Source organism: Homo sapiens, chromosome 1 (genome assembly GCF_000001405.40).
Source record: "Homo sapiens chromosome 1, GRCh38.p14 Primary Assembly".
NCBI classification, from domain to species: Eukaryota; Metazoa; Chordata; class Mammalia; order Primates; family Hominidae; genus Homo; species Homo sapiens.
In genome coordinates this window covers 52,566,158-53,058,780 of record NC_000001.11, presented here as the reverse complement: position 1 = coordinate 53,058,780, position 492,623 = coordinate 52,566,158, and the positions used below count along the sequence as shown (strand labels likewise).

Here is a 492,623-nt window from a genome sequence, read left to right as displayed (position 1 = left end):
ATAGAAAATAAAACAAACATGAATAACTAAAACTGGTACACACTTTCCCACACACTGTTTCACTTGATCTTCACAGCAAACATGATGGTATTATTGCCCCATTATTTTGGAAAAGGGGTGCTCAGGGAGGATATGCAACTTGCTCAGGTGACCCAGCTAATGAGTGCTTGAGTCAGAATTCAAACTCAGTCTTCAGGTTCCAACTCCAGTGAGAGTTGTCTCCCACACTGTAGCCAGCCAACTAGCTGTTACCTTAAGCTAAATAAAAATGGATGAAAAAAAGACAAAAAACAAATTCAGACTACTTTCATACTACAAAAACTTGAAGCTTTTGAATTCTCATTTCTTTTGAAGACTGTTTCTTCCAAAGGTATGTCATGTTTCTTCCAAATTAAGTTATGAACCAGTCAGGGTATAAACAAGTAAGCAAAAAGATCTCAAGTCTTCTTTCTAGCATATAGAAGAAAAAAAGATTTTGGTAACTGCAAACGGAGAAACCCTCAAGAGCGGCTGTCAATGAAATACCACTTTCTCCTGTTCAGATGATCTTTCAGCCACTATTAAGGTACATCTCCCACAATGAAATGCCCTGTTTTTGCCTTGTGGGTCTAGAAGCATCTCTGTGGTTGGAGCTTCTAGTCCACTCATGACCGATTTTTATTGTCTGGAAATTCAATGGTATTCAGTCTGAAATTTCTCTTTCTATATTCCTTCCCCTTACTTCTAATAACTAAGCAAAATAATTCCTCTCCCTCTTTGGTCTTTCCATCTCTCGAATATTCGTGAACTGATATCACACCCTGCGTTTGGGTATCATTTTGCCAAGCTTAAGTCTTCTTTCAGCCTGCCTAGTCAATTGTTCCTATACTACTGTGTCTTCGTGTCAAGTTATTTTCTATTTCTGTTCTAATAAAGTGTCTAATCTTGAACAGAGTGCTCTGTACACAACAGAAGGTGCCATATTCTAAAAGGTGAATCACACAACAACTTCCAGAGAGAGAAAAAAAATCACTGTTTGGTAGTTGGTTAGACAACTATCTGCAATTTAAATAAACAGCAGACTACAATTTCCCCCAGTTCTACATAAAAGTTTATGGCCATAAATTCAGAAACAAAAAGGTCAAGCACTTACTACATGCTGCTGGAAACAGTACTGTGAATATTTACAAAGTGTTTAAATGACCATTAATAGAATAGATAGACCAAATGCACATGACTTTTTGCAATAAGCTTTCATTACATTTTTAAAAAATTATTTCCCCTAGAAGTCTGGCTAAAATTCCATACCAAACTAAACTTCCAGCCAAATGGAACAGACTCCACATTTCTTAGGGGCCAGAAATCTGGCCCAATATTCTTTGTTCTTACCAAGAACTAAAGAGCTGTTTGTTCGCAGCAGTCTCCAGATAGATATAATACGAGACTGTTCCAGAAGATTTTGTAACTCTCTATTGAGAAAAACTCTAAAATTTGGCCAGATATGGCTGTGGTTCCTAATAGCTCATAAATCTTTCAGGCCCCTCATTAGCTGTTTAGTACCATACTCAACATTCCTAATTCATATCAGTGTGGTTTCTAAACAAGCTTACTCCCACAGAGTAATTTGCCCAGAGGTACCATCTGGCTGATTACCATTTTTTTTCCTAGTCAATAACATCAAGTGACTTCTTTCTGTTCAAAAAGTAATCATGGCATGGGCAGCTAGAATTAAATCTTCGGCTAAAATGCAAACCTTCTGAAAGTCAAACTAAATAATTCTATATCCATTCACTTAAGTATAGAGACCATTAAATTTTAATGGTTCTTGAGGAAAACATAAGGATGTAAACAGTTAATAAAAGCAAATTGTCCTCATTCTGAAGCCAGCTGATTATGTGAACTCAAATGATTATCATGGGCCAGGCATGGTGGCTCACGCCTGTAATCCCAGCACTTTGGGGAGGCAGAAGGTGGGAGGATCACAAGGTCAGGAAATCGAGAACATCCTGGCCAACATGGTGAAACCCCATCTCTACTAAAAAAATACAAAAAATTAGCTGAGTGTGGTGGTGCACGCCTGTAGTCCCAGCTACTTGGGAGGCTGAGGCAGGGGAATTGCTTGAACCAGGGAGGCGGAGGTTGCAGTGAGCAGTGATTGCACCACTGCACTCCAGCCTGGGTGACAGAGCAAGACTCTGTCTCAAAAAAAAAAAAGATTATCACAAAATGTTCCAATGAATAAATTTCATGTTAAAAAATTCCTTAAATAACATTTTGCAGCATCTACTCAGTACCTACTATGTGCTTGACATATTACAACTGCAATTGCTCATCTTCCTAACAACCAGGAAGGCAGACATTATGAGTCCCTTTTCACAGAGGGAGAAAGTCTCAGAGTCTTTCCTTGTTATTAGCTCAAGGTGGTCCCAAAGTTGTGTAAGTGCCAAAGGTAGAAACAAAACTCACATCTGATGGGCCCCAAAGTTTTCCCATTATACCAGGCTGTTCTAAATGTACTATTTTCTTTCTTTCTTTCTTTTCAGACAGCATCTTGCTCTGTTGCCCAAGTTGGAGTGCAGTGGCATGATCTCGGCTCACTGCAACCTCCACCTTCCGGGTACAAGTGATTCTCCTGCCTCAGCCTCCCAAGTAGCTGGGACTACAGGCACGTGCCACCACACCTGGCGAATTTTTTGTATTTTTAGTAGAGACGGGGTTTCACGATGTTAGCCAGGATGCACTCGATCTCCTGACCTCAGGTGATCCGCCCGCCTCAGCCTCCCAAAGTGCTGGGATTACAGGTGTGAGCCACTGTGCCCAGCCAAATGTACTGTTTTCTGAGACTGCTAAAGTTTCAGAAGATAAAGCTGTTAATTGTAGGATTTAATTTCATTTTTTTTCTAAGATGACATATGTGGGGAAAACAGAGGGAACTTATATTTATATGTGATTGACCCTTTCACAAAGTATTTTACAATTTAAAAATACCATTAATGATCATTGTCTAACCCTTATTTGTCCGAGAAACAGTTATTGATGCTGCTCTGGTGGACACTGCATTAATACTAGAGACACAGAGATGAGTAACAGAGTTACTGCATTCAAGATGTATACAGTCTAATGAGACTGACTGTAAAAAAAAAAAAAAATTCAACAGTGTCCCTCCTTTGCAGAGGCAGAAACTAAAACTAAATGCTGGTGAGGCTTAAATGCCTTACCCTAACTTAGCTTCCAGGAGGCAGAGACAGGACTTTTTGACCTGAAATTCCTCAGTGACTCCTTTGTCATACCCCCACCTCTACATGGACTTGACATGCTAGCAATGCTTTCCATTATTTTTCCTCTACACATCCAACAAAAATTGTAGAAATCCGAGAGTGTGAATTCATCTGAAAAAGTACAGCAACAAGACTAATGATTTTAATGCAGAAAGAACCCACCAGGCAACTTTTTATTTATTTATTTATTTAAGACAGGGTCTCACTCTGTCGCCCAGGCTGGAGTGCAGTGGCAGTGATCTCCTGGCTCAAGAGATTCTCATGCCTCAGCCTCCCGAGTAGCTGGGATTACAGGCGTGCGCCACCACACCCGGTTAATTTTTAAATTTTTAGTAAAGATGGGGTTTCACCATGTTGGCCAGGCTGGTCTTGAACTCTTGGCCTCATGTGATCAGCCTACCTCAGGCTCCCAAAGTGCTGGGATTACAGGCATGAGCCACCACACCCAGCCACCACTTTGTTTTCAAAAACATAAAAAGACCATTAATAAACAGATTTTTCTTACTACTTCCAAATGTTTCAGTCTGAAGTTGAAAGATCGTTATGGGAAGCTGCAAATATTTTCAAAGAAAAATTAGGAAAAGTTAGGCTAAGGGAAAAATTTTTAATGTTCTCTTTCATCATCAGGGCTACAAAAAGTCTTTGTAACGGAGAATGCAATTCTGTGACTAGGCTCTCATCCTCAGAAATGTTCCCTCTGTGAATATAAAATTGTTACTCGCCTATCTCCTTCATTCATTTAACAACAATAAGCCAAGACTATGCTGGAGATCTCAAAATGGATGCATGAGAGGCAGTCCTTTCCTTTAAGAACCTCTCTACTGGGTGGGAGAGAGAAACAAATGACCAGGAAGGAATGATTAGCTCTACTGTGTAACAAACCAGGACAGCTTCCTGAAAGCAAAGGTACCTAAGTAGGTCTTGAAGGGTGAAGAGAATTTGCCAAGTGAACTGTGTGGTGGGGGGCAAGAGTGGGGAGGGGGAAAATAGTGAGGGCAGGCACAGAGAACAGCATGTGCAAGATGACCTAGCTTAGACCTGTATTAGCTAATGTGCTTGCTCTATATTCATCACTTGGAAACTGAGCATATCACTACCAAATGGAACTCTTCTGTTCCTATTTTTCATAAAACTTTATGAAACCAATTCCAATATAGCTTTTATCCCTACTGCTCCACTGTTTTTTTTTTTTGTTTTGTTTTGAAACTGATTTTGCAGTGGTCACCAGTGACTTTCGCGTTGCCAAATTTAACCCAGTAGACACTTTTCAGAGATCATCCTACTTGACCTCTCTATTGAGTTCAAGTGACATAGTTGACCATTCCCATTTTGGCCATCTCTTCTTGGAGTTCTCCCTCTACCTCTCTGGCCCCTTGTCCTCCTCTACCAGACCTCAAAAAACTGAAGTTCCTCAAGGATTACCCTAACCTTCCTTTTCCCCAACCCAGGTAATATCCATTCCTGTAGCTTTAAATTCAAACCATATATTCATGACTTCTAAGTGTGTATCTCCAAGCTGACCTCACCTCTAAGCTCATCAAATCCAACCCTCTCCTTAATCTCTATTTGCAAACCTCTCAGGCATCTCCAAGTTAAAATTTCAAAAGCAGAACTTATTTTAACTACTGCCCCTGAAACCTGCTTGTGTCACTGCCAGTCCAGTCACGATCCACCATTCGGCTGGCCCGTCACTAGAAGTCATTCTTGCCACCCGCTCCCCCACCCCGCTCCGCCCTGCCCCTGACATTCAGTTACCAAGTTCTGTCAGCTCTACCTCTGCCTGTTTTTCCACATCTATCTCTTACTACTGACACCCTAGTCCAGGACGCCATTTTCTTGCACCCAGACAGCCATTCTCCAGCCCTCTGCCACCAGTACATTCTCCACACACCAGCTACAGCGGTAGTTTAAATTATTTCATTCCCGTTTGCAGCCCTTCTGGTGGTCATCAGTTCTCTTCACGAATATTCCCACTCTGCTTTCTCCTTCTGGTACATGTTAGGTTTCTGAAGTTAGGTGGGGCATGTGACCTTCTTTGGTCAAGGAGATGGGAGCAAAAGTGGTATGTATCACTTCAGGCAGAAGCTTTAAGAGCCAACATGCACTTCACCTTTTTCTCTTCATCTGCCATGATGGTCATGATGTTCCAGGTAGTGGCTACTCCGTTAGTCTGGGTTCCAGACCTAGGATATGATGGCAAGATGAATATGTAGCCTAAGTAAGAAATAAACATCTGTAAAGCTATATTGTCAACAGCTCCTGACTTTACTAAGAATGAAATACAAAAAAAGCCTTACCGTAATGAACAAATCCCAATAAAACTAGCTTCTGTGTATCTATCCGATCTTATCTCGGGCCTATCCTTCCTGCTCACTATTCCACTCACACTGGCCCCCTTGCAATTTTTGGAACAAATCAAGCCTGTTTCCACCCTTTCATGCAATGTTCTTTGCATGGTTTGCTCCTTCTTAACCTTCAGATCTCAGCTTAAAAATTACTTCCTCAAAGACATCTCTTTTAACTACTTTATCAAGGTCCCTCGCTATGACTGCTTATCAGAGCACCCTAACCATTTCCTGCTGGGCACTTCATAGTCAATAATAATTGTCTCTTTGACTGACTGTCTCACCCATTAGAATGTAAGCACCTTGAGAAAAAGAGCTGACTAGTATCTCCAGTGAGATTATGCCTTCTATATAGTGCTCTGTACATGGTAGGCACTCAATAAATACTCGTTAAATGAACAAACGAAAGACTCCAAAAGTGGGACATAACACTACAAACATCATTATCATATATCACAGGAGCAAGTGGTGCTGCTAATGGTGAGAAGAGCAAGGGAACTCACATTTACTGAATGACTACCCTAAACTAGCAACTGCTATAGGTACTTTACATGTTATCTCTCCAGCTTCTCATAATCCTAGGAAGCCGATATTAGTATCTCCACTTTATCAATCGGGCAACTAAGACTTGATCTCTTCAACTAGCACAACTAGTAATGGCAGTTTTAACTCAAATTAAAACTTAATCTCCTTCCTCCAAACTATAATACCAGAAGGGGGAAAAAAATCAAACTATTTTATCACTAAGTACTTTTCTATCATGCACACAAATTACATCATATATGAATATAATCCTACTGTAAGAACCAGTTTTTGTTTTTCCTTTTAGTTTTTGAGGTTCATCCTAAAGCCTATTTCAGGTATCTCTTGTTATCTGGGACAAGTGAGGAAAGAATGATGCAGCAAATCCAAACTACAGAGAAATCAGACATTTTGTTGAAACTCTTTTCTTGAAGTCTTTTTCTTCTCAGAGTAAGAAGCTACTATGATTAGGAAGTAGGTCTGTGTTCTGAATTCATTTTATGGAACTTGGGATCAACTTCTATTGGCTTAATGTATCCTCTTGCCCTATCACCAAATGCTGTTCTGCTGGTCACAAAACATGCAAAGCTAAATGGTCTTAGGAGATCTGATCCATAGTCCTGACTATATCAGCAAGGGCTCCAAACACCTAAACAAATGATACCAGCTGGTTGTCTACCTCTGACCACCTATGGGTGAAGTAATGAGTAAACAACAGAAAGGTGGGGCCTGGGTAATTCCCAAACCATTCTACTGTGCTCTGAGGAAACTCACAGGATTCTGAGCAGAAGGGACCTTTGGGATCATCTACTTAAATCTCCTAATAGTTTAGCAAACAGGTCCAGGCAGGCAGTTATCTGCCTAAGAGAAGCAAGTCTCTTGGCTCCCAGTCAAGTGCTCTTTCTATTATACCACACTGCCTCCCCAATCAAAAACTAGTGATTATGTCCAGATAACATTCAGTTTATAAATCCCCCAACGTTTCTCTTTATTCTGCATTATCTAGAGAGCCCTGAGCAAGAACATACACAGTAAAAACAAGAGAGGCCAGAAAAAGTTATTTTAATTTTCTATTAAACATTCTTCTCAAAGCATTATTTTATCCTATATCTCACTGAATTTTAAGAAATAACATTAGTATTAGAAAAACTAGGAAAAAAGATAAATGCAGATAATTAAACTTACATGAAAAAGGAAAATTATAACAAAGGACTGAGAACGTTATAAATTGAAATGAGATTATAATTTGAAAACTGCATCTGAAAGCAAACTTTATTGTTCAATTATTCTTAATGATGGTGTTTTATGACTAATACACTGATTTTTCAATAAGGAAACCCATGTTAAAAATATTTTTATTTTAAAAATAAGCCTGTGTTCAAGCTCTGATCATATTTCTTTTATTTTGATTTGGGAAGAAAATACTGTTTCTGATAGCATGAAATGCAAAATTTTTAGATTTTTAATCTCACTAATTTTAAGAACTATTGAGAAATTGATTAATGACATGAAGTGCACAACACTAATTACTGGCCAGCTGTTGGCATTGTGTTTCTTACTTAGTTCTCCCAAGGAAAACTCTTAAACTGAATCTTCAGCAGAATAATCCTTAAATATACTTTGTAAGCAAAACAAAAGCTTTTTTGTTTACATAGTTCTTTGGATTTTACTGTTCCTAATTTTATTCTGAAACTCAATTTTACCCCAGACCATAATTACCATATTAACTTTGTAATGCACAGTTGTATGCAATTCCGCAAAGCAGTAGTATACCATCAGGCTCTATTCACCCAGAGCATAGGAAAAACAGGATTGGTCACACCCATTAAGAAACAAATCTATCCCACGCTATTTGCCAATGTGTAGTTTCAGTCTAAATTCTGACAATAAAATGTATGGATATATATCTATATATCTCATCTTGATTTTCAAAAGTAGCCAAAGGGAGTTCTTCAGAGCTTAGCGTTGCCTGGCTGAAGCTGAAGATTTTGTAACTTCATAGCGAGACCCATGTTGCCAGTGATTTTCAATTTGCCTTGAAAGAAGGCCTGTGAAGAAGAAAGAAAATTCATTACTTGGTGTTTTTTTGTTTTAAGATTGCTGATGTTTCTACACTATCTAGCCCTGAGATCATTTATTTATCCAGGTCACATGACTTTCTCTAAAATATGAAACTTGGCTTTCTGGAATAGATTTGGAACCACATTCTTCAAAAGGAAGAATTTGTAAAGGCCACACTTTTTGCAGATCAGCAGAAAGGAGCAGCTTTCCCAAATTTCTCATAGAAATTGAGCCTGTTTTCACCTGTCCTCCTCAAAGTGGGTTCATACTACACTGATTATGTTTTAAAACATTCCATGTAGGTGGGAAATATGAACTGAAATTTTTAGCAGGCTGCTGAGAGAAAAAGCATACACAAAAAACACAGAAACTCTTGGGATTCAATCCAACATGCATGTGAATGAAATGCCACCAATGATAAAGGACTTATCCCTACAGAGGGCACAGAGCCTGCTGAGAATGAGGTGCTTGTGTTACTCTTTGGCTCAACAAGAAAAATCAAACCAATCTGAAGTGCAGAGCCACAATTTGTTCCATTTAACAACTGCCTGGGATTAGATCACATGATGTTTGCTAAATTTACCATGTAACAAAATCCCAGGAAAACTTAAGAGAAACAGCAAAATTGGGAACGTAGCATAATTTCCCTGCCATGATCTCAGTATTTTAACTGAATGCTTAAAATAAGGAAGGGCTAGATTTAAAAAAAAAGCTTCTGGTAGTCCTAGGTTTTTAACAGTACATTAAGAAGCTAGGAGCTCTTCTACATCATCCATGGGAATGTAAGGAGCTCTGTTTTTTTCTGTACCTCCTGGTAAGGGTGACTAATTCCTTTTTTTCCCCTTCCTCTGTCTGGACAAACTAAATATTTCCTTTCTATATGGCACAAAGCCTTCTGTCTGATGCCTTAAAGGTCAGGTGTCTCAGAACACAATATATTGAACAAACATCATTTAAAAATACGGACCAGTAGTACAGGAGAAACTCGCCACCTTTCTCCTTTGTAAGTTAACAAAGAAAATCACTTTTTATTTACTAACAATAGAGAAAACATGAATCTTCACCCTTCAGAGAGTCCATACATAAAGATGATTTTAATCTGGCCCCTAGGTGTTCTTCATGTACGCTTGCTGCTGGAGCCAAACACTGAAATTAGAATTTCCACTGCATTTAACGATTTCCAGTCAAATCCTCTGGAAATCCTCTGAGCATAAGGGAAGTCCATTAGCACATTAATAGAAAGGTCTGCTATTTTTATCTTTAATTCCTTTGGGTGTTAACAGGTGCTGAAGGAAAATAAGCTGACACCTTGCCCCCAAAATGGGCAGTACAAAGATAAATTGAGAGAATGAAGGCAGCTGATGTGTGAAGTCTGAACAGCCTGCCAAAGCTGTGCATGGCATGTGCAGTGGGTGGGAAGGAGGATGACAGCCAGCTCCTATACTGGTGGCCTCTGTTCTGTCCAGATTTCTGGAGCAGGCTCAGTGGAAATGTCAGTGCCAATGGTGTGTATTCAGCTGAAACATCACAGATGCAAATTTCTCACTTGTCATGGCATCAACTAAAATGTGCTTGGTTACGTAGAAAAAGCATTTTAAAAAAGCAAGTGGGAGTGAGATTTAGTTGTTTTATCCAATCTTGGAAATTACCAGAGAACCACAGGAATAAAACCTAAAACAAACCAGACTGAGACAACAGAAAAAATTAAGTTACATTGGAAAGAAACGTCTTAGTTTCTTTTTTATTAATGGAAAGCTCAGTATATATCAAGTTGACAGAAAGCTCACTATATCAAGTCCATTCAACACTGCAGCTGAAGAGCCTAAGAGGACCCTTGACAATTTGGGGACTAGGAAAATCTATACAAGGCATAAACACACTTTAGACAAATGCAATTTAGTCCAACAGTTGTTTACAGAATACCTAAAAACATCAGATACTGTGCTAAATTCTGGAAACATAAAGACAAATAAGATGTGCTTTGATGCTTTGAGACACTCACAGCCTAACAGGGAAGAGAGAGAGGCATATTATGACTAACATAACACAACAGGCACTAAGCTGGCAGTCCAGTACGTGGCTCAGGAGAGGGACTGGTTACAGCTCCCCAGCAACTTGGAAAGAGGTCCTTGGAGATAATATCTGAGCTAATTTTGAAAGACAAGTCATTTGTCAGGTAAGGACAGGTCAGGCAAAAAGAAGAGCATGGGCAAATAAATGGAATGTAAAAGGTCAGGCCTTTGTTCATGCCACCCCTCCCTCCTCCTGGAACACTCCTACTTTCCGCCTGGGTACTAAGCTCAAGAGCTGCTTCCTCTGTGGTGCTCTCCCTGATGGCCCAGAGAGATATGGCTGCTCCTGCCTTCATCCTCCCCTGACCACAAGCCAGGTGTGGCACCTTGGATCTCTGGCTGCACTGACTCTTTTACACATCTGTGGATGCCCTGAGCGTGGGAACTTTCTTACTCTTCTGGGCACTTCCAGCACACAAGACAGTGTGTGGCACACAGCTTGCTCCACAGACGTCTGTCAACTGTTTGGGGAACACTGAGTTTTGTGAGTCTGACCACTTTGCACTTTAGAGTCTGAGTCAGGAGATGGAGTAGAAAGGGCTGAAAGACCTACCTACTAGCAGGATATAAGCTCCATCATACTTACCGACTGAGGATTCATTTTACCAGTCATTAAAGCCAGGAAGTCTGAGTCAGCCATTGTGATTGTGCAGTCAGCCTTCTTATCTAAAACAGATACACAGGAGAAGGAAGGAGAATAGGAGGTGTTCAGTTTCACATATACATTTTTGTCAAGAGCCACTGACTGCAACAGAATTATAACCAGCACTGAGGCAGTGTGGGGAAATGGGCACTCACATATACTTCTATGGCAGCCTGGTAAAATGTGACATAAACCACAAGCAATCCTGATATTTAACAAGACGGAATTGATTAAATAAATTATGGTATATTCAAATAGTGAGGTATGATACAAGCCACAATAAGAAATGATATGGATCTGGATTTACTGACATGAAAAAATGTTCATGTTACATTATTCATGATATTATTATATAAGCCAGTTACAAAAGAAACTGTATGATGCCATTTTTGCTTAAAACAGAATTCAACTATATAAACATAGAAAAACATCTGTAAACTTAAGACACCAATATATTACTAATAGTAACTGTGACAGACTCTAAGGTGACCCTCCTGGTGTACATCCCCTTCCTTCCAGTGTGAGTAGAACCTGTGACTTGCTTCTAGCTAACAGAATATGGCAAAGATAATGAGATGTCACTCTTGTCATTTTGTTACATTAAATGATTCTACCTTGCTAGCAGACTCATTCTTGCTCTCCTGCTGGCTCTGAATGAGCTCACTGCTATGTTGTGGACTTCCTATGGAGAGGGCCACGTGGCAGGGAACTGGCCGTTAGGAGCTGAGGGCCAGCTCTGGCCTATAGCCAGTAAAAGAGGGAAGCTATCATTCCCAAGGCCACAGGGAAATGAATTCTGCCAGCAACCTGAATGAACTTGGACATGGATCCTTCCCCATTGAAGCCTCCAGATGAGAGCCCAGCCCTGGCCAAAAGCTTAACTGTAGCCTTGTGTGACTCTATGCAGAGGACCCAGCTAAGCTGTCCTCAGCCTACTTATCCATGGAAACTGTGGGCTAATAAATGTGGGCATTGTTTTAAGCTACTAAATTTGTGGCAATTTGTTATGCAGTAATAGAAAATGAATACGGTTCTCTAGATCAAGGGTTAACAAACTTTCTGTAACAGATCAGACACTAAATATTTTAGGCTTTGCAGGTCAGTAGGTCTCTATCACAACTACCCAATTCTGCCCCTGTAGTGCAAAAGCAGTCATAGATAATATATAAACAAATGTTGGCTATGTTCCAATAAAATTATTTTAAACAGGTGGCAGACAGAGGGAGGAGAAGATATTTGCAACTCATATATCTCTGACAAACAACTCATATACAGACTATATGAAGAACTCCTTTCTAAGGTACAGTGGATTACAGGAAAAGATAAAAAAAAGAACTCCTACTGCTCAACTAGAAAAGGTTAGACGATCCAATATAAAAATGAGCAAATGACACATGTAGGCATTATATAAAAGAAGATCTCCAAATGGCCAAGAAACACATGAAACAGTGCTTCACTTCATTAATCATCAGAAAATTCACATTAAAATCATGATGAGTGCCACATACCTACTAGAACAAATGGCTGAAATTTAAAAAAAAAAAAAAAAAGACAATACCCAGTGTTAGTGAGGATGGGAAACAAATGAAAGGTCAACATAATACCAGAAAGACTGTAAAATGATGCAGCCACTTTCAGAAAACAGTCTGGAAGTTTCACATAAAGCTAAACATACACATACTATATGAACTAGCAATCCTATTCCTAGGTATTTACCGAAGAAAAATGAAAACTTACGTCCACACAAAAACCTGTATGTGAATGCTTATAGTGGCTTTAAGATTCATACTTGCCAAAAGCTGGAAAAAACCCAAATGTGCATCAACTGGTGAAGGGGTAACCATTCAGCAGCAAAAAAGAATAAAATACTTCATGATCCATGCAACAGCATGAATAAATTTCAGTGAAAGAAGGAGGCTCAAAAAGCTACATACTGTATCATTTCATGTGTATGACTTCCTAAGGAAAGCAAAACTACAGGGAGAGAAATCAAACTAGTGGCTAAAAGGGCCTGAGGGGGCTGACTATAGAGGGACATGAGGACACTTTCTGGGGTAATGGAAACTGTCTGTATCTTGATTTCTGGTGATAGTTACACAACTGTATGCATTTGTCTAAATTCACAGAATTATACATCTAAAAAGGGTTGATTTTATTGTTTATTGTTAATTGTACATCAATTAACCTGATTTTTAAAAAAACCTGGCAAGTACCAAGTACTGTCAAAAATGTGGAGGAACTAAAACTCTCATGTAATATGGAAGGAAATGTAAAATAGTACATCCATACCCAAAACCTGCACTTTATCACCTAGCCCTGGGTGCGTGTCCAGTAGAAGTAAGTACGATGGAAATGTCCACTAAAAGACATCTATAAGAATATTCATAACAACTTTATTCATCAGGCTCCCAGATTGAAACAATGCAAAGATACATCAAATGCACAAGGAATAAATTCTGGGGTATTCGCCTAGTAAACACAAACTATTGCCACACGCAACCATATGAATGAATCTTATGCTGTTGAACAAAAAAAAGCCAGACCTAAAAAAGAGTAAATGTTATTGTTCTATGGTTCCATTTGTATGAATTTCTAAAATAAATAAAATCAAGCTATGGTGATAGGATTTGAAATAATGGTTCCTTTTGGGAGTGAATAGTGATAGCAGGGGGGCAGGAGGGAGGCTTCTGGAGTACTGGCAACATTCTGTGTCTTGACCTTGGAGGTGTACTCATTTGTAAACATTCATCACGTGGTACACTCTGGAATTACGCCCTTTACTACAGGCTAGACTTCAACAAAAATTTTACAAAACGCAAAACAAAAAAACAGGTGATGGGCTAGATTTGGTCTGCAGGCCATAATTTGCCAACTCCTAACCTGGACAGTGGAATTTTGGTAGGGTAGTTCTTCGTTTCGTTTGTCTATCTTTTCTAATTTTTTAAAATCAAGTGTATGCAATTTTAATAATACAAAGCTTTTAAAATATTAATTTTATTATCAAAGTAAAATAGTGGAAAAAAGACTGGACAACAAAGACTAATATCTCATTGCTAAATCAGCCATGTCTACCTTGTCCAAATGAGAGGTTTCAAGTGCAAAAGGAAAAATTCACCAAGAAATCAACATTTTCAGCAGTCAACGTTTTAGGCAATCAATTAATATAACAATAGGATTCTAACAGTTGGCTCCTCCTCTCATTAAGAATTAGCTCAAATTAAAGCTGGCCTCTCCCTAAAATGAAGTCACATTTTATTCACAGTGCACTGATCTGAAACTACTTATATGTGTATGTGTTTTCTGTCTGTATTTGTCCAATAGAATGAAAACTTCAAGGGGGCAGAGCCCTTGTCAGTGTTGATCACTGCTATATGCACAGGTCCTTGAAGAGTACTTGACACATAGGAAATCAATAAATACTTGTTGAATAAATTAATAGATTATGTGAATTTCAAAAGATGATCAAATTATGTCATAATAGCTAATCAGATAATCTGTGCCTTAATAAAAGAGACGGAATAGAAGCCGGGTGCGCTGGCTCACACCTGTAATCCCAACACTTTGGGAGGCTGAGGTGGGCGGATCACCTGAGGTCAGGAGTTCAAGACTAGCCTGGCCAACATGGTGAAACCCCATCTCTACTAAAAATACAAAAATTAGCCGAGCATGGTGGCAGGTGCCTGTAATTCCAGCTACTCGGCAGGCTGAGGCAGGAGAATCGCTTGAACCCAGGAGCAGAGGTTGCAGTGAGCCAAGTTCGTGCCATTGCACTCCAACCTGGGTGACAAGAGTGAGACTCCATCTCAAAAAAAAAAAGAGATGGAATAAACTGTTAAAGCATAGTATGCCTATAGTATTAAATCACTGAAACAAGATAGAAAAAAAGGTTTTATTATGTGTCTTACAACTCAGGGATCGCCCCTAAAAAGACTGAGATTCAATGGTCATCCTAACTTAGCTGCTGAGAAAATCTTCTCTTAATACTCGAAAAAAGGTCTAAATCCTTAAAAAATAAACAAATTTACAGCCTAGAAAATCCAGTTCTATTGCAGATATATAACATCAAAGAGCACGAGGTAAAAAACAAACTGAGATAGTTGGACCTGGTCCTAACAGTCCAAGAAAGGACTCTCGGTCATTGAAAGGGGGCTTCAGGAAGTAAAATCTGCTACTGCTGCTGCTATAATATCAGCATTTATTGAGCTCTCACTATGCTGAACACTTCAACATATCTGGTCTCATCTGATCTTTATAACAATCCTATAAGGGTCAGAGGGACCAAATAACTTGCCCAAGACCACATAGCTAGTAAGTAGCTGAGCTACATCTGAATGCAGATTCCTGTTGCCAAAGCTCATACTCCCAATTCCTATGCTCTACAGCTTCCTTTTGTTTTAGGAAGTATGTAAACATTCAACAGCTCAGTTTTAACTGCACCTTCACTGATTCATAGCATTTGATGAATCCCAGATGGTTTCCAAGTTTTCAAAGCCCTTTTGAGGGGCTGAGACAAACCTATGTGTCTAAGCAAAATTAATGTTTAACATATGGTCTGGGGAGGAAACAATGATTTACTGAGCACTTACTACACTAGGTGCTCTATCTTCCTTATCTCATTTAATCCCCACAACAGTTCTATGGATAGAAATTATTCTCATCATATTTAGATAAGACCATTGGACTCTCAGGGAAGGTATATACCCTCTGAGTGACAGAGCCTAGATCTGAACCCAGGTTTGGCTGTTTCTTTTGGCTATGCTCTTTCTAGTTTACCTTGGGGATAGGAGACCCTGAAGCTTTCTGTATCATGCTGCCCATAAAGGGACAGAGTTGAGAACTCAAGGTGCTGAAGGGTCAGAATAAAGGAATGAAGGAATAATATGTTATGTTAGATTAATCAAAGATGGCCTCCTGGAGATATGCTATATGAGTCGTTTCAAAGGAGATGAGGGAAAGGCAGAACTCATGGAGAAGATACTAAAAGGCACCCAGGAAGCAAAAAGAGATGATGGAAAATGCACAAAATCTAAAAATCCATAATATAATCATCTCAGTAATCATTACCAAGCTCTTACAAAATACATTTAAGTAAATCTTACTTTGTTAACAATAAACAAACCCCCTAACATTATGTACATGCCAAATGAACTAGCAATTCTCCTTAAGATGCCGGTTCAAACTAGGACAGGTTATTAATGCTTTAATGTAGCTAATCTCTAACAAATAGCCATTTGTTGGTTGATGTAAAAGGAGCTGGCAATTTCCAGTGATGGCTTTTCTTGGTAAGTCTGTATTTCAACACCACTCTTGGCTGCCAATAAGTGTCAGTTTCAGCAGAAACTATCCTTCCCCAGGGTAAGATCCCTTGGGGTCTGGGGTACAGCACCTAATGTGGGAAGAACATGGCAAGAACGTATCTGGAGGGAACACAGCTTTTCCAAAATCATTCAACAGCTTTCCATCAGCATTTGATCTTTGATGACAAACCAACGCTATCAACCAACAACAAAATAGGAGGAAAAGGAGAAATTAAAAAAAAAACAACCTTAATATCAGTATGGGCATATCTAAATATAAAAGTAACCATTAACCTTCAGTCATTAAAAAAAAAAAAGATCACTACTATAATTCCTGAAGTTCTATTTCTAAAAGCTGGAATCCAGATAAAGCCTTTAGCTTTTCTTTGTACACCACCTTAGAGTGGCAGCTCATAGAATGCAAAGCTATGGCCATTTTTTTCCCATTCATTTTGGAAGGAAAAAAAGGGACTCTGTATAATTCAGGAAACTTCCACAACAAAGCCATGCTGCCCACACTAGACGGATGCCCTAACTACTGCTCAATTTTTCTTTCATTCATCTCTCATCAATCCCTTATTCAACCGTGCACGTTAACAGTGCTCTTCACTTTTTCTCCGGACTCCAAGCTCTACACTCTATTCCAGGAGCTTGCCAACCTCCTCTCCTCTCAAAATGCCCCTGAATATTTAACTACCCTTGCAGAGAAAGAAGTTTCCATCCACCCCTTCTTACTAGAGGTAACCTTGCTTCCACCTGTGCTCCCGATGTCATCCTTTCCTACAGGACCTCCCTCAAAAATGTGCCAGTAACGAAATTTCACCATCTTTGATAGACACGCTTCTTCTATACAATTCCCAGGTCCCATTACCTTCACCTCCAGTATCTCTGGCATCTACTCTCAGAACACTTACTTTTCCCACTGCCTACACTAAGGCTGGTCATCCTCTCCGCTCACTTAGACAGTGGCAACATCTATCCTCCTGATGGCTCTCTCTGTTTCTGATCTCTCACCCCTTTCAATTCATCAGGTCTAATGTACCAGCTTCATCCTCTAAAACACAGCTCTGACTTCACTTTTCTACTTAGGAAGCTCTAATGTATATTTAAAAGCTTTGGTATACTAGTTATATACAAAACGACTTTCAAAGTTCCTATCATGTCATTTTTTTTTTTTTTCTCAAGACAGAGTCTTGCTCTGCCGCCCAGGCTGGAGTGCAATGGTGCCATCTCGGCTCACTGCAACCTCCGCCTCCTGGGTTCAAGCAATTTTCCTGCCTCAGCCTCCCAAGTAGCTGGGATTACAGGCACGCACCACACACCCAGCTAATTTTTTGTATTTTTAGTAGAGACAGGGTTTCACCATGTTGGCCATGCTGGTCTCGAACTCCTGATCTCGTAATCCGCCCGCCTCGGCCTCCCAAAGTGCTAGGATTACAGGCGTGAGCCACCGTGCCCAGCCCCTATCATGGCATTTTAAGCCCTCCAAAGAGCTGGTCCCAATCCACAGTGTTTCTAAATTACCCTAGGCTCTCTCCAACAAGAGAAGCATAACAGTACAGTACAGCTACCACTTACTGAATGCTTACTCGATGCCATTCATTCTGTTGTCCATTTTTAAATTATTCATTTTTGAAGGCCTTCCATGTCTCGGGTACATTCTAAGCACTGGGAATGCAGCAGTGTACCTCAGACAAAAAGCTCTGTCTTCAAGGAACTTACAATTCAAGTGAGAGAGATGGACAATAAGAAAATAAGTAAAATATTACATGGTATATGAGATGGTAATAAGTGCTATGGAGAAAAATAAGGCAGAAAAAGGCAATAGGGAATAGTAATGGGGGTAAGATTTTTGTTTTTTTTTAGACGGAGTCTCGCTCTGTCGCCCAGGCTGGAGTGCAGTGGCGTGATCTTGGCTCACTGCAAGCTCCGCCTCCTGGGTTCACACCATTCTCCTGCCTCAGCCTCCTGAGTAGCTGGGGCTACACGTGCCCGCCACTACGCCTGGCTAATTTTTTTGTATTTTTAGTAGAGATGGGGTTTCACCGTGGGGTTAAGATTTTAAAAAGGGTGGTTAGGGAGTGGCTCACTGAGAAGGTGAAATTTGAGCAAAGATCCAAAGGAAAGGAGGGAACAGGCCACAAGGATATCTGGGAGAAGGTAATTCCGGACAGGGAACAGAGAGCAGAAAGCCCCCAACCAAGAGAATCCCACATTCATGCAACAGCAAAAAAGTCAGTGTTACTGGAGCCAAGTGAGCAAGGACATACATAGTAAGACAGTGAAAACTGAGGCCAGATCATACAGTGCAATTTTAAGAACTTTACCTGCAGTGAGACAAAGCTATTGGATGCTTTTGAGCAGAGGAAGGTAACAATTCGACAAGTTTTTCAATGATCACTCTGGCAGGTGTGCAGAGTAGTGGGCAAGAACAGAATCGGGGAGACCGGATAAAACAATGATGCTGGCTTAGACCAGGGTGGTGGTGGTTACAGAGGAGGACAAGATGTGTTGATGGGTTAAACTGTGGAGTATAAGAGAAAAAAAGTGGCCAAAGATGACTTCAAGGCTTTTAGACCAAGGAACCAGTAGGACACAGGAGCAATTTACCAATTGCAACAGCAGGAGGAGTACATACTTAGAGGGGAGAAGAAATATCTGTAGTTCAGTTTCACACGTTAGCTTTGCGATACCTATTAGGTGTCCAAGTAAACTTGTCAGTTAAGCAGCTGGATGTATACCTTGTAGTTCAGTGGCTGGGTCCATACTAAAGACAAAGTCATCAGTGTAGAAACTGTTTCAAAGCATGGGACTAGTTAAGATCCCCAAGGAATTAAGGCAAATAGAACTGAGCCTTGGAACACTCCAATGCTTAGAAATTTGAAGACAAAAAGAAACCATCAAGAGAGGCCAAGGAGGAACAGTCAGTAGGTAAGGAAAACGTGTAAGTGTAATATCATGAGGGCTGGGAATTTACCACTGAATTTAGCAATGTGGTAGTCACTGGTGATCTTGACAGGAACAGTCTGGGGATAGTGATGAGGACAAAAGCTGACTAGAGTGGGGTCAAAAAAGATTTGGATAAGAATAACTGGCGATTGTGAGTATGGACAGGTCTTCCAAGGCCACCAGCCATGCACTGGACCGTGTGCCTTACGGTTAATTAAGAAAGAATCCTCTTAATCTTCATACCAACCTTATGAAAAGGGGCCATTTATTAAGCCCATTTACAGAAGAGAAAACTGAGTCTCAGAAAGTTAAATAACTTGTTCAAGGTCACATTATGTGAATGGCATGGATGGGACTCCAACCCAAGTTTGCCTAATTCCAAAGCCTAAGATTGGCAACTCTGTGATGGAGCCTCCAAATCCTTGGGAGGAGGTGGCTTTGACCTGTTCCTGTTCCCTGGAATTTACTGGTTCTTTAACATTAAAAGCCAGTCCTTTTTGGGAACAGTAAAGCAGACCCCCATTTTCCCAGCTGACAGCCTTCGTAAACTCGTCAGTGCTCCTAGAATGAAGTCATTCCCAAACTAACCTGAGTTAGGAAGCACTGATCCTTTGCCATTCTTCACATCCACCACCCAGGTGGCCTCTTTACCCCCAGGGCCATCTTTCACCTTGAAGGCAAAAATACCACCGATTTTCTTCACAAACTGTTCCCCTTCCTGGAAAGAAAAATAACACTGGGGTTACATTAAGTCCATTTCTCTGGCTTTCTCCTCAAGCAAATTCATGTTTAAATAGATACATGATATGAGTATACGGGCCAGGGAGCGGTCCCCAAGGTCCCTTATGATCTTTTACCCAGAAAAGTCTGAAAGGCAAGCAGGCAACAACTCCCACATCTGCCAAGTCTTTTATTAAAAATGGCTTTTTAAGCCAGCCATGGTGGCTCATTCCTGTAATCTCAGCACTTTGGGAGGCAGAGGTGGGGGGATCACTTGAGCCCAAGAGTTGGAGGCCAGCCTGGGCAACATAGTGAGACCTGGTCTCTACTAAAAATAAAAAAATTAGCCAGGCATGGTGGTGCATGCCTGTGGTCCCACCTACTCAGGAGGCTGAAATGGGAGGATCACTTGAGCCCAGGAGTTTGAGGTTATGGTGAGCTATGATCATGCCACTGCACTCCAGCCTGGGCAACAAAGCAAGACCTTGTCTCAAAAAAGAACAAAAAGGGCTTTTTAGATACAACTGGTGGAAGGGAAGGAGGGACAGGGCAGCATTTTCTGCCAAAATAGCCCTCGTATGTTTCAATAAGTTGGGAAAGATTCACTCTGGCATCTTTAATGTAGAGATCCCAACCTGCCCTTCTCCGTGTGTGTGTGTGTACACACACATATATAAATGACATATATATATAAGCGTATAAATGGTATATATATAAACACATATAAATTATATATATATACACATATAGGTTTTTTTTCTTTTTTTTTGAGACAAGGTCTCACTCTGTCACCCAGGCTGGAGTGCAGTGGCACAATCAGGGCTCACTGCAGGGTCGATCTCCAGTGCTCAAGCAATCCTTATACTTCAGCCTCCCCCAAGTAGTTGGGACTACAAGCATGTGCCACCACAACTGGTTAATTGAATGTGTGTGTGTGTGTGTGTGTGTGTGTGTGTGTGTGTGTATAGAGACAGGATCTGGATCTGTGTGTGTGTGTGTGTGTGTGTGTGTGTGTGTGTGTGTGTGTGTGTGTGTATGTAGAGACAGGATCTCCCTATGTTGCCCAGGCTGGTCTCAAACTCCTGGGCTCAAGCAATCCTCCTGCCTCAGCCTCTCAAAGTGCTGGGATACAGGGGTTAGCCACCACAGCTAGCCTTATGTATATTTTTGGTTCCTTGCAATCAGAACTTAAAGACAAGTGGTTCTGAAATCAAGGCCTTTTTTGTTGTTGTTCAACTCATTTTCTCTATCAGTATAAAGAATTATAGGAGTAATATACCATCCACCACTTGCTTTTGGACATCGGGGAAAGAAGCTGGCCTAAATACAGAAAAAAAACTCAGACCTATATCTCTGCAAGGGGGTTTCCCTTCTCCCTCCCGTCCTCTTTTTTTTCCCTTCATTCCCAGCCTTTCCTTCCTGAAGCATTTATTGAGCCAAATATTGTTACAGGCACCAAGGATATAGAGATAGGAGTCAGAAAAGTAAGTAATGTCAATACGCTATGATCACTATGACAATACGCTGCGATCAAGGGAAACACAGGGGACTGCAGGAGCACAGAGGAGCAGCTAAGCCAGCTGGCAGGGTGAATAACAAAAGGAGGACAACAAACTCACACACCTTGTTTAAAAGAAACAAGAGCAACCTAATAATTTTATTGAAAAAAAATTTTTAGAGAAGGAACATTTATTTCACTGTGGAAAAATTAGAAAATATCAGTAAGCAAGAAGAAGAAAATATAAATCATTCATCATTTATTATTATTATTATTTTTTGAGACAGAGTCTTGCTCTCTCACCCAGGCTGGAGTGCAGTAGCATGATCTTGCCTCACTGCAACCTCTGCCTCCTGGGTTCGAGCGATTCTCTTGCCTCAGCCTTCTGAGTAGCTGGGACTACAGCACACGCCACCATGCTAATTTTTTGTATTTTTAGTAGAGACGGGGTTTCACTATGTTGGCCAGGCTGGTCTCGAACTCCTGACCTCAAGTGATCCACTGCCTCAGCCTCCCAAAATGCTAGGATTACAGGTGTGAGCTACTGCACACGGCCAAAATCATTCATAACTTTATCACTCAAAGAAAATCATTTTTGGTACATATATATGCAGAGAAAAAAAATGGGTTTTGTACCAAAAACAAGAAAATCTTTCTGTAAACAGAAAAAGTAGATTACAAAATATGATCTCATTTAAGATATATATCTTTTAAATGGAATCTGTTTAATTATATTAAACAGAAAAGATTATATATATATGTATCTTAAATGGGATCTGTTTAATTATATTAAACAGAAAAAGTAGATTACAAAACAATATGATCCCACTTAAGATATATATATATAAGATTTATATATGCTACATATATATTATTATATATATATTCAAGAAGGTCTAATAACTTGGCTAGGTTTGTAGAAGTACAAGGAAGAGCAAGAATTCAAACCTATTTTGATTCCTAGATTTGGTGTTCTTAATTAGCAAAGTTTAATTCTAGGGATTTACCCTTAAATAAATGAGGCTCTGTAAAAATATTTAGATATGAGAATGTTATTCACAGCATTGTTTTAAGAGCCAGAAGTTAGCACGAGCCTGAATAACAATTAACAGGGTATTGATTAAATAAAATATAGTATATATATGTTATATATAAAGCTTTTATATATATATCTTAAATGGGATCATATTGTTTTATAATCTACTTTTTTTGTTTAATATAATTATCCTAATTACTGTGTCACTAATAATATTCTACATAATTTTAAATGGTCACATATAGTCTTTAATTGTAAAAGTATACCATATTTATTTAACCAATATCCTGTTGATTGTTATCAACAAGTTAGCCAAGTTACTTTCTGAATCTCAGTTTTCTTTTTTTTTTTTTTTTTTTTTGAGACGGAGTCTCGCTCTGTCGCCCAGGCTGGAGTGCAGTGGCCTGATCTCGGCTCACTGCAAGCTCCGCCTCCCGGGTTCACGCCATTCTCCTGCCTCAGCCTCCCGAGTAGCTGGGACTACAGGCGCCCGCTACCACGCCCGGCTAATTTTTTGCATTTTTGTATGAATCTCGGTTATCTTATCTGTTAAATGGGAATAAAACAGTAACTACCCTCACAGAGCTGTAAGAGAATTATGTAAATACCCACAACACACAGAGTACTCAATGAATGTTAGCATCTTGTTGTTGTTGTTTTATTCTATGATCTAGCTATTTCTGTGCCAATATTATAGCTTTATAATACACTTTACTCTGACACAGCAAATCTCAATTATAATTCTTCTCTTCCAAATATTCTTGGCTATTTTGGATTTTTTTTTGGACACATTTTCCTTTATATGTACTTTATAATCACTTAGTTCTTCTCCCAAAATGTTGTTGGAGTTGGATGGGGTTACATAAAATATATAGATCTGTTTAGGAGAGAGGTAGTATCTTCACAATATTAAGTCTTCCCATCCACGAATATAGTAAATCTTCACCTTTTCTTTAATGTCCTTTGGGAAAATGTTGTCTTTTTTTTGCCAACATAGACTTCTGTACATTTCTTGATAAGTTTATTCTTAGGTATTTTATATTGTTTTTGTTAATAGCACATCTTTGCATTAAATTTTATGGCCAGGTTATTGCAAATATATAGAAAATATACTAATCTTTTAATGTTTATTTTGGAACTGGCAACCTGTTGAGTTCTCTTTAATTTCTAATAGCTTTTATTTCCTATCTTCTTTATTTCAGCCTTACATATCTGCAATAATTTATACACAAAATTCTTCCTTTTGGTATCATATTAATTTTTTTTTTTTTCTTTGAGACAGAGTCTCACTCTGTCACCCAGGCTGGGAGTGCAGTGGCGTGATCTCAGCTTACTGCAAGCTCCGCCTCCCAGGTTCATGCCATTCTCCTGCCTCAGCCTCCCAAGTAGCTGGGACTACAGGTGCCCGCCACCACACCTGGCTAATTTTTTGTATTTTTAGTAGAGACGGGGTTTCACCGTGTTAGCCAAGATGGTCTCAATCTCCTGACCTCATGATCCGCCTGCCTCGGCCTCCCAAAGTGCTGAGATTACAGGCGTGAGCCACCGTGCCTGGCCTCATAATATTAATTATTTTAAGAAAGACTTAAGTGTTTACAATGTTCAGGCACTCTGATAAGTACCTGAAATACTCAAATAATTACTGCCCCTGAGGAATTTACATAAACTGACATTAGATACTAACCTCTGTTTCTAAGTATGCAGAGAGCCTGGCCTAAGTTCACTATTTCTTTTTGTTGTGTTTTGTTTTACAACAGCATTGAGATATAATTTATATCCTATAAAATTCACTCTTTTAAAATATTCAATTCAGTGGTTGTTTTAGTATATTCAAGGTTGTACAACCAAAACCACTATCTAATTTTAGAGCATTCTCATTAACCCCAAAAGAAACTCATACCCATTAGCAGTCATTCCCTGTCTCCTCCACCCCTCAGTCCCCGGCAACCACAAATCTACTTCCTGTCTCTATAGATTTGCTTATTCTGGACATTTCATATAAATGAAATCATATATTTGTGACTGCTTCTTTCACTTAAGCATGACGTTTTCAAGGTTTATCCACATTGATGCATACATCGATCAGTCTTTCAATCTTTTTTTTTTTTAAATGGAGTCACTCTGTCACCCAGGCTGGAGTGCAGTGGCATGTTTCAACTCACTGCAACCTCCTCCTCCCGGGTTCAAGTGATTCTCCTGCCTCTGCCTCCTAAGTAGCTGAGACTACAGGCGCGCACCACCACGTGCCAAAAAAAAGTACTAAAAATTTTGGTGTTTTTAGTAGAGATGGGGTTTTACCATGTTGGCCTGGCTGGTCTCAAACTCCTGACCTCGAGTGATCCACCCACCTCGGCCTCCCAAAGTGCTGGGATTACAGGCATGAGCCACCATGCCCGGCCTCCTTCAATCCTTTCTACAGCTAAATAATATTCCATTGTATGGATGTAACATGTTTTGTTTATGTATTCAGCAGCTGATGGTTGTTTTCATTTTTTCCTATTATGAATAATACTGCTATAGACATTTGTGTACAAGTTTTCATGTGAACATAGGCTCCTAATTTCTTTTGGTTACATATCTAGAAGTGTAATTGCTGGGTCATAAGGTGATGTTTAATTTTTTAAGGCACTCCCAAAGTGGCTACATCATGTCACAATGCTACCAGCAATTAATGAGGGTTTCCAATTTCTCCACATCCTCACAAACAATTGTTATTGTCTTTTTTATTTTAGTCATCCTACTGGGTGTGTCAACCTTTTTTTTTTTTTTTTTTTTTGAAATGGAGTTTTGCTCTGTCTCCCAGGCTGGAGTGCTGTGGTGCAATCTCAGCTCACTGCAACGTCTGCCTCCTCGGTTCAAGTGATTCTCCTGCCTCAGCCTCCCAAGTAGCTGGGATTACAGGCACACGCTACCACACACAGCTAATTTTTTTGTATTTTTGGTAGAGATGGGGTTTCACCATGTTGGCCAGGCTGGTCTTGAACTCCTGGCCTCAAGTGATCCACCCACCTCGGCCTTCCAAAGTGCTGGGATTACAGGCGTGAGCCACTGTGCCCGGTATGTCAACCTTTTTCTTACATATAGGTACATTCCCTGAGAGCCACCTGGAATCTTAGACATGGGTCTTAGGACTAAATATTTTGTTTTATCCTAAAATATTTAGTTTTAATAAGTAGTCCTAAAATGTTTAGTTTTAATAAGTAGTCCTAAAATATTTAGTCAGGGACTACTTATCTGAATAGTCATGGCAGCATCTCTTACATGTGAGTATCCTGAAATTAACTACCAATATTTTCTACTTAAACCAAGAAACCAAAATGACTGTCAGGTTTTTCTTTTAAGTGAAAAAGAAATTCTCTTATGTTGGCTTCCCTTAAAAGAGCTCACTTAAATTATTTTAAGTTAACTGTAGAAAAAAACTACTAACAATACTAATATTTTGAGGGCCCTTCAAGTTTTTAATACTTTTGTATTAAATATATTTTGTATATATAATTTCTTTAATCTTCACAAAACCATACAAATAGTTGGGCAGACATTAGTATTAGCTCATTAAGCAGAAAAAGCAATTGAGGCTTATAAAGATTAAGAATGCTTCTCCTCTATACTGCTGCCAAGTAGTCCATCTAACACTAACATATCCATCTGACACTCTCAGGCTTGAACTTCTTAGTGGCTCCCCACAGCCAACAGGATGAAGTCTGTCTTTACATATTATCCTAGAGTCTTCATGATCCGAAGGATATTTGTCTGTTCTTATCTCCAGCCACTTTCTCTTCCTCTTCATCTCTGAATTCCATGAACATGTTGAATTCCATGAACTTACGTGCCAAGTGCTTGTATGCCTCCATGCCCTTACTCATACCCCATCCCAGGACACTCACTTCTTCCTAGCCTCTACTCCCACCCCTGACCTCATCATTCAAATCTCAGCTCACATGCTAACTCTTTTGGGAAGGAGTCTCTATCTCCACCAGATATTTTGATGGCCCTCTGCACATAAACCCATGTTGCTTTTTTCTGGAAATATTTTTCCATGTCTCTCTTCCCACTAAACTCTGTGTTCCCTGAGAGGCAGGGACATATGGCTAGTGGGTAGTACAACCAGAACTCAATCCCAGGTTGCTTTAATCCCAAATTCAATGCTACTTCCATTTGACCATACCACACTGAAACTGTAGGTCACATCAACATTTCTAAACTTTAGCCGATGACAGCAGAGCTGTATCTGGCACCATAAAATGAAGAAAGTTCAAAGTCTTCTTCACATTCCTTAAAATCTTTTATCTCTCAAGGTTCTGTAGAAATAATATAGGAGAGGGGGTTAATAGTGTGCTAGGCCACCTGAGAGGAAAGCTTTCTCTAGAGCCAGTGGCCCATGAATGACTATTTCCAGGTGCATCCATGCCATCTGCTTGCACAGTGCCTCAGGAATACAGCTATGTGCAGACACCAACAAGTTACAGCAGGAAAACACCAGCAAACATTTAGAAATTCTACCTGCATACTTGAAGAGAAATTCCTATAACCTTACTACTTCTCCTCCCACCTCCTTAAAATAGATAGAGAATAATCTGCACTTGCTGCTACTTTTCAGAAACAACTGATCCTCTTATAAAATCACATCCCTTCGACAATAAAACATTTTCAATTGAAGTGGGAGTGAGAGAGGGTAAGGAAACTGATGAGGAGAAAGAGTTTAAAGGGAAAATAAAATACAGTTGTGAAATTGGAGATCATTAGTACTGAGAAAGTTCTGAGTGCCTCCTTGCTTGAAGAAAAGTACTTCTTTCTGAGTAGGCAAAAGGTTAAGGAGTAGGTCCTGTGGCAAACTTAATAGGGACAAAAAATTAAGACAGAATTCAAAGAAGGGCAATGGAGAATTGCTAACAAAGACAAAAGTGGAAATAAAATCTTTTGCCAGGCTGCCTTTGCTAATGCAGAAAATGCATGAATTGACAAAAGATTCCAAGACTTTTACTTTCTAGTGCTGCAAACACTTAGGAAACTGACAATCGTGGGAAGGAGAAAGAAACAAGGGAACAAGGTTGGTAGGGAGGTTATAGAGAAAAGAATTAAAATGGAGCAAGAGGCATACATTTGCAAAGCTAAAAGAATACTGTAAAATAAAAACCACACTAATTTGTAAATCCCAGTAATGAAGTATTCAATGACTGATATACTGCCATATCTCATACTTCATAGTAGATAATCTCTACATTAATTTAGTTGATTTTTTTTTTAGATGGAATAGGGTTGAAATAAATGAAGCAACTTGTCAGACGCCACTATCCTATGTGTTCCTCTGCAGGAATATATTGGCAGCATTTTTAAAAACCAAAACTTTTAAGCCGAGACTTTATAGAGTGCAACTTCATTTTATAGGAACACTTGTAATGAAAGAAGTTCAAGAAACAATGAGATATTTTTTCCTACTAGGTTGGCAAAGCCTTTTTTTTTTTTTTTTTTTTTAATTTTTTTGAGGTGGAGTCTCGCTCTGTCACCCAGGCTGGAGTACAGTGGCGTGATCTTGGCTCACTGCAACCTCCGCCTTCCAGGTTCAAGCGATTCTCCTGCCTCAGCCTCTCTAGTAGCTGGGACTACAGCTATCTGGGACTGCGCCATCATGCCTGGCTAATTTTTATATTTTTAGTAGAGACAGGGTTTTGCTATGTTGGCCAGGTTGGTCTTGAACTCCTGACATCAAGTGATCCACCCGCCTCAGCCTTCCATAATGCTGGGATTACAGGGGTGTGCCACTGTGCCCAGCCCAGAGATTTTTTTAAAAACCAGCCAACATAGTATCAGAGGTGTGAAGTAAAAATAGTTAGTCTCCAACATAGCAAGACCCCATCTTTACAAAAATAAAAATAAATAAATGTTTTAAAAGGAAAAAATAGTCACTCTCATGAATTGGTAATGTTTGTAAGTTAGTACTCTCTTTCTGGTGGGTAGTTTGGCAATATGTATCAGCATACAAAATGCACGTAGCCAACCACCCAACAATTTTCCTCCTTTATTTATATTAAATTGATCATAGCTTAAATACTTAAATATGAGTGCAACAGGAAATTTATTACAGCACTGTTTTACTTGAAAATGTTAAATACAACCTGATATTCATCACAGGAAGCTACTTAAATTTTGACAAATACATATGAATACATACTATGTATTAAAAATGAGGGTAAACGGCCGGGCACGATGGCTCATGCCTGTAATCCCAGCACTTTGGGAGGCCAAGGTGGGAAGATGACGAGGTCAGGAGATAAGAGACCACCCTGGCAAATATGGTGAAACCCCATCTCTACTAAAAATACAAAAATTAGCTGGGTGTGGTGGCACGTGCCTGTAATGCCAGCTACTCGGGAGGCTGAGGCACGAGAATCGCTTGAACCCGGGAGGTGGAGGTTGCAGTGAGCCAAGATCGCGCCACTGCACTCCAGCCTGGGTGACAGAGCGAGACTTTGTTTCAAAAAAAAAAACAGGGGGTAAAGATTTAGATTTATGGCCATGGAACATAATGTCAAAAGAAAAACATAGGTTATAAAACAGGTAGCCCCATGTGGATGCATCCCAAGATGGTTGCAGGACAGGTCTGCAGCTTCTAGGCCAATGCCTGGCCCTGCTCTCCCTCAGGACGGTTGTAGATTATAATGAAAGTCCTGGGAATACTGGGTTCTTTCACAAGACACATCAGTTATATCACCTGTATTCCCATCCACAGTGCAATCATCTCAGATATTAAGTAGTCCTCTGGCCTACAATAAGGGTTATGAGATAAGCACAATGTTTGCCTTTCACACCATGGCTCTAACGTGAGTGAAATACAGTTTAAACATTCTATTTATTCCAGCCCACTTTGATCACCTTAATAGATGTGTAATTTGCATTGTGATTATGGCTGTAACCATGCCTTATACGGTCTCAGATCTAAAATCCATAATGAAATACATCCAGGCAGAGGCTCACGCCTGTAATCCCAACACTTTGGGGGGCCAAGGTGAAAGGATCACTTGAGCCCAGGGGCTCAAGGCTGCAGTGAGCCGTGATCATGCCACTGCACTCCATTCTGGGCGACAAAGTGAGACTCTGTTTCAAAAAAAAAAAAAAACAGAAAGAGATCCCAAGATTCTTCTAAGTTTAAAACAATGAAATAAATATCAATTTTGCGTGAAGAGAATAACTTTCTTTCTGGAGAGTTATTTTTAGATTGCCTTAGTATGATTATTACCTATCAAGAACTAATTATTGTATATAAAAATAGATCCGCATATATAGTATAATAAAAAACAACAGGTGTTGTGGTGGGCACGGTGGCTCACCCCTGTAATCCTAGCACTTTGGGAGGCCAAGGCGGGTGGATCACTTGAGGTCAGGAGTTCAAGACCAGCCTGACCAACATGGTGAAACCCTGTCTCTACTAAAAATACAAAAATTAGCCTGGCGTGGTGGTGGGTGCCTGTAATCCCAGCTACTCAGGAGGCAGAGGAACAAGAATCACTTGAACCCGGGAGGTGAAGGTTGCAGTGACCCAAGATCATACCACTGCACTCCAGCCTGGGTGACAGAGCAAGACACTGTCTCAGAACAAAACAAAACAAAAAACAATAGGTTTTTTTGACCCTAGGTTAAAACTGTAAGTTAATATACACAGAGAAAGATGTCTGAAAGAATGTTAACCACTGTTAACATTTCAGTAAACTCTGAGTGGCAGAATTTGGGGAGATTTTAAACTTTTGTTTAAAAGGTTAAAACAAAAGTATAGTATAAAATTTATACTATTCATAAACATATATTTCTGTATAGTATTTTTTAAATTAACATCATTTTTAAAACAAAAAAATTTTTTAACTACTTTAAGAAATCAAAACACAATTTCTTTTTACAAAGAATTTTGATATATATACAAAAAAGGCTCATTTTAAATATTATTCTTTGAAATGATTTTAAGTAAGACCGTTTTAATTCAAAGGAAATTACAGCAAAATAAATTAGAATCCCTTTATATTTGAACTTTGCCCATGACTGAATGACCCTCTGACAAAGAGGACCTAGAAAAGAGTGACAATTTTAACAGTATTTATTATAGTTCTTTAGCTCAAATCTGGAGATTCATACATTTCTGAAATGCATTCCTTTTAGAATTACAAGGAAGCCTTAATAGACACTCAGAAATCTAACTACACTCAATACTTGACAACATGATATAAATTTTCAATTGTACCACCTCGTGGCAACACCTGAAACCTGTGTCTGCTTCCTCTAGCCTCAAGGTCCTTCCTGGCAATATTTTACATAAATCTTACCTCTTCAAGTTTCTTCTCAATCTCCTTAAAAACAAGATTTGCCTTAAATCCATCACTTGCAGAGCTGGTTGGAACAGCTTCAATTTGATGAGTTCTAAAAGAACTGGGGAAAAGAAACTGTTTCAATTCATGGAGTCACATAGGTACTAGGTTTTTCAACATTTATAAAATAGTAATTTTCAAAATTTTCAAAAACCCTAAGAACAGAGATGTTGCAAATCTTATCCAAAGGAAATCTTTAGTAAGCATATAAAATAATTAAGCTTGGCCGGGCGCGATGGCTCAATGCCTATAGTCCCTGCACTTTGGGAGGCCGAGGCGAGTGGATCACCTGTAGTCGGGAGTTCGAGACCAGCCTGGCCACCATGGAGAAACCCCGTATCTACTAAAAATACAAAAATTAGCTGGGCATGATGGCGCATGCCTGTAATCCCAGCAACTCAGGAGGCTGAGGTAGGAGAATCGCTTGAACCTAGGAGGCGGAGGTTGCAGTGAGCCGAGATGGCACCATTGCACTCCATGCTGGGCAACAAGAGCGAAACTCCGTCATAAACAAAGAAACAATTAAGCTCTTCTTCTCATTTTTTCAACACATAATCAGCTCATTAGGAGCTAGAAGTTTTTCTTGAAAATACAGTAAACCAAAGAAGCTACCCTCATGAATCTTACATCCTAGTGGAGGAGACAATTTAGAAACAAAAAAATAAATAATATAGTTAGCCAGGCACAGTGGCTCACACCTGTAATCCTACACTTTGGGAGGCCAAGGCGGACAGATCGCTTGAGCTCAGGAGTTCGAGACCAGCCTGGGCAACATGTTGAAACCCCGTCTCTATAAAAAACACAAAAATTGGCCTGGTGTGGTGGTGCGTGCCTGTAGTCCCAGCTACTCAGGAGGCTGAGATGGAAGGATTGCTTGAGCCTGGGTGATGGAACCAGACCATTTCTAAATAAATAAGTTATTTATTAACCTATTATGGTGGCATGTGTCTGTAGTCCTAGCTACTCAGGAGGCTAAAGTGGAAGGATCACCTGAGCCTGGGAGATAGAGGCTGCAGTGAGCTATGATCACACCACTGCACCCCATCCTGGGTGACAGAGTGAGAACCTGTCAAAAAAAAAAAAAAAAAGTGCAGCAGTTGTTCAATAAGCATCTGTCTTTTTCTACCCCTCTCCTCTCATGTATGTCTCCCTGCAGTCCTCAAATCCATTTCTCCTTCCTCTTTCCCTTTTCCTTCTATTATTTCATACTTTTTCTCTCTCTCTTTCCCACAGGGACTCTGTCGCCCAGGCTGGGGTGCAGTGGTCCTGTCACAGCTTACTGTAACCTCGAACTCCTGGTCTCAGGCAATCTTGCCTCAGCCTCCCAAGTAAGCTGGGACTATAGGCGCATGCCACCATGCCCAGCTAATTTTTCAAATTTTTTGTAGAGACAGGGGCCTTGTTATGTTGCCCAGGCTGGTCTCAAACTCCTGGGCTCAATCGATCCTCCCACATTGGCCTCCCAAGGTGCTGAGATTACAGATGTGAGCCACTGTGCCTGGCCTCGTTTCATAAATATTTAATGACTTCTTGCTACATGCCAAGCAAGACATTTCAAAACACTGGGGATATGATAGTGAACAGATCAGACCCAGTCCTTGCACTCACTTAGTTTATATTCTTCCAGTGGAGGAGAAAAAGAAGTAAACACAAAATAACTGCAAACTGTACCAAGTACTTTGAAACAGGAGTAGGGTGACTATAGTTTACTATACATTTACATTTCTAAATAGCAAAAAGAGAATAATCAAAAGAGAATAATTCAAATGTTCCTAGAATAAAGAAAAGACAAATATTTAAGGTGATGGATATCCCAAGTATACTGATTTGATTTTCACAAATTACATGAATGTATTAAATTAGTACTTGTACCCTGAGACTATGTACATCAGTTATGCATCAATAAAAAATAATTTTAAATTTAAAAAAAAGGAACCTACTTTAGGAAGGACAGTCAAGGAATGACCTCTAAGACCTTATTAAAGGAAGAAAAGGAGCTAGCCATTCAAAGAGGAAACTGCAAAGATCCTGAGGGAGAAAGGAGTATGTTAAAAGAAAGTCAAATAAGACCAGAGTCTCTATAATACAGTAGGTGTGGGGAGAGTGACATGAAATGAAATTGGAGAACTAGGCAGGCCAAATGATGATGCAGGCAGGCCAAAGTAGGGAATTTGGAAATCCATAGAAATGATAACATGGAAGTGAAATTGTTTGATTTGTGATTATTCTTACAACAGTGTGCTGAACGAATGACGATGGAGAGAGGAGCAAGAGGAGTGGGCACTAGTTAGGAGGCTGTTGGAATAATCCAGATAGGAGGTGATGGTGGCCTGGACTACAGAGGCAGTCTGCCAGTAGATAGAGAGTGGGAATAGATTCAAAATAGAAATAGAATCCACAAGCCTTGCTGTGGGGGTGAGGGAGATACAAAGAGGAAAGGGCAAGGATTATCCAGGCATTTGGCCTGAATAACTGGGTGATGGAGAGGCCATTACGAGGACAAGGAGGAATGTAGTGGGAATAGAGGGGATCCAAGTTCTGTTTAAGGCACAGTAAGTATACTATTTTATAAAACAAGAAAGCCATGGATATGAGAGTCTGGAGCTCAGTGGAGAGGGCCAGCTAGAGATAAAATGGAGAAATCATCAGCATAGTGAAAGCATTTAAATCCCTGGGCAGGGACTGTAACAGAATTATAGAGAAACAAGAGAGTCCAGCACAATGCCCTTTAGACCTCCATTACTCAGAGTCAGGGACAGAAGGGAAAGCAGCAGCCAGTGATGCAAGAGGAAAACCAGCATGGTGTCATAGGAGCCGGGAGCAAGATTCCAGGAGGGAGGGGCAAACTGTCAAATGCTGCCACAAGGTCAAGTATCCACTAGATGTGCACATGGAGAGTACAGATGACCTGACCTTGACAAAAGCAGTTTTCAGTGGAGGGTGGAAGTCAGATTATAGTGAATTGAAGAGTGAATAGAAGAGGGAAATAGACACAGCGTGGCTCTTTTGAGACATTAGTCTTAGTGGAACAGTAAAATGAGGTGGTCTCTGGAGAGGAATGTGGTGGTATCAAGGAAGAGTTGTGGGATTTTTTTGGTGGGGGGGATAAAGATGACATCTTTATTTTCACTAATCTCTTAAAGAAATGTAGCATTTCTGGGCAGGCGTGGTAGCTCACACCTGTAATCCCAGCACTTTGGGACGCCGAGGCAGGTGGATCACCTGAGGTCAGGAGTTCGAGACCAGCCTGGCCAACATAGTGAAACCCCGTCTCTACTAAAAATACAAAAATTAGCCGGGCATTGTGGTGTGCGCCTGTAAACTCAGCTACTCGGGAGTCTGAGGCAGGAGAATTCGCTTGAACCCAGGAGACAAAGGTTGCAGTGAGCAGAGATCATGCCACTGCACTCCAGCCTGGGCAACAGAGCAAGACTCCATCTCAAAAAAAAAAAGAAAAAAAAAGAAAGAAAGAAATGTAGCATTTCCTTCTGGATGTGGGCATATGAGAGTCCTATAACTTTTAAAAAATATTTTATTTTCCAATTTTTTATTATGTTAAAATACACATAAAATTTACCATCCTAACCATATTTAAGTGTTCAGTTTAGTAGTATTAAATACAGTCATAATGTTGTGCAACCATCATCACCTTTCATCTCCATAACTCTTTTCATCTTGCAAAACTGAAACTCTACCCATTAAAGAGTAACTCCTCACTCCCCCCTGCTTCCAACCCCTGGCAACCACCATTCTACTTTCTGTCTCTATAATTTTGAATACTCTAGGTACCTCTAGGTACTATGATTCTAAGTGGAATCATATAGTATTTGTCTTTTTGTGACTGACATATCACTTGGCATAATGTTCTCAAGGATCATCCATCTTGCAGCATGTCAGGATTTTCAAAAAGGCTGGGTTTCATTTTAAGATGAACAAATCAGAACAGGTATGCCTGATGATGGTAAGGAACCTGGAAAAAGGAGATGGAAGGAGAAAAATCTTGTGGCCTGTGACAGGACGAGGAGACTCAAGCGAAGAAAGAGGATCAGATGGGTGTAATTCTCGTGTAGTGGGTCTGTAGGTCTTGGATGGAAGTTGAGGAAGTTTGGGTTTAATGGCTTCTATTTCTCAACAAAGTATAAGGCAAAGTAATCAGCAGAGAGTGAGGGTGAAAGGAAGGGTGTGGAGAGTCTAAATTGAAAAGAGAGCCTACTAGAGGAATCATATTAATATATGAACAGGGAATGGAACCTCATCTCCAGCAAGCAGACTCTGTGCAGTCCTCGTTGCACAGAATGCCACCTCACACTTCTATGCCTTTGCCACTGCTGCTCCCTGGGTCCAGAATACCTCCATCTTAGCAAACTCCATTTCTCCCTTCGAGACCCAGCCCTTTCAGGAAACTACTTTTCTGTGAAACCCTACTAAATGTCAACGGCTTAAGAGCAGATACCATACCTTTTCTTTAAAAAAAATCTCTGTATTGCCAGTTCCCAGCAAATCATAAGCATTTAGTGAATAGTGACTGAATGGAACTGAAGTTACCCTGAATTCTCCCTTGCCTAACTCCTAATTCCTTCCTGTTCCATTCAGAGCAGAATTATCTATGGTACAGTATATCGTCTTGGTCAAAAGTCTGAATATGTGACCTAAAATCAAGTAGCCACAGCTAGTTCTCCACAAGCCAATTTCATTTCATTGGTCCAATTTTTCAGTTACTTTTAATCATCATTGTGCCCTTTTCCAAACTTGCCACATCTTGCATGTTCCCAAAGGTCACAGGTGTGTCTTTTATCTTGCTTGTTTTGAAAAGCTCATGAAGTTAGTGATGAACCAACTTTTCATCCAGATTAAAAGTTAATATGTAAAGTTTTATCAATGTTTTCTGAAAACCCCTCATTCCTTAAAATTTATATATGTGCCCTGCTCTAAGAAAACTGAATATATCAACTTAAACTCAGAGAGTATTCACATTCACAAAAGGATGTTCCTCATGATTTCTTTACATAAAAAGTTCTTTTATCAGAAACTAAATTCCAATTGGTTTTATTTTTTTAATTTGGTTTATATATGTTTCCTGGAATAAATCTAGTATATAAACATTGAAAGGAAACTTGAAGATAAAAACCAGCAAATAACCTACTCAGCATATGAATTCCCTCCATGATTCTTGAAAATTTTCATTCTAAGGCCTAAAACAGGCTCTGCTACAACAATGTCAAAGACTGAGAGCACAGAGTAGCCAGGAAAACAGAAGCACCGCACTCAGCTAGAACCTTGATTCCTACCACTCAAGGCTCTCTCTCCTTAGATAAGTTATTTTAACTCTGATCATCAATCTCATCTATAAACAGAAATACCTAATGTGTGGGACTTTTATGAGGATTAAACAAAGAAGTACATGTGAAACGCCTAGTGTGGTCCTGGCACATACCAGGCCCTCAAAAAGTGATTGTGAAAGAGCTCTCACAACTCAATAATTAAAATACAAAGACCCCAGTTTTCAAATGCCAAAGGATCTGAATAGGCTTTTCTCCAAAGAAGATATGCATATAGCCAATAAACATGAAAAGATGCTGATCATCAATAGCCATCAGGGAAATGCAAAGAACAATGAAATACCACTACACAACCACTAGGATGGCTAACACTAAAAAGATAGGTAACAAGAAGTAATGACAGAATGTGGAGAAATGGGAACCTTCAGCCATATAAAGGAATCAAGTACTGATATATGCCACAACATGGATGAATCTTGACAACATTATGCTAAATGAAAGAAGCCAGTCACCAAAGGCCATACAATGTATGATTTCATTTACATACAACGTCCATAACAGGCAAATCCATAGAGACAGAAAGTAGGTTAGTGTTTGCCAGAGACTGCAAGAAGGAGGGATTACTAATGGGTACACACTTTCTCTTGAGGTGACGAAAACGTTCTAAGATTAATTGCAGTAATGACTGCACAACTTTGTGATATGCTAAAAACCACTGAACGTACACTTAAAATGCGTGAATTGTGGGCATGTGAATTAGGTCTTAATAAAGTTATCTGAAATAATTTTTAAAAAATGGTTGATGAGGCCGGGCATGGTGGCTCATGCCTGTAATCCCAGCACTTTGGGAGTCCAAGGCAGGTGGATCACATGAGGCCAGGAGTTCAAGACCAGCCTGGAAAAAATGGCAAAACACCGTCTCTTCTAAAAATACAAAAATTAGCTGGGCCTGGTGGCCTATGACTGTAGTCCCAGCTACTCGGGAGTCTGAGGCACAAGAATCGCTTGAACCCAGGAGGCAGAGATTGTAGTGAGATGAGATCATACTGCTGCACTCCAGCCTGGGTGACAAGGCAAGACTCTGTCCCAAAAAAAAAAAAAAAAAGAAAGAAAAAGAAAAGGAAAGAAAAAGCCCGAGCTCGGTGGCTCATGCCTGTAATCCCAGCACTTTGGGAGGCCAAGGTGGGAGGATTACTTGAGGTCAGGAGTTCAAGACTAGCCTGGCCAACATGGGAAACCCCATCTCTACTAAAAATACAAAAATTAGCCAGCTAGGCCTGGTGGTGCGTGCCTGTAGTCCCAGCTACTCAAGAGGCTGAGGCAGGAGAATTGCTTGAACCCGGGAGGCAAAGGCTGCAGTGAGCCAAGATTGCGCAACTGCACTCCAGCCTGGGCGACAGAGCAAGACTCCATCTCAAAAAAAAAAAAAAAAAGTGGTTGACGGCCAGGCATGGTGGCTCATGCCTGTCATCTCAGCACTTTGGGAGGCCAAGGCAGGTGGATCACTTGAGCCCAAGAGTTCAAGACCAACCTGGGCGACATGGTGAAACCCTACCTCTACAAAAAAAATACAAAAATTAGCTGGGCATGACGGTGTGTGCCTGTGGTCCAAACTACTCAGGAGGCTGAGGTGGGAAGATTATCTGAGCCTGGGGAGGTCGAGGCTGCAGTAACCCAAGATAACACCACTGCAATCCAGCCTGGATGACAGAGTGAGACTCTGTCTAAAAAAAAAAGTGGTTGCTGTTATTCTTAGTGTTTGGGAAGATTATAAAGTCCTGCATTGTAATCAAACCTTCATCCCTAAAACGAAAATTTAACCAGTAATCAGTTTGTTCTGACTGGAGACGGTCGTACAGTACGCGTAAGTTTCAGGGAATATCAAGTTCATTTGTAATCAGCTACTCCCCATGACCTCAGAGCAGGCACATGGGTCCATCACACATAGAAATACAGCCCACAGAGTTGAGAGTTGGAAGACAAACAAAGAAACCTCATAGAGGTATGGTGGGAGATATGATAAGATCCTCTTTGGCCAAGCTGTAGGCTTCAATGAGTTGGATATGTTCCCCATACTGTACTAAAAATTTAAGTTCATTTTTTTCCTATACCCCTAAGTAATATTTATAATTAATAAATAAAACCATTTTCAGGCTGGGCACAGTGGCTCACACCTGTAATCCCAGCACTACTGGAGGCTGAGGTGGGCAGACTGCTTGACTCCAGGAGTCTGAGACCAGCCTGGGCAACATAGCAAAACCCTGTCTCTATAAAATTGAATTAAATTAAACTAAGATAAAACTATTTTTGACCTTTAACCAGTGACACAACTAGAGAAATAGGAAAGAAGAAAGGAAAATGCACTGGGAAATAAAAAACCAAAAGTTTATTGAGCAACTACAATGTGTGGCAGATATTTTTAATTTGTTATTTTCTGATCCCTAAAGTACATATTTTCAGTATTTTCTAAATAAGGAAAAGGCTAAATTAATATGCTCAAAGCCAGTAGTGTGATCAAAAAGTTGATTAAGGTACTCTTCCCACTGATCAAAACTGTCTCTGATGGCATGGCATGGTGGCTCATGTCTGTAATCCCAGCACTTTGGGAGGCCGAGGCAGGCAGATCACTTGAGTTCAGGAGTTCAAGACCAGCCTGGACAACATGGCAAAACTCCGTCTCTACTAAAAATACAAAAATTAGCCAGGCATGGTGGCATGCACCTGTAATCCCAGCTACTCAGGAGGCTTAGGCACAAGAATTGCATGAACCCAGGAGGTGGAAGTTGCAGTGAGCTGAGAATGTGCTACTGCGCTCCAGCCTAGATGACAGAGGGAGACTCTGTCTCAAAAAAACAAAAATCTGTCTCCGGTAACTCTAGTCTATAAAATTTAAAAAGTTGTCACATACAAGTGACATTTAACTAGTTTTATAAATTCCTCATTCTAACTGCTAACAAACTGGTGGCTACATGAGTATGGAAACAGATATACATCACATTAAGATTATTGCGTGCATTCCTTAAATATCTGTCTTAAAACAAAACTAAAGTAATGCTTGTGTGTGCTACTGCGCTTGCTGAAAAGGCCTAGAAGTAATAATAACAAGCACACAGCTAACAGCCATTTGTGGTTTCCATATACCATTCTCTACTAAAAGGAACCAGGACTCAGAGAAATGACTGATCCTAGGGCTGAGGCATGGAAAGCACAGGACGAGCCTGGAATATCTTCTTGCGCCAGAAAGTAAGGAACTACTAAAAGGAATCATAGGGAAAAATGAATCAACTTGATCAGGTTCCCACTGGCCAAATCAGGGGCATTTTGAAAATCAAAATAATTGATACCACTTTACTATAACCCAGTGAATACAATAAGAATTCATGAGTTTGTATGCATACATATATAAATATATGAATAAATTTTGAAATGGAAGACAAGGGAAAGCTCTTCTTTACAGAATAATGCCAGTTAATAAGTATAGAAAAAATGGTATCATCTCAAAGCATCTTGCTACAAATTACTTATTAATTACAAAGAAAAGAACAGCAACTTTTCAGAGGAAAACATGGTAGATGCCACATTAAGTGATTAAAGCTAACAACACCAATATGGGTTAAACAACCTCATGCACCTCCAGATATGATGCACCTAGAAGGACACAACATAATTTCATGCTGCAAAAAATGTATAATCTGAATCTAATTTGGGGAAACATTAGGCAATTGCAAACTGAGAAGCATTCTACTATTAAAGAATATACTTGCACTCTTCAAAAAAATCATGGTCAAGAAATACAAAGAAAGTCTGAGGGATCATTTCACATTAAAGGAAACTAAAGAGACATGACAGCTAAATGCATTTTTAGGGATTTCTCCTGACAGGGAGAAAAAATAAAGTTTAGAGTATATTTTATAAATATATTATTGGGACAGTTGTTGAACTGTGACTATGTTATTTGAATGAGTTCATAGTATTGTATCCATGTCTTTCTTTTTTCTTTTTTTTTTTTTGAAACAGAGTCTTGCTCTGTTGCCCAGGCTGGAGTTCAGTGGCATGATCTCAGCTCACCCCAACCTCTGCCTCCCAGGCTCAAGCGATTCTCATGCCACAGCCTCCTGAGTAGCTGGGACTACAGGCATGTGCTACCACGCCTGGCTAATTTTTGATTTTTAGTAGAGAGGGGGTTTCGCCATGTTGTCCAGGCTGGTCTCAAACTCCTGACCGCAAGCCATCCACTCGCCTCAGCCTCCCAAAGTGCTGGGATTACAGGCATGAGATACCACGCCCAACCCTGTTAAGTTTCTTGAGTTTTATAACTACTGTGGTTAAGCAAAAGAATATCATTGTTTCTACAATTACACACTGAAATATTTAGGGATAAAGAAGCATAACAACTCCACCTTTCTCTCAGATAGTTAAGAAAAAATGTATACAGATATAAATATATGTAGAGGAAAAATGATAAAGCAAATGGGCAAAATGTCAACAATTGGTAAATCTAGGTAGAAGGTATAAGGGAGTTCCTTGTATTATTCTTAGAATTTTTTCCTGTTTGTTTGTAACTACCTAACAGGTTCTAATTGAAAAAGAAATTCAGGCCAGGCGCAATGGTCCATGCCTGTAATCTCAGCACTTTGGGAGGCAGAGGCAGGTGGATTACCTGAGGTCAGGAGTTCAAGACCAGCCTGGCCAACATGGTGAAACCCTGTCTTTACTACAAATAGAAAAATAAGCCGGGCGTGGTAGTGAGCACCTGTAATCCCAGCTACTTGGGAGGCTGAGGCAAGAGAATCACTTGCACCTGGGAGGCGGAGGTTGCAGTGAGCCGAGATTGTGCCATTGCACTGCAGCCTGGGTGACAAGAGCCAAACTCTGTCTCAAAAAAGAAAAGAAAAAAGAAAATACGAACAAGTTAATCACCTGCAATGCTACTACTCCAACAATTTTTCTCTATCCATTTTTCTGTATTGCTTCTTGTTGTCTTTATTTATAGGCATGCATACAGTTGTAATCATTATATAGAAACAATTTTTACTTCTAATTTAACTTCTTATATGACTTAGGATCTTCAAATAGTACCCACTGGGTTAAACTTTCAAGCTAACTTAGTTTTCCATTAAAAAGAAAATGGGAATAATCCAAATATGCCTCAACCAAAGAATGGGTAAGCAACTAACACTTCCATACAATGGAATATTATTGAGCAATAAAAGGGGACAAATTACTGATACACACAATAACGTGGATGAATTTTAAAATGTGTAATACTAAGTGAAAGAAGCCAGACTCAAAGGCTTTTTGATTCCATTCACATGACACTCTGCAAAAAGGAGTACTACATGGGTGGAAAACAGATCAGTGGTTGCCAGAGGCTAGAAGAGAAGGAGAAGGGTTGACTACATGGGTGCACAAGGAACATTTTTGGGCAATAAAACTATTTTATATTTTGATTATGGTGGTAGTAATACGACTGTATGTTTATCAAAACTTGTGGAAATATAATACAAAGAATGAATTTTACTGTATGTAAATTATACCTTAATTTTAAAAAAAGAAATACAAAACAAAGTTGGGCTTTAAAAGGGGGTTTTATTTAACAGAATATAGAATACATACCTATTCTCAGTCTGTAGCACAAAAGCTCCTCTCTTACGTAAAATGAATAGGATGTTATAATACAAAGTTGATATTCATGTTCAAAACTGGTCTAAATTAAAGTTTAATTGTGAATTAAATGTAGTTGTTCACAGCCCTTAAATGTGACCTCTCCTCTTCATTGTTCACAGCCTGTGTTGCAACACTAAACATTTCTCCTCCACACTCCTACAACAGCTTCCTAAGCATTCCTGGCCTCTGGTCTCTCCACCACCAGCTCAAAGTAATGTCAGACTGATCTACCTAATGTGTAATATAGTCACATGATCTTTTGCTAAAGAATATCTTTCCATATTCTATAGGATAAATTCCAAACTCCTGAGCATTGCATCTGAATCATTTCAAAACCATAATCCCACTTTGTCCCTCTACCCAGGCACACACAAAATAATCTACTCTGTACCCACACAGCACAACCACTTGTCAAACCTCCTTGTATTTTCAAATTTCTATACCTATTGTACAGACTTGGAATGCCCTTCCCCTATACTTCTGTTGGGCAATCCTAGTCATCTCAGTTCAAATTTACTTTCTTCATAATAATTTCTTCCTCTGAGCTTCTACAGCATTTTGAAAAAAGTATGTTGCCTTCCCCATATATTTAGAGGACCATACAAGACTCTGTCTCAAAAAAGAAAAAAACCCCACAAAAACTTAAGATTCAATACTTTTTACTCCCATTCAATAAACATATGAGAGACTCCAGGAACAAGAGATGTAAGTCACAGTCTTAGGCCTCAAGGATTTCATATAATAAAGGGAATTAAAAACCGGATACAGTGCAACCAAACCAACTAGATAGTACCCAAAAACATACAAAGTGCTGTGGATATTCAAAAAGAGATGGTATTTGAGACGGGCTTTAAATTATAAGTTTTACAACAGAAATTATATTCTGGGCAGAGAAAGAGGAGAGGACAAGAGAAGAGATCCAAGAGCTTACAGAAGAATAACATAGACTCAATAAAAGAAGTGTGTCTCCATGTATACATATGCAACAAACCTGCAGGTTGTGCACATGAACCCTACAACTTAAAGTATAATAATAAAAAAAAAGAAGTGTGTCTCATATCCTTTGTTGGAGAAACAAAAAAGTGTGAATAAATGATTAAATAATTACCAAGAATTTCAAAAGAAAAAAGGGAGCCAATTAATGTCAAAAGCTACAGCCGGGTTAAAGAGAGTAAATAGGGAAAATAAAGACAAAGTTATTCAATTTCATTTAGATCCTGGTGGCCTTACCTGACACTGACCTCAGTGGTGAGGTAAAAATTAGACTGTGAGGTATTCCGGCTTGGAAAAATAAAGGTGGCTCAACATAAAAGGCTCATCATGAACAACAACAATTAAGGCAAGGAGAAAAAGAGATCTAAGGGAAGACCTGAACATGTATGCTGACAGAGGGAAAGGAGTCAATGGAAAGATAACCAAGTTACAGAAAGTGACTGGAAACAAAAGCATGGAACAAGGAAAGCTGAGCCTTTGACAGGAGGGGCGCTTTTTTCCTCTGGGGAGGAACATTTCTTTGAGAGATAAGCAAGGGAGTTGAGGGATCCTGAGTGGGATGCGAAAGAAAGTGCCTGCAAATTGAGGAGCATGGGCAGTTGAAGGAGAGGAAGAAAGTCAGCAAGAGACAAAAAGAATTCTAGCATCAACGAGGGCTTATTAGCTGGACTCGGAAATACAAATTTGCAAAGATCCAATCAGCACATTTAGTGACTCCCTAAACCACCTCAGAAGCCTGGAAGGCCATGAGGAGACCTGCCTAAATAACTTAGGTTGCTAGGGCCGAGACCCATACCCAGCTAGCTCAGGCTTCTAGTTCAGTACTCTCGTGACTATCCTGGGTCCTTTTTCAACAGAATTCACCTAAAGTTGGTTAAATTTAAAACCTGATGGCCACTTTTAAAGCCATGTTCTTAAAACAATGTAATGAGATACTTTTCCTTAAATACTAAGACAATAAAATAAGAAATTTTTACATGTAAAACATCATCAACTGTGAAAAGTCAGAAGGATTAACTGACACACAAAACTCTGAATGTCACTCACCTGGCGGCTTCCGGAAAACCCATCTTGTAGAGTGTTACAACCACAGCTCCTCCAATGCCTAAATTATGCTGCAGAGCCACCTTTGCACCAGGAACTTGCCTCTTTCCGGCTTCCCCTCTCAGCTGCCAGCAGAGTTCTGCACACTGAGCAAGACCTAACAAATCGAACACAGAGCACTGAGCTGCTTCCACCAGCTTTCTCAAGCCAGAAAAGGGATGTTTGTGACTTTAAATTAAAGCATTTGATTAAGCCGAGGCCACGTTTGTGTAAATAGTAACTTCTCTTAAAACACCGAAGGGTTTTGCAGCTAGTTATTTTCTCTCTAAATTTCTTTCCTGCACTCTTTCAACTTAACCTGTCGTTTTCTGGCATGTTGAAAGAGAAAACACCGAATCTACAATTCTCTAGTCCAGGGAAAATGGCATAAAAATAATTTAATTTTACCATTTTTAATGTATTAAAAGAAAATAAACAAGGATTTGGAAGTTCACATTCCCTAAAAGTTTAGCTGGTATGGGAAATTTTTCCTATTATTTTCCTCCAAGTAGTTCCCAACAACAATGAGTTGTTTTCCAGACCTATTCACAGATATTCACAAGAAAGGTTCTGGATTCAAAAGGATAACATTCTGTCCCCTGAATAATAAAATCAAAGATGTTTAGAGCTGAAAGGAACTTACTGATGTAAACACTGAGAAACAGAAAGGTTAATCTGTGAATGGTTACAAAGCAGGCTAATTTCAGAGGTAAGGTTAGAACCCATGACTCCAGATGTATATTTGTTTGCCTTTCTATCGGACCAGCTATTGAAGGAGAGCTGGGTTAAGAATGTTCTATCAGGGCCGGGCGCGGTGGCTCACGCCTGTAATCCCAGCACTTTGGGAGGCCGAGGAGGGCAGATCACGAGGTCAGGAGATCAAGACCATCCTGGCTAACACGGTGAAACCCCGTCTCTACTAAAAATACAAAAAAAAAAAAAAAATTAGCCGGGCGTGGTGGCAGGCGCCTCTAGTCCCAGCTACTAGGGAGGCTGAGGCAGGAGAATGGCGTGAACCCGGGAGGCAGAGCTTGCAGTGAGCTGAGATCGGGCCACTGCACTCCAGCCTGGGCGACAGAGCAAGACTCCGTCTCAAAAAAAAAAAAAAAAAAAAAAAAAAAAAAAGAATGTTCTATCAGGGCAGACTGGTCTGCAGGTCTACTACTTACAGTGCCTATTCTTCCATACACATCCCCAGCCACAACTTCCAATTCCTGAGTACCTGTGACAATTTCCTGTATAAACCCCAACTTCCCCAAGAAATTTAACTGCTGCTTTTCATTTCTAAGCAGTGTCTATATATTTACAGACCATGTATCTTAAACACTATTTAAAAATAGGTAGCTCCCAGTGTGGACAACATAGCAAGACCTCATCTCTACTAAAAATAAATTTATTTTATTTATTATGTTTGAGACAGAGTCTTGCTCTGTTGCCCAGGATAGAGTGCAGTGGCACGATCTTGGCTCACTGCAACCTCCACCTCCCAGGTTCCAGCGATTCTCCTGCCTCAGCCTCCCAAGTAGCTGGGACTCCAGGCATGCGCCACCACTCCCAGCTATTTTTTTTTTTTTTTTTTTTTTTTTAGTAGAGACGGGGTTTCACTATATTCGCCAGGCTGGTCTTGAACTCCTGACCTCGTGATCTGCCCACCTTGGCCTCCCCAAGTGCTGGGATTACAGGCATGAGCCACCGCACCCGGCCTAAAAATAAAATTTTTTTAAATCAGCCAGGCATGGGGACACATGTCTGTAGCCCTAGCTACTCAAGAGGCTGAGGAAGGAGGATGGCCTGAGCCCAGGAAGTCAAGGCTGCAGTGAGTTATAATCATGCCACTGCACTCCAGCAGGGCAAGATTATAGGGGGAGACCCTGTCTCAAAAAAAAAAAAAAAAAAAAAAAGGTAGCTCCACAACTGGTAATAACTTTTTGAATTGTGAACAATTTAGAAATTAATGAGGAAGGTCAAAGTGAAATGACTCTATTATACCCAAACTTGGGGGCAATCAGTTTTACTGGAAATCTGCCTTTATAAATGAATATGTAAGACAAAAAAGACAAAAAATATTCAAACTGGTCTTAGATACGCTGCTAGTTGTCTTCACAAAAGAACAGATGCAATTTACAACTATTTGAGAAAATACTCAATCTCACCATTGATAAAAATCAAATAGATACCATTTTACACCAATCAAATTGGTAAGAATATGTAAAAATGGGAATAATCAATGCAGGGGAAACTATGGCAAGATAGCCACCTCTATACAGAACTGGTCAAAGTTTAAACCAGGACAACCTTTTTGGAAAGCAATGTACAAAGTTATGAAGAGTCTTTAAAATGCCTTCAAAACCATTCCATGGAAATAATCAAATGTAGGGAAAGTTTTACACACAAAGCTATCTGTTCATCATACTGTTATAACAGTGAAAAACTAGATAATCTAGAAGTGAAGTAACTGGGGAATGGTTACGTAGAGAGGGGCAAAGGGAGCAAATGCTCCTTGGCCCTCTGAAGGTTTCCTGAAAAATCAACTTGTAAAAGTCAGATTAATTAGAGAAAGGGTATACAAATTTATTTAACATGTATACATAGGAGCATTCAGAATAAAGACCCAAAGATACAGGGGAAGTTGTCCATTTTATGCTTAAGTTCAACAAAGTATGGAACAGCCCTATAGAAATATGATTGGACAAAAAGCATATGATCTAATGCTAATAGACTGAGTGGGGAAACCCAGCCAGGCCTGTCCATCTAGGTTCTTCTTGGCCTCTCTGAGCACGCATTCCTTCCTTCTGGGCGTGGGGCAGGTCCCTTTCTGGAATGGGGGTCTTATGACCCCCAGTCAAACAAGATAGGTCAGATAATTTCTTTATGGCTAGTTTTTACACAGAAAGGTGAAGGGAAGTTATAGTAGTATTCTAGGTTTTATGACTGGCTTTGGGGAAAAGGGGTTATGGCTTTCATGATCTGCCTTGAGGAAGAGGGATTCTAGTTTCTACGGCTGGCCTTGGTGGGGAGAATGGGACTGAGAGACAGGAGGCCAGGAGAAGGCCAGAGAAAAATTTTTGCTTCTGAGGCTTTTATTTTGGTGTATTGTTTTCTAAGCCCTAACGGTGATGTAAATTAAAAGCTAGATGTAAATAGAAAAAGCAAGCTGTTTTTCCTTTCTACTCAACATACTCACAGCACACTTCTGTGACTAGATGTCGGAAAGGTGAGGGCTTCCCCCAAATAGCAAATCGATTCTTTTACAGATACCGATGAGGTATTCTGTAATTCATTTCAATTCTAACACTATTTACCTGGAGATAGTGTCAGATCCCATGGGTTGAGGGCTGAGTCCCACCAGGCTGTTCATACTTCAGATGCCAAATGCAAGTCCAAGCCACCTGTACTTCCAACCAACTGGTTACAAAACATCATCTTGCTGCAAACATTTCCTAACAAGATGTTGGTCAACCTTTTTACATGAAAGTAACTGACCTAGGACTCAGCTACATACATAAGGGTATACAATCTGGTTGCTTCTAAAAATAAACCATTCGAACATGTATCAAACACTCTACCAAATGTTAAAGATAACAGAGGATTCACAGTGTAATGTAAATGCAAAGTGCTAACAAAGATAAGGACGTTAAGTGCTATGAATAGACACAGAATGGAAAAGCTATAGGAGATAACATTTTGAGTTATTCTCTGAGGTCTTTTCCTCCTTCTCCTTGAACGTATAAACCTTCCTATACTATCAAGACAGCCAAGTACAATAAAGTCATAATCCGGCTTTAGTTTCAAATTAGACATTTAAATGCTTTTCCAAAAACAACATTAAAAAGCATGGTTTTCTACTATCAGAGCCTGAATTTTTGAGGAAGAAAAGGCTTGTTGAGCTTCAAACAGCAAAAAGTTTTCATAGACTCAGCATACACTGAAGAATGTATATTTATAATAGAGCAGTTTTTCTCTCCAAAAGATATAAAATTTGTCACGCACGTCCATGTGAAGAGACCACCCAACAGGCTTTGTGTGAGCAACAAGGCTGTTTATTTCACCTGGGTGCAGGCGGGCTGAGTCTGAAAAAGGAGTCAGCAAAAGGTGGTGGGATTATCATTAGTTCTTATAGGTTTTGGGAGAGATGGTGGAGTTAGGAGCAATTTTTTGTGGGCAGGGGGTGAATCTCACAAAGTACATTCTCAAGGGCAGGGAGAATACTACAAAGTACCTTTTTTTATTGTTATACTTTAAGTTCTAGGGTCCATGTGCACAATGTGCAGCTTTGTTACATATATATACATGTGCCATGTTGGTGTGCTGCACCCATTAACTCGTCATTTATATTAGGTATATCTCCTAATGCTATCCCTTCCCCCTTCCCCCACCCAACGACAGACCCCAGTGTGTGATGTTCCCCACCATGTGTCCAAGTGTTCTCATTGTTCAATTCCCACCTATGAGTGAGAACATGTGGTGTTTGGTTTTCTGTCCTTCCGACAGTTTGCTCAGAATGATGGTTTCCAGCTTCATCCATGTCCCTACAAAGGACATGAACTCATCCTTTTTTATGGCTGCATAGTATTCCGTGGTGTATATGTGCCACATTTTCTTAATCCACTATATCATTGATGGACATTTGGGTTGGTTCCAAGTCTTTGCTATTGTGAATAGTGCCACAATAAACATACGTGTGCATGTGTCTTTATAGCAGCATGATTTATAATCCTTTGGGTATATACCCAGTAATGGGATGGCTGGGTCAAATGCTATTTCTAGTTCTAGATCCCTGAGGAATTGCCACACTGTCTTCCACAATGGTTGAACTAGTTTACAGTCCCACCAACAGTGTAAAAGTGTTCCTAGTTCTCCACATCCTCTCCAGCACCTGTTGTTTCCTGACTTTTTAATGATCACCATTCTAACTGGTGTGAGATGGTATCTCATTGTGGTTTTGATTTGCATTTCTCTGATGGCCAGTGATGATGAGCATTTTTTCATGTGTCTGTTGGCTGCATAAATATCTTCTTTTGAGGAGTGTCTGTTCATATCCTTCTCCCGCTTTTTGATGGGGTTGTTTGATTTTTTCTTGTAAATTTGTTTAAGTTCTTTGTAGATTCTGGATATTAGCCCTTTCTCAGATAGGTAGGTTGCAAAAATTTTCTCCCATTCTGTAGGTTGCCTGTGTACTCTGATGGTAGTTTCTTTTGCTGTGCAGAAGCTCTTCAGTTTAATTAGATCCCATTTGTCAATTTTGGCTTTTGTTGCCATTGCTTTTGGTGTTTTAGTCATGAAGTCCTTGCCCATGCCTATGGCCTGAATGGTATTGCCTAGGTTTTCTTCTAGGGTTTTTATGGTTTTAGGTCTAACATTTAAGTCTTTAATCCATCTTGAATTAATTTTTGTATAAGGTGTAAGGAAGGGATCCAGTTTCAGCTTTCTACATATGGCTAGCCAGTTTTCCCAGCACCGTTTACTAAATAGGGAATCCTTCCCCCATTTCTTGTTTTTGTCAGGTTTGTCAAAGATCAGATGGTTGTAGATGTGTGGTATTATTTCTCAGGGCTCTGTTCTGTTCCATTGGTCTATATCTCTGTTTTGATACCAGTACCATGCTGTTTTGGTTACTGTAGCCTTGTAGTATAGTTTGAAGTCAGGTAGCGTGATGCCTCCAGCTTTGTTCTTTTGGCTTAGGATTGTCTTGGCAATGCGGCCTCTTTTTTGGTTTCATATTAACTTTAAAGTAGTTTTTTCCAATTCTGTGAAGAAGGTCATTGGTAACTTGATGGGGATGGCACTGAATCTATAAATTACCTTGGGCAGTACGGCCATTTTCACGATATTCATTCTTCCTACCCATGAGCATGGAATGTTCTTCCATTTGTTTGTGTCCTCTTTTATTTCGTTGAGCAGTGGTTTGTAGTTCTCCTTGAAGGGGTCCTTCACATCCCTTGTAAGTTGGATTCCTAGGTATTTTATTCTCTTTGAAGCAATTGTGAATGGGAGTTCACTCATGATTTGGCTGTTTGTCTGTTATTGGTGTATAGGAATGCTTGTGATTTTTGCACATTGATTTTGTACCCTGAGACTTTGCTGAAGTTGCTTATCAGCTTAAGGAGATTTTGGGCTAAGACGATGGGGTTTGCTAAATATACAATCATGTCATCTGCAAACAGAGACAATTTGACTTCCTCTTTTCCGAATTGAATACCCTTTATTTCTTTCTCCTGCCTGATTGCCTTGGCCAGAATTTCCAACACTATGTTGAATAGGAGTGGTGAGAGAGGGCATTCCTGTCTTGTGCCAGTTTGCAAAGGGAATGCTTCCAGTTTTGGCCCATTCAGTATGATATTGGCTGTGGGTTTGTCATAAATAGCTCTTATTATTTTGAGATATGTCCAATCAATACCTAGTTTATTGAGAGTTTTTAGCATGATGGGCTGTTGAATTTTGTCAAAGGCCTTTTCTGCATCTATTGAGATAATCATGTGGTTTTTGTGTTTGGTTCTGTTTATATGATGGATTACATTTATTAATTTGCATATGTTGAACCAGCCTTGAATCCCAGGGATGAAGCCAACTTGATCGTGGTGGATAAGCTTTTTGATGTGTTGCTGGATTTGGTTTGCCAGTATTTTATTGAGGACTTTTGCATCAATGTTCATCAGGGATATTGGTCTAAAATTCTCTTTTTTTGTTATGTCTCTGCCAGGCTTTGGTATCAGGATGATGCTGGCCTCATAAATTGAGTTAGGGAGGATTCCCTCTTTTTCTATTGATTGGAATAGTTTCAGAAGGAATGGTACCAGCTCCTCTTTGTGCCTCTGGTAGAATTCGGCTGTGAATCCGTCTGGTCCTGGACTTTTTTTGGTTGGTAGGCTATTAATTATTGCCTCAATTTCAAAGCCTGTTATTGGTCTATTCAGGGATTCAACTTCTTCCTCGTTTAGTCTTAGGAGGGTGTATGTGTCCAGGAATTTATCCATTTCTTCTAGATTTTCTAGTTTATTTGAGTAGAGGTGTTTATAGTATTATCTGATGGTAGTTTGTATTTCTGTGGTATCGGTGGTGATATCCCCTTTATCATTTTTTATTGCATCTATTTGATTCTTCTCTCTTTTCTTCTGTATTAGTCTTGCTAGCGGTCTATCAATTTTGTTGATCGCTTCAAAAAACCAGCTCCTGGATTCATTGATTTTTTGAAGGGTTTTTTTGTGTCTCTATCCCCTTCAGTTCTGCTCTGATCTTAGTTATTTCTTGCCTTCTGCTAGCTTTTGAATGTGTTTGCTCTTGCTTCTCTAGTTCTTTTAATTGTGATGTTAGGGTGTCAATTTTAGATCTTTCCTGCTTTCTCTTGTGTACATTTAGTGCTATAAATTTCCCTCTACACACTGCTTTAAATGTTTCCCAGAGATTCTGGTATGTTGTGTCTTTGTTCTCATTGGCTTCAAAGAACATCTTTATTTCTTCCTTCATTTCATTATGTACCCAGTAGTCATTCAGGAGCAGGCTGTTCAGTTTCCATGTAGTTGAGCGGTTTTGAGTGAGTTTCTTAATCCTGAGTTCTAGTTTGATTGCACTATGGTCTGAGAGACAGTTTGTTATAATTTCTGTTCTTTTACATTTGCTGAGGAGTGCTTTACTTCCAACTACATGGTCAATTTTGGAATAAGTGTGATGTGGTGCTGAGAAGAATATATATTCTGTTGATTTGGGGTGGAGAGTTCTGTAGATGTCTATTAAGGCCACTTGGTGCAGAGCTGAGTTCAAGTCCTGGATATCCTTGTTAACTTTCTCTCTCGTTGATCTAATGTTGACAGTGGGGTATTAAAGTCTCCCATTATTATTGTGTGGGAGTCTAATTCTCTTTGTAGGTCTCTAAGGACTTGCTTTATGAATCCGGGTGCTCCTGTATTGGGTGAATATATATTTAGGATAGTTATCTCTTCTTGTTGAATTGATCCCTTTATCATTATGTAATGGCCTTCTTTGTCTCTTTTGATCTTTGTCGGTTTAAAGTCTGTTTTATCAGAGACTAGGATTGCAACCCCTGCTTTTTTTTGTTTTCCATTTGCTTGGTAGATCTTCCTCCATCCCTTTATTTTGAGCCTATGTGTGTCTCTGCACGTGAGATGGGTCTCCTGAATACAGCACACTGATGGGTCTTGACTCTTTATCCAATTTGCCAGTCTGTGTCTTTTAATTGGAGCATTTAGCCCATTTACATTTAAGGTTAATATTGTTATGTGTGAATTTGATCCTGGTCATTATGATGTTAGCTGGTTATTTTGCTCATTAGTTGATGCAGTTTCTTCCTAGCATCAATGATCTTTACAATTTGGCATGTTTTTTCAGTGGCTGGTACCAGTTGTTCCTTTCCATGTTTAGTACTTCCTTCAGGAGCTCTTGTAAGGCAGGCCTGGTGGTGACAAAATCTCTCAGCATTTGCCTGTGTGTAAAGGATTTTATTTCTCCTTCACTTATGAAGCTTAGTTTGGCTGGATATGAAATTTTGGGTTGAAAATTCTTTTCTTTAAGAATGTTGAATATTGGCCCCCACTCTCTTCTGGCTTGTAGAGTTTCTGCCGAGAGATCCGCTGTTAGTCTGTTGGGCTTCCCTTTGTGGGTAACCCGACCTTTCTCTGTGGCTGCCCTTAATATTTTTTCCTTCATTTCAACTTTAGTGAATCTGACAATTACGTGTCTTGGAGTTGCTCTTCTCGAGGAGTATCTTTGTGGCGTTCTATGTATTTCCTGAATTTGAATGTTGGCCTGCCTTGCTAGGTTGGGGAAGTTCTCCTGGATAATATCCTGAAGAGTGTTTTCCAACTTGGTTCCATTCTCCCCCTCACTTTCAGGTACACCAGTCAGACGTAGATTTGGTCTTTTCACATAGTCCCATATTTCTTGGAGGCTTTGTTCATTTCTTTTTATTCTTTTTTCTCTGAACTTCTCTTCTCACTTCATTTCATTCATTTGATCTTCAATCACTGATACCCTTTCTTCCACTTGATCAAATCGGCTACTGAAGCTTTGGCATGTGTCACATAGTTCTTGTGCCATGGTTTTCAGCTCCATCAGGTCATTTAAGGTCTTCTCTATGCTGTTTATTCTAATTAGCCATTCGTCTAATCTTTTTTTCAAGGTTTTTAGCTTCTTTGCGATGGGTTTGAACATCCTCCTTTAGCTCAGAGAAGTTTGTTATTACCGATCATCTGAAGCCTTCTTCTCTCAACTCATCAAAGTCACTCTGCGTCCAAATTTGTTCCATTGCTGGTGAGGAGCTGTGCTCCTTTGGAGGGAAGAGGCACTCTGATTTTTAGAATTTTCAGCTTTTCTGCTCTAGTTTCTCCTCATCTTTGTGGATTTATCTACCTTTGGTCTTTGATGATGGTGACGTACAGATGGGGTTTTGGTGTGAATGTCCTTTCTGTTTGTTAATTTTCCTTCTAACAGTCAGGACCCTCAGCTGCAGGTCTGTTGGAGTTTGCTGGAGGTCCACTCCAGACCCTGTTTGCCTGGGTATCACCAGCGGAGACTGCAGAACACCAAATATTGCAGAACAGCAAATGTTGCTGCCTGATCCTTCCCTTGGATGCTTCATCTCAGAGGGACACCCGGCTGTATGAGGTGTTGGTCAGCCCCTACTGGGAGGTGTCTCCCAGTTAGGCTACTCGGGGGTCAGGGACCCACTTAAGGCAATCTGTTCATTCTCAGATCTCAAACTCCATGCTGGGAGAACCATTACTCTCTTCAAAGCTGTCAGACAGGGACGTTTAAGTCTGCAGAAGTTTCTGCTGCCTTTTGTTCAGCTATGCCCTGCCCCAAGAAGTGGAGTCTACAGAGGCAGGCGGGCCTCGTTGAGCTGCGATGGGCTCCACCCAGTTCAAGCTTCCCAGCCACTTTGTTTACCTACTCAAGCCTCAGCAAAGGCGGATGCCCCTCCCCAAGCCTCGCTGTCACCTTGCAGTTTAATCTCAGACTGCTGTGCTAGCAGCAAGCGAGGCTCCATGGGTGTGGGACCCTCCAAGCCAGGCATGGGATATAATCTCCTGGTGTGCCATTTGCTAAGACCATTGGAAAAGCGCAGTATTAGGGTGGGAGTGTCCCAATTTTCCAGGTACCATCTGTCACGGCTTCCCTTGGCTAGGAAAGGGAATTCCCCAACCTCTTGCACTTCCCGGGTGAGGCAATGCCCTGCCCTGCTTCAGCTCATACTCCGTGGACTGCACCCACTGTCCGACAAGCCCCAGTGAGATGAACCTGGTACCTCAGTTGGAAATGCAGAAATCACCCATCTTCTGCGTCACTCACGCTGGGAGCTGTAGACTGGAGCTGCTCCTATTTGGCCATCTTGGAACCTTCTTAAAGGCAGGGAGGGTATACCCTACAAAGTACATTCACAAGGGCGGTGAATATCACAAAATACATTATCGCAAGGGTGGGGAGGATGTATTGTCACAAAGTCAATTGATCAGTTAGAGTGGGGCAGGAACAGATCACAATGGTGGCATGTCATCAGTTAAGGCAGGAACTGACTATTTTCACTTCTTTTGTGGATCTTCAGTTGCTTCAGGCCATCTGGATGTATACGTGCAGGTCACAGGGGATATGATGGCTTAGCTTGGGCTCAGAGGCCTGACAAAATTATCTATCACATGTAAAATATATTTCAAAAAAAAGTAAAATACAGTAGTGCCCTCACATCCATGGTTTCACTTTCCACAGTTTCAGTTACCCTCAGTCGATTACAGTCTAAAAATATTGAATAGAAAATGCCAGAAATAAACAATTCATAAGTTTTAAGTTGCATGCTGTTCTGAGTAGCATGATAAAATCTCGCACCATTCAGCTCCACCCCACCTGGGATGTGAATCATCCCTTTGCCCAGCATATCCAAGTGGTACATCCCACCCACCCGTTAGTCAGTTAGTAGCTATCTTTGTTATTAGAATGACTGTGATGGGTACTGTGATGGGTACTGCTCGTGTTCAAGTCATCCTTAGTTTACTTAATGATGGCCCCAAAGCGCAAGAGGAGTGAAGTGGCGATTCAGATGTGCATACAAGTGCTTCCTTTAAATGAAAAGGTGGAAGTTCCCAACTTTAAGGGAAAAAAATGGCATGCTGAGGTTGCTAAGATCTACAGTAACAATGAATTTTCTATCCGTGAAATTGTGAAGAAAGAAAAAGGGGCTGGGTGTGGTGACTCACGCCTGTAATCCCAGCTTTTGGGGAGGCCAAGGAGAGAGGACCACTTGAGCCCAGGAGTTTGAGACCAGCCTGGGAAGCATAGGGAGACCCCATCTCTACAAAAGAAAAAATAAAATAAAATTAGCTGGGCATGATGGTGTGCACCTGTGGTCCCAGCTACTTGGGAGACTGAGGCGGGAGGATCACTTGAGCCCAGGAAGTAGAGACTGCAGTAAGCATGTTTGCACCATGTTTGCACTGCACTTCAGCCTGGGCAACAGAGGAAGACTCTATCTCAAAAAAAGAAAAAGAAGGCATGATGGCTCATGCCTATAATCTCAGCACTTTGGAAAGCCAACATGGGCAGATTGCTTTATCCCAGGAGTTCGAGACCAGCCTAAGCAACATGGCGAAAGCCCGTCTCTACCAAAAATGTAAAAAATTAGCCAGGTATGAAGGTGCGTGCCTGCAGTCCCAACTACTTGGGAGACTGAGATAGTAGAATCATTTGAGCCCAAGAAATCGAGGCTACAATGAGCCATGATCATGCCACTGCACTCCAGCCAGAGCAACAGAGCGAAATCCTGGTTTCAAAAATAAAAAAAGAAAAGAAATAGAAACAGAAATTCAGGGCTTTCTCCTAGTTATCTCTAGCTAGCAACAGGTATCTAGAGTAGACACCATCTCCTGGGCTCCATTTGTCCTGGCACAGATAGAGTTTAATGATAAAATTTACCTCTCCTCACATTGCAGTGGTAAAAATGCAAAACTCTGGGCAATGGAAACAAGGATGGGTGGCCTGGAGGATATGATGAAAGGTAAAAAAGAAATTTTGGTGAAAAGCTAATTAGCTCTTACTGACTTGCTGGCTTTTTAAGAGTTTATATTGGATTTAGGCCTTACCAGTCATCGTCCTAGGATTTATTTTGGCAACCTCTTACAGAGTAGACGAGATAAGCCATGGTTTGATTTGAAAATGCTCGGTCCCTTGGTTAAAATTCCACTTCTTCTCACATCATTTTCACCCAAATTCTTAAGACCTAAGAAGTTTATAATGCCTTTAAAAGTACTGAAACATGTAAACAAAAATCACAGGATAGAATAATAATATACGTGTCATTAGAAACATCAAGAACTATGTGAATGCAGAAAAAGAAATAATTACTTCGCACAGGAGATCAGAGCATCTTATAATAGAATTGAAAAGGATCTATGAATTCATCAAATCTAAGGCCCAACAGATGGGCAAAATTCTCCTTACAACATTCCTATCAAGTTGTTACATGTATTTTTTGTGCACAGCCTCTCTGACAGGTAAATGCATGCTCTCAGGAGGCAACCTATTCCATTTTTGAGAAGCCATGTTAGAAAGTTCTCTTGTATCCGGCCAAAATATAACTTCCAATGAATTCTTCCTAATGATCCTAATTCTTCCCACATTAAACAAATGTATTCCCTTTGCTCCATGCCACGTTCTAGATGTTAAAGGAGCAATAATATATTCAACTATCCCTTTAAATATGCAATGTATTGCACACTGTTCAAGGTAGAGAGACAAATGAAATATGAATCCTGACTTCATAGGCTCTTAAATAGGGAAGATATTTTTTTCTTTTTTCTTTCTTTGTTTTTTTTTTTTTTGAGACGGAGTCTCACTCTGTCACCCAGGCTGGAGTGCAGTGGCGTGATCTCGGCTCACTGCAAGCTCCGCCGCCTCCCAGGCTCACGCCATTCTCCTGCCTCAGCCTCCTGAGTAGCTGGGACTACAGGCGCCTGCCACCACACCCAGCTAATTTTTTGAATTTTTAGTAGAGACGGGGTTTCACCATGTTAGCCAGGATGGTCTCGATCTCCTGACCTCATGATCCACCCATCTTGGCCTCCCAAAGTGCTGGGATTACAGGCATGAGCCACCGCACCCAGCCTAAATAGGGAAGATTTTTTTAAAGCCTATAAATAATGATAATATATACTATGAGCATAAATGTCAAAAGAAAAGTACTGAGAAAGTATAGGAGTTCAGAAAAGGGAAAGATTAATTCAATCTATGGAAAGAATCAGTGAAACAGGAAAAGCTTCATAAGGTGGATAGCATTTGAGAGAGCACTTGAAGATGGGCGTTTCCAGTGAGGAAAGGACACTGAAGAACAGTATAATGGTTAAGACCCTGGACGCTAGGAATACATAGCCTGTGTTTGAATCTTAGCTTTGCCACTCTCTAGCTTGATGACTTCATGCAAATCATTTAAACTCTCCATGCCTCTATTTTCTTCTTTTGTAAAAGAGAAAAATCGATATGAAAATTGAATGCACTTGTACATGAAGTATACTTAGAACAGTGTATTATTATTGAGAAAATAACAAAGGTAGAGTTTGTATAGGCAAGAAGGAATTAAACCTGTTTGGTAAAAGCAAACAGTTTGGTTTAAACATGCTTCCTCTTTGTGCATCTCCTTCCCCAAAACTCAAGTAGATAGAAATGCTGGCAAAACACCAGGCATGTGATGGGATTTAGCAAATCTTCATGACCCTGCCATCCTCCTTTCCCTTTTTCTCCTCTTCATACTTCTGCTTTGTACTTCTTCTACAGCACATTCTGCCTTGTATTATAATTACTTATTTAAATATATAAGTATTTGTGTTCTTGTATTATCTGCCTCTTATACACTTCCTGAGACTAGTAGTTACCTTGTATATCCTAACCCTAGCCCTCAAATCTGGCTATGCATGAGAAGCTCTGGCGGAACTTTAAAAAAATATAAATTGTTTAGGACCAACCCAGACCCAAGAAAATGTCTAAGGGTAGGACAGGAACATACATATAGAGAGAGAGAACATATGTAATATATATATATAATTTTTTTCTTTTTTTGGAGACAAAGTCTGGCTCTACCACACAGGTTGGAGTGTAGTGGCATGATCTCAGCTCACTGCAACCTCTGCCTACTGGGCTCAAGCTACCCTCCCACCTCAGGCTCCCGAGTAGCTGGGACTACAGGTATGCACCATCAGGCCCGGCTAATTTTTGCATTTTGTAGAGACAGGGTTTCACCATCTTGCCCAGGTTGGTCTCGAACTCCTGAGCTCAAGCGATCTGCCCGCCTCAGCCTCCCAAAATGCTGGGATTACAGGCATAAGCCACCACACTCAGGCAAGAACATATACTTTTAAAAGCTTCAGGAGGCTCCGAATTGGTCTATGAGTAGACCTCGTATTTCACAGCCCTACAGTACCTAATGATGAGGTGGGTGCACAATAAGTCACTACTGAACTGATGTTGACTGAATAACAGAAGATCAGGACCTAACACTAGGTTGAAGCCTATGGAAAGGCACAGAGGCCTTTCTAAAAGGCCTAAAAGGCCAGGCTGAACTACGACAAAAGGCCAAACTAAAAAAACCCACTTCTAGCTTCAAAGCAATCAATAATCCTTTGTCAAGAGCTTTATCTCAAAGGCACTTTCATGTCCTTTCAGTAGATTACAGACATTAATATGGATTTTTTAAAAAGTAGAGATAGCTAAGAATAAACTAAAGCCAAATTTTACTTATTCTTTCTTTTTTTTTTTTTTTTTTGGTAGAAACTAGGGTCTCGCTTTGTTGCCCAGGCTGGTCTCAAACTCCTGGCTTCAAGCTATCCTCCTGCCTTGGCCTCACAAAGTGCTGGGATTATGGGCATGAGCCACCATGTCCAACATTTATTCATTTAAAACAAGTGACCAGGCCGGGTGTGACAGCTCACGCCTGTAATCCCAGCACTTTGGAAGGTGGATCACTTGAGGTCAGTAGTTCGAGGCCAGCCTGGCCAACATAGTGAAACCCCAGCTCTACTAAAAATACAAAAATTAGCCGGGCATGGTGACAGGTCCCTGTAATCCCAGCTACTCCGGAGGTTGAGGCAGAAGAATCACTTGAACCTGGGAGGCAGAGGTTGCAATGAGCTGAGATCATGCCACTGTACTCCAGCCTGGGCAACAGAGTAAGACTCTGTCTCAAAAAAAAAAAAAAAAAAACAAGTGTTCAGTAAGTGTTGGATAGTATATGTAAAAGCACTTTGAAAACTGGAATAAAATATGACATTATTACCTGAACACTAATGTGTTTTTTGTCATACGATCACTGCAAAGTAATCAAAAAAAGTTCAAGTTTAATGTAATTTTCCTGAATGGAAATCTAAAAGGAATTAATGTTTTTAAACTAACAATGAACAAAAGAATACTCAATTCAAATGCTGAAAACTACAATTTTCTTTTACTATTGATACTGTTATGGCAGGTAGAAACTTTCATCCAGATCTAAACAAAATCAGAAACCAGTATCATGAAGCTTTAATTTTTAAAGCTAATTCCCCAATACTGAGTTCCCAACCAAAGTAGCACTGCCTTACAATTAAATTAACACCATTTACAGAAGAGAATCTTACACCCTCATCACTAGTCTTAACATATTTTGGAACTTCGCTTGACCATTTTCTGAATCTCTTAGAATTCTATTGCAGTTTGTTATCCAAGTAACTAGAGAAAAAATGTTTAAGCTACTCATAACTGTCATTGTGATATAAATTCAATAAGTCTGAATTCTGTCTTGGGGCACATTACAGCTAATGGCCATGTGCCAGATTTCCTCGAAGTATATCCAAATCCTCAATATGTAGCAAGGAAACATTTACTTTTCAATAATTCCTCATCCCTATTCAGACTACCACTCAAGTCATCAAGATTCATAATTTTTTTCCCAAAAAATGCTATACCATCACTAGACATAATATCTCAAAGATTAATGATAAAAGGAAAAATTTACCAACAGTGTAGACTCAAATGTTAGAAAGGGTTATCAAAGGATACTGCAGATTTCCTGAGGTATCTCTTTGAATGCGAGTCTCTCTTTGAATATTTAAAAATTGAGTAAATTCTATCTTCCTGGGGTGTTTTAGGTTACCTGTTCAGTACCCAGGGAAGAAAAACAGATGACCTGTCAAGACTGGCAAAATTTTTAACATTTGAGGAAAAAATCCAATATTAACAAGACTGAAGGAAAAGAGGCAGTCTCATACTCTGCTGTTGGAAATATACGCCGATAACAATCTTTTCTGAAGAAAATTTGGCAATCTGCACTGATTTTTAAATGTATACTACCCTTTGACACAATGATTCCACTGTTTGAAATTTATCCTATGGATATACCTGCAAAAGTATGGACAGACACAGGTAGCTGGGACCACAGACGTGCGCCACCACGCCTGACTAATTTTTGTATTTTTTGTAGAGATGGGGTTTCACCATGTTGCCCAGGCCGGTCTCAAACTCCTGGGCTCAAGCAATCCCCCTACCTCGGCCTCTTGGGTAGCTGAGACTACAGGTGCATGCTATTGCTCCCAGTTAATTTTTTAATATTTTGTAGAGACAAAGTCTTGCTTTGCTGCCCAGGCCGGTCTCAAATTCCTGGCTTCAAGCAATCCTCCCACCTCAGCCTCCCAAAGTGCTGGGATTACAGGCGTGAGCTACTGCACCTGGCCTTTTTGACAGTTACTCATATAGATCTGTCCTATGACCCAGAAATTTTGCTCCAGGTTATCAACCCAAGATAAATAAAAATATATGTCTCCAAATAGACTTGTATACAAACATTCATAGCAATTTTATTCATGCAGCCCTAAACAGGAAACAATTCAAATATCCATCCACAGGACAATGGATAAGCAAACTGATATATTTCAACAATAGAATACTACTTGGCAATAAAAAAGAACTACTGATAAAAAGAAAAACTTGTATTAATTTTATAATCTGCTGAGTGAAAGAAGCCAAACACAAAAGAATACATACATGTGCTGTATGATTCCATTTATATGAAGTTCTAGGATCAGCAAAACTAATCTATCACGAGAGAAGTCAAACATCTCAGCCTGGTGGTGGTGGAGAGTGAGAGAGAAATGTTTCAGGGAGGCCAGAGGATTGACTGGAAATAGACAGGCTAGAACTTTTGGGGGTAATGAAAATGTTTTTGATCTGGTTTTGGCTGGTTGCTACCTGGATGTATATAATTTTCAAAAACAATTATCGATTTAAAGTATATAATTCAGTGGTTTTTAGTGTATTCACAGAGTTGTGCAACTAGCACCACAATCAATTTTAGGACATTTTCATCATCTCAAAAAGAAACTCCACACATACCCTTCAGTTATCTCTCTCCTGTGTTCCCTAGTCCTAAGCAACCACTAATCTATTTTCTGTCTCTATGGATTTGCCTATTCTGGACATGTCATAAAAATGGAATTTAAAAATGTTTTCAAGGTTCATCTATATTGTAGCATATTTCGGTACCTCATTCCTTTCATGGCCAAAAAATATTCCATAGTATAAATATACCACATTTTGGCCGGACACAGTGGCTCACATCTGGAAGGCCGAGGAGGGTGGATCATTTGAGGTCAGGAGTTTGAGACCAGCCTGGCCAACATAATGAAACCCTGTCTCTACTAAAAATACAAAAATTAGCTGGGCATGGTGGCAGGTGCCTGTAATCCCACATACTCAGGAGGCTGAGGCAGGAGAATCACTTGAACCAGGGAGGCAGAAGTTGCAATGAGCCAAGATCGCATCACTGCACTCTAACCTCGGGGACAGAGTGAGACTGTCTGGAAAAAAATCTAAAAAAATAAAAATAAATATACCACATTTTGCTCATCAGTTGATGATAGACATCTGGCTTGTTTCCAGCTTTTGACTATTATGAATAATGCTGCTGTAAACATCAGTGTACACATTTTTGTGAGAACTGTGCATTTTTTTTTCCAATTCACATTTATTTTTGGCTCTTGGAGCAATGTCACATTTTCAATATGAAAAAAGGCAGCAAGTTCAAAATAGAAATCTGTAGTGTAGGATAGAACAAAACCAAGTGTAAGTGGGAAAAAAGCAACAGCAAAAGGAAGATAGGAGATGTTGCAAAAAAGATGGAGGAGGGTTCCCCTTCCCTCTGGGGAATGACTCAAACACTGATGTGGCAGTATATACTATCCCACATAAAGTCAGGGATGTTAATCCTTTTTGGGGGTTAAGAAAAGGTGGAGATTAGGAGGGCATTTCTGGAGGCCTAGGGACCAAGGCTGATCTCTTTCCCCCCTTGATCCCCTTCTCTAATCAGGGGAAAGGGAGGAATTCAATATATGAGAGAGGTAGAGCCAGAGAGGGAAAGATTCCACTTGACAGAGTGGGGCAGACCTCTCCAAAGGGCAGAGCTTGGAGGGAGACTGAAAATGGAGAAAATACTGCTAACACCTCTCTTGAAGCTGAGAAATGGAAAATAGAAATACCTGGAAATTATGACTTTAATAGCCTGGATTTCCCTCTCCAAAACTTTTAGGATGGAAAATCCCATCCCCTTCCTTGCAGTGACTTCTACCTGCCACCTTCTACCATCTTTCGCTTTGGGCTTAGGATGGTGGCCATTATCCACATGGGCTTTCAAAACCCAGTTGGTTCTAAATGAGATCTGGATGAGACCCAGCTTCTTGGAGATTTTAAAAAGGAGGAAATATTAACTGGACAGATGGAAGGGATGGGCACCAGAAGGAAATACAGGGTCACCCAGAGTGGCAGAAACCTAGGCTTCCCAGAGTGGAAAGAGAAAGGAAACATTCAACAGACAAATACTTATTGAGTGCCTACTACGTGCTAAGCACTGTTCTAGATCTAGATTTGTGTTTCAGGCAGCAAACACAAATTCTGAGGTAGAGAAAAGGGGCAGGTGAGTAAGATGGCTAAGGGAACTGAGAAGCCTGAGGCGATGGGGGCTCTGCCTTAGGCCTCCTCTTCAGCCTCCTCACCAAAATCCTCCTCCTCTTCTGTGGTGGCATCCTGGTACTGCTGATACTCAGAGACGAGGTCGTTCATGTTGCTCTCAGCCTTGTTGAACTCTCGTCTCATCCATGCCCTCAGCTGTGTACCAGTGGAGGAAGGCCTTCCAGGGGAACATGGCAGTGAACTGCTCCAAGATGCACCTGAAGAGCTCCTGGATGGCCGTGCTGCTGCCGATTAAGGTGACCGCCATCTTGAAGCCATGAGGTGGGATGTCACAGACAGCTGTCTTGATGTTGTTGGGGATCCACTCCACAAAGTAGCTGCTGTTCTGGTTCTGCACGTTGAGCAACTGCTCATGGACATCCATCCACAAAGACAGCAGCCACGGTGAGATATAAGCTGTGGCAGGGGTCTCATTATGTTCTTGGCATTGAAATCCTACCTGATGAGTTTGGGCACTGTGAAAGCTCGATGCTGCTAGCTTCCACAGCTGGTGAGAGGGCAAAGCCAGCCATGAAGTAGTGGAGATGTGGTAAGGGCACCAGTTTGACTGCCAACTTGCGGAGGTCAGCATTGAGCTGGCCAGGGAAGTGGAGACAGGTGGTAACACTGCTTGTGGTGGCTGAGACAAGGTGGTTCAAGTCCCCATAGTTTGGTGTGGTCAGCTTCAAAGTGCGGGAGCAGATGTCATAGAGGGCCTCATTGTCAATGCAGTAGGTCTCATCAGTGTTCTCTACCGACTGATGGATGGAGAGGGTGATGTTGTAGGGCTCGACCACGGTGTCAGACACTTTGGGTGGAGGCACCACACTGAGGGTGTTCATGATGCAATCAGGGCACTCTTCTCGGATCTTGCTGATAAAGAGAGTACCCATTCCAGAGCCCATTGAGTGGGTCAGCTGCAAGCCCTGCAGGCAGTCACAGCTCTCTTACTCCTCCTGCACCACATCTACAACTGAATCAACCAGCTTGGCCCCCTCTATGTAGTGGCCTTTGGCCCAGTTGTTGCCTGCCCCAGATTGACCAAAAACAAAGTTGTCTGGTTTAAGCACCTGGCCAAAAGGGCCTGAGCTAGCAGAGTCCATGGTCCCAGGTTCTAGATCCACCAGGTTAGCACAAGGAACATATTTGCCATCTATGGCTTCACTGTAGTACATGGAGACACAGTCCAGCTGCAGGTCGCTGTCCCCATGTTAGGTGCTGGTGGGGTCGATTTCACGTTCATCACTGATCACATCCCAGCACTTGGCACCCATCCGGTTGCCACACTGACAGGCCTGGATGTGCACGATTTCCCTCATGGTTAAAATTTATTTTAATTTTTTTGCTCGCCTCAAGGTATGCATGGGGCAAGAAAATATGTAACTTTTTTTCTCTGCTAGTTGCAGGCTGAAAGGATGGAATGCACCCCAGAGGCTAGAGCAGCAAGGTGCAAATGTGGCAGCAGGAAGGTTCTGAGAGGCAGAACTGTGCATTTTATTGTATAAAAATTAGATCTAAATTTTAATAACAAATATAGATATGAAAAATTATATTGTTACTATAAAGCATGATTTCTGAGTATTTCAGTGGATGGCATGACAAAAATATCTAATAATGGCAATCAAGCAAATTATAATAAAAACATGCTATTTCAGAAGAGAAAAAAGTTGTATGTCAACAAGAACAACTAAAATGAAATATCATATTCATCTCCTAATGAAACAGAGGTTTCCTATATGCGTAAGGAAGCTGTCTGAAAGGAGGATTTAAGTCACTTCTTTACACACAAACTACAGCATAACTCTTAAAGGCTTCAGTGACCATACCACAGGAATATTTATTATCATCCAGACATCTCCATGTCCCATTAGCAACAAAATCAACACTGAAGTATGATCTAATTCTTTTGAGGAATAAAGAAAACAGTTTAGTCTATTTACCAAAGGCAGAAAATAGTTTTAAAATAATGTCTGTGTAGCATTGGGCACAACATTTACATACAGATACGGTACCTTGAGGGTGTCACGCTAGAAAACAAATTTTCTTTACAAATTAAAGAACAGACACTTGATGTATTTGTATTTCTATTAAAACTGCAATTGATGGCTACCGATAAAAGCTAGTATAGGGCTGAAGATTTGCAGTGGTGTCCTCTCCAAAACATAGCTTAGGAATACTATCATATGATTACTAATGTTGTATAAATGCATGAGAATGACAGATACCAAATTCAGGATATTGATTACCTCTTGGTGCTGGGGGAGGAGAGAGGGGAATATTATTGAGGAGGCATGCAGGAGTCTTCAATCATATTACAAATGTTTTGTTTCCTAAGTTGGGAGTCCTATTTTGTAACGGATTATGATCCAACCAATGAAGATTCTTACACAAAGCAGTGTGTGATAGATGACAGAGCAGCCCGGCTAGATATTTTGGATACAGCAGGACAAGAAGAGCTTGGAGCCATGAGAGAACAGTATATGAGGACTGGCGAGGGCTTCCTGTTGGTCTTTTCAGTCACAGATAGAGGCAGTTTTGAAGAAATCTATAAGTTTCAAAGACAGATTCTCAGAGTAAAGGATCGTGATGAGTTCCCAATGATTTTAATTGGTAATAAAGCAGATCTGGATCATCAAAGACAGGTAACACAGGAAGAAGGACGGCAGTTAGCACGGCAACTTAAGGTAACATACATGGAGGCATCAGCAAAGATTAGGATGAATGTAGATCAAGCTTTCCATGAACTTGTCCGGGTTATCAGGAAATTTCAAGAGCAGGAATGTCCTCCTTCACCAGAACCAACACGGAAAGAAAAAGACAAGAAAGGCTGCCATTGTGTCATTTTCTAGAATCCCTTCAGTTTTAGCTACCAACTGCCAGGAAAAGCCCTCATCTTCTCTTCCTCTCCTCAGTTTACATCTTGTTGGTACCTTTCTAGCCTTAGACAAATGATCACCATGTTAGCCTTAGACCAAGAAGCTGGCTAGTCCTTTCTGTGAAGCTAATACAATGGTCATTTCCAGACAAACTTAAAGGAAACACTAAGGCTGCTTCAAAGATTATCTGATTCCTTTAAAATATATGTCTATATACACAGACATGCTCTTTTTTTAAGTGCTTACATTTTAATAGAGATGAATCAGTTTTGGAATCTAAGCTGTTTGCCAAGCTGAAGCTACAGGTTGTGAAATAATTTTTAACTTTTGGAATCACACTGCCTACTGTTACTCTAAATAGAAATATAGGGTTTTTTTAATGTGAATTTTTGCCTATCTTTAAACATTTCAATGTCAGCCTTTGTTAACCTTAAATACACTGAATTGAATCTACAAAAGTGAACCATCTCAGACCTTTACTTATACTACAACTTTTGTTTTCTGGTGGCCAAAATACCAAATGCCTATTGTATTTATGGATTAAAAACTGCTCATAAAAGCCTGTGTTACTGCTCCTACTCTTGAAGATGGTAATATTCTACGTGGTCAAATATTTGGACTCATTTAGGACTTAGATATTTGAGTGTACTTGGTTTTTTAATTTAACTCTTTTTCACAGCCACGCTAAGGGTAAAAAGGAATAATTTCTGTCTGTCTTCCTTTTCAAGTATTTCTGGGTAAGGGATTCAAAAAACTAAAACTGTTTTTGTTTGTAATATAAAATATGGAATTGATCTTTCTGGGGTCAGAGATGATTAATGTTTTTGCTATATACTTTTATACATTATTTTCTTATCAAACTAGTTAACAAATATTTTTATATGTTTGTAAGCAGATACGCTTTCATAGCATACCTTGTGTATATGTAAAGATAAGTATTTAATTCTCACTGTTCACTTTTAACTGACAAAGAAAAACAAGTGGAAACTACAGAAACTGTGGTAGAACTTTTACTTGCTGGTCTGGTCTTGGTTGTACCCATCTTTGGCCAGTCACACATCTACTCAAGAAACCTTCCCAACAGAGTACAACAGGATGAGACTCTGAAATCACTTTCAGTATTCCCTGCTAGATATTGATTGTTATTTCAAGTATTAAGTGTAAGCTTTTAATGGATAATTAGTATAACTGTGGATGGCATCTGATTTTGTTTTTAATTCTGTGGATTGTATTTAAGCAATTCAATAGTATGTTCCTGATTTTGAGATGCTAAGTGGTATTGCACGGTTGTCACTTTATCAAGTGTGTACAACAGTCCCATGAAGTTTATAGAGCATACCCTTGTATAGCTTCAGGTACTAGAATTAAAATTGATCTGTTATCACAAAAAAAAAAACCAAATTAAAGAACATTCTTTTCCAAAAATGGTTAAAAATTATTTTTCATACTGTGATAAAAACAAGAGGTTTGGGCTGGGCGTGGTGGTTCATGCCTGTAATCCCAGCACTTTGGGAGGCCGAGGCAGGCAGATCACAAGGTCAGGAGTTCAAGACCAGCCTGACCAACCTGGTGAAACCCTGTCTCCACTAAAAATACAAAAATTAGCTGGGCGTGGTGGCACATGCCCATAATCCCGGCTACTTGGGAGGCTGAGGCAGAAGAATCGCTTGAACCTGGGAGGCGGAGGTTGCAGTGAGCCAAGATCGCGCTACTGCGCTCCAGCCTGGGCGACAAAGCAAGACTCCGTTTCAAGGAAAAAAAAAAGAAAAAAGAAAAAAAAAACAAGAGGTTTATTACTGGCAAACAAACAAACAAGAACCAGTTAAGCAGATCCATCATGGCTCCCTTTTGTAGTTGGGAAGGGAATTCTGGAAGTTATTGTGTTCCTACTCTTTTTGGGGGACTCTACTATATACTTTACATACATATATTTCCTCACTTAATCCACAGAACAGCCTTATAAGGTAGGTACTATATTCCCATTTTATAGATAAGAAACTAGGATTAACTGGCTAAGCTACATACTAAAGAGAGTGAAGAGGCTAGGTTCAAACCCAAGACTTCATTCATACAGAACACGTACCTATAATTCAGGTACATCCCTTACATATATATCACTTTCCATTCATAGCCACTATTTCTAAAAGTGTACCTGCACTATTATTGCCACTTTCTCACTTATAATTCTTTCTGAATCTCATCTGCTTCCATGCAAAACACTTCTTCAAAATTGCTCCAAGATTGCCAACGACTTTGTAACAGCCAAATCTGAAGGACACTTTTCATTCTTTATCTATCTAACTTTTGTGGCCTAATCTCTTACTTTTGAAACACTCTCCTTCCTTGGCTAACTGAGCATTCCCTCTCATTATTCTTAAATGGTTCTTCTTCTCCACCTATACCTTTAATTTTTTTTTTTTTTTTTTTTTTTTTTTGAGACGGAGTCTCACTCTGTCGTCCAGGCTGGAGTGCAGTGGCATGATCTCGGCTCACTGCAGGCTCCGCCTCCCGGGTTCACGCCATTCTCCTGCCTCAGCCTCCCAAGTAGCTGGGACTGCAGGCGCCCGCCACCACGCCTGGCTAACTTTTTGTATTTTTAGTAGAGACGGTGTTTCACTGCGTTAGCCAGGATGGTCTTGATCTCCTGACCCACCGTGCCTGGTTGTCTTTTTTATAATTTCTATTTATTAATATTCTCTACCTGGAGAAACATTGTTCTCATACTTTCCTTTAGTTCTTTATATATGGTTTCCTTTAATATATTTAAAATAGCTAGTTAAAGTCTTTGTCTAGTAAGTCCAATGTTTTGGCTTCCTCAGGGATAGTCTCTATTGACTGCTTTTTTTCCTAGGTACATAGGTCACCCTTTATTGTTTATCTGCATGTCTTTCTTTTTTTTTGTTGAAAACTGGACATTTTAAATAATGTAGCTTCTCTAAAAATCAAATCCTCCTCTTTCCCAGTTTGTTGTTGTTGTTGTTGCTGTTTATTGTTGTGGTTGTTTATTTAGTGACTTTTCCAAGCTAATTCTATAAAGTCTGTAATCTTTGTCCCACATGGCCACTGAATTTTCTCTTCCCTCAGCTACTGACTGGACAGAGATGTCCTTAAATGACTGAACTAAAAAGTCTCCTGGTCTTTACTGGACCTCTACCTGCATAATGTGGTACTCAGCCAGGCAGTTTACAATTCTACCTTAGCCTTTGCCTTTTGCTTGTGCAGAGCCCCAAGTTTAGCCAGAGGTGAGCTTAGGACCTTCTCAGGTCTTTCCTGAGCATGCACACAACTCTGACCTTATATACGCCATTAGGCTTCTAGATTCTCAGGAACATATCAGATCTTTTCAAAGCCCCCTATGGACATCCTACTCCCCAACTTTTCCTTTTTTTTGGTTATTTTGTTGTTTACCCCAATTGGCACCTGAGGTAGCTACTTTGTTGAACAGTTGTGGCTGATTTTTCTCGACAATTGCCTCTAGGGAAAATACTCTTTGCACTGGGTGAGTTTTCAGTGAGGTGAAATAAAGACAAAGCTTTCAAGTGGGGTTTACCAGGACACTGTCAGACAGGTCATATAATGACAGTTCTCTAAGGAAGGGGCTTTGAAAGAGCTCCAACTCTGTTCTGACTTGCTCAGTGCCAGCTAGGCTGCTAATTTTCACCATGACTGCAAGCTGTAGGTTTTCAAGGCTACAGTGGAGCTGCAGAAAGAGGGAGGTGTTAAGGCAGGTGAAAATGCCACAAAGCTCGTTGCTCTCACAGAGATTATGTTCTTTGTTGTTGTTTTAAGCACCCCCCACCTCCACTCCCAACAGATTGTTGTAAATCTGGTTAATTTTTAAAGTTATGGAAAAAGTTGATCTTGACAATTTTTGCCAGAGTTCTCCGAACTTTTATAAAGGACAGGATTTTTGGATGTTGTTATTTTGCCACTTCCCATAACATCACTGATCATCCCCATAATTCTTAGATTTCTTTGAAAGATATTAGATTGTTTAAAGCAACAATAATAATAGTATATTGTGAGGGTTATAATATACTTAGGAATAAGTGTATGGAAACAATAACACAAAAGATAGGAGAAGGTAAATAGATAGGCAGCTGTAAAAATCTTACGTTATATACAAAATGGCATAACACTATTTGAAGGTAGACTGTGATATATTAAAAATGCATGTTGTGGCCGTGTGTGGCCCATGCCGGTAATCCCAGCACTCTGGGAGGCTGAGGCAGGTGGATCACTTGAGGTCAGGAGTTCAAGACCAGCCTGGCCAACATGGTGAAACTCCATCTCTACTAAAAAAAAAAATACAAAAATTAGCTGGGCATGGTGGCACAAGCCTGTAGTCCCAGCTACTCAGGAGGCTAAGGCAGGAGAATGGCTTGAACCCGGGAGGCAGGGGCTGCAATGAGCCGAAATTGTGCCACTTCTTTCCAGCCTGGGCAACAGAGCGAGACTCCATCTCAAAAAAAAAAAAAAAGAAAAGAAAGAAAGAAAAAAGGAATTGCATGGTGAGGTTTGGGCTTAATTTTTTATTTAAAAAAACAGAAACCACATTGTACAAGTTTGTCATTTTATAATTAAGGAATTAAAAGTTAAAGTGATTGACTGATAAAAATAGTTTCACACGGCCAGCCAGTCAACAGCAGAGCCATAGTAAAATTCTTACTTTATAAATTCTAGTCCAGTTGTCTCAAGAGAAAATAATTTCCATGCAATGTCAACCATGTATACAACTACATATAAATAACATGCTCATTTCAAATGATTCTTATTTAGCAGGTCTAGTAAGATCTCTATTTGGAAACATCCTGAATTTAGTTTTAATTAATTCAAATTCTCATCAATTAATGAAGATTATTTAAGTGTGCTCTACTTAATGGAACATCAAAAATATTGAAGCTAAACAATCATTTAAAGCACCAGCTACCAAGTTCAGAGAATATAATCTTTCATTCAAATGAAAGACTAACTCATTCACACTTAAGGAAAAAATGATTTTAAAATGTATGAAATCTGTATGTAGCATTACCTGTAGCGCCTAGTGGGTGTCCCTTTGAAATCAGTCCACCACTAGGATTTATGACCCACTTTCCTCCATATGTATTATCTCCTCTATCAACCAGCGTTGCACCTTGTCCTATAGAAGAAAAAATAGTATTCACAAATATTAATAGTAACAATAGAACAAATGATATGCTTTTATAAGATTTCCATATAGCCAAGAATTTCTTGGAGCAAATATTTCTTAACAGTTCAAACTAACAATAATTTGACATAAGCACTTTTAAAAGTAATAAATACTTACATTTTCAGAACATTTCCTGTATGAAACAAAAGCTCCTATTAGTTCCTTAGAGCTCTCTGACTTCCAAAATTGCTCTAAATATGGTAGAGATTCAGAGAACTAGGAGAATAGAACTGAAATGGATATAATGCTATAACTAAAATAACTGTCAGCTTTAAAAATGCATAATTTTGCCAAAATGTGTTCTTTTCTATTTTCATCTGTACTGCTATATACTATATAAGTATTTTTAATAAATATGGAAAAACAGGAGAAAAAAGGCACTTTCATAAAATGAAGAGAAATGTCTGAAAACACTGTTGAGCCACAAAAGTAAGGTTAAAGAAAAAATTACTTCACATGCTTGGTGGCTTCAATGTTCCTGTCAATTTCCTGGTCATTTGGTCATTCTTCCAGATGCTTAAGAAGTAAATAAAAATGGATGTATTGTATAAAATTGTCTTCCACATCTATTTACGATAAAGTAATAAGATGTGGACGCTCCAAATAATGATAGTAATGATGGTGGCAATGCTGTCAAAGGTAGCTAATAGCTTTGAGCACTCACTCTGGGTCAGCTCTTGTTCTAATTATTTTCTGTATATATAGTCAGCATCCATGGGTTCCACATCATGGATTCAACCATCCACAAATCAAAAATATTCAGAAGAGGCAGGGCACCATGGCTGATGCCTGTAATCCCAGAACTTTGGGAGGCCGAGGCAGGTAGATCACCTGAGGTCAGGAGTTCGAGACCAGCCTGGCCAACATGGTGAAACCCCATCTCTACTAAAAATACAAAAATTAGCCAGGCATGGTGGTGCACCCCTGGGCGACAAGAGCAAAACTCTGTCTCAAAAAAAAAAAAAAAAAAATATATATATATATATATATACAGAAGAAAAAAATTACAAAAAGCAAAACTTCAATTTGTATGTGCTGAGTACTACATTGAATCCATGTGAATGAAGTGATATGTAGTTATTATACGTAATCTAGAGATTATTTAAAATATACAGGAGGGTGTGCATAGGTTATATGCAAAAATTATGCCATTTTATATAAGCAGCTTCCATGGATTTTGGTATCTGTGGGAGGTCTTAGAAAAAAAACCCCACAGATACTGAGTGATGACTATTTATAAAATTTAATATTCAATCCTATGAAGTAGGTGCTATCATTCTCATTTCCTAGATGAGAAAACAGACAGAGATATTAAGAAATCAACCAAGGCAACAGCAAGAGATCTAGGATTAATACTCAGGGAGCCTGGCTCCACAGCCTGTGTTCTCAGCTAATATATTATATTGCCTTCAAAAACAAAAGTTCCTCTGTTGGTAAAATGAAATACACTAATCACAGGATTTTAGATGACTGACACTTCTAATTTGGCTTTAAATCTAGGTTATAGATAAAACCATTGGCTAAGGCATTCTCTCTTTTATTTTTTGGTATGTTTCTACCTTGGAAATTGCTCTGAGGCTCTAGTCATAAGAGATAAATCTATCTACTATTGCTACTTACAAACTGCTAAATATTGTTTCTGTAGCAAGTAATAGCAAACTAAACACAAGCTAACCCCTAAAAGTGAATAATTCACTACACTTTTCCTATAATATATACAATCTTGTAAAGTATTAAAAGATTCCAAAGGGAAGTTATCTTGAACTCATCAACTAAAAATATTCAGAGATTAAAGTACTGTAAATGAACGCTCTCCCCTAGCATAGATAGGAAAACAAATGCATACGCTTTTGGAAAACAATTATTATACCTGTTCTGTACCAAAAACTAAACTAGGAACTTATGGATACAATAGTGAACCAAACGAAAATCCCTACTATCATGGAGTTTAAGTTATGTGGGGAGAGGGGTGAGGAAAAGACAGACAATATATAAAATAAGTAAAGAAATATGTAAAGTGGTGATAAATGCCAAGGGAAAAAAGAAAGCAGGGAAAGGGTATAGGACACATTGAGACAAGGAAGATGGAGGTGAGTGGTTTATATTTCAAACAAAGTGATCGGAGAAGGCTTCCACTGAGAAGGACATTAGTCAAAGACCTGAAGGGAGTGAGAGAGCAAATCATGTATGTTTGGAACAAAGGCCCTGAAACAGGAGCGAGCTTCCAGTGCTTGAAGAAGGAAGCCAATGTGGCTGCAGCAGAGTAGAAGATTCAGAGAAAAGCAGAGGAAGTCAGAGATGGGAGTGGGGAGTAAGGAGGACAGATCATATTTGGCTTGTTCGTCTGAGTGAGTTGAGAAACTACTGGGTTTTGAATGAATTAATGAACTGATTTGCTGCACATTCTAGCTTCAGTCTGGAGAGACAAGGCAGAAGCACGGGACCAGCCATAAGACTCCAACAATAATATAAATGAGAAACGATGCTGTTCTGCACTAGGCTGGCAGTGACAAAAGTGGTGAGATGTGGTCATATTCTGGATTTATTTTGAAGGTAGAGTCCATAGCCAACAGGACTTAGAGATAGATTTAATGATGATTGTGAGAGAGAGAAAAGAATTCAAGCCTGATGGTTTCCAGTTTAAGCAACAGGAGGATGGGGAAGACTGAGGGAGGAGAAAGTTTGAAAAATATCCATAGCTCAATTTTGGACTTAGGTTTGAGATGCTTATGAGACATCCAAAGAAACCCCTAAAAAGTAGGCAGCTGGATTCTTGAGTCTAGAGGTTGGAGAAGCAGTTCAAGCAAGGAGTATAAGTTTGAAAGTAATCATTTTGGCCAGGCCTGGTGGCTCACACCTGTAATCCCAGCACTTTGGGAGGCTGGGGTGGGTGGATCACCTGAGGTCAGGAGTTCGAGACCAGCCTGACCAACATGGTGAAATCCCGTCTCTACTAAAAAATATGCAAAAATTAGCCGGGCGTGGTGGTGTACCCCTGTAATCCCAGCTACTCGGGAGGCTGAGGCAGGAGAATCGCCTGAACCTGAGAAGGGGAGGTTGCAGTGAGCTGAGATCTCACCATTGTACTCCAGCCTGGGCAGCAAGAGCAAAACTGTCTCGGAAAAAAAAAAAAAGAAGAAAAGCTGGGTGTGGTGGCTCACACCTATAATCCCAGCACTTTGGGAGGCCAAGGCGGGCAGATCACCTGAGGTCAGGAGTTCGAGACCAGCCTGGCCAACATGGTGAAACCCCGTCTCTACTAAAAATACAAAATTAGCTGGGCATGGTGGCGCATGCCTGCAATCCCAGCTACTCGGGAGGCTGAGGCAGGAGAATCACTTGAACCCAGGTAGCGGAGGTTGTGGTGAGCTGAGATAGCGCCACTGCACTCCAGCCTGGGCAACAAGAGAGAAACTCCATCTCAAAGAAAAAAAAAAAAAAGAAAGTAATCATTTTATATCTGTATCTACATAAAATATTTAACTTTTAGATTAAGTTCCATATTAGGCAGAATATGTTCACTACAGTTTATCTCTTGCATTGATTACAACTGAAAACACTGGATATAAAAATAAAAATAAAAAAAACTGCCTGAGGACTCTGAAAAGTAAATAAAAGCAGGGGGATTATAGAGCAAGTCAAAACTTGGAGAAGCCACTGCATAAGGGTGAGGTCCTGGTTGTCTTTTTTTCTTTTTAGGCTCTCTCTCTCTCAACAGCTTTGCCCCAAGGTTGAGCACAGCCCTGGAACAGCATGGCAGCAGAAACAGCAAAGGTAGCTAAAACTCTAACAGAAACCCCATCTTCCTAACCAAAGGAACTAGGAAAAGAAATCTCTGCAGGCTGGAGAGTAAGGGAAGAAGTCTATAGTGGAGAGAGCCAGAGAAGAGGATCCCCTAATTCTGTGTATAGACCTGTACAAGTCTCAGGCTTACTCTGACGTAGGCATACATTTAGAGAGCTGAGCAAAGACTTTAACCACCACCCTCAGAAGGCAAGACAGAACTTATTGTCAGAACATACTGGCTTAAATGCTTGCTAAAACAAAAACATCAACATTCTCCAAAGGATCTATATAATAGGACATTCACCCTGTCCAGGATACAATCCAAAATTGTTTGCTATACAAAGAATCAGAAAATGTAACCAATACTCTCAAGGTAAAAGACAATCAACAGATGCAAAACCCAAGAAAGCCCAGATTATGGAATTATTAAAGACTTTAAAACAGCTGTTAGAACTACAAGGTAAAGAAAGCCCACTAGAAATGAACAAAAAGATGTAAGCTCTCAGCAGAGAAATAGAAACTATAAAATGAACCAAATGGAAATTTTAGAACTGAAAATACAATATTTGAAATAGAAAACTCATTAGAATGGTTCATGAGTAGAAAGAACATGAAGGAAGAGTCAGTGAATTTAAAGATATATCAACATAAATTATCAAATGTGAAGAACAGAGAGAAAAGGGGATTCAAAGTGAACAGTTTCAGGGACCTATGGGACAATATCCAAAGGTCTAATATATGCATCATTGGAAGTCCAGAAGAAGAGGAGGAAAAAATTGGGACAGAACATACATTTAAAGAAATAATGGCTGAAAACTTGCCAAATTTGGTAAAAGTTTTGCATTTTCAGACTTAAGAAACTCAGAAAACACAACAGAGAATAAATTAAAAGAAAACCATGCCTAGACATTACACAATCAAACTGCTAAAAATCTTGAGAATAGCTAGAGAAAAATGGCCCATCACATACAGAGAAACAACAATTTGAATGACCATGACTCCTCGTTAGAAACTATGGCGGTCAGAAGACTGAAACAACATGTTTTAAGTGCTAAAAGACCTGTCAACCTAGAATTCTATAATCAGCCCAGAGTTCCTTTAGGAATTAAGGTTAAGCAAAGACATTTTCAGTTGAAGGAAAACTAAGAGAATTCATCTCCAAAAGATCTGCTTTATAAAAAATGCTACAAAAAGTTCCTTAGGCTAAAGAAAATGATTACAGAGAAAAACTTGGGTGTTCAAGAATGAAGAGCAACAAAAAATGATAAATATCTGGATAAGTATAAAATACTTTTTCCCTCTTAGTATCTTTAAAATTATGTGTGACATTTTTACCCATGACATATAACAGACATCTAAGTGTATGACTGTTGAAAGCAAAACTTATAATATTATATATTGGGGTTTTCAATGTAAATAGATATAACACATATGACAATTATAACATAAGGGACAGTGTACGGCAAAGGGGAGTCAGTGAATGGACCTATATGGTTGCAAGGCTTCTACATTTTATGTGAAGTGGTACAATATTAACTCAAAGGAGACGCTTAAGGAGGCATACTATAATTCTTATCGCAGTGGTTCTCAACTGGAAGAGTTTTTTGTTTTTTTGTTTTTTTGAGATGGAGTCTCGCTCTGTCACCCAGGCTGGAGTGCAGTGGTATGATATCAGCTCCCTGCAAGCTCCGCCTCCCAGGTTCACGCCATTCTCCTGCCTCAGCCTCCCAAGTAGTTGGGACTACAGGTGCCCAACACCATGCCCGGCTAATTTTTTGTATTTTTAGTAGAGAGGGGGTTTCACCGTGTTAGCCAGGATGGTCTCGATCTCCTGACCTCGTTATCTGCCCGCCTTGGCCTCCCAAAGTGCTGGGATTATAGGCCTGAGCCACCGCGCCCTGCCAACTGGGAGAGATTTTACCCCCCAGAAGACATTTGACAATATTTGAAGACATTTTATGGTTGTTACAACTGTGGGGGGTGGTGCTACTGGCATTTAGTAGGTAAGAGGCAGGGATATTGCTGAATATCCTACCATGCACAAGCTGTATCACAAGAATGATAGAGCTCAAATGTCAATAGTGCCAAGGTTGATAAACCATGCTCTATAGCAACCACTGGGATAAACAAAGAAGAAAAAACAAAGAGATATGGTGAAAAAAACAATCGATAAGTTGAAATGGCATACTAAAAATATTTAAATAATGCAAAAGAAGTCAAGAGGAGGGGCACAGAGGAACAAAAATTACAGGGGACAAATAGAAAACAGATAATTAAATGACCAACCTAAATCCTACTGTATCAATAATTACATTAATTATCTAAATAAATATTGTCTAACAGAAATATAATGCCCACACAATACTTTTAAATTTTCTAGTATATATTTTATTTAATATATACATTTTATATATATATAAAATATTTTCATTCAACATGTAATCAACATAAAAAAATTATCAGTGAGCCAGGTGGCTCATGCTTGCAACCCCAGCACTTTGGGAGGCTGAGGCGGGTGGATCACTTGAAGCCAGGAGTTTGAGAACAGCCCGCGCAACATGGTGAAACCCTGTCTCTACTAAAATTACAAAAATTAGCTGGGCATGGTAGCATGCACACCTGTAATACTCGGGAGGCTGAGGCACAAGAACTGCTTGAACCCAGGAGGCAGAAGTTGCAATGAGCCGAGATCACACCATTGCACTCCAGCCTGGGTGACAAAGCGAGACTCTGTCTCAAAAAAAAAAAAAAATTATTAATGAAATACTTTACATTCTATTTTTCAATATTAAGTCTCCAAAACTCCATGTGTACTTCACACTTACAGCACACGTCAATTTGGACTAGCTACATTTCAAAGACTAAAGTATAGCTAGTGGCTGTCATTATCAGCACAGGTTTCGACACTCCAGTTAAAAGGCAGAAATCAACAAAGTAGATTTTAAAAAATACATTATCACGGCTGGGCGCAGTGGCTCACGCCTATAATTCCAGCACTTTAGGAAGCCTAGGTGGGTGGATCACCTGAGGTCAGGAGTTTGAGATGAGCCTGGCCAACATGGTGAAACCCTGTCTCTACTAAAAATACAAAAATTAGCCGGGCGTGTTGGCAGGTGCCTGTAATCCCGGCTACACAGGAGGCTGAGGCAGGAGAATCACTTGAACCCAGGAGGTGGAGGTTGCATTGAGCTGAGATTGCACCACTGCACTCCAGCCTGGGCTACAGAGAGAGTCTCCGTCTCAGAAAAACGAAAAAACAAAAAAAAATTATTGCTTACATGCTGCCTATAAGAGATACACTTTAAATAAATTAACATAAATAGGTTGAAAGCAAATGAATAAAATCTCATGCAAAGAATAAGCATAAGAAAGATGGAGTAGCTATTTTGGTCAGATAAAAGAGCCTTCCAGACAAATAATATAATCATAATACAAATTATCTGGACACTCCATCATCTTAGTGTTGGTACTGCCTAATACCACAAGTTCTAAAACGTCCACTACCAAAACAGCTTACATTCATTTCCCACAGTGTGGCAGAGCCAACGTTAAGGGAAAAGTGAATAGTGAATTCTTTTATCTAACGGTCAAAGTGAAGTTTTCTCAGTGAAATTTACTGAATTAATCTGCCCTATTCAAAGATGTTACCTTCTGGACAGAGTCCCAGTGCTTCATAAGTAAGGAGTTCGTTGGTAGAAAAGCAATCGTGAAGTTCTATTACGTCAATATCATTTGGTGTCAGGCCAGATTTCTCATAGCATTTTCTTGCAGCTTCTTTACTCATATCAAAGCCAACCTAAAACCAAAACCATATATAAATAAAGGGCACCAAAACTGGGCCTTTTAAACAAGTATTTTAAGAGATTAATAGATGCATAACCTTAACAACTGATAATTGACCACATATATTAAATTTTTGCCCAGGTGCATTGGCTCATGCCTATAATCCAAGCACTTTGGGAAGCTGAGGCAGGAGGATCGCTTGAGCCCAGGAGTTTGAGACCAGCCTGGGCAACAATGGAAGATCCTGTCTCTACAAATAATTTAAAAATTAGCCTGGCGTGGTAGTATGTGCCTGTGGTCCCAGATACTTGGGAGGCTGAGCTGGGAGGATCGTTTGAGCACAGGAGGTCAAGGCTGCAGGGAACCAGGATCACCCCACTGAATTCCAGCCTGGATGAAAGAGCAAGATCCTGTCTCAAAAAAGAAACAAAAAAAGAAGAGAAGAAGAAAAGAAGAAAAGAAAGAAAGAGAGGAAAGGGAAAGGGAAAGAAAGGGAGGAAGGAAGGGAGGGAGGGAGGGAAGGAGGGTCAGTCAATTGATTCTATATTACACAGAAAGTCTAAATAAAATAACATCTAGGAGAAGGATGTACATATTCAATTTTGTACTAAAAAATGACAGAATTTTTAAATAAAATATATAAAAAGGACCTAGAATTCCTCAGAGCATATCTTGTGCTAAGTTACAAAACTTCTGTCAAACTACAATGTATAGTTGTGATAAACAAGTTGAAGACATTTATTACCAGATCATTATGAGTCAGATACACTGAAAAATATGGGAGAATTTCTATATAAAATGACACAATCTTCTTTTAGAAGATCATCTAGGATTCAAACCATTTTTCCAAAGTCCATGTTCTTAACATGTTTTTCTCCTCAAATAATAAAATAACTTTTCTTCAAGGAATAAAACGGTGAGGCCAGGCGTGGTGGCTCATGCCTGTAATCCCAGCACTTTGGCACTTTGGGAGGCCGAGGCAGGTGAATCGCTTGAGTCCAGGAGTTCAAGACCAGCCTGGGTAACATGGCAAAATCGTGTCTTTACAAAAAAAAAAAAAATACAAAAACTTAGCCAGATGTGGTGGCACATGCCTGTAGTCCCACTTTCTCGAGAGGCTGAAGTGGGAGGATTGCTTGAGACTAGGAGGCAGAGGTTGCAGTGAGCTATGATCGCACCACCACGCTCCAGCCTGGGCAACAAAGCAAGATCCTGTCTCAAAGAGAAAAAGAAAAAGAAATAAAACTGTGGTATAATGAAAAATGTACTATAACCAGGAAACCTAAATATAAATTCCACCTCTGCCACAACCTAACTGTGATCTTGGGCAGTTACAAAAACATTTTCCAGTTCACAGTGTTGTTGTAAAATCATTTGTAAACTATAATTTAGCATGCAATTTTGTGTATTGTGTGTATGTCTTCAAATATTCAACTAACTCTAGGTCTGAATTTTCATCTTTTTTACTTTTTCCATTTTGTACTCAATCTTTATTCAGAATTTTTAAAGTGCTGAGGGTCAAGAAAGTTCATTAAAATCATCTTTGTGGCAGTGTGTGGTGATTCACGCCTGTAATCCCAGCATTTTGGAAGGCTGAGGCAGGTGGATCACTTGAGCCAGGAATTCAAGACCAGCCTGGGAAACATGGCAAAACTGTGTCTCTACAAAAAATACAAACATTAGCCGGCAGTCGTGGCATGTGCCTGTAGTCCCAGCCACTTGGGAGGCTGAAGTGGGAGGATTGATTGAGCCTGGGATGTGGAAGCTATAGTAAGCTGAGATCGCACTACTGCACTGCAGCCTGAGTGACAGAGTAAGACCCTGTTGAAAGAAAGAAAAGAAAAGAAAGAACAACAAAACAAAACAATCATTTTTCCCTTAACTCTGTAAGATTGGAGTTCTAGGCATAGTCAACTTAAAATAATGACAAATAGCATGTCTAGTTAATTAAAAGTTATTATATAATAATGCATGGCTCCATCACAAGAATCATGAGACTCCATCTTAAAAATAAAAATAACAAATAGAATCTCAGACATACCATTTTAATAATGCTTTTTTCTTCAAACGAGCTTGGCAAATCAGTCATCATTTCTTGTGCCAAAATTTCCACAGCTTTGGATTGCAGGCCATACTTCTGTACAAATGCTTCACTGGCCAAAATTGCTGCTGCAGCACCATCTGAAGTGGGACTAAGAGGAAGTAAAAATAATTCTCCACACCCAGTAGCACCTGATCGGAGGATTTCAGACTAGGAGTTACTTCTATGTGAAAGGAAAGGCCAAATATGCTTGCTGGTCAGTGGATTGTCTTCTTTGTGATATCTACAGTTGTAAATCACACATGCTTCCCACCTGAGGACTGAACCTCTATCAAGAACTTAAATGTTGTCAATCACTACTTGGAATCTAAGAGTCCCAAAAAGTTCTTTTTTTTTTTTTTGAGATGGAGTTTCGCTCTTGTTGCCTAGGCTGGAGTATAATGGTGTTATCTTGGCTCATTGCAACTGCAACCTCCTCCTCCCCGGTTCAAGTGATTCTTCTGCCTCAGCCTCCTGAGTAGCTGAGATTACAGGCATGCGCTACCACGCCTGGCTAATTTTGTATTTTTAGTAGAGACGGAGTTTCTCCATGTTGGTCAGGTTGGTCTCGAACTCCCAACCTCAGGTGATCCGCCCGCCTCGGCCTTCCAATGTGCTGGGATTACAGGCGTGAGCTACCACGCCCAGCCCCAAAAAGTTCTTATTGCAAAGAATTACCAATTTGCCTCTGGAGATGCATAAGGCATCTTCTGAGGAGTAAGTCCAAAAGGTTATTCCTATCCTAATACAATAAAGATTCTACTACAGACCGCCCCAGCTCCAACTTTGCTATCTCCAAATAACTCAGTCCTGAAATCCTTTTGGAAACTGGGAAAAGATAGCTTGGGAATACAAAACCATCTGCTTTAGTTAAGACTCTCGAGATCTTAAACAGATCTTTTTCTTACAGCAAACTGTGATGGAAGGTAGCAAACACAAGAAGTCTTCTGGGAGTTCAGTTAGACTTTCTAAATGGGCAGACCCTCATATCACAACAAATAAAAGCTGACCCGACTTATTTCTTTCCATCCCAGCCTGTATCTACAGGGCACAGCCAGGTGTTAACTAGGACACAGGCAGGAGCTAAGCAGTACTCACTCAATTTTCTAGGAGACAGATACTGTCAAGCACTTTGCAAGAAACAACTGTTATCATCATTAGAGCTATGAATTTTTCCTTGTTTTACTTTTACTCATAGCTACTATTATAGAGTAGAATTTCCTGTAGTAGAAGTACATAGCAGGGAAAACAAAATGCTTTGGGCTCCACTGGCCCCCAAGCCACAGTTTAATGAATAAATACAATTGCAATCACCAAAGTAGGTAGAAGTCCTGCAAGAAGAAGTAAAACACATCATTTTCCAAGAGAAGAGACAGTCTGTCTCCAGGCAGGAGTAAGAAGTAGGGTACTCTAGTGAAGTGACCCAGAGTGGGGACGGCACTGGGAGGAGTTCTGTGAAAGCTCCGCCCAGATGCAGAGCCTAAGGTTTAACCACAGGGGGGTGGCAGGAAGGGCAGCAGTTACTTCCCTCATTAAATGTTAAAATATATTTTTCTTACCAACATTGTAAGATAGTCAAAAAATCAAAAACTTCTTTAGATGCCATCACTTCATCTAAACTGTATTCATCTTGGAACTGGGAATACCTAAATACAAAATAAATATTAGTTACAGAATGTGAGATAGCAACTGTAATTTTTGTTGCAGAGTAAGAAACAGAATAATATGTAAATATTATTTTCACAACCAGAAGACAGATTTTTATGAATAGCCATAAATGTCATCTGAATTGACCTTTTAAAAAATCCTAACTCTAAAATACAGTATGTTTTATTTTTTAAAATTTGGTCTTTGTCCTGGGTTCCTGGCTTGGAGCTTCCAAAGCCCTTGGAATTTCCTGAATGATAGAAGTGTCTTTGTTATGCTAATGAGGTCACTTATGGTGGGCCTTGTTATCTTGAAAATGGGAGACTGACCACCAAAAGACCAACCATGTGACTACAGAGTTGAGACTTTTGAGCCAGCTCAACCTCTGAGAAGAAGAGGAAGGCTGGAGATTGAGTTCAGTTATGTGGCCAGTGATTTAATCTAGCATGCTGACATAATGAAGCCCCAGTAAAAAATCTGGACATGGTGTTCAGCGGGGCTTCCTGATTGGTGAACGTCTTGATGTATCCGGAGGATGACATGCCCTGACTCCATAGGGAAAAGGCAAGAAAGCTTTGCTTGGGATGCTCCCAGACCTCACTCTATATGCCTCTTCATTTGACTGTTTCTGATTTATATCCTTTATAATAAAACTGTAATTTTAAGTACTTTCCTGAGTTCTGTAAGTTGTTCTAGTGAATTATTGAATCTGAGGGAGTCATGGGAGCCCCTGGATTTGTGGTCAGTTGGTCAAAATATGGGTGGCATGGGCATCCCACTTGCAGCTAATGTCTGACGTATGAGCAGTCTTGTGGAGGACTGGGTCCTTAATTCATGGAGTTTGCATTAACTCCTAGGCGCTTCATGCCAGAATTGAGTTGCAATATACCCAGTTGGTGTTAGACCAGTTGGGGATTAAAACAGAATACCATATTTATGTTTCCTGGCAAATTAAAGAATACTAGTTCCTTAAAAGCAAAATCAAATCACCTGCAATTCAGCCAACTTTTGAGCCGATAATATTATACAAGTACATTAATTAAGGCTAATGGAGCTTTTAAATAAATGTACAATTAGCCAGGCATGGTGGCTCACACCTGTAACCCCAGCACTTTGGGAGGCCAAGGCAGGCAGATCACCTGAGGTCAGGAGTTCAAGACCAGCCTGGCCAACATGGCAAAAGCTCGTCTCAACTAAAAATACAGGCTGGGTGCGGTGGCTCACACCTGTAATCCCAGCACTTTGGGAGGCAGAGGCAGGTGGATCACGAGGTCAAAGTTCAAGACCAGCCTGGCCAAGATGGTGAAACCCTGTCTCTACTAAAAATACAAAAATTAGCCAGGTGCTGTGGCAGGTGCCTGTAATCCCAGCTACTCGGGAGGCTGAGGCAGGAGAATCGCTTGAACCCAGGGCACAGAGGTTGCAGTGAGCCGAGATCATGCCACTGCATTCCAGCCTGGGTGACAGAGTGAGATGCCATCTAAAAAAAATAATAATAATAATTAGCCGGGCATGGTGGCTCCTGTAGTCCCAGCTACTAGGGAGGTAGAGGTTGCAGGCAGCCGAGATCACGCCACTGCACTCCAGCCTGGATGACACAGCGAGGCTCTGTCTCAAAAAAAAGAAAAAGGGTCATTAGCCTAAATGATATTCTAAATATAAAGTGGCCAAAAACTGGAACTGAAAAGTTGTCAAAAGTTTACTTGCGTATAAGCCTTTTGTAAGAAAAAAATAAAACATTCTAGTTAAAATATTTGAGATCTTGGCATTTGCTTTTCAAGTATAAAGTTGCATATTATACAGTAGGATAACCCAGATTTTCATTATTTCATGTCTCTGAAATACTTACGGGTTATTAACTGAATGTTTATGATTTTTCCATCCAATTTTTGCAAAGTGTTCAATTTTTGTTCCTGTAAAGAAAGCAAACATCTACCAGTGGGTGAATGTTTTTCCGCTGCTTATTAACAAATCTTGCAATGGTACTCAGTGTTCTGCTAAATATCTCCATATTTTCCCTTTCATATATATCATCAGTATTAAAGACTTCAGCACTGTTCCCTCAAAAAATTTTTATTTATAATTAAATGTGGGCCTAATTAACGAACTGAATCAACTAATAGGCACATAAGATAAAAACAGTTCAAACTGATCTATTCTAATTAAAATAAGTAGAACCCAGTTTCAAAAACAAGAAACATGGTGGTTTTAAGGCAGGAGAACACTACAATTCCTCTAGGAGTCTGTCAAACACCCCAGTACGCTAGACTGAGAGAATTTTACACAACTCACACCCTCCAGGGCATGATAAGATATTTCATCTTCCTCCCTTTCCTTATGATAAAACAGAAAAGTTTTTAGAAGAGTTATATCCTGATAAGAAATATGTATGCCTTTTAAATTCCTTAACAGAAAATTTAAATAATCGTGTCAGGAAAACAAAAAAAAGTACAGTAATGAGGTAAAACACGCAAAAAAAATTTTTTTTTACTACTTTTAAAAAGATAAAACTGAATAAAATATGCTTTGAATTCTCATTTGGTGCTGTAAAGGCCAAAGAAAAAAGAAAGCCACCAATTAGAGCTGATAATGTTATATTAATGGCACAGTAAAGTACAAAGTTCCCCATGTCTGTTTTATCTCTCTCTTCTCTATCAAGGAGGATGATCTTCAGAGCAAAAATGACATACATATAATTAAGCAAATCTTATCTCAATTCTAATAAAAAGAGAAGATAAATTCCACACTTGTGATCTTCTAACAATAAAAATAGTGATCAGGGCCAAGCGCGATGGCTCATGCCTGTAACCCCAGCATTTTGGGAAGCCAAGGTGGGTGGATCATTTGAGGTCAGGAGTTCAAGACCAGACTAGTCAACATGGTGAGACTCTGTCTCTAGTAAAACTACAAAAATTAGCCAGGCGTAGTAAAAACACAAAAATTAGCTAGGTATAGTGGCATACACCTGTCATCTCAGCTACTTGGGAGGCTGAGGCAGGAGAATCACTTGAACCCGGAAGACGGAGATTGCAGTGAGCCGAGATTGTGCCATTGCACTCCAGCCTAGGTGACAGCGTGAGACTCCATCTCAAAAAAAGAATAGTGATCAGGAGGAGGCCAATATGGGTTCAATAAGAATAAGACAAGTCAAATTATGTGTTATCTTTTCGTGACTGAATTGACTGTTAGATCAAAGAAAACATAGTATCTGGACAGCAGCAAGAAAATTAACGAAATTTCTCAAAACATTTTGGACAAGATAAGGAAATATCGTAGTGTGGGATTTTGGGGGGTTATTTTCATTTTTATCTTTTGGTGTTACCAAAAAAAAAAAAAGAGGGTTCTTCTGTCAAATAAGTTTAGACTATGGTTAAACAAAGCTAAACACGTCTTTACTGTAAGACATTTGGAGCCTTTACTATTGCACTATGTGCATTATGACCATCTAGAAGAGGATTAAAGTATGAAGCATTTCCCAATATTACACTCATGTGAAACAACAGGCATTAATTAATGCATTGACCTAGAGAAAAGTTTCTAGCACTAACTTCTAACCTCAGCTCTGGTCTTGTTAATATTTCTATTACAAAGTGAGTAAGAAAACTAGAGGCTCTCTCACCAAACCTAAAGCTGGAAGGGACTGCTATAATGTTGAATTTCAACAAGGTCTATCAATAGGATGGATCAGAATATAAATTAAACACTCAGTTCTATTCTTGAACTCCCACAACAACCTGCAAAAATGAGCAACAACTATGAGAAACCTCAAGCTCAGTGAGATTTCATAGTGTGATGTGACTAGCAGAATAGCTTACATGGGATCACAGTACAGCAATTAGACTGCTTATGGGTTATGAAACAAGTCTAATGAGAGTAGTTAAGAGAAGAAATTAAATATAGGGTCAGGCTGGCTTCAGATATTTGAAGGGCTACAAGGTAAAATAGGCTTTTTCTGTCATTCTCAGAAGACAAAAACAAGACCATGGATGCAAACCATAGGGTGAGAGATTTGGGTTCAACATGAAAAAGGGAATTGTAACAATTGGAATCTCCTAAAAATTGGGATTGGTGGCCTCAGTTGGTGACAAATTCCTTGTTTTAGGAAGTACACATGCTTTATTGTCTCTATTAGATTTGCAAGCAATCCATGCATAGATTGGTAGGAAGAAGGGTGGCTAAAACAGTAAAGTACTTGGCATGGTGTCTGACATAAGAGATGTTCAATAATGTTCGTATCTTTTCTTCCTTTTTTCGTAACATAGGATCTGATTAATCAATAAAAGACAGCATCCCCTTGAAAAATATTCTGCCAGTCACTTACATATTTATTAAGCCTGGCCACTGATGAAGGGCTTATTGACTACTGATTCTGAATTGCCAATTAAGATTTTTGACTATTCAAAGGCTATGCCTTTATGTCAAACTATTTTAATATCCTATAATTTAATTATGAAACCACAAACTCGGCTGGTTCTACAAATGATTTAAACTACTATAAGCTTTCTTACATATTCATTTCTAGTGCACATTCAGAACACTCACAAACAGCAATTTTAAATAACAATTTAAATTATATAAAATTCTACAATTCATTTAGAAATCTGTCGAATGAAGAATAAAGAAACAATACCCCCAAATGATAGCCTCAGAAGCAAAAGTTTTTCACTGACCTTCTCCTACCCTCCTGTCTCTCAGGCCCATTCTCTCCTGAGGCTAACCATAGAAACTAGAATCCCTCTTCCCCAAGGCAGGTCATAGAAACCAGAACTCCTTTTCCCCAAAGCCAGTCATAAAACCTAGAAATATTACTTTAACTTCCTCCACCTTTCTGTGTAAAAACTGGTCATAAACAAACTATCTGACCTATCTTGTTTGACTGTGGGTCATAAGACCCCCATTCCAGAAAGGGACCTGCCCCACGCCCAGAAGGAAGGAATGTGTGCTCAAAGAGGCCAAGAAGAACCTAGATGGACAGGCCTGGCTGGGTTTCTCCACTCAGTCTATTAGCATTAGATCATATGCTTTTTGTCCAATCATATTTCTATAGGGCTGTTCCATACTTTGTTGAACCTAAGCATAAAAATGGACAATTTCCCATTTTTTTGAGTCTTCATTCTGAATGTTCCCGTGTACACACGTTAAATAAATTTGTATGCCTTTTCTCCTGTTAATCTGCCTCATGTAAGTGATTTTCAGTGAACCTTCAGAGGGTCAAGGCCCTTGTTCCCTACAATGACATTTCCACTAAAATAGTGTACATTTATATTTCAAATTTTAGACTAGAAAACTGTCCAATTATTCTGAGCAATGTAAAACTTGAGAAAATATATACACTTAAAAACACATCAGTAACAGGATTTCCAGGTAATTGAGGAAAAATGGAGGCCACGTAAATCTGTGTCTCTCGGCCGGGAGCGGTGGCTCACGCCTGTAATCCCAGCACTTTGGGAGGCCGAGGCGGGTGGATCACGAGGTCGGGATATCGAGACCATCCTGGCTAACACGGTGAAACCCCGTCTCTACTAAAAATACAGAAAAATTAGCCAGGCGTGGTGGCGGGCATCTGTAGTCCCAGCTACTCGGGAGGCTGAGGCGGGAGAATGGCGTGAACCCGGGAGGCAGAGCTTGCAGTGAGCTGAGATTGCGCCACTGCACTCCAGCCTGGGCAACAGACTGAGACTCTGTCTCAAAAAAAAAAAAAAAAAAAAAAAAATCTGTGTCTCTCTATAGCCTCTAAAACCAATACAGAATAACCAGAAAAAATAAAATAGCACAAATCATACTCTCAGCATAACTAGAAAATAGAAAATGCCAAATTTCAAATTATCTATAAGTTAAAAAAAAAAGAAAAAGAAAAGAAAAAATATATAAGACCAAATCCCAGCCAACAACTGCTCACGTTTCTACACAAACCTTTAAGGGTACATGGGCAGGCTGAGGAAACTGTGCAGAGAAGAGGGGAGATAATCGCAGGCCAACAACTGCTCTAAACTACCAAGAAAAGAAAGACCTCCTCCCCAAGTGTGAAAATACCAAGAAAATATTCCTATAGATCAAACCATGACTATATGGAATGGGCTGAAAAACACAGGAGATCTGAGGTGGGAATCTTAAAGGTATAAGTTCTGAGAGGAAAAAAAAAAGCAAAATGAAAGGGCAAGGTCCCTTTTGGTGCAATTGAGTAGTGAAGGAGAAAAGCAGCATAAGAGGACATTTGTATGTAAGAGGACATTTGTATGGTGCAATTGAGCGGTGAAGGAGAAAAGCAGCAAAAGAGGACAAGGTACACCTGTAGTCCCAGCGACTCAGGACGCTGAGACAGGAGTATTGCCTGAGCCCAGGGGTTTGTGGCTGTGGTGCACCATGATTGCACCTAAAAAGAGTCAGCCTGGGTAGTATTGCAAGACCCCATTCTACTACACTTACAGAAGAGGGCACCATAGAACTAAGAATCCCCTCAGTCTACAAACAACACACTCAAATCACCAGGCAATAAAACTAGAAATTACTAATAAAATTAAAAGTCCACCTGGAAATTTAAAAAATATTTCCATGAAATAATTCTTGGGTAAAAAATGAAAATAGAAATGGAAATTATAGAACTTGTCAGAAAATAATGATAATGAAAATACTACATATCAGAATCAATGTGATACATTTAACACAGTAATCAGGAAAATATATACCACTAACCATTTATTAATAAGAATAAATGAATGACATAAGGAATATTATTAAGCAGTAAAAAGGAATGAGGTCCTAATACATGCTATGACATGAATGAACAGTGAAAATATACTAACTTAAAGAAGCCAGTCACAAAAGGCCACTTTTTTTGTTTGTTTGTTTGTTTGTTTGTTTGAGATGGAGTCTAGCTCTGCCGCCCGGGCTGGAGTGCAGAGGTGCAATCTCAGCTCACTGCAACCTCCACCTCCCAGGCTCAAGCAGTTCTCCTGCCTCAGCCTCCCCAGTTGCTGGGATTACAGGCACACGCGACCACGCCCGGCTAATTTTTGTATTTTAGTAGAGATGGGGTTTCACCATGTTGGCCAGGCTGGTCTTGAACTCCAGACCTCAGGGGATCCCCCAACCTCAGCCTCCCAAAGTGCTGGGATTACAGGTGTGAGTCACTGTGCCTGGCCTTTTTAGAAAAAACAAACAAACAAACAAACAAAAACAGGGTCACACTCTGTCAACCAGGCTGGAATGCAGAGGTGCGACCTTGGCTTACTGCAGCCTCCTCCTTCCAGGCTCAAGCAGTCCTCCCACTTCAGCTTCCCAAGTAGCTGAGACTATAGGCATGTGCCACCACACCAGCTAACTTTTGTGGTTTCATCATGTTGCCCAGGCTGGTCTTGAACTCCTGGGCTCAAGCGATCTACCTGCCTCAGCCTCCCAAAGTGCTGGGATTACAGGTGTGTATCACCATATCCAGAAAGGCCACATATTGATTATATTTGACTCTTGAACAACACAGGTTTAAGCTGCATGGGTCCACTATAAGGGGACTTTTTTCAATGACAGTTACATCAAGTATGCCTGCCTCTTCTGCCTCCTCTTCCACCTCTTCTGTCTCTGCCACCTGGGACAGCAAGACCAACCTTCCCCTTCCTCCTCAGCCTACTCAACAAGAAAATGATGAAGAAGAAGAGCAACAAGGATGAAGATCTTTAAGATGATCACCTTCCACTTAATGAATAGTAACTATATTTTCTCTTCCTTATGATTTTAATAACATTTTCTTTTGTCTAGCTTACTTTATTATGAGCATAGTGTATAATATATGTAACATAAAAAATATGTGTAAATCAATTTTTTATGTTACCACTAAGGCTTCTGGTCAAGAGCAGGCTATTAGTTAAATTCGGGGGGAATCAAAAGTTATACATGAATTTCTGACTGTGCAGGTCAGTACCACTAAACCCCCTGTTGTTCAAGGGCCAACTGTACATTTATATAAAATGTCCAGAATAGGCAAATCCAAAGAAAAACAAAGTAGATGAGTGGCTGCCAGGAACTAGAAGAGGAGGTAATGGACTGCTAATGGGTACAGGGTTTCATTTTTGGTTAATGAAATGTTCTGAAATTAATCATGGTGATGGTCATGCAACTCTGTGAATATATTAAAAATCACTGAATTGTACACTTTAAAAGAGTAAATTATATGATATAAGAATTATACCTCAATAAAGCTGTTATATTAACAAGAAATAAAATATTGAATTCTCCAAGTCAAAAAACTAAAAATAAGAATAAAGTAAACCAAAAGAAAGTACCAGGAAGATGAAGAAATGAATGAGGGTAAAGAATAGAAAGAATAGACATAATTAATCAAAATCCTGTTATTTTGAAAAATTTAACAAAAGAGACAAACTACCAGCTAATTTCATCAAGGGAAAAGGGAGAAACCATAAATGCACACAAAGAATAAATGACAAGAGAGGCCGGCGTGGTGGCTAACACCTGTAATCTGGCACTTTGGGAGGCCAAGACGGGCCGATCACCTGAGGTCAGGAGTTAGAGACCAGCCTGACCAACATGGAGAAACGCCATCTCTACTAAAAATACAAAAAATTAGCCAGGCATGGTGGCACGCACCTGTAGTCTCAGTTACTCAGGAGGCTGGGGCAGGAGAATTGCTTGAACCCAGGAGGCAGAGTGTTACAGGCCAAAAGAGTGAGGGTCGTGACTGACTCAGTATACCACTGGAGGCTATATGAGCAAACAGGAAACTGGATGAAAGCAGGATGTTGGAAAACTGACAACTGCATCTGCTGCCAGAAGGGGTGCTGAGGGCAGTCACACCCCAAGCACAGTGTTCCTTGTGATTATCTATAGGAACATCGGAAACCTGTTGTACAAAGAAAGCAATTGTGTGTACCTGTGATAAATCAAGCAGCGGACCAACAGTTACCTCTGCCTCCCTGCTCTTTCTACCTAATAAATATGAAGGGCTGTAAAAGCTCAGGGTGCTTGTTCACTAGAAGCAAGGAGCCCCCTGACCCCTTCTTTCAAAACAGATCTTTTTGTCTTTCTCTTCATTTCTGCATTTGTCCCCCTTTGTTCAATCCCATAGCAATTGACAGCAACAGTGGAGGTTGCAGTGAGCCAAGATAGTGCCACTGCACTCCAGCCTGGGCAACAGAGCAAGACTCCATCTCAAAATAAACAAATGACAAGAGGAGAATATCATTGAAATAGAAATAAAAATTTACATTGTTAAAATACTACTTTTCAGACTTCTATACAAATTGATTTGAAAATCTAAATGACGTGGATAATTTCCTGGAGAACTACAGACTACCAAAATTGGCCCCATTGGATATAGAATGTTTAAACATTAAAAAAAAAAAATAGATTACCAAGCCAAAAAGAAAGAACCAGGCCCAGATTATCTCACAAGGAATTCTACCAAACCTACAAAGCAGTTGGTTTCAAAGTTCCATAAATTGTTTCAGAGCATTAAAATAGCTTCCTATTTCTTTTTTTTTAATTGAGGAGTCCCAGTCTGTTGCCCAGGGTGGAGTGCAGTGGCACAATCTCGGCTCACTGCAACCTCCACCTCCCAGGTTCAACCGATTTTCCTGCCTCAGCCTCCTGAGTAGCTGGGATTACAGGCGCCTGCCACCATGCCTGACTAATTTTTTTGTATTCTTAGTAGAGACAGGGTTTCACCATGCTGACCAGGCTGATCTCGAACTCCTGACCTCAGGTAATCCGTCCACCTTAGCCTCCCAAAGTGCTGGGATTACAGGCATGAGCCATCGTGCGTGGCTCCTATTTCTTTTTAAGACGGAGTCTTGTCCTGTCACCCAGGCTGGAGTACAATGGCATGATCTCGGCTCACTGCAACCTCCACCTCCCGGGTTGAAGTGATTCTCCTGCCTTAGCCTCCCAAATAGCTGGGATTACAGGTGCATGCCACCATGCCGGCTAATTTTTTTTTTTTTTTGTATCTTTAGTAGAAATGGGGTTTCGCCATGTTGGCCAGGCTGGTCTCAAACTCCTGACCTCGTGATCTGCCTGCCTCTGCCTCCCAAAGTGCTGGGATTACAGGCGTAAGCCACCACAACTGGCCCCTATTTCTTTAGTATAAAATTAACACCCAAACTTGATAACAATAAAATATATATATATATATCACTTACAAATAATGATTTGAAATTACTAAATAAAATAATAGCAACAGAACCTAATTCCATGTTAAAAACAGCAATACACCATGATCAACCGGCATTTATTCCAGATATGCAAACTTGGTTTACTGTTAGGAATCCATTACTAAAATAGTCCAGCCATAGATCTAAGTGGGGAACATAATGCAATTATCTCCATAGATACTGGAAAAGCTACAAAATTCAATACCCATTCCTGGAAAAAAAAAAACTCAAGAAAATAGACACTGACGGATACTTTTTCAACATATAATAGATATATCTATGTGCTTAACTCAGTACCTTACTTAAAACACCAAGATCAGGAACAGGACAAGGATGCTTACTGTCTTCCACTGCTACTTAACATTGTACTGATGGTATTTGCAAATACAATTAGATAAGTCAGTTCAAATATTACAATGAGAAAAGAAGTAGTAAAACCATCTCTTTTTGTAGATGATATAATATAGCTGCATATGTGGAAACCCCTATAAGTAAAATCAATAATAAAACTAACTCAAAAATTAAAAACTTCAGTGAGATAGCAAGTCATAAGATTAATATATAAAACTCAATAGCTGGCCAGGTATGTGGCTCACACCTGTAATCCCAGCACTTCGGGATGCTGAGGCAGGTGGATCACTTGAAGTCAGGAGTTCAAGACCAGCCTGGCCAACATGGTAAAATCAGGTCTCTAATAAAAAAAAAAAAAAACTACAAAAATTAGCCAAGCTTGGTGATGCGCACCTGTAATCCCAGCTACTTGGGAGGCTGAGGCAGGAGAATCGCTTGAATCCAGGAGATGGAGATTGCAGTAAGCCAAGATCATGCCATTGCACTCCAGCCTGGGCAACGGAGCAAGACTCCATGTTGGGGGGAAAAAAAAATCAGTAGCCTTTGTATACACAAGCAACGACCACCTTGGAGGATATAACACCAGTGAAAAGTCCATGTGCAATAGCAGCAGCAAGGATGATTAAAGGAATTAAAGAAGGTATTTAGGAATAAGTTTAACAAGAAATAAAACACTTAGATATGAAGAAAACTTTAAAACACTCCTGAAAGACACAAAGACAGAACTGAATAAATAAAAAGATAATCCCTGTTCTTTGACAGGACAACTCAGCCTCATAAATACATCAGTTTTCCCTAAATTAACAAGATTAATACAATCCTAGTAAAAATACCAATAAGATTTTTTATGGAGCTCAACAAATTGAGAGTAAAGTTCAAATGGAGAAAACAAAAAAAACCCATGCACATAACCTATGCATAAATGGAGGCAAGAAAACACTGAAAAAGAAAAACTATGAGGGCTCTTGGGCCAGAAAAAGATGTTAGTGAGATAACTGGTGAAATTTAGAATGAGGTCTGTAGATTATATAATAGCATCATATCAATATTAACTTCCCAATTTTTATCACTGTAGTGACTATGAAAGAACTGCAACTTACTCTCAAACTTTTTTAAATTAATTTTGTTGTTGTTGTTTGTTTGTTTGTTTGTTTGTTTTTGAGATGGAGTCTCGCTCTGTTGCCCAGGCTAGAGTGCAGTGGCGCGATCTCGGCTCACAACCTCTACCTCTCGGGTTCAAGCAATTCTCCTGCCTCAGCCTCCCGAGTAGCTGGGACTACAGGTGTGCACTACCAGGCTCGGCTAATTTTTTGTATTTTTAGTAGAGACGGGGTTTCACCATGTTGGCCAGGCTGGTCTTGAACTCCTGACCTCAGGATCCGTCCGCCTTGGCCTCCCAAAGTGCTGGGATTACAGGCGTGAGCCACAGCACCCAGCCTTACATTTTTTAAAAATTACATAGCAATATAGGTAAAAAGAATTCATTAAAACAACAAGCATGGCAAAATGTTAATTTTTAGAAAATCTAGAGGAAAAGTATTAGGAATTCTTGTACTATTTTGGCAACATTCTTGTTCAGTCTGAAATTACTTCTAAACAAAATATTTTTAAAGTATATTACAATATACCTCTAAAAATGAAGCATATCATCTTTTAAAATCGACAAACCTGGGCCAGGCACGGTGGCTCACACCTGTAATCCCAGCACTTTGGGAGGCTGAGTTGGGCGGATCACGAGGTCAGGAGATTGAGACCATCCCGGCTAACATGGTGAAACCCCGTCTCTACTAAAAATACAAAAAATGCCATGTGTGGTGGTCGGGTGCCTATAGTCCCAGCTACTCGGGAGGCTGAGGCAGAAGAATGGCGTGAACCCAGGAGGCGGAGCTTGCAGTGAGCCAAGATCATGCCACTGCACTCCAGAGCGAGACTCTGTCTCAAAAAAAAAAAAAAAAAGAGAGAAAAGAAAAAAATTTGACAAACCTTTCAAATGACAACCATAAACAAATTTAATTTCAAATTATAATCTGGCCACATTCATTATCTAATTAAGTAATTTAAAATATTTATGATTTTTAAACAAAAATGCTATTACAATATTCAGTTTTCCTTCCCCTTCACAAAATAGGTCAAAAAAGAAAAAAGGAAAGCCAAGCACAAATGAAAATTTCAAGCAAAACATGTTTCTGTACCTATAATAAATGCTAACAAAAAGTACTTAATGTCCCTCAACTATGTACAGGAATGACAAGAAAACTAAAAGTTAATATACAGTAAAAGCTTTTTATTATTTAAAATTAAATATAGCTATATGAGAAACAATGAAAAGAATGGAGGTTTTATAGTATGGCAGATTTGGGTGTGAAACCCTCTCCTATCACCTATTAGAAGAAGTTACTCAAATTCTCCAAGCTTCAGGTTCCTCATATGAAAAATAGGCATACACTTACCTCTTAAAATAGTTGTTATATTTGGTGTGTAAAATATCTAAGATGTGTGAGGCACGCAACAAAGAGCAGCTACTATTACTGGGAGAAAGGGCTGCGCAAGGGCTTTTGAGTGAGACAGAAATAGAATGGAACATAGGCTCTGCTACTTATTGACCCTATCATCCTGGTCAAAAACTTGTCTGAATATCAGATTCTTCTGGTATAAAATGAGATAATAACACCTCCGATAATGGATTCTTGTGATAGCTGAATAAGATAACATACATATGGAAATTCACTCCTTCATTCAATAAATGTTTCTTGAGTATTTAAATATGCTGCAGACTATAGAAGAGAAAGAAAAAAAAAAAACTTCTTTCTGGTTAAATAACATGCCAAGCTCTGTGCTTGGCTGTGTATATCAAGGTAAACAAAGCAGACATGGACCTGCTTTCGTGGAGTTTATAGACTAATAAGGAAGATGAAAATTAAACAAGTAAAATCACATATGATAAATATATGAACATAAATAGTGCTAAGTGCTATGAAGGAAGCAATATGAAGCTATCTAAGAAAGAGGATAACAGGAGGGGACTACTTTGATTTGAATAGTCATGGAGGGTCTTTCTAAATTTTAAAGATGAATTAATTACACAACACTGATTTGTGCCAGGCACTATTCTTTTTTTTTTTTTTCTTTTATCCTTGGTTTAGCCAGGTACTATTCTAGGTTAACAATCAATGTGCAGGAAATAAGACAAATAAAAATCCATGCTTTTGTTGAACTTATATTCTGGTTGGAAGAGTCAATAAACAAGAATATATATATATATATCATGTTATATGGCACCTGTAATAATCTGACATATATGTATGTGTCAGATATATGTCAGATTATTATAGGTGCCATATAAAATGATAAAGCAGGAGATAGTGAATAGGAAGTTCTGGGAAGGAGAGTGATGAAAGAAAGCAGAAGGTGGCTTTTAAGCAAAGACCTGATGGAAGCAAGGGAGCTGGCTCTGACAATCTTAGGGTAGAAGCTAAGGCCCTACCTGAAGAAAAGCTTGGTGTGTTTGAGGAACAGAAAGAAAGGATAGTGTGGTTGGAGCAGACTAGTGAAAGAAAAAATGGTCGGAGATACAGTCAGAGAGCTAATGAGGGTGAAGGGAATGATCATGTAGAAGCTCATAGGCCATAAGAAGACATTTGGGTTTCAATCTGAATGTCATGAGAAACAATGGAGAATTTTAAGCACAGGAGTGAAATGATCTGATATATTTTAAAAGCATGGCTCTGGCTATAAAGTAGAGAATTGACTCTGGAGGTGCACAAGCAGAAGTAGAGAAACCAGTTAGAACACTCCTAAATTTCAGGTGCGAAATTATGCCACTACAGCAAAAGTAGCAGAAATGGTGAGAAATGGATAGACTGAGAATATAGAGAAAAGGCTTGCTGATATATTGAATGTAGAGTATGAATAGCTTGATCTTTCACCTCTTCTTGGTTGACATTTTAAGATCCTCAATTTATAGTCCATGGCCAGTCATGGTGGCTCACGCCTGTAATCCCAACACTTTGGGAGGCTGAGACAGGTGGATCACTTGAGCTCAGAGTTTGAGACCAGCCTGGGCAACATGGCAAAAAGCCACCTCTACCAAAAATACAAAAAATTAGCCGAACATGGTGGTGCACATCTGTAGTCCCAGCTATTCGAGAGGCTGGGGTGGAAGGATCGCTTGAGCCTGGGAGATGGAAGTTGCAGTGAGCCGAGATCGCACCACTGCACCCAACCTGCATAACAGAGTGAAACCCTCAGCTTGGAAAAAAATAATTTATAGTCCATGATTAAAGGAGACAAGATTTGTGTTATTTTTCCTATTTCAACTTCCTGCTATAGAGTACTCTAGGTACTTCCCATACCATAGTCTATATATAAATACTTTCTCTATGACTAAGTTCTACAAGAACTATTACTTCGATTTAATTCAAAAAACATTTTACATCTTATATATCCTGGCATCCTCCACAGTTCCTTAATAAATAACTGTCATTTCTCATCTCATGTATATAACTAGTAAGAAGCCTCAAAGTTTTTTAACTGTAACATACCATATTTTTCCATATGTTCTTTTCCAGCATACCCAAACATCTGAGGAGCAACTGGGTGAGCAGACAATCCATACTTATTGATCAGGAGGTCAACATGCTTATCAGTGGGAATGGTTCTATCTGAAAACTAAGAGGGGGGAACAAAATTTCATAAGCAGCTGACATGATAAGTGTCTCTTTCAAAACTACTACAGTGCTATTAAGATATTTATTTATTCTAAGCACATAGTACACCAGAAATTGTCAATGTGAATCAAATCAGTTAAGACATGCTCCACAGGGAAACATGGGAAGAAGAAAAAATAATCAAGTGACCAAAGAGGTATTAACTCTTTCAAGAAATATTTATTGGGCATCCAGTATGTGCCAGTAACTATTCCATCCTGTTGTGGGGTGGGGGTTGGGGGGAGGGATAGCATTAGGAGATATACCTAATGTAAATGACAAGTTAATGGATGCAGCACACCAACATGGCACATGCATACGTATGTAACAAACCTGCACGTTGTGCACATGTACCCTAGAACTTAAAGTATAATTAAAAAAAAAAAAAAAAAAAAAAAGAACCAAAGGAAATAGGCTGGGCGTGGTGGCTCACACCTGTAATCCCAGCACTTTGGGAGGCTGAGACGGGTGGATCACTTGAGCTCAGGAGTTCAAGACCAGCCTGGCCAACATGGTGAACCCTATCTCTACTAAAAATACATAAATTAGCCAGGTGTGGTGGTATGCACCTACAGTCCCAGCTATTCGGGAGGCTGAGGTGGGAGAACTGCTTGAACCCAGGAGGTGAAGATTGCAGTGAGCCGAGATCACACCACTACTGCACTCCAGCCTGGGCGACAGAGTGAGACTCTGTCTTGGGAATGAATAAATAAATAAATATACACACACACACACACACACACACACGCACATAATATATACACACAACACACATATATACATATATATACACATACATATATATACACATATATACATACATATATACACATATATACATACATATATACATATATACATACATATATACATATACATACATATATACATATATATACATACATATATACACATGTATATACATACATATATATACACACATATACACACACACACACACACACACACACACACACACACACATATACATAGTAGCCAGGCATGGTGGGTCATGCCTGTAATCCCAACACTTTGGCAGGCCCAGGTGGAAGGCCCACCTGAGCCCAGGAGTTCGAGACCAGCATGGGCAACATAGCAAGATTCCGTCTCTGCAAAAAATTAGCTGGGCGTGGCTAATTTAAAATAAAGAATAAATTAAACCCAAAGTAAGGAGAAGAAAGGAAACATCAAGAATGAGAGCAGATTGAAATAGAAAATGAGCAGAATGAAAAAGAATGAGTAGAAGTGAGTAGAATAAACTAGAAAAAAGAATATAGGCCAGGCGCCATGGCTCATACCTGTAATCCCAGCAATTTGGGAGGCCAGGCGGGCGGATCACGAGGTCAGGAGTTTGAGGCCAGCCTGGCCAACGTGGTGAAACCCCGTCGCTACTAAAAATAAAAAAATTAGCTGGGCGTGGTGGCAGGCGCCTGTAATCCCAGCTACTCAGGAGGCTGAAGCAGGAGAATTGCTTGAACCCGGGAGGCAGAGGTTGCAGTGAGCTGAGATCATGCCATTGCACTCCAGCCTGGGCGGCAGAGTGAGACTCTGTCTCAAAAAAAAAAAAAAAATTGAAAATCAGTAAAAACAAAAGCTGGTCGTTTTATTGTAAACTTTCTTTTTCCATGATCACCCTGACAAAAGATGACCATGGAAAAAGAGAGAAGATAAAAATTACCAACACCAGAAGAAGGGAAGGGAAAAGACACGTCCAAAGATCCTACATTAAAAAGACGGGAATAACATGAATGACTTTTTACCAATAAGGTTAATAATTTAGATGAACTGGACAAATTCCGTGAAGGACATAAACTATCAACGCTCACTTTACAAAAAAAATAGACAACCTCAATAGTAATATATTTATATATAAACTCAGAAGATTGAAAACTTTCCCATAAAGAAATCACCAGGCCATGACCCAAAGATGAGAATGCAAAAAAAAAATATTTTTTAAATTAAAAATATTTTAGGGCTGGGCGCGGTGGCTCATGCCTGTAATCTCACTTTGGGAGGTCGAGGCGGGTGGATCACCTGAGGTCGGGAGTTCAAGACCAGCCTGACCAACATGGAGAAACCCTGTCTCTACTAAAAATACAAAATTAGCAGGGCGTGGTGGCGCATGCCCGTAATCCCAGCTACTCGGGAGGCTGAGGCAGGAGAATCGCTTGAACCTGGGAGGTGGAGGTTGCGGTGAGCCAAGACTGCACCATTGTACTCCAGCTTGGGCAACAAGAGTGAAATTCCATCTCAAAAAAAAAAAAAATTTTTTTTAAAGAAAAGAAAAGAAGTCACCAGACCAGATGTGAACTGGTGAATTCTACCAAAAATTTAAGAGAAAAAAATACCAATTTACATATAAACTACTCCAAAAAACAGAAGAGAGGAGAACACTTCTCAGCTATTCTATGAGGCCAGCATTATTCTCGTATTAAAACTAGACTGGGTGTGGTGGCTCACACCTGTAATCCCAAAACTTTGGGAAGCCAAGGTGGGCAGATCACTTGAGCCCTGAAGTTCAAGACCAACCTGCACAATGGAAAGAAAAAAACAAACCAACACCCTTGCGGACATAAACACAAAAATCCTTAACAAAATTTTAACAAATCAGGCCCGGCGCAGTGGCTCACACCTGTAATCCCAACACTTTGGGAGGCCCAGGCGGGAGGATTGCTCGAGCCCAGGAGCTTGAAACCAGCCTGGGCAACATAGGGAGAACCCGTCACTTAAAAGAAAAAAATTAACAAATCAAATCCAACAATATACAAAAAGGATAATATATCATGACCAAATACCAAACATTACCCCAGAATATGGGATAGACTAACAATCAAATATCAATCAATATAATTCATCATATTAACAAACTAAAAAAGAATAACAAACAAAATAAGAACATCTCAATAGATAGCTAAAAAGCTTGTGAAAAAATGTGGCCAGGCGCGGTGCCTCATACTTGTAATCCCAGCACTTTAGGAGGCCGAGGCAGGTGGATCGCCTGAGGTCGGGAGTTCAAGACCAGCCTGGTCAACATGGTAAAACCCCGTCTCTACTAAAAATACACAAATTAGCCCGGCATGGCGGTGGGAGCCTGTAATCCCAGTTACTTCGGAGGTTGAAGCAGGAGAATCGCTTGAAACAGGGAGGCAGAGGTTGCAGTGAGCCAAGATTGTGCCACCGCACTCCACTCCAGCCTGGGTAACAGAGACTCCATCTCAAAAAAAAAAAAAAACTTGTGAAAAAATTCAACAGAAGGACTGACACTACTCAATTTTAAGAGTTACCTAAAGCTACAGTAATTAAGACAGTGTGGTATTGACAAAAAAAAATTCAGACAAATTAGACAAATAGATAAATGGCACAGAATAAAGAGTTCACACATAGACCTACATAAATATATGACAAAGAAGCAAAGGCAATATAATGGAAAAAAGATAATCTTTTCAACAAATGGTGCTAGGACAACTGGACATCCACATGAAAATAATGAATCCAGGCACAGACCTTACACCCTTCACAAAAATTAACAATGACAAAGAAGCAAAGGCAATATAATGGAAAAAAGATAATCTTTTCAACAAATGGTGCAGGGACAACTGGACATCCACATGAAAATAATGAATCCAGGCACAGACCTTACACCCTTCACAAAAATTAACTCAAAATAGATCACAGACCTACATGTAAAACACATGTGACAGAAAACCTAGATGACCTTGGGTTTGGCATTGGCTTTTTAGATACACCACAAAAGGCACAATTCATGAGAGAAAGAATTGAAAAGCTGGACTTTGTTAAAATTAAATTTTCCTCGGTTGCCCAGGTTGGGGTGCAGTGGCACAGTCATGGCTCACTGTATATCAATATGTTCTAATCAGGAAAGGTGTTCAACTGTTAATTGAAAAAGTAACATGTAAAATATCATTAATCTTCTCTATATATTTACAAAGGTTTTTTATGTGTGGTTTTTTGTTTTGTTTTGTTTTGTTTTTTTGGCAGAGCTAGCTGAGGTTTTATTTTGGAAAAAAAAATTGAATTGTTTTGTAGCTGGAGGCATGGGCAAGGGGGGTACCCCAGGCAGTAAATTTACAAAGGTTTTTTAACATGTGTGTGTGTATATGCATATGAATGCTTAGTTACATGTGTCTGTATTAATTTGGGAAAATGGCAGGAGATATAGATACTTAATTATTAACATTGGTTACCTCTGAGGGACAAGATTAAATAGACAGAAGGGGCCAGGGGCCAGGGGCCAGGGGCCAGGGGCAGTGGCTCACGCCTGTAATCCCAGCACTTTGGGAGGCCGAGGTGGGTAGATCACGAGGTCAGAAGTTCAAGACCAGCCTGGCCAATATGGTGAAACCCCATCTCTGCTAAAAATACAAAAATTAGCCAGGCGTGGTGGCGGGCACCTGTAGTCCCAGCTACTCGGGAGGCTGAGGCAGGAGAATCGCTTGAACCCAGGAGGCGGAGGTTGCAGTGAGCCAAGATTGCACCACTGCACTCCAGCCTGGGTGACAGAGAGAGACTTGGTCTCAAAAAAAAAAAAAAAAAAAAAAAAAGGCAGAAGGAGGGACTTTTAATTTATATATATTTCTTTTTAATTGTACTATGGGATTATGGATGAATTTTACTATAATTTTTAATAATTTTCAAATAAAAGTTACCAGCATATGTACCATTCACTGCTGAAAAAAATACATATTTTTCATGTATCATAAACATTATATATTCACTTACACAACCTTATTTCTCAGTCTTCTCCAGCTGCCACTCTAATCCAGACAGTTTTTAAAACTGTTCCCTAGGTATATCATATTCATTCAAACACCCATGACTAGGCTCATGATGCTTTCCCTGACATCTAGGAAGAGCTCATTTCCCCTTACCCACTCCTAAATTATCTTTAAGATCCAACCTAACTTCTACCACTTTTTAAAGGCATTCTTTAAAGAGGGAAACAACTCATTGATTTGAATGCCTATTAAGTGCCACTTTTGTGGTTTCTAAGAAATATTATCATATATATTTAACTTAATTTGGGGTAGAGGTCCTTTAATGTTTCAACAGAGAAAATGGGATCAGGTTGATCACATAAGTTAGATAATAGTATAATCTTAGATAACAGTAAAAAATTATCTTCAACTCATTTTCTTTTTTTTGAAACGGAGTCTCACTCTGTCGCCCAGGCTGGAGTGCAATGGCGCATCTTGGCTCACCACAACCTCCACCTCCTGGGCTCAGGCGATTCTCCTGCCTCAGCCTCCCGAGTAGCTGGGATTACGGGCGCATATCACCACACCCGGCTAATTTTTTGTATTTTTAGTAGAGACGGGTTTTGCCATGTTGGCCAGGCTGGTCTCAAACTTCTGGCCTCAAGTGATCCGCCCATCTCAGCCTCTCAAAGTGCTGGGATTACAGGCATGAGTGAATTTTTAATTTTATTTATTTCATTTTTCTTTTCTATAAATTCTGTTTAGTTTTTTTTTTTCATGCCAATAATGTTCTTTTTTGTAATTTCCTATAGCCTAAAGCGGTTCCCAAGCTGTCTTTTATTTCTCTAAACATAACAAACATGGTTAAATCTGCATCCAATAAATCTAGTTTTGGCGGTCTTCAGAGATTAGTTTTTACTGCTCCTTCTTCCTTTCGGTTCTCAATTGTGGTGTCTTGTTTCTTTAATCCTTGGTTATCTTTAACTGCGTGTCCTTAAAATTTTATTTGAAGGGTTCTCAAAGCCTGGAAGAAAGGTGCTTTCCTCCAGAAGAAAATTTGTCTAGGTTACTACCATTCTGGAACTAATTTAGATTCAATTCATGGTTTGAGGTTTCCTGGACGACTTAGATAATGAGAATGTTGGCAGTGATCCCACATGAGGGCTAGTCTGTGATTTATTAACTCAATGAAAGGTTTTACTGAGTTTTTTATTCTTTCTCTTTTTTTTTCCTCCCCTGTTTTACTGGATGCCATGGTAACTCTCCCTATCATCTCATGGAAGTGGGCAGTTTTACTTCAGGTTCATCCTACCCAAAGAGTTTACCTTACGTAGTATCAATTTAATGTGGGTATTAAACTTCTGATCTTGGGAAGGCCTGAGCTTTGACTATTTCCCCTTTCATTCCAGGGGGCTGTTAAAATTGTGGCTCACAGCTGCCTGATCAGCAAAGATCTTCAAGGCAAAAGTAGCTGCAAATGCTGATGTTAATTCTCTGGCACTCATCTGCAGTTCCTCTCTCTTGCTAGTTCTTCAATACCTTTAGGATTTCTTTTTTCATATTCTATCCAAATATTTTAGTTGTTATCAGTGAGAGAACTGGCTCAAAAAACTTGGCTTGCCATTACCAGAATCAGAAGTCCCACATTTTATTAACTCTCTTCAATTTGTTGAATGAATTTCATTTATTGAATGTAATTCATTTATCAAAAAAATGAATAAATGAATGGCTTTTAAATTAAATAGATAAGTCAACTTCAAATTCCAATAATCTCATATCCTTGAACACCAGTTTCATCATTGGCAAAATAAACAGTTTGAACAAAATTATCTCTAAGATTCTTCACTATTCTAAAATACCAAGATCTATGCATACATGTAAGTATCACCTTTCAACTTTTGGGTTATATTAGCTCATTTAGTAACTATGCCAAAATAACACTCACTTTTATTCCAAGGCTTCCCTTACTCATCTTCTCAAACCCAAGAGCCAAGACACATTCTGCCACACCTTAAAGGAAAACGTAATTATTTTGAAAATTCAAATTTCCAAACACCAACAAAATACCATTAAATACTTCAATTCAAATAAGTACGTCAAGTGAGCACACAATGGCTCGAACTTATAGTCCCATCAGTTTGGGAGATCAAAGCAGATAAACTGCTTGAGGTCAGGAGGTCAAGACCAGCCAGGCAACATAGTAAGACTCTGTCTCTACAAAAATTTAAAAAATTAAAATGTTTGAAAAATTAGCTGAGTGTGGTGGTACACACCTGTAGTCCTAGTGACTTGGTAGGCTGAGGCAGGAGGTCACTTGAGCCCAGAAATTCTGTCTCTAAATAAATAAGCCAATTTAAATAAAATATAAAAACATACTATAACCCCACAAAGGTTTTTGTTGTTGTTGTTGTTGTTGTTTGTTTGCTTTTTTTTTTTGACACAAAGTTTCAGTCTGTCACCGAGATTGGAGTATAGTGGCAGGCTCACAGCTCACTGCAGCTTCAACCTCTCAGGCTCAAACGATCCTCCCACCTCAGCTCTCTATTAGTTGAATGGGGTGGCACACGAATGTGCCACCTCATTCAGCTAATTTTTTTATTTTTTGTAGAGAGAGTTTTACTATGCTGCTCAGGCTGGTCTTGAACTCCTGGGCTCAAGCGATCTGTCCACCCCGACCTCCCAAGTGCTAGGATTACAGGCATGAGCCACTATGCCCGGCACCACAAAGGTTTTGCTGGGTTTTGGTTGTTTTTTTTGTTTTTTTTTTTGAGACAGTGTCTCACTCTGTCACCCAGGCTGGAGTGCAGTAGTGCAATCATGGCTCACTGAAGCCTAGACCTCCTGGGCTCAAGCAGTCTGCATGTAGCTGGGACTGCAGGCCTGTGGCACCATGACCAGTTTTCTTGCTTTTTTTTTTTTTTTTGGTAAAGATGGAGTCTCACCATGTTGCCCAGGCTGGTCTCAAATTCCTGGGCTCAAGTGATCCACCCACCTCAGCTTCCCAAAGTGCTGGGATTACAAACATAAGCCACCAAACAAAGTTTTTAATAACAGAAAAATTATAGAGAAAATCTTTATATTCTTCTAGATAAGAGGAAAAATCGGGCCAGGTGCGGTGAATCACACCTGTAATCTCAAAGCTTTGGGAGGCCAAAGCAGATGTATCGCTTGAGACCAGGAGTTCAAGACCAGTCTGGGCAACATGGCAAGACCCCATCTCTACAAAATATACAAAAATTAGTTGGGTATGGTGGCGCACGCCTATGATCCCAATTATTAATACTTAGGAGGCTGAGGTGGGAGGATCACCTGAGGCCAAGAGGCACAGGTGGCAGGAGCTGAGATCATGCTACCACACTCTTGCCTTGGTGAGAGAGTGAGGCCCTGTTTCTAAAAAAAGAAAAGAGGAAAAATCAATAAGGTGCTTAATTCTTCTCTTGAGTCTCAATATGTTAATAAAATTTCATGTTAATGTAGAAATGTGTTTCAGTAATGAATATAAAAAGCTAATTTAGAATCACATTTAGAAAAACATTTAAAATTTGAAATTAAAAACTAAAAAATGAACCCAGTGAAAATCTCAAAAGAATTATTTTTGGAGAGAGGGGGGCCCCTAAAAATGATGTTAAAGTTCAACTGAAGAGCCAAATATTCCTGCAGAAGCTGAACTAAAAAAAAAAAAAAAAAAAGACAGAATTGCCACATTTTTTCTTAAAAAAAATAAAAGAACAGAAACAGGGACCACTAGCATTATCAAACAATATAAAGTTCCAATAATTAAAATGCTGGGTAGTGAAATAGTGATCAACAATCAAATCAGTGGAACAGAGAGAGGACCTAATAAAAAACCCTAGAATATATGGAAACATAGGATATGATACATATACAAAAGAACTGAAAATACACAGCCACAGAAAATATATATATATACACAATGTTTACAATGGCATTATCTACGCCCTCCCCGCTACCCCAAGTTTTAAAAGACAGTGTCTTGCTCTGTTGCCCAGGCTGGAGTATAGTGGCACAGTCATAGCAAACTGCAGCCTCAGTCTCCTAGGCTCAAGTGATCCTCCCGCCTCAGCCTCCCAAGAAGCTAGGATTACAGGTGCCAGACACCATGCCCATTATGGCAGCATTATTCATAACAGCCAAAAAATAGAAACAATCCCTCAACTGATGGAAACAAAAAAAATGCAAGCAACAATGTCCATCAACTGATAAACAGGTAGAAGAAATGTGGTGTAGCCATCCTAGCACTTTGAGGGGCCAAGGCAGGAAGATCGCTTAAAGCCATTAGCTCAAGATCAGCCTGGGCAACATAGCAAGACCTCATTTCTACTTATTTTATTTTTTATTTTTCTTGTACGTTTAAAATACAGTCCATCTATTTTTTTAATGTGATATATCCATACAATGGAATATTATTTGGCCATGAAAAGGAATTAAGTACTGATATATGCTACAACATGAATAAATTGTGAAAACATTGTGTTAAGTGAAATAAACCACAAAAGGCCATGTATTGTACAATTCTATTTATATAAATATTCAGAATATGAAAATCCACAAAAAGAAAGTAAATTAGTGGTTTCTAGGGACTGAGGGGAGGAGAAAATAGAGAATGAATGCTAATGGGTACAGGGTTTCTTTCTGTGGTGATAAAAATGTTCTAATATGACCAGGTGTGGTGGCTCACACCAGCACTTTGTGAAGCCAAGGTAAGCCTCACACCTCACTTTGTGAGGCCAAGGTGTAATCCCAGCACTTTGTGAGGCCAAGGTGAGCACATCACTTGAGGTCAGGAGTTTGAGACCAGCCTGGCCAACATAGTGAAACCCCGTCTCTATTAAAAATACAAAAAAATTAGCCAGGCATGGTGGTAGGTACTTGTAATCCCAGCTACTTGGGAGGCTGAGGCATGAGAATCACTTGAACCCGGGAGGTGGAGGTTGCAGTGAGCTGAGATGGCACAACGGCACTCCAGTCTGGGCAACAGAGCAAGACTCCCTCTCAAAAAAAAAAAAGTTCTAATATTACATAGTGGTGATAGGTATACAATTCTGTGAATATACAAAAAACACTGAATCGTACACTTTAAAAAGGTGAGTTTTATGGTCTATAAATTATATCTCACAATGCCTTTTTAATTTTATTTTACCTTAATTAATTTTTTTTTTTTTTTTTTTTTTTTAGAGACAGTCTCACTGTGTGGCCCAGGCTAGAGTGCAGTGGTATGATCATACATCCTCCAGCCTCAGCCTCCTGCATAGCTGGGACCACCACGCCTGGCTAATTTTTTTTAATTTTGTATAAACACAGGTTCTAACTACGTTGCCCAGGCTGGTCTTGAACTCCTGGGCTCAAGTGATGCTCTTGCCTTGGTCCCCCAGAGTGTTGAAATTACGAGTGTGAGCCACCATGCCTGGCTGATAAAGCCTTTTTTTTGTTTTTTGGGGGGCTTTTTTGAGACAAGGTCTGGCTCTATCACCCAAGCTGGAGTGCAGTGGTGCCATCTAGGCTCACTGCAATCTCTGTCTCCCAGGCTCAAGTCATCCTCCCACCTCAGCCTCCCAGATAGCTGGGACTACAGATGCACGCCACCATACCCGGCTAATTTTTGTATTTTTTGTAGAGACGGGGTTTTGTTACATTGCCCAGAGCTAGTCTCAAATTCACAAGCTCAAACAATCCACCCCCCTCGGCCTCCCAAAGTGCTAGGGTTACAAGCATAAGCCACCACACCCGGCCTGATGAAGACTTTTTTAAAACAAATACATTATAAAATAATTCCTCTGATGGTCGTGTGATTAAATGATTAAAATGGGGCAATATTTAAGTACACTAGACAAGCACTCCTTACCACCCTGAATCAGCTGGCGGGCCATAAACAAAGCAGTAGAACCAGTAGCACAGTTATTGTTGACATTGATTATAGGAATTCCAGTCATTCCCAAACTGTGATAGATAGCCCTCTGCCCACAGGTAGAGTCACCTGAATAGAAAAACAAAAATTTTAATATGGAGAATTATGGAGTTGCAATGCAACATAATACTACATTATGGGTTTTTTCAATATTATACCTTTGCCTAGCATATAACATGTGCAAGACAGTAAATATCTTAGAAACAGTTTTAACACTAACCATCATTTACTCTGCAAAAAAGACTGAAAACAGAATATATGTGCACTTTCTTTATATAATACAGAGGTAGAGAAGTAAAGAAATGATCAGTTAATAGAAAACAGTTCCATCTGGCTAAGGCTATATGATAAAGAAAGCAATATTTCATTAACACCTAAATGTCAGAAAAAAATCTTTAAACCTTGGCCAGGTGTGGTGGCTCATGCCTGTAATCCCAACACTTTGGGAGGCCGAGGCGGGCAGATCACGCGGTCAGGAGGTCGAAACCATCCTGGCTAACATGGTGAAACTCCATCTCTACTAAAAATACAAAAAATTAGCCAGGCATGGTGGCATGCACCTGTAATCCCAGCTACTTGGGAGGCTGAGGCAGAAGAATCACTTGAACCAGTAGGCAGAGGTTGCAGTGAGCCTAGATCGCACCACTGCACTCCAGCCTGGGCGACAGAGAGAGACTCGGTCTCAAATAAATAAATAAATAAATAAATAAATAAAATCTTTAAACCTATGCCAGTGATTAAAGGCCATGATTTACTTTTCATATAAAGATTCCACAACTTCAAAAAGTTTAAAAGACCCTGCATGCCAAGGCATTCCAGGAAAACATGATCCATGTTAAATACACATGTGCCTTCCTTTCCCAAGTGTAAAAAGTAAAGTAGAGGTTCCTCTTCAAAGACTTTCCTCCTCATTTAATTAGGAATAAATAGTAACTTCTCTTAGAAGCAAAATTTATTCAAAGACCTGTGCTAACATTCTTAAATATCTGCTAGCCATGGTAAAGAAATCATTACACTTTACATTCTTAGCTCCCACAATTTAGCCTAAATATTTGCCCTGGCATGCTTATACTGGCCCAAGCAAGCATTAAGTCATAGCCTGTTCCTCTTCCTTATTTGAAGGTGTTTTTACCTTTCTCAGCATTCCACAAGTTACTTCCTCCTTCCTTTGTTCTCCTCTGCCTTTGCCTCTTTTAAAAAGTTCTAAGTTGCTAGCCAATCAGGACAAATACAGAATGTGAGGTCCCGTTCCAGCCAATGGAACTGGACACAGCAGTAGGGTGGACGCATCAGGTTATAAATGACCCTGTCTCCTTTGCTCAGTGTACTCTCGTGGCAAAACTGCTGGCGAGTGTACCCTTTCTGCAGGAAGTTAAAATGGCCTTGCTGAGTAAATTAAATTTATGTTCAAGTGCTATTTCTTTATGGCACCAAGGAACAAGCATTTCAAACACAAGTAACATGACCACCAAGGTAGACATGCTGGAGCAGTGTGATGGGAATATCTGAAGGTACAGGCTCCAGGAGTCTTCAGCAAAATCAGGAAAGTTAGGGATCTGCTTTTCAATAAATATATTCTGCATCCCTTTAACCCAGTACGTTTCCCTTCTAGAATTCTCTTGATATCTTGATATCTCAAAGAAATGAATCATAGATATGCACAAATATTCATCTACAGTAACACCTACTATAGTATTTTAATAATACTGTATATATTCATAGAATTTTTATAACAACTAGAAATTAGAAAATATCATTACTACTTCTAAATAAGCTGTAGTAGATCTTCAAGAGTAGAATATCATATAATCATTTAAAATGATGTAGGGGTTCCCACACACACCTTACCCCTTTGCCAAAAACAAAAAAAAAAAAATGTTGTTGGGGTTGGGGGAAACAGAGAGATGTTAGTCAAATGGTACAAACTTTCAGTTATAAGATGAACGAGTTCTGTGGATCTAACGTACAGCATGGGTGGTAATTAATGGCTAATTAACTGGATTGTGGCAATTATTATACAATATATACATAAATCATCTTATTTTATACCTTGAATATATTCAATATTTGACAATTAAGTATTTTTTAAATTCTGTGAAAAGACTGGAACTTTTAAATATCCATTAAAAGGGGATTGATAAAATAAATTATAATACATTTATTCAATGAAACAGTATGCTTTTTTTTTTTTTTTTTTTTGAGATGGAGTCTTGCTCTGTTGCCCAGGCTGGAGTGCAGTGGCACAATCTCGGCTCACTACAACCTCTGCCTCCTGGGTTCAAGAGATTCTCCTGCCTCTCCCTCCTGAGTAGCTGGGACTACAGGCGCATTTTTTGTATTTTTAGTAGAGGAAGGGTTTCACCGTATTAGCCAGATGGTCTCGATCTCCTGACCTCGTGATCCGCCTGCCTCGGCCTCCCAAAGTGCTGGGATTATAGGCGTGAGCCACAGTGCCTGGCCATATTTTTAAAAAGGCCAAAGAAGATCTTTACAGTATAATTTGGAATAGTCACCAAAAGAAAAATTACACTAGGTTGACACACAAGGGAAATCTTTAAATAGTGGTAATTCCCTTAAATCAGACTTTGAATTCTGAGATTTTTTTCTTTTTTCTTCAATACAAATATAATTGAATGAATTCTGAGTTTTTGAGGGTTAAAATTCACAAATGCCTCCGCATTGTTTGTATAGTTGCTGCTAGATTTAGGTAAAAAAATTTTAGAATACACAGTTTAATACATACCAAAAACATAGCCAACACATGCCTGGTCCACTGCTGAATAAGGGATCTGTGCATCAGCTAAAGCCTTCTTGCCTATAAAAACGAAAGGTTTTTATCAAAAAGTGCTTTAAGTATTTGTTTTAGGAGAGTGAAAATTAAGTTTAGAGTTTTCTCAAAGTAAACTACCTCTATATAGTCTATGCTCAATTCAAATGACAAATCCTTCATCAAATCATGTCACATCTCTACTTTCAGAAGTAATCATTTTTTCCTCTAAGCTACTGCATCACTTTTCCGTATCTCCTTTTTGGTACTTAACACTTTCTGTTATAACTTCACATCTATCTACATTAAATCTGAAGAGTCTTACAGCTCCTTAATGACAAGGTCCTTGTCCCTTGTCTTATTCATCCCTGTAGCTCCACTGCACATCTAGAGGGTAAAATGAGAAAGACTGTCATTACTGGGAGCAGATAGCACTAATGTGCTCATCTTACAAAGAAAAGATCAAGAGGTGACTCTGTCTATGGAACAAGAAAGAGAGCTTAAGGATGCTATCAAAAGTGGCAGAAATAACTAGTAGAGGAACTGAGAAAAATTATGTAAGTAAATGAGAAAAATTATGTAAGTAAACTGGAAAGAGGACAGTGAGGTTGAAAAAAAAGTGTGAGCTAAATCCTCATTTATGACAGTGAGCAGCAAACAGACATCTAAAACTGACAAATCAAAAACTTGAAGTATTTAGATAATCACCAGAAGAACGAAAGCAAAACGAGTTAAAAGAAGTTGTCCATGGGGAACAGGCCTGAGAATTATAAGCCACTCTTCATTCTTTTTTTTTTTTTTTTTTTTTTTTTTTTAAGGACAACATCTCTCTCTGTCACTGGAGTGCAGTGGTGTGATCATAACTCACTGCAGTCTCAAACTCCTGGGCTTAGGCGATCCTCCCACTTTGGCTTCCCAAAGTGAGGGGATAAGAGACATGAGTCACCACACTCGGCCCTCTATTCCTGTATTTTCCGTTTTTTTTTTTTTTTTTTCGAGACAGAGTCTTGCTCTGTCGCCCAGGCTGGAGGGCAAGGGCGCGATCTCGGCTCACTGCAACCTCCACCTCCCAGGTTCAAGTGATTCTCCTGCCTCAGCCTCCCAAGTAACTGGGATTACAGGAATAATAGGCGCCTACCACCACACTACTTTTTGTGTTTTTAGTAGAGAGGGGATTTCGCCATGTTGGCCAGGCTGGTCTCAAACCCCTGACCTCAAGTGATCCACCTCCCTTGGCCTCCCAAGGTGCTGGAATTACAGGTGTGAGCCACCAAGCCTGGCTTTTTTTTTTTTTTTAAACATATAAATGTATTTGAAATTTTTTTAATTCACAAAGATACTAATTATAATAATCAATTATTATAATTTATGAAGTAATTGGTTACAGAATTGGGTTAGTCAAAAAATGAGTTATCTTTTCCTGCTTAACGTATGGACAAAAAACAAATGTCTTATAATAATGTTTATGAGACTATGTTGAGAAGAACATTCTCATATGTTGCCAATGAGACTCTACGGGTGTAAACGCTGAAAATTAATTTGGCAAGAATCTTGGTTTCACACAGTGGCTTACTGTACTTTAGGAGGCTGAAGTGGGAGGATCACTTGAGCCCAGGAGTTTTGAGACCAGCCTGGGACCCCATCTCTACAAAAAATAAAAATTAGCCAGGTGTGGTAGCATACACCTGTGGTCCCAGGTACTTGGGAAGCTGAAGAGAGAGGATCACTTGAATCCTGGAGGTCAAGGCTACAGTGAGCCATGATCTCACCACTGCACTCTAGCCTGGGCAACAGAGCCAGACCCTGTTTCAAACAAACAAAAAAAAGAGGCCAGGCATAGTGGCTCATGCCTGTAATCCTAGCACTTTGGGAGACCAAGGCAGGAGCATTCCTTGAGCCCAGGACCTCAAGACCAACCTGGGCAATATGGCAAAACCCTGTCTCTACCAAAAATACAAAAATTAGGGGGGCGTGGTGGTGTGCGTCTGTGGTCCCAGCTACTTGGGAGGCTGAGGTAGGAGGATTGCTTGAGCCCAGGAGGTCAAGGCTGCAGTGAGCCATGATCACACTACTGCATTCCAGCCTAGGCAACAGAGGGAGACCATGTCTCAATTAAAAAAAAAAAACAAAAAAACTTAAAAATGATCATATTCACTATTCCTGCAATTCCACTTCTAGGCTCTTTCCTCAAAAATAAACAGAGATTAGAACAAACATCTATTTAGCAAAATGTTCATTACAATTTTTCTAAAATATCAAAAACTTGGGAACCTAAATGTCCAACAAAAATAATGGCATATATATATATATATTATGCACAACTTAAACATTCTTTTCCAAACAATTTTTTTTTTGAGACACAGCCTCACTCTGTTGCCTAGGCTAGAGTCCAGTGGTGCTAACTCAGCTCACTGCAAGCTCCACCTCCTGGGTTCCCACCATTCTCCTGCCTCAGCCTCCTGAGTAGCTGGGACTACAGGCGCCCACCACCAATCTGGCTAACTTTTTGTATTTTTAGTAGAGATGGAGTTTTCACCGTGTTAGCCAGGATGGTCTCGAACCCTTGACCTCAGGTGATCTGCCTGCCTTAGCCTCCCAAAGTGCTGGGATTACAGGCATGAGTCACCACACCTGGCCCTTTTCCAAACAATTTTAAGTAGAAGGAGAAATGCTCATGAAAAAATAAATTTCAGAAATTAGGATACAAGCTGTGCACAGTGGCGAGTACCTGTAGTCCCAGCTACTCAGGAGGACTGCTTGAGCCCAGGAGTTTGAGGTGGAGTGTACTATGACTGGACCTGTGAATAGCCACTGCACTCCAGCCTGGGCAGCATAGTGAGATGTTGTCCTTAAAAATATCTAAATAAATAAATAAATAGGATACAAAACTACAAATGTGATCCCATATAGCCATAGGGGAAAAATGCTAAAATAGAATAACACCAAGATACTAATAGTGACTAGGTCTGGGTCAAAATTTTGTTTTCATTAGTATATAATTATTCGTTACAATAAAACACATGCATTGCTCTTATAATCAGTGGGAAAGAATGAGTTACAAAAAGGTATGTTTAGCTGGTACTCTGTACCTCCTTTAAATGCTAACAGCAGGCCAGACACGGTGGCTCACGCCTGTAATCCTAGCACTTTGGGAGGCCGAGGCGGGTGGATCACCCGAGGTCAGGAGTTCAAGACCAGCCTGGACAACAGGGTGAAACCCCATCTTTACTAAAAATACAAAAGTTAGCTTCAGGTGCTCCGCCCACCTCGGCCTCTCAACGTGTTGGGATTACAGGCGTGAGTCACCATGCCCGGCCAGATTTCTTATTACTAGTCAATCCCCAGAGTTAATTTCAAACATCATTAACTTTACCTCAGTATTACCATTTTATAATCAAAATATTATACACACACTAAAGTAATTTCAAATTTTTTAATGAAATAAAAGAAATTGGTCAAAAAATATAGAGAAAGCTGATCAAAGCATCTCCCACTTCAAAGACAGGCAGAAACTATTTGGAGGCATCAATTGAGAGGAGAACATTTAACAACGCAGAAGATAAACATTAAATGAATAATGTCTGCCCTGAGAACCACTGCAATTAATCAAATCTCTTGAACCTTCCTTTTGGAGAACAGACATGCTCTGATTCCTTGTATAACATTTAAGTATTGAGTTGAATAATCAGAGTTGATGTTGAAGGAATAGTTAGAAAGAGAAAAAAGAAAACAAAAAAAAAGTTGAAGCAAAATCTAAATATATATGCACTGGATTTCCCCATAATATTACTTATGGTAATAAGCAGGAACATCTAAGGAATAAACACAGTAACTCCTTTTGGGTTGCCTGGCAACAACGTAGCAGGAATTGAGTTGGGGAGGCTCCCTAGGAAAAGGACTGTGCCTAACAACTTATGGGATGAAAGAGAAGGTCTCCAGGTGTTGACAGCAGGTATTTCCCAGAATTCCCCTAAACAACCGGCACCTAAGCTTAGAGTACTTGCCCCCAAACCAAAACATTTATTTAGGTGTTCCAGCACTGCTGCCCCTCTCTATCACCAGCACCACCTCTAGCTGGCAGAGTTCCACCCAAAGAAGGAGGGTAAGTAAGGAGGTCTCTATACCATGGCTAGTACAAAGCTGACTGCCCGAAATGAACCACTGGTAAAGCATCCAGGAAGCAACTGGCTATAAAAGCTGCTCGCAAGAGTGTGCCCTCTACTGCAGGGGTGAAGAAACCTCATCATTACAGGCCTGGTACTGTGGCACTCGGTGAAATCAGACGTTATCAGAAGTCCACTAAACTGATTCGCAAACCTCCCTTCCAGCGTCTGGTGCAACAAATTGCTCAGGACTTAAAAACAGATTGGCACTTCCAAAGTGCAGCTATTGGTGCTTTGCAAGAAGTAAGTGAGGCCTATCTCGTTGGCCTTTTTGAAGACACCAACCTGTGCACTATCCATGCCAAATGAGTAACAACAGACATCAAGCTAGCATACTACATATGCAGAGAATGTGCTTAAGAACCCACTATGGGCGGGGTGCGGTGGCTCACGCCTGTAATCCCAGCACTTTGGGAGGCCGAGGTGGGCAGATCACGAGGTCAGGAGTTTGAGACCAGCCTGGCCAACATGGTGAAACCCCATCTCTACTAAAAATACAAAAAATTAGCTGGGCAAGGTGGGGGGTGCCTGTAGTCCCAGCTACTCAGGAGGCTGAGGCAGGAGAATAGCGTGAACCCGGGAGGCGGAGCTTGCAGTGAGCCGAGATTGCACCACTGCACTCCAGCCTGGGCGACAGAGCAAGACTCCGTCTCAAAAAAAAAAAAAAGAACCCACCATGTTGGGAACCATTTCATTCTCAAAAACAAAAATATTCTGTTCTTGTTATTGGTAGTTCTGAACATTAGATTTTTTTTCCATGGAGTCAAAGGGCACCTAAGCATATGATTGCAAGTGGAAAAATAGAGTACAGAAATCAAGTATTGGTAGTTTTTCCATTTTCATGCGTGTGTGAATTTTTAGTATAACTGCAGGGATAAAAAGAAGCCCGTTAGGCTGGGCGCAGTGGCTCACACCTGTAATCCCAGCACTCTGGGAGGCCGAGGTCGGTGGATCACCTGAGGTCAGGAGTTCGAGGCCAGCCTAGCTAACATGGTGAAACCCCGTTTCTACTAAAAATACAAAAAAATTAGCCTGGCGTGGAGGTGTGTGCCTGTAATCCCAGCTACTCGGGAGGCTGAGGCAGGAGAATCACTTGAACCTGGGAGTCCGAGGTTGCAGTGAACTGAGATCATGCCATTTGCACTCTACCTTGGGCAACAAGAGTGAAACTCCATCTCAAAAAAAAAAAAAAAAAAAAACCTGTTAAATTTTTCTGGCAATGCCAGCATTTGGATTTTTTAAAAATAATTAAATTTCTTATTGATGGCAAAAAAAAAATTCTTTATATATATCATGTAAAGAAGCTTTCATACTTGTCCCCTTTTTTTAAAAAAAGAGAGGTGGGGGAGAAGAAGAACAATGGATGGGGATCTCTCTGCTACAACTCAGACCCACAGTGCAGCCAGATGCAGCCTGGTCGTGGCACGTCTCTAAAGAATGCTGAATGCTTAGAGAACCAGGACCCATACACCTGTAGATCCTTCTCCCTGTTAGTTCCACTCACACCAATATTCACCCGTCTTTTGCTCAAAAGTACTAATACTCATTATAATAAACAGTAACAAACTGCATCACCTCCTTTAGTCATGCAGTAATCTAGTGACAGAAAAAGAATTCTCTATGTTGGCTCAGTGAAGTAAAGAAAACCACCATACAGGTATTTAATACATTTGGAATGTGATTATCCCTTTTCCAGGAAAGGAAGACACTAATTTTGTTAGAACTCCTGAAGTTAACACACACTAGAATGATGTTATCCCTTTTAATGACCCTACCTCTCTCTCCCACAGATCCCTTAACCATCTCAACACATATTTGGATAGCACATAAAATTGTAAGCCACTCTCTGCTCTGGCTATGTAGCTGCTAAGAATGCCCAAGCTCTTTTCCTTTGTAGTGAGTCACTAGACATTTCTCTGTACGGGTTCTTCTCCCTTGACTGGGCTTCCTTTTGTGCTTGCAAGGCTGCCCCATCCATGAAATCAAGACAGACCACATAATAAACTATGAATGTTCAAAGATCTAAATGTTCTATGTTACCTGCTTCTTCTGCCAAGTCAGGGTAGTCTCTTGAATTCTCAGCTCCAGGCTTCACAAACTAGAGATATAGAAAGAGATAATAAATACAAACAAGTATAGTTACATTTTTTTTTTTTTTTGAGACGGAGTCTTGCTCTGTTACCCAGGCTGGAGTGCAGTGGCATGATCTCGGCTCACTGCAACCTCTGCCTCCTGGGTTCAAGCCATTCTCCTGGCTCAGCCACCCCAGTAGCTGGGATTACAGGTGCACACCACCATGCCCAGCTAATTTTTGTATTTTTAGTAGAGACGGGGTTTCACCATGTTGGCCAGGCTGGTCTCAAACTCCTGACCTTGTGATCTGCCTGCCTCGGCCTCCCAAAGTGCTGGGATTACAGGTGTGAGCCACTGCGCCCAGCCAAGTATAGTTACATTTTTTACACAATAAAAATCTATTCATTCACTACTCATTCAAACAAAAAACACATTATTATTAGACTCTAATAATAAATAATATAAAATCCTTGCCCTCAGAGTGCTTCCAGTCTAACCTAAGACAGACAGTTACACTACAGTGTCAGAAGTACAGAATGTCTTGACAGAGACATCTACCCAGACTTGGAGGGAGGAAAAGAAAGGCTTCCCAGAGAAACTGCCATTTAAATTAAGTTCTTATGGATGAGTAGCAGTTAGCAAAGTGAAAGAGAAGGAAATTTTGGAGTAAAGATCTAGAAGTAAGAGAATACAGCAGTTTTTTCTCTGTGGAAGAACTGTAAATAATTTGGTATGACATAGGTTAAAACATAAAGTGGAAAGTGTTAAGGATGGCTGGGTGTGGTGGCTCCCGCCTGTAATCCCAGCACTTTGGGAGGCCGAGGCGGGAGGATCACTGAGGTCAAGAGTTCAAGACCAGCCTGGCCAACATGGTAGAACCCTGTCTCTACTAAAAATACAAAAATTAGCCAGGCATGGCGGTATACGCCTGTGATCCCAGCTCCTCAGGAGGCTGAGGCAGAAGAATCACTTGAACCAGGAGGCAGAGGTTGCAGTGAGCCGAGATAGTGCCACTGCACTCCAGCCTGGATGACAGAATGAGACTCTGTCTCCAAAAATAAAATAAAATAAAATAAAAGTGATATGAACATAAAAGTACCTTAGGTCCAAACAATGATAACAACTAATATTTATTGGGCGCTTACTGTGGTATGCATTGTGTTAAGCATTTCACATGTATTTACTCATTTAATCCTCACAACCATCCTAAAAGGTAGGTTCCGTGCATTACAGATAAGAAAACTAGGACACAGAGAGATAAACAACTAACCCAGGGGCATAGAGCTAATAAGTAATGGAGCTGAAAGTTTAGTCTAGGTCTGGAGCCAACTCACAAGGGACCCTTTATGCCCTGCAATGCTGGTCTGGGCTTTATCCTGAAGACAGTGTTTTTGTTTGTTTGTTTTTTGAGACAAGGTCTTGCTCTGTCACTCAGGCTGGAGTGCAGTGGTATGATCACAACTTACTGCAGCCTCAACCACCCTGACTCAAGCAATCCTCCCACCTCAGCTCCCTTTGCACCCACAGTAGCTGGGACTACAGGCACGCACCACCACGCTAAGTTAATTTTTGTATTTTTTGTAGAGATGGGGTTTTGCCATGTTGCCCAGGCTGGTCTCAAATTCCTGGGCTCAAGTGATGCTCCTGCCTCAGCTTCCAAAGTGCTGCAATTACAGGTGTGAGCCACCATGCCCAGATGACAATGTTTTTTAAAATGAGACTGGAATAAAACAACAATCAGATACCACTATTAATTAGAATGGCAAAAATCCAAAACACTGACATCAAATGCTGGCAAGGATATGGAGCAATAGGAAGTTCGGCAATTTCTTACAAAACTAAACATGTACAGGTTGGGCATGGTGGCACACATCTGTAATCCCAGCACTTTAGGAAGCCGAGGTGGGTGGATCATTTGAGGTCAGGAATTCGAGACCAGACTGGTCAACATGATGAAACCCTGTCTCTACTAAAAATACAAAAATGAGCTGGTCATGGTGGCCAGCACCTATAATCCCAGCTACTCGGGAGGCTGAGACAGGAAAACCCAGGAGGCAGAGGTTGCAGTGAGCCAAGATTGTGCCATTGCACTCCAGCCTGGGCAACAGAACAAGACTCAGTTTCAATAAATAAATAAATAAAGCAAAAATAAAGCACACACAATACACATATGAATTAGCAATAGCACTCCTTGGCATTTACCCAAAGGAGTTGAAAACTTATGTCCATATAAAAACCTACAAATGGGTGTTTTTTGTTGTTGTTTTGTTTTGTTGAGATGGAGTCTCACTCTGTTGCCCAGGCTGGAGTGCAGTGGTGTGATCACAGCTCACTGCAGCTTCAACTTCCCGGGCTCAAGCAATCCTCCCACCTCAGCCTCCTGAGTAGCTGAGATCACAGGTGCTCATAATCATGCCTGGCTAATTTTTAAGTTTTTTTGTAGAGATGGATCTCACTATGTTGCCCAGGCTGATCTCGAACTCCGGGGCTCAAGCAATCCTCCTGCCTCAGCCTCTCAAAGTGCTGGGATTACAGTCACGAGCCACTATGATGGAACCACACAGATGTTTATACTAGCTTTATTCATAACTGTCAAAACTTGGAAGCAATCAAGATGTCCTTCAGGAGGTAAAAGGATAAACTGTGGCACATCCAAACAATGGAATATTATTCAGTGCTAAAAAGAAATGAGCTATCAAGCTATGAGAAAACATGGAAGAACCTTAAATACATATCATATTAAGTGAAAGAAGACAATCTTAAAAGACTACAAACTATGATTCCAAGTAAAGGACACTCTGGAAAAGGTAAAATTTATAGAGACAGTAAAAAGATCAGTGGTTGCCAGGTGCTGGTGGGAGAGAAGGATGAATATGTGGAACACAGAGGATTTTTAAGGCAGTGAAACTATTCTGTATGATCCTATAACACTGGATACATGTCATTACACATTTTTCAAAATCCATAGAATGTACAATACCAAGAGTGAACACTAAAGTAAATTATGGTCTCTGGGTGATAATGATGTGTCAATGTATGTTCATCGATCATAACAAATGTATCACTCTGGGTGTGCCCTTGCTGATAGAGGGAGAGGCTATATATGGAGGGATAGGGGAAACACATGGGAAATCTCTGTACCTTGTACTCAATTTTGCTGTAAACCTAAAATTTCTCTTAAAAGTAGTCTATTTTTAAAAAGAGAAAGAGACTGGGATGACGAGACTTGCATTTTAGATCATCCTAGACACAATGTGAAGAAATGATGAAAGGAGCATGGCGGGAGGCAGTGAGACCAACTAGCATAATTCTGAAACAGGCCAGGTGAGGGCTAAGACAGAAGCAAAAAAGAAAGAAATAGACCTCAGAAATACAAGGGAAGTAAAATCTACTGAACTTGATGACTGATTAGGTAAGATGTAGTGCTTTGCTGGTGAGTGGTCACATTAAAGAGAAATGGCTTTGAATATTCTTTTGACTGCAAACCAAAATAAAATACATTTTACAACACAACCCAGTACACGCATATATACATACATAAGTGAAGCAAAACTTTCATGAAATATTTATTCTTATTTCAAGGTAGGATACCAACAGGACTTGTCTCCTGAGCCTCAGTCACTACTGATCACCCTGCTGATCAAAAAAGGATGTGACAAATAAACCAGCTGAAATCAGCTAAGACCAAGATGGCAATGAAAGCAACCTCTAGTTGCCCTCATTGCTCATTATATGCGAATTATAACACATTTACATAAGACACAGCCACCAACAGCATGACAATTTACCTACTATGCTGTGGCAATGCCTCAGAAGTTATATGACTCTGGGGACTCCCTGCCCCTTTTCCAGAAAGTTCATGAATAACCCACCCCCCTTTTAACAGTAGGTATAAATATAGCTGTCCAGCAATCCACTGGGCTACTCTGGGCTGCTCTGCCTATGCGACAGCCCTGCTGTGTCTATGGAGCAGCCATTTTGCTGTACCTTGCTGTTCTAATTTGCTTTCTTTCACTGTTGGCTCACTCTAAGTGAAGCTGAGAACCCTCCCAAGATAAGCCCCACTTTGTGGGCTTGCTGGCATCAGTATTTCCTGTTCTATTTCAATTTTTAATTCTAAGACAACTTTCTAAATTGAGTTCACGACTCACTAATGGGTCACAAAAGTTTGAAACATGATATGTGACTTAAATGCCACATTTCATTGCACAGTACCAAAACACTTAATGTGTTCCTATCTCTGACCCATCCCAATTCTTCTCCATAATTCTTGAATTACAGAAACCTTTTTAAGGTTTAACCAGAATTAATCCAGCATATTAAAGGTCAGAAGTCAGAATAATAGTAACCCTTTGAAGGCAAGGGGTCAGTGGCTGGAAGAGGACACAAGAGGGCCTTCTGAGGTGCTAGCAATGTTCTATTTATATTTTATTTTTTCATAAAAGAAATGCAAAAACAAAAGATAAAGACAAAAAGTACCACAAACTTTATAATAAAAACAGCAATCCTGTTTCACTACTCTGCACCCAGTAGTCTTATTTGCTCCCAAAACATCCACTTTCAATTCTTTCAGATATTTCTTGTTAGAAACTGACATGTTTCTAAATATCCTTCTTATACTACTATTTCTTTCTTCATCAATGTAAGAAGTCATATCATAATCTCCTATAAGGACCAATAAGGATCAGACCTTTTCTGCCACCCCACATATACATTAGTTTACATATCTCTTACCCTTCTTACATAGCAGAATCACAATTTGGTGTTAATTTAATTCTCGGTGTTTGCTTTATTAAGTACATTTTTTTCAACTGCTGGGCCAGTTGTCTACTTATGATTCCATTTCCTTACTGTACAATTTTTAGGATTTTTTTTTCTAGAGTTAAATGCATATCCTAATGAATTGTTTTAAGGCAAACACCCTTGCTACCATCACCCAGGTCAAGAAATAGAACTTTGCCCTCCACCCCAGAAACTCCTCCATGTACTCTGTAGCAATCTCAATCCCCACTCTACCCCCAAAGTAATTACTATCCCGATTCTTACAGTAATTACTCTCTTGGAATATTTCATACTTTTATCACCCAAATACGCATCCAAAGACATTATAGTTTAGTCTTGCCCATTTATTTTAAAAAAGTGTCTTTTAATTCTCTTTTAATCTACAGGCTTCCCTCTACTACTTTCTTTTCCTTTCAAATACAGTAAGATGTGTCTGTTGAAGAACCAAAGCATTTGACCTACAGTTTCCCAGAGTCTGGATTTTGCAGATTGCATACTCATGTAGTTGAATGTGTACTTCTGTTCTCTGTATTTCCTGTAAATTGGCAACTGGATCCAAAATTTGATTGTACATTCTATCCCTTTGACAAAACTATAGGTGGTAGTGTATTCTTTCATTAGGAAGCATATATCTGATTGTTTCTCTGTGTTGTTAGCAGCAGAGACTACATCCAGCGATTCTCAAACTTCTTAGTCTCAGGACCCCTTTACGCTCTTGAGGATTATTGGAAATGGCAAAGAGCTTTCGATTATGAAGGTTATATCTACCAATAGCTATCATAATAGAACTTAAAACTAAAGACATTTTAAAAGATTTTCCAATTCATCAAAAACAATAAATCCATTACATGTTAACATAAATAATTTCTATGAAAAATAATTGTATTTTCCAAAATAAAGTGGGAAGAATGCCATTGTTTAGCATTTCTGCAATTATCTTTAATTCAGGAGACAGCTGAATTCTCATATCTGATTCTTCATTCAAACTTTAGCATTATGTTGTTTTAGTTGAAGTCTATGAAGTACATCATGTGACCTAACACAGACATGTAGTTGGAAAAGGGAAGAGTATTGGAATTGTGGATATTCTTTTTTTTTTTCAAGACAGGTTCTTGCTCTGTCACCCAGGCTGCAGTACAGTGCCATGAACATAGCTCCCTGCAGCCTCAAACTCCTGGGCTCGAGCAATCCTCCTGCCTCAGCCTCCTGAGTAGCTGGTACTACAAGCATGCACTACTGCACCCAGCTAATTTTTCTATCTTTTGTAGAGACGGGGTCTTGCCATGTTGCCCAGACGGGTCTCAAACTCCTGGGCTCAAGTAAGCCTTCAACCTCAGCCTCCCCAACTGCTGGGATTACAGGCATGAGCCACTCACTAGACCCAACCGAGTGTGGACATTCCTTTTTTTTTCTTGAGACAGGAGGTTTCTTTTTTCTTTTTTTTTTTTTTTGACTGAGTCTCGCACTGTGGCTGAGGCTGAAGTGCAGTGGCACAATCTCAGCTCAATGCAACCTCCACCTCCTGGGTTCAAGTGATTCTCCTGCCTCAGCCTCTCGAGTAGCTGGGATTACAGGCGTCCACCACCACGCCTGGCTAATTTTTGTATTTTTAATAAAAACGGGGTTTTGCGGTTTTGCCATGTTGACCAGGCTGGTCTCGAATTTCTGACCTCAGGTGATCCACCCTCCTTGGCTTCTCAAAGTGCTGGGATTACAGGCATGAGCCACCACGCCCCGCCAAGTGGAGGTTTCTTTTTTTATTTTATTTTTTTGAAACGGAGTTTTGCTCTTGTTGCCCAAGCTGGAGTGCAATGGGGCGATCTCGGCTCCCTGCAACCTCCGCCTCCCGGGTTCATGCAATTCTCCTGCCTCAGCCTCCTGAGTAGCTGGGATTATAGGTGCGCGCCACCATACCCAGCTAATTTTTTGTATTTTTAGTAGAAACGGAGTTTCACCACGTTAGCCAGGCTGGTCTCAAACTCCTAACCTCAGGTGATCCGCCCACCTCGGCCTCCCAAAGTGCTGGGATTACAGGCGTGAGCCACCGCTCCCGGGCCGACGTTTCTTAAAAGTTAGGCCGGGCGCGGTGGTTCACGCCTGTAATCCCAGCACTTGGGAGGCCGAGACGGGCGGATCACGAGGTCAGGAGATCGAGACCATCCTGGCTAACACCGTGAAACCCCATCTCTACTAAAAATACAAAAAAATTAGCCGGGCGTGTTGGCGGGCGCCTGTAGTCTCTACTAAAAATACAAAAAATTAGCCGGGCGTGTTGGCAGGCACCTGTAGTCCCAGCTACTCGGGAGGCTGAGGCAGGAGAATGGCGTGAACCCAGGAGGTGGAGCTTGCAGTGAGCCAAGATCGCACCACTGCACTCCAGCCTGGGGGACAGAGAGAGACTCCGTCTCAAAAAAAAAAAAAAAAAAAAAAAAAAAAAAAAAAAAAAGTTAGCTGGAATGTAGAATTTGAAACCGTCTATCAATGAATTTTTCATACTCTGTTATAATAAAATATTGTATTTGAATGGATCTCTTACTGATCCATTCAATGGATCCATAAATGAGTGGATTATTATTTAAAGAATGCAGAACATCATCCATTGGTTTTTTTGGAAAAATATCGGCTCCATGAGTTATACGGCCCTTTCAAATTTTGACTTTATATAATTCCAAAAACTCACCTTTGTTAATATTACCTGTCCCGTTAAAAAACAAAAAAAAAATTTTTAATAGTAGGAAGTTATGAAGCAGATACAAGTTTTCTAAAATTCTAATTTTCACTTGAAAGCCCAAATTTTATCTTTAGAAACAAACACTTCAGTTGTTTTCCTTGACGTGACTGCTGACTTCATTCGTTTTTGAGAAAATGTCTGTAAAATACTCAAGTATGAATTAACCATCACATGTGTGCCATTTGTTCTCTCAAGTAAAATGTGTTTCATGAAAAAAAGTAGTTGGTTTAGCTCATAATGCAAATCATCTCTTAAGGGTTGAGATTCAATAAAATTAACCAATGTTTTCTGCTTCATCGAGGTCTTAAGTGAAAATTAGTGCTTTTCTTTTTCCTGTGAATGCATAAGTGCATGACAAATATAGTGACTACTAGTTTGGTGCCAGTGCTTTGATTCATGCTAAGATGCCAACAGTGTTACCCACCATTACTTTTGCACCATCAGTGTAAATGTCAACATACAATGAAAATGGCAAACAATATCTTAGTATTATTATGAATAGTCTTGATCTTTCAGGTCCCCTCAAAGGGTCTCAGAGACTACCCCAAGGACTCCACAAACCGTATTTTGAGAACCCCTGCTAGATCAATTCATTGGCAGCTGTCAAAAATGATGGTAATGTTCTGTCATTTCTTTTTCAGTTATTACTTAAATACGTTTGATAGAAGACACTACTCCTCATCTACTATTTAATTATCCAATGATACAGTTCATACAGGAAAAACAATAAACATATGATTGTTTCCCTTTGTCAATTTTCAAGACAATGAGTAGGTTCCCTGTTATCCTCCAAAGACTATAATTAGTTGATTTTTAAAATATTATCACAAACTCTTGTTTAAACATACCTGATGGGGTTTTTTTTCTTAATTTTTGATTTTTATTTTTTTAGTAGAGATGAGGTTTTGCCATGTTGCCCAGGCTGGTTTCAAACTCCTGGGCTTAATTAAGCCTCGGCCTCCCAAAGTGCCAAGATTACAGGCATGAGCCACCATGCCCAGCCTGATGGGTTTTAATCAACTGCAATTACTATCTCTTTTAAAGCTCAAATTTTCTCAACTTTGGTAAGTGAGAACTACAGGTTGGCTCCTGAATCCTTTCGGCATCACTCAAGTAGGCTTTGATAACTTCCTTGCAATTAGCAGTGACAAAATATTCTAGACTCACATTGTACACTTCCTGCCCCATGGGGAATAAGCAATTTCTGCAACCAGCCATTTCTTCTAGTAGAAAAAGATATTTTAAGATCACAATGGTATGGATGTAACAGATTTGGTCATTATTTCTAAGCTTCTTCAGTGGACAGAGCCAGAAAAACATTTAAAGATGAAATACTAATTAAAGTTTATACTAATACTTTTTCAGAATTACAGAATTTTTTACCTACTCCCTTCTGTATTACATCTGTATCTCTTTTCTCCTCCACCAAGAATCTTAATTCTCAAGCACCAAGGGATGAAGTAGAATTATATTTATTTACATATTTTAAGCCATGTTACACATATAATAATCTCATAACAATACTAATGCTAATGCTCAGTAACATAATTACTGAGTTTAATTTGCCTAACTCATGTATTTCATTTGCTTTTTATGTGCCTAACTCCAACTCTAATATACTCACCTCTAAAATCTCTCTTAAAACCATAGTCCACATGGTCAAAATGTTTTTTTCTAGAGACCTCCCTCCTGGACCCATCCAGAACATATTCCAAACTGAGTCATTGCACAGATGCCACCCTGGGGCTTTTCTCACTATTCTATGTTACCCTGTTTCCAGGATCCAGTATCTTCTTCCTTGGTTTACGCCGCCATTTTGGTGGACACATTCATTCTCTAATTAGCTTTGTGAGTAGGGATGTGTAAGAAGTTAATTTTTTAGCACTTACATTAAAAAATTTTTTTCTACCCTCAAATTTGGATTATTTATTAGGGAATAGAATTCTAGGATCAAAAATTTTGCTTAAGAATTTTGAAAGCATTATTCTGTCATTTGTAGCATCCAAGGTTTCTGTTGAGAAATCTAATGCTACGGTTCTGATATTTCAGGATAATGTGCCTTGATATGAGCTTTCTTTTTATTCATCGGATTGGCTTTTCAAACTGAAAAATTCAGTTCGGAAAATTCTCTATTATTTCTCTGATAATTTCCTAGTTTCTATGTTCTCAGTTCTTTTTCTAGAACTCATTAACTAGATATTGGATCTTTTTTATTAAACATTTAATTTTATTTTCTCTCCTAATACCCATTTCTTTGTTCTTGCTCCATTGTCCAGATTTCCTTTACGTTATCTTCTATTGAATATTTTGTTTTGGTCAAAATATGTTTAATTTCCTAAGAGCTCTTTCCTATGTCTTTTTTTTTAAAATAGCACTCAGTTCTTTTTTCAGAGATGTAATATTTTCACTTATCTCCCTGAGGTTGTTACAGTTTAGGTTTTCTTTTGTTCCCTAAGTGTCTTCTGATCCCTCCTCCAAAGTTTTTCCTTAGTATTTTGTTGTTTTTGAGTAGGGGGTTGACGTTGTCTTGTTGGAAATTTTCCTTGAATATCTGGTGATCCTTGGCTATTTGTTCATAATTAAAACAATTAAAAGCCTGAAGGAAGCTCTCTGCATGAATAAAGCTTATCAACTGCTGATCTTCACCACAAGATGATGGAGTAGCAAGCTGGCTTTTCTCTGCAGCCATTCCAAATAATTTTCCAAATCTCTGCCAGGAAGGTAGTATATGTGTGACTACCAGTGTTGCTTCTCACAGCTGGGAAGTACTACCCTTTAGCATGCAGAATTCAATTTAATTCCCTTTTTTTCAACTTGGGCCTAACAGCTCAGATGATTCTAGAGCCTCTTCATCTGTTCAGTTTCCCCAGAGAAAAAGTCTCCAATACTCTGCTAAGAAAAGGTAAAGTCACCTGGTGGTAAAAGAGATCTTGGGACCTAACTGTTCCTTAGAATAGTCTTTTTCTTCTTTCCCACCCTACCTGGCACCTAGTATATCCAAGTTTTGGGCCTTCTGGAGTTCTGCTGGGAGGCTCAACCAGTATAACCCCTCTTCAGGAACTTAGGTAGTGGTCTCTCTGCTCTGAGTCAGTGACCACTTCTCCATCAACTTCAGAATCTTCCAAAAATCTTCCGATATATCTCAGCTATTGTTTCCTTTCCTACTCACTTTGCCCTTGTGGATTAATATCATTTTCTTTCCTTATTGTTGCTTTAGTGGGATATGGAAAGCACCAACAGAGATAAATTCATGTACTCAATCTGCCATGTTTAATCAAATATCTCAAATAATCTTATTTAAACTACTTGTTTATTCTTTTCTCCTCCAGATTAGACATTCCTTTAAAACAGGAACTTTGTTTTTTTCATTTTTGCATCTCTAGCATATAACCCATAGAATATTTACTGAATATATGTTTCAATGATAAATTATAACAGTAATATACAGTAGAGATGGCATGGAAAGAGCACAAGATTTTAAGAAAGGCAGTTCCAAAACTTAAAAGCTGCACCAAAATAAAGTACTTAGCCCCTCTGAGCCTCAGAGTCAGATAATTGAATGGATATAAAAATCCATTACGTGGTGAGAATTAAATAATGTAATATTTTTCAAACTGAAATTTGAACTTATTAGATTATGACCAAATCAATTTAGCAGGTTGTGAGCAGCACTTTTTTTTTGAGACAGAGTCTCACTCCCATTACCCAGGCTGGAGTGTGGTGGCTCAAACAGGACTCACTGCAGCCTCAACCTCCCAGGCTCAGGTGATCCTCCCAGATAAGCCTCCCGAGTGGTTGGGACTATAGGTGTGCGCCACTAAGCCCAGCTAATTTTTCTTATTTTTAGTAGAGAAGGGGTTTTGCCAATATCGCCCAGGCTGTTCTCAAACCCTGGGCTCAAGAGATACACCCACCTCAGCCTCCTAAAGTACTGAGATTTCAGGCATGAGCTACCACATCCAGCCAAGCAGCAATTTTTTTTTTTTTTAAGATATACTTTAGGGATACCAAGAGTTCATCACATGTAATAAGCGTTGCTTTAACAAATTGTTTCAGTTGTTACAAATAAGTTTTGTATGTGTGTACTGGATTGTGATGTAAGATGTATTTCATGAAATTACCATACATAAAAGTACTAGAAAACTGAAGTGCTAAATTACATGTTCTGACTATAAGGTCACCAGAATTTCAAAAAAGGTGACCAGTGTAACTTAGAGTAGTCTGAGGAAGTTTTAAGAAGGTATGGGACTTAGCCTAGTTCTTGAAAGATAAGTAGAATTTAAGTAGATGAAAAGAGGGTATATCAGGAGATAGGCAGCATAAGTGAAGAGGCTTGCTGTCAGCCAGACGGCAGCTGTGACTTAGTTGTGTTAAAACCTGTTGACGGCCAGGTGCGGTGGCTCACGCCTGTAATCCCAGCACTTTGGGAGTCCGAGGCGGGTGGATCACGAGATCTGGAGGTTAAGACCATCCTGGCTAACACGGTGAAACCCCATCTCTACTAAAAAATACAAAAAATTAGCCGGACGTGGTGGTGGGCACCTGTAGTCCCAGCTACTCGGGAGGCTGAGGCAGGAGAATGGCGTGAATCCAGGAGGCGGAGCTTGCAGTGAGCCAAGATCGCGCCACTGCATTCCAGCCTGGGCGACAGAGCAAGAATCTGTGTCAAAAAATAAAATAAATAAAAATACAAAAAGTAGCTGGGCATGGTGGCACACACCTGTAATCCCACCTACTTGGGAGGCTGAGCAGAAGAATCACTTGAACCTGGGAGGCAGAGGTTGCAGTGAGCTGAGATCGCCCCACTGCACTCCAGACTGGGGGACAGAGTGAGACTCTGTCTCAAAAAATAAAAATAAAGTATTATGATAAATTATAACAGTAATATATGGTAGAAATGAGACCCATCTAGTAGTAAGTAGTGAGACCCTGTCTCTACAAAAAAAATTTTTTTTTAATTAGCCAGGTATGGTAGAATGCCTGTAGTCCTAGCTACTCGGTAGGATCGCTAGAGTCCAGGAGTTCAAGGCTGCAGTGAGCTATGATTGCACCACTGCCTTCCCATCTGGTTGACAGAGCAAAACTCCGTCTTCCAAAAAAAAAAAAAAAAGTGTTACAGTGTTGTCTAGTCAATATTTCTCCCTCCTCCATCAAACTCTGTCCCAAGGTGCAGAAGACCAGACCTATAGCAAAGTACACTGGCCAGATAGGCACATCATTAATGGCACTACCCAAACTCCTCACCACTTTCCTCTGGACTGTAACACCTCCCCGACCTCTACCTCCCAACTTGAGGAAAAAGGAATACATCTATTTCCCAAAGGTTTAGACAACTGTGCTTTTCCATACAGCACATATAATCAGGCATTCAGCAGCCAGAGGAAGGTTTGACTGCATTAATACCTTACTTCGAAAGATCCTACTGTCCACCTGTGTTAGAAGCCTCCCCTTCTGTGAAACACTAGGATGATGTCCTTCCGCTTCATAAGGTATTGGTCCACTTTTCCATTTCCATGGATATTTTTTGTTTTTGTTGAGACAAGGACTGACTCTATGGCCCAGGCTGGGGGTGCAGTTGCGTGATCTCAGCTCACTGCAACCTCCATCTCCCAGGCTCAAGCAATCCTCCCACCTCAGCCTCCCGAGTAGCTGGCGTGTGCTACCATGCCCGACTAATTTTCGTATTTTTAGTAGAGACGGGGTTTCACCATGTTGGCCAGGCTGGTCTCGAACTCTTGACCTCAGGTGATCCACCCGCCTTGGCCTCCCAAAGTGCTGGGATTACAGGCGTGAGCCACCGGCCCCGGCCTATTTACATGTTGGACTGAATTAGGTACGCTCAGCCCACTGGTAAAATAATAAACATTTTAGGGCTGTTTTCTCAGAAATAGAACTCTCCCTAGGAACTCTTTCACAAAGCATATCCATTTAGTATTGTTCAACTAACATTCACTGAGGGTCTTCAAGCATCAGGAACGTTCAGGGCGAGGGGCACAGCAGTGAATAAGCCAGGTACCCAGTCTAGAGGAGCTGCCATGCTAAGAGGGCGCGCAGACGCCTATGAGCTTTAGTACTGCCCGGTACTGCCGAGCACAGTAAGTGCAGGACAGAGGTAAGCACAGTGCAAGGCTCTAGGGGAAAGTCAGGAGGATCCGAGGCGTCCTGGAGAAGATCCGATCTGAACGGATCCTTTCAGGATGCACAAAAGTTAACAGGTGAAGATACACGGTACAAACAGAACAGAAGCAAAGCAACAGAGGCATCAGACAACTGCGTCCGGGGAGAAACGAAAGGCAGTTTGGCATTAAGGAGCATGCGGGCGATGAGGGGAAAACGGCCGTGGGAGCCTGCGGCGTCCGGGTCCCAAGCAGTCACTGGAGGGACAGAGGGAGGCCGGAATCTGCCACTCGGGCCGAGGCGCTGGGCATCAGGAGCGTTTCTCCTCGCCATCCACATCTGGAGCTGTCTCTGTGAGGGCTCCTGTGGGGGCTGTTCCTGGGAGGGCCGAGCAGGCGGCATTCGCGACCTGCCTCCCTCCGGGGCAAGCCAGCCCACACACCTCGGGACTCCGCTCAGAATCTAAAGAGGTGAGATCCTTGGATTATCTCGGGGCTGCTTCATGAACTCTGACCAGAAGAAAAGGGAAGGAGGAAGCAGAAGGCCGCAGGAACCAGCCCGAGACGCTATGACCCCAGAGATTCCGCAGAGTACAAGCCACCAAGTCGCCACGCCGATGACCCACGCGCGGAGCAGTCGAAGCTAGGAGACCGGAGGGACAGAGAAACCCAGGCACCGACCGCCCCCGAGCCTCAGAGGGCCAGCAGGGCCGCTGCTCGGTTTACCTTGGTCATGCCAACCCCCACCACGAACACCCGGCGCAGGGTCGCAGGCTCCCACGGGGAAGAGGACATGGCTGCACCAGTGCGGGACCGGGGCGGGCGCCGCGGACGACTGCCGGCACTGACAGGCGGAGACTGCACCAGAGCTCCCTGAAGCCCGAAGCCAGGGCCGCGGGCGGCAACACAGGCGCGTGAGAGTGCGCGTGCGTAGGGGCAGGAGGAGGGGGCGGGGTGGGGCGCGTCCTGTGGGGCGGGGAGCGTTCTCTAGCCCTTAGGCAGCCGAATCCCTAATTTGCGGACTTGGGCATGGGACTGAGTCAACCTGTCCCCATCTCTGATCCTGTGCTTAGGTTCTGTACGGTGAGCGGGAGTAGGCTTGCAGTGGGGCCTAAGACTGAGAGGAGGGGTTGGCCGGAAAGCGGACTCATGAAAGGTGACCCTGAGGAGAGCCGTTGGGGTTCGTGTTGGAATTGGCCTGTGTCCTGTTAGCGGTGGCAGTTGAGAGTGAATTCATGAATTTAAACTCACAGGACACCAAGAAAGCGGGGATGGGCAGGATCTCACACATGGATACAATGTCTAAATCAAAAAACCCAGGCTCCGTCACCAGCTGCGTGACCTTTTTAATCTTGTGAACAAAAGTTCTCCGAAAAGGAATTTGGAAGACAGAGACTTTATTCCAGCAAACCGGGGAGAAACAGCCTTCCATGTTTATTGGAGACCGGAGTCTCGCTCTGTCGCCCAGGCTGGAGTGCAATGCCGCGAACTCGGCTCACTGCAGCCTCCGCCTCCCAGGTTCAAGCAATCCTCCTGCCTCAGCCTCCCGAGTATCTGGGATTACAGGCGCGCGCCACCACGCCCCGCTAATTTTTGTATTTTTAGTAGAGATGGGGTTTCGCCATGTTGGCCAGGCTGGTCTGGAACTCCTGACCTTAGGTGATCTACCCACCTTGGCCTCCCAAAGTGCTGGGATTACAGGCGTGAGCCACCGCGCCCGGCTCCCCGGTTTATTTTATCTTATGTAAAAATGCAGATTCATTGAGCTAGATGAATGCATAAGTGACTATTTCTCTACCCCCCTCACATGTGAAGGTTGATCAAAGACTCAGAAGAATGCAACCGTTTGCCTCTTATCTACCCACATCTTTTTAAAATTTATTCATCTTTCCCCAATATCTGCCCCTTCCCCTATAAAAACTGAAGCCCTCAAAATCATCTTTGGAGAAAGGCACGGACCTGTCTCCAAAGATGATGCACGTCCTTAAACTTGGCAAAATTAACTTCTAAATTAATTGAGATCCGTTTCATATACTTTTCGGTTTGCAGTATCAGCATTTAGAAAGGCTCTCCTAGAAGATTCTAAGGATTGCTTCTTGGCCATTTGGCTAAGATCAAGTTTAGGAGATTCTAAGAAGCCCCCTCTGTGCTAAGTAAAGAACTACTGAGCTAGGACTAGACCAACTTAGTAAAATTGCTGCGCTCAGTGATGCACGCCTCCCATCTGCTCAGGAGGCTTCGGCAGAAAGATCACTTGAGCCTGGGAATTCAAGGCTACAAATGTGCTATGATTACACCTCTGAATAGCCACTGCACTCCAGCCTGGGCAACATACCAAGACCACGTCTCTAAAAAACCAAAACGAAACAAAAAAAAAAAAAAAAGAAAAACAAACACAAATCAGGGCACTGACATGTACAGTTGTTTCTTGAAACTGATGGACTGACAAGACAGCAATATGATTGGTGGATCAGACAAAGTTACCAACCTAATAGAACAACAAGTCCTAAGGTCAAGATTAATTGTTATGTAACAAATCCTGGCTGTCCACTGGATATTGCTTTCAAAATAAGAGTCCATAGAGGGCAGAGGGGATAGATAGTAATATAAAAGGTATTTGTTAATACCGAAAAGACTGAGAAAAAACACTTCCCTTTCCAATGTGAAGGACTAAATAATCCAAACTTTTCCCACTATAAAACACAGACTTTTCTAAGTCATTGGATGTGGGGCTCTGGGGTAGCCTGAGCTGTTTGTCCCACACCAAGATGCTTCAAAACATTATTAAAAATGTTTGGATCCCCATGAAGCCCTATTATAACCAAGTTTATCAGGAGATTTGAGTAGGAATGGGGTTAATGAGCCTCATCATTTATAAAATCAGGAGTACTGATAAAATAAGTAAAATATTGAAAGCTTCTCCACCTGCTTATGGTCATCACTAACCAGCTTCACTTAGCATGCACATGAAATGAAACATTAGTCGACCTGTGAATTTAAGCAAGCTATGTTAGAAAGGAACCTGGAAAATCACTGTACACTTATATAAGTACCACTTACTTTGTGGCATGAATAAGTATACCAAAAAAAAACACCCAGAAATGCCAGATAAAATACAATAAATATCATTTTAAGCTGGGTGTGGTGGTACGAGACTGTAATCCCATCTACTTGAGGAGCTGAGGCAGAAAGGCTGCTTGAGTCCAGGAGTTCAAGGCTGCAGTGAGCTACGATTATGCCTGTGAATAGCCACTGCACTCCAGCCTGGACAGCATAGTGAGACCTTTTCTGTTAATACAAAAAGACAAAAAGCAGCGAGGCACAGTGGCTCATGCCTGTAATCCCAGCACTTTGGGAGGCCAAAATGGGAGGATTGATTGAGCCCAAGAATTCAAGACCAACCTGGGCAACATAGCTCCCTATCTCTAAAAAAAAAGAAGAAAAAACAAGAAAAATCTTTTTAAATGGGTGGATGCCAGGCATGGGGGCTCACACCTGTAATCCCAGCACTTTGGGAGGCTGAGGTGGGAGGATCACTTGAGGCCAGGTGTTTGAGACCAGCCTGGCAACATAGGGAGACCTCTGTCTCTACAAAAAATTTAACAATGAGCCAAGTGTGGTGGCCCACTCCTGTAGTCCCAGCTACTCGGAAGGCTGAGACGGGAGGATCCCCTGAGCCCAGGAGTCTGAGGTTGTAGTGAACTGACTGCACCACTGTACTCCAATGTGGGCAACAGAGTGAGACCCTGTCTCAATAAAATAGAATACAATAAATGCATGGAATATGGAGGAGGGAAGGTTTTTCTTTTAATCTTATACCCAATTATAGTTTGTATGTTTTGTTTTTGCTTCTTTTTTTTTTTTAAGACAGAATCTCACTCTGTTGCCCAGGTTGGAGTGCAGTGGTGTGATCTCAGCTCACTACAACCTCCACCTCCTGGGTTCAAGCGATTCTTGCACCTCAGCCTCCTGAGTAGCTGGGATTACAGCTGCCCACAACCACGCCTGGCTAATTTTTGTATTTTTAGTAGAGACAGGGTTTCACCATGTTGGCCAGGCTGGTCTTGAACTCCTGACCTCAGGTGACCCACCCACCTCAGCCTCCTAAAGTGCTGGGATTACAGGCATGAGCCACCGGGCCTGGCTAGTTTGTATGTTTTGATTTTGTGTATATATTAGTTTTATTTTTGCTAAGGCATGTTTTTAATTTTTGTTATTGTGCTTTGTTTTCATTTTCATTATTTATTTTGAGTAAGTTATACTTAAAACAAAAATCAAGATTCAAAAAGTATAAAAGGGGCCAGGCATGGTGGTTCACACCTGTAATCCCAGCACTTTGGAAGGCCAAGGTGGACAAATCGCCTGAGCTCAGGAGTTCGAGACCAACCTTGGCAACATGGCAAAACCCCGTCTCTACAAGAAATACAAAAATTAGCCAATGTTGTGGCATGTACCTGTGGTCCCAGCTACTCAGGAGGGTGAGGTGGAAGGATCACCTGAGCCCGGGAGGCAGAAGCTGCAGTGAGCCAAGATACTGCCACTGCACTCCAATCTGGGCAACAACAACATCCTGTGTCCAAAAACGTATAACAGGTCAAACCGTAAAACTTGTCTCTCTTACCCTTATTCCCAGCCTCTCGGTTCTTCTTCCCTATCCTTCCAAAGATGTTTTATGTAAATACAATCAAATATACACATGCATACTCTTATCCCCCTTGTTAACACAAATTTTTGTTTTCTTTATTATTTCTTTCAATAGAGGTGGGGTTTTGCTATGTTGGCTAGGTTGGTCTTGAACTCCTGGCCTCAAGCAATCCTCCTGTCTCGGCCTCCCAAAGTGCTAGGTTCATGAGCATGAGCCACCAGACCCGGCCAAATTTTAGCTTTCTTTACACACTATTCTGCATTTTGACTTGTTTCATATACCAATAGATTTTGAAGATTGTTTCATATCAATGCATAAACAGTTTCCTGTGTTTTGTTATAGCTGCATAGTATTCAGATTATTGATGTACCTTTTTTTTTTTTTTAAGTAGAGATAGGGGCTTGCTATATTTCCCAGGCTGGTTTCAAACTCCTGGCTTCCAGGGACCTACCTGCCTTGGCCTTCCAAAGTGTTGGAATAATAGGGTGAGCCACCACACACAGCCCCATAATTTATTTAACCAACCCTCTATTGATGGATATTGAGACTGTGATATAGTTTGGGTGTTGGATCCCTCCAAATCTCACGTTGAAATATGATTCCCAATGTTGGAGGTGGGCCCTGTTGGGAGGTGACTGGATCATGGGGACAGATCCCTTGTGAATGGTTTAGCACCATCCCCTTGGCGATAAACTGGGACCTCCCCACCTAATTTTCTTGTTCCTATTCTCGCCATGTGACATGCTGGATCCCTGTCACCTTCAGCCATGATTGTAAGCTTCCTGAGGCCTCACCAGAAGCACATGACAGCACCATGTGCTTCCAGTCTTTTGCTATTATAAACAATGCTGCAATGTACAGCCATGAACACGTGTCATTTCACAGCTGTGTGGATTTATCTGTAGGTTAAATTTCTAAAATTGGAATTTCTGGGGCAATGAGCTTGTGCATTTATAATTTTGATATAAATTACCAGTTGCTTTTCATTTAAAGACATTCACATCAGCAATGTGAGAGTGCTTTGTATATACTGTGTTTAAGAGAATAATTTTTTTTTTTGGGACGCAGTTTCGCTCATTGCCCAGCCTGGAGTGCAGTGGCGCGATCTCAGCTCACTGAACCTGTGCCTTCCGAGTTCAAGTGATTCTCCTGCCTCAGCCTCCCAAGTAGCTGGGATTACAGGCGCCCGCCACCACGCCCAGCTAATTTTTTTGAATGTTTAACAGAGACAGGGTTTCGTCATGGTGAAACCCTGCCTCTACTAAAAATACAAAAAAAATTAGTTGGGCGTGGTGGCGCGTCCCTGTAATCCCAGCTACTTGGGAGGTTGAGGCAGGAGAATCGCTTGAACCCGGAGGCGGAGGTTACAGTGAGCCAAGATCAAGGCACAGCACTCCAACCTGGGCGACACAGCGAGACTCCGTCTCAAAAAAAAAAAAAAAAAAAAAAAGTGAGGCGCAAATGGGAGGTGAAGCAGTGAGGTTCGCAAGTGTAGACACGCTCAAGGGACTCATTAAATGTCATTTCATTTAAAAAATGAAATTGAGCATATGTGCAAGCAAGGTTCACACACCCCATTTAATCTTCACACCACCACGGGGTAGTCACTATTATCCCCATTTTACAGGATTAAAACACTGACGCTGGGAGGTTGACAGAGTTACACCAAATCACACAGAGGAGCTGGGCTTCCCCCGACCTCCTCCGCTCAAGTCTCCCTGTCCCCGGGAGGTGCGGAAGGAGGCAACAGACGCTTGGCCCATAGGTGGAGCAATTGGCGAAGGCTTCGCCCGACGCCGGAACTGCGAGCTCTCAGCGGGAGCCGAGACGGTGCAGGGCCGGAGAAGCACCTTCACTCCCAGCCTGCGCCCCGATGCTGCGCGTTCTGTGCCTCCTGCGCCCCTGGAGGCCCCTTCGGGCCCGCGGCTGCGCTTCCGACGGGGCGGCCGGGGGCTCAGAGATCCAAGTGCGCGCCCTGGCGGGTCCGGACCAAGGTAAATGTGCAGTTCCGGGGCGGCGCATGACGCGACTGGGACTAGGCCGGAGGCAGCGGGGGACCGGCAGGTGGGCCGCTCAGTGCGTTGAAGGATTCGATCCCCAGTCCCTCCCTCCCAGTTCTAGGCGCCCCAAACCGCTCCAGGCCTGAGAGGTGGGCGGCCGCCTTAGTGGCTCCAGACTCTAGCTGGGGGCGGGGGGCCTCTGGCAACCTCGGTCTCTTCAAAGGCCCTTTGGGGTCTTCCGACTGTGTGGAAGGGGGAGCGGGGTCCGCACGGGTAGGACTGGGCCCCGCGGCCCCCAGGCCAGGAGCGTTTAAGTGCGCGTTCCCCTCCCCCGCCAAGGGTCCTGGCCCGGTTCGGGGGCGGAGGCAGCGGAGCCAGTCCCAGTGCCCAGTGCGGCAGCGGGCAGAGTGAGGAGGGTGCCTCTCCAGCCGCGCGCCCGCCCTGGGCCGCTAGCGAACCTTTGCGTCCTTCTGGCTCCAGGGAAAAGTTCGCTGTTTCTCCGCCTTTTGGCCAAGATCAAGGATAGTATGGAGCGGGGACGAGGGGTGGGGGGCAAAGTTCGCGGGTCACTGGCAGAAAACGCCTCTGATCGCGTGTTGCGTTTTTGTTGTTGTTGTTGTTTGAACTTCTGGAGCATTCAGTGGTGCTGATAACGCTCCTCAGTCCTCTGCTGGTAACCATCAGGGCTAGGCGCTTCTCCTGCCTTGGGTCTCCTCCCCGCATCTCATCCCCTGTCTCCTGCATTTGATACACAGATGGCATTGTACTGTACATTTCGTTGTATTGCTTCTTTTTTTTTTTTAACAAAAGTTTATTCTTAAATGTACAACAGCTCCAAGACAACACTTAATTCCAGCCATAGGTGGCAAAAGATGTTATGGCAGGGAATAGAGAGGTTTAAATACTGATGAAATAAAGGGTCACCATCTCCTTAGGCACAGGGAACAGCTTACTTTTTGCCAGATTTCTTAATTCCACTTGTGGCCAAGGGCCCCTTCCCCGTGGCCTTCCATTTTAGCTCCTCGAGTTTCTTCTGCTCCTCTTTTTGTTTCTGCTTGAAAGCCTTATCTTCCTCGTCCATCTCCTTGGCCTGCATTCTTGGGCTGTTTCAGTGGCTTCTTGCCACCTTCGTGGCCGGACATGGCGCCTGCCGCCCCTTCCCCAGCAGTATTGCTTCCTTTTTACCGGCTTGACAACAAGTTTGAAGCGGGGCTTTGCCATAAAATCCAGTTCCTTGCTCCCTGCTGTTGCCCACTGTTCCCAAGTGTGCATCTACCACCTTCAGTGGACACGGACAGGCCACCTAGAGTCCCACTGCACCACTTGGTGAGAATTTCCTTGAACAGTTAATATTGCTGAACCTTATACCCCCAATCTCATGCTTAGTTCACTACCCAACTGGCAACAGCTCTTAAGACAGTCAAGATTATTCTCCCCACTTTACAGATTAAAAAACTGAGGCACAGAAGGTTAAGTTATTTGAACCAGGTCTGATTTCAAAGCCTGTGTTCTCAACCATTAGGTAATCACTGGCTCTTCTAGTAATTCAGTGACTCAAAATACAGACTTGTACATGTGTAAACACAAAATTATCATGGGTTAAAGACCTTTAGGCTCACTTGCAAATATCGGGAATCATTTTATCCAAAAAAGAATGACAAGGATCAGCAGATTAAGCCTCTGCCCCTGCCAGAGGGCTCAAAGGGCAGGAAAAGGCAGTGAGAGAAGGAGAGACAGAAACCAAGATGACAGTGCAGAGGAGGCATGGGGATGAGATCACACACGGAGCCCTCACAGGGAATGAGTTGGGGTCATTTGATGTTCATATTAGAAGCTGCAGGTTCTGCCTTCCACTGGGGCTGATGGCACAAGAGCACTGTTACATTTTACCTGCTGCCTTTGAGCTTGAGGTTGGGTGGTAAACCATTCTTCACTGTTCTTAGCGGCTTTATTTCTCATAGAGTCATGTGTTGCTTAACAACGGGGCTACATTCTGAGAAATGCATCATTAGGTGATTGTGGTCATTGTGGGAGCATCACAGAGTGCACCTACACAGTCCTAGATGGGGTAGCCTACTGCACACCAAGGCTACATGGTGTATAGCCTGTTGCTCCTAGAATACAAACCTGGACAGCATGGTACCGGGCTGAATACTGTAGGCAACTGTAACACAATGGTAAATGTGTATCTGAACATAGAAAAGGCACAGTAAAAATACAGTCTAAAAGATTTTTTAAATAGTACACCTGTACTGGGCAGTTACCATAAATGGAGCTTGCAGGACTGGAAGCTGCACTGGGTGAGTCAGCGAGTGAATGGTGAGTGAATGTGAAGGCCTAGGACAGCAGGGACTGGTTTGGCACCAGGGACTATTTTCATGAAAGACAGTTTTTCCATGGACTTGCGGGCGGACAGATGGTTTGGGGATGAAACTGTTCCACCTCAGATCATCAGGCATTAGATTCTCATAAGGAGCTCGCAACAACCTAGATTCCTCACATGCACAGTTCACAATAGGGTTCGCACTCCTATGAGATTCTAATGCCACCACTGATCTGATAGGAGGTGGAACTCAGGTGGTAATTCAAGCCATGGGGAGCTGCTGTAAATACAGATGAAGCTGCTCATCTCCTGTTGTGTGGCCCAGTTCCTAGCAGGCCACAGACTGGGATGGGTCCACAGCCCGGGGGTTGGGGACCCCTGGCCTAGGACATTACTGTACACTACTATAGACTCTATAACACTGTACACCTAGGCTACACTAAATTTGCTTTACAAATGTTTCTTTCTTCAATGATAAATTAACCTTAGCTTACTCTGTTTTTACTTTATAAACTTTTTAATTTTTTCAACTTTTGACTCTTTTGTAGTAACACTCAGCTTAAAACACAAACACATTGTACGGCTGTACAAAAAATGTTTTCTTCTTTAGATCCTTATTTTATAAGCTTTTAAAAATTTTAATTCTTAAACTTTTTTTGTTAAAAACAAAGACACAAGCACACACACGAGCCTAGACCTATCACTGTCTTCCACCTCCACATCTTGTCCCACTGGAAGGTCTTCAGGGGCGATAACGTGCATGGAGCTGCCATCTCCTATGATAACAATCGGGAATACCTACTGAAGGACCTGCCTGAGGCTGTGTTACACTGAACTTTTTTCTTTTCTTTTTTTTTTTTTTTTTAATAAGTAGGAGTACACACGGCCCAGGCCAGGTACAGTGGCTCACCTGGCTCACTCTTGTAATCCCAGCACGTTGAGAGGGTGAGGCAGGCAGATTGCTTGAGCCCAGGAGTTTGAGACCAGCCTGGGAAACATAGTGAAACCCCTTCTCTACAAAAAAATACAAAAATTATCCAGGCATGGTTGTGCATACCTGTAGCCCCTGCTACTCAGGAGGCTGAGGTGGGAGGATGGCTTGAGCCGGGGAGGTCAAGGCTGTCCAATATCAAGGATTCCTGATATTTGCAAGTGAGCCCAAAGGTGTTTAACCCATGAGTGAGCCATGATCGTGTTACTGTACTCCAGCCTGGGCAACAGAGTAAGACCCTGTCTCAAAAAAATTAAAAATAAAAAGTAGGAGTATATTCTAAAATAATGGTAAAAATAATATTGTAAATATATAAACCTAAAACATAGTCTTTTATTATCATTATCAAGTATTATGTTGTGGGCCTAATTGTATGTGCTGTGCTTTTGTATAACTGGTAAAGCAAGCTAGTTTACACCAGCCTCACCACCAGCATTTGAGTGTTGCATTGCGCTATGATGTTATGACAGCTATGGTGTCACTAGGCAATAGGAATTTTTCAGCTCCATTAGAGTCTGATGGGACTTATATGTCTTATATGTGGTCTGTAGCTGACCAACTAAAACATCATCATGCTGTGCATGACTGTAATTAATGGCTGTCCTTCAACTCCTTAGCTGGGCACTAAGGTTCTCCACCACAAGCTGACCTTTCCATCCTCCCTCCTCTACCCATGGGCTCATTTGAAGGTGTGTTACCTCTGTGTTTTGCTCTAGCTGTGCCCTGACTTGGCTCCTCTTCCTTCCTTTCTGCTTATGGAAATCTTTTTGGAACTCCCCTGCTCTGCTGCTCCGTCCCCCACACTGTCCTTTTATGTTTCGTGTGTCTGAACTTGTCTCTCTTCTAGGCTGTTAGCTCTTTAAGAGTCAGGATTGCCAGCTGGGTCCAGCTGTTATTTGAGCAAATCCTCCTTGTTTCCGGGCGTCAGTTTCCTCTTCTGTATAGTAAAGTGTTGTTAAATCAGTTGTTCTCCACACTACCCTTCAGTGGTTTCTTTTTTTTTTTTTTTCTTTGAGATGGTCTCACTCTGTTGCCCAGGCCGGAGTGCAGTGGCGTGATCTCGGCCCACTGCAGCCTCTGCCTCTTGGTTTCAAGCGATTCTTTGCCCCAGCCTCCCAAGTAGCTGGGATTATAGGTGTGTGCCACCACGCCTGGCTAATTTTTGTCTTTTTAGTAAAGACGGGGTTTCACCATGTTGGTCAGGCTGGTGTTGAACTCCTGACTCAGGTGATCCACCCGCCTCGGCCTCCCAAAGTGCTGGGATTACAGGCGTGAGCCACCACGCCTGGCCCTTCTAGTGGTTTCTGTTGACTTCTACCCACAACACCTCGCCTGTGACCCAAGCCATCTGGACAGAAGTGATCCTAGGTCAGCTGCTCAGTGGTATGGTAGGTTTGGTAAGAGTGGGAAGGGTGCAGCACAGCCCCATCCCCGCTGTTGGGGTCAGAAGGGCAATGTTCCCAGCATCGGGGCTAGACTAAGAACACAGGGACCTTGGCTGATTACTGTCCATTTCTCCAGGACCTGGCATGTGGTAGTGCAAATTAAATGTTGCACAATTGAATGTCGGCAGCCAAAGACACCCTGCCTGGCTCCTGGGGGGCTCCCAGCTTAAAGTTCAGATACTGTATTAGGTCCGAGACTTGCCCTAGTATCTGGGCGTTTTACACAAACTCTGGTTAGACACTTAAATGCATTATCTCTTTTAATCCTAACAATAACCTTTTTATTATTTCTCTTACAGATCAGGAAATTGAAGGCCAGAAGGGTAAAGTGGTTTGCCCAAGGCCATGGGGCTGGTGTGTGGCTGAGTTGTGGCTTGAGCTAAGGGCTTGTAAGAGTTGACAGTCAGTATTCCGAGAGGGAGATGTAGGTGGAGACAGGAGATGAAGCTGAAAGATGAGAGACAGTCAGCCAGAGAGAATGGAAGGAAAGAACAGGAAAGCAGAGAGAGGAGTGTCTGCCAGTCCCAGGATACCACGGCTATATCAGCTTTCTATTACTACCTAACAAATGATCACAAACTTTGATACTCAAAGTCACACACATTTATCATTTTTTAGTTTCTGTACGTCAGAAGTCAAGGCACAACTTAGCAGAGTTCTCTGCTTCAGGTCTTGCCAGGCTGGGCTGCAGTCGGGAGTTGGCCAGGGCTGTGGTCTCATCCCAGGCTTGACGGGAAAGATCTGCTTCCAAGGTCGTCAGGTTGCTGAGACCTGAATTCACCTCCTATGGTTGTTGGACTGAAGTCCTGTTCTCTTGCTGATTGTTGGCCGGGGGTCACTCTCAGCAATTAGAGGTTGCCCGCAGTCCTTTGCTACTTGACCCTCTCGTTAGGCCCATGAGTGTCTCTAATAAGACAGAGCCTTTTATATACTATAACCGAATTACAGAAGTCACATTACCTTCACCATATAACTTAACCTAATCTCAGGAGTAACATTGTATAACCTTTGCTGTATACTATTGCTTAGAAGCAATTCACAGGTCCCACCCACATGCAAGGGAGGGGATTATTCAGGATGTAAACATGAGGGCCACTCTGGGGACCTTGGATCTAGACTGCTCTGAAGTTTGTGGGGGTCAGGGTCCTTGACTCCTCCTGATCTGGCATCTCTCTATCCACTGCAGTCTCCCTTCTCCAGAGTTGCCCCATTTTCTCTCCTGGAGCACTGGAGCTGGAAGCGACCTTATGGCCATCTGCACACCTCTCTGGAGCCTCCAGACCTGCTGGGCTCTAAGAGCTCTTTGCAGGTTTCTGGGGAGGCTAAGGAAGTCCAGTTTGCCTGAATGTTACAGTTCTTTGCCCCTAGCCATAGTTCTGTAATTCCTGGCTGAACACCCTGTCCCTTGAGAGCCCAGAAACTTTCATTGGCCTTTCTGTGTCTCTGATCAGCTTAAACTGAGAATGCCAACTTCATAAACACTGCTTGTTTACAGACAAAGCTGAGGACCCTGGGAGATAATAATAAGGGGTCTTTGAAGGCCAAAGGATTGGGAAACACTCCTCTGGGCACCTGCTGGATTTCAGCCCTGGGAAGACCTGAAATGTCCATCCTGATTTTTCGTAGGAGGAGAAACAGCCTAGAAGGGATGATAAGGGTGTGAGCTCCTTCCCAGAGCCCATCTCTCTTCCCCACACCCTGACTAGATGGCGGGGGTGAATTGGGGCCAGAGTGGGTGCAAGAGTCAGATTGGGGGGGCCTTATGGTCGGTATTAAGGAGTTGAACTTTATTTTGAGGAAAAGAAGGGGGAAGGGGAGGGACGTGGTCGGATTGGGGTAAGAAAGATGACTGTGACCCAAATGTGGGAACGAATGTGTGTGTGCTGGGAGGGAGCAAGACTGAGGACTCGAGGGCCAGGTGGGTGATCCGAGGGATGCAGGAAAGAGCCTATGCCAGATTAATGGCTGTGAGAAGCGGTGTGAGCTGAGAGGCCTGAGATCTCTTTAAGAGGTTGGATTAGCAGGCCTTAGTGACTGAGTGCATTTTGTAGGTGAGGTAAGAGCGAGGTGACAGGATCAACTTCTGAGTTGATAGCAAGGTCATTGGCTCATCAATGGAGCAGGACATACCAGTTGAGATATCAAGTAGGCATTTGGCTATTCAGGCCTGGGGTGCACAGGAGAGCTCTGGGCTCCTGGGCACACACGGGAGCCCTGGGTGTACAGGAGGCAGGCGTGTGTTAGCTGTGGAAGGGAGGTCCCTCCTGCCTCAGCTTATCCTGCTCTCCCTCTGCCTGAACTCCTCCAGTTCTGGAAGGCACCCTGCAGTCCCACACCTGGGCCCTCTTCTCTGCCACTCCCTCTGCCTGCAACAGGCTTCTCTCCTGGACTGCCCCCTTCCCTGCACCTTGCCAACATGCATGCACACACACAGGCACTCATGCACACGCTCACATATGCACCCATGCATGCACACTTACATGCACACATGCACTCTTACATCTTTTGCCTGGCCAATTCCTACTCTCCTGTCAGCTCTCAGCTTAAAGGCCACTGCCTCCTCTGATAACTCATTGCTGACCTTCTATACTAGGGCTCCCCTCTGCCCACTGGAGGCCCCTTACTTGTTTGTCCTTTTTCTCCAAGTTCTCCTCACAAATAGTAATTATTTAATGTCTGTCTTCCCCACTAGGCTGTAGGTTCCATGAGGACAGGCCTTGAGTCTGTCCTGGTCTCTGGAATCACGGTGTCTAGTAGAGGCCAGCACACAGCAAATATATAAATGTACAAATGAGTGAATGAAGAGAATCTGATTGGCCTTAAGGAACTTACGCACTTAAAATAATTGGGCAGAAGAGAAGCAGTGAAGGAGTGCAGAGGCATCACCTGAAAGGTAGGAGGAAGGAGAATGGGGGCCTGCCAAAGCCAAGGCAGATACGTGTCATTATGCATCTGTGTAAACCCACAGAGTGTACACCACCAAGAGCGAACCCCAGTGTACACTAGGGCCCCCGGGTGGCGACAGTGCATCAGTGTAGGTTCGTCAGTTGCAACACGTGCCTCTGGTGGGGGATGGGGATTGCGGAAGGGGCTGTGCCTGTGTAGGGCCAGGGAGTATAGGTGAACTGTATTGAATTGTATTTTCCACTCCATTTTGCTGTGACCCTAAAACTGCTCTAAGAAAATCATCTATTTATAAACAAATAAATATTCTTCTAAGAAGCCAAAGCAGAAAACGATCAAGTGGAGTGTGTTAATGTCAGCAAAGGTTTTTGCTGCCACGAGGTTGAGGCAAGGAGAGAAACGTGTCCCTTGGTTAGTGATGTGGCTATATTCATCACTTTAATGAGAATAATGTCTGCTGAGTGATGGGGCTGGAACCTAGATTGGAGAAGGTTTGAGCGAATGGAAGGTAAGAAAGTGACTAAATGAGTATAGAAAACTACCAAGAAGCTTGGCTGTTGCTGGTGAAAGAATATTACACAAGTAGGGCCAGGATTACTGTCTTGCCAAACAGGACAGAACACTAAGCCTCTGTATTTAGTTGCTAATTTATTGTGACAGAGGAGCATATTGATCTGTCCCCGTGATTGTGCAGTTAGCAAAACCCAGGCTTTGAGAAACCCTGTAGGTCAAATACCCCAGGCTCCTCCACAGATAATCTCTGAGGGAAAGACAGAGTTGTGGGGAGCATGTGGGGGTTGTACCAGGATTTAAAAGATACACGGCAATTTTAGAAATTAGCAAGTCTAAACTATGATACCTAAGGATGCACACCTGGGTGATAAAATTATAAAGAAATGGCCGGGTGTGGTGGCTCACACCTGTAATCCCAGCACTTTTAGAGGCCGAGGTGGGTGGATCACCTGAGGTCAGGAGTTCGAGACAAGCCTGACCAACATGGAGAAACCTCATCTCTACTAAAAATACAAAATTAGCCGGGCGTGGTGGCACATGCTGTAATCCCAGCTACTCCGGAGGCTGAGGCAGGAGAATCGCTTGAACCTGGGAGGCGGAGGTTGTGGTGAGCCAAGGTAACAAGAGTGAAACTCTGTCTCAAAAAAAAAAATTATAAAGAAATACACAGAGGTGATTACTATAAGTCAAAGAGTTACTTGTTCAGGGGGAAGGAGGGAGCTACGATTGAGTCAGGGCATGTGGTGGGGTTTCTGAGGTGGCCGGCACAGTTCTATTTCTTGATTTGGGTGGTGGTTATAAGGGTATTTGCCTTATCATAACTCCTCAAACTCTAGAGGAAGAAGTCTGCTGTGAAGAAAAGATTAAGGCCGCGGTGGCTCAAACCTGTAATCCCAGCACTTTGGGAGGCCGAGGCGGGCAGATTGCTCGAGCTCAGGAGTTTGAGACCAGGCTGGGCAAGATGGCAAAACCTCGTTCCTACAAAAAGCACAAAAATTAGCCAGGTGTAATGGCGCATGCTTATAGTCCCAGCTATTTTGGGGGTTGAGGGAGGAGAATTGCTTGAGCCCAGGAGGTTGAGGCTACAGTGAGCCATGTTTACACCACTGTACACCAGCCTGGGTGACAGAGTTGAGACCCTGTCTAAAAAAAAAAAAAAAACAGCAAAACTCTCCCCCGCCAAAAATAAAAAAAAAAAAGATGAATATGGAGGGAGTTGTAAAATTAAAGAAGGTACATGGGTGCATGTGTGCTTGTGTGTGTGTGTGTCTGTCTGTCTAACAACAGCAGAAGCAGGCAAGGGCTACTGTGGTAGTCACTGTTGTTCCTCTCCCCATTTTGCTTCACAGTTTACAAGTCCTTCCACTTTCTCTCTGAGGCAGAAAGAGCAAGGGTTTTTCTCTCCATTTTATGGTTGGGAAAATTGAGGCCTGCCTGAGTGTGTGACTTGTGGCAAGTCACTCTGGTCATCTAGGGCAGAGGCTCCCCAGATCCCAGGCCTCCTGCCTCCAGTCCCCAGCCCGCAGCCCAGGATTAGGCAGAGCCAGCTGCTTTCCCGTGGCTGCCCTGACTCCTTACAGGGATCACTGAGATTCTGATGAACAGACCTTCTGCCCGCAATGCCTTGGGGAATGTCTTCGTCAGTGAGGTAAGAAAGGGCGGGCGCCAGGGTGGGCTGGGGATGGGCTGGCACTATCTAACTGGGTGTCCTCTGTAGCTGCTGGAAACTCTGGCCCAGCTGCGGGAGGACCGGCAAGTGCGTGTCCTGCTCTTCAGAAGTGGAGTGAAGGGCGTGTTCTGTGCAGGTAGGTTCTCTCTCCTGCCCCCATCTGTGCTCTGCAGGGTGCCCACCAGCCTCCAGGGGTTGGGGGAAACCTTAGATCAGCTTCAGCATGGGACTCATTGTTGCCATTTTACCGATGTGAATGCAGAGACTCAGGGAGGAAAATTCCCTTGCCTAGGATCACATAGCTAGTAAGGGGTAGGATAGACTTTAGTTTGAACTTGGCCTCTCTAACCCTTAGATCTTAGTTATTTCGGCTATGCCATGCTTTGTTCTGACCCTTCACGGGGGAAATAAGAAAATGGAGTCCAAGACGGGTACAGTGGCTCACATCTGTAATTCCAGCACTTTGGGAGGCTGGGGCGGGTAGATCACTTGAGGCCCGAGTTCGAGACCAGCCTGGCCAACATGGTGAAACCCCTTCTCTACTAAAAAATACAAAAATTAGCTGGGTATGGTGGCAGGCACCTGTAGTCCCAGCTACTCAGGAGGCTGAGGCAGGAGAATTGCTTGAACCCGGGAGGCGGAGGTTGCAGTGAGCTGAGATTGCAGCTCTAGAATTCCTGGGCTAGTTCCTGCCCCTCTCGGAGCTTCAGTTTCCGCATCTCTCACAGAAGGGCTGGAACTGATCAAAGATTTCCAAAGGCTCTCCCAGCTCTGACTTCCTGTAGTCTAGGACTGGAAGAGTCTATTTACTCTCTACTCCTGCTCACCCCTGCATCTGGCCTTTGAGGACCCCACCACGGTCACTCTTCCCGCCAAGGCGCTTGCCCACCTGCATGCCACCGTATCTTGTGCTCACTTCCGTTCTCGTTTACTTGACCTTTGACCTCTCAGCCTTCTTGGACCTTGCTGACTCTGCCTGTAAAAATTAGTCAAGTTTTAATTTTCTTATTACTTACATATTTTAGAAATTGTGGGCTGGGTGCAGTGGCTCACGCCTGTAATCCCAGCACTTTGGGAGGCCGAGGTGTGTGGATCACCTGAGGTCAGGAGTTCGAGACCATCCTGACCAATATGGTGAAACCGCGTCTCTACTAAAAATACAAAAATTAGCCAGGCATTGTGGCCAGTGCCTGTAATCCCAGCTACTCAGGAGGCTGAGACAGGAGAATTGCTTGAACCCGGGAGGTGGAGGTTACAGTGAGCTGAGATCACGCCACTGCACTCCAGCCTGGGTGACAGAGCACAACTCCATCTCAAAAAAAAAAAAAAAAAAAAAAAAAAAAAAAAAACGAAATTGTGGTGAAATATAAGTAACACAAAATTTACCGTTTTAACCATTTTTAAGTGTACAATTCAGAGTGGCATTAAGTACATTCACAATATTGTGCAATGTCACCGCTATCCATTCCCAGAACTTCTTTATCATACCAAACAAACTCAGCCTGTTCAGACAGTGACTCCCATTCCCCCTTCCCCTCCAGCCTGGGTAACCTCTATGGTACTTTGTCTCTATGTATTTATCTATTCTAAATACCTCATACCAGTAGAATCATATCATATTTGTTTTTTGGTGCCTGGCTTATTTTACTTAACATGTCCTCAAGGTTCCTCCAAGTTGTGGCAAGTGTCAGAACTCCATTCCTTTTTATGGAGTAACATTCTATTGTAATGAGTAGCATTCTATTGTATATATACCACATTTTGTTTACCCAATCATCTGTTGATAGATACTTGGGTTGTTTTCACTTTTGGCCACTGTGAAGAATGTCCCCAAATACATTGGTGTACAAGTACCGTCAGCCCTCTGCATCTGCAGGTTCCGCACCCACAGACTCAACCAACCGCAGATTGAAAATGTTAACAACAAAAATAACAATGCAACAACAAAAAATAATATAGATAAAAACAACACAGTACAACAGTTTACATAGTATTTACATTGTATTAGGTATTGTAAGTAATCTAGAGACAATTTAGAGCAAGCTTGTCCATTGTCCAACCCTCGGCCTCTGGGCCGCATGTGGCCCAGGATGGCTTTGAATGTGGCCCAACACAAATTTGTAAACTTTCTTAAGACATTATAAGATTTTTTTGTGTGGTGTTTTTTTTTTTTTTTTTAAGCTCATCAGTTACCGTTGGTGTTAGTGTATTTTATGTGTAGCCCAAGACGATTCTTCCAGTGTGGCCCAGGAAAGCCAAAAGATTGGAACCCCTGGCTTAGAGTATACAGGAGGATATATGAGCATAGGTCATATTGCAAATACTACAATATTTTATACAAGGGGCTTGAGCATCCATGGATTTTTGTATCTGAGGGGTCCTGGAACCAGTCCCCTACGGATAAGGAGGGACTGTATCTGTTTGAGTCCTTGCTTTCAACTCTTTTGGGTATATACTTGGGACTAGAATTGTATGGTAATTCTGTTTAACTTTTTGGAACTGGTTTCCACAGCAGCTGCATGGGTTTACACTCCCACCAGCAATGCACCAGGGTTCCATGTCTCCACATCCATGCCAACTTTTTGTTTTGTTTGTTTTAAAAGCCATTCTAATAGACGTGAGGTAGTATCTCATTGTGGTTTTTGATTTGCATTTGTCTAATGACGATGAGATTGAGCAACTTTTCAAGTGCTTATTGACCATCTGTGTATCTCCTCAGGAGAAATGTCTATTCAAGTCCTTTTTCCTTTTTTTTTTTTTTTTTTTTTTTTTGAGACTCTGTCACCCAGGATGGAGCGCAGTGGCACAATCTTGGCTCACTGTAACCTCTGCCTCCTGGGCTCACGCGATTCTCCTGCCTCAGCCTCAACCTCCCTAGTAGCTGGGATTACAGGTGCCCACCAACACACCTGGCTAATTCTTGTATTTTTAGTAGAGACACTGTTTCACCACGTTGGCCAGGCTGGTCTTGAACTCGTGACCTCAGGTGATGTGCCCACCTCGGCCTCCCAAAGTGCTGGGATTACAGGTGTGAGCCACTGCGCCTGGCCCTTTGCCCATTTCTGAATTGGGTTGTTTTGTTGTTTAGTTGGAGAAGTTCTTTATATATCCTAGATATTAAACCTTTATCAGATATATGATTTACACATATTTTCTTCCATTCTGTGTGTTGTCTTTTCTTTTTTTTCTTTTTTCTTCTTTGAAACGGAGTCTTGCTCGTCACCGAGGCTGGAGTGCAGTTGGTGCGATCTCAGCTCACTGCAGCCTTCACCTCCTGGGTTCAGGTGATTCTCCTGCCTCCGCCACCTGAGTAGCTGGGATTATAGGTGTCCGCCACCACACCTGGCTGATTTTTGTATTTTTAGTGGAGACAGGGTTTCACCATGTTGGTCTTGAACTACTGACCTCAGGTGATGCACCTGCCTCGGCCTCCCAAAATGCTGAGATTGCAAGCGTGAGCCACTGCACCCAGCCATTTCTGTGGGTTGTCTTTGTATTCTATTGATAGTGTCCTCTGATGCACAGAAGGTTTCCATTTTGATGGAGTCCAGTTCACCTTTCTGCAGTGTCACACCCTCCTTGTTTGATGCTCCTCTTTTCCCTTGACTTCCTTGCCCGGGTTCCTGGTGTTTCTCCTTCCTCGCTGGCTGCCTGTCCTCAGGTCTTCTTTGCTGGATCCTTTAACCGCCTGGGATTCCGTAAAGTGCCATTTTCCTAAGGGCTGGTACCAACCCTCGCCATCTGCAGGTGCAGACCTGAAGGAGCGGGAACAGATGAGTGAAGCAGAGGTGGGGGTGTTTGTCCAGCGACTCCGGGGCCTGATGAATGACATCGGTGAGGATCTGGGTGTGGGGTGGAGGAGGGGGTTTGGGGGTCCCTGCCGATGACAGTCCCGCTACCCCCACCAGCATCTAAGGAGAGTCTTCTTTCTGTTTGGAGTTCTGTGATAAGACAGATGACTCACCCAGGGGGATGGAGGAGGATGACCGAGGGCAGTTCTCTCAGAGAGGGAGTTCTGGCTCTTCAGCTTTTGTGTCCCGCCCCACCCTCAGGGTTCAAGCCTGGCCATTCCAAAGCAGTTAAGTTTCCCCAAGCATGCTTTCAAGTTTTGACAATTGCTGTTACCTTTGCCTGAGATACCCCTTCTTGGTTACTTGAACTTTTACTTGTCCTTCAAGCCCTCCAGTACCTCCTCCTCCAGGAAGCCTTCCCAACCCACCCTCTGAGCTTTTTATTGGAGCACTGATGATCCTGGGTCAATAATGCCTGATACACATTTGTCTTCCCCATGAGACTGAGCCCCATGGGAACAAAGGCTATGTCTGATTCATTCTGTGTTCCCAGTTCCCAGCACCCAGCACAGGGCTTGGCACAAAGAAAGGGAGGCCCCAGGGAGGCCAGCGGATTAGGCCTGAACAGGGATCATCCAGCCCATCCTCCCATTCCTCTTCCCTGGCTGATTCTGTAACTTTCCCTAAAGGGAAAATTGGCTTCTGAGATAACCTGGCTGCGGGAAGCAGAGGTTGTCGTGAGCAGAGATTGTGCCATTGCACTCCAGCCTGGGCAACAACAGCGAGACTCCATCTCAAAAAAAAAAAAAAAGAAAAAAGGAAAAAAAAGAGGCCGGGCGCAGTGGCTCATTCCTGTAATCCCAGCAGTTTGGGAGGCTGAGGCGGGCGGATCACGAGGTCAGGAGTTCAAGACCAGTCTGGCCAACATGGTGAAACCCCCGTCTCTACTTAAAAAAAAAAAAAAAAAAATACAAAAAAATTAGCTGGGCGTGGTGGCGCACATCTGTAATCCCAGCTACTCAGGAGGTTGAGGCAAGAGAATCACTTGAACCTGGGAGGCAGAGGTTGCAGTGAGCCAAGATCATGCCACTGCACTCCAGCCTGGGTGACAGAACAAGACTCCGTCTCAAAAAAAAAAAAAAAAAAGAATTAAGATAACCTGGCTGAGGTTCCATGTAATGTCCCCAGACCTGGGTCCACTGAGGCCTCTGTCCCAACCAGCTTGCCCCTCCCCAGCCTTGAGTCTCTGTCCTGGTCCCACCAGGGCTTTGCAGGCTGAGCCTTTCTTCCTCTCCACAGCAGCCTTCCCTGCACCCACCATTGCGGCTATGGATGGGTTTGCCTTGGGCGGAGGCCTAGAGCTTGCCCTGGCCTGTGACCTCCGAGTGGCAGGTACTGGGCCAGGACTGGGGGCAGGGGGTGGGGCTAGGGAGTCAGGGGTGAGTGAAACAGGGTGAGTCTGGACATTCTGCAGTCAGCCACTGTTCTTGGCTTCCAACCAAAAGCAAAACTAAGGCAAGGCAGAGCACAGAGGGTGCTCAGGCAGAAGCTGCTTCCCCTCCTGGTGCAGCCATTAGCTGCTGTAGTATCTGTGACCTGTCAGAACCTGCTTCCTTCATTTTGGGAATATTTGACCAACCTCAGAGCAATTGCTGTTACGAGCCAAGGAGGTCAAAGAGCAATGTCCAGTCTTCCCATTCTGTCCAAGTCAGATTTATCGACCATGTTTCGGAAAAAGGTGAGCCTCAGGGATAGTTTGTCAATGGCTGAGCTAATCACAAAGGTGCCTGGGCAGGAATACTGGCACCAGCCAAATTTGCATTACTTGTTCTGAGCAATTGAGCTTTGTTTGAAGAATGGGAGGGGATAAAGAAGATAACTGATCATTTTCTCAGGTGACTGACCTGGTGATTAGGAGCAGCCTTCTTGGATGCAGTTAGGCAAAGTCTGAATGTCTTCCCTTCTCCCCCCACCGCTCTCTCCTGCCACCCCAGGAGCAACATATAAAAATGTGTAGCTCCAGGCATGAAAGTAGCTTCTGTCTACACAATGCAGGTCAAAGAGAAGGAACTGACCAGGTGTCCAGGCACCAAAATACCAGGCTGGTCTAGCCCCAACTCTCCTTCTCACATGCCCACGTTCACGCAACTAACTCACAGGGTTTTGGGGAAGACTAAGACGGAGTGAATGTAAAACCCACTCCCTTCTGCCCACGTTCACATGGTCCATGCTGAGGGAATTCAGAAAAGGAGACAGACCCGGGGGGGTGCGTCAGTCAAGGCAAGTTTCTCGAAGGAAGGAAGCAGAACTCAGGAGGACATGGACTGGAACAGTCAGGGCAATTTCAGGCTGTGACAAAGCTGGAACGGACGACTGTAGCAGGAGCAGGAGTCACTGACATTCTAGGCCAGGCCAGGGCTAAGCCAGAGAACCTATTAATAGTAATCCACAAATAGATATGGGGCACCTCCTAGGAACTCTCCTTGTTCCAAGCGTCGTACCTCGTGTGATCCTTAGCGGCTCTCTGAAGCAGACAGAAGAGGGCCAGCCATCTTTCTTCCACCTTTGAGGCTTGGGAAGGGTGAGACTTGCTGGTGACTTACAACTCCATCAAAGGGGCATGGTGAAATAAGGGCCTGGGCTCCTGACTTCTGGGCTAGGGCTCTTCCAAAGGCAGAGTCTGGAGAGGCCTGGCTGTGGCCAGACCATGGGGCAAGTGGCTAGAGGGGCGAGTAGACAGCAGAGGCAGCTGTGGCCCCCGGGATTAGCACTGGGGGACCGGATGGGGGAGGGAGGCCTCACTTTGTTCTATCTGAGCAGCTTCCTCGGCAGTCATGGGACTGATTGAGACCACGCGAGGGCTCCTCCCGGGGGCAGGTAATCGCAACTACAGCACCCGCCCAATTCCACCCCATCCAGGGTCCTTCGCTGCTTTCCTTTTTTGCCCTCTGTTCTGGGCTCTGCCCTCCCACCTGAACCCTGCTCCTCTGAGAAGTCTTGGCTGAGTCCCAGGCTGAGCCTTCTCTGGGTTCCCACTTCCCATGCTGATTCCCACCCTGCTCCCTCCATCCTGGTAGGAGGGACTCAGAGGCTGCCCCGTTGTCTGGGGGTGGCCCTGGCGAAGGAGCTCATCTTCACGGGCCGACGACTGAGTGGAACTGAGGCCCACGTACTGGGGCTGGTGAATCACGCTGTGGCCCAGAACGAGGAGGGGGACGCCGCCTACCAGCGGGCACGAGCACTGGCCCAGGAGATCCTGCCCCAGGTGTGGTGACAGCTCGGCACCAGAAGGAGGGCTGGAGTCATGGGGGAGGCATGTGTGGGGCAGGGTGTCCCCTTGGGCTGCACATCCATTCTCCCAGAGACATATGATTAACCCTCTTTGGAGTTTGTTTAACCATCCAGTAAACACAATCAAGTCAAATTTTAATTCTGAATTAAAATGTAAATTGAATTCCAAAGGGCTGGAACCAAATGGGCTTGAAAGCCCTCTGAATGTAACACTGTCCAGTAGACCATTCTGAGATGAGATAAATGTTCTATACTTGTGCTTATCCAGTATGGGAGCCACTAGCCAAATGATTTAAATTGCAGAAAATGAATGCAGTTCCTCATTCACACTAGCCACATTTCAAATGCTAATAGCCACATGTGGCTTGTGGCTACTATACTATATAGCACAGCCTTAAAATCCCCCAAAGACTGAAAAAGCAAGATTCTAAAATAGATACAGAACTTCCAACCCATATTTCCTACCATACTGCCTGGTGGGATATTCTTGAAATACAACATGTGGGCTGGGCAGGGTGGCTCATGCCTGTAATCCCAGCACTTTGGGAGGCTGAGGCGGGTGTATCACGAGGTTAGGAGTTCAAGACCACCCTGGCCAATATGGTGAAACCCCGTCTCTACTAAAAATACAAAAATTAGCTGGGTGTGGAGGCACGCACCTGTAATCCCAGCTACTCAGGAGGCTGAGGCAGGAGAATCGCTTGAACCTGGGAGGCGGAGGTTGCAGTGAGCCAAGATCGCGCCATTGCACTCCACTGGGCGACAGGACGAGACTTCATCTCAAAAAAAAAAAAAAAAGAAAGAAAGAAAGAAATACAACATACAGGACATGTATTAAGCATTTTTTTCTTTGAAGAGATAGGGTCTCGCTGTGTCATCCAGGCTGGAGTGCAGTGGTGCAATCATGGCTCACTGCAGTTTTAAACTCCTGGGCTCAAGTGATCCTCCCGCCTCAGCCTCCCAAAGTGTTAGAATTACAAGCATGAACCACCGTGACGGGCCAGGCTCATGTTTTAGCCAGATGTGGTAGTTCGAGCCTGTAATCCCAGTTATTTGGGAAAAAGCATTGCTTGAACCCATGAATTCAAAGCTGCAGTAAGCTGGTCACGCCACTGCACTTCCAGCCTGGGCAACAAAGCAAAATCCCGTTGCTAAAAACAAACAAACAAAAACAAAAAGCCAAAAAAAACAACCAAAAAACCCCTCATTAAAAAAATCCTCAAATAGCATGGGAAAGGGTGAGGGATAAAAGACTACACGTTGGGTACGGTGCACCAAAATCTTAGAAATCACCACTAAAGAACGTATCCATGTAACCAAAAGCCACCTGTTCCCTAAAATCTATTGAAAGAAAAAAATTAAAAATCCTCAAACAATAACCTCTCAGCATGGTACCCCAAAGGGTACCATGCTCAGTAGGGAGCAGGTCAGGCCCTGCCCAGGTACAACCCTACCAGCTGCAGGGCCCAAAGCCCTCAGCAGGGATATCTGGGATCTGGCTGTCTGGGGTATCCAAGGCCCTGCGAGGGTCTGCTGGCTTCTCCCAACTCTCAGGGGGCCCAGGATACAGGGGGTTGGGTACAGGAGATCCCAAATTTCCATAAAGATTAAAAGTGGCTTAAATGGAGCTAAGTTAGACTAATTTATAATAAATTTGTCTTAGCCTATAATGCTAGGTACCTTAATGTAGTATCTCAGCTCTTAGAATAATCCAGTTGAACTGATTATCCCCATTTTATCTGTGAGAAAACCCATAAAAGTTCAGTGACTTGTTCATCAAGGTCACAAAGAGTGATTGTAGTATTAGAAAAAAAAACAACACCGGTATTTTGGCATTTATTTTGCACAATACAGAATGCAATATAAAAAAGGTATTTTAAGAGAGCAAAATATGTACAAAATTTTAAAAACAAACTAAATATTTAATGTATTTCAAATACAAAAATTTACAAATGTCACAAAACAAAGTTAACCATACATCATTTTAATATTGACATATATTGAATTAATCATATAAAAGTAACCATTTTGGCTTAGCATGGTGGCTCACGCCTGTAATCCCAGCACTTTGGGAGGCTGAGGTGGGAAGACTGCTTGAGACCAGGGGTTCTAGACCAGGCTGGGCAACATAGTGAGACCTCATTTGTATTAAAACAGAAAAGAAGCCGGGTGCAGTGGCTCATTGCTGTAATCCCAGCACTTTGGGAGGTCAAGACAGGAGGATCACTTGATGCCAGGAGTTTGAGACCAGCCTGGCCAACATGGCAAAACCCTGTCTTTACTAAAATTACAAAATTTAGCTGGGCATGGTGGCTCATGCCTTTTATTACAGCTACTCAGGAGGCTGAGGCACGAGAATCACTTGAGTCTGGGAGGTGGAGGTTGCAGTGAGCCGAGATCGCACCACTGCACTCCAGCCCAAGTGACAGAGCAAGATTCTGTTAATAAAATAAAATAGTATAATTTTGAACAAAAATCCTTTCTTTCCTGTCTCTCAAATGTAAATAATCCTAATACTTCTTAAAACAGATCTTCTTTAATTTGGAGGTGAGGGACTATAGCTTTTTGAAAGCATTTGTCTTTTTTTTTTTTAAGCTTCATCATATATAAATGAAGAGTCTGATGCTATTGCCTAGACAATATTAATGCTGTCAAGTTTCTATTATACTTGGTTAGAAAGTCTCCGAACTAATACAGAACTCTGGGTCACTCAATGGAGTGGCTGATTGCAGCTTTCATATCTAGACCTGTAGACTATAGGGTTTGTCTTTTTGCCTTAACTAAATAACAATCACAAAATAATTCAGATTTCCAAATATACTAAAATATTGGTACTATATAATTACTGATATTTTCAGTACTTAAAAGTAGCTTTGTATACCAAAACACCAGTCTACCAAAAACAAGTACTGGCATGAGTAATCCCAGAGTTGAGACCTTCTGGGTCAACCTGAAAAACAAAACTTCAACTTCCACCTATGTTACTGGGTGCTCAGAATAAAGGTTTCCGGATAGGAGAGGGCCAGGGATGGTGTAGATGGCCACCATCTAGTGGACAAACCACTCTGATAGGGTAGCAAATGGTTCCAGAGTTTTCTCAGCCCAGAAAAAAACTGTCAATATCCACAGTTTGCATCAGATTTCCTTCTTAAATAGTAAATACACATTACACTTTGAGAAATGGATTCAGCTGTGTTTTTTTTCTTTTCTTTTTAGAGACAGGATCTTGCTCTGTTGCCCAGGCTGGAGTGCAGTGGCACGATCATAGCTCACCACAGCCTTGAAGCCCTGGGCCTGAGCAGTCCTTCCACCTCAGCCTCTGAATAGCTGGGACTACAGGTGCAAGCTACTGACTTGGCTAGAATTTGGCTGTTTTCACTCACAAACATACGTACATACCGTTTTTAACTTTAATAAAAGGTTACTTTATTTATTTATTTATTTATTTATTTATTTATTTTTGAGACAGGGTCTGGCTCTTTTGCCCAGGCTGGAGTGCAGTGGCATGATCACAGCTCACTGGAGCATTGACCTCTCAGGCCCAAGTGATCCTTCCACCTAAGACTACTGAGTAGCTGAGACTACAGGTGCAAGTCACCACGCCCAGCTAATTTTTTATTTTTTGTAGAGATGGGATCTCATGATGATGCCCAGGCTGGTCTCAAACTCTTTGGGCAAGCAATCCTCCTGCCTCAGCCTCTCAAAGCCCTGTGATTACAGGCGTGAGCCACTGCACCTGGCCAAGATTACTTCCTTTATTGGGTAGTTACCTAAATAATAACACATATGGCAAGCAAATCTAAAAGAACAGAGGAGTAAGAAGGGCATAAGGTAAAAATCAAAGGCAAGATGACCAGCTAGTCCTGGTTTACCTGTGACTACCCCAGTTTTAAAAGTGGAAGTCCCATATCCCAGTAACCCTTCAGTCACAAGCAAACCCAAACAGCCCTTCATTTCCCAATCCCTCTCTCTCCCCAGATCATCACTATTGTTTCCATACTCTTCCAGAAATTTCCATTGCATATGGAAGGACGTGTATTATGCACATATGCTTACATATTTAAATAAATTCCTTTTAATGGCTTAGAGGACAAGAAATATCTTTCGAGGCTAATCTGTTTCTAACAAATTTTAAAAACAAAATTTAAATATGCATAGTAAGGAATTCAAACATGGAAGAATATAAAACAAAACCTTCATTTTATATAACAAAACATTTATAAACCTTCGTTTATAAAACAAAACAAAGGTTTGGTTTTGTTTTATAAAGGCACACCAGCATTTTGCCAGTTTTTGCCAAATTGCTCTCCTGTGGCATACTCTTTTACTTTTCTATCAATAATGTATGTAAATACTGGTTTCCCCAGTCTCGGCAGTAGTAGGCATATTGATATTTTAGTATTTGCTGGTCTGAGGTGAAAGGGCACAGTACCTCACTGTTTTGATTTGCCTTTCAAGCGTGTAGCAGCTGCTGGACATCCTTCACGTTCGTACTTCTTTTCCGGTGGACCTTTTACATACTCTTTTGTAAATGGTTTAAAAGTTACTTTATACTAACTTTTTTGTAAATCAAGGAAATTCATCTGTCATAAGCATTGCAATTCTTTTTCCCAGTTTTTTTTTTTTTTGAGACTTTTCCTGAGAAAGTTTTATAAACACTTCAAATAATATGATATAGGAAGTAATTCCTCCTTGCCTGGAAGTGGGGCTGAGACTGGAGTGCTAGGGCTGGTGTGGAACCAAGGCCAGTGACAAAGCAGACACTGTTGCTTCTATGTGGCTGTATTAAAATGCACCCGCCCCTCTGCACTGCCCCACAGACCAGGATTTCAACACAGCCCTGTCGACTTGAAAGCCCAAGTTCCTAACCCTGACTTTGTTTCACTCTGCTGGGGTAAAACCTTACCGCAGAGGCTGGCATTTGCTGAAATGAGGTCGAGGAAGTGGGAAAGGTGGTTGGGAGTCCAATCCAAGTCTCACCAATGATTGGATAAACACAGCCAAGTGCTTCACCTCCCTGCACTGCAATCTCACAGCTGTAAAATCACAGCTGGGTCATCAGTGATGACACCAGCCTAGAAGTGTGGGTAGCACCATTAGATGAGTCTGTGGGGGAGGAAAGCACTTTGTAAACTAGTTATGTTGTGCATGTTGGAAGGATGGGCTGAATAACAAGAAACCCAGGTGTTCAGGGATCAGAGTCTGGCTTCTTTCATGATAGAAAAAGAACCTCAGCTAACAGGTTATAGGACTAACGCTAAAGAAACTGTCAGCAGAATGGCTGGAACCAGACCCAGACATCTGCCTCCCTCCTTTAAAACAAAGCTGTGCACCTCAGACCTGCAACTATCAGCCTTGATGCCCTCCTCAACCAAGACTTTTTGCTTTTCCCTAGGCCCCCATTGCCGTGCGGCTGGGCAAAGTAGCCATTGACCGAGGAACGGAGGTGAGAGGGTTTTGGGTTGGGACTTGGGTCCACTAAAGTTGGTCGCGGCTGGGACACAGTGCTTTCAGAGCTCAGACAGCACAGCTGGGAAAAACTCAGGAAGTGGACTCTTCTAACAGACTTGAACTCTGACCTCGTGCTCTACGTCAGTTTACACATCTGCAAATTGGCCAGACAGTATTATTGTTTACATTCTATCCTCATCTTTCTCCCTTGGAGAGAGGATGAGATTGAGGTTAAGAAAGGGTAAATGATTTGCCCAAGGTCTCAGAGGAAGTGAGTAGAAAGAACCCGGGTCTGTGTGGCTGCCAGTCCATGCTGCAAGATTTGTGCTGGCAGTAATGTGGCCTCAGGGCAGGGCTTGGGGTGATGCCTTGGGTGTGGCTAATCCATCTGTCCACCTCAACTCTCCCATCTAGTTAATCCATCTGTCCACCTCAACTCTCCCATCTAGTCACTCATCACACACTGAATCCAGAACAAAGCTGGGAACTGGGATACAGATGGATGAGTTAAACATGGTCACTGCCCCCGGGAGGGGGCAGATACAGACACAAATCAAGGATAATGGTACCACGCTGACACCCCAGAAAGGTTAGAGCTTTGCGGTCCATTATGATATCCATGTGTGGCTTTTAAATTAAAAGTAAAATGTGGTCAGGCGCGGTGGCTCATGCCTGTAGTCCCAGCACTTTGGGAGGCTGAGGCGGGCGATCACGAGGTCAGGAGATCGAGACCATCCTGGCTAACACAGTGAAACCCCGTCTCTACTAAAAATACAAAAAATTAGCCAGGCGTGGTGGCAGGCACCTGTAGTCCCAGCTACTCAGGAGGCTGAGGCAGGCGAATCGCTTGAACCCAGGAGGCGGAGTTTGCAGTGAGCCGAGATCGCACCACTGCACTCCAGCCTGGGCGACAGAGCGAGACTCCGTCTCAAAATAAATAAATAAATAAATAAAATAAAATGTTCAGTTTCTCCTTCACGCTAATCACAGTTCACGTGCTTGACATTCACATGCGGCTAGTGGCTACCATACTGGGCAGTGCTCGGTTAAAGACTGTTTTCTACAGTTGGACTGTGGGAAGGATAAAAATTCCAGAGGAAAAGTATGGGCAAAGGCACAGAGGAGGATAAGCAAGCAGCTCGTCCAGATGAGAGTGAGGGAAGAAGAGAGAGTGCAAGTTCGAGGCACTAGGCTGTCTGGGTTCAAAGACCTGCTCTTCCACATACTGTTGTGAACTTTGACAAATTATTTCACCTTTCTATGCCTCAGGTTTCTCAGCTGTAGAATAGGGATACTAACCCTTGCTGTGAAAATTAAGTTCACACACACATGGTACTTCTCTTAGAATGAGGCTTTCAAGTGCCAGTCAGTGGGCCCTAGAGGCTGGAGCAATTGCCAGGGCCCAGGTCATAAAGGTTCAGAAATTAACGGGTGACAGGAAGCGTGGTGAGGCAGCCGGATGGGAAGGAGAACTCCTCTTCTCTGGCAAAATGTCTCAGTCTGTCTCGTTTCTCCCAGCAGTTTTGTCATAGTTACGAATGGTGTTTCTTCTCTAGGAGGGAAATTCCTTCTCATAGCTATCTCTGCTCATATAGATGTCTGTAGGCAATAGGGTGGGCTGGCTTCCAGTGTGGGTGAAGATGGACAAGGTCAGACCAATCCAGGGAGCACGTCTTTCTTGCAGGTGGACATTGCATCTGGGATGGCCATTGAAGGGATGTGCTATGCCCAGGTATGTAGCAACCAGCCCATGCCTGCTTGTTAACATAGGCTGGGCCAGGCTAGAGGGACTTTGTATGGTACATGACCAATTTTAGAAGGTTCTTCTCAACACAAACAGTCTGACCGCATCCATCGTCCCTCATAAGTCACCTGGAGTGGCTTGAGGAGAGCCATAGTGCTTCTCTCTGGGACTTTTCCCTCAACCATCTAATGTACTGGGGTTCATCCTGCCCACTTAATGCCGAGAATCACAGAACACAGGTCCTTAAGAGGAAGAACCACATCTTTTGCCTCTGTATCAGATGCCACTGTAAAGTTCAGGATGGAGTTGGGAGGTCAAGGGCTTGGTTGTAGCCTGCAGGCTGTGTTCAATGTAGGGGCTGTACACTTGGGACTGACCTATTAAATCTCTTACTCATGGGTGAGTAAAAAATGCTAATCTCCACGTTAACAGATATCCAAAATACTCCTAAGGGGTCCTGGGACTTGGAGAAACTAGTGTGAACCTGGATTCAAAGCCAGATTTCTTACTGCAAAGAATTTTTTTCTCTACTGAGCAGCCTCATGTCAGACCACTGCAGACGGCAGCTGAGTTCTCAGGAGGCATGAAAGCAGTGTGCAAGTGGAGGCTAATGCTGATGGGGCACAGAGAATACAAAGGCTGGCCTGTCTTCCCCAGGAGACAAAGCAGCCACGGAGGCTTATACCTTTGCATGCCTCAAGATCAGAGTCCAGAGACAATGGAAACACTTGGACCCTGGCCTTGTCTTGGGCTGGACAAGCTTAAGCAACTCTTTTTGGGCCTGTGGCCCTGCTCCCCCAAAACTAATATTTTGTACCTTGTTGCAGAATATTCCAACCCGGGACCGGCTAGAGGGCATGGCAGCCTTCAGGGAGAAGCGGACTCCCAAATTTGTTGGCAAATGACCCCCATTTTAACCTTCAGCATGGGAGATGCATGCCCTGAAGAGCAGGATCCAGAAGGAAGATTTGTGGCCAGATTGCCTTCATCATTTCACCTCTCCAGACTTCCATTTCTTCACAAGGATGATGATGGAAATAAAATGACTGGCGTGATGCCTGGAACCAAGGTGCTGATCCTACCACCTACTGCTACCTTCCTTAGCTTCACCCTGGCTAGAAATAATCACGAGGGTTGGGTTTGCTTTGGAAAATGCCTGTCTCTCTACTTGAATGATAAAGAATTAAATTAGATCTCTCTGAGTCTTGGTATCATTGGCTCTCAGCCCCTGACCTCTCTCAGTTATCAGGCACTCATTAGAGATGTCAGAAGATTTTAAGATACCCCTAGTTTCTTCCTGTGAACAACAGAGGTAATAAATAAACTCTGACATCGGTTGAACATGTGTCAGGGGTCAGACTGCAGATCCCAGTCTCTGCCAGTTACTTGCTGTATAACCGTGGACAAATTGTTTAAATGCTCTGGGCCTCAGCTTCCTCACCTACAAAACAAAACTTGTGAAGATTTAGCAAAATAAAAACACTTCATATTCAATAAATATGTTTTAATTGTTAACTTACAGTGTTTTCGTGAGGACCAAACGAAATCATCACTGTGAAACACTTTTGTAAACTACAGGGTGGCAGAAAATTCTTTTTATTTTTTGAGACAGGGTCTCACTCTGCCACCCAGGCTCCAGGCTAGAGTGCAGTGGCGCCATCTCAGGTCACTGCAGCCTCCACTTCCCAGGCTCAAGTGATCCTCCCACCTCAGCCTCTGGAGTAGCTGGGACTACAGGCAAATGCCACCATGCCCAGCTAATTTTTGTATTTTTTTGTAGAGACAGGATTTCGCCATATCACCCAGGCTGGTCTTGAACTATTGGGCTCAAGCAATCCGCCCGCCTGGGCCTCCCAAAGTGCTGGGATTACAGGTGTATGCCACTACACCTAGCCTCCAGGAGACTCTTTGATAGCATTTAGGAGCACTGAGAAGAAAGGGGCAATTAACTCTAATGGAAAGAAGGGAGGATCCGGAAATGGGCAACTAACATTGGAATTGAAGCCTGAAGGATTAAGGAACATTTCAAGTACAGAAGAGGAAGCTTGACACAGCATGAGCAAAGGTGAGGAAGAGGATGATACACTTAGAAAACCAAGAGCAGGCTGATACATAACCATACTGGTCCCAATACCCCTCCCTCCTCTGGTACCAAGGCTACATCTTAAGCTATGCCTTTGCAGTCATTCTCCAACTGGATCTGAGCGCTGGCTAAGCTGAGCCTCAGCCTGGCCTAGAGTCACTAAACCATGGGCATGGATACAATATAAATAACATTGCGGATTTCTGCAAAATACAAATGTGCTCCCAGGGTTATGCTTGCATCCTGGAAGGAAGAATAACACAGGAGAGCCCAGGCCTTTACAGTCAGCACAAACCACACCAGCTATGACAACCCAGGAAAGTAACCACCTTACTGAACTTCCTTTTTCTCATCTGTTAAGTGAGGAAAATAAAACTCACCTACCCGTGAGGATTGTTGTGAATGACACAGAACTTGAAAGGATGTCTTGTACAGAATTGGACTTAACACACTAGTTCCCCTAACACATCCTCACATTAGAATAAGCTAGCATCTGATAACAATGCTCTGAGGTACTAGAACCCAGGTCAGGAAGATATCCTTTTGGAATCATGCAAGAGTGTGAAAAAATACAGTACAGTTTAAGGACTATGGAAGGAAGTAAGGTTACAAATTCTGCTTATCTGGTTGGACTCTGGTAATAGTTTGGAACATGGTTTAGAGTAAGAGAATGAGCTTCTTCCTCATTTGATTTCCAAAGACAGTACATGGTACTCTAGTTAAGAATCTGAACCAAGCCAGCCAAAAGCACAAAAATCTAATCCTAAAATGTGCTAACAGAAATTTACTTTTATTTTCTGAAAAACTTAAACAGATAAATGACAAAACATGTTCATTAACAGTCAACAATAAGGCAAGGAAGGAATTCACACTATTCCTCAGAGCAGCTCCGCAAGGCTTATCAAGTAAGCTTCTGATATAGTTTATACTGTAGTTGAAGCTGGTTTCAGAAAAGCCCATGTTTTCTTTAGTCAGCATGCGGGGTAAGAAAACTCCGTGAACTCTCTGGCAAAGTCTCTTTCTGGCCTTTCGTCTTCCTACCATTTTTGGTCATGGTTCCACCCAAATAAAATGGAGGGATTCAGATTTATCATTACATGTAATCTTTCATCTAAACACTGTCTGCAAATGCCTAAGTCCCACCACGCCCTACAAGCTCACTCACATACACAGCATGTCATGCTCACATAACAGGAAACATGCCAAAGATAGACACCCAAAATTGTAAAAAGGCCAGGTGCAGTGACTCACACCTGTAATCCCAGCACTTTGGGAGGCCGAGACGGGTGGATCACGAGGTCAGGAGGTCGAGACCAGCCTGACCAATATGGTGAAACCCTGTCTCTACTAAAAAATACAAAAATTAGCCGGGCGTGGCGGCATGTGCCTGTAGTCCCAGCTACTCAGGAGGCTGAGGCAGGAGAATTGCTGGAACCTGGGAGGCAGAGGTTGCAGTGAGCCGAGATTGTGCCACTGCACTCCAGCCTGGGCGACAGAGCGAGATTCCGTCACAAAAAAAAAAAAAAAAAAAAAGGTAAAAAAATATATTTCTCTTTTCTCCACCCCTCTATTCATTTGAGATGAGGTCTCACTCTGTCATCCAGGCTGGAGTGCAGTGGTGCAATCTCAGCTCACTGCAACCTCTGCCTCCTGGGCTCAAGTGGTCCTCCCACCTCAGCCTCCAAGTAGCTAGGAGTAAAGGTGCACACCACCACGCTCAGCTAATTTTTGTATTTTTTGGTAGAGACGGAGTTTTACCACGTTGGCAAGGCTGATCTCGAACTCCTGAGTTCAGACAATCCACCTGCCTTGGCCTCCCAAAGTGCTGGGATTACAGGCGTGAGCCACCATACCCAGCCATAGATAAATAAATAAATAAATAAATTCTTTTCCCCGCTCTCCAACAGGGGTTCTGCCTTCTAAACACTACATTTTGAAGCATATGCTTCCCAAGCTTTTCTCATAGCTTCACATGACGATAACAACAAAGGAAATTTAATATAAATATCAAAGTCTCCCTGTAGGTTTCCTTTCTCTTCTAGTGAACAGGTCCCACTCCCATGACAAGCTCCCAAAGGGAAAAAATTGTCCAAGGCTAGAGAAAAGTAACTTGCATAGCTGTTCCAACACAAGCTCCCAGGCCTTCCCAGAGTCCACGGTTTGAGTCTTCAAAATTGCTGCTGAAAGGCTGCAGAATGAGTCCAACTTGACTTGGGATTACAGCTATCATACAAATCCAACCTTTTGTAACATATATAAAATCAACAATCAAAGGCCAATGAGACAGCCAACTCACAAACTCCAATGACAACTGATGTGCAATTACTGCCAGGGCAGAACACCTGACATTGAGGAAGAGCACACACCTCTGAAATTCCTTAGGTTCAGAAGGGCATTTGACACAGAGTGGGCCTCTGATAATTCATGAAATGCATTCTGAAGTCATCCAGAATGGAGGCTGCAATCTGCTGTGCTTTGGGGGTTGCCTCACTGTGCTCCTGGATATCACACAAAAGCTGCAATCCTTCTTCTTCAACTAACATTTTGCAGTATTTGCTGGCTGAAAGAAAATCAAGCAGAGACACTCCATGGACAACTGGCATTTTAAATACTCCCATGTCACCACATTCACCTTGCTGAAGAAACAATACAAAGGTTTAAGCTCTTTGGCCTAGGAATTAACAGATAAAATGAGTCAATTCTAAAGCAGTTCTTCAAAACTTGCTTGGCTTGTATGAGGTAACAGATGCTCATTTTAGTATGTTTACTTCCAGACAACTCTATGCTTCAAACATCTTTTTCTTTTTTTTTTTGAGACAGAGTTTTGCTCTTGTTGCCCAGGCTGGAGTGCAGTGGCGCAATCTCGGTTCACTGCAACCTCCACCTCCCGGGCTCAAGCAATTCTCCTGCCTCCGCCTCCCAAGTAGCTGGGATTACAGGCATGCCCCACCACGCCCGGCTAATTTTTTTGTATTTTTAGTAGAGACGGAGTTTCACCGTGTTAGCCAGGATGGTCTCGATCTCCTGACCTCATGATCCGCCCGCCTCGGCCTCCCAAAGTGCTGGGATTACAGGCGTGAGCCACCATGCCTGGCCCAAACATCTTTAATCCTAGTTAAATGATGTTGAAAACCCCCAGATGTGGCTGGGCGCAGTGGCTCACGCCTGTAATCCCAGCACTTTGGGAGGCCGAGGCGGGCGGATCATGAGGTCAGGAGATCGAGACCATCCTGGCTAACACGGTGAAACCCCGTCTCTACTAAAAATACAAAAAAATTAGCTGGGCGTGGTCGTGGGCACCTGTAGTCCCAGCTACTCGGGAGGCTGAGGCAGGAGAATGGCGTGAACCTGGGAGGTGAGCTTGCAGTGAGCCGAGATCACGCCACTGCACTCCAGCCTGGGCGACAGAGCGAGACTCTGTCTCAAAATAAAAAACACCAGATGTTAAATAAAATATAATTCACAAATTTTTTAATGCATAGATGAATGTACAAACTAAAGGAATTTTCCAGGAGCTGGAAACAAAGAGCACTTCAGCTAGTGTAAGCTAACCTGCAGCTTAGCCTGCGGCAGAAAGAAACTGGCGGTCTTAGTAATTGAGGCATTTCAATTTCAGCTTGCAGAGTTGGAGGCAATATTCCTACATAAAAGTAGACCCACAAAGGGCTAGATAAGAAAAGGGATAAGATACTGAAGCATCTCTGTCATGGATGGGGCTGTAGGGGTATACGGGAGTAGGAGAGGAGAAATCTTCTCATGACCACAATCCCAAGTGGGTAATAAGGTTTGAGTTTACACTACCTGAATATTGCTGAGAAATTAATATAAAAAAACGAGCACAAGCCTATGGAAACCTCTGGAGCACTTCACAGAAGCGAATACAAAACCGCCTCAGGGACACGCCAATCCATTCTAAAATGAATTCTCAGAAAAATAAGCCCTGCTAAAGTTGACTTCACAATCCAAAACTGCCCCCACTCAACATAACACACATAATAAGATCAGATAAAGACCACAAAATAATTACTTTTAAAGAAGAAAAAAAATAGGAATATCTGGAAAAGAAGCAAATAAAAAGTTCAGACATTTAAAAATGTATCACTGAAATTAAAGACAGTCCAAGAGCAGATTTAGACCCAGTTGGCTGGGTACGGTGGCTCACACCTATAATCCCAGCACTTTGGAAGGCTGAGGTGGGTGGATCACCTGAGGTCAGGAGTTTGAGACCAGCCTGTCCAACATGGTGAAATCCCTTCTCTACTAAAAATACAAAAACTTAGACGGGCATAGTGGTGGGCCTCTGTAATCCCAGCTACTCAGGAGGCTGAGGCAGGAGAGTCACTTGAACCCAGGAGGCAGAGGTTGCAGTGAGCTGAGATCATGCCACTGCACTCCAGCCTAGGCAACAAGAGCGAAACTGTCTCAAAAAAGAAAAGAAAAGAAAAAGATTTAGACCCAGTTAAAGAGAAATAGGCCAGACATAGTGGTTCATTCCTGTAATCTAAGCACTTTAGGATGCCTGGGCAGGAGGATCAAGGCAATGTAGTGAGACCATGTGTCTACAAAAAATAAAAAAATTAGCTGGGTGTGATGCTACATAGTCCCAGCTATTCAGGAGGCTGAAGTGGGAGAGTCACCTGAGCCCAGGTTGAAGCAGCAGTGAGCTGTGACTGTGCCACTGCACTCCAGCCTGGGCGACAGAGTGAGACCCTGTTTCAAAAAAAAAAGTAAAAGAAAAATTACCTATCAAGAAATGATAATTAGGCTGACAGTAGACCCCAACAGCAACAATAGAAAATAATGAAAATGGCCAGGTGTCGTGGCTCATGCCTGTAATCCCAGCACTCTGGGAGGCTGAGGCGAACATCTAAGGTCAGGACTTTGAGACCCAGAATGGCCAACATGATGAAACCCGGTTTCTACTAAAAATACACAAAAAATTAGCCAGGTATGGTGGTGCATGCCTATAGTCCCAGCTACCCAGGAGGCTGAGGCAGGGGAACCCCTTGAACCTATGAGGCAGAGATCACGCCACTGCACTCCAGTCTGGGCGACAGAGACTGTCTCCAAAAAAAAAAAAAAAAAAAAAAAACTAAAAGAAAATATTTTTCTCCCAAATGCTAAAATAAAGTAAGTAACTATCTGGAATTCTACATCCAGCTATATTATTATTTAAGAGTAAGAATAGGGGTGGGGTGACAAAGAGATTTTGTCAGTAATGCACTATCAAAACCTGAATCCAGAAAAGGAGTGGTGGGGGTTAAAAAAAAGAAAAAAAAAAAAAAAAACAAGCAGTGATGAGCAAAGAAAATGGTATTCAGCAAATTGAGGCCAGGCGCCGTGGCTCACGCCTGTAATCCCAGCACTTTGGGAGGCCAAGGCGGGTGGATCATGAGGTCCGGAGATCGAGACCATCCTGGCTAACACAGTGAAACCCCGTCTCTACTAAAAATACAAAAAAATTTAGCCGGGCATGGTGGCGGGCGCCTGTAGTCCCAGCTACTTGGGAGGCTGAGGCAGGAGAATGGCGTGAACCCGGGAGGCAGAGCTTGCAGCGAGCCAAGAGTGCACCACTGCACTCCAGCCTGGGTGACAGAGCGAGACTCCATCTCAAAAAAAAAAAAAAAATGGTATTTAGCAAATTGAAATAAGCCTTGACTGTAAAATAGTAACACCTAAACTATCTTTAAGGATATGAAAACAAGGTAGAACTAAAATATATTTATTAGTCATGTTCTTGGATAGAAATACTCATTTGTGGCTGAACATGGTGGCTCATGCCTGTAATCCTAGCACTTTGGGAGGCTGATGCAAGAGGATCACTCAAGCCCAGGAGTTCACAACCAGCCTGGGCAACATAGCAAGACCCTGTTGCTTTTTGTTTTGAGGTGTTTTTTTTTTTAATTTAAAAGAAAAAAAATTAAATACTTTTTTTAAAGAAATACTCATTTGTCATAGGGATGGGAATTATCTTTAGGTTGACTTATAAATCTAACATGATGCTGATAAAAATACTGTAAGGGTTGCTCTTTTTGGGGAGAACCCCAGGCATGGTGGTGTATACCCATAGTCCCAGCTATTTGGGAGGCTGAGGTGACAGCATCACCTGAGCTGAGACTGCAGTGAGCTGTGATCAAGCCGCTGCACTTCAGCCTTGGCAATGAAGTGAGACCCTGTCTCAAAAATAAAATAAATTAAACTAAATTAAAATTAAATAAATTTTAAAAATAAAATAAAATAAGATGCTTACCCTTCTAGTTGTTGTGAAGATTAAATGAGTTATTCATAAAGTGCTTACAACATTGCCTGGCACATAATAAGTACTCAACTGAATTCTAGTTTCGGTTAGTTTCTCCTGTTATAACTGTATGAGTCTGTTTCAGGGCTATTCTGATCCAATCATCTGCTATCTATCTATTCATACGTCAGAACCACTCATGGCACCATTTTACAATGTTAAGAGAAGTCTATGTGCAAGCTCCTAAAAACCACATTTCTTTCCTTCTTTCTTATCTTAGAGACAGGAGTCTTGCTCTGTTCCCCAGGCTGGAAGTAGGCAGTTGCCTGATCATGGCTCACTGTGGCCTTGAATTCCTGCACAAGTGATCCTCCTATCTTGGCCTCCCAAAGTGCTGGGAATACAAGTCTGAGCCACCAGGCTGAGCCCATAAAAAACATTTTTCTGGCCAGATGCAGTGTCTCATGCTTGTAATTCCAACACTTTGGGAGGCTGAGGCGGGCAGATCACCTGAGGTCACAAGTTCGAGACCAGCCTGGCCAACATGGTGAAACTCTGTCTCTAACAAAAATACAAAAATTAGCCAGGTGTGGTGGTGGGCACCTGTAATCCCAGCTACTCGGGAGGCTGAGGCAGGAGAATTGCTTGAACCCAGGAGGCAGAGGTTGCAGTGAGCCAAGATAGCACCATTGCACTCCCGCCTGGGCAACAAGAGTGAAACTCCGTCTCAGAAAAAAACAAACAAACATTTTTGTTAGTTCTTTCCTGTTGATTCTGTCAGATAAACTTTAGAATAATTTTCAGATCCTCCATCTCTTACCTATTCAGTTGAATTATATTACATTAATAAACTGAAAAGAAATGACATCTATATATCTAATAGGTCATTCCATCTTAGAAAATGGAATGGTCTCATAATTATTTCAGGCTTTTAAATTATCTCATAGTTTACTGCATGTCTCATTACCTGTTAAAGGCATTTTAAAATACTTTATGTTTTTGTTAATAAAGTGAGTGGTGGTATATTTTCCCTTAATTACATTTTCTGATTTTTGCTGGCATTATAAAACTATTGGTTTTTATACACTTGCTTTACAGCTAGTCAACAAGCTAAACTTTTAATTCTAAAAGTTGTCTCTTGGGTTTCCTGTTGTAAAATAATAGCTTATATCTCCTATAATACAATGAAAAATTGTATAACAAGTCTCAACAAAGGATATCAACGGAAAATTCTCAAAGGGGATTTTATTTTTTTAAGACAGAGTGCAGTGGCACTAACATAGATCACTGCAGACTCGAAATCCTGAGCTTAAGGGATACTTCCACTTTGGCTTCACTAGATGGATGCCACACATACCTGGCTAATTTTTTTTTTAATGTAAAAAACATGGGTGGGGTCTTGCTATGTTGCCCTGGCTGGTCTCAAACTCCTGGCCTCAAGCGATCTCCTGCCTCGGCCTCCCAAAGTGCTGTAATCCCAGCACTTTGGGAGACACCTCACCTGGCCTCAAAAGGGATTTTAAATTGCAAAACATGCAGAAATATTTAATCTGTCTGGGAAATAACCCCTGACTCCTGGCCTCCCAGTCTCCCAGAGACCATTACACAGAAGCAGGTCCATGTTTTACTAAAGGAAGAGTGTCAGCAATAAACTGTTGAGTGAAAAGACCAAGCTATAGGACAGCATGCACAGAATGAGCCCACTTTGTTAAAAAATATATTTCATATATACAGCACATACTAAATATAGCATGGATATAGAAAAGTATCTGGGAGATTAGGTATCAAATTATTAACGGTGCTTGTCTGTGGGGAATACAAGTAGGAGCAAACTTTTACTTTTTATTTTGCTTGCTATCTACCCCCAAATAGATTACTAATTCTGAAGCATTGCTTTAAGCTAGTAATATCTTTTTTCAGTTTCTTTTTAAACACACCTAAATTCAGAGGACAGAGGTAGACAATTTTTGCACATCCATCTTGAACTTAATCATTACACAGAAAAATAGCTGGAAAACTATTATGTTTTGAATATATGTTGAATACATACGATTTTTACTGCAGACATGATACATAGCCCATAGTGCCCAGAGCTGAACCTCTGGTTGAGAGAAGTTGCCAAGGAGCGGGAAAAATGTCTTGAAAGATCTAAAACAAAAAAAAGTACAAAGATGTTAATCCAGAACAGTTAGGCCAGTGCTCAGGGATATAATAATTTGTACTATATAATTAATATAATAATGTATATAATTTTCACAGCCGGGCATGGTGGCTCATGCCTGTAATCCCAGCACTTTGGGAGGCCAAGGTAGGTGGATTGCTTGAGCTTAGGAATTCGGGACCAGCCTAGGCAACAAGGTGAGCCCCCGTCTCTACAAAAAAAAAAAAAAAAAAAAAAAAAAAATTAGCTGGGCCTGGTGGCACACGCCTGTAGGGCCAAGTGGGAGGATCCTCAAGTGGGAGGATCACTTGAGCCTGGGAAGTCAAGGCTGCATTGAGATGTGATCCCGCCACTGCATTCCAGCTCCAGCCTGGGCAACAGAGAGAGACCCTGACTCAAAAGGTTGAAAAAAAAAGAATTTTCAAATTTTAAACATTTTCCCCACAGGGTCAACTTCTCCCTGTGACCGAGCATACAATGAAGCTATTATTTAAGAAATTGCATTCTGTATTAAACCCTTTATTATGATCAGTATCTCATTGCATCCTCAATCTTGCACACTGTCAGCCTCATTTTACAGACAAGGAAAGCTGACCTTCTAGAAATGACTTTCCCAATATCAGAGAAATAGGATTTGAACATAAGGCTAACTGACTCTAACACGTTATCACTGTATCACTGAGTACAGCCTTTAAGAAAAGCTCAACACTGGGCCAGGCACGGTGGCTCACGCCTGTAATCCCAGCACTTTAGGAGGCCGAGGCGGGCAGATCACGAGGTCAGGAGATCGAGACCATCCTGGCTAACATGGTGAAACCCCGTCTCCACTAAAAATACAAAAAATTAGCCGGGCATGGTGGCGGGTGCCTGTAGTCCCAGCTACTCGGGAGGCTGAGGCAGGAGAATGGCGTGAACCCGGGAGGTGGAGCTTGCAGTGAGCCAAGATTGTGCCACTGCACTCCAGCCTGGGCGACTGAGCAAGACTCTGTCTCAAAAATAAAAAAAAGAAGAAAAAAAAAAGAAGAAAAGCACAACACCATGAAATTACCTATAGGTCACCAATGCTGTCATCTTACAACTTGAACTTGGCCAATTCTGTATGGTTGCATGCTACTCCAAAAACAAGAGAGAGAAACCAACATTTGAATAATCCATCATTTACAACAAAATGTTTCAAAATCTGGGAACGATTGAACAAATTTAGATACATCTACTTGGCAAAATATCAATCACATAACGATTATATACACACAATATCTTAACAATGTGGGAAAAATTACAAGAACAAGGGGCATCTGTTTAAAGATGCTGGACTGAGCACGAATTTACCTCTACTCCTCCATAATCCCATTAACAGAAAGTAAAACAAAGAACAATGCACATGGAAAAATGGTAACTGATTTAATACCTAGCACTTAGAAAGGTTAAAACACAAACCAGGCTGGGCACAGTGGCTCACGCCTGTAATCCCAGCACTTTGGGAGGCCAAGGCGGGCGGATCACAAGGTCAAGAGATCGAGACCAACCTGGCTAACACGGTGAAACCCCGTTTCTACTAAAAATACAAAAAAAAATTAGCCGGGCATCTCAAAAAAAAAAACAAAAACCCAAAAAACAAAACACAAAACAAAAAACACAAACCAATTTGAAGAGAACCCCTAAGAGACTTAAAAATTTGGCACGTGAGGTACTTCCTGAAGTGAAATTACAGTGGGGCTGTAAATAGGAGGAGTGGGCCGGGCACGGTGGCTCATGCCTGTAATCTCAGCACTTGGGAGGCCAAGGCGGGTAGATCACCTGGGGTCAGGAGTTTGAGACCAGCCTGGCCAACACGGTGAAACCCGTCTCTACTAAAAAAATCCAAAAATTAGCCGGGTATGGTGGTGTGTGCCTATAATCCCAGCTACTCAGGAGACTGAGGCAGGAGAATCGCTTGAAGCCAGGAGGCAGAGGTTGCAGTGAGCTGAGATGGCGCCACTGCACTGCACTCCAGCCTGGACAACAGAGCGAGACTCCATCTTGGGAGAAAAAAAAAAAAGAAAGAAAAAGAAAATAGGAAGACTGGTTCAAAGGATTCGGACTCCCCGATTTCTTCTGTGATCCTTAATAAAAACATCTGGACTGGGCAACCCCATAAACAATTCAGGGTGGGAACACCATGATAAAAACAGGGGTGTGTCTGGAGTTAAAACCTAAATACTAAATGTTGAGATCCCCTGCCCCTCAACTCTCTCCTTTTACTAGGCTTTCAGACTACTGACAATTAAGCTTATAATTTTTTTTTTCTGAATATGAATTTTCACTCTTGTTGCCCAGGCTGGAGTGCGATGGCACGATCTCGGCTCACTGTAACCTCTGCTTCCTGAGTTCAAGCAATTCTCCTGTCTCAGCCTCCCAAGTAGCTGGGATTACAGGTGCCCACCACCACGCCCGGCTTTTTTTTTTTTTTGAGGCAGTCTCGCTCTGTTGCCCAGGCTGGAGTGCAGTGGCACGATCTCGGCTCACTGCAAGCTCCACCTCCCAGGTTCACGTCATTCTCCTGCCTCAGCCTCCCGAGTAGCTGGGACTACAGGTGCCCGCCACCACGCCCAGCTAATTTTTTGTATTTTTAGTAGAGGCAGGGTTTCACCATGTTAGCCAGGAGGATCTCGATCTCCAGACCTCATGATCTGCCCGCCTCGGCCTCCCAAAGTGCTGGGATTACAGGCGTGAGCCACCGTGCCCGGCCACGCCCAGCTAATTTTTTTTTTAATTTTATTTATTGGCCGGGTGCAGTGCCTGACTCCTGTAATCCCAGCACTTTGGGAGGCCGAGGTGGGTGGATGACCTAAGGTCAGGAGTTGGAGACAAGCCTGACCAACATGGTGAAACCCCGTCTCTACTAAAAAAATATATACAAAAATTAACTGGGCATGGTGGCAGGCGCCTGTAATCCCAGCTACTCGGGAGGCGGAGGGATCACTTGAACCCAGGAGGCAGAGGCGGCAGTGAGCTATGATCATGCCATTGCACTCCAGCCTGGGTGACAGAGCAAGCCTCTGACACATTCTACCTGTCTGCAGTTTTCAATCAGTCCCACTCTTAGCTGTCCCCATGGACAGCTCAGAATCACCCTAACTTTAGGAAAATCTCTAACACAATGGAACAAAATAAATAGGAAAAAAAGCAACTTGCAGGAAACAGTAGCCTTGGACGAACAGGAAAACTTAAAAATTAGGCTGGGCATGATGGCTCATGCATGTAATCCCAGCACTTTTGGAGGCTGAGGTGGGCAGATCCCTTGAGGTCAGGAGTTTGCGACTAGCCTGGCCAACATGGTGAAACCCTGTCACTACTAAAAGTACAAAAGTTAGCTAGGTGTGGTGGCATGCAGCTGTAGTCCAGCGACTTGGGAGGCTGAGGTGGGAGGATCACTTGAACCCAGGAGGTGGAGGATGCAATGAGCTGAGATCACACCACTGCACTCCAGCCCGGGCAACAGACCGAGTCTCAAAAAAAAAAAAATCTTTTTTTTAAATTGGCCAGGCATGGTGGCTCACACCTGTAATCCTAGCACTTCAGGAGGCCAAGGCAGGTGGATCACTTGAGGTCAGGAGTTCTAGACCAGCTTGGCCAACATGGTGAAATCGTCTCTACTAAAAACACAACAATTATTGTGTTTTTACAGGTGTGCATTACCACACCTGTAATCCCAGCTACTTGGGAAGCTGAGGCAGGAGTATCACTTGAACCCAGGAGGCGGAGGTTGCAGTGAGCTGAGATGGTGCCACTGCACTCCAGCCTGGACAACAGAGTGAGAGCCTATCTCAAAAAGATAAAATAAAATAAAATAAAATTTAAAATTATCATTATTACGTTCAAAGAGAAAAATAGATATAGAACTATGAAACAAAAACAGGATATTATATTTTTAGAAGAGGATTCAGAACAAAAAAGATAAATGAGCTAGATATGAAAAGATGAGTCTGGGAAGGCCAACATCCCAGAAAAAAATGATTAAAGAAATGTCCCAGGGAGGAAATGAGCTTCCTGACTGATAAGTACTCAACAAAATATATGAAAATAAACCCACAAAGAAGAAAAAAATTAACAAAAAATAAACAAAAAAATGAAAATAAACCCACAGGGTAAGCCATTGTGATTTCTGAACACTGAGGACAAAGGACAAAAACCTTAAAGCTTAAAAGAAAATTGCATGGGAGTTCTCAACAGTGATCCTGACAAGTAAAAGACAATGAAGCAAACATTTTTAAATTATGAAGGAAAAATATTTCAAAGCTAGAATTCTATACCCAGCCATTTGATCAATTAAATGTGAGGGTAAAATAAAGGCCTTTTTAAACAGGTATGGTCTCATTTCAAGACTCTTTTCTTAGGAAGCTACTGGAGAATATGGTCCAACAAAAGGTGGGAGTAAACCAAGATACAGGGAGGCACATAAGCCAGGAAACACGGAATCCAACACAAGAGAGGCAAAGGGAGTCCGAGGATGACAGCAGTCCACCATATACGGTGTACAAAACAAGCAGACCACATGGAAGGAATGCAAAGGTAAGAAAGTCCTGAGAAGGTGAAGTGTACAGAATATGTATGAAGATTTATACCTTGAGTATACACTTAGAAAGGCTGTGCATAGAAACAGTGAGAAAAAGAATCTTAGTTTCCCAAAGTGGGAAAATGAATTGATAGATTCCTAAAGCGATAAAGTCAAGAACAGCAGCATAATATGTTATTTAGAAATAAGGAAGTTGGCTAGGCGCGATGGCTCATGCCTGTATTCCCAGCACTTTGGGAGGCCAAGGTAGGCAGATCGCTTAAGCTCAGGAGTTTGAGAACAGCCTGGCCAACATGGCAAAACCCCATCTACAAAAAATACAAAAATTAGCTGGGTGTGGTGGCACACACCTATAGTCTCAGCTACTTGGGAGGTTGAGGTGGGAGGACCACCTAAGCCTCCGAGGTTGAGGCTGCAGTGTGCTGTGAATTGTGCCACTGTGCTCCACCCTGGGAGACAGACCCTGTCTCAAAAAAAAAAAAAGAAACATCAATAAAGTAAATAGTTTTAAAAAAAAAAAGCTGATGAGAAAGAGGACCGAAGTAAGTCATATGCAACAAAATGTTAACAGAGATAGTTTTGGATGGAAAGATATGGGTTAGTAATAAGTTTTTCTCTATTTTTCCCACTTTCTACAATCATATTATTATGATTTAGGAAACTACATTTTCTGTAATTAGAGATTACTCTGGATTTTATAAATAAGAATGTGGTTCCTGTACCAGATCTTGGAGAAGAGTACGCCTCTGGAAGTCACGGGATATCCAAAGCTGTCTGTCAGATGTCAGGTGGGCTATGATACCTGCAGCAAAATAGCTGACTTCCATTTCCCTGCTACAGAGTAAACTGTTGATATGCTTCAGCACATCTTCGGTCACCAGCTTGGAAGAGAGCTCTCTGACTTCTGCTATGTTGTTCTACAGGTCAGATGGAGCAGAGAACCCCAGAGACAAGAAGGGAGGGGAGAATCAGGAATTGGCTTTTTTCCCTTTCCTGCTTCTCAGGTCAGATAAATTCAGAACTCTTATTCTTATACCCGCCTCCGCCTCAAGCTAGCCTAAAACCCACAATCCAACTCCCTTGATGAGGATGATCATTAACAACAATCACTAAATAAGTACTTACTAAGTGCCAGGCACAGTACTAGATAAATAAAATTGTCTTTTTATCTACCTTATCTCATTTAATCTTTAAAATACTACTACAAAGAAATGTGACACTAAGCAAGACAAACTTGTCAAGTTCATACTGCTAATAACTGGATGAACTAGAATACAAATCAAGGCCTAATTCAAATACTTAACATTACTGAAGGCCTGCTCAATGTTACGTTATCTTTTAACAACAACAATGAAAGTCAGGCAGTATTTTATTTTATATGTTACACTAGTTTTCTATGCTGTGTAACAAATTACCACAAACTTAGTGGCGTAAAACAACATGCATTTATGATTCCCTGGTTTCTGTGGGGCAGGAGTCTCAGCATGACTTAGCTAGACCCTCTTCTCTGAGATCTCACAGGGCTGCAATCAAAGTGTTGGCTGGGCTGCATTTTCACCTGGAGGCTCCACCGGGGGAGAATTTACTGCCAACCTCACTCAGACTGCTGGCAGAATTCATTTCTGGTGGCTGCAGGACTGAGTGATTCAGTTTCTTGCTGGAGGCCACGTTCGGCTCCTAGAAGCTGCCCCAAGTTCCTTAAAAGGTGGGCTTCTCCCTCCTCCAACCACTTACTTCATGACTGTTTGCTCCTTCAGGGCCAGAGAGAAAGAGTCCCTACAGTGGGCCTGCTAGCAAGACAGATACATATATATAAGTATATAGTAACATAATCATGGGAGTGATATTTTATCATCTTTGCCATATTCCCTTGGCTAGAATCAAGAAACAGGTCCTGTCCACACTCAAGGGTAGGGGATGTCAGTGCCAGGAGGCTGGAATCACTGGGAGAGTCTGTCTACAAAAATGAAAAACCAAAGGTTTAATGAGGTGAAACAGTCAAAGTAAACACAGCAGTTTGTGTTAGCATTAACTGCTGCTTCTGATGAACCATTCAGGAAAGCACACTCTAGACACTAGTATATTGAGGCACATAGGACACTAAAGATTGAAGCAGAAATTGAGATGTCCCCCCCACGCCTGTTTTTCCCAAGACCAGCTATATCTCTCATCTACGCATGATTTCAGTGTTAAGTCTATCATATGTTACCCCCTAACAAGACATTCTTAGCACAACTGAGAGGGGCACCACAGGTGAGTCCCAAGATTTTTCTTGTAAATCCTCACATTCTGGATCTCTCAAAAAAAAAAAAAAAAAAAAAGTGGGCTGGGTGCGGTAGCTCATGCCTATAATCCCAGCACTTTGGGAGGCTGAGGCAGGTGGATCACAAGGTCAAGAGATTGAGACCATCCTGGCTAACATGGTGAAACCCTGTCTCTACTAAAAAAAATACAAAAATTAGCTGGGCGTGGTGGCGCATGCTTGCAATCCCAGCTACTCGGGAGACTGAAGTGGGAGAATCACTTGAACCCGGGAGGCAGAGGTTGCAGTGAGCCGAGATCACACCATTGCACTCCAGCCTGGGTGACAAGAGCGAGACAAAAATAAATAAATAAATAAATAAATAAATAAATAAATAAGAAAAGTGGAAGATCTTTTAGGTCAGCTGGTAGGATATGTAGAATTGTACAGGATATATGAGGCATCAATCCAACTTTCTGGCATTATTTCCCATTCCTTTTCACCTTCCCACCTTTTCCCCAAATTCTAACCATTCCATTTTACAGTGTTCCTCAATGATTACACTTATTGATTACATTATAAATAATCTTCCCTAGCCAAAAATGACTTTGTCCCTTCTTTATACTTTTCCGTACCTTCCAGATTTCCAGTATTAATCATTTACTCCTCTCTGTGAAGCCTTTCACATCTACTTTGTTGTGAGTCCTGTATGTGTGAGATACACGAAGATAAGGCACAGTCCCTCCATGTTTTCAACGAGTTCAGGACCTAGAACCAAGGGTCCCAATGGACTCAGTGCCTCTCTTGCAGCACTCACTTGTCAGTTGTAAATCAGATACCTGTTTGTACACGTCTAACACTGCCTTCCCAAAGTTATGAGCACCATCACCTTGACATATTTCATGCATCCGTATTTTTCCAATGCATATGGCATGGCAAAGTGCAGGTGCTTACTATATGTCTTTATTACTTATTGAAAAATCTTCACCTTTAGCTTTAGGAAATGAAGAAATTTCTCAATTGTAGAATACCTTGATTGAGAGTCAGTACATAAGTATCAACAAAGAAACTGCTAAAAAATAGACTTCCTGGATAAAGAAGTAGTATAGTAAAGTGATTAATATCAGAGGGTCTGGAGCCAGACTGACTGAGTTTGAGTTTTTTGGTTTGTTTTTTTTTTTTTTTTTTTTTTTTTTGAGCAGAGTTTCGTTCTTGTTGCCCAGGCTGGAGTGCAATTGGAGTGCAGTGGCACGATCTTGGTTCATTTCAATCTCTACCTCCCAGGTTCAAGCAATTCTCCTGCCTCAGCCTCCCAAGTAGCTGGGATTACAGGCATGTGCTACCATGCCCAGCTAATTTTTGTATTTTTAGTAGAGACAGGGTTTCACCATGTTGACCAGGTTGGTCTTGAACTTCTGACCTCAGGTGATCCACCCACCTCGGCCTCCCAAAGTGCTGGGATTACAGGCATGAACCACCGTGCCTGGCCGAGTTTGAGTTCTAATTAGGATAAACGGCATTTCTGGGACTCAGATTCTCTATGAAACGTGGATAACAGTGTATGGTAGAATACAAAAATAACACAACTTCTCCTATCCCTGTATATACACCCCGTAGCAATGTGACTTTACTGCCTTTAATCTGGGCTTAAATATATAACCTGTGTTGTCCTATGAAACATTAGCAAGGTGATATAAGCAGAGGTTTAAAAAGCGCTTGGACAGTGGGGCCTGCCCTCTAGAGATTGCCATGTGGAGAAGCCTGTGGACACAAAGCCCGCCAGCTGGTAAGCAGCACCAACTGTCAGACATAAGAGTCAGGCCATCTTAGACCCTCCAGCCCCAGTCAAGCCACCAGATGACTGCAGCTACATAAGTGACCCCACATGAGACCAGACAGACCAGAAGAACTTTACAGCTGAGCTGAGCTCAAACTACTGACCCACAGATTCATAAGTAAATTAAATGGCTACTGTTTTAAGCCACTAAGCTATAGTTTGTTCACAACAATAGATAACTGATATACAATAGTATTTACTCTGTAGGGCTAATGTAAAGATTAAATGAGTTTATACATGTAAATTGCTTACAATACTGCCTAGCATATAGTAGGTACTATATAAGTGTTAGGTTTTGCTTTTAAGCAATTAAAATTAATTCAAAACAATTCACCTTACCAAAAGACCAAGTACTTTGCTTTGTATTGCTGACTCTGAAAAGGTCTGTCAAAAAAATATATACATACAGGTTACTTTATCATGAAGAGAAGAACTTTACATATAAACTCAATCCTGTCTTCCCACCTCCAAGACTTGGATGAAGATTTGCAATCCTTGATTTTCAATGAAGTGCTTGCAGGCAGCTGGAGACCCATCTGTAAGATTCCAAAGTGCTTTCAAAGTAAACAAGAAGGTGACATCATCTAAATTCTCAGTAGTCTTTTGTTTTACTATTGCTAGAAGTTCCTAAAAACCAAAGAGACAGGGAGGGAGTTAGATGCTCTAATGAATAATCAATTGCGGTATAAGGAAAGCAATGTTAAGACGCATCAAACCTCGGTTCTAAACCCAAGTTCTGCCACTTAGTAGCTGTGTGATCTATTTTCTTTCTATAAAATAAATTACAACTACTTCTTACAGTTTTTGTGAGGATTAAATGAAAAAAAATTTAAGTTTAGTGAGCACTTAGTCCAGTTCTTGGTATATGGTCATCAAGTACATTATTAGCTATTCCATTATTTTTATTTAGAACACTTAGTCAACACCTTCTCTAAGCCAAGTACAAAAGAAAGAAAAAAGGGTAGAAGGCAGACAGAACAAAAGTTGGCTTTTCTCAATTAAATAAAAGAATTTTAAATTTTGGTTGTCTGATGAAAACACATAAAAGCCTAAAATTGAGGCTTTAGGAAGGGTAGGAGAGGGAAGCCTCCATACAAAGATAATATGTAACTGAGACCAGAAGAAAAAGAGGATAAGCCAGCCCAGTAAGAAATGGGGACATGCAGGAACGGGGCTGGGGGGAGAGGGGGAGGAAGCACATGCCAGGCAAAGTTTGGGGCAGGAAAAAAGTCTGCTGCTCTAAGCCACTGAGCAGGTCAGTGGGGCTAGAACACCAGGCCAGCATTCCATCACATGACCTCACATCTTGAAGAGGCCACTGGTTCACTTAAACAGACTGCAAAGTACCATTTGAGATCAACATTTCTAGAAAGAAGTCAAGCTAGTATTTATGGTCTCTTTCAATATCAGACTGTCATGTGAGAGGAAAAAGACAAAACGATTTTCACTTTAACCAGCTGATGAAAAGATACATAAAATATAACAAAGCACCAAACAAATCAGAATGTATATTTTCAAGAAGAATGAGACCACCTCAAATATTTTGCCCAATCAGGAGAGAATGTGTCAAGAGACTTCATCACAAAAATAAATCTGTGAGAGTCAAGAGAAGAGTGTTAGATGAGACGGGTGCACTCACCTAAGCAGCTAGTTAGATGAATGAGAGCAAGGCCAGGAGCAGGGGAAGTGAGCCTGTCCCTGAGCGTATCACAGTGGCCAGGCCCTTGGTCATACGATTTAGCTTAATGATACTCAAAATAACTGTGCACTATTACTACTATGACAGATACCATTTTTTCAACTGAGGCCCATTTTTCAGATGAAAAATCTAAGACACAGAGGAGACTTATCTGTTGTCGTAAGAGTGCCTGGCCTGCTCTCTTTATCTGTATCTCAACTAGTCCTGTTACCCCTCCCAGCAACTTTATGTTCCTGGGATATGTTCCTGCATTATATTATATGGCAAAACTCCTACCTGAGTTAAACGTAACTATCAGTCTACTTCATACCTCCCAACATTCAACATATTAATGTTGAAGAAGACTGAGCTCACCTGGTCTCAATTTCAATACCTGCTCATAAATTTCAAAAGGACACTTAACCGTATTTGTCAATACTACTTTATTTCCCAAAGAATTTGCTCCAAAGACTACTATTTCCTAATTCTCTCTCCTCAAACTTGAATCACCATCTTCTCACTCCCCTCATTTGATTTCATCTTTTTCATTGAGAAATACACCCACTCTTCCTAACAAAAGCTACCAATCTACTTGCATTTGCATCAACATACTCTGCCTTCCCTTCTGCTCCAATCTAAAGCAAACAACTTTATTCTACTCTAAACTCAATTTCTGCACATACAGAGATTCAGCACCAAAACTGAATCACCTCAAACTTGAATCTTCAAACTTGAATCACCATCTTGTCACTCCCCTCATTTGATTTCATCTTTTTCATTGAGAAATACACCCACTCTTCCTAACAAAAGCTACCAACCTACTTGCATTTGCATCAACATACTCTGCCTTCCCTTCTGCTCCAAACTAAAGCAAACATCTTTATTCTACTCTAAACTCAATTTCTGCACATACAGAGATTCAGCACCAAAATTGAATCACCTCAAACTTGAATCTTCAAACTTGAATCACCATCTTCTCACTCCCCTCATTTGATTTCATCTTCTTTTTCATTGAGAAATACACCCACTCTTCCTAACAAAAGCTACCAACCTACTTGCATTTGCATCAACATACTCTGCCTTCCCTTCTGCTCCAATCTAAAGCAAACATCTTTATTCTACTCTAAACTCAATTTCTGCACATACTGAGATTCAGCACCAAAATTATTTCCTTTTATTTTGCTTGTGGTGTCAACTTCTCCCTCTTTAGAACTCTTCTCGTGGGCACAAAATATGTCTTAATGTAGTCGATCTTTTTAAAGACTGACCCCACCTCTGCTTTCCTTCTCATTAAATTATATCAAAAAGTTACATCCATTTCTCACCTCCCATTTGCTATTCCATCCTATTCCAATCAGGTTTTGGCCTGCCACCCCACTGAAATAACATAATCAAGGTGACTAATGACTTCCTCTTGTCAAATCCAATGGTCAACTCTGTCCTCACGTCACTCAACCACTCAGTAGTATTTGATATGATGGCCCAATTTTTCCTGAAACATTCCTCTTGGATTCTAAAACACCCACTCTCAGCTTCCTTCTAATGCACTTTGGATGCTCCTTCTCAGTCTCCTTTTCTGGTTCATCCTATTTTTTTTCCAATAAACAGGCACATCTAGGAGAGACTGTGGGTTCAATTCCACAATAAAACAAGTAACACAAATTTGTTTTCCCACTGCATACAAAAGCTATGTTTACACTATAATGTAGTCTATTAAGTGTGCAATAGCACTATGTCTAAAAAGCAATGTGGATACCTTTTTTTTTGAGACAGTCTCACTGTGTTGCCAAGGCTGGAGTGCAGTGGCATGATCTCAGCTCACTTCAACATCCACCTCCCGGGTTCAAGGGATTCTCCTGCCTCAGCCTCCCGAGTAGCTGAGATTACAGGCTCGTGCCACCCCACCCGGCTAATTTTTGTATTTTTAGTAGAGATGGGGTTTCGCCATGTTGGCCAGGCTGGTCTCAAACTCCTAACCTCACATGATCCGCCTGCCTCAGCCTTCTAAGTTGCTGGGATTACAGGCATGAGCCACCACACCCGGCCCAATGTAGATACTTTAATTTAAAAATATTTTATGGCTGGGCACAGTAGCTCACGCCTATAATCATAGCACTTTGAGAGGCAATGGCAGGAGAATCGCTTGAGCCCAGGAGCTCGAGACCAACCTGAGTGACACGGCTAGACTCTGTCTCTATCAAAAAAAAAAATGTAAAAAATTATCTGGGTGTAGTGATATGCACCTGTGGCCCCAGCCACTCAGGAGGCTGAGGCAGGAAGATCACTTGAGCCCAGGAGGTCGAGGCTGCAGTTGAGATGGGTCCCCACCACTGCACTCCAGCCTGGGCAACAGAGAAAGACTCTACCTTAAAAAATATGTATATATATATAGAGAGAGAGAGCTAAAAAACGCTAAACCACCTGAGCCTTCAGCAAGTGGTAATCTCTTTGCTGGTGGAGGGTCTTGTCTCAATGTTGATGGCTGCCGACTGATCAAGATGGTGGCCGACTGATCAAGATGGTGATCAGGATGGGGTGGCTGTGGCAGTTTCTTAAGATAGCAATGATGTTTGCCCCATCAATTGACCCTTCCTTTCAAGAAAGAACTTCGTTCTCTTTTTATTTTATTTATTTATTTTTTTTTTTGAGACGGAGTTTCACTCTTGTTGCCCAGGCTGGAGTGCAGTGGCGCGATCTCGGCTCATTGCAACCTCCACCTCCTGGGTTCAAGTGATTCTCCTGCCTCAGCCTCCCGAGTAGCTGGGACTACAGGCGCACGCCACCACACCTGGCTAGTTTTTGTAGTTTTAGTAGAGATGGGGTTCCACCATGTTGGCCAGGCTGGTCTCGATTTCTTAACCTCGTGATCCACCCACCTTGGCCTCCCAAAGTGCTGGGATTACAGGCATGAACCACCGCACCTGGCCTAGAACTTCTTTCAAATTTGGAGTCAATCCTTTCAAACTCTGCTGCTGTCTCATCCAACCAGGTTTATATAATAAGTCAAAGTCCTTTGTTGTCATTCCAACAATGTTCACAGAATCTTCACCAGAACTAGATTCCATCTCAAAATATGTCTTTGCTCTTCCCCAACAAGCAATTCTTCATGTGTTAAAGTTTTAGATTGCAGCAATTCAGTCACATCTCCAGGCTCCATTTATAATTTTAGTTCTCTTGGCATCTACAGTTACTCCTTCCACTAAAGAATTGGACCCCTCGAAGTTATCCACAAGGGTTCCAATCAACTTCTGAACTCCTGGTAATGTTCATATTTTGACCTCCTCCCAAGAATCATGAATATTATTTTTGTTTGTTTTTGAGACAGGGTATTTCTCTGTCACCCAGACTGGAGTGCAATGGCACAATCACCGCTCATTGCAGCTTCAATCTCCCTGGGTTCCGGTGATCTTCCCATCTCAGCCTCCTGAGTAGCTGAGAGTACAAATGCATGCCACCATGCCTGGCTAATATTTTGTAGAGACAGGATTTCGCCACGTTGCCCAGGCTGGTCTCAAATTCCTGGCCTCAAGTAATCTGCTCGCCTTGGCCTCCCAAAGTGCTAGGATTACAGACATGAGCCACCGCTGTGTGTTTTCTTAATGGTATCTAGAATGGTGAATCCTTTCTAAAAGGTTTTCAGTTTACTTTGTCCAGATTCATCAGGGGAATTCCTACCTATGGCAGCTCTAGCCTTATAAAATATTTCTTTTTTCTTTCTTTCTTTTCTTTTCTTTTTTTTTTTTTTTTTGAGACAGAGTCTCACTCTGTCATCCATGCTGAAGTACAGTGGCTTGATCTCGGCTCACTGCAACCTCCACTTCCCAGGTTCAAGCGATCCTCCCACCTCAGCCTCCTAAGTGTCTAGGATTACAGGCATTTGCCACCATGCCGGGCTAATTTTTTTGTATTTTTAATAGAGACGGGGTTTCACCATGTTGGCCAGGCTAGTCTGAAACTCTTGACCGCAAATGATCTGCCTGCCTTGGCCTCCCAAAATGCTGGGATTGCAGGCGTGAGCCACCACACCTGGCCACAAAATGTTTCTTAAATAATAAATAATATAATTAATAAATAATAAATTAATAAATTACTCCCTGATCTATGGGCTGCAGAATGGATATCGTATAACAAGCAGGAAAATATTAACTTCCTTGCTTGTACATCTCCATCAGAACTCTTGGGTGGCTGGTGTATTATCAATGAGCAGTAACATTTTGAAAGAAATCTTGCCTGGTGTGGTGGCTCACACCTATAATCCCAGCACTTTGGGAGACCAAGGAGGGTGGATTACCTGAGGTCAGGAGTTCGAGACCAGACTGGCCAACATGGCGAAACCTCATCTATACTAAAGATACAAAAAAATTAGCTGGGCATGGTAGCATACACCTGTAATCCCAGTTACTTGGGAGGCTGAGGCAGGAGAATGGCTTGAACTCAGGAGGTGGAGGTTGCAGTGAGCCGAGATTGAGCCATTGCAGACTCTGTCTCAAAAAAAAATTCAAACTGCCTTCTTGACATCTCAAGCATCTCAGTAATGAACACATCCAAAATCACTCTTGATTTTTATTCTTGATTTCATCTCTATTGTAAACAGACATACAAGTTAACAAGACAAAATAAACCTAATACTTGATATTAAATACTCATAAGCATAAGATTCCACCCGTAACAGCAATGCAAATGACAAACACTTGAACATACTTCTGGAGGACATGAAAGACTTGAATAAACATACTCTTGTTCCAAGATAGGGGAAATTACAGGACGTCAATTTTCCTACATCAATCTATAATACAATCCCAAAGAAAATGGGTTTTTTTCCTCAGAAACAGGCAAGCCAATTCTGGTGTCTGCACAGAAACAACAAATAGATAAGGATAACTAAAAGAAATCCGAGGACAGATCTTAAATATTTAAGTATTGATAAAGTTAGTGACCAGGCTGAACAAAATGGTAAAACCCCGTCTCTACTAAAAATACAAAAATTATCCTGGTGTGGTTAGCTACTCAGGAGACTGAGGCAGGAGAAACGCTTGAACCCGGGAGACAGAGGTTGCAGTGAGCCGAGATGGCGCCAGTGCACTTCCAGCCTGGTGACAGAGTGGGACTCTGTCTCAAAAAAAAAAAAAAGATAAAAGTTAGTGAGTAGACAGACATGCAAATTAATGGAACAGAATAAAGTCCAAAAATAGATATATACACGGGAATTTAATATGATAAAGGTAGCATAAACAGTGCAAAGACAAGTAGAAACACACAGAGAAGAAAACTTGAACGACCCAACATCTCAAAAAAATTCCAAAGAAAAAAAAGAACAGAAATCACAGGATTAAAAACGTGAGGAGGCTGAATGTGGTGGCTACAAACATAGCTACTCAAGAGGGTCGCTTGAGCCCAGGAAGATGAAGCTGCAATGAACCATGATCATGCCACTTGCCACTACACACCAGCTTCAGCACAGGATGAGATCAAGTCTCTTAAACAAAACAAAACAAAGAATTTTTTAAAAATACTTCATGATGGAGGGAAATACTTTGCAGGTGTGCCATCGATCCCAGATGCATAGTAAAACAGAATGAATTCAACTACGTGAAAATAAAAAATTATTGCATCATAAACCATGCCATAAATGAATTAAAAATAGATAAACAGTAAAATGGGAGAAAATACATGCACCCAATATCATAGTCAAAGGCTTGTTTCCTTAATGTATAAAAAAATCCCCTCTCCCTCTCCCTCTCCCCCTCCCCCTCCCCACGGTCTCCCTCTCCCTCTCTTTCTACTGTCTCCCTCTGATGCCGAGCCAAAGCTGGACTGTACTGCTGCCATCTCAGCTCACTGCAGCCTCCCTGCCTGACTCTCCTGCCTCAGCCTGCCGAGTGCCTGCGACTGCAGGCGCGCGCCGTCACGCCTGACTGTTTTTCGTATTTTTTTGGTGGAGACGGGGTTTCACTGTGTTGGCCGGGCTGGTCTCCAGCTCCTAACCGCGAGTGATCCGCCAGCCTCGGCCTCCCAAGGTGCCGGGATGGCAGATGGAGTCTCGTTCACTCAGCGCTCAATGGTGCCCAGGCTGGGGTGCAGTGGCGTGATCTCGGCTCACTACAACCTCCACCTCCCAGCCGCGTGCCTTGGCCTCCCAAAGTGCCGAGATTGCAGCCTCTGCCCGGCCGCCGCCCTGTCTGGGAAGTGAGGGGCGTCTCTGCCTGGCCGCCCATCGTCTGGGATGTGAGGAGCCCCTCTGCCTGGCTGCCCAGTCTGGAAAGTGAGGAGCGTCTCTGCCCGGCCACCATCCTGTCTAGGAAGTGAGAAGCGTCTCTGCCTGGCCGCCCATTGTCTGGGATGTGAGGAGCCCCTCTGCCTGGCTGCCCAGTCTGGAAAGTGAGGAGCGTCTCTGCCCGGCCGCCATCCCATCTAGGAAGTGACGAGCGTCTCTTCCCGGCCGCCATCCCATCTAGGAAGTGAAGAGCGTCTCTGCCCGGCTGCCCATCGTCTGAGATGTGGGGAGAGCCTCTGCCCCGCCGCCCCGTCTGGGATGTGAGGAGCGCCTCTGCCCGGCCGCGACCCCGTCTGGGAGGTGAGGAGCGTCTCTGCCTGGCCGCCCCGTCTGAGAAGTGAGGAGCCCCTCCACCCGGCAGCCGCCCCGCCCGGGAGGGGGGTGGGGGGGGGTCAGCCCCCCGCCCGGCCAGCCACCCTGTCTGGGAGGGAGGTGTGGGGGGGGTCAGCCCCCTGCCCGGCCAGCCGCCCCGTCCGGGAGGGAGGTGTGGGGGGGTCAGCCGTCCCGTCCGGGAGGTGAGGGGCGCCTCTGCCCGGCCGCCCCTACTGGGAAGTGAGGAGCCCCTCTGCCCAGCCACCACCCCGTCTGGGAGGTGTACCCAACAGCTCATTGAGAACGGGCCATGATGACAATGGCGGTTTTGTGGAATAGAAAAGGAGGAAAGGTGGGGAAAAGATTGAGAAATCGGATGGTTGCTGTGTCTGTGTAGAAAGAGGTAGACATGGGAGACTTTTCATTTTGTTCTGTACTAAGAAAAATCCTTCTGCCTTGGGATCCTGTTGATCTATGACCTTACCCCCAACCCTGTGCTCTCTGAAACATGTGCTGTGTCCACTCAGGGTTAAATGGATTAAGGGCGGTGCAAGATGTGCTTTGCTAAACAGAAGCTTGAAGGCAGCAGGCTCGTTAAGAGTCATCACCACTCCCTAATCTCAAGTACCCAGGGACACAAACACTGCGGAAGGCCGCAGGGTCCTCTGCCTAGGAAAACCAGAGACCTTTGTTCACTTGTTTATCTGCTGACCTTCCCTCCACTATTGTCCTATGACCCTGCCAAATCCCCCTCTGCGAGAAACACCCAAGAATGATCAATAAAGAAAAAAAAAAAGAACATCACTAAAGCTAAAAAAAAAAAAAAAAAAAATCCTATAAAGTAGAAAAAAGTCAGTAACCCAAAAGAAAACTTATAAAGGCTATGAATAGACAGTTTACAAAAAATATAAATGACTCAGCTGGGTGTGGTGGCTCACTCCTGTAATCCCAGCACTTTGGGAGGCCAAGGCAGGTGGATCACAAGGTCAGGAGACCAGCCTGACCAACATAGTGAAACTCTGTCTCTACTAAAAATACAAAACTAGCCAGGCGTGGTGGCACATGCCTGTAATCCCAGCTTTTTGTGAGGCTGAGGCAGGATAACCGCTTGAACCCAGGAAGCAGAGATTACAGTGAGCCGAGATTGCACCATTGCACGCTAGCATGAGCAACGAGAAAAAAAAAATTCATATAATAAAATGAAAATAAAAAAATAAGTACAGAATAAAACAATGTTGTTTTTTGTTTTGTTGTTTTTTGAGACACAATTTTACTCTGTCACCAGGCTGGAGTGCACCTGTGCGATCTTAGCTCACTGCAACCTCCACCTCCTGGGCTCAAACAATCCTCGTGCCTCAGCCTCCCAAGTAGCTGGGATTACAGGACGCACCACCACACCCAGCTAATTTTCATATTTTTGTATTTTTAGTAGAGACGGGGTTTCACCACGTTGTCCAAGATGGTCTCAATCTCCTGACCTCGTGATCCACCCGCCTCAGCCTCCCAAAGTACTGGGATTACAGGCGTGAGCCACAGCACCCGGCCCAGTGATATAAATTTTTTAGTGAACGATGTTAACACAATCATAACATAAATACTGATTAATGATTTATTTAAAATCATGATATAAATTTGTTGGGGACCAGAGGAGGAAGTAATTTGTAGAAAGATACGTAGGAGAGCTAAGTTCTTATCTACTGTAGCAGCAAAATCAGTAACACCTAAAACTGCTCAATCAAGAAACTACAGTATATGCATTTTATTTAGAAATGTGGAGGTATGGCCAGGCATGGTGGCTCACGCCTGTAATCCCTGCACTTTGGGATGCCGAGGCACGCAGATCACGAGGTCAGGAGTTCGAGACCAGCCTGGCCAACATGGTGAAACCCCGTCTCTACTAAAAATACAAAAATTAGCCAGGTGTGGTGACACCCGCCTATAATCCCAGCTACTCAGAAGGCTGAGGCAGGGGATCGCGTGAACCCAGGAGGCGGAGGTTGCAGTGAGCCGAGATCGCGCCACTGCACTCCAGCCTGGGCGACAGAGTGAGACTCTGTCTCAAAAAAAAAAAAAAAAAAAAAAAAAAGAAATGTGGAGGTACATACCAAAAGAAATAGCTACAAAATTAGAAAGTTTCTTCTGGGGAGAAAGTCTTACAGATTTCTCACCTTAATAGGCCTTTTGGAATGATTTGATTTTTTTTTTAAGCTATAATCATAAATTTGACTTTTTTTAAAAAAAGGTTATGAACATGACAAGGAACCTACCTTAACTGCCATGAAAAGCTCTTCAAGCTGTGCCGTTTGCTCAGGTGAGAGCTATAAGCAAACAGAAAGGCTCAAGTGAACTATGGAACCTGTATAAAAACTAGAGAGATAGACATCTTGCCTTTAAGAAATCACAAACCTGCAGAGCCAGAATAGAGGTGACACTCACTGCCATTGTTTGCATCTTGGGGTTTTCATGCTTACAGAGCCATCTCATGACAAACTTGGCAGCATCAAACCTGAAAAGCAGTATTTATTTTTCTCACAATTATATATAAAGTTTGTGAAACTACACAGAAGAAATCATTTGGCATTCCCCAAGTAATCCTATAATGAAAACAGTCTTGGACTTTTAAATCCTCAGCTATGAAAACCAAGAGCATTTGGCAGAGAGAAGACCAGGCAGGGGATAGGAGAGTATGCAAATAAGAACGTAAGCAAAATACACAGAATTTACATAAAGATGAGCAAATCTAAGAAAAAATGTATTTATCATTCAGTTTCTACTATGATAGGTCTGAAAAAGAAAGGGAGTTTCCAGAGTGGTAGCAATTTGTAATCTGAGTAGTAGACAATGCTAAAATGCTGCAGCAAACATCACTCAGTTACAAAGTGACTGAGCCTAAACCTTGTATTCACAAATCAGGGGCTTTGCTCTTGTTAGCTTGTGCCTCATTTCTCTGCTCTTTTATGTCAACTATTATAAATGTTTTAAAACTTGTGAATCTGAGAGACTGCAAAGGCCTCAAATCCTTCTGGAATGGCTAGGATGATGATGATTTTCTAAATAATTAAAAAGTAAATTACTAATAAAATAATAATTACATAACAAAATGAATAAATTACTAATATTCTTTATAATAGCCTGTACTTAAACTAGGAATTAAGTACTTTACAGACACTATCTTATCTAATGCTGGTAAGAGTCACTATTTTACAAATGAGGAAACTTATAATAAGCAAAGATAATGGAAGGGCTAGATCTTGAGTCCAAGTATGTTTGGCTCTCGGAGCCTGTTCTTACCCACTATCCTATACTAGAATCACTTTAGGAGACAACATTTTCTAGTAGGGTACTTCTAATCACTTCTCTGTGGAAGATGCTCAACAGAACCTTCTCTCCAAACACCTTATCCCAGCCTTAATCAGGCCTCTGCATTTAATAACCAAAGGCCAACACCCCAGTCAAATGACCAAGTCTTATACTTGCCTGTCAAATGGAACATCCACAAGAATCCTGGAATTGGTTAAGGAGAGAAGACAATTCTTCTGTAACTTTTAGAGAATAAAGAAAAATAATTTTGAACAAATGTAACATTCCATTCTAAACAAAGATTCCATGTATTTGGAAGTATTACTAGTGAGCTTTTCTTATTGAGAGCTCATTTGTGTACCAGCATTAAATTTTCATTTAATGCTGTAACTGATGACTGCCATGCAGGAATGAAGACTTGAGTAGGATTTTCCAACTTTAAAAATAAGGTAGAAATAAATGAGGAAAACCACCTTCCTAACTGTATTTTTAAAAAATCAACTCCCTTGGCCGGGTGCGGTGGCTCATGCCTGTAATCCCAGCACTTTGGGAGGCAGAGGCAGGCGGATCACGAGGTCAGGAGATCGAGACCAACCTGGCTAGCACAGTGAAACCCCGTCTCTACTAAAAATACAAAAAATTAGCCGGGCGTGGTGGTGGGTGCCTGTAGTCCCAGCTACTCGGGAGGCTGAGGCAGGAGAATGGCATGAACCCGGGAGGCGGAGCTTGCAGTGAGCCAAGATTGTGCCACTGCACTCCAGCCTGGGCGACAGAGCGAGACTCCATCTCAAAAAAAAAAAAAAAAAAAAAACTCCCTTTACAAAGTACACATTTGTATTAGATTTCACAAATTTATACCCCTGTGTAACCACTCCTACAATCAAGATATAATACTTCTATCACCCCCAGAGAGTTCCATTGTCCCCTCTTCAAGTTAGTCTCAACCCTGTAAACCCTATCCTCGGAAAATTACAGTCATTATAGATTAGTTTTTTTAAGGTGTTATGCAAATGGAATCATGTACTTCTGCTCTTTTGAGTTTGGCCTGTTTTGCTCAACATATAACATTTTTGAGTTTCATCTACACTGCAGATATCAGTACTTCATCTCTGTGTGCCAAGTAGTGTTTCCCTAAATAGATTTATTACAATGCTTCTATTCGCCTGTTGTTGGACATTTGGGATGTTTCAAGTTTTTGGCAATAAATAAAGGTACCATGAATATTTGTGTAAATATCTTTATATGGATACATGCTTTCATTTATCTTCAGTAAATACCTAGGAGTGGAATGACTAGGTAGTTTATGAAGTGTATATTTAATTCCTAAAGAAACTACCAAAGTGTTCAAATCTTTTGATCATTTTTATAACTGATTTGTACTGTATTAACAAGTTGAGTTCTTTATATACTCTGAATGAAGTTGATTCTCATATATATATAATGAACATGTTTCCCAGTCTATCATCTACCTTTTCATTTTAAAAATGTGTGTTGTGGGGGAGGGAGCCAGGCATGGTGGCTCCCTCCTGTAATCCCAGCACTTTGGGAGGCCAAGGCAGTGGATCACCTGAGTTCAGGAGTTCGAGACCACCCTGGCCAACATGGTGAAACCACATCTATACTAAAAATACAAAATCAACCAGGCATGGTGGCATGCGCCTGTAATCCCAGCTACTCAGGAGGCTGAGGCAGGAGGCAGAGGTTGCAGTGAGCCAAGATCGTGCTACTGCACTCTAGCCTCGGCAACAGAATGACTCCGTCTCAAAAAAAATAATAAAAATAAAAATGAGTGTAGGCCAGGCGCGGGGGCTCACGTCTGTAATCCCAGAATTTTGGGACACCAAGGTGGGCAGATCATGAGGTCAGGAGATCGAGACCATCCTGGCTAACACGGTGAAACCCATCTCTACTAAAAATACAAAAAAAAAAAAAATTAGCCAGGCATGGTGGCGAGCGCCTGTAGTCTAAGATACTCGGGAGGCTGAGGTAGGAGAATGGCACGAACCCAGGAGGCGGAGGTTGCGGTGAGCCGAGATCATACCACTGCACTCCACCCTGGGCAACAAGAAGGAAAATCTCTCAAAAAAAAGAAAATTTTAGCCTCACTGCTTATCTATATTTCCTATTTTTTCTATAACAAACACACTCTTTTATCTATTCTCTTTCTCTAATAGGATGAAAAACCAGAACTAAATAATATCTATTTTTCACATATTTATCCTAAAGTTAGAAAACACAAATTGTCTGCCGTATGCCATGGCTCATGAGGCCAGGAGTTCGAGACCAGCCTGACCAACATGGTGAAACCCCGTCTCTACTAAAAATACAAAAATTAGCTGGGCGTCGTGGTGCACGCCTGTAATCCCAGCTACTCAGGAGGCTGAAGCAGGAGAATTGCTTGAACCCGGGAGGCAGAGGTTACAGTGAGCTGAGATCGTGCCACCGCACTCCAGCCTGGGCGACAGAGAGAGACTCTGTCTTTAAAAAAACAAAAACAAATTGTGCCACGGCACTCTGGCCTGGGCAACAGAGCTGAGACTATTAACAACAACAAAAAAAGCACAAACAAATATTCAATTGAAATTACCTGCTGGTAATGGGGGAAATTTTTCAGAGCCTTGAAAAGTAGACAGGTGACCTCTGACAACAGGCGAACAGGCATCCCCTTGGCCAGGCCCTGGCGTGTTAGGTTGAGAGCGCAAGCACTGGCTGTGAACTGCACTCGCAAATCCAATGGGTGATTCCTCATTCCTATAGCCACAAGCTGAAGATGAACTTGTTTTTAGTGCATATGATGCCAGTAACATTCTCTATGCTGTCTTGTGCATGTTTTGATTGGCACAAATCTTCGTTTATTGGGACAGGAACAGATTTTCCCTATCCTAAGCATTTATTCTTTAGAACATCAAAGTATTACAGCAAAGCCTTCTAATCCAAATGGAGTCACTAACTATCTGTGTGACTTTGGCCAAGTCACTTCCTTTCTCTAGACCTCTATTTCTTTATCTGTGAAATTAACTTCAGAATCATTTATTGAGCCTCACTCCATACAAGCTACTGTGACAGGTACTGCAGGGGACACAAACATGAGTGAGAGCTACTCGTTAGCATAAAGCCTTGTGACAGTAATAACACTGTGAGAAATGCCAAAAAATAAAATTGAAGAAAAGCACCATAAAAGACGCATCAATGAAGTGACATCTGAGGTAGTTATGGAAAGAGTGGCCATTTCTGGGAGAGAATCAGAAGAACTCATTGAGAGAGCACATTTAGGCAGAGTCTCAGGATTTACACAGGAGGAGATAAATGTAGGGGCAGAATGGACAGGGTATTCCTAGGGGAAAGAAAGTGATAAAGAAAAACAGAAAGTGGAAAAAAAGGATGGGATAAATCCACCAACAGAGGAGAAGAATTTGAAAAATGGTAAAACAAAACATTAGGTAACTTGAAGCTACACTGTGGAAGACCTAGAACACAAATGTAAAATGAGGGCATTGTTCCAAGCTTAGACCCCACCTGCTCTGTCATTCAAGGACACTGTGATCTGTTTCCTCTACTAGAGACAGACCTGGGATATACTTCTGCTATGGAAAATGACTTTTTTTTTGTATATTGCTAAATTGATTTTTCAGTTTCATTAGATTGCCATCATCTGCAATTTAGAAATCCAGAAACCAAAAGAAATGTGATTTTCACAAAAACTACACAATCCTGGTATGAAAAGAAATTTAGAACATCTAAATTCAGCCTAGGCAACACAGTAAGACCTCATCTTTACAGAAAAAACAAAAAAAACAGCCAGGCATGGTGGGGCATGCCTATAGTTCCAGCTACTCAGGAGGCTGAGGCAGGAGGATCACTTGAGCCCAGGAGGTCAAGGCTGCAGTTGGCTGAGATCATATCATGCCACTGCACTCCAGCCTGGGCAACAGAGTGAGACCCTGTCTCAAAGAACAACAAAAACAAACAAAAACAGAAGAACATCTAATTCAATCTCTTCCTTACAGATGGAAAAAAAGGTCGAGAATTTTTAATTTATTTTATTTTTTTGAGTTGGGATCTCGCTCTGTTACCCAGGCTGGAGTATAGTGGCACCATCATAGCTTACTGTAGCAGCCTCAAACTCCTGGGCTTGCCGGGCGCAGTGGCTCACGCCTGTAATCCCAGCACTTTGGGAGGCCAATGCGGGCGGATCACGAGGTCAGGAAATCGAGACCATCCTGGCTAACACGGTGAAACCCCATCTCTACTAAAAAATACAAAAAAGTAGCTGGGCGTGGTGACGGGCGCCTGTAGTCCCAGCTACTTGGGAGGCTGAGGCAGGAGAATGGTGTGAACCCGGGAGGTGGAGCCTGCAGTGAGCGGAGATCAAGCCACCGCACTCCAGCCTAGGCGACAGAGCGAGACGCCGTCTCAAAAAAAAAAAAAAACCAAAAAAAAATCCTGGGCTCACGTAGTCCTCCAATCTCAGTCACCCAAGTAGCTGGGACTATAGGCATGTACAACCATGCCCACCTAACTTTTTTTTTGTTTTTTGAGACAGAGTCTTGCTCTGTCGCCCAGGCTGGAGTGCAGTGGTATCATCTCGGCTCACTGCAACCTCCACCTCCCAGGTTCAAGTGATTCTCCTGCCTCAGCCTCCTGAGTAGCTGGGATTACAGGCACCTGCCACCACGCCTGGCTAATTTTTGTATTTTTAGTAGAGACGGGGTTCTACCATGTTGGCCAGGCTGTTCAAATTCCTGACCTCAGGTGATCTGTCCACCTCAGCCTCCCAAAAAGTGCTGGGATTACAGGCGTGAGCCATGGTGCCCAGCCAGAAGCTAATTTTTTTTCTTTTTCTAAATTTTTGTAGAGACAGGGTCTTACTAATGTTGATCAGGCTAGTCTTGAACTCCTGGCCCCAGGAAATCCTCCCATCTCGGCCTCCCAACCAAAGTGGTGGGATTACAGGCATGAGCCACCACAGCTGACCCAGAGTTTTTCTTTATACAGCTTTTGAGCTGTAAATAAAGTTAATCTCCCATGCTGTAAAAATATTTTTTTTTGAGTCTCGCTCTGTCACCAGGAGGGAGTGCAATGGCACAATCTCGGCTCACTGCAACCTCCACCTCCCGAGTTCCAGCGATTCTCCTGCCTCAGTCTCCCAAGTAGCTGGGACTATAGGAGTGCGCCACCACGCCCACCAAATTTTTGTATTGTTTTTAGTGGAGACGGGGTTTCACCATGTTGGCCAGGATGGTCTCAATCTCTTGACCTCGTGATCCACCCGCTTCGGCCTCCCAAAGTGCTGGGAAAATATCCACATTTTTAAGGAATTGCAAAAAATTACAAATAAAGACAAGGTTTTTCTTAAGACCTTTCATTGTTATGTTTCACTAAAAACAACAATTTTCAAATAAACACATGTATAAAAGAAAAATAAATAACTGAAGTTTTCTTTCCCAAGCCTCTTAATACTTGTAATTACATTTACAATAAAACGCATCCTTCCCTAAACCAAAGCTAAGTTTGGCTATATCGATAAAAGCAACTTTATGTCATTCACAAAATACTTCAAGTGGTAGATTTGGCCACCCTTAATTATTTTTATTTTGTTCTGCACTTGTTTTCTTTCAGAAAGCCACATGATCCTATTATTCCCTTACTTAGACCAAATTTTAACTGTTTTGATTCTAATTTATTCCACATAAATCCAGATGCTCAAAGCAAAAGACACTTTGGCAGCTAAGCTTAACATTCTTTGCTCTATGAGAGCACTTGACTCACTATAGAATAAAGCATATAATTTATTATATTCAGTGTGGTTCGTGAACAATTATTAATTGAACCAAGTTAAGAAGTAATAGTAAAAATTGTCTTCCTTCAATTACCTTTAAAATAGCAGGCATGGTTACCTCCATTGAAAATGTCTCTGTGAACAGCCTGTGGAGGGCTTCCTTCACAAAACATGATCTGTTCCTGTATCGGCTCAGTGCTTCTGAAATCTGACTCATACTGGCTCCTCCAGCAACCTGAAAATAAAGATGTTACCAAACAGGTTTCACCATTCATATTTTTTCACCATTCATTTTTAACCACAGGGTTTTTGGGGCATCCAGTGTTTAAGACAATAACAACAAATGTTCAATTAAATGTTCCAGGTGTTGGCCAGGCGCAGTGGCTCACGCCTGTAATCCCAGCACTTTGTGAGGCTGAGGCAGGTGAATCACCCGAGGTCAGGAGTAGAGACCAGCCTGAACAATATGGTGAAACCCCATCTCTACTAAAATTACAAAAATTAGCCAGGCGTGGTGGCAGGCGCCTGTAGTCCCAGCTACATGACAAAATATGCTGAGAGAAAGTAAAGATCTAAATAAATGCAGAGATATACAGGATTCAAGAATCAGGAGACTAGCGCCAGGCGTGGTGGCTAATGCCTGTAATCCCAACACTTTGGGAGTCTGAGGCTCAAGGGTTGCTTGAGCCCAGGACTACGAGACCAGCCTGGACAACATAGTGAGACCTCGCCTCTATTTTTTAAAACAACATGAGACTCAACGTTATTAAACGGCAATTTTCCTCAAACTGACCTACAGATTTAATGCAATCCCAACTAAAATACCAGTAGTCCTTTTTGTAGATATTGACAAGTTGCTTTTATGATTTATATGGAAATACAAAGAACCTAGAATAACCAAAACAATTATGAAACAGAATAACAGTTGAAGAAGTCACATTACCCAATTTCAAGACTTCATATAAAGTTATAGTAATCAAGACAGTAGGCCGGGGCACAATGGCTCAGGCCTGTAATCCCAATACTTTGGGAGGCCAAAGTGGGCAGATCACCTGAGGTCAGGAGTTCAAGACCAGCCTGGCCAACATGGTAAATCCTCATCTCTACTAAAAGTACAAAAATTAGATGGGCGTGGTGGTGCACGCCTATAGTCCCAGCTACTAGGGAGGCTGAGCCAGGAGAATCACTTGAACCCGGGAGGCAGAGGTTGCAGTGAGCCGAGATCACACCACTGCACTCCAGCCTGGGTGACAGACCGAGACTCTGTCTCAAAAAAAAAAAAAAAAAAAAAAAAAAAAGGCAATACACAAACAGATAAAAATAAAGAGCCCAGCTGGGCGTGGTGGCTCACACCTGTAATCCTAGCACTTTGGAAGGATGAGGCAGGCAGATCACGAGGTCAGGAGATCGAGACTATCCTGGCTAACACGGTGAAACACCATCTCTACTAAAAATACAAAAAATTAGCCAGGCGTGGTGGTGGGTGCCTATAGTCCCAGCTACTCTGGAGCCTGAGGCAGGAGAATGGCGTGAACCCGGGAGGCGGAGATTGCAGTGAGCAGAGATCGTGTCACTGCACTCCAGCCTGGGCGACAGAGCAAGACTCCGTCTCAAAAAAAATAAAAAATAAAGAGCCCAGTAACAGACTCACACATATACGGACACCCGATTTTCAACAAAGATGCCAAGTTTATCCAAGGGGGGAAGAGATAATCCTTGGTGGTGAGCCAAGATCGGACCACTGCACTCCAGCCTGGGCGACAGAGCAGGACTCGACTGTCCCAAAAAAAATTTGGGGATCTCAGCTCACAGCAGAGGTTGCAGTGAGCCAAGATTGTGCCACTGCACTCCATCCTGAACAACAGAGTGACTCTGTCTCAATAAAAAATTAATTAATTAATTAATTAAAATACAACAATTGCTAACTTCAAATCAAAAGAATAAAATGTTAACACAACTAATGAGTATACAAATCACTTTATTCTCTTCCCCTAGGAAGAACTAAGGAGGTATTATTATAAAGAAAGAGTTACTTTAAAACAACAGCTCTGGGCCAAGCATGGTGGCTCATGCCTGTAATCCCAGCACTTTGGGAGCCCAAGGCAGGTGGATCACCTGAGGTCTGGGAGTTCGAGACCAGCCTGACCAACATAGTGAAACTCTGCCTCTACTAAAAATACAAAAAATTAGCCAGGTGTGGTGGTGCACACCTGTAATCCCAGCTATTCGGGAAGCTGAGGCAGGAGAATCGCTTGAACCCGGGAGGCGAAGGTTGCAGTGAGCCGAGATTGCGCCATTGCACTCCACCCTGGGCAACAAGAGCACAACTCAGTCTCCAAAAAAAAATAATAATAATAATCGGGCCGGGCGCAGTGGTTCATGCCTATAATCCCAGCACTTTGGGAGGCCGAGGCAGGCGGATCACCTGAGGTTAGGAGTTCGAGACCAGCCCGGCCAACATGGTGAAACCCCGTCTCTACTAAAAATAAAAAACTAGCTGGGCATGGTGGCACGTGCCTGTAGTCCCAGCTACTCGGGAAGCCGAGGCAGGAGAATCACTTGAACCCACTATATCTTCTTTTTTTTTTGAGACTGCGTTTCGCTTTTGGCCAGGCTGGAGTGCAGTGGTGCAACCTCCACCTCCCAGGTTCAAGTGATTCTCCTGCCTCAGCCTCCCAAGTAGCTGGGACTACAGGCGCCCGCCAACACACCGGCTAATTTTTGTATTTTTAGTAGAGACCAGGTTTCACCATGTTGGCCAGGCTGGTCTCGGACTCCTGACCTCAAGTGATCTGCCCGCCTTGGCCTCCCAAAGTGCTGGGATTACAGGTGTGAGCCACCATGCCCAGCCTGTATCTTAATATTATATTCTCACGTGTGGCCAGGCACAGTGGCTCATGCCTATGATCCCAGCACTTTGGGAAGCCGAGGCAAGCAGATCACCTGAGGTCAGGCGTTCGAGACCAGCCTGACCAACATGAAGAAACCCAATCTCTATTAAAAATACAAAACTACTCCATCTCAAAAAATAATAATAATATTCTCACAACCTTCCACATAGTAGGTACATAATAATCATTAATTATTAAAAAAGCTCTTTAAGGATTTTTTTATCTGTCTCTGTAACCCTAATACCTAGTAAAAAGTCTGGTCTATAGCACGAGTTTAATAATGTTCTAAACAAATGAAACAAAACTTATTCAGATAAGAACAAACCCTCAAGCCTTGCTTTGTAGTAAAGAAGTCAGAAGAGCCAGCATCCGTGGCCAATAGTCCCACAAATTGCATGGCAGGCCGCAGTCGTATAAACAGTTCTACAGCTTCATCAGTGATGCAATTGCCCCCAGAAATATCCAATGACACAACATTGGGCAGGATATCCTTCTGCTGTAGCAAATGAAAAGCTAGGTCTGATTTGAGTTGCCTGTGATCAGAAATATCAAGGTGAAGCAGACATTTAAGTTCTCTAATGACTGCAAGAATTTGTGATTTGGTCATGGCCAGGCATTTCAGATAGTGCATTGTGAGAGACTTCAATCGATCCTTACAGGTAAGCAGTGCAGAAATATCAGTGACTAGAGTATTAGAGATATCTAAGCTTTCCAGTCTTGGTAACTGAGAAACATTAGCCAGGTCTTCAGTATGAAAACAAACATTAAAAACACTTAAAATGCGAAGACCAGTGAGCTGACTAAAGAACAGTAATCTTGAATTTTGAGGGATGCTTGTCGAGTCTAACAGGAGACACTGGAGGTTTTGCTGGATCCACCTATTGCTGCAGAGTCCACTTATGATGTCTGGAACTGGGAGGTCAGCGTGCACTGCAGTAGCATTCAGTTCAATGAGCTTATGACGGCAGAAGGCTTTTATGAATGCAGCTGTAGAGATTTTAGCTTTTTGGATATTGACCAGCTTCAGTTTCATTTGGTTGCCTCGGAAAATGCTGGCTGTTCTGTCAGTCAGCTTGCCTATGAAAGAACCAGAACCAACTTGTAATGACAACTAGATCTCATGTCTTTCCAGGATAAAATGTGGCAAAGAATTAAGACAGATGTTAATAATAACAATAATGACAACATTTACTGCTCTGTGCTAGCATTGTTCTAAACTCCTTTAATAAGATTATTATCTCATGTATTCTTTGCATTAATACTATAAAGGAATTATTGTTACTACTACTATGTAGCTGAGGAAACTGAAACTTGAATAGGTTAAGTAATTTATCCAAGGTCACCATCAGAATCAGGAGTCAACCCCAGTTTGGCTGTAGAGCCCAAAATTTTATCTACAGTAACCTTGCTCACAGAAAGGAAGAACAAAATAAAATAGGTAGATAAGTACAGGATATACAATATACAAGTAGCACTACTAATATTATTTTTAACCAAATTAGTAGATAATATTTGACAAGTCACTTACCTCTCTGGGCCTCATTTTCCTCATCTGTAAAACGAATGGGTTGTCCTATTTTTCATTTACTACACATATTTTTTTTTTTTTTTTTTTTTTTGAGATGGAGTCTTGCTCTGTCACCCAGGCTGGAGTGCAGTGGGGGCTCACTGCAACCTCCGCTTCCCAAGTTCAAGCGATTCCCTTGCCTCAGCCTCCCAAGTAGCTGGGACTACAGGCACTGCACCTGGCCTACTACACATCTTCTATGGTGAGATTCCATGTTATGTAACAGGCACGTAAGGTAATCAGACACCTGTGACCACAAGGAATTCAGTATAGGGAGGCATACCAGGTAAATACCAACACCATAAGTCATTAAAGAAATGCAAATTAAAAGCACAACAGATACTATTTCACATCCACTAGGATGGCTATAATCAAAATGTCAGATGAGTCTTGGTGAGAACGTGGAGAAATTAGAACCCTTGGACACTGCTGATGGGAATGTAAAATAGTACAGCCACAAACAATAGTCTGGCAGTTCCTCAAAAAGATAATGAGTTACCATTTGATCCAGCAATTTCACTCAGAGAAATGAAAACTTATGTCCACATAGAAACTCTTACACATTCCTGCAGATTCATATGGAGCAGAGAAAGTTTAGAATAAATTTTTTAAGTTTAAAAATAAAATTTGTACACATATCTTTATGGTAGCATATTATTCATAATAGCCCAAAAGTGAGAACACCACAAATGTCCATCAACCGAAAAACAGATAAATACAATGTGGTATGTCCATACAGTAGAATATGCGACTATAAAAAGGAACGAGTACAGATATACATGTTGCACAATGTGAGCCTTAAACATGCTAAATGAAAAAAGTTCGGCACACAAGGCCACATATTGGATGATTTAATTTATATTAAATGTTCAGAATAGGCAAATCCATACATAGAGATGGAAAGTAGACTTGTGGTTGCTTAGGGCTGGAGGGATGCGGGAAAAGGGAAATAAAATCTAACGGGCACAAGGTTTCTTTCTGAGGTGATGGAAAGTTTGAGGTTCTAAAATTGATTATGGGCCAGGCACGGTGCCTCACGCCTGTAATCCCAGCACTTTGGGAGGCCGAGGCAGGCAGACCACTTGAGGTCAAGAGTTTGAGACCAGCCTGGCCAACATGGTGAAACCCCATCTCTACTAAAAATACAAAAATTATGACCGGACATGGTGACTCACATCTGTAATCCCAGGTTATAAATAAATAAATAATAAAATGCCCTTTTTTTCCTTTATTTTTTTAGTGGAGTTCTTTAAGCCCAGCTACAATGGGAGGTAAGACTCATAACCATAATGAAAAGAATGGTAAACAAGACTACAGCAAGAGCATTTTGAAAAAGCTAGAGAGCAGGCCGGGCACAGTGGCTCATGTCTGTAATCCCAGCACTTTGGGAAGCCAAGGCAGACGGATCATCTGAACTCAGGAGTTCAAGACCAGCCTGACCAAAGTGGTGAAACCCCATCTCTACTAAAAATACAAAAATCAGCCAGGTGTGGTGGGCGCCTGTAATCCCAGCTACTCAGGAGGCTGAGGCAGGAGAATCGCTTAAACCCAGGCGGAGGCTGCAGTGAGCAAAGATTGTGCCACTACACTCCAGCCTTGGCGACAAGGGTGAAAATCCGTCTCAAAAAAAAAAACAAAGCTAGAGAGCAGATGGATGAGTGATAACTTTACGTAAGTGAAGAGTGGAAAACCAAGTCAATAGCAGGGCTAGCCTAGAAGACAATTTCCATCATGGAATCCCAGAAAGAGTGAGTCTCAACTTCCAGACAAATGAAATGGAAATACTTTGTGAGAATCACAATAGAAATTGTGTGTAAAAGTGCTTTTCAAATAGTAAAGTACTGCAAGAGCTGACTTTAGAGAAGCCTTATCACTACCTTGCCAAGTCATCACCCTGAGAAATCGCTCGGCTACTTCCTGAGGGAAACTCCAATGCTCCGGAAGGCACAGTGTTCCATCAGGTCTTTCAGAACACAATTTCTCCAGGTTAGCAATCAGGACATTCAGGCAGATGTTGACCAAAGTGTAGGGAGATGCCTCTTCCTAGCAAACAAAACCCCAAACAAACTTTGTTAGAATACATCTGCAACAATTCAACATAAAACTGGTCATGCCATACCTATTCCACTTGATGAGAGTATCTGAAGATACATCCTTCATACTCTAGTAATGATTTATATGTAACGAAACCACCTCATTCCTACTGTTAACTGAATGGAAAATTTAATCTGTTGTCCTTTCTGTTGTACAGCTGTCCCTCAAAATCTGTAGGAGATTGGTTCCAGAACTCTCTGACCAGTATCCACAGATGCTCAAGTCTCCTTATATAAAATGGTGTAAGGTTTGCATATAACCTATGCAGACATTCTCATATACTACAAATCATTTCTAAATTACTTATAAACACTAATACAGTATAAATCCTTTATACTGTATTGTTTACATAATGACAAGAAAAAAGTCTGTACATGTTCAATACAGATGCAGGTATTTTTCCCCAAATATTTTCCATCCAAAGTTGGCTGAATTCACATATACTGAACCCGTAGTCAGAGAGAACATACTGTATCTTGAAAAACATTAAGTTCTTTTTTTCTTTTTTTTGAAACAGGGTCTCACTATCGCCTAGGCTGGAGTGCAGTGGCACAATCACAGCCGAATGCAACTTTGACTTCCCCAGTCAGGTGATCCTTCCACTCAGCCTCCTGAGTAACTGGGACTACAAGCCCATGCCACCATGCCCAGCTAATTTTTTGTAGGTTTATTATAGAGTCCCACTTTGTTGTCCAAGCCAGTCTCGAAACTCATGGTATCAAGAGATCCTCCCACTTCAGCTTCCCCAAGTGCTGGATTACAGGCATGAGCCACCACACCCGGCCCCAATATTAAGTTCTCTTAACCCTTTACTTATCACCTGTTCTGTGCTAGCCACTGAAAATACAGAGGTGGGTAAGACATGGTTCTAGTCCCTTTAAAGCTAAAGTTTAGTGAAGAATACAAACAAGAAATCTGACAATTTCAATGCAACATTTGGGACACTCCAAGCAGAGATTACATGGTCATTCACTCAAAAAATATGTATTCATTGATTATCATGTGTCTATTCTCAAAACTGTTCACAACCTCAAACAGTGATACAGTCAAGGTCCTATGAAAGTGTAAGAAACTGACAGTAAGGTGAGGCTATAAAGGCATGTACAGATAGTCCCTGACTCATGATTTTTGGAATTACAACGGTATAAAGTAGAAACCATACTTCAAATTTTGAGTTTTGATCTCTTCCCAGGCTAGTGACATAATATGATACTCTTTCAATGCTGGTCAGCAGAGTGAGCTGCAGCTCCCAGTCAGCCACACGATCACAAGGGTAAACAACCAATACTTGATATCTTCTTGAACACTATGCCTGCTAAACCATCAACAAGTGTCAATGGGCTCCAATGCTTAGAAGAGCAACTGGTGACCCTGTTGATGTAGCTTCTCCATAATCCAGCAATTAACTTTTAGTTCAATGCTTCAAACATTCTTCAGGCCCAGAGTGCTTTCAACTGTGTATGTTTACAGTGAGTACACATATGACCACTGTTTTTCACTGTCAGTATCAATAAATTCCACGAGATATTCAACACTATAATGAAATGGGCTTTGTGTTAGATGATTTTCCTCGACTGTAGGCTAATATAAGAGTTCTGAGCACATTTAAGGTAGGCCAGACTAACCTATATTTGATAGTTTAGGTGTCTTAAATGCATTTTGAACTTAGAATATTTTAAATTTACAAGGGTTTTATTGGTATATAACCCTATCATAAGGCAAAAAATGCCTTTCTCCTCTACAAAATAGAAACGCTGGCCAAGCGTGGTAGCTGTTAATTCGTGCATTTTGGGAGGCCAAGGCGGGTGGATCACTTGAGGTCATGAGTTTGAGACCAGCCTGGCCAACATAGCAAAACCCTGTTCTAAAAATAAAAAATTAGCCAGGCATGGTGGCACATGCCTATCTATAGTCCCACCTACTCAGGAGCCTTGAGGCAGGAGAATCCCTTGAACCCAGAAGGCAGAGAGTGCAGTGAGCCAAGATAGCATCACTGCACTCCAGCATGGGTGACAGACTCTACCTCAAAAAAAAAAAAAAAAAAATTTGCTCTAAAATTAACTGTCGGGCCAGGTGCAGAGGCTCACTCCTGTAATCACACTACTTTGGGAAGATGAGGTGGGTGGATCATGAGGTCAGGAGTTCGAGACCAGCCTGGCCAACACGGTGAAACCCCATCTTCACCAAAAATACAAAAACTGGCCAGGCACGGTGGCTCACGCCTGTAATCCCAGCACTTTGGGAGGCTGAGGTGGGTGGATCATGAGGTCAGCAGTTCAAGACCAGCCTGGCCAACATAGTGAAACCCCGTCTCTAATAAAAATACAAAAAATTAGCCGAGAGTGGTGGCAGGCGCCTGTAATCCTAGCTACTCGGGAGGCAGAGGCAGGAGAATCACTTGAACCCGGGAGGCGGAGGTTGCAGCGAGCCAAGATTGTGCCACTGTACACCAGCCCGGGTGACAGTGCAAGACTCCATCATTAAAAAAAAAAAAAAAAATTAGGAAGGCATGGTGGCGGGTGCCTGTAATCCCAGCTACTCAGGAGGCTGAGGCAGCAGAATCACTTGAACGAGGGAGGTGGAGGTTGCAGTGAGCTGAGATCACACCACTGCACTCCAACCTGGGCAACAGAGTGAGACTATATCTCAAAAAATAAAAAATAAGTAAGATAAAATAAATAAATTAATTAAAATAAATAATAAAATAAACTGTGTGCCGGGCATGGTGGCTCACGCCTATAATTCCAACACTTTGGGAGGCAGAGGCAGACTGATCATTTGAGGTTAGGAGCTCGAGACCAACCTGGCCAACATGTTGAAACCCTGTCCCTGCTATAAAAATACCAAAATTAGCCAGGTGTGGTGGCTCGTGCCTGTAATCCCAGCCACTCGGGAGGCTGAGGCAGGAGAAACGCTTGTACCCGGGAGCCAGAGGTTGTAGTGAGCCCAGATCGCGCCACTACATTCCAGCCTGGGTGACAGAGTGAGACCCTGTCTCAAAAATAATAAGAAGAATAAATTGACTGTGGTAATGGTTACATACATATGCACACATATATGAAAAGTCTCCTGGTTGGGCACAGTGGCTCACACCTGTAATCCCAGCATCAAAGGCCAAGGCAGGTAGATCATGTGAGCTGAGGAGTTCAAGACCAGATGTGGAAACATGGCAAAACCCCGTCTCCACAAAAAATACGAAAAAATTAGCCAGATGTGGTAGGGTGTGCCTGAGTCCCAGCTACCTGGGGAGCTGAGGCAGGAGAATTGCTTGAGCCCAGGAGGTCAAGGCTGCAGTGAGGCAATGAGCCGTGATTGCGCCCCTCCACTCCAGCCTGGATGACAAAATGAGACCCTGTCTCAAAAAAAAAAATTTTAAGTCTCTGAATTGCAAAATATATATAGACACTCAAAGTAGCATCCATAAAGTTCAGCTTACAATAAAATATCAGACATGAGAAGCAGGAAAAAAAAGTCAATAGAAACAAATCCCAAAATAACTGAAATAACCTAACTAACAGACAGGAATTTAAAATGGCTATTATAATTCGTGGGTTTAAAACAGAACATGAACACAATAAAAGAACAAATATGGAATCAACAGAAAAACAGAAGATATGAAAAAGACCAAAAGGAAACGTCTAGAGTTGAAAAAATACACCAGGCCAGACATAGTGGCTCATGCCTATAATCCCAGAGCTTTTGGAGGCCGAGGCGGGCAGATCACAAGGTCAGGAGATACAGACCATCCTAGCCAACATGGTGAAACCCCGTCTCTATTAAAAATACAAAAATTAGAAGTTGGGCGCGGTGGCTCACGCCTATAATCCCAACACTTTGGGAGGCTGAGGCAGGCGAATCACAAGGTCAGGAGTTCGAGACCAGCCTGGCCAACGTGGTGAAACCCCGTCTCTATTAAAAATACAAAAAATTGGCCGGGTGTAGTGGCAGGCACCTGTAATCTCAGCTATTTGGGAGGCTGAGGCAGGACAATAGCTTGAACCTGGGATGCAGAGGTTGCAGTGAGCTGAGATCACTCCACCGCACGCCAACCTGGGCAACAGAATGAGACTCCATCTCAAAAAAAAAAAAAAAAATAGCTGGGCGTACCGGTGCTTGCGCCTGTAAGTCCCAGCTACTTTGGAGGCTGAGGCAGGAGAATCGCTTGAACCCAGGAGGCGGAGGTTGCAGTGAGCTGAGATTGTGCCACTGCACTCCAGCCTGGCAACTATGTCTCAAAAGAAAAAAACAGCAGATAGGATTATCAGCAGATCAGAACTACAAAATAAGAGATCACTAAAGATGAAGTCAGGACAATAGAAATGACTCAAACTGAAACAGAAAAAGGTTGGGAAAAAAGTTGAAAACCATGGTGCCCCAATTAAGGCACTTCTTAACCAATCTTAAGCAGCCTGTTAGAAATGTATAATTGAGGCCAGGTGTGGTGGCTCACGCCTGTAATCCCAGCACTTTAGGAGGCCGAGGTGGGCGGATCACGAGGTCGGCAGATGGAGATCATCCTGGCTAACACGGTGAAACCCCGTCTCTACTAAAAACATTTTAAAAATTAGCTGGGCGTGGTGGCCGGTGCCTGTAGTCCCAGCTACTCGGGAGGCTGAGGCAGGAGAATGGCATGAATCCGGGATGTGGAGCTGGCAGTGAGCCGAGATCGCGCCACTGCACTCCAGCCTGGGCGACAGAGGGAGACTCCGTCTCAAAAAAAAAAAAGAAATGTATAATTGAAACTCTAGGCCAGCACAGTGGTTCACGCCTGTAATCCCAGCACGCTTAGAGGCCGAGGCGGGCAGATCACTTGAGGCCAGGAGTTCAAGACCAGTCTGGCCAACATGGTGAAACTCCATCTCTACTAAAAATACAAAAAAATTAGCTGGGCATGTTGGCGCACACCTGTAAATCCCAGCTACTCAGGAGGCTGAGACATGAGAGTCCCTTGAGCCCGGGAGGCAGGAGGCTGCAGTGAGCGGAGATCGCGCCACTGCACTCCAGCCTGAGCGACAGAGCAAGACTTGGTCTCAAAAAAAGTAAAGAGGCTGGGCGCGGTGGCTCACACCTGTAATCCCAGCACTTTGGGAGGCTGAGGTGGGCAGATCACAAGGTCAGGAGATTGAGACCATCCTGGCAAATATGGTGAAACCCCATCTCTACTAAAAATACAAAAATCAGCTGGGCGTGGTGGCACGCGCCTGTAATCCCAATCCCAGCTACTCAGGAGGCTGAAGCAGGAGAACCTCTTGAACCAGGGAATCGGAGGTTACAGTGAGGTGAGATCACGCCACTGCATTCCAGCTGGGCGACAGAGTGAGACTCGGTCTCAAAAAAAAAGAAAAAGAAGTAAAGAAACTCCAAAAGAATTGGGAAAGAATATTTTAACAAAAAATAATAAGGACAACGTCTTATACTTGGAACCTATAAAACTGCTCTGTGGTTTAACTATATTGAAATATAGTTAATTAATTCACTGGGTGCAAAGAATAGTAAAATAAATTTGATGTCTCCATTTTTTTTACTTTTAATTTTATTTTTATTTTTGAGACAGAGTCTAGCTCTGTTGCCCAGGCTGCAGTGCAGTAGCATGATCTCGGCTCACTGCAACCTCCACTTCCCAGGTTCAAGCCATTCTCGTGCCTCAGCCTCCCAAGTAGGTGGGACTACAGGCATTCACCATCACATCTGGCTAATTTTTGTATATTTAGTAGAGATTCTCCAGGCTGGTCTTGAACTCCTGGCCTCAGGTGATCCACCCACCTCAGCCTCCCAACGTGTGGGAGAAACCCCGTCTCTACTAAAAATACAAAGTGTGGGAGGCTGAGGTGGGAGGACTGCTTGAGACCAGAGCTCAAGACTGGCCTGGGCAACAAAGCAAGACCCAGTCTGTCTTTATTTTATGTCATTTTATTTTTTTAAGTTCAAATCAGATGCAAGATATAAACCCACTGATTTCGGAAGCAAAACAGACCCAAAGCAGAATAAACAAAAAAAGCACAATATGGGAAACTTCTAAAAACCAACAATGAGAAAAAGCTTATGACGGGGGAGTGGACACAGAAGAAAAAAAAGGTATGATCACTGAATTGTCACCAAAACAAAGCATGTCGGGCGAGTGCAGTGGCTCACACCTGTAATCCCAGCACTTTTGGAAGGCCAAGGTAGGCGGATCACCAGGTCAGGAGTTTAAGACCCACCTGGCCAACATGGTGAAACCCCGTCTCTACTAAAAATACAAAAATAGCTGGGCATGGTGGCTCACGCCTGTAATCCCAGCACTTTGGGAGACTGAGGCAGGCGGATCACGAGGTCAGGAGATTGAGACCATCCTGGCTAACATGGTGAAACCCCATCTCTACTAAAAATACAAAAAATTAGCCAGGCATGATGGCAGGCGCCTATAGTCCCAGCTACTTAGGAGGCTGGGGCAGGAGAATGGCGTGAACAAGGGAGGCGGAGCTTGCAGTGAGCTGAGATCGCGCCACTGCACTCCAGCCTAGGCGACAGAGCGAGACTCCATCTCAAAAAAATAAATAAATAAATAAATAAATAAATAAATAAATAAATAAATAAATTAGCAAGGCGTGGTGGCACACACCTGTAGTCCCAGCTACTCGGAAGGCTGAGGCAGGAGAATTACCTGAACCCAGGAGGCAGAGGTTGCAGCGAACCGAGATCGCGCCACTGCACTCCAGCCTGGAAACAGAGCGAGACTCCGTCCCAAGGAAAAAAAAAAAAAAACAAAGTACAGTACAGGGGAAACACTGTCAGATCCATGAAAACATCTTTCAAATATGAAAATGAAATATATTCTCAGATAAACAAAAGCAGAGACAACTTGTCGCCAGCTCATATGCTATGAGAAATATTAAAAGTTCTTTAAGCTAAAAAAAAAAAAAAATGACAGGCTGGGCACGGTGGCTCATGTCATGCCTGTAATCCTAGCACTTTGGGAGGCCAAGGCGGGCCGATCACCTGAGGTCGGCAGTTCGAGACCAGCCTGACCAACATGGAGAAACCCTGTCTGTACTAAAAATACAAAATTAGGCCAGGTACCGTGGTTCACACCTGTAATCCCAGCACTTTGGGAGGCCAAGGTGGGTGGATCACAAGGTCAGGAATTCAAAACCAGCCTGATCAACATGGTGAAACCCTGTCTCTACTAAAAATACAAAAATTAGCAGAGTGTGGTGGTGCACACCTATAATCCCAGCTATTCAGGAGGCTGAGGCAGGAGAATCGCTTCAACCTGGGAGGCGGAGGCTGCAGTGAGCCGAGATCGAGATCACGCCACCGCACTCCAGCCTGGGCAACAACAGCGAAACACCTGAGGTCGGGAGTTTGAGACCATCCTGGCTAACACAGTGAAACCCCGTCTCTACTAAAAATACAAAAATTAGCCAGGCGTGGCGGCGTGTACCCGTAGTCCCAGCTGCTGGGGAGACTGAGGCAGGAGAATGGCGTGAACCCGGGAGGCGGAGCTTGCAGTGAGCTGACATTGCGCCACTGCACTCCAGCCTGGGCGACAAAAAAAAAAAAAAAAGTAAATGTGAACAGACAAAAATGTAATTTTAAAGCCTAGAGATGTGGCTCCCAAGCTTTTTGGTCCTAGTACCACTCTACACTCTTAAAAATTGGGTTATATCTATCAACATATACCACGTTAAAAATTAAATCTTAGCAATCTTTAAAATACACATTAATTCACATAGAAAAAATTAAAAACTCAGAGCATGTTAACATAGATAACATTTTTTAAAATAGCCATAATTGGCCGGGCGCGATGGCTTGCCTGTAATCCTAGTACTTTGGGAGGCCAGGGTGGATGGATCATGAGTTCAACCAGCCTGGCCAACATAGTGAAACCCCATCTCTACTGAAAATACAAAAATTAGCCGGGAATGGTGGCGTGCACCTATAGTCCCAGCTACTCAAGAGGCTGAAGCAGGAGAATCGCTTGAACCTGGGAGGCGGAGGTTGTGGTGAGCCAAGATCATGCCACTGCACTCCAGCCTGGGCAACAGAGTGAGACTCTGTTTCAAAATATATATATATATATATATATATATATATATATATATATATATATATATATATATAAAAATTTAAAAAGCCATGATTTCCAAAAGAACTAAAAACTAGCTTAGTTGAGAACAGCAGCACTGTTTTACATTTTTGCAAATTTCATTAACAGGCAGGCTAATGGAAGAGATGGGATTCTGGAGGTCCTGGGGTCCACACTTTGAAAACAGCTACCTTTGAGTGACTATTAAAGAGTAAGAAGGAGAAAGGGAGAGAAAGAGAGAACTACTAAGTCAAAAGAGAACATGGTATTTTCTAAATAATTCAAAAGAAAAGGAAAAAACAAGACAAATGGAACATATATAGCAACACAGTAGACTTAACCCCAACAATACTGATAATTATATTTATTCTAATTAAAAAGCACAGAAAGGCCGGGCACAGTGGCTCACATCTGGAATCCCAGAACTTTGGGAGGCTGAGGCCAGAAGTCTGAGACTAGCCTGGGCAACAAAGCAAGACTCAGCCTCTACAAAAAATAAAAAACAGCCAGGCATGGTGGTGCACACCTATAGTCTAGCTACTAGGGAGGCTGAGGAGGGAGGATGAGCTATGATCACAGACTGCACTCAAACCTGGGCAACAGAGTGAGACTCTCTCCTCCCTGCAAAAATCAATTTAAAAAATACATTTTTAATTAAAAAAATTAAAATGTTTACTTTCCTGTCCTCTGTAAAAAAAAAAAAAAAAAAATTCAAAAATAAAGGCTGGGTGCAGTGGTTCACGCCTGTAATCCCAGCACTTTGGGTGGTCAAGATGGGCAGGTCGCTTGAGGCCAGGAGTTCAGGACCAGCCTGGGCAACATGGTGAAACCCCGCCTCTACAAAAATACCTGTCTCTACAAAAATACAAAAATTAGCCAGGAAATGGTGGCACACACTTGTAGTCCCAGCTACTCAGGAGGCTGAGGCGAGAGAATCGCTTGAACCCGGGAGGCGGAGGTTGCAGTGAGTCAAGATTGTACCACTGTACTCCAGCCTGAGTGACAGAGCAAGGCTCCGTCTCAAAAAAAAAAAAAAAAGCACAGACCATTAGGCTACATACAAATGCAAGATTGCTGTTTACAAGAGACACAATTTAAAACATACAGTTGTTAAACACTAGACACAAGGAAACTGGAGTGACTACACTGTCAGAAAAAATGAGGCTTCTGGACAAGAATATTGCTAGAGATCAAGATGGACATTTCTTAATGATAAAAGGGCCAATTCATCAAGCAGAATTAACATTCCTAAATGCATACGAACTTACTAATAGCTTCAAAATTCATGAAGCAAAAAATTGAAAAGATATGGGAGGCCAAGGCAAGAGGATTGCTTGAGCCGGAGTTCAAAGACCAGCCTGGACAATAGGGAAACCACCGTCTTAATTAAAAATAAAAAATTAAAAGGATAAAAAGAAAATAATATGACTGTGTAGAAAATCTTTAAAAATTTACAAAAAAATAAAGAAAACTAAGTGACTTTGGCCAGGCTGTAGGATACAAGATCAATATACAAAAATCAATTTTATGTATTCTTATATATACACAAGGTAATATAAAGTTTTAAAAAATATTTGCTGGCCGGGCACGGTGGCTCATGCCTGTAATCCCAGCACTTTGGGAGACTCCGTCTCAAAAAAAAAAAGTATTTACAATAGTATCAAGAACAGGAACAAATTTAACAAAATGTGAAAAGACTTTTATATTAAAAACTACAAAACATTGCTAAGAGAAGATTAAAATGACATAAATGGAAATAATTGTATGTATGTTTCATAGGGAAAAAAGTATTCATGCAATATTTGTGTAATTAAAATAATTAATTAAAAATAAATAAAATCCTTAACAAAGAAAATGAGATATACCCAGAACTAGACAGAGAAAATGGGTGTGAGTACTTTTGTAAAGAAATCTTGTTTCGATTCCAAGCAGGAAAAAATGTGCTTGAGACGATGCTAGCACACACGTAAAAAATCCAAGTTTTCCATTAATTACAAATCCACAAATTATATAACTTTTCTAAATGAGTTCAAAAGATTACAGGCTAGATCACTGCAGGGCACAAAGTCTTCCAACAAGGCGTTAATATGTAAAGCACAACCTTAATCAGAACATTTCCTTCTCTCCATAAATTTTGGGTCGAGCCTTCACCACTCAATCCCTCGAGTTCCCCAAGGGTGGCCCTTGGCGGGTTTTTTCCAAAGTGGGGCCAGAGGTCTGAACACCTGAGGTGAAATTCAAGTTCACGAGCAAGTCAACTAAATTTCAGAGCTCCCAACTTCCCTACATCGGTAAAATGGAGCCTAGCAAAGCCTACAAAAGACTAGGGGTTACCAGACTGCTTTAGAAAGGCGACACTTGGCCGGGCACGGTGGCTGACGCCTGTAATCCCAGCACTCTGGGAGGCCGAGGCGGGTAGATCACGAGGTCTGGAGTTCGAAACCATCCTGGCCAACATGGTGAAACCCCGTCTCTACTAAAAATACAAAAAATGAGTCGGGCATGGTGGCACGCGCCTGTAGTCCCACCTACTCGGGAGGCTGAGGCAGAAGAATCGCTTGAACCCCGGAGGCGGAGGTTGCAGTGGGCCCAGATCGCGCCACTGCACTCCAGCCTGGTGACAGAGCGAGACTCCGTCTCAAAAAAAAAAAAAAAAAGAAAGAAAGAAAAGAAAGGCGACACTTAACACACAGCAGGCGCTAAACACACATTCTTTGGGTTTGCATTTTGTCCAGAGCTAAGAGTAACAGGCATTCGGCAAAGGCTGGGGACGGGACGGGGACGGGGGCGGACGCGCGGAACTGAAAGAATCTCAGACTTCGGGTTCCAGTTCCCCCAGCCGGACTAAGCTACTCGCCCGGCCCCGGGCCCAAAGGCCTCAGGTGGTAACGGCCAAAGGGTCACCGCCTCCGCGGGGCGCTGCGTCCACAACACGGGTGGGGAAACGGTCAAGGTTTGCGGCGTTTGGGTTCATGACTGCAAAAACACCGTCCACTACGGGCCAAGCCGAGTGCCATGCCCTGCACCTACGTCTAAGCTCACAGCAGCCCGCACTGGGGCGAGGAATCCTGAGGAGGCTCGCCCCGGTCTCTGGGACTGGGCTCTCGCCGCGCTGCCTCAGGGCGCAAGTTCCACGCGCTTCGCCGGGCGCAGAAAAGCACCCCCCGCTCCGCGGCGCCCAGGCCGCCTCCCCCGACAACGCACCTCCGCAGCGACGCCTGCGCCTGGAAGGGGCTCGGCATCTAGACCGCAGCCCCGCGCGGGCCACACTCCCCAGCAAGTGCCTCGGCAGCGTCCCAGGAGACTCGCCGCGCTCGCCGGAGCTGGACGTGGCGCCGAGGTCCGCGTCGCCGCCCGCACCCCGGTGCTCACCTGTACCACGCAGCAGCCCAGGGCATCCTTCTGAGCGTCAGGAGGGACGATGTTCCGGGGCGTGTGGCCCGGGTGCAAGAAATGAACCATGGCAACCCCGGCGGCGGGGCGTCAAAAAGAGAGCCGGCGTCGAGCCGGAGCCCGGATCCCGCGAGAACCAAGCGGGCGGCTGCCAGGACGCGCCCACCACGCCTGCGAGGCACACGGAGCTAGCGCCGCGCCCTGCCGGCGAGCTTTTGAAATGCCCGGCGAGGCGACGCGCACGCGGGGGCCGGCCCGCCGCAGACCCCACCCCCCGGGCGGCCTCCTAGCCCCATCCGCCCTCCGACACGCCGCTGCCGGGGCCAACCGTTCTCCTCCCGCCTCCCCAGCCTCCCCAGCCTCCCCAGACCAACCTGCCACGACCCAGCCGCTCACCCACTCCTTCCCAGCCCTGCACCTCAGGGCTTGAGAGGATATTCCCCGAGGACCGGCTGTGTAGGTTTGGGGAATACTGTATATATATATACATGTACACACACACACACACACACACACACACACACACACACACATATTCATTATTTCTATATATGTATATATTTTTTAAAGCTTTCATACATTAAAATATATATTTCAAAGACTTTGCCCCTGAAAATCTGGCAACAGCACCTCTCTAACGGTCCTCTCTGTTTCAACTCCTTAGAGTATCTGGATAAATCAAATATAAAACGAATACAAAATATTGGCAAGTATCTACCAAAAAATCTATTTAGCTTTCTTGTTACTTAAAAAGTACTCGAGAAGACCCTTATAACCTGCTCCAAGAAAGAAACCCCGAGAGACCCTTCTAACTTTCTCCAGGAAAGAAACTCCACAAGTTAGTACACATTAGCTAATTTAAGAGAAAGCAATACCTTGGAAAAGGAAAGTTCTCAAGAGCATGAGCCTTGGAGTTTGAATCCTGAATTAGAATGCCCGCTCAGCCATCTAGTGTTTGAGAACCTGGAGCAAGATTCTTGATGTCTCTGAAGCTCAACTTCCTCATCAGTAAAATAGAATGAGAATGCTTTATCTCACAGACTTAATGTAAGGATTAAATAATGTATGTAAAACACATCACAATGCTTTTTACATAGTAAGTCCTTGATAAGTGGATTGGATTCAGATGTTAAAATTATTTTTAAGTACTTTGCCTAATGCTTTTCTTTCATTTATTTATTCTTTTATTTAATCCACTTACTACAAGAAGAAAAAAAATCCTGTGCTGTAGGTATCATCCCCATTTTTCTCACAGGGAAACTGAAGAACTGACAGGTTGAATAGACAACACGTTTTTTGGCCAGCTGATGAGTGGCCAACCTGGGAGTCAAAATTGAGTTTTCTTACTGCAAGTCCAATCAATATGCTTTTTTTTTTTTTTTTTTTTTAGACGGAGTCTCGCTCTGTTGCCCAGGCTGGAGTGCAGTGACGCGATCTCAGCTCACAGCAACCTCCGCCTCCTGGGTTCAAGTGATTCTCCTGCCTCAGCCTCCCAAGCAGCTGGGACTCCAGGCGCGCGCCACCACACCCGGCTAATTTTTGTATTTTTAGTAGAGACAGCGTTTCACCATGTTGGCCAGGATGGTCTAGATCTCCTGACCTGGTGATCCGCACGCCTCGGCGTCTCAAAATGTTGGGATTACAGGCGTGAGCCACCGTGCCCCCGCCAATATGCTTTTGTTAACGGTGGAGGGTGTTCATGTTCTTGGTGTCTTGAACAAAGAATTGGACAAAACGCACAAACAAGGAAGGAATGAAGGGATTTATTGAAAATGAAAGTACACTCCACAATGCCACAATGTGGGAGTGGGCCCGAGCACTGGGGCTCAAAGACCCCGTTACAGAATTTTTGGGAGTTTAAATACCCTCTACTTGGGGTATGCCCTATGTAAATGACGAGGATGAAGGAAAGTTACAGTCATTTCCTCGGCTTTTGCCCAATGGAGAGGATATTTCCTATTACAGCTGAAGTGTGAATTTCAGCAATTTTAACTTTAATATAGAACCTGGTAAGTTATGTTCTCATAAGGTTTGACTATTTCCAGCATATCTAGAGGTGTGGCCAACTGCATATGTCCCAGGCCTTACCGAGCTAGAAAACAGGCAAGTTAAACAATTTTCAAAAGCCAAGGAAGCAGTTTATGACCTTAAAGCATTTAGCAAACCTAATATTTGAACATAATTTTGACCACATGTTTACATTTTGAAGACATTTGTATTTTATCAATAATCTTTAAACCCATCTTTATTTCCCAAAGATTACCCAAGTCACATGAACTAAATAAAAGGCATTATGTTTTTCACTTTTCTGACAAAATATTTTATTTAAGCTCTTATTATTAAACCAATTAATTTAAAACGTAACACATGAGGCCAGGCACGGTGGCTCATGCCTGTAATCCCAGCACTATGGGAGGCCGAGATGGGTGGATCGCCTGAAGTCAGGAGTTCAAGACCAGCCTGGCCAACATAGTGAAACCCAATCTCTACTAAAAATACACAAAAAAATTACCTGGGCATGGTGGCGCATCCCTGTAATCCCAGCTACTTGGGAGGCTGAGCCAGATTTGCTTGAACCCAGGAGGCAGAGGTTGCAGTAAATTTAGATTGCGCCATTGCACTCCAGCCCCGGTGACAAAGCGAGACTTTGTTGCAAAAAGTAAAAATAAGTAAATAAAAGTGGCTGGGTGCAGTGGCTCACACCGTAATCCCAACATTTTGGGAGGCCAAGGCAAGTGAATCACCTGAAGTCGGGGTTTGAGACCAGCCTGACCAACATGGAGAAACCCCGTTTCTACTAAAAACACAAAAATTAGCTGGGCATGGTGGTGTGCGCCTGTAGTCCCAGCTGCTCGGGAGGCTGAGGCAGGAGAATTCCTTGAACGCAGGAGGCGGAAGTTGCAGTGAGCCGAGATGACGCCACTGCACTCCAGCCTGGCGACAGAGTGAGACTCTCTTTCTTAAAAAATAAATAAAAATAAAAAAATAGGGCCGGGCGCGGTGGCTCACGCCTGTAATCCCAGCACTTTGGGAGGCCGAGGCGGGCGGATCACGAGGTCAGGAGATCGAGACCATCCCGGCTAAAACGGTGAAACCCCGTCTCTACTAAAAATACAAAAAATTAGCCGGGCGTAGTGGCGGGCGCCTGTAGTCCCAGCTACTTGGGAGGCTGAGGCAGGAGAATGGCGTGAACCCGGGAGGCGGAGCTTGCAGTGAGCCGAGATCCCGCCACTGCACTCCAGCCTGGGCGACAGAGTGAGACTCCGTCTCAAAAAAAAAAAAAAAAAAAAAAATAGGCTTTGCCGTTTCTGTCATGGGCACAAAGCGGTGGCCTGATTGTCAGTCTTCTCCTGGCATTTTTAAGGCCAGGAGCCAAGTGCTGCTTGTGGGCAAATAACCTACAGAGCGGTTTTGCTTTTAAAATTATTGTTATTGGCCAGGCGTGGTGGCTCACTCCTGTAATCCCGGCACTGTGGGAGGCCGAGGTGGATGGATCACTTGAGGTCAGGAGTTCGAGACCAGCCTGACCAACATGATGAAACTCTCTCTCTACTAAAAATACAAAAATTAGCCAAGCGGGGTGGCAGGCGCCTGTAATCCCAGCTACTTGGGAGGCTAAAGCAAGAGAATAACTTGAACCTGGGAGGTGGAGATTGCAGTGAGCCGAGATTGTGCCATTGCACTCCAGCTTGGGTGACAAAAAGGAAACTGTGTCTCAAAAAAAATAAATAAATAAAATCGGCTGGGCGCAGTGGCTCATGCCTGTAATCCCTGCACTTCGGGAGGCTGAGGTGGGTGGATCACCTGAGGTCAGGAGTTCAAAACCAGCCTGGCCAACATGATGAAACTCCATCTCTAGTAAAAATACAAAATTAGCCGGGCTTGGTGGCAGATGCCCGTAATCCCAGCTACTCGGGAGGCTGAGGCGGGAGAATCGTTTAAACATGGGAGGCAGAGGTTGCAGTGAGCCCAGATTGCGCCATTGCATTCCAGCCTAGGCAACAGAGCAAGACTCCATCTCAGACAAAAATAAAAAATAAATAACAATAAATTTAAAAAATGAAATTATCATTGTTATTATTTGGAGCACAGAACAGTCGATCTGGGCACCCTGTCCTGTGTCTTTTGATACTCTGTGTTTAAGAAAAAAAAATCAATTATGTGTTTTATTTCATGAATCAGTTTTGGAGGGCTTCTGGCTATCCTTTTTTCCTCATATTCTACTGAGATTATTTTTTATTTTTTTATTTTTTTTTTGAGATGGGGTCTCACTCTGTCACCCAGGCTGGAGTGCAGTGGTGCAATCTCGGCTCACTGCAAGCTCTGCCTCCCAGGTTCATGCTGTTCTCCTGCCTCAGCCTCCCAAGTAGCTGGGACTACAGGCGCCCACCACCACGCCTGGCTAACTTCTTGTATTTTTAGTAGAGACGGGGTTTCACCGTGTTAGCCAGGATGGTCTCGATCTCCTGACCTTGTGATCCGCCCGCCTCGGCCTCCCAAAGTGCTGGGATTACAGCTTGAGCCACTGCGCCCGGCCCTTCTACTGAGATTATACAAAGCAGCAAGTTGCCAGGCGCAGTGGCTCACGCCTGTAATCCCAGTCCTTAGGGCGACAGAGACAGGGGAATAGCTTGAACCCAGGAGTACGAGACCTGCCTGGGCAATATGGCGAGACCCCATTCCCACAAAAAGGAGGAAAAAAAGGACAAAAAACAAAAACAAAGCTGCATGTTTTCCACAGAGTAGGAAATCCAATGGCAAGATAGTGTGTAGGTTTGGGCTGGGTGCAGTGGCTCAAGCTTGTAATTAATCCCATTGGCAGGCCAAGGTGGGAGGAGTGCTTGAGTCCAGGATTTCGATGCCAGCCTGGGCAACATAATGAGACACCCCCCACCCCCGCCACATCCTTTTTTTTTTTCTTGAGACTGAGTCTCACTTTTGTTGCCCATGCTAGAGTGCAGTGGCATGATCTCGGCTCACTGCAGCCTCCGCCTCCTGGGTTCAAATGATTCTCCTGTCTCAGCCTCCAGAATAGCTGGGATTACAGGCATGTGCCACCACGCCCGGCTAATTTTGTATTTTTAGTAGAGACAGGGTTTCTCCATGTTGGTCAGGCTGGTCTTGAACTCCCGACCTCAGGTGATCTGCCCACCTCGCCCTCCCAAAGTGATGGGCGTCCCAAACTGATGGGATTACAGGCATGAGCCACCGTGCCCTGCCAGGCACATCTTAAACAAAAATTAAGAAAAAATAGTGTGGATGTTTAATCTACAAGTTGCTCTATTTGCTACCTGTGTGATTTGAGGCAAGTCATTTGACCTCAGTAGGCTTCCCTTCATCTGAAAAATGGAGGATAATTATCTTCCCTACAAGATTTTTTTTTTGAGATGTAGTTTTGCTAGGTCCCCCAGGCTGGAGTGCAAGGCACCATCTCAGCTCACTGCAACCTCTGCCTCCCGCGTTCAAGTGATTATCCTGCCTCAGCCTCCCGAGTAGCTGGGATTACAGGCACCTGCCACCATGCCAGGGTAATTTTTTTTTTTTTTCTGAGACAGAGTTTTGCTCGTCATCCAGGTGGGAATGCAATGGCCCGATCTCGGCTCACTGCAACCTCCGCCTCCTGGGTTCAAGTGATTCTCGTGCCTCAGCCTCCCAAGTAGCTGGGATTACAAGTGCCTGCCACCAAGCCCAGCTAATTTTTGTATTTTTAGTAGAGATGGGGTTTCGCCAAGTTGGTTAGGCTGGTCTCAAACTCCTGACCTTAGGTGATCCACCCGCCTTGGCCTCCCAAGGCGCTGGGATTACACAGGAGCCATAACACCCAGCCCTTGCCTGGCTGATTTTTGCATTTTTAGTAGATACAGGGTTTCACCATGTTGGCCAGGCTGGTCTCCAACACCTGACCTCAAGTGATTTTATTTGCCTCAGCTTCCCAAAGTGCTGGGATTACAGGCGTGAGCTACTGCGCCTGGCCTTAAATGGTTCCTTTTATAATGTGTGTTAATGTTCAAGGACAAGAGAGCTAAGGTTTGTTGTTGTTGTTGTTGTGTTCTTATCTCTTAGATTTACATTCCAATCTAGAAGACACTCTTCAGAGGCAATCCTTGACCAAGTCACTGCAAGATGAATTTATTTACTTATTTATTTTTTTGAGATGGTGTCTCACTCTGTCACCCAGGCTAGAGTGCAGTGGCATGATCTTAGCTGCAACCTCTTGCCTCCTGGGTTCAAGCGATTCTCCTGTCTCTGCCTCCTGAGTAGATGGAATAATAGTTGTGAGCCACCACGCCCGGCTAATTTTTGTATTTTTAGTAGAGACAGGGTTTCACTATGTTGGCTAGGCTGGTCTTGAACTCCTGACCTCAGGTGATCTGCCTGCCTCGGCCTCCCAAAGTGCTGGGATTACAGGTGTTAGCTTCCATGCAAAATGATTTTAAACAGCTATCCTACTGAAAGCACAGGAGTCTTCAACATCTGGCCACCGGCATCACCTCCCCAAACCAGCCCCAAAGACTGGCTTCTGGAAGCCAAGAGCTCTTATGTCTACTCCACACTATGGCTTGCTTTTTCATAAGTTGGAGCCTGTATAAAGGCTGAATTTTGAGACTGCATTAGAGTCTTAAATTATAAGGGATGAAAACGATTAATGTGAATGCTCAAGGTTTCCACCCTTTGCTCCCACTTCTCAATTTGTGGAGGTATGCAGATAGACCAATTCGCTGGACTTTTATGATGTAGATTGACGATGTGGGACTAGAAGATAAAAGTGTAATGGGGAAAGAAAGGAACACTTCAGTTAAGAAGTGGCTAAGTCAATCAACATAACAAAAACTTCAAGTAGGGGAAAGGGAAGAATAAAGGATGGCTTTTTATTTTTAATTTATTTTTATTTATTATTATTATTTTTTTGAGACAGGGTCTCACTCTGTCACCCAGGCTGGAGGCAGTGGTGGGATCTTGGCTTACTGCAACGTCGACCTCTGGGTCCCAGGGTTCAAGCGATTCTCCTGCCTCAGCCTCCAGAGTAGCTGGGATTACAGGCACGCACCACCATACCTGGCTAATTTTTGTATTTTTGGTAGAGACAGGGTTTCACCATGTTGGCCAGGCTGATCTAGAACTCCTGATCTCAAGTGATCCGTCCGCCTCGACCTCCCAAAGTGCTGGGATTACAGGCATGAGCCACTGCGCCCAGCCCCCCTTTATTTATTTATTTATTTTTTTGAGATGGAGCCTTGCTCTGTCGCCCTGGGCTGGAGTGCAGTGGCGCGATCTTGGCTCACCACTTCTGCCTCCTGGGTTCAAGCTATTCTTCTGCCTCAGCCTTCCGAGTAGCTGGGACTACCGGCTCCCACCACCATGCCTGGGTAATTTTTTTTATTTTTTATTTTTAGTAGAGATGGGGTTTTACCATGTTGGCCAGGCTGGTCTCAAACTCCTGACCTCGAGTGATCAGCCCGCCTCGGCCTCCCAAAGTGCTGGGATTACAGGCATGAGCCACCGCGCCTGGCCCAATCTCACTGCTTTTGTGCCTCACTTCTGATTCCTGTACGCCACTTTACCTTTTTTATCTATACATTTGTTCTGACCACGCGGCACCCCAGGAATCTCTGTGAATCTGCTGTGATTCTGGGGACTGCCTGATTCACGAATGGTTCATTGCTCAATTAAACTTCTTTAAATTTAATTCGGCTGAAGTTTTTCTTTTATCAGATGGTGTCAGAAGCGGGTTCTGAAATGGAGCTTCTAGCGACCCCAGGAGTGCTGAGTGAAGACAATGCAGGACCCATTTTTGTGTCCATGGATCTCTCAGAGTGGCTGGGGATCATCGTAAGCTCCCTCTCAGATTTTGGAGCTCCATGGATTTGTGTTTTGGAGTTTGAGAAAATTTCTGATCCAAACTGGGTTTGGAGTTGCGACAGAAACTGGACTGGGTCCAGGAACAGGTTTGATCTGGGAATTAACTGGCTTGGATCAAGTTAGAGGCCTCTTACATCTGACTGGGTCAGAAAGGAACTGGTGGTAAAGCAGTAATATTGCAGGGGTTATAAAATTTGGCTTTTGAAAATTCACATGGATTTTTGTGTTCTGCCCCTTTGTTTCATTTTTTGTGCATGCTTACGTAGGAAAAAAAGTCATTGGCTAAGTTAATCAAGAGAACCTGAGTAAAGTCAATATTCTAGGGAAAAATGGGAAAATGGGATCCTTAATTTCTGGAAAACTGAGTTCTTTTTGGGTTATACATTAGGCCTGGGAGGCAGCGAAGTCTTACAGAAATGGCAAAATCTTACTAAAGGTGACTTACAGTGGAATGTGCCGAATGAACAACAATGCACTGAAGTACATTTAAACATGAGGGCTCTTCGTAAAGCCCCTTTTGGCTAAGAACAGGTTTGGTACTACAGCATGTCAACTGCTATTCTCTTTGGAATAATCTGCCTTGCACTCTTTGCTGAAGGCTGTGAGTGGCCATTAGGCATGTACAGGATCATGGGACGGGGGAGCGTTTTCCCCCCTAAAAGGGGAAACTTGAGAGCTGATGAGACTGCTGGAAAAGATCCCTTTGCTACCGAGAAGCAGCTGACTGAACTTTTCAGAGTCGTTGCAATGGGTGGGTCTTTCTCTGGCTTCCCTGATCATTTCACCTTCCCAACCCTGCCGCAGGCAATGCTTTTTTCTCTCTCTCCCTTTCTTTTCTTTTTTTATTTTGGGTTGGAGTCTTGCTCTATCACCCAGGCTGGATGGAGTGCAGTGGCAAGATCTTGGCTCACTGCAACCTCTGCCTCCCGGGTTCAAGCAATTTTCCTGCCTCAGCCAACTGAGTAGCTGGGACTACAGGCGTGCGCCACCACGCCCAGCTAATTTTTTGTATTTTTAGTAGAAACAGGGTTTCACCCTGTTGGCCAAGCTGGTCTTGAACTCCTGACCTGAAACAATCCGCCCGCCTTGGCCTCCCAAAGTGCTGGGATTACAGGCATGAGCCACCTTGCCTGGCCCGGCTCCCTTGCTTATCTTTTCTGTTACTCAGGGCGACCATCTTGCCCAGAGACCACAGGTTGAAATTCCTGGTCGGAGGTTGGATTAACGATGATGGGGCACAACCAGAGGCAAGTTTGAGCTCTGTCAGTTTGATATTGGGTGCTAAGCAGAGTGACTAATGTCTGTTTTGTCACACGTATCTTGCTCTGGCCAGAACGAAGAAAGATAATTTTCTTTTATGATGCGGCTTGGCCCCCAGAGTGATGATGCAGCAAGCTGAGTCACTAGGGCCACTCAGGGAAAGGGAACCCAGAAGCCTGGCATGCTGGCAAAAGGGTAGGAATTTTTTTTTTTTTGAGACGGAGTCCCGCCCTGTCGCCCAGGCTGGAGTGCAGTGGCATTATCTTGGCTCACTGCAAGCTCCACCTCCCGGGTTCACGCCATTCTCCCACCTCAGCCTCCCCAGTAGCTGGGACTACAGGCGCCCGCCACCACGCCCGGCTAATTTTTTTTTTTTTTTTTTTTTAGTATTTTTAGTAGTGACGGGGTTTCACTGTGTTAGCCAGGATGGTCTCTATCTCCTGACCTCGTGATCCACCCAACTCGGCCTCCCAAAGTGCTGGGATTACAGGAGTGAGCCACCACGCTTGGCCAGGAATTTCTTACCAGTCAAATTTCTGGCTTCTCTCTCTCTGTGCAAATGGTTGAATGAATGGTAAAAACCACTGTTTGTCTCCATCTTGTTTTACGTCCTTAGGAGCTTGACCTTGTAACCATGTGGCAATACTTTCTCTTGGTCTTTGCCTTCCAGGGAACAATAATTTTAGGGTTTCTGTCATAGTTAGCTCTAAAAATTATCTTTTAACTAAAAGCCTTTGCAAGCTCAAAATTAACTATTCTAAACTCCTTCTGGGAAGGGAAAGAAAAGACTGCCGTGTGCTGTAGCTCAGTAGTCAAGGCTTTGCCCTTTCACACTAGCTCAATTCCCTGCTTAGGAAGTAAGTCCTTTCCGGTTTAATAACTGCATGACCGTCTCTAGTCTCTTCTCCACTGACTATCTTAAATCTTCCTTTCTCTGAGAACCTTCCTGAGTCCTTAACTTTACCTTTGGTAAAGTTCAAAAGCCAGGAATATCAGCCTTTTGGCCTGGCTAAAATTGGGTAATAAGACATTTTAAAAGGATTTTATTAAAGAGTGCTATGGTTAAAAGTCAGCTTAATTAAAAGTGAATATTCAAGTTCTAACAGCCTGGACTCCTTGGGAAAAACAGGAGGCACCAGAGACCCCCTTTCATGGCCCTGTTCTTTCAAGGCCCGGCATTTTTGTTTACCATTTAAGTAAACTACAAAAGAAAAAGGGGGAAGGGAAGGAAAGGAGACAATCAGTCGGCCTCAGGCTATCTTCATTGGGTCGTTTGGAAAGCTGAATCTCCTTGCTATCAGAATAATGTTTCTTCCTTTTAAAAATTTTCAAGTTGGCCTGGCGCTGTGGCTCACACCTGTAATCCCAGCACTTTGGGAGGCCGAGGCAGGCGGATCACCTGAGGTCAGGAGTTCCAGACCAGCCTGGCCAACATAGTGAAACCCCGTCTCTACTAAAAATACAAAAATTAGCCAGGCGTGGTGGCATGCACCTGTAATCCCAGCTACTCAGGAGGCTGAGGCAGAAGAATCTCTTGAAACCAGGAGGCGGAGGTTGCAGTGAGCCAAGATCGTGCCATTGCACTCCAGCCTGGGTGACAAGAGTGAAAGTCCATCTCAAAAAAAAAAAAAAAGAAAGAAATTTTCAAGTTATCATTTTGGCTAAATGACTTACAGTAACTTAAGATTCTATTTTGTAATATTCCATGTTCAATGTTTTAAACCTTTGGTATTTATTTAACCTTTCAAAATCAAGCTCTAGATTATCATGCTAAATCAGCCAATATTCAAATTGTTTAAATATACAATTTGAATGAACTCCATGGTTTAAGTCAAATTACCTGTGATAACCCATTAGTTATCAGTGCCATGCACCTATATTGGAGAAACAACTGGTATTCAATAGGACCTAAGTCCAGTGGTAAGCATGGACTCATGAAGAACCAGGACGGCCACCTTGTCCTTCCTAAGTCCTTAAGCTTTTGTTATTAAAGGTTCTGCATTCCATGACTCGTCATGGAAAAGATAAAATAATTCAAATTATATTGATGCAGTGACTTACAAATTGTGGAAAGTTTAAAACCAATGTTTGCTTCCATATTCCTGGGAAGACAATCAAAACTTCAAGTGTATTTGCCTACCTGATGGGCTAAACATTTATAAAAGGATTTCATTGTATTGTCATTTTCAATGCATGTTTTCTGGTTGTATAAAAACTTTCACATGCATGAGGCTGATATTATAATAGTAGATTATGCTACAGTGTATTTTCACCAGGTAAAGAAAGCTTTTTATGGGTCACTAAGGACAATCCCTTCACAATCTAGAACCCGGAGATTGGATATTCTTTTATATATATATATTTTTTTTTTTGAGATGGAGTTTCACTCTTGTCGCCCAGGCTGGAGTGCAATGGCACCATCTTGGCTCACTGCAACCTCGCCTCCCAGGTTCAAGCGATTCTCCTACCTCAGCCTCCCAAGTAGCTGGGATTACAGGTGTGAGCCACCACACCCGGCTAATTTTTGTATTTTTAGTAGAGATGGGGTTTCACCATATTGGCCAGGCTGGTCTTGAACTCCTGACTTCAGGTGATCCATCTGCTTCGGCCTCCCAAAGTGCTGGGATTACAGAAGATTGAATCTCTTTTTTTCTTCTTTTTTTTTTGAGACAGAGTTTCGCTTTTGTTGCCCACGCTGGAGTGCAATGGTGCGATCTCGGCTCACCCGCAACCTGTGCCTCCCGGGTTCAAGCGATTCTCCTGCCTCAGCCTCCTGAGTAGCTGATATTGCAGGCATGCGCCACCACGCCCAACTAATTTTGTATTTTTAGTAGAGACAGGATTTCTCCATGTTGGTCAGGCTGGTCTTGAACTTCTGACCTCAGGCGATCTGCCCACCTCAACCTCCCAAAGTGATGGGATTACAGGCATGAACCACCGTGCCTGGCCTAGAAGATTGGATCTTCTGAGAACATCAGAGAAAGATTGTCCTTGTCGTCCACACTACAGCAAAACTCTGGAGCCTTGAACCTTGGGTTCATAATCTCACAACTGAAAAGGGTCCCTCCACATTCCTGGAACAGTACACCCACTGGAACCCTTAAGGTAAAACCGACTAGAAACGTTTCTCCCCAGAAGAAGATGGCATCCTTGATGTGAACAGCTTTTCCCAGGATCACAGATCAAGACTTCTACTATCACGAGACTCTTATTTTTGAATATTTTTTCCTTGCTTATGCTTCTATGAATAATAGAAATGAAAAGAGGGTCTGTTATGTGCACTTTTAGGGTATACTTTTATTTGTGAAGGATTTTTGCAGACAGCCTTATACGTGAATAACCTTATACTTTAATACATAAAAGATGAAGGCCCAGTGTAGGTAACAAACTTTAGTGGTACATACATTGCCTCATTCATAATCAGTCAAAACTCCTCTTAACCCACATCATGGATTAAAGCGAACACTGCCAGGAGGCCTTCACTCTTCTACCAGGACATCATTTGTTAGGTCCTTTTTCCATGGTTTAGAATAAAAGAGGCAATAATTAGAAATGTCTCCCTCATAATAGGCTCTACAGCAAATTCTACTTTAAAGGCTATCATTACACAACAGACTTTAAATTATCTGTGAAAGTTATGCTAGGCCAGGTGCAGTGGCTCACGCCTGTAATCCCTGCACTTTGGGAGGCTGAGGCAGGCGGATCATGAGGTCAGGAGTTCGAGACCAGCCTGGCCAATATGGCAAAACCCGTCTCTGATAAAAATACAAAAATTACCTGGGCGTGGTGGCTCACACCTGTAATCCCAGCTACTCGGGAGGCTGAGGCAGGAGAATCCCCTGAACCTCGGAGGCGGAGGTTGCAGAGAGCTGAGATGGTGCCACTGCACTCCAGCCTAGGTGACAAGAGCAAAACTCTGTCTCAAAACAAAATAAATAAATAAAATAGAAAAATTAGCCAGGCATGGTGGTGCACACCTGTAGTCCCAGCTACTCGGGAGGCTGAGGCAGGAGAATCGCTGGAATCTAGGAGGAGGAGGTCGCAGTGAGCCAAGATTGCGCTACTGCACTCCAGCCTGGGCGACAGAGTGAGACTCCATCTCAAAACAAAACAAACTTGACAATCACCCTAACACATCTAATCTCATTTTTATTGGTGAAGCAGTAGTATTTGTAGTGACCATTCATTAACAGCTCTAAAGCATGCATTTATTTTTTGAGATGCAGTCTCACTCTGTAGCCCAGACTGGAGAGCAGTGGCGTGATCTCCGCTCATTGCCAACCTCCTCTCCCAGGTTCAAGCGATTCCCCTGCCTCAGAATCCCCAGTAGCTGGGATTACAGATGGGAGCCACCACGTGCTAATTTTGTATTTTCATTTTTTATTTATTTATTTTTTATTTTGGGATGGAGTCTCGCTCTGTCGCCCAGGATGGAGTGCAGTGGCATGATCTTGGCTCACTGCAACCTCCGCCTCTTGGTTCAAGCGATTCTCTTGCCTCAGCATCCCGAGTAGCTGGGATTATAGGCGCACACCACCACGCTGGGCTAATTTTTGTTATTTTTAGTAGAGACAGGGTTTCACTATGTTGGTCAGGCTGGTCTTGAACTCCTGATCTCATCATCCACCAGCCTTGGCCTCCCAGAGTGCTGGGATTACAGGCGTGAGCCACCGCGCCCGGCCTAATTTTTGTATTTTTAGCAGAGATGGGGTTTCACCATGTTGGCCAGCTGGTCTCCAACTCCTGACCTCAGGTGATCCACCTGCCTCGGGATTACAGGCATGGGCTGCCGTGCCTGGCCAGCTCTATAGTATTTACACACTAACACTGCCCTCTAACACCATCCTCAAGAACAGTCAATCCCCTTTCCTCCTTGGAGCATGTTCTTTTCTGTACCATTCATTTGATGCTTAATCACATATTACCCCAAATCTAAAAAATTTCATATTATTGTGCACCAATGTGGTGGGACATGGAGAGGAAAACCCACCATATTGAGAATTTGGAAATAATTGTAGTGCAGGCGGGGCTTGGTGGCTCACGCCTGTAATCCCAGCACTTTGGGAGGCCAAGGCAGGTAGATCACCTGAGGTCAGGAGTCCAAGACCAGCCTGGCCGACATGGTGAAGCCCTGTCTCTACCAAATATACAAAAGTTAGCCAGGTATGGTGCTGCATGCCTGTAATCTCAGCTACTGGGGAGGATGAGGCAGAATCACTTGAACCTTCGGAGGCAGAGGTTGCAGTGAGCTGAGATTGTGCCACTGCACTCCAGCCTGGGTGACAGAGTGAGACTCCATCTAAAAAAAAAACAAAAAAAAACAAAAAAAGCATTGTAGTGCAGTCTGTCACTGACTTGCTATGTGACTTCAACAAACACATTTTACTTTTTTTTATTTTTTTTTTTTAAGACAGGGTTTAGTTCTGTCACCCAGGCTGGAGTACTTGACCTCCCAGGCTCAAACAATCCTCCTACCTCAGCTCCCGAATACTCTGTAGGACTAATTTATTTATTTTTTGTAAAGATGAGGTCTTTGTTGCCCACGCTGGTCTCAAACTCCTGGGCTCAAGCAATCCTCCCACCTCAGCCTCTCAAAGTGCTGGGATTACAGGGTGTCAGCCATCACGCCCAGCCACACCTATTTTCTTTAACTGTAAAATGAAGGTTCTGAAACTAAAATCACTAAGGATTCTTCCCAGCCATGGAGTCCTTATATTAATATAAGAATATAATACTTCAGTTTTTAGGATCCCCCCTCACTAAGTGCACTTAAACAATATATGTTATGCCAGTTAATTATCTCAATCTTTGTGTGAATGTTAACTCAAATCTTCTCTCCGGGAAGTCTTCTTGGACTGTCTAATGGGTGTCCAGTCTGGATTAGGTGTGGTCTCTCTCTACAAGTATTGAGGACTGGTCTTTAATATACTGTTATGCAATATTTATCTGTTTATTTAATATTTACTCTTCTCCAGTAAATTTAAGTTCCCTGAAGTATTTATAAGTTATATAAGTTACAACTCTTAAATAGTACTTAGCATAGGTATTTAAGGAAATGAATGTTCAAGGCCAACGCTGAGTGGGGGGAAAAAAAAAGGAAATGGATGATGTTCCAGTATTAAAAATGTCTGCAGGCTGGGCGTGGTGGCTCACACCTATAATTCCAGCACTTTAGGAGGCTGAAGCGAGGATAGTTTGAGGACAAGAGTTCCAGACCAGCCTGAGCAACATAGGGAGACCCCTGTCTCTACAAAAAATTAAAAAATTAGCCTAGTGTGGTGGCATGCACCACGATCATGCCATTGCACTCCAGCCTGAGTGACAGAGTAAGACCCTGTCTCAAAAAATAAAATAAAAATAAAAACTTCTCCAGTAAAAGTAGCCTTTTTCAGAAAGCAATCATTACAAGTGGATCACTAAGGAATTTGAAGTTTGCATTAATATTAACTTTTAAAGCCAAATGTCTAGAATAAAAGTAGACAAGACACACTTTACATAAAATTTATAACATTTATTTAGGCAAAAAAAATCCCAAAACAAAAATCTGTACACACAACATTAATACTTAAGTGATGTCCTGATTTAAAATACAGCATGATTCATGTACAGAATACTCCCATTCATCTGGCCATAGTGAGAACAGTGCCTTCAGTCCAGATAATTGAGAGTCTTTGAAATATACACACTTTCCAATGAATTTTTTATATCCTTAGAAAGGAGTTAAACTGTTCTATCAGAATTCAAACAAAAGATAACTTCTCTCACACTCATAAGTCAGTGAGAATTTGACAGTGGGAATTCTACAAAAGTCAGGGATTTCTTAATTTTTGTTGTTGCAGATTATCTGAGAGTATAAAGTTTTTAAGGAAAAACAATGCTCTTAAGATCCTGCTTTTAATAAAGTGTCTCAGCTTTCATTAGCTAAGTAGCTTCTTCCTTCTAGGCTGCTTAAAATAAGCTTAAAAGGACCCAATTTGAACAGTTTTTCCCAAAATAAGTCCAAAATTAAACACATAACATTAATAAAATAGATTGATGATTTCCCACAAAATAATTTTGATAAACTTGGATTTTGGAAATATTCTTAATGGCCATTCTGTCTAGCTGTAAAGTTAGGCTGTGCTATCCAAAAGAGCTTTACTTTAGAGTCATGAGAAGCAGCACTGATCTTTGCAAAACTTACCCCAAAAAATGGGGAGAGAGAAAAACAGGAAGAAAAGTCTCTTTCTTAGGCTACCAGTCAGTTAACAAAGTATCTTAGATTAAGATTTGGAAACCAAAGAATGCATAATTAGGAGTGTACCATATCATGCAAAGTCTATGAAATACTAAATAAGGTAAAACAGTTAATCATTTAAAGCACGATGAGCAAATTCTCTTATCATACGGCTATTCTCATCACCGGACGAAGGTTGGTTTTGCATTATTCCTAAAATAAAACAGTTCGTGAGTGAATACTGCAAATTAAAAACTGTCAAAACACAGCAAATGATAAGGACTAAACATCCATTATCCACAAACTCATTTGAAACTACTACCATGGATTTGAGAGGGAAACCAAAAGTTTGCAAACCTCTCTGGGAGCTGTGTCAAAGTTAGTATTCTGAAGCCCTAGCAATACAAAGTCCCCAAATAAGTAAAATACAGATAAAAGTGGAAGAGCCTACATCAGCTCAAAGTAACATACTTCCTTTAACTTATGCCTTCAGTTTAATAATACTGTTTATACCACTACATTGTATAATAACGAAATAATGTAAACATACCATTAGAGGGCAGGAGAGGGATGGGTTTCACCATATACAAAGAGTTTAAGTTTGTTTTCCCTGCTACCTCTTTTTAACCTTGGGTGCAGCTGTACATTGTTCTATAGGGGTATTGTTCTATAGTTTAAAAACACTAAGCTAAATCTCTGGTAAATTAACCTAATTTAGCACATAAAATATGTTTTCATTAAACATATGGGATAGGAAGGGATAGGAAGATGGCCCGGTGTTATGTTGATGCATGGCATAATTAAAAACACAGCTAAGACCAGGCACTGTGGCTCATGCCTGTGATTCCAGCACTTTGGGAAGCTGAGGTGGGAAAGTCACTTGAGGCCAGGAGTTCGAGACCAGCCTGGGCAACACAGTGAGACACCATCTCTCTCTCTCGCTTTTTTTTTTTTTTTTTTTTTAACATAGCCAAATAAGATGACTGGGGAGAAAACAGATTAACACAAAAGGTCCCACCTGTAAGGGCAACTTCCTAAAGCTAGATATATAGAACCGATGGTTTTAAACATAAAACTTGATTATGTAGAAGTTTGCAAATGAAATATATCACGAAAGCAAATTCCCATGCAGCTTTATTCACCTCAACCATGTGTAATCTACTTAAGGTGACTAGTGCCACTATAAGGCATTACTGTCCCAGGGTGACAAGAAGCAATATTTATACTCAATTCCTGAAACTGGGGGTCTGATATGCTTTTTAAAAATCCTAAACTAACTAATATCAGTAGCCATGGAGTCATCGGCTTGAGGGTAAACTAATCCCTTATACCACTTGATTTATTTTATTAATTAGTTAATAATGCAGTTAATTTTCAACTGCAAAAAGAAAAAATTATTTTGTGGAGTAGAAAGACCACAGCAATAATTACTTGATGCAAAAAATAAGACACCTTAATTGTATTTGCTCAAATCTGTTGTCTTAATGATACCAATATGTATCATTATAATCTATTTTTTAAAAATTTTCCTCATTATGCCCTAGAACATCATTATACTCTAAAAAGTCAAATTCCATTTCCTTTAGATTTCCTTAATGTTGCTTGTGGACTGATGTAGTGATATTTTACATTGGAGCCCACCAATGATTTGAACAATGAGTGGTTCAACCCTAGTCTAAATTGTGCTTGAAACAGCACCTCTAGCCACTGAGAGATAACACTCAAAGGCACCAATAACAGTTATATTCTAGTCTACAGGTGCAAAAAGGAGGCCTTGTAGATTCTAACTATAGATACTGGCTACTTATGCCTCATAATTCCAATACATACATCCACTGTATTTTAGCCAGATTCAGGACCTTACACACAATTCTGTGCCTTAATTCTATACGCAATTTTAGGAACCATCCCAACTGCAAAGGCACTCAAATTTTTATATATTTGGGATGTAATAAATTATTATGCTTTTTTTTTTTTTGAGACGGAGTCTTACTCTGTCACCCAGGCTGGAGTGCAGTGGCATGATATTGGCTCACCACAACCTCCACCTCCCAGGTTCAAGCGATTCTCCTGCCTCAGCCTCCTGAGTAGCTGGGATTACAGGTGCCCGCCACCACACCCAGCTAATTTTTGTATATTTAGTAGAGACAGGGTTTCACCATTTGGGCCAGGCTGGTCTTGAACTCCTGACCTTGTGATCCACCCACCTCGGCCTCCCAAAGTGCTGGGATTACAGGCGTGAGCCACCGCGCCCGGCCTATTATGCTTTTAAGACTCAGAAGTATCTGGCCACTACTGATGTTTACAAAGTAGGAAATTTAGCCTGTAGTTCCAGCTACTCCAGAGGCTGAGGGGGTAAGATCACATAAGCCCAAGAGGCTGCAGTGAGGTATGATTGTGCCACTGCACTCCAGCTTGGGCGACAGAGTGAAACTCTGTCTCTACAAAAAGAAAAAAAGTAGGAAGTTTAATTTTTTTTTTCCCCAGAGTCTCACTCCGTTGTCCAGGCTGGAGTGCAGTGGCACGATCTTAGCTCACTGCAACCTCCACTTCCTGGGTTCAAGTGATTCTCGTGCCTCAGCCTCCCGAGTAGCTGGGACTATAGGCGTGCAAAAAAGCCACCATGCCCAGCTAGTTTTTGTATTTTTAGTAGAGACGGGGTTTCACCACGTTGGCCAGGGTGGTCTCGAACTCCTGATCTCAAGTGATCTGCCCGCCTCGGCCTCCCAGAATGCTGGGATTACAGGCAAGAGCCACTACGCCCACCCTTGCTTTTACATATTTTGGATGCTTCAACTATTAAGAAGTTATTCTGAGTAAAGAAGGGATTTACTGTTTTCTGTACACTTTTAGCCATTTCTGAAAATAATTTGTAAAGACAAAAACCTAGCATTAGCCTGTAAAGAAATATGCACTTTTGTCTTATAAAACAGAAACTTGAAGCCAAACTTCTTAAATAGGCTTTCCCTTAACTACACTAGATAAAAGACCTGGAAACGGTCAACATATCTAGCAATTTCCAAACTACCACAGGCCATCTCGTTTTCTGAACTTTGTCTTAGACATTAACATTCGAAAAAGGAAAAAAAAAAAAAAAACTTTTAAAAGAATTCTCTATTTTGTCTGAAATAAACTTAGTCTGTGAAAATTTATCTTACGCCTATAAAAATTCCTTAAGCCAATTAAGTCAGCATTAACCCAGCATTTAATATGGTTTTCAGTGATTCTAAATATCTATTTAGATATTTATTTGAGTCAGCGTCTCGCTCTGTTTCCCAGGTGCCACCACACCCAGCTAATTTAAAAAAAAAAAATTTTTTTTTTTGGTAGAGACCGAGTCTCACTATGTTGCCCAGGCTAGTCTTGAACTTCTGGGCTCAAGCAATCCTCCTGCTTCAGCTTCCCAAAGTGCTGGGATTACAAGCATGAGCCACTGCATCCAGACCTAAATGCCTACTTTCTTTTAACTCAGTTTTCATTCACATGAAGGAACTCCAAAAAAAATTCAAGTCTGATTATTGTGATAATGGTATAAAATGTTTGTCAAAAAATGTCATCAGTGAACTAACAAACCAGCTCCTTTCTAAATTAAAATGCTTCTGAATAATCACTATAATTTTAATATTCCATTTTAAATCTCTGTTGAAAACACTGGCCATCTATGAAAAAAAATGTAGTTATCTGGGATTGTAGATTGACCTTATTCACAAAATAAAATTTTAAATGAAAATTAAGTTTCTTGGTGACTTGCTATCTCTCAAGTGCTATTACTGATATAAGTGATTCTTTACTATACTGTATCAGATACCTTAAGGAAAGGTAATTGCCTAAAAAATAATCTGTCAAAAATATGTGCTGTTATGCACTGCGAGTAGAATCATTACATTTAATCATTTAAAGAGTTTAATTATTTTCTTTCATTTTTGGCAGTGAGATGGGGACACTTTCTCTAACATGAACACATTAAGAAGATACACATATTTTGAACAAGAGATTTTAACTTTTTATGGCAAAATTTACTGGTGTCAATTGTATTTTAATTGAGAGGTTAACACCATGTTGCTGTCTCTATTCCACTGAACAAAAATGACTTTGAAATAGAGGAAAAGAATAGCCAGTTTTAACTGGCGATAATTTTTTAAAATCACATTTTCACAACACTACAACATATGGAGATGTAGACAGTTAGTCTTTAACACAGAGTGCTGTAGTATTTTATACTGTGGTGCTTGGGGAAATATTCCTAGTGAATAACCGGCAGTCTGTGCAGGAACCAGCAGTCCACACTTCTAGGTATAAATATGGAGGACAAGCTTCTGCTCACCGCCTCAAGAGAGGTGGACTCCCGAAGGGTAGCCTGTCTCATTTTAAAACCTATACCATGAAACCAATTCCCAGTTCCTACACTCTGTTCTACCTTCATAATTTTTCTTTCTCATATATCTTTCCGCCAGCCATCCAGGCTCCTGCCAGTGATTAGCTTCCACAAGATGATCCACATTTCCCTTCTTTCACACTAAGAAGGACATCTTATAAAATATACACAGATAGAGAAGAAAGGCATTTTATACAGAAGCAGTATAAAATTTACAACTGAAGCAGTGTCAGAAATCAGGTCAACAGCTTATGTGAAGCTGCAAATTGATTGGAAGGGACTCTGAGATCAGAAAAGTCTGGCCTAAGGGTTCGTGCAAACTTTACCATAAAACTGTAGAATCTCAAGCACAAGTAAGTTCAAACACTGAAAGATGTGGAAAATTTCCTAAAAGGCAATGATAAAGGAAGAGACCCTTCTTGACTCATAAGTTTAAAATCACAAGACAAATTAGAGACTGTTCACATGGGCAGTACTACACATTATCAATCCCAAACTGATTTTATGACTCTTGTCATAGAAACCCCCAAAACATCAGGGAGGGTAAGATATTCCAAATGGACCAATCACAAAAAGGATTCCTGTGATTCAACTATCCAATACTTATGGCTATCAATTTAGTCTGGCTTGGGGCTGTTTTTTACAGGGAGGTGGCCTCCCATGGCGCACAATGTGTTTTTCTAAGCTATCCAGAATGGCCACAGCAATCTGTTGGACATGGGGATCAGTATGTTCATGATCTTTGATGTTGTATAAATGCTGCAATCCTCCTTCTTCAATCAGCATGCTGCAATACCTTGAAGCTGAAAAAGAAAAAAAAACACACACAAAACAGGAGAAATAGCTTTTCTTAAAACACTTGAAAATTATTCCACAAAAAAATGACTTCTAGGAGCCATTTTTTTTTAGCTGTTTTGTTATTGATCACTAACATGCTACAGCTTGATAAATAACCTCTATACTGATGTTACGTCTACAGTGCAAGGCCTACACATTCAATCAATAAATAGCTAGCTTGATTTTTCTAACCTCAAGACATGTACAACCTGTATTAAAAAAATAAAAACAATCATAACTACCTTATCTTTGACCCAAAATCACAGGTAAGTGTTGTTATATTTTTATGCATTTCCTATGCTTTTTTTTTTTTTTTAGACAGAGTCTTGCCCTGTTGCCCAGGCCAGAGTACAGTGGCGCAATCTCGACTCACTGCAGCCTCCGCCTCCTGGGTTCAAGCGATTCTTGTGCCTCAGCCTGGAAATACAGGCACATGCCACCACCCCTGGCTAATTTTTTTATTTTTAGTAGAGATGGGGTTTTACCATGTTGCCTAGGCTGGTCTCAAACTCCTGCCCTCAAGCAATCCTCCCGCCTCAGCCTCCCAAAGTACTAGAATTACAGGCATGAGCCATAATGCCAGGCTGCATTTACTATGCTTTTTAAAAACTTAATGGCACTCATACTGCACATACAATTTTTAAATTTTTGAAATATTTTATTAGCCTTTTTTTTTTTTTTTTTTTTTTTAAAGACAGTCTCATTCTGTTGCCCAGGCTGGGGTGATCATGGCTCATGCCCAGTGGTGTGATCATGGCTCACTGCAGCTTGCTGTGTTGCCCAGGCTGGAGTCCAATGGCACAATTTTGGCTCACTGCAACCTCTGCCTCCCGGGTTCAAGCAATTCTCCTTCCTCAGTCTCCTGGGTAGCTGGGACTATAGGCACCAGCCACCACACCTGGCTAAATTTTTGTATTTTTGGTAGAGGTGGGGTTTTACCACGCTGGCCAGTCCAGTCTCAAACTCCTGACCTTAAGTGATCTGCCTGCCTCAGCCTCCCAAAGTGCTGGGGTTACAGGTGTGAGCCACCACACCCAGCCACATTAAAACATTTTAATACAAATAGAAGTGAATTCCATTTAAATATAAACAAAATAAGCCCACAAGGTAGGAACCTAAACTATCTGAGTTGGAGACAAAATATTCTAATATTCCCCAAATTACAGTGCATTTTAGAATAAATTATTCAGGGGCTGGGCGTGGTGGCTCACACCTGTAATCCCAGCAGTTTGGGAGGCCGAGGCGAGCAGATAACGAGGTCAGGAGATCGAGACCATCCTGGCTAACGTGGTGAAACCCCGTCTCTACTAAAAATACAAAAAAATTAGCCAGGCGTGGTGGCAGGCGCCTATAGTCCCAGCTACTTGGAAGGCTGAGGCAGGAGAATGGCGTGAAGTGGGAGGCGGAGCTTGCAGTGAGCCGAGATCATGCCACTGCACTCTAGCCTGGACGACAGCAAGACTCCGTCTCAAAAAAAAAATAAAATAAAATAAAATAAATTATTCAGGGCTGTCATTCCATAGAGTAAAACCTAAATAACTCTAATACCTAAAAGTAGTGACAAAAATAAATACTCATATGAAAATGCACTATTATTATTATTATTATTATTTTTTTTTCAGACAGAGTCTCACTCTGTCGCCCAGGCTGAAGTGCAGTGGTGCGATCTCGGCTCACTGTAACCTCCACCTCCCAGTTCAAGTGATTTTCCTGCCTCAGCCTCCCTAGTAGCTGAGAGTACAGATGTGTGCCACAACCCACAGCTAATTTTTTGTATTTTTAGTAGAGATGGGGTTTCACCATGTTAGCCAGGATGGTCTCGATCTCCTGACTTCGTGATCCACCCGCCTTGGCCTCCGAAAGTGCTGGGAATACAGGCGTGAGCCACCATGCCCAGCCAAAAATGCACTATTATTTACTTATTATGTTTTATTTTCTCCTACTGAGCTGTGAAAGGTCCATTCCTTGAGTTATGAGGAAAGGAACCTATAGATTAGAGACTGGGAATATGATGGGATCAACTGTTAAGAAATTTGGGAGTCCTCAGAACCTGTGGGTACAGTAAAAAGAAAACGACTTTAGGGCAGAGACAGTTTAATGTAGCTAAAGAGGCAGTTTTCGATTTATGAGTGAACAACTCTGCTTCTGGGTAATGTAGTAGGAAGGACCGGATAAGCCTCCAGGTGGGAGTTCAGGTGGGTACAAGGCAGTTTTCTCGGTCACATCCCATTCATTGAATTATTCTTCTTTATCTGACACAGAAGAGCTTTTACTGCATTGCCTTTTTGTGGTATGCAGTGAGTTTTCATCAAACAATACAAGAGAAGGAGCTGGGTGCGGTGGCTCATGCCTGTAATCCCAGCACTTTGAGAGGCCAAGGCGGGTGAGTTCGAGACCAGTCTGGCCAAAATTGTGAAACCCAGCCTCTACTAAAAATACAAAAATTAGCTGGGCATGGTGGCGTGTTCCTGTAGTCCCAGTTACTCGGGAGGCTGAGGTAGGAGAAATGCTTGAATCTGGGAGGTGTAGGTTGTGGTGAGCTGAGATCGTGTCACTGCACTCCAGCCTGGGCAACAGAGTGAGACTCCGTCTCCAAAAAAAAAAAAAAAACCCAAGCGAAAATCTCACTAAATGTTACTACTTCTGCTATAAGGATATTAGTAAAAACAACTCTCACATATCCTATATAAGGCCCTTTATAGTATGTCCCCTATTAAGGTCCAATAGAAGAAATTTAATTCATAGTTAACTTCTCATAAAAAATTCTCTCCCCTCCCCATCTCCCCTGACAAGGATATGGAATGTTTCCCTCTTATATGGAGAACCATGTCGCTTTTTACTTGCAGCAGAGCCACAAAAATCCCTATGCATGGCCTACAAGTCTACATTTGACTATTTTCCCTCTATCCTAGAATTTTTTTTTTTCTTTTTGAGACAGAGTCTCACTCTGTCACCCAGGCCAGAGTGCATGGTGCCATCACAGCTCACTGCAGCCTTGCTTTCTGGGCTCAGATGATGCTGCCACCTCAGCCTCCCAAGTAGCTGGGACTACAGGAGCACACCACAACACCTGGCTAATTTCTTTTACATCTTTTATAGAAACTAGGTTTCGCCATGTTGCCCAGGCTGGTCTCAAACTCCCGGGCTCAAGCGATCCACTCACCTCAACTTCAGAAAATGCTGGGATTATAGGGATGAGCCATTATGCCCGGCCCCTATAATTTTTGAAAAATTATTTTTCCTTACTTCTAATTAAAACTAAAAGTAGGCCAGGCACAGTGGCTCACACCTGTAAGCCCAGCACTTTGGGAGGCCGAGGTCGGTGGATCACCTGAGGTCAGGGGTTCAAGATCAGCCCAGCCAAAATGGTGAAACCCTGTCTCTACTAAAAATACGAAAATTAGCCAGGTGTGGTGGTGCAGGCCTATAGTCCCAGCTACTCTGGAGGTTGAGGCAAGAGAATCGCTTGAACCTGGGAGGTGGAGGGTGTGGTGAGCCGAGATCGCACCACTGCACTCCAGCCTGGGTGACAAAGTGAGACTCCATCTCAAAAAAAAAAAAAAAAAAAAAAAAAAAAAAAAAAAAAAAATATATATATATATATATATATATATATATATATATATACACATATATATACACACTTTACTATTAAAGTGGTTCTGTGTATTTCTTGTGTCAAATCATTTGTGGAATGAGTTTATATTAATAAATAATTAGGCCACGCTTGATGGCTGACGCCTGTAATGCCAGCACTTTGGGAGGAAGAGGCAGGCAGATCGTTCGAGCCTAGGAGTTTGACACCAGCCTGGCCAACATGATGAAACCCCATCTCTACAAAAAATACAAAAAAAAGCCAGGTATGGTGACGTGCACTTGTAGTCCTAGCTACAAGCTGAGGCAGGAGGATCATCTGAGCCTGGACGTCAAGGTTGCAGTGAGCTGTTACTATGCCACTGCACTCCAGCTCCAGTGATAGAGACAGACCTTGTCTCTAAATAAATAAATAAGAGTTACATCGTAGCTTTCAAAGAATAATATAGAACCTGATTCAAACACTTTGCTTCTTCAGAAACCATGGGTGCTGGCAGCGACATCTTGAACAACAGAATTTTGGGTGAATGAGAATTGGGCACCGGAATGTACCATAAACAGTGGATCTACTTAAGACCTTTTACTCAACAAATGGACTCACTGTAGTCTCCTAATCTTTAAATTCCTTGAGGTGAGAACAGTGTCTCATTCACCACTATTATTCAGTGTCTAGTTACACCATGCTCATTCTGAAAGAATACCTTAAGTTGGCCGGGCACAGTGGCTTATGCCTGTAATCCCAGCACTTTGGGAGGCTTAGGCGGGCGGATCACCTGAGGTCAGGAGTTTGAGACCAGCCTGGCCAACATGGTGAAACCCCGTCTCTACTAAAAAAAAATAATAATAATACAAAAATTAGCCGGGCATGGTGGCAGGTGCCTGATATCTCAGCTACTCGGGAGGCTGAGGCAGGAGAATCGCTTGAACCCAGGAGGCGGAGGTTCCAGTGAGCCGAGATCGCGCCACTGTACTCCAGCCTGGGGAACAAGAGCGAGACTTCGTCTCAAAAAAAAAAAAAAAAAAAAAAAAAGAATACCTTAAGTTTATAACCTAAGATGGCCTTACATTTTAAGTCAGTGTTCTTAAAAATCACTTTAATACACAATTTAGAAATATCTTTCCTGGGAAATGAGAATTTCACTTAAAGAAAAAAAACACAGTTCTTTTTTTTTGGTACATACGATTCTTGCTGCAGACATGTTGCATGGCCCAAACTGCCCATAGCTGAACTCCTGGTGTTGTGAAACAGCCAAGTAATGGGAAAAATGGATTAAAGGACCTAAAGGTTCAAAAGAAAAGAATCAAAGTTACATCCCATATTTAGCGTAATTTCCTAAAGCAGTGATTCCTAAACTTTTCATTTTCAAAATTTTATCCTATTATATTTAGACTAATATAAATGAGCTATAGAATATCATTTCTTTGTCTTAACCATTTCAGAGAAGACTGCATTCAGACATGACTCAGTACAGAAGATGGAAGGTGATTAGAACATGGTAGTGAAAGAGAAAAAATTTTTCCAAAAGCACTTTTTAGTCTTAAAGATACACATTTGAAGATAAGTAGATCTTGGTTTGGAAACTAAGAAATAGAGAAATTAGGTGATAACTAACTAGTAGAACACTATGAAAAAGATGTATAATTATCCCTTCTATTTTCTACTGGTCTGAATAAAAATAGGTGGAACATAAGTTGGAGAAATAAAAAAAATGTTGGCAACATCAGCATTTATGAACCAAACAAAAAAAATAAGTTGAATAAAAATTAAATACTTCAGGTAATTAGTAATTTAATTATCAAGTTATCTAATTACAAACAGAGTTAGGCATCCAGTATGCACTTCTTAATTTTTGTTATTTATTTATTTATTTATTTTGATACGGAGTCTCGCTCTGTCGCCCAGGCTGGAGTGCAGTGGCGCGATCTCAGCTCACTGCAACCTCCGCCTCCTGGGTTCACGGCATTCTCCTGCCTCAGCCTCCCAAGTAGCTGGGACTACAGGCGCCTGCCACCACGCCCGGCTAATTTTTTTGTATTTTTAGTAGAGACGGGGTTTCACCACGTTAGCCAGGATAGTCTCGATCTCCTGACCTCGTGATCTGCCCGCCTCGGCCTCCCAAAGTGCTGGGATTACAGGCATGAGCCACCATGCCCGGCCTATTTATTTATTTTTACATTTATTTATTTATTTGAGACAGGGTCTCACTCTGTTGCTCAGGCTGGAGTGCAGTAAGGCGATCTCAACTCATTGCAGCCTCAACCTTCCAGGCTCAAGCGATTCTCCCACCTTAGCCTCCCAAGCAGCTTGGACTACAGGGATGTGCCACCACAACTGGCTAATTTTTTATTTTTTGTAGAGACGGGGTCTCACTATGTTGCTCAGGCTGAGCTCAAGTGATCTACCTGCCTTGGCCTTCCGAAGTGGTGGGACTACAGGTGTATGCCATCATGCCCAGGTTTTTTTATTTTTTAGTAGAGATGAGGTCTCACTATGATGCCTAGGCTAGTCTGCAACTCCTGAACTCAAGTGATACTACCACCTCAGTCTCTCAAAGTGTTGGGATTATAGGTGTGAGCCACCATGCCAGGCCCAGTATGCCCTTTAATAAATTATTACAAACTGTTTCCCCAACCAAATCTAGTGTTATTCCTTTTTTGAGAGTCTCATTCTGTCACCCAGGCTGCAGTGCAGTGGCGCCATCTCAGCTCACTGCAACCTCCACCTCCCAAGTTCAAGCGATTCTCATGCCTCAGCCTCCCAAGTAGCTGGAATTACAGGTGTGCACCACCATGCCCCACTAACTTTGTTCTTTCAGTAGAGACAGGGGTTTCAACATGTTGGCCAAGCTGGTCTCGAACTCCTGGATTGAAGTGATCCACCCACCTCAGCCTCCCAAAGTGCTGGGATTATAGGCATGAGCCACAATGCCTGGCCCAAATCTGGTGCTACTTCTAATTCCTTCAATGTGTCATTTTATTTTAGACCTTCCTACATTAATACGATGCTTTTTCTTCCTAAAAATCTCCTGCCTCTCCTTATCTTTCAACACTCAGGTCACAACTCACTTCCTCTGAAAGGTGTGTGTGTGTGTGTGTGTGTGTGTGTATTTACATTTGGAGTCTTGCTCTGTCACTCAGGCTGGAATGCAGTGATGCAATCATAACTCACTGCAGCCTCAAACTCCTGGGCTCAAGTGATCCTCCCAGGACTACAGGTATGTGCTACCCCACTGGGCTTCACCTTTAATTTCATAACATTCTATGGACATTTGGCATAACGGTATTTTATCTGATCCACATTCACTCTCCCTCACAAGGATATAAAATTCTTGTGTGCAGACACCATGTCTTTGTTCATTTTTGTATTTCAAGAGCATAGAACAAATTCCTAGCACTTGTCTTCAACAAATGTGAAATGAAGGAAACATGAAGAGTGATAGGTGGTAGAAAAAAGTCAAAATACTTTGCTTCTTTTAAAGCCAATACTTTTGGCTGGGTGTGGTGGCTCACGCCTGTAATCCCAGCACTTAGGGGGGCCCAGGCAGGCAGATCACCTGAGGTCAGGAGTTCAAGACCAGCCTGGCCAACATGGTGAAACCTCGTCTCTACTAAAAATACAAAAATTAGCGGGGCGTGGTCGTGGGCGCCTATAATCCCAGCTACTCGGGAGGCTGAGGCAGGGGAATTGCTTCAACCTGGGAGGTGGAGGTTGCAGTGAGCCAAGATCATGCACTGCACTCCAGCCATGGCGACGGAGTGAAACTCTGTCTCAAAATAAATAAATAAATAACCAATATTGAGGTGCCTGAGGGAAAAATTATGCATCTAGTAGGAATGACTCTTAGGAATGATCTCTAGACTAGGTTGCTGGTTTACTGTTAATTATGATACTAATTACCTGTATGCTACCATCTCACACTCTGGAGTTGGCCATTTCAAAATAGCTGAATGCTGGAAGACAAAAGACACACAAGAAAGGATTACAATATTTATTTAGCACTGCATTATTTACTACATTATGAGGCTTTGATAGTTTAACCACTATGAATGTCTTTTGTTGGTATGGAATGACCCTACCAAATCATCCAGCAGAGAATTCCTCTGGCTACGACTCAATGTCCAAGCTTGTTCACCTCTGGATATTAAATGGGCAATAATTCCAGCTGCAAAGTAACTGACTTCCACTTCCACACTGTGTAGGAGACTACTGATGTGGTCTATAAAATCTTTCCACATTAATTCAGAATGTAATTCTTGTACTTCAGCTATATTGTTCTGGAAAAAAAAAAGAAAATATAAAAATTAATGTAATATGTATAGTAAATGGTTAAGATAACTGTTTTTAGGCCCTGGATAACAGGCAATTCAGGAAGGTGAAAGAAAAGTATTTCCCTGAGAGAAAGTATTCAAATGAGGGCAGTTTACAGACTGCAATGAAGGTAAGAGTAAGCCAAAGACAAAGTAGCAGTTTTGTTGAAACAGAGATCATAGTTTAGGGTGGTCAAGCAGCAAAACTCTGTAGAACAGAGTGCTGGAAAGGACAAAGCTCCACACTCAGAGACAGAGCACACATGACCTGTACCCCAAATCTCTGGCTCAGTAATGACAAGGGTGAAACTCCAGGAGGCTAGGGAAAGAACTACCAGAAAGTAGTATATGAATAAATCCTAAAGTCACACAGGGATAGGAGTAGTTCACATTTCCACTAGCCAGACTCAAGAGACCTTATAATAAGCAAAGTATTTGATAGTAGTAGGGCTAAATTATATATGAACCGTAGGGTAAAGTCTGATAAGACGCCACTCTAACAAAACAAATAAATAGGGCTGGGTGTGGTGGCTCATACCTGAGAGGTTGGGAGTTTAAGACAAGCCTGGCCAACATGGAGAAAGCCCGTCTCTACTAAATACACAAAAATTAGCCAGGTGTGGTGGTGCATGCCTGTAATCTCAGCTACTTGGGAGGCTGAGGCACGAGAGTCACCTAAACCCGGGAGGCAGAGGTTACAGTGAGCTGAGATCCCACCACTGCACTCCAGCCTGGGAGACAGAGTGAGATGCCATCTCAAAACAAACAAACAAACAAACAAACAAACAAACCCAAAACAGCCAAGCATGGTGGTTCATGCCTGTAATCCCATCACTTTGGGAGGCTGAGGCAGGCAGATCACCTGAGGTCAGGAGTTCGAGACCAGCCTGGCCAACATGGAGAAACCCCATCTCTACTAAAAAAATAGAAAAATTAGCTGGGCGTGGTGTCATGTGCCTGTAATCCCAGCTACTCGGGAGGCTGAGGCAGGAGAATTGCTTGAACCTGGGAGGTGGAGGCTGCAGTGAGTGGAAATCGTATCACTGCACTCCAGCCTGGGCAACAGAGCGAGACTCCGTCTCACAAAGAAATAATAATAAAAATAAAATAAAATAAAATAACACATAAACAAGCTTCAAGAAGAGCAACTTGATCTGCAAGTAACTGCATGCAAGAACAAAGTATAAGACTCTTTAGAGAAAAATAATAAAACCTAGCAATCACCAAGTTACATTTCACAAGGACCGGCATCCAATAAAAAAATTACCAGGCATACAAAGGGGCAGAAAAATATGATTCATAACCAGGAGAAAAATCAATCCAAAGAAATGGACTAAAAAATAACAGAGATAATAGAATTAGCAGACAAGGACTTAAAGCAGCTATTATAAATATTATAAATATAATTCAGACATAAACATGAAGGGAGAAAATGAAGACATAAGAAAGACCTAAATGTAAATTTTTTTTTTTTTAGATGGAGTCTCGCTCTCGCCCAGGCTGGAGTGCAGTGGCGCGATCTCAGCTCACTGCAAGCTCCGCCTCCCAGGTTCACACCATTCTCCCGCCTCAGCCTCCCGGGTACCTGGGGCTACAGGCAACCGCTACCATGCCTGGCTAATTTTTTTGTATTTTTAGTAGAGACGGGGTTTCACCATGTTAGCCAGGATGGTCTCAATTTCCTGACCTCGTGATCCGCCCGCCTTGGCCTCCCAAAGTGCTGGGATTACAGGCATGCGCCACCGCGCCTGGCCAACCTAAATGTAAATTATAGAAATTAAAAAAAAAACAAAACTAAGTATCTGAAAAGCAAAATATATTGGATGAGATTAACAGCAGATGAGATGCTTCCGGAAAAACAATCAGTGGACTAAACAACAGAGAAATAAAAAGCATCCATGGCAGGGCATGCTGATTTACACCTGTAATCCCAGCACAGGAGGTTGAGGTGGGAGGATCACTTCAGGCCAGGAGTTCAAAACCAACCTGGGCAACATAGGGAGACCCTGTCTCTATTCACACACACAAAAAGAAATAGAAACCATCCAAATCAAAGCACAGAAGAAAAAATCAGACTGGGGAAAAAAGCCAATAGTGGAGTTCTGGGACCTGTGGGATAATGTCGAGAAGTCTAACATGCTTATAACTGAAGTCATAGAAGAAGCAGAGATTAGAGAGGGTATGAAAAAAGGTATTTGCAGAAATAATGGCCAAATTTTTGCAAAATGTGATAAAAATTATAAACCCAAAGATTCAACAGAAAAAAATTGTCCACTTAGACTTCAATAGCCAACCAAAAATTTATCATTCAAAAAATCAAAGCAAAATAAAAAACTTTGTTAGGTAAACAACACGTGAGTGAGAAGTCATTGCTAGCACACCTATAGGATAATAAATGTAAGAAAAGAATAGAATGAGAAATGTGAGTAAATATGAAAGATAAATTTCTCTTTTTTTTTTTTTTTTTTTGAGACGGAGCCTTGCTCGGTCGCTCAGGCTGGAGTGCAATGGCAGGATCTCAGCTCACTGCAACTTCCGCCTCCTTGATTCAAGTGATTCTCCTGCCTCAGCCTCTGAGTAGTTGGGATTACAGGCAGCCACCACCATGGCCAGCTAATTTTTATATTTTTAGTAGATACAGGGTTTCGCCATGTTGGCCAGGCTGGTCTTGAACTCCTGACCTCAGGTGATCCGCCCGCCTTGGCCTCCTAAAGTGTTGGGATTACAGGTGTGAGCCACCCTGCCCAGCCAATTTCTTGTTTTTAAATTGAGGAATGATGAGCACTCCTGCTTCTGGCCAAGGTGGAGTAAAAACAGATTTACACATCTGCCTGAAACAACTAAAAAATCCAAATAAATATGGAAAAACAGTTCTCAAGATACTGGTCACAAGCAATAAAGGACAGTGACTCTCAGTGTCCTTTACTGGATGGAAAACAAAGTGAGCTATTGCCTTTAAAGTTTCCAGGCTGTAGCACAGGGATACAGACCTGAAGCAGAGCTCAGTAGACTGAATGGAGTAGGAGATGAGGTGAACAGTCCACAGAGATGAAGGTAACTCACAGGACAGAACACCAGGGAGAAGGGAATTTGCACATAAAGTGAGTCCAGCCATCTGTAGAGTCCCACTCTATTCAGCAGAGTAATGATAATAAAATGAACACAAGGAAGCTGAGGGCAGGAAAATAACCATCTAAAGAGTTAGAGAAAAGTGCATAGTGCTCACAGAGGGCCAGGAATAGTGCATGTTCTCACATATTCTCATCACCCAGTATGGAAAAACCTTTCATTCACAAGGCACTGGGTAGAGTCCTCAGGAAGGTCTTGTTTCAGTAGCAGAGAATAATTAGCCATAGCCTGACCACTGCTCTGGAACCTCCTAATAAATCATAAAAAGCAAGTGATCAAAGTGATCAAAATGTTTAAAAGTAAGTTAACTGCATCCCAGAACAAAGTTCAAGAATATTCATAGAAAAACAAAAATATTCAGCAACCAAGAAGGTAAAAATTCACAATGTCTGGCATTCAATCAAAAACTACCAAGCAGAATGGGAGAAAACATTTGCAAGACATATATCTGATAAGGGATTAATATCCAGAATATATAGAGAACTCCTAAAATACAACAACAAAAACACAAACAACCCAATTTAAAAATGGGCAAAGGAATTGAATAGATATTTCTCCGAAGAAGACATACAAATGGCCAATAAACCCATACAAATATACTCAACACCACTTATCATCAGAGAAATGCAAACAAAAACTACAAGATACTGTCTCAGACCCATTAGAATGGCTACTATTAAAAAAAAAGGAAAATAACAAGCGGTGAGAATGTGGAGAAATCGGAACCCTTGGACACTGTTGGTGGGAATGTAAAACAGTAGAGCTGTTGTGGTAAACAGTATGGTAGTTTCTCAAAATTTAAAAATAGAATTATCATGATACAGTAATTCTATTTCTGGAACTATACCCCATAAAATTCAAAGTAGAGTCTTAAAAGAGATATTTGTGGCCGGGCGCGGTGGCTCACACCTGTAATCCAGCACTTTGGGAGGCAGAGGCAAGCGGATCACCTGTATGATTCCACTTACATGAAGTAGTTAAGGAGTTAAAATCATAGAGACAGAAAATAGAATGGTGGTTACCAGGGCCTGCAGAATGGGGGAATGGAATAGTATTGTTTAATGGTTACAGACGTTCAGTTTTACAAGATGAAAACAGTTACAGAGATGAGTGGTAGTGATGGTTCTACAACATTATAAAAGTATTTAATACCACTGAACAATACACTTAAAAATGGTTAAGATGGTAAATTTTACGTTGTTTACCACAATTTAAAACATAATAAATTTTTTAAAAAGTAAATTAAAACCTAAGCATGCCAAGTATCAGGAAAACATAATTCATAATGAGGAGAATAATCACTTGAAATTGACCCTGAACTGACACAGATACTAAATAAAACTAGCCGATTAGGATATTAAAAGAGTTATTAAAATTTTATTTCATATATTCAAAAAGTAGTAACACGGAAGATACAAAAAACACCTAAATTGAACTTGTAGAGATGAAAATGACAATGTCTAAGATGAAAAAATCTACCAGATGGCATTGTAGCAGATTAGATATTGCAGATGAAAAAAAATATTGAACTGAAGGCATAGCAAGGGAAACTATCCAAACTGAAACACACAGAATACAAAAGAACAAAAACATTAAAGAGCATCAGTAACATGTGGGACAATGTCAAGCAGCTTAACATGTGCAAATTAGCGTCTCCAAAGGACTCCAATATGGGGAAAAGGGCTGCAAAATTTATTTTAGGGAAATGGGCAGGTCACAGTGGCTTACTCCTGTAAGCCCAGCACTTTGGGAGGGCAAGGTGAGAGAATCACTTGAGGCCAGGAGTTTGAGACCAGCCTGGACAATACAGCAAAATCCCATCTGTACAAAAATATTTTAAAAAGAAATAATGGCTAAAAACTTTCCAAACTTGATGAAAACTATAGACCTATATATCTGAGAAGCTCAATAAATCCCAAATATAGGAAACATGAAGTTAATTACATCAAGACACATATAATCAAATATTCAAAATTGTTACTAATCTTAAATCTTTTTTTTCTTTTTTTGAGATGGAGTTTCGCTCTTGTTGCCCAGGCTGGAGTGCAATGGCGTGATCTCGGCTCACTGCAACCTCCGTCTCCTGGGTTCAAGCGATTCTCCTGTCTCAGCCTCCCGAGTAGCTGGGGTTACAGGCACCTGCCACCACACCCAGCTAATTTCTGTTATTTTGAGAAGAGATGGAGTTTCGCCATGTTGGCCAGGCTGGTCTCGAACTCCTGACCTTAGGTGATCCACCCGCCTTGGCCTCCCAAAGTGCTGGGATTCCACGCGTGAGCCACCGTGTCCGGCCAACTAATCTTAAATCTTAAAAGTAGCCAGAGGAAAAGAACGTGTACATACATAAGTACAAAGATAATGATGACATCAGATTTTTCATTAGAAAGAAGCAAGTCAGAAAAAAGCTAATCAGTATCTTTAAAGCAATGTCAATTTAGAATTATATACCTGGTAAAAGTATCTTTCAAAAACAAAGGTTAAGTAAAGATGTTTTCAGTCAGACAAAAGCTGAAGAATTCATCATCAGCAGATCCACACTGTAAGAAATGTTAAAGGATGTCTTTTAGGTTGAAGAAAAATGACACCAGGCTATGGTGGTGCACACCTATAATCCCAACACTTTGGGAGGCCAAGGTGGGTGGATCACTTGAGTTCAGGAGTTCAAGACCAGCCTGGGCAACATGGCGAAAACCCATCTCTACAAAAATTTAAAAATTAGTCGGGCATGGTAGTGTGCGCCTATAATTCCAACTACTCAGGAAGTTGAGGTTGGGGAATTGCTTTAGCCCAGGAGGTCGAGGCTGCAGTGAGCTGAGATCATGCCACTGTACTCCAGCCTGGGTGACAGAGTGAGAACCTGTCTCAAAAAAAAAAAAAAAAAAGTACTCTTAGCAATTCTGAACTATACATTATTATTAATTTAGGGATTATAGGTGTGAGCCACTGCACCCAGCCAAGAGTAAATTTTAAATGCTCTCACTACAAAAAACAGTAAGTATGTAAGGTCATGGATATGTTAATTAGCTTGATTTAATCATTCCACAGTGATTAAACACATCACAACATCACATTGGGCTGGGATGGTGCCTCACGCCTGTAATCCCAGCACTTTGGGAGGCCGAGGCTGGTGGATCACTTGAGGTCAGAAGTTCGTGATCAGCCTGGACAACATGGTGAAACCCAGTCTCTACTTAAAAAAAAAAGGCCGGGCGCGGTGGCTCACGTGAGTCTGTAATCCCAGCACTTTGGGAGGCTGAGGCGGGCAGATCATGAGGTCAGGAGTTTGAGACCACCCTGGCCAACATGGCAAAACCCCATCTCTACTAAAAATACAAAAATTTGCCGGACACAGAGGCAGGCGCCTGTAATCCCAGCTACTGGGGAGGCTGAGGCAGGAGAATCACTTGAACCCGGGAGGTGGAGGTTGCAGCGAGCTGAGATCACACCACTGCACTCTAGCCTGGGCAACAGAGCAAGACTCCGTCTCAAAAAAAAAAAATTACATTGTACTCCACATACACAATTATTATTTTTATTATTTAAAAAAATTTAAAAATCACAGGAAATGTAAATGATCCAAATACCCCAAATAAAAAACAGATATTTTCAAACTAGATGAAAAAGCAGGATGCAAGGTATATGCTATCTACAAGAAATACATTTTAAATATAAAGACAAATATAGGTTAAAAGTAAAAGGATAAAACAAGAAATGCTATGCTAACACTAGTCAAAAGAAAGTACAAATGGCTATATCAGTATCAAAGCAGACTTCAAAGTAGAGGATATTAGCAGGGGTAAAGAAAGTCATTTGGTAACGGTAAAAGAGTCCATTAAACAGGAGGACATAATTCTAAATGTTTATACATCTAATAATACAGTTTCAAAATACATGAAGAAAAAGCTGATAGAACTGTAAGGAGAAACATACATCTACAATTACAGTCAGAGATTTCAAAACTCCTTTGTCAATAATTGATAGAACAGGTAGGCAGAAAATTAGAAAGGATGTGGTAGAATTGTACAGTATCAACTGTGACACTGTACAATCTAATTATTAATTAGTGTTAATTAATCAAGCTAATTAACAATCAGTGACCTGATTGTCATTTATAGAACACTATACCCAATAATAAGACAATACACATTCCTCTCAAGTGTACATGGAATATTTACCAAAATAGACCATATCCTTGGCCATTCACAAGTCTCAATAAATTCAGAAGGACTCAAACCAAACAAAGCATATTCTCTGACCATAAATAATTAAATTAGAATAAATATCTCAAATTAAATTATTGAAAAAATTTAATCACAAGGTAACAGAGAAAAATATGGAAGGAAACATATAAAGTTATATTAATATTAATAACTTCATGGAGATAAAAATGACGAAAGGTTGGAGACAGAGCCTTAAGGATGTTAAATACAGTTTTGCACTGTTTCACTAGTTATAACAACATGTATTCCTTTGGAAATTTAAAAAAATATATAGGTTTTTTTTTGAGATGAAGTCTTTTTTGTTTTGTTTTGTTTTTGTTTTCTGAGACAGAGTTTTGCTCTGTTGCCCAGGCTTGGAGTACAGTGGCGTGATCTTGGTTCACTGCAGCCTCTGCCTCCCAGGTTCAAGCAATTCTCCTGCCTCAGCTTTCCGAGTAGCTGGGACAGGCATGGGCCACCACGGCTGGCTAATTTTTGTATTTTCAGTGGAAACGGGGTTTCACCATGTTGGCTAGGCTGGTCTTGAACTCCTGACCGCACGTGATCCACCCACCTCAGCCTCCCAAAGTGCTGGGATTACAGGCATGAGCCACTGCACCCAACCCACAAATATTTAAAATAAATTTCACCTTTCCGTTTCAGATGACCTGAGCCAACTTCTGTATCAAATAATCATATTAACCCTGAAAAAACAATCAAATGCTGTAATTTATTTAATAATTCCTCTATTACTGGACATTTAGGTTGTTTTCCATTTTCTACCTTATATAATGAAGGCTACAACAACAGATAGGTCTTCCTTAAATGGCAGTCCTCAGCTTTCCTAAAAATCCATCTCCTCACTGCTTGCATGTGGAAAACAAGCTCCAATTTACATTTTTTAACTCACTAATCTATGCCTCCCATAATCTAATTCCTTGAGAGCAGAGGTCTGCTTTTTTGTGCTCACTTGACAGCATATATACTAAAATTGGAACGGTACAGTGAAGATTAGCATGACCCCTGTGCAGGGATACATGTAAATTTGCAAAGTGTTCCATTTTTTTTTTTTTTTTTTTTTTTGAGACAGAGTTTTGCTCTTGTTGCCCAGGCTGGAGTGCAATGGTGCGATCTCGGCTCACAGCAACCCCCGCCTCCCGGGTTCAAGTGATTCTCCTGCCTCAGCCTCTCGAGTAGCTGGGATTACAGACATGCGCCACCACGCCCGGCTAATTTTGTATTTTTAGTAGAAACGAGACTTCTCCATTTTGGTCAGGCTGGTCTCGAACTCCCGACCTCAGGTGATCTGCCTGTCTCAGCCTCCCAAAGTGCTGGGATTACAGACATGAGCCACTGCACCTGACCAATATTTTTTTCAAAAATAAAAAATAAAATAAAATGGCTTTTGCCACATAGACACTTTGCCTGTTACAGCAATTAAGCTGATAAAACATTTGATCTTTACCTTTGTCTCAAAATCCTAGAGGGCTTACTTTAATCCATATCCAATATGTTAAGAAATATGTGATTTGTAAGCAGGCTTTTGTTTTTTGTTTTTTTTTCTGAGACCGTCTCACCCTGTTGCCCAGGCTAGAGTGCAATGGTGCAATCTCGGCTCACAGCAACCTCCACCTCCCAGGTTCAAGCGATTCTCATGCCTCAGCCTCCTGAGTAGCTAGGATTATAGGCATGTACCAGCACACCTGGCTAACTTTTGTATTTTTAATAGACATGGGGTTTCACTATGTTGGGCAGGCTGGTCTCAAACTCCTGACCTCAGGTGACCCGCCTGCCTCACCCTCCCAAAGTGCTGGGATTACAGGCTTGAGCCACTATACTCGGCCTTCGTAAGCAGTCTTTAAGTAGTAATCATTAACTATCAAACACAGACTCTAAGAACACTTGTAGGTTAATGACTTTTTTTTTTAAGAGACTGGGTCTCACTCTGTCACCCAGGCTGGAGTGCAGTAGGATGAGCACAGCTCACTGCAGCCCTCAAACTCCTAGGGTCAAGTGATCCTCCTGCCTGAGCCTCCCCACTAGCTGGGACTACAGGTACATGTCACCATGTTCAGCTAATTTTCTTATTTCACTTTTTGTAGAGATGGGGTTGTGCTTCGTTGCCCAGGCTGGTCTCAAACTCCTAGGCTCAAGCAATTCTCTCACCTCATCCTTCCAAAGTGTTGGGATTACAGGCATGAGTCACTGTGTCCAGTCTGATAACATTTTTTAATGAGATCTGGTTTACCAATTATAAAAGTGAAACACAAGGCCAAGTGTGGTGGCTCATGCCTGTAATCCCAGCACTTTGGGAGGCCAAGGCAGGAAGACTGCTTGAGCCCAGGAATTTGACACCAGCCTGGGCAACATGGTGAGACTGCAAATCTACAAAAATAAATAAACAAATAAGCTGGGCATGGTGGCACATGCCTATAGTCCTAGCTACTCTGGAGGCTAAGGTGAGAAGATTGCTTGAGTCTGGCAGGTCAAGGCTGCAGTGAGCCGTGATTGTGCCACTGCACTGCACAATGGGCAACAGAGTGACAGACTCTGTCTCAAAAATAAATTTAAAAAAGTAAAACATGCTCAGTGTGAAACTTTGTACAATACCAAAAAATATAAAGAAGCATATGCGTATTATATTTTTCCTTTTAATGTGGCAAAAATCTTTATATATAAATATATATATACACACACACACACATATATGTGTTGTGGTTTTTTTTTTTTTTCTTTTGAGATGGAGTTTCGCTCTTATTGTCCAGGCTGGAGTGCAATGGCGTGGTCTCAGCTCACTGCAACCTCCGCCTCCCAGATTCAAGCAATTCTCCTGCCTCAGCCTCCCAAGTAGATGGGATTATATGTATATATATGTGTATATATATATATATATATGTGTGTGTGTGTGTATATATATATATATATGTGTGTGTGTATATATATATGTGTGTATATATATATATGTGTGTGTATATATATATATGTGTATATATATATATATGTGTGTATATATATATGTGTATATATATATATATGTGTGTATATATATATGTGTGTATATATATATATATATATGTATATATATATGTGTATATATATATATATAGTGGCAAAAATAAAAAATAAAAAAAAAATAAAGTTGTAGGGTTTTTTTTGAGACGGAGTCTTGCTCTGTTGCCCAGGCTGGAGTGCAGTGGTGTGATCTTGGCTCACTGCAATCTCCACCTCCTGGGTTCAAGCAATTCTCCTGCCTCAGCCTCCGGAGTAACTAGGACTACAGGCGCGTGCCACCGCACCCAGCTAATTTTTTGTATTTTTAGTAGAGACGGGGTTTCACCGTGTTAGCCAGGATGGTCGTGATCTCCTGACCTCGTGATATATTTTTATAGTCTTTTTAAATTTAATAACATTTATTTTCCAATGTCATTGTTTACAAGTATCACAGCAGCAACTTTCTTTCTTTCTCTCTCTCTCTCTCTCTTTCTTTTTTTGTTCATTCGCCTAGAAATTGTCAAAAATTGCCACTGCTGACCAGGCAGCTCATGCCTATAATCCCAGCACTTTGGGAGGCCGAGGTAGGAGGATTGCTTGAGCTCAGGAGTTTGAGACCATCCTGGGCAACATGGCAAAACCCCATCTCTACAAAAAATACAAAAATTAGCTGGGCATTGTGGTGCACACCTATAGTCCCACCTACTAGGGAGACTGAGTTGGGGGAACTGCTTGAGCTCAGCAGGAGGTCGAGGCTGCAGTGAGCTGTGATCACACCACTGCACTCCAGCCTGGGCAACAAAGTGAGACCCTGTCTCAAAAAAAAAAAAAAAAAAAAAAAAAGAGAGAAAGAAAGAAATTGCTATTGCAGACCATATTTCAAGTCATCATGGTGAGGTATTGGGAATAGTTCTCAATTAGCAATGACCGTGCCTTAGATAAGGGGCTATGATACTGCCACTGCAGAGCTGCAACTTTCAATGTGTTACTTCAGACAGAAAATAAATATAGCTTGGAACTTAGCAGGAAGTGCTTATATCTTACCAAAAGTCCTAGAACTTTCTGCTGAATGGATGACTCAGTTGGGAAAGACTGTAAAAAGAAAAAGAAACCTATAATTACCTGAAGAACCAAATATAAAATAAATGCTAAAGTAAATAAATTAATAAATATCAAAACTGTAAGCTAAATTCCCATTCTAACCTCTAGAACCCTCATGAAGAGTTCTAACCCTTGGTTTTCAATAAAGTGTCTACAAGTGGTTGGAGATTCATCTGTGAGGTTCCAAAGTGCACTCAAAGTAAATTTCAATGTAGTGTCCACTGAATTTTGATTGGTTTTCTGCTTCACTATTTGAAGAAGTTGCTGAAAAAAAAAAAAACAGAAATAAGTTTTCACTTTTGAACTGTTATTACAATTTGTGGTGATTAATAACCCCAAGTCCATGAGGATTAGTCTCATGGCTTAAAGCATTTCCTGTAAAGGTACTTATAACAAACAGCCCCTTGGACTGAACTTTTCTTCAAGAAAAATGTATAAGATTTTCATAAATACTTCTATATTATTCTGATCATATCTATAATGTAATCACCCATAAATAACATAGGCAAAATGATTAAAACTTCGGTCAACTATCTTATTCAGTCACAGCATATACTTATTTTAGATTCTAGAATTAAAAAGGCAAAGGAAAAGAAGGGCAAATGAAGCTAACATTTATTAAGGATTAGCAAATTATATTCTATATTGTAGTACTGTTATTCCCATTTTTTAGGAGAGAAAATTGAGTCTGAGAAATATTAACTAATTTGTTCATAGTCAATTTAGTCAGAGAAAGTAAGAATAGGAAGACCTAATCTATCCAACTCCAAGTTTTCCTTAAGAAAAAAAAGAAAGGAAAAACTACATACAATAAAAGAATTAGTCTATGTTGACTATAAATAAGATAATAGCCCCTCCCTCCTCAGCCTTCCCTGAGAGCAGATGCTGCAGTACCTCTGTCTTCCTTTTTCTTATTTTTCCCCCTTTCCCCTTCCCTTTTTATTTCCTTTTCCCCTTCCTCCCTTTCAAAAAAACAAGAAGATAATAGCTTTGAAATTCCAGGTGCAAATTAGTTCTATCATAGCTTTACCCTAAAAAATTTATGTTTGAAAAGTAAGTGGTTTTAAAACTACATAAGGCATCCATAATTCAATTTTTAGATTATACTTTTGGAGGTAAAAAAGGAAGCTCTGTTAAAACAGATATAAGAAAACATTAATGAACATAATACTAGTGGCTATACACAATTCAGGAAAAAAAACTGAAGAAACATAAACATGTAGGTATAGTTAGGTATCACTACTATTACTAATTCCTTTTTTTTAATTTTTTTGGGACAGAGTCTTGCTGTTTTGCCCAGGCTGGAGTGAAGTGGCGCAATCTCAGCTCACTGCGACCTCCACCCCCCCGGGGTTCAAGTGATTCTCTGTCTCAGCCTCCCAAGTAGCTGGGATTACAGGCGCATGCCACCACACCTGGCTAATTTTTATATTTTTAGTAGAGATGGCGTTTCACCATGTTGGCCACACTGGTCTCGAACTCCTGATCTCAGGTAATCCACCCACCCCGGCCTCCCAAAGTGCTAGGATTACAGGCATGAGCCACTGTGCCCAGCCTACTAATTCCTTCTTTAAGCTCGATTTCCTCCCAAAGCATATGAGTAGATTTCCTAAAAAACCTTTGAAGATACCAAAATTACTGAGGTACATATATAGCAATAAGAAGTCATTTTTTAAAACTGTCACCCCTGAAAACAGTAAAATAAACAAAATAAGCATCTTTTTCTACTTATCTAATGTATATTATATTTAGTGTTACGTACTTAGCATATACTACCTCAGTTAATCATTTTTCTTTTTTTTTTTTTGACATGGAATCTCACTCTATCACTCAGGCTGGAGTGCAGTGACACAATTATAGTTCGCTGTAGACTTGAACTCCCAAGCTCAAGCGATCCTCTTGCTTCAACCTCCTGAGTAGCTGAGACCACAGGTGCATGTCACCAAGCCCAGCTAATTTTTTTTTTTTTATTAGAGCCAGAATCTTGCTATGTTGACCATGCTGGTCTCAAACTCCTGGCTTTAAGTGATCCTCCCACCTCAGCCTCCCAAAGTTCTGGGATTACAAGCATGAGCTTTTCTTTTCATTTAATCTTCATAATAACTGTATTAAGTCCTTTTTATCACCCCAAAGAAAACTGTGATTTGCCCAAAATACATGGCTAGTAAGAGACATAACTGAAAATAAATCCAGATATGTCAACTCCAGAATTCCTACCCTTTTCATTATTCCCGAATAGCCTTCTCTCTCTTTATAACATTACTTTTTTTCCTTTTTCTTCTTTTTTTGAGACGGAGTCTCACTCTCTTGGCCAGGCTGGAGTGCAGTGGCCCAGTCTCGGCTCACTGCAACCTCCACCTTCCCGATTCAAGCGATTCTCCTGCCTTAGCCTCTTGAGTGGCTGGGATTACAGATGCGTACCACCACACCTGGCTAATTTTTGTATTTTTAAGTAGAGATGGGGTTTCACCATGTTTGACACCATGAGGCTGGTGTCGAACTCCTGACCTCGTGATCCGCCCACCTCAACCTCCCAAATTACAGGCGTGGGCCACTGTGCCCAGCTATTTTTTTCTTTCTTTTGTTTTTTTTTTTTGAGACAGAGCCTTGCTCTGTCGACCAGGCTGGAGTGCAGTGGCATTATCTCGGCTCATTGGAAGCTCCACCTCCTGGGTTCACATCATTCTCCTGCCTCAGCCTCCCGAGTAGCTGGGACTACAGGCGCCTGCCACCACACCTGGCTAATTTTTTGTATTTTTAGTAGAGACGGGGTTTCACTGCATTAGCCAGGATGGTCTCGATCTCCTGACCTTGTGATCCACCCGCCTCGGCCTCCCAGATTGCTGGCATTACAGATGTGACCCACCATGCCCGGCCTATTTTTTTCATTCTTATCTCTATTATTATACTTTTTAGATTTTGTTACAACCATATCTACATAGCTATTTTTTTTCTATTGCACTGTTATGGGTAGAATTTATAGATATAACTCAGTGTGAATTATAATTACATAATTATAATTCAGTGTAAATTCCCTAACATCTAGTAAGGTAGCAAGTATCATTCATTTGATATCATGGGTACTTTATACATATTTATCAAATGAATGGTTTACTTTCTCATTACATACATAATTTATGTCATGGAAAAAGGGAGTCTCTTATTTGACTTTTCCATGTAGTATTACTATTCAAACACCTCATGCCAGGATTTTAACAGGCATGTTTAAATATACTTTTTGCCTCTAAGTCTTCCCTAAGACATTGTTTATATCTACTCCCTTTAAAGCTGTTTAAAGTTTTCGTGGTTTACTAGTCTTATTTCCTCAACTGATTGTAACCAAGCAAAATCATGTATCTGCTTCCCCAAAGCATACAGCACAACCTTATGCCTGTAACAGAGTCTCTACATTTTCTATATAAATAACAAAAATCACAGAGTTTTAGAATTAGATAGGTGTTTTGTATTTTTGGAGACAGGGTCTTGCTCTGTCACCCAGGCTGGAGTGCAGTGGCGTCATCACGGCTAACTGCAACTTTGACCACTTGGGCTTAAGCAATTCTTCCACCTCAGCCTCTTGCGTAGCTGGGACCACAGACATGTGCTACCATGGCTGGCTAATTTTTAAATTATTTGTATAGATGGGGTCTCATATTGCTCAGGCTGGTCTTGAACTCCTGGGCTCAAGCAACCCTCCTGCCTTGGCCTCCCAAAATGCTGGGATTACAGGCATAACCACTGTGCTTGGCCTTAGATAGGATCTTAACACTTATGTAGACCCCAATGGTTCAAGTAATTTTCCCAAATTCACAAAGTGAGTTTACAAGCTAGATCCTAGGTCATCTGACTCCTAGGTCAGGGCTTTTTCCATTTCTGTTAAGGAGTAAAGCTGCATATATGAAAAGAAATAAATTCACTTCTTTACAAATAACCAAAAAAAAATTTTTTGTTGTTTGTTTTGAGAACGGGTCTCACTCCATCACCCAGGCTGGAGTGCAGTGACATGATCACGGCTCACTGCAGACTTGACCTCCTGGGCTCAAGTGATCCTCCCACCTCAGCCTCTTGAGTAGTTGGAACCACGGGCATGTGCCACAATGTCCAATTTTTTTTTTTTTTGGTAGAGAAGGAGTCCCATTAGATTGCCCAGACTGTTCTTGAACTCCTGGCCTCAAGTGATCCCCTCCTGCCTTGGCCTCCCAAAGTGCTGGGATTACAGGTGTGGGTCACCGCATGCCTAGCCACAAAAAATTTTTATTAAAATATAAAATGTTGGCCGGGCACGGTGGCTCACGCCTGTAATCCCAGCACTTTGGGAGGCCGAGGTGGGCGGATCACAAGGTCAGGAGATCGAGACCATCCTGGCTAACATGGTGAAACCCTGACTCTACTAAAAATACAAAAAAATTAGCCGGGCATGGTGGCAGGCGCCTGTAGTCCCAGCTACTCGGGAGGCTGAGGCAGGAGAATGGCGTGAACCTGGGAAGCGGAGCTTTCAGTGAGCCGAGATCGTACCACTGCACTCCCAGCCTGGGCGACAGTGCGAGACTCTGTCTAAAAAAAAATATATATATATATTTTTATATATTATACATATTATATATCATATATAATATATATATCATATATGATATATAATATATATGTTATATATAATATGTATAATATATGATATATATTTCATATATGATATATATGTATTATATATTATATATTATATGTATTATATATAATATATAATTATAAATATATAATATATATATTATATGTATATATTTATATTATATTTTATATATAATATAAATATTTTATATATAATATAAATATATATTATATATACAAATTTATATTATATAATATATATTTATATATTATATATAAATAATTTATATATAATATATAAATATATATAATATATAATATATAAATATATAATATATAATATATAAATATATAATATATAATATATAAATATATACAATATGTAATATATAAATATATACAATATATAATATATAAATATATATAATATATAAAAATTTATATATATAAATTTATATATAATATATAAATATATAATATATTTATATAAAAAATATATATATTTATATATATTATATATAATATATAATTATACATTATATATAATATATAATTATATATAATATATAATATATATATAATTATATATTATATATAATTATATATATATAAAAAATGTCAGAAAATATACAATACTGCCTGAAAACAATAAACATGAATATCTAGTGGCCTGAATGGAGGAGATTATAGACTTACCCTGACAATGAAGAGCTCAGTACCAAGCTGTGCAGTTTGTTCTGTAGAAAGCTGCAAGCAAGTAAAAAACAAATTCAATGTCCAAGAACTCATTAATGTGAGTTTAATATCATTCACTGTACCTCACTCCAAAGGTGAGACTAAAATCTCTGATCAACTTGGAATTCTGCTGCATATCGGTTTTTGGGAGGCCTGCCTCGGCCTCCCAAAGTGCTGGGATTATGGGTGTGAATCACTGTGCCCAGCCAAATTCTGCAATATCGAATGTAGCTTGAATAAGCAGGCTGGCAGAGAGATTTACTAATGTTTCTGGCACACAGCTTTTGGGGGGAAACAGTAAATGTAGTGAGAAACAGCTGTCTACAGAAAATTATTCAGCAAGAGTTCAGGTACCTTGGCAGCCAGGATAGAAATGATAGCAACTGCCATCCTTTGCATGTTTTGATCCTCATGGTTGCAAAGCCACTGCATGACAAGCTTGGCTGCTTCAAACCTGAAAACACAAAAAGGGTTTCATGAATTAATCGTGGAGGCCCAGGCACAATTTCAGAGTTCCAGCTAGGAACTGATGCTACAACTTAAATATATGAAAAGGCAAGGGAAAATTCCTCTTAACTGGTAGAGAGTAACAATTACACTTAGTGTTTTAGAGATGATGCCATAATATTAATTCTGACAACATTTCATAAAGAAAGAAGGGTTTGGAAAATATCATTCCAACTATTTGGCATTTCATCTTCTAGAATTATAACATATTTCTATTCTGTATTTCTAAATTATAGTGATTTCCATATTATAGTTGTAATTTAAGTATTTTTTGGGTTCCTCATAGCACCTAACACAACAGAAACATTCATTCATTCATTCACAAACATATATTAAACTCTTGCTTTGTGCCAGATATTGTTCTTAGTGCTGGAGATAGAATAGTGAACAAAACAGAAAAATGTCCCTACTTTCATAGAGCTTACATTCTAGTGAGGAAGACAGGTAATAAATCAGATAAATACGTAAAATATATAGTATGATTAGGTACTGACCATATGCTACGGAAAAAAATAAAGCAGGAAAAGAGGATATGAAATGTTGAAATTTTATGTAGGGTGGCTACGGAAGGCCTCATTGAAACTTTTGAGGAAGTAAGAAAGAACCATATGGGCATTTAGGGGACAAGCATTCCAGGCAGAGGGGAGGAGAAATACAACAGCCCTGAAGTGGGTATGGGCATAGAAATGTCAACAAATAGCATGGAGGTCAGTGAGGCCAGAGCAGAGAGAACAAGGGAAGAGTTCTGAGAGATAAAGTGAGAGGTAACAGAGGCACCAGATCACATGGAGTCTAGTTATTAGTCCATTCTTGCATTGCTATAAATAACTACCTGAGACCGGGTAATTTATAAAGAAAAAAGGTTTAATTGGCTCATGGTTCCACAGGCTGTAAGGAAGCACCACTGGGAAGGCCTCAGGAAACTTGCAATCATGGTGGAAGGCGAGACTGGCACATCCTACATGGGTGAAGGAGATGGAAGGGCAAAGCCGGAGGTGCTACACACTTTTAAACGACCAGATCTCGGGAGAACTCTATCACAAGACAGCACTCGGGGGATGGTGCTAAACCATTAGAAAACACCCCCATGATCCAATCACCTCCCACCAGGCCCCACCTCCAGCACTGGTGATTACAATTTAACATGAGATTTGGGTGGCGTCACAGGGCCAAACCATATCATTAAGGAACTAGCTTTTACTCTGAATGAGAGGGAAAGCCATAGAAGGCTTCTGAGCAGGAATATGACATGAGCAGGACTACTCGATCATCTGTGTTTAGAATCAACTCCAGGAGGGCAAGGACAGAAGCAGGAGAGCAGTTCTGAGGCTACTGCAGTAATTCAGGAGAGAAATCACTTTTAGTCTACTCCACGTGATAGAAATGGAAGTGAAGAGAAATGGATGAATTCTGGATAAATTTTGAAGATAGAGCTGGATTTGCCAAAGAACTCAATGTGGGATACAAGGAGAAAAATCAAGATGAGGTCAAGGAATACATCTGATTATCTTACCCACAGTTTCATCCTTAAGACTCAGATCAAATATCACTGCCTTTGAGGTGGTTTCTTTGACACATTGATCACTGCCTTCTTAGCTCCTTAGTACTTTAGGTATAGCTGTCAGAGATCCACAGTCATCTGCACACTCACTTGAATCCCCATTTGGCCTGTGAGCTCCTTGAGGGCGGGGACTATATATCCTATTTAGCCCTTTATGCCACGCACGCACTCAATACAGTGATCGAAACATAAATAATGTTTAATATATGTTGACTGAATGATTATTTTCAGGTAGATTACTACTGTAGAACTTCTCTTAAATTTACTATTACCTTCTTTCTGTTTCCAAGGCCATTTCTGATTAGGCCCACTACTTGCATTCTTCTACAATATATTCCTAATTGGCTTCCCTGTCTCCACTAGTTTCCAATCAATGTGTGCCTGCACATTAGAAATAAACCTCTGGCCAGGAGCAGTGGCTCACGCCTGTAATCCCAGCACTTTGGGAGGCCGAGGTGGGCGGATCACAAGGTCAAGAGATAGAGACCATCCTGGCAAACATGGTGAAACCTCGTCTCTACTAAAAATACAAAAAATTAGCTGGGTGTGGTGGTGCGCGCCTATAGTCTCAGCTACTCGGGAGGCTGAGGCAGGAGAATCACTTGAACCCGGGAGGCAGAGGCTGCAGTGAGCTGAGATCACGCCACTGCACTCCAGCCTGGCGACAGAGTGAGACTCCATCTCAAAAAACGAAGAAGAAAGAAGAAATGAAAGGAAAGGAAAGGAAGGGAAAGGAAGAAAACAAAGAAAACTAAGAAAGGAAAGAAAGGAAAGAAAGGAAGGAAGGAAGGAAGGAAGGAAGGAAGGAAAGAAAGAAAAGGAAGAAAGAAAGAAACCTGTCCGAGGACTTAGGTATGATGTCACTCCCATACTCAAAGCATTCTAGGACTTTAGCGTGGGGCCATATCAAGCTTCTTCCTGCCTACCCTATGCTTTCTGCAAAGCAGATTGTTCATTAGTCTTCACACATGCCCACAAGTATGAGGTAACACAGGCTAGTGGTAAAGTGTAGAGATTCTCAAGTCAGTTCTGGGTCTGAATTCTAGTTCTACTTAATGTTAATGATAACAATAAAATAAATTATTTTATCGTGAGGCAATGCAGTCAAGTTGTTAAGAACATCATACACTTTGGAGTCAGCTTGGATTCCAATATCACCTCCACCACTTATTAACTTTTTGTTTTTGAGACGGAGTTTCACTCTTGTTGCCCAAGCTGGGGTGCAGTGGCACAATTTTGGCTCCCTCAACCTCTGCCTCCAGGATTCTCCTGCCTCAGCCTCCTAAGTAGCTAGGAGCCGCCACCACACCTGGCTAATTTTTTGTATTTTTAGTAGAGACAGCGTTTCACCATGTTGGCCAGGCTGCTCTAGAACTCCTGACCTCAAGTGATCCACTTGTCTTGGCCTCCCAAAGTGCTGGGATTACATTCTCCATGAGCCACTGCGCCTGGCCTAACTTTGGGACTCTGACCAAATTCCTTAACCTCGCTGAACTTCAACATTCTTATCTGTAAAATAGTAACAAAAACTTATTCCAGGCTGGGTGTGCTGGCTCACACCTGTAATCCCAGCACTTTGGGAGGCCAAGGCAGGCAGATCACCTGAGGTCAGGAGTTTGAGACCAGCCTGGCCAACATGGTGAAACCCCGCCTCTACTAAAAATACAAAATTAGCCTTGCGTAGCGGCGCACATCTGTAGTCACAGCTACTCAGGAGACTGAGGCAGGAGAATTGCTTGAACCTGGGAAGCAGAGGTTGCAGTGAGCCGAGATCTTGCTATTGCACTCTAGCCTGGGCAACAAGAGCGAAACTCTGTCTCAATAAATAAATAAATAAATAAAATAAAAACCTATTCCATAGGGTTGTCATGAGGATTAAATGATATCACATAGAAGCTTAAGACTTAGTACAGAATTTGGCACAAAATAAGTTCTTTATAAAAGTTAATTTTTACTAATATAATTGACTTTCTCTGTGCCTTTATTCATGCAGTTTCAACAACATAAAACAATTCAAACAGCTCTCATCTTCAAAACAACATAGCATGGATGAAAAAATGGAGGCCCTGGAGTCAGACTGAATTTAAATCTAGACTCTGCTACTTACTATCTTATTACCTTGGGCAAGTTACTAATCCTTTCTGTGTCTCTATTTCCTCATCTGTAAAATGAAGATCATAAGAGTAATAATTTCACAGGATTGTTCTGAGGACTGAATAAGCTTACATAAAACACTTTAGCACAATGTCTGCCTGGCAGTAGTAAGTGCTTCATACATGCTAGTTTTTACCGTTTTTATCTCAAGTGCCATAACTAACAGGAAATCCTTAATGATCATCAGTCAGACAGAATCTTTCCTTCCTTGTGTGGGGGCACAATGCATTTCATTAACACCTCTTCTATGAAAAATTCTGTCTCATGTAATATTCATTCATTCATTCATTCATTCATCCATCAATCAATCCACTAAATATCCACCCAAGCACTAGAGACAAAGAGATGAATCAGTCATAGCCTCTGACCACAAAGAAGGTCAATTCTAGCAGAGTGCATTGGCTAGATGAGAGGAAAGCAAACTACATAGCCTGTGGATCTGGCTGCCTGTTTTGTAAAGTTCTGTTGGAACACAGCCATATCCATTTGCTTACATATTACCTATGGCTGCTTTTGAGGGACAATGGCAGAGTTAAATAGCTGCAACTGAGACTCTATAGCCCATAGGCCTAGAGTATTTCTAATCTAGCCCATTAAGAAAATATTAAGGAGTAGAATATAATCTTTAGGAGAGTGACTATGTCTTTCCTACCTTAGACTTTGTTACGATGATGAGCACAGAGGTTCAATATTCCCAAAATAAAATTAGCAATCTACATGAGATATACGTAGTTATATTTTTATCCAAATTGTTTATTTCAAATAAAAAATGGAACACCTCTTTCCTTAGCCATGCCAGATAAGTGTACTCTGTTACTCAAATAAAAGTAAATCACAGTAAAATTGCTGCTTGAAGGCCAGGCGCAGTGGCTCATGCCTGTAATTCCAGCAATTTGGGAGGCCGAGGTGGGTGGATTACCTGAGGTCAGGAGTTCGAGACCAGCCTGGCCAACATGGTGAAACCCCATCTCTACTAAAAATACAAAAATTAGCCGGGTATGATGGCACATGCCTGTAATCCCAGCTATTTGGGAGGCTAAAGCAGGAGAATTGCTTGAACCCAGGTAGTGGAGGTTGCAGTGAGCCGAGATCACGCCATTGCACTCCAGCCTGGACAACAAGAGTGAAATTCCATCTCAAAAAAAAAATAAAATAAAATAAAAAATTGCTGCTGGAGAAACATACTTTTCATTAAATAATGAAGTATAAGTTTCCTTTTCAAAATGCCATTGTTAAAAAATTATATTTTAAGACTGGGCATGGTGGCTCACGCCTGTAATCCCAGCACTTTGGGAGGCTGAGGTGGGTGGATTACTTGAGGTCAGGAGTTTGAGACCTGCATGGCCAACGTGGTGAAACCCTGTCTGTACCAAAAAATACAAAAATTAGCCCAGCGTGGTGGCACATGCCTGTAATCCCAGCTACTCAGTTAGCTCAGGTAGGAGAATCACTTAAACTCAGGAGGAGGAGGTTGCAGTGAGCTGAGATTGCACCACTGCACTCCAGCCTGGGTGACAGAGTGAGACCCTTTCTCAAAAAAAAGAAAAAGAAAAATTATATCTTAAAATAGTAAAATAAAAAAAAAATTTAAGCTCCAAAATTACATCTTAGAAAACAAAGGACCCCTTTATATTTAATGGAATCTAGTTATATGGCCTCCCTTAACCTCTCCTTAAAAAGTTTCTTCCATAATTCAATACCAAATAATGATAATAATAACAGACATGTTACAAAAAAAAAAAAAAAAAAAGAACACTGGACCTAGAATTAGAAGACCTATGTCTTTTTTTTTTTTTTTTTTTTTTTTTGAGACAGTCTTGCCCTGTCACCCAGGCTGGAGTGCAATGGCGCGATCTTGGCTCACTGCAACCGCCGCCTCCGTTCAAACGATTCTCCTGCCTCAGTCTCCCGAGTAGCTGGGATTCCAGGCGTGCGCCACCACACCTGGCTAATTTTTTGTATCTTTAGTAGAGACAGGGTTTCACCAGGCTGGTCTCGAACTCCTGACATGGGGATCCTCCCGCTTTGGCCTCCTAAAGCGCTGGGATTATAGGCATGAGCCACTGTGCCTGGCCAAACCTGCATCTTACTAATCTTGCAGTTATTAGACACAAAGCCATAGTCAAGACAATGAATCTCTATATATGCCTTAGTTTTTTTATCTTTTGAATGGGGATAATAATGTTCATAGCTTACAATATCATGTGGATATCTTGAAAACTATAACCAACATAAATTCCTAAGCAAAGGACTATGAAAACATGGGTCAATTTGCTATCATGAATGTCAAAGCCACTAAATTAAAGAAAGTAGATTTAGCATTCTATAAAATAACCCACAATTCTATCTATTCAATTAATCTTATAAAAGGGATATCCTAAATGGTAAGAAATGACCCAAGACAGATTTCTAACATTCTGTTTTGCCCCACTTTAAGTTCTAGAGCTATCACTTGCCTGTTAAATGGAACATCTTGAAGGATCCGGTCACTGCAAAGTGAAAGGAGGCAATTCTTCTGTAACTAAAGAATCAAAGGAAGAAAAAAATCCTAAATAAAATATCACTTTGTTATATTTTAACCATGGTAGCTTCCATAAAAAAAAAAAAAGAAGAAGACTGATGAAACACCAGTTATTTCTTACAATCTTTATCTGCCCCCCTAGTATTGAAAGGCTGAGTTCCAGGAGACCCATACAAGTTTACTTGTACCTTTTTTTTATTTTCCATTAGATGAGAAATAGGGCCATAAATAGGATAATTACAGCTAATCTCCTTTCTGGTGGCCTATGAAGTAACCTTGTCTTCTGTATTTTTTGAGATAGAGAGCATGACAAAAACAGTGGTTGAAAGTTTTACCTGTTGACATAGCATCAAATATAGACGAGCCTGCTTGGAAGACTCTAACATAGAGTACACGGTGGGTAGTGTTCTACACACTGGCCTCTAAAGAGTGACTGACAGACTTGGCTCTATCTTTTAAATAAAGTTTAGACCAGCACAATTAAACAAGAGTAAATGAAAATATGAATAATTAATTGACACAGTCAAGGTGCACCATCATAATAGAAAGGTGATTCAAGTTATTCCTGTGAAGCAAAATAAGAAAATAAGTGTGGGCTTAAAAAAAAGTCACAGTGTATATACTACTAAAATTTTTTTATTTGGACAAATGGCTTTAATATTTTTTAAAGGTTTTTGTGTACGATTGGAAGATTTCTTATCTAAAAAGACTTAATATAGGGAATTCAATCATAGAAGGCAAAAGTCAGTTAATGGGATATATACAGCTAGTCAAGAAATAGAAAAACAGATATAAAATGAACACCCTATTTGCTTCATGGAAGATGCAGAAAGATTACATAATAGAAGAAATGGCAGAGAAAAGGCAAAGTGGTAGTGAATCCCAGGTGAATGATATGGAATGGGTTAGGTACAAGTGTAATTAATTAAGAGGGTTTCTCAGGAAGTTTTATATTCATCACAGATGGTCAAGGTGCTAGGACAGACACTGCTTGAGGATCCATTTAAATCTGAATCATAATCTGGCAGATTGATTAGTGGCATAACTTTCCTCCTTCACCATTTTTCTCCTCCCAAATAAACACGATAATTTGTACAGGATCCATAGAAGTAAGAAAGGCAATAATGCTATTCTAATTACCTCCACTTAGAAAGCCCATCCCTCCTGTTCCTTTAGCTGGAAAACTCCTAATTTTCCTTCACAATTCAACTCAGGGCAAAGATATTACCTCATTGAGGAAGACTTCTTAGTTTTTGTTTGTTTGTTTGTTTTTGAGACAGGGTCTCGCTCTGTCACCCAGGCTGGAATGCAGCGGCACAATCATAGCTCACTGCAGCCTCAAACTCCTGGCACTCAAGTGATCCTCCTGCTTCAGCCTCCCAAAGTGCTGGGATTAAAGGCAAGCCACAGTGCACAGCCTCTAATTTTCAAATTGTCCTAAGTGCTCCTCCTGGGCTCCCAACAGCACTTGTTTCTCTTAGTACTTGCTACACCATGCTACATTATGTGTTTCTGTATCTGAATGCTTAGAACTTGGCACAGGTGCACATAGTCTGACTTCAACAAAGAGCTGCTAAGCTTAACTGAACTAATGGCTAACTTAATAACAGAAGATAAATTTCACTGAATCTATGCCTTACTGCATTTGAAAAGCACCACAGGTAGAAATGGAAAAGAGAAAGACTTTTGCTGTAGTCTTCAATTTCCGCCCAGCTAGAGTTTTGATTTTGGGGGCTACAGTCTGAACTATGCAAGTATTTAGGAATTTTCTTTAAATTTTTTTTTTAAGGAATTCAATGTGGAATCAAACTTTCCTATGCTGGCATTCATCAAATCTGGCCCTAACCTGGATATCACTGGCCTCATCCTACACTGCCCTTCCTACACTCCAGTCACATGCAACCTGCCCTTCCTGGAATGCCTGCACATTCACATATATATTTACAAAATATATGTAGGCATAGGTCCACTGTTTTTCTGCTTTTCTCCATGGGAAATCTTATTCATTTTTTAAGATGTGAGTCAATGTCACTTCCCCTTTGAAATCCTGCCTGGTACCTTTGTCTATACACCAATCCAGCCAGCAGAATTAATCATTCTCAACTTTCTGTAGCACTTAGTTAAAATAGCTAAAAAAATTTCAAAATAGTTTACAGTATTTGCATTTCCAACTAATAGGTGAATTCCCAGGGTTTTTTTTTTTTAATTGAGTTGTTTTTAAATGTTTTTACTAAATAAGAAATACAGAAAAATATTTACAAAATATATGTAGGCATAAGACAGTGCTTCTCAAACTTTAATGTGTATACAAATCACTTGGAGTCTTGATATAGATGATTCTGTAAGTCTGTTATCTTGAGATTCTGCCTTACTAACAAGCTTGCAGGGGATGCCAGCGCAGCTGGTTAGCAGAACACACTTTGAGTAGCAAAAGTGTAAGGAATAATAATACAGTGAATACTACTGCTGTGTAGGTGTACCTACCACTCAGTTTCAGAAAAAGAATCTATTACCAATAGTACTATTAGCAAGCCCCATTTGGCCCCCTCTTTTCCCTCTCATTTCCCCTCAGAGGAACTAATAGCTAAATTTTGTGTTTAACAGTCCCTTGCTTTTTATCAAAACATGTATTTATATTCCTAAATAATGTGTCGTATAGTTTTGCAAGTTTCTGAACTGTAAGTAAATTGAATCACATGTATGTACTCTTCTGCATTTTTTAAAATACCCAATTTGTAATTGAGATTGATCAAGGTTGTCATCTGGAATTGTAATTCATTCATCATTCACTGCTTCTAAGTATTCCGATGTGTGACTAAACACAGGCTGATGGACATTTGGTGTTTGGTGTTTCCAATATGTTATCATTATACACAGTTACACAGTGCTACTGTGAACACTTTTTTTTTTTGAGACAAGAGTTTCGCTCTTGTTGCCCAAGCTGGAGTTCAATGGTGCGATCTTGGCTCACTGCAACCTCCCCCTCCCGGGTTCAAGCGATTCTCCTGCCTCAGCCTCCCGAGTAGCTGGGATTATAAGCATGCGCCACCACGCCCAGCTAATATTGTATTTTTAGTAGGGATAGGGTTTCTCCATGTTGGTCAGGCTGGTCTCAAACTCCTGACCTCATGTGATATGCCTGCCTTGGCCTCCCAAAGTGCTGGGATTACAGGTGTGAGCCACAACGCCCGGCTCGAACATTCTTTTTTGTTTGTTTGTTTTGAGACAAGGTCTTGCTCTGTTGCACAGGCTGGAGTACAGTGGCTTGATCACAGTTCATGGCAGCCTTGAGTGCCTGGCTCTAACAATTCCTCAACATATGGATTTAAATGCTTTTAGGCATGTACTCTTTAGGCTCCTGAGTAGTTGGGACCACAGATGGTGTGCCACCATGCCAGGTTAATTTTTTTATTATCTGTAGAGACAGGGCCTCACTATGTTGCCCAAGTTGGTCTTGAACTCCTGGGCTCAAGTGATCCTCCTATTTCAGCCTCCCAAAGTGCAGGGATTACAGGCGTGAGCCACCGTGCCTGGCCTACTGTGAACATTGTTTTTAAAAATATATAACGACTTTATTGAGATACAGTTCATGTACCATACGATTCACCTACTTAAAGTGTACAATTTGATGGATTTTAGTAGAGTCACAGAGTTGTGCAACCATCACAATTTCATCATCCCAAACATTTCCATCACCCCAGAAGGAAACTCTATAACCATTACAGTGACTTCCCATTTCCCCCACCCCATTTCCTAACCTTATTTATTTTATATGCATCCTTTCTCATTTTTCCCTGATCAACTTTGCCAGTGAATTTTCAATACTATTAAATATGTTCAAAGAACCAATTCTTGGAATTATTGATCCTCTCTAAAATAATGGTATGTTTTTTATTTTATTAATTTTTACTTTCATCTTTGTTATTCCTTCCTTCTACTTTCTTTGGGCTTATTCTTTTGTTGTTTCTCTAACATAGGCAGACTTATTTATAGCTCCCTTTTTGTAAGAATGTATCTCTGGGGAGGAAGTCATAGTTTATGCTAGGAGTCTTCTGTCTGACGGGCTTCCAGAGGCCACGAAAATCAAAGCCTAAATTTCATCTAGTTTGGCAACTGCCCTCAATGAGGGAAGCTGGCTTCAATGATCTACTCACCAATGTGGCTTGCCATTTTTACTTGGTTTTGAGCCTCTGAGTATTTTTTACTAACTTGCCAACTCAATGGTCAATTTCAAATGACCTAAAAAAAAGTTAAGGGCCGGGTGAGGTGGCTGTAATCCCAGCATTTTCAGAAGTTAAGGTGGGCGGATCACAAAGACAAGAGATGGAGACTATCCTCACCAACATGTTGAAACCTTGTCTCTACTAAGAATACAAAAATTAGTTGGGTGTGGTGGTGCGCGCCTGTAATCCCAGCTACTTGGGAGGCTGAGGCAGGAGAATCACTTGAACCCGGGAAGTGGAGGTTGCAGTGAGTTGAGATCGCGCCACTGCACTCTGGCCTGGCAACAGAGCAAGACTCTGTTTAAAAAACAAAAAAATTAAGCAACATTTTTAGTATTCATCCTGAGTATAAGACAGGTTACATCTTCTACCATACTGCTAGAAATGGAAAAGACATGTCTTAATCATTTATGTATCCCAGCATTTGATAGTGCCTAGCCCAGAACAGATCCTCTGTGCCTATCTGCTGAAATGATCACAAACTCAAGATCTAGGAGGAAGATGAGTTTTGTATGGCTTGTATTATGTCCCCCAATATATGGATTTAGGTGCTTTTAGGCACGGAATATACTCCTTTGGTGTCCACTTCTCTGTTTTCTTACACTCAGTCATACCACAGCCTCCAAAGGCATTTGAATTTCCAGCCTTGGTCTATTAAACTGAACTGTAGGAGATGAGTAGAAGACACTACAAGGACTATTTGAAAAGGAATTCACATAAGCTTACCTGCTGGTGATTGGGAAAATGTTCCATGGCTTTGAGCAGCAAATGGGTCACATCAGCCAGGAGTCGGACAGGCATCCCTGCAGCAAGATCCTGCTTGGTTAAGTTAAATACACAGGCGCTTGCAGCCAGTTGCACTGGCAAATTCATAGGGTGGTTTCTCATCCCAGTAACCACAAGCTGGAAAAAAAAAATTAGTCCTCTTAATTCACCTTATAAATACAAGCCCTCTTCACAGAGCAGAATTATTTTGTTGGTCTATAGTAATTTCAAAGATGTCATAATTTTCTTTTTCATCCTCATGTGCAAAGAGCCTAGGATATAGCAGTTACTCACAAATAGTTCCAGTCTACCTCACCAAGGCAGGTATTCAGCTATTCATATCTAGGGGTTTTCTGTAAAGTTAATGAATCTTTTTCACACAGGTCACTCATCTTTGTATTTCCAAGACCTACTTATGGTGCCTGTTATATGGAAGGCAGTGAATAAATTCTCACTGACTTGAATAGAGCACACTCCACTCTCAAATTTCAATCTTCAGTTCCTTGAGAACACTGCTGAGGTTAAAGTGCAATAAAATCCATTCACTTTCCCTGGCCTAGACAACTATTTCTCACTTTTTCCTCTGCCCTCAAACCCCCAACGAATCCTTCCCATTCCTCACTATCAGCTGAAGATCTTGCTTTCAACTACACTAAGAAAACTGCCAGCCTGGGCAACATGGTGAAACCCCATCTGTATAAAACAATACAAAAATTCACTGGGGGCCAGGCATGGTGGCTCATGCCTGTAATCCCAGCACTCTGGGAGGCCAAGGCAGGTGGATCACTTGAGGTCAGGAGTTTGAGACCAGCCTGGCCAACATGGTGAAACCCCATCTCTACTAAAAATACAGAAAGTAGCTGGGCATGGTGGCACGTGCCTGTAATCCCAGCTACTCGGGAGGCTGAAGCAGGAGAACTGCTTTAACCCAGGAGGCAGAGGTTGCAGTGAGCCAAGAGCACACCATTGCACTCAAGCCTGGATGACAACGGTGAAACTCCATCTCTCTCTCTCTCTATATATATATATGTGTGTGTGTGTGTATATGTGTGTATGTGTATATATACATATATGTATAGATGTATATACACATATATGTATAGATGTATATACACACACGTGTATGTACATATACACACACGTGTATGTACATACACACACACGTGTATGTACATATACACACGTATGTATACATATACGTGTGTGTGTATATATATATATATATAAAGCTGGGCATGGTAGTACACGCCTATAGTCCCATCTACTTGGGAGGCTGAGGTGGGAGGATCACCTGAGCCCTGGGAGGCAGAGCCTGTAGTGAGCCATGGTTGTGCCACTGCACTTCTGCCTGGGGGACAGAGTGAGACCCTGCCTCTAAGGAAAAGAGAAAAAAAAAAAAAAAAAGAAAGAAAGAAAACTGAAGCAACCAGAAAAGAACTTCAGATTCTCATTACCACATGTATCCTACTTACCAGCATACGTACATATACATGTCACCTTCCTGCCTGCTACCATAAGGAATCTTTTGGGGTCCTTTGTAAAACAAATCCCTTCATGTATATGTTAGATAATTATTTTCTTGTCTACTGAAAGGAAGCTGTTCACCCCTCCTACTCCTATATCAATTTTTTATTCTGTACTGGATCATTCATATCAGGATACAAACAAGATATATTTTTCCTATTAAAAAAAATCAAAACATCCCTCTTTTAATCTCACTTCCTCAAACGATTACCATCTTTTTTCTTTGCTCCCCTTTGCAGCAAAATTCCCTATAAGAATTGCCTTGGCCAGGCATGGTGGCTCATGCCTGTAATCCCAGCACTTTGGGAGGCCGAGGCAGGTGGATCACTTGAGATCAGGAGTTCGAGACCAGCCTGGCCAACATGGTGAAACCTCGTCTCTACTAAAAATATAAAAATTAGCTGGGCGTGGTGGCAGGTGCCTATAATCTCAGCTACTCGGGAGGCTGAGGCAGAAGAATCGCTTGAACATGGGAAGCAGAGGTTGCAGTGAGCTGAGATAGCACCACTGCACACCATCCTGGGCAATAGGGTGAGACTCAGTCTCAAAAAAAAAAAAAGGAATTGCCTAGGCTAGGTGCAGTGGCTCATGCCTGTAATTACAGGACTTTGGGAGCTCAAGGCAGGAGGATCACTTGAGGTCAGGAATTCGAGACTAGCCTGGGCAACACAGCAAGAACCTGCCTCTACAAAAAATTTTTTTAAAATTAGCCTGTGTAACATAGTGTGACCCCCGTCTCTACAAAATTAGCCCGGTGTGGTTGCATGGGCCTGTAGTCCTAGCTACTCAGGAGGCTTAGGCAGGAGGATTGCTCGAGCCCTGGAGTTTGAGGTTACAGTGAGCTATGATCATACTACTGCACTTCAGCCTGGGTGACAGAGTGAGGCACTGTCTCAAAAATAAATAAATAAATTTATTTTTAAAAATTTGAAAAATTAGCCAGGTGTGATGGCACACACCTATACTCCCAGCCATTCGAGAGGTTGAGGCAGAAGATTGCTGAGCTCAAGAGTTTGAGGTTGCAGTTGCAGTGAACTATGATCGTGCACCACTGCACTCCAGCTTGGGCAATACAGCTAGATCTTGTATCTTTAAAAAAATAAAATAAAAGTGGCTCACTCCTATAATCCCAACACTTTGGGAGGCCAAAGCGGGAGAATCACTTGAGCACAGGAATTTGAGACCAGCCTGGGCAACACAGTGGGTTTCCATCACTACAAAAAAACCAATAATAATAATAACAAATTTTAAAATTCAGCCAGGCATGGTGTTATTAGCTTGTAGTTCCAGCCACTCTGGAGGCTGAGGAAGGGGGATCATTTGAGCCCAGGAGGGAGGTCGAGGCTGCAGTGAGCCATGATCATGCCACTGCACTCCAGCATGGGTGACAGAGTGAGATGCTACCTCAATAAATAAACAAATAAATAAATAAATAAATAGCCTATATTCTTCCATTTATCTCTGAATCATTCTCTGAATGTCTGAATGAATATTTCAGATCAAGACTAGAGATCTAGTCTTCTGTTGCTCAGTTCACAGTAATCAAAACAAAAAAAAAAAGACAATTCATATACCAAGTGCCAACATCCTCTGATATATATAAAAGGAGTGACAGGTGTTGGTGATAATATCCTAAGGACTAAAATGTTACTGGTTCCTACCCAAGCGCCTCATTCTCAGAATTTAAGATATGTAGGATATCAAGTTGTGGCTCTGCCACTGACTTATTATTACTTAACGTCACAGAACCTCAATTTCATTATCTGTAAAACAGAAGATAAAACCCATCTCTTGGAATTGTGCCCACTAAATGAGGTGCCAAATATAATAGAGTCCTAAGCTCATTGGTTTTCAAAATTGAACGTGCGTAAGAATTACCTTGGAATTATCTTGGGGGCTTATTAAAACGTAGATTCCTGTGCCTCATCTAGCCCTACTGAATCTAAATTTTTGGGAGTGGGGTTTACAAATATCTTTTTTTTTTCTCTTTTAAGACAAGTTTTCACTCCTGTCACCCAGGTTGGAGTGTGGTAGCATGATCTCAGCTCGCTGTAACCTCTGCCTCCCTGGCTTGAGCAATTCTCCCGCCTCAGTGTCCCATGTAGCTGGGACTACAGGTGCGTGCCACCACAGCTGGCTAATTTTTGTAATTTTTGTAGAGATGGGGTTTTGCCATGTTGCCCAGGCTGGTCTTGAACTCCTGAGCTCAAGTGATCTGCCTGCCTTGGCTTCCCAAAGTACTGGGATTACAGGTGTGAGCCACCATGCCTGGCCACAAATAAGCTTTTTAAATAAGCAACATCCTAGACTTCTAGTGGTTAAAGGACAACTTTGGTTGTTGTTGTTGTTGTTGTTTTGAGAGAGTCTTGCTCTGTTGCTCATGCTGGAGTGCAGTGGCACGATCTCGGCTCACTGTAAACTCGGCCTCCCAGGTTCCTCATGCCTCAGCCTCCTGAGTAGCTGGGATTACTGGCGTGCACCACCACATTTGGCTAATTTTTTGTATTTTTAGTAGAGATGGGGTTTCGCCATGTTGGCCAGGCTGGTCTAGAACTCCTGGCCCCAAGTGACCCACCTGCCTCAGCCTCCCAAAGTTATTACAGGTGTGAGCCACTGCGTCCTGGCCCAAAGGACCACATTTTGATAAATGTTGCCCAAAGCATTCAATAAAATTAAGAAATCTCCTTTCTTGCCCTTCAAAAGCTGTTTTGGTTAAAATAGCTAGGTGCTGTGATGTACACACCTGTAGTCCTAGCTACTTGGGAGGTTAAGACAGGATTGCTTGAGCCCAGGAGTTTGAGGCCTGTGAACAGCCACTGCACTCTTGCCTGGGGAACACAGTAAGACCCTATGTCTTAAAAACAAAACAAAACTTAATTGCGGAGTAATGTAAATCAGTTAAGAATGCATAGTAGGTTCTAAACAGCATGGAAAAGTACCTTATAGAATTTCAATATTTGCTTTGTCTTTACTTCTCTCTTTTTTTTATTTTTTTAATACTTTTTGTAGGAATGGGGTTTTGCCATCTTGCTCAGGCTGGTCTCGAACTCCTGGGCTCAAGCTACCCATCTGTCTCAGCTCCTGAAGTGCTAGGATTACAGGCATGAACTACCATATTTGGTGCAATATTGTATTTCTAAAAAATCTATTTGGGAAGCAATATAGGGTTAATATACAATACAGTGTCCTGATTCCAGTCATATACTTTCATTTTCTACAGTAGCTGGTGATAAAATATCATGGTAGTCACTGGTTTTAGGTAGATAAATATGTACTACAAGACATTTATATTGCTTAATGAGATTATTGTGAAGCTTCAATAACATTGTACAACTATCTTCTCTCTCGTTTATAGCTAATGATTGAAATCACACGTCATCAATCACATTATAAATAATAAAAAAAGACTAAATGCAAATTTTCACCAATTTTCTTCAAAAAATCATCTGCCCAGGGAGATCATTTCAAAAATTTCATATCCAGTTTCTTATTCTTACCTTTAAAATTTCTGGCTTTGTTTTTTCCATCACATGAGTCAGACTAAAAAGATGAAATAGAGCTTCCCGAACAAAGAATGCCCGTTCACTGTAACGCTTCAGTGCTTCTGCAATCTGAGTTTCATTGGCTTCCCCAGACACCTGTGAACATAACCAGATTAGCTTTTAGAATTCTCTCTCTTTCTCTATCTAATTATCATGTGTGGCCAGGCGCGGTGGCTCACGCCTGTAATCCCAGTACTTTGGGAGGCCAAGGTGGGTGGATCATGTGAAGTCAGGAGTTCGAGACCACCCTGGCCAACATGGTGAAACTCCATCTCTACTAAAAATAAAAAATTAGCCAAGCACGGTGGTGCATGCCTGTAACTGCAGCTACTCAGGAGGCTGAGGCAGGAGAATCGCTTGAACCCAGGAGGCGGAGGTTACAGTGAGCTGAGATCACGCCACTGCACTCCAGCCTGGGCAACACAGCAAGACTCTGTCTCTAAATAAATAAATAAATATCATTTGTATACATGGTATCTTGGATAGTTATGTAAAGCTGGGATCAAATAAAAATGACTATACTTTCCAATCTATCCAGATTAGTCATCTTAAACAGCTATATCTGTCTTGAAGAGATGTATATTAGATAGGCTCAGAACCTAGCATAAGACCATGGGCGAAATTTTCTGTATTATACCTAAAATAGATCTCAAGATATTTAACACTATTATAAGGCCCTACCGCTTGATTAGGATCCTATCTGCCTCTTAATCCCCTCCCTCTAGCTCACAATGTTATAACTGTATGACCTTTTTTCCTCACCTTTCCGTAAGTCAAGCTTTTTCTCAGCAAAGGACCACTCATACAATGTCCTCTCTGACTGAAAACTTCCTTTCTCTCTTTACCTGACTAATTTCTACTCATTCTTCCTTATTCAAGTTAAGGACACTTTCTTAGAGAAGTCTTTGTTGAGCCACTGATTTAAGTTAGGTCCCCTGAAACATCTCTTTCAGAGCTATTATCATAATCCCCCACTACATTGATCCATTCACCATTGTACCACAATAGCTAGCGTTATGCTTGGCTCAGAATACTTTCTCCATAAGTATTCATCAAATAAATGTATCAATTAATTTCCCCAGATTTATCACGCTCCTTTTCAGCACCAAGAGGTTCTGTTTAAAATTAAGTCTTTCTAGGGATTCCCAACATAAAAGTATATTATTTTAAGATAATACGCTTATCTTAAAATGTAGTTCAGGTGCCATTCGGCAACCAAACGTAGGTAGCAGAAAGTGGCTCTTTATAAAAGTAATCCAACTAGTAAGTGAAAAATAAATGATTAAAATATCACCATAATCCCCAATGAATTGATAGATCTAGCTACTAAGTGTCAATAACTGCTAACATCACAGAAAGAGAAACAACTAGATATTTATGTACCTCATAACGTAAGAATACAACACCTAAGGGTCTGGCCAAAGGGATCTAACGTAAGTCTAATTAAGCCTCCAAATCCAGCTACCAATTTGCAGAAAATACAAAGAGAAAGATGCACCATTAGTATACAATCAGCAAAATCCAGGCTGGCAGAGTGGCTTATATCTGTAATCCCAGCACTTTCGGAGGCTGAGGCAGGAGCATCACTTTAACCCCAGGAGTTCCAGACCAGCCTGGGCAACACAGCAAGACCCTGTCTCTACAAAACATCAACAAATACAATAAAATCCAGACTGAGGGAAACTCTACAAATCCAAACGATAGATTATTCAATAAACAAATTATAAGGAAAAGAAAGGGATGAGGAGAAACCTATAAACTAAAAGATACTCAAAAGACATCAAATTGTTTTAAACAGACAAGATTATACAGGTGCCTAAATAGTTGGGTCATAAAATTATAAAGAAATGAAAGGACATGGTTGGGTGTAGTGGCTCGCGCCTGTAATCCCACCACTTTGGGAGGCTGAAGCGAGCTTTGGGGTAGATGACAAAGTTCTGTTACTTAACCTGAGTGATGGTCTCAAGTGTGTTCACTTTATTTTCAACTCATTAAGCTATATAATTATTTACTGCCTTTGTCTCTGTTTTATTTTACAATAAAGTTTTAAAAAATGCCAAAAAACGTCATTCAGAGCGACTATCTCATAATAAGGGGAAGATTTAGTCTTTTTTGGCAGTAACATTATACAGTGTGACACAAAAGTAATCAAATATTTTAAAAATATATTACTCAGTAACTAAGTTGTATATAAACATATAATATTCAGCCAGGCATGATGGCTCATGCCTGTAATCCCAGCACTTTGGGAGGTAGAAGCAGGAGGATCACTTGAGCCCAGGAGTTCAAAACCAGCCTGGGGAACATAGTAAGACCCTGTCTCTATAAAAGAAAAGAAAAATTAGTTACGTGTGATGGTGCATGCCTGTAGTCCCAGCTACTTGGGAGACTGAAGAGGACTGCTTGAGCCCACGAATTTGAGGCTGCAGTAAGCCATGACTGTGCCACAGCACTCCATGATGCGCAACAGAGTGAGACTCTATCAAAAAAAACAAAAAAGCCTATAAACGTTCAGATTGGAATATGCAGCTTTGAGGAAATGAAGGGATGTATCATGGTTGACATTTCAACCATTAATAGGATATGCTACAAGAGTCTGAAATGAATTAGACTACAGTATTGATATATGTCACATGACACAAGGGTACATATGAAGAATTTCTAAGATTGTTGAAATAATAATAAAAGTTTCTTTACTTCCATTACTTTACGTCTTTTCTCTTTTTTTTCCTTTTTTTTGAGATACGGTCTTGCTCTGTCGCCCAGACTGGAGTGCAGTGGCACGATCTCGGCTCACTGCAACCTCTACTTCCCGGGTTCAAGCAATTGTCATGCCTCAGCCTCCTGAGTAGCTGGGATTACAGGCGCCCGCCACCACGCCCGGCTAATTTTTGTATTTTTAGTAGAGACGGGATTTCGTCATGTTGGCCAGGCTGGTCTCGAACTCCTGACCTCAAATGATCAGCCAACCTCGGCCTCCTAAAGTGCTGGGATTACAGGCATGAGCCACCACTTCCAGCCTCCATTACTTTACTTCTTTAAACCCTTTTTAAACTTTCTATTTATGTATAACATACATACACAAACTGGTTTGGACTACATATTCACATATACAAATGGGTATTTAATAAAATTTTTCAAAGTGTTCAGTTCATTGAATCACCCAGAACTTTTTCTTATAAATTCAGAAAAAAACAAAAAATGCTGAAATGTGAAATGAAAAAAACTCTAAGAGGGAAATATAAAATAATCTAAATCAGACTTTATTCTTCCTTTACCCACATTTGGTTGGTTCCAACAGCTTTATAAATCTCTTATACGAAATATATCCTCAAGTTACCTTGAATATAAAATTAAAGAACTCTTGTTACTGGAATGTTAAAGACTCTAAGCCAATTTTTTTTTTTTTTTTTTTGAGACACAGTCTTTCTCTATTGCTCAGTCTGGAGTGCAGTGGCACAATCTTGGCTCACTGCAACCTCCACCTCCCAGGTTCAAGTGATTCTCCTGCCTCAGCCTCCTAAGTAACTGGGACAACAGGCATCTGTCACCATGCCCGGCTAAATTTTTTTGTATTTTTAGTAGAGGCAAGGTTTCATCATGTTGGCTAGGCTGGTCTCCAACTCTTGGCCTCAAGTGATCCGCATGTCTTGGCCTCCCAAAGTGCTGGGATTATAGGCGTGCTCTAAGCCAACTTTATTGCATATATATATATATATTTTTTTTTTTAAGACAGAGTTTTGCTCTTGTTGTTCAGGCAGGAAATCAATGGCGCCATCTTGGTTCACCACAACCTCCACCTCCTGGGTTCAAGCAATTCTCCTGCCTCAGCCTCCTAAGTAGCTGGGATTACAGGCATGCGCCACCACGCCCGGCTAATTTTTTTGGGATTTTTAGTAGAGGCGGGGTTTCTCCATGTTCGTCAGGCTGGTCTCCAACTCCTGACATCAGGTGATCCGCCTGCCTCAGCCTCCCAAAGCACTGGGATTACAGGCGTGAGCCACTGCATCCAGACATTGCCTCTATGTTTTATTCAGTGAACAACACTTCTCTACCCAGTGACAAACCCTCACATCTGGCTGCTCAAATTATAAGTATATTCTTTTTTCTCCCAAAGTGCTGGGATTACAGGCGTGAGCCACCACGCCTGGCCGACTAAAGCTATTTTTAAATTAGTCTGTATCTTCTCCACTAGACTAGAATTCCTCAAGAGCAGGGATATTAACAGATATCTTTTTGTTGTTGTTTTTTTGTTTTTGAGACACAGACCCACTCTATCGCCCAGGCTGGAGTGCAGTGCCACAATGCTGGCTCACTATAACCTCCGCCTCCCAGGTTCAAGCAATTCTCCTGCCTCAGCCTCCTGAATAGATGGGATTACAGGCATGTGCCACCATGCCTGGCTAATTTTTGTATTTTTAGTAGAGACGGGGTTTCACCACGTTGGCCAGGCTGGTCTTGAACTCCTGACCTCAAGTGATCCGCCCGCCTTGGCCTCCCAAAGTGCTGGGATTACAGGTGTCAGATGGGGGTCTCACTATGTTGCTCAGGCTAGTCTTGAACTCCTGAGCTCAAGCAATCCTCCCACCTCGGCCTCCCAAAGTGCTGGGATTAAAGGCATGAGCCACCACGCCTGGCCAAAAAACATTTATGTACCTTCACTGCATGTTGATTACTGCAGTTCAATATAGGAGTCTGACTTCAAGGGAGAGCTCTAAGTTAAGACACAAATTTAGGAGTCATCAGCATATAGATTTAAGGACTGAGGTGCAGAACTCTCCAACAGTTAGAAGCCTGGAAGATGAGGAAGAACCAACAAAGGAAATTGAGGCTTAGTAGCAAGACAAGTAGGAAAAAAAAAACAAGACAAGTATGATATCCTGGAAGCTAAGTTAAAAAAAAAAAGGTATCTCAAGGAAGAGGCAAAGATCAATTATGACAAATACCATTTTACTTTGGGTCAAATAAAATGAAGACTAAGAACTAACACTGGGTTTAGCAGATTTTCAATGTTCTCATGAGTTGGGAGCTACAGCATGGTAGATAATCCAAGTATGGGATAAGGTGGCCAACAAATGTAAGAATTCTAGTTCTGGAGAAATGGAAGGTTCAGGAAACTGATGGTAACAGAAGAGAAAACTGAGTAGGGAAATAGTGAGAAGAGAAAATCGAGTGGGGAAATACTGATGACAGAGCTGGAAATTCTATGGTAAGAAAGCCAGGCTAGGCTCAGGGGCTTACACCTATAATCCCAAAACTAGGAGGCCAAGGTGGGAGGATCGCTGAGCAAGAACCCATCTTTACAAAAACACTAAAAAAAAAAAAAAAAAAAAAAAAAATTAGGCCAGGCACAGTGGCTCACGCCTGTAATCCTAGCACTTTAGGAGGCCGAGGCAGGCAGATCACCTGGGTCAGGAGTTCAAGACTAGCCTGGCTAACATGGTAAAACCCCATCTCTACCAAAAATACAAAAATTAGCTGGACATGATAGCAGGCACCTGTAATCCCAGCTACTCAGGAGGCTGAGGCAGGAAATTCGTCAAAACCTGGGAGGTGGAGGTTGCTGTGAGCCGAGATCACGCCATTGCACTCCAGCCTGGGTGACGGAGCTAGACTCCATCTCAAAAAAAAAAAAAAAAAATTAGCCAGTTATGGTGGCACATGCTTGTGGTCCCAGCTACTCAGGAGGCTAAGCCAGGAGGATCCACTCGAGCCCAGGAGGTAGAGGCTGCAGTGAGCCTGTTCATGCCCACTGTACTCCAGCCTGGGTAACAGGGCAAGACCCTGCCTCTGAGGAAAAAAAAAAAAAAAGTTATTGTAAAACAGTGATTCATGAGTTTGGCTGGACACTGCAATCATCTAAGCTTTAAAAAATACTGATGCCTGGGTCTCACCTCTCTTCCTAACGCAGTCTTTGCACGTATTATTCTGTCTGCCTGGAATGCTCTCTACTGAGCTACTCACCCTTAAGATCTCCACTCATCCATCAATTTCTCAGAGAAACCAGGCCGAGGGTGGTGGCTCACTCCTGTAATCCTAGCACTTTGGAAGGCCAAGACAGGCGAACTGCCTGAGCTCAGGAGTTCGAGACTAGCCTTGGCAACATGGTGAACCCCTGTCTCTACTAAAATACAAAAACTTAGCCGGGCATGGTGGTGTGTGCCTATAGTCCCAGCTACTTGGGAGACTGAGGCAGGAGAATCACTTGAACCTGGGAAGCAGAGGTTGTAGTGAGCCAAGATCATACCACTGCACTCCTGCCTGGGCGACAGAGCGAGACTCCATCTCAAAAAAAAAAAAAAAAAAAAAAAAAAAAAAAAATATATATATATATATATATATATATATAGTTTAAAGCATACATCTATAAAAGGTATAAATATAAAAATGTATTTCTAATCATATAATCACCACTCCCATTAGGTTAAGCTCCTTGGAGGCAGATCCTATATCATTTTCTTTTTTTTTTTTTTCTGAGACGGAGTCTCACGCTGTCACCCAGGCTTGAGTGCAGTGGCACAATCTTGGCTCTCTGCAACTTCCGCCTCCTGGATTCAAGTGATTCTCCTGCCTCAGCCTCCTGAGTAGCTAGGACTACAGGCACATGCCACCATGGCTGGCTAATTTTTGTATTTTTAGTAGAGACGGGGTTTCACCATGTTGGCCAAGCTGGTCTTGAACTCTTGACCTCAAGTGACCTGCCCACCTCTGCCTCCCAAAGTGTTGGGATTATAGGTGTGAGCCACTGCACCCAGCCTCATTTTCATTTTTGAATCCCAAGCTCTACCAAATCCAACTGATGTTTGTTAAACTAAATTTAAACCATTAGGCATGAGAAATCTTAGGAAAAGCAAAATTCTACCATTTCTACAGTAGAGATCTCCTTAGAAAACTTGATCTTCCACTAGGTATTCAATTCAACAAGGGGTGTCCTTAGTTTCTCTGAAGTTATCCATTAAAAACAGTATATGTAGCTGGGCGCGGTGGCTCATGCCTATAATCCCAGCACTTTGGGAGGCCGAGGCGGGCAGATTACGAGGTCAGGAGATTGAGACCATCCTGGCTAACACAGTGAAACTCTGTCTCTACTAAAAATACAAAAAATTAGCCAGGCGTGGTGGCGGGCGCCTGTAGTCCCAGTTACTCAGGGGACTGAGGCAGAAGAATGGCGTGAACCCGGGAGGCAGAGCTTGCAGTGAGCCAAGATAGCGCCACTGCACTCCAGCCTGGGCGACAGAGCAAGACTCCGTCTCAAAAGAAAAAAAAAAAACAAGCCTTTCGTTGCCTGATCGCCGCCATCATGGGTCGTATGCGTGCTCCTGAGAAGGGCCTGTCCCAGTCGGCTTTACCCTATCGACGCAGCTTCCCCACTTGGTTGAAGTTGACATCTGACGACGTGAAGGAGCAGATTTACAAACTGGCCAAGAAGGGCCTTACTCCTTCACAGATCGGTGTAATCGTGAGAGAATCACATGGTGTTGCACAAGTACGTTTTGTGACAGGCAATAAAATTTTAAGAATTCTTAAGTCTAAGGGACTTGCTCCTGATCTTCCTGAAGATCTCTACCATTTAATTAAGAAAGCAGTTGCTGTTCAAAGCATCTTGAGAGGAACAGAAAGGATAAGGATGCTAAATTCCATCTGATTCTGATAGAGAGCCAGATTCACCGTTTGGCTCAATATTATAAGACCAAGCGAGTCCTCCCTCCCAGTTGGAAATATGAATCATCTACAGCCTCTGCCCTGGTCGCATAAATTTGTCTGTGTACTCAAGCAATAAAATGATTGTTTAACTAAAATAAAACAAAAACAAAAACAAAAAAACCATATATGTAAATGGTTCAAAATAGCTAAACATTATCATCATAAGACAACCTATTGTTTAGCCAGGACCTACTACGTGACTTGCCCTTTACATAGATTATTATTAATCTTCAGAATTCTGCAAGGTAAGAATAATATCTATTCTACAAATAAATAAAAACTCGAAGTGACATCATAGCTTGTTCTGGGTCATGAAGCTGAGATTTTAATTAGGACTCTAAGCCTTTCAACTATATGCAGCCCTGTTTCATGAACATGTTCCATATATTACAGACATTCATCTTTAATAGAGTCTTATGCAACTAAGATATTGGTCAGCCTGACAAAATAATACATTTTTAAAGTCTAACCTTCAAATGTCCTTCGCCTGTGAGGAATTCAGAGTAACCAGCATCAGTAGCCAGCAAACCTACAAATTGCATGCTTGGACGTTGTTGTATAAAGGCTTCAACGGCTTTATCTGTCACGTGCTTTCTCCCAGAAACATCCAGAGAAACAAGGTTAGGTAGGATGTCTTTTTGTTCTAGTAAGCGAAGAGCTATGTCTGATGTAAACTGTTTATCATCTGAGATATCAAGATGATTCAGATGTTTGAGTTCCCGAACTACATCCAGTATCTGGGTAGTTGTCATTTTTAAACATTTCAAGTGGTGCATGGTTAGAGACTTGAGTCGGTCTTTGCAGGCCAGTAGAGCAGTGATGTCTGTGATTGAGGTGTTAGAAATATCCAAGCTCTCTAATCTTGGCAATGAGGCAACTTCAGCCAGGTCTTCATTGTAAAAGAGAACATTCGTGATGCTTAAAGCTCGAAGGCCAGAAAGCCGGCTGAAGCAGCGCTCGTAAGGATCCTCGAGGGAGAGAGTTAATGAATTCAGCACCAGGCACTGGAGATTCTGCTGGATCCATTTGTTACTGCCAAGCCCACTGATAATGTCTGTAATCGTGATATCAGCATTCACACCTGTGGCATCAAGTTCCACTAACTTGTGGTGGCAGAAAGCTTTCCGGAAAGCAACAGCAGAGATCTTTGCTTTGCGAATGCAGGCTCGCTTTAAGCGCATCTGGTTGCCCCTAAAAATACCCACAGTTCCATCATTCAATAGACCTGTGGAAAAACAAGCAGCGTTTTAAATTCAAAAAACAGTTAAAGAATAGCCAAAATTTCCATCACACTTTACATTTCCAAAGCGCTCCCATGTAACAGTATCTCGTCTGATAATCACAATTCATTTAGGTGAGATTATTATTGTTTACAACTTGTAGATGAGTAAACTGGGGCTCAGAGAGTGGCTTTCCAAGATCACAGGGCTAGCAAGTGGCAGAATCAGGACTGTGGCAGACATTATTGATATCCACTAACATCTAGTTCTTACCTTACCAGACAACTACATTTCCCAGCCCATCCCTGGAGTTAGCTGGAGCCATGTGCCTAGTTCTGGCCAATGCACTATATGTTGAAGCACCTGAGAGCCAGTGCATGATTTTCCATGCTGTCTTTTCCTGCTATGACAAACGAGGAGACTTCACGTTCTAGAGAGTATAGTTATATGAGGAGAAACCCTCCATCAGTTTGGACCCTAGGGTGACCATGAAGCAGAATCCTCTATGGACTTGCAGAGTTTATGTACCACAAGTGAGGTATAAACCTTGTGTTAAGGTATTTGATTTGTTACCAATACATTTCTAGCCTATCCTTTAAATTCACCTTAACATATTATTATACAAACACATATACACATAATATATTTAGCATGCACTTAATGCCTTGTAATTCATTAATAAACCACTAGCCAGATCTCAAACCTTATTAAAGCGATCTAGGCCTGGGAAACATAGCAAGACCCCATCTCTGCAAAATAACTGAAAACGAGTTGGGCACAGTGGTCATGCCTATAGTCCTAGCTACTAGGGAGGCTGAGATGGAAGGATCATTTGAGCCCAGGAGTTTGTGGTTATAGTGAATTATGATTGCACCATTGCACACCAGCCTGGGTGACAGAGTGAGAACCTGTCTCTGAAAAAAAAAAAAAAATATATATATATATATATATAGTAGTTACAGCTTCCCCCCACACTCCCCCTCCTGCAGATGAATGTAAATGAAGTCGACACAGTAACCTCTTGAAGTGCCTTCGAGATCTACCTGTCTACCAATCAACAGTGTCACAAGCATATGATACTCTGGAGGCACATCAACATATCACATATCAACTAAACAACATTGACTGTGAAAGAAGTAACAATCATGCCAAAAACAGGTAGTCTAAGAATAGTATGGGGTGAATGAGCAGTTGAGGACAGGTAAATAAATAGCCTGAAGTCATGAGAGGAACTCTAAGGCGGCATCTTAGCTGGCCCATACTCAAAATGCAGCTAGGCTGCCAGCCAGTCACCCTTAAATTAGAAATGAGGTGTTTTTAAAAGGGAGCACTATTCTCTAATGAGTTTTGCAGACTTAATTACAGTTACACAGTTAAAATCAAGAAAGGCCTGTGCAAAACCTGCCAAAGTGGACAAAAATGACTAATTACATATTAAGAACTCCATTACATTTTAGAGCTGTGCTGCCCAATACATAGTCACTAGCTCCACACAGCTGGAGAGCACTTGGAAAGCAGGTGGTACAAAGTGAGGTCAGCTATAAAGTACAAAATATACACCAGATTGTGAAGACTTAATACAACAAAATAATGTAAAGTATCTCAATTTTTTATATATACTACAGGTTGAAATGATCATTTTTTAATATATTGGGTTAAATAAAAATTATTAAAACTCGTTGCACTTGTTTTTCTTTTTATTTTTTTATGTGGCCACCGGTAAATTTAAAATTACATTTCGATTAAACAATGTAGTTCTAGAGACAGCCTTTCAAATTACCTGCACTCTATTTCAGGAGAGTAAATTTCATGATGGGGTCCATTCAGCAAACAGTTTATTAAACAATTACTATATGTCAAGTACTCTAAATGTTGTAGATACAAAGAAAAATAAGATATGCCCCTATAGTCAAAGGATTCATAATCCCATGGAGTAAAAAAGACACAAACAGCCATAACAAAATGAGATATATGGTATATCAATGTCAAGTATAAAGTATCACAAAAACAAAGAAAAGGAAGTAAACCATCATGAATGAAGATCTGGAAAAGATTTGATGGGAGAGGTGATCTTTGAGTAAGGCCTTTGAAAATGCTGGAAGAATTCAAAGATAGAGAAAGGAGGTTAGTAGGCCAGGTGCAGTGGCTCATGCCTATAATGCCAGCATTTTGGGAGGCCGAGGCGGATGGATCACCTGAGGCCAGGAATTCGAGACCAGCCTGGCCAACGTGGCAAAACCGCGTTTCTACTAAAAATGCAAAAATTAAATGGGTGTGGTGGTGCGCGCCTGTAATACCAGCTACTTGGGAGGTTGAGGCAGAGAATCACTCGAACTTGGGAGGCGGAGGCTGCAGTGAGCCGAGATGGCGCCACTGCACTCCAGCCTGGGCGTCAGAGCAAGACTCCATTTCAAAAAAAAAAAAAAAAGAGGAAGAAGGTTAGGTATATTAAAGCAAGAATATACAACATAAGCAAAGTCTTAAAGATGTGAAAGCATATCACGGGGTTAGGAAATGGCAAGTAGTTCTTTCTATATTGCTTGAACATAAGAAATAGCTAGAGCCATAGATGCAGTGCATTTCTGGGGATATAAGCATGCAAATGGGACAGAAGAAATGAGGCTGAAGGTGAGCTGGAGCTAGATCACTCTGAAAGGTGAAGAGATGAAAGCAGATCAGCTAGGGGGGACCTTGGGACCCATGGAACAACGCAGAAAAGTTCCTGGTTTTTTTCTGGTCATATATCCCAGATCTAAAGTTGAAGGAGCCAGCAGCCTGGAAACACCAATGGGCACAGACAAAAACCTCCCCCAAAATCTGCTCTCTCTAGCCAACGTACCAGGAAAGCAGCAACTAGTAAGACAGGAAACAGCTAGTAGACAGTAACTGCTCTACTTCAGCCAAACACGACAGAAAAAACTGCAGCTCCACCCATGCCAGCAAATGCCAATAGGGGCCTAGATTTCTACCCCTGCCAGGCTGTAATTACTTGCCCCAATCTGCCCACAGGGGAGGTGTTAGAGAAGTCTGAGTAGAGAGCAAGGACTTTCATTCCTGCTGGGTAGTAAGAACTATCCCCCACCACGATGTTAGTAGATACCTTCTGGGGAGCCTGAACTTCAACACTCATCAAGCAGCGATGAAGTTCTCTACCTGCTTCCCTGCTGGGGTGCTGTCATAGGAAGTCTAGTGGAAAGTCAGGACTTTCACAACTGCCCAACAGTAATGAGGCCACCTCCTCCCAACATGGTGTCAGTAGAAGCCAACTGGGAAGCAGAAATGACATACCCATACCCCTCTCATTTAGGGAAGTATCAATAGAATCCTAGTGGGGAGTCAGAATTCCAACCTCTGCATAGCCCTGCACCTTGGGTGTCAAGAGAAGCCAAGTGGGGAACCAGAAAGAACATTAACCCTAATCTGGCTGGGCATAGTGGCTCACACCTGTAATCCCAGCACTTTGGGAGGCCGAGGCGGATGGATCACAAGGTCAGGAGATCGAGACCATCTTGGCCAACATGGTGAAACCCCGTCTCTACTAAAACACAAAAAATTAGCCAGGCCTGATGGTGCCTGCCTGTAATCTCAGCTACTTGGGAGGCTGAAGCAGGGGAATCGCTTGATCCCAGGCGACGGAGGTTGCAGTGAGTTGAGATCGCACCATTGCACTCCGGCTTGGGCAACAAGAGCGAAACTCCACCTCAAATATAACATAACATAAAATAAAATAACAACATAACATAAAATAAAATAACAAAATAAAATAACATAAAATAACAACATAAAATAAAATAACAAAATAAAATAACATAAAATAACAAAATAAAATAAAATAACATAACGTAACAAAATAACATAACATAAAATAAAATAACAAAACAACATAAAATAACAAAATAAAATAAAATAACAACATAAAACATAACAAAATAATATAACATAAAATAACATAAAAAATAAAAATAACATAAAATAAAATAACATAAAATAAATAAAATAAAATAATTTTTTTTTTTTTGAGACGGAGTCTCGCTTTTCACCCAGGCTGGAGTGCAGTGGCGCGATCTGGGCTCACTGCAAGCTCTACCTCCCGGGTTCACACCATTCTCCCGCCTCAGCCTCTGGAGTAGCTGGGACTACAGGCACACGCTGCCATGCCCAGCTAATTTTTTGTATTTTTAGTAGAGACGGGGTTTCACCGTGTTAGCCAGGATGGTCTTGATCTCCTGACCTCGTGATCCGCCCGCCTCGGCCTCCCAAAGTGCTGGGATTACAGGCGTGAGCCACTGTGCCTGGCCTATAAAAATTTTTACAAAGAACATTAACCCCAATCTGGCAGTAACAAGGCAGTGCTCCTACCTTCCACTGCTGGAGTGACGTCAGTGACTCAAACTAAAACAGAAAAGTCTCATATCACCTAAAATGTCCTGGTTTCAATAAAAAATTACTCTGAATCATACTAAGAACCAGTAAGACTTCAAACTCAAAAAGAGATAATCAATATATGCCAACAGTAAGGTAACAGAAATGTTAAAATTATTTGACAACGATTTTAAAGGAGCCATAAAAAAATGCAATTAAATTTTCAAAAGTAAACAAATATGCTTGAAAAAAAATGAGTAACAGACCAGGCGCGGTGGCACTTTGGGAGGCCAAGGCAGGCAGATCATGAGGTCAGGAGTTCGCGACCAGCCTGACCAACATGACGAAACCCCATCTCTACTAAAAATACAAAAATTAGCTGGGCATGGTGGCACACGCCTGTAGTCCCAGCTACCCAGGAGGTTGAGACAGAAGAATCACTTGAACCTGGGAGACAGGGGTTGCAGTGAGCCAAGATCGCACCACTGCACTCCAGCCTGGGCGACACAGCAAGATTCTCCATCTCAAAAAAAAAAAAAAAATTTAAAAAAAATTTAATAAGGAAAAAAAGAAAAAAATGAAAACAGACTCAGCAAGGCAAGAGAAGATATAAAGAAGAATCAAATAAAAATTTTAGAAGTGAAAAATATAATAATGCTTGAGGTCAACAGTAAAATAGAGAACAGAGAAAAAAGACTGGTGAACTAGAAGATAAAACAACATAAATTACCTAATTTAAATAACAAGAACAGAATGGGAAAAAAACCAAAACCAAAAACCTAAAGCTATATTTGTGTCACTGGAATATCTCAAGGACAGGAGAAAGACAGTGTGGCTGAAAAAGTACTTAAAGAAATAATGAGCAGGCACAGTGGCTCATGCTTATAATCCCAGTACTTTGGGAGGATGAGACAAGAGGATTACCCGAGGCCAGGAGTTTGAGACCAGCCTGGGCAACATTGCAAGACTCCATCCCAACAACAAAAAATTTTAATTAGTCGGGCATGGTGGTACATACCTGTAGTCCTAGCTAGCTAGTCGGGAGGCTGAGGTCGAAGGGTCGCTTGAGCCCAGGAGTTTGAGATTATAGTAAGCTATGATTGCACTCTAGCTTGGGTGACAGAGTAAGACCCTGACTGGGAAAAAACAAAAAACAAAAAACAAAAAACTGAGTGTGGTGGCTCATTCCTGTAATTGGGAGGCTGAGGTGGGAGGACTGCTTTGAGCCCAGGGGTTCAAGACCAGCCTGCACAACATAGAAAGACATCATCTCCATTACAAATTTTTAAAAATTAGTCAGATGTTGGTGGCATGCACCTGTGATCTCAGCTACTTAGGAGGCTGAGGCAGGAGGACTGCTTGAGTCCAGGAGTTCAAGGCTGCAGTGAGCTATGATCATGCCACTACACTCCAGCCTGGGAAACAGAATCAGACCTTGTCTCAAAAAATAATTTTTTTTAATTAAAAAAAAAGATAGGCTGGATGTGGTGGCTCACGCCTATAATCCTAGCACTTTGGGAGGCCAAGGCAGGAGGACTCCTTGAGGCCAGGGGTTCAAGACCAACCTGGCCAACATAGTGCGACTCCATCTCTATTAAAAAAAAAAAAAAGATCACTCAGAAAAATTGGAAGCAGTGGTTTACATGGAGTTAAGGGAATTTTATCTGATGGCTTCAATTTTCTTCCTAAGATAAATGGTAGAAAGTCTGAGAAGAGCAAAGAACATCTGAAACTACTGTTAGGAACACTAGTTTACTGGGGAAATACTCCAGAACTCCTGGGCAGTGCCGAGGAGCCCGCCTTTATGTTACTGACTTCCCTCCTTGTCATTCAGGTCTCAGTCTAGTATCACCACTTTAGAAGCTTTCTCTGATCATCCAAGTTAAAACATCTCCCTTCCTTTATTATTCTTCTTAAGAGAACAGTGTTCTTTTTCCCTCAGAGAACCTGGCACAAGCTGTAATTCTATATGTTTACTTCCTAATTGTGTCTCCCACTGGACTATACGCTCCATGAAAGCAAGATTCATGTTGCATTCATTGTCTTATTTAAATATTCACAGTAATCCCTGTGAGGGAGTTATAATTATCAACACTTTACAGATGAGGAATCTTAGACTTGCAGAGTAACTTATCCAGGGTCAAAGAGCAAATTAATGTTGGAACCAGGACTCAGACCTAGGACCGATTTATAGAACTCATGCTCTTTTCTTATTTTAAAAAAATCTTGGCTGGGTGTGGTAAATTACACCTATAATCCCAGCACTTTGGGAGGCCAAGGCAGGTGGATCACCTGAGGTCAGGAGTTTGAGACCAGCCTGGTCAACATGGCGAAACCCTATCTCTACTAAAAATACAAAAAAAAAAAAAAAATTAGCCAGGCATGGTGGTGCATGCCTGTGATCCCAGCTACTCAGGGGGCTGAGGCAGGAGAATCACTTGAACCTGGGAGGCGGAGGTTGCAGTGAGCCGAGATAGTGCCATTGCACTCCAGTCTGGCAACAGAGCAAGACTCCATCTCAAAAATAAAATAAAATAAAATAAAATAAAGAATCAACATGCTCTAAATGATAACTCAAGGGCTTCTTTCAAGGAGTAAAATACAGATGCATAAATACAAGGATTGTGCCCCAAAGCATTTTTTCTTTCTTTCTGATTTAGGACAGACAGCTGAAGTGACCAGCAATGTGATCTACAAATAAGTGGGGTGCTAGTCTGGGAGTGTAAGCTTTCAAGCACCTAGAAAGTCTATTTGGCTAGTCAAGGAAGCAATTCGTAATGTTTCAAATTTTCAGTTTTATCCTGAACCAGAAGGCTGAACATGTCAAGATTTATAAATTTAGATTAGATTGACAGTATGACACAGAAACATTATCATTAGATGCTAAAATTCTCACTCTGATTTCTAGCTCTTATGCCCATATTTCCTGGAAAATTTTTAGCATGCAGACACAGATACAATGAGAAAAGATTATGACAAGAGAATCACAGACCCCGATAAGTAGAACTCTAACATCAGATTTATTTTAATTAAGACTGCTACTGGCTGAGTGCGGTGGTTCATAACTATAATACTAGTACTTTGGGTGGCTGAGGCAGGAGGATTGCTTGAGCCCAGCAGTTTGACACCATCCTGGACAACACAGTGAGACCCTGTCTCTACAAAAAAATTTCAAAGTAGCCAAGATCACACCACAGCACTCCAGTCTGGGTAACAAAGCGAGACCCTGCCTCTTAAAATAAAAAATAATTCTAAAAGAAACTGCTTTTATACATACTACTTAAAGCAATCTACAGATGCAATGCAATTCCTATCAAAATACCAATGACTTTTTCACAGAAATAGAAAAAATATCTTAAAATTTGTATGGAACCACAAAAGACCATGAATAGCCCAAGCAATCCTATGCAAAAGGAATAAACCTGGAGGCATCATACTACCAGACTTCAAAATATACTATAAAGCTATAGTAACCAAAACAGCAAATTACCAACATAAAAATAAACACATAGACCACACAGAAACAGAAGAGAAACCCTAGAAATTAATTCACGTATCTACGATCAACTGATTTTTGACAAAGGCACCAATGACATTGACTGGGAAAAGAACAGTCTGGTCAATAAATGGTGCTGGGAAGGCTGGATATCCACAGACAAAAGAATGAAACTAGACCCCCCCCCCCCAATCTCTCACCTTTACAAAAACCAACTCAAAATGAATCAAAGACCTAAATGTAAGACCCAAAACTATAAAACTACTAGAAGAAAATATAGCAGAGGGCCAGGTGCAGTGGCTCACACTTGTAATCCCAACACTTTGGGAGGCCGAGGTTGGCAGATCACCTGAGGTCAGGAGTTCGAGACCAACCTGACCAACATGGTGAAACCCTGTCTCTACTAAAAATACAAAAATTAGCTGGACATGGTGGCGGGCACCTGTAACTCCCAGCTACTTGGGAGGCTGAGGCAGGAGAATCGCTTGAACCTGGGAGGCGGAGGCTGCAGTGAGCTGAAACGGCGCCACTGCACTCCAGCCTGGGTGACAAGAGCAAAACTTCGTCTCAAAAAAACAAATGAAAAAAATAAAATATAGTGGAAACACTTCAGGACATTCATCTGAGAAGATTTTATGAACAAGACCTCAAAAGCACAGGCCAGGCACGGTGGCTCATGCCTGTAATTCTAGCACTTTGGGAGGCCGAGGCAAGAGGATCACTTGAGTTCAAGAGTTCAAGACCAGCCTGGGAACCATGGTAAGGCCCTGCCTCTACAAAAAATTTTAAAAACTACCTGGGCAGGGTGGTACATGCCTATAGTCTCAGCTAATTGGGAGGCTGAAGCAGGAGGATTGCTTGAGCCTGGGGGTTAAGGCTGCAGTGAGCCATGACCACACCACTGTACTCCAGCCTGCATAACAGAGTGAGACCCTGTCAAAAAAAAAAAAAAAAGCACAGGCAACAAAAACGAACATAGACAAATGGGATTATATCAAACTAAAAGCTTCTGCACACCACAGCAAAGGAAACAATCAACAGAGTGGAAAGACAACCTACAGAATGAGAGAAAATATTTGTAGATTATTCAGCTGACAGGGGATTAATATCCAGAATATATAAGAAACTCAAACAGCTCAACAGAAAACTAAACAATCCAATTTAAAAGTGGGCAAATGACCTGAATAGATATTTCTCAAAAGAAGACATACAAATGGCCAACAAATATATAAAAAAATTGCTAAACATCACTAATCATCAAGGAAATGCAAATCAAAACAAGGTATTATCTCACCTCAGGATGGCTATTAACAAAAGACAAAAAATAACAAATACTGGATGTAGAGAAGAGAACTCTTATACATTGTTGGTGGGAATGTAAACTAGTACAGACTCTATGGAAAGCAGCGTGAAGGTTCCTCAAAAAACTACAAATAGAACTACCATATCCAGCAATCCCACTACTGGACATTTATTCAAAGGAAAGGAAATCAAAATTATCAAAGAGACATCTGTACCCCGTGTTTACTGCAGCACTATTCACAATAGCAAGATGCAGAATCAATCTATGTGTCCAATAACAGATGAATGAATAAAGAACATGTGGTGTACATACATAATGGAATACTATGCAGCCAACAAACAGAATAAAATCCTGTCATTCACAGCAAAATGAATGAAACTGGAGGACATTATGTTAAGTGAAATAAGCCAGGAGCAGAAAGTTAAACACAGCATGTTCTCACTCATATGTGAAAGCTAAAAAACTGATCTCATAGAAGTAAAAGTAGAACAGGTTAGCAGAGGCTGGAGACTTGTAGAGAGAAGAGGAGGATAGGCAGAGATTGATTAAAGGATACGTAATTAAGCTAGACAGGAGGAGTCAGTTCTAGTGTCCTACACACTGTATGATGACTACAGTTAACAATAATTCATAGTTTCAAATAGCTACAAGGATGATAGTGAATATTTCCAAAACAAATATTTGAGATGATGAATATGCTAATTACTCCAATCTTATCACTATACAGTATATGTACTGAAGCATCATGACATACCCCATAGATATGTACAATTATTATATGTCAATTTAAAAATACGCCAGCACCAGGCACAGTGGTTCACACCTGTAATCCCAGCACTTTGGGAGACCAAGGCAGGTGCATCATTTGATGTCAGGAGTTCGAGACCAGCCTGGCCAACATGGTGAAACCCTGTCTCTACTAAAAATACAAAAATTAGCTGTGCATAGTGTCAGGCACCTGTAGTCCCAGCTACTTGGGAGGCTAAGCCAGGAGGATCAAATGAACCCAGGAGGCAGAGACTGCAGTGAGCTGAGACTGCACCACTGCACTCCAGCCTGAGCGACAGAGTGAGATTCCATCTCAAAAAAAAAAAAAAAAAAAAGTAGGCCAGGCATGTTGGCTCATGCCTGTAATCTCAATACTTTGGAAGCCTGAGGCAGGAGGCTAACTTGAGGCCAGGAGTTCGAGACCAGCCTGGGGAACATGGCAAGACCCTGTCTCTACAAAAAATAAAAGAAGAAAAAGAAAATTTTTTAACACACAAAAAAGACTGCTACCAATATCATTGATCCTTTGAATTGAGTAAATAAGTAAAAAAATTTTAAATGTATATGTTAAACATTTTCTAAAATCAATATGCTATTAGAAACAGTATGATATTACCAGTTTTTTGTTTTTGTTGTTGTTGTTGTTGTTGTCGTTAAGAGTCTCATTCTTGTCGCCCAGGCTGGAGTACAATGGTGCAATCTTGGCTCACTGCAACCTCCACCTCCGTGTTCAAGCAATTCTCTCTGCCTCAGCCTCCTCAGTAGCTGGGATTACAGGCGCCCGCCACCACGCCGGGCTAATTTTTGTTACTTTTAGTAAAGACAGGGTTTTGCCATGTTGGCCAGGCTGATCTCAAACTCCTGACCTCAGGCGGATCGCCTGCCTTGGCCTCCCAAAGTACTTGGATTACAGGCGTGAATCACTGCCCTTGGCTGATATTACCAATTTTAAAAGTATTCACAAGGCGGGAGCACTGGCTCACGCCTGTAATCCCAGCACTTTCGAAGGCCTAGGCGGTAGATCACTTGAGGTCAGGAGTTTAGGACCAGCCTGGCCAACATAGTGAAATCCCATCTGTACTAAAAAAAATACAAAAATTATCCAAGTGTGGTGGCACATGCCTGTAACCCCAGCTACTCCGGAGGCTGAGGCACAAGAATTGCTTAAACCTGGGAAGCAGAGGTTGTAGTGAGCCGAGATCGCGCCACTGCACTCCAGCCTGGGTGACAGTGCAAGACTCTGTCTCAAGGAAAAAATAGTAACAGCAATAAATAAAAAATAAAAGTATCAACTGAATAACTTTTTTCCCAGTATGAATATTTTCAAACACGAAGAAAAATGTATAAAGCAACTTTTACAAATTGAGACAAGAACTGGCAACATGTTTCTTTGCATATTCTCAGTAGTATCAAATCTTGACTGTTTAAAGATGGAAATGATTTGTATAAAGAGATTAAATAATTCAGAACCCTTCTTGATGAAGAAGACAGGTAATCACACTAGGGTAACACAATTAGGGACAACAAGTTATTTTTCTGACCCTCAGTTTCCTCATCTGAAGGCAGTCTGAAAAGAAGAGGTAGAAAATACATTTCAAGCATGTAGCTTCTCAAAGACATTACTCTGAGGACAAATATTTAGTTAGACTTGCTTAAAACCCACTCCTATTATCTTATCCATATAAAGCATTCGCTATAGTGCCTGACATAATAATAAGCATTTAATAAATGTTAACTACTACTATTAGCTAGCAGTAGTTACATTTCCAAAGGATAACCCAATCTGGCAAAGTTAAGGCCTTAGCATTTGTTCTTTTGATTTACAAGATGAGTTTTCTTTTTTTAATCTAATATACTGAGCACTGGCTGGGTGCAGTGGCTCATGCCTGTAATCCCAGCACTTTGGGAGGCCGAGGCAGGTGGATCACTTGAGGTCAGGAGTTCAAGATCAACCTGGCCAACATGGTGAAACCCCGTCTCTACTAAAAATACAAAAATTAGCTGGGCGTGTTGGTGGGCACCTGTAGTCCCAGCTACTCAGGAGGCTGAGGCAGGAGAATCACTTGAACCCAGGAGGTGGAGGCTGCAGTGAGCTGAGATTGCACCACTGCACTGCAGCCTGGGCAACACAGCAAGACTCCATCTCAAAATAATAATAATAATAATATACTGAGCATAATCATTAAATTGGGATTAGAAAGAAATGCTAGCACTGGCATAATCTCTTAAATCGTTGTGCAGCTGTGTAAGGGACTTTTAACTTTAACATATATAATACAGAAATTTACCCTAGTTCCTATGACAGGTTGGAAAAATTCAAAGAGACTGCTGGCATGAGAAACTTTGTGAAAAACAAGCAATGTAGAGGTCTTCTTCTTTCCTAAATTATTCCAAAATGCCTCAGTTACAGCCTCATTTCATCCTACTCTTTCTTGGAACACATTATTGGCACTTATACTTAATAGTTTTATATATATAAAGCCACAGCAAAAGTATAAACCAGTATGTGGCATCCAGGAGCAGGGATACCTTTAATATAGGTGTAGGAAGGCTGTGTGGCACAGTGGAACGAGCATATATTTAAAATTGGACAGACTTGCACATGAATTAGGACTCCACTATTTACTTGCAGTATGACCCTCAGGACGTTACTTCTCTGAACCTCAGTTTATCTATATGTTAACGGGAATGATAATAGAGCTACCTTATAGAGTTTTTGCGAAAATTCCACGAAAATACATGTAAAATCCCTGGCACATAGGCATTCAATAAATGACAGCTATTATTATTGGCAAATTTACATTCTATTCTATAGCTGTGGACAAATCATATTCCATACTTATGAGTTTATCAACTGTAAAGATATAAAGGTGTATCTTTTTTTTTTTTTTTTTTTTGAGACAGAGTCTTGCTCTGTCGCCCAGCCAGGTGTGCAGTGGCACAATCTCGACTCACTGCAACCTCCGCCTCCTGGATTCAAGCGATTCTCCTGCCTCACCCTCTGAGCAGCTGGGACTACAGGTGTGCGCCACCACGCCCGGCTAATTTTTGTATTTTTAGTAAAGACGGGGTTTCACCACGTGGGTCAGGCTGGTCTCGAACTCCTGACCTCGTGATCCGCCCACCTTGACCTCCCAAAGTGCTAGGATTACAGGTGTGAGCCACTGCGCCCGGCCAAGATATATCTCTTTCAAATTAAAACTTGAAGTAACAAAAATACTCCATACATAAGCAAAACTACACAGATAAGAGCTTCCCAGTTGATTTTCAGCACTGGTTTTTGAAAACCAAAGTACTAAATTGGCTGTGATTTCCCATCTCAAAGGTCAAAATCAGAAATTAGTTTTTCCATAACAGTAATAATCCTCCTACTGTCAAATGAAGACATAAGGCTTTTTGTTATTGTTAGTTTGTTTGTTTTGAGACAGAGTCTTGCTCTGTCGCCCAGGCTGGAGTGCAGTGGTACAACCTCGGCTCACTGCAACCTCTGTCTCCTGGGTTCAAGCGATTCTCCTGTCTCACCCTCCCGAGTAGCTGAGATTATAGGCACGTATTGCCACACTCAGCTAATTTTTGTATTTTAGTAAAGATGGGGTTTCGCCATCTTGGCCAGGCTGGTCTCGAACTCCTGACCTCAGGTGATTCACCTGCCTCGGCCTCCCAAAGTGCTGGGATTACAGGCATGAGCCACCACGCCCGGCCCGATGTAAGGTATTTTATACTGGCAAACCTCCAAATGGATACAAGTTATAGGAGTTATTTCTGACATAAGAATGACTTCTCACCTGGGCATGGTGGCTCATGCCTATGATCCCAGTGCTTTGGGAGGCCAAGGTTGGAAGATTGCTTGAGGAAAGGAGTTTGAGGCCAGCCTTGGCAACAGAGTGAGACCTTATCTCTACAAAAATAAAAATAAAAAAATTAGCCAAGCTATAGTCCCAGCTACTCAGGAAGCTGAACCAGGAGGATCACATGAGCCCAGGAGTTTTGTGCTACTGTACTCCAGCCTGGGCAACAGAACAAGGCCCTGTTTCTTAAAAAATTTAAAAAAAAAAAAAGACTTCTCAAAGTCAAAAAACGTTTGCCCCATTAGAAATGAAAAATGTTGAAATTAGCCAGATGTGGTGGCACAAGCCTGTGGTCCCAGCTACACAGGAGGCTGAGCTGGGAGGATCACCTGAGCCCAGGAGGTTGAGACTGCAGTGAGCCGTGTTTGCACCACTGCACTCCAGCCTGGGTAACAGAGTGAGACCCTGTCAAGGAAAAAAAAAAAAAAAAAAGAAAAATGTTTATTATAAATTACACAGTAAGAGGCAAGATAGGTAAAAATAAATGAATTCATAGTCCTGGAATCAGGCTCATTTGGCCTTCTCAGTTATTTCTAAGAAAATAATTAAATGGCTACTGTAGCACTTCAAAATCAAATCTAATTAACAGCACATAATTTTTGTTTCCTCTGTTTATTTTTTTACCATGAAAAGCCATGGTCCGAAGCAGTCGATCAGCCACCTCCTGTGGGAATACTCCAGGTTCCTGCAGACACAATGTTCCATCTTGTCTGGCTGAACAGAACTTCTCAAGGTGAGTAGTCAAGAAATTCAAGCAGATATCAAGTAAGGAATAGGGAGACGCCTCCTCCTTGGAGCCCAGGGAAAAATATAAAAGAAACACAAAAACCAACTAGTTAGTTTCCAGAAAAGCAGAGAACAAAACATTCATTTACTCATTTCACAAGTATTTCTTTAGTGTCTATCATATGCTAGACACTGTGTAAGGCAGTGGAATACAATCTGTGATCTATGTTCTCAAGAAGCAATAGAAGTGAAACACTGAAACAAACATTTACATACAGCCCCTTTAGTATTAAAATAGAGGACACACTGGGTATTAAGTAAGCACACAGCAGGGGGTTCTAATCAGTCAGGGATGGTGAGCGGAAGACCTCAGAGCTTAGGAAGCTTGTAACCAACTAAAGCATCACAATATGCTGTTCAGACATGAGTATGAAGCTGAGAGAGCTATTTTTTAAAAATAGGGTAGGGCCGAGGTGGGAGGATCACTTGAGGCCAGGAGTTCGAGACCAGCCTGGCCAACATGGCAAAACCCCATCTCCACTAAAAATACAAAAATTAGCTAGGCATGGTGGTGGACGCCTGTAGTTCCAGCTACTCAGGAGGCTGAGGCAGGAGAATCACTTGAATCCAAGAGGCGGAAGTTGTAGTGAGCCGAGATTATGCCACTGAACTCCAGCCTGGGTGATAGAGTGAGGCTCTGTCTCAAAAAACAAACAAAGCCGGGTGTGGTGGCTCACGCCTGTAATCCCAGCACTTTGGGAGGCCGAGGCAGGTGGATCACCTGAGGTCGGGAGTTCGAGACCAGCCTGACCAACATGGAGAAACCCTGTCTCCACTAAACACTAATACAAAATTAGCCAGGTGTGGCGGCACATGCCTGTAATCCCAGCTACTTGGGAGGCTGAGGCAGGAGAACTGCTTGAACCTGGGAGGCAGAGGTTGCAGTGAGCTGAGATTATGCCATTGCACTCTAGCCTGGGCAACAAGAGCGAAACTCCGTCTCATAAAACAAACAAAAAAGACAAGCTTATCCTAAGATTCATATGGAAATGCAACACCTAGAATAGCCAAAACGATCTTGGAAAAGAAAAACAAAGTTGAAAGACTTTGATTACTAAAGTAATCAAAACTGTATGGCACCAGCATAAGGATAGACACATAGATCAATGAACTAGAATTCAGAGTTCAGCAATAAACTCTTACATTCGTGGTCAATTGATATTGACAAGAATGCCAGGATAATTCAACGGGCTTGCTTTTTGGCCGGGTGCAGTGGCTCCCGCCTGTAATCCCAGCACTTTGGGAGGCCGAGGTGGGCGGATCATGAGGTCAGGAGATCGAGACCATCCTGGCTAACACGGTCAAATCCCATCTCTACTAAAAATACAAAAAAATTAGCCAGGCATGGTGGCGGGCGCCTGTAGTCCCAGCTACTCCGGTGGCTGAGGCAGGAGAATGGCGTGAACACAGGAGGCGGAGCTTGCAGTGAGCTGAGATCATGTCACTGCACTCCACAGCCTGGGCGACAGAGCAAGACTCCGTCTCAAAAAAAAAAAAAAAAAGAATAGGCTTTTCAACAAATGATGCTGGGACCACTGGACATCAACATACAAAAGAATAAAGACAAAGTCCTATCTCACATCATATAGAAAAATTACCACAAAATAGATCAAGGTCCTAAATAGTAGAGCTAAGATTGTTTCTCTTAGAAGAAAACATAGGTGTAAAAAGTCCGGGCTTTAGATCAGTAAAGTTTCTTAGATATGACACCAATGTATATCTATTAAACTTCAAAAAAATTAAAAACTTTTGTGCTTCAAAGATCACCATAAAGAAAGTGAAAAGGGCACGGTGGCTAATGCCTGTAATGCCAGAACTCTGAAAGGCTGAGGCAGGAATATTGCCTGAGCCCAGCAGTTTGAGACCAGTCTGAGGAACATGGTGAAACCCCATCTCTACAAAAAATACAAAAATTACCCAGGTGTGGTGGCGCATGCCTGTAACCCCAGCTACTTGGGAGGCTGAGGCAGGAGAATTGCTTGAACCCGGGAGGCGGAGGTTGCAGTCAGCTGAGATTGCGCCATTGCACTCCAGCCTGGGCGACAAGAGGGAAACTCCATCTCAAAAAATAAATAAATGTAAAATAAACTGATAAGAACAGATACTACACTTGATCTTAGCCAAAAGGCCGAGAAATAGTCAAAGGTAGGCCGGGTGCAGTGGCCTCCCAACACTTTGGGAGGCCAAGGTGGGCGGATCACCTGAGGTCAGGAGTTCAAGACCAGCCTGGCCAACATGGTGAAGCCTCGTCTCTACTAAAAATACAAAAATTAGCTGGTGTGGTTGTAGGTGTCTGTAGTCCCAGCTACTTGGGAGGCTGAGGCAGGAGAATCGCTTGAACCCAGGAGGCAGAGGTTGCAGTGAGGCAGGATGGTGCCACTGCACTCAAGCCTGGGCAATAGAGCCAGACTCCATCTCAAAAAAAAAAAGGCAAAGGGGGCCAGGCACAGTGGCTCACACCTGTAATACTTGGGAGGCCGAGGCAGACAGATCACCTAAGGTCAGGAGTTCGAGACCAGCCTGGCCAACATGGTAAAACCCTGTCTCTAGTAAAAATACAAAAAGTGACCAGGCACAGTGGCTTACGCCTGTAATCCCAGCATTTTGGGAGGCCGAGGCGGGTGGATCACCTGCGGTCGGGAGTTCAAGACCAGCCTGACCAACATGGAGAAACTCCATCTCTACTAAAAATACAAAATTAGCTGGGCGTGGTGGTGCATGCCTGTAATCCCAGCTACTTGGGAGGCTGAGGCAGGAGAATCGCTTGCACCCGGGAGGCAGAGGTTGCGATGAGCCGAGATCACACCATTGCACTCCGGCCTGGGCAACAAGAGCGAAACTCTGTCTCAAAAAAAACAAAAAAACACAAAAAATTAGCCAGGCATGTTGGCAGATGCCTGTAATCTCAGCTACTAGGGTAAGGCTGAGGCAGGAGAATTGCTTGAACCTGGGAGGTGGAGATTGCAATAAGCCAAGATCACGCCATTGCACGCCAGCCTGGGTGACAGAGCGAGACTCTGTCAAAAAAAAAAAAAAAGAACAACAACAACAACAACCAGAAGAAGAAGAACAACCATGGACAATAATTGCTGATGGGAGAAAAAATTGGAAACCTCATACATTACTGGTGGAAATAAAAATGTTGCAGCTGCCTTGGAAAACAGCTTAGCAGTTTATTACAAAATTAAACAGTTACCAATACGATCCAGCAATTCTACTCCTAAGTATATACCCAGAAATAAAAACATGTCCACACAAAATCTTGTATGTGAATGTTTACAGAAGCATTGTTCATAATAGTTAAAAAGTGGTCTGAGGTCAGGCACGGCAGCTCACACCTGTAATCCTAGAAGTTTGGGAGGCCGAGGTGGGTGGATCATGAGGTCAGGTGTTCAAGACCAGCCTAACCAACTTGGTGAAACCCCGTCTCTCCTAAAAATACAAAAATTAGCTGGGTGTGGTGGTGCACTTCTGTAATCCCAGCTATTCAGGAGGCTGAAGCAGGAGAATCACTTGAACACAGGAGGCAGAGGTTGCAGTGAGCTGAGATCATGCTGCTGCACTCCAGCCTGGGCGACATAGCGAGACTCTGTACCCCACCCCAAGAAAAAAAAAATGGTCCGAATTGTTTTTACTCACAACACTACTGACACCAAATTTCTGGGCTTTTCCCACGCCAACAACCAGTTCTGACACCAACTGGGTATCCTACAATTCAATTCGAATTCTGACACTAACTACCCAGAATTAGCATAGCACTACAGTTTAGGCCACTGTCCCCACTGCAGGTGCCAGTCACAAGTCCCAGATTTCCACTTGTACTTCTGACCAATGAACTATAAACTGTGGGATTCCAAGATCCCCTGAGGAGGGCCTCATGTTTGATAATCTGCTAATATGACTCACAGAATTCAGGAAGGCACTTCACTTGCCATTAACTTCCAGGGAGGGGAGAGGGACTCAAAGTTGTTAATAACCAATGGCCAATGATTTAATCAATCATGCATATGTAATAATGCATCCACAAAATCACCCAAAAATGGGGTTTGGAAAGTATCCAGGCTGCTGCACACATTGAAGTGCTAGGGGTGGGGTAGGGTGTGCTGGAGGAGGCATGGAAGCTTCAAGCTCCTTCCCCCATAGGTTGCCCTATGTATCTCTTCCATCTGGCTGTTCATTTGTATCCTTTAAAATATCCTTTGTATTAAAGTAAGTAAAATTTTCATGGGTTCTGTGAGCACTCTGGCAAATTATCAAACCCAGGGAGGGAGGTGTGGGAACCTCCAATTTGTAGCCAAGACTGACAGGTGTTGTGGTTAATCCAGAGACCTACTACCTGAATTGGCATCTGAGGGAGGCCATCTTGTGGAAGTGAGCCCCTCACCTGTGAGGTCTATGTTAATGCTGGTTACTGTCAGAACTGAGGTAAATTTTAGGGCACCCAATTGATGTCTGCTGAGAATAGGAGAATTGCTCCGTATAGGGAAAAAAAAAAACCACACATCTGGTCACAGAAGTGTTCTGTGTTGAGAGTACAGTAGGAGAAAACAGTTTGTTTTCTCCTACTATATGGTTTGGTATCAAAAATATTGAGAGTGGTGTGAATATAAAGGAGTATAAAGAAGGAAAAAATGTTGTTTTTCCTATCACATGCCTTGGTCCTTCTGGCAACCAGCCCAGAAAGAAGTTATCTAGGGGCTCCTGGACACCAGTCAACTCATTAGCATACAAAAACTCTTTTCACTTCAGAGCTTCCAAGGGGTTTGGGAGCTAACGTGCAAGAAACAGGGTATGAAGATCAAATTTTGGGGGGTTTTTTGTGTGTTTTTGAGACGGAGTCTTGCTCTGTCACTCAGGCTGGAGTGCAGTGGTGTAATCTTGGCTCACTGCAACCTCTGCCTCACGTCAGGTTCCAGTGATTCTCCTGCCTCAGTCTCCAGAATAGCTGGGACTACAGGCACATGCCACCACGCCCAGCTAATTTTTGTATTTTTGGTAGAGACGGGGTTTCACCATGTTGGCCAGGCTGGTCTCAAATTCCTGACCTCAAGTGATCTGCCCGCCTCGGCCTCCCAAAGTGCTGGGATTACAGGTGTGAGCCACCGCGCTGGCTATTTTTTTTTTTTTTTAACTATATCATAGTAGAAACAACCCAAATATATCCATCAAAACTGATAAATGGGTAGGGTGGGATGGGGTGGGCGTGATGGCTCACAATTGTAATCCCAGTACTTTGGGAGGATCACTTGGGCCCAGAAGTTCGAGACCAGCCTGGGCAACATGGTGAAACCCCATCTCTACAAAAAACACAAAAATTTGCTGGGTGTGGTAGCAGGTATCTGTAGTCTTAGTTACTCAGGAGCTGAAGTGGGAGGTTACAGTGAGTCGTGATGGCACCACTGCATTCCAGCCTGGGTGACAGAGCAAGACTCTATTTCAGAAACAACAAAAACCAGATGACTGGATAAACAAAATATAGTACAGCCCCACAATGGAATACTACTTAGCAAAACAGGAATGCTGATGTACTGTACAACATGAATGAGCCTTGAAAACATGCTAAGTGGAAGAAGCCAGTCACAAAAAAACCACGTATTGTATGATCCCATTTGTATGAACTGTTCAGAAGAGGTAAATGTACAGAGACAGAAAGGAGATTATTGGTTGCTTAGGGTTAGAGGGAAGGTGGGTTAGAAGAAAATGGAAAGTGAATGCTAGTGGGCACAGGGCTTCTTTTTGGAGTGATGAAAATGTTCTAAAATTGATTGTGGCTATAGTTGCACCACTCTGCATATACTAAAAACCACTGAACTGGGTACACTTTAATAGGTGAAATGCATGGTATGTGAATTATATCTCAATAAAGCTGCTATTAAAAATAGTTGCCAGAGTCAGGCACGATGGCTCACACCTGTAATCTCAGCACTTTGAGAGGCCAAGGCAGGCAGATCACCTGAGGTCAGGAGTTCAAGATCAACCTGACCAACACAGTGAAACTCTGTCTCTACTAAAAATACAAAAATTAGCCAGGCATGGTGGCCCATGCCTGTAATCCCAGCTATTCAGCAGGCTGAGGCAGGAGAATCACTTGAACCTGGGAGGTGGAGGTTGCAGTGAGCCGAGATTGCGCCACTGCACTCTAGCCTGGGTAACAAGAGTGAAACTCCGTCTCAAAAAAAAAAAAAAAATAGTTGCTGGGGGCCAGGCAGAGTGGCTCACACTTGCAAGCCCAGCATTTTGGGAGGCTGAGGCAGGAGAATCGCCTGAACCCCGGAGGCGGAGGTTGCAGTGAGCCAACATTGTGCCACTGCTCTACTGCCTGGGTGACAGAGCAAGACTCCGTCTCAAAACTAAATTAAAATAAAATAAATAGTTTAAACAAGTGTAAACACAAGACTAGAAATAAATACATCAAAATGCTAATGATGGTTAGAGGTCATCTTATCCAAACTCCACATTTCAAAGATCAGGAAAACAGCTGAAAACTACAGGGAATTGCACCTCAAATATGTTCAATTCATGAGTTCATAATGATACAAAATAAAAACCAACTAGTTATCTTTGAAGGACACCAGGGAAATATCAACTCTGTATTTTGAAAATTGATAAGGATGGGCACGGTGGCTCATGCCTGTAATCCCAGCAGTTTGGGAGGCTGAGGCAGGCGGATCACCTGAGGTCAGGAGTTCAAGACAAGCCTGGCCAACATGGCAAAACCCTGTCTCTAATAAAAATACAAAAATTAGCCAAGCGTGGTGGCAACCCGGGAGGCGGAGGTTGCGGTGAGCCAAGATCGCACCATTGCACTCCAGCCTGGGCGACGAGAGCAAAACTCCATCTCAAAAAAATAAAAAATAAAAAAAAATAAACCCCACAAGATCACCAAGAAATTCCTGTTTGAACACTGGCTTCAAGTAATTCCCTCCTCTATTCCCCAGCAAGTTTAGTTTCTTCAGTTGTTACAAGTAAAAGTTGGAAAAAGAGAGACCTATAAAGTATAAACACTTTAGCAAGGTATTCGAAACATTTTCCTAGCTAGTTCCAATCTTCCTCTCTAGCCTTTCTCACTGTTCCCTTCTCCCTGCCCCAAATAAGCTACCTGCCAGATACACTAAACTGCATGTTTAAGCAACCTAGCACTTACTATTCCTTAAGTACTGTAACAGATATTTTCACATCTCAGAGCTTTTGTTAGTCCTTTTATAGCAAAAATCTCACTCATCTTTCTTTTTTTATTTAGGTATTTTGTTTATTTTTTTGGAGATAGTTTGGCACTTGTTGTCCAAGCTGGAATGCAATGGCACGATCTCGGCTCACTGCAACCTCCACCTCCCGGGTTCAAGCGATTCTCCTGCCTCAGTCTCCCAAGTACCTGGGATTACAGGCACGCGGCACCACACTTAACTAATTTTTTTGTATTTTTAGTAGAAACGGGGTTTCATCATGTTAGCCAGACTGGTCTTGAACTCCTGACCTCAGGCAATCTGCCTGCCTTAGCCTCCCAAAGTGCTGGGATTACAGGCGTGAGCAACCACGCCCGGCCATTTTTTTTTTTTTTTTGAGATGGAAGCTCACTCTGTTGCCCAGGCTGGAGTGCAGTGGTGTGATCTTGGCTCACCACAACCTCCACCTCCCCATTCAAGTGATTCTTGTGCCCACTGCAACCTCCACCTCCCAGTTCAAGTGATTCTCCTGCCTCAGACTCCCAAGTAGCTGGGATTACAGGCGCGTGCACCACGCCCAGCTAATTTTTAGATTTTCAGTGGAGACAGGGTTTCACCATGTTGGCCAGGCTACTCTCGAATTCCTGAACTCAGGTGATCTGCCCGCCTCGGACTCCCAAAGTGCTGGGATTACAGGCATGTGCCACCATGCCCAGCCAGCCTCATCTTTCAAAATTCAAAGCTCACTACTTCTGTGATGTCTTTCCTAATTTCTAAGGCAGAATTAATTTTATTCTCAGCACCTGAAAAATTAAATTGTACCATTAACAACAGCTACTGTGTACTGAATGACAACTGTGTGGTGCCAGCCACCTATGTACTTCATAAATATTTTCAATCTTCAATAAACAACTTTGTTTTGAACAAAAGTAAACTGAGGCTCAGAAAGATTAATTTACATATCAGAGATAAAACAGCCAGCAGATGGCAGAGCAAGAATAAAAATCACAACAGCTATCTTTTACAAGGCATTTATTCTGTATCAGGTCCTGGTGCAGATCTCTTTCCATTTCTACATCCTGAGCCAAGCACAATTACATTATTGCATTTTAAAGATGAGGAAAATAAGGCTTAGGTTAAATCTCTTCCCCATATTCACATGGCCAATATATTGCTAAACCCAGACTTCAACACAAGAATGAGGCCAAAGTTTATATTTTTAAGTTCTTAACTACTCTACTAATATCATAATTATAATTGTAGAGCACTTATATGCTAATATATGCTATGTGCTATATGCTACTAACTATGCTAAGTGCTTTACATATATAATTTCATTTATTTCTCATAAGAATTCTATAAATTAAATTCCATCAGTATCCCTATTCTACAGATAAGGACATTGAGGCTATCAGAGTTTAAGTAATTTGCTCAAGATTACAGAGCTAATAAATGGTAGAGTCAGGATTAGACCCCAAGCAATCTGACTCTAGAGTTAAATCTGTGCTTTTACCACTACATACACTGCCCTTTATATCTGATTCCCAAGCTAGTTTTCTTTTACAATTCCATGTTACACCATGGTTATCTATGACTGTATCTGTTTACCCCACTCAGCCATGAACTCTTCAAGTAGAAGGAACTTGTTAACCCTTCCTTTATCCCTAGAACCACATGCAGTCCCTGATTTTTACCTGTTACGAGAGAGAGAAAAAAAAAAGAGTGAGTTCAAATTAAGAGAGTGGTAAAGGAACTTTCCCAGTGTCACATACTGTAGAAAGTGGGGCCAAGATACAAACCCAGGTCTGTTAATAATGAAGTCCATACTTTTTCTGCTACACCATATCATCTCTCAAACAGAATAATTATTAGTCTGGCTTTGAAATAAATGCCAAAATACAACTTGGGACTAACTAGTTAACAGTGGCCCAGACAGGAGGTGATGATGCTATGGATTAGAGTACAGGCAATGAAAATGCAAAAAAAAAAAAATCAAAAGTGAAAAATATTTTGCAGAAAAGAACTGATGAAATGTAGTAAAGAATCAAACAGGAAATCAGTGCTGACTTTTTCTTAATACCTAGAACCTAGTATAACATCTGGCACCCTAGTAGACAGGCAAGTGTTCTTTCAAAGACTGATCAACATTCATACAACACATTTCTTACACACATTGTATCATTTACCCCTCACAACTTTCTTGTAGAACTTCTATACTAGATACCATTTTGTATATGAGGATGCTGGAACTCAGAAATAATAATGTACCCAAGTTCATATATTTAGAATGTGGCAGAACTGGACCTTGAACCAATCTTCAATGCCAAATATCATGCCCTTTGTCTTACCCATAAGGCCTCTCAGATGGAGGGAAAGGATGGAGGGGGGAGTAAAGACCTTACCCGCCAAAAAAAAAAAAAAACTCCAAAAATAAATCCCAGATTTAACCCAGATCTGTTAATTATGGTCAGAAGAGATAATGAAGCCCTGTAATTACCTCAAGTACAGCAAGCAGAGTGACACAGCCCCTGAGCAATGGCTGAAAATATATTCTATAGCAAATAGGAAAAACAATTCCAGCCGCAAAAAAAAAAAAAAAAAAAAAAAAAAACAGTGGCCGATCTTTATTTTTTTGGTTAATATAGTGTTTTTTTGGGACATGATATAAACCTGATAAATGTGAATTTTTCAAGTAAAGTTTGCCCAGATTGGTCCTCTCAAATACTGCTGGTTGGAGTGTAAATTGGCACAATTTTTCAGAAACTAGGGAAGTCCCTTTATCACTCTCCTAATTTGAACTCATTCTCCTTTTTGTTCTTCTAATAGGTAAATATCAGGGACTATGCTGGGTTTGGGGGATACAGAAAGGGTTAATAATTCTGCTTGGTTTATCTGTGAACTCTATTCTACTTCATGATGTTTCAAGAAATGCAAATAAAGACTGAGTTATTTCAAAATGACTTTTTGTTTGCAGGATTGTGTTCCATGGATTATGACACTGCACTAAGACTAGACCACACAGGTCATAACTTAAAGAGTTAAATATTCGCCAGGTGCGGTGGCTCACACCTGTAATCCCAACGTTTTGGGGGGCCAAGGCGGGTGGATCACGAGGTCGAGACCATCCTGGCTAACACAGTGAAACCCCGTCTCTACTAAAAAAAATACAAAAAATTAGCTGGGCGTGGTGGCACGCGCCTGTAGTTGCTACTCAGGAGGCTGAGGCAGGAGAATTGCTTGAACCCAGGAGGTGGAGGTTGCAGTGAGCCGAGATCGAGTGCCACTGCACTCCAGCCTAGGCGACAGAGTGAGACTCCGTCTCAAAAAAAAAAAAAAGTTAAATATTCAAGCGATTCTCCCCTTGTTTGCACCATTGCACTCCAGCCTGGGCAACAAGAGTAAAATTCCGTCAAAACAAAACAAAACAAAAAAAACAGCTGGATGCAGTGGCTCACACCTGTAATCCCATCACTTTGGGAGGCTGAGATGGGTGGATTGCTTGAGGTCGGGAGTTCAAGACCAGCCTGGCCAACATGGTGAAACCCCATCTCTACTAAAAATACAAAAATTAGCTGGGCATGGTGGTGGATGCCTGTAATCTCAGCTGCTCGGGAGGCTGAGGCAGGAGAATTGCTTGAACCGGGAGGCAGAGGTTGCAGTGAGCCAAGATCGCGCCACTGCACTCCAGCCTGGGCAACAGAGTGAGACTCCATAACAAACAAAAACAAAGAAAACCACCAGGTTAGAGCCATGCCTTATACATCTCCATATCCCCTATGCTTACAGAGTAAATGTTTCAGTGTCTACTGAGTAAGAAGTAAGTATGAATAAATGAACTACCTATAAGCAGATCCTCTGCTCTTGAACCACAGCTTCTTATAAAAGCAAGGCATACCAGAGAGCATGGGGCAATGAAGACAAGGCAAAAAAGGAATCTCAATCCATTAGCTCTTCCTAAACCTTCTCATAGCTTTCTTTTAATCTCTACCCTTCCTTCCCACAACCCCCACTCCGGTTTTTATTGGTCTTCCTAAATGCTCCTGCCTTGAAGTATTTAGTCATTTACACAACACTCAACTAGAGGTATTCTCAGTAATTTCCCCAAGACTCAGTCAGTTATCTGTTTTGTTGGTTAGTTTGTTTTGTGTATTAAAAGCTTCATTCTGTTACTGTATTGCCAGAGCCATGGCAAAGAAGCATTTCAACCTTCTGAGCACTTGTGGACTTCAGAATCTCTGAGCAATGAGGTTTATGTTTTGGTTAATTATAAGAAAAAATATCCTTTGTGAATTATGCTGGTAGCAATGCCTTACAGTAAACAAAGCATATTCACATCCTGATTTCATTTGATACTCACAATAACCTTACAAAGTAGAAGAAAAAGTATTAAAATTTTCATTTTACAGTTAAGAAAGCTGAGGCACAAAAATGACTTCTCTAGAAATATATTTTTTTTTTGATATGGAGTCTCGCTCTGCCAGGCTGGAGTGCAGTAACGCGATCTCAGCTCACTGCAACCTCCTCCGCCTCCCGGGTTCAAGAGATTCTCCTGCCTCAGCCTCCTGAGTAGCTGGGACTACAGGCGCGTGCCACCATGCCCGGCTAACTTTTTGTATTTTTAGTAGAGACGGGGTTTCACCATGTTAGTCAGGATGGTCTCGATCTCCTGACCTCATGATCCGCCCGCCTTGGCCTCCCAAAGTGCTGGGATTACAGGCGTGAGCTAGCGTACCCAGCCCTTCTCTAGAAATATCGTAGTTAAGAACAACAGTAGAACTGAAGTTGAATTCTAGTGTTATCACAATGGTCAAATTACCTAGCTCTTCTGACACTCAGTTCTATCCTATGTAGAGTGGGGATAATATTAGTACAGTCATGTGTTGCTTAACAACAGGAATATATTCTGAGAAATGTGTCATTAGGCAATTTTGTCATTGTGTGATCATAGAGGTGGTAGATAGGATGCAAAAACCTGTACAGCATGTTACTGTACTGAATACTGTAGGCAACTGTAACAAAATGTTAAGTATTTGTGTATCTGAAAAATCTAAACATAGAAAAAGGCTGGATGCAGTGGCTCACACCTGTAATCCCAGCACTTTGAGAGGCTGAGGTGGGCAGATCACTTAAGGTTAGGAGTTTGAGACCAGCCTGGGCAACATGGTAAAACCCCATCTCTACTAAAAATAAAAAAATTAGCTGGGTGTGGTGGCTTGTGCCTGTAGTCCTAGCTACTGGGGAGGCTGAGGCAGGAGAATCGCTTGAACCCAGGAGGCGGAGGTTGCAGTGAGCTGAGATCAATTGTGCCACTGCACTCCAGTCTGGGTGACAGAGCGAGACTCTGTCTCAAAAAAAAAAGAAAGAAAAGAAAAGGTACAGTAGGGATAGGCATAGAAGATAAAAAATGGTACACCTGTAGAGGGGACTTAACATAAATGGAGCTTGCAGGACTGGAAGGTACTTGGAATATATCAGTTGAATCAGTGATAGTGAATGTGAAGGCCTAGGACATTACTGCACACTATTGTAGACTATAAATACTTAAGCTACACTAAATTTATTTAAATGTTTTTTCTTTTTGGGGGGTGGGGACAGAATCTATCACCCAGGCTGGAGTACAGTAGTGTGATCATAGCTCACTGCAGTCTCAATTTCCTGGAATCAAGCGATCCTCTCACCTTAGCCTTTGGAATAATACGTGGGACTACAGGTGTGCACCAAAGCACCCAGCTAATTTTTTTTTATTTTTGGTAAAGACAAGGTCTTGCTATGTTGCCCAGGCTGGTCTCGAACTCCTGAGCAAATTTGTCTTTCTTCAGTAATAAATTAACATTATCTTACTGTAACTTTCTTAGCGATTTTATGAACTTTTACTTTTTTTTTTTTTTTTTTTTTTAGTATTTATTGATCATTCTTGGGTGTTTCTCGGAGAGGGGGATTTGGCAGGGTCATAGGACAATAGTGGAGGGAAGGTCAGCAGATAAACAAGTGAACAAGGGTCTCTGGTTTTCCTAGGCAGAAGACCCTGCGGCCTTCCGCAGTGTTTGTGTCCCTGGGTACTTGAGATTAGGGAGTGGTGATGACTCCCTAATCTCAGAACCAAATGGAGTCTCCTACGTCTACTTCCCTCTACACAGACACAGCAACAATCTGATTTCTCTCTCTTTTCCCCACATTTCCCCCTTTTCTATTCGACAAAACCGCCATCGTCATCATGGCCCGTTCACAATGAGCTGTTGGGTATACCTCCCAGATGGGGTGGCGGCCGGGCAGAGGGGCTCCTCACTTCCCAGACGGGGCGGCCGGGCAGAGGCGCCCCCCACCTCCCGGACGGGGCGGCTGGCCGGGCGGGGGCTGCCCCCCACCTCCCTCCCGGACGGGGCGGCTGGCCGGGCGGGGGCTGCCCCCCAGAACTTTTACTTTTTTATTAACTTTTTGACTCTTTTTTTTTTTTTTTGAGACGGAGGCTCGCTCTGTCGCCCAGGCTGGAGTGCAGTGGCACGATCTCGGCTCACTGCAAGCTCCGCCTCCCGGCTTCAGGCCATTCTCCTGCCTCAGCCTCCCGAGAAGCTGGGACTACAGGCGCCTGCAACCACGCCCGGCTAATTTTTTGTATTTTTAGTAGAGACGAGGCTTCACCATGTTAGCCAGGACGATCTCGATCTCCTGACCTCGTGATCCGCCCGCCTCCGCCTCCGAAAGTGCTGGGATTACAGGCGTGAGCCACCGCGCCTGGCCTACTTTTTGACTCTTGAAGTAACAAAACATAAACACATTGTACAGCTGTAAAAAAATACAAAAAAAATTCTCTCTTTTACATCTCTTTTTCTATCTTTTATTTTTTTTAGAGACAGGGTCTTGCTCTGTCACCCAGGCTGGAGTACAATAGCATAATCACAACTCACTGCAGCCTCGACTTCCCAGGCTCAAGAGATCCTCCCACCTCAGCCATCCGAATAGCTGGGACTACAGGCACGTGTCATCATGTCTGGCTAATTTTTTGTTTTTGTGTAGAGACGGGGTCTTACTATGTTGCTCAGGTTTGAACTCCTGGGCTCAAGTGATCCTCCTGCCTCAGCCTCCAAAGTGCTGGGGTAATAGGCGTGAGTCACCATGCCTGGTCTCTCAACTCATAAGAATCAGGCTCAAGATGTCCTACCCAAAAGCTTCCTAAGACTGACAATTCCTGTAACAGAACACAAGGGCTTTCACAGTGCTCCTTTATTGTATCTTTGGGTGACTTTTTTCTAAAGATTGGGCCAGAAATCAGGTGACTACAAAAATTACAAACTCGACAATTTAATGATAGAAATAGATTTTTTATGGATATCTTTCTAAAAGACTATGTAATACTATGATGAAGAGTGTGGGCTTGGGAGTCAGACTGCCTGGATTAAAATGCCACCTCTACCATTTACAAACCTATATAACCTTAAGCAAAGTACTTAATCTCCCTGAACCTCAGTTTCATGATTGTAAAATGAAGACAAGAGCAGTGCCTATGTCATAGGATTGTTGCCAGAATTAAATAAATTCTAAATGCAACACACTAAGAACAGTAACTGGCATATACTACCTGCTCAATAAATGTTATTACCACAGAATATCAGCTGCATAGAAAAAAACCCCGCATTTTCTTCTCTACTGTATTCTCAGAGCCTAAAACAATGCCTACTACATAGTGGGCACTAAATGTTTATTGCATGAATAAATGAAAAGTCAAGCATGAATTTATTGTTAAGCATAACTAAAATACACATTTGCCTCTAGAGAAAAAGACTACGTATCCAGAGAGAAATATTAAGTCCCAAGTCTAGCCTTGAAACCAAAATGAAACTGAAAGGCACTCAAGTATCATTTGAGTTCACAGGTACCTATGAGAAATTGAGATGTTAGATATCTCTGACTTCTCATCGTAATACTCCATGGAAAATCTCCTCTTAGTTGTTTGGGTTTTTAAAAAACTTTCTTTTCTTTTCTTTTTTTTTTTTTTTTTTTTTGAGACGAAGTCTCACTCTTTTGCCCCAGGCTGGAGTGCAATGGTGCAATCTCGGCTCACTGCAACCTCTGCCTCTTGGATTCAAGCAATACTCCTGCCTTAGCCTCTCGAGTAGCTGGGATTACAGGTGCATGCCACCACACCCGGCTACTTTTTGTATTTTTAGTAGAGATGGGGTTTCACCATGTTGGCCAGACTGATCTCGAACTCCTGGCCTCAGGTGATCCACCCGCCTCGGCCTCCCAAAGTGCTGGGATTACAGGCATGAGCCACCCCGCCCAGCAAAAACTTTTATTTTCTATTACAAATTCAACCAAGTCAGGCTTCCAGAAATAAACATCTACTATAACCTTAGAGATGATCTAATCCCTTACCCTCCCCCGCCCCAACTGCAATCATTTTACAGACAAAGAGGAAGGTCAAGAAGGTAGTACCAGCAGGGCGCAGTGGCTCACACCTGTAATCCCAGCACTTTGGAAGGCCAAGGTGAGCAGATCACTTGAGGCCAAGAGTTGGAGACCAGCCTGGCCAACATGGTGAAACCCCGTTTCTACTAAAAATACAAAAAATTAGCTAAGGGTGGTGGCGCATGCCTGTAATCCAAGCTACTCAGGAGACTCAGCCATGAGAATTGCTTGAACCCCGGAGGCGGAGGTCGCAGTGAGCTGAGATGGTGCCACTTGCACCCAGCCTGGGTGACAGAGACCCTGTCTCAAAAAAAAAAAAAAAAAAAAGAAGGTAGTACCAAGGGCATAGATCACAGACAATAGATAACATTGTGTTTAAGGGTATGGAGATATTGAACTATTTGGTATAAACTATGGGGAATTGTTTTTCTTTTTAAAAGAACACCAACTACTCTTTGGAGACTCCTAGATGACAAATTGAAAAGCAAGTAAAGCAAGCTTCTTGCACATATCACTTTAAGGCCTGGCCACTATGGCAAGTGGATATGTGCTAAAGGGCAAGGAGGTAGAGTTCTACCTAAAAAAGATCAAGAGCTGGAAAGCTACATAAATGCCCTGCTCTTTCATCTAACGTCATGTGATAAAGCTATTCTAGGAAACAAAACAAAAATTCAGGTCAGTGGCCATTGAGCAGATCACAGGAATTGTCCACTCAAAGAGATACTTTAGCACTATTTTCCTGTTACCTACAATAACCAGGAGTTTTGAAATATAATAAGGTAAACAGAGAAGTGGGGTTAATAATGGAAAGAACACTGGGCTTGCACAGTCAGTTCTGGCTCTGCTACTTACTAGCTGTGTGACCTTAGGAAAGTCAATTAACTTCTCAGTTTCCTTATCTGAAAAATTGAAGCTAAACCTCTTGACTATCCCACAAAATAGTAATGAGGAATAAATGGGACATCCATGAAAATACCTTTAAAACAAGGGCCAGGAGCGTGGCTCATGCCTGTAATACCAGCACTTTGGGAGGCTGAGGCAGGCAGATCACTTGAGGTCAGGAGTTCAAGACCAGCCCGGCCAACATGGTGAAACCACATCTCTACTAAAAATATAAAAATTAGCCAGGCATGGGGGTGGGCGCCTGGGAGGCTGAGGCAGGAGAATCACTTGAACCTGGGAGGCAGAGGTGGTAGTGAGCCAAGATCATGCTACTGCACTCCAGCCAGAGCTTCAGAGTGAGACTCTCTCAAAAAAAAACAAATTAAAATAAATAAATAAAACAAAGTACTTTGCAAATATTAACTTAATTGAAATAAAAGGTCTCTGGTGTGAAAAAGGTGGGTAATACATTGAGAGGTTAGAGCTCAAGTTTACACAAAATTTAAGCCTATAAAAACAGTTTGCCCAGATCCCATAGTACTACAGCTAATAGAATGTATCTACTCTACTCTACTTGCCTTTAACTTGCTAGAATCTTACTACCTTTTCTTTAAGAGATGGAAGGAATCACACAGAGGATTAATATAACCTTTTCATTTTACAAATTTAAAAATGGAGGCATAGAGAGTTAAAATGACTTGTGAAAGTTTACAGGGCCAGCTGGGCACTGTGGCTCTGGCTCAGACCTGTAATTCCAGCACTTTGGGAGGCCGAGGTGGGCAGATCACCCGAGGTCAAGAGTTCAAGACCCACATGGCCAACATGGTGAAACTCTGTCTCTACTAAAACTACAAAAATTAGCCAGGCGTGGTGAGGGGTAACTGTAATCCCAACCACTCGGGGGCTGAGGCAGGAGAATCGCTTGACCCCGGGAGGCGGAGGTGGAGGTGGCAGTGAGCCAAGATCGTGTCACTGCGCTCCAGCCTGGGTGATACAGTGAGACTCTGTCTCCAAAAAAAAAAAAAGGTTACAGGGCCTATGAAATGAAAATTATAAATGTTATATAACCAAGAATATTCCAGCTTTAAAAAAAAAAGTCCTGGCCGGGCATGGTGGCTCACACCTGTAATCCTAGCACTTTGGGAGGCCAAGGTGGGCGGATCACCTGAGGTCGGGAGTTTGAGACCAACATGGAGAAACCCCGTCTCTACTAAAAATACAAAATTAGCCAGGTGTGGTGGTGCATGCCTGTAATCCCAGCTACTCAGGAGGCTGAGACAGGAGAATCACTTGAACTTGGGAGGTGAGGTTGTGGGGAGGCAGTGGTTGCGGTGAGCCAAGATCACACCATTGCACTCCAGCCTTGATAACAAGAGTGAAACTCCATCTCAAAAAAAAAAAAAAGTCCTTAGAAAAGAAAAATATGACATTGAATAGGCATTAAGACACTGGAAAGCTAAGAAAAACATTTATACAAAGGAGAACTGAAGATAACAGAAAAAACAAAAGATCTTTATATAAAGCTATTAAGGCCAGGTGTAGTGGCTCATGCCTGTAATCTCAGCACTTTGGGAGGCCGAGGCGGGCAGATCACTTGAGCTTAGGAGTTGGAGACTAGCCTGGCCAACATGGTGAAACCCGGACTCTACTAAAAAAGTACCAAAATTAGCCGGGCATGGTGTCAAACACCTGTAGTCCCAGCCACTTAGGAGGCTGAGGCTGCAGTGAGCCAAGATGCCACCACTGTACTCCAGCCTGGGCGACAGAGTGAAGACCTTGTCTCAAAAAAATAAAAATAAAGAAAAAGTTAATAAAAGTTTTTAAAAGAATTAACCACCCCTCTAGATTTAGCAGTAACTGATTATTTATTATCTGAGTTTAAACATTCTACTCTCTGGAAGAACACCTCTACAAATTATATAGACAAGTGACTTTCAAGTGTTTATACAAAGGGATACTGCTTCGCAATTCATCTCAAAATCAGGAGGCTGTCTTCTCAGCTCTTCCTGTTAAATCCTTGTGGACAGAACATTTATCCTAGGTCAAAAGTGCCATTTAGGCTAGTAAAAGAAACTATCTGATCTAACATTTCTCACCTACCCAACCTCTTTTCCCCTCAGGGGACCTGTACAGAGTGTTCAATTTTTTTCATCTATCACAACATCTCAGTTAACATTACCTTATGCAATTCTCTATCAAACACACACTGATGAAACATCATACTGCTCAGTATTGTTGTGTTTTTTTTGAGACAGGGTTTTGCTCTTGTTGCCCAGGCTGGAGTGCAGTGGCACGATCTTGGCTCACTGCAACCTGTCTCCTGGGTTCAACCAATTCTCTTGCCTCAGCCTCCCAAATAGCTGGGATTACAGGCATGCCACCACGCACAGCTGATTTTTGTATTTTTAGTAGACATGGGCTCCCACTATGTTAGCCAGGTGGTCTTGAACTCCTGACCTCAGGTGATCCGCCCGCCTCGGCCTCCCAAAGTGCTGAGATTACAGGCGTGAGCCACCACCAGCCAATATTGTTCAGTTCAATATTGATAAGTACTTACTACATGTCAAGCACTATGCTAAGTGCTTATGACATGAAACTGTAAAAACACAGCACTGTCCTGCCCTCAAAGAGCTCACAATCTGGAGACACAGCCAGCCTCATTAACAAATAATAATACCACAGAAAACAACTGCTATAACCAGGGCACATACACTGTACAGGAGAGGCATACAGAAATGCCTAACCCAAGGTTTCCTGGAGGCAACCAAAGCCTTCACAAAGGAGGTAGGGCATAAAGGGACACTTGAAGGTTTAATAATTAAGAAGTAGTACCAGGCACAATGGCTCACGCCTGTAATGCCAGCACTTTGGGAGGCCGAGGTGGGTGGATCACTTGAGGTCAGGAGTTAGAGACCAGCCTGGCTAACATGGTGAAACCCCAGCATTCCAGGCAAAAGAAACAGTGTAAGCAAAACTTAGAGGCACAAAAAACAGCATAATGTTCATGCAGTATTACTGAGCATAAAATGTAAAGATTTTTTCTCATAAAATGAGAAATAAGGCTAAAGCAGTAAAAAAGATCAGATCATAAAGGTCCTAGTATACTACATAAAACACTTTCAGGCCAGGCACAGCGGCTCACACCTGTAATCCCAGCACTCTGGGAGGCCAAAGGGGGCAGATCACTTGAGGACAGGAGTTCGAGACCAGCCTGACCAACATGGCAAAACCCCGTCTCTACTAAAAAATACAAAAATTAGCCAGGCGTGGTGGTTCACGCCTGTCATCCCAGCACTTTGGGAGGCCAAGGTGGGCGGATCACCTGAGGTCAGGAGTTCGAGACCAGCCTGGCCAACATGGTGAAACCTCATCTCTACTAAAAATACAAAAATTAGCTGGGCATGGTGGCAGGTGCCTGTAATCCCAGCTACTCAGGAGGCTGAGGCAGGAGAATTGCTTGAACCTGGGAGGCCGAGGTTGCAGTGAGCCGAGATGGTGCCACTGCACTCCAGCCTGGGTGACAGAGCAAGAATCCATCTCAAAAAAAAGAAAAAAAAGAAAAAGAAAAAAATTAGCTGGGCATGGTAGTGCATGCCTGTGATACTCAGGAGGCTGAGGTGGGAGAATCACTTGATCCCGGGAGGCAGAGGTTCTAGTGAGCTGAGATCACGCCACTGCACTTCAGCTTGGGTGACAGAGAGAAACTCTGTCTCAATAAATAAATAAATAAATAAAACACTTTCATTCAACAACTATTTGCTGAGTCCCTACTATGTGCTAGACATCACCAAGTACACAGGATACAGATCTCTGTAGATTCACTGCTGTCTATATGAATGGCTGTTAGCTGAATTGTGCAGTACAATCTGTATAGCACAGCAGCCCTGTAAGACCACTGTAAACTAGCAGGGCCGAAACTGCAGGCTCCACAAGGATCTTAAGGAGTTCACAAATTCCCATGCATATCAAGTACACTCTGTACACAATAATATCTTGATATTTTTAATGCATAATAGATGTTAGACTTAACAGAGTATCATTTTAAAATATTACTGAATTCCTACTGGACCTGCTTTTTGCTTTTTCTCCCCCACAATTAATATGTTCTGAAAGTATGTTACTGTCCTGTCTCTCAAGGTTTTCAGTGTTAAAAAGGTATCTTCACAGGGTCTATTGTCTCAGACAATAGGGAGGAATTTAAAACTTCTGAGTAGGAAGACCAAGGCAGGCAGATCACTTGAGGTCAGGAGTTCGAGACCAGCCTAGCCAACATAGTGAAACCCCATCTCTTCTAAAAAATACAAAAATTAGCCGGGCATGGCAGTGGGCGCCTGTAGTTCCAGCTATTCAGAAGGCTGAGGCAGGAGAATCACTTGAACTCGGGAGGCGGAGGCTGCAGTGAGCCGAGATCGCGCCACTGCACTCCAGTCTGGGTGGCAGAGAGAGACTCTGTCTCAAAATAAAAAAAATTCTGAGTAGGAAGAGTGGCACGCCTCCAGTCTTTTCTCATTCCACCCTTGCCTAGTTACTATACAATTTCTTTTTCTTTCATTTATGAGCCTGAAAAATCTTAATCACAATTACTTAGTGTGAGAATAATACTTGTAGCATTAAGTTTGTCAAAGAAATACTTAAGTGCTGAAGACATATTGTTCTTCAAAGTGCTTTAGAAAAGTGATTTGGGCCGGGCACGGTGGCTCATGCCTGTAATCCCAGCACTCTGGGAGGCCGAGGCAGGCGGATCACCAGAGGTTGGGAGTTCGATACCAGCCTGACCAACATGGAGAAACCCCTCTCTACTAAAAATACAAAATTAGCCAGGCATGGTGGCACATGCCTGTAATCCCAGCTACTAGGGAGGCTAAGGCAGGAGAACCGCTTGAACCTGGGAGGCGGAGGCTGCGGTGAGCCGAGATCGCGCCATTGCACTCCAGCCTGGGCAACGAGAGAAACTCCGTCTCAAAAAAAAAAAAAGTGATTTGGACCGGGCGCAGTGGCTCATACCTGTAATCCCAAAACTTTGGGAAGCCAAGGCGGGCGGATCACCTGAGGTCAGGAGTTCAAGACAAGCCTGACCAACATGGAGAAACCCTGTCTCTACCAAAAATACAAAAATTAGCTGAGCACGGTGGCACATGCCTGTAATCCCAGCTACTCGGGGGGCTGAGGCAGGAAAATCGTTTGAACCCGGGAGGTGGACGTTGTGTTGAGCCCAGATTGCACCATTGCACTCCAACCTGGGCAACAAGAGCGAAACTCCATCTCAAAATAAAAGAAAAAGAAAAAGAAAATTGGTCAGAGAGTGTGTACAATTTTGTGGTTCTTGAACTCATACTGCCAAATCACTTTTTTTTTTTTTGGAGCCAGAGTTTCACTCTTGTTGCCCAGGCTGGAGTGCAATGGCGCGATCTCGGCTCACTGCAACCTCCGCCTCCCAGGTTCAAGTGGTTCTCCTGCCTCAGCCTTCTGAGTAGCTGGTATCACAGGCATGCGCTACCACACCCAGCTAATTTTTTATTTTTTATTTTTTTTTGAGATGGCAACAGATTGAGACTCTTTAAAAAAAAAAACCTTTTATTCCATTGTTAATAATGACTATTTCTACCGCTTATTAAATATACTTTAAGAGCTAGTTTTAGGACCTATGAAAAAAGCAGTGTTTTAGCCAGCATTTCCCAATTCATCTACAGGCTCACATCATTACATTCAATATTGATGTCTGCCGGGCTCATGGCTTGACATCCCAGCACTTTGATGGGCTGAGGCAGTAGGATCACTTGAGCCCAGGAGTTTGAGACCAGCCTGGCAACATAATCTAGACCCTACCTCTACAAAAATAAAAAAAATTAGCTGGGCATGCTGGCATATGCCTGTGGTCCCAGCAACTCAGGAGGATGAAGCAAGAGATCATCTAAGCCCAGGAGTTCATGGTTATAGTGAGCTATGATTACGCCCCTGCACTCCAGCCTGGGCCACAGAGCAAGACCCTGTCACTATGAAAAAACAAAACAAAAAAAAATTATGTCTATTTCAATTTGTATATTTTTGAATATTTAATAATTATCTAAAATTTTCTCCTTTATAAAAATAGAATAGTTTGAGAGTATCCAACAATTTATCTACTGAATGTGTGTCAATTAGTGGGAATTAGGAGAATGGCTCATGATAAAGTCATTGCATTGTTATAACTTAATCTGAACACTGAATGCAGTAGCTTTTCTTTGTATAACAAACTGTTAAAGACAAGAAATATAAGTACATTGATGATGAAATACAAGAATGAGTACATTTATCTGATCATGATTCTTAAATGATACATCAAGATATCTCTGATTGATTGATTGATTGATCTTACAGTGTCTTGCTCTGTTGCCCAGCCTGGAGTGCAGTGGTGTGAACCCTGCTCACTGCAGCTTCAACCTCCTAGGCTCAAGCAATCCTCCCACCTCAGCATCCTGTGTAGCTGAGACCCCAGATGTGCGCTAATTTTTTCATTCTGTGTAGAGATAGGGTCTCACTATCTTGTCCAGGCTGGTCTCGAACTCCTGGGCTCAAGCAATCCACCCACCTTTGTCTCCCAAAGTGTTGGGATTATAGATGTGGATTACAGGCGTGAGCCACCATGCCCAGCCTCACAAAAACTATACAAAAAATATACTCTTGGAAATCATTAAGCATGACCTCTAGAACAAACACATTTAATAAAAAAGAATAAAAACTAACATTCTATTTAAGAGATATTACTATTATTTTGAAATCAGGGAACCTATAAAAGGTTTGATATACAAATTTTACCACAGAGTAAAATCTGATAAAACTTTCTCAGTAACTTAAGATAATTTTACGTACAGAAATTCAATGCAAGATACTCTGAAAATGACTAGAATGATGATCCTACAGAGAACTAGCTGAGGCTTGTTTGTAAATTTTACTGAAATAGGAAATAATTCTGTCTTTGTATACAATTGCTTCCACGCATGAGCTTTATCTAAGGAAAATAACCTCCTATGTTGGGTTAATAATTTTTTTTTTTTGAGATGGAGTTTCACTCTTTTTGCCCAGGCTGGAGTGCAATGGCTCGATCTCAGCTTACTGCAACCTCCGCGCCCCCCGGGTTCAAGTGATTCTCCTGCCTCAGCCTCCGGAGTAGCTGGGATTACAGGCACCCGCCACCACGCTCGGCTAATTTTTGTATTTTTAGTAGAGACAGGGTTTCACCACATTGGCCAGGGTGGCCTTTTTTTTTTGAGACAGAGTCTTGCTCTGTCGCCAGGCTGGAGTGCAGTGGCACAATCTCGGCTCACTGCAACCTCTGCCTCCCGGGTTCAAGCGATTCTCCTGCCTCAGACTCCTGAGTAGTTGGGACTACTGGTGTGTGCCACCACGCTCAGCTAGTTTTTCTATTTTTAGTAGAGACGGGGTGTCTTTTTTTAACCTCTGTAATCACAGTGTCTCAATCTCTTGACCTCGTGATCCGTCTGCCTTGGCCTCCCAAAGTGCTGGGATTACAGGCGTGAGCCACCACACCCGGCCAAATTATTAATTTAGAATTTTAGTCAGCTAATAAATTATATGTCTAATAATAGGGGGAGATACAGAATGCCACTAGTGTTAATATTTAATCTCTGTATACAAGATATAATTTTCTTTTAAGCAAGAAGGAAATTTAGTAAGATTTCCCTCCTATTGTAGGACATTTCTCCACTTGTGCTTCTGAATAACTCTGATTCATACTGGCCTGAGACTGCTCAGACTTATGGTTCAAAAGCATAAGCTTGGAAGGGATTTCAATTTATTTATTGATTCCCCTACACACATCCTTTTTCAAGTTTCAAGAACACATTTACTGATACTAATAATAACTTCCATCTTTTTAGTTCAAAATGTCACTGTCATAAGAAAAAAATAGGCTGGGCACGATGGCTCAGGCCTGTAATCCCAGGACTTTGGGAAGCCAAAGTGGGCAGATCACGTGAGTCCAGGAGTTTGAGAGCAGCCTGGGCAACATGGTGAAACCCCATCTCTACAGAAATACAAAAATTAGCCTGGCGTGGTACTGCACGCCTGTAGTCCCAGCTGCTTGAGTTGGATGAGGCGGGAGGATGGCTTGGGCCTGGGAGGTCGAGACTGCAGCAAGCCGTGGTTGCACCACTGAACTCCAGCCTGGGTGACAGAGTGAGATCCTGTCTCAAAAATAAATAAATAAATAAAAGCTATTAGTGTTGCTGCTTAACCATCCCATCTAAAATAGTTGCCCTCTCACACACACACAATATCACTTTATATCTTAGCCTGGTTTATTTTTTCTTAGTATTTATTATATAACTATTGTCATTATACATTTATAGGTGTATTTATTGTGTATCCCCTCCCTGTACCCCATGTCTTTTTTTCACTTCTGTAATCACAGTGCCTAGAACATCACCTAGCCCTTAGGAGCTGGTCAAAAATCATCTCTTTATCAATGATTTTTATATTCTGGACATGGAAAGAGACTCTAATCAAATAATTACAGTAAGAAATATAAAATTCCTGTTGCTATGTATTCTATGAAAAAGTGCTACATAATAAAGAGGAGAGTGACCTAGGTTTTTTGGACAGCGTTTCCCTGAGTTCCTTGAATGGAGAACTCCAGGATATGTTAGAGTTAGGCAGGCAAGAGAGAGTATCACCACAGGTCATTTGCACATGCTGCTCCTTCTGTCTGGACTCTTTTTTTTTTTTTTCTTTTTTTTTGAGATGGAGCCTCACTCTGTTGCCCAGGCTGGAGTGCAGTGGCACAATCGCAGCTCACACTGCAGCCTCCACCTCCCGGGTTCAAGCAATTCTCCTGCCTCAGCCTCCCGAGTAGCTGGGATTACAGGCACCTGCCACCATGCACAGCTTATTTTTGCATTTTTAGTAGAGACGGGGTTTCTCCATATTGGTCAGGCTGGTCTTGAACTCCTGACCTCAGGTGATTCACCCACCTCGGCCTCCCAAACTGCTGGGATTACAGGCATGAGCCACTGCACCCAGCCTATCTGGACTATTCTTTACATAACTCCTACAATTTAATCCCTCAGTTCTCTACTTGAAAGTAAGACCCTCTGCAAAGCTACTCCTAACTATTCCATTCCATTATTCCACAACTTCTCTTTTCTTTCCTTTCTATTTTTTTTTTTTTTTAATGAGGTCTCGCTCTGTTGCCCAGGCTGGAGTGCAGTGGCATGATCATAACTCAATGCAGCCTTGAACTGCTGGGCTCAAGTGAGCCTCCCACCTCAGGCTTTAGAGCAGATGGTACTACAGGCATGCACCACCATGCCCAGCTATCAACTTGTCCTTTTTCAGCACACTCAAGATATATTAAAACTCTTCACATTTAAAATTACTGTATGAAGGCTGGATGCAGTGGCTTGTGCCTGTAATCCCAGCACTTTGGGAGGCCAAAGCGGGAAGATCCCTGGAGGCCAGAAGTTTGGTACCAGCCTGGCCAACACAGGGAGATCTCTTCTCTACACAAAAACAAAAAATCAGCTGCACATAATAGAGCACACTTGAAGTCCTAGCTTTACTTGGGAGGCTGAGCTGGAAGGACTGCTTGAGCCTAGGGGTTTGAGGCTGCAATGAGCCGTAATCACGCCGCTGCACTCCAGTCTAGGCGGCAGAGCCAGACCCTATCTCAAAATAAATAAATAAATACATAATAAAATAAAATTACTCTATATACATGAGATGAAAAATGCCAGAGGTCACATCTATTTTACTATCTGTCATTTCCCCAGTGTCAACACAGTCAAAGACACTCCAAAAACATTATTAGATTAATTAAAAGTAAGGACTATGTCTTAGACCAGTAGTTCTCAAATTGTGGTTCACAGACCAGCAGCATCAGCATTATGTGGGTTTTGACAGAAATGCAAACTTTTGTAGTAGTTCACGTCTATAATTCCAGCACTCTGGGAGGCTGAGGCAGGAGGATCACTGGAGCCCAGGAGTTTGAGGCCAGCCTAGGCAACATGGCGAAACCCCATCTCTGCAAAACATATAAAAATTAGCCAGGTGTGATGATGGGCACCTGTGGTCCCAGCTACTTGGGAGGCTGAGGTGAGAGGATCGCTTGAGCCTGGGAAGTCAAGGCTGCAGTGAGCTGTGATCATGCCACTGCACTTCAGCTTAGGGACAGAGCAAGACCCTGCCTCAAAAAAAAAAGAACTGCCACCTCTCAGGCCCTGCCCTCAGTTCACTGCAACCTCCACCTCCTGGGTTCAAGTGATTCTCCTACCTCAGCCTCCCGAGTAGCTGGGATTACAGGCATGTGCCACCACACCCAGCTAATTTTTGTATTTTTAGTAGAGACGAGGCTTTGCCATGTTGGCCAGGCTGGTCTCGAACTCCTGACATCTTAAACATCTCAACTATTCAAACACAACCTAATTAACATTTAACAAATATAAAATACAAAGCTTTATAATAATCATTCATTCAACTGTATTTATTATCTACAAAAATATTGCACGAGAAAGTGGCCTCTACTGATAATTCCTAGCTCAAAATAAGCTAATATTCTGCCTTCTCCTCACCTCTCCCATACATACACTGTTACTCTGTGTGTATATGTTTTAACAAGCAAGGAAAAATCAAGTTAATTAGATGCAAAGTTTAAAACATAATCATGCCTAATATGTCTGCTGTGGTCTGAATTCTGTCTCCCTAAATTCATATGTTGGAATCCTAACCCCCAAGGTAATGGTATGAGGAGGTGGGGCCTTTGGGAGGTGATTAGATCACCAGTTAGTGCCCACATGAATGGGATTAGTGCCCTTATAAAAGAGACTCCAGAGAGCTGCCTGGCCCCTGCCACCATGTGTGAAAACAGTGAAAAGGTGACTTAGGAAGAGCCCTCACGAGACACTGAATCCACTGGGGAACTGATTTTGGACTTCCCAGCCTTCCAAACTCTGAGAAATAAATTTCTGTTGCTGACAAGCTACCTAGTTTATGGTATTTTGTTACAGTAGATTGAATGGGCTAAGACAGTATCTTGCTAGCCTCATTTCCTACTACACATCTCCATTCTTGCATCCTTCCATGCTATATAAGGGTAATACTACTTCCTACAATGCATCCTAATTCCTTCCTACTTTCTTTCTTAAAAAAAAAAAAATCCCTGTGAGGGGATCCTTTCTACTTGCTACTCACATTCACAATGAGGCATTCTTCCCCTTCCCAAAATGATCTATATAAATCCTATTCAACTTTCAGGCCCAGCTCAAAGGACACTTTTAGATCCTAAATACCTCAAAGGGGAGTTCATAACTCCTCCCTCTCATACATTCATTCTCAATGGAAGGGCCCACACTTTCAAAAATCTAGCAGTGTAATGTCTTAGGTAGGATAGCTCTTTATTCTGAAAAGTATATCATCATACCTCACTCAATATCATTTTTGCATCAAAATTAAGATTCTCTGCCCAGGCGTGATGGCTCATGCCTGTAATTCTAGCACTTTGGGAGGCCAAGGTGGGAGGATGGCTTGAATCCAGGAGGTCAAGACCAGACTGGGCAACACAGCAAGACTCCATTTCTACAAAAAGTTTTACAAATTAGCGGGGCACGGTAGTCCGTGCCTGTGGTACCAGCTACTTGTGAGGCTGAGGTGGGAAGATCACTTGACCTCAGGAGTTCAAGGTTGCAAAGAGCCATGATTGTGCCACTGCATTCCAGCCTGGGCCACAGAGCAAGATCGTCTCCAAACAACAATTCTCAAACTCACTCTTTCTGTGTAGTCCACTAGTTACCTCAAATTTCAGTTTAAGTTTATATTAGTCAGGTGGGAAATGAGACCATAAAGTGAATCATTCAAGCACCTAGCTGGCCTGGGCACTTGGAATAATAAGTAAGGAACGGTTGCTACCTAGAACTTACATTCCACAGGGAGAAACAGGTTAGCATACAACAACAGTGTGTGAAAGTGAAGGAGACAAACACAGGAAAATGACAGACTAAAAATGCAGGAGTGAGTTAGGGAAAATTCATAGATTAAATAATTTTATAGTATATTACTTTTCTAAAAAACTGCTGGAGGGAAAAAAAGAAACTGACTAACCTCCTAGGGGAACATAATTATCAGGACTTAGTTTTGCCTTATTCCTCCCAGAGACCAAAATTTAGCTTGTTGCATATGATGGAGCAATGTTTTCAATAAATGTACAGCAAACCACTTATAACCCAACTCAATGAAAAAACCAACTGAAGCCTCAACCTATTTTCAGACAGAAAGAAAATTTGCAAATATAAGGTTCTCCCAACTAAAGGCAGACAGGGCAAAACAAATGAACTCTTTAGAAGGTTTAAAGAGACTGTCACAACCTGCCAACCTGATTGTCAGTCCTCAAATGCCCTTGGTCTCTGCCTCCAAATGAAAACAAATCATTTGTTTTTAGTAATAATAGCCAAGCTTGTAAATAAGTATTTTTAAACTTCTCCAACTGCACCTCCACATTAAAAGATGCTCAAAATAAAAAAAATTCAAAACATTTTTTAGCTATTTCTGTCAAAAGACTAGATCTCTCCTGAGGTCACAGTATGCATGCTGGCCCTCACTTCACTGCTCTGTAACACACCACCACTTCGATTTTGCAATGACACTAGGTGAATAGGCTTCCAGGATCTCTTCAATGCCTCCAAAAACGAAAAGGAAGAAGCAAACCTATAAATCCCTATCTGCCCGCCCTACAGCTCCCGGGAAGCAACAGTCCTCAAATTGTTCCTGCTTAGACCCCTGAAGCCCGTAGAAGGAAATGGGGACAGCTGCGACGGCGAACCGAGCGAGGACATCCGATAAGGGAAGAGGAAACGTGGATGGAAGAGGACGAAGGGGAGAAGGAACACGGAGAGAAGGGGGCAGTGGAGATAAAATGGTGAAGAGGGGTGAGAAGAGCAAGGAAGAGCAGCGAAAACTAGGGAGGAAAGGGGGGAAAGTAAAAATCACATAAGAGGAAAAAAGGCAAAATGATAGAGGAGAAAGAAAGGAAGGGTTAGGGTTAAAGGACAAGGAGTGGGCGACAAAGGGAATGCGAAAAAGGCTGTCACTGGGGGTGATAAAAAGGATGTCATCGGGGAGAAGGGAGATTCAGGGGGTGTCACCTAAAGGGGTTCACCGAAGCAGGTGAATGGGGAAGGAGGAGCTGAACACCGAGGGGGCGGTAACGAGGGAGAGAGGTAAAGGCAGGGAGCCCGAGGGGACACCAGAGACAGGGAGGGGCAAGACCGCAGGGGCCAGCGCGACGGGCGGGGGCTAGGGTGGCGGGCGGCTGCGGCTAGGGCAGGCCTTGCTCCCTCACCATGGCTGCGCCGGCCTGGTCCTCGGGCATGCAGCCTCCGTCCTGGGTGCGGCGGCGGGCCGGACCGGAGCCCGCCCCCAGGCTGAGCCGGCGCGGAGGCTCCAGGAGGCTCCGGCGAGCGGCGGCTCCGGGCTTGGCCCAGGCCTCGGCCTCTTTCCCTCAAGCTAGGAGCGTAGCAGTAGCAGCCGCAGCCGCAGCCGCAGCCGCAGCCCGAACCAGAGCGCAGACTCCGCCCCCGCGAGGACCCGCCCGGGCGCGCGAGCCCGCGCCTGGACCCGCCTCCGCTCTCAATGCGCAGACTCAGACGAGGGGGTCCCGCCCCCCCCAGCCCGACCTCCAGCTTCTCCCCCTCCCAGGCCCTTAAAGGAGCCACACACCCCCAAATCCTAGCATCCCTTCAAAATATGAAAAGCTTTAAATATTACATCATGACGAGAGATTAGAGCATCGCTCACTTCGGTCACCTATAGACTCCTCTGTCATTCACCATCATTCTCTAAGATTTGGGCTTCTGGTTCACTGTCATTCATTACTACTATTGTCATAACTCTTGGTTATTTCAAAATTCGCTTAATTCTTCCAATCCTCTGGCCTCTCAGATTCTTCTCTAGGGATCATTCTTGGCTCAGCCTCTCACTCTCATGCTCATACGAATAATTGTAACTTCTCTACAATCTCAATTTTAATCCTCTAACTCCCATTGCAACCTTCTTCCTTTCTTTCTTTCTTTCTTTCTTTCTTTTTTTTTTTTTTTTTTGAGATGGAGTTTCGCTCTTGTTGCCCAGGCTGGAGTGCAGTGGTGCGATCTTGGCTCACTGCAACCTCCACCTCCCGGGTTCAAGTGATTCTCCTGCCTTAGCCTCCCGAGTAGCTGGGATTACAAACACCCGGCACCACACCCGGCTAATTTTTGTATTTTTAGTAGAGAAGTGGCTTCACCATGTTGGCCAGGCTGGTCTCGAACTCCTGACCTCAGGTGATCCGCTTGCCTTGGCCTTCCAAAGTGCTGGGATTACAGGCGTGAGCCGCTGCGCCCGGCCACAACCTTCTTCCTTTCTAGCTCACTCTGTCTGATAATACTCCAACTCCAAAAACTTCAACTCCAAGACCCCAAATCCATTGATCCAACTACCTTTTCGCTATTCCTCCCCACGCTGGCCTTATGTACTCACTTTCTTCCTGAAACAGCTTAGATTCTATCGTCCGTCATGAAATGGAATCTAATAGAATCTAAGCTGTTTGGGGAAGAAAGTGAGTACATGAGGTACATGAAGTCGATTTCTTCAGTATTACCTTCATTTCTCTAGTCGTTCTCTGCTTTCTTTGTACTGACAGAACTCCAGCAATGGAGTGGGTGGAGAAAAAGCCAAAAGTGGTTGACTGACTCCCCGTAAATTTGAGATCATTATTCTCAAGAGGCCATAATGAGTGGCTACCCTACCACATTTCTCCAGTTTCACACACTCTCCCACCTTGCTACATAACTATTTCAAGTCTCCTGTCTCTTCAAACCTCCGACACTTCCTCCCTCATCTCATTTAGCTGATGATTTTGCTTCTAATTCACAAGAAAATCAAACAAACCAAAAAGAACATCTACAAGTTCCCAGCACCCACCATGACTTCCAACGAACCTGTAACTCTGCTTTGATGCTCTCTCTGCCTTCCTTTCCTTACTACAAGTTAATTATTTGTCTTTTAGCTAACATCAAATCCTCCTCAGTTCTCAAGCATCTGTGCTAAAAGACCCAGATTTTATCCCCAATCACAAAACTAAATTTCTGTAAAATACAATCAAAATTAATTACTAGAAAAAATTAAAATTTAAAAACAAGCATCCAAAATGCAAGCCCAGATTTTTTAAACCTGCTTAACCATTTTAAAGTGTACAGTTCAATGGTATTAAATACATTCACATTGTTGTGCAACCATCCCCATCAAGAAGCTCCAGAACTTTTTATTTTTTCTTTTATTTATTTATTTATTTATTTATTGAGACAAGTTCTTACCCTGTCACCCATCAGGAGTACAGTGGCACAATCACGGCTCACTCAGCCTCAAACTCCTGGGCTGAAGCGATCCTCCCACCTCAGCCTCCTAAGCAGCTAGAACTACAGGCACATACCACCACGCCTGGCTACCTTTTTTTTTTTTTTTTTTTGTAGAGACAAGGTCTCACTGTGTTGCCCAGGTTTGTCTCAAACTCCTAGGCTCAAGTAATCCTCCTGCCACAGACTTCTAAAGTGCTAGGATTACAGACGTGAGCCAATGTGCCAGGCCTCCAGAACTTTTTTATCTTGCAAAGCTGAAAGCTTGTACTCATTAAACAATAACTCCCCATTCCTAACTTCCCCCAATCCCTCGCCATCACTGTTCTGCTTTCTATCTCTATGAATTTGACTACTCTAGGCAGAATTTTTATTATTAAACCCAACACGCGTAACATTTTTCTGTCAAATTGTTATAAAAGTTTCAAAATATTAATTCTGAATTGCTGTCACAAACTGGTGAAAAACCATTTCTAGATGGTCACTAGTCCATTGATGACACTTTGAGGAGCTCAAGTACTAGGTCTCATACCACGTCACTTTCTCAAAGACACCTATCCAGCAATTCTTCCTCTCACCTACATCGCTATTTTTCTGCTATTACCTCTCATTGCTATAGCAACATGATTTTATTTCTTCCATCTTAAAACAATCAAACAAAAAAACCCTCCTTAGGTTGCAGTGAGCCAAGATCACGCCACTGCACTCTAGCCTGGGCAACAGAGCGAGACTCCACCTCAAAAAAAAAAAAAAAACCCTCTCTTGACTGGACTTGACCCCCCACCTACTGCCCCATTTCTCCATTCTCTTTTCTGCAAAATGTCTCACAAAGGTGGCTTGTACATGGTCTCACTCTGTTGCTTAGGCTGGAGTGCAGTGGTGCGATCTCAGCTCACTGCAACCTTAGCCTCCTGGGTTCAAGCAATCCTCCCACTTCAGCCTCCCAAGTAGCTGGAACTACAGGCATGTGCCACCACGTCCAACTAATTTTTGTATTTTTTGTGGAGATGAGGTTTCATCATGTTGCCTAGGCTGGTCTTGAACTCCTGAGCTCAAGCAATCTGCCTGCCTTGGCCTCCCAAAATGCTGAGATTACAGGCATGAGCCACCTCGCCTGGCCTTGACTTCCTTTTTCTCATTTTCGGTGAGATCCTCTCTGGTTAAGCTTTTACCTCCTCCACTCCACTGAAATGCCCTTGTCAAGGTCACTAGTGGTGTCCATTTGCTGACACCAGTCAATTCTCAGTCCTCGTGTTACTTGACCTACCAACATCACTAGACACAGCTCATTACTTCCCCCTCCTTGGCTACCATGACATTTCACCCCCTCGGGTCTTCTATCTCACTGGCTGCTCCTAGTTTCTCCTCATTTCTCTGACCTCTAAATACTGTAGTACCCCAAGGCTCAATATTTCGACTTTTTGTCTTTTGCATGTACACTCCTTGATAATCTTATCCCAACACATTACTTTAAATATTATCTATGCTGTGATAACCCCAAAATTATATCTGCATTCTGAATTTCATACTTAAATATCTAACTGCCAGCTAAACATATCCCCTTATATGTCTAGTAAGCTACAATTTTTCTTAGTAGTTACTCAATAGACTTCCCCTCAAGTACCATGGATAAGCCAATAAATACCAAAGAGAATAGGACCAACAATAGTAGCTTAGACCAATCATGATTTACTCTCCGTCTGATCTGTGAGTTACTTTCCCTAAGGACTTCCTTGTAGTGGAGGAAAATCGTCATTAAAAATTAGAGTTCTGGGCTGGGTGTGGTGGCTCAGGCCTGTAATCCCAGCATTTTAGGAGGCTGAGGTGGGTGGATCATGAGGTTAGGAGATCAAGACCAGCCCGGCCAACATGGTGAAACTCCATCTCTACTAAAAATACAAAAGAAATTAGCTGGGTGTAGCGGTGCGCACCTGTAGTCCCAGCTACTCAGGAAGCTGAGGCAGGAGACTCGCTTGAACCCGGCAGGCGGAAGTTGCAGTGAGCCAAGATCACTCCATTGCACTCCAGCCTGGGCGACAGAGAGGGACTCCTTCTCAAAAAAAAAAAAAAAAAAAAAGAAAGAAAAAAAAATTAGAGTTCTAGCCAGCCAAGGTGGTTCACACTTGTAATCCCAGCACTTTGGGAGGCCAAGGCAGGCAGATGGTTTGAGACCAAAAGTTTGAGACCAGCCTGGGCAAAATGGCAAAATCCCATCTCTACAAAAAAATACCAAAAAGTAGCTGGGCATGGTGGTAGTTTCAGCTACTCAAGAGACTGAGGTGGGAGGATCACCTGAGCCCTGGAGGTCGAGGCTGCTATGAGGCATCATCACGCCACTGCACTCCAGCCTGTGTGACAGAGTAAGACCCTATCTCCAAAAATAAATAAATAAATAAGAGTTCTGCAATCAAGAAAGAATGGAGTCACAGTTGATTTGCTTGATTTGCAATCAATGAAGCACAAACAGATCAAAAATACATCCAAATTACCTAGGAATTTAGTATAATACTGAAGGTAGCATTTCAAGTCAGAAAGCAAAAGTTGGAATTGTATTTGGTGTTAGAATAACTGGATAGACATCTAGAAAATTTTAACTTGGATTTATACTTCACACTATTCACCAAGACAAATTTCAAATATATCAAATATTAAAATGTAAAAAAGAAGAACGAGCATGGTGGCTCACGCCTGTAATTCCAGCACTTTGGGAGGCCCAGGCAGGCAGATCACTTGAAGTCGAGTTCAAGACCACCCTGGCCAAGATGGTGAAACCCCATCTCTACTAAAAATACAAAATTAGGCCGGGCACAGTGGCTTCCAGCACTTTGAGAGGTCAAGGCAGGTGGATCACAAGGTCAGGAGTTCAAGACCAGCCTGACCTAGATGGTGAAACTCCGTCTCTATTAAAACTACAAAAATTACAGGCAACGGCTGTAATCCCAGCTACTCCGGTGGCTGAGACAAGAGAATCGCTTGAACCTGGGTGGCAGAGATTGCAGTGAGCCAAGATCGAGCCACTGCACTCCAGCCTGGATGACCGAGTGAGACTCCGTCTCAAAAAAAAAAAAAAAAAAAAAGCCGGGCACAGTGGCTCCCGCTTGTAATCCCAGCACTTTGGGAGGCCGAGGTGGGCAGATCATGAGGTCAGGAGATCGAGACCATCCTGGCTAACACGGTGAAACCCCGTCTCTACTAAAAATACAAAAAATTAGCCGGGCGCAGTGGCGGACGCCTGCAGTCCCAGCTACTCGGGAGGCTGAGGCAGGAGAATGGCGTGAACCCGGCAGGCGGAGCTTGCAGTGAGCCGAGATCGCGCCACTGCACTTCAGCCTGGGCAACAGAGCGAGACTCTGTCTCAAAAAAAAAAAAAAAAAAAAAAAAAGTAAAAAAGAAAGAAGCGCCGGGCGCGGTGGCTCACGCCTGTAATCCCAGCACTTTGGGAGGCCGAGGCGGGTGGATCACGAGGTCAGGAGATCGAGACCATCCTGGCTAACAAGGTGAAACCCCGTCTCTACTAAAAATACAAAAAATTAGCCGGGCGCGGTGGCGGGCGCCTGTAGTCCCAGCTACTCGGGAGGCTGAGGCAGGAGAATGGCGTGAACCCGGGAAGCAGAGCTTGCAGTGAGCCGAGATTGCGCCACTGCAGTCCGCAGTCCGGCCTGGGCGACAGAGCGAGACTCCGTCACAAAAAAAAAAAAAAAAAAAAAGAAAAAAAAAAAGAAAGAAGGAAACCATAACATACTGGAAGAAAGAATCATGGGAGAATTTTTTAGAATCTTAAAGTAAGGAAGGTCTTCTTAAGTACAAAACAAGAGCTGGGCACGGTGGCTCATGCCTGTAATCCCAGCACTTTGGGAGGCTGAGGTGGGCACATCATGAGGTCAGGAGTTCGAGACCACCCTGGCCAACATGGCAAAACCCCGTCTCTACTAAAAATACAAAAATTAGCCGGGCATGGTGGTAATCCCAGCTACTCCAGAGGCTGAGGCAGGAGAATCCCTTGAAACCGGGAGGCGGAGGTTGCAGTGAGCCAAGATTGCGCCGCTGTACTCCAGCCTGGGCAAAAGAGGGAAACTCCGTCTCAATAAATAAATAAATAAGTACAAAACAAAACCAAGATGCCATAACAGAAAAGATTGATAAATTCAGCTATGTAGAAATAAAAAATGTAAGGCAAAAGTCACCATAAGTAGAGTCAGATAACAAATGACTATATGTATATATGTATGCATTTCATATAGGAAAATGAATAATGTTTATATTTGTATTCAGAGCTGAAATCAATAAGAACAAAACCCAAGGGGAAAAATGCACAAAAGATGTGAACTGATAGTTCACAGAAAAAGAAATAGAAATGGCTCTTCAATGCTCACTCTTACTTATAATAATAAGATAAAGGCAAATTAGAATTTCTTTGAAATTACCATTTCTCATCTGTCAGATTGGCAAAGATCTATGATTGATAAGATACTGTGTGGAAAGGAGGGGTGATGTTGAACAGGTATGCTCATATTTTGTTGTTGGGAGTGTAATTGGGATAACTTCTATGGAGGATAATTTAACGGTGGCATTTATAACTTGTCTGAATGCATGTTCCCTTTGACCCAGCAATTTCCCTTTTTTTATTTCAGCAATTTCACTTTTAAAAGTTTAATTTATACACATGCTCAAGCCTTACTTGTAATAGCAAAAGATTGAAAACAACTTAATGTTTTATTTTTATTTTATTTATTTATAGAGACAGGGTCTCACTCTATTGCCCAGGTTGGAGTACAGTGGCCCAATCATCATTCGCTGCATCCTTGAACTCTGGAGCTCAAGCCATCCTCACACCTCAGCTTCCCAAGTAGCTGATACTATAGGCATGGCAGAAAAAATGAAAAAAAAAATTAACTTTTTGTACAGACGGGGTCTGGTTGATGTTGTCTAGGCTGGTCTCAAACTCCTGGCTTCAAGCAATCCATCTGTCTCAGCTTTCCAAAGCACTGGGATTATGGGCGTGAGCCACTGTACCTGGCTTAAATGTTTATTAATACAGACCTGGTTAAATAACAGTGTAGTTATACAATGCATAATCTACAGCCTTAAAAAGGAATGAGAAAGCTTTTTGTCTACTAATAGGGAAATAGCTTCAAAATCTACTGTTAAGTGAAAAAGCAATGCCCTAAATAGAATGTATTGCATGCTAATATTCCTGTAAGAACTGATGATAGTAATATCCGTTCCTAATTGCTTATATATGCATAAAATATCCCCAGAAGAATTTAACAGAAACTTAAATCATTTCTGCAATGAAGAAAACTGGATGGCCAGAGACAGGTAGGAGGAAGATTTTCATAGTGTATAATCTTTTGTATCTTTTTATTTATTTTTTATTTATTTTTACTTTTTTGAGACAGTCTTGTTCTGTCGCCCAGGTTGGAGTGCAGTGGCCCAATCTCTACTCACTGCAACCTCTACCTCACAGGTTCAAGTGATTCTCCTGCCACAGCCTCCCAAGTAGCTGAGACTACAGGTGCCGACCACCACACCTGGCTAATTTTTGTTTTTGTTTTTGTTTTTTGAGGCAGAGTCTCACTTTGTCACCCAGGCTGGAGCACAGTGGCACAATCTCGGCTCACTGCAACCTCTGCTTCCTGGGTTCAGGCAATTCTCCTGCCTCAGCCTCCTGAGTAGCTGGGATTATAGGCGCGTGACACCACGCCTGCCTAATTTTTGTATTTTTAGCAGAGACAGGGTTTCACCATGTTAGCCAGGCTGGTCACAAACTCCTGACCTCAAGTGATCCACCTGCCTCAGCCTCCCAAAGGGCTGGGATTACAGGTGTGAACCACCACACCCGACCTGATTTTTTTTAATCATGAAAATATATAACCTATTTTTAAAGTAAATCAATAATTTTAAAAGTAGTAATTTAGAGTCACTTATTCTACAAGTAAAAATAATTTTTACAATGAGAAATGGCTTTATTGATGTTCTAATTTTTTTTTTTAAGACAAGGTTTGTTCTGTCACCCTGGTTGGAGTGCAGTGGCACAGTCATGGCTCACTGCAGCCTCAACCTCTTGGGCTCAAGCAATCCTCCTGTCTCAGTCTCCCGAGTACCTCAGACTACAGGCACAAACCACCATGCTTGGCTAATGTAAAACAAAGTTGTTGCCGGGCACAGTGGCTCAAGGCTGTATCCCAGCACTTTGGGAGGCCAAGGAGCCAGGCAGATCACTTGAGGTCAGGAGTTTGAGACCAGCCTGGCCAACATGGCCAACATCTCTACTAAACCCCATCTCTACTAAAAAATACAAAAACTAGCCAGCTGTGGTGGTGGGTGCCTGTAATCCTAGCTACTTAGGAGGCTGAGGCAGGAGAATCACTTGAACCCGGGTGGCGGAGGTTGCAGTGAGCCGAGATCGCACCACTGCACTCCAGCCTGGGCGACAGAGCAAAACTCCTTCTTAAAAAAAAAATTTTTTTTAATGTTCTAATTTTAAAAGGGTCTGTACAGTTGTTGTTTTTTTTTTTAGTTTTTGTTGAGTTAATTAGAATCAGGGAGCCAAGATCGTGCCCCTGCACTCCAGCCTGGGTGACAGAGTGAGACCCTGTCTCAAAAAACAAACAACAACAACAAAGACTAAGGAGCACTGTACCAGGAGTCAGGATTGAATTCTAGTCCCTGGCTCTGATACTGGGGAGGTGTGATTTGATGACCTTTAGGCATTTGGCACCCTGAGATGCTGAGGCCTTGGACAAATCTTTCCTCTCCCTTTGGGGATAGGGGCTTGGTTTGATCATCTGTAAAATGTCCTGAGGGAGTAAGTGGTCAGGAGGGGTGAACTTCAAGCTCTCCACCAGTTCTAACATTCTGGCTCTGTGCTTAATCTCTGTCACCCGGGCTGGAGAGCAGTGGCATGACCTCAGCTCACTGCAACCTCCACTTCCTGGGTTCAAGCCATTCTTCCACCTCAGCTTCCTGAGTATCTGGGACTACAGGCATGCACCACCATGCCCAGCTAATTTTTGTCTTTTTAGTAGAGACGGGGTTTTGCCATGTTGGCCAGGCTGGTCTCGAACTCCTGGACTCAAAGGATCTGCCTGTCTCCGGCTCCCAAAGTGTTGAGATTACAGGCGTGAGCCATTGCACCTGGCCCCTAGAGTCTTGATTTATTTAGGCACCTATGACTCCAGGGTAGACAGGAAGTATCTAATATTTAACAAGGGCCATAAGAATTCTGAGATATTACGAGTATACGTGGAAAGTCCTCTTGACATGATGGCTCCAAAACCTCATAGGGGAGCTGGTAAGAACTCCTGACTATGGAATTAGAAATTATTATTATTATTTTATTTAGAGATGGAATCTTGCTCTGTCGCCCAGGCTGGAGTACAGTGGTGCGATCTTGGCTCACTGCAACCTCTACCTCCTGGATTCAAATGATTCTCCTTCCTTGGCCTCCCGAGTAGCTGGGATTATAAGTGTGCACCACCACACCCGGCTACTTTTTTTGTATTTTCAGTAGAGATGGAGTTTCACCATGTTGGCCAGGCTGGTCTCAAACTCCTGACTTCAAGTGATCTGCCCACCTCAGCCTCCCAAAGTACTGAGATTACAGGCATGAGCCACCACTCCCGGCTAATTTCTGTTTTTTTAGTAGAGATGGGGTTTTACCCTGTTGGCCAGGTTGGTCTTCAACTCCTGGCCTCAAGGGATCCACCCGCCTCAGCCTCCTAAAGTGCTGGGATTACAGGCATGAGCCACCATGCCAGCCTGGAATCAGAACTTATATACCCAGAGAAGAAAAAGGTAGATTAAAAAGCAATTAAGTATCTTTTCAACCTATCTTGATTGAAAGGAACAACAAAATGAACGTTTGGTACAGAAAGAAAACAAACTCCTTGGACCTATATGTGTATGTATATATGTACAGTGATGTAAACCAGGCCTTCTTTTTTTTTTTTTTTTGAGATGAAGTCTCACTCTGTCACCCAGGCTGGAGTGGTGCAGTGGTGTGATCTCAGCTCACTGCAACGTCCACCTCCTGGGTTCAAGTGATTCTCCTGCCTCAGCCTCACGAGTAGCTGAGACTACAGGCGCCTGCCACCACTCCCAGCTAAGTTTTGTATTTTTAGTAGAGACAGGGTGTCACCATATTGGCCATGCTGGTCTCGAACTCCTGACCTGGTGATCCACCTGCCTTGGACTCCCAAAGTGCTGGGATTACAGGCGTGAGCCACTGCGCCCAGCCAAACCAGGCCTGCTTATGTGACTGATTAGGCTGACGCTAAGGTCTTCAGCAAGATTACATTTTACCACGCTCTATCTTTTCTATAAATTACAAGTCCTTCTTGTATTTTCTTTACCTTTTTTTTTTTTTTTGAGATAGGGTCTCATTCTGTCTCTCAGGCTGGAGTGCAATGGCATGATGACAACCCTCACTGCAGCCTCCACTTTCCAGACCCAAATGATCATCACACCTCAGCCTCCCAAGTAGCTGGTACTACAGGCGTGTGCTAACATGACCAGCTAATTTTTTTTACTTTTTGTACAGACAGGGTCTCCCTATGTTGCCCAGGCTGGCCTTGAACTCCTGGGCTCAAGTGATTCTCCTGCCTTGGCCTCCCAAAGTGTTGGGATTACAGGCGTGAGCCACCGTGCCCAGCAATTTACTGACTTTTAATGTAAATAAGGAAGGTTAACCTCTATAGCTTGTGAACTACATTTCAGAAAATTACATAAATGTGCAAAACATATTTATTGTCAGAAAGAACATTCGTTTGAGAAATGTGCCTTCTATTATTCGTTTATAAATGACCTCTCTAGTATTAGCTTTACCTTTTTTTTTTTTTTTTGAGAGAGAGTCTCCCTCTGTACCCTAGGCTGGAGTGCAGTGGCATGATCTCAGCTCACCTCAACCTCTGCCTCCCAGGTTCAAGCAATTCTACTGCCTCAGCCTCCGGAGTAGCTGGGACTACAGGCACATGCCACCATGTCTGGCTAATTTTTGTATTTTTAGTAGAGACGGGGCTTCACCATGTTGGCCAGGCTGGTCTTGAACTCCTGACCTTAAGTGATCCACCTGCTTCAGCCTCCCACAGTGTTGGGATTACAGGCATGAGCCACCGCACCTGGCTTTTTTTCCTTTCCTCACCCCGCAACACATAGTGAAATCTCTGGAGGTGGAAAGCAGTTTGGCAGTTCAGTCTGCTTTTTCTCCCTGAAGTTGCTGGTTTTAGAATAAAGCTGGCTCCAGCTATTTCTGATTCAAACATCAAGGTGAAGAGTATTCCATAGAATATGAAATTAAAGCCCTTGGCTGGGCGCAGTTGTTCACGCCTGTAATCCTAGCACTTTGGGAGGCCGAGGCGGGCGGATTGCTCAGGAGTTCGCGACCAGCCTGGACAACACAGTGAAACCCTGTCTCTACTAAAATACAAAAAAAAAAAAAAAAAAAATAGCATCCGTAAAAAAAAAAAAAAAAAAGGAAATTAAAGCCCTTGGACACAGAGTTTAAAACCAAGGAGGAGAGCTGAAGGTTGCCCAAACTTCTGCTGTGGTTAGGGAGAAATATGTGGCCAAGGTGGGCAAAGAACTGGCTACCGGGTGAAACATCCAAGTGTTAGGGTCATATTTTAAATCAACCATTTAAGGTTGCTATCTCTCCCTCTTCATTGCTGTCATCAACTGAATACATTCATAGAAGACCTTGACGCCTGACTCAATCTGCACTCTACTCCAATAATTGCTAAAGTGTGGGCCCGACCCTTGTTCCCAGGTGAGGCTTGTTAGAAATGCAAATTACTGGGCCACCAAGACCAACTGAATCAGAAATTCTGGGTGTAAGGCCCAGTAAACTGTGTGTGTGTGTGTGTGTGTGTGTGTGTGTGTGTGTGTGTGTGTGTGGTGTGTCTGTGTGTGGTGTGTGTGTGTATGTGTGAGGGATGTGTGTGTGTGATGGGGTCTTGCTATGTAACCTAGGCTGGAGTGCAGAGACTATTCACAGGCGTGATCTCACTGCTGTCCAGCCCAGGAGTTTTGGCCTCTTTTATTTCCAACCTGGCAGTTCACCTTTCCTTAGGCAACCTGGTGGTCCTCTGCTCCTGGGAGATCACCACATTGATGCTGAATTTAGTGCAGACACCTGATTGGCATAGCACACTAGAGCCCAGGATTCCTGTGCTCAAACGATTCTCCTGCCTCTGCCTCCCAAGTAACTGGGACTACAGGTGCATGCCACTGCATCCGGCTAAACTATATTTTAATATGCCTTCCAAGTGATTCTGACTCACACTAAAGTTTGAGAGCAACTGGGCTATTACAATCCTACAACAGCTTGGGTGACTTGAACATCCACCTCAATGACCCATCCAGCTATCCGGCCTTTCTGCTCCTTGACATCCTCGAATCTAATGAGTCTCCCTTTCACTTCAGCCACCCACTCCCATGGCTGCGCCCTAAACCTTGTCAAACTAAAAATTATTTCATGTCTAAAGTCTGAAAACATTCTACATAGTCATCACAATCTTTATCTTTGGACCCTCTCTCTGCCTCTCTCTCTTTTTTTTTTTTGAGACAGAGTCTCGCTGTAGCCCAGGCTAGAGAGCAGTGGCGTGATCTGTGCTCACTACAACCTCTGCCTCCCAGGTTCAAGCGATTCTCCTGTCTCAGCCTCCCAAGTAGCTGGGACCACAGGCACGCACCACGACACCTGGTTAATTTTTGTATTTTTAGCAGAGATGGGGTTTCTCTGTGTTGGCCAGGCTGGCTCTAGACATTTTCAACCCCAGGACAATACCCTCATAGTAATACGGTATTCAGGATAAGTGAAAGGTATAGCTTTTCTTTTAAAAGCAAAGGAAAAGCTATTGTGAAAGTGGAGAAGTGAAAGGTAAATTCTCAGGCAGATTAATGTTAAGGAAGAGTATACACATCAGAGTTGTGAGAAGTGATTACCATAAAATTATTCATGCTTGTGTACCCCATCGAAAATCTTCATGACCCTCCAGGAGGATGGGTTCCCCTGTTTGAAGCCTGAGCTTACAGCATTGCTGTTCTTTCCTCATGGGTCACTCTGGTGCAAGTCTTTATAATTCACATGCCATAAAAAACTCAGTATTTTAAAGTGTACAATTCAGTGGCCCCTGATAACCACTAACCTACACTCTATTTCTGTGGATTTGCCTATTCTGGAGATATATATATATATATTCAAGACAGGAGCTCGCTCTGTCACCTAGGCTGGAGTGCACTGGCATGACCAGGGCTCACTGCAGCCTTGACCTCCTGGGCTCAGGTGATCCTCCCACTTCAGTGTCTTGAGTAGCTGGGTCTACTAGTTGTGCAGCACTATGCCTAGCTAGTTTTTTGTGGTTTTTGCAGAGACAAGATTTCATCATGTTTCCCAGGCTGGTCTTGAACTCCTGGGCTCAAGGGATCCTCCTGCCTGGGCCTCCCAAAGTGCTGAGATTAGCGCAGGGCCGATTCTGGATATTTAATATTAATGAAATTATACAATATGTTGCCTTTTGTATCTGCCTTCTTTCATTTAGCATTATATTTTAAAGATTCATTCATGTTGCAATATGTATCAGAACTTCACTCCATTTTATAGCTAATATTCCATTGTATGGGGGTATCATATTTTGTTTATTCATTCATTAGATGATGGACATTTGGGGTGTTTCCAATTTTGGCTACTATGGATAATGCTGCTATGAACATTGGTGGACAAGTTTTTATGTGAATATTTACCTTCATTTCTCTTGGATATACACCTAGGAGTGGAATTGCTGGGTCAGGTGGTAACTCTAACTTACTTATTTTTTTTTTTGAGACGGAGTCTCACTTTGTCACCCAGGCTGGAGTGCAGTGGCACGATCTCAGCTCACTACAACCCCTGCCTCCCGGGTTCAAGTGACTCTACTGCCTTAGCCTCTTGAGTAGCTGGGATTACAGGTGTGTACCACCACACCCGGGTAATTTTTGTAATTTTAGTAGAGACAGGGTTTCACCATGTTGGTCAGGCTGGTCTCAAACTCCTGACCTTGTGATATGCCCACCTTGGCCTCCCAAAATACTGGGATTACAGGTGTGAGCCACCATGCCCTGCCAACTCTAACTTTTTAGTGAACTGCTGAACTGTTTTTCAAGACAGCTGTACCATTTTGCATTCCCACTAGCGGTGTCTAAGAGTTCCAATTTCTCCACATCCTCATCAACACTTGTTATTGTTCATCTTTTTTGTTACAGTAATCCCAGTGGGTGCAAAGTAGTATCTCATTTTGGTTTTAATTTGCATTTTCCTAATGAGTAATGATGTTGAGCATCTTTCAATGTGCTTTAAAGCTCTCTCAAGGCTCAAACCTTCAAATGATTCTCCTGCCTCAGCCTCCCGAGTAGCTGGGACTACAGGCACGTGCCACCACGCTCAGTTAATTTTTGTATTTTTAGTAGAGATGGGGTTTCACCATATTGGCCAGGATGGTCTCGATATCTTGACCTCATGATCCTCCTGCCTCAGCCTCCCAAAGTGCTAGGATTACAGGCATGAGCCACCACGCCCAGCCTCAGGAATTTTCAATGGCTCTACAACTCCTATAGAATAAGGGCCCTTTTTTTTTTTTTTTTTGAGGCAATTTCCCTCTTGTCATCCAGGCTGGAGTGCAGTGGCACAATCTCGGCTCACTGCAACCTCCGCCTCCCAGGTTCAAGCGATTCTCCTGCCTCAGCCTCCAGAGTAGCTGGGATTACAGGCACCTGCCATTGCGCCTGGCTAATTTTATTATTTGTAGTAGAGATGGGGTTTCACCATCTTGGCTAAAAATTAGCACCTGGCTAATTTTTTATATTTTAGTAGAGATGGGGTTTCATTGTGTTGCTCAGGCTGATCTTGAACTCCTGAGCTCAGGCTGTCCACCCACCTTGGCCTCCCAAAGCGCTAGGATTACACGTGTGAGCCACTGTGCCTGGCCAAGGGCCACACTCTTAATCTGACAATTGAGGCACTTTTCCATCTGGCCTGTCTCTATGCTTTGAGCATCAACACTTGCACTCCATGTCTTCTGGCTCTGCTCTAGCTATACTGAATTACTCGTAGCTCTTGGAATATATAGTGCTACTTTAAGCCTTTGTGTATTTGCTCATGGCTTTCTTTCCACCAGGAAACCCTTTCTTGCTTTCTTCAAATGTGCCTTCCACTTGCATTTACTACTAGATTGAGACATCACTTGCACTCCATGTCTTCTGGCTCTGCTCTAGCTATACTGAATTACTCGTAGCTCTTGGAATATATAGTGCTACTTTAAGCCTTTGTGTATTTGCTCATGGCTTTCTTTCCACCAGGAAACCCTTTCTTGCTTTCTTCAAATGTGCCTTCCACTTGCATTTACTACTAGATTGAGGCATCTCCTCCTCACAGCCTTTCCTGATCACCCTTCCATAATTAGGTTAATTGTCTTTCATGAGCTTCCCTCTGAAGAGTCTACTCTGTTGCGATTGTGCCTTTCGTTTGCTTCCCAAATAGGCTGTGAGCTCCTCTGGAGCATTGACTGGATTTGATTTACCTCTTTCTTTTTTTTTCTTTTTTTTTTTTGAGATGGAGTCTTGCTCTGTCACCCAGGTTGGAGTGCAGTGGTGCGATCTCCGCTCACTGTAAGCTCCACCTCCCAGGTTCACACCATTCTCCTGCCTCAGCCTCCTGAGTAGCTGGGATTACAGGTGCCCGCTACCATGCCCGGCTAGATTTATCTCTCTCTTTAGGGCCCAGAACATGGCCTGACTGGAAGGCATTAATTTCATGGTATCCTGTTGTCCCTCAAATGCCCTCTGGCTCAAGTGCTAAGAACCTTTTCATTTCCTCAAGAGAAGGCAAAGCCAGCTTACCTTTAGGCATCTTAACCCAGACCTCAGACAGAAAACCTTCCAGTTGCAAGAGTATGTAATAGTTAAGACATTTTAAAAAGGAGCAATAAGGTAATATTTTACTCCTTAATATTAATCCATTTTATTTCATCTCATCAACTATGGGCACTGGATTACCTTTCTTATTGTCAATATTTGTTATGCCTTATTATGGGCAGACACCTTCACTTTTATGTAATTTTCTTATTGGAGGGGTGACATGGAATACAGTACTTGTTAGGAGCATGGACTCTACAGCAAGCCATTCTGCCTGGGTTTCACTCCCAGCTCCACATTTACTAGCCATGTGATCTTAGAGAATTTATGTGACACATCTGTGTGTCTGTTTCTTTTCTTTTCTTTTTTTTTTAGATGGAGTCTCACTCCGTCTCCCAGGCTGTAGTGCAGTGGCGCGATCTCGGCTCATTGCAACCTCCACCTCCCAGGTTCAAGCAATTCTCCTGCCTCAGCCTCCAGAGTAGCTGGGATTACAGGCGCCTGCCATTGCAGGCTAATTTTATTATTTGTAGTAGAGATGGGGTTTCACCATCTTGGCCAGGCTGGTCTTGAACTCCTGACCTCATGATCCACCTGCCTCGGCCTCCCAGAGTGCTGGGATTACAGGCATGAGCCACCACACCCAGCCGTGTCTGTTTCTTTACCTATAAAATTGGCGTGATAATCTTACTTAACTCATAGCATCTAGCAGATTAACTGAGTTACTATATATTTATACTATTACATATAGAAGGCTCTTAAAATAGGACCTGGCAAGGCCAGCCACAGTGGCTTAGTTATATAATTCCAGAACTTGGGAGGCCAAGGAGGGTGGATTACTTGAGGCCAGGAGTTCAAGACCAGCCTGGCCAACAGGGCCAAACCCCATCTCTACTAAAAATACAAAAATTAGCCAGGCGTTGTGGTGCACACTTGTAGTCCCAGCTACCCAGGAGGCTGAGGCAGGAGAATTGCTTGCGCCCCCGAGGCAGAGGTTGCAGTGAGCAGAGATCGTGCCACTGCACTCCAACCTGGGCGACAGAGCAAGACTCCATCTCAAAAAATAAAAAAAAAAAAAGAAAGAAAAAAATAGGACTTGGCAAGATATAACTGTTATATAAGCATTGGCTATTATTATAAAATCCTCCTGCAAATCCTGCAAGCTAGACATTATTTTTTTGGGGGGTGGGGAATGGAGCAATCCTTTATTTTTACACACTTTGACAAGGAGGTTTTCTGTAAACAACCTTTCCAGTGGAGAACAGAGAACAGGAAAATCAGCCTCCAGACATCAGCAGCTGCTCTGTTCAGGGCCAAGGCTCTGCATTGTCCACATGGTGAGGTGGAGGGGTGTACTTCCCTTCCTTTATCAGCTTATCCCGCTGCTTCCTAATGGTACTCAGACGTCTCATCGTTTTCTGCTAAAGTATACACTCTACAAAATCATCATATTCTATCTTGCACTCCTTCTCTGCCTGGATACTAACGATTCCATGTGCACATTCTATCCATTCTTTTTGAAAAGCCTGGCATCGAGCAGGAATCTTGTAGGGCTGTTCAGCACTTTGGATTGTCCACCATCAATCTATGTTAAGGCTGAACCTTTTCAGCACATCCAAGAAAGGCATGGCGATCCAATGCTTATGCCCTTGTCTCTTTTCTGGCCCCCACCCCCCCACTTTTTTTTTTTTTTTCTGAGACAGGGTTGAGTCTCACTCTGTTACCCAGGCTAGAGTGCAGTGGCATGATCTTGGCTCACCGCAACCTCTGCCTCCTGGGTTCAAGTGATTCTCCTGCCTCAGCCTCCCGAGTAGCTGGGACTACAGGTGTGTGCCACCATGCCTGGCTAATTTTTGTATTTTTAGTAGAGACGGGGTTTGGCCATGTTGGCCAGGCTGGTCTCAAACTCCTGAACTCAGGTGATCCGCCCACCTCGGCCTCCCAAAGTGCTGGGATTACAGGCATGAGCCACCACACCCGGCCCAGGGGACTCTTCTATAAGAGGGTGCTGTGTCCATCTCCTACAGATTATGCATCTACCAGGAACAATGTATGTGTGTTTTGGAATGGTGATAAAATTATACTTCCCTAGTCATTCTCACCTGTCATCTACTATTCACTGTTCTAGCCTTTTCCTAGGAGGTCAGATGCTTGTAAATAATTTATTCTCCAACAAAAAGAGCCTTTCCTAAACTAGGAATTCCTTGGCAGTGTGGGAGTAAATTCCCTAACTGATGATAACTCTTTTACTGCACATTCTTTTCACTGGGCATGTGCTCAATAAATACCTCTCCTTTGTGTCATGCTGTGTGCTGGACACTGAGGACACAGAAATAGATAAAACCCAGGCCCTGCCCTCAAGGTACTCAAGTCTAGTAGGAAGGGAAGGAAGACAACAGAAAAAGAACATGGTAAGTACTCTTATAAAAAGAAGCATGTTTGTGTGTGGTGGCTCATGCCTGTAGTTTCAGTTACTCAGGAAGCCGAGGCGGGAGGATAGACTGAGTCCAGGAGTTTGAGGCTGCAGTGCACTATGGTCATGCCTGTAAAATAGCCACTGCACTCTAGCCTGGGCAACGTAGTGAAACCCTGTCTCAAAAAAGAAAAAAAAAAAAAAGGAAGCAGAGCACTTGCTAAAGCACAGAGGCAACCAGCCTGGTGGTGGGGGCAGTCAGTGGTCAGAGCAGGCTTCCTGAAACAGGCACTACTTGACCTGGGTTGTTGTTGTTGTTGTTGTTGGTTTTTTTTTTTTTTTTGAGACGGAGTTTCGCTCTTGTTGCCCAGGCTGGAGTGCAATGGCACAATCTCAGCTCACCACAACCTCCGCCTTCTGGGTTCAAGCGATTGTCCTGCCTCAGCCTCCCAAGTAGCTGGGATTATGGGCATGTGCCACCATGCCCTGCTAATTTTGTATTTTTAGTAGAGACAAGGTTTCTCCATGTTGGTCAGGCTGGTCTCGAACTCCCAACCTCAGGTGACCTGCCCGCTTCGGCCTCCCAAAGTGCTGGGATTACAGGCGTGCGCCACCGTGCCTGGCCTTGACCTGGGTTTTGAAGGAAAAATAATTACCTTAATTAACGGAGAGGGAAGAGCATTCTAGGCATAGGGAATCACATGTGTGAAGGCACTGGAACGTGAAAGCAGGTGATGTTTATAGGGTCAACAAATAATTTGGGATGAGGTTCAAAGAGTGTGTATGGGAGGGAAGAGAACAAGCTGGAAAGGCAGGCTGGGGCGGATAGCAAGGTTTGTGGCCAAAGGTTAGGGGCGTAGACTTTAATGCCATGTGACATTTAGTTCCAGTTCTCTACTGGCACAACTGCTTTTTTCTGACAGTCAGTATTTGGTTACATTTAGAAGTCCAGATTAGTTTTTTCACTCAACAACATGGGCTGAGCACCTCACTGTGTCAGTTTTTATGTGCAGGCAGGAGGGCTCAGGAATAGACTTTTGGGGTCACAGCCTGAAATCTTGTGAGCTTTTTTTAGAAGGCAGTAAATCTCACCCCTGACTTGAGATGATTTGTCCTAAAACCTGATCCCTTCCTTGTCCTTGGTGTTGCAACCCTTCTTCCTCATTTGGATTTCCATGAGCATGCTGCAGTGAGCTGGGTCCACACACACATTATGGGAATGGCTATAATCAGAAGCCGAGCCAGCCAGCTTAGGTGGTGAACACATGCCCGTTGTGCTCTGGCACGTGAGTCTCATGAATGAGATGGAGCAGGCAGAGAATATCAGGTCCCTACTCTTTGGGATTTCATAGTCTTAAAAGCAGAAAGTTGGCCGGGCGCGGGGGCTCATGCCTGTAATCCCAGCACTTTGGGAGGCTGATGCAGGTGGATCGTGAGGTCAGGAGTTCAAGACCAGCCTGGCCAAGATGGTGAAACCCCCCTCTCTACTAAAAAAAAATACAAAAAAATTAGCCGGGCGTGGTGGTGGGTGTCTGTAATCCCAGCTACTCAGGAGGCTGAGGTAGAGAACTGCTTGAACCCAGGAGGTGGAGGTTGCAGTGAGCCGAGATCGCGCCACTGCACTCCAGGCTGGGGGCCAGAATGAGACTCCATCTCAAAAAAAAAGAAAAAAAAAATTAGATCTGGAGGCATTGTTATAAGTTATTAACCACATAGCATAAACGGAGCACTTACAAAGTGCTTCACTCTGTGTTGGGACCTGGAAGGCAAATAAAGAAATCATATTTGGTTCCTATCCTTAAGGTGCTCCCAGTCTGGTAAAACAGGCGATGACCACAGTGCTTCAGGAAGTGGAGGAGCCCTCAGCTGGCTAACCACAGCCCACTGTCAACCAGTAGGGGTTAGGAAGGCATCCTAGACAAGGACTGGTGGTCGGGCAACATAGTTTGAACTGACACTGGAGAGACGTGGAAAGAGCAGCCCACACAGACAAAACAGCCTGAGGAGTTCAGAGAAGAGGAGTGGGTCAGAGGGATTGGTTTGTCTAGTATAGGTGGGGAAGTAGCAAGTGGAGTGGTTGGCGGGGGCCAGATGGGAGGGCCTGGAATGCTGAGCTAAGGATGCGGGCATTGTGGAGCCTTTGGTTTCCAAATGGGGGTGACACAGCTCTTTTAGAAAGACAAGTCCCTTTCATTCCTGGGCTCAGTGCGCTCACCTGTAAAATGAGGGAGTTGAAGATTATTTTCAAAATCATTCCAGTGCATGTATCCTGTGATTTACAGCATTGCTTCTTAAAGTTTATTGTGTATCTGTGTCACCTGGGGATCTCAGTAAAATGCATATTCTGGCCAGGCAGTGTGGCTCACACCTGTAGTCCCAGCTATTTGGGAAGCTGAGGTGGGAGGATTGCTTGAGCCCAGCCTGGGCAACATAATGAGACCCCAGTCTCTAAAAATAATAATAATTTTAGGCCGGGTGCGGTGGCTTATACCTGTAATCCCAGCAGTTTGGGAGCCCAAGGCAAGTGGATCACCTGAGATCAGGAGTTTGAGACCACCCTGGCCAACATGGTGAAACTCTGTCCCTACTAAAAATACAAAAATTAGCTGGGCGTGGTGGCACATGCCTGTAATCCCAGCTACTCAGGAGGCTGAGGCAGGAGAATCACTTGAACCTGGGAGGCGGAGGTTGCAGTAAGCCAAGATTGTGCCATTGCACTCCAGCCTAGGTGAGAAGAGCAAAACTCCATCTCAAGAAAATAATAATAACTTTTAAAATGCATATTTTGGTTCAGTAGGTGTGGTGGGGGTCCCAAGGTTCTCCATGTCTACTAGGATCTCAAATGATATGGATGCTGCTGTTCCTCAAGCCACACTTTGAGTAGCAAGGATTTAGTTCTTGGGTACTCAAAGTGTAGTCTGAGGTCCAGCCTTTGTAAGTCATACAATGTTCTATAAGTTATCTCATTAGGGCCAGGCGCGGAGGCTCACACCTGCAATCTCAGCACTTTGGGAGGCCAAGGCGGGTGGATCACCTGAGGTCAGGAGTTTGAGACCAGCCTGACCAACATAGAGAAACCCTGTCTCTACTAAAAATACAAAATTAGCCGGTGTGGTGGCGCATGCCTGTAATCCCAGCTACTCAGGAGGCTGAGGCAGGAGAATCACTTGAACCCAGGAGGCAGAGGTTGCAGTGTGTCAAGATCGCGCCATTGCACTCCAGCCTGGGCAACAAGAGCAAAACTCCGCCCCCCCCCCCCCCCCGAAAAAAAGTTATCTCATTAGAAATAGTGTGCTACCTAATTTTTACAGTGTTTTAAGGTTTGCAAAGAGATATACAAACCTTATTTCCTTCACTGCTTTCAGCAGTTCTTCTTGAGAGGTAATTTTTTTTTTTTCTGAGACAGGGTCTCACTCTGTCATCCCACCTGGAGTGCAGTGGCAAAATCATGGCTCACTGAAGTCTCAAATTCCTGGGCACAATCAGTCCTTCCGCCTCAGCCTCCCAAGTAGCTAAGACTACAAGCACATGCTGCCACACCTGGCTAATGTTTTTATTTTTTGTAGAGACGGGGTCTCTTTATGTTACCCAGGCTGGTCTTAAACTCCTAGGCTCAAGGGATCCTCTCACCTTGTCCTCCCAAAGTGCTGAAATTACAGGCATGAGCCACAGCACCTGGCCAAGACAACATTTTCATGGTTATGTAAAACACCCTTTAAACTTCGGTATTGAGGTTGGTTTGTCTTTTCCCAGCATCAAGGTGGGGTAGAGATTGGGAGTCCCATTTTACAGATGAGAAGACTGAGGATATAAAAAGAGAATAAAAGAGAATGGATTTAGCCAAAGCTGAACAAACACTATGGAAGTGGCAGAACAGTAATTAGTATTGAAACCTCTATTCCAGTGCTTATTTCCAGCAAATGTCTTTTTTTATTTTTATTTTTTATTTTTTGAGATGGAGTCTCACTCTGTCGCCCAGGCTGGAGTGCAGTGGCACGATCTTGGCTCACTGCAACCTCTGCCTCCCGGTTTCAAGTGATTCTCTGCCTCAGCCTCCCAAGTAGCTGGGATTACAGGCACATGCCACCACGCCCAGCAAATTTTTTTGTATTTTTAGTAGAGACGGGGTTTCACCATCTTGGCCAGGCTGATCTTTAACTCCTGACCTCATGATCCACCTGCCTCGGCCTCCCAAAGTGCTGGGATTACAGGCATGAGCCATTATGCCCGGCCTTTTTAAAATTTAATTTAATTTTATTCTTTGTCTTTTTTGAGATGGAGTTTCATTCTTGTTGCCCAGGCTGGAGTACAATGGCACGATCTCAACTCACTGCAACCTCTGCCTCCCCAGTTCAAGTGATTCTCCTGCCTCAGCCTCTCACGTAGCTGGGATTACATGCACCCGCCACCATGCCCAGCTAATTTTTGTATTTTTGGTAGAGACAGGGTTTCACCATGTTGGCCAGGCTGGTCTCGAACTCCTGACCTCAGGTGATCTATCCACCTCAGCTTCCCAAAGTGCTGGGATTATAGGTGTGAGCTACCACACCGGCCTCCTGGCCCTTTTTTTTGAGAGAGAATCTCACTCTGTCACCCAGGCTGGAGTGCAGTGGTGTGATCTCTTCTTACTGCAACCTCTGCCTCTTGGGGTCAAGCAATTCTCCTGCCTCAGCCTCGCAAGTAGCTGGGACTACAGGTGCCTGCCCAGAGGGAAGAGTATGACGCTGTCACTAACTTGCTGCGTATCCTGGGACAAGCCCCTTTCCTCTCCGGACCTTGGTCCTTTTCCCTGTAAAGCAGGTGCCTGTCCAGCTTAAAGCACAGCCCGGGAGCCTCAGAGACAGGCAGGAAGTCAAGGTTGCAATAATTCGGGTTTCCGAAAGCTTTGCGCTTGCCCTAGGCCCGACAGGTCACGTGGGGACTACGTGATGTGCAATCGCCGCTGTTGAAACAAGAGCATGTGCAGGGCTGGCAGCTGTCACGGCCTTTCTATATCTTGGGGGGATGGGGAGTGATGAGGTGAGGAAGGGCTGCAGGCTCTACGGGCACGGGCTTGAGGGGGTTGACTGGCCAAAGCAGGAAGGGCAGGGCGTCTCCACGGCTAACCCACAAAATGCTGAGAGTCCCGAGGGGATCTGCAGAGGACGGCGAGCTGGGCAGCCCCCGAGCAAGCCACCTGGAACCTCCCTCAGCTGCACCAGCCACTCAGAAAGATCGGGTCCGTTTAGACACGAGCACCAATCTCAGGCCTCCAAAGTGACCTCACAGCAAACGTGATTGGTCCGGTCTCTCTCACGGGGCGGCTCCTTTACCAACGTGTAACCCTTTGGGAGAGGTTTAGCGGGCTGTGTGACCTGGTGGAAATCACTTTACTTATCTGGACCTCCTTTATAAAAAGGAGGTATTAAGACCTATCCCGAGGCCTGGAGCGGTGGCTCACGCCTGTAATCCCAACGCGTTGGGAGGCCGAGAATGGATAATCTTTCTAACAAATGGTGCTAGAGTAATTATAAACCCACATGCAATAAAGTGAACCTCAACTGTTATCTCATACCTCATACAAAAATTAATCTGAAATGGATCATAGGCTTTCTAAATATAAGATTTAAACCATAAAATTTCTACAAGAAAATATAGGATAAAATCTTAGTGACTTTGGGTTTGGCAAAGACTTCTTGAATACGAAAGAAAAAGCACAAACTATTAACAAGAGGAAAAAAATCAATAAACTAGACACACCATTAAAATGAAAAACTTTTGGTTTTGAAAGACACTGTTATAAAAACAAAAAAGGCAGGCCAAACTGGGAGAAAATATATGCAAAACTTCTGATAACGGACTTGAATATATAAATAACTCTTAGAATGCAATAATAAAAAACAATCCAATAAAAAGGGGGCGAAAGATTTTAACAAACATGTCATCAAAGATACACAGATGGCAGATAAGCACATGAAAAGATGCCAACATTATTGGTCACTCAAAAAAATACAAACTAAACCTATGATAAGATACTGTTATATTCACTATAATGGCTAAAATTTTAAAAGACTGACCACACATCAAATTATGGTGAGGATGTAGGGCAACTAGAACTGTCAAACACTGCTGGTAAGAATGTAATGGTAGAATCACTTTAGAAAACAGTTTGGGTGTTTCTTAAAGTTAGATATATACCTACCATATGATCTAGCCATTCCACTCCTAGGTATGAACCCCAAAAATGGAAATGAATGCCCATACAAAGACACGTACACAAATATTCACAGCAGCTTTATTTGTAAGCCAAAAACTGGAAACCCAAATGGATAAACAAATTGTGATATATCTACATCATGAAATGTCATTCACTAAGAAAAAGAATGAACTATTAATACGTGTGGTAACATGGATGAATCTCAAAATAATTATGCTGAATCGAAGAAACTATACAAAAAGAAACAGTACTTACTGTATCATTCTATTTAGATAATATCCTACAAAATGCAACCCATCTTCAGTGACAGAAAGCAGATTAATGGTTGCTGGGGAGGGAATGAAGTACAAAGTCACATGAGGAAATTTTGAGGTGATGAATATGCTCATTATCTTGATTGTGATAATGGTTTACAGGTGTATACATATGTAGAAACTCATAATTGTTACTTTAAAGTTATGTGCAGTTTCCTGTATGTCAATTAGACCTTCATTTAATGTTTCTTATAGCTTTAAGAAAAACCTGGGTCAAAAGAGCAAGAGTCAGTGATATTCTAAGTTCCATTAATGAAAACCAAATTATTTGGAATGATAATCCCTCTTCTTAATTCAGTCAACAATACTTGGGCACCTAATATTGCTGGGCACAATCAAGACACTGTTATTATAACAAGAATGAGCTAAGACCACATGGACGATGTCAAATTGAAGCAGAGAACTTAAGAAGGCAAGCCAAAAAAAAAAAAAAAATACAGGGGAAAAGCACTCTAGGGCAGAGGCAACAGTTAGTTCAAACGGATCACGAGGTCAGGAGTTCGAGACCAGCCTGGCCGATATGGTGAAACCCCATCTCTACTAAAAATACAAAAATTAGGCGGGCATTGTGGTGGGCGCCTGTAATCCCAGCTATTCAGGAGGCTGAGGCAGGAGAATTGCTTGAAACCGTAAGGCGGAGGTTGCGGTGAGCCAAAATCACGCCACTGCACTCTAGCCTGGATGAAAGAGCAAAACAAAAAAAAGTGACCTCTTACTTGGTTGAGCCTCTCATCACCAACTAACTCTCTTGTGCCCTCTACCGCTCAGGTGATCTCATTTCAATGCAGTTCAACTCAGAAAATAAAGGGAAACATTCCCAGATTTTAGTAATCGACATCACCCTGCTCTATTCTATCATCAAGCCCTATTCTATTCTTGGCCCTGTGACCAGCATACAGGACACAGAGGTCACAGTCTGGTGGGGAACACAGACTTTCATGCCATTATTGGCATGACAAGAAACATTCCTGGAACAGGAATGACTTTGAGCCAGGCGCTCTGCCAAGCACATTGCATACATGAACTTGTAGTCCTTCTGACAGCCATTACAAATGGATCTGCATTTACAGAAGAGGATTCAGACTCACAAACATGATTGGTTTAAGGTTACAATTTAATAAACATGGAACATGGATTCTGAACTAAGATCTGTCCCCACTCCAAAGCCAGTTCTTTCTTTCCTACTACACTATACCAGAATAAACCAAGTGGTGTGGAACACCAAAATGGGAGCATCTAAATCTAATTTGAATGTGTGTAATTGTTGTGTCTGGGAAGACTTTACATAGGAGAGTATTTCCGATTTGTGTCAAAAAGGGTGGTCCAGGCATCAAGAGCAGAGGTAAACAGGGACACAAACTTGGGATCTATTCAGAGAACAGAAGGTTGGTGGGATGTGGGGGAAGAGAGGCAGAAAATAAGGCTAGAATCAGATTGCACAGGGTCTTGAAGGCCATCCTAAAGAAGATGACCTCAAACCAAAGTTCAAGGATTCCCATCCTGGGCCATGTGTACTGAGGAGTCCCCTAAGGTGATCAGGGTATAAGAAACCACAGGTAAATGTGGTATATTGCCTGGAATGTCAATTTTACTCAAAGGCTTGGGGGAGAAAAGGCAATCTTCTGTTATCCTATGAAAGATGTATTATGGGGAAATGAATGTAAAATCCTATGAATTTAAAAAATAAAACTGGGATTTCAGACATTATTGGCTGCCTTCCAATAAATAAGTGGTTGGAAATAGTCCATTCTTTGCTGCCATTGGGGATAGCTTAATAATGGAGCCATTTGGAAAGCATTGTTATAGGCGATGGGAAGCCATGGATTTAGCTCCATTGAGAATTCAAAAGTAGGGCTGGATGGAATTCAAAGATGAATGGGAAGTCAGCCGGGTGTGGTGGCTCACGCCTGTAATCCCAGCACTTTGGGAGGCCGAGGCCAGCGGACCACCTGAGGTCAGGAGTTCAAGACCAGCCTGGCCAATATAGTGAAACCCTGTCTCTACTAAAAATACAAAAAAAATTAGCCGGGCGTGGTGGTGGGCACCTGTAAGCCCAGCTACTCGGGAGGCTGAGGCAAGAGAATCGCTTGAACCTGGGAGGCGGAGGTTGCAGTAAGCTGAGACCGCGCTATTGCACTTCAGCCTGGGCAACAAGAACGAAACTCCGTCTCAAAAAAAAAAAAAAAAAAGACGAATAGGAAGTGGCTGTCTTAGGAGAACTTTCCATCTAAGCTTTATGGAACTGATGATTCTTAGCAGGAACAGGAGCAGGAAAACAAAGCAAAATGTAGGTAAATTTCCTCTCCTCCTCCCCATCTCCTTGACATGTTCCTTTTCTACCTCATTCATTCTTTTTCGCTCTTGTCGCCCAGGCTGGAATGCAATGGCACAATTTCGGCTCACTGCAACCTCCACCTCCCAGGTTAAAGCAATTCTCCTGCCTGAGCCTCCCAAAGAGCTAGGATTACAGGTGTGCTCCCTGTAATTTTGTATTTTTAGTAGAGACCCCTGCTAATTTTGTATTGTTAGTAGAGACAGAGTTTCACCAGGTTGGCCAGGCTGGTCTCGAACTCTTGACCTCAGGTGATCCACCCACCTCGGCCTCCCAAAGTGCTGGGATTACAGGCGTGAACCACCGCGCCCGGCCTCATTCATTCTTTTATTTTTTTAAAAAAAATTATTATTGCATACCAACTCCCTCACTTACTGTGTGACCTTGGACAAACTACTTAATTTCTCTGTACTTTAGTTTTCTTATCTGTAGAATGGGGATAATAATAATACCTACCCACAGTGTCACTGTGAGTGTTTTTACAGTGACATGATATATAATGAGAATTAAATGAGTTAATTCATATAAAGCATTTAGAGCCTGGAACAAAGTTCAGCACTGTTTGAGTACTAGGTGTTATAACAGTGACGTTGCTACACCCTTCACTGCTACTGTGTGCCAGTCAACATCTCCCATAGCCATTCATTGCTTAGGTAATTCATGTTGGTGGCCAAGACAGGTCTGGGAAGAAGACAGATGAATCAGACTGCTCACTGCACTTTGTCCAGCTACACCTGGCACATATAGAAGCTCCTCTAAATGCTTGCTGAATGGATAAGCGAATGTCTTCCTATTGAACTCCAAGTTCTTTGAAGGCAGGGACCATATTCCTAGCTGTCATATCCCTAGAACAATGCACTGGTGAGGCACACAGTAGGCGCTTAGGGATTATACATAGATAAATGACTGCAGGTGGAAAATCACTAAGGCTACAAAGCGAGCATAGGTAAGGTGCTGCAGAGAGACAGCCCCCAGTTTCAGGAAGGCGGTAGCCCTGGAAGCGTGGCTGCCAGCGCCCTTAACGGCGCGATGGCTGCTGGGAAGCACAGGCTCGCTTGGCTCGCCCCGGGATCCCGGGAGAGCGCCGCGGTTGGCGTCGGCGTCAGCCCCACGCCCCGCCCCGCCCCCTCCGCCGGCTCACGTGACCGTCTTTGGGCCGGCGCGAACCATGGCCGGCATGGTGGACTTCCAGGATGAGGAGCAGGTCAAGTCCTTTTTGGAGAACATGGAGGTGGAGTGCAACTACCACTGCTACCACGAGAAGGACCCGGACGGTGAGCGGCTCCAGCGCAGCCCGGCGACGCGTCGGGGAGGGACGTGCCCGGAGAGGTCTGGTCTGCGACCTCTGAGAGGCTGGAGAAGGAATCACGTGGCGGGCGGGGGACGGGGTCTGTGGATCGCGGTGACCGCGTGTGTTGGGAAGGGCGATGTGTCCCGGGAAGACCGAGCCAGGAGGCCGGGGCGGGTAGGAAGAGACGTGCTGGGGCTTTTGGGTTAGGGACTGGGGATCCATCGGTGAACAGATGAAACTCCCTGCCCTCGTGGAGCTTCCAAGCTAGTGCGGGGAGTCGGGCAATAAGCCTCAGGTAATTCATGAAATCGTGTTCGAAAGTAGTAAGTACCGGCCGGGAGCCGTGGCTCACGCCTATAATCCCAGCACTTTGGGAGGCTGAGGCGGGTGGATCACGAGGTCAGGAGATCGAAACCATCCTGGCTAACACGGTGAAACCCTGTCTCTACTAAAAATACAAAAAATTAGCCGGGCGTGGTGGCAGGCGCCTGTATTCCCAGCTACTCGGGAGGCTGAGGCAGGAGAGTGGTGTGAACCCGGGAGGCGGAGCTTGCAGTGAGCAGAGATCGCGCCACTGCACTCCAGCCTGGGCGACAGAGCGAGACTCCGTCTCAAAAAAAATAAATAAAAAGAAAGTAGTAAGTGCCGTGGAAAAAAGACTGGGTGAAGGGTGTCAGGAGGGCAGGAGGGCAGTTTTAAATTGAGTGATCAGGGAAGATCACTGAGAAAGTGGCAATTGAATAAAGCCTTGAAGAAGGTAAGGGAGTGAACCATGCAGTTCTTACCATAGGTAACAGCTGGCGAAGACGCCCTGAATCACAAATGTGTCCTGTGTGTTGTGTGAACATTGAATTGACTTAAGAGTATAGGTGGATGGTGGTGACCAGAGGGGTCCACCCAGAGCAGCTAATACCTTTGGGTGGTTTTCTTCTTCTTGCTTTATTTTTATTTTTTGTATTTTCTTTCTTTTTTGAGATAGTATGTCACTACGTTGTCCAGGCTGGTCGCAACTCCTGGGCTCAAGTGATCCTCCCGCCTTTGATTACAGGCATGAACCACTGCACACTGCCTACTTTTTAATTTTTTTGTTTTTTTGAGACTGAGTCTCACTCTGTCACCCAGGCTGGAGTACAATGGCTCGATCTCAGCTCACTGCAACCTTTGCCTCCTGGGTTAAAGCAATTCTCCTGCCTCAGCCTCCCGAGTAGCTGGGATTACAGGCACCCACCACCAGGCCTGGCTAATTTTTGTATTTTCGTAGAGACAGGGTTTCACCATGTTGGCCAGGCTGGTCTCGAACTCCTGACCTCAAGCAATCCATCTGCCTTGGCCTCCCAAAGTGCTGGGATTACAGGTGTGAGCCACCGTGCCCAGCCTTTTTTTTTTTTTTCTTTCAAATAAAGGACTGGTGTGGTGGCACAAGCCTGTAATCCTAGCTCTTTGGGAGGCTGAGGTGAGGTGGGAGGATCACTTGAGGCCAGGAGTTCAAGACCAGCCTGGGCAATATGATGAAACCCTGTCACTACTAAAAAAAAAAAGAAAAGAAAAAAAGTGGCACTGGCCCTACCTTCTAATAGCTTGCAGTTTAGTCAGTTTAGTTTGCAGAAATGACATAGCTATTCCTTGAGGCTAATCCGTAACATAGACCATAACACAACCATATACATATCATAACATAGTCATGACACAGAGTTGCTCTGCAGTATGATGGCTTGAAAAGAACCTGGGGTTGGGCCGGGCACAGTGGCTCACGCCTGTAATCCCAGCACTTTGGGAGGCTGAGGTGGGCAGATCACCTGAGGACAGGAGTTCAAGACCAGCCTGACCAATATGATTAAACTGTCTCTACTAAAAATACAAAAATTAGCCGGACGTGGTGGCATGCGCCTGTAATCCCAGCTACTCGGGAGGCTGAGACAGGAGAATGGCTTGAACCTGGGAGGCGGAGGTTGCAGTGAGCTGAGATCGCGCCATCACACTCCAGCCTGGGCAACAAGAGTGAAACAACGTCTCAAAAAAAAGAACCTGGGGTTGTTCTTTGAGAGCTGGTCCATGTCCTAAGTATAGAAAGAACTTAGAGGAATTGGGGTCACTAAGGAACAGGGTGGTTAGGGAAGACTTTGAGGGGAGGTCTGGAGGGCTGGGCAAGTGTTGATTAAATGGAGGAGAGGGTGGGAGAAGAAAGTGCTATCTTTTGGAAGGTTGAAGTCAGGATTTAGTACGTTTGAAGCGGGAGTCTGGCCCACAGTATGTCAGGGCTTGAATGCCAGGGTAAGGAATATAGACTTTGCTCTGTAGGCAATGGAGAGCAAAACATGTCTGAGAAGCAAGTTCTTGGAATTGGGAAGGGTGGATATATCAAAAGGACTGGCTGCAGCACTTTACGAGACCTGAGAAGAGGCTATAGTTACCGTAGCGACTGGTGTAGTAGTTCCTTGCATGTCCCACTTTCTTACCTGGATAACTGAAGTCGCCTTCTAACCTGTCCCTCTCTTTGCACTTTACTCCCTTAAAATCCATTTCTACTCGCAGATAAACTGATATTTTAATTTCAATTTTGTTATGTTAAATATTAGATTTTAAAATAACCTATTTGTTATCAATGCCCAATTATATACCCTCACATAATTAAATTCCTCCATACTCAGGCATATATGAACATATATACCAGAGTAACGTTTTTGTTGGGGGGTGGGGTTGTTTGTTTGGTTTTGGTGGCTTTTTGGTTGTTTGTTTTCTGAGACAGGGTATTACTCTGTCGCCCAGGCTGGAGTGCAGTGGTGCAATCTCAGCTCACTGCAACCTCTGCCTCCCAGGTTCAAGTACTTCTCCTGCCCCAGCCTCCCAGGTAGCTGGGATTACAGGCGTGTTCCACCACGCCTGGCTTTTTTTTTTTTTTTTTTTTTCCCTGAGGCTGAGTCTTGCTCTGTTGCCCAGGCTTGAGTACAGTGGCACGATATCAGCTCACTGCAACCTCTGCCTCCCGGGTTCAAGTGATTCTCCTGCCTCAGCCTCCCAAGTAGCTGGAATTACAAGCGTGCGCCACCAAGCCTGGCTAATTTTTGTATTTTTAGTAGAGACGGGATTTCACCATGTTAGCCAGGCTGGTCTAGAACTCCTGACCTCGAGTGATCTACCCGCCTTGGCCTCCCAAAGTGCTGGGATTACAGGCATGAGCCACCACACCTGGCCTGAATCATATTACTTATTTTCTTGAAACCCTCCAGTGGTTTACTGTTTCAGTTGGAAAAAATCATAACTCCATCCTATGTTTCACGAGGCCTATGGTCTGGTCCCTACCTTCCTTCTTCATTTCCTGACCCTCCTCCTTGGTTCAGCCATGTTGTACCTTATTCGTGCCAAACTTATTCTTTCAGGTCTTTGTATTTACTGTTCCTTGTGCCAGGACTTTGTGCCCCTGCCCATTTTATTGTCTTTTAATTTCATTTTTTATTTTTTATTTTTAAATTTTTTCCAAATCCCTGCCCCACTCCCATTTCATTGTCTTTAAATAGCTAGTGCTTTCTTGTTATTGAGGTCACAGTCCTTGGTGAGCCCCTCCCCAGTGGCTCAGTCTTTGTTAGCCATTCACCCAAAGTTGACAGCAAACAGTTATCCTGTTTTACTTCAGTCATAGCATTTATGTATTTATTTGTATAAATTTAAGGGGTACAAGTGCAGTTTTGTTACATGGATATATTGCCTGGTTGTGAAGTCTGGGCTTTTTTTTTTTTTTTTTTTTCGAGATGGAGTTTTGCTCTTGTTGCCCAGGCTGGAGCGCAATGGCGCTATCTCGGCTCACCGCAGTCTCCGCCTCCCGAGTTGAAGTGATTCTCTGCCTCAGCCTCCCGAGTAGCTGGGATTATAGGCATGCGCCACCATGCCCGGCTAATATTTTCGTATTTTTAGTAGAGACGAGGTTTCTCAATGTTGGTCAGGCTGGTCTAGAACTCCCGACCTCAGGTGATCTGCCTGCCTCGGCCTCCCAAATTGCTGGGGAAGTCTGGGCTTTTAATGTAACCAACCATCACCCAAATAATGCACTTGTACCTGTTAGGTAATTTTTTATTCCTCACCATCCTCCCACCCTTCCCAATCTCCAGTGTCTATTATTCCACACTCCCTGTGTCCATGTGTACACAGTATTTAGCTCCCACTTATAAGTGAGGACATGCAGTATTTCACTTCCTGTTTCTGAGTTGTTATAACATTTATTACTGTTTGAATAAATTTTGTTCATTTATTTATTTATTGTATTTCCTCCCCTAGAATGTAAATTTTAGGAGGGCAAATGAGTATATTCTCAGCATCTAGAACCATGTCTGGTACATAGATGCATAGAGATGCTCAAATATTTGTTGAACGAAAATGAATGAGAGATATATGTTGTCACTGGGGGTAAAGAAGAGGGGAGAGAGATTAAGGAAAGAGGTTTACTGGGACTGGGAGACTGCCAAGGAAGTAGAGCCTATTTTCATTAGAAGCTGCCGCCTCTACTCTTTCTCTTTGGCTTTCATGTTCCTACCCTGGCTGAGGAGTAAGCTATAGTCATTACAGCACCCTTTTCTTTTTCTTTCTTTCTTTTTTTTTTTTTTTTTAAGACAGAGTCTCGTTCTGTCACCCAGGCTGGAGTGCAGTGGCGTGATCTCGGCCCGCCGCAACCTCCGCCCCCTGGGTTCAAGCGATTCTCCTGCCTTAGCCTCCCAGGTAGCTGGGATTACAGGTGTGCGCCACCACACCTGGCTAATTTTTTTATATTTTTCCACTCCTGGCTAATTTTTTTGCATTTTTAGTAGAGACAGGGTTTTACCCTGTCCAGGCTGGTCTCGAACTCCAGACCTCAAGTGATCCTCCTGCCTCAGCCTCCCCAAGTGCTGGGATTACAGGCATGAGCTACCGAGCCTGGCCCAGCACCCTTTTCTTGCTGCTACAAAGACTAGCCTATGAGCCTTTTAGGTTTTCACTGTTTTTACCATTTAACTTCATGAGAGATTCCAAAACTAGCAAAGTTTCAATCATGGAAGTCAGTGGATACTTGGGCGTGGCTGACAGGGAGCAGAAGGGCTGGTGAGTGGTAGAGCCAATGCAGGGGCTGAGGTCTCCCCAAGCCATGCATTGCTCAGTCCATGGCTGTGGGGAGACAATGCCATTTGTAGGAATGGCTAAACACCACCTACATTCTTTGTGGTAAGGCCAACTTGCCACACATCAGGAGGACAGGGGCTGTCTTAAAAGACATCACCTGGCCTGCCACACCTGGGCACCCCCTACCCCCAAGTCCCCACTGCGAGCAGCAGCCCCAGACATGAAGAACAACCCTTGCCCTCTTCTCGCAGGTTGCTATCGGCTGGTGGACTATTTGGAAGGGATCCGGAAGAATTTTGATGAGGCTGCCAAGGTGTTGAAGTTTAACTGTGAAGAGAACCAGCACAGTGATAGCTGCTACAAACTGGGGGCCTACTATGTGACTGGAAAAGGTAAGGAGGGCCTGCCTTTTGGGTCCTTGTCATTGATAGCAGTGCTGGCCTCACACCTGAGCCCCATGATAAGCTCTTGCAGAAGGGTCTCGCAGGCATTGGGAAAGTGCATTGTAGGAAGATGGAGAGGTAGGAGTTCAGCAGAGTGATGGGGGGAAGAACACAGCCTTTCAAGTTAGGTAAACCTTAGGGAATGCTATTGGCAAGTAGTGGGACCTTGAGCCAATCACTTCGACTCTGTGCCTCAGTTACATCACCTGTAAATTGGAGGGAAATAGTACTTGCTTTGTAGGGTGGTGAGGATTAAGTAGGACAGCATAGGAAAAGGCATCAGCATGTGCTTGGCACAGAGTAAGGGGTCAGTAATTATTGTCTTCCTTCTGTCTTTTCTCCTTGTACTCTAATTGTAGTTATCACTGGCATAGTGTTTACATTATCTATGGCTAAATAACAAAATAGTTATTTTTGTTCACCTCAATAGTTTCTGTGGGTCAAGAATTTGGGAGTGGTTTAGTGGGGGTACCTCAGGGTATCTCATGAGGTTATAGTCAAGACATTGGCCAGGGAGCCAGGGCTGGAGACATTGGAAGGCTTGACTGAAGTTGGAGTTTCCAATTCTAAGATGACTCACTCTGATGGCTGGTAGCAGAGGCCTCTAGTTCCTTACCAGCTGTTATTGGGAGAGCTCAGATCGTCATGACATGGTTCGCTCCATGGGCTGCTTGAGTGTCCTCATGACATGGCGTCTGGGTTCCCCCAGAGTGAGTAATTTAAAGGAGACAACAAGATAGAATCCACAGTGTCTTCTATGACCTATCTTTGGAAGTCACACACTTTTCATTTCTATCACATATTTATTAGATGTAGCCTACACTAAGGGGAAGGACTTAAATTCCACTTCTTGAAGAGGAAGGAATATTAAAGAACTTATGGACATATTTAAAACCACCACAGGCCAGGCACGGTGGCTCATGCCTGTAATCCCAGCACTTTGGGAGGCCAAGGCGGGTGGATCATGAGGTCAGGAGTTCAAGACCAGCCTGACCAACATGGTGAAACCCCATCTCTACTAAAAATACAAAAAAAAATTAGCTGGGCGTGGTGGCGCGCACCTGTAATCCCAGCTACTCAGGAGGCTGAGGCAGGAGAATCACTTGAACCCTGGAGGCAGAGGTTGCAGTGAGCTGAGATCGCGCCACTGCACTCCAGCCTGGGCAACAGAGCAAGACTCTGTCTCACAAAAAAAAAAAAAAAAACACACACACACATAAATAAGTAATAGGACCTTTGACAGGCAGCTTTTTTTTTTTTTTGTGACAGGATCTTGTTCTGTTTCTCAGACTGGAGTGCAGTGATAAAATCATAACTCACTGCAGCCTTGAGCTCCTGGGCTCAGGCAATCCTCCTGCCTCAGCCTCCCCAGTGGCTGGAACTATAGGCACGTGCCCCCATGCTTAGCTAATTTTTTATTTTTTGTAGAGACAGGATCTCACTATGTTGTCAGGCTGGTCTCAAACTCCTGGCCTCAAGCAATCCTTGCACCTTGGCCTCTCAAAGTGCTAGGGTAAGGTGTGAGCCACTGCACCTGGCCAAGGATGTCTTTTTTTTTTTGAGACAGGGTCCCGAGACAGGGTCCCACTCTGTCGCCCAGGCTGGTGTGCAGTGGCATGATCTCGGCTCACCACAACCCCCTGGCTCAAGTGATTCTCCTGCCTCAACCTTCCGAGTAGCTGGGATTACAGGGGCGTTTGCCACTACCACCCAGCTAATTTTTGTATTTTTAGTAGAGATGGGGTTTCGCCATGTTAGCCAGGCTGGTCTTGAACTAACCTCAAACGATCCACCCGCCTTGGCCTCCCAAAATGCTGGGATTACAGGTGTGAGCCACCGTGCCTGGCCCCATTTTAATTTTTTAAACTAAATTTTAGGCCAGGTGCAGTGGCTCACTTGAGCCCGGGAGGTGGAGGCTGCAGTGAGCCGAGATTGCTTCACTGCACTCCAGCCTCGGCCACAGAGCAAGACTCTGTCTCTAAATAAATAAATAAATAAATAAATAAATGTAAATAAATGAAAATAAAAATGATTCTAACCTTTTAATATTTTTTCTAAACTCTTGATAGCCCTAGTGGCTCATTTAGGAAATGTCACTATGGGCTAGAAATATTAATTTGTAGGTCAGCAGTTTCCTTAGTTTCACTTCAGTTTGGTTTTCTTCTGATAAATTCAAGTAAAATCAAAGTTAAATTTTTTACTTACAAGTAGCATTTGTGATCCAATTTTTCCAAACACTTCTATCTAGTATCCATTCAACCAGCCAGCATTTAATCTGAACACATGCTACAAAGATGACTGGAATGGTGTTCACTTAATGATAATGATGGTTATTTCTAGGTGGATTTGGAATGGTTACTTAAAAGAATAATGTTAAAATGTTTATATTTTTTGAGATTGAGTAATGGTACATGGAGATTTGAAGTTTTGCACACACACAAACAACTAAAAAAAGTGAGCCCTGCCACCACTTCTACTTAAAATTATTTGTTAGTGATTTCCCATTGTTTTTAAGATTAAATTCAGGGGTCTTAATGTGACCCTGCATGATCTGGTCCCTGCTTGCTTGCCTGCCTTGCACTATACTTTTCCTCCATGCTCTTTTTACACTTAAAATCATCTTTTTTTTTTTTTTCTTTTTTTTTTTTTGAGACAGAGTTATGCTCTGTCATCTAGGCTGGAGTGCAATGGCGCGATCTCTGCTCACTGCAAGCTCCACTTCTGGGGTTCATGCCATTCTTCTGCCTCAGCTTCCTGAGTGGCTGGCATTACAGGCCCCTGCCACCATGCCCAGCTCATTTTTTTTGTATTTTTAGTAGAGATGGGGTTTCACCATGTTGGCCAGGCTGGTCTCGAACTCCTGACCTCGTGATCCACCCGCCTCAGCCTCCCAAAGTGCTGGGATTACAGGCGTAAGCCACCGCGCCCAGCCTGATTTTTGTATTTTTGTAGAAATGGGGTTTTACCATGTTGGCCAGGCTGGTCTTGAGCCTCCTGATCTCAGGTGATCCGCCCACCTCGGCCTCCCAAAGTGCTGGGATTACAGGCGTGAGTCACCACGCCTGGCCTCCTGTGTATTTTAAATCAATTACTTAGAACAGGGGTATTCAATCTTTTTGCTTTCCTGGACCACATTGGAAGAAGAGTTGTCTTGGGCCATATATAAAATACAGTAATGATAGCTGATGAGCTTAAAAAAAAAATCACAAAAAAAATCTCATAGGCCAGGTGAAGTGGCTCACGCCTGTAATCCCAGCATTTTGGGAGGCTGAGGCGGGCGGATCATGAGGTCAGGAGTTCAAGACTAGCCTGACCAACGTGGTGAAACCCCGTCTCTACTGAAAACACAAAAATTAGCCTGGCGTGGTGGCATGCACCTGTAATCCCAGCATTTTGGGAGGCTGAGGCAGGAGAATCGCTTGAACCCTGGAGGCAGAGGTAGCAGTGAGCCAAGATCACGCCACTGCACTCCAGCCTGGGCGACACAGCAAGACTCCATCTCAAAAAAAAAAAAATAATAATAATAATAATTTCATAATGTTTTAAGAAAGTTTATGAATTTGTGTTAAGCCGCTTTCAAAGCCATCCCAGGCCCATGGGTTGGACAATCTTGACTTAGACTATCTAATACAATGTAAATACTGAGTAAATAATTGTTCTATTTTATATATTTTGTATTTTTTAATTGTATTGTTATTTTTTCCCTAATATTTTTGATGTGTGGTTGGTTGAACCCATGGATATGGAGGGCCCACTGTATGTTTAAATTAATAAACAATTAAGTGCTTGTCATATGCCATGTTCTCACTGTAACCCCATGAGGTAGATATTATTATCATTCCCAATTTTCACCTCCTTTACCTGTTTGAGTTTCCTCATAAGGTATCATCTGAATAAAAGATTCTACGGCTGAGAAAGCTAGGAGGTCTGTGCACTATGCCAGGCTACCTTTCATGCTGCCTGAGCTCATAGTATGGACATTTTTTTTTCTTTTTGAGGTAAAGTCTTGCTCTGTCACCCAGGTTGATCTCGAATTCCTGGCCTCAAGCAATCATCCTGCACAAAGTGCTAGGATTACAGGTGTGAGCCACTGTGCTCAGCCTTAAACTTTATTCAGGAATTGTTGTTGGCCAGGTGTGGTGGCTCACGCCTGTAATTCCAGCACTTTGGGAGGCCAAGGTGGGAGGATCGCTTGAGTCCCAGAGTTTAAGACTAGCCTTGGCAACATAGTGAGATCCTTTCTCTACAAAAAAATTTAAAAATTAGCCAGGCATAGTGGTTGGTGTGTGCCTGTAGTCCCAGCTACTTGGGGAGGCTGAGATGGGAAGATTGCTTTAGCCGGAGGTTGAGGCTGCAGTGAGCCGTGATCATGCCAGTGCACTCCAGCCTGGTTAACAAAGCAAGACCCTTTCTCCAAAAAAAAAAAAAAAATTCACTGACTTTGGCCTGAGACATTTAGGTTGTGCCCTGGCTTGGGTTTATTTTTTCCTACTTTCCTTCCTCTCAGGTGGTCTGACCCAGGACCTGAAAGCTGCCGCCAGGTGCTTTTTGATGGCGTGTGAGAAGCCTGGAAAGAAGTCAATAGCAGCATGTCACAACGTTGGCCTCCTGGCACATGATGGACAGGTTAATGAGGATGGCCAGCCTGACTTGGGAAAGGCCAGGGACTACTACACAAGGGCCTGTGATGGTGGCTATACTTCCAGTTGCTTCAACCTCAGTGCCATGTTCCTGCAGGGTGCCCCAGGCTTTCCCAAGGACATGGACCTGGCATGTAAATACTCCATGAAAGCCTGTGACCTGGGTCATATCTGGGCCTGTGCCAATGCCAGTCGCATGTACAAGCTGGGGGATGGTGTTGATAAGGATGAGGCCAAGGCCGAGGTGCTAAAAAATCGAGCCCAGCAGCTACACAAAGAACAGCAGAAAGGTGTCCAACCCTTAACATTTGGGTAATGTGGTCCACCCTCCCTCCCAGGCAACAAACTGCTTGAGGCTGGCAGCTCCTGTTTCTGAAGACTGATGCAGCCCTTGAAGGTCAACCTGCTGGAGCAAAAAAACTTGGGACTTGAATTTGTAGCTCCATTTACATGGATCCATTGCCCCAGCTACTGGAGTATAGCCTACAATGTTTATTTCAGTCAATATTCCTTTATCTGGGTGTTCTGTACAATGTTTATTACAGTCAATATTCCTTCATCTGGATGTTCTGTGAAGATAGCCATGTTTATGGGGGTCTTAGTTTTCAAACTCTGGCAACTCTGTGAAAAATAGGAGCAAACTAGAGAGCCCTGGAGATTGGTAGTAGGGAAGGGAGGATAGCAGGAAGTTTGAAAAATTAGCAGCCCCGGGGCCTAAAGGAATCAGCTGTCATCATTTTCATCATTATTATTTTGGTTAGGATGGCTTGAAAATCAGAACGTATCTTGGTTTACGTAATTGAGGTCTTAAAGAACTAAGAACAGTTAAATAGTCACAACTACCACCCTCTGACTTACATAATCATTGGTGTGGGCTTCGTTTTGCCTTTAGAGTCACATCTTTCAGTAAATTCACAGAGATCAAGAGGGACGTGCAACATACAGCTTAAAGGCTGTTATGCTTCAGGGTTGCTGAAGAAGATGAAACATCAGCCTGCCATCGTCTAGAAGAGACATTGGCAGTTAAAAATTAGCACCTCCAGTGTAGTCGCCTGGCACTGCCCATCATGCTGAGGGAGCAGATTCTTCCCAAGGCAGCTTCAGCTAGGAGTTTGTAAGCAAGGACTTTGTGACACATTTGTCCCCTGGAACTGAGCCTTTTTAACTGTCCCTGTGAATGAACAATTTTGAGTGACCTACGGTTTGTGTTAATTAGTGTTCTTTCCAGATTCCAGGTACCGTAGAGAGTATGTTCTTTGTGGTGGTTGTGCCTTTTAAGAACATTTGTGGCCGGGCACGGTGGCTCACGCCTGTAACCCCAGCACTTTGGGTGGCCAAGGCGGGTGGATCACGAGATCAGGAGATCATGACCATCCTGGCTAACACGGGGAAACCCCATCTCTACTAAAAAATACAAAAAATTAGCCGGGCGTGGTGGCAGGCGCCTGTAGTCCCAGCTACTGGGGAGGCTGAGGCAGGAGAATTGCTTGAACCCGGGAGGCGGAGCTTGCAGTGAGCTGAGATTGCGCCACTGCCCTCCAGCCTGGGCGATAGAGTGAGACTCCGTCTCAAAAAAAAAAAAAAATTTGCTTTTTCTGTTGTCTCCCCAGCTTGTCACCAGGGGGCGAGCTTGCCATTTCCCTGCTGGTAACAATACCATTCTGTCACCATCTACTGTTTTAGGCTTCCGTTTTGCAGCCGTCCTGAAAGGAAGGCTTGCTGTGTAAATGAAGGCTTGTGAGCACAGCAGCCAGCCTCTCAAGTTGATAGAGGACAGGGACTTCCCCAAGTGCACAGAGGAGATTTCAAAAGACATCAAATTCACTTTTTAAAAATGTAAAGTAGCTTTTGGTGTGCTTAAACTAGGTCAGGCCAGGCGTGGTGGCTCATGCCTGTAATCCTAGCATTTTGGGAGGCCAAGGCAGGTGGATCACTTGAGGTCAGGAGTTCGAGATCAGCCTGGCCAACATGACGAAACCCCTTTCTCTACTAAAAATATAAAAATTAGCTGGGCGTGGTGATGCATACCTGTAATCCCAGCTACTTCGGAGGCTGAGGCAGGAGAATCACTTGAACCTGGGAGGCAGAGGTTGCAGTAAACTGAGACTGTGCCACTGCACTCCAGCCTGGGCAACACAGCAAGACTCTGTCTCAAAAACAAAAACAAAACTAGGCCAGGTGCAGTGGCTCACGCTTGCAATCCCAGCACTTTGGGAGGCCGAGGCAGGCGGATCACGAGGTCAGGATTTCGAGAACAGCCTGGCCAACATAGTGAAACCTCGTATCTACTAAAAATACAAAAATTATCTGGGTGTGGTGGTGGGCACCTGTTGTCCCAGCTATTCAGGAGGCTGAGGCAGGAGAATCGCTTGAACCCAGGAGGTGGAGGTTGCAGTGAGCCAAGACCATGCCATTGCACTCCAGCCAGGTAACAGAGTGAGACTCTGTCTCAAAAAAACACACACACACACACACACAAAACTGTAGGTCAAAAAACATGAAAATATGTTCAACATCACTAATTAGGGAAATGTAAATCAAAAACCACAATGAACTCTTAAAATTCAACAGTAAGAAAACAACCTGATTAAAAACAGGCCAAAACCCTTAACATATCTCAGCAAAGAAGATAGACAGGTGGCAAATAAGCATATGAAAAGATGTTCCATATAACATGTCATCAGGAAAATGCAAGTTAGAACAACAGACCACTATACAACTATTAGAATGGCCAAAATCCAAAGCACCGACAGCATGAAATGCTGGGAAAGTTGGAGCAACCAGAACTCTTATTCCTTGCTGGTGGGAACGCAAGATGGCACAGCCACTTTGGAAGACAGTTAAGCAGTTTCTTACAAAAACTAGGTAAGCTCTTACCATGTGATCCAGCAATCTTGCTCTTTAGTATTTACCTGAAGGAACTGAAAACATGTCCACACAAAAACCAGCACATGGATGTTTATAGCAGCTTTATCTATAATTGCCAAAACTCAACCCAAAATGTCTTTCAGTAGGTAAATGGGTAAATAAATTGTGGTGCATGTAGTCATTATTCAGTGCTTAAATCAAGCTATGACAAATTATGAGTTATCAAGCTATAAGAAGTCACAGAGGAACTTAAATGAATGCTACTAAATGAAGCCAGTCTGAAAAGGCTTCATATTAAATGATGCCAACTATATGACACTGGGATGTATTCTGGAAAAGGCAAAACTATGGAGACAGTAAAAAGCAGTGGGTGGGGGAGGGGAGGGAGGAATAATTGGAGCACAGAAGATTTTTAGGGCAGCGAAACTACTCTGTATGATACTATAATTATAAATACCTGTCATTGTACATATGTCCAACCCCCTAAAATGTACAACACCAAGAGTGAACCCTAATGTAAACTGTGGACTTTGAGTGATAATGATGTGTCAGTGTAGGTTCATCAATTACTGCAAATGTACCTCTTTGGTGGGAGATGTTGAAAATGGTGGAGACTATGCATGTGTGGGGACAACAACTATATGGGAAATCTCTGTACCCTCTCAATTTTGCTGTAAACCTAAAATTGCTCTAAAATATAAAGTCTATTAAAACCACAATGATATTGCCTCATATCCCATTAGGATGGCTACTATTAAACACCAAAACAAAGTAAGTGTTGTCAAGGATACAGAGAAATTAGAACCCTGTGAACTGGTGCAGCTCCCCCAAAATGAAAAACAGAATTGCCGTTTGATCCAGCCATTCCACTTCTGGGTACATATCTGTGTTAGGCCATTCTTGCATTGCTATAAAGAAATACCTGAGACTGGGTAATTTATAAAGAAAAGTTTAATTGGCTCAGGAAGCATGGTGCTGTGCATCCTATTGGCTTCTGGTGAGGCCTCAGAAGCTTACAGTCATGGTGGAAGGCACAGGGGGAGTCAGTGTATCACATGGTGAGAAGGCAAGAGCAGGAGCAAGAGAGTGAGCAAGGGGAGATACCACACACAAATCTCCTGAGGACAGCACCAAGGGGAGGGTCCTAAACCATTCATGAGAAATCCTCCCCATGATCCAATCACCTCCCACCAAGCTCCACCTCCAACATTGGGGATTAAATTTCAACGTGAGATTTGGGGGACAAGTATCCAAACTATTAATATCCAAAAGAATTGAAAGCAGGGTCTCCAAGAGGTATCTATACCCATATTCTTAGCAGCACTATTCATAGTAACCAAAGGGTAGAAGGAACCCAAATGCCCATCAGCAGATGAATGAATACACAAAAGGCGAGATGTACATGCAATGGAATATTATTCAGCCTTGAAAAGGAAGGAAATTCTGACACATGCCACAAAACATGGCTGAATCTTGAGGACATCGTGCTAAGAGAGTCACAAAAAGACATGCTGTATAAGCCAGTCACAAAAAGACATGCTGTATATGAGGCATCTAAACTTGGGTATGAGTTGTATATAAACTCAGAAACAGAAAGTAAAATGGTGGCTGCCAGGGGCTGGGGTGAGGAGGAAATGAGTTTTTTGTTTTTGTTTTTGTTTTGAGATAGGCTCTTGCTCTGTCGCCTAGGCTGGAGTGCAGTGGCACTATCATAGCTCACTGCAGCCTCTAACTCCTGGGCTCAGGTCATCCTTCCACCTCAGCTTCCCAAGTAGCTGGGACTACAGGTACACACCACCACGCCCAGCTAGTTTTTGTATTTTTTGTAGAGACGAGGTTTTGCCATATTGCCCAGGCTGGTCTTAAACTCCTGAGCTCAAGTGATCTTTCCGCCTCGGCCTCCCAAAGTTCTGGGATTATAGGTGTGAGCCACCATGCCTGGCCAAAATGGGTTGTTTAATAGGTAAAGAGTTTCAAATTTGTAAGATGAAAAAATAATGGAGATTGTTACACATCAAATGTGAATATACTTAACACTACTGAACTATATGTTTAAAAATGGTTAACCCAGCCTGGCTTACATGGTGAAACCCTCTCTCTACTAAAGATACAAAAATTAGCTGGGCGTGGTGGCATGCGCCTGTAGTCCCAACGACTCAGGAGGCTGAGGCACGAGAATCACTTGAACCTGGGAGGTGGAGGTTGCAGTGAGCTGAGATTGCACCACTTCACTCCAGCCTAGGCAACAGAGTGAGACTCCATCTCAAAAAAAAAAAAAAAAAAAAAAAAAAAAGAGGTTAACATGGTAAATTTTATGTTTTACCACAATTTAAAAAAAAAACATATTGACTTTTTAAAAATGCAAGGTTTGAAGTTTTTTTATTATAAAATTAGTATGTTCTCATAAAATGCAATTTGAAACAGAAGAAACCATCACCCCTCACTATTCTTTTATCACCTATGGGCATTCTTTGGCACAATAGCGTTCTCACTATTTAACCATTTTTTTAAAGAATCATATCTTTTTTTTTTTTTTTTTTTTTTTGAGATGGTGTCACCCAGGCTGGAGTGCAGTGACGTGATCTCAGCTCACTGCAACCTCCACCTCCCAGGTTCAAGTGATTCCCCAGCCTCAGCCTCTTGAGTAGCTGGGACTACAGGCGAGCGCCACCACAGCCGGCTATTTTTTGTATTTTTAGTAGAAATGGGGTTTCACCATGTTGATCAGGCTGGTCTCTAACTCCTGACCTCAGCTGATCCACCCACCTTGGCCTCCCAAAGTGCTAGGATTACAGGCATGAGCCACTGTGCCCTGCCAAGAATCATATCTTTTCAACTAACAGGTTTTGTAATTTTTTTTTTTCTTTTTGAGATAGGGTCTCTCTGTGTCACCTAGGCTGGAGTGCAGTGGTGCAATCATAGCTCACTGCAGCCTCAACCTCCTGGGCTCAGGTGATCCTCCTACCTCAGTCTCCCAAGTAGCTAGGGACTACATGTGCGTGACACCATGCCCAGTTAGTTTTCATGTTTTTTGTAGATATGGGGTCTCGCTGTGTTGCCCAGGCTGGTCTCAAACTCCTGGGCTCAAGCGATCCTCCTGCCTCAGCCTCCCAACATGCTAGGATTACAGACATGAGCCACTTGCCCCACTGGGTTTTGTAATTTTGAAGAACTAAGTTTGATTTTTGGGTGGCAGATGTACTGGATTTTTTTTTTGAGATGGAACTTCACTCTTGTTGCCCAGGCTGGAGTGCAATGGCATGATCTCAGCTCACCGCAACCTCCGCCTCCCGGGTGCAAGCAATTCTCCTGCCTCAGCCTCCTGAGTAGCTGGGATTACAGGCATGTGCTACCACACCCGGCTAATTTTGTATTTTTAGTAGAGACAGGGTTTCTCCATGTTGGCCAGGCTGGTCTCGAACTCCCGACCTCAGATGATCCACCTGTCTCGGCCTCCCAAAGTGCTGGGATTACAGGCGTGAGCCACTACACCCAGCCTTTTTTTTTTTTTTTATGGACGAGTTCCTACCTGGGACTTCTGGTACTTGCCTTCCTGAGTCACATACTTAGTGGGGCAGGGAACAATAGAGTGAGCATTAACTGTGTCAAAATGTTATATTTCCCTAAAGTTATTAAAATGCAAAGAATAATAATTTACTGTTCAGAATGGTCCAAGGCCATTTCATACCCAGGCTACTGTGGGAAGCAGTAGGTTGGTAAGAGCCAGCATGGATAAGTTTCTCACTTTAATGCAGCCTTTGAGGCAAGGTTTGAAAATCGCTTTTCAGACTCTGGTCACAGCAAGCAGTATCATTACTGTGTCTTCTAGCCAGCAGGCATTGGATCATCATTAACAACTATTTCCTACGTTTTTCCTCCATGCTAGGCTTGGGCTGGATACAGGACATTCAGAGCTGGCCTGATGGTCTGTCTAATGGGAAAGACGGTTCATAATTGACTCTGGCGGTTTGTGTTCTCACTAAAATCTTTTTTTTTTTTTTTGAGACACAGTCTCACTCTGTTGCCCAGGCTGGAGTGCAGTGGTGCGATCTTGGCTCACTGCAACCTCTGCCTCCCGGGTTTGAGAGATTCTCCTGCCTCAGGCTCCTGAGTAGCTGGGATTACAGGCCACCACGCCCAGCTAATTTTTGTATTTTTTAGTAGAGATGGGTTTCACCATTTCACTATGTTGGCCAGGCTGGTCTTGAACTTCCAACCTCAGATGATCTGCCTGCCTCTCCCTCCCAAAGTGCTGGGATTACAGGCGTGAACCGCTCTGCCCGGCCAATGCTCTCACTAAAATCTGACAGTATGGTGCTCAGTACTGTGAGGAAGGAAAGGAAGAGTCCCAGAGAGGGAAGGGAAAACCTGAGGGTATAGAGATTTGGCTTTTATCTTGTGGGTAATGCAGAGTCACGAAAGGGTTTTGATCAGGTTTGGAAATTAGAAAGATCATCCCCAGTGCAGAAAATGAATCACGGGGGAAAGACTGGAGGCAGGAAGACCAATGAGGAGATGGCTGCAGATGTCAAGGTGAGACATGGTGGGGCCTGAGCTAAGGCCTGTCAAGCAAGGAAGGGAGCACAGGTGAGAGGCCAGACAGCTGAATAAGCAAAATTGAGCCATGCGGGGGTGGGAAGAAGGTGGGGTTGAGCATGAGGTTGAAAAATATAAACCAAAACAGGTTTAGCTTGGGCATCTAGGTGGACAGTGGAGCTATTCATATTGATTTGGAGCCTGTGGTGTGGGGATGGGGACAAGAACTCTGAACTGTTGGGTGATTTTTTAAGTTTTATAAATAAATAGCATTTTTATTTGTTTTATGAAGTTGCTTGAAAAATTGTATGAAGGGCAGCGTGGCAGAGGGAAAATGCCTAGACTTCAGATCCTACAGATGTGGACAATTCTGGATTAGTCAAAGGCAGAATACGCATGTATATTTAGGACACCTAACAAAGAATGAGAAATATATACATTTAAAAATAGTAATGTTATATTCCTTTTTTTTTTTTTTTTTGAGACAGAGTCTCGCTCTGTCACCCAGGCTGGAGTGCAGTGGCTCGATCTTGGCTCACTGCAAGCTGCAAGCTCCGCCTCCCATTCTCCTGCCTCAGCCTCCCGAGTAGCTGGGACTACAGGCTCCCGCTACCATGCCTGGCTAATTTTTTGTATTTTTTTTTAGTGGAGATGGGGTTTCACCGTGTTAGCCAGGATGGTCTCGATCTCCTGACCTCGTGATCTGCCTGCCTCAGCCTCCCAAAGTGCTGGGATTACAGGCGTGAGCCACCGCTCTTGGCCTACATTTCTTTTAAAGCATCAAGTAATCACTTTGTGGGGGGAATGAAGACTTTTTTGGGTTCTTTATGTTCATTTTGCAGTTTAGATCTCTTTTATTGTGAATTCTATATTAGGGTTGGTGGGGGCGGGGTGTACCAGACTATTTTCAGTTCTTAGGTCTAAAGGTCTTAGCCTGGGTTCTGACCTGAGTTTTGCTTTTTATTGGCTGTGTGACCTTAGACAAGTTACTCTACCCTCTTTTCGGATTTTGTCACCTCTCAGGTGGGGATAACAATGTCTTCTAGTAGGGTTGTTAGGAGGAGTAAATAGTAACTCTTATCGTAGAATGATAAATGCTGATTTAAAAAGACTTTTGTGGAATGAAATCTTACAATTAGATAATTGTCTTTTTTCTGAGTGGTATTGTTACCTTGTGAGGGAGTCTAGCTTTTAAAACAGCCTGCCTTTGCTGCCATTCTTTGAATATCCAGGGAGCTGACGGTGAGGCTCTCCAGGGGTACTGATGGCACAAAACAGCTGCAGGGGGCATGCCTGGGGCAGGGGAAAAGTAGGGGGCTGCCCCTACTTTTTCCCTTCTCCACTGCCTGAGCACAGAGTCACTGAGAAGACTTGCACCTGCTGGGGGCCCAGAGTGGAAACTATTCCCAGCTGGTGCCCCTCCCCAGGCTTGAGGAATGGTGATTGTATTACAGTTTATAAATCAGGCCTCCCCACTGTCTAAAGGGGAAAGGCCAAAATTCTTTGCCCAGTGTGTCTCCCCACTCCCATGAGATGATCCCTGCCTCCATATTTAGCCCCATCTTATTCCTAACTCAGGCATCTTTGCATCAGGGAACTGCTTGTGGTCTCTGCACCACCTGCCCCACCCCCAAAATATCCCTATCTCTCTCTCTCTCTCACACACACACACACACACACAGAGAGAAATTAAGTGGTGATGGATGCGTTCATTAATTTGACTATAGTAATCAGTACACAATGTATATCAAATCATCACACTGTATACCTTGAATATATACACTTTTTGTTTATCCATTAAATATTTTAAAAGAAAAAGTAACAACAAAATACCCAGGCTGTTTCTTACAGCCAAGCTTTTGCTGATGTCTGGGTCCACCAAGACCTACGGAATGAAAATCTGGATTTTAAATAAGAAAACCACGGGAAATTCTTATTCATACTAAAATGGGCAGCCCACTCAAGTGGTGTAAAGCCGCAGCTCCTTAGCTTGTCACTACAACCCCTCTGCAGTCTGGTCTCCACACCTTCAGCTCTTTACAATTCCTAATAGTCCTTTAAAACTTAGCCCACATGTCACCTCCTCCAGGAAGTCATCCTGGACCCTCAAGTTCCGTGGTCTTCTGATAGTCCTTGTGCTTCTCTCAGTTCTTTCTTTCCTTTTTTAAAATTTAGTGGGTTTTTTTGTTTTTGTTTTTTTTTTGAGACAGAGTCTCACTCTGTTGCCCAGGCTAGAGTGCAATGGCATGATCTCGGCTCACTGCAACCTCTGCCTCTCAAGTTCAAGCGATTCTCCTGCCTCAGCCCCCCAAGTAGGTGGGATTACAGGCACCTGGCATCCTGCCTAATTTTTGTATTTTTAGTAGAGATGGGCTTTTGCCATGTTGGCCTGTTGGCCAGGCTGGTCTCGAACTCCTGGCCTCAAGTGATCCATCTGCCTTGGCCCCCCAAAGTGCTGGGATTACAGGCGTGAGCCACTTCGTCCAGGCTTAATTTGATTTTTTAAAAACAGAGACAAGTTCTCACTATGTTGCCCAGGTTGGTCTCAAACTTCTGAACTCAAGCGATCCACCTGCCTCAGCCTCCCAAAATGATGGCACTACTATGCCCAGCCTGTCTCTGTCCTTTTCACATGGTTTGGGACAGGCTGTTAAGTGCCTGTCCCAATAGATTATGTCCTAATAGATTATGTCTCATTTCTATTCCCTGTGCCTAGCTCAGGATCTGGTACAGATGAGATACATAATAAATCTTTATTGAAGGAAAGGGAAGGGAAGGGAAACTCTCAGAGACAAATGCTATCTTCCAGTAGATCAACTGAGCATTGAAAAGGTAGCGTTTTGGAAAAGAATCTGGATTTAAATAATTTCTCTGCAAATGTGTTATGTTTCCTCTATGAGCCTCATTTTCCTCATCTCTAGAGTAAGGATAATGTTTACTTTTCAGGGTTAGTGTAAGGGTTAAAGGGTTTAATGAGATAAAGTAAGTGCAGTGCCTGGCTCGATGCCTGGCACATTCTAAATTGTGTAATAGCTCACTGGAGGGCTATCTTTCGGAAGCAGAACTAGGCTTGTTCTGTACAGCTCCAGAGAGCAGAACTAGGCCCAATGGATGGAAGCTGCTAGGAGACAGAACTCAGTTCATCGACATCTGAGTGGAAGAAAGCATTTTCTACTTGGCAGAATGAGAAGCTCTGGGAGGAGGTGAACTTCCTATTACAGGGATATGCAAGAAGAGAGGAGATGCTCGCCTGTCAGGGCTGATGCAGAGGGGACTAACTCTATATGAGATTTGGGTGGAGTGAGTATGCAAAACCTGAAAGATGGGAGCCAGATAAGGCATTTCCATTCAGTGCCCTCCATAATTCATTATTCATATGGTCAACACTGAGGGCTTCCTCTAGGCTGGGTGGCCCTAGGTTGGGCGCTGGGGATGCAGGGCTGGATTTGACAGAGTCTTTATCATTTAGGAAATTACAGTCTAAATTTTGATCATTTATTGAGCAACTACTTTGTACCAGATGCTCTAATCATCTCAGGAAACTTTCATTCTCACTGTTTTTCAAATAAACTGAGGCTCAGCCAAAGTGGCTTACAGAAAGACTCACAGACCAATGAGTATTGCAGCCGGGATTAGAACTTAGTCCTGCTTGTCTCCTAAACCCTCTTCATATGACTCAAGGCTGCCTCACATCCTGATGTTGGAAACACTTTGCAGTCTCAGGGAGACCCTCAAACAGCACCCGAGGACCTTTTGGGTACCAAGTAGATGCTGATGAACAGGAGCTAAAAGGCTAAGGTCAGCTGCAGGAGGACATGGACTCCCTGTAGCACGCTCTGTGCCCAAGTTCCCTCCAGCTGGGGCCATGCGGAGAGTCCAGGAGAACTTGCTGAGGTCAGACTTCACTGCTCACATGACCAGCCAAGCTGCCTGGGCCAGGGCTCCCTGAGGGAACTTGAAACCCGGCTGGGTTCCATCAGCTCCAAGAATAGCAGCTGACCCTACTCTCCCCAAGATGACGGTGTCCGATCAGGTTCCAGGAGGCCCCAGTGGACTCCAGACATCAGTGGCATCAAGCTTTGACCTTGAAGCTGCCCTGGGGTGGTGTAATAACAGCAACATTCATTAACTGCCCACTGTGTGCAGGGCGCCTCCTGAAGTGGGGAACATCCTGTAAGGGAGGTCTAAGTATGGAACCCATTTTACAGGTGAGGAAATTGGGGCTCAGAGATACTGAGAACTTACCCAAAGTCACAGTGAATATGCGGCAGAGCTGGGTTGGAGCCTGGGCTCCCTCTGCCAGTGACCCTGCTTCTGTGAGGAGAGAAGAGCACTCTCAAGACCTCAGAAGACTCCTGGGCAGAGGAGACAAATCCCATCAGCTTCTAAAGGAATGAAGGCAGGGTGCAGTGGCTCACATCTGCAATCCCAGCACTTTGGGAGCTGGGAGTCTGAGGCAAGAGGATCGCTTGAGCCCAGGAGTTCAAGACCAGCCTGAGCAACATAGTGAGACTTCATCTTTACAAAAAAACAAAAACCAAACAAACAAACAAAAAACAAATAAAGAAACTGAAATTAGCCAGGCATGGTGGTGTGCACTTGTAGTCCTGGCTACTTGGGAGGCTGAGGATCAGTAGAATCATTAGAATCCAGGAGTTCAAGGCTGCAGTGAGCCGAGGTTGTGCCAGTGCACTCCAGCCTAGGTGTCAAAGTGAGACCCTGTCTCTAATAAATAAATGAATAAAAAAAAAGTCGCAGGCCAGGCGCAGTGGCTCAGGCCTGTAATCCCAGTACTTTGGGAGGCTGAGGTGGGTGGATCACCTGAGGTCAGGAGTTCGAGACCAGCCTGGCCAACATGGCAAAACCTCATCTCTACTAAAAATACAAAAATTAGCCAGGCACGGTGGTGGGTGCCTGTGATCGCAGCTACTCGGGAGGCTGAGGCAGGAGAATCGCTTGAACTTGGGAGGCGGAGGTTGCAGTGAGGGGAGATCACACCATTGCACTCCAGCCTGGGAGACAAGAGTGAAACTCTGTATCAAGATTTGAGAGCATCAAATCTTGTGTTTCTAAGAGACACATGAGAGTGTCCTCAGGAAGGCAATGGAAGGTCCCAACTCTTAGTCTGGTGTTTGTACCACTAATCCACCAAACCTAGAGGGCTGCCTCTGACAAAAGGGGCCCGAGAGACGGTGGACAGCCTGAATCTTATAGCCAGTGAGGTTCAAGGCAGACTTACAGTTAATTGATGGACTTGAGGGCACAAGTGAGCTGTAACTCTCTTGGTGCTAAATGTTTTCTGTGTTTCTCTGGTGTACCAGGAACTTCCCAGGCTCAGCCTCCACATGAGCACATGGTGGGATGGGATGGTGGTGGGATGAGGTGATGAAGAACTGAAGATACAGGATGCTGCTAGGGCTGATTCATGGATGTGAGTCCTGCACATTTGCAAGGGCCCCATGCCGGGTTTAAGCCTCTACTATCACTGTCTTGAAATTCTTAACAATGTTGAACAAGGAGCCCTGCATTTTCACTTTGCACTGGACCCTGCAAATTATGTAGTTTATTTATGTAGCTGTTGGGCTCTGGGGTAGGAGGCAGCAGCCCCCGACCTGCAGTGCTCCTGGGACTTATCAGAGGCTTGTCAATCCATCAACCAATGGCTGAGTCACCAACAGACAGGAAGGAAGCCAGACTAAGCCCCACCAGACAGGTTTGGCCTGTAACTGCAAATCCCTAAGAGACTGTAACAAGGCAAGGCTCTAAGGAGATTCTGGGGATAGAATTGGAACCCATGGAGGAGGGGCATGGTCTGAGGGGGATTTTAACTCAGTGTCAGAAAGATTTTCCTAACAGTCAAAATGTAATCATAATACATAAAATATACCTCAATAAAGCTGTTGAAAATGTAATCATCTTACTGGCAACTGACATTGAGTGCTTACCGTGTGCAAGGAGCTGTGCTAAACACGTCATTGAAAATATGGAGGATAGGCTGGGCATGGTGGCTCACACCTGTAATCCCAGCACTTTGGAGGTGAAGGCAGGCAGATCATCTGAGGTCAAGAGTTCAAGACCAGCCTAACCAACATGGTGAAACCCCCGTCCCTATTAAAAATACAAAAAATTAGCCGGGCGTGGTAGCACACGCCTGTAATCTCAGGTAGACGAGAGGCTGAGGCAGGAGGATTACTTGAACCCAGGAGGTGGAGGTTGCAGTGAGCTGAGATGGCACCACTGCACTCTAGCCTGGGCAACAGAGCGAGACTCTGTCTCAAAAAAATAAAAAGAAAATATTGAGAGTGGTCAAGAAGAACATAGTTTCTGGAGCCATATTGCTCTACTGCTTATTAGCTGTGTGAGCTGGGGCAAGTTACTTGGCCTCTCTGTGTCTTAGTTTCATCATCTGGAAAATGAGGATAAGAATAATACGTCTCTCTCACAGGATTAAATTATTGTGAAGAATGGCCAGGCACAGTGGCTCTGTAATCTCAGCACTTTGGGAAGCGTAGGTGGGTGGATCGCTTGAGGCCAGAAGTTCGAGACCAGCCTGGGCAATATGGCAAAATCCCATCTCTACAAAAAATATGAAAACTGGCCAGGGATGGTGGTGCATGCCTATAGTCCCAGCTACGTGGGAGGCTGAGATGGGAGGATTGCTTGAGCCCAGGAGGTCGAGGCTGTAGTGAGCCAAGATCATGCCACTGCACTCCATTCTTGAGTGACAGAGTGAGACCCTATCTCAAAATTTTCTTGTGAGGATTAAATGAATTTACATATGTAAACACCTAGAACAATGTCTGACATATACTAAGTACCATATATAAGTTAGTTATTATTTAATCGTCAGAACAATCCTATGATGGAGGTATTATTATTATTTTACATTATTCCCATTTAACAGACAGGTAAACTGAGCCTTAGAAGAGGTAAGTGACTTGTTGATCCCAGAGTTATTGGGTGGTGGAGCAGGAGATTCTGCTATGGGAGTTAGGTCATACTTCACGATCGTCACGCCCAGTGCTTACACTAGAGCAGGCATCTGGTGAGTTTTTGTTAAGTTAATCAATTAATTATTATTTCTTTCAGCTCTGAGATTCTAAACCTGTAAGAAATGTGTGTTCTGGCCGGAGAAGGATGCAGGGACCTAGACATCTTAGGATTTCTTACCAATTGTTGGCCACAGCATAATCAAATATCAAGTATGTTCCACTCTAGGCCTTCTGAATTAATTGCCTGTTTGCTCCCTCTCCATCCCTGCAGGCACTGCCCAAGTTCTAGTCTCATCACCTCTCTGGACTCTGAATTCAGCAGCACTGTATCCTAACTCATGTCTCTCACATCTGCACAGCACTTCACAGTGTACAAAGTGCTTTCAAATTCAATGGTTTGTTGGTTGGTCTGTGTGGCAGACTTTGTGGCACACAGCTCAGTACTCATGCCAGGCCTCCAGACAGATCCCAGCCAGCCAGGGCTTCCTGCCTCAAGAGGCCAGAGCCGACTGCATGGGAACAGGGAGTGCAGTCTGGACATGCCATGTGGGGGTGCTTGTTGAGTTGTTGCTCTCTAGATGGAGTTTGAGGATTTTCTAAGCCAAAGCATGGAGTGAAAGGGGCCAGGCCCTCACCAGGGAATGTTCACTGCCACTCCTCACACTTACCAACTCAGATTCAAGACCCCTGCTTGGGGAGAAGTGGCTGAAGGCAGGCAGTCCTTCAGCTCCTCTACAAGTTTAAATAATATCCCAGCCGGCCGGGTACGGTGGCTCACACCTGTAATCCCAGCACTTTGGGAGGCCAAGGCAGGCGAATCACCTGAGGTCGGGAGTTTGAGACCAGTCTGACTAACACGGAGAAACCCCGTCTCTACTAAAAATACAAAATTAGCCTGGTGTGGTGGTGGATGCCTGTAATCCCGGCTACTCAGGAGGCTGAGGCAGGAGAATCACTTGAACCTGGCAGGCGGAGGTTGCAGTGTGCCAGGAGTTCGAGACCACCCTGGGCAACATAGTAAAACCCCTGTCTCTACAAAAAATACAAAAATTAGCTGGGTGTGGTGGTGCATGCCTGTAGTCCCAGCTACTTGGAAGGCTGATGTGAGAGGATCACCTGAGCCCAGGAGGTCGAGGCTGCAGTGAGCCATCTGCACTCCAGTCTGAGCAAGGACAGAGTAAGACCCCATCTCAAATATATACATATATAATATATGTGTGTGTGTATATATATATATATAAATATATATATAATATATAATATATATCTCCTGCATGCATCTGCAACTACAAAGGGCTAGTGTGCTAAACCTCATCCCTGCCACAGAATGCATTTTTCCCAAATTGCCATGAAGGATTATATGCAGGATTTTGTAGAAAATACAGTGGAGTGCCACTATATCTACCTTAAATACAGTAAGAGCAAACACTTATAGAGAGCTTACCCTGGATCAGGAACTGTTTTGAGTGCTTTATAAATATTAACTCTTTTGGCCGGGCATGGTGGCTCATGCCTGTAATCTCAGCACTTTGGGAGGCTGAGGCAGGCGGACCACCTGAGATCAGGAGTTCGAGACCAGCCTGGCCAACATTGTGAAACCCTGTCTCTACGAAAATACAAAAATTAGCCGGGCGTGGTGGCGGGAGCCTGTGATCCCAGCTATTCGAGAGGCTGAGGCAGGAGAATCATTTGAACCCAGGAGGCAGAGGTTGCAGTGAGCCAAGATCGCACCACTGCACTCTAGCCTGGGTGACAGAGCACAACTCCGTCTCAAAAACAAAACAAAACAAAACACAAAAACGTAGGTCTTTTAATTGTCACAACCCTATGAAATAGGTACTATTTCTCTTTAGTTTACAAAAACTCAATTATACTTGCTGTGGAGAAACTAGAGATGGAAAGAGAAAGAGTAATACTATATTAAATATTATTTTACTCATATACCATAGGCCCCAAGTGTGTCGTGAAAGAGGTAAATCTGCTGTTCCCCTCATTGGTCTCAGTTCCCAGGTGCCTCATAAAATCTTCAGTGTGTGTGCATGTCGCCATACTAAGTATGGGTCTAGTGTGTAAGTCCCCAAGCAAGCCAATCCCTTTATCAGTTATCCACCGAAGAAACAGCAATCTGTTCCATTGCTAGAGGAAAACTTGGCTATGCTATTGGGAGATGGTTCTGTACTTTAGGAGTGATAAAAGGGGTTTCCAAGGATAATTCTGATTATACATGATTTTTTTTTTTTTTGAGATGAAGTTTCACTCGTTGCCCAGGCTGGAGTGCAATGGCGCCATCTTGGCTCACTGCAACCTTTGCCTCCCGGGTTCAAGGGATTCTCCTGCCTCAGCCTCCTGAGTAGCTGGGATTACAGGCATGCGCCACCATGCCCGGCTAACTTTGTATTTTTAGTAGAGATGGGGTTTCTCCATGTTGGTCAGGCTGGTCTCGAACTCCTGGCCTCAGGTGATTTGCCTGCCTCGGCCTCCCAAAGCGCTGGGATTACAGGTGTGAGCCACCACGACCGGCCCCTAGATAAGTTTTGACTGAACTGTAACTCATAGATAAGGTGACCAACCTTCTCGATTTGCCCGTGACTAAAGAGTTTCCTGGGATTGAGACTTTCAGGGTTAAAACCAAGAAAGTCCCAGGGAAACCAGGACAAGTTGGTAACTCTACCACAAAATACATCTCTGTATCTATTGTGAGGGCTCTGTTGACGCCATGGTCTATTATATTATTCTTTATGAGGCTCTCAGGAGAAATTCTTGTCTGGTCTACATACCAAGAATCGTTGTATATCCTCTAAGGAGTAAGTGGTTTGTTTTTATCCTGTGAACACTGTGAACTGTGTGAGTGAACAGGTTTCCCTTTTTGCTTTGGCTGCTGGAAGTCATAGAACTAAGTATGTATGACACAAATTTAGCTGCATAGGTCACTATGTTCTGTACTTTTTGTATCATTCCAGGCTCCACTTTTTCCCTACCTTGTTTTTTTTTCTCTTTCAATTTTACCTTGCCCTGTCTTAAATTTAATGATCTTGTTTTGTTTTATTTTATTATTTTATTTTATTTTTGAGACGAAATCTTGCTCTGTAACCCAGGCTGGAGTGCAGTGCCATGATCTCAGCTCACTGCAACCTCCACCTCCCAGGTTCAAGAGATTCTTCCACCTCAGCCTCCCAATAGCTGGGATTACAGGCGCACACCACCAAACCCAGCTACACTTTTTTGTGTGTGTATTTTTAGTAGAGATGGGGTTTCCCCATGTTGGCCAGGCTGGTTTCGAACTCCTGACCTTTAGTTATCCACCCACCTCGGCCTCCAAAAGTGCTGGGATTACAGGCGTGAGCCACTACACCCAGCCGATCTTATTTTATTTTAAATGTCTTTCTGGATCAAGGCAGGGTAAAATTGAACAGTTCTTAGAGTCTAGGGACTCTGCCATGAGTCACTGAATATATGGAATGATATGTAAAATTTATGTGTATAAACATATTTTTCTAGGGAGATGGAGCCATAAATTTTAATAACTTCTCAAAAAAGTCTGCATTCCCCCCAAATATTAAGAGCCTCTGGTATAGATGAACCAAGAAACAAATAAATGCTTTTAGTTGGAAGCTTGAAAGTTTGACTTATAGTGCTGATATTTTTAAATGTTGCAATGATGGCATGGAGGAATGTTGGTGGGATGGAACATTGGAATGGCAGAGAGAGGAATGTTGGTGGGGTGGAGTGCTCCCCAGAATGGAATGACAACATGACAGAATGTGGTGTGCTGGAACATTAGTGTGTCAGAATATTAGGATATTCTAGAATGTTGATGTAACTGGGCCTACACAAATGTAGCTGTGTAGGTCACTATGTTCTGCACTTTTTGTATCATTCTAGGCCTTCGCTTTTGTCCCTACCTTGTTTTTTTTTTCTCAATAGAACACCACCTTCCAGATGTCTTAGCATCCTCTTTTTTTTTTTTTTTTTTTGAGACAGAGTCTCGCTCTGTCACCCAGGCTGGGGTGCAGTGGCGTGATCACAGCTCACTGCAACCTCCACCTCCCAGGTTCAAGTGATTCTCGTGTCTCAGCCTCTCAAGTAGCTAGGTTTACAGGCATGTGCCACCAACCCCAGCTAATTTTTGTATTTTTAATAGAGATGGGGTTTCACCATGTTGGCCAGGGTATTCTCGAACTCCTGGCCTCACATGATCCACCCGCCTCGGCCTCCCAAAGTGCTGGGATTACAGGTGTGAGCCACTGCGCCCGGTAGTATCCTCTTGCCTGTAGCTCAGTTGTATCTCAGGGTTGGGCTGCTATCTGATTCAGCCTCTGAATCTCCAACATTCCCTAGCTCAGTGCCCTGTAGGGGTCCAGTAAAGATCCAATTGGTGGTTCACGCCTGTAATCCCAGCACTTTGGTAGGCCAAGGTGGGAGGATCGCTTGAGCTCAGAAGTTCAAGACCAGCCTGGGCAATAAGAGAAGCCCCATCTCAAAAAAAAAAAAAAAAAAAAGATCCAATTGGCTGCTGGTACATGGGCTTGTGTCAGTTTTATTTTACACTGAGCCACTTTTTCCTTTCTGACTGTGCCCACTCTCCTTCAAGATCTGTCTCAACTACCTTGCAGGCTCAGGACTCGGGTAGATTACCTTGTCCATTCCTGTGTTTTCAGAGCCCGGTTCAGGGGCTGCCCAGAGGGCATGCCAACCCTGTGGCTTAGTCAGGGTAGCCTGACTAAGCTCTTGGCCAGAGGCCTGTCTGCAGCTGGGGCTCTTAGGGCTGGAGTTCAGCTTCTGGAGCTGTTAGGCTGAAGGAGACTCAGGATCCTTGAGGTTAGTCAGGAGCAGGGTAGGCCAGATCAGAGTTAGTTGGGGGAAAGGTGAGGCTTCATTACCAGAAGAACCTGATCCAAAGGCCAAATCCAAGAGCTGGGGTAGGGCATAGATTGGAGTCCAGAGTAGGAGCGGATGGGGAGGAGTTGGGGTAACGGCTGGTCTCCTAGACGTTCACTCCTCCTTTGCTCCATACACTCATTCGTGTGGCTGACACTTGCTGAGGCCTCCTCTGAGGAAGATCTGTCCATGCCCTGGAATTAACAGTCCATAATGGCGAGATGGACACATAGAAAATGACAATCCAGTGTGGTCGGGGCTATGACACAGAGAAGCTGTGGGAGACCAGAGGAGATCCCAACTCAGCTTGGGAGTCAAAAACAATTTCCTAGAGGAATACTCTCTAAGCTGACGCTGGAAGGAGTCAGGGAGGGGTGGGGGGCATTTTCAAATGGGAAGGCTGCCTCAAAAGCCAAAGTGCACGGAAATTTCCCAGTACCTACCTGTGGGCCTCAGATCAAGGTGCTAATCACAGACTGTTCAGTTCTTTGGGCCACACATGTTTGGTCTATCCAGGTCTAATTACCTTCAGACTTTCCCCAGCTATTCCAATAACCCACAAATTGAAGTATGTTGCAATCAATTCCAACCAGGAGAGGATAACTGCATCTTAAAGTGTGGAGACATTTCCTGATTTTGAGAGAACAGAATTTTCTGGACGTGCAAAGCCTGCTACCTCCCAGCCACCCTGCTGCCATGGCCTTTCTTCTGGGCCCACACATTAGCTATGTACTCATCCCAACAGCTGGGTGGGCCATTTACTCCCGGGGTGACCATCTCAGTTACTTCAACTTTGAAATGAGCTCCATAATGGTGTGGGGAATGCTTACTAAACTGGGTGGCAAGAGAACTATATTCAAACCATGGAGGCTTCACCAATGGCACTGTGTGAGGTTGGGCAGGGCATTTCTCTCTAGAACTCAACTTTCCTACCAGTGAAAAAGCAGAAAGGATGCAAAGGGGCTAGGATCTCCCTGCCTTGATGGTCCATGTCTATGTCAAATGCTGTATGTCCTGTTTTTGGCCTGCTTCTTTGAAATAGAGGCCACGTGATAGAGTGGATTCTGCAGACAGAAGATTTAGATATGATTCTGGTTCTGACTTGCTTTGTAAGTCTGGGACAGCCATGAAACCCCCTCCGAGCCCCAGTTTTCTCATTTGGTAAACTGAGGTAATACCTACCTCACAGGGTTCTGTGAGGCTCCAGTGAGCTAAAAGCAACATAATGATGACGATGACAATGATGATGATGGTGGTGGTGGTGATGGTGATGGTGATGGTGATGGTGATGATCTGTCTCCACAGCAGTCAATCTCTTTGAACGAATTACAATTGTGGTTGTTGCCAGGAAGTTAGGAACCACCTGCAGGGTCATAGAGAATGTGAACAAATCTTTGAAAGACTTCCCCATGGCGGAGCAAACATTCCCAGCAAGAGCTATTACTGAGGGGAAAAGAGGAATGAACTCGTGCTGACTAACTACGCCCATTTACTTCTTCCATTCCTGCAAGGTAGGTGTTCGTGTACCCATACTAGCTGGGTAACCAGTATATAAACCTTTCAGAGCCTCAGTCTCTTCACCTGTAAAATGTAATATTACCAAACTCAGAATTGGTGAAGCCTATAGTGGACATTGATTGCTCTGGGCCACCCAGCATCCAAACACTCCCTATCTGGAGGAATTCCAAGCTATGTGGGAGCTGAAGGAGGCAGCAACTCCTCCTGACCCTTGTGGGCTTGTGATTGGCCAAGTCAATGCCCTACATGGGCTGAGTCTGGTGGCAGTTAGCAGAGGGGCAAGGACAGAGATTACTTCAGGTGGCTGCAATGGGGCAAGAGCCTAGCAGTGCAGTGGTGATCAGCAAGTATCTGTGTGGCTAGAGGCAGAGTCTGTCCTAAACACATAGTTCCCATGGCAGGACTTTGGCCGTGCCCAGCTGCCCTTGATTCTCATCTAGCTTTGTGGTCTCCCTGTCATTTCAGTGAGACATCCAATAGCTTTCCAGTAAAGACCCTTTTTGCTTAATTTTGCCAGAGGTAGTTTCTGGCAACTACCTCTGAGAATTTGTTTACAACTGAGAATCTTGACTGGTACAGCGTAAACCCCATAACATGCCAGACACAATGCTCAGCATATAGTAAGCACTCAAAAAACTATAGACACACACACACACACACGCGCGTGTGCACAGAAACAAAAGTTCAGAGAAGTAAAATGATCTGCCTAAGGTCACACAGCAGGTGGTGCTATGGGGCTGGACATGGACATCTTGGTGGTACACTGCATTTAATTAATTAATTAATTAATTTGAGACAGAATCTCACTCTGTTGCCCAGGCTGGAGTGCAGCGGCGCAATCTTGGCTCACTGCAACCTCCGCCTCCTGGGTTCAAGTGATTCTCCTGCCTCAGCCTCCCAAGTAGCTGGGACTACAGGCGCCTGCCACCACGCCCAGCTAATTTTTGTACTTTTAGTAGAGGCACGGTTTCATCATGTTGTCCAGGCTGGTCTTGAACTCCGGACCTCAAGTGATCCCCCCGTCTCAGTCGTCCAAAGTGTTAGGATTACAGGCGTGAGCCACCGCTCCCAGCCGGTACACTGCATTTAGATATCACTTTACTTCATAACACATTGTAGAACAATGTATTATTAACACATTTCTTCGTAAGTATCCAAACAACCTAGTGAGGCCAGAAGGGCTGGGATATTCTCTTGAGACAGAGAGGAAGGCATTAGCTCAAGGTAACCCTGTAAATAGTGGTGGCCTAGAATCCAGGTCTCAAGTCCACAGCCCAGGGCCGGTGCTCTGGTCATGTTCACACATGTGAGCTCACACATGCACACGCTGCTACATTTTATGAAGCAGCTCCATCGGAATACATGGCTACCTGATGCATTAGCAACCTGGGGTGAGTCAGCAGCTGCCTGTGAGGCCATCAGGGAGGGAACACCATGTACCAGAACTTGCAGAAAGGAGTGCTTCTGCAGCTTCCATGTGATCTGGGGTACAGGGAAGTGGGGGGGGATGGTGCTTGAGAAGAAGGATGGGAGGGAGGTGGGGATGGGTAGATTTGTCCTAACTTAGGGCCTCCTCTGGGCCCCAATAGGGCCCATACTTATTGAGGGAGATTTTGGTTCCTGCAGTGTTGGCAAAGTGGCTTAATTCGACTTAATGGAAGAAAAATGTGTAATGAATATGGATAATGCATACAATGAGGCCCCAGGGAGGGCTGGTTGGAGGAAGGGTGATGAGCTCATGATAAGTCTGAATGATAATGAGGCTGTAGCTCCAAGGGTGAGCCCAGGTAGAAGACATCGGGGACAACTGCTCCTCCCTAGGGGAGTGGGATCCTCCTGCTGACCTCTGTCCCCACCCTGCCCTGGCCTTCAGACCTTGACCTCCCACTTGGATAGAGTTACAGAATGTCAGATTCACAGGATTCTGGTTTCACAGGATTAGAATCAGGCTCAAGATTCCACAATTACAGACCTTTAGCACCACATATGTTAACAATAGAAAATTTCAGAATTGAACAGTCTGACAATTGGAGCCCCTTGGGAAGAAATCTAGGAGATCTTTCCCCAACTTTCATTTAGTAACAATAAATAACATCTGTCGAGCACATCACAACTTCCAAAGTCCTTTCACATCTGTACAGACATCGCATAGGGGTGGGTGGTATTATACCTTCAGCTTAAGTATTGTGCAGATCAAAATGGGCTGGCTGGCGGATTGCTTGAGCCTGGGAGTTCGAGACCAGCCTGGGCAACTTGGCAAAACCTCGTCTCTACTAAAAATACAAAAATTAGCTAGGCGTGGTGGTGTGCGCCTGTAGTCCCAACTACTCAGAAGGCTGAGGCAGGAGGATCACTTATGCCAGGGAGGTCAAGACTGCAGTGAGCCATGATTGCACCACTGCACTCCAGACTGGGCACAGAGCAAGATCCTGTCTTAGAATAAAAATAGCCGGGGTGCAGCGGCTCATGCCTGTAATCCCAGCACTTTGGGAGGCCGAGGCAGGCGGATCACGAGGTCAGGAGATGGAGACCATCCTGGCCAACACAGTGAAACCCCGTCTCTCCTAAAAAATACAAAAAATCAGGGCCGAGCGCGGTGGCTCACGCCTGCAATCCCAACAACTTTGGGAGGCCAAGGCGGGCAGATCACCTGAGGTCGGGAGTTTGAGACCAGCCTGACCAACATGGAGAAACCCCGTCTCTACTAAAAATACAAAAAAATTAGCCGGGCATGGTGGCACACGCCTGTAATCTCAGCTACTCGGGAGGCTGAGGCAGGAGAATCGCTTGAACCCGGGAGGTGGAGGTTGCGGTGAGCCAAGATTGCGCCACTGCACTCCAGCCTGGGCAACAAGAGCAAAACTCGGTTTCAAAAAAAAAAAAAAATTAGCTGGGCGTGGTGGCCGGCGCCTGTAGTCCCAGCTATTCGAGAGGCTGAGGCAGGAGAATGGCGTGAACCCGAGAGGCAGAGCTTGCAGCGAGCGGAGATCGCGCCACTGCACTCCAGCCTGGGCGACAGAGCGAGATTATGTCTCAAAAAAAAAAAAAGAATAAAAATTAAAATTAAAAAATAAATAAATAAAATGGGCTGGTCTTGCAGGACAAATTCTATTTTCCATATGCCAAGGTTTCGATACCTTTGTCTTCTGTAGTTATATAAACACTTCTATTTGGTATAATGTGTTCAAATTCTCTGTTGTGTAAATTCTGCACGGTCAAGTATGGTTTTTCAGAATGCATTTTGGCATATTGCAATGCTCAAAAATATGACTATCATTGTTGCATCAGCATAATCAGGGTTGGTACATTCTGCGATAGCTTTTTGGCAGGTTTTATCATCCAGCACTATTTTCAGTTCACAAAGGACTTAAACAACATATCCAAGAATAGATTTAAGTCACTAATGTAAAGACTGAACTTCAAGTTACTTCAAGGGTTAGTCAGCACATGTTCTGATTTTCTTTCTTTCTTTTCTTTTTTTTTAGACGCAGTTTCGCTCTTGTTGCCCAGGCTGGAATGCAATGATGCAGTCTCAGCTCACTGCAACCTCCACCTCCCAGGTTCAAGCGATTCTCCTGCGTCAGCTTCCCGAGTAGCTGGGATCACAGGCATGCGCCACCACGCCCGGCTAATTTTTGTATATTTAGTAGAGACGGGGTTTCACCATGTTGGCCAGGCTGGTCTCGACCTCATGACCTTAGGTGATCCACCCGTCTTGGCCTCCCAAAGTGCTGGGATTACAGGCGTGAGCCACCGCGCCCGGCCACATGTTCTGATTTTCTTAGAATAAGAAGTTAAACTACCAAAGATACGGAAAGAAGAAAAAAAGCAAACATAAGCTTTGGTGGATAGGAGCGCATAATGAACGCCACACAGAGGGGTGGTTGCGGGGAGGGCGGAGGAGGTGCTTGGAGGGAACCTGTGCTTGGGATTCTGCCAGTAACGGGCTGCGAGGGGTCTGGGGCAAATCCCTCACGCCTCTGGGTCTCAGTTTTTCCCTATTTCAAATGGGGATAATAATTCTCACCCTGGGGAAAGTTCGGGAGTTGATCAGCCCGGGAGGACATCTGCAGCCACAGGACAAAGAGCTAAGAGAGATGGAGAAGAGGGAGGGGTGTGGAACCGCAGGGAGCTGCGAGGGGCTTACGGCTTCCATGGTAACCTACAGCAGCCAGGAGAGAAGGCGGGGCTTGAGAACCCGGAGCTGGAGGTTTAGAAGATGAAGGTTTCACAATGAAGCTCCCTACTTCCCGGAGAAAGGCCTCCTTGGAGATAAGGCTGGCTGCACGACAGCAGCCCTCTGTGCTGGACAAGTAGTGATTTTGCCCTGTGCTTGAATAAACAAACCATGGCACTTTCCACAGTGTATTTAACTGTCTATTTAACCTAGCAGTCTTCCTCCAGTAGCCTGAGAATTCCCTGAGGGCAGGAATTATGACTGATTCATTTCTTTGTTCCTAGAGCCCAGGACAAGACCTGGCACACAAAAGATAGTCTGTTGGTTAGCGGACTATGGCTGAAGGTGGGGCTAGAGAGATCTACTTGTCCAGAGCCCTTGGAGCCCTAAGGGGTACTCTCTTTAAAACAGAAAGGGTGGGGGGGCGGTACCTCACGCCTGTAATCCCAGCACTTTGGGAGGCCTAAGTGGGCAGATCACTTGAGGTCTGGAGTTCAAGACCAGCCTGGCCAACACGGTAAAACCCCATCTTTATTTAAAAAAAAAAAAAAAAAATTAGCCGGGCATATTGGCAGGGGCCTGTAATCCCAGCTACTCACAAGGCTGAGGCAGGAGAATCACTTGAACCCGGGAGGTGGAGGTTGCAGTGAGCTGAGATTGAGACATCGCACTCCAGCCTGGGTGACAGAGCAAGACTCTGTCTCAATAAATAAATAAATAAATAAAATAAAATAAAATAGAAAGTTGACAGGATAGAATGCTTCCTCTACCTGGATGAGACCCTTCAAGTATTGCCATGGTCCATCAAGATTAAGTTCAACCCCTGCTTCCTCCATGAAGGCTTCCAGACTGTTTCTTTTCTCCTGCCTTAGAATCTTTGCAACTCTAATGGTCCTTACCCCACATCTTGGCATTTGTTTGGGATCTCTCTCTGACTGTTCTCTAGGGGTTTCACGGGTCAAACCTACTCTTCATCTCTAGTAAGTAAGGCCTGAAGGGCGGGGTTGCAGGATTATTATTATTTTTTTTTTTTTGAGACGGAGTCTTGCTCTGTCACCCAGGCTGGAGTGCAGTGGCGCAATCTCAGATCACCGCAACCTCCTCCTCCTGGGTTCAAGCGATTCTCCTGCCTCAGCCTCCCGAGTAGCTGGGATTACAGGCACCTGCCACCATGCCTGGCTAATTTTTTGTATTTTTAGTAGAGACGGGGTTTCACCATGTTGACCAGGCTGGTCTGGAACTCCTGACCTCAGGTTATCCGCCCTCCTTGGCCTCCCAAAGTGCTGGGATTATAGCTGTGAGCCACCATGCCCGGCCGTATTCTATTCTAAGGGCTTGTCACAGTGGTGGGCCCACAGTGTGTCTTCAGTCAACTCTCTCAGAGTGGGTCATCTGCTCTGGGTGGCCTTGATCCTGTGAGGGATGGAGAAGGTATGCAAGGAGCCCTTCACACCCCTGTGAGTGTTCCACACACGAGACTTCCCAGGTGGGACCCAGGGTTCTGGGACCGAGCAAGGCATGGAGCTCTCCTGGGCTGTGGCCTGCAGCCTGGCTTTGGCTGTCTTGTGCCCTGGCCCCTGAGCCAACAGGCACAGATCAGGAGGAGCAGTGTCATGAGTCAGTCAGGCAGTAGAATGGCCTCCCCCTGACCGGAGGACAGATGTCTAGGGCCCAAGTCATTTCTTGTGGATACATGAGACATCACTGTCCTTTAGACTTCTGAAGGATCTGCAACCAAAGGGCCCCAAAGGCAGAGATCCTGAATGGCAAATTTCACTTCAATGTTACAGAGAACAGGAAGCAAGTGCTCACAAAAGGTGTTGTCGAGTTCCTTTCCATGCTTGAAACCCTTTCCTGTGGCTCCCTTTTGCCCTCGGGATAAAGACCAAGCCCCTTAATATGGCAAAGGCTTCAGGACTTGGCTCGTCTACCCTTCCAGCTTCATCTTTCACCATTCCCACCTTGTGTCTACCCAAACTGAACTACTTATTGTTACCTGAAAGAACCATATGGTCTCTCTTAGCCATAGGTCTTCATGTATGCTGTTCCTTCTGCCTTAAATGCTGTTCCTCATCTTGTACCAGAAACCTCCTTTCACCTGTCAGTGGGTCCTTTAAACTTAATCCAGTTATTGCTTACTCCAGGAGGCCTTCCCAAAGTCTTTGGCTAGATTAGGGATCTTTTGTAAATGCCTGTAGCAATGAGCTTCTTGAAGATAGGGATCGGGACCTCATTTAGCCAAGATTCTGGCAGAAAATCATTGTCAATCAATGTTGAATGGACAAACAAATGTGAACGTCTGAGAAAAAAACACCTAGCAGGATAGCTGTAAAGGGGAGTGGAATGTTCTAACGTTTCCAAGTTCCAAGATTCAACATTCTCTAATTCTGGGCTGAAGATTCACTCCCCTCCATCCGAAGCCCACTCTCCAGCTAGCTCCTCCGCCCTGTGCCCTCTGAGTGTTTGTTCTCAGGCAGGCACACACACATGTTCTGAACATAACCGGGAAAGCAATTTACAAGAAATAATTGCCGGTCGATGTGTGCTTGGGAACAGCGGTGAGCTCAGACTATTTCTGTCTGCGTATCAGCCCACCCAGCATCCTCCCACTGCGGCTGCCCTGGGGGAGGGGCTCCTATCACACAGGGTGGGCAGTTTGTTTCTAATGCAGGACCCAGACTAGCCAACCCCAGTGACAGCCGGCTCTGAGCCTTGATTGAATTCAAAGGAGAGGAGCTGTTGGGGGGCAGGGAGGGGCTTTATGAGGCCTAGGATGTGTAGGTCAGCAAAAGCAGCATGTACATTCCCTTTCTCCAACTGTTGGGGAAATTCTACCAGGTCTTCAGGGCCTTGCTCAGTGTGCGGTCTCCCCCACATCTCTCTGGCTCGGAGTCCTCAAAGCTTGTTTTTGTTCTTGCAGAGGCTGTTGTGCTCAAAGGGTGGTCTCAGACCAGCATCATCAGCATCACCTGGAATTTGTTAGAAATGCAAATTCTGGGGACTTACTCCTGACCTACTGAGTCAGACACTGGGGTAGGAGGCCAGCATTCTGTGTTTTAACAAGCCCTCCACACAGCTGATTCTGATGCAGCCTCGAGTTTGAGAACCACTGCCTTAGGCCGCGGATGACCACTTTAGCGTTTGGAATGCACACAGCATCTCCCCCTTCTGACTGCTAGCAGCCTAAAGGCAAGGGCATTATCAGATTCTTTCCTGAAACCTCCCAGTCTCCCTTGAAAGTGTTCAGAGAAAAGTTGGATTTTTCTGATGAGGATACCAAGGACAGAGAAGGAATTCGTCCTGTGAAGGGTCGCACAGAGCGTCAGGGACTAAACATCCCAATATCACCCAGCCCCACCACATATATACAAGTACCCTAAGCTCTTTCTATAACAAATAACTTGCAGGTCCTGGGCCACACTGGCTCGCTCTCACTATTGTGAACAAGCTGTATTCTGACCATAATGTTTTCTGTTCCTGTCTCACCTGGAAACTTTGAGTCATCTTTGATGATTCAGCTCAGACATCATTTCTTCCTCCCTAAAGCCCCATGAAGGGCCACCACTGGGCCTCCTGGCCATTTGTGTGCCTGCCTTGTCCTCCATGTGAGCCCCTTGAGGGTGAGAACTGTCTGATTCCTCTTGTTTGTGGCAACCTGCACAGGTCCTAGAATAGAATGGATACCACTAAGTGTGCAGTAAATGGACAAGGGTGCTGGGTTTTAAGTGCTGAAAATAGGCTGGGTGCAGTGGCTCACACCTGTAATCCCAACACGTTCAAGGCTAGCCTAGGCAACATAGCAACCACCCGTCTCGATAAAAAAAAAATTTAAAAATTAGCTGGACACAGTGGCACGCACCTGTAGTCACAGTTGCTTGGGAGGCTGAGGCAGAAGGATTGCTTGTGTCAGGAGTTTGAGGTTGCAGTGAGCTATGATCTCCACTGCACTCCAGCCTGGTGACAGAATGAGACTGTCTCAAAAAAAAAATGCTGAAATAAAAGAGCACACACACACACACACACACCACCACCACCACCACCACCAACAACAACAAATGAAGCAAGACCAGAACCAAAATCTCTTGACTTCCAGCCTAGAACACTTCTGTGGGTGACTCACCCTGTCTTGCCACCCCATCATGTACCCTTTGGCTGGCCTCAGGCACAGGTATCTAAGAGTGACTCTTTCACTGTTGCCAAATCCAGCAGCAGGTCATGTCACTGTCTGAAATGTCAAGAGCTGCTTTTGGTGGCTGCTGAGCTGCGTCTCCACAGTCCTTGTCTTGCATTCCGAAGGCGAAGCCTAAAAGCCATCGCCAAAGTTAGGAGAGCAGCCAGGAGGGAGGGCTGACAGTCAGCATCTTGCCCTAAGATTCCTTTGCGATCAGATTAATAATAAGACATGTTAAAAATAATAATAATAGCTAACACATAGTGCTTTCCATTTGCCAACACTTTTCTATGTACTTGCATGGACTTAGTAATTTAGTCCTTCCCCAAGCCCTATTAGAAGATACTACTAAGATTCCAGCTTATATAGATGAGAGGACTGAGGCACAGAGGTTACCTAGCAAGTAAGTGACAGGGGCAGGATTTTAACCAGGCATTTGGCTCCAGAGTTGTTCAGTATTACATAGTTTACTGTTATTGTCCATTTGTAATTTAAAAAGTCTTTTAGCAGGAATACTATGTTATCATCCATTGGTCATTTAAAAAGTCTTTTAACAGGCCAGGTGTGGTGGCTCACATCTGTAATCCCAGCACTTTGGGAGGCCAAGGCAGGCGGATCACTTGAGGTCAGGAGTTCAAGACCAGCCTGGCCAACATGGTGAAACCCCGTCTCCACTAAAAATACAAAAATTAGCCAGGCATGGTGGCACACACCTGTAGTCCCAATTACTTGGGAGGCTGAGGTGGGAGGATCACTTGAACCCGGAAGGCGGAGGTTGCACTGAGCTGAGATCATGCCATTGCACTCTAGCCTAAGTGACAGAGCAAAACTCCGTCTCAAAAAAAAAAAAAGTCTTCTAGTAATTTAATGTTTACGAAGTGAGTTCAAATCCATCACCTCATTGAACACTTGCAATAACCCAGCAAGGGGACTGAGGCTCAGGAAGACAAGGGACTTTATCAAGGCCACACAGTGGCAGAGTCCACCCTCTGGAGCCTGTATTCAGTCTGATAACCATTCATTCATTCATTCATTCTTCTTCTTTTTTTGTGATGAGGTCTTGCCCAGGCTGGAGTGCAGTGGTGTGATCATAGCTCACTGCAGCCTCGACCTCCAGGGCTCAACTGATTCTCCTGCTTCAGCCTCCCAAGTAGCTGCAACTACAGGTATAAGCCACCACATGTGGCTAATTTTTAAATTTTTTGTAGAGTCTGGGTCTCACTGTGTTGCCCAAGCTGGTCTTGAATAAGTGGGCTCAAGTGATCCATCCACCTTGTCCTCCCAAAGCTCTAGGACTACAGGCGTGAACTGCCGCGCCCTGCCCCTATTCATTCTCTCACTTAGCACTCACTCCTTCATCTACCTAAGAAATAGAATGACGCCTGAGCCCTGTGCACAACATACTCCCTCTCTATCCGTCCCTCTGCAAGGGGCTTACTCCAGGATGGCGCACTCCAGGGTGAGGCAGAGCTGCTGAAGAGGCAGAGATCATCCCCCTCTGAGGGCTAATCATCTTCTCAGGGGCTCCTAAATACACCTACTGTGGGGCAGGAAAACCATGTCAGAGTTCTCTGACTTCCCAGTTGGGTGAGGGGCTCCTCTGTGCCTTCACAGGCCCCAGGCTTCCACCCGATTGCATGGAGTTGTTACTGACCATTTTTCCTAGGAGTCATGTCAAAGTTCTTTGGCCCACAATAGGCCAAGCAGAACAGTATGGCAGGGTCCACAGCAGGGCTGGGTATCTTTGCTGGGAGAAGCCCTCATTTATCATGCTAGGCTCTAAAGTCCTTTCCCACTCCCACCTTTCACTGAAGAGACTCCAGAAGGGGATGGTATGGAGACATTTATTGAATGTTTATGGGACTGGTCCACATAGGTCAGGGTTGGGTACAGAGGCTTCCTCAGGGCTGCCTGGAATGTCACTGGTGGTCACTGTGGCCATGAAGCAATGATGGAGGAGGCGTTTGGAGTTCACAGCCTGCCCCTCATTGCTCTCCAGCTGCGGGTTCAAGCAGGAGTAACTCTGCTGGAGAGGGCTCACTTTTGGCACTTCTGCCGCCATGCCTGTGTTCACACCTTGGCAGTCAGGAGAAACCTCCTCAGGGCCTGGAAAACAGCAAACTGAGGGTGTGTGGCTCTCTTCTTCCCCAACAGGATCACACTCCCCAGCTGACTTCTCTGGTGCTTACCTTGGGCAGTGCACTGTGGTCAGAGCCTTAGAAGCATCATTTGTTTAACATGTATTTATTAACAATACACCACATTATGCACTGAGAGCTGTCAGTGTTGCTCATGAACTTGTAGTTTGGTGGAGGAAACAGATAAGAAACAATTGTTAAGAGCTATGAAGACTTGACCTTCACCATAACCCTATGAGGTAGGTACTATTAGAAATCCATTTTATAGATGAGAACACAGGATTACCATACAGCTAGTATGGAGAAGAGTGGTGGACATTTTTAAAACATAGATTGTTCTCGCTTTGAGAATAGATTCCATGCTTCTCTTTGCTGAGTGACTTATCTTCTCTCTTCCTCTTAAATCAAAGCTTGAAAGGAAGTCCACTTGGCCTTATTATTCTCTACCTTCCATTCATGACTTGTTCAGCTGCAACTTACTTTGTTCTGCCCCCACTATACCTTCAAACTATTTGTCACTAAACCCATAGTCACTTCTAAATCCTTATCTCCCTTATCAGGAACATTTAACATTATTTATTTATTTTAAATTTTACTTTACCAGTTATAGGACTCTGATTCTTTTTTCCTTTTTCTTTTTTTAATCAGGAGCATTTGACACAATTGAACATTTCTGTCTTTCTAGATAAAAAAATGTATCAAGTGTTTAAGCCAAAAATTCGAGTCATCTCTCACACCTTCTACCTCGGCCCTTTCACAAAGCCAGGTCCTGCTGGTTCCACCTAATAGTCATCTGTGGTATCCACCCATTTCTCTCCATCCTCAAGGCTACCACCTTAGATCAGGCTTTCATCTTCTTCTGCCCAGACCCCTGGAACGGCCTCCAGTGGGGGCCCCTCCATCACGTCCTCCATGCTGTAGCCAGAGAGATCTAAGATCTTTCTAAGATCAAGTGAGTCTATGTACTATTCTTTCTGAAAGCTTTCAATCTCTTTCCATTACCTGTGCTCCTTGAGATGGCATCTCATTGTGGCTTTAATCTGCATTTCCTTAATGACTAATGAAGTTGAACATATTTTCATGTGCCTATTTGCCACCTATATATCCTTTTTCAAAAACATTATTTTATTTTGAGATAGGGTCTTGCACTGTTGCCAAGACTGGAGTGCAGTGGCTTGAACATGGCGCACTACAGCCTTGACCTCCTGGGCTCAGGTGATCTTCCCACCTCAGCCTCCTGAGTAGCTAGGTCTATAGGTGTGCACCACCACATCCACCTTTTTTTTTTTTTTTTTTTTTTTTTTTGTAGATACAGGGTCTCATTATATTTCCCAGGCTATCCTGAAGTCCTGGGCTCAAGTTATCCTCCTGCCTTGGCTTCCCAAGTTGCTGGGGTTACAGGCCTGAGCCACCATGCCTGGACATTTTAAAACATAGATTGTTCTCTGTTTGTCTTTAATGAAGTGTCTGTTCAAGTCTTCTGCTCATTTTCTAATGGGATCATTTGTTTTCTTAATGTTGAGTTTAGGGTGTTCTTTATATATTTTGTTTTATTTATTTATTTATTCATTTATTGAGACATATCACTCTGTCACCCAGGCTGGAGTGCAGTGGCGTGATCTCAGCTCACCACAACCTCCATTTCCTGGGTTCAAGTGATTCTCCTGCCTCAGCCTCCTGAGTAGCTGGGATTACAGGCTTGTGCCACAAGACCTGGCTAATTCTTTTTGTATTTTTAGTAGAGACGGGGTTTCGCCATGTCAGCCAGGCTTGTCTTGAACTCCTGACCTCAAGTGATCCACCCACCTGGGCCTCCCAAAGTGCTGGGATTACAGGCATGAGCCACCACACCCGACCAATCCTTATATATTTTGTCAAATATGTGAATATATTCTCCAGTCTGAGGCTTGCCTTTTCATCCTCTTAACAGGATCTTTCACAGCATTAAAATTTTGAACTTTGATGAATACTGGCTTATCTTTTTTAAAATGTATTGTGCTTTTGATGTCTTGTTTAAGAATTCTTTGCATAACCGCATGTCATGAAGATTTTTCCCTGTTTTCTTCTAAAAGTGTTAGAGTTTTTTGGTTTACATTTAGATCTTTTTTGAGATAATTTTTGTACAAGGTGTGAGATCTAGGTAAAGGTTTATTTTTTACTTATGGAAGTTTAGTTGTTTTAACACCATTTATTGAAAAGACTATCTTCCCCAGTTGAATTGATTTTGCACCTTCATCAAAAATCTGTTGGACAACCTTATGATGTCAGTCTACTTCTGGACCATATTTTGATCTATGCATGTGTCTGTCCCTCCTCCAATACCACACTATCCTCCTTACTGTTTATTATTGTTGCTATACAATAAGTCTTAAAATTGAGTAGTGTGATTTCCTCCAACTTCATTATTCTTTTTCAGTATTACTTTAGCTATTCTAGTTCCTTTGTCTCTCTATATATAAATTTGAGAATTAGCTTATCTATCTATCTATCTATCTGTCTATCTATCTATCTATCTATCTATCTATCTATCTATAAAACTGCCATTTTGGCCAGGCACAGTGGCTCACACTTGTAATCCCCACACTTTGAGAGGCCAAGAAGGGAGAATTGCTTGAGCCCAGGAGTTCAAAACCAGCCTGGGCAACATAGCAAGAACCCATCTCTACAAAAATAAAAAATTAACAGGGTGTGGTGATCCCTCTCCAATTGTGGGGGTCTGAGCAGCTGCCAGCCAAGCCTTCCAGAAGTTACAAGACCTTGGCTCAAGTCCTCATTCTGGTATTAAACGTTGTGCTACTTTGTGCCAAACCCTTCTCTTCTCTGGATCTCGGTTACTACTTCATAAAATGGAACAGAAAATACGACTGGCCTAATTTTCTGTGAATTCTTTTCCATTGAGCTCCTTGGGAGGCTGAGGTGGGAGGGTCACTTGAGCCCAGGAAGTTGAGGCTAGATTGTGCCATTGTACTCCAGCCTGGGTAACAGAGCAAGGCCCTGTCTCAAAAAAAAAGGGCGGGTTGCAATTTTTATGTTTACTATGTTGAGTTTTGCAATTCATGAACATAGTGTATTTCTCCATTTTAGGTCTTCTTTGATTTCCTTCATCAGCATTTTGTAGTTTTTTTTTTGTTTGGTTGGTTATTTTTAGAGACAGGGGTCTCCCTCTGTTGCCAGGTTGGAGTATAGTGACATGATCATAGCTTACAAGTGAGCCTTGAACTCTTGGGCTCAAGGGATCCTCCCACCTCAGCCACATGCCATCATGCCCGGCTAAGCATTTTGTAGTTTTCTTTTTTTTGAGACAGAGTCTTGCTCTGTCACCCAGACTAGAGTGCAGTGGTGTGATCTGGGCTCATGGCAGCCTCCGCCTCCTGGGCTAAAGCAATCCTCCCATCTCAGCCTCCCAGTAGCTGGGACTACAGGCACATGCCACCATACCCTGCTTTTTTTTTTTTTTTTTTTTTTTTTTTTGTAGAGACAGGAGTCTTGTCATGTTGCCCAGAATGATCTCGAACTCCTGGGCTCAAGCGATCCTCCAGTCTTGGCCTCCCAAAGTGGAGGGATTTTGTAGTTTTTAACATACAGAACCTGTACATGTTTTGTTAAATTTTACCTAAGTATTTCATTTATTTTAGAGTAACTGTAAATGGTATTATTGTGTTTTTAGTTTGGGTTTCTAATTTTTTGTTAGTAGTATATATAAATACAATTGATGTTTGGTTTTGACTTTACTGTGACCTTGCTAAACAAACTTAGTTCTTTTTTTTTTTTTTTTTTTTTTTTTTTTTTTTTGAGACAGAGTCTCACTCTGTCACCCAGGCTGGAGTGCAGTGGCGCGATCTCTGTTCACTTCAAGCTCTCCCTCCAGGGTTCATGCCATTCTCCTGCCTCAGCCTCCCGAGTAGCTGGGATTACAGGTGCCCGCCACCAAGCCCGGCTAATTTTGTTGTATTTTTAGTAGAGATGGGGTTTCACCGTGTTAGCCAGGATGGTTTCAATCTCCTGACCTCATGATCCACCCTCCTGGGCCTCCCAAAGTGCTGGGATTACAGGTGTGAGCCACTGCGCCCGGCCCAAACACACTTTGTTCTAACAGGTTATTTTGTGCACGTTTTATAGACTCCTTGGGATTCTTTGTTATTTAAGCTTTCATTTTAAGGCATTCCAACTTGTACAGGGATTTACTTCAACCTTCTCTTCAATACAAGAATCCCCTTAGCTGAATCCCATATTTAGCCTTTTCCTGATTACCTTCCATGGATAGAGGTGCTTTTTTAAAAAACAAAACAAAACAATTTAACAAAACAAAAAAACTTGTTTGTTAAAAAACAAAACAAATTTGTAAAGGATTACGAATTTGTGAGTGAAATATGGCCCAGAGTGATGGAGTTCTTTTTGCAGTATTTCAGGTATACTCTAAATAAGTTCTACCTTTATTGACTCAACATCCATCTCCCTATGGCTTTCCCCACTGATTTCAGCTCTGTTCTCTCGATTCTCATAAAAATGTCTGATCCTCTTGTCCCAGAACAACCTTGCAGAGATCTGAGGCCCTAGGCTGTGAGCCCAGAGTCTCCTCTGTTCAAGGCCAACTATCCCCAGCTCTTTACCTAATCCTCACATGACCTGGTTCCCAGATCTGAAGTAGTCACCTGCCTCTGATCATCTGATTGGTCAAAGTCCATCTCACATTATGGGGCTCTGAGCAACTGGCCAGCCAGGGCTCTGGGGAATCCCTTGGGCTTCCAGGAGTTACAAGACCTTGGCTCAAGTCCTCATTCTGATATTAAATCATTGTGCTACTTTGTGCCAAACCCTTCACCTCTCTAGATCTGTTACTACTTCATAAAATGGTGTAGAAAATACAACTGGCCTAATTTTTCTACTTCTTTCCCTTTGAACTCCAAGTTCTGAAGGATTCTGTCTACATAATAGACTGCATTTATTAAGTACTAATTTTTTCCATTCTGTATTAATCAAAGAGCTCTGATCAGCAGGAGAGCACCTATGTTAATTACCCCCTGGAACTGATATAATTCTAGCTCAAAGAGAAGAAACTTGGTCCCTGTAAAACCTTTGCAATATTGTAGCCAGCTGAGGCAGGAGAACTGCTTGGACCTGGGAGGCAGAGGGTGCAGTGAGCCGAGATGGCAACATTGCACTCCAGCCTGGGCAAGAGGGTGAGACTCCATCTCAAAAAAAAAGAAAACAAAAATTGTTGGGCCGGGCACAGTGGCTCACACCTGCAATCCCAGCACTTTGGGAGGCTGAGGCGGGTGGATCACGAGGTCAGGAGTTCAAGACCAGCCTCTGGCCAAGATGGTGAAACCCCGTCTCTACTAAAAATACAAATATTAGCCAGGCGTGATGGCAGGGGCCTGTAATCCCAGCTACTTGGGAGGCTGAGGCAGAGAATTGCTTGAACCTGGGAGGCGCAGGTTGCAGTGAGCAGAGATCACACCACTGCACTCTAGCCTGGGCAACAGAGCGAGACTCCGTCTCAAAAAAAACAAAAAACAAAAAACCTTTGCAATATTGGAGATTGCTCAAGAATCCCCACTGCTATGTTTGGGGACCCTCAGGAAATTGGAAACCAAAGTTGGGAACCTACAGAGTAGACGATAAAAAGTTATTTCTGAGATGTGATGGCTGGTGAGTTCTATCCAACTGAAAGTTAATATAGATCATCACTCCTTTGCTTCCAGACCTTATACTCTGTTAATGTGACCTGAGGTTCCACTCACTTTTTTTTTTAGCAATTACATTACATTTTTGGCTTATGTGGGAAGCTGTTAAAAAAAAAAAAAAGGTTAGGCCAGGCGTGGTGGCTCATGCCTGTAATTCCAGCACTTTGGGAGGCTGAGACGGGTGGATCACCTGGGGTCAGGAGTTCAAGACCAGCCTGGCTAACACAGTGAAACCCCGTTTCTATTAAAAATACAAAAATTAGCCGGGTGTGGTGGCAGGTGCCTGTAGCCTCAGCTACATGAGAGGCTGAGGCAGGAGAATTGCTTGAACCCGGGAGGCGAAGGTTGCAGTGAGCCAAGATCACACCACTGCACTCCAGCCTGGGTAACAGAGGGAGATTCTGTCTCAAAAAAAAAAAAAAAAAAAGGGTTTTAAAAAAAAGAAAATGGTATGTTTGAGATTGCCAACATGTAAAAATTGAAGCGCCTAATAATAATGAAAATGACAGCCACTAATTGTTAAAAGCCTACTATGTGTTTGAGACTAATTAAATACCAGTAAGCATCATTTCTAGTTTTTGCAACAACTTTCTTAGTAGCTATGAGGGTACACATTTTAGAGTAAATTGAGGCCGAGAGAAAAATGACTTGCTTAAGGCCACACACTGACAGCAGCAAGGCCAAGATTAGAACTAGGTTTTCTGGCATCTCTGCCCAGCGCTGTGCCTTCCCTCCTTTCTCCAAGGACCTCCGTGGCCAGTCCCCCATTACCTGGGGTTCTCAACCCTGAACATGGGCCTAGCCTGTGGTGACCAGCTTGGAAAGGAGTTCTCAGGTTTTCCCCCTGCTTGGAGGAGTCAAAACAAACTCATCACTGACTGAAGCATGTTTGGTTCCTCGGCGTTACCTCTCAAGTATGGTTAATTAAAAAGCAGTGGGCTCTGGGGTGACATGACTGAGCCTTCTGTGGAAGGTGGGAGGGGCTGATGAAAGTCATTCTGCAGTATAGGGGCAGCTGCTGCAGGGAAAGGTCTCTGGCTGGGAGGCAAAGGCTTGGCCACCAATTGGCTGGGTGACCTTAGGCACATGACTGCCTCTCTCTGGGCCTCAGCTGCCCCATCTATACAGTGAGAGCATCAGACTTTATTTCTAGGAGCTTTTGAGTTCTAGTTGATGAGAATGGCTGACTAATGACCTCTTCACCAACAACTTTCAGAAAAGGATAAGAATTGGACTCCTTAATTTTCCCCCCAATGTTTTAGTATCTTATTAAATGTACCTAGATATCACCTCTACACTCACCTCACTGACCTCATCTGCAAAATGGGAGTTGATAATAATCACCAGGCAGAGTAGTTGAGCAGGTTAAAGGGGATGATGTGTTTGAAGTCCTTAGCACAGTGCCCAGCTCAACAGTAGGAACTCACTTTTCTGATCTAGCCAGTTCCTCACAAAGTACCAGAATAAGAAAGTTATGGTCTTCATTGCCATCCCAAGTTTGGGGATGGGATGGGTGTGACGGTGATGGGACAGAGTACAGAATGCCTGGGCAGGGAAAGAAGCCTATTTCAGAAACTGCTTTTCCATTTACACTCTGCTCTTGCCAAGGCACTCCCCACCCCACCCTTGCCTCCATACTCAGAGCTAAGGAACCCAAGGGACAGTGCAATCATAGGCTTTAGAGTCTGGGAGATCTGGGTTGACATCGCAGTGACACATGCTCACTGGCTATGTGGACTTAGTTCATTTCCCTTGGCTGAGCCTTGGTTTCCTCTGCTATAAAATGGGGGTAAAGACCTCTCTCCATGTCCTATTGAAGCGCAAGAGAGCAAACAGAAATGAAAGTCTATCAACAGTAAAGCTCTGATGAATGTAAGAGAGTGGGCCTGTAACCATCTCAGATGCAGAAGGAAGCTCCTGGGTTGATGCTTTGGGTGCAGAGGGAAGGAGAGGCCAACACTTAATGAAGAAGAAGGGTAGGAACTAAGAGCTGAGTTTGAGCAAAAAGCAGAGAGAGCCTAAAGCTGTTATTTAGTAAAAGGTCAGGCAATGCACTTTTCTTCTTAAAAATAAGAAACAAAAATCAAGAGGACATGCTGTCTCAAATTCTCGTGACTGAATAATTCAGCTGGTGGCTGAGCAGTGAAAAGCAGGAGGATGGTTTCCATTCACAGGGCCGAGGGATGAACTGTATTCCGCTTGAGCCAGAAAAGTAGGAATTAGGGGATGGGTAGGGTGGGGTGAGACTAGGAGCACAGAGCACAAGCCAGAACATCCCACAGTCCTGCTCTAGGAGGATGGAAAGAGCAGGACTTTGGAGGCAGAAAGACACGTGTTTGATTTCCAGCTCCACAATCACAAGCTATGTATGACCCTTGTGCAAATCATCTAAGCTCTCTGAGACCTGATTTTTGCATCTGTAAACTGGGTTATAATGAGACCTACCTCACTGGGATAGCTGGAAAGATTAGAGGAGATGGTGTGTGTGAAATTTCAAACAGTGTCTGGCACATTGTAGGGATGCCCCTTTCACAGCAACAGGGATAAGGAGAGGAAGGAGGGTGAAGGGGAGAGTTGGCTCTGTCACTCATTCGGTGACTTTGGGTCTCAGTTTCCTCATCTGTAAAATGAAAGTAATAGCATGATCTATACCCTACCCAGTTACCATAAAGAGCAAATAATATGGTACATTTAGAGCTAGTTCATTCCTTTTGCCTATATTGTATCAATATTTAATTATTCTATTATACCACAGTTTATGATCCATTCCTCTACCTATGGACATTTAGTTTCCAATATGACAGGTTCTTAAGATGTCTGTCTTTACAAAGCCTCTCCTAATGCAACTATTTAAGGCAGCTAATTAGAAGTAGAATTACTGAGTAACAGGGTATATATATAAAACTAACAATTATATAATATTGATAATTAATTATGTAATAATGAAATATATTATATATAATTATATATTAGATATGTTAATATATAATTATATGATATATTAATATATAATTATATATATTATTTAAATAGATATTGCCAAAATTCTCTGTAAAGTGGTCGTACCAATGCATACTCTTACCAGCAGTATATGAGAGTACCTGCTTCCCCCATCCCAACCTTCCAACCTTCTCACTTTTAATATGATACATTTTTGGGCTTTTGCCAATTTGCCAATGTAATTTTTTTTTTTTAATAAAGATTTTTCTTTTTTTCTTTTTTTTTTTGAGACAGGGTCTTGATCTGTCGCCCAGGCTGGAGTGCAGTGGCCGATCCTGGCTCACTGCAGTCTCCACCTCCTGGCCTCAAGCAATCCTCCCACTTTAGCTCCCCAGGTAGCTGGATCTACAGGCATGTGCCACTATGTCTGGCTAATTTTTGTATTTTTTGTAGGGATGGGTTTCACCATGTTGGCCAGGCTGGTCTCGAACTTCTGACCTCAAGTGATCTGCCCGCCTCCACCTCCCTAAGTGCTGAGATTATAGGTGTGAGCCACAGTGCCTGGCCTGGATGTATCATTTTTGAATTGCATTCCCCTGATTATTAGTAATGTTGAGCATCTTTTCCTGTGCATTGGGCATTTGCATTTCTTTTTTAACAAATTACATTTTTCTTATCTTTTAAGGTGTACTTATATCAATACTGCCTTGTTTTATATACAGTTGATTCTCATTATTCACGGTAGTTATATTCTACAAAGTCACAGCAAACACTAAATTAACAAATACTGAATTATTGCTCCTAGGGGAAATACAAGGTTATGTTCCTGTGAGCCTCTGGTCACATTTTTGTCAACTGATCAATATGTAACTTTGTTTTTCTATGTGTGTTTCTGTTTAAAGTGACCTTATTTAATATGTTATTGATTCATTAACATTGAACTCATGGCCAACAGCACTATAACCTAAAACTCATGTCTCTAAAACAAACAAAAACAGGCCAGGTACAGTGGCTCACACCTGTAATCCCAGCACTTTGGGAGGCCAAGGCAGGCATATCACCTAAGTTCAGTAATTCAAGACCAGCCTGGCCAATATAACGAAACTCTGTGTCTACTAAAAATACAAAAAAAAATTAGCTGGGCATGATGTTGGGTGCCTGTAGTCTCAGCTACTTGAGAGGCTGAGGCAGGAGAATTGCTTGAACCTGGGAGACGGAAGTGGCAGTGAGCTGAGATCGCACCACCGCACTCTAGCCTGGGCGACAGAGCAAGACTCCATCTCAAAAAATGAAAATAAAAATAAACCAAAACAAAACAGTGAAATCACCCATTAAAAATAAAAAAATACAAAAACCATGGCACTAAATAGACTGAGAAAAAGACACTTGCTTGTACCATGAGAGCTGCAAAGAGAAGGCAGAGCATACCTTATTCAATATCACCTAGGATACATGTGTAAATCAAATTTTTTGCTACTCTGTGTGTGCCCACATTTACAAATGACCTCAGAATTGCCTTGAGTATTGATGCTGACGTTACAAGTAAATTTTAGCAAGTAGGGAAATTTGCAAATACAGAATTGGAGAATATGAGGACTAATTGTGTGTGTGTGTGTGTGTGTGTGTGTGTGTGTGTGTATAGATATTTAATGTAATATAATATCTTTGCAGCCCATCATTTGTTTTTTAACTTCACATACAGTGTCATATTATTTGTACTTGATGTAGGGACATTTGCCAATCTTTTCCTTTATTTTTTAGAAAATTATACATTTTATACAAATTCCTATATTTTTATTAGTCTGTTTCTGGACTCTTTCTATTCTAGGTTTTTCAACTTTAGTACTCTATTCTCTACTCTAGGGTTTCTCAACTGGTACTATTGACATTTTGGGCCAGATAATTCTTTGTTGTGAGGTACTGTCCTCTTTATTGTAGGCTGTTAAACAGCATCCCTGGCCTCTACCAATAGTTATCAATAGTATCCCTTCCCCGAATGTGACAACCAAAAATGTTTACATACATTGCCAATTGTCCTAGGGGAACAAATTTGTACTCAGTTTAAAACCACTGCATTGCCCAATTCTATTTGTCAATTTCTGTGCCAATATCACAAAACTTATATTTTTAAACAGAAATCCTTTATTTTAAAAAATGTCCTGCTGCCTGATAGAGCAAGTCCCTCCTCTTCTTTGTTTTCCAAAATTGTGTTGTTCATTCTTGCACCTGTATGCCTCTAGATTAACTTTAGAATTAATTTGACAAATTCCATGAAACATTTTTATTTATTTTTATGTATAGGTTAATTTAGGAAGAACTGGCATTTCTATGATATTGAGCCTTTCTATCCACATATGTGCCATATCTCCCATATAGTCAGGTTCTTTTATGTCTTTCATTGACCTCTATAAAAGTTGAAACCAGCTGGGTGTGGTGGCTCACACCTGTAATCCCAGCACTTTGGGAGGCCAAGGCAGGTGGATTGCTTGAGGCCAGGAGTTTGAGACTAGCCTGAGCAGGACGGTGAAACTCCATCTCTACTAAAAATACAAAAAATTAGCCAGGTGTGGTGCTACGCACCTGTAGTCCTGCTATTCAGGAGAATGAGGTGGGAGAATCACCTGAGCCCCGGAGTGCAAGGCTGCAGTGAGCCATGATTACGCCACTGCATTCCAGCCTGGGCAACTGGAGTGAGACCTTGTCTCAAACAAAACAAAACAAAACAAAACAAAACGTTGAAGCCTCAGTTGTCTCTGGTCTCCACCAGGCTGGTTCTATGTGCAGACGTTTTTCTTTTCCCCTGCCACTGCCTCTCAGGTCTTTCTCACTCCAAGAGGAGCCAGCTGAATCCTTCCACCCTCAAAAGTGACCCCTCCTGCTTTTTGCTGCTCAGTCACAGCTGGATTATTCACAGTCATCAGGATCTGAGAAGGGTTCTTGTGCTGTTGCTTGTTGTATTTTTATTGTTAACTTGGAAAATTCGTGTTTACAAATGATGGCATTCAGCCCTCTCTTTCTCTGAGACTTAGCTACTACCCACCTTGCCCCTTCTACCTCCCCGATGCCTCCTGTCACCCTTACTTCTTCTTCTTCTTCTTTTTTTTTTTTTTTTTGGAGACAGAGTCTTGCTCTGTTGCCCAGGCTGGAGTGCAGTGGCGCAATTTCTGCTCACTGCAAGCTCCGCCTCCCGGGTTCACGCCATTCTCCTGCCTCAGCCTCCTGAGTAGCTGGGACTACAGGCGCCCACCACCAAGCCCAGCTAATTTTTTGTATTTTTAGTAGAGACATGTTTTCACCGCATTAGCCAGGATGGTCTCGATCTCCTGATCTTGTGATCCGCCCGCCCTGGCCTCCCAAAGTGCTGGGATTACAGGCATGAGCCACTGCACCCGGCCCCACTTTTTTCTGAGACACGGTCTTGCTCTGTCTCCCAGGCTGGAGTGCAATGGCACAATCTTGGCTTGCTGCAACCTCCGCCTCCCGGGTTCAAGCGATTCTCCTGCCTCAGCCTCCCGAGTAGCTGGGATTACAGGTGCCTGCCACCACACCCAGCTAATTTTGTATTTTTAGTAGAGACAGGGTTTTGCCATGTTGGCCAGGCTGGTCTTGAACTCCTGACCTCAGGTGATCCACCTCCCTTGGCCTCCCAAAGTGCTGGGATTACAGGCATGAGCCACTACAACCGGCTGTCACCCTTACTTCTTTTGCTTAGCTTAAATTTCTCCCCCAGGCTGCCTGGCCTTATTCCCTGTGGTGCCCAGTGTGAATGACCCTGTCACTGCAGAGGGCTCACTCAGTCCGGTCCACACACATGTACCCACTACTTACCCTATGCTGGGACAGCCTTTCTCCTTTTTTTTTGCCTTAGCAACTTCTTCACTAAACTCAACACTAACTCAAGTATCCTTCCCTGTTTGAAATCTTCCCTACACTTTGTATCAAACAATTTTGTGCTTAGTTATATACTTGCACATACCCAGTATGGTGACTCGAGGCAGACAGATGTGAGCTGTATTTCAGCCCACCACTTATTAGCTATGACACCTTAAGCAAGTCATCAAAACTCTTTCAGTCTTGCTTTTCTCATCTGTAAAATGGATTTAATAATACCTATTTTGAGCATTGGCTACCAAACTATACTGAAAGATCTTTTGCCAATAGAGACTTCCTTCCTCCCTTCCTTCCTTCCTTTCTCTTTCTCTCCCTTCCTTACTCCCTCCTTCCCTCCCTCCCTCCCTCTCTCTCTCTCTCTTTCTCTCTTTCTTTCTTTCTTTCTTTCTGAGACAGTCTCACTCTGTCGCCCAGGCTGGAGTGCAATGGCGCCATCTCGGCTCACTGCAACCTCCATCTCCCAGGTTCAAGCGATTCTCCTGCCTCAGCCTCCTGAGTAGCTGGGATTATAGGCGCCTGCCACCATGCCTGGCTAATTTTTGTATTTTTAGTAGAGACAGGGTTTCACCATGTTGGTCATGCTGGTCTTGAACTCCTGACCTCATGATCCGCCTGCCTCGGCCTCCCAAAGTGCTGGGATTACAGGCGTGAGCCACCGCGCCTAGCCCAGAGACTTGTATCTTTCATAATATCTTTCAGGATGTTGTCAAAATGTGTGCAAAAAAGGCTTGTGAAAAAGCAACACTTTATTTTTGGCCCCTTAGAGGCACTTGATAACCTATACTAATGAAGAAATGGGTAGTCTGGAACATCAGATTATTTAAAAAAACGCATACACACAATAAAAGCGCTTGTATTTCGTTTCTGATAAATTATGAGTTTGGAAGCAGCAGATTTTAAAAATTAATTCTATTTTGTTTGGGTTAATATTAAAATCAGTTTGCATTCCCCAAGGCTAAAATTAAAACATCATCTTAAACAATCCACAACATGGATTAATCTTTGTGTGACAAATGGAGTGTTGTCTACATTAAATTATTTTGACAAACAATGTAAACATGAAGAGTTTAGGATGGAAATGTTTAGATCACGAATCTCCAGAAAAATGTGCCGCTGCTTCTGCATATTCCAGGAATAGTCATGAGGCAAATGTTCCAAACATCATTTCTACATTTCTCCCCCCTTGAAAAGGTGCTAGTCTACCGAATACAAGGACATCACCTGGCAACTTCCTTACCTGCTGTCTGTAAGCTCAAGCCCAGGTCCAACTTTGTGTGGGGCTTAGAGCTGATGAACAGGTAGCAGAGCACACAGGCGGTAACAATGAAGGCGAGAAGAACCACTGCTGCTACGGACAGGCCTATGAGAGCGCCAATGCTGGGAAGAGAAGACCACATGGGAGCTGAGAGTCAGGAAGGGACTTGGGAGACAGATGTTATAAAAGTGTTGTAGCTAGGCTAGAATGAGCCTGCTGGGAAGAAAATGTACAGAATAAAAATATTTAAAAAAAATTTTAGGCCAGGCATAGTGGCCCATGCCTGTAATCCCAGCAATTTGGGAGGCCGAGGCGGGCAGATCACTTAGGGTCAGGATTCAAGACCGGCCTGGTCAACATGGTCTAAACACTAAAAATACAAAACTTAGCTGGATGTGGTAGTGGGCTCCTGTAATCTGTAATCTCACCTACTCGGGAGGCTGAGGCACGAGAATCACTTGAACTCGGGAGGCGGAGGTTGCAGTGAGCCGAGATCGTGCCACTGCACTCCAGCTTGGGTGACAGAGCAAGACTCCATCTCAAAAAAAAAAAAAAATTAGTGTTGTGTTGTAGGAATCAGCTTTGACTTTTGTTTTGTCCCTACTTGTCTTAAACAAGCTTTCTATGCTTCAGCATGGGAAAGAAAGTGCACCAACTATATGCCAAGGACTCACCACCAAGGACTCATACCTGACCCCGCTCAGCAGCACCATCTCCTTCCCTCCCTACTTTCCTCACCTGCTCCCACCCCAGGGACCTGGAGATGGTCTTAGGGGACCCCCCCATACTGCTGTTTCTTAAGAATCAAGACACATATAGTAGGCCTTAGTTAAAAGCCAGCTCTCCTTCCAGCCTTAGGTAATTTCTTTTCTTTTTGTTTTAAGACAAGTTCTTGCTCTGTCACCCAGATTGAACTGCAGTGTTGCCATCTAGGCTCACTGCATCCTCAACCTCCTGGGCTCAAGCAATCCTCCCACCTCAGCCTCCCAAATGGCTGGGACCACAGGCATGTGCCACCACGCCCAGCTATGTTTTTGTATTTTTTGAAGAGATGGGGTTTTGCCATGTTGCCCAGGCTGGTCTTAAATTCTTGAGCTCAAGCAATCTACTCATTTTGGCCTCCCAAAGTGCTGAGATTACAGGCATGAGCCACCATGCTGGCACCCCCTCCCACTCACCCCCGCCTCTTTTTTTAAAAAAAAGAAAATAGAGACCAGGTTTTGCTATGTTGTCCAGGCTGGTCTCAAACTTCTGGCCTCAAGCAATCCTCTCACCTCAACCTCCCAAAATGTTGGGATTACAAGCATGAGCCAACCGTGCCCAGGCAAGCCTCAGGTAACTTCTGACCCAACCTCCATGGTTCTGCTGACAACGTCAGTGTCAACTCCATGTCTCAAATACCTCCACTGCTGGTCCCTCACCCTCCAACCTCACTGCCTCTGGCCCCAAGTCAGGCCTTGGTCACCTGGTCTGAAGGAAGAAACAGCTTCCTTTTTTCCTCCCACAACACTCAACACAACACTTCTGACACCAGATGTATGGGGGGGTTTTCCCCACACGTCAAGCAATTCTCCAGCAGACACCATCAATTCTGGAACCATCTCTAGGCAAATAGTGTCAGCTCCCACAGGTTACGGGCTCAGTCCCACAAGACTCCCTCCTGCCCTCCCATACCAATTGCAAGTAGTAGGTTGTCACCTATACTTCTGACCCACCAGCTATAAATCAGTGTGCCCATTGCCCCTTCCTTGGGGTTGATTAATTTGCTAGGACAGCTCACTGAACTCAAAAAAACACTTATGTTTACCAGTTGATTAGGAAGGATATTACAAAGGATACAGTTGAATGGCCAGATGGAAGAGATACATAAGGCAAGGTATAAGGGAGGGGCGTGGAGCTTCCATCTGGTCTCCAATCACACAACCCTCCAGGGACCTCCACGTGTTCAGCAATCCAGAAGTTCTCTAAACCCTGTCTTCGGGATTTTATGGAGGCTTCATTACATAGGCATGATTGATTACCATTGGTGATCAACTCAACCTCTGGGCCCTCTCCCCTCCCTGGAGGTTGGAGTGAGGTGGGGCTGTAAGTTCCAGTGCTCTAATCACATGGTTGGTTTCCCCGGCAACCAGCCCCCATCCTAAGGCTCTCCAGGAGCCCACCATGAGTCATCTCATTAGAACAAAAGATGCTCCTATCACCCAGGAAATTATAAGGAATTTAGGAGCTCTGCGTCAGGAACTCGGGGTTCAGAGACCAAATTTTAGAACAAATGATGCTCCTAGCATCTCTATCTACAAGGGCTTTAGGAGCTTCAACTCAGGAACCAGGGGCAGAGACCAAATATGTTTTTTTTTGTTTGTTTTTTTTTTTGTTTTGAGACAGAGTCTTGATTCTCCTGCCTCAGCCTCCCTGGTAGGCGGGATTTCAGACCTCAAGTGATTCCCCCGCCCTTGACCTCCCAAAGTGCTGGGATTACAGGCGTGAGCTACCGTGTCCGGCCAAGACCATGTTTAATCAGCCTTATCCTCCCATTGTCTAGGCCCTGGCATGTGGTAGGCAGTTGGTAAATATCCTTTGGTACCTACTATGTGTCAGGTGTTATGGAACACTCTCCCAATGAGAAGGTATAGGTGGCATCAGGCTTTGTCCTTGCCTACCCTTTCTTCTCTAGCTCTCCTGCCCATTTTCTTCCCTGACTCTGGCCCCAGACACCTGCCCTTGCCACTTCTGCAGGATTTCGCTCCCTGTTAGTTAATGGCTAATTTCACTCAACCAAAACACCTGAGAGCTTTGAAGAGTCTGCCTTCCCATGGCTAAATAAATTATTGGACATCTCTGCAATGGAACAGTATAGCATATATAGAGACCTTATTAATGATATAGATGTTTTCAGGCAGGGCGATGTGGCTCATACCTGTAATCTCAGCACTTTGGGATGACAAGGTGGGCCGATCACTTGAGTCCAGGAATTCAAGACCAGCCTGGGCAACATGGTGAAACCCCATTTCTACAAAAAATACAAAAATTAGCCTGTCATGGTGACCACATGCCTGTAGTCTCAGCTACTCAGGAGGCTGAGGCGAGAGGGTTGCTGGAGCCCGGGAGGTGGAGGCTGCAGTGAGACATGATGGTGCCACTGCACTCCAGCCTAGGTGACAGAGCAAGACCCTGTCTCAAAAAAAAATGTTTTCAGATCTTTTAGATTTTAATATGTTTTGTTTTGTTTTTTGAGATGGAGTCTCACTCTGTCGCCCCGGCTGGAGTGCAGTGGTGCAATCTTGGCTCACTGCAAGCTCCGCCTCCCAGGTTCATGCCATTCTCCTGCCTCAGCCTCCCGAGTAGCTGGGACTACAAGCACCCGCCACCACGCCCGGCTAATTTTTTGTAATTTTAATAGAGACAGGGTTTCACCGTGTTAGCCAGGATGGTCTCGATCTCCTGACCTCGTGATCCGCCCGCCTCGGCCTCCTAAAGTGCTGGGATTACAGGCGTAAGCTACCACGCCCAGCCTAGATTTTAATATCTAAGATAATGGATAAATCTTTATGAACTTATTGATAATATTAATTGAAAAGAGCAGGACACACTACTAATTACATGGCATAACCCCAATTTAACTAAATAAGTATACATATATGCATAACTATACACATGTACACATGCAAGGTTGATGGAGATACACCAACTAACAGGCTGTCTCTGGGTATAGTTCAGGATGTGGATGTCCTGTCTGGGGCCCCTTGGATCTTATCATTGTGGAATATTCTGATACTCTAGCCAAAGTTTCCTTCTTTTTTTTTTTCTTTTCTGAGACAGGATCTCACTCTACCACCCAGGCTGGAGTACAGTGGCACCATCATGGCTCACTGCAACCTCAACCTTCCGGGCTCAAGTGATCCTCCTGCCTCAGCCTGTTGAGTAGCTGGGACTACAGGCATGTGCCACCACACCGAGCTAATTTTAATATTTCTTTTTACAGACTGGGTTTCACCATGTTGCCCAAGGTTGTCTCCAACTCTTAGGCTCAAGCAATCTGCCCGCCTTGGCTATCCTGGCCAAAGTTTCTATTGCAAACAGCTGTTACCTCTTTGTCTGAGGGGTTTCTTGGGCCCAGAACAGGCTCTGTGGACACACTGGCAAGTCAATAGTGCAGGATAATCAATACCTTCCTTACCCCACCAGCCCATGACCGATGACTGACAGAAATTGTTAGCTAAATATCCAGCTTCCTGGCCGTCAGGTGGGATAACCCTGAGGAGTACATTCTACACTGGCTGGCAGAGTTTAAGCTCCAGTTACCTCTGGTGTAATTTGCTTGGTAATACACCCATTGTTGGCTTCTTTCTCTCCCTGTCTCACTTTCTTATCCTCTACCAGTGATTTTTGGGATCACTTTCCACATAAACTACTTGCCATCAAATCCTCATCTCAGAGTCTCCTGGTGAATCCAAGCTTAGACACTGGATTACTCATGACTTCTTTCTCTTTTCATTTCTCTTGTCCTTTTCACATTTTTTACATTGAGTATGTAGGGCTTTTTAGTTCTTTAGTTACTTTAATTAAACATTATTTTCTCATTTGAGATATGCTTACTGTTCGTAGGGCTGTTATCTAGGAGAATTGTGCTTTGCTTGGGACCCGTGTGTGGGACAACTCTGGGTTCCTGGATAGAAAGGGGCCTCTAAGAGAGGCCCTTTGAGGAGTGAGGGGGAGAGTTTTGTTTGTCCCTGTCTACCATTCTTTCTCCAGCTTTCTTGCCCATCCTCTTCCCTGACTCTGGGGTGATACATTCCAGATCGGAGGTCAGTCAGGGGGCAGGCACTGTCTCTGCTGGTCTGTCCTGGTGACAGAGGAACTAAACTCCAAGGACAGAGTTGGGAACAACAGGGCAGGCTCCAAAGAAGGAAAATCTGTGCTTGGCATGAGATGAACTTCAAATGATCCGAGTTGTTCCATGGTGAATGTACTGCCTCAAGCAGGGATGAGTCCCTGTCATGGGAGAAGCTTGTGCAGGACACACGAATGAGTTATATCTTTCAGTGAAGTTAGAGATTCCTACCCTGGGTAGGAAATTGAATTAGAGAGCCTCGAGTCTTCGAGGATTTTACTGTTCTGACTCTGAAAGATAAAAACCCACTGTGACTCCTAAGAAAGAATTGGAGGGACAATCTAACAACCAAGGGCTTTGGAGTCAGGTAGTTCTAAGTTCAAATCCTGGTTCTGCCACATTTAAGCTGAAAAATCACTTTACCACTCTGACCTTCATTTTCTTCCTTTATAAAGGTTTCTATCTCACCAGGTGGTGGGAAGGATGAAATGAGGTGCTGTAGACACGGTCTGACCACAAACTCTGCCTTCCGGCAAGGCTGCTGTCTTCTGGCTCACACCCTCGTAAAAAAACAGAACTAGTGATGGAGGAGGGTGTTTGGCAAGTGGACCAGACGGTGTGACAGCACCAACTGCTTCTCCACAGGGTGTCTTCACTTCCTGAGGCACAATTTTAAAGATAGCAATTCTCCTTGAGCACTGTCTCTCCCAGGAAACAGTGCTTACCTGGAGATTTTGAAGTTTTTAAGGACTGACTTTCATGAAAAGGGCCAAACGGAATTTACAGCAAAACAAGGTCTCCACCCTGCAATATCCGGGCTCTGTTAGGAGCATGCCGGAAGAGTTATTTCAAGGTTCAGAGCACGTTGATGCCCTAGACATCCTGAGGACTTTCAGTTCCTCTCCTGCACTTTGCAATTGTCTGTGGTATTTATGAATCACATTATGTCTGAGTCCAGGAAGAGTCACCCTAGAGCCTTTAGCCACCTTGGGGTCACAGAATGGGAACACACTGACATGGGATGTTACCCCAGAGATCAGCCCATCCAACCCCCGAAGAAAGCATTGTCTGAGCCACTAAAGCATGCCACGTCAGAGTTTCCAGGGCAACGGAAGGGACCACAAGACACAAGAGCTGTGTAGGGAAGGGGTTAGTGGAAGAGGGAAAGGGTCCTGGCTGGGTGCTGAGAGAATTACTCACCTCTGTGTCCCCAGGGGCCAGCACAGTGCCCAGAAGACACTAGAGGGTCAGTGAGTATTTTTCAGATGATCTGAGTGGATCAGGTTGTTAAGAGAGATCCAGACAGTAGTAGACAGGACAAGCCAGGGCTTGAGATGAGACAGGCCTGAGTTTTCAACCCAGCTCTGCCACTGCCTCTCACTGGGACACTCCCAGATAGTAACTTAACCTTTCTCAAGTTTTCTCATGTGTAAAATGAGAAGTGCCAGGGTTGTGAATGTGTGAGAGCATCTAACCCTTGGATAGTCTTAGGTAATGTTCTTTAAGTCTCAGTCTGCTATGATATTGCTAGGAGATCTCGGACAATTCACTTCCACACTGAATTTCACTTCCCACACCTATGAACCAAGGAAAGGGAACTCTCTTATTGAGCACCTAACATATGCACTGGTCACTTTCATGTGCATTATTTCTCTTAGTTCTTACAATTCCATCACACAAATATCTCTATCACCATTTTAAAGTTGAGAGAAAATACTAGGAAGTTAAATAACTTTTCCAATCCACATAGATAATAAGTGACAGATTCTGACCAGCCCCAAAGCTCCACACTGTCTCTGTACTATCACACAAATATCTCTATCACCATTTTAAAGTTGAGAGAAAATACTAGGAAGTTAAATAACTTTTCCAATCCACATAGATAATAAGTGACAGATTCTGACCAGCCCCAAAGCTCCACACTGTCTCTGTACTATCACACAAATATCTCTATCACCATTTTAAAGTTGAGAGAAAATACTAGGAAGTTAAATAACTTTTCCAATCCACATAGATAATAAGTGACAGATTCTGACCAGCCCCAAAGCTCCACATTGTCTCTGTACTTACAAGGGAGGTCAGTGCCATCTTATTTCAGAGCCTAGCTCAATGCCAACTACACAGTGGGCCTTCAACAAAACTTCATTGTTTCACTTTAGGTGAATGTTGTGAAAGTGCCCTAGTGAATATTATCACAGTAAGAGAAATCTGATACAGAAAAATTATCACAGTGAGAGAAATCTGACATAGCTGACTCCATCTTGTGTCTAACTTTACGAGCTGTCTTTCTTCATTCCTGGGCACAGGCCAAGTTAACTATAAGAGGAATTTAGTTTATAGTTTAACTTTAAAACAAAGATGATAACAGCCCCTTCCTAAAACTAACACCCTCCTTGCTCAGGGACTGCAACTGCCTTTGTTAAACTAACAAATTAACCACAAGGTTAGAATTATGGTTCAGGAGTCGTGTAGCTGGAGGTCACATGATTTGTAATCTCCTCAACTCCTCCTATAGGAGGAGTTGTAAAACCTAAAACTGGTGTTTGAGGTATCTTTCAGACCTTTCATTTTGATAGACCAGTTGGTGCCACCTGGACCAGTAACCCATACCAATAAACTGGCTCAACTGGTCTTGTGAGCTCCCCTACCCAGCAACTGACTCAGTGCAAGAAGGTAGCTTTGATCCCCTACGATTTTATCCCTAACCCAACCAATTGGCATTCCCTATTCCCTAGCCCCATCTGCCACCATTCCTTGAGAAACCATAGTCTCCGAATTCTCTGGTGGGGTGGGGGGTGGGGAATGAGGGTGTGGATTTGAGAATTATGTCCTATTTTGCCACTTGGTTGGCCCTGTGATTATTAAACTCTTTCTTTGCTGCAAAACCTGTTGTTCTCAGTGCATTGGTTTTTTTGGGCAGCAAGCAAAATGAACTTGTCAAGTGAATACCATTGTATCTCTAAATAAACTGTGAGTTCCTCAGGGGCAGGGAATAATTGATTTTTGTGTCTCCAATACCTTGCAAAGTGCCTGGCACAAAGTAAAGGCTAGAATGAATGAATGAATGAATGAATATATGGATGAACAGAAAATACATTAATATAATTCCCTGGGTTATAGATAGCACAAATATGTAGGATCTGATAACCTGGCCATCTGAAAATCATTTAGAATTGTGGATCGAGTCACCTAGAAAAAGCAATAATATTTGTAATTGTCATTGGCATATGTCAAGTTGATTTCAGCTCTGTTATGTATGTCATTTGACCGTTACCACTGCCTTAGTCAGAAATCAGGGCAATGATTGATCATCCTACTGCCCGTTTGATAGATGAAAAGCCAGAGACTTGAGAAGTTTTCGTGGCATAGGACACTGTCCTTTCCCACCCAGAGGGCAGCAGCCTCTGCTCATATACCTCCAGGGACAGGAAAATCACTAACTACTGAGATGGCCCACTCAATTTTTGCTGATGCCTGTTTCCCAAAGTAGGCTGAGGATCAAGTTCCATTCTCCAGGTAAGGCCTTTGGAGACCCAGGGGGATTGAGACCTATTACCCTCTCAAGCCAACACTTAGGCTCCAGGAATGCAACCTCTTCCCTGAACAAATGGGGAAACTGAGGTCCTATGGGTGGAGAGTCAACACTTCTATGAATATGGCCTGAGCTAGCTTCTGCACTATGCCATTGTCTCATGATGAACTTGGAGGCAGCTCTGACTCCCGAGTCTTCTGCCTTAGCTTGAGGATGGGGTACATCCCCAGCACTCACCACAGGGCTTGGCACACACCAAGTGCTCAGTAGAGAGTGCCCGAAAGAATGACTAAATACAAAAGGGAACCAAGGGTTGACGCTGGGCTGAGGCTGGGGTTGGGGTGTAGCACCAGGCGAGGGTTAAGTCTGGAGGTTGAGGTTTGGATGTAGATCTAGATATTAATAATATTTGGAGTCAGGATGTGGGAGAAGAGCTGAGGTGGGACTGCAGGCAGGACAGAAGAGGAGGTTGGGGCTGGTGATAGAATAAGGTCTGGGGTCAGTACTGGGGAGTGTGGAAAGTCAGGAATAAGGCTGGTGTTGATATTAGGAAGGGCACCTTGGTGGGATGATGATTGGGGTGGAGTTGGGCTGCCTGTGAATGTTTGAAGATGGAAGTTGCTGTTAGGGGGAGGCTTGATATGTGATTTGGGGTTGGGATGAGGGTGGTGATGGAATGAAGTTTGGGGTGGGGATAGAGTGAGGATTGTTTTGGATTAGAGGAGGGGGAGGTCCGAGCATGGCTCTAAATAATGGTTGGGGTCAGGATGAGGAAATCGAGCTGAGATGGGGTTTCACGGGGTGGTTGATGCTGTGGGCATGAGGACGGTAAGGACTAGAGCTTGCTGCTGATGTTCAGGTGGACACTCGGGTGGGGGCTGAGGCTGGGGTGAAGGCGCTGAGACTGGAGTGGGGTTCAAGGTAGGGTGAGGGCCAGGGACGGTACCTGAGCCACCACATGTAGCTGTGCTCGTAGGGGAAGAAGCTGTGCGGGTCGTCGCAGCAGTACTTGTGGTCGCGGAAGCCGCAGCAGAAGACAGCGGCCGCCTCGCCCCCCGGCCGCGGGCAGCTGAAGCCGCGCACCACCTCCTGCTCTGCGCTCACGTAGCTCGTGCAGGCGCCGCTCATCGCGCCCCGCGCCCAGCCCGCCGCCACCTCGGGCCACCAGACGGCCGGCTAGAGCCCGGCGGGGAAGCGAGGGACCGAGCGAGACGGAGCTGAGCCTGAGAACGGCAGAGACGAAGAGACCCAGGGGCCGAGAGAAGCCGAGACAGAGACAGCAGCGCGGGGCCCCGAGGACCGAGCGGCGGCCAGGTGCCCGGCCCGCGCGGAGGGGTAGGGGCAGGCGGGGCGGGCGGCGGGGGCCGGCGGCGGGAGTGACGGCTGCTGGAACGCGGCAGGAGCCGGAGCGGACGCGGGGAGCTGGGCCGGGAGCCGCGTGCTCGCCTGGCTCTGCCTGCGCTTCCTGCCCCCTCCCCACTGCGCTCCCCCTGCCTGCACGAGGGCGCTGGGTGCGCAACGACAGCACGACGCGGCCAGAGTGGCGGGGCGGGAATTCGAGGCCAGGGCGCGGGCGCCTTACCTGCACCGAGCCGGCGCCGGGAGTCTCGGGGCATTCGGGGCTGGGGCAGACAGACAAGGCACCAGCCGGCGACCACACGGCGGGGTCAGTGAGGAGAGTGAACACAACCTCACCCAACCTCCGCAAAAACCCAGGGGCCCGGGGATGTTCGCATCCGTGTTAAAGGTGAGAGCTGAGGGCCAGAGAGAAGCCATTTCCCGGAGTTCCTAAGCCCACGAGATTTTAACCGGGGGCGGCCTAGTAGGAAGTCCTTGCTCTTTCTGCGGCTTTCATGGTGCCTCTTTTCTAGCGGGCTTTTAGATGTCCTCATCATCTGGAGTCCCTGCTAGTCTCGCTGAGAGCTAGCTCGTGCACGGACAATGTCCACACTCTTCTGTTCATACTGCCTGCCACTGGCCTGGGACAAGGAGCCGAATATGGGTGTGGATGGGCCCAGACGGTAACCTCCTTCCCCACACTGACCAGCAAAGAAAGTCAGCAGACCTGTCCATTTTGAAAAATTACTTCCAGAGAACAAGGGCAGTGTTCTCACTAGCATCAGAGAACCACAGTCTGAAGGGGCTCTCAGTGCCTTGGCTTCCCCCATGTACCCTGTTGCCTTACGCCATCTGGAAGGGCTTCATACAGCACCTTCAGTGCCTTAGCTCTACATTTTTCACAGCAGTGGGTAGGGTAGGAAATAGTTACTGTGGTGCCTCGGGCACCCCCGATTCCTTCGCCCTTGGTTTGGACGTGTGGGGAACGGGCCGTGGGTATCAGGGGATCTGGGCTCCAGCCCAGCTCTACCCCTTCCCTGCTGTTTCTCTCTGAGCTTTGGGTTCCTTGTCCTCACCCAGGCCAGCTCCTCAGATGCTGATTGTGCCGCTGCCCTGACCTGGGTGGGCCCTAGGGCCCCTGAGAGGGATCAGATCTGGGCCTGCCGTTGAGAAACACACAGTCTGATGGAGGAGTCAGACTGACTGACGATCACAGCACAGGGCAGTAAAAAGGGAAATGCAAGGACCTGGACACAGAGGGGCACCATCTGAGGAAGCAGGGGAGGGCTCTGAGGGAGGCGGTGTCCTCAAGAGTCACTGTAAGGTCAAATATGAAAGCTGGAGGGAACTGTTATTATCCTCCAGAACATTCCTCCCCTGAGCTGTGGGTCTGAGCAGACTGGGAGCTGGAGAGCCTACACTAATGAGGGTGCACTTCAGCCTCTTTATCAGATGGAGAGTACAGGGGAGGAATCCTCTGGGAGGGAGAGGCTTCCTGGAGGCCTGGAGATCAGCTGGGAGGAAGAAAGCGCTCTGCCCTGGCTTTTGGCAAAACTAGAAAGCCTCCAACAATTTCCAAAACCCTCTCCCAGCCAAGAATTAATTTGTTCCTCCCAACAGCCCTCTGGGGTGAGCCACGCAGGGGTGAATGTGCCTGAAATAACAAGTCCAATACCACACAGCGATCAATGGCCCAGGCAGGGCTGATACCCATGTCTGTCTCCATGTCCCCCTTGGCAGTCTGATGAAGCCTATGAACCCCTATTCAGAATAGTGGGTTTTTTTTTGTTTTTGTTTTTTGTGTTTTGTTTTGAGATGGAGTCTCACTTTGTCATCCAGGCTGGAATCTCGGCTCACTGCAACCTCTGTCTCCAGGGTTCAAGTGATTCTCCTGCCTCAGCCTCCCAAGCAGCTGGGATTACAGGCATGCGTCACCACGCCTGGCTAATTTTTGTATTTTCAGTAGAGACAGGGTTTCACCATGTTGCCCAGGCTGGTCTTGAACTCCTGACCTCAAGTGATCCACCCACCTCAGCCTCCCAAAGTGCTGGGATTACAGGTGTGAGCCACCGCACCAGGCCACAAATAATGTTTTTAACTAAAAAAAAAAATTATTTAGGGTTACAGAGGATACCAATTATATTGAATCATGATTTGTCCTACTTTTTAAAAAGTGTCAATAAGATCTAGAGATGAGTCTATTAATTACTATAATTTTGAAGTGGTGAATGAAAATAACTAGTATTTCAATATGTCTCTACTGTAATACAATATGAAAATATCTGTGATTTCTATTGGTGACAAAGTCACAAGCACTACTAATACTATCGTGGGTTTTCTTACCAATATGCATGATGAAAGAAAATACTGAATTTCAGTTAGAGGTAATGCATACCAAGGATGTGATTTTTCCCACGTAAATTCATGAACCTTCTACACTCTATCCAGAGGCTCCTTGGGCTCCATGGACTCTATGTGAACATCCTCTCATGTCTCTGTTCTAGCTCCTACTTTAATGCTTTTTCCTTCATTATATGCATTGTGTTCCTTCATTCTGTTCTCCTGCAGACACTTATTACAGAGCTATGATGTGCCAGGCAATACCCATCCTGTATGTCATGTAGTCCTTGAAAACTTCCTTTGAGGTAGGTGTTAGTCTTCCCATTTTGCAGACAAGGTAACTGAGAGAGAGGTTAAATAATTTACCCAAAGCCACATAGCCAGTAACTGATCAGAGTCCTGTACCGCCTCTTCCTCCCTTCCCAAATGAGGCCTGGGGCCAGAGTCCCCAACTCCAGAAGGGAAAAAAGGCATAGGAGGGAAGCGTGGGCAGGGAGAAATATTTATGGAGAACACACTGTGAATGGGAAATTGTGCTCTGTGCTTTTCATTATCTATCTTTACACCAACTATGTGTAGTATTACTTTCTTCATTAAGAAAAATTAAAAATAGGCCAGGTGCAGCAGTTCATGCCTGTAATCCCAGAACTTTGGGAGTCTGAGTCAGGAGGATTGCTTGAGCCCAGGAGTTTAAAATCAGCCTGGGCATGGTGGCATGCACCCGTAGTCCTAGCTACTTGGGAGGCTGAGGCAGGAGGATCACCTGAGCCCAGGAGTTTGAGGCAGCAGTGAGCTGTGATGGTGCCATTGCACTCCAGCTTGGGTGACAGAGTGAGAAGACACCCTGTCTCTAAAAAAAAAAAAAAAAGAAATAAAAAGAAAAAATAACAAAATGCATATTCGTTATAAAACAACAAATTAGAAAATACAGATAAGCCAAAAGGAAAAATAAAAATCACCCATAATTTCACCACACAAAAATATCTATCATACACCCCCAAACCCTGCCCCCATGCACACAATTATGCGCCCATTTTATGGGTAGGAAAACTGAGACCCAGAGAGGTTAAGTAACTTGCTCAGGGATCTACAAGTCAGAAGTTCCAGTCACCTTCTGTGTGAACTTAGGCTGGTCATGGTCACTTTCCCTCTCTGCATATAGGGCACTAGCTAAGATTACTCCAGATGGAGGATCCTAAAGTCTGGTACTGGGCCAGCCTTAACAGGACCCCTTTCTGCAGGGTACACAAAACAGTGCCCTCAAGACCTTGGCAGCTTTTGCTCCAGGAGCCGAGTTCTCTCAGAGAGGGTCGGGAAAGAAATGTCCCCTCGCTATGGTCTGCTGCACAGCCCAGTGACCACAATCCCGGGGACAACCCCTGGCTGGAAGAGCCAGTTCTGCTCGTGTCACATGGCAACCAATGGCCCAGGCGGAACTAGTACCCTGGCTGTGTGTGTGGTCCCTGGCCTCTGGCCCTGGCAGAGTGAAAGCAGCCCCTCCTCTTCTCCTCCTGCCCTGGCTGCACTGGCCTGAGAGTGTGTACATGGCCACCGAGCTTCCCCCTGGCCAGGATCGGGTACCAGTTTGCAGTACCAGCTTCTGCAGCTGGAGAAGCAAAGAAAGGATGCAACATGCATCAAATCCCTCTGAGTGCCTGGTCAGGAAGGATGTTTTCTCTTTTCTTCCAGAATGAGGCTCTTGTGTCTTGATCAGAGAGAAGCGACCTACACGGTTGGACAGCAAATCCAGGAACAAACCAGTGGCCCACATACCAGCCAGGCTCTTCCTCACTCTTTGTGGCCACACTTTCTGTTTAGGTCTTCGTTGGTTTGCTGTCTGTTTGTTTTACTAGGCGATCTTTCAGACACACAAAGCGACATGAAGAATAATACAGGGACCACCCACATAGTTTACAAAATAAAAAAATTGGCTGACTCTGGGTTCACTGCTTGGGAGTTAGCCCTGCTCTGAAAGGAACAGCTTAAAAAATAAAAAAGTAAATAAAATAAAATGTAAAAAAAAAAAATTTGATCCGGTTTGAAGTCCCTTGCATACTCCTCCCTCCTCCCCAAGAGGTACTACACTCCTGAATTTGGTATTTATTATTCCCATATTCTTATTTATGCTCACATATGCATGGATCTTTGAGCAATGTGTGGAATTGCTTTGCATGTAATTAAATTTTAAATAAATAGCATCATGCTGCATGTATTCTCCTGGAACCTGCTTTTTCACTCAGGCTTCTGTTTGCGAGCTTTGTCTATACTGATGTGTATACTCTATTTAGCTTATTCATTGTGCTATATCGTTCAGTTATCAAATATGTGGTGATTTATTATCCATTCTCTTGGACATTTAGGTTTCTTCCAATTTTTTATTGCTATTTCAAACAATGATACTTTTTTGAGTTTTTTTTTTTCTTTTAAAATCAACTTACCGGCTGGGTGTGGTGGCTCATGCCTGTAATCCCAGCACATTGGGAGGCAGAGGCAGGTGGATCACCTGAGGTCAGGAGTTTGAGACCAGCCTGGCCAACATGGTGAAACCCCGTCTCTACTAAAAATACAAAAATTAGTCGGGCATGGTGGCGGGTGCCTGTAATCCCAGCTACTTGGGAGGCTGAGGCAAGAGAATTGCTTGAACCCCAGAGGCGGAGGTTGCAGTGAGCCGAGATTGCGCCACTGCACTCCAGCCTGGGCACAGAGTGAGATTCTGTCTCAAAAAAATAAGTAAATATAATAAAATCAACATACCAGCCTGGGCAACAAAGTGCGATCCCATCCCTAAAAACAAAGAAAAGAATTAGCGGGGCATGGTGGTATGTGCTTGTAGTCCCAGCTACGCGGGAGGCTGATGTGTGAGGATTGCTTGAGACTGGGAGGTCAAGACTGAAGTGAGCTGTGATTGCGCCACTGCACTCCAGCCTGGGTGACAGAGCGAGACTCTACCTTGAAAACAAAAATCAACTTTATTGAGGTCTATTTTACAAACCATAGAATATGCTTAAGTGTACAGCTTGGTGAGTTTTGACAAACATGTATATCCATGAAACCAACACCACAGTCAAAATACAGCAGTTTTCCATCACGTATCTCCGCCTACTGTGCCCGTTTGCAACCAGCTCTCTTCTCTCCGAGCCTTGCCTTAGGTACCACTGCTCTGCTCTCTGTCCATATAGATTAGTTCTGCCTTTTCTTGAATTGCATACTAATGAAATCAAATTGCATGTCCTTCTTTGGGTCTTACTTCTTTTTGCTCATCACAACATCCTTGAGATACACAGAAACTGTTTTATGTACAAGTAGTTCCTTCCTCTTTATTGCTAAGTAATACTGTATTATATAGAAATACTACAGTTTGTGCATTCAACTGTTAATGGGCATTTGGGTTGTTTCTAGTTTGGGGCTATTATGGATAAAGTTGCTATAAACATTTTTGCAAATATGCTTTGTTTTGGGACATGTGTTTACATTTCTCCTAGCTGGATACCTAGGAGTGGAATTTCTGAATTATAGGGTAGATATATGTTTAACTTTATAAGAAATTGCCAAGCCTGGGCAACACAACATGACCCCATCTCTACCCAAAAAAAAAAAAAAAAAAAAAATTAGCTAGGCATGGTAGCGCAGGCCTATAGTCCTAGCTATTCAGGAGGCAGAGGCAAGAGAATCACTTGAGCCTGGGAGTTCAAGGCTGCAGTGAGCTGATTGTGCCACACTGCACTCCAGCCTGCGCAACAGCCCTATTGAGAAAGAAAGAACAAAAGAGAGAAAGAGAGAAAGAAAGAGGAGGGGAGGGGAGGGGAAAGAGAGAGAAATTGCAGAAATGTTTTCACTAGCACTTAATATTGTCAATATTTTCTACTTTAGCATTCTTACAGGTGTAAAGTGTTTTCTCATTGTGGCTTTAATTTGTATTTCCTTAACGGCTAAGATAAAAGACTTTTTTTTTTTTTTTTTTTTTTAAGAAAGGGTCTCAACTGCCTCACCCTTTTGCCCGGGCTAGAGGGCAGTGGTATAATCTCGGCTCACTGCAGTCTCCGCTTCCCAGGTTCAAGTGATCCTCCCACCTCAGCCTCCCGAGTAGTTTAGCTGGGACTACAGGTACATGCAGCCACATCCGGCTGATATTTGTATTTTTTGGTAGAGAGGTTTCACCTTGTTGGGCAGGCTGGTCTTGAACACCCCACCTCAATTGATCTGCCTGCCTCAGCCTCCCAGAGGCCTGGGATTACAGGCGTGAGCCACCGTGCGGGGCCAACTAATGATAAAGATCTTTTCATGAACTCATTAGCTATTCAGATATAGTCACAGTTCAGAAATACTGCACGTTCAGTTCCAGACCACCACAATAAAGTGAATATCACAATAAAACAAGTCACAGAAAACTTTTGGTTTTGCAGTGCAAACGAAAGTTACTTTGCCAAGATCCATCAGTGGAATCATTATCTATGGCAGCTATAGCCTTAGGAAATGTATTTATTCAATAATATGACTTAAAAGTCAAAATTACTCCTTGATCTATGGGCTGCAGAATGGATGTTATATTAGCAGACATTAAAACAACATTAACCTCCTTCTTTGTACATCTCCATCAGAGCCATTGGTTGACTAGGTACATTGTCATTGAGCAGTAATATTTTGAAGGGAATCTTTTTTCTGTGCACTAGGTCTAAATAGTGGGCTTAGAATTCAGTAAACCATGCTATAAACAAATGTGCTGTCATCCAGGCTTTGTTGTTCCATTTATACAGCACAGGCAGAGTAGATTGAGCATAATTCTTTTTTTTTTTTTTTTTTTTTTTTGAGATGGAGTCTCGCTCTGTCGCCCAGGCTGGAGTGCAGTGGCACAGTCTCGGCTCACTACAACCTCAGCCTCCTGGGTTCAAGTGATTCTCCCGCCTCAGCCTCCCAAGTAGCTGGGACTACAGGCACATGCCACAATGCCTGGCTAATTTTTGTATTTTTAGTAGAGATGTGGCTTCACTATGTTGGCCAGGCTGGTCTCAAACTCCTGACGTCAGGTGATCCACCTGCCTCGGCCTTCCAAAGTGCTAGAATTACAGGCGTGAGCCACCATGCCTGGCCAGATTGAGCATAAATTCTTAACAGCCCTAGGATTTTCTGAGTGGTAAAGAGGCATTGGCTTCAGGCTGGGCATGGTGGCTCATGCTTGTAATCCCAGAACTTTGGGAGGCCAAGTCAGGTGGATTGATTGAGCTCAGGAGTTTGAGAGCAGCCTGGCCAACATGGCAAAACCCTGTCTCTACAAAAAATACAAAAATTAGCTGGGCATGGTGGCGTGCACCTGTAGTCCCAGCTACTTGGGAGGCTGAGGGAAGGATTGCTTGAATCCAGGAGGCAAAGATTGCAGTGAGCTGAGATTGCGCCACTGCACTCCAGCCTGGGTGACAGAGTGAGATCCTTTCTCAAAAAAAAAAAAAAAAAAAAAAGGAAGAAAGAAAGAAAAAAAAACTGGCAGTCACAAGCTACATTAACCCCTAATAAAAGAGAGTCAGCCTGTCCTTTGGATTTGAAGCCAGGCATTGACTTCTCCTCTCTATCTATGAAAGTCCTAGATGGCATCTTCTGATAAAAGGCTGTTTTGTCTACATTGAAAATCTGTTGTTTGGTGTAGCTGCCTTCATCAATTATCTCAGCTAGAACTTCTGGGTAACTTGCTATAGCTTCTGCATCAGACTTTGCTGCATCACCTCACACTTTTATGTTATGAAAACAACTTATTTCCTTGCTTTTTTTTTTTTTTTTTTTTTTTTTTTGAGACGGAGTCTTGCTCTGTCTACCAGGCTGGAATGCAGAGACGTGATCTCGGCTCACTGCAACCTCTGTCTCCCTGGTTCAAGTGATTCTTCTGCCTCAGTCTCCCAAGTAGCTAGGACTACAGGCGTGCACCACAACCCCTGGCTAATTTTTGTATTTTTAGTATAGACGGTGTTTCACCATGTTGGTCAGGCTGGTCTCAAACTCCTGACCTCGTGATCCACCCAACTTGGCCTCCCAAAGTGCTGGGATTACAGGCGTGAACCACTGCACCCAGCCCACTTTTTTGTTTTATTTTATTATTATTATTATTAATTTTTGAGACAGGGTCTTGGTCTGTTGCCCAGACTGGAGTGCAGTGGCATGATCTTAGCTCACTATAATCTCAACCTCCCAGGCTCAAGTGATCCTCCCATCTCAGCCTCCCAAGTAGTTGGGACTACAGGTGTGCCCCACCATGTGTGGGTAACTTTGAATAATTATAATAATTATTATTTTTTGAGACAGAGTCTCGCTTTGTCATCCAGGCTGGAGTGCAGTGGTGCAATCTTGGCTCACTGCAACCTCTGCCTCCCAGGTTCAAGTGATTCTCCTGCCTCAACTTCTCAAGTAGCTGGGATTACAGGTTCTCACCACCATGCCTGGCTAATTTTTGTATTTTTAGTCTTGTTCTGTCTCCCAGGCTGGAGTGCAGTGGTGTGATCTTGGCTCACTGCAACCCCTGCCTCCAAAGTTCAAGTGATTGTTGTGCCTCAGCCTCCCAAGTACCTGGGACTACAGGTATACACCACCATGCCTGGTTAATTTTTTTGTATTTTTATTAGAGATGAGGTTTTGCCATGTTGGCCAGGCTGGTCTCAAACTCCTGACCTCAGGTAATCTGCCCACCTCAGCCTCCCAGCATGCTGGGATTACAAGCATGAGCCACCCACCTGGCCTTGAGTTGATTTTTGAATATGGTGTAAGACCAATTCATTCTTCTGCAAGTGAATATCCAGTTTTTCCAACACCGTTTATTGAAGAGGCTTTCCTTTTCCTATTGTGTGGTTCTGTCTCCTTTGTTAAAAATCAATAGGATGAAAATGTGTGCATTCATTTCTTGGCTTTCTGTTTGGTTCTGTTGGTCAATATGTCTATTTTTATACCACTACCATGCAGTTTTAATTATTATAGCTTTGTAATATAGCAAGAAGTCAGGTAGTGCGATGCCACCAGCTTTATTCTTTTTGCTCAAGATTGCCTTGGCTGGTCAGAGTTTTTCTGTGGTTCCAAATACGTTTTAGAACTTTTTTCTATATCTGTGAAAAATGACATTTTAATTTTAATAGGGATTACATTGAATCTATAGGTTTATCTTCTTATTGAGTTATAACTGTTCTTAAATATTCTAGATGCAAATCTCATTATCAAATATATTATTGTAAATCATTTTTTCCAGTTTGTGGGCTTGCCTTTTTCTTTTCTTTTCTTTTCTTTTTGAGACAGAGTCTCGCTCTGTTGCCCAGGCTGGAGTGCAGCGGTGCGATCTCCGCTCACTGCAAGCTCCGCCTCCTGGGTTCATGCCATTCTCCTGCCTCAGCCTCCCGAGTAGCTGGGACTACAGGCGCCCACCACCATGCCCGGCTAATTTTTTTTGTATTTTTTTAATAGAGACGGGGTTTCACCGTGTTAGCCAGGATGGTCTCGATCTCCTGACCTCGTGATCCACCTGCCTTGGTCTCCCAAAGTGCTGGGATTACAGGCGTGAACCACTGTGCCTGGCCTTATTTTCTTTTTTTTAAAAAGTGTCTTGTTAAAAGAAAAATTTTTAATTGTGCTAAAGTCTTCTTTATCACCTTTTTCTATTAAAGTCAGAGCTTTTGTGTCTGTTTAAAAAGAAATCTTTGCCTACTCTAAGATTACAAAGATTTCCTTCTGTGTTTTCTTCTGGAATATTTATAGCTTTAGATTTTGCATGTATGTCTTTGGTCCATTTTGAGTTAATTTTTGTGTACGGTGTAAAACAAAGGTCAAAGTTCACTTTTGGCACATGGATATCCAGTTGTTGCGGAACCATTCTCTGAAAAGACTAGCCTTTCCTCATTGAAATAACTTGACAACTTTGTCAAAAATCAACAATACCTGTCGGATTCTGGATTTTCTATTCCATTTTATTAATCTTTTTTTTTTTTGAGATGGAGTCTCACTCTGTCACCCAGGCTGGAGTGCAGTGGCACTATCTTGGCTCACTGCAAGCTCCGCCTCCCTGGTTCATGCCATTCTCCTGCCTCAGCCTCCCAAGTAACTGGGACTACAGGTGCCTGCCACCATGCCTGGCTATTTTTTTCTATTTTTTAGTAGAGATGGGGTTTCACCATGTTAGCCAGGATGGTCTCAATCTCCTGACCTCGTGATCTGCCCGCCTTGGCCTCCCAAAGTGCTGGGAGTACAGGCATTTCATTAATCTTTGTCTGTCCTTCTATCCATGAGCCAATACCACTCTGTCTTAATTACTGTGGCTTTACAAATAAATCTTGAGGCTGGGCATAATGGCTAATGCCTGTAATCCCATAACTTTGGGAGGCTGAGGCAGGTGGATCACCTGAGACCAGCCTGGCCAACATGGTGAAACCTCATCTCTACTAAAAAATAGAAAAATAGCCGGGCTTGGTGGTGCCCACCTGTAATCCCAGCTACTGGGGAGATTGAGGCAGGAGAATCACTTGAACCCAGGAGGCAGAGGCTGCAGCCAGCTGAGATTGGGCCACTGTACTCCAGCCTAAGTGACAGAGAGAGACTCCATCTAAAAAAAAAAAAAAAAAAAACTTTAAATCAGGTAGTATAAGTCCTCTAACTTTGCCCTTATTTTTCAAAGTTGTTTTTGTGGTTCTAGGGCCTTTGCATTTCCATATAAATTTTAGAATTAGTTTGTCAAATACAGAAATACTTGCTGGGATTTTGCTTGGGATTGCATTGAATCAATAGATAAATTTGGAGAGTGTTAACATCTTAATATTGAGTTTCCCAATCCATGAACATGGTATATCTCTTTTTTCTTTCTTTCTTTCTTTTTTTTTTTTTTTTGACAGAGTCTCACTCTGTCACCCTGGCTAGAGTGCAGTGGCATGATTTCGGCTCACTGCAACCTCTGCCTCCTGGGTTTGAACTAGTCTCCTGCCTCAGCCTCCCACGTAACTGAGATTACAGGTGGATACCACCACACATGACTAATTTTTTTGTATTTTTGGTAGAGACGGGATTTTGCCATGTTGGCCCAGTTGGTCTTGAAATTCTGACCTCAGGTGATCTACCCACCTTGGCCTCCCAAAGAGCTGGGATTACAGACGTGAGCCACCGCACCTGGCCTGTCTCTTTATTTATTTAGTTCTTTAATTTACCTCAACAATATTTTATATTCGGTGTATAGGACTTACAGTATTTTGTAAAATGTGTCCCTTTTTCTTATTTTTGGTACTTTTCTAAATGGCGTTTCTTTTTTTATTTTTTTTTATTTTTTATTTTTTTTGAGACAGAGTCTCTCTCTGTCGCCCAAGCTGGAGTGCGGTAGCACGATCTCAACCCATTGCAACCTCCACCTCTTGGGTTCAAGCGATTCTCCCAACTCACCCTTCTGAGTAGCTGGGATTACAGGCATGCACCACCACAACACCCGGCTAACTTTTTGTATTTTTAGTAAAGACAGGGTTTCGCCATGTTGGCCAGGCTGGTCTTAAACTTCCAACCCCAAGTGATCTGCCTGCCTCAGCCTCCCGAAGTGCTAGGATTACAGGCGTGAGCCACTGTGCCCAGCCTTGAAATGGCATTTTAATGTCATTTTCTAATTGTTTGTTCCTAATATATATAAATACAGTTTACTTTTGTATATTCACCTTGTATCTTGTCATCTTGATAAATTCACTTATTAGTTCTAGTAGCTTCATTGTAGATTACTTAGAATTTTTTATGTACATGATTGTGTTGTCTGTGAATAAAGGCAGTTTTACTTTTACTTTTCAGGAGGTGCCTTTTATTTATTATTCTTGCATTATTACATTGTCCAATATAATGATGAAGAGAATTCTTTTGATTTTGGAGGTAAAATTGTGCTATTGTTTTTTCTCTGGACAATTGTGTGTTTTTACCACTTGATTCTTTCCCACCACATATTTGTCAACAGAGAGCTCTTCAGAAGACTTGATCAGAGCTTTTGAAGTAGCCCCAATTACTCCAGTCTGACCTCTAAAATCTGAACTCTCCCTATTTCTCCAATATTCCCACCTCATCTTTCCTACAGGAAGCCTCTGATTCAGCTAGTCTGACTGGGGAAAGGAGCCTTCTTTCGTAGGTTTTTGTCCACGTGATATTCCCTCCTTCTGCTTACTTAAATCATCTCCCATTCTTCAATGCCTGGCTTGAAGAAACCCCTCTTGCAGCAAGCTCTTCTGTGGCCAACTTTCAGCACATCATTCTTTCTTTCAGCATCTGCTGTCTTGACTATATGTATACCATTCATTGAGCACCATCTGTGTGCCATCACCTTACTTAAGAATCACAGCTTCAGACTCTGGCTTTCTCTAGAATAGAGAAATACAGCCAGGAATGGTAGAAATTGGGATTTGTCCTGGGGATGCCTGTCCCCAAAGTTCAAGGAGACACCGCCTCTGCCTACCTCCTTCTCTGATCTCAGCATGAGTTCAGCACTTGACACATTATTAAGCATTTATCATGTTCATGGTTCTTTTTCATCCTGATATCAGCCACTTCTGGAACTTACTCCAAGACTTTTGTACCTTGGGTGAATGGCCCTTTCCTAGAATCAGTGTCTTTAACTGCAAACCAGGGGTGTCCAATCTTTTGGCTTCCCTGGACCACATTGAAAGAAGAAGAATTGTCTTGGGCCACATATAAAATACACTAACACTAACAATAGCTGATGAGTTTTTGTTTGTTTGTTGTTTGTTTGTTTGTTGTTTGTTTGCTTGCTTGTTTTTGAGACGGAGTTTTGCTCTTGTTGCCCAGGCTATAGTGCAATGGTGCAATCTCGGCTCAACGCAACCTCCGCCTCCCAGGTTCAAGCAATTCTCCTGCCTCAGCCTTCCGAGTAGCTGGGATTACAGGCATGCGCCACCATGCCTGATTTTGCATTTTTATTTGAGATGGGGTTTCTCCATGTTGATCAGGCTGGTCTCGAACTCCTGACCTCAGTGATCCACCTGCCTTAGCCTCCCAAAGTGCTGGGATTGCAGGCCTGAGCCACCGTGCCCGGCCTTTTTTGTTTGTTTGTTTAAGCAAAAAAAAAAAAAAAAAATCATGTTTTAAGAAAGTTTACAAATTGTGTTGGGCTGCATTCAAAAGCCATCCTGGGCCGCACGTGGCCCATGGGCTACAGGTTTGACAAGCTTGCTGTAAACCCTCTCTCCCCTTGCTGGAGTGTTGTTACCAGAGTCCAGGAAACAAGGAATATAGGGAAAGGCAAGGACTTTAGGATCAGATCAGCCTGGATTCCAGTTGCTACTTGGCAACTGACTTGCTGGGTGATCTTGGACATCTCTCTCTGTCACTCAGGCTGAAATGCAGTGGTGCAATCATGGCTCACTATAGCCTCGACCTCCTGAGCTCAACCAGTCCTCCCACCACAGCTTCCCAAATAGCTGGAACTATAGGCACACGTCACCATGGCCAGCTGGAAAAAAAAATCTTTTTTTGAGACAGAGTATCGCTTTGTGGCCAAGGCTGGAGTGCAGTGGCAGGATCTCAGCTCACTGCAACCTCCGCCTCCTGGGTTCAAGCCATTCTTGTGCCTCAGCCTCCTGAGTAGCTAGGACTACAGGCACCCACCACCATGCCCAGCTATTTTTTTTTTTTTTTTTTTTTTTTTAAGTAGAGACAGGGTTTCACCATGTTGGCCAGGCTGGTCTCTGTCTCCTGGCCTGAAGTGATCTGCCCACCTCAGCCTCCCAAAGTGCTGGGATTACAGGTGTGAGCCATTGTGCCCAGCCTTTTTTTAAGTGTAGAGACAGAGTTTTGCCATGTTGCCTAGGCTGGTCTTGAACTCCTGAATTCAAGTGATCTTTCTGCCTTGGCTTCTCAAAGTGCTGGGATTATAGGTGTGAGCCACTGTACCCAGCCCAGATAATTTTTTGTTGTGGGAAGCAGTTCTCTGCATTGTAGCATGTTTAGCAGTATCTCTGGCCTTTGCCTATTAAATGCCAGTAACATCCACCGCCCAGTTGTAACAACAGAAAATGTCTTCAGATACTGCCAAATATCCCCCAAGAAATAAAATCACTCCCGGTGAAGAACCACTGCTCTGGCCGGATGCAGTGGCTCATGCCTGTAATTCTAGCACTTTGGGAGGCCGAGACGGGCGGATTACTTGAGGTCAGGGGTTCCAGACCAGCTGGCCAACAATGGCAAAACTCCATCTTTGCTGAAAATACAAAAATGAGCTGGGCATGATGGTGCAAGCCTGTAGTCCCAGCTACTTGGGTGGCTGAGGCAGGAGAATCACTTGAACCCAGGAGGCAGAGGTTGCAGTGAGCCAGGATTGTGCCACTGCACTCCAGCCTGGGAGACAGAGAAAGACTCTGTCTCAAAAGAAAACAACAACAACAACAAAAAAAGAACCACTGCTCTATAGTCTAGAGTCCTGGACAATGACATTCTTCCTCTACAATATGATGGAACTAAGGAAGCTTCTTTCCTGCTAAGGGGCAGTAAAAGAAAGAAACTGCAGACAGATATGATACTAACGGTAACACCATTTTACATTTGTTACAGCCTATTCCCACATACAAAGTGCCTTCTCAGACAGTATTTTGTCTGATTGTCCTAGGCAAGAGATCTCATAGAAGGAAGTGTCTACACAGTGCCTGGCATTTATTAGATAAAATCTCGGTTTCCTTTCATTGGCTAAATGAAGCAATGGATGTTCAATGAGGTTAAGTGACTGTCCCAAGGTTACACAGTGAGTAAGGGGGTATTGTCATTTGTTATGTTAATTCACCTGTTAGTTATTGTTCTCAACTCTTTTACTATAATCCTAAGAAGAGTTTCTGCTTTCACTGGAAGGAATAAGGCAAACTAGAAGAATCTTAGGAGCCAGGTGTGGTGGCATGCACCTGTAATCCCAGCTACTTGGGAGGCTGAGGCAGGAGGATCATTTTTGCCCAAGAGTTCTAATCCATCCTGGAAAACATAGTGAGACCCCCGTCTCTAAAAAACTAAGTAAATACAAATTTAAAAAAGAATCTTCGAATCTTTGTTTCCTGGAGTTGAGAGGGTTCTACAGGCTATCTAGTTCAATTCCCTACTACATGGTTCTCAACCCTACATTAGGGTTGCCAGATAAAATACAGGATGATCAGTTAAATTTGAATTTCAGATAAACAATGAATACTTTTAAAATATAAGTATTTCCCATGCAATCGTCATGAATACCAGGTCTCTTGTGGCCCTGGGACTCCCCTCTGGAGAATGATGAGTGGGGCTTGATTGGCCTTGTGATCAGAAGAGAGAGCTGATATTCTAAGGGATTAGGAAGAAGGGGCCTCTGCTTGGGCTTTTCCATCTCACTGAGAGTGGTCAACCCCCTCCCTGGGAGGAATTGAGTCTTTCATGGGGAACCTAGCTGGTACAAGAGTTCAGATAGTTCTTGGGACATTCAGAAACAGACATGGATGATGACAATAAGGTTAGTCAATCAGCAAATGCATGTTGAACACCTACTATGGGCCATGCACTTGCTAGGTTAAAGGAATACCCTGGAGATAAAACGCCCAGCAATTTCAAGGCAAGGAAAATAATTTCCACCTGTGCAATGGGAAGAAGGTGTAAAAGAGAGCACAGCAAGCAGTTTGGTGTTGGGAGCACACTGAAACAGACAGCTGATGTGTTCAGATTTGCTTTTTAGAACATTCAGCTTGCAAAGTGAAAGATGGATTGGAGGAGGGAGCTGGGGCCAAAGAGATAATCTAGAAGGATGATAAATCTCCATGTCTCCTTCAATCCCTACATCTTTTATTTTTTTTTTTTTATTTTTTGAGACAGGGTCTGGCTTTGTCACCCAGGAGGGAGTGCAGTGGCGTGATCACTGCTCACTGCAACCTCTGCTTCCTGGGCTCAAGCGATTCTACTGCCTCAGCCTCCCAAGTAGCTGGGACTATAGGTGCGTGCCACCATTCCTGGCTAATTATTTTGGTATTTTTTGTAGAGATGGGGTTTTGTCATGTTGCCTAGGATGGTCTTAAACTCTTGGGCTCAAGCAATCTGCCTGCCTCAGCCTCCCAAAGTGCTGGGATTACAGGTGTGAGCCACTGTGCCTGGGCAATCCCTACACCTTAACCCTTACCTGTGGCTTCTATCTCTCTGTGTGAGGATAGCGATTTGGCTGCTCTAAAGGAACCCAGTTGGGCACGGTGGCTCACACCTGTAATCCCAGCACTTTGGGAGGCCAAGGCGGGGGGATCACTTGAGGTCAGGAGTTCGACACTAGCCTGGCCAATATGGTGAAACTTCATCTCTACTAAAAATACAAAAAATTACCCTGGCATGGTGGTGGGTGCCTGTGATCCCAACTACTCGGGAGGCTGAGGTGGAAGAATCTCTTGAACCTGGGAGGTGGAGGTTGCAGTACAGTAAGCCAACATTGCTCCACTGCACTCCAGCCTGGGTGACAGAGCGAGACTCTATTTCAAAAAAAAAAAAAAAAAAAGAAACGCAAAGTAAACAATCTGAAATGAAGATGGAGGCAGAATGCAGCAGAAAGAAGGAGACAGGAGAGATGTGAAAGATGTTAAGGTGTGGGGCAGTAATGGCCCCTCAACATCTGTTCTCCCCCTCTGCTGTGTTAACGGAACCCCTGATTTTCATTTGGGCACATGGCCACACAGCATAAAAAGTTTATTTCTGGCCGGGCGCAGTGGCTGATGCCTGTAATCCCAGCACTTTGGGAGCCAAGGCAGGTGGATCACAAGGTCAGGAGTTCGAGACCAGCCTGGTCAACATAGTGAAACCCGTCTCTACTAAAAATACAAAAATTAGCCAGGCATGGTGGTGCATGCCTGTAATCCCAAGGAGGCTGAGGCAGGAGAATTACTTGAACCCAGGAGGCGGAGGTTGTGGTGAGCTGAGATCGCGCCACTGCACTCCAGCCTAGGTGACAGAGCAGGACTCTGTCTCAAAAAAAAAAAAAAAAAGTTTATTTCCTAGTGATCTGGGTGTGGCTATGTGACTAAGTTCTTTTGACCTGTAAGATGTGCTGTAGTGCCCTTAAAAGAATATGGTCAAGGTGGTCAGCCATCTTGGGTCATGCAGATGGTGGCAAGATCCTACGGATGGCAGAGCTATAAGCCTCGGCCCCTGAGAGTTCATAGAGCAGAGTAGAGATCTGACTTTCACGTGGGATAGAAATAAACTTCTACTTCATTTGAGACTCTGTTTCCTCTGAGTTCCTGTTATAACCACCAAATCTCTATCCTCACACAAAGTGGTAGAAGCCACAGGTGAGGACTAAGATGTAGGGATTAAAGGGTACGTGGGGAGGAAGCTGTAGACTTTTTGTTGTACCCAGGCAGTGTTTCTTTCTTAAAATGTGGTCTTTGGGCCGGGTGCAATGGCTCAAGCTTAGATCCCAGCACTTTGGGAGGCTGAGGCAGGAGGATCACTTGAGGCCAGGAGTTTGAGAGTAGCCTGGCCGACATGGCAAAACCTCATCTCTAATAAAAATACAAAAAAGTTGGGCCAGGCACAGTGGCTCACACCCGTAATCCCAGCACTTTGGGAGGCCGAGGCAGGCAGATCAACTGAGGTCAGGAGTTCAAGACCAGACTGACCAACATGGTGAAACCCCATCTCAGCTAAAAATACAAAATTAGCCTGGTGTGGTGGCCCATGCCTGTAATCCCAGCTATTTGAGAGGCTGAGGCAGGAGAATCCGCTTGAACCCAGGAGGCGGAGGTTGCAGTGAGCCAAGATAGCGCCATTGCACTCCAGCCTGGGCAACAAGACTAAAACTACGTCTCAAACAAAAACAAAAACAAGGTAGCTGGGCGTGGTGGCATGTGCTTGTGGTCCCAGCTACTTGGGAGGCTGAGGCATGAGAATCACTTGAACTGGGGAGGCAGAGGTTGCAATGAGCCAAGACTGCACCACTGCACTCTAGCCTGGGCGACAGATCGAGACTCTGTCTCAAAAAAAAAAAAAAAAAAAAATGGACTATCTGCAATGTAATCACTCCAGGGGTGTCCAGGAATCCGTGAAAGCAGGTGGTTAGTAGGGACTCCAGTCTTGGCAATCTTCTCAGCTACCCCTTGGCTGGCTCAGCTAGAGAGCTGGGGAATTTCAGGGCTGCTTGCTTTTCACAGGTGTCTCCGTGGTGACCTGTCCTCCAGGCAGCCCCCAAAGCAGAACAGCCTACTCCTTTTTTTTTTTTTTTTTGAGATGGAGCCTCACTCTTGCCCAGGCTGGAGTGCAGTGGTGAAATCTGGGCTCACTGCAACCTCCGCCTCCCAGGTTAAAGCGATTTTCCTGCCTCAGCCTCCCCAGTAGCTGGGACTACAGGCACAAGCCACTGCCCCCGGTTAATATTTGTATTTTTAGTAGAGACAGGGTTTTGCCATGTTGGTCAGGCTGGTCTCGAACTCCTGAACTCAGGTAATCCACCCTCCTCAGCCTTCCAAAGTGTTGGAATTACAGGCGTGAGCCACTGCATTCAGCTGCAGCCTTCTTCTACCAGTGGTTCAATGACTGCCTCTGCCCCAGGGTTTATTTCTGGCCGTCAGATTTGGGACTCTAAGGAAGATCTTCTTATACCAATAGAAGACAGACGCTTCATGCTAGGCCAGGTCACATCATTTCTCACTTAGATTCCACAAGGCCCTGCATGATCTGGCATCTGCCTACTTCTCTGGTCCTTCTCCTTATCATGTGGCTCCAGGCAGCACTAGCTCTATCATATCAGCCTTTTCCTTCCTTTAGGCTTTTGCCCAAGCCACTCTATCTGCTTAGGACTTCCTTACCATTTTTTCCCTAACTCTTATTAAAATTTCAGCTTTCAGCTTTAATGTCATTCCTCAAGGAAGTCTCTGAATCCCACAATAGGTCAAGTGCCACTTTTATACACACTCACAGCTCCCTGTACTTATCATAATCCCTGTGCTTATCATAATTGTAATCACATAATAATCAGAATAACTATTTGTTTAATGTTTATCTTTTCCACTGTTCTCTAAGAGCCATAGCAGCTGGGAACATGCCCATTTTGTTTGCTGATGTACAGTTAGAACTTAGGGAGAACTTGACAGATATGCAGTGCTCAAGAAACATTTGTTGATGAATGAAAGTCCCTGCCAATCACAACATTCCAGGAAGTCCCCTACAGCCTGGCTCAGAGAAACAAATAAGCAATTAGGATGGGACCTCCTTTTCTCTCAGGACCTGGGGCCAGTTGATGTTGAAAGAGAATCGTTTGGGGGTAAGAGGAGAGCTCAGTAAAAGACAAAGGCCTGTATTTTTCCATATTCAGAAATGACCTCTTCCCCAAACTCCTAACTGATGGTTTCTGACTTGCTAATCTACTCTAAACTCAGCAGAGAGCTAAGGGATCAGGTAACTAAAATATTGATTAAGGCTGGGCGTGGTGGCTCACACCTGTAATCCTAGCACTTTAGGAGGCCAAGGAGAGCAGATCACTTGAGCCCAGGAGTTCAAGACCAGCTTAGGCAACATGGCAAAAACCCATCTCTACAAAAAATACAAAAATTAGCCAGACATGGTGGTGAGCATCTGTGGTCCCAGCTACTCAGGAGGCTGAGGTGGGAGGATTGCCTGAGCCTAGGAGGTTGAGGCTGCAGTGAACTGTGATTGCACCACTGCACTCCAGCCTGGGTGAGAGAGTAAGACCTTGTTAAAAAAAAAAAAAAAAAAAAAGAAAATTTGATTAATAACTAAGACATAGCAAATACTTTTAAACTACTAAATCCTAAGATATAACTGAATAAATAAAGTATTTGGCTTGTAAATAAGGTGTTAGAAGATAACTAAGGTGGTGTTAGTAGATAATCAAATATTAACTACTCAAGTGTTATTTGATAACCAAGGGATTAATTTAAAACCAAGATCTTAGCAGATACTGGTTAACCAATGACTAAGGTGACTGTTGATAAGGATTTAAAGTAACTTTTTCCTAGGGGACTCTTGCATGTATTAGAGGGGGGTTGGGAACAGCAGAAGCTGATAAAGTCCACAGAAACACAGGGCTAATTGGGAGCGTAAGGTCCTCAGACGGACTCTAAATTTCTGAGGAAATGGGCTTGCTCATCTTTGGTTTCCAGATAGGGCTTAGGCAGGAGCAGGCATGGAGTTGGTACTCCAAAGGCTTATGACATAATTTAATTTCATCTATTAAGGGCCTAGCACTGTGCTCAGGAGAGGGAAGGGAGGGCAGTTTCTTAAGTGATGGGAATAGAGTGTGATAAGTAAGTGGTGTGTGAAAGAGAAAGCTCCAGGGGCTGCCAAGGCAGAATGGAAGGGAGAGCAGATGTGTTGGGGAAAGATGAGGGTGAATTTAGTTCTGGCCATGTTGAATTGAGGTATCTGTAGAGATGCCCAGGAGGCAGGTGGATGGGAGTCCTGCATGGATATAGAGATTTGGGTGTCAGCAGGGTGTAGATGGTGGTCAAAACCATGGGAAAAAATGAGCTGGCTACAGAACGGTATATGGGGTGAGAAACTAGATCAGACTAGAACCCCATGGAAGACCAACAGGGAAGGGGTGGATAGAGAAGGGAGAGACATTGACACTGAGAACGAAGGAACACTTAGAGAGATGGGGGAAACTAAGAGAAGACAGAGGAACGCCAAGGACCGAGCAAGTGCCAGGGAGAAGAGCAGAGTCTGCAGTGTCACATGCAGCTGAGAGGTCAAGGAAGACAAGGTGAGAGATATTCATTGGCTTTAACGATAAGGCACTAAGTGATGGCCTTGGTGGGCACAGTGAGGGGAGGCATACATACGGGTGGTGGAGACAGTGGGTATGGAGGGAGGAAGGTAGCTGCAGGAGACTGTGGTTCCCAGATGTCCAGTGTGAACATGTGTGCAAGCTGGGCTTCACTGTGTGTGTGTGCATGCACACAAGTACATGCAGAGCTGCAGCTAAGAGGAGGGTGTGTAAGGGCAGCTGAGAGGCCACCATAGGAGGGGCTGTGGTCACCCCATGGACAGCCTTCACTTTACTTTTGTTAGCTTTTGAGAAGCACCATGAAGGGAGACTGTGAAAATCCTAAGCACGGTTTAACCCTTTCATTGTCCAGTGAGAAAACGGAGGACAGGAGAGAGGGAAGAATTTGCTGTGAGTCAGGGGCACAACAGGAACTTGAATCTGAGTCTCCAGACTTCTAGAAGAGTGACCTTAGATAAAGTACACCTGAAATTCTTATTGGCCAATGAATTATCTACCAGTGACTCTGCCCATCACCCCATTTTTTTTATAGTATTTTGGTCTGTTGCTCAGGTTGGAGTGCAGTGGCGTGATCATAGCTCACTGCAGCCTCAAACTCCCAGGCTCCAGTGACTCTCCTCACTCAGCCTCCTGAGTAGCTGGGACTATAGGTGTGCACCATCACACCTGGCTAATTTTTTGATTTTTTGTAGAGATGAAGTCTCACTGTGTTTCCCAGGCTGCACCCCAATTTTTAGCCACCTTTCCACATTTATATAAAGGTGAAATATGGATTTGACATACAAAATTCAAACATTACAGAAACTTAATGAAAATGACTCCTGTTATCCTACCTCAGCCCCTCGCAGACAACCACCATTAAGAGTTTGGTCTATATTTTTCCCTCTCTCTTTCCCTCCCACTTAACATTGTAAATTTTTTAAAAATTTGGGACAGGGTCCACTCCCATTGCCCAGGCTGGAGTACAGTGGCGCAAACACGGCTCACTGCAGCCTCAACCTCCTGGGCTCAAACAATCCTCCTGCCTCAGCCTCCTGAGTAGCTGGGACTACAGGTGTGAGTGACCACGCCTGGCTAATTTTTAAATTTTTTTGCAGAGACACGGTCTTGCCATGTTGCCCAGACTGGTCTTGAACTCCTGGGCTCAAGCAATCCTCCCACCTCTGCCTCCCAAAGTGCTGGGATTACAGGCGTGAGCCACCTAATGCACCCAGCAACATTGTACATTTTTAATAAAAACATTACACTTGTTCATACTGGTTTTTCTGGGTATGTGAATGTGTTCATTCTGTTTTACAACTTATCATTTTTTCACTTTTGGACAACTTTCTATGGTAGCATATGGAGACTTCATTCATTCATTTTAATAACCATATTAGTTTATAATTTGAGGCAAGGTCTCCTCTGTCACCCAGGCTGAGTGCAGTGGCATGGTTACGGTTCGCTGCAGCCTTGACCTCCCAGGCTCTAGCAATTCTCTCACCTCAGCCTCCTGATAGCTGGGACTACAGGCATGCACTGCCATGGCCAGCTAATATTTTTTTGTAGAGGTGGGGTCCCACTATGTTGCATGGTGGCGTGTGCCTGCAGTCCTAGTTACTCAGGAGGCTAAGGATGCAGTAAGCTACGATCGAGCCACTCTTCTTCAGCCTGGGCAACAGAGTGTGACCCTGTCTCAAAACAAAAAGCAAAAACAAAAGGTATGAGCATTTTGTTTTAAAAGATATTGCCAAATCACCCTCCAAACACTTGTGCCAGTTTATCGTACCACAGTTTATGTGAATGCCCATTTCCTCACATCCCTGCCAACCAGGGGTATTATCATTAAAAAAATATCTTTCGGCCGGGAATAGTGGCTCACGCCTGTAATCCCAGCACTTTGGGAGGCCGAGGCGGGCGGATCACTGGGTCAGGAGATTGAGACCATCCTGGCTAACATGATGAAACCCCGCCTCTACTAAAAATACAAAAAAAAAAAAATTAGCTGAGCGTGGTGGTGGGCGCCTGTAGTCCCAGCTACTCGGGAGGCTGAGGCAGAATGGCGTGAACTTGGGAGGCAGAGCTTGCAGTGAGCCGAGACTGTGCCACTGCACTCCAGCCTGGGTGACAGAGCTAGACTCCATCACAAAAACAAAACAAACAAACAAAAAACTTTCCAACTTCAATGAGGCTGGACATCTTTTTGTATCCTTATTACGCATCTATAGTCTTCCGTGAACTATCTATTCATCTCCTTTGCCTATTTGTTATTGAGGTGTACTTTTGGCTAGTGGATTACTCAGTGAATTTTTTTTTTTTTTGAGACAGAGTCTCTCTCTGCTGCCCAGGCTAGAATGCAGTGGCGTTATCTCCGCTCACAGCAACCTCTGCCTCCCGGATTCAAGCGATTCTCCTGCCTCAGCCTCCAGAGTAGCTGGGATTACAGGCACCTGCCATCATGCCCGACTAATTTTTATATTTTTGTAGAGACGGGGTTTCACCATGTTGGCCAGGCTGGTCTCAAACTCCTGACCTCAGGTGATCCACCCGCCTCAGCCTCCCAAAGTGCTGGGATTACAGGCATGAGCCACTGTGCCCGGTCATGCCAGGCTAATTTTTGTATTTTTATTTTTTTATTTTTATTATTATTATTATTATTGAGACGGAGTCTTGCTCTGTCGCCCAGGCTAGAGTGCACAGGCTGGAGTGCAGTGGCACGATCTCTGCTCACTGCAAGCTCCGCCTCCCGGGTTCACACCATTCTCCTGCCTCAGCCTCCAGAGTAGCTGGGACTACAAGCGCCCGCCACCACGCCCGGCTAATTTTTTGTATTTTTAGTAGAGACGGGGTTTCACCGTATTAGCGAGGTTGGTCTCGATCTCCTGACCTCGTGATCCGCCCGCCTTGGCCTCCCAAAGTGCTGGGATTACAAGCGTGAGCCACCGCGCCCAGCCTAATTTTTGTATTTTTAGTAGAGATGGGTTTTCACCATGTTGGCCAGGCTGGTCTCAAACTCTTGACCTCAGGTGATCCACCTACGTTGGCCTCCCAAAGTGCTGGGATGACAGGCGTGAGCTACCGTGCCCGGTCACTGAGTTCTTATTGGGCAATAATGATTGGCTTAACCAAAGGCCTGGCAGCCTTTGTACCAAACTGCTAACACTGTTTACCTCTAGGGAGGGAGACTATGGAAAATGAGGAGGATACTTTCATTTTTATTTTATATCGTGAGGTATTGTTTGGATTGTTACAATGAACTTGCATTTCTTTTGTAATGAAGAAAATAATACAGAGGAAATAACAACAACTAAACCTTTGGCCTGGATTATCATCGGCTGGAAATTCATGTTGGATGCAAGTTTTTATTGATAACAAGTTATTTTTTGGTTTATATGCAAAAAATGTTCATTGAATGCCTCCTATTTGGCTGGCACTGCCTAGGCACTTTCACAGGTATTTCATCCTAATCCTCACAACAGCCCTATGAGGTAATCATTGGTCCCAGTTTACAGAAGCCTTGGGTGGGAGATTATTGCTTGATATACTTCTATTTGCCACACATTTTTGTTGGCAAGACGTTCGTATCGGCTGGTGATTCACTGGTCAAGAGCTCTCATTGGCCAGGAGTTCCTATTTGTTGCTGTAAGATTCAAATAATCAAAATACTAGAATTTTTCCCCCACAAGAATGATGGGACCAATGGCATAAGAGTAAAGGAAGGAGAGTCAGTGGGTCTCTCCCTTTGAAGCACCATTTGAGTTTGCATTGGTCAGCCCCACACAGGTGGGCGGGATGAGGTGGTGGAGGAGGAGACGCGGTGGTTATAAGTCTTCTCGCTTCAGTAGGATGAGCTTCCTCACGAGCGCTGTGATCTGGGGTCTGACCTCCTCCACTGACACAGTTGGGTCCCAAGCCCCTACCACCTTTCCATCTGGGGCTACTAGGTACTTCCAGAAGTTCCAGGTGGGCTCCTTCCCAGAAGTCTCTAGAGAAAAAGGAAGGAGAGCAAAGCGTGCTACCCTGCGTACCCTCTCCTGGGACTTCACTCTCAGTGTCCATCTTTCCCTGGTGGCAGCTAATCCTGATGCCCAGTCCACACCCCAGACCACTCCAACCAGAATCTCTGAGGGTGAGGCTCAGGCATCAGCATTTTTCAAAAGCCCCCTGGGAGATTCCAAAGTGGGGCCGAGGTTGAGAACGACTGCTGTAGGATTCTGTGACGTGCTTGATAAAGTGGTATCAAATCCTCCTTTATTAATGACTTCGAACTACTGAATAGTCTACACCCTATTCTCTAGTTCAGTTTTAATGGTTTCCAAATGTTAGTCCATGGACTGGTTTCATCAGAATCACTGGGGGTCAGGGGAGTGCTTAAAATAAAGATTCTTGGGCCCTGCTTCAGTAGGTCTCAGCCTTGTGCATTTTTAAGAGCTCCCCAGGTGCTTCTAAAAGCAAGGCCGGGTTTGATCTATAACTGTGAGAACTGGGAAGGAACTAATAAAAGAACACAGAGAAAAAAATCAACATTAGGACTGAGCCACAGAGCAAAACACAAACCTGCCGCAGTAAGGGACCTTTTGTTTGCTGCACTCTTGCTTCTCATTTACTCCTCCAGGTGAATGGGTTGCAGGGTGGGGTGGTGGCAAGGGATACAAAGGCCACCAGAAGCACGGAATCAGAAAAGGCAAAAATGGGGCCTCCAGAGGAGAAGGCCTGAGGGAAGAAATGGTCAGAATGGCAAGCTTAGCCCATGAGCCCATTCTGTGGCTCTGAGGCTTCTGCAGCTGGAGAAGGGATCTTGTTCTCAAATACTAAGATCTGGTATTTTAGCTTAGAAGGTCTCCCTCCATGGCCTACAGACTCCGCCACTGACTCAGGGTGAAGATGCCTGTCTACTATCTTGGTCAGCTTTCTCCAAGCAGGTGGCCTCCCCTGTCTATGCCTTGGTTTCTCCATCATATGTCCATAAACTCATCTAGTTCACACTGACTTAAATGTCTCCTTCTAGGAGCCCCTGAATGTGAAAACAGGATCCCAGAAAAGTCCAAAAGAGTGACTTCTGAGGGACAAGTGAGAGGCAGCAGGTATGGAGATATTCTTAGGCAGGAATACCCCTCAGCTTCTACCTGCCTCCACTCTCCTCAAAGATTAGTGCTGGAACAAAGCATCAGTCCACCTGAGATGATCAGGAAGGGGAAGGGGCCCCAGGTCACCCAACCAGCCAGTGGCTTCTGCTGCCCAGGGAGCCATGGCCTCAGCCAGCTAAGGGAGGTGTGAGGGGATGAAGAGACCAGGACTTACGGGCCAGGTACTTGAAGGCAGGATGGGCACCAGTACCGGTGACTGCAATCTTGCTAAACATGGGGAATGAGACACTGTAGGTGCGGCGGGCAAAGCTCTCAATCTCCTTGTTGCTGTCAGGCTCCTGTTGGCCAAACTGGTTGCAGGGGAAGGCGAGCACGTTAAAGTGGTGGGGGCCCAGGTCTCGCTGCAGCTGCTGCAGGGCTCGGTAGTGCTGGTCTGTGAAGCCGCACTCGCTGGCCACATTCACCACCAGGGACACCTGTATGACAGAAACAAAACAAAACAAAGCCCAGACAAGCCAGTGAAGAGGCATGAACCTGTACATGCCCTGACACATCCACATATGTGACTCCCTCAACAGTTAATACTGCCTCACACATACAAGAACACTGTGTACACATATGTAAATGTGTGTCCAGTGCTCTCACACATACACAAACACATGCACACAGACAGGCACATATGAAATCAAACATTCAGGAGCTTACAGATGTGTGCACACATACATGAACATCTGTGAACATAAGTATACAACATACATAAATAGGTATGCACATGCACCACGATACAAACATGTTAGCAAACACCACACATGCCCACACACACAGCACATCCACAGACTGGGGCACACATACTGGTGAGCACATACTGAGAACTGATAAGAGGGGGTACAAAGGGAGACCTGGGCTCAATTTTTGGCTCAGTCAGCTAGCACTCGCCACTCTGCACTGTGTCAGTCTCCCTTCTAGAATGTGAACCTACTGAGGGCAGGAGCTATGTCCACTTCATCTCTGGGCCTGGCATATGAAAAAGTCTCAGTAAGTTTCAGATGAATGAGTAAGTGTGCACACAAACACAAACGCCTGCATGGGAACATAGACACAGGTTTTCTTGAGAAAAGAACCCTCATAACTCCAGGGCAATCACCTTTTTGTCCCCCTCCTCTCCAGAGAACTAACACCACTTTTGTTGTTGTTGCTGCTGGAGCAATGGCATAATCATAACAGGACATCCCCCCAACCGTTTGCAGTCTCAAACTTCTGAGCTGAAGTGATCCTCCCACCTCAGCCTCTCAAATAGCTAGGACTACAGGCACGTGCCATCACACCTGGCTAATTTTTTAATTTTTACTTTTGGTAGAGACAGTTCTCGCCATGTTGTCCAGGCTGGACTCAAAAACTCTTAGCCTCAGGCAATCCTACCAGCTAAGCCTCTCAAAGTGCTAGGATTACAGTCATGAACCACCATGCCCAGCCTACCACTTTCTTTTATCATTAGACTAATCCTTAAATTTATTAAAGCCTTTAGGCAATAAATACAAAGCTGGCTAATGGAACTTGATTATAAGACTTTGATTAGAATTTTGGCTCAAATGCTATGTTTTTAGCTTCTAGGTATATATTATTAATGGATTTAAAACCCTAGCCGGTGCCTAGGCAGCCTAGCCCTATCCTCCATAATTGACATTTGGGTCAGATAATTCTTTGTTGTCGGGGGGATGTCCTGTTTATTTATTATCAGATGTTTGGCAGCATCCCTGGCCTCTACCCACTAGATGCCCAGTCTTGACAATCAACAATGTCTCCAGACATTGCCAATTGTGCCCTAAAGGGAATAATCACTCCTAGTTGAGAACTACTGGGCTAGATGATTGAACCACTGAGCTGTACCTCCTGTACCCTACCTCCACCAGGTGAGAAAGGACCCATGCCTGGGGCCACTGGCTATTAGAACAACCTCCTCAATTTGAGGTCAGCATACACCATACTGTGCCTGGAATGGTGAGAAACTGGGACTGTTAACTCCCTTCCTCAGTTAGGGTTCTTCCTTTTTTTCCCCCTGCTGGATCCCTGGGCAATGAGAACATTAAAGCTTTTTTTTTTTTTTTTTTTTTTTTAAAGACAGAGTCTTGCTCTGTTACCAAGGCTGGAGTGCAGTGGCGCGATCTTGGCTCACTGCAACCTCCACCTCCCGGGTTCAAGCAATTCTCCTGCCTCAGCCTCCTGAGTAGCTGGGATTACAGGCACACGCCACCATGCCCAGCTAATTTTTGTATTTTTTAAGTACAGACGGAGTTTCACCATGTTGGCCAGGCTAGCCTCGAACTCCTCACCTTGTGATCCACCCGCCTCAGCCTCCTGAAGTGCTGGGATTACAGGCGTGAGCCACTGCGTCCGGCCAAAGCTTGCTTATTTTTAACTCACAACTTGCATGTCTGCCCGCTCTTTTGGAAGGGGGAAAATCTGGCTTCTAGTTCCATCCCTGAAACCAAAAAGCTTGGTCCTTAGAAACCAAAACACAGACAGACACACCCAAGTACACACAGTTAATTTACATATGTACATATACAAGCACAGACACAGACTCAGATTTGTACACAGAAGAAGTAAACCATTCACAAAGGCACACACTACACATAACCCCACACATTCCCAAGTGGTCACCCATTCATCCATACTGGTCTAAATGACTATGGTCCCAATTAGCCTGAGGGCATCAACCATGTCAATCTTGCTCATGACTATGTCATCAGAGCTGGACCCAGTGTCAGACATGTAGTAGGAGCCAGTAAATGTTTGCAGGTGAAGGAATGAGCATATTGCCCAAGCAGCAAGCCTAGCCTGGGTTAACTCAGCACCAATTACAGCTTTTCTGGACTCCCTGTTCCCTGGTTTACTGCTGAACTTGGCAACTAAGAGCATAGACTCTGGAGCTGGACTGTCTGGGTTCAAATTCTTACTGTCTTACTAGCTGTGTGACCTTGTTCTATTTTTGTCTTAGCACTTACTACTACTAGGAATTACCTCGTGCATTTCTCAGTTCCTTGTTTATTGTCTTTCTTCTCCTTACCCCATGTAAGCTCCATTTAGTGGAAATGTATCTGTTTTGTTCACCACTGTATCCCCAGGGCCTGACCTAGTATCTAGTTAGTATACAGTAGGTGTTCAATAATGAACAACGAATTAATAAGTAGCAGAGCTGGTCAGACGCTAAACCTGGGGCTCTCTGGTGAGCTGCCCTAGAGAGAACAGGAGGCCTGAATTGGAGCGGGCCCTGTTCTTGGTTCTTTGCCCAGAGTTCTAAATGAAGTTCCTGCTGGGATCCACCAAACACAGGTGCAAAGCACTCTACAGTTTACTAAGTGCATCCACGCCTTCATCTGATTTGAAACTCACGACACTCTGGGGGACAATCAAGCAGGGATTACTGTCCCCAAGACTCCCAGCATAATCGAAAATTTCAAGGCTTATAGAGTACTGGTCTTCACTAAAGATGGTGTTGCTCCCAGGAGAAAAATGTTGACATCTATTTTTGTGTGGTTCATCCAAAACTGGACGCTGGCCCACCTGTTCATTAGATTTCAACTCCCCAGCCATTTCACACCAGTCCCCAGGTCCATCCTGAAGAGGTCCACTCTGGGAGTTCTTCACTGCACATAATGTGACATGCAGGCCTCTCAATGTAGTGTTCAAGGTCCCGCCTGCTCCCTTGCCAGTCGTTTCAGCCTCATCTTCCACCACTCGTAGCCTCCAGCTTTAGACTCTTTGAAGCACAACAGCTGGAACTCCTGGCCCCGCGCCCCCCCACCCCCTTCTTGCTGTTTGCTTCTTAGTCTTGCTAAAATCCACTCGTATTCAAAGACTCAACCCAGATACCCTTCCTCTCCGAAGTCTTCTCTGAGCTTAGATTCCCTCTTGGTAATGAGGGGGCAATTAGCCTGGATGACTCTTATGTGTGCCCCTGAGCTGCCATCTAAGGACTTGGCCTAGAGAGGACCCCGGATGTGGCGGTGGGGTTCTCTTCCAGGCCCCGTCTTTCTAGTGTAGTGTGACCTTGTGCGAATGCCTGCCCTCTCTGGGCCTTTGTGCCCTCTCCCAGGGATGATCCGTGTGAGGTCTCCGTGCATCTGAAATAACTCTCTCTCTGCCCTGCACATTGATCTCCACAGTGTTCTTCACTGGACTCCGAATCAGCCACTCCCCGTTCCAGATGCAGAAAATGAGGACGGGAGAGGGAAAGGCCGCACGATGCTACGGTTACTTTTTTCACCCGTGAATGGCAAAGGCTGGGCAGTGGTGCCCGGCCTCCCGGCGAAGGTCTGGACCCCGCTGCCCAAAGGTGCCGGTAGCGAAGTGGGCGCCGACTGCGAGCGCTTCGGGTTCCTCCGCGCCAAGGCCGTGCCACGTAGCCGCGGGCCGGGCCGGGCCGGGCGCGGGATGGGGGCGCCGCGCCAGAGGTCACGGCCGAGCGGGGCGGGGGCCGGGGTTTGGCGGCCGCGCGGCTGGAGCGTCCTCGGAGCCACACCGCGCGGGGGACCGGGCTGCGGGGCGTCCCCAGCAGGCCCCGCCAGGGCGAGGCCGGGCCCAGCGGCGCCGCCAGACCCCGCGCACTCACCGATCCGCGGTACTTCTCCAGCGACACCAGTTTGCCCCGGATGTTGACCGCCTTGAAGTCGTAGAAGTCCTGCTCCTGCTGCGCGCAGGCCGCAGCCCACAGGAGCAGCCACGCCGCTGCCACCGTCGCCGCCACCATGGCTTGTTCCGGAGGTGGCGGCGTCGCGAGGGCAAAGACGGGGCGGGGGGATCTAGCGCGGGGGGCGGGAGGAGGCGGCTCTGGCGCCGCTCGGCCCGCAAGGCAGGACGCGCCGCGTTCTCGTTCCCTCCGCAGGCGGTGGATGTCCGGCTCTGGACCTCAGTTTCACCGTCTGTCCTGAGGCAGCGCACCCCTGCCCCGGACCCCAGAGCCAGGGTTTCAGGATTCTGTCCCCTGAGACCGGAGTTCGTTTCAGTGAGGCTCCCTCTTGTCCCAGGAAACAGCGACTTGGCAGGGACAGGGAGGCAAAAATCTGAGAGCTCAGCTTCTCATTAGTGCAGCGGCCTTAGGCTGGCCTGGTCACGCCCCCACTCCGACCTCAGTTTCTCCACATGTTAAGTGGAGCTAGTCGGTATAGGATGGAAGTAATAGAAAAACGGATGCGAAACACTTTAACAGTTGAATGGTGCCTGCAAACTTCAGGTGAATGAATGCATGTTCCCTGAAAGTGATGGCTGGGAGAAGAAGAGAGGACCGTGGGCCTGTTGCAGGTTAGGTTCCTGGAAGCAGATTCTGAGATGGAGATTGGAGTGCAGGATGTTTATGAGGGAGCACCCTTGGGATCAACAGGCGTGGGAAGGATGGGAGGGAACAGGAGTGGCACAGGGGGAAAGTAGTGAGCTCCATGCAGGCCCCAAGACAGTTTTAGCTGACTCGACAGGGACTCTAGAGCTAGAGTAGCCCATCAGATGAGCTAAGATGGCCAGGTCATCCTGCCTTTATCAGTCCTTGGATGTGGGGCCACCTGGCAAGTGGGGCAACAAGGGCCAAGATGGCCCTGTCTGTGGAGAAGCTGACATTAAAGGCTTTGTGCTAACAGCACTCCTAGCAGCTGGTGTCTGTCCTAAGTCCTCAGTGATGGGGGATCTGGGCAGCACATCACAATGTCTCCCCCTGCTCAGAAAACCCCTGTTGAGCCCATGAAATGTCAAACATGGAGCTGGATCCTGTACTCACAGGCTGTGAGTTTTTTCTGGAAACTCACAGACTGGTGTGAGAGAAACCAGGTAAACTGCAGATTTTATGTAATGTGGTAAGGGCTAAGCACTCCTGTGGTCATCAACAAAAACTTCCTGAGCACCTTTTCTATGCCAAGTTTTGCTTTAGGTGATTCTTAGGCAGGGATGAACAGGAGGGCATTATCTCTATCCAGGGAGACACAGGAATTAAATAATTTATAAATAGCTCTAAAATTACTGTTGTGGTGAGTACCACCTAAACTAGCCTGGAGGGCCATGGAGGGCTTTCCAGAAAAAGGGAGATTTGAGCTGAGCTCTGAAGAATGAGGAGAAATTGGTCAGGATGAAGCAACATACAAGTGCAAAGGTCCTGGGGGGAAAGGAACATGGTGCATTGAGTAACAAAGAAGCCTCATTTGGTTGGAACAGAGAGGACAAAGGATGAGAGGGAAAGGTGGAGAGGCAGGAGGGAGTGAGATCACACAGAGCCTAGTAGGCCACAGTAGGGACTGTGGTCTTTAAACCAAGAAATGAAGGTTCTTTTTAGCAGGGAGGTATCACAATGAGTCTTTTGTTGTAGAAAGATCTCTTTCGACAGGGCCCGGTGGCTCACACCTGTAATCCCAATACTTTGGGAAGCCAAGACTGGAGGATTGCTTGAGGCCAGGCGTTCAAGACCAGCCTGGGCAACCTAGCAAGAACTGTCTCTTCAAAAAATTAAAAAATTAGGCCAGGCGCGATGGCTTACGCCTGTAATCCCAGCACTTTGGGAGGCCTAGGCAGGCAGATCGCAAGGTCAGGAGAACGAGACCATCCTGGTTAATGCAGTGAAACCCCATCTCTACTAAAAATACAAAAAATTAGCCAGGTGTGGTGGCACACGCCTGTAGTCCCAGCTACTTGGGAGGCTGAGGCAGGAGAATCACTTGAACCCGGGAGGCAGAGGTTGCAGTGAGCAGAGATTGTGCCACTGTACTCCAGCCTGGGTGATAGAGCGAGACTCCATCTAAAAAAATAAAAATTAAAAATTAGCCTCGTGTGGTAGCATGTGCCTGTGGTTCTAGCTATTTAGGAGGCTGAGGCAGGAGGATTGCTTGAGCCCAGGAGTTCAAGGTTGCAGTGAGCTATGATCATACCACTGCACTCCAACCTGGGTGACACAGACACTATCTCAAAAAAAAAATCCTTCTGGCTGTTCTGTGGAGTTGATAGGAAAGGGCAAGAGCAGATGTGGTCTAGATGTTGGAGTTGACGTAGCTCCAGGGCTACCTCCTAGAGACCCAGAGGCAGTTGCTACCTAGCCTGAGCAGCCAGGCAAGGCCTTCTGGAGGTGTGAGGTGATACTGGAGTTATATCTTGAAAGAGGAATGGGAATTCTCTAGGAGGGTCAGGGCAACAACGTCAGACTGAAAGAGCAGTATCTATGACAGCACAGAGTCAGAGAAGTGCTTGGCTGTTTGAGGTGAGAAGGGGTGTGGGGCAGATGAGATTGGAAGGGTCATCAGGATAGAGAAGGGCCTTGAGTGCCAAGTCACTCTCTAGAGTGTGGCAAGCAAAGGTTTTGAAGCTGGCCACAAGATCATATAGTTACTAGGACTCGAACCCAGGCCTTCAGGTGTAGACCATGGGATTTTTCTGCACCACCAAGGTGGCCTCACTCTTCAGGAGAAGGCAATATTATCAGGAGAGGTGGAGAGCAGAGGAAACGGCGCTCCAGGCAAGGGCCAAGGCATACATAAGGTGCCCCTGCCCATCCTGCTCCTTCTTCCCCATCTCTTTTGGGAGCCTTAAGCCTGTGATGGGTCCCACAGCTATTAAATGGTCTCTTCTCTCTCTGCCTTCTGGAACCATTGGGCTCTCTTCCTGCCACCTGTCCCTTTCACTCAGCCCCTTCTTGAGTGTCCCAGTAACCAGGAGTTCTCAAATTCTACTTCATATAACTTGGAGTGTTGCAAGTTTGGCCAAGCTATTTCCTGTTAAAATCCAGATAGATGAGCCGGGCGAGGTGGCTCACATGTTTATACAAAATTAGCCGAGCGTGGTGGTGCATGCCTGTAATTCCAGCTACTCAGGAGGCTGAGGCAGGAGAATCACTTGAACCCAGGAGGCGGCGGTTGCGGTGAGCCAAGATCATGCCATTGCAGTCCAGCCTGGGCAACAAGAGTGAAACTCCGTCTCAAAAAAAAAAAAAAAAATCCAGATAGATGGGCATTTCTACTAAACAGGGGGAAAAAAGTTAATAGTTAAATATTTCTCAGCTGTAACTTTCTTTCCTGGGCACTTTTCTCCTTTCCTATTTATGCTTCAAAACCCAGCTCATATGTGAAAAAGATACTTGGTCATGCATGTTTATAGCAACACAATTTGTAATTGCAAAAATGTGGAACCAACTGAAATACCCGTCAATCAACGAGTGGATAAAGAAACTGTGGCATACTCCATACGATGGAATACTACTCAGCCATAAAAAGGAATGAATTAGTCAAACCAATCCCCTGAGCCCTATGCAAATCAGACACCGCCTATTCCAGCCTCCTCATGTAACTGGCTGGTTTCTGCTGTACTCGCGGTTTCCTCTCTCGGCTTTGGATCACCCCCTCCCTCTGTCTCTGTACAGGGGGAGCTTCTTTCTTCTTCCTTGCCTGTTGGGAGAGAGAAAGAATAAAAACTAAAACTAGTCATACAAAACCTACAGTACTTTACTTTTTTTTTTTTGAGACGGCATCTCACTCTGTCGCTCAGGCTGGAGTGCAGTGGCACAATCTCAGCTCACTGCAACCTCTGCCTCCCGGGTTCAAGTGATTCTGTGCCTCCGCCTTCTGAGTACCTGGGATTACAGGCGGCCACCACCACGCACAGCTAAATTCTTTTGGTATTTTTAGTAGAGACGGGGTTTCATCATATTGGCTAGGCTGGTCTCAAACTCCTGGCCTCAAGTGATCCTTCTGCCTCGGCCTCCCAAACTGCTGGGATTACAGACGTGAGCCACCGCAACCGGCCAACATGTAGTACTTTACATGGCATTAAGCGGGGGAGAGGGTAGAGTAGTATGGTATAGAGTAAGGAGGGATTGTAACTTTAATTTGAATGATCAGGAAGCCTCACTGAGAAAATGGTATTTGGGCAAAGACCTAAAGAATGTCAGAGAGGAAAGTAGAAGAGCAGTCTCGGTAGAGGAAGCAGCAAGTACAAGGGCCTGGAGGCAGGAGCAGGCACGATGTGTTTGCTGAACAGCAAAGAGTCTAGTGTGGCTGGAGCAGAGTGAGCAAGGGGAAGAGTAACAGAAGATGACATCAGAGAGGTAAGGGATGGGTACACAGCTACTGTAGCATCTTACAAGCCATTGTGAAGAGTGTGGCTTTGATTCTGAATGGGATGGGAGGCCACTTAAGGGTTTTAATCAGGGAATGGACATTTCTAATTTATGTTTTACCAGAATCATTCTGACTGCAGTACTGAAATGAGAAGAGTAGTCAGGAGGCTATTGCAGTAATCCTCATAAGGGGACATGTGGGCAGTGGAGGTGGTGAGAAGTAGATTCTGAATATATTTTGAAAGCAGAGGCTGGGTGTGGTGGCTCATGCCTGTAATCCCAACAAGAATCTCTTGATGCTAGGAGTTCAAGACCAGCCTAGGCAATATAGTGAGACCCTGTTTCTACAAAAAAAAAAAAAAAAAGTAGCCTGGCACGGTAGTGTGCACCTGCAGTCCTAGCTACTTGGGAGGCTGAGGCAGGAGAGTCACTTGAGCCTAGGAATTTGAGGCTGCAGTGAGCATGATTACTTCACTGCACTCCATCCTGGGAGACAGAGTGAGACCCTGTCACTAAAAATAAAAATAAAGGTAGGGCGCAGTGGCTCACGCTTGTAATCCCAGCACTTTGGGAGACCGAGGTGGGCGGATCACCTGAGGTCAGGAGTTTGAGACCACCCTGGCCAACATGGCGAAACCCTATCTCTACTAAACATACAAAAAGATTCTGGTCATGGTGGCACATGCCTGTAATCCCAGCTACTCGAGAGGCTGAGGCAGGAGAATCGCTTGAACCTGGGTGGCGGAGGTTGCAGTGAGCCAAGATCATGCCACTGCACTCCAGCCTGGGCAACAGAGTGAGACCCTGTCTCAAAAATAAATAAATAAATAAATAAATAAAAATAAAGAAAGAAAGTAGAGGCAAAAGTATTTCCTGACAGGTGGAATATAGGGAATGAGAGAAAGACAAGAGTCACAGATGACTTTAAGGTTTTTGGCCAGAGCAATTGGAAAGATGGAGTTGCCATTAATTGGGATGAGGATGCTTGTGGGGGGAACTGGTTCAGGATGGAAAATCAAGAGCTCAGTTTTGGACATGTTAAGTTTGAGTTGCCTATTAGCAGTAGTAAACATTTACAAATTGGCTTTCCAGGAGAAAAAGGTGCGTGTGTGTGTGTGTGTGTGTGTGTGTGTGTGTATAATAAGTTTATTATAAGGTTTACTGATATAAATGATGCATAGCACACAATTCACAAATAATAAAATATATAGTACTTCTTATTGTAAATTCCATATGGCCACTTTATTCCCACAGAACGTTTTAATTGATGTTGGCCAGACTCTTATATCTATAGCCAACTAATGGTTGCAATTGCTGAACATGTATACTTCCAAGATTAATGTTGGTTGATATTTTTATTTCCATTAATAGTAAGATGAAAGTGAAACAGTAGAGATATATGCCAGAACAAGGATAAAGCCAATAACACGAAGGCTTTCTTTGTGGCATCTGAGAGTAGTTTCCAATACCAGAAGAATATTTACACTAATTTTTGTGTTATTCACAGACTAATGGCTATAGACATAATATACTCTCAATTTAATCTGTATTATTAACATTTTTTCCATCACTTTCTTAAGTCTAGGCAATAAACAAAACAATAAATCAACCCCTGAGAGCCACATTTGCTAATGTGTGGTGTAATACTCCCACCCTGGTTGATTTTGAGCTTCCAACATGATTTTACTGAATGTGGAGTTAGGAAGAGATGTGAGAATAGCATACCATTATGCAGTATTTCCACAATACAGATAGAATAGACATCAATAAACTTGAGAGCACAGAAAATCATAAAATAGAGTAAAACAATTAGAAAGTGATAAGTTTTTAATATTACCTTTCTTTTTAACATAATTTCTTTAATTTTAAAAATGTAATTTAATTTTTAGGAATGGCTGTGGTTAGCAAGAGGCTGGCAAAAGTCCTGGAAACATAACAATTGACTCTAGGAGCTGGTTCCAGACACCATTCCTATCTCTGATACGGTTGGATATATGAGTCAGGAATTGGAAGAGATCTAAGGCAAGATATAAATTTGGGAGTGGGCCGGGCACGGTGGCTCACACCTGTAATCCCAGCACTTTGGGAGGCTGAGGCAGGTGGATCATCTGAGGTCAGGAGTTTGAGACCAGCCTGGCCAACATGGCGAAACACTGTCTCTACTAAAAAATACAAAAATTAGCAGGGCGTGGTGGCAGGCACCTGTAATCCCAGCTACTCAAGAGGCTGAGGCAGAAGAATCACTTGAGCCTGAGAGGCGGAGGTTGCAGTGAGCTGAGATCGTGCTATTGCACTCCAGCCTGGGTGACAGAGTGAGACTCTGTCTCAAAAATAAATAAATAAATAAATAAATTTGGGAGTGGACAGCACACAGAATATTTAAAACCATGGTACTGGATGATGATGGTGAGTTGGAATAGAGAGAAAAGAGAACCAAGGACAGCCCTTGGGACTCCAGCATTCAGCTGGAGATGAAGACATGAGGGAGCCAGAAAAAGACACTGAAAAAGAGTAGCCACAGGAAGGACCAAAAACCTAAAAGAGTGCGATGTCATGGAAGCTAAGTGACAGATTTGTTCCAGAATGAAGAGAGGGATTAACTGGTAAAATGCTGTTGATAAATCTAGGAAGATTAGGACTGAGACCTGAACATGGGATTTAGCAATTTATCCTTCAACCAATAAAGGGAATTAAACAGACAAAATCACATTTCCTTGCCTCTTTGCCATTCCTCATCTGCTCCCCCTGCCTGTATTGTTTTCCCGTCCTTGTGCTTACAGCAAGTTCCTATAGGGCTTCCAGGTTTTATTAATCGGGGCCTCAATAGGAAACAGATGAGATACTCAGATTAGGGGAATTTGAGGAAGGCTCATTTACACAGGGACTAATTTCCATTGTGTGGGTGGGGTGTAGGAGAAGACAGGGATCGTTCAGGAACCTATCTGAACTGTTAACATCTCTTGACCTGAATGGATGGGAAGAGGGAGGAGAGATTATGGAAGCTGGAAAAAGAGTCCTATACACCTATACACCAAGCCATCTTGAAAGGGGCAGTTCCCTTGTTTGTTTGTTTGTTTTTTTGAGACAGAGTCTTCGTCACCCAGGCTGGAGTGCAGTGGCGCGAGCTCAGCTCACTGCAACTCCGCCTCCTGGGTTCAAGTGATTTTTGTGCCTCAGCCTCCCTGAGGCTGTTAATTTCAAAGGAGAATCACAGCCAGTCCAAGGTAAACTTACAGGGAAGGAGCCAGGGAGTTAATTCATCTCCTCTTTCTCACCAGTCTCCTTCGGGGATATTGGCCGGTACCTGAGTGGAAGCCAGGGAGCAAAGGAGCCCATCAATGTCAGCTGTACAGGTTCAGTGTACCAAGAAGACAATGGGGGTGGACAGTGGATCCAAAGAGTCAGACAGAAGGTGTGCAGCACACAAACCCAACTCAGAAAACAGGTTTTCTCTGAGGCTTTTCTCAACACTTTTATTTAGGTGGGTAGTTGCCCCCATTCTATGCTTTCCTTTTCTTGTTTTTTTATTTTTTAGAGACGGCGTTTCACTCTGTCACCCAGGCTGTAGTGCAGTAGTGTGATCATAGCTCACTGCTGCCATCAACTCCTGGGCTCAAGCAATCTTCCTGCTACAGCTTCCCGAGTAGCTGGAACTACAGGAATGGGCTACCACACCCAGCTAATTTTTTTTCTATATTTTCAGAGGTTGGGGGTGGGGGTCTCACTATGTTGTCCAGGCTGGTCTTGAACTCCTGGCCTATCTCGGCCTCCTAAATAACTGAGATTAGATTACAGGCATCAGCCATGGAGCCCAATTTGTGCTTTCATGTAATGTAGCACTTATCATGCTGTATTGCAATGATCCACAATACTGGCTGCACCTTAGAATCACCTGGGGAGCTTTTAAAAAACACTAATGTCCAGGCTCCACCCTAGACCAACTGAATCAGGAAGTCTGGGGATAGGGTCCCAGCACTATGTATTTTAAAAATACCCCAGCTGATTTTAAGGTGCAGTCAGGATTGACAATCACTGTTGTGATGTCATTGCCTATCTACTTGTATGTTACCTTGAGGAATTTGTAGCTCTTTGAGGGCAGGACCGTGTTTGATTCAAACCTGTCACTAACCTGCAGCATGGGACCTTGTACAGGGCAGATGCTCAGGACATGAAAGTTCACATTAAAGAGTATTACGACTTTAATTTTTGTGTAATTTTGTTATGATTGTGGTATGTATCTCATCTAGGGCATTGTTTTTCAAACTGAGAGTTGCAACCCATTAGTAAGTTACAGAATCAACTTACTAGCTCAGACTAGCATGGAAAAAAAATTGAATAGAAAAAGTCAGAGAATGTCCTATACAGTAAGGGTAAGTGTAGTATTGTGAAACACACATGTGTAATCCAGGATGCAATGTAAACTATACTTCTCCCATGGGTTTCATTCAAAATGCTTGAAATTCACTGACCTAGGACAAATAATATAACTATGCTTGTGTTTTGTTATCTTTGAAATGGGGATAATAATAGTACCTTCTACCCCATGGCATTGTAATGAAGATTAGATGAGCTATCATATGTAAAGTGCTTGATGTCCAGTACAGAGTAAATAATCAACAGTAGCCGTTAATGTTGTGCGACAACAAACATTTGTAACAAGTAGAATATAAAATTATATTCATGCCGTAGTTACTGCTGTGTAATATTATGCACGCAGTTAGACAAGCATGATTTATCTTACTATATTAGATCAGTTATTATTGGTAAGTGCTATGGCAATAAATAAGCTTTTACAAATAGGAAGCAGTGCACCCAACTTCATTTCTTGAGGCCAGGAATATTCTGGGGCCTGATTAGAGTGGTGGAGGTGCTGTCTTAGATTCTATCTAAGGCTACATCCTATTAATATCTTTACTGCATTTGACCGGTGCCCACAAGCTATCTCTGCACCTGCTCTTGGAAAATTAACACAGCTCTGTTTAGAGGCCCTAGCGGGGAGGGACTCAGCAGGCCTTAGTTATTTAAGTATCTAAAGTATTTTGCACCATGCCTGGCGCTCAGTAAATGTGGGCTAAATTGAATTGAACTGTTGATAACTGTTGCGTGACCTTGATCAAGTCACTCCCACTCTCTGGACCAGATTTTCCTGTATGTAAAATAAGGGAGGTTGCATGGAAGGTTAGAAGTAGAAGACACCTCTGATTTTACAAATGGGGAAGCTGAGACCCAAATAGGGGAAGGGACTTGCCCAAGTTCAAACCCGAAAGAGAGAGAGGGGTTATAGCTGAAATCTCCCCACTCTGTGGGTAGAGCACTTTGGATTGCCAAATATAATAGTAGCATTGTATTGTCAATCCAATTCTGTAGTCCTGGGAACAGTTAGAAGCAACAAACTAAAGATACTCATAGCAGCAGGGATAGATTGAAAAAATGTAGTGTGGTATGCAAAAGTAAAATACAGAATGATATATATAACCTGGTACCATTTATATAAATGTAAAATATGTGCACACAGAATGAAAATGCATATTTTGCAAGAACAACATAAATGGCTACACAATAAACACATTAGAAGAGTTGTCTGTAGGGATAGGGAGAGGAAAGGGAATGAAAGGCAATAAGTTGGGCCCAGTGCAGTGGCTCATGCCTATAATCCTAGTGCTTTGGGAGGCCAAGGCAGGAGAATCACTTGAGGTCGGGAGTTCAAGACCAGCCTGACCAACATGGAGAAACCCCATCTCTACTAAAAATACAAAATTAGCCAGGCATGGCGGCACATGCCTGTAATCCCACCTACTCGGGAGGCTGAGGCAGGAGAATCACTTGAACCTGGGAGGTGGAGGTTGTGGTGAGCAGAGATCGTGCTATTGCACTCCAGCCTGGGCAACAAGAGCGAAACTCCATCTCATAAAAAAAAAAAAAAAAAAAGGTGGGAGGAGGGTAAATAAAAAAAAGAAAGAGGCCTTTGAGGCCAAAGGATACAGTGTGCTATGAATTGAGAAATATGTTTACCTCAATTCTCTGTACCTGAAGCTGAAAAATAATATAAGCCATGTGTCTCATGGATTTTTTTCTATTATTATGTATAAAAGGAAAGCGGGTAAGTTCTGAAATTGATTTCTAAAAATCCCTTCCTCCTCTCTTTGGCCTCTACCCTCCTTTGGGCCTTGGCTTCTCTTACCTGGACTCCTGGAACACCTTTTTTTTTTTTTCTTTGAGACAGAGCGTCCCTTTGTCACCCTAGCTGGAGTGCAGTGGCATGATCTCGGCTCACTGCAACCTCTACCTCCCGGGTTCAAGCGATTCTCCTGCCTCAGCCTTCCCGAGTAGCTGGGACTAACAGGCACATGCCACCACACCTGGCTAATTTTTTTTTTTTTTTTTTTTGTATTTTTAGTAGAGATGGGGTTTCACCATGTTGGCCAGGCTGGTCTCGAACTCCTGACCTCAGGTGATCTGCCCGCCTCGGCCTCCCAAAGTGCTGGGATTACAGGCGTGAGCCACCATGCCTGGCCCTGATAAGAAGTCCTTTCTTTGTGCCCCCACACCCCTGTGTATTTATCATGCAGTGTTGTAAATTTCTGTTTACCTAATATGCAGAATTTGGCACGTGATAGGTATTCAAAAATTTTTTTTAAAAAACTTCTTATTGACATATAATATACATACAGCAAAGTTAAGATATTGCAAGCATATGGCCTTGATAAACTTTGCAAAGTGAACACACCATATAACATGCATTCAGATTTTTTTTTTGGGCGGGTGCGGACAGGATCTCACTTTGACATCCAGGTTGTGGTGCAGTGGTGTGATCATGTCTCACTGCATCCTCAACCTCCTGGGTTCAAGTGATCCTCCCTCCTCAGCCCCCCAACTCCCCAGTCACTGGGACTACAGGTGCGTGCCCCCACACCCGGCTAATTTTTGTATATTTTGTGGAGACAGGGTTTTGCCATGTTGCCCAGGTTGGTCTCGAACTCCTGGGCTCCAGCAAATCCACCTGCCTTGGCCTCCCAAAGTGTGGGATTACAGGCGTAAGCCACTATGCCTGGCCTGCCCCCAGATTTATAGTATTTCCAGGACTCCAGAAGGCCTCCTTATGCTACTTCCAGTCACTACTTCCCAAGCCCCCAATCCTGATTTCTGAAAGCATAGATTAGTTTGGCTGTTTTTTATTTTATCTAAGTAGAATCATAAGAATGTACTCTTTTCTGTTTGGCTTCTTTCACTTATCATATGTTTCACTCATCAATATTCCATATTTTTGCGTGTAATTGTAGATTGTTCATTCTCATGCCATATGTATGCTATTAAATTGTGCAAATATGCTACAACTTGTTTAACCATTGTACTATTGATGGGCACTCAATACATATTTCTTGGATGAATGAAGAAATCTGTCCATCCTGCTATGCTGTGAGTTCTTTGAGGAATGAGGTAGGGTTTTATTCATCTCTAAGTCCCCGGTATCTAGTATGGGGCCTGGTACTTGGTTGGAGCGCAGTGAGAATTTGAGGAATGAACTGATGTATGATTCCCCCGAGCCTTTGTAATTAACTGGTCGTTTCCCCATCCTCGGTGGGGCCCCAGCTTCAGATCCCTGGGTGATGCAGGTGAGTTGCTAGGCAACAGCATGAGGTTGGCTCTGGGGTCACAGTGGAGAGTGTGCTGCTAAGGCCAGCCTGATGGTAATTGGAAACACTTCTATTCAGCAGCCTCTGGTTCCTCCTTTCCAGCCCATCCCTTCCCCCCGGTCCCCTCCCCCCACAGCTGCAAGAAGGATTGTTTTAAAACAGGATCAGATCCCTGCACTCCCCTATTCCAAAACCTCCTGGCTGTCATGGAAGAAACCAAGGTTTAGAGAGTTGAAATAACTTGCCAAAAGTCCAGAAAACAAGTAAAGTCCAGAATCAAACGCAGGTTTGTCTGAGCTCTTTCCACTATTTTGATTTTGGAAAAGTTGAATTTGAGGTGCCCACTGGTGGAGAGATCCAAGCTGGACTCTACTGTGGTCACCTTGCTGCTCTCCCCAGCAAAGCTTTCCATGGAGTAGGTGCTGCAATCACAAGAGCCCGGAGGCCAGGAGGACAGTTTCCCGTGGGAGAAAGGATAACCTTGAAGGTTCTCTCCAACTTGGTATCTGAAATTTGGGATTGGTGGGCTTTGATCCATAGAGCAGCAATACTAGAACCCCAGAGCCTCTCTGCCTGACCTCACTGATCCCCAAAAGGCACAACAGATCAGTAAGCACTTGACCCAAACTATAGGAAGAAAGGAAGGCTGTCAGAAAAGGATTCCAGGACAAGGGGATATTTTGAACAACGACTAGGAGGCAGCCAGGTAGAGACAGGGGAATGTGATAGAGGCAGTTCAAATGGCATGTGATGTGGGTTTAGGAGAGATTTAATAATCTGGTTGAAGCCTACTTTCATGGGTGAAAATGTTACCAGTTGAAGGTATCCAGGTTCTTGGTGTCTTGAACAAAGAATTGGACAAACCACACAAACAAAGCAAGGAAAGAATGAAACAACAAAAGCAGAGATTTATTGAAAATCAACGTACACTCCAAGGGGTGGGAGCAGGCCCAAGCACAGGGGCTCAAAATCCCCTTTACAGAATTTTCTGGGGTTTAAATACCCTCTAGAGGTTTCCCTTGGGTTACTTGGTGTACACCCTATGTAAATGAAGTAGTGGCCAGCAATCAGTCTGATTGATTGTGAAAAGCAACCAGTCAGAGGCTGAAGTGAAGTTACAAAATTAACACTTCTATCAAATACTTGGCCCAAAATTAGTCTGATTGGTTGCTTTGTAAGCAACCAATCAGAGGCTGAAGTGAAGCTACGAATTACGCTCCTATGTAAACGTCTGATTGGTTGCAGAAATACTTTCAATTTTCCAACTGCCACAAAGAAAAAAAGGTGGGGGGTTTGCAAAGGGAGTAGCCTCCAGTCCTTTTGTTACTTAGGTGTGGAAAGTTGGAGTTTTCCTTTTGATTCGGTTCTAGGAAGTCAGCATGAATCTGCCTTAGATTCCCTGCCTCCAGGTCCTATTCTTCTGCCTCAAAATTACAGTTCTTTCAGGTATTCATCCATTCATTCATTTATTCCACAAATATTTATTGTGAGCCATGTACCCTATGCTTCAACCACAATGAAGTTATTTCTTTTCATATAATGAACAACAACTCTATCCCCCTCCAACTTTTGCATACATACACAGTTCTATGGAAAGCCATGATATTATGTCTGTAATCTGCATGTAGAATGGGAAAAGGGCATGTGAAAGAAGGCTTCCAGGAGGAAGTGTCACTCCAGCTGATACTAGAAAGATGTGTGGTTTTACTCAGGTCAGGAAAGGGGAAGAGGGAACTGGTCTAGAGAGAGGAACAACACGAGTAAAGGCTCAGAGGCAAGACAGCATGGTACATTTGGACAAGCAAAAGAAGCTTCTCATGGCAAATTTTTACACATTCTTTAAGTCTCCACTGAAACATAAGCCTTCTTTGTGGAGCCATTCCCCATGGCTCCACATGGGTGCCATGTCCCAGGGAGACTTCTATCCTCTCCTGTTCCCTGAAGCCTTACAATGTCTTTTCTTAGACAGGATTTATTACATTATATTATCATTTATCTGGGTTGTAATATTTTGTTTATATTTATCTGCCTTCTAAAGACTATAAGTTCCTGAAGACAGGGAACTATGTCTGATTCTGCTTTGCAACAGCAACTAGTGAATAGTGGGCACCTAATAAATATTGTTGAGGCTGGATGCAGTGGCTCACACCTGGAATCCCAGCACTTTGAGAGGCCAAGTGGGGAGAACTGCTTGAGGCCAGGAGTTTGAGACCAACCTGGGCAACATAGCAAGACCCCATCCCTACAAAAAATTTTAAAACTTGGCTAGGTGTGGTGGTGCCCAGCTGTAGTCCAAGCTGCTGAGGAGGCTAAGGCAGGGGGATTGCTTGGGCCCAGGATTTCAAGGCTTCTATGAGCTATGAATGTGCCACTGCACTCCAGCCTGGGTGACAGAGCAAGACCCTGTCTAAATAAATAAATAAATAAATATTGTTGGAAAACTGAATAAATGAACAAACTATTTCTGTGTCTTTCTCCTCCACTGAAGAATGAGTTGCTCAAAGGCTCATTTTACTCTGTAAAATGGACAAATCAGCAGGACGTGGGCGGGGCGGGGGAATAAAAGCTGGCCAGCCAAGCAAGCAGCGGTAACCGGCTCTGGTCCCCTTCTACAGTGTGGAAAGTTTGTTCTTTCACTCTTCATAATAAATCTTGCTGCTGCTCACTCTTTGGGTCCGCACTACCTTTATGAGCTGTAACACTCGCTGCAAAGATCTGCGGCAGTGGCTCACACCTGTAATCCCAGCACTTTGGGAGGCTGAGGCGGGCAGGCGGATCACGAGGTCAGGAGATCAAGACCCTCCTGGCTAATACGGTGAAACCCCATCTCTACTAAAAATACAAAAAATTAGCCAGGTGTCATGGTGGGGCCTGTAGTCCCAGGTACTCGGAGGGCTGAGGGGGGAGAATTGCTTGAATCCAGGAGGCTGAGGTTGCAGTGAGCTGAGATAGCGCCACTGCACTCCAGCTTGGGTGATAGAGGGAGACACTGTCTCAAAACAAAAACAAAAACAAAAAAGCCCTCTAACTGGGTGTTGTGTGCTCACTCCCCCTTAGACCTTACTTTCCCCATTCTTTTATTCACTCCCTTGTACCATCTGTGAGTACCAGTCTATTTTATCCCCCGACTGGAAGCCCTTGAAGGGCAAGGATCAGGATAGATTCATACCCTTGGCTCCTCAATGCCTGGTACATGGGGGGCAGTTCTCATTAAGCGCATGTGAAGTTGAAATATAAGGAACAATGAGTCTGAACAGTACATTCAGGACGACTGCAGACTCTATTTCCACTCAAAGACATTCATTTAAAAATATATATATTGTTTTATTGTTTCCTGGTAGCAATTTTCTTTTTGTTTGTTGTTGTTGTTGTTGTTGTTGTTTTTTTTTTTTTTTGAGACAACAGTTTCACTCTGTCGCCCAGGCTGGAGTGCTATGGCGCAATCTCAGCTCACTGCAACTCTGCCCCCTGGTTCCAGTGATTCTCCTGCCTCAGCCTCCCGAGTAGCTGGGACTATAGGCCTGTGCTACCACACCTGGCTAATTTTTGAATTTTTAGTAGAGACAGGATTTCACCATGTGGGTCTCCAACTCCTGACCTCCGGTGATCCACCCGCCTCGGCCTCCCAAAGTGCTGGGATTACAGGCGTGAGCCACTGCACCCAGCCTAAAAAATCTTTTGAAATTGATTCTCCTATAAACACTCAAAGAATGTCTATCCTGTGGCCGGGCTGTGACTGACTCTTAGAATAAAGTGGAGGTCTCTTAACTGTAAAGACATGAAATGTCTGAATCTTCCTGCTTACTTATTTGGAGTAATTGGCAATAATTTTCCCTTCCCCCACCTTCTGATTGAGAGACAGCTCACTTCCTACGAGAAGAAAACCAGATCACTAACCTGGGAACCCGAGTCTTGGAAAGAGTTTATTTTACCAGAGCATGCTTCCAGAGGGAGCGGAAAGCAGGAAGCCTGCGTTTTCTCTCCATTTCAGTTCACCTGGTACCTGGACTTATCACTATCCTTGTGACTGGTCTCAGTTTTCCCCCCCTCCCTCTTGGGACACTTTGCAGCCTCTGAAATATTTGGGCAGATGTTTCCTGTGGAAAATATTCCATAGCGCTGCCCTCTGTTATATGGGTTTCTGGTAGAAGTATCAAAGGTCTGAAGCTGGGCCCCATATTGAGATGCTAGGAGGTATACTGTGCTTGTAAGGAATCTGACGTGATATTAGAAAATTCCTTTTTAGAAATTTATTTACATTGTCAACAATTAAAACCTCTTCTTTTCTTCAGCTGGCAAGCTTTGGGATTTATCAAACTCTTAGCCCTACCACTGATTAACTACATAGCTCTGGACAAGTTTCTTAACCTCTCTGGAACTCAATTTCCTTTTCTGAAAAAAAATTTTGGGGGAAATAACAGTTCTCACCTCCAAGGGTTATGATGAGGTGGGGAAAGAAGGTATATGAAATCCTGGCATATAGTAATTGCTAGTAAGTTTTAACCATTATTACTGCTCTACCCTTGAACCAAAGGCTCGGCTCTGCCCAGTTTTTTAGACAATCCTGGCCAACATGGGGGCAGAAAGCTTCATTTATAATAGCAGGCAGGGCCAATAATTAGACTGGCTTGGGATAGACCAGGTGTGACCCCGGTTCAGTTTGCACAAGTGGTCTTTAGCTGAAATTCTCCTGCTAAATACACCTGCCCATGGTCATCAGCCTGTATAAGTCTTACTAATCCTAACCCAGGTAGGGAGTGGTGCTGGATCCTGCTCCTTATGCAACCAGCTGGCATATGGCCATGAGCAGACAGAAAACCCAGAACCACAATGTTTCTCCACATCAGACTTTTTTTTTCATTCTATATTTTTAAAAAATAATAGAGATGGGGTCTTGCTATGTTGCCCAGACTGGTCTCAGACTCATGGACTCAAGTATTCCTCCTGTCTTGGCCTCCCAAAGTGCTGGGATTACAGGCATGAGCCACTGCACTGTCCCAGACTCTTATTACTGTCACTTACTGCCTAGACTCTGGCTTCTGTCACCTAAACCATGTATCCAGAGTGTGTCTACACTCATCACACTCTTTGAACACTGTGCATTGGCCCAAGAAGTTCTTAAGTCTTCTCCTCACTAGGTTTCCACTTCTTCTGTCTTCCCCCAGCCCAATGGAAAAATAAGAAAGGATTTCAACATTTATTAGATGTTAGGCATCTTTCTTACTTAATTTAATCCTAACAACTCCATGAAATAGGTATTATTTTTCATTTTCGTTTTACAGATTAGAATACGGAGGTCCAGAAAGGCTAATTTGCCCATTTATGCATTAAGTGATGGGGTGAGATTTTGAAGCCAGATCTCTGCTGCTGAAGTCCTGGATCTCTCTGTTATAGCCTACGTATTCATTCCAAGACTCTCAGTCTTGGGGTCCATATAAATACTTTCACTGGTGTTAAGGAATTCCCCTAGGCTTCCAGTCTTACCTTCTGCTTTGCACCTCCAAGTTCACGCTTTCCTAGGGTCCTGCTTGGCTTCACACCTTGACTCTTCCTTCTTGTCTCACCCTATTTGCATATTGTAATCTTATTCCAAAGCCTGCTTTGTGACTGACCAGGAAATAATTTATTCATCCATTGAATCAATCATTAAATGTCGTCAGGGTTTGTATTAGTTTTCTAGGGCTGCCATAGCAAAATACCATAGACTGTGTGGTTTCAACAACATATATTAATTTCCTCACAGTTCTAGAGGCTGGAAGTCCAAGACCAAGGTGTTGGCAGCTTTGGTTTCTTCTGAGGCCTCTCTCTTAGGCTTGCAGGTGACCTTCCTCTCCATGCTTCTTCATATGGTCGTCCCTCTACACATGTATACCCCATAGCGTCTCCTCATGTGTCCAAATTTCCTCTTCTTATAAGCACACCAGTCAGATTGGATTAGGACCCACCCTAAAAGCTTCTTTTTAACTTAATCATCCCTTCAAAGGCACTTTCTCCAAATACTGTCACATTTGGAGGTACTGGGGCTTAAGGCTTCAACATACAAATTTTGAAATGGGGTTGGACCCAATTCATCCTATAACAATGCTCTAAGTAGTAAGCAACAGAAATGGACTCTTATGGATTTCAGCAGAAAAATATACTCAAAGGGGACTGAAGATTTCACAGAATCACAGGGAAGCCTTGGAAAACAGGCTGGAACCAGAGAGGCAAGGCAGTGAGTACCCAGCCCACAACCCAAATCACACAACCAAACCAGACTGGAGAGGTTGCTGCCATGACCATTACCACTGCCTTCTCTGGGCCCTGTATGTTGCCACTGCTCCCTGGAAACCACGTATGCCTGCTGTTGCTCCCACTGCCATAATAATGGATTCTCGATGGTCACCAGTTTCTAATTCGAAGTTTTGGTTGGATACAACTAATTGGTGGGTACATGCTTATCTGCAAGGGAGGCTAGGAAAACGAGCATCTTGCGCTTTCTGCTTCTATATTAGCTTTCTATCTTTCACCAAAACCCATAAGGAGTCTCCCAACATAGAAAAGAGGTTCAGATGTGGGGCACTCAGAATTGCAACTGTCCTCTACACTCAACAGATAGTTATTGAACTTGTAATATTGTGCCTTGAGAATACAAAGGTGACCAACACACAGCATCTGCCTTTGAGAATTCCAGGTCTGGTTTGGTAGGAGACAAGTGAGTAAATGGGCAATTTGAATGCACTGTGATAATGGCCAGGATAGAAGAAAGCAGAGGGGACTCTGGGATTACAAAAGAGAGGAACTGATTTTTATAGGAAATCAGGAGACATCAGGGAAGATATTCTGCAAAGATGACATCTGAGACCCAAAGGACAAAGGAGTGTTAGCCAACTAAGAATTACACTCTCCCTTAAAAAATTAGCCAGGTGTGGTGGTGCCCGCCTGTGGTCCCAGCTTCTCAGAAGGCTGAGGTGGAGGATCACTTGAGCCTGGCAGGTTGAGGCTTCAGTGAGCCATGATCATGCCACTGCGCTACAGCCTGGGAGACAGAGCAAGATCTTATTTCAAAAAAATAAAAAAGAAAATAAAAAAGAATTACACCCTTCCACCTCCCATCCCGGGTACCTATTCTCAAAGTCTTCAATATGAGGCCCTTTGTTTGGCACCTGGCATCCAACCCAGAATTGGAAACATCATTGGCCAGGTACCCCAGCCTCCTGATATGAGGATGGAGACTGAGCACAAGTTTCTACAATACAGAGACATATTCCCATATGCACTGAATATATTCCTTCTTTCCTTAATATTACCAGTCACTTTAGGAAGTTTCTTGTGGGGGGCGCGGTGGCTCACACCTGTAATCCCAGCACTTTGGGAGCCCAAGGTGGGTGGATCGCTTGAGGTCAGGAGTTCAAGATCAGCCTGGCCAATATAGTGAAACCCCGTCTCTACTAAAAAAACAAAAATTAGCTGGACATGGTGGCGTGCACCTGTAATCCCAGCTACTCGGGAGGCTGAGGTAGGAGAATCGCTTGAACCTGGGAGGCAGAGGTTGCAGTGAGCCAAGATCACACCACTGCACTCTAGCCTGGGTGACAAAGTGAAACTCCGTCTCAAAAAAAAAAAAAAAAAAAAAAAAGGCTTGGCTGGGCACAGTGGCTCACGCCTATAATCCCAGCACTTTGGGAGGCCGAGGTGGGCATATCACAAGGTCAGGATTTCAAGACCAGCCTGGCCAACATAGTGAACCCCCATCTCTACTAAAAATACAAAAAGTAGCTGGGTGTGGTGGCACGTGCCTGTAGTCCCAGACACTCGGGAGGCTGAGACGGGAGAATCACTTGAACCCGGGAGGCAGAGGTTGCAGTGAGCTTAGAATATGCCATTGCACTACAGCCTGGGTGACAGAGCGAGACTCCATCTCAAAAAAATAAATAAATAAAAAGAGGAAGTTTCTAGAACTTCCTAGCCCTGTGCTAGGCAGAGGTAGAAGACGAGAAAAAGACGGCAAAGTCATGGCTTCTGCTCTTACAGTTTACAGTCTGAGATGGATACAATGGTACACGTTATAGTCCCAGCTACTCAAAGACTGAGGAAGGTGGATCACTTGAGCTCAGGAGTTTGAGGTTGTAGTGCACTATGATCGTGCCTATGAATAACCACAGCACTTCAGCCTGGGCAACATAGTGAGATCCCATCTCTAAAAAAACCCAGAGCTTACAATGTCGCTGTTTTGCCTTCTGATATGTAACTTGCTTTTTCTGTTTGAAGAAATAATTCTTTATATTTGAAATTCAATAATAACCAGGATTAATCTGTCTTTTGATGGTATTGCTGGATAATTTATTATTTGTCTAAAATTTGCTGAGTAACCTGAGGAAAAGCCTCACTCTCCGGACCTCCTGTTTCTCAACTGTATGAGGAGGGGGATAATGAGTCTTGTCAGTGTTGTCGGTCTATACTTCCCTGACTGGATTTATGAATGAGCAAGCAGAGCAGGAAGTTTGAATTTTATATGGGCTGTGAGCAAAAAGTTGCATAAAAACTGAGTTTGAAGAACTGTTTATGAAGGCTGCAGCAGGACTTCAAGCTCTTGAGGGAAGATGGACTACAATAACTACCTTCAATTCAACTCAAGGTTCTTTTCCATCCCAGAAGTGAATTTATGATAATAGTGCCTTGTTATGTTTCTGTGATTGGTGCAGTTGGTTAAAGTCTGATGTTTCCCGGAAGTTTAGAGTGGAAGTCTATCTCCAAGCCCTTCTAAACCAATGCTATTATTGTACGCACTGGCAACTGGATGTTCAGACTTGTTCAAGGTCACACAATGTTGGTGGCGCAGCAAGGACTGGAATTCAAACTTTCTAATTCCCCATCTATACTTTTCCCTCAGCAGTGTAGTATGATAATGGGACTAAAAACATAGATCTAGAGCCAGGGTAAGCCCATTAGCTTGCCACTGCCTTGCCACTATCAACTGATGCCAGTGGGTCATTGATCTTTTCAGTGGGAGCCTCTGGTCACTTCCAGTGGGGTTGTGGGGAAAGCATAAAAGCAGACAGATACCCCCTTCTTTTGTTAACTCCATATTGACGCAGTTATACAACATGCAAGTATTATTCACAAAGAACTGTGAGTAAAGGAATAGGGTGGTTGGCTATTCAACAGAACTCTCCTACTGTGTTCTCCACAAGAGAGGGTCACCATATGAATGTGACAGTTATAATGTCCCTAGAGTGAGAGCTGGGCAACCAAGTTTCCTTTCTCCTTAGAAAACTGCCTACCACCTACAAATAACTATGAGTGACTAACAATAATCTTTACAATTGGTAGCTCTATGGCTCTTAGGAATAATGCAGAGGATGAATCAAACAAAAGGCTACTCTTAAGACAATTGCTGGCCAGCAAACCCAAACTGTGGAACATTCTAAAAATATCTAACCAGTACTCTTCAAATGCGCCAAAATTACAATAGAAAAGACTGGAGGAACCATCACAGATTGGAGGAGACTAAGGAGACTGACAACAAAATGCAAGGTGAGGCTGGCCACAGTGGCTCATGCCTGTAATCCCAGCACTTTGGGAAGCTGAGGTAGTGCGTGCCTTGAGCTCAGGAGTTTGAGACCAGCCTGGGCAAAGTGGAGAAACCCGGTCTCTACAAAAAATACAAAAATTAGCCAGACATGGGGGTGCACCCAGCTATTTGGGGGGCTGAGGCGAGAGGCTCACTTGAGCCAGGGAGGTCAAGACTGCAGTGAGCCATGATTGCACCACTGCACTCCAGCAACAGAGCTAGACCCTGTCCCAAAAAAACGAAAACAAAAAACAAACAAACAAATGCAATGTGAGACCCCAGACTGGATCCAAGATTAGAAAAAGGACATTGTGGAGAAACTGGTGAAATCTCAATAAAGATTTTAGTTTAATTAATAATATTGTGTTAATGTTAATTTCTAAATTTTGATAATTATACCATGATTGTGCAATATATTAGCATTAAAAAACTGGGGCTGGGCATGGTGGCTTACATCTGTAATTCCAGCACTTTGGGAGGCCGAGATGGGCAGATCTCTTGAACCCAGGAATTCAAGACTAGACCCTGCTTCTACAAAATACAAAAATTAGCCAGATGTGGTGGCGTGTACCTGTAGTCCCAGCTACTTGGGAGGCTGAGGTGGGAGAATCACCTGAGCCCAGGAAGTTGAGGCTGCAATGAGCCAAGATCCCGCCACTACACTCCAGCCTGGACAACAGTGTAAGATCCTGTCTCAAAAAAAAAAAAAAAAAATGGGTAAAGGATATATAGAGCTATCTGTACTGGTTTTGCAACTCTTTTTAAAAAATTATTTTAAATTAAAGAGTTTAAAAATACAAAATAACACTATACATTTTTCAGGGGTACAAATACATATTGTAAGTCTAGAAACACACATAGGAATGAAAAACAAATTCAAGACAGTGGATACCTCTGGATGCTTGGGAAGAGAGGATTAGACAACTGGGGAGGAGTACACAGGGGCTTCCATTTTATTGGTAATGTTTCATTTCTTAAGGTGGGTGATGGGAATACAGTATTCACTGTATTGTTTTGTATAATTTTGTGTATACCTGCAATATTTCCTTTAAAAATTGAATATATAGCTCAATGCCAAAATGAACATTTGTGATAAGGCCTTACCCTATTCCTTTGCATAGACTTCCCATTGAACAACTGCCAAAACCCGAGCCAAACTTGAGAAAGGTGAGTTGGTCAGCAGATTGTAAAGGACCTTGAATGCCTGCACTTTGTTCTAAGAGTAACAGATGCTATCAGAGGTTTTCAGCAGAGGAGGGATGTGGTCAGAGTCGTGTTTTGAGAAAATCACTCTGGTTACTGTGGAGAATGGATTGAATGGCATTTGAAAATAGAAACAAGGAGATAATTTAGGGAGGCTGTTGCAATAGTCCAGAATAAAGTTTATGAGGTCTAACTCAGGACAGTGGTGGTGGGCATAGACAGAAAGGGACAGATACAAGTGCTAAAAAGAAATAGAACAAGAATTGGAGAGGGATTGGATGTGTGGTAAGTGAAAAGGAAGACTCAAGGATGATGACTTTTCTAAACTTCTTTATGAAAGAGGAAATGCCCTTTGTGTCTTCAACAGACTGGGAGCTGCTTGAGGGTAGGAACTGTTCTTTCTTTGGCTCCTCCACACACCCAACTCTTGCCTTATGCCAGAGCTCACTAGTAAGGAAGGTTGGTAGGATCTGAAGAGGTGTTGGGTAAGATAGTCTGGGGCCAGAAGCAATAATATTCTGCTGCCCCGGCAAGGCTGTGGAGAAAAGGTGGCTCCTGCTGCTGGCTGGATGGGGCAAGCCTTTGAAGATCCAGGAAGAGGACCTGGAGCTAGAGATGAGTTGAAAGCTGGTATAAGTAAAGTAGAGCCAAGTGTGGTGGCTCATGCCTGTAATCCCAGCTACTCAGGAGGCTGAGGTGGGAGCATAGCTTGAGCCCAGGAGATTGAGTCCAGCTCGGACAACATAGTGAAACCTCATCTCTAAAAAACAAATGTAAGCCTAGGAAGGAATTTTGATAGCAAGGAGAGGATCACCAGAAAGAACAGAGGGAAGGCAGGGTGCTGTGGCTCACACCTGTAATCCCAGCATTTTGGGAGGCAGGAGGATCACCTGAGGTCAGGAGTTTGAGACCAGCCTGGCCAACATGGCAAAACCTCGTCTCTACTAAAAATGCAAAATAGCCGGGCGTGGTGGCAGGCGCCTGTAATCTCAGCTACTCGGGAGGTGAGGCAGGAGAATCGCTTGAACCCAGGAGACAGAGGTTGCAGTGAGGCGAGATCGTCCACTGCTCTCCAGCCTGGGCAGCAGAACGAGACTTCGTCCCCCCCGCCAAAAAAAAAAAAAAAAGAGTAGAGGGAAGAAAGTGGTATGAACAGAGGGCCACCTAAATCTTCCTGGATAAGGCATTGTTGCCTCAACTACTTGCTCTGCAGAGCAACAACCCTGATTTTTTTTTTTTTTTTTTTTTTTTTTTTTTTTTAATGGAGACAGGGTCCTGCTATGTTGCCCAGGCTGATCTCAAACTCCTGGGCTCAAGCTATCCTCCACCTTGGTCTCCCAAAGTGCTGGGATTCCAGGTGTGAGCCACCACACCCGACCACAACCTTGATTCTTAATGGTGGATGGGAAGTGCTTCTAGTACTAAATCACTACATGGTGATTCACTGATTTGATTAGTCTATTTTTTTTTTTTTTTTTGAGACAGTCTCACTCCGTCATCCAGGCTAGAGTGCAGTAGCATGATCTTGGCTCACTGCAACCTTCGCCTCCCAGGTTCAGCTGAGACTACAGGTGTGTACCACTATGCCCAGCTAATTTTTTTTTTTTTTTTTTGTATTTTTAGTAGAGATGGGGTTTCACCATGTTGGCCAGGCTGGTGTCAAACTCCTGACCTCAAGTGATCTGCCCACCTTGGCCTCCCAAAGGGCTGGGATTACAGGCATAAGCCACTGCACCTGGCCCTAGTTTGATTTAATGATTTTAATTAATTCCAATCTACCACGATACCACACAGAGATTGCTGAAAACCGAGCCACTAAAATCATACTTAAAAACACATAGTAGCACTTTATTCATTTTTTCAGTAACTTATTCAAAATAATTTTTATTGAGCATCTGTCTTATATGCTCTAGTCCAAGTGCTGAATTATGAAACTTACTATCTAAAGGACAGAGAATGAGTAAGTATTTACAAGTATGATAAATGACACCAAAGAAAAATATAAGGCATTAAAGGCCATATAATAGGAAGGTCTAATTGTGTCTTCAGGTCAAAGAAAGCTTCCTTCAGAAGTAATGTTTAAGCTGAAAGCTGAGTAGAAGTTAGTTAGATAAGCGCTGGGAAATGGGTGGGAAGACAATGGAAGTCGGCATGTGTGAAGGCCTAGAGGCTTTAAGCAGCCAAATTTTGTCCAGGGAACTGAAGGGTGTTTAATATTGACTGAAGCACAGAGTATGGGACGCAAGAAGAAACAGAGCTTGTTGGAGGTCAGTTCATTTAGGACTTTGTGGTCATGCTGGAGTATTCACAGATCCTCTGGGCCTGGCTTTGTTCTCAGTATGAGGAATACATAGAATCGAATCAGATCTTAATGCTCTTTAATCCAAGGCCTTAAATAGCTCACAATCAGGTAGGATAGACACATTTTGACAATGGTAGTGCAGCATGATAAATATGATAATAAAGAACTGATTTTCATGGGAATTTATAGGAGTGATAATTAAGAAATAACATTATTCCATCAATTGCCTTTTAAGTTATTTCACATTGCTTCCAAATTCTTACTAAACAAGCCAATTGTAAGACTAAGTTTAGATTAATGTTACTTTTAGACACACAGAAAAATGATTTAGCCATTTAGGCTAAAAAGCAATTTCTATTACAGTTCTTGCTCTTGCTTTTTGCCTCTATACTACATCTTTCTTTTTCTTTTTTTTTTTTTTTTTGAGATGGAGTCTCACTCTGTGGTCCAGGTTGGAGTGTAGTGGTGTGATCTCGGCTCACTACAACCTCTGCCTCCCAGCTTCAAGCAATTCTCGTGCCTCAGCCTCCTGAGTAGCTGGGACTACAGGCATGTGCCACCACGCCCGGCTAATTTTTGTATTTTTCATAGAGATGGGATTTTACCACGTTGGCCAGGCTGGTCTCGAACTCCTGACTTCAGTGATCCGTCCACCTCGGCCTCCCAAAGTGTTGGGATTATAGGCATAAGCCACTGCGCCTGGCTAATACTACTTCTTTCTTTTCAACTCTCACTTATCCTTTAAGACTCTGGTGAGCTTTCCCCCTTCCACTTTACCTCAAGTAGAGTTAGAAATCTTTCCCTCTATGTCCCTGAAGGACCCTGGGATCTCTATTATAGCACTTATCACAATATACTACAAGTGTTTATTTTCCTGTATCCCCTCTAGGCTTTTATTTCCCCCAATAGAGTTCTGTATTTTTTTATTTTTTAAGAAAAAGGGTCTTGCTCTATTGCCCAGACTGGGGTGCAGGGGCACAATCATAGCTTACTGTAATTACTCATGGGCTCAAGAGATCCTCCCACCTCAGCCCCCTGAATAGCTAAGACTACAACCACACACCACCATGCCAGCTAATTTATTTATTTTTGTAGAGATGGGGTCTTGCTATGTTGCCCAGGCTGGTCTTGAACCTTTGGCCTCAAGTGATCCTCTTGCCTGGGCCTCCCAAAGCACTGGGATTATAGGAATGAATAGTGCCTGGCCTCCCACTAGACTTAAGCATAGAGATTTTGTCTTGCTCATGCTTCAATCTGTCATTCGATAAATATGTGTCAGGTACCTACTATATGCCAGACATCAGGCTAGGTGCTGCAGATTCAGTGACGACCTGGATAGACTCAGTTCTTGCTCTTGTAGAGCTTATAGTCTAGTGCAGAAGGTTGACAAGCAAATGGGCAAGAAGAGTATGTATGAAAAATGTTATGATGAGGAAAGTGTCAAGTGCCATGGGAAGCCCAGAGCAGGTGTACCTAACTTTCTTTAGGGGGCAAATGGAAGTCTTTCAGAAGGAAGCAATTTAAGCTGAGAATTGAAGAAAAAGTACAAGTTAGTTAGTCAATGTGGCAGTCATGGGTCAGAGGTGGGAGAGAGCACAACACATTCCAGAAACTGAAAGAGGACTGGGCACGGTGGCTCATGCCTATAATCCCAACACTTTGGGAGGCTGAAGTGGGAGGATTGCTTGAGTCCAGGAGTTTGAGACCAGCCTGGGCAACATAGCTAGATTTTATCTCTCCAAAAACATATTAAAAATTAGCCAGGTGTGATGATGGGCACCTGAAGTCCTACGTACTCAGGCTGGAGGCTGGAGGCTGAGGCAGGAGGCTCATTTGAGCCCAGGAGTTCCAGGCTACAGTGAACTATGATCATGCCACTACTCTCCAACCTGAGTGACAGGGTGAGACCCTGTCTCCAGCAAAACAAAACAAAGAAATTCACAGAGCAGTCGAGGTTAGGGGCAAGCAGTGAAGATTGTGTGAAGTGGGGTGTGGCCGGGGTGAGGAAAACAGAGATTGGTGTTTAGTGTGATAATTATACACATAGAAAACTCTATGTAAAGTGTTTGTTAAATGAATGGATGAGCCATTCCAAAACCTGAGAAAGAAAGACATTTGGGAAAAGCAAATTTGTTTGTGATTGTTCATTCCTTTGTTCACTGGGAGGCATTGTAGTGTGTTGGCTAAAAGTCTGGACTCACACCAACTGCTTGGGTTTGAATCCTGGCTTTGACAGTTAATAGCTGAGTGACCTTAGACAAATTACATAACTTTTCTATGTGCCATTTTCCTCATCTGTAAGAGAGAAATGATAATAATTCATAGAATTGTCATGAAGATTAAACAAGTTAATAATATTTGTAAAGCACTTGGAATAATGCCTAGAATTAAGCACTGACTGTTTGCTATTATTATTCCTCCATTCATTGAAACATTTATTGAGGGCCAAGTACCATGCTAGGTGCTGTGAAAATATGTGGCTTCAGCCATGGAGGAGGACCATAAAATCTGGTGAGGGAGAAGATTCATAAATAAGCAATTACAACACAATGTGATCAAGTGAGGCGATAGTGGTAAATCCTGCAGAACTGAACAAGACAGAGTGACTCATTCTCTCCAAAGAAGCCAAGGGAAGCTTCAGAGAGAAGAATGTATTTAAGTTGGGTGACGCAGAATGAACAGAGTTTGGCAGCAGACAAAAGCAGTATGGTTTATCAGGCCAAGGAAGCACCATGTTGCAAAGGTTTAGTAGGATGCAAGTCTAAGGCATGTTTAGGAAATGGCAAGGGGGTCTTGAGCACCTGTTATGTGCCAGGGTCTGTGCTAGGCACTTTTTATATGTTCTTTCACTTTCCATAAGAACTTAAGAGGTGAGAATTATGGTCTACATTTTTTATGAGAAGGTGATCTGAAAGATTGAGAGACTTGCTCAAGATCGTGGAAAGCAGTGGGTCTAAATTTGAATCCAAATCTATGTGACTCTAAGGTCTGTGTTCTTTGAGGAAAGGATGGGGCCTGACAATGACCTTGTGAAGTTTTTAGTGTAGCTAAAAGTACAATACTTTTATTTATTCCTTTATTTTTTAGAGTGAGGGTCTTACGCTATTTCCCAGGCTGGAGTGCAGTGGCGCAGTCATAGCTCACTGCAGCCTCAAACTCCTGGGCTCAAGCGAGCCTCCTATCTCATCCTCCCGAGTAGCTACGACTATAGGCATGCATCACCATGCCCAGCTAATTTTTAATATTTTTTTGTAGAGACAGAATCTTGTTTTGCTGCCTAGGCTTGTGTTGAACTCCTGGCCTCAAGCAATCCTTCCTCCTTGGCCTTCCAAAGTGCTGGGATTACAGGTGTGAGCCACCACTCCCGGCCCAATATTTTTATTTTAAATTTTAATAATGTTGGATGGCAATCTTGTTAAGTAGGCACTTGGTATTTCTCAGTCGTCATAAATGGAAAAAACTGACCTTAAATTAAACTTTTTTTTTTTCAATATTCAGTTTCTTTTAATGATCCCCATCTCCTTAAAGAACAGGTACAGGAAGCAAGGCAATGGCAAGAGCTGTTTACTTGAAGATCTTGCCCTGACTGAAGTTAGCCCACATGCTGGAAGGCCCTTTTCCAGGAACAGTACTCACAAACCAGTGTCTGGGTCTCCTTGCTGCCAGGATCCAGTTTCTGCCACGTGTATGACTCGAAGACCACCTGCCAATCTGGACTCAGTGTCAAGGCCTGTGAAGACCCAGGCTCCAGAAATGGAGCTGATATTGTTGCTTCCAAAGAGGATGGCACTGGCAAAGGCATTCTTTCTCAGTTTGTTCAACTGCTGGAACATTCCAGCGATGAGATTGCAACTCCAGAAGGTCTGGGTGAGCTTCTCAGGAAAGCAATACTCAGACCAACCATCCTTATCAGAGTGCTCCCGAAAATACGGCAGCACCACATTGTGTCCTTATAGGAGTACTTGTGCTTAAATTCATCCATCACAAAGGTACTCGGGCAAGTGAGCAAAGGGGTCTTGGCTATCCGATGCTCAGCAGCCAGTGCCTGCTCACATTCATCCATCTCCTCAGGAGCAGGGTCAGCCGCCTTTTTCTCCTTTCTGTTCAGCCTAGGGCTTCTGCTTTTCTTCCCGTGAACTTTTCTCCTGTGGGGTGTCCTTTTTAGGCCTGCTCTCTGCAAATATTTTAGCATCAAATAGGGCCATTTTCTCCTATCATTTTACTTCCCCCAAGACAGCCTGGAACTGGGGCTGGTTAATGCAGGTGAGAAAGTTAGTATCATGACCACTATTTGTGATTCTGTGATGTTCTGTGTTAATATCCTGAGGGTTTGTTAGGGGATTTCCCTTTTATACGTGTGTTTCCCAAATTGTCTTTTGAGGAGCCCTGGGGTGCCCTAGCTAACTGAGGGCTCTAGAGGATATTTTGACATTTTAGGAGAAATACAAGCTGGGCGCAGTGCCTCATGCCTGTAATCCCAGCACTTTGGGAGACCCAGGAGGGTGCATCACTTGAGGCTAGGAGTTCCAGACCAGCCTAGACAACAAGGCAAAATCCCGTCTCTACAAAAATCAGTTGGGCATGTTGGCGCACACCTGTAACTCCAGCTACTTGGGAGGCCAAGGCATGAGAATGGTTTGAACCTAGAAGGTAGAGGTTGTAGTGAGCTGTAATCGCGCCACTGCACTCCAGCCTGGGTGAGACAGCGAGACTCCATGTTAAAGAGAGAGGGAGAAGGGAGAGGGGAGAAGGGAGAGGGGAGAGGGGAGAGGGAGATTCAATATATGTCTGATACCACACAAGCTTGAGTTCAAGGTTTAAACATGTCTCTGGATGATGTCATGTCTTTTTGAAGCTGAGTTTTCAGAGGTTGCTGTAATAAAAAGCAAGTACCAAGTGAAAATCACTGTGGAACAATAAATGACTGTAGCAGCATACGATGAGATCCCAAAGTTTGAGAAGGGAATTGCTAAACAGGCACATACATCCCTTAGCACATAATTATGAATATTTAAGAATAAAAACTGGCTGGGCACAGTGGCTCATGCCTGTAATCCCAGCAATTCTGTTACCAGTGGAAGGTGCCCAGATTCTTGGCTTCTTGAAAAAATTGGACAAAACACACAAATAAAGCAAGGAAAGAATGAAGCAAGAAAAGCAGAGATTTACTGAAAACGAAAGTACACTCCATAGTGTGGGAGCAGGCCAAGCATATGGGTTCAGGAAACTGGTTACCCAATTTTCTGGGATTTAAATACCCTCTAGAGGCTTCCCATTGGTTACTTGAGGTACACCCTATGTAAATGAAGAAGTGGCCTGTGATTAATCTGATTGGTTGCAGAAGGCAACCAATCAGAGGCTGAAGTGACGTTACAAAGTTAAACCAATCTGATTGGTTGCTTTCTGCAACCAATCAGAGATGGAAGTGAAGTTACAAAGTTAAACCCATGCAAACATCTGATTGGTTGCAGAAGGTGACCAATCAGAGGCTGAAGTGAAGTTACAAACTTATACTCCTATGCAAATGAAAACTTGGCCTGAGACCAGCCTGATTGGTTGCAGAAGAGGACAAATCACAGGTACTTTCAGTTTTTCATCTGCCAGGCAGAAAAGTGGGGGATGCAAAGGGAGTAGCCTCTGGTCCTTTTGTTACTTGGGTGTGGTAAGTTGGAGTTTTCCCTTTGACTTAGTTCTAGGAAGTCAGAATGAATCGGACTTATGTTCCCTGCTTTCAGACCCTGTAGTGTGTAGTGCCTCACTTTGGGAGGTCGAGGTGGGTAGATCACTTGAGGTCAGGAGTTTGAGACCAGCCTGGCCAACATGGCAAACTCCATCTCTACAAAAAGGCGGAGGTTGCAGTGAGCCGAGACTACACCACTGCGCTACAGCCTGGGTGACAGGGCAAGACTCCATCTCAAAAAAAAAAAAAAAAAAATGCTGGGCATGGTGGCTGTAATCCCAGCACTTTGGGAGGCCGAGGCGGGTGGATCACCTGAGGTCAGGAGTTCGACACCGGCCTGGCCAAATGACAAAACCCCATCTCTACTAAAAATGCAAAAATTAGCTGGGTGTGGTGGCACACGCCTGTAATCCCAGCTACTCAGGAGGCTGAGGCAAGAGAATCACTTGAACCCGGAGGCGGAGGTTGCAGTGAGCTGAGATGGTGCCACTGCACCCCAGTCTGGGTGACAGGGCAAGACTCCATCTCAAAAAAAAAAAAAAAAGAAAGAAATGAATAAAAACTTATGTAATTATTATTTCAAATGGTTAGTAAATTATTAGGATGTAAATACTGATTAAGTTGTTTGGACTTAACTACTTAATAAAGAGAATTATTACTTTGGTTTTTTTGTAGGAGGAGTGGGCATGGAGAAGTCACCATGAAAAAATTACTGAGACACTAAAGGTGCCTTTGAGCTGAGAAAGTTTGGGAACCTCTGTCTTACACAGTTGGATCCTAGATTGCTCTGTTTTCTCCGCTTTTTTTGGTTGGTTTGCTTCTTTGCTACATCTCATCAGTACTGTTACCAATGCGCCCTCTCTATACTCACAGAGTACTTACAAATGCAGGCACCTCATATATATTAACTTATTTAATCTTTATGACCAACTGTGCAAAATAGCTATTATTATTATTCCCATTTTACAGATGAGGAAATTGAAGCTAAAAGGTTAAATACTTCAAAGTCATACAGTTAGGAAGCAGCAGCACAGGATTCAAAGACTCAGTTTGACTCCAGAATCTGTGCTTTTAACTATCTTATTCTGGCCTCCCAACCCCCACCCATTAATTGTTAATTTTGATCTGCTATAGACATGGAAACTAAATATCCAAGCTTGTTGGAACTACATGTAAAGCAAGAGCTGAAAGTCACTACTGGGAGAAAAGTGCATGAACTCTACAGTATGTGCGGTCTGCACAAGACTGAGCAGCATAAAATGCTCAAAAATAACTCCTTCCGGCCAGGCGCGGTGGCTCACGCCTGTAATCCCAGCACTTTGGGAGGCCGAGGCGGGCAGATCACCTGAGGTCAGGAGTTCGAGACCAGCCTGGCTAACATGGTGGAACTCTGTTTCTATTAAAAATGCAAAAAATTAGCCAGGCGATTTGGTGTGTGCCTGTAATCCCAGATACTCAGGAGGCTGAAACAGGAGAATTGCTTGAACCCAGGAGGCTGAGGTTGCAGTGAGCTGAGATCATGCCATTGCACTCCAGCCTGGGCGACAAGAGTAAAACTCCGTCTCCAAAACAAAACAAAACAAAACAAAACATAAAAAACCTCCTTCCCTCTGACTTCCCCAGCTGCTGTAGCCAGCAAAGGTGGGGGTGGGAGTGGGTGGATATTTATTGAATTACACAGGATGTCTCAGGCTCTCCATGTTTCTCCGGGGGTCATGTTTCTCCGAGGGTCCATGTTAAACTCGGGTCTTCCAACCAGCAAGTTACTGTTCTATGGAAACAAAAAAGTTTAAAATGCTCCCTTCACTGTAAGAGAGGACAAAAGTGGACAGAAAATGCAATACAGATACATGACAAAAACAGGATTACCTAGAGGTAGGCAGGCCCATATTAATTCACAAGGAGAAATGTCATTTCAGGGGCAATAGGAAATAAGAAGCGGAAGTTTTGCAGACCTACTGGAGAAAGCAAACTTCCTCAGAAACAAGATTAAGACTGTACTTAAAGTGAACCTTGAGCATATACAACCATGGTGACTTAGATGAATATCCTGGACAGAAAAGAATCAGCAGAATTTGGATAGTGGAAGAAGGAAAGTTCAGCTCAGATCAGAGGAACTCGTATTGGTTAAGAGGTTTCCCTAACTTTCTAGGGAGGAGGAACTGAAAGTTTAAAACAGAACCTACTAAGCCACCTTTGGAGATCTTTATACAGATTTCTGCATAAATCAATCAATGGGTAGTAAACTGTATGCTTTCATTTCAGACTTGGGTTCAACCTTTCTCAGTGAAAGATTTTCTTTTTTTTTTTTTTGAGATGTAGTCTCACTCTGTCACCCAGGCTGGAGTGCCATGGCGCGATCTCAGCTCACTGCAACCTCTGCCTCCTGGGTTCAAGCGATTCTCCTGCCTCAGCCTCCCAAGTAGCTGGGATTACAGGTGCCTGCCACCACACCCGTGTAATTTTTCTATTTTTAGTAGAGATGGGGTTTCACCATGTTGTCCAGGCTGGTCTTGAACTCTTGACCTCAGATGATCTGCGCCCCTTGGCCTCCCAAAGTGCTGGGATTACAGGTGTGAGCCACTGCGCCTGGCCTCAGTGAAAGATTTTTCATAAAAAGCTCACAAAAACTTTTTGTGAAGAATCCCCCTATGTGGTGATTTCTAGATAGCAACCTGGATGGCCAGACCCCACCTGATGTGCAGTCAAAATTCTGATTCCCAGAATGGACAAAATGAGAGGAAATCCTTTTTTAGTCTGAGTGTAATATACAAACTTCCTGACAATGCTGAGGATGTTCAGAGTGCTTGCTTATGAAACTGCTTGAGAGCTGGATTCTGGATAGGTGGCATTTATAGCAACATTATGTCCCAGATTTCCGAGGACAGCCCAGATTTCAAATATCCTATCTTATTGTAATTATAAGTAGGCTTAGACTTCTGCTCTTATGTATCCTGATTTGGATAGAATGAGGAAAATATGGGCATAATATAAGTGATCCTTTCGTGGAGTGTATGATGAGGATAAATACCAGAAGGAAGTCATGGTGGGGTCTAGAAGTATTAACAGTGGTCTACTAAGATTATTCCTTGGTAACATGGTGTGAAAAAAAAAAAGCTATATTTGGCGTGAAACAGGCAGAAAGAAACTCCTGCAAATTCAGGGATGGCATGTGTGCCATTTGAAGAGAATAGAAGAGCCCAGGGGTGAGAAGTTTGGGGACAAAAAAAGAGGCTACTCCTAGGAAAGGTCAGCTGTGTCCCCTTGAGAGAGGAGGAAAGGACTAAAAGTCTGAGACAATCCGGCGGGGTCGGGGTGGGGGATTAGAAAAAAGTTACACAAACACTCAGCCAAGAGAGAGGGGAGAGAGAGAAAGGAAGAATATTAAAAGTAAAGCTTAGAAAGAAATTTACAAGATAGACTCAGGAGGGCACACTTAGCAAGAGGAGAGAGACAGTTGGGGGAGGAGAGGATACGAAGAGAGGCTAGGGAGAACAAGAAGAGGAGAGAGAGCGAATGAAGTGGGGGGAGCCGGAGCATGTATGGGCGAGAGAGGTGGTGAGAAGCTTGCAATTTCTCTTGAGATTGTGGATGTCTGGAGGGCCCCAGAGGAATGTTGGGAGAGATCTAAGGCTGGGATCTCTGGAACTAGACCAAAGACTCTACAAACAAGAAAAATTTTGAGCTGCAGCTCTAAATCTGCTAGAACTGGCGATCCCTTCAGGGATCCCTTAGAAGTCCTCCCTCCAAAGCTGTGAGTGATCTTATTCTCTGGGGAACTTTAGAGACACCCAGCAAGACAGTTTGTTGATGTTGTATAACCTTAAGAAAATTTCTCTTTAAAATATTGTTGGCTTGCAAGGTGGAGGTACTTAGCTGACTAAAAGGTATGTTTCTTGGGTTCTTGGGGATGTCAAGGGAAGTAAAGTGTGTGAACCCCTCCCCACAAAATCTGAGACTTTATGCTACCAGGCAATATTTAGTTTTCAAAGGAAAATACATGTGTGGATGCTATAGCCCTTGCCCAGAGATTCTGAGAAACTTATCGTTTTTAAAGCTTAAGGACATTTAGTTGGTTTTCTCTCCCACATAATAGGGTAAGTGGAATTTAGTACAAACCTCTTAAAAAGCAATTTGGCAGTGCATATCAGGAACCTTTTAAATTTTCACACTACTTGATATAGAAATCCCACATCTGAGAATTTTCTCTGAGGAAATAACCTTATAGTGCTTTATGCATTTATGCAAAAAGCATTATTTATAATAGAAGAAAATTAGAAGTAACTTAAATGCCCAACAATAAGGGACTGGTTAAGCAAACTCTGGCACCTTCTCTTAATGCAGTATTTTGCAGATGCTAAAACTGTATTTATAAAACATTCTTAAGATATGGGAAAATGCAGCAAAATATTAAGTAAAAAATTATAGACAAAATATGATCTCAACCATGTTAAAAGGCATTTAAAAAAGACTGGAAGGAAATATGCCAAAAAGTTATTTAAATTGGTGAGCTTAAAATAATGGAGTTACAGATTATTGTTATCATTATTTTTTCTTTATGTTTTCCTATGTTTTCTAGATTTTCTGTAAAAGACCTTTAATACTTTTATAATCAGAAAAAGTTTAATTTTAAAAGTTTAAAAACATCAGGCAACTAAACGTTTACACACATAAAAGTCATTTTGATAAAAATAATTTTTTTAGGCCGGGCACGGTGGCTCATGTCTATAATCCCAGCACTTTGGGAGGCAAGACAGACGGATCACTTGAAGCCAGGAGTTCGAGACTAGCCTGGCCAACATAGTGAAACCCCGTTTCTATTAAAAATACAAAAATTAGCCAGGCCTGGTGGTGCATACCTGTAATCCCAGCTACTCGGGAGGCTGAAGCACGAGAGTCACATGAATCTGGGAGATGGAGGTTGCAGTGAGCCAAGATGGTGCCACTGCACTCCAGCCTGGGTGACAGAGCGAGACTCTGTCTCAAAAATAACAATAACAATAATAAATTTTAAAATTTTATATTCTTGCATTGCTATAAGTTAAAAATAATTTTACAAAAGTTTTAGGAGTAAAAGGCTAACGAAAACAAAACAAAGTGTTAAAAGGAATAAAATGAAATTTAACCTCTGGAAAAACAGGTATTTATGAAAGCTATAGAACAACATGAAAAATGCTTATGATTTAAGGTGAAATGAAAAGAGGCCAAAATAATTATGATTACAGCCATCCAGTTTAGCACCTTTAAGCAATCATACTCAGCCCCACAGCATGCAGTAGGCACCCAGTAAAAGGAATTTCCCTACACATATTGCCATTCCTGCTGTATTAGTCTGTTCTCACACTGCTAATAAAGACATACCTGTGACTGAGTAATTTATAAAGGAAAGAGGTTTTTAAAAAAATTTCATTTTATTTTAGATGGAGTCTTGCTCTGTCGCCAAGCTGGAGTGCAGTGGCGCAATCTTGGCTCACTGCCACCTCCACCTCCCAGGTTCAAGCCATTCCCCTGCCTCAGCCTCCCAAGTTGCCAGGACTACGGGTGCAAG

General features: G+C 43.0%; 7 protein-coding genes, 1 long non-coding RNA gene and 11 pseudogenes across 65 annotated transcripts, besides 40 other annotated features; 8 read left to right on the top strand and 11 right to left on the bottom strand.

Moving 5' to 3' along the window:
- SCP2 (sterol carrier protein 2) lies at positions 7,083-131,505 on the bottom strand. 15 transcript variants are annotated; one of them, NM_002979.5, is made up of 16 exons: positions 131,316-131,505; positions 116,928-116,985; positions 110,701-110,772; positions 107,895-108,026; positions 103,977-104,041; positions 97,152-97,278; positions 83,949-84,012; positions 82,012-82,098; positions 80,414-80,564; positions 78,238-78,385; positions 70,645-70,752; positions 43,738-43,891; positions 30,710-30,812; positions 19,735-19,864; positions 10,844-10,923; positions 7,083-8,172 (listed from the first exon to the last, which is right to left on the bottom strand). In NM_002979.5, exons 1-16 carry the CDS (start codon positions 131,382-131,384, stop codon positions 8,077-8,079), a joined length of 1,644 nt encoding a protein of 547 aa, NP_002970.2. In that variant the 5' UTR covers positions 131,385-131,505; the 3' UTR covers positions 7,083-8,076. The 15 variants fall into 15 exon arrangements, with proteins under 15 accessions (NP_002970.2, XP_005271160.1, NP_001180529.1 ...); XM_005271103.5 differs by lacking the exon at positions 19,735-19,864; NM_001193600.2 differs by lacking the exon at positions 107,895-108,026.
- Positions 43,881-43,970: an enhancer, noted in NCBI's record as "active region_1040". NCBI's record gives its function as "activates an Ori minimal core promoter by ATAC-STARR-seq in GM12878 lymphoblastoid cells {active_cell/tissue: GM12878}" and the evidence as "EXISTENCE:reporter gene assay evidence [ECO:0000049][PMID:35858748]".
- TUBBP10 (tubulin beta class I pseudogene 10) lies at positions 62,464-64,215 on the bottom strand (annotated as a pseudogene).
- On the top strand, positions 65,078-66,999 carry RRAS2P1 (RRAS2 pseudogene 1; annotated as a pseudogene).
- Positions 82,925-83,424: an enhancer, noted in NCBI's record as "H3K27ac hESC enhancer chr1:53441029-53441528 (GRCh37/hg19 assembly coordinates)". NCBI's record gives its function as "activates a minimal SCP1, AML or CMV promoter by ChIP-STARR-seq in primed H9 embryonic stem cells {active_cell/tissue: H9 hESC(primed)}" and the evidence as "EXISTENCE:reporter gene assay evidence [ECO:0000049][PMID:30033119]".
- Positions 83,425-83,926: an enhancer, noted in NCBI's record as "H3K27ac hESC enhancer chr1:53440527-53441028 (GRCh37/hg19 assembly coordinates)". NCBI's record gives its function as "activates a minimal SCP1, AML or CMV promoter by ChIP-STARR-seq in primed H9 embryonic stem cells {active_cell/tissue: H9 hESC(primed)}" and the evidence as "EXISTENCE:reporter gene assay evidence [ECO:0000049][PMID:30033119]".
- Positions 114,759-115,259, top strand: H3P2 (H3 histone pseudogene 2; annotated as a pseudogene).
- Positions 130,895-131,410: an enhancer, noted in NCBI's record as "H3K4me1 hESC enhancer chr1:53393043-53393558 (GRCh37/hg19 assembly coordinates)". NCBI's record gives its function as "activates a minimal SCP1, AML or CMV promoter by ChIP-STARR-seq in naive H9 embryonic stem cells {active_cell/tissue: H9 hESC(naive)}" and the evidence as "EXISTENCE:reporter gene assay evidence [ECO:0000049][PMID:30033119]".
- Positions 131,083-131,172: an enhancer, noted in NCBI's record as "active region_1039". NCBI's record gives its function as "activates an Ori minimal core promoter by ATAC-STARR-seq in GM12878 lymphoblastoid cells {active_cell/tissue: GM12878}" and the evidence as "EXISTENCE:reporter gene assay evidence [ECO:0000049][PMID:35858748]".
- Positions 131,183-131,242: an enhancer, noted in NCBI's record as "active region_1038". NCBI's record gives its function as "activates an Ori minimal core promoter by ATAC-STARR-seq in GM12878 lymphoblastoid cells {active_cell/tissue: GM12878}" and the evidence as "EXISTENCE:reporter gene assay evidence [ECO:0000049][PMID:35858748]".
- Positions 131,463-131,742: a silencer, noted in NCBI's record as "silent region_901". NCBI's record gives its function as "represses an Ori minimal core promoter by ATAC-STARR-seq in GM12878 lymphoblastoid cells {active_cell/tissue: GM12878}" and the evidence as "EXISTENCE:reporter gene assay evidence [ECO:0000049][PMID:35858748]".
- Positions 133,349-133,531, top strand: LOC100652967 (ATP synthase membrane subunit j pseudogene; annotated as a pseudogene).
- Positions 136,656-137,338: an enhancer, noted in NCBI's record as "H3K27ac-H3K4me1 hESC enhancer chr1:53387115-53387797 (GRCh37/hg19 assembly coordinates)". NCBI's record gives its function as "activates a minimal SCP1, AML or CMV promoter by ChIP-STARR-seq in naive H9 embryonic stem cells {active_cell/tissue: H9 hESC(naive)}" and the evidence as "EXISTENCE:reporter gene assay evidence [ECO:0000049][PMID:30033119]".
- On the bottom strand, positions 136,788-138,376 carry LOC112268226 (translation machinery-associated protein 7-like; annotated as a pseudogene).
- Positions 137,007-162,871, top strand: ECHDC2 (enoyl-CoA hydratase domain containing 2). Of its 20 annotated transcripts, none has more exons than XM_047424344.1 (11): positions 137,041-137,298; positions 144,686-144,886; positions 146,760-147,058; positions 147,128-147,215; positions 150,827-150,913; positions 152,170-152,262; positions 153,691-153,747; positions 153,948-154,135; positions 159,557-159,607; positions 161,297-161,344; positions 162,184-162,871. In XM_047424344.1, exons 3-11 carry the CDS (start codon positions 147,008-147,010, stop codon positions 162,259-162,261), a joined length of 741 nt encoding a protein of 246 aa, XP_047280300.1. In that variant the 5' UTR covers positions 137,041-137,298; positions 144,686-144,886; positions 146,760-147,007; the 3' UTR covers positions 162,262-162,871. The 20 variants fall into 20 exon arrangements, 19 of the variants coding, with proteins under 19 accessions (NP_001185891.1, XP_047280300.1, XP_047280291.1 ...); XM_047424335.1 differs by having other exon boundaries at positions 144,686-146,027; NM_001198961.2 differs by lacking the exon at positions 144,686-144,886 and having other exon boundaries at positions 137,041-137,228; positions 146,991-147,058.
- Positions 137,065-137,294: a silencer, noted in NCBI's record as "silent region_900". NCBI's record gives its function as "represses an Ori minimal core promoter by ATAC-STARR-seq in GM12878 lymphoblastoid cells {active_cell/tissue: GM12878}" and the evidence as "EXISTENCE:reporter gene assay evidence [ECO:0000049][PMID:35858748]".
- Positions 137,143-137,321: a silencer, noted in NCBI's record as "fragment chr1:53387132-53387310 (GRCh37/hg19 assembly coordinates)". NCBI's record gives its function as "represses an EF-1alpha promoter that drives an FKBP-Casp9 reporter gene in an ReSE screen in phorbol 12-myristate 13-acetate-treated (for megakaryocytic differentiation) K562 erythroleukemia cells {active_cell/tissue: K562(+PMA)}" and the evidence as "EXISTENCE:reporter gene assay evidence [ECO:0000049][PMID:32094911]".
- Positions 146,572-147,072: an enhancer, noted in NCBI's record as "H3K4me1 hESC enhancer chr1:53377381-53377881 (GRCh37/hg19 assembly coordinates)". NCBI's record gives its function as "activates a minimal SCP1, AML or CMV promoter by ChIP-STARR-seq in primed H9 embryonic stem cells {active_cell/tissue: H9 hESC(primed)}" and the evidence as "EXISTENCE:reporter gene assay evidence [ECO:0000049][PMID:30033119]".
- Positions 148,430-148,724: a silencer, noted in NCBI's record as "tiled region #4702; K562 Repressive DNase matched - State 5:Enh". NCBI's record gives its function as "represses a minimal TATA promoter and a strong SV40 promoter by Sharpr-MPRA in K562 cells {active_cell/tissue: K562}" and the evidence as "EXISTENCE:reporter gene assay evidence [ECO:0000049][PMID:27701403]".
- Positions 151,735-152,234: an enhancer, noted in NCBI's record as "H3K4me1 hESC enhancer chr1:53372219-53372718 (GRCh37/hg19 assembly coordinates)". NCBI's record gives its function as "activates a minimal SCP1, AML or CMV promoter by ChIP-STARR-seq in naive H9 embryonic stem cells {active_cell/tissue: H9 hESC(naive)}" and the evidence as "EXISTENCE:reporter gene assay evidence [ECO:0000049][PMID:30033119]".
- Positions 152,921-153,712: an enhancer, noted in NCBI's record as "H3K27ac-H3K4me1 hESC enhancer chr1:53370741-53371532 (GRCh37/hg19 assembly coordinates)". NCBI's record gives its function as "activates a minimal SCP1, AML or CMV promoter by ChIP-STARR-seq in naive H9 embryonic stem cells {active_cell/tissue: H9 hESC(naive)}" and the evidence as "EXISTENCE:reporter gene assay evidence [ECO:0000049][PMID:30033119]".
- A 911-nt stretch (positions 162,872-163,782) lies between the features above and the next one.
- ZYG11A (zyg-11 family member A, cell cycle regulator) lies at positions 163,783-216,021 on the bottom strand. Of its 9 annotated transcripts, NM_001004339.3 has the most exons (14): positions 215,808-216,021; positions 204,151-204,316; positions 201,032-201,783; positions 197,910-198,050; positions 194,624-194,800; positions 192,214-192,278; positions 191,143-191,242; positions 191,004-191,054; positions 180,938-181,099; positions 180,812-180,856; positions 177,116-177,310; positions 172,887-172,948; positions 171,728-171,825; positions 163,783-165,999 (listed from the first exon to the last, which is right to left on the bottom strand). In NM_001004339.3, the coding sequence occupies exons 1-14, from the start codon at positions 215,895-215,897 to the stop codon at positions 165,824-165,826; spliced, it is 2,280 nt and encodes a 759-aa protein (NP_001004339.2). In that variant the 5' UTR covers positions 215,898-216,021; the 3' UTR covers positions 163,783-165,823. The 9 variants fall into 9 exon arrangements, with proteins under 9 accessions (NP_001004339.2, XP_011539784.1, XP_011539782.1 ...); XM_011541482.4 differs by lacking the exon at positions 177,116-177,310; XM_011541480.4 differs by lacking the exon at positions 180,812-180,856.
- Positions 187,826-188,708: an enhancer, noted in NCBI's record as "H3K27ac-H3K4me1 hESC enhancer chr1:53335745-53336627 (GRCh37/hg19 assembly coordinates)". NCBI's record gives its function as "activates a minimal SCP1, AML or CMV promoter by ChIP-STARR-seq in naive H9 embryonic stem cells {active_cell/tissue: H9 hESC(naive)}" and the evidence as "EXISTENCE:reporter gene assay evidence [ECO:0000049][PMID:30033119]".
- Positions 188,709-189,593: an enhancer, noted in NCBI's record as "NANOG-H3K27ac-H3K4me1 hESC enhancer chr1:53334860-53335744 (GRCh37/hg19 assembly coordinates)". NCBI's record gives its function as "activates a minimal SCP1, AML or CMV promoter by ChIP-STARR-seq in naive H9 embryonic stem cells {active_cell/tissue: H9 hESC(naive)}" and the evidence as "EXISTENCE:reporter gene assay evidence [ECO:0000049][PMID:30033119]".
- Positions 214,847-215,440: an enhancer, noted in NCBI's record as "H3K27ac-H3K4me1 hESC enhancer chr1:53309013-53309606 (GRCh37/hg19 assembly coordinates)". NCBI's record gives its function as "activates a minimal SCP1, AML or CMV promoter by ChIP-STARR-seq in primed H9 embryonic stem cells {active_cell/tissue: H9 hESC(primed)}" and the evidence as "EXISTENCE:reporter gene assay evidence [ECO:0000049][PMID:30033119]".
- Positions 215,942-216,271: a silencer, noted in NCBI's record as "silent region_899". NCBI's record gives its function as "represses an Ori minimal core promoter by ATAC-STARR-seq in GM12878 lymphoblastoid cells {active_cell/tissue: GM12878}" and the evidence as "EXISTENCE:reporter gene assay evidence [ECO:0000049][PMID:35858748]".
- Positions 221,641-222,322: an enhancer, noted in NCBI's record as "OCT4-NANOG-H3K27ac-H3K4me1 hESC enhancer chr1:53302131-53302812 (GRCh37/hg19 assembly coordinates)". NCBI's record gives its function as "activates a minimal SCP1, AML or CMV promoter by ChIP-STARR-seq in naive and primed H9 embryonic stem cells {active_cell/tissue: H9 hESC(naive and primed)}" and the evidence as "EXISTENCE:reporter gene assay evidence [ECO:0000049][PMID:30033119]".
- Positions 222,323-223,004: an enhancer, noted in NCBI's record as "OCT4-NANOG-H3K27ac-H3K4me1 hESC enhancer chr1:53301449-53302130 (GRCh37/hg19 assembly coordinates)". NCBI's record gives its function as "activates a minimal SCP1, AML or CMV promoter by ChIP-STARR-seq in naive and primed H9 embryonic stem cells {active_cell/tissue: H9 hESC(naive and primed)}" and the evidence as "EXISTENCE:reporter gene assay evidence [ECO:0000049][PMID:30033119]".
- Positions 226,009-226,776: an enhancer, noted in NCBI's record as "NANOG-H3K27ac hESC enhancer chr1:53297677-53298444 (GRCh37/hg19 assembly coordinates)". NCBI's record gives its function as "activates a minimal SCP1, AML or CMV promoter by ChIP-STARR-seq in naive H9 embryonic stem cells {active_cell/tissue: H9 hESC(naive)}" and the evidence as "EXISTENCE:reporter gene assay evidence [ECO:0000049][PMID:30033119]".
- ZYG11B (zyg-11 family member B, cell cycle regulator) lies at positions 231,445-332,328 on the bottom strand. Of its 3 annotated transcripts, NR_199864.1 has the most exons (16): positions 332,098-332,328; positions 302,158-302,323; positions 287,007-287,761; positions 278,788-278,928; positions 273,728-273,904; positions 268,714-268,778; positions 262,390-262,489; positions 261,997-262,047; positions 256,801-256,962; positions 256,642-256,689; positions 253,257-253,310; positions 250,856-250,944; positions 245,048-245,245; positions 244,869-244,921; positions 242,152-242,249; positions 231,445-237,342 (listed from the first exon to the last, which is right to left on the bottom strand). NR_199864.1 is itself a non-coding variant. In NM_001441954.1 (15 exons), the coding sequence occupies exons 2-15, from the start codon at positions 304,252-304,254 to the stop codon at positions 237,152-237,154; spliced, it is 2,223 nt and encodes a 740-aa protein (NP_001428883.1). In that variant the 5' UTR covers positions 304,255-304,354; positions 332,098-332,328; the 3' UTR covers positions 231,445-237,151. The 3 variants fall into 3 exon arrangements, 2 of the variants coding, with proteins under 2 accessions (NP_001428883.1, NP_078922.1); NM_001441954.1 differs by lacking the exons at positions 250,856-250,944; positions 253,257-253,310 and adding an exon at positions 304,237-304,354; NM_024646.3 differs by lacking the exons at positions 250,856-250,944; positions 253,257-253,310.
- Positions 243,950-244,244: an enhancer, noted in NCBI's record as "tiled region #11599; HepG2 Activating DNase matched - State 14:Gen5'". NCBI's record gives its function as "activates a minimal TATA promoter and a strong SV40 promoter by Sharpr-MPRA in HepG2 cells {active_cell/tissue: HepG2}" and the evidence as "EXISTENCE:reporter gene assay evidence [ECO:0000049][PMID:27701403]".
- RNU6-969P (RNA, U6 small nuclear 969, pseudogene) lies at positions 253,569-253,673 on the top strand (annotated as a pseudogene).
- On the top strand, positions 286,107-286,631 carry RPS13P2 (ribosomal protein S13 pseudogene 2; annotated as a pseudogene).
- On the bottom strand, positions 304,319-304,459 carry RNU2-30P (RNA, U2 small nuclear 30, pseudogene; annotated as a pseudogene).
- Positions 331,938-332,517: a silencer, noted in NCBI's record as "silent region_898". NCBI's record gives its function as "represses an Ori minimal core promoter by ATAC-STARR-seq in GM12878 lymphoblastoid cells {active_cell/tissue: GM12878}" and the evidence as "EXISTENCE:reporter gene assay evidence [ECO:0000049][PMID:35858748]".
- Positions 344,086-344,382, bottom strand: RN7SL62P (RNA, 7SL, cytoplasmic 62, pseudogene; annotated as a pseudogene).
- NDUFS5P3 (NADH:ubiquinone oxidoreductase subunit S5 pseudogene 3) lies at positions 349,224-349,700 on the bottom strand (annotated as a pseudogene).
- Positions 354,821-355,361: an enhancer, noted in NCBI's record as "OCT4-H3K27ac-H3K4me1 hESC enhancer chr1:53169092-53169632 (GRCh37/hg19 assembly coordinates)". NCBI's record gives its function as "activates a minimal SCP1, AML or CMV promoter by ChIP-STARR-seq in naive H9 embryonic stem cells {active_cell/tissue: H9 hESC(naive)}" and the evidence as "EXISTENCE:reporter gene assay evidence [ECO:0000049][PMID:30033119]".
- Positions 355,356-355,655: an enhancer, noted in NCBI's record as "active region_1037". NCBI's record gives its function as "activates an Ori minimal core promoter by ATAC-STARR-seq in GM12878 lymphoblastoid cells {active_cell/tissue: GM12878}" and the evidence as "EXISTENCE:reporter gene assay evidence [ECO:0000049][PMID:35858748]".
- Positions 355,356-355,903: a biological region, named in NCBI's record as "OCT4-H3K27ac-H3K4me1 hESC enhancer GRCh37_chr1:53168550-53169091".
- Positions 355,362-355,903: an enhancer, noted in NCBI's record as "OCT4-H3K27ac-H3K4me1 hESC enhancer chr1:53168550-53169091 (GRCh37/hg19 assembly coordinates)". NCBI's record gives its function as "activates a minimal SCP1, AML or CMV promoter by ChIP-STARR-seq in naive H9 embryonic stem cells {active_cell/tissue: H9 hESC(naive)}" and the evidence as "EXISTENCE:reporter gene assay evidence [ECO:0000049][PMID:30033119]".
- Positions 360,205-360,264: an enhancer, noted in NCBI's record as "active region_1036". NCBI's record gives its function as "activates an Ori minimal core promoter by ATAC-STARR-seq in GM12878 lymphoblastoid cells {active_cell/tissue: GM12878}" and the evidence as "EXISTENCE:reporter gene assay evidence [ECO:0000049][PMID:35858748]".
- Positions 360,315-360,454: a silencer, noted in NCBI's record as "silent region_897". NCBI's record gives its function as "represses an Ori minimal core promoter by ATAC-STARR-seq in GM12878 lymphoblastoid cells {active_cell/tissue: GM12878}" and the evidence as "EXISTENCE:reporter gene assay evidence [ECO:0000049][PMID:35858748]".
- Positions 360,434-374,332, top strand: COA7 (cytochrome c oxidase assembly factor 7). The gene is made up of 3 exons (NM_023077.3): positions 360,434-360,560; positions 365,914-366,054; positions 370,613-374,332. The coding sequence occupies exons 1-3, from the start codon at positions 360,455-360,457 to the stop codon at positions 371,059-371,061; spliced, it is 696 nt and encodes a 231-aa protein (NP_075565.2). The 5' UTR covers positions 360,434-360,454; the 3' UTR covers positions 371,062-374,332.
- Positions 370,618-370,818: a silencer, noted in NCBI's record as "peak230 fragment used in MPRA reporter construct". NCBI's record gives its function as "represses an SCP1 promoter by STARR-seq MPRAs in K562 erythroleukemia cells {active_cell/tissue: K562}" and the evidence as "EXISTENCE:reporter gene assay evidence [ECO:0000049][PMID:32103011]".
- Positions 374,333-389,097: 14,765 nt separating the features above from the next.
- Positions 389,098-425,993, bottom strand: SHISAL2A (shisa like 2A). Of its 11 annotated transcripts, NR_135156.2 has the most exons (6): positions 425,106-425,613; positions 418,714-418,806; positions 415,779-415,918; positions 399,201-399,380; positions 391,202-391,382; positions 389,098-390,213 (listed from the first exon to the last, which is right to left on the bottom strand). NR_135156.2 is itself a non-coding variant. In XM_011541378.3 (4 exons), the coding sequence occupies exons 1-4, from the start codon at positions 425,933-425,935 to the stop codon at positions 401,985-401,987; spliced, it is 516 nt and encodes a 171-aa protein (XP_011539680.1). In that variant the 5' UTR covers positions 425,936-425,993; the 3' UTR covers positions 401,716-401,984. The 11 variants fall into 11 exon arrangements, 3 of the variants coding, with proteins under 3 accessions (XP_011539680.1, XP_011539679.1, NP_001036158.1); XR_946635.3 differs by lacking the exons at positions 399,201-399,380; positions 418,714-418,806; positions 425,106-425,613 and adding exons at positions 410,156-410,330; positions 425,742-425,993; XR_946637.2 differs by lacking the exon at positions 418,714-418,806.
- Positions 392,150-392,444: a silencer, noted in NCBI's record as "tiled region #13275; K562 Repressive DNase matched - State 12:CtcfO". NCBI's record gives its function as "represses a minimal TATA promoter and a strong SV40 promoter by Sharpr-MPRA in K562 cells {active_cell/tissue: K562}" and the evidence as "EXISTENCE:reporter gene assay evidence [ECO:0000049][PMID:27701403]".
- Positions 395,530-395,824: a silencer, noted in NCBI's record as "tiled region #753; HepG2 Repressive non-DNase unmatched - State 4:PromP". NCBI's record gives its function as "represses a minimal TATA promoter and a strong SV40 promoter by Sharpr-MPRA in HepG2 cells {active_cell/tissue: HepG2}" and the evidence as "EXISTENCE:reporter gene assay evidence [ECO:0000049][PMID:27701403]".
- Positions 406,490-406,784: a silencer, noted in NCBI's record as "tiled region #2435; K562 Repressive non-DNase unmatched - State 23:Low". NCBI's record gives its function as "weakly represses a minimal TATA promoter and a strong SV40 promoter by Sharpr-MPRA in K562 cells {active_cell/tissue: K562}" and the evidence as "EXISTENCE:reporter gene assay evidence [ECO:0000049][PMID:27701403]".
- Positions 406,490-406,784: an enhancer, noted in NCBI's record as "tiled region #2435; HepG2 Activating DNase matched - State 5:Enh". NCBI's record gives its function as "activates a minimal TATA promoter and a strong SV40 promoter by Sharpr-MPRA in HepG2 cells {active_cell/tissue: HepG2}" and the evidence as "EXISTENCE:reporter gene assay evidence [ECO:0000049][PMID:27701403]".
- Positions 417,242-417,291: an enhancer, noted in NCBI's record as "active region_1035". NCBI's record gives its function as "activates an Ori minimal core promoter by ATAC-STARR-seq in GM12878 lymphoblastoid cells {active_cell/tissue: GM12878}" and the evidence as "EXISTENCE:reporter gene assay evidence [ECO:0000049][PMID:35858748]".
- Positions 421,255-421,414: an enhancer, noted in NCBI's record as "active region_1034". NCBI's record gives its function as "activates an Ori minimal core promoter by ATAC-STARR-seq in GM12878 lymphoblastoid cells {active_cell/tissue: GM12878}" and the evidence as "EXISTENCE:reporter gene assay evidence [ECO:0000049][PMID:35858748]".
- Positions 425,286-425,335: a silencer, noted in NCBI's record as "silent region_896". NCBI's record gives its function as "represses an Ori minimal core promoter by ATAC-STARR-seq in GM12878 lymphoblastoid cells {active_cell/tissue: GM12878}" and the evidence as "EXISTENCE:reporter gene assay evidence [ECO:0000049][PMID:35858748]".
- On the top strand, positions 425,326-430,060 carry LOC124904178 (uncharacterized). 3 transcript variants are annotated; one of them, XR_007066084.1, is made up of 2 exons: positions 425,326-425,473; positions 429,527-430,060. It is a non-coding gene; the product is annotated as an uncharacterized LOC124904178 (long non-coding RNA). The 3 variants fall into 3 exon arrangements; XR_007066086.1 differs by lacking the exon at positions 425,326-425,473 and adding an exon at positions 425,831-425,906; XR_007066085.1 differs by lacking the exon at positions 425,326-425,473 and adding an exon at positions 427,560-428,142.
- Positions 425,346-425,535: a silencer, noted in NCBI's record as "silent region_895". NCBI's record gives its function as "represses an Ori minimal core promoter by ATAC-STARR-seq in GM12878 lymphoblastoid cells {active_cell/tissue: GM12878}" and the evidence as "EXISTENCE:reporter gene assay evidence [ECO:0000049][PMID:35858748]".
- Positions 425,626-425,735: a silencer, noted in NCBI's record as "silent region_894". NCBI's record gives its function as "represses an Ori minimal core promoter by ATAC-STARR-seq in GM12878 lymphoblastoid cells {active_cell/tissue: GM12878}" and the evidence as "EXISTENCE:reporter gene assay evidence [ECO:0000049][PMID:35858748]".
- Positions 430,061-449,729: 19,669 nt separating the features above from the next.
- GPX7 (glutathione peroxidase 7) lies at positions 449,730-456,410 on the bottom strand. Of its 3 annotated transcripts, none has more exons than XM_047418560.1 (3): positions 455,186-456,410; positions 451,836-452,097; positions 449,730-450,519 (listed from the first exon to the last, which is right to left on the bottom strand). In XM_047418560.1, exons 1-3 carry the CDS (start codon positions 455,213-455,215, stop codon positions 450,356-450,358), a joined length of 456 nt encoding a protein of 151 aa, XP_047274516.1. In that variant the 5' UTR covers positions 455,216-456,410; the 3' UTR covers positions 449,730-450,355. The 3 variants fall into 3 exon arrangements, with proteins under 3 accessions (XP_047274516.1, NP_056511.2, XP_047274520.1); NM_015696.5 differs by having other exon boundaries at positions 456,234-456,410; XM_047418564.1 differs by lacking the exon at positions 455,186-456,410 and adding an exon at positions 454,643-455,161.
- Positions 484,882-485,674, bottom strand: EEF1GP7 (eukaryotic translation elongation factor 1 gamma pseudogene 7; annotated as a pseudogene).
- Positions 486,984-487,484: an enhancer, noted in NCBI's record as "H3K4me1 hESC enhancer chr1:53036969-53037469 (GRCh37/hg19 assembly coordinates)". NCBI's record gives its function as "activates a minimal SCP1, AML or CMV promoter by ChIP-STARR-seq in primed H9 embryonic stem cells {active_cell/tissue: H9 hESC(primed)}" and the evidence as "EXISTENCE:reporter gene assay evidence [ECO:0000049][PMID:30033119]".

Bases quoted from the DNA above. Each gene is read 5' to 3' on its own strand.
- ZYG11A (NM_001004339.3), bottom strand. From the start codon at position 215,897: ATGGTTCATTTCTTGCACCCGGGCCACACGCCCCGGAACATCGTCCCT. The intron at 192,279-194,623 runs GTAATTTCAATT...ATTCTCTAAAAG, and splicing joins ATTTCCCCCATTACCAGCAG to TTACAGAAGAATTGTCTTCT. The intron at 191,243-192,213 runs GCAAGTATAAGA...ACTGCTTTTCAG, and splicing joins GTGGATGTTCCATTTGACAG to GTTTGATGCTGCCAAGTTTG.
- ZYG11B (NM_024646.3), bottom strand. From the start codon at position 332,127: ATGCCCGAGGACCAGGCCGGCGCAGCCATG. The intron at 287,762-302,157 runs GTAAAAAAATAA...GTTTTTCCACAG, and splicing joins TCGGACCATGGCTTTTCATG to GTCTATTGAATGATGGAACT. The intron at 245,246-256,641 runs GTAAGATATAAG...TTTTTTTTCCAG, and splicing joins AGAAAGTTCTAGGACTTTTG to AACAATATAGCTGAAGTACA.
- SHISAL2A (XM_011541377.3), bottom strand. From the start codon at position 425,935: ATGGCTTCTCTCTGGCCCTCAGCTCTCACCTTTAACACGGATGCGAAC. The intron at 415,919-425,741 runs GTAAGGCGCCCG...TTCTCTTCCCAG, and splicing joins CCGGCGCCGGCTCGGTGCAG to CATTGGCGCTCTCATAGGCC. The intron at 401,992-415,778 runs GTAAGGAAGTTG...GCTGTTTTCCAG, and splicing joins CTTGAGCTTACAGACAGCAG to GCCCTGAGGAGGTTTCTCCT.
- GPX7 (NM_015696.5), bottom strand. From the start codon at position 456,371: ATGGTGGCGGCGACGGTGGCAGCGGCGTGGCTGCTCCTGTGGGCTGCG. The intron at 452,098-456,233 runs GTGAGTGCGCGG...TCTGTCATACAG, and splicing joins TGGAGAAGTACCGCGGATCG to GTGTCCCTGGTGGTGAATGT. The intron at 450,520-451,835 runs GTAAGTCCTGGT...CTTTTTCTCTAG, and splicing joins TGCCTTCAAGTACCTGGCCC to AGACTTCTGGGAAGGAGCCC.
- SCP2 (NM_002979.5), bottom strand. From the start codon at position 131,384: ATGTCCTCTTCCCCGTGGGAGCCTGCGACCCTGCGCCGGGTGTTCGTG. The intron at 108,027-110,700 runs GTATGTATTAAA...TTTTCTATTCAG, and splicing joins ATGTGTTGGCTATGTTTTTG to GTGACTCTACCTGTGGGCAG. The intron at 84,013-97,151 runs GTATGTTACAGT...CTTTCTTTACAG, and splicing joins AGAACATATGGAAAAATATG to GAACAAAAATTGAACACTTT.
- ECHDC2 (NM_001198961.2), top strand. From the start codon at position 137,108: ATGCTGCGCGTTCTGTGCCTCCTGCGCCCCTGGAGGCCCCTTCGGGCC. The intron at 137,229-146,990 runs GTAAATGTGCAG...GACTCCTTACAG, and splicing joins CCTGGCGGGTCCGGACCAAG to GGATCACTGAGATTCTGATG. The intron at 150,914-152,169 runs GTGAGGATCTGG...TCCTCTCCACAG, and splicing joins GGGCCTGATGAATGACATCG to CAGCCTTCCCTGCACCCACC.
- COA7 (NM_023077.3), top strand. From the start codon at position 360,455: ATGGCCGGCATGGTGGACTTCCAGGATGAGGAGCAGGTCAAGTCCTTT. The intron at 360,561-365,913 runs GTGAGCGGCTCC...CTCTTCTCGCAG, and splicing joins CCACGAGAAGGACCCGGACG to GTTGCTATCGGCTGGTGGAC. The intron at 366,055-370,612 runs GTAAGGAGGGCC...CCTTCCTCTCAG, and splicing joins CTACTATGTGACTGGAAAAG to GTGGTCTGACCCAGGACCTG.